We start from the raw sequence: 526,658 nt of genomic DNA on the forward strand, positions 1-526,658 counted from the left end.
CCCCTGTTTCAGCCCCTCTGTTTCTCGCCCTCTGTTTCAGCCCATCTGATTCTCGCCCTCTGTTTCAGCCCTTCTGATACTCGCCCTCTGTTTCAGCCCCTCTGTTCCAGCCCCTCTGTTTCAACCCCTCTGTTTCAGCCACTCTGTTTCAGCCCCTCTGTTTCTAGCCCTCTGTTTCAGCCCCTCTGTTTCTCGCCCTCTGTTTCAGCCTCTCTGTTTCTCGCCCTCTGTTTCAGCCCCTCTGTTTCAGCCCGTCTGTTTCAGCCACTCTGTTTCTCGCCCTCTGTTTCAGCCCCTCTGTTTCTCACCCTCTGTTTCAGCCCCTCTGATTCAGCCCCTCTGTTTCTCGCCCTCTGTTTCAGCCCCTCTGTTTCTCGCCCTCTGTTCCAGCCCCTCTGTTTCAGCCCCTCTGTTTCAGCCCCTCTGTTTCTCGCCCTCTGTTTCAGCCCCTCTGTTTCTCGCGCTCTGTTTCAGCCCCTCTGTTTCAGCCCGTCTGTTTCAGCCACTCTGTTTCTCGCCCTCTGTTTCAGCCCCTCTGTTTCTCACCCTCTGTTTCAGCCCCTCTGATTCAGCCCCTCTGTTTCTCGCCCTCTGTTTCAGCCCCTCTGTTTCTCGCCCTCTGTTTCAGCCCCTCTGTTTCAGCCACTCTGTTTCAGCCCATCTGTTTCTCGCCCTCTGTTTCAGCCACTCTGTTTCTCGCCCTCTGTTTCAGGCCCTCTGTTTCTCGCCCTCTGTTTCAGCCACTCTGATTCAGCCCCTCTCTTTCAGCCCAACTGATTCAGCCCCTCTGTTTCAGCCCCTCTGTTTCAGCCCCTCTGTTTCAGCCCTCTGTTTCTCGCCCTTAGTTTCTCGCCCGCTGTTTCAGCCCCTTTGTTTCTCGCCCACTGTTTCAGCCCCACTGTTTCAGCCCCTCTGTTTCAGCCCCTCTGATTCAGCCCCTCTGTTTCTCGCCCTCTGTTTCAGCCCCTCTGTTTCAGCCCCTCTGTTTCAGCCCCTCTGTTTCTCGCCCTCTGTTTCAGCCCCTCTGTTTCTCGCCCTCTGTTTCAGCCCCTCTGTTTCAGCCCCTCTGTTTCTCGCCCTCTGTTTCTGCCCCTCTGTTTCTCGCACTCTGTTTCAGCCCGGCTGTTTCTCGCCCTCTGTTTTGGCCCTGCTGATTCAGCCCCTCTGTTTCAGCCCCTCTGAATCAGCCCCTCTGATTCAGCCCCTCTGTTTCAGCCCCTCTGTTTCAGCCCCTCTGTTTCTCGCCCTCTGTTTCAGCCCCTCTGATTCTCGCCCTCTGTTTCAGCCCCTCTGTTTCTCGCCCTCTGTTTTAGCCCCTCTGATTGAGCCCCTCTGTTTCAGCCCCTCTGATTCAGACCCTCTGATTCAGCCCCTCTGATTCAGCCCCTCTGTTTCTCGCCCTCTGTTTCAGCCCCTCTGTTTGTGCCCCTCTGTTTCTCGCCCTCTGTTTCAGCCCCTCTGATTCTCGCCCTCTGTTTCAGCCCCTCTGTTTCTCGCCCTCTGTTTTAGCACCTCTGATTCAGCCCCTCTGTTTCAGCCCCTCTGATTCAGCCCCTCTGATTCAGCCCCTCTGATTCAGCCCCTCTGTTTCTCGCCCTCTGTTTCAGCCCCTCTGTTTCAGCCCCTCTGTTTCAGCCCCACTGTTTCTCACCCTCTGTTTCAGCCCCTCTGATTCAGCCCCTCTGATTCAGCCCCTCTGATTCAGCCCCTCTGTTTCCCGCCCCTCTGTTTCAGCCCCTCTGTTTCTCGCCCTCTGTTTCAGCCCCTCTGTTTCTCGCCCTCTGTTACAGCCCCTCTGTTTCAGCCCCTCTGTTTCAGCCCCTCTGATTCAGCGCCTCTGTTCCAGCCCCTCTGTTTCAGCCCCTCTGTTTCAGCCATTCTGTTTCAGCCCCTCTCTTTCAGCCCCTCTGTTTCAGCCCCTCTGTTTCTCGCCCTCTGTTTCAGCCCCTCTGTTTCTCGCCCTCTGTTTCAGCCCCTCTCTTTCAGCCCGTCTGTTTCACCCACTCTGTTGCTCGCCCTCTGTTTCAGCCCCTCTGTTTCTCACCCACTGTTTCAGCCCCTCTGATTCAGCCCCTCTGTTTCTCGCCCTCTGTTTCAGCCCCTCTGTTTCTCGCCCTCTGTTTCAGCCCCTCTGTTTCTCGCCCTCTGTTTCAGCCCCTCTGTTTCAGCCCCTCTGATTCAGCCTCTCTGTTTCTCGCCCTCTGTTTCAGCCCCTCTGTTTCTCGCCCTCTGTTTCAGCCCCTCTGTTTCTCGCCCTCTGTTTCAGCCCCTCTGTTTCAGCCCGTCTGTTTCACCCACTCTGTTTCTCGCCCTCTGTTTCAGCCCCTCTGTTTCTCACCCTCCGTTTCAGCCCCTCTGATTCAGCCCCTCTGTTTCAGCCCCTCTGATTCAGCCCCTCTGTTTCAGCCCCTCTGTTTCAGCCCCTCTGCTTCAGCCCCTCTGTTTCTCGCCCTCCCTTTCTCACACTCTGTTTCTCGCCCTCTGTTTCAGCCCCTCTGTTTTTCGCCCTCTGTTTCAGCCCCTCTGTTTCTCGACCTCTGTTTCAGGCTCTCTGTTTCAGCCCCTATGTTTCAACCCCTCTGATTCAGCCCCTCTGATTCAGCCCCTCTGTTTCTCACCATCTGTTTCAGCCCCTCTGTTTCAGCCCCTCTGTTTCAGCTCCTCTGTTTCAGCCGCTCTGTTTCTCGCCCTCTGTTTCAGCCCCTCTGTTTTTCGCCCTCTGTTTCAGCCCCTCTGTTTCTCGCCCTCTGTTTCAGCCCCTCTGTTTCAGCCCCTCTGTTTCTCGCCCTGTGTTTCAGCCCCTCTGTTTCAGCCCCTCTGTTTCAGCCCCACTGTTTCTCGCCCTCTGTTTCAGCACCTCTGTTTCATCCCCTCTGTTTCAGCCCCTCTGTTTTAGCCCCTCTATTTCTCGCTCTCTGTTTCAGACCCCTCTGTTTCTCGCCCTCTGTTCAGCCCCTATGTTTCTCGCCCTCTGTTTCAGCCCCTCTGATTCAGCCCCTCTGCTTCTCGCCCTCTGTTTCAGCCCCTCTGTTTCTCGCCCTCTGTTTCAGCCCCTCTGTTTCAGCCCCTCTGTTTCAGCCCCTCTGTTTCTCGCCCTGTGTTTCAGCCCCTCTGTTTCTCGCCCTCTGTTTCAGCCCCTCTGTTTCAGCCCGTCTGTTTCAGCCACTCTGTTTCTCGCCCTCTGTTTCAGCCCCTCTGATTCTCACCCTCTGTTTCAGCCCCTCTGATTCAGCCCCTCTGTTTCTCGCCCTCTGTTTCAGCCCCTCTGTTTCTCGCCCTCTGTTTCAGCCCCTCTGTTTCTCGCCCTCTGTTTCAGCCCCTCTGTTTCAGCCCCTCTGTTTCAGCCCCACTGTTACTCTCCCTCTGTTTCAGCGCCTCTGTTTCATCCCCTCTGTTTCAGCCCCTCTGTTTCAGCCCCTCTGTTTCTCGCCCTCTGTTTCAGACACCTCTGTTTCTCGCCCTCTGTTCAGCCCCTATGTTTCTCGCCCTCTGTTTCAGCCCCTCTGTTTCTCACCCTCTGTGTCAGCCCCTCTGTTTCAGCCCCTCTGTTTCTCGCCCTCTGTTTCTGCTCCTCTGTTTCTCGCCCTCTGTTTCAGCCCCTCTGTTTCTCGCCCTCTGTTTCAGCCCCGCTGATTCAGCCCCTCTGTTTCAACCCCTCTGAATCAGCCCCTCTGATTCAGCCCCTCTGTTTCAGCCCCTCTGTTTCAGCCCCTCTGTTTCTCGCCCTCTGTTTCAGCCCATCTGATTCTCGCCCTCTGTTTCAGCCCTTCTGATTCTCGGCCTCTGTTTCAGCCCCTCTGATTCAGCCCCTCTGTTTCAGCCCCTCTGATTCAGCCCCTCTGATTCAGCCCCTCTGATTCAGCCCCTCTGTTTCTCGCCATCTGTTTCAGCCCCTCTGTTTCAGCCCCTCTGTTTCAGCGACTCTGTTTCTCGCCCTCTGTTTCAGCCCCTCTGATTCAGCCCCTCTGTTTCAGCCCCTATGTTTCTCCCCCTCTGTTCCAGCACCTCTGTTTCAGCCCCTCTGTTTCAGCCACTCTGTTTCAGCCCCTCTGTTTCAGCCCCTCTGTTTCAGCCCCTCTGTTTCTCGCCCTCTGTTTCAGCCCCTCTGTTTCTCGCCCTCTGTTTCAGCCCCTCTGTTTCAGCCCGTCTGTTTCAGCCACTCTGTTTCTCGCCCTCTGTTTCAGCCCCCCTGTTTCTCACCCTCTGTTTCAGCCCCTCTGATTCAGCCGCTCTGCTTCTCGCCCTCTGTTTCAGCCCCTCTGTTTCTCGCCCTCTATTTCAGCCCCTCTGTTGCAGCCCCTCTGTTTCAGCCCCTCTGTTTCTCTCCCTCTGTTTCAGCCTCTCTGTTTCTCGCCCTCTGTTTCAGCCCCTCTGTTTCAGCCCGTCTGTTTCAGCCACTCTGTTTCTCGCCCTCTGTTTCAGCCCCTCTGTTTCTCACCCTCTGTTTCAGCCCCTCTGATTCAGCCCCTCTGTTTCTCGCCCTCTGTTTCAGCCCCTCTGTTTCTCGCCCTCTGTTTCAGCCCCTCTGTTTCAGCCTCTCTGTTTCAGCCCCTCTGTTTCTCGCCCTCTGTTTCAGCCACTCTGTTTCTCGCCCTCTGTTTCAGGCCCTCTGTTTCTCGCCCTCTGTTTCAGCCACTCTGATTCAGCCCCTCTGTTTCAGCCCAACTGATTCAGCCCCTCTGTTTCAGCCCCTCTGTTTCAGCCCCTCTGTTTCAGCCCCTCTGTTTCTCGTTCTCTGTTTCTCGCCCTCTGTTTCAGCCACTCTGTTTCTCGCCCTCTGTTTCAGCCACTCTGATTCAGCCCCTCTGTTTCAGCCCAACTGATTCAGCCCCTCTGTTTCAGCGCCTCTGTTTCAGCCACTCTGTTTCAGCCCCTTTGTTTCTCGCCCTCTGTTTCAGCCCCTCTGTTTCAGCCCCTCTGTTTCAGCCACTCTGTTTCTCGCCCTCTGTTTCAGGCCCTCTGTTTCTCGCCCTCTGTTTCAGCCACTCTGATTCAGCCCCTCTGTTTCAGCCCAACTGATTCAGCCCCTCTGTTTCAGCCCCTCTGTTTCAGCCCCTCTGTTTCAGCCCCTCTTTTTCTCGCCCTCTGTTTCTCGCCCGCTGTTTCAGCCCCTTTGTTTCTCGCCCTCTGTTTCAGCCCCACTGTTTCAGCCCCTCTGATTCAGCCCCTCTTATTCAGCCCCTCTGTTTCTCGCCCTCTGTTTCAGCCCCTCTGTTTCAGCCCCTCTGTTTCAGCCCCTCTGTTTCTCGCCCTCTGTTTCAGCCCCTCTGTTTCTCGCACTCTGTTTCAGCCCCTCTGTTTCTCGCCCTCTGTTTCAGCCCCTCTGTTTCTCGCCCTCTGTTTCAGCCCCTCTGTTTCAGCTCCTCTGTTTCTCGCCCTCTGTTTCTGCCCCTCTGTTTCTCGCACTCTGTTTTAGCCCCGCTGTTTCTCGCCCTCTGTTTCAGCCCCGCTGATTCAGCCCCTCTGTTTCAGCCCCTCTGTTTCTCCGCCTCTGTTCCAGCCCCTCTGTTTCAGCCCCTCTGTTTCAGCCACTCTGTTTCAGCCCCTCTCATTCAGCCCCTCTGTTTCAGCCCCTCTGTTTCTCGCCCTCTGTTTCAGCCCCTCTGTTTCAGCCCGTCTGTTTCACCCACTCTGTTTCTCGCCCTCTGTTTCAGCCCCTCTGTTTCTCACCCTCTGTTTCAGCCCGTCTGATTCAGCCCCTCTGTTTCTCACCCTCTGTTTCAGCCCCTCTGTTTCTCGCCCTCTGTTTCAGCCCCTCTGTTTCTCGCCCTCTGTTTCAGCCCCCCTGTTTCTGCCCCTCTGATTCAGCCTCTCTGTTTCTCGCCCTCTGTTTCAGCCCCTCTGTTTCTCGCCCTCTGTTTCAGCCCCTCTGTTTCAACCCGTCTGTTTCACCCACTCTGTTTCTCGCCCTCTGTTTCAGCCCCTCTGTTTCACACCCTCTGTTTCAGCCCCTCTGATTCAGCCCCTCTGTTTCCGGCCCCTATGATTCAGCCCCTCTGTTTCAGCCCCTCTGTTTCAGCCCCTCTGTTTCTCGCCCTCTATTTCTCACCCTCTGTTTCTCGCCCTCTGTTTCAGCCCCTCTGTTTTTCGTCCTCTGTTTCAGCCCCTCTGTTTCTCGACCTCTGTTTCAGGCTCTCTGTTTCAGCCTGTCTGTTTCAGCCCCTCTGTTTCAGCCCCTCTGTTCCTCGCCCTCTGTTTCTCGCCCGCTGTTTCAGCCCATTTGTTTCTCGCCCTCTGTTTCAGCCCCTCTGTTTCAGCCCCTCTGATTCAGCCCCTCTGATTCAGCCCCTCGGTTTCTCGCCATCTGTTTCAGCCCCTCTGTTTCAGCCCCTCTGTTTCAGCTCCTCTGTTTCAGCCCCTCTGTTTCTCGCCCTCTGTTTCAGCCCCTCTGTTTCTCGCCCTCTGTTTCAGCCCCTCTGTTTCAGCCCCTCTGTTTCAGCCCCTCTGTTTCTCGCCCTCGTTTTCAGCCACTCTGTTTCTCGCCCTCTGTTTCAGCCCCTCTGATTCTCACCCTCTGTTTCAGCCCCTCTGATTCAGCCCCTCTGTTTCTCGCCCTCTGTTTCAGCCCCTCTGTTTCTCGCCCTCTGTTTCAGCCCCTCTGTTTCTCGCCCTCTGTTTCAGCCCCTCTGTTTCAGCCCCTCTGTTTCAGCCCCACTGTTTCTCTCCCTCTGTTTCAGCGCCTCTGTTTCATCCCCTCTGTTTCAGCCCCTCTGTTTCAGCCCCTCTGTTTCTCGCCCTCTGTTTCAGACAACTCTGTTTCTCGCCCTCTGTTCAGCCCCTATGTTTCTCGCCCTCTGTTTCAGCCCCTCTGTTTCTCACCCTCTGTGTCAGCCCCTCTGTTTCAGCCCCTCTGTTTCTCGCCCTCTGTTTCTGCTCCTCTGTTTCTCGCCCTCTGTTTCAGCCCCTCTGTTTCTCTCCCTCTGTTTCAGCGCCTCTGTTTCATCCCCTCTGTTTCAGCCCCTCTGATTCAGCCTCTCTGTTTCTCGCCCTCTGTTTCAGCCCCTCTGTTTCTCGCCCTCTGTTTCAGCCCCTCTGTTTCAGCACGTCTGTTTCACCCACTCTGTTTCTCGCCCTCTGTTTCAGCCCCTCTGTTTCTCACCCTCTGTTTCAGCCCCTCTGATTCAGCCCCTCTGTTTCACCCCCTCTGATTCAGCCCCTCTGTTTCACCCCCTCTGTTTCAGCCCCTCTGTTTCAGCCCCTCTGTTTCTCGCCCTCCCTTTCTCACCCTCTGTTTCAGCTCCTCTGTTTCAGCCGCTCTGTTTCTCGCACTCTGTTTCAGCCCCTCTGTTTCTCGCCCTCTGTTTCAGCCCCTCTGTTTCTCACCCTCTGTTTCAGCCCCTCTGTTTCAGCCCCTCTGTTTCAGCCCCTCTGTTTCTCGCCCTGTGTTTCAGCCCCTCTGTTTCAGCCCCTCTGTTTCAGCCCCACTGTTTCTCGCCCTCTGTTTCAGCCCCTCTTTTTCAGCCCCTCTGTTTCAGCCCCTCTGTTTCAGCCCCTCTGTTTCTCGCCCTCTGTTTCAGACCCCTCTGTTTCTCGCCCTCTGTTCAGCCCCTATGTTTCTCGCCCTCTGTTTCAGCCCCTCTGTTACCCGCCCTCTGTTTCAGCCCCTCTGTTTCAGCCCCTCTGTTTCTCGCCCTCTGTTTCTGCTCCTCTGTTTCTCGCCTTCTGTTTCAGCCCCTCTGCTTCTCGCCCTCTGTTTCAGCACCGCTGATTCAGCCCCTCTGTTTCAGCCCCTCTGAATCAGCCCCTCTGATTCAGCCCCTCTGTTTCAGCCCCCCTGTTTCAGCCCCTCTGTTTCTCGCCCTCTGTTTCAGCCCATCTGATTCTCGCCCTCTGTTTCAGCCCTTCTGATACTCGCCCTCTGTTTCAGCCCCTCTGTTCCAGCCCCTCTGTTTCAACCCCTCTGTTTCAGCCACTCTGTTTCAGCCCCTCTGTTTCTAGCCCTCTGTTTCAGCCCCTCTGTTTCTCGCCCTCTGTTTCAGCCCCTCTGTTTCTCGCCCTCTGTTTCAGCCCCTCTGTTTCAGCCCGTCTGTTTCAGCCACTCTGTTTCTCGCCCTCTGTTTCAGCCCCTCTGTTTCTCACCCTCTGTTTCAGCCCCTCTGATTCAGCCCCTCTGTTTCTCGCCCTCTGTTTCAGCCCCTCTGTTTCTCGCCCTCTGTTCCAGCCCCTCTGTTTCAGCCCCTCTGTTTCAGCCCCTCTGTTTCTCGCCCTCTGTTTCAGCCCCTCTGTTTCTCGCGCTCTGTTTCAGCCCCTCTGTTTCAGCCCGTCTGTTTCAGCCACTCTGTTTCTCGCCCTCTGTTTCAGCCCCTCTGTTTCTCACCCTCTGTTTCAGCCCCTCTGATTCAGCCCCTCTGTTTCTCGCCCTCTGTTTCAGCCCCTCTGTTTCTCGCCCTCTGTTTCAGCCCCTCTGTTTCAGCCACTCTGTTTCAGCCCCTCTGTTTCTCGCCCTCTGTTTCAGCCACTCTGTTTCTCGCCCTCTGTTTCAGGCCCTCTGTTTCTCGCCCTCTGTTTCAGCCACTCTGATTCAGCCCCTCTCTTTCAGCCCAACTGATTCAGCCCCTCTGTTTCAGCCCCTCTGTTTCAGCCCCTCTGTTTCAGCCCTCTGTTTCTCGCCCTTAGTTTCTCGCCCGCTGTTTCAGCCCCTTTGTTTCTCGCCCACTGTTTCAGCCCCACTGTTTCAGCCCCTCTGTTTCAGCCCCTCTGATTCAGCCCCTCTGTTTCTCGCCCTCTGTTTCAGCCCCTCTGTTTCAGCCCCTCTGTTTCAGCCCCTCTGTTTCTCGCCCTCTGTTTCAGCCCCTCTGTTTCTCGCCCTCTGTTTCAGCCCCTCTGTTTCAGCCCCTCTGTTTCTCGCCCTCTGTTTCTGCCCCTCTGTTTCTCGCACTCTGTTTCAGCCCGGCTGTTTCTCGCCCTCTGTTTTGGCCCTGCTGATTCAGCCCCTCTGTTTCAGCCCCTCTGAATCAGCCCCTCTGATTCAGCCCCTCTGTTTCAGCCCCTCTGTTTCAGCCCCTCTGTTTCTCGCCCTCTGTTTCAGCCCCTCTGATTCTCGCCCTCTGTTTCAGCCCCTCTGTTTCTCGCCCTCTGTTTTAGCCCCTCTGATTGAGCCCCTCTGTTTCAGCCCCTCTGATTCAGACCCTCTGATTCAGCCCCTCTGATTCAGCCCCTCTGTTTCTCGCCCTCTGTTTCAGCCCCTCTGTTTGTGCCCCTCTGTTTCTCGCCCTCTGTTTCAGCCCCTCTGATTCTCGCCCTCTGTTTCAGCCCCTCTGTTTCTCGCCCTCTGTTTTAGCACCTCTGATTCAGCCCCTCTGTTTCAGCCCCTCTGATTCAGCCCCTCTGATTCAGCCCCTCTGATTCAGCCCCTCTGTTTCTCGCCCTCTGTTTCAGCCCCTCTGTTTCAGCCCCTCTGTTTCAGCCCCACTGTTTCTCACCCTCTGTTTCAGCCCCTCTGATTCAGCCCCTCTGATTCAGCCCCTCTGATTCAGCCCCTCTGTTTCCCGCCCCTCTGTTTCAGCCCCTCTGTTTCTCGCCCTCTGTTTCAGCCCCTCTGTTTCTCGCCCTCTGTTACAGCCCCTCTGTTTCAGCCCCTCTGTTTCAGCCCCTCTGATTCAGCGCCTCTGTTCCAGCCCCTCTGTTTCAGCCCCTCTGTTTCAGCCATTCTGTTTCAGCCCCTCTCTTTCAGCCCCTCTGTTTCAGCCCCTCTGTTTCTCGCCCTCTGTTTCAGCCCCTCTGTTTCTCGCCCTCTGTTTCAGCCCCTCTCTTTCAGCCCGTCTGTTTCACCCACTCTGTTGCTCGCCCTCTGTTTCAGCCCCTCTGTTTCTCACCCACTGTTTCAGCCCCTCTGATTCAGCCCCTCTGTTTCTCGCCCTCTGTTTCAGCCCCTCTGTTTCTCGCCCTCTGTTTCAGCCCCTCTGTTTCTCGCCCTCTGTTTCAGCCCCTCTGTTTCAGCCCCTCTGATTCAGCCTCTCTGTTTCTCGCCCTCTGTTTCAGCCCCTCTGTTTCTCGCCCTCTGTTTCAGCCCCTCTGTTTCTCGCCCTCTGTTTCAGCCCCTCTGTTTCAGCCCGTCTGTTTCACCCACTCTGTTTCTCGCCCTCTGTTTCAGCCCCTCTGTTTCTCACCCTCCGTTTCAGCCCCTCTGATTCAGCCCCTCTGTTTCAGCCCCTCTGATTCAGCCCCTCTGTTTCAGCCCCTCTGTTTCAGCCCCTCTGCTTCAGCCCCTCTGTTTCTCGCCCTCCCTTTCTCACACTCTGTTTCTCGCCCTCTGTTTCAGCCCCTCTGTTTTTCGCCCTCTGTTTCAGCCCCTCTGTTTCTCGACCTCTGTTTCAGGCTCTCTGTTTCAGCCCCTATGTTTCAACCCCTCTGATTCAGCCCCTCTGATTCAGCCCCTCTGTTTCTCACCATCTGTTTCAGCCCCTCTGTTTCAGCCCCTCTGTTTCAGCTCCTCTGTTTCAGCCGCTCTGTTTCTCGCCCTCTGTTTCAGCCCCTCTGTTTTTCGCCCTCTGTTTCAGCCCCTCTGTTTCTCGCCCTCTGTTTCAGCCCCTCTGTTTCAGCCCCTCTGTTTCTCGCCCTGTGTTTCAGCCCCTCTGTTTCAGCCCCTCTGTTTCAGCCCCACTGTTTCTCGCCCTCTGTTTCAGCACCTCTGTTTCATCCCCTCTGTTTCAGCCCCTCTGTTTTAGCCCCTCTATTTCTCGCTCTCTGTTTCAGACCCCTCTGTTTCTCGCCCTCTGTTCAGCCCCTATGTTTCTCGCCCTCTGTTTCAGCCCCTCTGATTCAGCCCCTCTGCTTCTCGCCCTCTGTTTCAGCCCCTCTGTTTCTCGCCCTCTGTTTCAGCCCCTCTGTTTCAGCCCCTCTGTTTCAGCCCCTCTGTTTCTCGCCCTGTGTTTCAGCCCCTCTGTTTCTCGCCCTCTGTTTCAGCCCCTCTGTTTCAGCCCGTCTGTTTCAGCCACTCTGTTTCTCGCCCTCTGTTTCAGCCCCTCTGATTCTCACCCTCTGTTTCAGCCCCTCTGATTCAGCCCCTCTGTTTCTCGCCCTCTGTTTCAGCCCCTCTGTTTCTCGCCCTCTGTTTCAGCCCCTCTGTTTCTCGCCCTCTGTTTCAGCCCCTCTGTTTCAGCCCCTCTGTTTCAGCCCCACTGTTTCTCTCCCTCTGTTTCAGCGCCTCTGTTTCATCCCCTCTGTTTCAGCCCCTCTGTTTCAGCCCCTCTGTTTCTCGCCCTCTGTTTCAGACACCTCTGTTTCTCGCCCTCTGTTCAGCCCCTATGTTTCTCGCCCTCTGTTTCAGCCCCTCTGTTTCTCACCCTCTGTGTCAGCCCCTCTGTTTCAGCCCCTCTGTTTCTCGCCCTCTGTTTCTGCTCCTCTGTTTCTCGCCCTCTGTTTCAGCCCCTCTGTTTCTCGCCCTCTGTTTCAGCCCCGCTGATTCAGCCCCTCTGTTTCAACCCCTCTGAATCAGCCCCTCTGATTCAGCCCATCTGTTTCAGCCCCTCTGTTTCAGCCCCTCTGTTTCTCGCCCTCTGTTTCAGCCCATCTGATTCTCGCCCTCTGTTTCAGCCCTTCTGATTCTCGGCCTCTGTTTCAGCCCCTCTGATTCAGCCCCTCTGTTTCAGCCCCTCTGATTCAGCCCCTCTGATTCAGCCCCTCTGATTCAGCCCCTCTGTTTCTCGCCATCTGTTTCAGCCCCTCTGTTTCAGCCCCTCTGTTTCAGCGACTCTGTTTCTCGCCCTCTGTTTCAGCCCCTCTGATTCAGCCCCTCTGTTTCAGCCCCTATGTTTCTCCCCCTCTGTTCCAGCACCTCTGTTTCAGCCCCTCTGTTTCAGCCACTCTGTTTCAGCCCCTCTGTTTCAGCCCCTCTGTTTCAGCCCCTCTGTTTCTCGCCCTCTGTTTCAGCCCCTCTGTTTCTCGCCCTCTGTTTCAGCCCCTCTGTTTCAGCCCGTCTGTTTCAGCCACTCTGTTTCTCGCCCTCTGTTTCAGCCCCCCTGTTTCTCACCCTCTGTTTCAGCCCCTCTGATTCAGCCGCTCTGCTTCTCGCCCTCTGTTTCAGCCCCTCTGTTTCTCGCCCTCTATTTCAGCCCCTCTGTTGCAGCCCCTCTGTTTCAGCCCCTCTGTTTCTCTCCCTCTGTTTCAGCCTCTCTGTTTCTCGCCCTCTGTTTCAGCCCCTCTGTTTCAGCCCGTCTGTTTCAGCCACTCTGTTTCTCGCCCTCTGTTTCAGCCCCTCTGTTTCTCACCCTCTGTTTCAGCCCCTCTGATTCAGCCCCTCTGTTTCTCGCCCTCTGTTTCAGCCCCTCTGTTTCTCGCCCTCTGTTTCAGCCCCTCTGTTTCAGCCTCTCTGTTTCAGCCCCTCTGTTTCTCGCCCTCTGTTTCAGCCACTCTGTTTCTCGCCCTCTGTTTCAGGCCCTCTGTTTCTCGCCCTCTGTTTCAGCCACTCTGATTCAGCCCCTCTGTTTCAGCCCAACTGATTCAGCCCCTCTGTTTCAGCCCCTCTGTTTCAGCCCCTCTGTTTCAGCCCCTCTGTTTCTCGTTCTCTGTTTCTCGCCCTCTGTTTCAGCCACTCTGTTTCTCGCCCTCTGTTTCAGCCACTCTGATTCAGCCCCTCTGTTTCAGCCCAACTGATTCAGCCCCTCTGTTTCAGCGCCTCTGTTTCAGCCACTCTGTTTCAGCCCCTTTGTTTCTCGCCCTCTGTTTCAGCCCCTCTGTTTCAGCCCCTCTGTTTCAGCCACTCTGTTTCTCGCCCTCTGTTTCAGGCCCTCTGTTTCTCGCCCTCTGTTTCAGCCACTCTGATTCAGCCCCTCTGTTTCAGCCCAACTGATTCAGCCCCTCTGTTTCAGCCCCTCTGTTTCAGCCCCTCTGTTTCAGCCCCTCTTTTTCTCGCCCTCTGTTTCTCGCCCGCTGTTTCAGCCCCTTTGTTTCTCGCCCTCTGTTTCAGCCCCACTGTTTCAGCCCCTCTGATTCAGCCCCTCTTATTCAGCCCCTCTGTTTCTCGCCCTCTGTTTCAGCCCCTCTGTTTCAGCCCCTCTGTTTCAGCCCCTCTGTTTCTCGCCCTCTGTTTCAGCCCCTCTGTTTCTCGCACTCTGTTTCAGCCCCTCTGTTTCTCGCCCTCTGTTTCAGCCCCTCTGTTTCTCGCCCTCTGTTTCAGCCCCTCTGTTTCAGCTCCTCTGTTTCTCGCCCTCTGTTTCTGCCCCTCTGTTTCTCGCACTCTGTTTTAGCCCCGCTGTTTCTCGCCCTCTGTTTCAGCCCCGCTGATTCAGCCCCTCTGTTTCAGCCCCTCTGTTTCTCCGCCTCTGTTCCAGCCCCTCTGTTTCAGCCCCTCTGTTTCAGCCACTCTGTTTCAGCCCCTCTCATTCAGCCCCTCTGTTTCAGCCCCTCTGTTTCTCGCCCTCTGTTTCAGCCCCTCTGTTTCAGCCCGTCTGTTTCACCCACTCTGTTTCTCGCCCTCTGTTTCAGCCCCTCTGTTTCTCACCCTCTGTTTCAGCCCGTCTGATTCAGCCCCTCTGTTTCTCACCCTCTGTTTCAGCCCCTCTGTTTCTCGCCCTCTGTTTCAGCCCCTCTGTTTCTCGCCCTCTGTTTCAGCCCCCCTGTTTCTGCCCCTCTGATTCAGCCTCTCTGTTTCTCGCCCTCTGTTTCAGCCCCTCTGTTTCTCGCCCTCTGTTTCAGCCCCTCTGTTTCAACCCGTCTGTTTCACCCACTCTGTTTCTCGCCCTCTGTTTCAGCCCCTCTGTTTCACACCCTCTGTTTCAGCCCCTCTGATTCAGCCCCTCTGTTTCCGGCCCCTATGATTCAGCCCCTCTGTTTCAGCCCCTCTGTTTCAGCCCCTCTGTTTCTCGCCCTCTATTTCTCACCCTCTGTTTCTCGCCCTCTGTTTCAGCCCCTCTGTTTTTCGTCCTCTGTTTCAGCCCCTCTGTTTCTCGACCTCTGTTTCAGGCTCTCTGTTTCAGCCTGTCTGTTTCAGCCCCTCTGTTTCAGCCCCTCTGTTCCTCGCCCTCTGTTTCTCGCCCGCTGTTTCAGCCCATTTGTTTCTCGCCCTCTGTTTCAGCCCCTCTGTTTCAGCCCCTCTGATTCAGCCCCTCTGATTCAGCCCCTCGGTTTCTCGCCATCTGTTTCAGCCCCTCTGTTTCAGCCCCTCTGTTTCAGCTCCTCTGTTTCAGCCCCTCTGTTTCTCGCCCTCTGTTTCAGCCCCTCTGTTTCTCGCCCTCTGTTTCAGCCCCTCTGTTTCAGCCCCTCTGTTTCAGCCCCTCTGTTTCTCGCCCTCGTTTTCAGCCACTCTGTTTCTCGCCCTCTGTTTCAGCCCCTCTGATTCTCACCCTCTGTTTCAGCCCCTCTGATTCAGCCCCTCTGTTTCTCGCCCTCTGTTTCAGCCCCTCTGTTTCTCGCCCTCTGTTTCAGCCCCTCTGTTTCTCGCCCTCTGTTTCAGCCCCTCTGTTTCAGCCCCTCTGTTTCAGCCCCACTGTTTCTCTCCCTCTGTTTCAGCGCCTCTGTTTCATCCCCTCTGTTTCAGCCCCTCTGTTTCAGCCCCTCTGTTTCTCGCCCTCTGTTTCAGACACCTCTGTTTCTCGCCCTCTGTTCAGCCCCTATGTTTCTCGCCCTCTGTTTCAGCCCCTCTGTTTCTCACCCTCTGTGTCAGCCCCTCTGTTTCAGCCCCTCTGTTTCTCGCCCTCTGTTTCTGCTCCTCTGTTTCTCGCCCTCTGTTTCAGCCCCTCTGTTTCTCGCCCTCTGTTTCAGCCCCGCTGATTCAGCCCCTCTGTTTCAGCCCCTCTGTTTCTCGCCCTCTGTTTCAGCCACTCTGTTTCTCGCCCTCTGTTTCAGCCCATCTGATTCTCGCCCTCTGTTTCAGCCCTTCTGATTCTCGGCCTCTGTTTCAGCCCCTCTGATTCAGCCCCTCTGTTTCAGCCCCTCTGATTCAGCCCCTCTGATTCAGCCCCTCTGATTCAGCCCCTCTGTTTCTCGCCATCTGTTTCAGCCCCTCTGTTTCAGCCCCTCTGTTTCAGCGCCTCTGTTTCTCGCCCTCTGTTTCAGCCCCTCTGATTCAGCCCCTCTGTTTCAGCCCCTATGTTTCTCCCCCTCTGTTCCAGCCCCTCTGTTTCAGCCCCTCTGTTTCAGCCACTCTGTTTCAGCCCCTCTGTTTCAGCCCCTCTGTTTCAGCCCCTCTGTTTCTCGCCCTCTGTTTCAGCCCCTCTGTTTCTCGCCCTCTGTTTCAGCCCCTCTGTTTCAGCCCGTCTGTTTCAGCCACTCTGTTTCTCGCCCTCTGTTTCAGCCCCCCTGTTTCTCACCCTCTGTTTCAGCCCCTCTGATTCAGCCGCACTGCTTCTCGCCCTCTGTTTCAGCCCCTCTGTTTCTCGCCCTCTATTTCAGCCCCTCTGTTGCAGCCCCTCTGTTTCAGCCCCTCTGTTTCTCTCCCTCTGTTTCAGCCTCTCTGTTTCTCGCCCTCTGTTTCAGCCCCTCTGTTTCAGCCCGTCTGTTTCAGCCACTCTGTTTCTCGCCCTCTGTTTCTCACCCTCTGTTTCAGCCCCTCTGATTCAGCCCCTCTGATTCTCGCCCTCTGTTTCAGCCCCTCTGTTTCTCGCCCTCTGTTTCAGCCCCTCTGTTTCAGCCCCTCTGTTTCAGCCCCTCTGTTTCTCGCCCTCTGTTTCAGCCACTCTGTTTCTCGCCCTCTGTTTCAGGCCCTCTGTTTCTCGCCCTCTGTTTCAGCCACTCTGATTCAGCCCCTCTGTTTCAGCCCAACTGATTCAGCCCCTCTGTTTCAGCCCCTCTGTTTCAGCCCCTCTGTTTCAGCCCCTCTGTTTCTCGTTCTCTGTTTCTCGCCCTCTGTTTCAGCCACTCTGTTTCTCGCCCTCTGTTTCAGCCACTCTGATTCAGCCCCTCTGTTTCAGCCCAACTGATTCAGCCCCTCTGTTTCAGCCCCTCTGTTTCAGCCACTCTGTTTCAGCCCCTTTGTTTCTCGCCCTCTGTTTCAGCCCCTCTGTTTCAGCCCCTCTGTTTCAGCCACTCTGTTTCTCGCCCTCTGTTTCAGGCCCTCTGTTTCTCGCCCTCTGTTTCAGCCACTCTGATTCAGCCCCTCTGTTTCAGCCCAACTGATTCAGCCCCTCTGTTTCAGCCCCTCTGTTTCAGCCCCTCTGTTTCAGCCCCTCTTTTTCTCGCCCTCTGTTTCTCGCCCGCTGTTTCAGCCCCTTTGTTTCTCGCCCTCTGTTTCAGCCCCACTGTTTCAGCCCCTCTGATTCAGCCCCTCTTATTCAGCCCCTCTGTTTCTCGCCCTCTGTTTCAGCCCCTCTGTTTCAGCCCCTCTGTTTCAGCCCCTCTGTTTCTCGCCCTCTGTTTCAGCCCCTCTGTTTCTCGCACTCTGTTTCAGCCCCTCTGTTTCTCGCCCTCTGTTTCAGCCCCTCTGTTTCTCGCCCTCTGTTTCAGCCCCTCTGTTTCAGCTCCTCTGTTTCTCGCCCTCTGTTTCTGCCCCTCTGTTTCTCGCACTCTGTTTTAGCCCCGCTGTTTCTCGCCCTCTGTTTCAGCCCCGCTGATTCAGCCCCTCTGTTTCAGCCCCTCTGTTTCTCCGCCTCTGTTCCAGCCCCTCTGTTTCAGCCCCTCTGTTTCAGCCACTCTGTTTCAGCCCCTCTCATTCAGCCCCTCTGTTTCAGCCCCTCTGTTTCTCGCCCTCTGTTTCAGCCCCTCTGTTTCAGCCCGTCTGTTTCACCCACTCTGTTTCTCGCCCTCTGTTTCAGCCCCTCTGTTTCTCACCCTCTGTTTCAGCCCGTCTGATTCAGCCCCTCTGTTTCTCACCCTCTGTTTCAGCCCCTCTGTTTCTCGCCCTCTGTTTCAGCCCCTCTGTTTCTCGCCCTCTGTTTCAGCCCCTCTGTTTCTGCCCCTCTGATTCAGCCTCTCTGTTTCTCGCCCTCTGTTTCAGCCCCTCTGTTTCTCGCCCTCTGTTTCAGCCCCTCTGTTTCAACCCGTCTGTTTCACCCACTTTGTTTCTCGCCCTCTGTTTCAGCCCCTCTGTTTCACACCCTCTGTTTCAGCCCCTCTGATTCAGCCCCTCTGTTTCCGGCCCCTATGATTCAGCCCCTCTGTTTCAGCCCCTCTGTTTCAGCCCCTCTGTTTCTCGCCCTCTATTTCTCACCCTCTGTTTCTCGCCCTCTGTTTCAGCCCCTCTGTTTTTCGTCCTCTGTTTCAGCCCCTCTGTTTCTCGACCTCTGTTTCAGGCTCTCTGTTTCAGCCCGTCTGTTTCAGCCCCTCTGTTTCAGCCCCTCTGTTCCTCGCCCTCTGTTTCTCGCCCGCTGTTTCAGCCCATTTGTTTCTCGCCCTCTGTTTCAGCCCCTCTGTTTCAGCCCCTCTGATTCAGCCCCTCTGATTCAGCCCCTCGGTTTCTCGCCATCTGTTTCAGCCCCTCTGTTTCAGCCCCTCTGTTTCAACTCCTCTGTTTCAGCCCCTCTGTTTCTCGCCCTCTGTTTCAGCCCCTCTGTTTCTCGCCCTCTGTTTCAGCCCCTCTGTTTCAGCCCCTCTGTTTCAGCCCCTCTGTTTCTCGCCCTCGTTTTCAGCCACTCTGTTTCTCGCCCTCTGTTTCAGCCCCTCTGTTTCAGCCCCTCTGTTTCAGCCCCTCTGTTTCTCGCCCTCTGTTTCAGCCCCTCTGTTTCAGCCCCTCTGTTTCAGCCCCTCTGTTTCAGCCCCTCTGTTTCTCGCCCTCTGTTTCAGACCCCTCTGTTTCTCGCCCTCTGTTCAGCCCCTATGTTTCTCGCCCTCTGTTTCAGCCACTCTGTTTCTCGCCCTCTGTTTCAGCCCCTCTGTTTCAGCCCCTCTGTTTCTCGCCCTCTGTTTCTGCCCCTCTGTTTCTCACCCTCTGTTTCAGCCCCGCTGATTCAGCCCCTCTGTTTCAGCCCCTCTGAATCAGCCCCTCTGATTCAGCCCCTCTGTTTCAGCCCCTCTGTTTCAGCCCTCTGTTTCTCGCCCTCTGTTTCAGCCCATCTGATTCTCGCCCTCTGTTTCAGCCCTTCTGATTCTCGCCCTCTGTTTCAGCAACTCTGATTCAGCCCCTCTGTTTCAGCCCCTCTGATTCATCCCCTCTGATTCAGCCCCTCTGATTCAGCCCCTCTGTTTCTCGCCACCTGTTTCAGCCCCTCTGTTTCAGCCCCTCTGTTTCAGCGCCTCTGTTTCTCGCCCTCTGTTTCAGCCCCTCTGTTTCTCGCCCTCTGTTTCAGCCCCTCTGATTCAGCCCCTCTGTTTCAGCCCCTATGTTTCTCCCCCTCTGTTCCAGCCCCTCTGATTCAGCCCCTCTGTTTCAGCCCCTCTGATTCAGCCCCTCTGTTTCAGCCCCTCTGTTTCTCGCCCACTGTTTCAGCCCCTCTGATTCTCGCCCTCTGTTTCAGCCCCTCTGTTTCTCGCCCTCTGTTTCAGCCCCTCTGATTCAGCCCCTCTGTTTCAGCCCCTCTGATTCAGCCCCTCTGATTCAGCCCCTCTGATTCAGCCCCTCTGTTTCTCGTCCTCTGTTTCAGCCCCTCTGTTTCAGCCCCTCTGTTTCAGCCCCTCTGATTCAGCCCCTCTGATTCAGCCCCTCTGATTCAGCCCCTCTGTTTCCCGCCCTATTGTTTCAGCCCCTCTGTTTCTCGCCCTCTGTTTCAGCCCCTCTGTTTCTCGCCCTCTGTTTCAGCCCCACTGTTTCAGCCCCTCTGTTTCAGACCGTCTGTTTCAGCGCCTCTGTTTCTCGCCCTCTGTTTCAGCCCCTCTGTTTCTCGCACTCTGTTTCAGCCCCTCTGATTCAGCCCCTCTGTTTCAGCCCCTCTGTTTCTCCGCCTCTGTTCCAGCCCCTCTGTTTCAGCCCCTCTGTTTCAGCCACTCTGTTTCAGCCCCTCTGTTTCAGCCCATCTGTTTCAGCCTCTCTGTTTCTCGCCCTCTGTTTCAGCCCCTCTGTTTCTCGCCCTCTGTTTCAGCCCCTCTGTTTCAGCCCCTCTGTTTCAGCCCCTCTGTTTCTCGCCCTCTGTTTCAGTCCCTCTGTTTCTCGCCCTCTGTTTCAGCCCCTCTGTTTCAGCCCGTCTGTTTCAGCCACTCTGTTTCTCGCCCTCGGTTTCAGCCCCTCTGCTTCAGCCCCTCTGTTTCTCGCCCTCCCTTTCTCACACTCTGTTTCTCGCCCTCTGTTTCAGCCCCTCTGTTTTTCGCCCTCTGTTTCAGCCCCTCTGTTTCTCGACCTCTGTTTCAGGCTCTCTGTTTCAGCCCCTATGTTTCAACCCCTCTGATTCAGCCCCTCTGATTCAGCCCCTCTGTTTCTCACCATCTGTTTCAGCCCCTCTGTTTCAGCCCCTCTGTTTCAGCTCCTCTGTTTCAGCCGCTCTGTTTCTCGCCCTCTGTTTCAGCCCCTCTGTTTTTCGCCCTCTGTTTCAGCCCCTCTGTTTCTCGCCCTCTGTTTCAGCCCCTCTGTTTCAGCCCCTCTGTTTCTCGCCCTGTGTTTCAGCCCCTCTGTTTCAGCCCCTCTGTTTCAGCCCCACTGTTTCTCGCCCTCTGTTTCAGCACCTCTGTTTCATCCCCTCTGTTTCAGCCCCTCTGTTTTAGCCCCTCTATTTCTCGCTCTCTGTTTCAGACCCCTCTGTTTCTCGCCCTCTGTTCAGCCCCTATGTTTCTCGCCCTCTGTTTCAGCCCCTCTGATTCAGCCCCTCTGCTTCTCGCCCTCTGTTTCAGCCCCTCTGTTTCTCGCCCTGTGTTTCAGCCCCTCTGTTTCTCGCCCTCTGTTTCAGCCCCTCTGTTTCAGCCCGTCTGTTTCAGCCACTCTGTTTCTCGCCCTCTGTTTCAGCCCCTCTGATTCTCACCCTCTGTTTCAGCCCCTCTGATTCAGCCCCTCTGTTTCTCGCCCTCTGTTTCAGCCCCTCTGTTTCTCGCCCTCTGTTTCAGCCCCTCTGTTTCTCGCCCTCTGTTTCAGCCCCTCTGTTTCAGCCCCTCTGTTTCAGCCCCACTGTTTCTCGCCCTCTGTTTCAGCGCCTCTGTTTCATCCCCTCTGTTTCAGCCCCTCTGTTTCAGCCCCTCTGTTTCTCGCCCTCTGTTTCAGACACCTCTGTTTCTCGCCCTCTGTTCAGCCCCTATGTTTCTCGCCCTCTGTTTCAGCCCCTCTGTTTCTCACCCTCTGTGTCAGCCCCTCTGTTTCAGCCCCTCTGTTTCTCGCCCTCTGTTTCTGCTCCTCTGTTTCTCGCCCTCTGTTTCAGCCCCTCTGTTTCTCGCCCTCTGTTTCAGCCCCGCTGATTCAGCCCCTCTGTTTCAACCCCTCTGAATCAGCCCCTCTGATTCAGCCCCTCTGTTTCAGCCCCTCTGTTTCAGCCCCTCTGTTTCTCGCCCTCTGTTTCAGCCCATCTGATTCTCGCCCTCTGTTTCAGCCCTTCTGATTCTCGGCCTCTGTTTCAGCCCCTCTGATTCAGCCCCTCTGTTTCAGCCCCTCTGATTCAGCCCCTCTGATTCAGCCCCTCTGATTCAGCCCCTCTGTTTCTCGCCATCTGTTTCAGCCCCTCTGTTTCAGCCCCTCTGTTTCAGCGCCTCTGTTTCTCGCCCTCTGTTTCAGCCCCTCTGATTCAGCCCCTCTGTTTCAGCCCCTATGTTTCTCCCCCTCTGTTCCAGCCCCTCTGTTTCAGCCCCTCTGTTTCAGCCACTCTGTTTCAGCCCCTCTGTTTCAGCCCCTCTGTTTCAGCCCCTCTGTTTCTCGCCCTCTGTTTCAGCCCCTCTGTTTCTCGCCCTCTGTTTCAGCCCCTCTGTTTCAGCCCGTCTGTTTCAGCCACTCTGTTTCTCGCCCTCTGTTTCAGCCCCCCTGTTTCTCACCCTCTGTTTCAGCCCCTCTGATTCAGCCGCTCTGCTTCTCGCCCTCTGTTTCAGCCCCTCTGTTTCTCGCCCTCTATTTCAGCCCCTCTGTTGCAGCCCCTCTGTTTCAGCCCCTCTGTTTCTCGCCCTCTGTTTCAGCCTCTCTGTTTCTCGCCCTCTGTTTCAGCCCCTCTGTTTCAGCCCGTCTGTTTCAGCCACTCTGTTTCTCGCCCTCTGTTTCAGCCCCTCTGTTTCTCACCCTCTGTTTCAGCCCCTCTGATTCAGCCCCTCTGATTCTCGCCCTCTGTTTCAGCCCCTCTGTTTCTCGCCCTCTGTTTCAGCCCCTCTGTTTCAGCCCCTCTGTTTCAGCCCCTCTGTTTCTCGCCCTCTGTTTCAGCCACTCTGTTTCTCGCCCTCTGTTTCAGGCCCTCTGTTTCTCGCCCTCTGTTTCAGCCACTCTGATTCAGCCCCTCTGTTTCAGCCCAACTGATTCAGCCCCTCTGTTTCAGCCCCTCTGTTTCAGCCCCTCTGTTTCAGCCCCTCTGTTTCTCGTTCTCTGTTTCTCGCCCTCTGTTTCAGCCACTCTGTTTATCGCCCTCTGTTTCAGGCCCTCTGTTTCTCGCCCTCTGTTTCAGCCACTCTGATTCAGCCCCTCTGTTTCAGCCCAACTGATTCAGCCCCTCTGTTTCAGCCCCTCTGTTTCAGCCCCTCTGTTTCAGCCCCTTTGTTTCTCGCCCTCTGTTTCAGCCCCTCTGTTTCAGCCCCTCTGTTTCAGCCACTCTGTTTCTCGCCCTCTGTTTCAGGCCCTCTGTTTCTCGCCCTCTGTTTCAGCCACTCTGATTCAGCCCCTCTGTTTCAGCCCAACTGATTCAGCCCCTCTGTTTCAGCCCCTCTGTTTCAGCCCCTCTGTTTCAGCCCCTCTTTTTCTCGCCCTCTGTTTCTCGCCCGCTGTTTCAGCCCCTTTGTTTCTCGCCCTCTGTTTCAGCCCCACTGTTTCAGCCCCTCTGATTCAGCCCCTCTGATTCAGCCCCTCTGTTTCTCGCCCTCTGTTTCAGCCCCTCTGTTTCAGCCCCTCTGTTTCAGCCCCTCTGTTTCTCGCCCTCTGTTTCAGCCCCTCTGTTTCTCGCACTCTGTTTCAGCCCCTCTGTTTCTCGCCCTCTGTTTCAGCCCCTCTGTTTCTCGCCCTCTGTTTCAGCCCCTCTGTTTCAGCTCCTCTGTTTCTCGCCCTCTGTTTCAGCCCCTCTGTTTCTCGCCCTCTGTTTCAGCCCCTCTGTTTCTCGGCCTCTGTTTCTGCCCCTCTGTTTCAGCCCCTCTGTTTCTCGCCCTCTGTTTCTGCCCCTCTGTTTCTCGCCCTCTGTTTCAGCCCCGCTGTTTCTCGCCCTCTGTTTCAGCCCCTCTGTTTCAGCCCCTCTGTTTCTCGCCCTCTGTTTCAGCCCCTCTGTTTCTCGCCCTCTGTTTCAGCCCCTCTGTTTCTCGCCCTCTGTTTTAGCCCCTCTGATTCAGCCCCTCTGTTTCAGCCCCTCTGATTCAGCCCCTCTGATTCAGCCCCTCTGTTTCTCGCCCTCTGTTTCAGCCCCTCTGTTTCAGCCCCTCTGTTTCAGCCCCTATGTTTCTCCCCCTCTGTTCCAGCCCCTCTGATTCAGCCCCTCTGTTTCAGCCCCTCTGATTCAGCCCCTCTGTTTCAGCCCCTCTGTTTCTCGCCCACTGTTTCAGCCCCTCTGATTCTCGCCCTCTGTTTCAGCCCCTCTGTTTCTCGCCCTCTGTTTCAGCCCCTCTGATTCAGCCCCTCTGTTTCAGCCCCTCTGATTCAGCCCCTCTGATTCAGCCCCTCTGATTCAGCCCCTCTGTTTCTCGTCCTCTGTTTCAGCCCCTCTGTTTCAGCCCCTCTGTTTCAGCCCCTCTGATTCAGCCCCTCTGATTCAGCCCCTCTGATTCAGCCCCTCTGTTTCCCGCCCTATTGTTTCAGCCCCTCTGTTTCTCGCCCTCTGTTTCAGCCCCTCTGTTTCTCGCCCTCTGTTTCAGCCCCACTGTTTCAGCCCCTCTGTTTCAGACCGTCTGTTTCAGCGCCTCTGTTTCTCGCCCTCTGTTTCAGCCCCTCTGTTTCTCGCACTCTGTTTCAGCCCCTCTGATTCAGCCCCTCTGTTTCAGCCCCTCTGTTTCTCCGCCTCTGTTCCAGCCCCTCTGTTTCAGCCCCTCTGTTTCAGCCACTCTGTTTCAGCCCCTCTGTTTCAGCCCATCTGTTTCAGCCTCTCTGTTTCTCGCCCTCTGTTTCAGCCCCTCTGTTTCTCGCCCTCTGTTTCAGCCCCTCTGTTTCAGCCCCTCTGTTTCAGCCCCTCTGTTTCTCGCCCTCTGTTTCAGTCCCTCTGTTTCTCGCCCTCTGTTTCAGCCCCTCTGTTTCAGCCCGTCTGTTTCAGCCACTCTGTTTCTCGCCCTCGGTTTCAGCCCCTCTGCTTCAGCCCCTCTGTTTCTCGCCCTCCCTTTCTCACACTCTGTTTCTCGCCCTCTGTTTCAGCCCCTCTGTTTTTCGCCCTCTGTTTCAGCCCCTCTGTTTCTCGACCTCTGTTTCAGGCTCTCTGTTTCAGCCCCTATGTTTCAACCCCTCTGATTCAGCCCCTCTGATTCAGCCCCTCTGTTTCTCACCATCTGTTTCAGCCCCTCTGTTTCAGCCCCTCTGTTTCAGCTCCTCTGTTTCAGCCGCTCTGTTTCTCGCCCTCTGTTTCAGCCCCTCTGTTTTTCGCCCTCTGTTTCAGCCCCTCTGTTTCTCGCCCTCTGTTTCAGCCCCTCTGTTTCAGCCCCTCTGTTTCTCGCCCTGTGTTTCAGCCCCTCTGTTTCAGCCCCTCTGTTTCAGCCCCACTGTTTCTCGCCCTCTGTTTCAGCACCTCTGTTTCATCCCCTCTGTTTCAGCCCCTCTGTTTTAGCCCCTCTATTTCTCGCTCTCTGTTTCAGACCCCTCTGTTTCTCGCCCTCTGTTCAGCCCCTATGTTTCTCGCCCTCTGTTTCAGCCCCTCTGATTCAGCCCCTCTGCTTCTCGCCCTCTGTTTCAGCCCCTCTGTTTCTCGCCCTGTGTTTCAGCCCCTCTGTTTCTCGCCCTCTGTTTCAGCCCCTCTGTTTCAGCCCGTCTGTTTCAGCCACTCTGTTTCTCGCCCTCTGTTTCAGCCCCTCTGATTCTCACCCTCTGTTTCAGCCCCTCTGATTCAGCCCCTCTGTTTCTCGCCCTCTGTTTCAGCCCCTCTGTTTCTCGCCCTCTGTTTCAGCCCCTCTGTTTCTCGCCCTCTGTTTCAGCCCCTCTGTTTCAGCCCCTCTGTTTCAGCCCCACTGTTTCTCGCCCTCTGTTTCAGCGCCTCTGTTTCATCCCCTCTGTTTCAGCCCCTCTGTTTCAGCCCCTCTGTTTCTCGCCCTCTGTTTCAGACACCTCTGTTTCTCGCCCTCTGTTCAGCCCCTATGTTTCTCGCCCTCTGTTTCAGCCCCTCTGTTTCTCACCCTCTGTGTCAGCCCCTCTGTTTCAGCCCCTCTGTTTCTCGCCCTCTGTTTCTGCTCCTCTGTTTCTCGCCCTCTGTTTCAGCCCCTCTGTTTCTCGCCCTCTGTTTCAGCCCCGCTGATTCAGCCCCTCTGTTTCAACCCCTCTGAATCAGCCCCTCTGATTCAGCCCCTCTGTTTCAGCCCCTCTGTTTCAGCCCCTCTGTTTCTCGCCCTCTGTTTCAGCCCATCTGATTCTCGCCCTCTGTTTCAGCCCTTCTGATTCTCGGCCTCTGTTTCAGCCCCTCTGATTCAGCCCCTCTGTTTCAGCCCCTCTGATTCAGCCCCTCTGATTCAGCCCCTCTGATTCAGCCCCTCTGTTTCTCGCCATCTGTTTCAGCCCCTCTGTTTCAGCCCCTCTGTTTCAGCGCCTCTGTTTCTCGCCCTCTGTTTCAGCCCCTCTGATTCAGCCCCTCTGTTTCAGCCCCTATGTTTCTCCCCCTCTGTTCCAGCCCCTCTGTTTCAGCCCCTCTGTTTCAGCCACTCTGTTTCAGCCCCTCTGTTTCAGCCCCTCTGTTTCAGCCCCTCTGTTTCTCGCCCTCTGTTTCAGCCCCTCTGTTTCTCGCCCTCTGTTTCAGCCCCTCTGTTTCAGCCCGTCTGTTTCAGCCACTCTGTTTCTCGCCCTCTGTTTCAGCCCCCCTGTTTCTCACCCTCTGTTTCAGCCCCTCTGATTCAGCCGCTCTGCTTCTCGCCCTCTGTTTCAGCCCCTCTGTTTCTCGCCCTCTATTTCAGCCCCTCTGTTGCAGCCCCTCTGTTTCAGCCCCTCTGTTTCTCGCCCTCTGTTTCAGCCTCTCTGTTTCTCGCCCTCTGTTTCAGCCCCTCTGTTTCAGCCCGTCTGTTTCAGCCACTCTGTTTCTCGCCCTCTGTTTCAGCCCCTCTGTTTCTCACCCTCTGTTTCAGCCCCTCTGATTCAGCCCCTCTGATTCTCGCCCTCTGTTTCAGCCCCTCTGTTTCTCGCCCTCTGTTTCAGCCCCTCTGTTTCAGCCCCTCTGTTTCAGCCCCTCTGTTTCTCGCCCTCTGTTTCAGCCACTCTGTTTCTCGCCCTCTGTTTCAGGCCCTCTGTTTCTCGCCCTCTGTTTCAGCCACTCTGATTCAGCCCCTCTGTTTCAGCCCAACTGATTCAGCCCCTCTGTTTCAGCCCCTCTGTTTCAGCCCCTCTGTTTCAGCCCCTCTGTTTCTCGTTCTCTGTTTCTCGCCCTCTGTTTCAGCCACTCTGTTTATCGCCCTCTGTTTCAGGCCCTCTGTTTCTCGCCCTCTGTTTCAGCCACTCTGATTCAGCCCCTCTGTTTCAGCCCAACTGATTCAGCCCCTCTGTTTCAGCCCCTCTGTTTCAGCCCCTCTGTTTCAGCCCCTTTGTTTCTCGCCCTCTGTTTCAGCCCCTCTGTTTCAGCCCCTCTGTTTCAGCCACTCTGTTTCTCGCCCTCTGTTTCAGGCCCTCTGTTTCTCGCCCTCTGTTTCAGCCACTCTGATTCAGCCCCTCTGTTTCAGCCCAACTGATTCAGCCCCTCTGTTTCAGCCCCTCTGTTTCAGCCCCTCTGTTTCAGCCCCTCTTTTTCTCGCCCTCTGTTTCTCGCCCGCTGTTTCAGCCCCTTTGTTTCTCGCCCTCTGTTTCAGCCCCACTGTTTCAGCCCCTCTGATTCAGCCCCTCTGATTCAGCCCCTCTGTTTCTCGCCCTCTGTTTCAGCCCCTCTGTTTCAGCCCCTCTGTTTCAGCCCCTCTGTTTCTCGCCCTCTGTTTCAGCCCCTCTGTTTCTCGCACTCTGTTTCAGCCCCTCTGTTTCTCGCCCTCTGTTTCAGCCCCTCTGTTTCTCGCCCTCTGTTTCAGCCCCTCTGTTTCAGCTCCTCTGTTTCTCGCCCTCTGTTTCAGCCCCTCTGTTTCTCGCCCTCTGTTTCAGCCCCTCTGTTTCTCGGCCTCTGTTTCTGCCCCTCTGTTTCAGCCCCTCTGTTTCTCGCCCTCTGTTTCTGCCCCTCTGTTTCTCGCCCTCTGTTTCAGCCCCGCTGTTTCTCGCCCTCTGTTTCAGCCCCTCTGTTTCAGCCCCTCTGTTTCTCGCCCTCTGTTTCAGCCCCTCTGTTTCTCGCCCTCTGTTTCAGCCCCTCTGTTTCTCGCCCTCTGTTTTAGCCCCTCTGATTCAGCCCCTCTGTTTCAGCCCCTCTGATTCAGCCCCTCTGATTCAGCCCCTCTGTTTCTCGCCCTCTGTTTCAGCCCCTCTGTTTCAGCCCCTCTGTTTCAGCCCCTCTGTTTCACACCCTCTGTTTCAGCCCCTCTGATTCAGCCCCTCGGATTCAGCCCCTCTGATTCAGCCCCTCTGTTTCCCGCCCCTCTGTTTCAGCCCCTCTGTTTCTCGCCCACTGTTTCAGCCCCTCTGTTTCGCACCCTCTGTTTCAGCCCCTCTGATTCAGCCCCTCTGATTCAGCCCCTCTGATTCAGCCCCTCTGTTTCAGCCCCTCTGTTTCAGCCCCTCTGTTTCTCGCCCTCTGTTTCAGCCCCTCTGTTTCTCCCCCTCTGTTCCAGCCCCTCTGTTTCAGCCCCTCTGTTTCAGCCACTCTGTTTCAGCCACTCTCTTTCAGCCCCTCTGTTTCAGCCCCTCTGTTTCTCTCCCTCTGTTTCAGCCCTTCTGTTTCTCGCCCTCTGTTTCAGCCCCTCTGTTTCAGCCCGTCTGTTTCACCCACTATGTTTTTCGCCCTCTGTTTCAGCCCCTCATTTCTCACCCTCTGTTTCAGCCCCTCTGATTCAGCCCCTCTGTTTCTCGCCCTCTGTTTCAGCCCCTCTGTTTCTCGCCCTCTGTTTCAGCCCCTCTGTTTCTCGCCCTCTGTTTCAGCCCCTCTGTTTCAGCCCCTCTGATTCAGCCTCTCTGTTTCAGCCCCTCTGTTTCAGCCCGTCTGTTTCAGCCCCTCTGTTTCAGTCCCCCTGTTTCTCACCCTCTGTTTCTCGCCCTCTGTTTCAGCCCCTCTGTTTCTCGCCCTCTATTTCAGCCCCTCTGTTTCTCACCCTCTGATTCAGCCCCTCTGTTTCAGCCCCTCTGATTCAGCCCCTCTGATTCAGCCCCTCTGATTCAGCCCCTCTGTTTCTCGCCCTCTGTTTCAGCCCCTCTGTTTCTGCCCCTCTGTTTCAGCGCCTCTGTTTCTCGCCCTCTGTTTCTGTCCCTCTGTTTCTCGCCCTCTGTTTCAGCCCCTCTGATTCAGCCCCTCTGTTTCAGCCCCTATGTTTCTACCCCTCTGTTCCAGCCCCTCTGTTTCAGCCCCTCTGTTTCAGCCACTCTGTTTCAGCCCCTCTGTTTCAGCCCCTCTGTTTCAGCCCCTCTGTTTCTCGCCCTCTGTTTCAGCCCCTCTGTTTCTCGCCCTCTGTTTCAGCCCCTCTGTTTCAGCCCGTCTGTTTCAGCCACTCTGTTTCTCGCCCTCTGTTTCAGCCCCCCTGTTTCTCACCCTCTGTTTCAGCCCCTCTGATTCAGCCGCTCTGCTTCTCGCCCTCTGTTTCAGCCCCTCTGTTTCTCGCCCTCTATTTCAGCCCCTCTGTTGCAGCCCCTCTGTTTCAGCCCCTCTGTTTCTCGCCCTCTGTTTCAGCCTCTCTGTTTCTCGCCCTCTGTTTCAGCCCCTCTGTTTCAGCCCGTCTGTTTCAGCCACTCTGTTTCTCGCCCTCTGTTTCAGCCCCTCTGTTTCTCACCCTCTGTTTCAGCCCCTCTGATTCAGCCCCTCTGATTCTCGCCCTCTGTTTCAGCCCCTCTGTTTCTCGCCCTCTGTTTCAGCCCCTCTGTTTCAGCCCCTCTGTTTCAGCCCCTCTGTTTCTCGCCCTCTGTTTCAGCCACTCTGTTTCTCGCCCTCTGTTTCAGGCCCTCTGTTTCTCGCCCTCTGTTTCAGCCACTCTGATTCAGCCCCTCTGTTTCAGCCCAACTGATTCAGCCCTTCTGTTTCAGCCCCTCTGTTTCAGCCCCTCTGTTTCAGCCCCTCTGTTTCTCGTTCTCTGTTTCTCGCCCTCTGTTTCAGCCACTCTGTTTATCGCCCTCTGTTTCAGGCCCTCTGTTTCTTGCCCTCTGTTTCAGCCACTCTGATTCAGCCCCTCTGTTTCAGCCCAACTGATTCAGCCCCTCTGTTTCAGCCCCTCTGTTTCAGCCCCTCTGTTTCAGCCCCTTTGTTTCTCGCCCTCTGTTTCAGCCCCTCTGTTTCAGCCCCTCTGTTTCAGCCACTCTGTTTCTCGCCCTCTGTTTCAGGCCCTCTGTTTCTCGCCCTCTGTTTCAGCCACTCTGATTCAGCCCCTCTGTTTCAGCCCAACTGATTCAGCCCCTCTGTTTCAGCCCCTCTGTTTCAGCCCCTCTTTTTCTCGCCCTCTGTTTCTCGCCCGCTGTTTCAGCCCCTTTGTTTCTCGCCCTCTGTTTCAGCCCCACTGTTTCAGCCCCTCTGATTCAGCCCCTCTGATTCAGCCCCTCTGTTTCTCGCCCTCTGTTTCAGCCCCTCTGTTTCAGCCCCTCTGTTTCAGCCCCTCTGTTTCTCGCCCTCTGTTTCAGCCCCTCTGTTTCTCGCACTCTGTTTCAGCCCCTCTGTTTCTCGCCCTCTGTTTCAGCCCCTCTGTTTCTCGCCCTCTGTTTCAGCCCCTCTGTTTCAGCTCCTCTGTTTCTCGCCCTCTGTTTCTGCCCCTCTGTTTCTCGCACTCTGTTTTAGCCCCGCTGTTTCTCGCCCTCTGTTTCAGCCCCGCTGATTCAGCCCCTCTGTTTCAGCCCCTCTGTTTCTCCGCCTCTGTTCCAGCCCCTCTGTTTCAGCCCCTCTGTTTCAGCCACTCTGTTTCAGCCCCTCTCATTCAGCCCCTCTGTTTCAGCCCCTCTGTTTCTCGCCCTCTGTTTCAGCCCCTCTGTTTCAGCCCGTCTGTTTCACCCACTCTGTTTCTCGCCCTCTGTTTCAGCCCCTCTGTTTCTCGCCCTCTGTTTCAGCCCCTCTGTTTCTCGCCCTCTGTTTCAGCCCCTCTGTTTCTGCCCCTCTGATTCAGCCTCTCTGTTTCTCGCCCTCTGTTTCAGCCCCTCTGTTTCTCGCCCTCTGTTTCAGCCCCTCTGTTTCAACCCGTCTGTTTCACCCACTCTGTTTCTCGCCCTCTGTTTCAGCCCCTCTGTTTCACACCCTCTGTTTCAGCCCCTCTGATTCAGCCCCTCTGTTTCAGCCCCTATGATTCAGCCCCTCTGTTTCAGCCCCTCTGTTTCAGCCCCTCTGTTTCTCGCCCTCTATTTCTCACCCTCTGTTTCTCGCCCTCTGTTTCAGCCCCTCTGTTTTTCGTCCTCTGTTTCAGCCCCTCTGTTTCTCGACCTCTGTTTCAGGCTCTCTGTTTCAGCCCGTCTGTTTCAGCCCCTCTGTTTCAGCCCCTCTGTTTCTCGCCCTCTGTTTCTCGCCCGCTGTTTCAGCCCATTTGTTTCTCGCCCTCTGTTTCAGCCCCTCTGTTTCAGCCCCTCTGATTCAGCCCCTCTGATTCAGCCCCTCGGTTTCTCGCCATCTGTTTCAGCCCCTCTGTTTCAGCCCCTCTGTTTCAGCTCCTCTGTTTCAGCCCCTCTGTTTCTCGCCCTCTGTTTCAGCCCCTCTGTTTCTCGCCCTCTGTTTCAGCCCCTCTGTTTCAGCCCCTCTGTTTCAGCCCCTCTGTTTCTCGCCCTCGTTTTCAGCCGCTCTGTTTCTCGCCCTCTGTTTCAGCCCCTCTGTTTCAGCCCGTCTGTTTCAGCCCCTCTGTTTCTCGCCCTCTGTTTCAGCCCCTCTGTTTCAGCCCCTCTGTTTCAGCCCCTCTGTTTCAGCCCCTCTGTTTCTCGCCCTCTGTTTCAGACCCCTCTGTTTCTCGCCCTCTGTTCAGCCCCTATGTTTCTCGCCCTCTGTTTCAGCCACTCTGTTTCTCGCCCTCTGTTTCAGCCCCTCTGTTTCAGCCCCTCTGTTTCTCGCCCTCTGTTTCTGCCCCTCTGTTTCTCACCCTCTGTTTCAGCCCCGCTGATTCAGCCCCTCTGTTTCAGCCCCTCTGAATCAGCCCCTCTGATTCAGCCCCTCTGTTTCAGCCCCTCTGTTTCAGCCCTCTGTTTCTCGCCCTCTGTTTCAGCCCATCTGATTCTCGCCCTCTGTTTCAGCCCTTCTGATTCTCGCCCTCTGTTTCAGCCACTCTGATTCAGCCCCTCTGTTTCAGCCCCTCTGATTCATCCCCTCTGATTCAGCACCTCTGATTCAGCCCCTCTGTTTCTCGCCACCTGTTTCAGCCCCTCTGTTTCAGCCCCTCTGTTTCAGCGCCTCTGTTTCTCGCCCTCTGTTTCAGCCCCTCTGTTTCTCGCCCTCTGTTTCAGCCCCTCTGATTCAGCCCCTCTGTTTCAGCCCCTCTGTTTCAGCCCCTCTGTTTCTCGCCCACTGTTTCAGCCCCTCTGATTCTCGCCCTCTGTTTCAGCCCCTCTGTTTCTCGCCCTCTGTTTCAGCCCCTCTGATTCAGCCCCTCTGTTTCAGCCCCTCTGATTCAGCCCCTCTGATTCAGCCCCTCTGATTCAGCCCCTCTGTTTCTCGCCCTCTGTTTCAGCCCCTCTGTTTCAGCCCCTCTGTTTCAGCCCCTCTGATTCAGCCCCTCTGATTCAGCCCCTCTGATTCAGCCCCTCTGTTTCCCGCCCCTCTGTTTCAGCCCCTCTGTTTCTCGCCCTCTGTTTCAGCCCCTCTGTTTCTCGCCCTCTGTTTCAGCCCCACTGTTTCAGCCCCTCTGTTTCAGACCGTCTGTTTCAGCGCCTCTGTTTCTCGCCCTCTGTTTCAGCCCCTCTGTTTCTCGCACTCTGTTTCAGCCCCTCTGATTCAGCCCCTCTGTTTCAGCCCCTCTGTTTCTCCGCCTCTGTTCCAGCCCCTCTGTTTCAGCCCCTCTGTTTCAGCCACTCTGTTTCAGCCCCTCTGTTTCAGCCCATCTGTTTCAGCCTCTCTGCTTCTCGCCCTCTGTTTCAGCCCCTCTGTTTCTCGCCCTCTGTTTCAGCCCCTCTGTTTCAGCCCGTCTGTTTCAGCCACTCTGTTTCTCGCCCTCTGTTTCAGTCCCTCTGTTTCTCACCCTCTGTTTCAGCCCCTCTGATTCAGCCCCTCTGTTTCTCGCCCTCTGTTTCAGCCCCTCTGTTTCTCGCCCTCTGTTTCAGCCCCTCTGTTTCAGCCCCTATGTTTCAGCGCCTCTGTTTCTCGCCCTCTGTTTCAGCCCCTCTGTTTCTCGCCCTCTGTTTCAGGCCCTCTGTTTCTCGCCCTCTGTTTCAGCCCCTCTGATTCAGCCCCTCTGTTTCAGCCCCTCTGTTTCAGCCCCTCTGTTTCAGCCCCGCTGTTTCTCGCCCTCTGTTTCTCGCCCGCTGTTTCAGCCCCTTTGTTTCTCGCCCTCTGTTTCAGCCCCACTGTTTCAGCCCCTCTGATTCAGCCCCTCTGTTTCTCGCCCTCTGTTTCAGCCCCTCTGTTTCAGCCCCTCTGTTTCTCGCCCTCTCTTTCAGCCCATATGTTTCTCGCCCTCTGTTTCAGCCCCTCTGTTTCTCGGCCTCTGTTTTAGCCCCTCTGATTCAGCCCCTCTGTTTCAGCCCCTCTGATTCAGCCCCTCTGATTCAGCCCCTCTGTTTCAGCCCCTCTGTTTCTCACCCTCTGTTTCAGCCCCTCTGATTCAGCCCCTCTGATTCAGCCCCTCTGTTTCCCGCCCCTCTGTTTCAGCCCCTCTGTTTCTCGCCCTCTGTTTCAGCCCCTCTGTTTCTCGCCCTCTGTTTCAGTCCCTCTGATTCAGCCCCTCTGATTCAGCCCCTCTGATTCAGCCCCTCTGTTTCAGCCCCTCTGTTTCAGCCCCTCTGTTTCTCGCCCTCTGTTTCAGCCCCTCTGTTTCTCCCCCTCTGTACCAGCCCCTCTGTTTCAGCCCCTCTGTTTCAGCCACTCTGTTTCAGCCACTCTCTTTCAGCCCCTCTGTTTCAGCCCCTCTGTTTCTCTCCCTCTGTTTCAGCCCTCCTGTTTCTCGCCCTCTGTTTCAGCCCCTCTGTTTCAGCCCGTCTGTTTCACCCACTCTGTTTCTCGCCCTCTGTTTCAGCCCCTCATTTCTCACCCTCTGTTTCAGCACCTCTGATTCAGCCCCTCTGTTTCTCGCCCTCTGTTTCAGCCCCTCTGTTTCTCGCCCTCTGTTTCAGCCCCTCTGTTTCAGCCCCTCTGATTCAGCCTCTCTGTTTCTCGCCCTCTGTTTCAGCCCCTATGTTTCTCACCCTCTGTTTCAGCCCCTCTGTTTCAGCCCGTCTGTTTCAGCCCCTCTGTTTCAGTCCCCCTGTTTCTCACCCTCTGTTTCTCGCCCTCTGTTTCAGCCCCTCTGTTTTTCGCTCTCTGTTTCAGCACCTCTGTTTTTCGCCCTCTGTTTCAGCCCCTCTGTTTTTCGCCCTCTGTTTCAGCCCCTCTGTTTCTCGCCCTCTGTTTCATCCCCTCTGTTTCTCGCCCTCTGTTTCAGCCCCTCTGTTTCAGCCCCTCTGTTTCAGCCCCTCTGTTTCTCGCCCTCTGTTTCATCCCCTCTGTTTCTCGCCCTCTGTTTCAGCCCCTCTGTTTCAGCCCCTCTGTTTCAGCCCCTCTGTTTCTCGCCCTCTGTTTCAGCCCCTCTGTTTCTCACCCTCTGTTTCAGCCCCTCTGTTTCAGCCACTCTGTTTCAGCCCCTCTGTTTCTCGCCCTCTGTTTCAGCCCCTCTGTTTCTCGCCCTCTGTTCAGCCCCTATGTTTCTCGGCCTCTGTTTCAGCCCCTCTGTTTCTCGCCCTCTGTTTCAGCTCCTCTGTTTCAGCCCCTCTGTTTCTCGCCCTCTGTTTCTGCCCCTCTGTTTCTCGCCCTCTGTTTCAGCCCCTCTGTTTCTCGCCCTCTGTTTCAGCCCCGCTGATTCAGCCTCTCTGTTTCAGCCCCTCTGAATCAGCCCCTCTGATTCAGCCCCTCTGTTTCAGCCCCTCTGTTTCAGCCCCTCTGTTTCTCGCCCTCTGTTTCAGCCCATCAGATTCTCGCCCTCTGTTTCAGCCCCTGTGATTCTCGCCCTCTGTTTCAGCCCCTCTGATTCAGCCCCTCTGTTTCAGCCCCTCTGTTTCTTGCCCTCTGATTCAGCCCCTCTGTTTCAGCCCCTATGTTTCAGCGCCTCTGTTTCTCGCCCTCTGTTTCAGCCCCTCTGTTTCTCTCCCACTGTTTCAGGCCCTCTGTTTCTCGCCCTCTGTTTCAGCCCCTCTGATTCAGCCCCTCTGTTTCAGCCCCTCTGTTTCAGCCCCTCTGTTTCAGCCCCTCTGTTTCTCGCCCTCTGTTTCTCGCCCGCTGTTTCAGCCCCTTTGTTTCTCGCCCTCTGTTTCAGCCCCACTGTTTCAGCCCCTCTGATTCAGCCCCTCTGTTTCTCGCCCTCTGTTTCAGCCCCTCTGTTTTAGCCCCTCTGTTTCTCGCCCTCTGTTTCAACCCCTCTGTTTCTCGCCCTCTGTTTCAGCCCCTCTGTTTCTCGGCCTCTGTTTCTGCCCCTCTGTTTCAGCCCCTCTGTTTCTCGCCCTCTGTTTCTGCCCCTCTGTTTCTCGCCCTCTGTTTCAGCCCCGCTGTTTCTCGCCTTCTGTTTCAGCCCCTCTGTTTCAGCCCCTCTGTTTCTCGCCCTCTGTTTCAGCCCCTCTGTTTCTCGCCCTCTGTTTCAGCCCCTCTGTTTCTCACCCTCTGTTTTAGCCCCTCTGATTCAGCCCCTCTCTTTCAGCCCCTCTGATTCAGCCCCTCTGATTCAGCCCCTCTGTTTCTCGCCCTCTGTTTCAGCCCCTCTGTTTCAGCCCCTCTGTTTCAGCCCCTCTGTTTCACACCCTCTGTTTCAGCCCCTCTGATTCAGCCCCTCTGATTCAGCCCCTCTGATTCAGCCCCTCTGTTTCCCGCCCCTCTGTTTCAGCCCCTCTGTTTCTCGCCCTCTGTTTCAGCCCCTCTGTTTCGCACCCTCTGTTTCAGCCCCTCTGATTCAGCCCCTCTGATTCAGCCCCTCTGATTCAGCCCCTCTGTTTCAGCCCCTCTGTTTCAGCCCCTCTGTTTCTCGCCCTCTGTTTCAGCCCCTCTGTTTCTCGCCCTCTGTTTCAGCCACTCTGTTTCAGCCCGTCTGTTTCAGCCACTCTGTTTCTCGCCCTCTGTTTCAGCCCCCCTGTTTCTCACCCTCTGTTTCAGCCCCTCTGATTCAGCCGCTCTGCTTCTCGCCCTCTGTTTCAGCCCCTCTGTTTATCGCCCTCTATTTCAGCCCCTCTGTTGCAGCCCCTCTGTTTCAGCCCCTCTGTTTCTCGCCCTCTGTTTCAGCCTCTCTGTTTCTCGCCCTCTGTTTCAGCCCCTCTGTTTCAGCCCGTCTGTTTCAGCCACTCTGTTTCTCGCCCTCTGTTTCAGCCCCTCTGATTCAGCCCCTCTGTTTCTCGCCCTCTGTTTCAGCCCCTCTGTTTCTCGCCCTCTGTTTCAGCCCCTCTGTTTCAGCCCCTCTGTTTCAGCCCCTCTGTTTCTCGCCCTCTGTTTCAGCCACTCTGTTTCTCGCCCTCTGTTTCAGGCCCTCTGTTTCTCGCCCTCTGTTTCAGCCACTCTGATTCAGCCCCTCTGTTTCAGCCGAACTGATTCAGCCCCTCTGTTTCAGCCCCTCTGTTTCAGCCCCTCTGTTTCAGCCCCTCTGTTTCTCGTTCTCTGTTTCTCGCCCTCTGTTTCAGCCCCTCTGTTTATCGCCCTCTGTTTCAGGCCCTCTGTTTCTCGCCCTCTGTTTCAGCCACTCTGATTCAGCCCCTCTGTTTCAGCCCAACTGATTCAGCCCCTCTGTTTCAGCCCCTCTGTTTCAGCCCCTCTGTTTCAGCCCCTTTGTTTCTCGCCCTCTGTTTCAGCCCCTCTGTTTCAGCCCCTCTGTTTCAGCCACTCTGTTTCTCGCCCTCTGTTTCAGGCCCTCTGTTTCTCGCCCTCTGTTTCAGCCACTCTGATTCAGCCCCTCTGTTTCAGCCCAACTGATTCAGCCCCTCTGTTTCAGCCCCTCTGTTTCAGCCCCTCTGTTTCAGCCCCTCTTTTTCTCGCCCTCTGTTTCTCGCCCGCTGTTTCAGCCCCTTTGTTTCTCGCCCTCTGTTTCAGCCCCACTGTTTCAGCCCCTCTGATTCAGCCCCTCTGATTCAGCCCCTCTGTTTCTCGCCCTCTGTTTCAGCCCCTCTGTTTCAGCCCCTCTGTTTCAGCCCCTCTGTTTCTCGCCCTCTGTTTCAGCCCCTCTGTTTCTCGCACTCTGTTTCAGCCCCTCTGATTCTCGCCCTCTGTTTCAGCCCCTCTGTTTCTCGCCCTCTGTTTCAGCCCCTCTGTTTCAGCTCCTCTGTTTCTCGCCCTCTGTTTCTGCCCCTCTGTTTCTCGCACTCTGTTTTAGCCCCGCTGTTTCTCGCCCTCTGTTTCAGCCCCGCTGATTCAGCCCCTCTGTTTCAGCCCCTATGTTTCTCCGCCTCTGTTCCAGCCCCTCTGTTTCAGCCCCTCTGTTTCAGCCACTCTGTTTCAGCCCCTCTCATTCAGCCCCTCTGTTTCAGCCCCTCTGTTTCTCGCCCTCTGTTTCAGCCCCTCTGTTTCAGCCCGTCTGTTTCACCCACTCTGTTTCTCGCCCTCTGTTTCAGCCATTCTGTTTCTCACCCTCTGTTTCAGCCCGTCTGATTCAGCCCCTCTGTTTCTCGCCCTCTGTTTCAGCCACTCTGTTTCTCGCCCTCTGTTTCAGCCCCTCTGTTTCTCGCCCTCTGTTTCAGCCCCTCTGTTTCTGCCCCTCTGATTCAGCCTCTCTGTTTCTCGCCCTCTGTTTCAGCCCCTCTGTTTCTCGCCCTCTGTTTCAGCCCCTCTGTTTCAACCCGTCTGTTTCACCCACTCTGTTTCTCGCCCTCTGTTTCAGCCCCTCTGTTTCACACCCTCTGATTCAGCCCCTCTGTTTCAGCCCCTATGATTCAGCCCCTCTGTTTCAGCCCCTCTGTTTCAGCCCCTCTGTTTCTCGCCCTCTATTTCTCACCCTCTGTTTCTCGCCCACTGTTTCAGCCCCTCTGTTTTTCGTCCTCTGTTTCAGCCCCTCTGTTTCTCGACCTCTGTTTCAGGCTCTCTGTTTCAGCCCGTCTGTTTCAGCCCCTCTGTTTCAGCCCCTCTGTTTCTCGCCCTCTGTTTCTCGCCCGCTGTTTCAGCCCATTTGTTTCTCGCCCTCTGTTTCAGCCCCTCTGTTTCAGCCCCTCTGATTCAGCCCCTCTGATTCAGCCCCTCGGTTTCTCGCCATCTGTTTCAGCCCCTCTGTTTCAGCCCCTCTGTTTCAGCTCCTCTGTTTCAGCCCCTCTGTTTCTCGCCCTCTGTTTCAGCCCCTCTGTTTCAGCCCCTCTGTTTCAGCCCCTCTGTTTCTCGCCCTCGTTTTCAGCCGCTCTGTTTCTCGCCCTCTGTTTCAGCCCCTCTGTTTCAGCCCCTCTGTTTCAGCCCCTCTGTTTCTCGCCCTCTGTTTCAGCCCCTCTGTTTCAGCCCCTCTGTTTCAGCCCCTCTGTTTCAGCCCCTCTGTTTCTCGCCCTCTGTTTCAGACCCCTCTGTTTCTCGCCCTCTGTTCAGCCCCTATGTTTCTCGCCCTCTGTTTCAGCCACTCTGTTTCTCGCCCTCTGTTTCAGCCCCTCTGTTTCAGCCCCTCTGTTTCTCGCCCTCTGTTTCTTCCCCTCTGTTTCTCACCCTCTGTTTCAGCCCCGCTGATTCAGCCCCTCTGTTTCAGCCCCTCTGAATCAGCCCCTCTGATTCAGCCCCTCTGTTTCAGCCCCTCTGTTTCAGCCCTCTGTTTCTCGCCCTCTGTTTCAGCCCATCTGATTCTCGCCCTCTGTTTCAGCCCTTCTGATTCTCGCCCTCTGTTTCAGCCACTCTGATTCAGCCCCTCTGTTTCAGCCCCTCTGATTCATCCCCTCTGATTCAGCCCCTCTGATTCAGCCCCTCTGGTTCTCGCCACCTGTTTCAGCCCCTCTGTTTCAGCCCCTCTGTTTCAGCGCCTCTGTTTCTCGCCCTCTGTTTCAGCCCCTCTGTTTCTCGCCCTCTGTTTCAGCCCCTCTGATTCAGCCCCTCTGTTTCAGCCCCTATGTTTCTCCCCCTCTGTTCCAGCCCCTCTGATTCAGCCCCTCTGTTTCAGCCCCTCTGATTCAGCCCCTCTGTTTCAGCCCCTCTGTTTCTCGTCCACTGTTTCAGCCCCTCTGATTCTCGCCCTCTGTTTCAGCCCCTCTGTTTCTCGCCCTCTGTTTCAGCCCCTCTGATTCAGCCCCTCTGTTTCAGCCCCTCTGATTCAGCCCCTCTGATTCAGCCCCGCTGATTCAGCCCCTCTGTTTCTCGCCCTCTGTTTCAGCCCCTCTGTTTCAGCCTCTCTGTTTCAGCCCCTCTGATTCAGCCCCTCTGATTCAGCCCCTCTGATTCAGCCCCTCTGTTTCCCGCCCCTCTGTTTCAGCCCCTCTGTTTCTCGCCCTCTGTTTCAGCCCCTCTGTTTCTCGCCCTCTGTTTCAGCCCCACTGTTTCAGCCCCTCTGTTTCAGACCGTCTGTTTCAGCGCCTCTGTTTCTCGCCCTCTGTTTCAGCCCCTCTGTTTCTCGCACTCTGTTTCAGCCCCTCTGATTCAGCCCCTCTGTTTCAGCCCCTCTGTTTCTCCGCCTCTGTTCCAGCCCCTCTGTTCCAGCCCCTCTGTTTCAGCCACTCTGTTTCAGCCCCTCTGTTTCAGCCCATCTGTTTCAGCCTCTCTGTTTCTCGCCCTCTGTTTCAGCCCCTCTGTTTCTCACCCTCTGTTTCAGCCCCTCTATTTCAGCCCGTCTGTTTCAGCCACTCTGTTTCTCGCCCTCTGTTTCAGTCCCTCTGTTTCTCACCCTCTGTTTCAGCCCCTCTGATTCAGCCCCTCTGTTTCTCGCCCTCTGTTTCAGCCCCTCTGTTTCTCGCCCTCTGTTTCAGCCCCTCTGTTTCAGCCCCTATGTTTCAGCGCCTCTGTTTCTCGCCCTCTGTTTCAGCCCCTCTGTTTCTCGCCCTCTGTTTCAGGCCCTCTGTTTCTCGCCCTCTGTTTCAGCCCCTCTGATTCAGCCCCTCTGTTTCAGCCCCTCTGTTTCAGCCCCTCTGTTTCTCGCCCTCTGTTTCAGCCCCTCTGTTTCTCGCCCTCTGTTTCAGCCCCTCTGTTTCTCGGCCTCTGTTTTAGCCCCTCTGATTCAGCCCCTCTGTTTCAGCCCCTCAGATTCAGCCCCTCTGATTCAGCCCCTCTGTTTCAGCCCCTCTGTTTCTCACCCTCTGTTTCAGCCCCTCTGATTCAGCCCCTCTGATTCAGCCCCTCTGTTTCCCGCCCCTCTGTTTCAGCCCCTCTGTTTCTCGCCCTCTGTTTCAGCCCCTCTGTTTCTCGCCCTCTGTTTCAGCCCCTCTGATTCAGCCCCTCTGATTCAGCCCCTCTGATTCAGCCCCTCTGTTTCAGCCCCTCTGTTTCTCGCCCTCTGTTTCAGCCCCTCTGTTTCTCCCCCTCTGTACCAGCCCCTCTGTTTCAGCCCCTCTGTTTCAGCCACTCTGTTTCAGCCACTCTCTTTCAGCCCCTCTGTTTCAGCCCCTCTGTTTCTCTCCCTCTGTTTCAGCCCTCCTGTTTCTCGCCCTCTGTTTCAGCCCCTCTGTTTCAGCCCGTCTGTTTCACCCACTCTGTTTCTCGCCCTCAGTTTCAGCCCCTCATTTCTCACCCTCTGTTTCAGCACCTCTGATTCAGCCCCTCTGTTTCTCGCCCTCTGTTTCAGCCCCTCTGTTTCTCGCCCTCTGTTTCAGCCCCTCTGTTTCAGCCCCTCTGATTCAGCCTCTCTGTTTCTCGCCCTCTGTTTCAGCCCCTATGTTTCTCACCCTCTGTTTCAGCCCCTCTGTTTCAGCCCGTCTGTTTCAGCCCCTCTGTTTCAGTCCCCCTGTTTCTCACCCTCTGTTTCTCGCCCTCTGTTTCAGCCCCTCTGTTTTTCGCTCTCTGTTTCAGCACCTCTGTTTTTCGCCCTCTGTTTCAGCCCCTCTGTTTTTCGCCCTCTGTTTCAGCCCCTCTGTTTCTCGCCCTCTGTTTCATCCCCTCTGTTTCTCGCCCTCTGTTTCAGCCCCTCTGTTTCAGCCCCTCTGTTTCAGCCCCTCTGTTTCTCGCCCTCTGTTTCATCCCCTCTGTTTCTCGCCCTCTGTTTCAGCCCCTCTGTTTCAGCCCCTCTGTTTCAGCCCCTCTGTTTCTCGCCCTCTGTTTCAGCCCCTCTGTTTCTCACCCTCTGTTTCAGCCCCTCTGTTTCAGCCACTCTGTTTCAGCCCCTCTGTTTCTCGCCCTCTGTTTCAGCCCCTCTGTTTCTCGCCCTCTGTTCAGCCCCTATGTTTCTCGGCCTCTGTTTCAGCCCCTCTGTTTCTCGCCCTCTGTTTCAGCTCCTCTGTTTCAGCCCCTCTGTTTCTCGCCCTCTGTTTCTGCCCCTCTGTTTCTCGCCCTCTGTTTCAGCCCCTCTGTTTCTCGCCCTCTGTTTCAGCCCCGCTGATTCAGCCTCTCTGTTTCAGCCCCTCTGAATCAGCCCCTCTGATTCAGCCCCTCTGTTTCAGCCCCTCTGTTTCAGCCCCTCTGTTTCTCGCCCTCTGTTTCAGCCCATCAGATTCTCGCCCTCTGTTTCAGCCCCTGTGATTCTCGCCCTCTGTTTCAGCCCCTCTGATTCAGCCCCTCTGTTTCAGCCCCTCTGTTTCTTGCCCTCTGATTCAGCCCCTCTGTTTCAGCCCTATGTTTCAGCGCCTCTGTTTCTCGCCCTCTGTTTCAGCCCCTCTGTTTCTCTCCCTCTGTTTCAGGCCCTCTGTTTCTCGCCCTCTGTTTCAGCCCCTCTGATTCAGCCCCTCTGTTTCAGCCCCTCTGTTTCAGCCCCTCTGTTTCAGCCCCTCTGTTTCTGCCCCTCTGTTTCTCGCCCTCTGTTTCAGCCCCGCTGTTTCTCGCCCTCTGTTTCAGCCCCTCTGTTTCAGCCCCTCTGTTTCTCGCCCTCTGTTTCAGCCCCTCTGTTTCTCGCCCTCTGTTTCAGCCCCTCTGTTTCTCGCCCTCTGTTTTAGCCCCTCTGATTCAGCCCCTCTGTTTCAGCCCCTCTGATTCAGCCCCTCTGATTCAGCCCCTCTGTTTCTCGCCCTCTGTTTCAGCCCCTCTGTTTCAGCCCCTCTGTTTCAGCCCCTCTGTTTCACACCCTCTGTTTCAGCCCCTCTGATTCAGCCCCTCTGATTCAGCCCCTCTGATTCAGCCCCTCTGTTTCCCGCCCCTCTGTTTCAGCCCCTCTGTTTCTCGCCCACTGTTTCAGCCCCTCTGTTTCGCACCCTCTGTTTCAGCCCCTCTGATTCAGCCCCTCTGATTCAGCCCCTCTGATTCAGCCCCTCTGTTTCAGCCCCTCTGTTTCAGCCCCTCTGTTTCTCGCCCTCTGTTTCAGCCCCTCTGTTTCTCCCCCTCTGTTCCAGCCCCTCTGTTTCAGCCCCTCTGTTTCAGCCACTCTGTTTCAGCCACTCTCTTTCAGCCCCTCTGTTTCAGCCCCTCTGTTTGTCTCCCTCTGTTTCAGCCCTTCTGTTTCTCGCCCTCTGTTTCAGCCCCTCTGTTTCAGCCCGTCTGTTTCACCCACTCTGTTTTTCGCCCTCTGTTTCAGCCCCTCATTTCTCACCCTCTGTTTCAGCCCCTCTGATTCAGCCCCTCTGTTTCTCGCCCTCTGTTTCAGCCCCTCTGTTTCTCGCCCTCTGTTTCAGCCCCTCTGTTTCTCGCCCTCTGTTTCAGCCCCTCTGTTTCAGCCCCTCTGATTCAGCCTCTCTGTTTCAGCCCCTCTGTTTCAGCCCGTCTGTTTCAGCCCCTCTGTTTCAGTCCCCCTGTTTCTCACCCTCTGTTTCTCGCCCGCTGTTTCAGCCCCTCTGTTTCTCGCCCTCTATTTCAGCCCCTCTGTTTCTCACCCTCTGATTCAGCCCCTCTGTTTCAGCCCCTCTGATTCAGCCCCTCTGATTCAGCCCCTCTGATTCAGCCCCTCTGTTTCTCGCCCTCTGTTTCAGCCCCTCTGTTTCTGCCCCTCTGTTTCAGCGCCTCTGTTTCTCGCCCTCTGTTTCTGTCCCTCTGTTTCTCGCCCTCTGTTTCAGCCCCTCTGATTCAGCCGCTCTGATCAGCCCCTCTGTTTCAGCCCCTCTGTTTCAGCCCCTCTGTTTCTCGCCCTCTGTTTCTGCCCCTCTGTTTCTCGCCCTCTGTTTCAGCCCTGCTGATTCAGCCCCTCTGATTCAGCCCCTCTGATTCAGCCCCTCTGATTAAGCCCCTCTGTTTCAGCCCCTCTGTTTCAGCCCCTCTGTTTCAGCCGCTCTGTTTCTCGCCCTCTGTTTCAGCCCCTCTGATTCTCGCGCTCTGTTTCAGCGCCTGGGTTTCTAGTCCTCTGTTTTAGCACCTCTGATTCAGCCCCTCTGTTTCAGCCCCTCTGATTCAGCCCCTCTGATTCAGCCACTCTGTTTCTCGCTCTCTTTTTCAGCCCCTCTGTTTCAGCCCCTCTGTTTCAGCCCCTCTGTTTCTCGCCTTCTGTTTCTCGCCCGCTGTTTCAGCCCATTTGTTTCTCGCCCTCTGTTTCAGCCCCTCTGTTTCAGCCCCTCTGATTCAGCCCCTCTGATTCAGCCCCTCGGTTTCTCGCCATCTGTTTCAGCCCCTCTGTTTCAGCCCCTCTGTTTCAGCTCCTCTGTTTCAGCCCCTCTGTTTCTCGCCCTCTGTTTCAGCCCCTCTGTTTCTCGCCCTCTGTTTCAGCCCCTCTGTTTCAGCCCCTCTGTTTCAGCCCCTCTGTTTCTCGCCCTCGTTTTCAGCCGCTCTGTTTCTCGCCCTCTGTTTCAGCCCCTCTGTTTCAGCCCGTCTGTTTCAGCCCCTCTGTTTCTCGCCCTCTGTTTCAGCCCCTCTGTTTCAGCCCCTCTGTTTCAGCCCCTCTGTTTCAGCCCCTCTGTTTCTCGCCCTCTGTTTCAGACCCCTCTGTTTCTCGCCCTCTGTTCAGCCCCTATGTTTCTCGCCCTCTGTTTCAGCCACTCTGTTTCTCGCCCTCTGTTTCAGCCCCTCTGTTTCAGCCCCTCTGTTTCTCGCCCTCTGTTTCTGCCCCTCTGTTTCTCACCCTCTGTTTCAGCCCCGCTGATTCAGCCCCTCTGTTTCAGCCCCTCTGAATCAGCCCCTCTGATTCAGCCCCTCTGTTTCAGCCCCTCTGTTTCAGCCCTCTGTTTCTCGCCCTCTGTTTCAGCCCATCTGATTCTCGCCCTCTGTTTCAGCCCTTCTGATTCTCGCCCTCTGTTTCAGCCACTCTGATTCAGCCCCTCTGTTTCAGCCCCTCTGATTCATCCCCTCTGATTCAGCACCTCTGATTCAGCCCCTCTGTTTCTCGCCACCTGTTTCAGCCCCTCTGTTTCAGCCCCTCTGTTTCAGCGCCTCTGTTTCTCGCCCTCTGTTTCAGCCCCTCTGTTTCTCGCCCTCTGTTTCAGCCCCTCTGATTCAGCCCCTCTGTTTCAGCCCCTATGTTTCTCCCCCTCTGTTCCAGCCCCTCTGATTCAGCCCCTCTGTTTCAGCCCCTCTGATTCAGCCCCTCTGTTTCAGCCCCTCTGTTTCTCGCCCACTGTTTCAGCCCCTCTGATTCTCGCCCTCTGTTTCAGCCCCTCTGTTTCTCGCACTCTGTTTCAGCCCCTCTGATTCAGCCCCTCTGTTTCAGCCCCTCTGATTCAGCCCCTCTGATTCAGCCCCTCTGATTCAGCCCCTCTGTTTCTCGCCCTCTGTTTCAGCCCCTCTGTTTCAGCCCCTCTGTTTCAGCCCCTCTGATTCAGCCCCTCTGATTCAGCCCCTCTGATTCAGCCCCTCTGTTTCCCGCCCCTCTGTTTCAGCCCCTCTGTTTCTCGCCCTCTGTTTCAGCCCCTCTGTTTCTCGCCCTCTGTTTCAGCCCCACTGTTTCAGCCCCTCTGTTTCAGACCGTCTGTTTCAGCGCCTCTGTTTCTCGCCCTCTGTTTCAGCCCCTCTGTTTCTCGCACTCTGTTTCAGCCCCTCTGATTCAGCCCCTCTGTTTCAGCCCCTCTGTTTCTCCGCCTCTGTTCCAGCCCCTCTGTTTCAGCCCCTCTGTTTCAGCCACTCTGTTTCAGCCCCTCTGTTTCAGCCCATCTGTTTCAGCCTCTCTGCTTCTCGCCCTCTGTTTCAGCCCCTCTGTTTCTCGCCCTCTGTTTCAGCCCCTCTGTTTCAGCCCGTCTGTTTCAGCCACTCTGTTTCTCGCCCTCTGTTTCAGTCCCTCTGTTTCTCACCCTCTGTTTCAGCCCCTCTGATTCAGCCCCTCTGTTTCTCGCCCTCTGTTTCAGCCCCTCTGTTTCTCGCCCTCTGTTTCAGCCCCTCTGTTTCAGCCCCTATGTTTCAGCGCCTCTGTTTCTCGCCCTCTGTTTCAGCCCCTCTGTTTCTCGCCCTCTGTTTCAGGCCCTCTGTTTCTCGCCCTCTGTTTCAGCCCCTCTGATTCAGCCCCTCTGTTTCAGCCCCTCTGTTTCAGCCCCTCTGTTTCAGCCCCGCTGTTTCTCGCCCTCTGTTTCTCGCCCGCTGTTTCAGCCCCTTTGTTTCTCGCCCTCTGTTTCAGCCCCACTGTTTCAGCCCCTCTGATTCAGCCCCTCTGTTTCTCGCCCTCTGTTTCAGCCCCTCTGTTTCAGCCCCTCTGTTTCTCGCCCTCTGTTTCAGCCCATATGTTTCTCGCCCTCTGTTTCAGCCCCTCTGTTTCTCGGCCTCTGTTTTAGCCCCTCTGATTCAGCCCCTCTGTTTCAGCCCCTCTGATTCAGCCCCTCTGATTCAGCCCCTCTGTTTCAGCCCCTCTGTTTCTCACCCTCTGTTTCAGCCCCTCTGATTCAGCCCCTCTGATTCAGCCCCTCTGTTTCCCGCCCCTCTGTTTCAGCCCCTCTGTTTCTCGCCCTCTGTTTCAGCCCCTCTGTTTCTCGCCCTCTGTTTCAGTCCCTCTGATTCAGCCCCTCTGATTCAGCCCCTCTGATTCAGCCCCTCTGTTTCAGCCCCTCTGTTTCAGCCCCTCTGTTTCTCGCCCTCTGTTTCAGCCCCTCTGTTTCTCCCCCTCTGTACCAGCCCCTCTGTTTCAGCCCCTCTGTTTCAGCCACTCTGTTTCAGCCACTCTCTTTCAGCCCCTCTGTTTCAGCCCCTCTGTTTCTCTCCCTCTGTTTCAGCCCTCCTGTTTCTCGCCCTCTGTTTCAGCCCCTCTGTTTCAGCCCGTCTGTTTCACCCACTCTGTTTCTCGCCCTCTGTTTCAGCCCCTCATTTCTCACCCTCTGTTTCAGCACCTCTGATTCAGCCCCTCTGTTTCTCGCCCTCTGTTTCAGCCCCTCTGTTTCTCGCCCTCTGTTTCAGCCCCTCTGTTTCAGCCCCTCTGATTCAGCCTCTCTGTTTCTCGCCCTCTGTTTCAGCCCCTATGTTTCTCACCCTCTGTTTCAGCCCCTCTGTTTCAGCCCGTCTGTTTCAGCCCCTCTGTTTCAGTCCCCCTGTTTCTCACCCTCTGTTTCTCGCCCTCTGTTTCAGCCCCTCTGTTTTTCGCTCTCTGTTTCAGCACCTCTGTTTTTCGCCCTCTGTTTCAGCCCCTCTGTTTTTCGCCCTCTGTTTCAGCCCCTCTGTTTCTCGCCCTCTGTTTCATCCCCTCTGTTTCTCGCCCTCTGTTTCAGCCCCTCTGTTTCAGCCCCTCTGTTTCAGCCCCTCTGTTTCTCGCCCTCTGTTTCATCCCCTCTGTTTCTCGCCCTCTGTTTCAGCCCCTCTGTTTCAGCCCCTCTGTTTCAGCCCCTCTGTTTCTCGCCCTCTGTTTCAGCCCCTCTGTTTCTCACCCTCTGTTTCAGCCCCTCTGTTTCAGCCACTCTGTTTCAGCCCCTCTGTTTCTCGCCATCTGTTTCAGCCCCTCTGTTTCTCGCCCTCTGTTCAGCCCCTATGTTTCTCGGCCTCTGTTTCAGCCCCTCTGTTTCTCGCCCTCTGTTTCAGCTCCTCTGTTTCAGCCCCTCTGTTTCTCGCCCTCTGTTTCTGCCCCTCTGTTTCTCGCCCTCTGTTTCAGCCCCTCTGTTTCTCGCCCTCTGTTTCAGCCCCGCTGATTCAACCTCTCTGTTTCAGCCCCTCTGAATCAGCCCCTCTGATTCAGCCCCTCTGTTTCAGCCCCTCTGTTTCAGCCCCTCTGTTTCTCGCCCTCTGTTTCAGCCCATCAGATTCTCGCCCTCTGTTTCAGCCCCTGTGATTCTCGCCCTCTGTTTCAGCCCCTCTGATTCAGCCCCTCTGTTTCAGCCCCTCTGTTTCTTGCCCTCTGATTCAGCCCCTCTGTTTCAGCCCCTATGTTTCAGCGCCTCTGTTTCTCGCCCTCTGTTTCAGCCCCTCTGTTTCTCTCCCACTGTTTCAGGCCCTCTGTTTCTCGCCCTCTGTTTCAGCCCCTCTGATTCAGCCCCTCTGTTTCAGCCCCTCTGTTTCAGCCCCTCTGTTTCAGCCCCTCTGTTTCTCGCCCTCTGTTTCTCGCCCGCTGTTTCAGCCCCTTTGTTTCTCGCCCTCTGTTTCAGCCCCACTGTTTCAGCCCCTCTGATTCAGCCCCTCTGTTTCTCGCCCTCTGTTTCAGCCCCTCTGTTTTAGCCCCTCTGTTTCTCGCCCTCTGTTTCAACCCCTCTGTTTCTCGCCCTCTGTTTCAGCCCCTCTGTTTCTCGGCCTCTGTTTCTGCCCCTCTGTTTCAGCCCCTCTGTTTCTCGCCCTCTGTTTCTGCCCCTCTGTTTCTCGCCCTCTGTTTCAGCCCCGCTGTTTCTCGCCCTCTGTTTCAGCCCCTCTGTTTCAGCCCCTCTGTTTCTCGCCCTCTGTTTCAGCCCCTCTGTTTCTCGCCCTCTGTTTCAGCCCCTCTGTTTCTCACCTTCTGTTTTAGCCCCTCTGATTCAGCCCCTCTCTTTCAGCCCCTCTGATTCAGCCCCTCTGTTTCTCGCCCTCTGTTTCAGCCCCTCTGTTTCAGCCCCTCTGTTTCAGCCCCTCTGTTTCACACCCTCTGTTTCAGCCCCTCTGATTCAGCCCCTCTGATTCAGCCCCTCTGATTCAGCCCCTCTGTTTCCCGCCCCTCTGTTTCAGCCCCTCTGTTTCTCGCCCTCTGTTTCAGCCCCTCTGTTTCGCACCCTCTGTTTCAGCCCCTCTGATTCAGCCCCTCTGATTCAGCCCCTCTGATTCAGCCCCTCTGTTTCAGCCCCTCTGTTTCAGCCCCTCTGTTTCTCGCCCTCTGTTTCAGCCCCTCTGTTTCTCGCCCTCTGTTTCAGCCCCTCTGTTTCAGCCCGTCTGTTTCAGCCACTCTGTTTCTCGCCCTCTGTTTCAGCCCCCCTGTTTCTCACCCTCTGTTTCAGCCCCTCTGATTCAGCCGCTCTGCTTCTCGCCCTCTGTTTCAGCCCCTCTGTTTATCGCCCTCTATTTCAGCCCCTCTGTTGCAGCCCCTCTGTTTCAGCCCCTCTGTTTCTCGCCCTCTGTTTCAGCCTCTCTGTTTCTCGCCCTCTGTTTCAGCCCCTCTGTTTCAGCCCGTCTGTTTCAGCCACTCTGTTTCTCGCCCTCTGTTTCAGCACCTCTGATTCAGCCCCTCTGTTTCTCGCCCTCTGTTTCAGCCCCTCTGTTTCTCGCCCTCTGTTTCAGCCCCTCTGTTTCAGCCCCTCTGTTTCAGCCCCTCTGTTTCTCGCCCTCTGTTTCAGCCACTCTGTTTCTCGCCCTCTGTTTCAGGCCCTCTGTTTCTCGCCCTCTGTTTCAGCCACTCTGATTCAGCCCCTCTGTTTCAGCCGAACTGATTCAGCCCCTCTGTTTCAGCCCCTCTGTTTCAGCCCCTCTGTTTCAGCCCCTCTGTTTCTCGTTCTCTGTTTCTCGCCCTCTGTTTCAGCCCCTCTGTTTATCGCCCTCTGTTTCAGGCCCTCTGTTTCTCGCCCTCTGTTTCAGCCACTCTGATTCAGCCCCTCTGTTTCAGCCCAACTGATTCAGCCCCTCTGTTTCAGCCCCTCTGTTTCAGCCCCTCTGTTTCAGCCCCTTTGTTTCTCGCCCTCTGTTTCAGCCCCACTGTTTCAGCCCCTCTGTTTCAGCCACTCTGTTTCTCGCCCTCTGTTTCAGGCCCTCTGTTTCTCGCCCTCTGTTTCAGCCCCTTTGTTTCTCGCCCTCTGTTTCAGCCCCACTGTTTCAGCCCCTCTGTTTCAGCCCCTCTGTTTCAGCCCCTCTGTTTCAGCCCCTCTTTTTCTCGCCCTCTGTTTCTCGCCCGCTGTTTCAGCCCCTTTGTTTCTCGCCCTCTGTTTCAGCCCCACTGTTTCAGCCCCTCTGATTCAGCCCCTCTGATTCAGCCCCTCTGTTTCTCGCCCTCTGTTTCAGCCCCTCTGTTTCAGCCCCTCTGTTTCAGCCCCTCTGTTTCTCGCCCTCTGTTTCAGCCCCTCTGTTTCTCGCACTCTGTTTCAGCCCCTCTGATTCTCGCCCTCTGTTTCAGCCCCTCTGTTTCTCGCCCTCTGTTTCAGCCCCTCTGTTTCAGCTCCTCTGTTTCTCGCCCTCTGTTTCTGCCCCTCTGTTTCTCGCACTCTGTTTTAGCCCCGCTGTTTCTCGCCCTCTGTTTCAGCCCCGCTGATTCAGCCCCTCTGTTTCAGCCCCTATGTTTCTCCGCCTCTGTTCCAGCCCCTCTGTTTCAGCCCCTCTGTTTCAGCCACTCTGTTTCAGCCCCTCTCATTCAGCCCCTCTGTTTCAGCCCCTCTGTTTCTCGCCCTCTGTTTCAGCCCCTCTGTTTCAGCCCGTCTGTTTCACCCACTCTGTTTCTCGCCCTCAGTTTCAGCCATTCTGTTTCTCACCCTCTGTTTCAGCCCGTCTGATTCAGCCCCTCTGTTTCTCGCCCTCTGTTTCAGCCACTCTGTTTCTCGCCCTCTGTTTCAGCCCCTCTGTTTCTCGCCCTCTGTTTCAGCCCCTCTGTTTCTGCCCCTCTGATTCAGCCTCTCTGTTTCTCGCCCTCTGTTTCAGCCCCTCTGTTTCTCGCCCTCTGTTTCAGCCCCTCTGTTTCAACCCGTCTGTTTCACCCACTCTGTTTCTCGCCCTCTGTTTCAGCCCCTCTGTTTCACACCCTCTGATTCAGCCCCTCTGTTTCAGCCCCTATGATTCAGCCCCTCTGTTTCAGCCCCTCTGTTTCAGCCCCTCTGTTTCTCGCCCTCTATTTCTCACCCTCTGTTTCTCGCCCTCTGTTTCAGCCCCTCTGTTTTTCGTCCTCTGTTTCAGCCCCTCTGTTTCTCGACCTCTGTTTCAGGCTCTCTGTTTCAGCCCGTCTGTTTCAGCCCCTCTGTTTCAGCCCCTCTGTTTCTCGCCCTCTGTTTCTCGCCCGCTGTTTCAGCCCATTTGTTTCTCGCCCTCTGTTTCAGCCCCTCTGTTTCAGCCCCTCTGATTCAGCCCCTCTGATTCAGCCGCTCGGTTTCTCGCCATCTGTTTCAGCCCCTCTGTTTCAGCCCCTCTGTTTCAGCTCCTCTGTTTCAGCCCCTCTGTTTCTCGCCCTCTGTTTCAGCCCCTCTGTTTCAGCCCCTCTGTTTCAGCCCCTCTGTTTCTCGCCCTCGTTTTCAGCCGCTCTGTTTCTCGCCCTCTGTTTCAGCCCCTCTGTTTCAGCCCCTCTGTTTCAGCCCCTCTGTTTCTCGCCCTCTGTTTCAGCCCCTCTGTTTCAGCCCCTCTGTTTCAGCCCCTCTGTTTCTCGCCCTCTGTTTCAGACCCCTCTGTTTCTCGCCCTCTGTTCAGCCCCTATGTTTCTCGCCCTCTGTTTCAGCCACTCTGTTTCTCGCCCTCTGTTTCAGCCCCTCTGTTTCAGCCCCTCTGTTTCTCGCCCTCTGTTTCTTCCCCTCTGTTTCTCACCCTCTGTTTCAGCCCCGCTGATTCAGCCCCTCTGTTTCAGCCCCTCTGAATCAGCCCCTCTGATTCAGCCCCTCTGTTTCAGCCCCTCTGTTTCAGCCCTCTGTTTCTCGCCCTCTGTTTCAGCCCATCTGATTCTCGCCCTCTGTTTCAGCCCTTCTGATTCTCGCCCTCTGTTTCAGCCACTCTGATTCAGCCCCTCTGTTTCAGCCCCTCTGATTCATCCCCTCTGATTCAGCCCCTCTGATTCAGCCCCTCTGGTTCTCGCCACCTGTTTCAGCCCCTCTGTTTCAGCCCCTCTGTTTCAGCGCCTCTGTTTCTCGCCCTCTGTTTCAGCCCCTCTGTTTCTCGCCCTCTGTTTCAGCCCCTCTGATTCAGCCCCTCTGTTTCAGCCCCTATGTTTCTCCCCCTCTGTTCCAGCCCCTCTGATTCAGCCCCTCTGTTTCAGCCCCTCTGATTCAGCCCCTCTGTTTCAGCCCCTCTGTTTCTCGTCCACTGTTTCAGCCCCTCTGATTCTCGCCCTCTGTTTCAGCCCCTCTGTTTCTCGCCCTCTGTTTCAGCCCCTCTGATTCAGCCCCTCTGTTTCAGCCCCTCTGATTCAGCCCCTCTGATTCAGCCCCGCTGATTCAGCCCCTCTGTTTCTCGCCCTCTGTTTCAGCCCCTCTGTTTCAGCCTCTCTGTTTCAGCCCCTCTGATTCAGCCCCTCTGATTCAGCCCCTCTGATTCAGCCCCTCTGTTTCCCGCCCCTCTGTTTCAGCCCCTCTGTTTCTCGCCCTCTCTTTCAGCCCCTCTGTTTCTCGCCCTCTGTTTCAGCCCCACTGTTTCAGCCCCTCTGTTTCAGACCGTCTGTTTCAGCGCCTCTGTTTCTCGCCCTCTGTTTCAGCCCCTCTGTTTCTCGCACTCTGTTTCAGCCCCTCTGATTCAGCCCCTCTGTTTCAGCCCCTCTGTTTCTCCGCCTCTGTTCCAGCCCCTCTGTTCCAGCCCCTCTGTTTCAGCCACTCTGTTTCAGCCCCTCTGTTTCAGCCCATCTGTTTCAGCCTCTCTGTTTCTCGCCCTCTGTTTCAGCCCCTCTGTTTCTCGCCCTCTGTTTCAGCCCCTCTATTTCAGCCCGTCTGTTTCAGCCACTCTGTTTCTCGCCCTCTGTTTCAGTCCCTCTGTTTCTCACCCTCTGTTTCAGCTCCTCTGATTCAGCCCCTCTGTTTCTCGCCCTCTGTTTCAGCCCCTCTGTTTCTCGCCCTCTGTTTCAGCCCCTCTGTTTCAGCCCCTATGTTTCAGCGCCTCTGTTTCTCGCCCTCTGTTTCAGCCCCTCTGTTTCTCGCCCTCTGTTTCAGGCCCTCTGTTTCTCGCCCTCTGTTTCAGCCCCTCTGATTCAGCCCCTCTGTTTCAGCCCCTCTGTTTCAGCCCCTCTGTTTCTCGCCCTCTGTTTCAGCCCCTCTGTTTCTCGCCCTCTGTTTCAGCCCCTCTGTTTCTCGGCCTCTGTTTTAGCCCCTCTGATTCAGCCCCTCTGTTTCAGCCCCTCAGATTCAGCCCCTCTGATTCAGCCCCTCTGTTTCAGCCCCCCTGTTTCTCGCCCTCTGTTTCAGCCCCTCTGTTTCTCGCCCTCTGTTTCAGCCCCTCTGATTCAGCCCCTCTGATTCAGCCCCTCTGATTCAGCCCCTCTGTTTCAGCCCCTCTGTTTCTCGCCCTCTGTTTCAGCCCCTCTGTTTCTCCCCCTCTGTACCAGCCCCTCTGTTTCAGCCCCTCTGTTTCAGCCACTCTGTTTCAGCCACTCTCTTTCAGCCCCTCTGTTTCAGCCCCTCTGTTTCTCTCCCTCTGTTTCAGCCCTCCTGTTTCTCGCCCTCTGTTTCAGCCCCTCTGTTTCAGCCCGTCTGTTTCACCCACTCTGTTTCTCGCCCTCAGTTTCAGCCCCTCATTTCTCACCCTCTGTTTCAGCACCTCTGATTCAGCCCCTCTGTTTCTCGCCCTCTGTTTCAGCCCCTCTGTTTCTCGCCCTCTGTTTCAGCCCCTCTGTTTCAGCCCCTCTGATTCAGCCTCTCTGTTTCTCGCCCTCTGTTTCAGCCCCTATGTTTCTCACCCTCTGTTTCAGCCCCTCTGTTTCAGCCCGTCTGTTTCAGCCCCTCTGTTTCAGTCCCCCTGTTTCTCACCCTCTGTTTCTCGCCCTCTGTTTCAGCCCCTCTGTTTTTCGCTCTCTGTTTCAGCACCTCTGTTTTTCGCCCTCTGTTTCAGCCCCTCTGTTTTTCGCCCTCTGTTTCAGCCCCTCTGTTTCTCGCCCTCTGTTTCATCCCCTCTGTTTCTCGCCCTCTGTTTCAGCCCCTCTGTTTCAGCCCCTCTGTTTCAGCCCCTCTGTTTCTCGCCCTCTGTTTCATCCCCTCTGTTTCTCGCCCTCTGTTTCAGCCCCTCTGTTTCAGCCCCTCTGTTTCAGCCCCTCTGTTTCTCGCCCTCTGTTTCAGCCCCTCTGTTTCTCACCCTCTGTTTCAGCCCCTCTGTTTCAGCCACTCTGTTTCAGCCCCTCTGTTTCTCGCCCTCTGTTTCAGCCCCTCTGTTTCTCGCCCTCTGTTCAGCCCCTATGTTTCTCGGCCTCTGTTTCAGCCCCTCTGTTTCTCGCCCTCTGTTTCAGCTCCTCTGTTTCAGCCCCTCTGTTTCTCGCCCTCTGTTTCTGCCCCTCTGTTTCTCGCCCTCTGTTTCAGCCCCTCTGTTTCTCGCCCTCTGTTTCAGCCCCGCTGATTCAGCCTCTCTGTTTCAGCCCCTCTGAATCAGCCCCTCTGATTCAGCCCCTCTGTTTCAGCCCCTCTGTTTCAGCCCCTCTGTTTCTCGCCCTCTGTTTCAGCCCATCAGATTCTCGCCCTCTGTTTCAGCCCCTGTGATTCTCGCCCTCTGTTTCAGCCCCTCTGATTCAGCCCCTCTGTTTCAGCCCCTCTGTTTCTTGCCCTCTGATTCAGCCCCTCTGTTTCAGCCCTATGTTTCAGCGCCTCTGTTTCTCGCCCTCTGTTTCAGCCCCTCTGTTTCTCTCCCTCTGTTTCAGGCCCTCTGTTTCTCGCCCTCTGTTTCAGCCCCTCTGATTCAGCCCCTCTGTTTCAGCCCCTCTGTTTCAGCCCCTCTGTTTCAGCCCCTCTGTTTCTCGCCCTCTGTTTCTCGCCCGCTGTTTCAGCCCCTTTGTTTCTCGCCCTCTGTTTCAGCCCCACTGTTTCAGCCCCTCTGATTCAGCCCCTCTGTTTCTCGCCCTCTGTTTCAGCCCCTCTGTTTCAGCCCCTCTGTTTCTCGCCCTCTGTTTCAGCCCCTCTGTTTCTCGCCCTCTGTTTCAGCCCCTCTGTTTCTCGGCCTCTGTTTCTGCCCCTCTGTTTCAGCCCCTCTGTTTCTCGCCCTCTGTTTCTGCCCCTCTGTTTCTCGCCCTCTGTTTCAGCCCCGCTGTTTCTCGCCCTCTGTTTCAGCCCCTCTGTTTCAGCCCCTCTGTTTCTCGCCCTCTGTTTCAGCCCCTCTGTTTCTCGCCCTCTGTTTCAGCCCCTCTGTTTCTCGCCCTCTGTTTTAGCCCCTCTGATTCAGCCCCTCTGATTCAGCCCCTCTGATTCAGCCCCTCTGTTTCCCGCCCCTCTGTTTCAGCCCCTCTGTTTCTCGCCCACTGTTTCAGCCCCTCTGTTTCGCACCCTCTGTTTCAGCCCCTCTGATTCAGCCCCTCTGATTCAGCCCCTCTGATTCAGCCCCTCTGTTTCAGCCCCTCTGTTTCAGCCCCTCTGTTTCTCGCCCTCTGTTTCAGCCCCTCTGTTTCTCCCCCTCTGTTCCAGCCCCTCTGTTTCAGCCCCTCTGTTTCAGCCACTCTGTTTCAGCCACTCTCTTTCAGCCCCTCTGTTTCAGCCCCTCTGTTTCTCTCCCTCTGTTTCAGCCCTTCTGTTTCTCGCCCTCTGTTTCAGCCCCTCTGTTTCAGCCCGTCTGTTTCACCCACTCTGTTTTTCGCCCTCTGTTTCAGCCCCTCATTTCTCACCCTCTGTTTCAGCCCCTCTGATTCAGCCCCTCTGTTTCTCGCCCTCTGTTTCAGCCCCTCTGTTTCTCGCCCTCTGTTTCAGCCCCTCTGTTTCTCGCCCTCTGTTTCAGCCCCTCTGTTTCAGCCCCTCTGATTCAGCCTCTCTGTTTCAGCCCCTCTGTTTCAGCCCGTCTGTTTCAGCCCCTCTGTTTCAGTCCCCCTGTTTCTCACCCTCTGTTTCTCGCCCTCTGTTTCAGCCCCTCTGTTTCTCGCCCTCTATTTCAGCCCCTCTGTTTCTCACCCTCTGATTCAGCCCCTCTGTTTCAGCCCATCTGTTTCAGCCTCTCTGTTTCTCGCCCTCTGTTTCAGCCCCTCTGTTTCTCGCCCTCTGTTTCAGCCCCTCTATTTCAGCCCGTCTGTTTCAGCCACTCTGTTTCTCGCCCTCTGTTTCAGTCCCTCTGTTTCTCACCCTCTGTTTCAGCTCCTCTGATTCAGCCCCTCTGTTTCTCGCCCTCTGTTTCAGCCCCTCTGTTTCTCGCCCTCTGTTTCAGCCCCTCTGTTTCAGCCCCTATGTTTCAGCGCCTCTGTTTCTCGCCCTCTGTTTCAGCCCCTCTGTTTCTCGCCCTCTGTTTCAGGCCCTCTGTTTCTCGCCCTCTGTTTCAGCCCCTCTGATTCAGCCCCTCTGTTTCAGCCCCTCTGTTTCAGCCCCTCTGTTTCTCGCCCTCTGTTTCAGCCCCTCTGTTTCTCGCCCTCTGTTTCAGCCCCTCTGTTTCTCGGCCTCTGTTTTAGCCCCTCTGATTCAGCCCCTCTGTTTCAGCCCCTCAGATTCAGCCCCTCTGATTCAGCCCCTCTGTTTCAGCCTCTCTGTTTCTCACCCTCTGTTTCAGCCCCTCTGATTCAGCCCCTCTGATTCAGCCCCTCTGTTTCCCGCCCCTCTGTTTCAGCCCCTCTGTTTCTCGCCCTCTGTTTCAGCCCCTCTGTTTCTCGCCCTCTGTTTCAGCCCCTCTGATTCAGCCCCTCTGATTCAGCCCCTCTGATTCAGCCCCTCTGTTTCAGCCCCTCTGTTTCTCGCCCTCTGTTTCAGCCCCTCTGTTTCTCCCCCTCTGTACCAGCCCCTCTGTTTCAGCCCCTCTGTTTCAGCCACTCTGTTTCAGCCACTCTCTTTCAGCCCCTCTGTTTCAGCCCCTCTGTTTCTCTCCCTCTGTTTCAGCCCTCCTGTTTCTCGCCCTCTGTTTCAGCCCCTCTGTTTCAGCCCGTCTGTTTCACCCACTCTGTTTCTCGCCCTCAGTTTCAGCCCCTCATTTCTCACCCTCTGTTTCAGCACCTCTGATTCAGCCCCTCTGTTTCTCGCCCTCTGTTTCAGCCCCTCTGTTTCTCGCCCTCTGTTTCAGCCCCTCTGTTTCAGCCCCTCTGATTCAGCCTCTCTGTTTCTCGCCCTCTGTTTCAGCCCCTATGTTTCTCACCCTCTGTTTCAGCCCCTCTGTTTCAGCCCGTCTGTTTCAGCCCCTCTGTTTCAGTCCCCCTGTTTCTCACCCTCTGTTTCTCGCCCTCTGTTTCAGCCCCTCTGTTTTTCGCTCTCTGTTTCAGCACCTCTGTTTTTCGCCCTCTGTTTCAGCCCCTCTGTTTTTCGCCCTCTGTTTCAGCCCCTCTGTTTCTCGCCCTCTGTTTCATCCCCTCTGTTTCTCGCCCTCTGTTTCAGCCCCTCTGTTTCAGCCCCTCTGTTTCAGCCCCTCTGTTTCTCGCCCTCTGTTTCATCCCCTCTGTTTCTCGCCCTCTGTTTCAGCCCCTCTGTTTCAGCCCCTCTGTTTCAGCCCCTCTGTTTCTCGCCCTCTGTTTCAGCCCCTCTGTTTCTCACCCTCTGTTTCAGCCCCTCTGTTTCAGCCACTCTGTTTCAGCCCCTCTGTTTCTCGCCCTCTGTTTCAGCCCCTCTGTTTCTCGCCCTCTGTTCAGCCCCTATGTTTCTCGGCCTCTGTTTCAGCCCCTCTGTTTCTCGCCCTCTGTTTCAGCTCCTCTGTTTCAGCCCCTCTGTTTCTCGCCCTCTGTTTCTGCCCCTCTGTTTCTCGCCCTCTGTTTCAGCCCCTCTGTTTCTCGCCCTCTGTTTCAGCCCCGCTGATTCAGCCTCTCTGTTTCAGCCCCTCTGAATCAGCCCCTCTGATTCAGCCCCTCTGTTTCAGCCCCTCTGTTTCAGCCCCTCTGTTTCTCGCCCTCTGTTTCAGCCCATCAGATTCTCGCCCTCTGTTTCAGCCCCTGTGATTCTCGCCCTCTGTTTCAGCCCCTCTGATTCAGCCCCTCTGTTTCAGCCCCTCTGTTTCTTGCCCTCTGATTCAGCCCCTCTGTTTCAGCCCTATGTTTCAGCGCCTCTGTTTCTCGCCCTCTGTTTCAGCCCCTCTGTTTCTCTCCCTCTGTTTCAGGCCCTCTGTTTCTCGCCCTCTGTTTCAGCCCCTCTGATTCAGCCCCTCTGTTTCAGCCCCTCTGTTTCAGCCCCTCTGTTTCAGCCCCTCTGTTTCTCGCCCTCTGTTTCTCGCCCGCTGTTTCAGCCCCTTTGTTTCTCGCCCTCTGTTTCAGCCCCACTGTTTCAGCCCCTCTGATTCAGCCCCTCTGTTTCTCGCCCTCTGTTTCAGCCCCTCTGTTTCAGCCCCTCTGTTTCTCGCCCTCTGTTTCAGCCCCTCTGTTTCTCGCCCTCTGTTTCAGCCCCTCTGTTTCTCGGCCTCTGTTTCTGCCCCTCTGTTTCAGCCCCTCTGTTTCTCGCCCTCTGTTTCTGCCCCTCTGTTTCTCGCCCTCTGTTTCAGCCCCGCTGTTTCTCGCCCTCTGTTTCAGCCCCTCTGTTTCAGCCCCTCTGTTTCTCGCCCTCTGTTTCAGCCCCTCTGTTTCTCGCCCTCTGTTTCAGCCCCTCTGTTTCTCGCCCTCTGTTTTAGCCCCTCTGATTCAGCCCCTCTGATTCAGCCCCTCTGATTCAGCCCCTCTGTTTCCCGCCCCTCTGTTTCAGCCCCTCTGTTTCTCGCCCACTGTTTCAGCCCCTCTGTTTCGCACCCTCTGTTTCAGCCCCTCTGATTCAGCCCCTCTGATTCAGCCCCTCTGATTCAGCCCCTCTGTTTCAGCCCCTCTGTTTCAGCCCCTCTGTTTCTCGCCCTCTGTTTCAGCCCCTCTGTTTCTCCCCCTCTGTTCCAGCCCCTCTGTTTCAGCCCCTCTGTTTCAGCCACTCTGTTTCAGCCACTCTCTTTCAGCCCCTCTGTTTCAGCCCCTCTGTTTCTCTCCCTCTGTTTCAGCCCTTCTGTTTCTCGCCCTCTGTTTCAGCCCCTCTGTTTCAGCCCGTCTGTTTCACCCACTCTGTTTTTCGCCCTCTGTTTCAGCCCCTCATTTCTCACCCTCTGTTTCAGCCCCTCTGATTCAGCCCCTCTGTTTCTCGCCCTCTGTTTCAGCCCCTCTGTTTCTCGCCCTCTGTTTCAGCCCCTCTGTTTCTCGCCCTCTGTTTCAGCCCCTCTGTTTCAGCCCCTCTGATTCAGCCTCTCTGTTTCAGCCCCTCTGTTTCAGCCCCTCTGTTTCAGCCCCTCTGTTTCAGTCCCCCTGTTTCTCACCCTCTGTTTCTCGCCCTCTGTTTCAGCCCCTCTGTTTCTCGCCCTCTATTTCAGCCCCTCTGTTTCTCACCCTCTGATTCAGCCCCTCTGTTTCAGCCCCTCTGATTCAGCCCCTCTGATTCAGCCCCTCTGATTCAGCCCCTCTGTTTCTCGCCCTCTGTTTCAGCCCCTCTGTTTCTGCCCCTCTGTTTCAGCGCCTCTGTTTCTCGCCCTCTGTTTCTGTCCCTCTGTTTCTCGCCCTCTGTTTCAGCCCCTCTGATTCAGCCGCTCTGATCAGCCCCTCTGTTTCAGCCCCTCTGTTTCAGCCCCTCTGTTTCTCGCCCTCTGTTTCTGCCCCTCTGTTTCTCGCCCTCTGTTTCAGCCCTGCTGATTCAGCCCCTCTGATTCAGCCCCTCTGATTCAGCCCCTCTGATTAAGCCCCTCTGTTTCAGCCCCTCTGTTTCAGCCCCTCTGTTTCAGCCGCTCTGTTTCTCGCCCTCTGTTTCAGCCCCTCTGATTCTCGCGCTCTGTTTCAGCGCCTGGGTTTCTAGTCCTCTGTTTAAGCACCTCTGATTCAGCCCCTCTGTTTCAGCCCCTCTGATTCAGCCCCTCTGATTCAGCCACTCTGTTTCTCGCTCTCTTTTTCAGCCCCTCTGTTTCAGCCCCTCTGTTTCAGCCCCTCTGTTTCTCACCCTCTGTTTCAGCCCCCTGATTCAGCCCCTCTGATTCAGCCCCTCTGATTCAGCCCCTCTGTCTCCCGCCCCTCTGTTTCAGCCCCTCTGTTTCTCGCCCTCTGTTTCAGCCCCTCTGTTTCTCGCCTTCTGTTTCAGCCCCTCTGTTTCAGCCCCTCTGTTTCAGTCCCTCTGTTTCTCGCCCTCTGTTTCAGCCCCTCTGTTTCTCGCCCTCTGTTTCAGCCCCTCTGTTTCAGCCCCTCTGTTTCAGTCCCTCTGTTTCTCGCCCTCTGTATCTCGCCCTCTGTTTCAGCCCCTCTGTTTCTCGCCCTCTGTTTCAGCCCCTCTGTTTCTCGCCCTCTGATTCAGCCCCTCTGTTTCAGCCCCTCTGTTTCAGCCCCTCTGTTTCTCGCCCTCTGTTTCAGCCCCTCTGTTTCTCGCCCTCTGTTTCAGCCCCTCTGTTTCAGCCCCTCTGTTTCAGCCCCTCTGTTTCTCGCCCTCTGTTTCAGCCCCTCTGTTTCTCGCCCTCTGTTTCAGCCCCTCTGTTTCAGCCCCTATATTTCAGACCCTCTGTTTCTCGTCCTCTGTTTCAGCCCCTCTGTTTCTCGCCCTCTGTTTCAGCCCCTCTGTTTCTCGCCCTCTGTTTCAGCCCCTCTGATTCAGCCCCTCTGTTTCAGCCCCTCTGATTCAGCCCCTCTGTTTCAGCCCCTGTGTTTCAGCCCCTCTGTTTCAGCCCCTCTGTTTCTCGCCCTCTGTTTGAGCCCCTCTGTTTCAGCCCGTCTGTTTCAGCCACTCTGTTTCTCGCCCTCTGTTTCAGCCCCTCTGTTTCTCGACCTCTGTTTCAGGCTCTCTGTTTCAGCCCATCTGTTTCAGCCCCTCTGTTTCAGCCCCTCTGTTTCGCGCCCTCTGTTTCTCGCTCGCTGTTTCAGCCCCTTTGTTTCTCGCCCTCTGTTTCAGCCCCTCTGTTTCTCGCCATCTGTTTCAGCCCCTCTGTTTCAGCCTCTCTGTTTCATCACCTCTGTTTCAGCGCCTCTGTTTCTCGCCCTCTGATTCAGCCCCTCTGTTTCTCGCCCTCTGTTTCAGCCCCTCTGTTTCAGCCCCTCTGTTTCAGCCCCTCTGTTTCTCGCCCTCTGTTTCAGCCCCTCTGTTTCTCGCCCTCTGTTTCAGCCCCTCTGTTTCAGCCCCTCTGTTTCAGCCCCTCTGTTTCTCGCCCTCTGTTTCAGCCCCTCTGTTTCAGCCCCTCTGTTTCAGCCCCTCTGTTTCAGCCCCTCTGTTTCTCGCCCTCTGTTTCAGACCCCTCTGTTTCTCGCCCTCTGTTCAGCCCCTATGTTTCTCGCCCTCTGTTTCAGCCCCTCTGTTTCTCGCCCTCTGTTTCTGCCCCTCTGTTTCTCACCCTCTGTTTCAGCCCCTCTGTTTCTCGCCCTCTGTTTCAGCCCCGCTGATTCAGCCCCTCTGTTTCAGCCCCTCTGAATCAGCCCCTCTGATTCAGCCCCTCTGTTTCAGCCCCTCTGTTTCAGCCCCTCTGTTTCTCGCCCTCTGTTTCGGCCCATCTGATTCTCGCCCTCTGTTTCAGCCCTTCTGATTCTCGCCCTCTGTTTCAGCGCCTCTGATTCAGCCCCTCTGTTTCAGCCCCTCTGATTCAGCCCCTCTGATTCAGCCCCTCTGATTCAGCCCCTCTGTTTCTCGCCCTCTGTTTCAGCCCCTCTGTTTCTGCCCCTCTGTTTCAGCGCCTCTGTTTCTCGCCCTCTGTTTCTGTCCCTCTGTTTCTCGCCCTCTGTTTCAGCCCCTCTGATTCATCCCCTCTGTTTCAGCTCCTATGTTTCTCCCCCTCTGTTCCAGCCCCTCTGTTTCAGCCCCTTTGTTTCAGCCACTCTGTTTCAGCCCCTCTGTTTCAGCCCTATGTTTCAGCGCCTCTGTTTCTCGCCCTCTGTTTCAGCCCCTCTGTTTCTCTCCCTCTGTTTCAGGCCCTCTGTTTCTCGCCCTCTGTTTCAGCCCCTCTGATTCAGCCCCTCTGTTTCAGCCCCTCTGTTTCAGCCCCTCTGTTTCAGCCCCTCTGTTTCTCGCCCTCTGTTTCTCGCCCGCTGTTTCAGCCCCTTTGTTTCTCGCCCTCTGTTTCAGCCCCACTGTTTCAGCCCCTCTGATTCAGCCCCTCTGTTTCTCGCCCTCTGTTTCAGCCCCTCTGTTTCAGCCCCTCTGTTTCTCGCCCTCTGTTTCAGCCCCTCTGTTTCTCGCCCTTTGTTTCAGCCCCTCTGTTTCTCGGCCTCTGTTTCTGCCCCTCTGTTTCAGCCCCTCTGTTTCTCGCCCTCTGTTTCTGCCCCTCTGTTTCTCGCCCTCTGTTTCAGCCCCGCTGTTTCTCGCCCTCTGTTTCAGCCCCTCTGTTTCAGCCCCTCTGTTTCTCGCCCTCTGTTTCAGCCCCTCTGTTTCTCGCCCTCTGTTTCAGCCCCTCTGTTTCTCACCCTCTGTTTTAGCCCCTCTGATTCAGCCCCTCTGTTTCAGCCCCTCTGATTCAGCCCCTCTGATTCAGCCCCTCTGTTTCTCGCCCTCTGTTTCAGCCCCTCTGTTTCAGCCCCTCTGTTTCAGCCCCTCTGTTTCACACCCTCTGTTTCAGCCCCTCTGATTCAGCCCCTCTGATTCAGCCCCTCTGATTCAGCCCCTCTGTTTCCCGCCCCTCTGTTTCAGCCCCTCTGTTTCTCGCCCACTGTTTCAGCCCCTCTGTTTCGCACCCTCTGTTTCAGCCCCTCTGATTCAGCCCCTCTGATTCAGCCCCTCTGATTCAGCCCCTCTGTTTCAGCCCCTCTGTTTCAGCCCCTCTGTTTCTCGCCCTCTGTTTCAGCCCCTCTGTTTCTCCCCCTCTGTTCCAGCCCCTCTGTTTCAGCCCCTCTGTTTCAGCCACTCTGTTTCAGCCACTCTCTTTCAGCCCCTCTGTTTCAGCCCCTCTGTTTCTCTCCCTCTGTTTCAGCCCTTCTGTTTCTCGCCCTCTGTTTCAGCCCCTCTGTTTCAGCCCGTCTGTTTCACCCACTCTGTTTTTCGCCCTCTGTTTCAGCCCCTCATTTCTCACCCTCTGTTTCAGCCCCTCTGATTCAGCCCCTCTGTTTCTCGCCCTCTGTTTCAGCCCCTCTGTTTCTCGCCCTCTGTTTCAGCCCCTCTGTTTCTCGCCCTCTGTTTCAGCCCCTCTGTTTCATCCCCTCTGATTCAGCCTCTCTGTTTCAGCCCCTCTGTTTCAGCCCGTCTGTTTCAGCCCCTCTGTTTCAGTCCCCCTGTTTCTCACCCTCTGTTTCTCGCCCTCTGTTTCAGCCCCTCTGTTTCTCGCCCTCTATTTCAGCCCCTCTGTTTCTCACCCTCTGATTCAGCCCCTCTGTTTCAGCCCCTCTGATTCAGCCCCTCTGATTCAGCCCCTCTGATTCAGCCCCTCTGTTTCTCGCCCTCTGTTTCAGCCCCTCTGTTTCTGCCCCTCTGTTTCAGCGCCTCTGTTTCTCGCCCTCTGTTTCTGTCCCTCTGTTTCTCGCCCTCTGTTTCAGCCCCTCTGATTCAGCCGCTCTGATCAGCCCCTCTGTTTCAGCCCCTCTGTTTCAGCCCCTCTGTTTCTCGCCCTCTGTTTCTGCCCCTCTGTTTCTCGCCCTCTGTTTCAGCCCTGCTGATTCAGCCCCTCTGTTTCAGCCCCTCTGAATCAGCCCCTCTGATTAAGCCCCTCTGTTTCAGCCCCTCTGTTTCAGCCCCTCTGTTTCAGCCGCTCTGTTTCTCGCCCTCTGTTTCAGCCCCTCTGATTCTCGCGCTCTGTTTCAGCGCCTGGGTTTCTATTTCTCTGTTTAAGCACCTCTGATTCAGCCCCTCTGTTTCAGCCCCTCTGATTCAGCCCCTCTGATTCAGCCACTCTGTTTCTCGCTCTCTTTTTCAGCCCCTCTGTTTCAGCCCCTCTGTTTCAGCCCCTCTGTTTCTCACCCTCTGTTTCAGCCCCCTGATTCAGCCCCTCTGATTCAGCCCCTCTGATTCAGCCCCTCTGTCTCCCGCCCCTCTGTTTCAGCCCCTCTGTTTCTCACCCTCTGTTTCAGCCCCTCTGTTTCTCGCCTTCTGTTTCAGCCCCTCTGTTTCAGCCCCTCTGTTTCAGTCCCTCTGTTTCTCGCCCTCTGTTTCAGCCCCTCTGTTTCTCGCCCTCTGTTTCAGCCCCTCTGTTTCAGCCCCTCTGTTTCAGTCCCTCTGTTTCTCGCCCTCTGTTTCTCGCCCTCTGTTTCAGCCCCTCTGTTTCTCGCCCTCTGTTTCAGCCCCTCTGTTTCTCGCCCTCTGATTCAGCCCCTCTGTTTCAGCCCCTCTGTTTCAGCCCCTCTGTTTCTCGCCCTCTGTTTCAGCCCCTCTGTTTCTCGCCCTCTGTTTCAGCCCCTCTGTTTCAGCCCCTCTGTTTCAGCCCCTCTGTTTCTCGCCCTCTGTTTCAGCCCCTCTGTTTCTCGCCCTCTGTTTCAGCCCCTCTGTTTCAGCCCCTATATTTCAGACCCTCTGTTTCTCGCCCTCTGTTTCAGCCCCTCTGTTTCAGCCCCTCTGATTCAGCCCCTCTGTTTCAGCCCCTGTGTTTCAGCCCCTCTGTTTCAGCCCCTCTGTTTCTCCCCCTCTGTTTGAGCCCCTCTGTTTCAGCCCGTCTGTTTCAGCCACTCTGTTTCTCGCCCTCTGTTTCAGCCCCTCTGTTTCTCGACCTCTGTTTCAGGCTCTCTGTTTCAGCCCATCTGTTTCAGCCCCTCTGTTTCAGCCCCTCTGTTTCGCGCCCTCTGTTTCTCGCTCGCTGTTTCAGCCCCTTTGTTTCTCGCCCTCTGTTTCAGCCCCTCTGTTTCTCGCCATCTGTTTCAGCCCCTCTGTTTCAGCCTCTCTGTTTCAGCACCTCTGTTTCAGCGCCTCTGTTTCTCGCCCTCTGATTCAGCCCCTCTGTTTCTCGCCCTCTGTTTCAGCCCCTCTGTTTCAGCCCCTCTGTTTCAGCCCCGCTGTTTCTCGCCCTCTGTTTCAGCCCCTCTGTTTCTCGCCCTCTGTTTCAGCCCCTCTGTTTCAGCCCCTCTGTTTCAGCCCCTCTGTTTCTCGCCCTCTGTTTCAGCCCCTCTGTTTCAGCCCCTCTGTTTCAGCCCCTCTGTTTCAGCCCCTCTGTTTCTCGCCCTCTGTTTCAGACCCCTCTGTTTCTCGCCCTCTGTTCAGCCCCTATGTTTCTCGCCCTCTGTTTCAGCCCCTCTGTTTCTCGCCCTCTGTTTCTGCCCCTCTGTTTCTCACCCTCTGTTTCAGCCCCTCTGTTTCTCGCCCTCTGTTTCAGCCCCGCTGATTCAGCCCCTCTGTTTCAGCCCCTCTGAATCAGCCCCTCTGATTCAGCCCCTCTGTTTCAGCCCCTCTGTTTCAGCCCCTCTGTTTCTCGCCCTTTGTTTCGGCCCATCTGATTCTCGCCCTCTGTTTCAGCCCTTCTGATTCTCGCCCTCTATTTCAGCGCCTCTGATTCAGCCCCTCTGTTTCAGCCCCTCTGATTCAGCCCCTCTGATTCAGCCCCTCTGATTCAGCCCCTCTGTTTCTCGCCCTCTGTTTCAGCCCCTCTGTTTCTGCCCCTCTGTTTCAGCGCCTCTGTTTCTCGCCCTCTGTTTCTGTCCCTCTGTTTCTCGCCCTCTGTTTCAGCCCCTCTGATTCATCCCCTCTGTTTCAGCTCCTATGTTTCTCCCCCTCTGTTCCAGCCCCTCTGTTTCAGCCCCTTTGTTTCAGCCACTCTGTTTCAGCCCCTCTGTTTCAGCCCCTCTGTTTCAGCCCCTCTGTTTCTCGCCCTCTGTTTCTCGCTCGCTGTTTCAGCCCCTTTGTTTCTCGCCCTCTGTTTCAGCCCCTCTGTTTCTCGCCATCTGTTTCAGCCCCTCTGTTTCAGCCTCTCTGTTTCAGCACCTCTGTTTCAGCGCCTCTGTTTCTCGCCCTCTGATTCAGCCCCTCTGTTTCTCGCCCTCTGTTTCAGCCCCTCTGTTTCAGCCCCTCTGTTTCAGCCCCGCTGTTTCTCGCCCTCTGTTTCAGCCCCTCTGTTTCTCGCCCTCTGTTTCAGCCCCTCTGTTTCAGCCCCTCTGTTTCAGCCCCTCTGTTTCTCGCCCTCTGTTTCAGCCCCTCTGTTTCAGCCCCTCTGTTTCAGCCCCTCTGTTTCAGCCCCTCTGTTTCTCGCCCTCTGTTTCAGACCCCTCTGTTTCTCGCCCTCTGTTCAGCCCCTATGTTTCTCGCCCTCTGTTTCAGCCCCTCTGTTTCTCGCCCTCTGTTTCTGCCCCTCTGTTTCTCACCCTCTGTTTCAGCCCCTCTGTTTCTCGCCCTCTGTTTCAGCCCCGCTGATTCAGCCCCTCTGTTTCAGCCCCTCTGAATCAGCCCCTCTGATTCAGCCCCTCTGTTTCAGCCCCTCTGTTTCAGCCCCTCTGTTTCTCGCCCTTTGTTTCGGCCCATCTGATTCTCGCCCTCTGTTTCAGCCCTTCTGATTCTCGCCCTCTATTTCAGCGCCTCTGATTCAGCCCCTCTGTTTCAGCCCCTCTGATTCAGCCCCTCTGATTCAGCCCCTCTGATTCAGCCCCTCTGTTTCTCGCCCTCTGTTTCAGCCCCTCTGTTTCTGCCCCTCTGTTTCAGCGCCTCTGTTTCTCGCCCTCTGTTTCTGTCCCTCTGTTTCTCGCCCTCTGTTTCAGCCCCTCTGATTCATCCCCTCTGTTTCAGCTCCTATGTTTCTCCCCCTCTGTTCCAGCCCCTCTGTTTCAGCCCCTTTGTTTCAGCCACTCTGTTTCAGCCCCTCTGTTTCAGCCCCTCTGTTTCAGCCCCTCTGTTTCTCGCCCTCTGTTTCAGCCCCTCTGTTTCTCGCCCTCTGTTTCAGCCCCTCTGTTTCAGCCCGTCTGTTTCAGCCACTCTGTTTCTCGCCCTCTGTTTCAGCCCCTCTGTTTCTCACCCTCTGATTCAGCCCCTCTGTTTCAGCCCCTCTGATTCAGCCCCTCTGATTCAGCCCCTCTGATTCAGCCCCTCTGTTTCTCGCCCTCTGTTTCAGCCCCTCTGTTTCTGCCCCTCTGTTTCAGCGCCTCTGTTTCTCGCCCTCTGTTTCTGTCCCTCTGTTTCTCGCCCTCTGTTTCAGCCCCTCTGATTCAGCCCCTCTGATTCAGCCCCTCTGTTTCAGCCCCTCTGATTCAGCCCCTCTGTTTCAGCCCCTCTGTTTCAGCCCCTCTGTTTCAGCCACTCTGTTTCTCGCCCTCTATTTCTCACCCTCTGTTTCTCGCCCTCTGTTTCAGCCCCTCTGTTTTTCGCCCTCTGTTTCAGCCCCTCTGTTTCTTGCCCACTGTTTCAGGCTCTCTGTTTCAGCCCGTCTGTTTCAGCCCCTCTGTTTCAGCCCCTCTGTTTCTCGCCATCTGTTTCAGCCCCTCTGATTCTCGCCCTCTGTTTCAGCCCCTCTGTTTCTCGCACTCTGTTTCTGCCCCTCTGTTTCTCGCCCTCTGTTTCAGCACCTCTGTTTCTCGCCCTCTGTTTCAGCCCCGCTGATTCAGCCCCTCTGTTTCAGCCCCTCTGAATCACCCCCTCTGATTCAGCCCCTCTGTTTCAGCCCCTCTGTTTCAGCCCCTGTGTTTCTCGCCCTCTGTTTCAGCCCATCTGATTCTCGCTCTCTGTTTCAGCCCCTCTGATTCTCGCCCTCTGTTTCAGCCCCTCTGTTTCAGCCCCTCTGATTCAGCCCCTCTAATTCAGCCCCTCTGATTCAGCCCCTCTGTTTCTCGCCCTCTGTTTCAGCCCCTCTGTTTCAGCCCCTCGGTTTCAGCCCCTCTGTTTCTCACCGTCTGTTTCAGCCCCTCTGATTCAGCACCTCTGATTCAGCCCCTCTGGTTCAGCCCCTCTGTTTCAGCGCCTCTGATTCAGCCCCTCTGTTTCTCGCCCTCTCTTTCAGCCCCTCTGTTTCAGCCTCTCTGTTTCAGCTCCACTGTTTCAGCCCCTCTGTTTCTCGCCCTCTGTTTCAGCCCCTCTGTTTCTCGCCCTCTGTTTCAGCCCCTCTGTTTCTCGCCCTCTGTTTCAGCCCCTCTGCTTCAGCCCCTCTGTTTCTCGCCCTCTGTTTCAGCCCCTCTGTTTCTCCCCCTCTGTTTCATCCCCTCTGTTTCTCTCCCTCTGTTTCAGCCCCTCTGTTTCTCGCCCTCTGTTTCAGCCCCTCTGTTTCAGCCCCGCTGTTTCTCGCCCTCTGATTCTGCCCCTCTGTTTCTGCCCCTCTGTTTCAGCCCCGCTGTTTCTCGCCCTCTGTTTCAGCCCCGCTGATTCAGCCCCTCTGTTTCAGCCCCTCTGAATCAGCCCCTCTGATTCAGCCCCTCTGTTTCAGCCCCTCTGTTTCAGCCCCTCTGTTTCAGCCCCTCTGATTCAGCCCCTCTGTTTCAGCCCCTCTGATTCAGCCCCTCTGATTCAGGCCCTCTGTTTCTCGCCCTCTGTTTCAGCCCCTCTGATTCAGCCACTCTGATTCAGCCCCTCTGTTTCCCGCCCCTCTGTTTCAGCCCCTCTGTTTCTCGCCCTCTGTTTCAGCCCCTCTGTTTCTCGCCCTCTGTTTCAGCCCCTCTGTTTCAGCCCCTCTGTTTCAGTCCCTCTGTTTCTCGCCCTCTGTTTCAGCCCCTCTGTTTCTCGCCCTCTGTTTCAGACCCTCTGTTTCAGCCCCTCTGTTTCAGTCCCTATGTTTCTCGCCTTCTGTTTCTCGCCCTCTGTTTCAGCCCCTCTGTTTCTCGCCCTCTGTTTCAGCCCCTCTGTTTCTCGCCCTCTGCTTCAGCCCCTCTGTTTCAGCCCCTCTGTTTCAGCCCCTCTGTTTCAGCCCCTCTGTTTCTCGCCCTCTGTTTCAGGCCCTCTGTTTCTCGCCCTCTGTTTCATCCCCTCTGTTTCTCGCCCTCTGTTTCAGCCCCTCTGTTTCTCGCCCTCTGCTTCAGCCCCTCTGTTTCAGCCCCTCTGTTTCAGCCCCTCTGTTTCAGCCCCTCTGTTTCTCGCCCTCTGTTTCAGACCCTCTGTTTATCGCCCTCTGTTTCAGACCCTCTGTTTCTCGCCCTCTGTTTCAGCCCCTCTGATTCAGCCCCTCTGATTCAGCCCCTCTGATGTAGCCCCTCTGTTTCAGCCCCTCTGATTCAGCCCCTCTGTTTCAGCCCCTCTGTTTCAGCCCCTCTGTTTCTCGCCCTCTGTTTCAGCCCCTCTGTTTTTCGCCCTCTGTTTCAGCCCCTCTGTTTCTCGACCTCTGTTTCAGGCTCTCAGTTTTAGCCCGTCTGTTTCAGCCCCTCTGTTTCAGCCCCTCTGTTTCGCACCCTCTGTTTGTCGCCCGCTGTTTCAGCCCCTTTGTTTCTCGCCCACTGTTTTAGCCCCTCTGTTTCAGCCCCTCTGATTCAGCCCCTCTGTTTCAGCCCCTCTGTTTCAGCCTCTCTGTTTCAGCTTCTCTGTTTCAGCCCCTCTGTTTCTCGCCCTCTGTTTCAGCCCCTCTGTTTCTCCCCCTCTGTTTCTCGCCCTGTGTTTCAGTCCCTCTGTTTCAGCCGCTCTGTTTCTCGCCCTCTGTTTCAGCCCCTCTGTTTCTCGCCCTCTGTTTCAGCCCCTCTGTTTCAGCCCCTCTGTTTCAGCCCCTCTGTTTCTCGCCCTCTGTTTCAGCCCCTCTGTTTCAGCCCCTCTGTTTCTCGCCCTCTGTTTCAGACCCCTCTGTTTCTCGCCCTCTGTTCAGCCCCTATGTTTCTCGCTCTCTGTTTCAGCACCACTGTTTCTCGCCCTCTGTTTCAGCCCCTCTGTTTCAGCCCCTCTGTTTCTCGCCCTCTGTTTCTGCCCCTCTGTTTCTCGCCCTCTGTTTCAGCCACTCTATTTCTCGCCCTCTGTTTCAGCCCCGCTGATTCAGCCCCTCTGTTTCATCCCCTCTGAATCAGCCCCTCTGATTCAGCACCTCTGTTTCAGCCCCTCTGTTTCAGCCCCTCTTTTTCTCGCCCTCTGTTTCAGCCCATCTGATTCTCGCCCTCTGTTTCAGCCCTTCTGATTCTCGCCCTCTGTTTCAGCCCCTCTGATTCAGCCCCTCTGTTTCAGCCCCTCTGTTTCAGCCCCTCTGTTTCTCGCCCTCTGTTTCAGCCCCTCTGTTTCTCGCCCTCTGTTTCAGCCCCTCTGTTTCAGCCCGTCTGTTTCAGCCACTCTGTTTCTCGCCCACTGTTTCAGCCCCTCTGTTACTCACCCTCTGTTTCATCCCCTCTGATTCAGACCCTCTGTTTCTCGCCCTCTCTTTCAGCCCCTCTGTTTCTCGCCGTCTGTTTCAGCCCCTCTGTTTCAGCCCCTCTGTTTCTCGCCCTCTGTTTCTCGCCCGCTGTTTCAGCCCCTTTGTTTCTCGCCCTCTGTTTCAGCCCCACTGTTTCAGCCCCTCTGATTCAGCCCCTCTGATTCAGCCCCTCTGTTTCAGCCCCTCTGTTTCAGCCCCTCTGTTTCAGCCCCTCTGTTTCTCGCCCTCTATTTCTCACCCTCTGTTTCTCGCCCTCTGTTTCAGCCCCTCTGTTTTTCGCCCTCTGTTTCAGCCCCTCTGTTTCTTGCCCTCTGTTTCAGGCTCTCTGTTTGAGCCCGTCTGTTTCAGCCCCTCTGTTTCAGCCCCTTTGTTTCTCGCCCTCTGTTTCAGCCCCTCTGATTCTCGCCCTCTGTTTCAGCCCCTCTGTTTCTCGCCCTCTGTTTCAGCCCCTCTGATTCAGCCCCTCTGTTTCAGCCCCTCTGATTCATCCCCTCTGATTCAGCCCCTCTGATTCAGCCTCTCTGTTTCTCGCCCTCTGTTTCAGCCCCTCTGTTTCTGCCCCTCTGTTTCAGCCCCTCTGTTTCTCGCCCTCTGTTTCAGCCCCTCTGATTCAGCCCCTCTGATTCAACCCCTCTGATTCAGCCCCTCTGTTTCTCGCCCTCTGTTTCAGCCCCTCTGATTCAGCCCCTCTGTTTCAGCCCCTCTGATTCATCCCCTCTGATTCAGCCCCTCTGATTCAGCCTCTCTGTTTCTCGCCCTCTGTTTCAGCCCCTCTGTTTCTGCCCCTCTGTTTCAGCCCCTCTGTTTCTCGCCCTCTGTTTCAGCCCCTCTGTTTCAGCCCCTCTGTTTCTCGCCCTCTGTTTCTCGCCCGCTGTTTCAGCCCCTTTGTTTCTCGCCCTCTGTTTCAGCCCCACTGTTTCAGCCCCTCTGATTCAGCCCCTCTGATTCAGCCCCTCTGTTTCAGCCCCTCTGTTTCAGCCCCTCTGTTTCAGCCCCTCTGTTTCTCGCCCTCTATTTCTCACCCTCTGTTTCTCGCCCTCTGTTTCAGCCCCTCTGTTTTTCGCCCTCTGTTTCAGCCCCTCTGTTTCTTGCCCTCTGTTTCAGGCTCTCTGTTTGAGCCCGTCTGTTTCAGCCCCTCTGTTTCAGCCCCTTTGTTTCTCGCCCTCTGTTTCAGCCCCTCTGATTCTCGCCCTCTGTTTCAGCCCCTCTGTTTCTCGCCCTCTGTTTCAGCCCCTCTGATTCAGCCCCTCTGTTTCAGCCCCTCTGATTCATCCCCTCTGATTCAGCCCCTCTGATTCAGCCTCTCTGTTTCTCGCCCTCTGTTTCAGCCCCTCTGTTTCTGCCCCTCTGTTTCAGCCCCTCTGTTTCTCGCCCTCTGTTTCAGCCCCTCTGATTCAGCCCCTCTGATTCAACCCCTCTGATTCAGCCCCTCTGTTTCCCGCCCCTCTGTTTCAGCTTTTCTGTTTCTCGCCCTCTGTTTCAGTCCCTCTGTTTCTCGCCCTCTGTTTCAGCCCCACTGTTTCAGCCCCTCTGTTTCAGCCCCTCTGTTTCAGCGCCTCTGTTTCTCGCCCTCTGTTTCAGCCCCTCTGTTTCTCGCCCTCTGTTTCAGACCCTCTGATTCAGCCCCTCTGTTTCAGACCCTCTGTTTCTCCGCCTCTGTTCCAGCCCCTCTGTTTCAGCCCCTCTGTTTCAGCCACTCTGTTTCAGCCACTCTGTTTCAGCCCCTCTGATTCAGCCCCTCTAATTCAGCCCCTCTGATTCAGCCCCTCTGTTTCTCGCCCTCTGTTTCAGCCCCTCTGTTTCAGCCCCTCGGTTTCAGCCCCTCTGTTTCTCACCGTCTGTTTCAGCCCCTCTGATTCAGCACCTCTGATTCAGCCCCTCTGGTTCAGCCCCTCTGTTTCAGCGCCTCTGATTCAGCCCCTCTGTTTCTCGCCCTCTCTTTCAGCCCCTCTGTTTCTCGCCCTCTGTTTCAGACCCCTCTGTTTCTCGCCCTCTGTTCAGCCCCTATGTTTCTCGCCCTCTGTTTCAGCCACTCTGTTTCTCGCCCTCTGTTTCAGCCCCTCTGTTTCAGCCCCTCTGTTTCTCGCCCTCTGTTTCTGCCCCTCTGTTTCTCACCCTCTGTTTCAGCCCCGCTGATTCAGCCCCTCTGTTTCAGCCCCTCTGAATCAGCCCCTCTGATTCAGCCCCTCTGTTTCAGCCCCTCTGTTTCAGCCCTCTGTTTCTCGCCCTCTGTTTCAGCCCATCTGATTCTCGCCCTCTGTTTCAGCCCTTCTGATTCTCGCCCTCTGTTTCAGCCACTCTGATTCAGCCCCTCTGTTTCAGCCCCTCTGATTCATCCCCTCTGATTCAGCCCCTCTGATTCAGCCCCTCTGTTTCTCGCCACCTGTTTCAGCCCCTCTGTTTCAGACCCTCTGTTTCAGCGCCTCTGTTTCTCGCCCTCTGTTTCAGCCCCTCTGTTTCTCGCCCTCTGTTTCAGCCCCTCTGATTCAGCCCCTCTGTTTCAGCCCCTATGTTTCTCCCCCTCTTTTCCAGCCCCTCTGATTCAGCCCCTCTGTTTCAGCCCCTCTGATTCAGCCCCTCTGTTTCAGCCCCTCTGTTTCTCGCCCACTGTTTCAGCCCCTCTGATTCTCGCCCTCTGTTTCAGCCCCTCTGTTTCTCGCCCTCTGTTTCAGCCCCTCTGATTCAGCCCCTCTGTTTCAGCCCCTATGATTCAGCCCCTCTGATTCAGCCCCTCTGATTCAGCCCCTCTGTTTCTCGCCCTCTGTTTCAGCCCCTCTGTTTCAGCCCCTCTGTTTCAGCCCCTCTGATTCAGCCCCTCTGATTCAGCCCCTCTGATTCAGCCCCTCTGTTTCCCGCCCCTCTGTTTCAGCCCCTCTGTTTCTCGCCCTCTGTTTCAGCCCCTCTGTTTCTCGCCCTCTGTTTCAGCCCCACTGTTTCAGCCCCTCTGTTTCAGACCGTCTGTTTCAGCGCCTCTGTTTCTCGCCCTCTGTTTCAGCCCCTCTGTTTCTCGCACTCTGTTTCAGCCCCTCTGATTCAGCCCCTCTGTTTCAGCCCCTCTGTTTCTCCGCCTCTGTTCCAGCCCCTCTGTTCCAGCCCCTCTGTTTCAGCCACTCTGTTTCAGCCCCTCTGTTTCAGCCCATCTGTTTCAGCCTCTCTGTTTCTCGCCCTCTGTTTCAGCCCCTCTGTTTCTCGCCCTCTGTTTCAGCCCCTCTGTTTCAGCCCGTCTGTTTCAGCCACTCTGTTTCTCGCCCTCTGTTTCAGTCCCTCTGTTTCTCACCCTCTGTTTCAGCCCCTCTGATTCAGCCCCTCTGTTTCTCGCCCTCTGTTTCAGCCCCTCTGTTTCTCGCCCTCTGTTTCAGCCCCTCTGTTTCAGCCCCTATGTTTCAGCGCCTCTGTTTCTCGGCCTCTGTTTCAGCCCCTCTGTTTCTCGCCCTCTGTTTCAGGCCCTCTGTTTCTCGCCCTCTGTTTCAGCCCCTCTGATTCAGCCCCTCTGTTTCAGCCCCTCTGTTTCAGCCCCTCTGTTTCAGCCCCGCTGTTTCTCGCCCTCTGTTTCTCGCCCGCTGTTTCAGCCCCTTTGTTTCTCGCCCTCTGTTTCAGCCCCACTGTTTCAGCCCCTCTGATTCAGCCCCTCTGTTTCTCGCCCTCTGTTTCAGCCCCTCTGTTTCAGCCCCTCTGTTTCTCGCCCTCTGTTTCAGCCCCTCTGTTTCTCGCCCTCTGTTTCAGCCCCTCTGTTTCTCGGCCTCTGTTTTAGCCCCTCTGATTCAGCCCCTCTGTTTCAGCCCCTCTGATTCAGCCCCTCTGATTCAGCCCCTCTGTTTCAGCCCCTCTGTTTCTCACCCTCTGTTTCAGCCCCTCTGATTCAGCCCCTCTGATTCAGCCCCTCTGTTTCCCGCCCCTCTGTTTCAGCCCCTCTGTTTCTCGCCCTCTGTTTCAGCCCCTCTGTTTCTCGCCCTCTGTTTCAGCCCCTCTGATTCAGCCCCTCTGATTCAGCCCCTCTGATTCAGCCCCTCTGTTTCAGCCCCTCTGTTTCAGCCCCTCTGTTTCTCGCCCTCTGTTTCAGCCCCTCTGTTTCTCCCCCTCTGTACCAGCCCCTCTGTTTCAGCCCCTCTGTTTCAGCCACTCTGTTTCAGCCACTCTCTTTCAGCCCCTCTGTTTCAGCCCCTCTGTTTCTCTCCCTCTGTTTCAGCCCTCCTGTTTCTCGCCCTCTGTTTCAGCCCCTCTGTTTCAGCCCGTCTGTTTCACCCACTCTGTTTCTCGCCCTCTGTTTCAGCCCCTCATTTCTCACCCTCTGTTTCAGCCCCTCTGATTCAGCCCCTCTGTTTCTCGCCCTCTGTTTCAGCCCCTCTGTTTCTCGCCCTCTGTTTCAGCCCCTCTGTTTCAGCCCCTCTGATTCAGCCTCTCTGTTTCTCGCCCTCTGTTTCAGCCCCTATGTTTCTCACCCTCTGTTTCAGCCCCTCTGTTTCAGCCCGTCTGTTTCAGCCCCTCTGTTTCAGTCCCCCTGTTTCTCACCCTCTGTTTCTCGCCCTCTGTTTCAGCCCCTCTGTTTTTCGCTCTCTGTGTCAGCACCTCTGTTTTTCGCCCTCTGTTTCAGCCCCTCTGTTTTTCGCCCTCTGTTTCAGCCCCTCTGTTTCTCGCCCTCTGTTTCATCCCCTCTGTTTCTCGCCCTCTGTTTCAGCCCCTCTGTTTCAGCCCCTCTGTTTCAGCCCCTCTGTTTCTCGCCCTCTGTTTCATCCCCTCTGTTTCTCGCCCTCTGTTTCAGCCCCTCTGTTTCAGCCCCTCTGTTTCAGCCCCTCTGTTTCTCGCCCTCTGTTTCAGCCCCTCTGTTTCTCACCCTCTGTTTCAGCCCCTCTGTTTCAGCCACTCTGTTTCAGCCCCTCTGTTTCTCGCCCTCTGTTTCAGCCCCTCTGTTTCTCGCCCTCTGTTCAGCCCCTATGTTTCTCGGCCTCTGTTTCAGCCCCTCTGTTTCTCGCCCTCTGTTTCAGCTCCTCTGTTTCAGCCCCTCTGTTTCTCGCCCTCTGTTTCTGCCCCTCTGTTTCTCGCCCTCTGTTTCAGCCCCTCTGTTTCTCGCCCTCTGTTTCAGCCCCGCTGATTCAGCCTCTCTGTTTCAGCCCCTCTGAATCAGCCCCTCTGATTCAGCCCCTCTGTTTCAGCCCCTCTGTTTCAGCCCCTCTGTTTCTCGCCCTCTGTTTCAGCCCATCAGATTCTCGCCCTCTGTTTCAGCCCCTGTGATTCTCGCCCTCTGTTTCAGCCCCTCTGATTCAGCCCCTCTGTTTCAGCCCCTCTGTTTCTTGCCCTCTGATTCAGCCCCTCTGTTTCAGCCCCTATGTTTCAGCGCCTCTGTTTCTCGCCCTCTGTTTCAGCCCCTCTGTTTCTCTCCCTCTGTTTCAGGCCCTCTGTTTCTCGCCCTCTGTTTCAGCCCCTCTGATTCAGCCCCTCTGTTTCAGCCCCTCTGTTTCAGCCCCTCTGTTTCAGCCCCTCTGTTTCTCGCCCTCTGTTTCTCGCCCGCTGTTTCAGCCCCTTTGTTTCTCGCCCTCTGTTTCAGCCCCACTGTTTCAGCCCCTCTGATTCAGCCCCTCTGTTTCTCGCCCTCTGTTTCAGCCCCTCTGTTTCAGCCCCTCTGTTTCTCGCACTCTGTTTCAGCCCCTCTGTTTCTCGCCCTCTGTTTCAGCCCCTCTGTTTCTCGGCCTCTGTTTCTGCCCCTCTGTTTCAGCCCCTCTGTTTCTCGCCCTCTGTTTCTGCCCCTCTGTTTCTCGCCCTCTGTTTCAGCCCCGCTGTTTCTCGCCCTCTGTTTCAGCCCCTCTGTTTCAGCCCCTCTGTTTCTCGCCCTCTGTTTCAGCCCCTCTGTTTCTCGCCCTCTGTTTCAGCCCCTCTGTTTCTCACCCTCTGTTTTAGCCCCTCTGATTCAGCCCCTCTGTTTCAGCCCCTCTGATTCAGCCCCTCTGATTCAGCCCCTCTGTTTCTCGCCCTCTGTTTCAGCCCCTCTGTTTCAGCCCCTCTGTTTCAGCCCCTCTGTTTCACACCCTCTGTTTCAGCCCCTCTGATTCAGCCCCTCTGATTCAGCCCCTCTGATTCAGCCCCTCTGTTTCCCGCCCCTCTGTTTCAGCCCCTCTGTTTCTCGCCCTCTGTTTCAGCCCCTCTGTTTCGCACCCTCTGTTTCAGCCCCTCTGATTCAGCCCCTCTGATTCAGCCCCTCTGATTCAGCCCCTCTGTTTCAGCCCCTCTGTTTCAGCCCCTCTGTTTCTCGCCCTCTGTTTCAGCCCCTCTGTTTCTCCCCCTCTGTTCCAGCCCCTCTGTTTCAGCCCCTCTGTTTCAGCCACTCTGTTTCAGCCACTCTCTTTCAGCCCCTCTGTTTCAGCCCCTCTGTTTCTCTCCCTCTGTTTCAGCCCTTCTGTTTCTCGCCCTCTGTTTCAGCCCCTCTGTTTCAGCCCGTCTGTTTCACCCACTCTGTTTTTCGCCCTCTGTTTCAGCCCCTCATTTCTCACCCTCTGTTTCAGCCCCTCTGATTCAGCCCCTCTGTTTCTCGCCCTCTGTTTCAGCCCCTCTGTTTCTCGCCCTCTGTTTCAGCCCCTCTGTTTCTCGCCCTCTGTTTCAGCCCCTCTGTTTCAGCCCCTCTGATTCAGCCTCTCTGTTTCAGCCCCTCTGTTTCAGCCCGTCTGTTTCAGCCCCTCTGTTTCAGTCCCCCTGTTTCTCACCCTCTGTTTCTCGCCCTCTGTTTCAGCCCCTCTGTTTCTCGCCCTCTATTTCAGCCCCTCTGTTTCTCACCCTCTGATTCAGCCCCTCTGTTTCAGCCCCTCTGATTCAGCCCCTCTGATTCAGCCCCTCTGATTCAGCCCCTCTGTTTCTCGCCCTCTGTTTCAGCCCCTCTGTTTCTGCCCCTCTGTTTCAGCGCCTCTGTTTCTCGCCCTCTGTTTCTGTCCCTCTGTTTCTCGCCCTCTGTTTCAGCCCCTCTGATTCAGCCGCTCTGATCAGCCCCTCTGTTTCAGCCCCTCTGTTTCTCGCCCTCTGTTTCTGCCCCTCTGATTCTCGCGCTCTGTTTAGCGCCTGGGTTTCTAGTCCTCTGTTTAAGCACCTCTGATTCAGCCCCTCTGTTTCAGCCCTGCTGATTCAGCCCCTCTGTTTCAGCCCCTCTGAATCAGCCCCTCTGATTCAGCCCCTCTGTTTCAGCCCCTCTGTTTCAGCCCCTCTGTTTCAGCCGCTCTGTTTCTCGCCCTCTGTTTCAGCCCCTCTGATTCTCGCGCTCTGTTTAGCGCCTGGGTTTCTAGTCCTCTGTTTAAGCACCTCTGATTCAGCCCCTCTGTTTCAGCCCCTCTGATTCAGCCCCTCTGATTCAGCCACTCTGTTTCTCGCTCTCTTTTTCAGCCCCTCTGTTTCAGCCCCTCTGTTTCAGCCCCTCTGTTTCTCACCCTCTGTTTCAGCCCCCTGATTCAGCCCCTCTGATTCAGCCCCTCTGATTCAGCCCCTCTGTCTCCCGCCCCTCTGTTTCAGCCCCTCTGTTTCTCGCCCTCTGTTTCAGCCCCTCTGTTTCTCGCCTTCTGTTTCAGCCCCTCTGTTTCAGCCCCTCTGTTTCAGTCCCTCTGTTTCTCGCCCTCTGTTTCAGCCCCTCTGTTTCTCGCCCTCTGTTTCAGCCCCTCTGTTTCAGCCCCTCTGTTTCAGTCCCTCTGTTTCTCGCCCTCTGTTTCTCGCCCTCTGTTTCAGCCCCTCTGTTTCTCGCACTCCGTTTCAGCCCCTCTGTTTCTCACCCTCTGTTTCAGCCCCTCTGTTTCTCGCCCTCTGTCTCAGCCTCTCTGTTTCTCGCCCTCTGATTCAGCCCCTCTGTTTCAGCCCCTCTGTTTCAGCCCCTCTGTTTCTCGCCCTCTGTTTCAGCCCCTCTGTTTCTCGCCCTCTGTTTCAGCCCCTCTGTTTCAGCCCCTCTGTTTCAGCCCCTCTGTTTCTCGCCCTCTGTTTCAGCCCCTCTGTTTCTCGCCCTCTGTTTCAGCCCCTCTGTTTCAGCCCCTATATTTCAGACCCTCTGTTTCTCGTCCTCTGTTTCAGCCCCTCTGTTTCTCGCCCTCTGTTTCAGCCCCTCTGTTTCTCGCCCTCTGTTTCAGCCCCTCTGATTCAGCCCCTCTGTTTCAGCCCCTCTGATTCAGCCCCTCTGTTTCAGCCCCTGTGTTTCAGCCCTTCTGTTTCAGCCCCTCTGTTTCTCGCCCTCTGTTTCAGCCCCTCTGTTTCAGCCCGTCTGTTTCAGCCACTCTGTTTCTCGCCCTCTGTTTCAGCCCCTCTGTTTCTCGACCTCTGTTTCAGGCTCTCTGTTTCAGCCCATCTGTTTCAGCCCCTCTGTTTCAGCCCCTCTGTTTCGCGCCCTCTGTTTCTCGCTCGCTGTTTCAGCCCCTTTGTTTCTCGCCCTCTGTTTCAGCCCCTCTGTTTCTCGCCATCTGTTTCAGCCCCTCTGTTTCAGCCTCTCTGTTTCAGCACCTCTGTTTCAGCGCCTCTGTTTCTCGCCCTCTGATTCAGCCCCTCTGTTTCTCGCCCTCTGTTTCAGCCCCTCTGTTTCAGCCCCTCTGTTTCAGCCCCGCTGTTTCTCGCCCTCTGTTTCAGCCCCTCTGTTTCTCGCCCTCTGTTTCAGCCCCTCTGTTTCAGCCCCTCTGTTTCAGCCCCTCTGTTTCTCGCCCTCTGTTTCAGCCCCTCTGTTTCAGCCCCTCTGTTTCAGCCCCTCTGTTTCAGCCCCTCTGTTTCTCGCCCTCTGTTTCAGACCCCTCTGTTTCTCGCCCTCTGTTCAGCCCCTCTGTTTCTCGCCCTCTGATTCAGCCCCTCTGTTTCTCGCCCTCTGTTTCTGCCCCTCTGTTTCTCACCCTCTGTTTCAGCCCCTCTGTTTCTCGCCCTCTGTTTCAGCCCCGCTGATTCAGCCCCTCTGTTTCAGCCCCTATGAATCAGCCCCTCTGATTCAGCCCCTCTGTTTCAGCCCCTCTGTTTCAGCCCCTCTGTTTCTCGCCCTCTGTTTCGGCCCATCTGATTCTCGCCCTCTGTTTCAGCCCTTCTGATTCTCGCCCTCTGTTTCAGCGCCTCTGATTCAGCCCCTCTGTTTCAGCCCCTCTGATTCAGCCCCTCTGATTCAGCCCCTCTGATTCAGCCCCTCTGTTTCTCGCCCTCTGTTTCAGCCCCTCTGTTTCTGCCCCTCTGTTTCAGCGCCTCTGTTTCTCGCCCTCTGTTTCTGTCCCTCTGTTCCTCGCCCTCTGTTTCAGCCCCTCTGATTCATCCCCTCTGTTTCAGCTCCTATGTTTCTCCCCCTCTGTTCCAGCCCCTCTGTTTCAGCCCCTTTGTTTCAGCCACTCTGTTTCAGCCCCTCTGTTTCAGCCCCTCTGTTTCAGCCCCTCTGTTTCTCGCCCTCTGTTTCAGCCCCTCTGTTTCTCGCCCTCTGTTTCAGCCCCTCTGTTTCAGCCCGTCTGTTTCAGCCACTCTGTTTCTCGCCCTCTGTTTCAGCCCCTCTGTTTCTCACCCTCTGATTCAGCCCCTCTGTTTCAGCCCCTCTGATTCAGCCCCTCTGATTCAGCCCCTCTGATTCAGCCCCTCTGTTTCTCGCCCTCTGTTTCAGCCCCTCTGTTTCTGCCCCTCTGTTTCAGCGCCTCTGTTTCTCGCCCTCTGTTTCTGTCCATCTGTTTCTCGCCCTCTGTTTCAGCCCCTCTGATTCAGCCCCTCTGATTCAGCCCCTCTGTTTCAGCCCCTCTGATTCAGCCCCTCTGTTTCAGCCCCTCTGTTTCAGCCACTCTGTTTCTAGCCCTCTATTTCTCACCCTCTGTTTCTCGCCCTCTGTTTCAGCCCCTCTGTTTTTCGCCCTCTGTTTCAGCCCCTCTGTTTCTTGCCCACTGTTTCAGGCTCTCTGTTTCAGCCCGTCTGTTTCAGCCCCTCTGTTTCAGCCCCTCTGTTTCTCGCCCTCTGTTTCAGCCCCTCTGATTCTCGCCCTCTGTTTCAGCCCCTCTGTTTCTCGCACTCTGTTTCTGCCCCTCTGTTTCTCGCCCTCTGTTTCAGCACCTCTGTTTCTCGCCCTCTGTTTGAGCCCCGCTGATTCAGCCCCTCTGTTTCAGCCCCTCTGAATCACCCCCTCTGATTCAGCCCCTCTGTTTCAGCCCCTCTGTTTCAGCCCCTGTGTTTCTCGCCCTCTGTTTCAGCCCATCTGATTCTCGCTCTCTGTTTCAGCCCCTCTGATTCTCGCCCTCTGTTTCAGCCCCTCTGTTTCAGCCCCTCTGATTCAGCCCCTCTAATTCAGCCCCTCTGATTCAGCCCCTCTGTTTCTCGCCCTCTGTTTCAGCCCCTCTGTTTCAGCCCCTCGGTTTCAGCCCCTCTGTTTCTCACCGTCTGTTTCAGCCCCTCTGATTCAGCACCTCTGATTCAGCCCCTCTGGTTCAGCCCCTCTGTTTCAGCGCCTCTGATTCAGCCCCTCTGTTTCTCGCCCTCTCTTTCAGCCCCTCTGTTTCAGCCTCTCTGTTTCAGCTCCACTGTTTCAGCCCCTCTGTTTCTCGCCCTCTGTTTCAGCCCCTCTGTTTCTCTCCCTCTGTTTCAGCCACTCTGTTTCTCGCCCTCTGTTTCAGCCCCTCTGTTTCAGACCCGCTGTTTCTCGCCCTCTGATTCTGCCCCTCTGTTTCTGCCCCTCTGTTTCAGCCCCGCTGTTTCTCGCCCTCTGTTTCAGCCCCGCTGATTCAGCCCCTCTGTTTCAGCCCCTCTGAATCAGCCCCTCTGATTCAGCCCCTCTGTTTCAGCCCCTCTGTTTCAGCCCCTCTGTTTCAGCCCCTCTGATTCAGCCCCTCTGTTTTAGCCCCTCTGATTCAGCCCCTCTGATTCAGGCCCTCTGTTTCTCGCCCTCTGTTTCAGCCCCTCTGATTCAGCCACTCTGATTCAGCCCCTCTGTTTCCCGCCCCTCTGTTTCAGCCCCTCTGTTTCTCGCCCTCTGTTTCAGCCCCTCTGTTTCTCGCCCTCTGTTTCAGCCCCTCTGTTTCAGCCCCTCTGTTTCAGTCCCTCTGTTTCTCGCCCTCTGTTTCAGCCCCTCTGTTTCTCGCCCTCTGTTTCAGACCCTCTGTTTCAGCCCCTCTGTTTCAGTCCCTATGTTTCTCGCCTTCTGTTTCTCGCCCTCTGTTTCAGCCCCTCTGTTTCTCGCCCTCTGTTTCAGCCCCTCTGTTTCTCGCCCTCTGCTTCAGCCCCTCTGTTTCAGCCCCTCTGTTTCAGCCCCTCTGTTTCAGCCCCTCTGTTTCTCGCCCTCTGTTTCAGGCCCTCTGTTTCTCGCCCTCTGTTTCATCCCCTCTGTTTCTCGCCCTCTGTTTCAGCCCCTCTGTTTCTCGCCCTCTGCTTCAGCCCCTCTGTTTCAGCCCCTCTGTTTCAGCCCCTCTGTTTCAGCCCCTCTGTTTCTCGCCCTCTGTTTCAGACCCTCTGTTTATCGCCCTCTGTTTCAGACCCTCTGTTTCTCGCCCTCTGTTTCAGCCCCTCTGATTCAGCCCCTCTGATTCAGCCCCTCTGATGTTGCCCCTCTGTTTCAGCCCCTCTGTTTCTCGCCCTCTGTTTCAGACCCTCTGTTTATCGCCCTCTGTTTCAGGCCCTCTGTTTCTCGCCCTCTGTTTCAGACCCTCTGTTTATCGCCCTCTGTTTCAGCCCCTCTGTTTCTCGCCCTCTGCTTCAGCCCCTCTGTTTCAGCCCCTCTGTTTCAGTCCCTCTGTTTCAGCCGCTCTGTTTCTCGCCCTCTGTTTCAGCCCCTCTGTTTCTCGCCCTCTGTTTCAGCCCCTCTGTTTCAGCCCCTCTGTTTCAGCCCCTCTGTTTCTCGCCCTCTGTTTCAGCCCCTCTGTTTCAGCCCCTCTGTTTCTCACCCTCTGTTTCAGCCCCTCTGTTTTTCGCCCTCTGTTTCAGCCCCTCTGTTTCTCGACCTCTGTTTCAGGCTCTCTGTTTTAGCCCGTCTGTTTCAGCCCCTCTGTTTCAGCCCCTCTGTTTCGCGCCCTCTGTTTGTCGCCCGCTGTTTCAGCCCCTTTGTTTCTCGCCCTCTGTTTTAGCCCCTCTGTTTCAGCCCCTCTGATTCAGCCCCTCTGTTTCAGCCCCTCTGTTTCAGCCTCTCTGTTTCAGCTCCTCTGTTTCAGCCCCTCTGTTTCTCGCCCTCTGTTTCAGCCCCTCTGTTTCTCCCCCTCTGTTTCTCGCCCTGTGTTTCAGTCCCTCTGTTTCAGCCGCTCTGTTTCTCGCCCTCTGTTTCAGCCCCTCTGTTTCTCGCCCTCTGTTTCAGCCCCTCTGTTTCAGCCCCTCTGTTTCAGCCCCTCTGTTTCTCGCCCTCTGTTTCAGCCCCTCTGTTTCAGCCCCTCTGTTTCTCGCCCTCTGTTTCAGACCCCTCTGTTTCTCGCCCTCTGTTCAGCCCCTATGTTTCTCGCCCTCTGTTTCAGCACCACTGTTTCTCGCCCTCTGTTTCAGCCCCTCTGTTTCAGCCCCTCTGTTTCTCGATCTCTGTTTCTGCCCCTCTGTTTCTCGCCCTCTGTTTCAGCCACTCTATTTCTCGCCCTCTGTTTCAGCCCCGCTGATTCAGCCCCTCTGTTTCATCCCCTCTGAATCAGCCCCTTTGATTCAGCACCTCTGTTTCAGCCCCTCTGTTTCAGCCCCTCTGTTTCTCGCCCTCTGTTTCAGCCCATCTGATTCTCGCCCTCTGTTTCAGCCCTTCTGATTCTCGCCCTCTGTTTCAGCCCCTCTGATTCAGCCCCTCTGTTTCAGCCCCTCTGTTTCTCGCCCTCTGTTTCAGCCCCTCTGTTTCTCGCCCTCTGTTTCAGCCCCTCTGTTTCAGCCCGTCTGTTTCAGCCACTCTGTTTCTCGCCCACTGTTTCAGCCCCTCTGTTACTCACCCTCTGTTTCATCCCCTCTGATTCAGACCCTCTGTTTCTCGCCCTCTGTTTCAGCCCCTCTGTTTCTCACCGTCTGTTTCAGCCCCTCTGTTTCAGCCCCTCTGTTTCTCGCCCTCTGTTTCTCGCCCGCTGTTTCAGCCCCTTTGTTTCTCGCCCTCTGTTTCAGCCCCACTGTTTCAGCCCCTCTGATTCAGCCCCTCTGATTCAGCCCCTCTGTTTCAGCCCCTCTGTTTCAGCCCCTCTGTTTCAGCCCCTCTGTTTCTCGCCCTCTATTTCTCACCCTCTGTTTCTCGCCCTCTGTTTCAGCCCCTCTGTTTTTCGCCCTCTGTTTCAGCCCCTTTGTTTCTTGCCCTCTGTTTCAGGCTCTCTGTTTGAGCCCGTCTGTTTCAGCCCCTCTGTTTCAGCCCCTTTGTTTCTCGCCCTCTGTTTCAGCCCCTCTGATTCTCGCCCTCTGTTTCAGCCCCTCTGTTTCTCGCCCTCTGTTTCAGCCCCTCTGATTCAGCCCCTCTGTTTCAGCCCCTCTGATTCATCCCCTCTGATTCAGCCCCTCTGATTCAGCCTCTCTGTTTCTCGCCCTCTGTTTCAGCCCCTCTGTTTCTGCCCCTCTGTTTCAGCCCCTCTGTTTCTCGCCCTCTGTTTCAGCCCCTCTGATTCAGCCCCTCTGATTCAACCCCTCTGATTCAGCCCCTCTGTTTCCCGCCCCTCTGTTTCAGCTTTTCTGTTTCTCGCCCTCTGTTTCAGTCCCTCTGTTTCTCGCCCTCTGTTTCAGCCCCACTGTTTCAGCCCCTCTGTTTCAGCCCCTCTGTTTCAGCACCTCTGTTTCTCGCCCTCTGTTTCAGCCCCTCTGTTTCTCGCCCTCTGTTTCAGACCCTCTGATTCAGCCCCTCTGTTTCAGATCCTCTGTTTCTCCGCCTCTGTTCCAGCCCCTCTGTTTCAGCCCCTCTGTTTCAGCCACTCTGTTTCAGCCACTCTGTTTCAGCCCCTCTGATTCAGCCCCTCTAATTCAGCCCCTCTGATTCAGCCCCTCTGTTTCTCGCCCTCTGTTTCAGCCCCTCTGTTTCAGCCCCTCGGTTTCAGCCCCTCTGTTTCTCACCGTCTGTTTCAGCCCCTCTGATTCAGCACCTCTGATTCAGCCCCTCTGGTTCAGCCCCTCTGTTTCAGCGCCTCTGATTCAGCCCCTCTGTTTCTCGCCCTCTCTTTCAGCCCCTCTGTTTCAGCCTCTCTGTTTCAGCTCCACTGTTTCAGCCCCTCTGTTTCTCGCCCTCTGTTTCAGCCCCTCTGTTTCTCGCCCTCTGTTTCAGCCCCTCTGTTTCTCGCCCTCTGTTTCAGCCCCTCTGCTTCAGCCCCTCTGTTTCTCCCCCTCTGTTTCATCCCCTCTGTTTCTCTCCCTCTGTTTCAGTCCCTCTGTTTCTCGCCCTCTGTTTCAGCCCCTCTGTTTCAGCCCCGCTGTTTCTCGCCCTCTGATTCTGCCCCTCTGTTTCTGCCCCTCTGTTTCAGCCCCGCTGTTTCTCGCCCTCTATTTCAGCCCCGCTGATTCAGCCCCTCTGTTTCAGCCCCTCTGAATCAGCCCCTCTGATTCAGCCCCTCTGTTTCAGCCCCTCTGTTTCAGCCCCTCTGTTTCAGCCCCTCTGATTCAGCCCCTCTGTTTCAGCCCCTCTGATTCAGCCCCTCTGATTCAGGCCCTCTGTTTCTCGCCCTCTGTTTCAGCCCCTCTGATTCAGCCACTCTGATTCAGCCCCTCTGTTTCCCGCCCCTCTGTTTCAGCCCCTCTGTTTCTCGCCCTCTGTTTCAGCCCCTCTGTTTCTCGCCCTCTGTTTCAGCCCCTCTGTTTCAGCCCCTCTGTTTCAGTCCCTCTGTTTCTCGCCCTCTGTTTCAGCCCCTCTGTTTCTCGCCCTCTGTTTCAGACCCTCTGTTTCAGCCCCTCTGTTTCAGTCCCTATGTTTCTCGCCTTCTGTTTCTCGCCCTCTGTTTCAGCCCCTCTGTTTCTCGCCCTCTGTTTCAGCCCCTCTGTTTCTCGCCCTCTGCTTCAGCCCCTCTGTTTCAGCCCCTCTGTTTCAGCCCCTCTGTTTCAGCCCCTCTGTTTCTCGCCCTCTGTTTCAGGCCCTCTGTTTCTCGCCCTCTGTTTCATCCCCTCTGTTTCTCGCCCTCTGTTTCAGCCCCTCTGTTTCTCGCCCTCTGCTTCAGCCCCTCTGTTTCAGCCCCTCTGTTTCAGCCCCTCTGTTTCAGCCCCTCTGTTTCTCGCCCTCTGTTTCAGACCCTCTGTTTATCGCCCTCTGTTTCAGACCCTCTGTTTCTCGCCCTCTGTTTCAGCCCCTCTGATTCAGCCCCTCTGATTCAGCCCCTCTGATGTAGCCCCTCTGTTTCAGCCCCTCTGATTCAGCCCCTCTGTTTCAGCCCCTCTGTTTCAGCCCCTCTGTTTCTCGCCCTCTGTTTCAGCCCCTCTGTTTTTCGCCCTCTGTTTCAGCCCCTCTGTTTCTCGACCTCTGTTTCAGGCTCTCTGTTTTAGCCCGTCTGTTTCAGCCCCTCTGTTTCAGCCCCTCTGTTTCGCGCCCTCTGTTTGTCGCCCGCTGTTTCAGCCCCTTTGTTTCTCGCCCTCTGTTTTAGCCCCTCTGTTTCAGCCCCTCTGATTCAGCCCCTCTGTTTCAGCCCCTCTGTTTCAGCCTCTCTGTTTCAGCTCCTCTGTTTCAGCCCCTCTGTTTCTCGCCCTCTGTTTCAGCCCCTCTGTTTCTCCCCCTCTGTTTCTCGCCCTGTGTTTCAGTCCCTCTGTTTCAGCCGCTCTGTTTCTCGCCCTCTGTTTCAGCCCCTCTGTTTCTCGCCCTCTGTTTCAGCCCCTCTGTTTCAGCCCCTCTGTTTCAGCCCCTCTGTTTCTCGCACTCTGTTTCAGCCCCTCTGTTTCAGCCCCTCTGTTTCTCGCCCTCTGTTTCAGACCCCTCTGTTTCTCGCCCTCTGTTCAGCCCCTATGTTTCTCGCCCTCTGTTTCAGCACCACTGTTTCTCGCCCTCTGTTTCAGCCCCTCTGTTTCAGCCCCTCTGTTTCTCGCCCTCTGTTTCTGCCCCTCTGTTTCTCGCCCTCTGTTTCAGCCACTCTATTTCTCGCCCTCTGTTTCAGCCCCGCTGATTCAGCCCCTCTGTTTCATCCCCTCTGAATCAGCCCCACTGATTCAGCACCTCTGTTTCAGCCCCTCTGTTTCAGCCCCTCTGTTTCTCGCCCTCTGTTTCAGCCCATCTGATTCTCGCCCTCTGTTTCAGCCCTTCTGATTCTCGCCCTCTGTTTCAGCCGCTCTGATTCAGCCCCTCTGTTTCAGCCCCTCTGTTTCAGCCCCTCTGTTTCTCGCCCTCTGTTTCAGCCCCTCTGTTTCTCGCCCTCTGTTTCAGCCCCTCTGTTTCAGCCCGTCTGTTTCAGCCACTCTGTTTCTCGCCCACTGTTTCAGCCCCTCTGTTACTCACCCTCTGTTTCATCCCCTCTGATTCAGACCCTCTGTTTCTCGCCCTCTGTTTCAGCCCCTCTGTTTCTAGCCGTCTGTTTCAGCCGCTCTGTTTCAGCCCCTCTGTTTCTCGCCCTCTGTTTCTCGCCCGCTGTTTCAGCCCCTTTGTTTCTCGCCCTCTGTTTCAGCCCCACTGTTTCAGCCCCTCTGATTCAGCCCCTCTGATTCAGCCCTTCTGTTTCAGCCCCTCTGTTTCAGCCCCTCTGTTTCTCGCCCTCTATTTCTCACCCTCTGTTTCTCGCCCTCTGTTTCAGCCCCTCTGTTTTTCGCCCTCTGTTTCAGCCCCTCTGTTTCTTGCCCTCTGTTTCAGGCTCTCTGTTTGAGCCCGTCTGTTTCAGCCCCTCTGTTTCAGCCCCTTTGTTTCTCGCCCTCTGTTTCAGCCCCTCTGATTCTCGCCCTCTGTTTCAGCCCCTCTGTTTCTCGCCCTCTGTTTCAGCCCCTCTGATTCAGCCCCTCTGTTTCAGCCCCTCTGATTCATCCCCTCTGATTCAGCCCCTCTGATTCAGCCTCTCTGTTTCTCGCCCTCTGTTTCAGCCCCTCTGTTTCTGCCCCTCTGTTTCAGCCCCTCTGTTTCTCGCCCTCTGTTTCAGCCCCTCTGATTCAGCCCCTCTGATTCAACCCCTCTGATTCAGCCCCTCTGTTTCCCGCCCCTCTGTTTCAGCTTTTCTGTTTCTCGCCCTCTGTTTCAGTCCCTCTGTTTCTCGCCCTCTGTTTCAGCCCCACTGTTTCAGCCCCTCTGTTTCAGCCCCTCTGTTTCAGCGCCTCTGTTTCTCGCCCTCTGTTTCAGCCCCTCTGTTTCTCGCCCTCTGTTTCAGACCCTCTGATTCAGCCCCTCTGTTTCAGACCCTCTGTTTCTCCGCCTCTGTTCCAGCCCCTCTGTTTCAGCCCCTCTGTTTCAGCCACTCTGTTTCAGCCACTCTGTTTCAGCCCCTCTGATTCAGCCCCTCTAATTCAGCCCCTCTGATTCAGCCCCTCTGTTTCTCGCCCTCTGTTTCAGCCCCTCTGTTTCAGCCCCTCGGTTTCAGCCCCTCTGTTTCTCACCGTCTGTTTCAGCCCCTCTGATTCAGCACCTCTGATTCAGCCCCTCTGGTTCAGCCCCTCTGTTTCAGCGCCTCTGATTCAGCCCCTCTGTTTCTCGCCCTCTGTTTCAGCCCCTCTGTTTCAGCCCCTCTGTTTCAGACCCCTCTGTTTCTCGCCCTCTGTTCAGCCCCTATGTTTCTCGCCCTCTGTTTCAGCCACTCTGTTTCAGCCCCTCTGTTTCAGACCCTCTGTTTCTCCGCCTCTGTTCCAGCCCCTCTGTTTCAGCCCCTCTGTTTCAGCCACTCTGTTTCAGCCACTCTGTTTCAGCCCCTCTGTTTCAGCCCCTCTGTTTCAGCCCCTCTGTTTCAGCCCCTCTGTTTCTCGCCCTCTGTTTCAGCCCCACTGTTTCAGCCCGTCTGTTTCAGCCACTCTGATTCAACCCCTCTGATTCAGCCCCTCTGTTTCCCGCCCCTCTGTTTCAGCTTTTCTGTTTCTCGCCCTCTGTTTCAGTCCCTCTGTTTCTCGCCCTCTGTTTCAGCCCCACTGTTTCAGCCCCTCTGTTTCAGCCCCTCTGTTTCAGCGCCTCTGTTTCTCGCCCTCTGTTTCAGCCCCTCTGTTTCTCGCCCTCTGTTTCAGACCCTCTGATTCAGCCCCTCTGTTTCAGACCCTCTGTTTCTCCGCCTCTGTTCCAGCCCCTCTGTTTCAGCCCCTCTGTTTCAGCCACTCTGTTTCAGCCACTCTGTTTCAGCCCCTCTGTTTCAGCCCCTCTGTTTCAGCCCCTCTGTTTCAGCCCCTCTGTTTCTCGCCCTCTGTTTCAGCCCCACTGTTTCAGCCCGTCTGTTTCAGCCACTCTGTTTCCCGCCCTCTGTTTCAGCCCCTCTGTTTCTCACCCTCTGTTTCAGCCCCTCTGATTCAGCGCCTCTGTTTCTCGCCCTCTGTTTCAGCCACTCTGTTTCTCGCCCTCTGTTTCAGCCCCTCTGTTTCAGCCCCTCTGTTTCAGCCCCTCTGTTTCTCGCCCTCTGATTCTGCCCCTCTGATTCAGCCCCTCTGTTTCAGCCCCTCTGATTCAGCCCCTCTGTTTCAGCCCCTCTGTTTCAGCCCCTCTGTTTCTCGCCCTCTGTTTCTCGCCCGCTGTTTCAGCCCCTTTGTTTCTCGCCCTCTGTGTCAGCCCCACTGTTTCAGCCCCTCTGATTCAGCCCCTCTGATTCAGCCCCTCTGTTTCTCGCCCTCTGTTTCAGCCGTCTCTGTTTCTCGCCCGCTGATTCAGCCCCTCTGTTTCAGCCCCTCTGAATCAGCCCCTCTGATTCAGCCCCTCTGTTTCAGCCCCTCTGTTTCAGCCCCTCTGTTTCTCGCCCTCTGTTTCAGCCCCTCTGATTCTCGCCCGCTGTTTCAGCCCCTCTGTTTCTTGCCGTCTGTTTTAGCCCCTCTGATTCAGCCCCTCTGTTTCAGCCCCTCTGATACAGCCCCTCTGATTCAGCCCCTCTGATTCGGCCCTTCGGTTTCTTGCCCTCTGTTTCAGCCCCTCTGTTTCAGCCCCTCTGTTTCTCACCCTCTGTTTCAGCCCCTCTGATTCAGCCCCTCTGATTCAGCCCCTCTGATTCAGCCGCTCTGTTTCCCGCCCCTCTGTTTCAGCCCCTCTGTTTCTCGCACTCTGTTTCAGCCCCTCTGTTTCTCGCCCTCTGTTACAGCCCCTCTGTTTCAGCCCCTCTGTTTCAGCCCCTCTGTTTCAGCGCCTCTGTTCCAGCCCCTCTGTTTCAGCCCCTCTGTTTCAGCCACTCTGTTTCAGCCCCTCTCTTTCAAAACCTCTGTTTCAGCCCCTCTGTTTCTCGCCCTCTGTTTCAGCCCCTCTGTTTCTCGCCCTCTGTTTCAGCCCCTCTGTTTCAGCCAGTCTGTTTCACGCACTCTGTTTCTCGCCCTCTGTTTCAGCCCCTCTGTTTCTCACCCTCTGTTCCAGCCCCTCTGATTCAGCCCCTCTGTTTCTCGCCCTCTGTTTCAGCCCCTCTGTTTCTCGCACTCTGTTTCAGCCCCTCTGTTTCTCGCCCTCTGTTTCAGCCCCTCTGTTTCAGCCCCTCTGATTCAGCCTCTCTGTTTCTCGCCCTCTCTTTCAGCCCCTCTGTTTCTCGCCCTCTGTTTCAGCCCCTCTGTTTCTTGCCCTCTGTTTCAGCCCCTCTGTTTCAGCCCGTCTGTTTCACCCACTCTGTTTCTCGCCCTCTGTTTCAGCCCCTCTGTTTCTCACCCTCTGTTTCAGCCCCTCTGATTCAACCCCTCTGTTTCAGCCCCTCTGATTCAGCCCCTCTGTTTCACCCCCTCTGTTTCAGCCCCTCTGTTTTGCCCCCCTGTTTCTCGCCCTCCCTTTCTCACCCTCTGTTTCAGCTCCTCTGTTTCAGCCGCTCTGTTTCTCGCCCTCTGTTTCAGCCCCTCTGTTTCTCGCCCTCTGTTTCAGCCCCTCTGTTTCTTGCCCTCTGTTTCAGCCCCTCTGTTTCAGCCCCTCTGTTTCAGCCCCTCTGTTTCTGCCCCTCTGTTTCTCGCCCTGTGTTTCAGCCCCTCTGTTTCAGCCCCTCTGTTTCAGCCCCACTGTTTCTCGCCCTCTGTTTCAGCCCCTCTGTTTCAGCCCCTCTGTTTCAGCCCCTCTGTTTCCCGCCCTCTGTTTCAGACCCCTCTGTTTCTCGCCCTCTGTTCAGCCCCTATGTTTCTCGCCCTCTGTTTCAGCCCCTCTGTTTCCCGCCCTCTGTTTCAGCCCCTCTGTTTCAGCCCCTCTGTTTCTCACCCTCTGTTTCTGCTCCTCTGTTTCTCGCCCTCTGTTTCAGCCCCTCTGTTTCTCGCCCTCTGTTTCAGATCCGCTGATTCAGCCCCTCTGTTTCAGCCCCTCTGAATCAGCCCCTCTGATTCAGCCCCTCTGTTTCAGCCCCTCTGTTTCAGCCCCTCTGTTTCTCGCCCTCTGTTTCAGCCCATCTGATTCTCGCCCTCTGTTTCAGCCCTTCTGATTCTCGCCCTCTGTTTCAGCCCCTCTGATTCAGCCCCTCTGAATCAGCCCCTCTGATTCAGCCCCTCTGTTTCTCGCCCTCTGTTTCAGCCCCTCTGTTTCAGCCACTCTGTTTCAGCCCCTCTGTTACAGCCCCTCTGTTTCAGCCCCTCTGTTTCTCGCCCTCTGTTTCAGCCCATCTGTTTCTCGCCCTCTGTTTCAGCCACTCTGTTTCTCGCCCTCTGTTTCAGCCCCTCTGTTTCTCACCCTCTGTTTCAGCCCCTCTGATTCAGCCCCTCTGTTTCTTGCCCTCTGTTTCAGCCCCTCTGTTTCTCGCCCTCTGTTTCAGCCCCTCTGTTTCAGCCCCTCTGTTTCAGCTCCTCTGTTTCTCGCCCTCTGTTTCAGCCCCTCTGTTTCTCGCCCTGTGTTTCAGCCCCTCTGTTTCAGCCCGTCTGTTTCAGCCCCTCTGTTTCTCGCCCTCTGTTTCAGCCCCTCTGTTTCTCACCCTCTGTTTCAGCCCCTCTGATTCAGCCCCTCTGTTTCTTGCCCTCTGTTTCAGCCCCTCTGTGTCTCGCCCTCTGTTTCAGCCCCTCTGTTTTAGCCCCTCTGTTTCAGCCCCTCTGTTTCTCGCCCTCTGTTTCAGCCACTCTGTTTCTCGCCCTCTGGTTCAGGCCCTCTGTTTCTCGCCCTCTGTTTCAGCCACTCTGATTCAGCCCCTCTGTTTCAGCCCAACTGATTCAGCACCTCTGTTTCAGCCCCTCTGTTTCAGCCCCTCTGTTTCATCCCTCTGTTTCTCGCCCTCTGTTTCTCGCCCGCTGTTTCAGCCCCTTTGTTTCACACCCTCTGTTTCAGCCCCACTGTTTCAGCCCCCCTGATTCAGCCCCTCTGATTCAGCTCTTCTGTTTCTCACCCTCTGTTTCAGCCCCTCTGTTTCAGCCCCTCAGTTTCAGCCCCTCTGTTTCTCACCCTCTGTTTCTGCCCCTCTGATTCAGCCCCTCTGATTCAGCCCCTCTGTTTCTCGCCCTCTGATTCAGCTCCTCTGTTTCTCACCCTCTGTTTCAGCCCCTCTGTTTCAGCCCCTCAGTTTCAGCCCCTCTGTTTCTCACCCTCTGTTTCAGCCCCTCTGTTTCCCGCCCCTCTGTTTCAGCCCCTCTGTTTCTCGCCCTCTGTTTCAGCCCCTCTGTTTCTCGCCCTCTGTTACAACCCCTCTGTTTCAGCCCCTCTGTTTCAGCCCCTCTGTTTCAGCGCCTCTGTCCCAGCCCCTCTGTTTCAGCCCCTCTGTTTCAGCCACTCTCTTTCAGCCCCTCTCTTTCAAACCCTCTGTTTCAGCCCCTCTGTTTCAGCCCCTCTGTTTCAGCCCCTCTGTTTCTCGCCCTCTGTTTCAGACCCTCTCTTTCAGCCCGTCTGTTTCACCCACTCTGTTGCTCGCCCTCTGTTTCAGCCCCTCTGTTTCTCACCCTCTGTTCCAGCCCCTCTGATTCAGCCCCTCTGTTTCTCGCCCTCTGTTTCAGCCCCTCTGTTTCTCGTCCTCTGTTTCAGCCTTTCTGTTTCTCGCCCTCTGTTTCAGCCCCTCTGTTTCAGCCCCTCTGATTCAGCCTCTCTGTTTCTCGCCCTCTGTTTCAGCCCCTCTGTTTCTCACCCTCTGTTTCAGCCCCTCTGTTTCTCGCCCTCTGTTTCAGCCCCTCTGTTTCAGCCCGTCTGTTTCACCCACTCTGTTTCTCGCCCTCTGTTTCAGCCCCTCTGTTTCTCACCCTCTGTTTCAGCCCCTCTGATTCAGCCCCTCTGTTTCACCCCCTCTGTTTCAGTCCCTCTGTTTCAGCCCCTCTGTTTCTCGCCCTCCCTTTCTCACCCTCTGTTTCAGCTCCTCTGTTTCAGCCACTCTGTTTCTCGCCCTCTGTTTCAGCCCCTCTGTTTCTTGCCCTCTGTTTCAGCCCCTCTGTTTCAGCCCCTCTGTTTCAGCTCCTCTGTTTCTGCCCCTCTGTTTCTCGCCCTGTGTTTCAGCCCCTCTGTTTCAGCCCCTCTGTTTCAGCCCCACTGTTTCTCGCCCTCTGTTTCAGCCCCTCTGTTTCAGCCCCTCTGTTTCAGCCCCTCTGTTTCAGCCCCTCTGTTTCTCGCCCTCTGTTCAGCCCCAATGTTTCTCGCCCTCTGTTTCAGCCCCTATGTTTCCCGCCCTCTGTTTCAGCCCCTCTGTTTCAGCCTCTCTGTTTCTCACCCTCTGTTTCAGCCCCTCTGTTTCTCGCCCTCTGTTACAACCCCTCTGTTTCAGCCCCTCTGTTTCAGCCCCTCTGATTCAGCCCCTCTGATTCAGCCCCTCTGTTACCCGCCCCTCTGTTTCAGCCCCTCTGTTTCTCGCCCTCTGTTTCAGCCCCTCTGTTTCTCGCCCTCTGTTACAACCCCTCTGTTTCAGCCCCTCTGTTTCAGCCCCTCTGTTTCAGTGCCTCTGTCCCAGCCCCTCTGTTTCAGCCCCTCTGTTTCAGCCACTCTCTTTCAGCCCCTCTCTTTCAAACCCTCTGTTTCAGCCCCTCTGTTTCAGCCCCTCTGTTTCAGCCCCTCTGTTTCTCGCCCTCTGTTTCAGACCCTCTCTTTCAGCCCGTCTGTTTCACCCACTCTGTTGCTCGCCCTCTGTTTCAGCCCCTCTGTTTCTCACCCTCTGTTTCAGCCCCTCTGTTTCTCGCCCTCTGTTTCAGCCCCTCTGTTTCAGCCCCTCTGATTCAGCCTCTCTGCTTCTCGCCCTCTGTTTCAGCCCCTCTGTTTCTCACCCTCTGTTTCAGCCCCTCTGTTTCAGCCCGTCTGTTTCACCCACTCTGTTTCTCGCCCTCTGTTTCAGCCCCTCTGTTTCTCACCCTCTGTTTCAGCCCCTCTGATTCAGCCCCTCTGTTTCACCCCCTCTGTTTCAGTCCCTCTGTTTCAGCCCCTCTGTTTCTCGCCCTCCCTTTCTCACCCTCTGTTTCAGCTCCTCTGTTTCAGCCACTCTGTTTCTCGCCCTCTGTTTCAGCCCCTCTGTTTCTTGCTCTCTGTTTCAGCCCCTCTGTTTCAGCCCCTCTGTTTCAGCTCCTCTGTTTCTGCCCCTCTGTTTCTCGCCCTGTGTTTCAGCCCCTCTGTTTCAGCCCCTCTGTTTCAGCCCCACTGTTTCTCGCCCTCTGTTTCAGCCCCTCTGTGTCAGCCCCTCTGTTTCAGCCCCTCTGTTTCTCGCCCTCTGTTTCAGACCCCTCTGTTTCTCGCCCTCTGTTCAGCCCCTATGTTTCTCGCCCTCTGTTTCAGCCCCTATGTTTCCCGCCCTCTGTTTCAGCCCCTCTGTTTCTCACCCTCTGTTTCTGCTCCTCTGTTTCTCGCCCTCTGTTTCAGCCCCTCTGTTTCTCGCCCTCTGTTTCAGCCCTGCTGACTCAGCCCCTCTGTTTCAGCCCCTCAGAATCAGCCCCTCTGATTCAGCCGCTCTGATTCAGCCCCTCTGATTCTCGCCCTCTGTTTCAGCCCTTCTGATTCTCGCCCTCTGTTTCAGCCCCTCTGATTCAGCCCCTCTGATTCAGCCCCTCTGATTCAGCCCCTCTGTTTCTCGCCCTCTGTTTCAGCCCCTCTGTTTCAGCCACTCTGTTTCAGCCCCTCTGTTTCAACCCCTCTGTTTCTCGCCCTCTGTTTCAGCCCCTCTGTTTCTCGCCCTCTGTTTCAGCCACTGTGTTTCTCGCCCTCTGTTTCAGCCCCTCTGTTTCTCACCCTCTGTTTCAGCCCCTCTGATTCAGCCCCTCTATTTCTCGCCCTCTGTTTCAGCCCCGCTGATTCAGCCCCTCTGATTCAGCCCCTCTGTTTCAGCCCCTCTGTTTCAGCCCCTCTGTTTCTCGCCCTCTGTTTCAGCCCCTCTGTTTCAGCCCGTCTGTTTCAGCCACTCTGTTTCTCGCCCTCTGTTTCAGCCCCTCTGTTTCTCACCCTCTGTTTCAGCCCCTCTGATTCAGCCCCTCTGTTTCTTGCCCTCTGTTTCAGCCCCTCTGTTTCTCCCCCTCTGTTTCAGCCCCTCTGTTTTAGCCCCTCTGTTTCAGCCCCTCTGTTTCTCGCCCTCTGTTTCAGCCACTCTGTTTCTCGCCCTCTGTTTCAGCCACTCTGATTCAGCCCCTCTGTTTCAGCCCAACTGATTCAGCCCCTCTGTTTCAGCCCCTCTGTTTCAGCCCCTCTGTTTCAGCCCCTGTGTTTCTCGCCCTCTGTTTCTCGCCCGCTGTTTCAGCCCCTTTGTTTCTCGCCCTCTGTTTCAGCCCCACTGTTTCAGCCCCTCTGATTCAGCCCCTCTGATACAGCCCCTCTGTTTCTCGCCCTCTGTTTCAGCCCCTCTGTTTCAGCCCCCCTGTTTGAGCCCCACTGTTTCTCGCTCTCTGTTTCATCCCCTCTGTTTCTCGCCCTCTGTTTCAGCCCCTCTGTTTCAGCCCCTCTGTTTCTCGCCCTCTGTTTCTGCCCCTCTGTTTCTCGCACTCTGTTTCAGCCCCGCTGTTTCTCGCCCTCTGTTTCAGCCCCGCTGATTCAGCCCCTCTGTTTCAGCCCCTCTGAATCAGCCCCTCTGATTCAGCCCCTCTGTTTCAGCCCCTCTGTTACAGCCCCTCTGTTTCTCGCCCTCTGTTTCAGCCCCTCTGATTCTCGCCCTCTGTTTCAGCCCCTCTGATTCTCGCCCTCTGTTTTAGCCCCTCTGATTCAGCCCCTCTGTTTCAGCTCCTCTGATTCAGCCCCTCTGATTCAGCCCCTCTGATTCAGCCCCTCTGTTTCTCGCCCTCTGTTTCAGCCCCTCTGTTTAAGCCCCTCTGTTTCTCGCCCTCTGTTTCAGACCCTCTCTTTCAGCCCGTCTGTTTCACCCACTCTGTTGCTCGCCCACTGTTTCAGTCCCTCTGTTTCTCACCCTCTGTTTCAGCCCCTCTGATTCAGCCGCTCTGTTTCTCGCCCTCTGTTTCAGCCCCTCTGATTCTCGCCCTCTGTTTCAGCCCCTCTGTTTCTCGCCCTCTGTTTCAGCCCCTCTGTTTCAGCCCCTCTGATTCAGCCTCTCTGTTTCTCGCCCTCTGTTTCAGCCCCTCTGTTTCTCGCCCTCTGTTTCAGCCCCTCTGTTTCAGCACGTCTGTTTCACCCACTCTGTTTCTCGCCCTCTGTTTCAGCCCCTCTGTTTCTCACCCTCTGTTTCAGCCCCTCTGATTCAGCCCCTCTGTTTCACCCCCTCTGATTCAGCCCCTCTGTTTCACCCCCTCTGTTTCAGCCCCTCTGTTTCAGCCCCTCTGTTTCTCGCCCTCCCTTTCTCACCCTCTGTTTCAGCTCCTCTGTTTCAGCCGCTCTGTTTCTCGCACTCTGTTTCAGCCCCACTGTTTCTCGCCCTCTGTTTCAGCCCCTCTGTTTCTTGCCGTCTGTTTCAGCCCCTCTGTTTCAGCCCCTCTGTTTCAGCCCCTCTGTTTCAGCCCCTCTGTTTCTCGCCCTGTGTTTCAGCCCCTCTGTTTCAGCCCCTCTGTTTCAGCCCCACTGTTTCTCGCCCTCTGTTTCAGCCCCTCTTTTTCAGCCCCTCTGTTTCAGCCCCTCTGTTTCAGCCCCTCTGTTTCTCGCCCTCTGTTTCAGACCCCTCTGTTTCTCGCCCTCTGTTCAGCCCCTATGTTTCTCGCCCTCTGTTTCAGCCCCTCTGTTTCCCGCCCTCTGTTTCAGCCCCTCTGTTTCAGCCCCTCTGTTTCTCGCCCTCTGTTTCTGCTCCTCTGTTTCTCGCCCTCTGTTTCAGCCCCTCTGCTTCTCGCCCTCTGTTTCAGCACCGCTGATTCAGCCCCTCTGTTTCAGCCCCTCTGAATCAGCCCCTCTGATTCAGCCCCTCTGTTTCAGCCCCCCTGTTTCAGCCCCTCTGTTTCTCGCCCTCTGTTTCAGCCCATCTGATTCTCGCCCTCTGTTTCAGCCCTTCTGATACTCGCCCTCTGTTTCAGCCCCTCTGTTCCAGCCCCTCTGTTTCAACCCCTCTGTTTCAGCCACTCTGTTTCAGCCCCTCTGTTTCAGCCACTCTGTTTCAGCCCCTCTGTTTCTCGCCCTCTGTTTCAGCCCCTCTGTTTCTCGCCCTCTGTTTCAGCCCCTCTGTTTCAGCCCGTCTGTTTCAGCCACTCTGTTTCTCGCCCTCTGTTTCAGCCCCTCTGTTTCTCACCCTCTGTTTCAGCCCCTCTGATTCAGCCCCTCTGTTTCTCGCCCTCTGTTTCAGCCCCTCTGTTTCTCGCCCTCTGTTCCAGCCCCTCTGTTTCAGCCCCTCTGTTTCAGCCCCTCTGTTTCTCGCCCTCTGTTTCAGCCCCTCTGTTTCTTGCGCTCTGTTTCAGCCCCTCTGTTTCAGCCCGTCTGTTTCAGCCACTCTGTTTCTCGCCCTCTGTTTCAGCCCCTCTGTTTCTCACCCTCTGTTTCAGCCCCTCTGATTCAGCCCCTATGTTTCTCGCGCTCTGTTTCAGCCCCTCTGTTTCAGCCCGTCTGTTTCAGCCATCTGTTTCTCGCCCTCTGTTTCAGCCCCTCTGTTTCTCACCCTCTGTTTCAGCCCCTCTGATTCAGCCAATCTGTTTCTCGCCCTCTGTTTCAGCCCCTCTGTTTCTCGCCCTCTGTTTCAGACCCTCTGTTTCAGCCACTCTGTTTCAGCCCCTCTGTTTCTCGCCCTCTGTTTCAGCCACTCTGTTTCTCGCCCTCTGTTTCAGGCCCTCTGTTTCTCGCCCTCTGTTTCAGCCACTCTGATTCAGCCCCTCTGTTTCAGCCCAACTGATTCAGCCCCTCTGTTTCAGCCCCTCTGTTTCAGCCCCTCTGTTTCTCGCGCTCTGTTTCAGCCCCTCTGTTTCAGCCCGTCTGTTTCAGCCACTCTGTTTCTCGCCCTCTGTTTCAGCCCCTCTGTTTCTCACCCTCTGTTTCAGCCCCTCTGATTCAGCCCCTCTGTTTCTCGCCCTCTGTTTCAGCCCCTCTGTTTCTCGCCCTCTGTTTCAGCCCCTCTGTTTCAGCCACTCTGTTTCAGCCCCTCTGTTTCTCGCCCTCTGTTTCAGCCCCTCTGTTTCTCGCCCTCTGTTTCAGCCCCTCTGTTTCAGCCCGTCTGTTTCAGCCACTCTGTTTCTCGCCCTCTGTTTCAGCCCCTCTGTTTCTCACCCTCTGTTTCAGCCCCTCTGATTCAGCCCCTCTGTTTCTCGCCCTCTGTTTCAGCCCCTCTGTTTCTCGCCCTCTGTTCCAGCCCCTCTGTTTCAGCCCCTCTGTTTCAGCCCCTCTGTTTCTCGCCCTCTGTTTCAGCCCCTCTGTTTCTTGCGCTCTGTTTCAGCCCCTCTGTTTCAGCCCGTCTGTTTCAGCCACTCTGTTTCTCGCCCTCTGTTTCAGCCCCTCTGTTTCTCACCCTCTGTTTCAGCCCCTCTGATTCAGCCCCTATGTTTCTCGCGCTCTGTTTCAGCCCCTCTGTTTCAGCCCGTCTGTTTCAGCCATCTGTTTCTCGCCCTCTGTTTCAGCCCCTCTGTTTCTCACCCTCTGTTTCAGCCCCTCTGATTCAGCCAATCTGTTTCTCGCCCTCTGTTTCAGCCCCTCTGTTTCTCGCCCTCTGTTTCAGACCCTCTGTTTCAGCCACTCTGTTTCAGCCCCTCTGTTTCTCGCCCTCTGTTTCAGCCACTCTGTTTCTCGCCCTCTGTTTCAGGCCCTCTGTTTCTCGCCCTCTGTTTCAGCCACTCTGATTCAGCCCCTCTGTTTCAGCCCAACTGATTCAGCCCCTCTGTTTCAGCCCCTCTGTTTCAGCCCCTCTGTTTCTCGCGCTCTGTTTCAGCCCCTCTGTTTCAGCCCGTCTGTTTCAGCCACTCTGTTTCTCGCCCTCTGTTTCAGCCCCTCTGTTTCTCACCCTCTGTTTCAGCCCCTCTGATTCAGCCCCTCTGTTTCTCGCCCTCTGTTTCAGCCCCTCTGTTTCTCGCCCTCTGTTTCAGCCCCTCTGTTTCAGCAACTCTGTTTCAGCCCCTCTGTTTCTCGCCCTCTGTTTCAGCCACTCTGTTTCTCGCCCTCTGTTTCAGGCCCTCTGTTTCTCGCCCTCTGTTTCAGCCACTCTGATTCAGCCCCTCTGTTTCAGCCCAACTGATTCAGCCCCTCTGTTTCAGCCCCTCTGTTTCAGCCCCTCTGTTGCAGCCCCTCTGTTTCTCGCCCTTAGTTTCTCGCCCGCTGTTTCAGCCCCTTTGTTTCTCGCCCTCTGTTTCAGCCCCACTGTTTCAGCCCCTCTGTTTCAGCCCCTCTGATTCAGCCCCTCTGTTTCTCGCCCTCTGTTTCAGCCCCTCTGTTTCAGCCCCTCTGTTTCAGCCCCTCTGTTTCTCGCCCTCTGTTTCAGCCCCTCTGTTTCTCGCCCTCTGTTTCAGCCCCTCTGTTTCAGCCCCTCTGTTTCTCGCCCTCTGTTTCTGCCCCTCTGTTTCTCGCACTCTGTTTCATCCCGGCTGTTTCTCGCCCTCTGTTTTGGCCCTGCTGATTCAGCCCCTCTGTTTCAGCCCCTCTGAATCAGCCCCTCTGATTCAGCCCCTCTGTTTCAGCCCCTCTGTTTCAGCCCCTCTGTTTCTCGCCCTCTGTTTCAGCCCCTCTGATTCTCGCCCTCTGTTTCAGCCCCTCTGTTTCTCGCCCTCTGTTTTAGCCCCTCTGATTGAGCCCCTCTGTTTCAGCCCCTCTGATTCAGACCCTCTGATTCAGCCACTCTGATTCAGCCCCTCTGTTTCTCGCCCACTGTTTCAGCCCCTCTGTTTGTGCCCCTCTGTTTCTCGCCATCTGTTTCAGCCCCTCTGTTTCTCGCCCTCTGTTTCAGCCCCTCTGTTTCAGCCCCTCTGTTTCTCGCCCTCTGTTTCAGCCCCTCTGATTCAGCCCCTCTGTTTCAGCCCCCCTGATTCAGCCCCTCTGATTCAGCCCCTCTGTTTCAGCCCCTCTGTTTCAGCCCCTCTGTTTCTCGCCCTCTGTTTCAGCCCCTCTGATTCTCGCCCTCTGTTTCAGCCCCTCTGTTTCTCGCCCTCTGTTTTAGCACCTCTGATTCAGCCCCTCTGTTTCAGCCCCTCTGATTCAGCCCCTCTGATTCAGCCCCTCTGATTCAGCCCCTCTGTTTCTCGCCCTCTGTTTCAGCCCCTCTGTTTCAGCCCCTCTGTTTCAGCCCCACTGTTTCTCACCCTCTGTTTCAGCCCCTCTGATTCAGCCCCTCTGATTCAGCCCCTCTGATTCAGCCCCTCTGTTTCCCGCCCCTCTGTTTCAGCCCCTCTGTTTATCGCCCTCTGTTTCAGCCCCTCTGTTTCTCGCCCTCTGTTACAGCCCCTCTGTTTCAGCCCCTCTGTTTCAGCCCCTCTGATTCAGCGCCTCTGTTCCAGCCCCTCTGTTTCAGCCCCTCTGTTTCAGCCATTCTGTTTCAGCCCCTCTCTTTCAGCCCCTCTGTTTCAGCCCCTCTGTTTCTCGCCCTCTGTTTCAGCCCCTCTGTTTCTCGCCCTCTGTTTCAGCCCCTCTCTTTCAGCCCGTCTGTTTCACCCACTCTGTTGCTCGCCCTCTGTTTCAGCCCCTCTGTTTCTCGCCCACTGTTTCAGCCCCTCTGATTCAGCCCCTCTGTTTCTCGCCCTCTGTTTCAGCCCCTCTGTTTCTCGCCCTCTGTTTCAGCCCATCTGTTTCTCGCCCTCTGTTTCAGCCCCTCTGTTTCAGCCCCTCTGATTCAGCCTCTCTGTTTCTCGCCCTCTGTTTCAGTCCCTCTGTTTCTCGCCCTCTGTTTCAGCCCCTCTGTTTCTCGTCCTCTGTTTCAGCCCCTCTGTTTCAGCCCGTCTGTTTCACCCACTCTGTTTCTCGCCCTCTGTTTCAGCCCCTCTGTTTCTCACCCTCTGTTTCAGCCCTTCTGTTTCAGCCCCTCTGATTCAGCCCCTCTGATTCAGCCCCTCTGTTTCAGCCCCTCTGATTCAGCCCCTCTGTTTCAGCCCCTCTGTTTCAGCCCCTCTGTTTCAGACCCTCTGTTTCAGCCACTCTGTTTCAGCCCCTCTGTTTCTCGCCCTCTGTTTCAGCCACTCTGTTTCTCGCCCTCTGTTTCAGGCCCTCTGTTTCTCGCCCTCTGTTTCAGCCACTCTGATTCAGCCCCTCTGTTTCAGCCCAACTGATTCAGCCCCTCTGTTTCAGCCCCTCTGTTTCAGCCCCTCTGTTTCTCGCGCTCTGTTTCAGCCCCTCTGTTTCAGCCCGTCTGTTTCAGCCACTCTGTTTCTCGCCCTCTGTTTCAGCCCCTCTGTTTCTCACCCTCTGTTTCAGCCCCTCTGATTCAGCCCCTCTGTTTCTCGCCCTCTGTTTCAGCCCCTCTGTTTCTCGCCCTCTGTTTCAGCCCCTCTGTTTCAGCAACTCTGTTTCAGCCCCTCTGTTTCTCGCCCTCTGTTTCAGCCACTCTGTTTCTCGCCCTCTGTTTCAGGCCCTCTGTTTCTCGCCCTCTGTTTCAGCCACTCTGATTCAGCCCCTCTGTTTCAGCCCAACTGATTCAGCCCCTCTGTTTCAGCCCCTCTGTTTCAGCCCCTCTGTTGCAGCCCCTCTGTTTCTCGCCCTTAGTTTCTCGCCCGCTGTTTCAGCCCCTTTGTTTCTCGCCCTCTGTTTCAGCCCCACTGTTTCAGCCCCTCTGTTTCAGCCCCTCTGATTCAGCCCCTCTGTTTCTCGCCCTCTGTTTCAGCCCCTCTGTTTCAGCCCCTCTGTTTCAGCCCCTCTGTTTCTCGCCCTCTGTTTCAGCCCCTCTGTTTCTCGCCCTCTGTTTCAGCCCCTCTGTTTCAGCCCCTCTGTTTCTCGCCGTCTGTTTCTGCCCCTCTGTTTCTCGCACTCTGTTTCATCCCGGCTGTTTCTCGCCCTCTGTTTTGGCCCTGCTGATTCAGCCCCTCTGTTTCAGCCCCTCTGAATCAGCCCCTCTGATTCAGCCCCTCTGTTTCAGCCCCTCTGTTTCAGCCCCTCTGTTTCTCGCCCTCTGTTTCAGCCCCTCTGATTCTCGCCCTCTGTTTCAGCCCCTCTGTTTCTCGCCCTCTGTTTTAGCCCCTCTGATTGAGCCCCTCTGTTTCAGCCCCTCTGATTCAGACCCTCTGATTCAGCCACTCTGATTCAGCCCCTCTGTTTCTCGCCCACTGTTTCAGCCCCTCTGTTTGTGCCCCTCTGTTTCTCGACATCTGTTTCAGCCCCTCTGTTTCTCGCCCTCTGTTTCAGCCCCTCTGTTTCAGCCCCTCTGTTTCTCGCCCTCTGTTTCAGCCCCTCTGATTCAGCCCCTCTGTTTCAGCCCCCCTGATTCAGCCCCTCTGATTCAGCCCCTCTGTTTCAGCCCCTCTGTTTCAGCCCCTCTGTTTCTCGCCCTCTGTTTCAGCCCCTCTGATTCTCGCCCTCTGTTTCAGCCCCTCTGTTTCTCGCCCTCTGTTTTAGCACCTCTGATTCAGCCCCTCTGTTTCAGCCCCTCTGATTCAGCCCCTCTGATTCAGCCCCTCTGATTCAGCCCCTCTGTTTCTCGCCCTCTGTTTCAGCCCCTCTGTTTCAGCCCCTCTGTTTCAGCCCCACTGTTTCTCACCCTCTGTTTCAGCCCCTCTGATTCAGCCCCTCTGATTCAGCCCCTCTGATTCAGCCCCTCTGTTTCCCGCCCCTCTGTTTCAGCCCCTCTGTTTATCGCCCTCTGTTTCAGCCCCTCTGTTTCTCGCCCTCTGTTACAGCCCCTCTGTTTCAGCCCCTCTGTTTCAGCCCCTCTGATTCAGCGCCTCTGTTCCAGCCCCTCTGTTTCAGCCCCTCTGTTTCAGCCATTCTGTTTCAGCCCCTCTCTTTCAGCCCCTCTGTTTCAGCCCCTCTGTTTCTCGCCCTCTGTTTCAGCCCCTCTGTTTCTCGCCCTCTGTTTCTGCCCCTCTCTTTCAGCCCGTCTGTTTCACCCACTCTGTTGCTCGCCCTCTGTTTCAGCCCCTCTGTTTCTCGCCCACTGTTTCAGCCCCTCTGATTCAGCCCCTCTGTTTCTCGCCCTCTGTTTCAGCCCCTCTGTTTCTCGCCCTCTGTTTCAGCCCATCTGTTTCTCGCCCTCTGTTTCAGCCCCTCTGTTTCAGCCCCTCTGATTCAGCCTCTCTGTTTCTCGCCCTCTGTTTCAGTCCCTCTGTTTCTCGCCCTCTGTTTCAGCCCCTCTGTTTCTCGTCCTCTGTTTCAGCCCCTCTGTTTCAGCCCGTCTGTTTCACCCACTCTGTTTCTCGCCCTCTGTTTCAGCCCCTCTGTTTCTCACCCTCTGTTTCAGCCCTTCTGTTTCAGCCCCTCTGATTCAGCCCCTCTGATTCAGCCCCTCTGTTTCAGCCCCTCTGATTCAGCCCCTCTGTTTCAGCCCCTCTGTTTCAGCCCCTCTGCTTCAGCCCCTCTGTTTCTCGCCCTCCCTTTCTCACAGTCTGTTTCTCGCCCTCTGTTTCAGCCGCTCTGTTTTTCGCCCTCTGTTTCAGCCCCTCTGTTTCTCGACCTCTGTTTCAGGCTCTCTGTTTCAGCCCCTCTGATTCAGCCCCTCTGATTCAGCCCCTCTGATTCAGCCCCTCTGTTTCTCACCATCTGTTTCAGCCCCTCTGTTTCAGCCCCTCTGTTTCAGCTCCTCTGTTTCAGCCGCTCTGTTTCTCGCCCTTTGTTTCAGCCCCTCTGTTTTTCGCCCTCTGTTTCAGCCCCTCTGTTTCTCGCCCTCTGTTTCAGCCCCTCTGTTTCAGCCCCTCTGTTTCTCGCCCTGTGTTTCAGCCCCTCTGTTTCAGCCCCTCTGTTTCAGCCCCACTGTTTCTCGCCCTCTGTTTCAGCACCTCTGTTTCATCCCCTCTGTTTCAGCCCCTCTGTTTTAGCCCCTCTGTTTCTCGCTCTCTGTTTCAGACCCCTCTGTTTCTCGCCCTCTGTTCAGGCCCTATGTTTCTCGCCCTCTGTTTCAGCCCCTCTGATTCAGCCCCTCTGCTTCTCGCCCTCTGTTTCAGCCCCTCTGTTTCTCGCCCTCTGTTTCAGCCCCTCTGTTTCAGCCCCTCTGTTTCAGCCCCTCTGTTTCTCGCCCTCTGTTTCAGCCCCTCTGTTTCTCGCCCTCTGTTTCAGCCCCTCTGTTTCAGCCCGTCTGTTTCAGCCACTCTGTTTCTCGCCCTCTGTTTCAGCCCCTCTGATTCTCACCCTCTGTTTCAGCCCCTCTGATTCAGCCCCTCTGTTTCTCGCCCTCTGTTTCAGCCCCTCTGTTTCTCGCCCTCTGTTTCAGCCCCTCTGTTTCTCGCCCTCTGTTTCAGCCCCTCTGTTTCAGCCCCTCTGTTTCAGCCCCACTGTTTCTCGCCCTCTGTTTCAGCGCCTCTGTTTCATCCCCTCTGTTTCAGCCCCTCTGTTTCAGCCCCTCTGTTTCTCGCCCTCTGTTTCAGACCCCTCTGTTTCTCGCCCTCTGTTCAGCCCCTATGTTTCTCGCCCTCTGTTTCAGCCCCTCTGTTTCTCACCCTCTGTGTCAGCCCCTCTGTTTCAGCCCCTCTGTTTCTCGCCCTCTGTTTCTGCTCCTCTGTTTCTCGCCCTCTGTTTCAGCCCCTCTGTTTCTCACCCTCTGTGTCAGCCCCTCTGTTTCAGCCCCTCTGTTTCTCGCCCTCTGTTTCTGCTCCTCTGTTTCTCGCCCTCTGTTTCAGCCCCTCTGTTTCTCGCCCTCTGTTTCAGCCCCGCTGATTCAGCCCTCTCTGTTTCAACCCCTCTGAATCAGCCCCTCTGATTCAGCCCCTCTGTTTCAGCCCCTCTGTTTCAGCCCCTCTGTTTCTCGCCCTCTGTTTCAGCCCATCTGATTCTCGCCCTCTGTTTCAGCCCTTCTGATTCTCGGCCTCTGTTTCAGCCCCTCTGATTCAGCCCCTCTGTTTCAGCCCCTCTGATTCAGCCCCTCTGATTCAGCCCCTCTGATTCAGCCCCTCTGTTTCTCGCCCTCTGTTTCAGCCCCTCTGTTTCAGCCCCTCTGATTCAGCCCCTCTGTTTCAGCCCCTATGTTTCTCCCCCTCTGTTCCAGCCCCTCTGTTTCAGCCCCTCTGTTTCAGCCACTCTGTTTCAGCCCCTCTGTTTCAGCCCCTCTGTTTCAGCCCCTCTGTTTCTCGCCCTCTGTTTCAGCCCCTCTGTTTCTCGCCCTCTGTTTCAGCCCCTCTGTTTCAGCCCGTCTGTTTCAGCCACTCTGTTTCTCGCCCTCTGTTTCAGCCCCTATGTTTCTCCCCCTCTGTTCCAGCCCCTCTGTTTCAGCCCCTCTGTTTCAGCCACTCTGTTTCAGCCCCTCTGTTTCTCACCCTCTGTTTCAGCCCCTCTGTTTCTCGCCCTCTGTTTCAGCCCCTCTGTTTCTCGCCCTCTGTTTCAGCCCCTCTGTTTCAGCCCGTCTGTTTCAGCCACTCTGTTTCTCGCCCTCTGTTTCAGCCCCTCTGTTTCTCGCCCTCTGTTTCAGCCCCTCTGATTCAGCCCCTCTGTTTCAGCCCCTCTGTTTCAGCCCCTCTGCTTCAGCCCCTCTGTTTCTCGCCCTCCCTTTCTCACACTCTGTTTCTCGCCCTCTGTTTCAGCCGCTCTGTTTTTCGCCCTCTGTTTCAGCCCCTCTGTTTCTCGACCTCTGTTTCAGGCTCTCTGTTTCAGCCCCTATGTTTCAACCCCTCTGATTCAGCCCCTCTGATTCAGCCCCTCTGTTTCTCACCATCTGTTTCAGCCCCTCTGTTTCAGCCCCTCTGTTTCAGCTCCTCTGTTTCAGCCGCTCTGTTTCTCGCCCTTTGTTTCAGCCCCTCTGTTTTTCGCCCTCTGTTTCAGCCCCTCTGTTTCTCGCCCTCTGTTTCAGCCCCTCTGTTTCAGCCCCTCTGTTTCTCGCCCTGTGTTTCAGCCCCTCTGTTTCAGCCCCTCTGTTTCAGCCCCACTGTTTCTCGCCCTCTGTTTCAGCACCTCTGTTTCATCCCCTCTGTTTCAGCCCCTCTGTTTTAGCCCCTCTGTTTCTCGCTCTCTGTTTCAGACCCCTCTGTTTCTCGCCCTCTGTTCAGGCCCTATGTTTCTCGCCCTCTGTTTCAGCCCCTCTGATTCAGCCCCTCTGCTTCTCGCCCTCTGTTTCAGCCCCTCTGTTTCTCGCCCTCTGTTTCAGCCCCTCTGTTTCAGCCCCTCTGTTTCAGCCCCTCTGTTTCTCGCCCTCTGTTTCAGCCCCTCTGTTTCTCGCCCTCTGTTTCAGCCCCTCTGATTCTCACCCTCTGTTTCAGCCCCTCTGATTCAGCCCCTCTGTTTCTCGCCCTCTGTTTCAGCCCCTCTGTTTCTCGCCCTCTGTTTCAGCCCCTCTGTTTCTCGCCCTCTGTTTCAGCCCCTCTGTTTCAGCCCCTCTGTTTCAGCCCCACTGTTTCTCGCCCTCTGTTTCAGCGCCTCTGTTTCATCCCCTCTGTTTCAGCCCCTCTGTTTCAGCCCCTCTGTTTCTCGCCCTCTGTTTCAGACCCCTCTGTTTCTCGCCCTCTGTTCAGCCCCTATGTTTCTCGCCCTCTGTTTCAGCCCCTCTGTTTCTCACCCTCTGTGTCAGCCCCTCTGTTTCAGCCCCTCTGTTTCTCGCCCTCTGTTTCTGCTCCTCTGTTTCTCGCCCTCTGTTTCAGCCCCTCTGTTTCTCACCCTCTGTGTCAGCCCCTCTGTTTCAGCCCCTCTGTTTCTCGCCCTCTGTTTCTGCTCCTCTGTTTCTCGCCCTCTGTTTCAGCCCCTCTGTTTCTCGCCCTCTGTTTCAGCCCCGCTGATTCAGCCCTCTCTGTTTCAACCCCTCTGAATCAGCCCCTCTGATTCAGCCCCTCTGTTTCAGCCCCTCTGTTTCAGCCCCTCTTTTTCTCGCCCTCTGTTTCAGCCCATCTGATTCTCGCCCTCTGTTTCAGCCCTTCTGATTCTCGGCCTCTGTTTCAGCCCCTCTGATTCAGCCCCTCTGTTTCAGCCCCTCTGATTCAGCCCCTCTGATTCAGCCCCTCTGATTCAGCCCCTCTGTTTCTCGCCCTCTGTTTCAGCCCCTCTGTTTCAGCCCCTCTGTTTCAGCGCCTCTGTTTCTCGCCCTCTGTTTCAGCCCCTCTGATTCAGCCCCTCTGTTTCAGCCCCTATGTTTCTCCCCCTCTGTTCCAGCCCCTCTGTTTCAGCCCCTCTGTTTCAGCCACTCTGTTTCAGCCCCTCTGTTTCAGCCCCTCTGTTTCAGCCCCTCTGTTTCTCGCCCTCTGTTTCAGCCCCTCTGTTTCTCGCCCTCTGTTTCAGCCCCTCTGTTTCAGCCCGTCTGTTTCAGCCACTCTGTTTCTCGCCCTCTGTTTCAGCCCCCCTGTTTCTCACCCTCTGTTTCAGCCCCTCTGATTCAGCCGCTCTGCTTCTCGCCCTCTGTTTCAGCCCCTCTGTTTCTCGCCCTCTATTTCAGCCCCTCTGTTGCAGCCCCTCTGTTTCAGCCCCTCTGTTTCTCGCCCTCTGTTTCAGCCCCTCTGTTTCTCGCCCTCTGTTTCAGCCCCTCTGTTTCAGCCCGTCTGTTTCAGCCACTCTGTTTCTCGCCCTCTGTTTCAGCCCCTCTGTTTCTCGCCCTCTATTTCAGCCCCTCTGTTGCAGCCCCTCTGCTTCAGCCCCTCTGTTTCTCGCCCTCTGTTTCAGCCCCTCTGTTTCTCGCCCTCTGTTTCAGCCCCTCTGTTTCAGCCCCTCTGTTTCAGCCCCTCTGTTTCTCGCCCTCTGTTTCAGCCACTCTGTTTCTCGCCCTCTGTTTCAGGCCCTCTGTTTCTCGCCCTCTGTTTCAGCCACTCTGATTCAGCCCCTCTGTTTCAGCCCAACTGATTCAGCCCCTCTGTTTCAGCCCCTCTGTTTCAGCCCCTCTGTTTCAGCCCCTCTGTTTCTCGTTCTCTGTTTCTCGCCCTCTGTTTCAGCCACTCTGTTTCTCGCCCTCTGTTTCAGGCCCTCTGTTTCTCGCCCTCTGTTTCAGCCACTCTGATTCAGCCCCTCTGTTTCAGCCCAACTGATTCAGCCCCTCTGTTTCAGCCCCTCTGTTTCAGCCCCTTTGTTTTTCGCCCTCTGTTTCAGCCCCTCTGTTTCAGCCCCTCTGTTTCAGCCACTCTGTTTCTCGCCCTCTGTTTCAGGCCCTCTGTTTCTCGCCCTCTTTTTCAGCCACTCTGATTCAGCCCCTCTGTTTCAGCCCAACTGATTCAGCCCCTCTGTTTCAGCCCCTCTGTTTCAGCCCCTCTGTTTCAGCACCTATTTTTCTCGCCCTCTGTTTCTCGCCCGCTGTTTCAGCCCCTTTGTTTCTCGCCCTCTGTTTCAGCCCCACTGTTTCAGCCCCTCTGATTCAGCCCCTCTGATTCAGCCCCTCTGTTTCTCGCCCTCTGATTCAGCCCCTCTGTTTCAGCCCCTCTGTTTCAGCCCCTCTGTTTCTCGCCCTCTGTTTCAGCCCCTCTGTTTCTCGCACTCTGTTTCAGCCCCTCTGTTTCTCGCCCTCTGTTTCAGCCCCTCTGTTTCTCGCCCTCTGTTTCAGGCCCTCTGTTTCAGCTCCTCTGTTTCTCGCCCTCTGTTTCAGCCCCGCTGTTTCTCGCCCTCTGTTTCAGCCCCGCTGATTCAGCCCCTCTGTTTCAGCCCCTCTGTTTCTCCGCCTCTGTTCCAGCCCCTCAGTTTCAGCCCCTCTGTTTCAGCCACTCTGTTTCAGCCCCTCTCATTCAGCCCCTCTGTTTCAGCCCCTCTGTTTCTCGCCCTCTGTTTCAGCCCCTCTGTTTCAGCCCGTCTGTTTCACCCACTCTGTTTCTCGCCCTCTGTTTCAGCCCCTCTATTTCTCACCCTCTGTTTCAGCCCGTCTGATTCAGCCCCTCTGTTTCTCGCCCTCTGTTTCAGCCCCTCTGTTTCTCGCCCTCTGTTTCAGCCCCTCTGTTTCTCGCCCTCTGTTTCAGCCCCTCTGTTTCTGCCCCTCTGATTCAGCCTCTCTGTTTCTCGCCCTCTGTTTCAGCCCCTCTGTTTCTCGCCCTCTGTTTCAGCCCCTCTGTTTCAACCCGTCTGTTTCACCCACTCTGTTTCTCGCCCTCTGTTTCAGCCCCTCTGTTTCACACCCTCTGTTTCAGCCCCTCTGATTCAGCCCCTGTTTCAGCCCCTATGATTCAGCCCCTCTGTTTCAGCCCCTCTGTTTCAGCCCCTCTGTTTCTCGCCCTCTATTTTTCCCCCTTCTGTTTCTCGCCCTCTGTTTCAGCCCCTCTGTTTTTCGCCCTCTGTTTCAGCCCCTCTGTTTCTCGACCTCTGTTTCAGGCTCTCTGTTTCAGCCCGTCTGTTTCAGCCCCTCTGTTTCAGCCCCTCTGTTTCTCGCCCTCTGTTTCTCGCCCGCTGTTTCAGCCCATTTGTTTCTCGCCCTCTGTTTCAGCCCCTCTGTTTCAGCCCCTCTGATTCAGCCCCTCTGATTCAGCCCCTCGGTTTCTCGCCATCTGTTTCAGCCCCTCTGTTTCAGCCCCTCTGTTTCAGCTCCTCTGTTTCAGCCCCTCTGTTTCTCGCCCTCTGTTTCAGCCCCTCTGTTTCTCGCCCTCTGTTTCAGCCCCTCTGTTTCTCGCCCTCTGTTTCAGCCCCTCTGTTTCAGCCCCTCTGTTTCAGCCCCTCTGTTTCTCGCCCTCTGTTTCAGCCGCTCTGTTTCTCGGCCTCTGTTTCAGCCCCTCTGTTTCAGCTCCTCTGTTTCAGCCCCTCTGTTTCAGCCCCTCTGTTTCTCGCCCTCTGTTTCAGCCCATCTGATTCTCGCCCTCTGTTTCAGCCCTTCTGATTCTCGCCCTCTGTTTCAGCCACTCTGATTCAGCCCCTCTGTTTCAGCCCCTCTGATTCATCCCCTCTGATTCAGCCCCTCTGATTCAGCCCCTCTGTTTCTCGCCACCTGTTTCAGCCCCTCTGTTTCAGCGCCTCTGTTTCAGCCCCTCTGATTCAGCCCCTCTGCTTCTCGCCCTCTGTTTCAGCCCCTCTGTTTCTCGCCCTCTGTTTCAGCCCCCCTGTTTCAGCCCCTCTGTTTCAGCCCCTCTGTTTCTTGCCCTCTGTTTCAGCCCCTCTGTTTCTCGCCCTCTGTTTCAGCCCCTCTGTTTCAGCCCGTCTGTTTCAGCCACTCTGTTTCTCGCCCTCTGTTTCAGCCCCTCTGATTCTCACCCTCTGTTTCAGCCCCTCTGATTCAGCCCCTCTGTTTCTCGCCCTCTGTTTCAGCCCCTCTGTTTCTCGCCCTCTGTTTCAGCCCCTCTGTTTCTCGCCCTCTGTTTCAGCCCCTCTGTTTCAGCCCCTCTGTTTCAGCCCCACTGTTTCTCGCCCTCTGTTTCAGCGCCTCTGTTTCATCCCCTCTGTTTCAGCCCCTCTGTTTCAGCCCCTCTGTTTCTCGCCCTCTGTTTCAGACCCCTCTGTTTCTCGCCCTCTGTTCAGCCCATATGTTTCTCGCCCTCTGTTTCAGCCCCTCTGTTTCTCACCCTCTGTGTCAGCCCCTCTGTTTCAGCCCCTCTGTTTCTCGCCCTCTGTTTCTGCTCCTCTGTTTCTCGCCCTCTGTTTCAGCCCCTCTGTTTCTCGCCCTCTGTTTCAGCCCCGCTGATTCAGCCCCTCTGTTTCAACCCCTCTGAATCAGCCCCTCTGATTCAGCCCCTCTGTTTCAGCCCCTCTGTTTCAGCCCCTCTGTTTCTCGCCCTCTGTTTCAGCCCATCTGATTCTCGCCCTCTGTTTCAGCCCTTCTGATTCTCGGCCTCTGTTTCAGCCCCTCTGATTCAGCCCCTCTGTTTCAGCCCCTCTGATTCATCCCCTCTGATTCAGCCCCTCTGATTCAGCCCCTCTGTTTCTCGCCCTCTGTTTCAGCCCCTCTGTTTCAGCCCCTCTGTTTCAGCGCCTCTGTTTCTCGCCCTCTGTTTCAGCCCCTCTGATTCAGCCCCTCTGTTTCAGCCCCTATGTTTCTCCCCCTCTGTTCCAGCCCCTCTGTTTCAGCCCCTCTGTTTCAGCCACTCTGTTTCAGCCCCTCTGTTTCAGCCCCTCTGTTTCAGCCCCTCTGTTTCTCGCCCTCTGTTTCAGCCCCTCTGTTTCTCGCCCTCTGTTTCAGCCCCTCTGTTTCAGCCCGTCTGTTTCAGCCACTCTGTTTCTCGCCCTCTGTTTCAGCCCCCCTGTTTCTCACCCTCTGTTTCAGCCCCTCTGATTCAGCCGCTCTGCTTCTCGCCCTCTGTTTCAGCCCCTCTGTTTCTCGCCCTCTATTTCAGCCCCTCTGTTGCAGCCCCTCTGTTTCAGCCCCTCTGTTTCTCGCCCTCTGTTTCAGCCCCTCTGTTTCTCGCCCTCTGTTTCAGCCCCTCTGTTTCAGCCCGTCTGTTTCAGCCACTCTGTTTCTCGCCCTATGTTTCAGCCCCTCTGTTTCTCACCCTCTGTTTCAGCCCCTCTGATTCAGCCCCTCTGTTTCTCGCTCTCTGTTTCAGCCCCTCTGTTTCTCGCCCTCTGTTTCAGCCCCTCTGTTTCAGCCCCTGTGTTTCAGCCCCTCTGTTTCTCGCCCTCTGTTTCAGCCACTCTGTTTCTCGCCCTCTGTTTCAGGCCCTCTGTTTCTCGCCCTCTGTTTCAGCCACTCTGATTCAGACCCTCTGTTTCAGCCCAACTGATTCAGCCCCTCTGTTTCAGCCCCTCTGTTTCAGCCCCTCTGTTTCAGCCCCTTTGTTTCTCGCCCTCTGTTTCAGCCCCTCTGTTTCAGCCCCTCTGTTTCAGCCACTCTGTTTCTCGCCCTCTGTTTCTCGCCCTCTGTTTCAGCCACTCTGATTCAGCCCCACTGTTTCAGCCCAACTGATTCAGCCCCTCTGTTTCAGCCCCTCTGTTTCAGCCCCTCTGTTTCAGCCCCTCTTTTTCTCGCCCTCTGTTTCTCGCCCGCTGTTTCAGCCCCTTTGTTTCTCGCCCTCTGTTTCAGCCCCACTGTTTCAGCCCCTCTGATTCAGCCCCTCTGATTCAGCCCCTCTGTTTCTCGCCCTCTGTTTCAGCCCCTCTGTTTCAGCCCCTCTGTTTCAGCCCCTCTGTTTCTCGCCCTCTGTTTCAGCCCCTCTGTTTCTCGCACTCTGTTTCAGCCCCTCTGTTTCTCGCCCTCTGTTTCAGCCCCTCTGTTTCTCGCCCTCTGTTTCAGCCCCTCTGTTTCAGCTCCTCTGTTTCTCGCCCTCTGTTTCTGCCCCTCTGTTTCTCGCACTCTGTTTCAGCCCCGCTGTTTCTCGCCCTCTGTTTCAGCCCCGCTGATTCAGCCCCTCTGTTTCAGCCCCTCTGTTTCTCCGCCTCTGTTCCAGCCCCTCTGTTTCAGCCCCTCTGTTTCAGCCACTCTGTTTCAGCCGCTCTCATTCAGCCCCTCTGTTTCAGCCACTCTGTTTCTCGCCCTCTGTTTCAGCCCCTCTGTTTCAGCCCGTCTGTTTCACCCACTCTGTTTCTCGCCCTCTGTTTCAGCCCCTCTGTTTCTCACCCTCTGTTTCAGCCCGTCTGATTCAGCCCCTCTGTTTCTCGCCCTCTGTTTCAGCCCCTCTGTTTCTCGCCCTCTGTTTCAGCCCCTCTGTTTCTCGCCCTCTGTTTCAGCCCCTCTGTTTCTGCCCCTCTGATTCAGCCTCTCTGTTTCTCGCCCTCTGTTTCAGCCCCTCTGTTTCTCGCCCTCTGTTTCAGCCCCTCTGTTTCAACCCGTCTGTTTCACCCACTCTGTTTCTCGCCCTCTGTTTCAGCCCCTCTGTTTCACACCCTCTGTTTCAGCCCCTCTGATTCAGCCCCTCTGTTTCAGCCCCTATGATTCAGCCCCTCTGTTTCAGCCCCTCTGTTTCAGCCCCTCTGTTTCTCGCCCTCTATTTCTCACCCTCTGTTTCTCGCCCTCTGTTTCAGCCCCTCTGTTTTTCGCCCTCTGTTTCAGCCCCTCTGTTTCTCGACCTCTGTTTCAGGCTCTCTGTTTCAGCCCGTCTGTTTCAGCCCCTCTGTTTCAGCCCTTCTGTTTCTCGCCCTCTGTTTCTCGCCCGCTGTTTCAGCCCATTTGTTTCTCGCCCTCTGTTTCAGCCCCTCTGTTTCAGCCCCTCTGATTCAGCCCCTCTGATTCAGCCCCTCGGTTTCTCGCCATCTGTTTCAGCCCCTCTGTTTCAGCCCCTCTGTTTCAGCTCCTCTGTTTCAGCCCCTCTGTTTCTCGCCCTCTGTTTCAGCCCCTCTGTTTCTCGCCCTCTGTTTCAGCCCCTCTGTTTCTCGCCCTCTGTTTCAGCCCCTCTGTTTCAGCCCCTCTGTTTCAGCCCCTCTGTTTCTCGCCCTCTGTTTCAGCCGCTCTGTTTCTCGCCCTCTGTTTCAGCCCCTCTGTTTCAGCCCCTCTGTTTCAGCCCCTCTGTTTCTCGCCCTCTGTTTCAGCCCCTCTGTTTCAGCCCCTCTGTTTCAGCCCCTCTGTTTCTCGCCCTCTGTTTCAGACCCCTCTGTTTCTCGCCCTCTGTTCATCCCCTATGTTTCTCGCCCTCTGTTTCAGCCACTCTGTTTCTCGCCCTCTGTTTCAGCCCCTCTGTTTCAGCCCCTCTGTTTCTCGCCCTCTGTTTCTGCCCCTCTGTTTCTCACCCTCTGTTTCAGCCCCGCTGATTCAGCCCCTCTGTTTCAGCCCCTCTGAATCAGCCCCTCTGATTCAGCCCCTCTGTTTCAGCCCCTCTGTTTCAGCCCCTCTGTTTCTCGCCCTCTGTTTCAGCCCATCTGATTCTCGCCCTCTGTTTCAGCCACTCTGATTCAGCCCCTCTGTTTCAGCCCCTCTGATTCATCCCCTCTGATTCAGCCCCTCTGATTCAGCCCCTCTGTTTCTCGCCACCTGTTTCAGCCCCTCTGTTTCAGCCCCTCTGTTTCAGCGCCTCTGTTTCTCGCCCTCTGTTTCAGCCCCTCTGTTTCTCGCCCTCTGTTTCAGCCCCTCAGATTCAGCCCCTCTGTTTCAGCCCCTATGTTTCTCCCCCTCTGTTCCAGCCCCTCTGATTCAGCCCCTCTGTTTCAGCCCCTCTGATTCAGCCCCTCTGTTTCAGCCCCTCTGTTTCTCGCCCACTGTTTCAGCCCCTCTGATTCTCGCCCTCTGTTTCAGCCCCTCTGTTTCTCGCCCTCTGTTTCAGCCCCTCTGATTCAGCCCCTCTGTTTCAGCCCCTCTGATTCAGCCCCTCTGTTTCAGCCCCTCTGTTTCAGCCCCTCTGTTTCTCGCCCTCTGTTTCAGCCACTCTGTTTCTCGCCCTCTGTTTCAGGCCCTCTGTTTCTCGCCCTCTGTTTCAGCCACTCTGATTCAGCCCCTCTGTTTCAGCCCAACTGATTCAGCCCCTCTGTTTCAGCCCCTCTGTTTCAGCCCCTCTGTTTCAGCCCCTTTGTTTCTCGCCCTCTGTTTCAGCCCCTCTGTTTCAGCCCCTCTGTTTCAGCCACTCTGTTTCTCGCCCTCTGTTTCTCGCCCTCTGTTTCAGCCACTCTGATTCAGCCCCACTGTTTCAGCCCAACTGATTCAGCCCCTCTGTTTCAGCCCCTCTGTTTCAGCCCCTCTGTTTCAGCCCCTCTTTTTCTCGCCCTCTGTTTCTCGCCCGCTGTTTCAGCCCCTTTGTTTCTCGCCCTCTGTTTCAGCCCCACTGTTTCAGCCCCTCTGATTCAGCCCCTCTGATTCAGCCCCTCTGTTTCTCGCCCTCTGTTTCAGCCCCTCTGTTTCAGCCCCTCTGTTTCAGCCCCTCTGTTTCTCGCCCTCTGTTTCAGCCCCTCTGTTTCTCGCACTCTGTTTCAGCCCCTCTGTTTCTCGCCCTCTGTTTCAGCCCCTCTGTTTCTCGCCCTCTGTTTCAGCCCCTCTGTTTCAGCTCCTCTGTTTCTCGCCCTCTGTTTCTGCCCCTCTGTTTCTCGCACTCTGTTTCAGCCCCGCTGTTTCTCGCCCTGTGTTTCAGCCCCGCTGATTCAGCCCCTCTGTTTCAGCCCCTCTGTTTCTCCGCCTCTGTTCCAGCCCCTCTGTTTCAGCCCCTCTGTTTCAGCCACTCTGTTTCAGCCGCTCTCATTCAGCCCCTCTGTTTCAGCCCCTCTGTTTCTCGCCCTCTGTTTCAGCCCCTCTGTTTCAGCCCGTCTGTTTCACCCACTCTGTTTCTCGCCCTCTGTTTCAGCCCCTCTGTTTCTCACCCTCTGTTTCAGCCCGTCTGATTCAGCCCCTCTGTTTCTCGCCCTCTGTTTCAGCCCCTCTGTTTCTCGCCCTCTGTTTCAGCCCCTCTGTTTCTCGCCCTCTGTTTCAGCCCCTCTGTTTCTGCCCCTCTGATTCAGCCTCTCTGTTTCTCGCCCTCTGTTTCAGCACCTCTGTTTCTCGCCCTCTGTTTCAGCCCCTCTGTTTCAACCCGTCTGTTTCACCCACTCTGTTTCTCGCCCTCTGTTTCAGCCCCTCTGTTTCACACCCTCTGTTTCAGCCCCTCTGATTCAGCCCCTCTGTTTCAGCCCCTATGATTCAGCCCCTCTGTTTCAGCCCCTCTGTTTCAGCCCCTCTGTATCTCGCCCTCTATTTCTCACCCTCTGTTTCTCGCCCTCTGTTTCAGCCCCTCTGTTTTTCGCCCTCTGTTTCAGCCCCTCTGTTTCTCGACCTCTGTTTCAGGCTCTCTGTTTCAGCCCGTCTGTTTCAGCCCCTCTGTTTCAGCCCTTCTGTTTCTCGCCCTCTGTTTCTCGCCCGCTGTTTCAGCCCATTTGTTTCTCGCCCTCTGTTTCAGCCCCTCTGTTTCAGCCCCTCTGATTCAGCCCCTCTGATTCAGCCCCTCGGTTTCTCGCCATCTGTTTCAGCCCCTCTGTTTCAGCCCCTCTGTTTCAGCTCCTCTGTTTCAGCCCCTCTGTTTCTCGCCCTCTGTTTCAGCCCCTCTGTTTCTCGCCCTCTGTTTCAGCCCCTCTGTTTCTCGCCCTCTGTTTCTGCCCCTCTGTTTCAGCCCCTCTGTTTCAGCCCCTCTGTTTCTCGCCCTCTGTTTCAGCCGCTCTGTTTCTCGCCCTCTGTTTCAGCCCCTCTGTTTCAGCCCCTCTGTTTCAGCCCCTCTGTTTCTCGCCCTCTGTTTCAGCCCCTCTGTTTCAGCCCCTCTGTTTCAGCCCCTCTGTTTCAGCCCCTCTGTTTCTCGCCCTCTGTTTCAGACCCCTCTGTTTCTCGCCCTCTGTTCAGCCCCTATGTTTCTCGCCCTCTGTTTCAGCCACTCTGTTTCTCGCCCTCTGTTTCAGCCCCTCTGTTTCAGCCCCTCTGTTTCTCGCCCTCTGTTTCTGCCCCTCTGTTTCTCACCCTCTGTTTCAGCCCCGCTGATTCAGCCCCTCTGTTTCAGCCCCTCTGAATCAGCCCCTCTGATTCAGCCCCTCTGTTTCAGCCCCTCTGTTTCAGCCCCTCTGTTTCTCGCCCTCTGTTTCAGCCCATCTGATTCTCGCCCTCTGTTTCAGCCACTCTGATTCAGCCCCTCTGTTTCAGCCCCTCTGATTCATCCCCTCTGATTCAGCCCCTCTGATTCAGCCCCTCTGTTTCTCGCCACCTGTTTCAGCCCCTCTGTTTCAGCCCCTCTGTTTCAGCGCCTCTGTTTCTCGCCCTCTGTTTCAGCCCCTCTGTTTCTCGCCCTCTGTTTCAGCCCCTCAGATTCAGCCCCTCTGTTTCAGCCCCTATGTTTCTCCCCCTCTGTTCCAGCCCCTCTGATTCAGCCCGTCTGTTTCAGCCCCTCTGATTCAGCCCCTCTGTTTCAGCCCCTCTGTTTCTCGCCCACTGTTTCAGCCCCTCTGATTCTCGCCCTCTGTTTCAGCCCCTCTGTTTCTCGCCCTCTGTTTCAGCCCCTCTGATTCAGCCCCTCTGTTTCAGCCCCTCTGATTCAGCCCCTCTGATTCAGCCCCTCTGATTCAGCCCCTCTGTTTCTCGCCCTCTGTTTCAGCCCCTCTGTTTCAGCCCCTCTGTTTCAGCCCCTCTGATTCAGCCCCTCTGATTCAGCCCCTCTGATTCAGCCCCTCTGTTTCCTGCCCCTCTGATTCAGCCCCTCTGTTTCTCGCCCTCTGTTTCAGCCCCTCTGTTTCTCGCCCTCTGTTTCAGCCCCACTGTTTCAGCCCCTCTGTTTCAGACCGTCTGTTTCAGCGCCTCTGTTTCTCGCCCTCTGTTTCAGCCCCTCTGTTTCTCGCACTCTGTTTCAGCCCCTCTGATTCAGCCCCTCTGTTTCAGCCCCTCTGTTTCTCCGCCTCTGTTCCAGCCCCTCTGTTTCAGCCCCTCTGTTTCAGCCACTCTGTTTCAGCCCCTCATGTTTCAGCCCATCTGTTTCAGCCTCTCTGTTTCTCGCCCTCTGTTTCAGCCCCTCTGTTTCTCGCCCTCTGTTTCAGCCCCTCTGTTTCAGCCCGTCTGTTTCAGCCACTCTGTTTCTCGCCCTCTGTTTCAGTCCCTCTGTTTCTCACCCTCTGTTTCAGCCCCTCTGATTCAGCCCCTCTGTTTCTCGCCCTCTGTTTCAGCCCCTCTGTTTCTCGCCCTCTGTTTCAGCCCCTCTGTTTCAGCCCCTATGTTTCAGCGCCTCTGTTTCTCGCCGTCTGTTTCAGCCCCTCTGTTTCTCGCCCTCTGTTTCAGGCCCTCTGTTTCTCGCCCTCTGTTTCAGCCCCTCTGATTCAGCCCCTCTGTTTCAGCCCCTCTGTTTCAGCCCCTCTGTTTCAGCTCCGCTGTTTCTCGCCCTCTGTTTCTCGCCCGCTGTTTCAGCCCCTTTGTTTCTCGCCCTCTGTTTCAGCCCCACTGTTTCAGCCCCTCTGATTCAGCCCCTCTGTTTCTCGCCCTCTGTTTCAGCCCCTCTGTTTCAGCCCCTCTGTTTCTCGCCCTCTGTTTCAGCCCCTCTGTTTCTCGCCCTCTGTTTCAGCCCCTCTGTTTCTCGGCCTCTGTTTTAGCCCCTCTGATTCAGCCCCTCTGTTTCAGCCCCTCTGATTCAGCCCCTCTGATTCAGCCCCTCTGTTTCTCGCCCTCTGTTTCAGCCCCTCTGTTTCAGCCCCTCTGTTTCAGCCCCTCTGTTTCTCACCCTCTGTTTCAGCCCCTCTGATTCAGCCCCTCTGATTCAGCCCCTCTGATTCAGCCCCTCTGTTTCCCGCCCCTCTGTTTCAGCCCCTCTGTTTCTCGCCCTCTGTTTCAGCCCCTCTGTTTCTCGCCCTCTGTTTCAGCCCCTCTGATTCAGCCCCTCTGATTCAGCCCCTCTGATTCAGCCCCTCTGTTTCAGCCCCTCTGTTTCAGCCCCTCTGTTTCTCGCCCTCTGTTTCAGCCCCTCTGTTTCTCCCCCTCTGTTCCAGCCCCTCTGTTTCAGCCCCTCTGTTTCAGCCACTCTGTTTCAGCCACTCTCTTTCAGCCCCTCTGTTTCAGCCCCTCTGTTTCTCTCCCTCTGTTTCAGCCCTCCTGTTTCTCGCCCTCTGTTTCAGCCCCTCTGTTTCTCACCCTCTGTTTCAGCCCTTCTGTTTCAGCCCCTCTGATTCAGCCCCTCTGATTCAGCCCCTCTGTTTCAGCCCCTCTGATTCAGCCCCTCTGTTTCAGCCCCTCTGTTTCAGCCCCTCTGCTTCAGCCCCTCTGTTTCTCGCCCTCCCTTTCTCACACTCTGTTTCTCGCCCTCTGTTTCAGCCCCTCTGTTTTTCGCCCTCTGTTTCAGCCCCTCTGTTTCTCGACCTCTGTTTCAGGCTCTCTGTTTCAGCCCCTATGTTTCAACCCCTCTGATTCAGCCCCTCTGATTCAGCCCCTCTGTTTCTCACCATCTGTTTCAGCCCCTCTGTTTCAGCCCCTCTGTTTCAGCTCCTCTGTTTCAGCCGCTCTGTTTCTCGCCCTCTGTTTCAGCCCCTCTGTTTTTCGCCCTCTGTTTCAGCCCCTCTGTTTCTCGCCCTCTGTTTCAGCCCCTCTGTTTCAGCCCCTCTGTTTCTCGCCCTCTGTTTCAGCCCCTCTGTTTCAGCCCCTCTGTTTCAGCCCCACTGTTTCTCGCCCTCTGTTTCAGCCCCTCTGTTTCAGCCCCTCTGTTTCAGCCACTCTGTTTCTCGCCCTCTGTTTCAGGCCCTCTGTTTCTCGCCCTCTGTTTCAGCCACTCTGATTCAGCCCCTCTGTTTCAGCCCAACTGATTCAGCCCCTCTGTTTCAGCCCCTCTGTTTCAGCCACTCTGTTTCAGCCCCTCTGTTTCTCGTTCTCTGTTTCTCGCCCTCTGTTTCAGCCACTCTGTTTCTCGCCCTCTGTTTCAGGCCCTCTGATTCTCGCCCTCTGTTTCAGCCACTCTGATTCAGCCCCTCTGTTTCAGCCCAACTGATTCAGCCCCTCTGTTTCAGCCCCTCTGTTTCAGCCCCTCTGTTTCAGCCCCTTTGTTTCTCGCCCTCTGTTTCAGCCCCTCTGTTTCAGCCCCTCTGTTTCAGCCACTCTGTTTCTCGCCCTCTGTTTCAGGCCCTCTGTTTCTCGCCCTCTGTTTCAGCCACTCTGATTCAGCCCTCTGTTTCAGCCCAACTGATTCAGCCCCTCTGTTTCAGCCCCTCTGATTCAGCCCCTCTGATTCAGCCCCTCTGATTCAGCCCCTCTGTTTCTCGCCCTCTGTTTTAGCCCCACTGTTTCAGCCCCTCTGATTCAGCCCCTCTGATTCAGCCCCTCTGTTTCTCGCCCTGTGTTTCAGCCCCTCTGTTTCAGCCCCTCTGTTTCAGCCCCTCTGTTTCTCGCCCTCTGTTTCAGCCCCTCTGTTTCTCGCACTCTGTTTCAGCCCCTCTGTTTCTCGCCCTCTGTTTCAGCCCCTCTGTTTCTCGCCCTCTGTTTCAGCCCCTCTGTTTCAGCTCCTCTGTTTCTCGCCCTCTGTTTCTGCCCCTCTGTTTCTCGCACTCTGTTTCAGCCCCGCTGTTTCTCGCCCTCTGTTTCAGCCCCGCTGATTCAGCCCCTCTGTTTCAGCCCCTCTGTTTCTCCGCCTCTGTTCCAGCCCCTCTGTTTCAGCCCCTCTGTTTCAGCCACTCTGTTTCAGCCCCGCTCATTCAGCCCCTCTGTTTCAGCCCCTCTGTTTCTCGCCCTCTGTTTCAGCCCCTCTGTTTCAGCCCGTCTGTTTCACCCACTCTGTTTCTCGCCCTCTGTTTCAGCCCCTCTGTTTCTCACCCTCGGTTTCAGCCCGTCTGATTCAGCCCCTCTGTTTCTCGCCCTCTGTTTCAGCCCCTCTGTTTCTCGCCCTCTGTTTCAGCCCCTCTGTTTCTCGCCCTCTGTTTCAGCCCCTCTGTTTCTGCCCCTCTGATTCAGCCCCTCTGTTTCTCGCCCTCTGTTTCAGCCCCTCTGTTTCTCGCCCTCTGTTTCAGCCCCTCTGTTTCAACCCGTCTGTTTCACCCACTCTGTTTCTCGCCCTCTGTTTCAGCCCCTCTGTTTCACACCCTCTGTTTCAGCCCCTCTGATTCAGCCCCTCTGTTTCAGCCCCTATGATTCAGCCCCTCTGTTTCAGCCCCTCTGTTTCAGCCCCTCTGTTTCTCGCCCTCTATTTCTCACCCTCTGTTTCTCGCCCTCTGTTTCAGCCCCTCTGTTTTTCGCCCTCTGTTTCAGCCCCTCTGTTTCTCGACCTCTGTTTCAGGCTCTCTGTTTCAGCCCGTCTGTTTCAGCCCCTCTGTTTCAGCCCTTCTGTTTCTCGCCCTCTGTTTCTCGCCCGCTGTTTCAGCCCATTTGTTTCTCGCCCTCTGTTTCAGCCCCTCTGTTTCAGCCCCTCTGATTCAGCCCCTCTGATTCAGCCCCTCGGTTTCTCGCCATCTGTTTCAGCCCCTCTGTTTCAGCCCTTCTGTTTCAGCTCCTCTGTTTCAGCCCCTCTGTTTCTCGCCCTCTGTTTCAGCCCCTCTGTTTCTCGCCCTCTGTTTCAGCCCCTCTGTTTCTCGCCCTCTGTTTCAGCCCCTCTGTTTCAGCCCCTCTGTTTCAGCCCCTCTGTTTCTCGCCCTCTGTTTCAGCCGCTCTGTTTCTCGCCCTCTGTTTCAGCCCCTCTGTTTCAGCCCCTCTGTTTCAGCCCCTCTGTTTCTCGCCCTCTGTTTCAGCCCCTCTGTTTCAGCCCCTCTGTTTCAGCCCCTCTGTTTCAGGCCCTCTGTTTCTCGCCCTCTGTTTCAGACCCCTCTGTTTCTCGCCCTCTGTTCAGCCCCTATGTTTCTCGCCCTCTGTTTCAGCCACTCTGTTTCTCGCCCTCTGTTTCAGCCCCTCTGTTTCTCGCCCCCTGTTTCTGCCCCTCTGTTTCTCACCCTCTGTTTCAGCCCTGCTGATTCAGCCCCTCTGTTTCAGCCCCTCTGAATCAGCCCCTCTGATTCAGCCCCTCTGTTTCAGCCCCTCTGTTTCAGCCCCTCTGTTTCTCGCCCTCTGTTTCAGCCCATCTGATTCTCGCCCTCTGTTTCAGCCCTTCTGATTCTCGCCCTCTGTTTCAGCCACTCTGATTCAGCCCCTCTGTTTCAGCCCCTCTGATTCATCCCCTCTGATTCAGCCCCTCTGATTCAGCCCCTCTGTTTCTCGCCACCTGTTTCAGCCCCTCTGTTTCAGCCCCTCTGTTTCAGCGCCTCTGTTTCTCGCCCTCTGTTTCAGCCCCTCTGTTTCTCGCCCTCTGTTTCAGCCCCTCTGATTCAGCCCCTCTGTTTCAGCCCCTATGTTTCTCCCACTCTGTTCCAGCCCCTCTGATTCAGCCCCTCTGTTTCAGCCCCTCTGATTCAGCCCCTCTGTTTCAGCCCCTCTGTTTCTCGCCCACTGTTTCAGCCCCTCTGATTCTCGCCTTCTGTTTCAGCCCCTCTGTTTCTCGCCCTCTGTTTCAGCCCCTCTGATTCAGCCCCTCTGTTTCAGCCCCTCTGATTCAGCCCCTCTGATTCAGCCCCTCTGATTCAGCCCCTCTGTTTCTCGCCCTCTGTTTCAGCCCCTCTGTTTCAGCCCCTCTGTTTCAGCCCCTCTGATTCAGCCCCTCTGATTCAGCCCCTCTGATTCAGCCCCTCTGTTTCCCGCCCCTCTGTTTCAGCCCCTCTGTTTCTCCCCCTCTGTTTCAGCCCCTCTGTTTCTCGCCCTCTGTTTCAGCCCAACTGATTCAGCCCCTCTGTTTCAGCCCCTCTGATTCAGCCCCTCTGATTCAGCCCCTCTGATTCAGCCCCTCTGTTTCTCGCCCTCTGTTTTAGCCCCACTGTTTCAGCCCCTCTGATTCAGCCCCTCTGATTCAGCCCCTCTGTTTCTCGCCCTGTGTTTCAGCCCCTCTGTTTCAGCCCCTCTGTTTCAGCCCCTCTGTTTCTCGCCCTCTGTTTCAGCCCCTCTGTTTCTCGCACTCTGTTTCAGCCCCTCTGTTTCTCGCCCTCTGTTTCAGCCCCTCTGTTTCTCGCCCTCTGTTTCAGCCCCTCTGTTTCAGCTCCTCTGTTTCTCGCCCTCTGTTTCTGCCCCTCTGTTTCTCGCACTCTGTTTCAGCCCCGCTGTTTCTCGCCCTCTGTTTCAGCCCCGCTGATTCAGCCCCTCTGTTTCAGCCCCTCTGTTTCTCCGCCTCTGTTCCAGCCCCTCTGTTTCAGCCCCTCTGTTTCAGCCACTCTGTTTCAGCCCCGCTCATTCAGCCCCTCTGTTTCAGCCCCTCTGTTTCTCGCCCTCTGTTTCAGCCCCTCTGTTTCAGCCCGTCTGTTTCACCCACTCTGTTTCTCGCCCTCTGTTTCAGCCCCTCTGTTTCTCACCCTCGGTTTCAGCCCGTCTGATTCAGCCCCTCTGTTTCTCGCCCTCTGTTTCAGCCCCTCTGTTTCTCGCCCTCTGTTTCAGCCCCTCTGTTTCTCGCCCTCTGTTTCAGCCCCTCTGTTTCTGCCCCTCTGATTCAGCCCCTCTGTTTCTCGCCCTCTGTTTCAGCCCCTCTGTTTCTCGCCCTCTGTTTCAGCCCCTCTGTTTCAACCCGTCTGTTTCACCCACTCTGTTTCTCGCCCTCTGTTTCAGCCCCTCTGTTTCACACCCTCTGTTTCAGCCCCTCTGATTCAGCCCCTCTGTTTCAGCCCCTATGATTCAGCCCCTCTGTTTCAGCCCCTCTGTTTCAGCCCCTCTGTTTCTCGCCCTCTATTTCTCACCCTCTGTTTCTCGCCCTCTGTTTCAGCCCCTCTGTTTTTCGCCCTCTGTTTCAGCCCCTCTGTTTCTCGACCTCTGTTTCAGGCTCTCTGTTTCAGCCCGTCTGTTTCAGCCCCTCTGTTTCAGCCCTTCTGTTTCTCGCCCTCTGTTTCTCGCCCGCTGTTTCAGCCCATTTGTTTCTCGCCCTCTGTTTCAGCCCCTCTGTTTCAGCCCCTCTGATTCAGCCCCTCTGATTCAGCCCCTCGGTTTCTCGCCATCTGTTTCAGCCCCTCTGTTTCAGCCCTTCTGTTTCAGCTCCTCTGTTTCAGCCCCTCTGTTTCTCGCCCTCTGTTTCAGCCCCTCTGTTTCTCGCCCTCTGTTTCAGCCCCTCTGTTTCTCGCCCTCTGTTTCAGCCCCTCTGTTTCAGCCCCTCTGTTTCAGCCCCTCTGTTTCTCGCCCTCTGTTTCAGCCGCTCTGTTTCTCGCCCTCTGTTTCAGCCCCTCTGTTTCAGCCCCTCTGTTTCAGCCCCTCTGTTTCTCGCCCTCTGTTTCAGCCCCTCTGTTTCAGCCCCTCTGTTTCAGCCCCTCTGTTTCAGGCCCTCTGTTTCTCGCCCTCTGTTTCAGACCCCTCTGTTTCTCGCCCTCTGTTCAGCCCCTATGTTTCTCGCCCTCTGTTTCAGCCACTCTGTTTCTCGCCCTCTGTTTCAGCCCCTCTGTTTCTCGCCCCCTGTTTCTGCCCCTCTGTTTCTCACCCTCTGTTTCAGCCCTGCTGATTCAGCCCCTCTGTTTCAGCCCCTCTGAATCAGCCCCTCTGATTCAGCCCCTCTGTTTCAGCCCCTCTGTTTCAGCCCCTCTGTTTCTCGCCCTCTGTTTCAGCCCATCTGATTCTCGCCCTCTGTTTCAGCCCTTCTGATTCTCGCCCTCTGTTTCAGCCACTCTGATTCAGCCCCTCTGTTTCAGCCCCTCTGATTCATCCCCTCTGATTCAGCCCCTCTGATTCAGCCCCTCTGTTTCTCGCCACCTGTTTCAGCCCCTCTGTTTCAGCCCCTCTGTTTCAGCGCCTCTGTTTCTCGCCCTCTGTTTCAGCCCCTCTGTTTCTCGCCCTCTGTTTCAGCCCCTCTGATTCAGCCCCTCTGTTTCAGCCCCTATGTTTCTCCCACTCTGTTCCAGCCCCTCTGATTCAGCCCCTCTGTTTCAGCCCCTCTGATTCAGCCCCTCTGTTTCAGCCCCTCTGTTTCTCGCCCACTGTTTCAGCCCCTCTGATTCTCGCCTTCTGTTTCAGCCCCTCTGTTTCTCGCCCTCTGTTTCAGCCCCTCTGATTCAGCCCCTCTGTTTCAGCCCCTCTGATTCAGCCCCTCTGATTCAGCCCCTCTGATTCAGCCCCTCTGTTTCTCGCCCTCTGTTTCAGCCCCTCTGTTTCAGCCCCTCTGTTTCAGCCCCTCTGATTCAGCCCCTCTGATTCAGCCCCTCTGATTCAGCCCCTCTGTTTCCCGCCCCTCTGTTTCAGCCCCTCTGTTTCTCCCCCTCTGTTTCAGCCCCTCTGTTTCTCGCCCTCTGTTTCAGCCCCACTGTTTCAGCCCCTCTGTTTCAGACCGTCTGTTTCAGCGCCTCTGTTTCTCGCCCTCTGATTCATCCCCTCTGATTCAGCCCCTCTGATTCAGCCCCTCTGTTTCTCGCCACCTGTTTCAGCCCCTCTGTTTCAGCCCCTCTGTTTCAGCGCCTCTGTTTCTCGCCCTCTGTTTCAGCCCCTCTGTTTCTCGCCCTCTGTTTCAGCCCCTCTGATTCAGCCCCTCTGTTTCAGCCCCTATGTTTCTCCCACTCTGTTCCAGCCCCTCTGATTCAGCCCCTCTGTTTCAGCCCCTCTGATTCAGCCCCTCTGTTTCAGCCCCTCTGTTTCTCGCCCACTGTTTCAGCCCCTCTGATTCTCGCCTTCTGTTTCAGCCCCTCTGTTTCTCGCCCTCTGTTTCAGCCCCTCTGATTCAGCCCCTCTGTTTCAGCCCCTCTGATTCAGCCCCTCTGATTCAGCCCCTCTGATTCAGCCCCTCTGTTTCTCGCCCTCTGTTTCAGCCCCTCTGTTTCAGCCCCTCTGTTTCAGCCCCTCTGATTCAGCCCCTCTGATTCAGCCCCTCTGATTCAGCCCCTCTGTTTCCCGCCCCTCTGTTTCAGCCCCTCTGTTTCTCCCCCTCTGTTTCAGCCCCTCTGTTTCTCGCCCTCTGTTTCAGCCCCACTGTTTCAGCCCCTCTGTTTCAGACCGTCTGTTTCAGCGCCTCTGTTTCTCGCCCTCTGTTTCAGCCCCTCTGTTTCTCGCACTCTGTTTCAGCCCCTCTGATTCAGCCCCTCTGTTTCAGCCCCTCTGTTTCTCCGCCTCTGTTCCAGCCCCTCTGTTTCTGCCCCTCTGTTTCAGCCACTCTGTTTCAGCCCCTCTGTTTCGGCCCATCTGTTTCAGCCTCTCTGTTTCTCGCCCTCTGTTTCAGCCCCTCTGTTTCTCGCCCTCTGTTTCAGCCCCTCTGTTTCAGCCCGTCTGTTTCAGCCACTCTGTTTCTCGCCCTCTGTTTCAGTTCCTCTGTTTCTCACCCTCTGTTTCAGCCCCTCTGTTTCAGCCCGTCTGTTTCAGCCCCTCTGTTTCTCACCCTCGGTTTCAGCCCGTCTGATTCAGCCCCTCTGTTTCTCGCCCTCTGTTTCAGCCCCTCTGTTTCTCGCCCTCTGTTTCAGCCCCTCTGTTTCTCGCCCTCTGTTTCAGCCCCTCTGTTTCTGCCCCTCTGATTCAGCCTCTCTGTTTCTCGCCCTCTGTTTCAGCCCCTCTGTTTCTCGCCCTCTGTTTCAGCCCCTCTGTTTCAACCCGTCTGTTTCACACACTCTGTTTCTCGCCCTCTGTTTCAGCCCCTCTGTTTCACACCCTCTGTTTCAGCCCCTCTGATTCAGCCCCTCTGTTTCAGCCCCTATGATTCAGCCCCTCTGTTTCAGCCCCTCTGTTTCAGCCCCTCTGTTTCTCGCCCTCTATTTCTCACCCTCTGTTTCTCGCCCTCTGTTTCAGCCCCTCTGTTTTTCGCCCTCTGTTTCAGCCCCTCTGTTTCTCGACCTCTGTTTCAGGCTCTCTGTTTCAGCCCGTCTGTTTCAGCCCCTCTGTTTCAGCCCTTCTGTTTCTCGCCCTCTGTTTCTCGCCCGCTGTTTCAGCCCATTTGTTGCTCGCCCTCTGTTTCAGCCCCTCTGTTTCAGCCCCTCTGATTCAGCCCCTCTGATTCAGCCCCTCGGTTTCTCGCCATCTGTTTCAGCCCCTCTGTTTCAGCCCCTCTGTTTCAGCTCCTCTGTTTCAGCCCCTCTGTTTCTCGCCCTCTGTTTCAGCCCCTCTGTTTATCGCCCTCTGTTTCAGCCCCTCTGTTTCTCGCCCTCTGTTTCAGCCCCTCTGTTTCAGCCCCTCTGTTTCAGCCCCTCTGTTTCTCGCCCTCTGTTTCAGCCGCTCTGTTTCTCGCCCTCTGTTTCAGCCCCTCTGTTTCAGCCCCTCTGTTTCAGCCCCTCTGTTTCTCGCCCTCTGTTTCAGCCCCTCTGTTTCAGCCCCTCTGTTTCAGCCCCTCTGTTTCAGCCCCTCTGTTTCTCGCCCTCTGTTTCAGACCCCTCTGTTTCTCGCCCTCTGTTCAGCCCCTATGTTTCTCGCCCTCTGTTTCAGCCACTCTGTTTCTCGCCCTCTGTTTCAGCCCCTCTGTTTCAGCCCCTCTGTTTCTCGCCCCCTGTTTCTGCCCCTCTGTTTCTCACCCTCTGTTTCAGCCCTGCTGATTCAGCCCCTCTGTTTCAGCCCCTCTGAATCAGCCCCTCTGATTCAGCCCCTCTGTTTCAGCCCCTCTGTTTCAGCCCCTCTGTTTCTCGCCCTCTGTTTCAGCCCATCTGATTCTCGCCCTCTGTTTCAGCCCTTCTGATTCTCGCCCTCTGTTTCAGCCACTCTGATTCAGCCCCTCTGTTTCAGCCCCTCTGATTCATCCCCTCTGATTCAGCCCCTCTGATTCAGCCCCTCTGTTTCTCGCCACCTGTTTCAGCCCCTCTGTTTCAGCCCCTCTGTTTCAGCGCCTCTGTTTCTCGCCCTCTGTTTCAGCCCCTCTGTTTCTCGCCCTCTGTTTCAGCCCCTCTGATTCAGCCCCTCTGTTTCAGCCCCTATGTTTCTCCCACTCTGTTCCAGCCCCTCTGATTCAGCCCCTCTGTTTCAGCCCCTCTGATTCAGCCCCTCTGTTTCAGCCCCTCTGTTTCTCGCCCACTGTTTCAGCCCCTCTGATTCTCGCCTTCTGTTTCAGCCCCTCTGTTTCTCGCCCTCTGTTTCAGCCCCTCTGATTCAGCCCCTCTGTTTCAGCCCCTCTGATTCAGCCCCTCTGATTCAGCCCCTCTGATTCAGCCCCTCTGTTTCTCGCCCTCTGTTTCAGCCCCTCTGTTTCAGCCCCTCTGTTTCAGCCCCTCTGATTCAGCCCCTCTGATTCAGCCCCTCTGATTCAGCCCCTCTGTTTCCCGCCCCTCTGTTTCAGCCCCTCTGTTTCTCGCCCTCTGTTTCAGCCCCTCTGTTTCTCGCCCTCTGTTTCAGCCCCACTGTTTCAGCCCCTCTGTTTCAGACCGTCTGTTTCAGCGCCTCTGTTTCTCGCCCTCTGTTTCAGCCCCTCTGTTTCTCGCACTCTGTTTCAGCCCCTCTGATTCAGCCCCTCTGTTTCAGCCCCTCTGTTTCTCCGCCTCTGTTCCAGCCCCTCTGTTTCTGCCCCTCTGTTTCAGCCACTCTGTTTCAGCCCCTCTGTTTCAGCCCATCTGTTTCAGCCTCTCTGTTTCTCGCCCTCTGTTTCAGCCCCTCTGTTTCTCGCCCTCTGTTTCAGCCCCTCTGTTTCAGCCCGTCTGTTTCAGCCACTCTGTTTCTCGCCCTCTGTTTCAGTCCCTCTGTTTCTCACCCTCTGTTTCAGCCCCTCTGATTCAGCCCCTCTGTTTCTCGCCCTCTGTTTCAGCCCCTCTGTTTCTCGCCCTCTGTTTCAGCCCCTCTGTTTCAGCCCCTATGTTTCAGCGCCTCTGTTTCTCGCCGTCTGTTTCAGCCCCTCTGTTTCTCGCCCTCTGTTTCAGGCCCTCTGTTTCTCGCCCTCTGTTTCAGCCCCTCTGATTCAGCCCCTCTGTTTCAGCCCCTCTGTTTCAGCCCCTCTGTTTCAGCCCCGCTGTTTCTCGCCCTCTGTTTCTCGCCCGCTGTTTCAGCCCCTTTGTTTCTCGCCCTCTGTTTCAGCCCCACTGTTTCAGCCCCTCTGATTCAGCCCCTCTGTTTCTCGCCCTCTGTTTCAGCCCCTCTGTTTCAGCCCCTCTGTTTCTCGCCCTCTGTTTCAGCCCCTCTGTTTCTCGCCCTCTGTTTCAGCCCCTCTGTTTCTCGGCCTCTGTTTTAGCCCCTCTGATTCAGCCCCTCTGTTTCAGCCCCTCTGATTCAGCCCCTCTGATTCAGCCCCTCTGTTTCTCGCCCTCTGTTTCAGCCCCTCTGTTTCAGCCCCTCTGTTTCAGCCCCTCTGTTTCTCACCCTCTGTTTCAGCCCCTCTGATTCAGCCCCTCTGATTCAGCCCCTCTGTTTCCCGCCCCTCTGTTTCAGCCCCTCTGTTTCTCGCCCTCTGTTTCAGCCCCTCTGTTTCTCGCCCTCTGTTTCAGCCCCTCTGATTCAGCCCCTCTGATTCAGCCTCTCTGATTCAGCCCCTCTGTTTCAGCCCCTCTGTTTCAGCCCCTCTGTTTCTCGCCCTCTGTTTCAGCCCCTCTGTTTCTCCCCCTCTGTTCCAGCCCCTCTGTTTCAGCCCCTCTGTTTCAGCCACTCTGTTTCAGCCACTCTCTTTCAGCCCCTCTGTTTCAGCCCCTCTGTTTCTCTCCCTCTGTTTCAGCCCTCCTGTTTCTCGCCCTCTGTTTCAGCCCCTCTGTTTCAGCCCGTCTGTTTCACCCACTCTGTTTCTCGCCCTCTGTTTCAGCCCCTCATTTCTCACCCTCTGTTTCAGCACCTCTGATTCAGCCCCTCTGTTTCTCGCCCTCTGTTTCAGCCCCTCTGTTTCTCGCCCTCTGTTTCAGCCCCTCTGTTTCAGCCCCTCTGATTCAGCCTCTCTGTTTCTCGCCCTCTGTTTCAGCCCCTATGTTTCTCACCCTCTGTTTCAGCCCCTCTGTTTCAGCCCGTCTGTTTCAGCCCCTCTGTTTCAGTCCCCCTGTTTCTCACCCTCTGTTTCTCGCCCTCTGTTTCAGCCCCTCTGTTTTTCGCTCTCTGTTTCAGCACCTCTGTTTTTCGCCCTCTGTTTCAGCCCCTCTGTTTTTCGCCCTCTGTTTCAGCCCCTCTGTTTCTCGCCGTCTGTTTCATCCCCTCTGTTTCTCGCCCTCTGTTTCAGCCCCTCTGTTTCAGCCCCTCTGTTTCAGCCCCTCTGTTTCTCGCCCTCTGTTTCAGCCCCTCTGTTTCTCACCCTCTGTTTCAGCCCCTCTGTTTCAGCCACTCTGTTTCAGCCCCTCTGTTTCTCACCCTCTGTTTCAGCCCCTCTGTTTCAGCCCCTCTGTTTCAGCCCCTCAGTTTCTCGCCCTCTGTTTCAGCCCCTCTGTTTCTCGCCCTCTGTTCAGCCCCTATGTTTCTCGGCCTCTGTTTCAGCCCCTCTGTTTCTCGCCCTCTGTTTCAGCCCCTCTGTTTCTCGCCCTCTGTTTCAGCCCCTCTGTTTCTCGCCCTCTGTTTCAGCCCCGCTGATTCAGCCTCTCTGTTTCAGCCCCTCTGAATCAGCCCCTCTGATTCAGCCCCTCTGTTTCAGCCCCTCTGTTTCAGCCCCTCTGTTTCTCGCCCTCTGTTTCAGCCCATCTGATTCTCGCCCTCTGTTTCAGCCCCTGTGATTCTCGCCCTCTGTTTCAGCCCCTCTGATTCAGCCCCTCTGTTTCAGCCCCTCTGTTTCTTGCCCTCTGATTCAGCCCCTCTGTTTCAGCCCCTATGTTTCAGCGCCTCTGTTTCTCGCCCTCTGTTTCAGCCCCTCTGTTTCTCGCCCTCTGTTTCAGGCCCTCTGTTTCTTGCCCTCTGTTTCAGCCCCTCTGATTCAGCCCCTGTGTTTCAGCCCCTCTGTTTCAGCCCCTCTGTTTCAGCCCCTCTGTTTCTCGCCCTCTGTTTCTCGCCCGCTGTTTCAGCCCCTTTGTTTCTCGCCCTCTGTTTCAGCCCCACTGTTTCAGCCCCTCTGATTCAGCCCCTCTGTTTCTCGCCCTCTGTTTCAGCCCCTCTGTTTCAGCCCCTCTGTTTCTCGCCCTCTGTTTCAGCCCCTCTGTTTCTCGCCCTCTGTTTCAGCCCCTCTGTTTCTCGGCCTCTGTTTCTGCCCCTCTGTTTCAGCCCCTCTGTTTCTCGCCCTCTGTTTCAGCCCCTCTGATTCAGCCCCTCTGATTCAGCCCCTCTGTTTCTCGCCCTCTGTTTCAGCCCCTCTGTTTCAGCCCCTCTGTTTCAGCCCCTCTGTTTCACACCCTCTGTTTCAGCCCCTCTGATTCAGCCCCTCTGATTCAGCCCCTCTGATTCAGCCCCTCTGTTTCCCGCCCCTCTGTTTCAGCCCCTCTGTTTCTCGCCCTCTGTTTCAGCCCCTCTGTTTCGCACCCTCTGTTTCAGCCCCTCTGATTCAGCCCCTCTGATTCAGCCCCTCTGATTCAGCCCCTCTGTTTCAGCCCCTCTGTTTCAGCCCCTCTGTTTCTCGCCCTCTGTTTCAGCCCCTCTGTTTCTCCCCCTCTGTTCCAGCCCCTCTGTTTCAGCCCCTCTGTTTCAGCCACTCTGTTTCACCACTCTCTTTCAGCCCCTCTGTTTCAGCCCCTCTGTTTCTCTCCCTCTGTTTCAGCCCTTCTGTTTCTCGCCCTCTGTTTCAGCCCCTCTGTTTCAGCCCGTCTGTTTCACCCACTCTGTTTCTCGCCCTCTGTTTCAGCCCCTCATTTCTCACCCTCTGTTTCAGCCCCTCTGATTCAGCCCCTCTGTTTCTCGCCCTCTGTTTCAGCCCCTCTGTTTCAGCCCCTCTGTTTCAGCCACTCTGTTTCAGCCACTCTCTTCCAGCCCCTCTGTTTCAGCCCCTCTGTTTCTCTCCCTCTGTTTCAGCCCTTCTGTTTCTCGCCCTCTGTTTCAGCCACTCTGTTTCAGCCCGTCTGTTTCACCCACTCTGTTTCTCACCCTCTGTTTCAGCCCCTCATTTCTCACCCTCTGTTTCAGCCCCTCTGATTCAGCCCCTCTGTTTCTCGCCCTCTGTTTCAGCCCCTCTGTTTCTCGCCCTCTGTTTCAGCCCCTCTGTTTCTCGCCCTCTTTTTCAGCCCCACTGTTTCAGCCCCTCTGATTCAGCCTCTCTGTTTCAGCCCCTCTGTTTCAGCCCGTCTGTTCCAGCCCCTCTGTTTGAGTCCCCCTGTTTCTCACCCTCTGTTTCTCGCCCTCTGTTTCAGCCCCTCTGTTTTTCGCCCTCTGTTTCAGCACCTCTGTTTTTCGCCCTCTGTTTCAGCCCCTCTGTTTCAGCCCCTCTGTTTTTCGCCCTCTGTTTCAGCCCCTCTGTTTCTCGCCCTCTGTTTCATCCCCTCTGTTTCTCGCCCTCTGTTTCAGCCCCTCTGTTTCAGCCCCTCTGTTTCAGCCCCTCTGTTTCTCACCCTCTGTTTCAGCCCCTCTGTTTCAGCCACTCTGTTTCAGCCCCTCTGTTTCTCACCCTCTGTTTCAGCCCCTCTGTTTCAGCCCCTCTGTTTCAGACCCTCTGTTTCTCGCCCTCTGTTTCAGCCCCTCTGTTCAGCCCCTATGTTTCTCGGCCTCTGTTTCAGCCCCTCTGTTTCTCGCCCTCTGTTTCAGCCCCTCTGTTTCAGCCCCTCTGTTTCTCGCCCTCTGTTTCTGCCCCTCTGTTTCTCGCCCTCTGTTTCAGCCCCTCTGTTTCTCGCCCTCTATTTCAGCCCCGCTGATTCAGCCCCTCTGTTTCAGCCCCTCTGAATCAGCCCCTCTGATTCAGCCCCTCTGTTTCAGCCCCTCTGTTTCAGCCCCTCTGTTTCTCGCCCTCTGTTTAAGCCCATCTGATTCTCGCCCACTGTTTCACCCCCTGTGATTCTCGCCCTCTGTTTCAGCCCCTCTGATTCAGCCCCTCTGTTTCAGCCCCTCTGTTTCTCGCCCTCTGTTTCAGCCCCTCTGATTCTCGCCCTCTGTTTCAGCCCCTCTATTTCTCGCCGTCTGTTTCAGCCGCTCTGATTCAGCCCCGCTGTTTCAGCCCCTCTGATTCAGCCCCTCTGATTCAGCCCCTCTGTTTCTCGCCCTCTGTTTCTGCCCCTCTGTTTCAGCCCTCTGTTTCAGCCCCTCTGTTTCTCACCCTCTGTTTCAGCCCCTCTGATTCAGCCCCTCTGATTCAGCCCCTCTGATTCAGCCCCTCTGTTTCCCGCCCCTCTGTTTCAGCCCCTCTGTTTCTCGCCCTCTGTTTCAGCCCCGCTGTTTCTCGCCCTCTGTTTCAGCCCCGCTGATTCAGCCCCTCTGTTTCAGCCCCTCTGATTCATCCCCTCTGATTCAGCCCCTCTGATTCAGCCCCTCCGTTTCTCGCCCTCTGTTTCAGCCCCTCTGTTTCAGCCCCTCTGTTTCTCACCCTCTGTTTCAGCCCGTATGATTCAGCCCCTCTGATTCAGCCCCTCTGATTCAGCACCTCTGTTTTTCGCCCTCTGTTTCAGCCCCTCTGTTTCTCGCCCTCTGTTTCAGCCCCTCTGTTTCTCGCCCTCTGTTTCAGCCCCTCTGTTTCAGCCCCTCTGTTTCAGCCCCTCTGTTTCAGCGCCTCTGTTTCTCGCCCTCTGTTTCAGCCCCTCTGTTTCTCGCCTTCTGTTTCAGCCCCTCTGATTCAGCCCCTCTGTTTCAGCCCCTATGTTTCTCCCCCTCTGTTCCAGACCCTCTGTTTCAGCCCCTCTGTTTCAGCCACTCTGTTTCTCGCCCTCTGTTTCAGCCCCTCTGTTTTTTCGCCCTCTGTTTCAGCCCCTCTGTTTCAGCCTGTCTGTTTCACCCACTCTGTTTCTCGCCCTCTGTTTCAGCTCCTCTGTTTCTCACCCTCTGTTTCAGCCCCTCTGATTCAGCCCCTCTGTTTCTCGCCCTCTGTTTCAGCCCCTCTGTTTCTCGCCCTCTGTTTCTCGCCCTCTGTTTCAGCCCCTCTGATACAGCCCCTCTGATTCAGCCTCTCTGTTTCTCGCCCTCTGTTTCAGCCCCTCTGTTTTTCGCCCTCGGTTTCAGCCCCTCTGTTTCTCACACTCTGTTTCAGGCTCTCTGTTTCAGCCCCTCTGTTTCTCGCCCGCTGTTTCTCGCCCGCTGTTTCAGCCCTTTTGCTTCTCGCCCTCTGTTTCAGCCCCTCTGTTTCTCGCCCTCTGTTTCAGGCCCTCTGTTTCTCGCCCTCTGTTTCAGCCCCTCTGATTCAGCCCCTCTGTTTCAGCGCCTCTGATTCTGCCCCTCTGTTTCAGCCCCTCTGTTTCAGCCCCTCTGTTTCAGCCCCTCTGTTTCTCACCCTCTATTTCTCACCCTCTGTTTCTCGCCCTCTGTTTCAGCCCCTCTGATTCTCGCCCTCTGTTTCAGCCCCTCTGTTTCTCGCCCTCTGTTTCAGCCCCTCTGATTCAGCCCCCTAAGTTTCAGCCCCTCTGATTCAGCCCCTCTGATTCAGCCCCTCTGATTCAGCCCCTCTGTTTCTCGCCCTCTGTTTCAGCCCCTCTGTTTCAGCCCCTCTGTTTCTCACCCTCTGTTTCTCACCCTCTGTTTCAGGCCCTCTGATTCAGCCCCTCTGATTCAGCCCCCCTGTTTCCCGCCCCTCTGTTTCAGCCCCTCTGTTTCTCGCCCTCAGTTTCAGCCCCTCTGTTTCTCGCCCTCTGTTTCAGCCCCACTGTTTCAGCCCCTCTGTTTCAGTCCCTCTGTTTCAGCGCCTCTGTTTCTCGCCCTCTGTTTCAGCCCCTCTGTTTCTCGCCCTCTGTTTCAGCCCCTCTGTTTCAGCACCTCTGTTTCAGCCCCTCTGTTTCTCCGCCTCTGTTCCAGCCCCTCTGTTTCAGCCCCTCTGTTTCAGCCACTCTGTTTCAGCCCCTCTGTTTCAGCCCCTCTGATTCAGCCCCTCTGTTTCTCGCCCTCTGTTTCAGCCCCTCTGTTTCTCGCCCTCTGTTTCAGCCCCTCTGTTTCAGCCCGTCTGTTTCAGCCACTCTGTTTCTCGCCCTCTGTTTCAGCCCCTCTGATTCTCACCCTCTGTTTCAGCCCCTCTGATTCAGCCCCTCTGTTTCTCGCCCTCTGTTTCAGCCCCTCTGTTTCTCGCCCTCTGTTTCAGCCCCTCTGTTCTCGCCCTCTGTTTCAGCCCCTCTGTTTCTCGCCCTCTGTTTCAGCCCCTCTGTACTCGCCCTCTGTTTCAGCCCCTCTGTTTCTCGCCCTCTGTTTCAGCCCCGCTGTTTCTCGCCCTCTGTTTCAGCCCCACTGATTCAGCCCCTCTGTTTCAGCCCCTCTGTTTCAGCCCCGCTGTTTCTCGCCCTCTGTTTCAGCCCGTCTGATTCTCGCCCTCTGTTTCAGCCCCTCTGTTTCTCGCCCTCTGTTTTAGCCCCTCTGATTCAGCCCCTCTGTTTCAGCCCCTCTGATTCATCCCCTCTGATTCAGCCCCTCTGATTCAGCCCCTCCGTTTCTCGCCCTCTGTTTCAGCCCCTCTGTTTCAGCCACTCTGTTTCAGCCCCTCTGTTTCTCACCCTCTGTTTCAGCCCCACTGATTCAGCCCCTCTGTTTCAGCCCCTCTGTTTCAGCCCCGCTGTTTCTCGCCCTCTGTTTCAGCCCCTCTGTTTCAGCCACTCTGTTTCAGCCACTCTCTTTCAGCCCCTCTGTTTCAGCCCCTCTGTTTCTCTCCCTCTGTTTCAGCCCTCCTGTTTCTCGCCCTCTGTTTCAGCCCCTCTGTTTCAGCCCGTCTGTTTCACCCACTCTGTTTCTCGCCCTCTGTTTCAGCCCCTCATTTCTCACCCTCTGTTTCAGCCCCTCTGATTCAGCCCCTCTGTTTCTCGCCCTCTGTTTCAGCCCCTCTGTTTCTCGCCCTCTGTTTCAGCCCCTCTGTTTCAGCCCCTCTGATTCAGCCTCTCTGTTTCTCGCCCTCTGTTTCAGCCCCTATGTTTCTCACCCTCTGTTTCAGCCCCTCTGTTTCAGTCCCTCTGTTTCAGCGCCTCTGTTTCTCGCCCTCTGTTTCAGCCCCTCTGTTTCTCGCCCTCTGTTTCAGCCCCTCTGTTTCAGCCCCTCTGTTTCAGCCCCTCTGTTTCTCCGCCTCTGTTCCAGCCCCTCTGTTTCAGCCCCTCTGTTTCAGCCACTCTGTTTCAGCCCCTCTGTTTCAGCCCCTCTGATTCAGCCCCTCTGTTTCTCGCCCTCTGTTTCAGCCCCTCTGTTTCTCGCCCTCTGTTTCAGCCCCTCTGTTTCAGCCCGTCTGTTTCAGCCACTCTGTTTCTCGCCCTCTGTTTCAGCCCCTCTGATTCTCACCCTCTGTTTCAGCCCCTCTGATTCAGCCCCTCTGTTTCTCGCCCTCTGTTTCAGCCCCTCTGTTTCTCGCCCTCTGTTTCAGCCCCTCTGTTCTCGCCCTCTGTTTCAGCCCCTCTGTTTCTCGCCCTCTGTTTCAGCCCCTCTGTACTCGCCCTCTGTTTCAGCCCCTCTGTTTCTCGCCCTCTGTTTCAGCCCCGCTGTTTCTCGCCCTCTGTTTCAGCCCCACTGATTCAGCCCCTCTGTTTCAGCCCCTCTGTTTCAGCCCCGCTGTTTCTCGCCCTCTGTTTCAGCCCGTCTGATTCTCGCCCTCTGTTTCAGCCCCTCTGTTTCTCGCCCTCTGTTTTAGCCCCTCTGATTCAGCCCCTCTGTTTCAGCCCCTCTGATTCATCCCCTCTGATTCAGCCCCTCTGATTCAGCCCCTCCGTTTCTCGCCCTCTGTTTCAGCCACTCTGTTTCAGCCACTCTGTTTCAGCCCCTCTGTTTCTCACCCTCTGTTTCAGCCCCACTGATTCAGCCCCTCTGTTTCAGCCCCTCTGTTTCAGCCCCGCTGTTTCTCGCCCTCTGTTTCAGCCCCTCTGATTCAGCCCCTCTGTTTCTCGCCACCTGTTTCAGCCCCTCTGTTTCAGCCCCTCTGTTTCAGCGCCTCTGTTTCTCGCCCTCTGTTTCAGCCCCTCTGTTTCTCGCCCTCTGTTTCAGCCCCTCTGATTCAGCCCCTCTGTTTCAGCCCCTATGTTTCTCCCACTCTGTTCCAGCCCCTCTGATTCAGCCCCTCTGTTTCAGCCCCTCTGATTCAGCCCCTCTGTTTCAGCCCCTCTGTTTCTCGCCCACTGTTTCAGCCCCTCTGATTCTCGCCTTCTGTTTCAGCCCCTCTGTTTCTCGCCCTCTGTTTCAGCCCCTCTGATTCAGCCCCTCTGTTTCAGCCCCTCTGATTCAGCCCCTCTGATTCAGCCCCTCTGATTCAGCCCCTCTGTTTCTCGCCCTCTGTTTCAGCCCCTCTGTTTCAGCCCCTCTGTTTCAGCCCCTCTGATTCAGCCCCTCTGATTCAGCCCCTCTGATTCAGCCCCTCTGTTTCCCGCCCCTCTGTTTCAGCCCCTCTGTTTCTCGCCCTCTGTTTCAGCCCCTCTGTTTCTCGCCCTCTGTTTCAGCCCCACTGTTTCAGCCCCTCTGTTTCAGACCGTCTGTTTCAGCGCCTCTGTTTCTCGCCCTCTGTTTCAGCCCCTCTGTTTCTCGCACTCTGTTTCAGCCCCTCTGATTCAGCCCCTCTGTTTCAGCCCCTCTGTTTCTCCGCCTCTGTTCCAGCCCCTCTGTTTCTGCCCCTCTGTTTCAGCCACTCTGTTTCAGCCCCTCTGTTTCAGCCCCTCTGTTTCAGCCCCTCTGTTTCTCGACCTCTGTTTCAGGCTCTCTGTTTCAGCCCGTCTGTTTCAGCCCCTCTGTTTCAGCCCTTCTGTTTCTCGCCCTCTGTTTCTCGCCCGCTGTTTCAGCCCATTTGTTGCTCGCCCTCTGTTTCAGCCCCTCTGTTTCAGCCCCTCTGATTCAGCCCCTCTGATTCAGCCCCTCGGTTTCTCGCCATCTGTTTCAGCCCCTCTGTTTCAGCCCCTCTGTTTCAGCTCCTCTGTTTCAGCCCCTCTGTTTCTCGCCCTCTGTTTCAGCCCCTCTGTTTATCGCCCTCTGTTTCAGCCCCTCTGTTTCTCGCCCTCTGTTTCAGCCCCTCTGTTTCAGCCCCTCTGTTTCAGCCCCTCTGTTTCTCGCCCTCTGTTTCAGCCGCTCTGTTTCTCGCCCTCTGTTTCAGCCCCTCTGTTTCAGCCCCTCTGTTTCAGCCCCTCTGTTTCTCGCCCTCTGTTTCAGCCCCTCTGTTTCAGCCCCTCTGTTTCAGCCCCTCTGTTTCAGCCCCTCTGTTTCTCGCCCTCTGTTTCAGACCCCTCTGTTTCTCGCCCTCTGTTCAGCCCCTATGTTTCTCGCCCTCTGTTTCAGCCACTCTGTTTCTCGCCCTCTGTTTCAGCCCCTCTGTTTCAGCCCCTCTGTTTCTCGCCCCCTGTTTCTGCCCCTCTGTTTCTCACCCTCTGTTTCAGCCCTGCTGATTCAGCCCCTCTGTTTCAGCCCCTCTGAATCAGCCCCTCTGATTCAGCCCCTCTGTTTCAGCCCCTCTGTTTCAGCCCCTCTGTTTCTCGCCCTCTGTTTCAGCCCATCTGATTCTCGCCCTCTGTTTCAGCCCTTCTGATTCTCGCCCTCTGTTTCAGCCACTCTGATTCAGCCCCTCTGTTTCAGCCCCTCTGATTCATCCCCTCTGATTCAGCCCCTCTGATTCAGCCCCTCTGTTTCTCGCCACCTGTTTCAGCCCCTCTGTTTCAGCCCCTCTGTTTCAGCGCCTCTGTTTCTCGCCCTCTGTTTCAGCCCCTCTGTTTCTCGCCCTCTGTTTCAGCCCCTCTGATTCAGCCCCTCTGTTTCAGCCCCTATGTTTCTCCCACTCTGTTCCAGCCCCTCTGATTCAGCCCCTCTGTTTCAGCCCCTCTGATTCAGCCCCTCTGTTTCAGCCCCTCTGTTTCTCGCCCACTGTTTCAGCCCCTCTGATTCTCGCCTTCTGTTTCAGCCCCTCTGTTTCTCGCCCTCTGTTTCAGCCCCTCTGATTCAGCCCCTCTGTTTCAGCCCCTCTGTTTCAGCCCCTCTGATTCAGCCCCTCTGTTTCTCGCCCTCTGTTTCAGCCCCTCTGTTTCTCGCCCTCTGTTTCAGCCCCTCTGTTTCAGCCCCTCTGATTCAGCCTCTCTGTTTCTCGCCCTCTGTTTCACCCACTCTGTTTCTCGCCCTCTGTTTCAGCCCCTCATTTCTCACCCTCTGTTTCAGCCCCTCTGTTTCAGCCCCTCTGTTTCAGCCCCGCTGTTTCTCGCCCTCTGTTTCAGCCCGTCTGATTCTCGCCCTCTGTTTCAGCCCCTCTGTTTCTCGCCCTCTGTTTTAGCCCCTCTGATTCAGCCCCTCTGTTTCAGCCCCTCTGATTCATCCCCTCTGATTCAGCCCCTCTGATTCAGCCCCTCCGTTTCTCGCCCTCTGTTTCAGCCACTCTGTTTCAGCCACTCTGTTTCAGCCCCTCTGTTTCTCACCCTCTGTTTCAGCCCGTCTGATTCAGCCCCTCTGATTCAGACCCTCTGATTCAGCCCCTCTGTTTCCCGCCCCTCTGTTTCAGCCCCTCTGTTTCTCGCCCTCTGTTTCAGCCCCTCTGTTTCTCGCCCTCTGTTTCAGCCCCTCTGTTTCAGCCCCTCTGTTTCAGCCCCTCTGTTTCAGCGCCTCTGTTTCTCGCCCTCTGTTTCAGCCCCTCTGTTTCTCGCCCTCTGTTTCAGCCCCTCTGATTCAGCCCCTCTGTTTCAGCCCCTCTGTTTCTCCCCCTCTGTTCCAGACCCTCTGTTTCAGCCCCTCTGTTTCAGCCACTCTGTTTCAGCCCCTCTCTTTCAGCCCCTCTGTTTTAGCCCCTCTGTTTCTCGCCCTCTGTTTCAGCCCCTCTGTTTCTCGCCCTCTGTTTCAGCCCCTCTGTTTCAGCCCATCTGTTTCACACACTCTGTTTCTCACCCTCTGTTTCAGCCCCTCTGTTTCTCACCCTCTGTTTCAGCCCCTCTGATTCAGCCCCTCTGTTTCTCGCCCTCTGTTTCAGCCCCTCTGTTTCTCGCCCTCTGTTTCAGCCACTCTGTTTCTCGCCCTCTGTTTCAGCCCCTCTGTTTCAGCCCCTCTGACTCAGCCTCTCTGTTTCTCGCCCTCTGTTTCAGCCCCTTTGTTTCTCACCCTCTGTTTCAGCCCCTCTGTTTCTCGCCCTCTGTTTCAGCCCCTCTGTTTCAGCCCCTCTGTTTCAGCCCCTCTGTTTCAGCCCCTCTGTTTCTCACCCTCTGTTACTCGCCCTCTGTTTCAGCCCCTCTGTTTTTCGCCCTCTGTTTCAGCCCCTCTGTTTCTCACCTTCTGTTTCAGGCTCTCTGTTTCAGCCCCTTTTTTCTCGCCCTCTGTTTCTCGCCCGCTGTTTCAGCCCCTTTGCTTCTCGCCCTCTGTTTCAGCCCCTCTGCTTCTCGCCCTCTGTTTCAGGCCCTCTGTTTCTCGCCCTCTCTTTCAGCCCCTCTGATTCAGCCCCTCTGTTTCAGCCCCTCTGATTCAGCCCCTCTGTTTCAGCCCCTCTGTTTCAGCCCCTCTGTTTCAGCCCCTCTGTTTCTCACCCTCTATTTCTCGCCCTCTGTTTCAGCCCCTCTGTTTCTCGCCCTCTGTTTCAGCCCCTCTGTTTCTCGCCCTCTGTTTCAGGCCCTCTGTTTCTCGCCCTCTGTTTCAGCCCCTCTGATTCAGCCCCTCTGTTTCAGCCCCTCTGATTCAGCCCCTCTGATTCAGCCCCTCTGTTTCAGCCCCTCTGTTTCAGCCCCTCTGTTTCAGCCCCTCTGATTCAGCCCCTCTGTTTCAGCCCCTCTGTTTCAGCCACTCTGTTTCAGCCCCTCTGTTTCAGCCCCTCTGATTCAGCCCCTCTGTTTCTCGCCCTCTGTTTCAGCCCCTCTGTTTCAGCCCATCTGTTTCAGCCACTCTGTTTCTCGCCCTCTGTTTCAGCCCCTCTGTTTCTCACCCTCTGTTTCAGCCCCTCTGATTCAGCCCCTCTGTTTCTCGCCCTCTGTTTCAGCCCCTCTGTTTCTCGCCCTCTGTTTCAGCCCCTCTGTTCTCGCCCTCTGTTTCAGCCCCTCTGTTTCTCGCCCTCTGTTTCAGCCCCTCTGTTCTCGCCCTCTGTTTCAGCCCCTCTGTTTCTCGCCCTCTGTTTCAGCCCCGCTGTTTCTCGCCCTCTGTTTCAGCCCCACTGATTCAGCCCCTCTGTTTCAGCCCGTCTGTTTCAGCCCCGCTGTTTCTCGCCCTCTGTTTCAGCCCCTCTGATTCTCGCCCTCTGTTTCAGCCCCTCTGTTTCTCGCCCTCTGTTTTAGCCCCTCTGATTCAGCCCCTCTGTTTCAGCCCCTCTGATTTATCCCCTCTGATTCAGCCCCTCTGATTCAGCCCCTCCGTTTCTCGCCCTCTGTTTCAGCCCCTCTGTTTGAGCCACTCTGTTTCAGCCCCTCTGTTTCTCACCCTCTGTTTCAGCCCGTCTGATTCAGCCCCTCTGATTCAGCCCCTCTGATTCAGCCCCTCTGTTTCCCGCCCCTCTGTTTCAGCCCCTCTGTTTCTCGCCCTCTGTTTCAGCCCCTCTGTTTCTCGCCCTCTGTTTCAGCCCCTCTGTTTCAGCCCCTCTGTTTCAGCCCCTCTGTATCAGCGCCTCTGTTTCTCGCCCTCTGTTTCAGCCCCTCTGTTTCTCGCCCTCTGTTTCAGCCCCTCTGATTCAGCCCCTCTGTTGCAGCCCCTCTGTTTCTCCCCCTCTGTTCCAGACCCTCTGTTTCAGCCCCTCTGTTTCAGCCACTCTGTTTCAGCCCCTCTCTTTCAGCCCCTCTGTTTCAGCCCCTCTGTTTCTCGCCCTCTGTTTCAGCCCCTCTGTTTCTCGCCCTCTGTTTCAGCCCCTCTGTTTCAGCCCGTCTGTTTCACACACTCTGTTTCTCACCCTCTGTTTCAGCCCCTCTGTTTCTCACCCTCTGTTTCAGCCCCTCTGATTCAGCCCCTCTGTTTCTCGCCCTCTGTTTCAGCCCCTCTGTTTCTCGCCCTCTGTTTCAGCCACTCTGTTTCTCGCCCTCTGTTTCAGCCCCTCTGTTTCAGCCCCTCTGATTCAGCCTCTCTGTTTCTCGCCCTCTGTTTCAGCCCCTTTGTTTCTCACCCTCTGTTTCAGCCCCTCTGTTTCTCGCCCTCTGTTTCAGCCCCTCTGTTTCAGCCCCTCTGTTTCTCACCCTCTGTTACTCGCCCTCTGTTTCAGCCCCTCTGTTTTTCGCCCTCTGTTTCAGCCCCTCTGTTTCTCACCTTCTGTTTCAGGCTCTCTGTTTCAGCCCCTTTTTTCTCGCCCTCTGTTTCTCGCCCGCTGTTTCAGCCCCTTTGCTTCTCGCCCTCTGTTTCAGCCCCTCTGTTTCTCGCCCTCTGTTTCAGGCCCTCTGTTTCTCGCCCTCTGTTTCAGCCCCTCTGATTCAGCCCCTCTGTTTCAGCACCTCTGATTCAGCCCCTCTGTTTCAGCCCCTCTGTTTCAGCCCCTCTGTTTCAGCCCCTGTGTTTCTCACCCTCTATTTCTCACCCTCTGTTTCTCGCCCTCTGTTTCAGCCCCTCTGATTCTCGCCCTCTGTTTCAGCCCCTCTGTTTCTCGCCCTCTGTTTCAGCCCCTCTGATTCAGCCCCCTAAGTTTCAGCCCCTCTGATTCAGCCCCTCTGATTCAGCCCCTCTGATTCAGCCCCTCTGTTTCTCGCCCTCTGTTTCAGCCCCTCTGTTTCTCACCCTCTGTTTCTCACCCTCTGTTTCAGCCCCTCTGATTCAGCCCCTCTGATTCAGCCCCCCTGTTTCCCGAAACTCTGTTTCAGCCCCTCTGTTTCTCGCCCTCAGTTTCAGCTCCTCTGTTTCTCGCCCTCTGTTTCAGCCCCACTGTTTCAGCCCCTCTGTTTCAGTCCCTCTGTTTCAGCGCCTCTGTTTCTCGCCCTCTGTTTCAGCCGCTCTGTTTCTCGCCCTCTGTTTCACCCCTCTTTTTGAGCCCCTCTGTTTCAGCCCCTCTGTTTCTCCGCCTCTCTTCCAGCCTCTCTGTTTCAGCCCCTCTGTTTCAGCCACTCTGTTTCAGCCCCTCTGTTTCAGCCCCTCTGATTCAGCCCCTCTGTTTCTCGCCCTCTGTTTCAGCCCCTCTGTTTCTCGCCCTCTGTTTCAGCCCCTCTGTTTCAGCCCGTCTGTTTCAGCCACTCTGTTTGTTGCCCTCTGTTTCAGCCCCTCTGTTTCTCACCCTCTGTTTCAGCCCCTCTGATTCAGCCCCTCTGTTTCTCGCCCTCTGTTTCAGCCCCTCTGTTTCTCGCCCTCTGTTTCTCGCCCTCTGTTTCAGCCCCTCTGTTTCAGCCCCTCTGTTTCTCGCCCTCTGTTTCAGCCCCTCTGTTTCTCGCCCTCTGTTTCAGGCCCTCTGTTTCTCGACCTCTGTTTCAGCCGCTCTGATTCAGCCCCTCTGTTTCAGCCCCTCTGTTTCAGCCCCTCTGTTTCAGCCCCTCTGATTCAGCCTCTCTGTTTCTCGCCGTCTGTTTCAGCGCCTTTGTTTCTCACCCTCTGTTTCAGCCCCTCTGTTTCAGGCCCTCTGTTTCTCGCCCTCTGTTTCAGCCCCTCTGATTCAGCCCCTCTGTTTCAGCCCCTCTGATTCAGCCCCTCTGTTTCAGCCCCTCTGTTTCTCGCCCTCTATTTCTCACCCTCAGTTTCTCACCCTCTGTTTCAGCCCCTCTGTTTCAGGCCCTCTGTTTCTCGCCCTCTGTTTCAGCCCCTCTGATTCAGCCCCTCTGATTCAGCCCCTCTGATTCAGCCCCTCTGTTTCCCGCCCCTCTGTTTCAGCCCCTCTGTTTCTCGCCCTCTGTTTCAGCCCCTCTGTTTCTCGCCCTCTGTTTCAGCCCCTCTGATTCAGCCCCTCTGTTTCAGCCCCTCTGTTTCTCCCCCTCTGTTCCAGCCCCACTGTTTCAGCCCCTCTGTTTCAGCCACTCTGTTACAACCCCTCTCTTTCAGACCCTCTGTTTCAGCCCCTCTGTTTCAGCCCCTCTGTTTTTGCCCCTCTGTTTCTCACCCTCTGTTTCAGCCCCTCTGATTCAGCCCCTCAGTTTCTCGCACTCTGTTTCAGCCCCTCTGTTTCTCGCCCTCTGTTTCAGCCCCTCTGTTTCTCGCCCTCTGTTTCAGCCCCTCTGTTTCAGCCCGTCTGATTCAGCCTCTCTGTTTCTCCCCCTCTGTTTCAGACCCTCTGTTTCTCGCCCTTGTTTCAGCCCCTCTGTTTCAGCCCGTCTGTTTCAGCCCCTCTGTTTCAGCCCCTCTGTTTCTCACCCTCTGTTACTCGCCCTCTGTTTCATCCCCTCTGTTTTTCGCCCTCTGTTTCAGCCCCTCTGTTTCTCGCCCTCTGTTTCTCGCCCGCTGTTTCAGCCCCTTTGTTTCTCGCCCTCTGTTTCAGCCCCTCTGTTTCTCGCCCTCTGTTTCAGGCCCTCTGTTTCTCGCCCTCTGTTTCAGCCCCTCTGATTCAGCCCCTCTGTTTCAGCCCCTCTGATTCAGCCCCTCTGTTTCAGCCCCTCTGTTTCTCGCCCTCTATTTCTCACCCTCAGTTTCTCACCCTCTGTTTCAGCCCCACTGTTTCAGCCCCTCTGTTTCAGCCCCTCTGTTTCTCGCCCTCTGTTTCAGCCCCTCTGTTTCAGCCACTCTGTTTCAGCCCCTCTGTTTCAGCCCCTCTGTTTCTCACACTCTGTTTCAGCCCCTCTGTTTCAGCCCCTCTGTTTCAGCCCCTCTGTTTCTCGCCCTCTGTTCAGTCCCTTTGTTTCTCGCCCTCTGTTTCAGCTCCTCTGTTTCTCGCCCTCTGTTTCAACCCCTCTGTTTCAGCCCCTCTGTTTATCGCCCTCTGTTTCTGCCCCTCTGTTTCTCGCCCTCTGTTTCAGCCCCGCTGATTCAGCCCCTCTGTTTCAGCCACTCTGAATCAGCCCCTCTGATTCAGCCCCTCTGTTTCAGCCCCTCTGTTTCTCGCCCTCTGTTTCTCGCCCTCTGTTTCAGCCCATCTGATTCTCGACCTCTGTTTCAGCCACTCTGATTCTCGCCCTCTGTTTCAGCCCCTCTGATTCAGCCCCTCTGTTTCAGCCCCTCTGATTCAGCCCCTCTGATTCAGCCCCTCTGATTCAGCCCCTCTGATTCAGCCCCTCTTTTTCTCGCCCTCGGTTTCAGCCCCTCTGTTTCAGCCCCTCTGTTTCAGCCCCTCTGTTTCTCACCCTCTGTTTCAGCCCCTCTGATTCAGCCCCTCTGATTCAGCCCCTCTGTTTCCCGCCCCTCTGTTTCAGCCCCGCTGTTTCTCGCCCTCTGTTTCAGCCCCGCTGTTTCTCGCCCTCTGTTTCACCCCCGCTGATTCAGCCCCTCTGTTTCAGGCCCTCTGAATCAGACCCTCTGATTCAGCCCCTCTGTTTCAGCCCCTCTGTTTCAGCCCCTCTGTTTCTCGCCATCTGTTTCAGCCCCTCTGATTCTCGCCGTCTGTTTCTGCCCCCCTGTTTCTCGCCCTCTGTTTCTCGCCCTCTGTTTCAGCCCCTCTGTTTCTCGCCCTCTGTTTCAGCCCCTCTGTTTCTCACCCTCTGTTACAGCCCCTCTGATTCAGCCCCTCTGTTTCTCGCCCTCTGTTTCAGCCCCTCTGTTTCTCGCCCTCTGTTTCAGCCCCTCTGATTCAGCCCCTCTGATTCAGCCCCTCTGTTTCTCGCCCTCTGTTTGAGCCCCTCTGTTTCAGCCCCTCTGTTGCAGCCCCTCTGTTTCTCACCCTCTGTTTCAGCCCCTCTGTTTCAGCCCCTCTGTTTCTCACCCTCTGTTTCAGCCCCTCTGATTCAGCCCCTCTGTTTCTCCCCCTCTGTTTCAGCCCCTCTGTTTCTCGCCCTCTGGTTCGGCCCCTCTGTTTCAGCCCCTCTCTTTCAGCCCCTCTGTTTCAGCCCCTCTGTTTCTCGCCCTTTGTTTCAGCCCCTCTGTTTCTCGCCCTCTGTTTCAGCCCCTCTGTTTCAGCCCGTCTGTTTCACGCACTCTGTTTCTCGCCCTCTGTTTCAGCCCCTCTGTTTCTAACCCTCTGTTTCAGCCCCTCTGATTCAGCCCCTCGGTTTCTCGCCCTCTGTTTCAGCCCCTCTGTTTCTCGCCCTCTGTTTCAGCCCCTCTGTTTCTCGCCCTCTGTTTCAGCCCCTCTGTTTCAGCCCCTCTGATTCAGCCTCTCTGTTTCTCGCCCTCTTTTTCAGCCCCTCTGTTGCTCACCCTCTGTTTCAGCCCCTCTGTTTCTCGCCCCCTGTTTCAGCCCCTCTGTTTCAACCCGTCTGTTTCAGCCCCTCTGTTTCAGCCCCTCTGTTTCTCATCCTCTGTTACTCGCCCTCTGTTTCAGCCCCTCTGTTTCTCGCCCTCTGTTTCAGCCCCTCTGTTTCTCGCCCTCTGTTTCAGCCCCTCTGTTTCAGCCCCTCTGTTTCAGCCCCTCTGTTTCTCACCCTCTGTTTCAGCCCCTCTGTTTCAGCCCCGCTGTTTCAGCCCCTCTGTTTCTCGCCCTCTGTTTCAGCCCCTCTGTTTCTCGCCCTCTGTTCAGCCACTATGTTTCTCGCCCTCTGTTTCAGCCCCTCTGTTTCTCGCCCTCTGTTACAGCCCCTCTGTTTCAGCCCCTCTGTTTCTCGCCCTCTGTTACTGCCCCTCTGTTTCTCGCCCTCTGTTTCAGCCCCTGTGTTACTCGCCATCTGCTTCAGCCCCTCTGATTCAGCCCCTCTGTTTCAGCCCCTCTGAATCAGCCCCTCTGATTCAGCCACTCTGTTTCAGCCCCTCTGTTTCAGCCCCTCTGTTTCTCGCCCTCTGTTTCAGCCCATCTGATTCTCGCCCTCTGTTTCAGCCCCTCTGATTCTCGCCCTCTGTTTCAGCCACTCTGTTCAGCCCCTATGTTTATCGCCCTCTGTTTCAGACCGTCTGTTTCTCGCCCTCTGTTTCAGCCCCTCTGTTTCAGCCCCTCTGTTTCTCGCCCTCTGATTCTGCCCCTCTGTTTCTCGCCCTCTGTTTCAGCCCCTCTGTTTCTCGCCCTCTGTTTCAGCCCCGCTGTTTCAGCCCCACTGTTTCAGCCCCTCTGAATCAGCCCCTCTGATTCAGCCCCTCTGTTTCAGCCCCTCTGTTTCAGCCCCTCTGTTTCTCACCCTCTGTTTCAGCCCATCTGATTCTCGCCCTCTGTTTCAGCCCCTCTGATTCTCGCCCTCTGTTTCAGCCCCTCTGATTCAGCCCCTCTGTTTCAGCCCCTCTGATTCAGCCCCTCTGATTCAGCCCCTCTGATTCAGCCCCTCTGTTTCTCGCCCTCTGTTTCAGCCCCTCTGTTTCAGCCCCTCTGTTTCTCACCCTCTGTTTCAGCCCCTCTGATTCAGCCCCTTTGATTCAGCCCCTCTGATTCAGCCCCTCTGTTTCAGCGCCTCTGATTCAAACCCTCTGATTCAGCCCCTCTGTTTCTCGCCCTCTCTTTCAGCACCTCTGTTTCAGCCCCTCTGTTTCAGCTCCTCTGTTTCAGCCCCTCTGTTTCTCGCCCTCTGTTTCAGCCCCTCTGTTTCTCGCCCTCTGTTTCAGCCCCTCTGTTTCTCGCCCTCTGTTTCAGCCCCTCTGTTTCAGCACCCTCTGTTTCAGCCCCTCTGTTTCTCGCCCTCTATTTCAGCCGCTCTGTTTCTCCCCCTCTGTTTCAGCCCCTCTGTTTCTCGCCCTCTGTTTCAGCCCCTCTGTTTCAGCCCCTCTGTTTCTCGCCCTCTGTTTCTGCCCCTCTGTTTCTCGCCCTCTGTTTCAGCCCCGCTGTTTCTCGCCCTCTGTTTCAGCCCCGCTGATTCAGCCCCTCTGTTTCCGCCCCTCTGAATCAGCCTCTCTGATTCAGTCCCTCTGTTTCAGCCACTCTGTTTCAGCCCCTCTGTTTCAGCCCCTCTGTTTCTCGCCCTCTATTTCAGCCGCTCTGTTTCTCCCCCTCTGTTTCAGCCCCTCTGTTTCTCGCCCTCTGTTTCAGCCCCTCTGTTTCAGCCCCTCTGTTTCTCGCCCTCTGTTTCTGCCCCTCTGTTTCTCGCCCTCTGTTTCAGCCCCGCTGTTTCTCGCCCTCTGTTTCAGCCCCGCTGATTCAGCCCCTCTGTTTCCGCCCCTCTGAATCAGCCCCTCTGATTCAGTCCCTCTGTTTCAGCCACTCTGTTTCAGCCCCTCTGTTTCAGCCCCTTGTTTCTCGCCCTCTGTTTCAGCCCCTCTGATTCTTGCCCTCTGTTTCAGCCCCTGTATTTCTCGCCCTCTGTTTCAGCCGCTCTGATTCAGCCCCTCTGATTCAGCCCCTCTGATTCAACCCCACTGTTTCAGCCCCTCTGTTTCTCACCCTCTGTTTCAGCCCCTCTGATTCAGCTCCTCTGATTCAGCCCCTCTGTTTCAGCCCCTCTGTTTCTCGCCCTCTGTTTCAGCCCCTCTGATTCTCGCCCTCTGTTTCAGCCCCTCTGATTCAGCACCTCTGTTTCAGCCCCTCTGTTTCTCCGCCTCTGTTCCAGCCCCTCTGTTTCAGCCACTCTGTTTCAGCCACTCTGTTTCAGCCCCTCTGTTTCAGCCCCTCTGTTTCTCGCCCTCTGTTTCAGCCCCTCTGTTTCTCACCCTCTGTTTCAGCCCCTCTGTTTCTCGCCCTCTGTTTCAGCCCCTCTGTTTCTCGCCCTCTGTTTCAACCCCTCTGTTTCAGCCCCTCTGTTTCTCGCCCTCTGTTTCAGCCCCTCTGTTTCTCGCCCTCTGTTTCAACCCCTCTGTTTCTCCGCCTCTGTTCCAGCCCCTCTGTTTCAGCCACTCTGTTTCAGCCACTCTGTTTCAGCCCCTCTGTTTCAGCCCCTCTGTTTCTCGCCCTCTGTTTCAGCCCCTCTGTTTCTCACCCTCTGTTTCAGCCCCTCTGTTTCTCGCCCTCTGTTTCTGCCCCTCTGTTTCTCGCCCTCTGTTTCAGCCCCGCTGTTTCTCGCCCTCTGTTTCAGCCCCGCTGATTCAGCCCCTCTGTTTCAGCCCCTCTGAATCAGCCCCTCTAATTCAGCCCCTCTGTTTCAGCCCCTCTGATTCAGCCCCTCTGATTCAGCCCCTCTGTTTCCCGCCCCTCTGTTTCAGCCCCTCTGTTTCTCGCCCTCTGTTTCAGCCCCTCTGTTTCTCGCCCTCTGTTTCAGCCCCTCTGTTTCAGCCCCTCTGTTTCAGCCCCTCTCTTTCAGCGCCTCTGTTTCTCGCCCTCTGTTTCAGCCCCTCTGTTTCTCGCCCTCTGTTTCAGCCCCTCTGATTCAGCCCCTCTGTTTCAGCCCCTCTGTTTCTCCCCCTCTGTTCCAGCCCCTCTGTTTCAGCCCCTCTGTTTCAGCCACTCTGTTTCAGCCCCTCTCTTTCAGCCCCTCTGTTTCAGCCCCTCTGTTTCTTGCCCTCTGTTTCAGCCCCTCTGTTTCTCGCCCTCTGTTTCAGCCCCGCTGTTTCTCGCCCTCTGTTTCAGCCCCGCTGATTCAGCCCCTCTGTTTCCGCCCCTCTGAATCAGCCCCTCTGATTCAGCCCCTCTGTTTCAGCCACTCTGTTTCAGCCCCTCTGTTTCAGCCCCTTGTTTCTCGCCCTCTGTTTCAGCCCCTCTGATTCTTGCCCTCTGTTTCAGCCCCTGTATTTCTCGCCCTCTGTTTCAGCCGCTCTGATTCAGCCCCTCTGATTCAGCCCCTCTGATTCAACCCCGCTGTTTCAGCCCCTCTGTTTCTCACCCTCTGTTTCAGCCCCTCTGATTCAGCACCTCTGATTCAGCCCCTCTGTTTCAGCCCCTCTGTTTCTCGCCCACTGTTTCAGCCCCTCTGATTCTCGCCCTCTGTTTCAGCCCCTATGATTCAGCACCTCTGTTTCAGCCCCTCTGTTTCTCCGCCTCTGTTCCAGCCCCTCTGTTTCAGCCACTCTGTTTCAGCCACTCTGTTTCAGCCCCTCTGTTTCTCGCCATCTGTTTCAGCCCCTCTGATTCTCGCCGTCTGTTTCTGCCCCCCTGTTTCTCGCCCTCTGTTTCTCGCCCTCTGTTTCAGCCCCTCTGTTTCAGCCCCTCTGTTTCTCGCCCTCTGTTTCAGCCCCTCTGTTTCTCGCCCTCTGTTTCAGCCCCTCTGTTTCAGCCCCTCTGTTTCTCGCCCTCTGATTCTGCCCCTCTGTTTCTCGCCCTCTGTTTCAGCCCCTCTGTTTCTCGCCCTCTGTTTCAGCCCCGCTGTTTCAGCCCCACTGTTTCAGCCCCTCTGAATCAGCCCCTCTGATTCAGCCCCTCTGTTTCAGCCCCTCTGTTTCAGCCCCTCTGTTTCTCACCCTCTGTTTCAGCCCATCTGATTCTCGCCCTCTGTTTCAGCCCCTCTGATTCTCGCCCTCTGTTTCAGCCCCTCTGATTCAGCCCCTCTGTTTCAGCCCCTCTGATTCAGCCCCTCTGATTCAGCCCCTCTGATTCAGCCCCTCTGTTTCTCGCCCTCTGTTTCAGCCCCTCTGTTTCAGCCCCTCTGTTTCTCACCCTCTGTTTCAGCCCCTCTGATTCAGCCCCTTTGATTCAGCCCCTCTGATTCAGCCCCTCTGTTTCAGCGCCTCTGATTCAAACCCTCTGATTCAGCCCCTCTGTTTCTCGCCCTCTCTTTCAGCACCTCTGTTTCAGCCCCTCTGTTTCAGCTCCTCTGTTTCAGCCCCTCTGTTTCTCGCCCTCTGTTTCAGCCCCTCTGTTTCTCGCCCTCTGTTTCAGCCCCTCTGTTTCTCGCCCTCTGTTTCAGCCCCTCTGTTTCAGCACCCTCTGTTTCAGCCCCTCTGTTTCTCGCCCTCTATTTCAGCCGCTCTGTTTCTCCCCCTCTGTTTCAGCCCCTCTGTTTCTCGCCCTCTGTTTCAGCCCCTCTGTTTCAGCCCCTCTGTTTCTCGCCCTCTGTTTCTGCCCCTCTGTTTCTCGCCCTCTGTTTCAGCCCCGCTGTTTCTCGCCCTCTGTTTCAGCCCCGCTGATTCAGCCCCTCTGTTTCCGCCCCTCTGAATCAGCCTCTCTGATTCAGTCCCTCTGTTTCAGCCACTCTGTTTCAGCCCCTCTGTTTCAGCCCCTCTGTTTCTCGCCCTCTATTTCAGCCGCTCTGTTTCTCCCCCTCTGTTTCAGCCCCTCTGTTTCTCGCCCTCTGTTTCAGCCCCTCTGTTTCAGCCCCTCTGTTTCTCGCCCTCTGTTTCTGCCCCTCTGTTTCTCGCCCTCTGTTTCAGCCCCGCTGTTTCTCGCCCTCTGTTTCAGCCCCGCTGATTCAGCCCCTCTGTTTCCGCCCCTCTGAATCAGCCCCTCTGATTCAGTCCCTCTGTTTCAGCCACTCTGTTTCAGCCCCTCTGTTTCAGCCCCTTGTTTCTCGCCCTCTGTTTCAGCCCCTCTGATTCTTGCCCTCTGTTTCAGCCCCTGTATTTCTCGCCCTCTGTTTCAGCCGCTCTGATTCAGCCCCTCTGATTCAGCCCCTCTGATTCAACCCCACTGTTTCAGCCCCTCTGTTTCTCACCCTCTGTTTCAGCCCCTCTGATTCAGCTCCTCTGATTCAGCCCCTCTGTTTCAGCCCCTCTGTTTCTCGCCCTCTGTTTCAGCCCCTCTGATTCTCGCCCTCTGTTTCAGCCCCTCTGATTCAGCACCTCTGTTTCAGCCCCTCTGTTTCTCCGCCTCTGTTCCAGCCCCTCTGTTTCAGCCACTCTGTTTCAGCCACTCTGTTTCAGCCCCTCTGTTTCTCGCCCTCTGTTTCAGGCCCTCTGTTTCTCGCCCTCTGTTTCAGCCCCTCTGATTCAGCCCCTCTGTTTCAGCCCCTCTGATTCAGCCCCTCTGTTTCAGCCCCTCTGTTTCTCGCCCTCTATTTCTCACCCTCAGTTTCTCACCCTCTGTTTCAGCCCCACTGTTTCAGCCCCTCTGTTTCAGCCCCTCTGTTTCTCGCCCTCTGTTTCAGCCCCTCTGTTTCAGCCACTCTGTTTCAGCCCCTCTGTTTCAGCCCCTCTGTTTCTCACACTCTGTTTCAGCCCCTCTGTTTCAGCCCCTCTGTTTCAGCCCCTCTGTTTCTCGCCCTCTGTTCAGTCCCTTTGTTTCTCGCCCTCTGTTTCAGCTCCTCTGTTTCTCGCCCTCTGTTTCAACCCCTCTGTTTCAGCCCCTCTGTTTATCGCCCTCTGTTTCTGCCCCTCTGTTTCTCGCCCTCTGTTTCAGCCCCGCTGATTCAGCCCCTCTGTTTCAGCCACTCTGAATCAGCCCCTCTGATTCAGCCCCTCTGTTTCAGCCCCTCTGTTTCTCGCCCTCTGTTTCTCGCCCTCTGTTTCAGCCCATCTGATTCTCGCCCTCTGTTTCAGCCCCTCTGATTCAGCCCCTCTGTTTCAGCCCCTCTGATTCAGCCCCTCTGATTCAGCCCCTCTGATTCAGCCCCTCTGATTCAGCCCCTCTTTTTCTCGCCCTCGGTTTCAGCCCCTCTGTTTCAGCCCCTCTGTTTCAGCCCCTCTGTTTCTCACCCTCTGTTTCAGCCCCTCTGATTCAGCCCCTCTGATTCAGCCCCTCTGTTTCCCGCCCCTCTGTTTCAGCCCCGCTGTTTCTCGCCCTCTGTTTCAGCCCCGCTGTTTCTCGCCCTCTGTTTCACCCCCGCTGATTCAGCCCCTCTGTTTCAGGCCCTCTGAATCAGACCCTCTGATTCAGCCCCTCTGTTTCAGCCCCTCTGTTTCAGCCCCTCTGTTTCTCGCCATCTGTTTCAGCCCCTCTGATTCTCGCCGTCTGTTTCTGCCCCCCTGTTTCTCGCCCTCTGTTTCTCGCCCTCTGTTTCAGCCCCTCTGTTTCTCGCCCTCTGTTTCAGCCCCTCTGTTTCTCACCCTCTGTTACAGCCCCTCTGATTCAGCCCCTCTGTTTCTCGCCCTCTGTTTCAGCCCCTCTGTTTCTCGCCCTCTGTTTCAGCCCCTCTGATTCAGCCCCTCTGATTCAGCCCCTCTGTTTCTCGCCCTCTGTTTGAGCCCCTCTGTTTCAGCCCCTCTGTTGCAGCCCCTCTGTTTCTCACCCTCTGTTTCAGCCCCTCTGTTTCAGCCCCTCTGTTTCTCACCCTCTGTTTCAGCCCCTCTGATTCAGCCCCTCTGTTTCTCCCCCTCTGTTTCAGCCCCTCTGTTTCTCGCCCTCTGGTTCGGCCCCTCTGTTTCAGCCCCTCTCTTTCAGCCCCTCTGTTTCAGCCCTTCTGTTTCTCGCCCTTTGTTTCAGCCCCTCTGTTTCTCGCCCTCTGTTTCAGCCCCTCTGTTTCAGCCCGTCTGTTTCACGCACTCTGTTTCTCGCCCTCTGTTTCAGCCCCTCTGTTTCTAACCCTCTGTTTCAGCCCCTCTGATTCAGCCCCTCGGTTTCTCGCCCTCTGTTTCAGCCCCTCTGTTTCTCGCCCTCTGTTTCAGCCCCTCTGTTTCTCGCCCCTCTGTTTCAGCCCCTCTGTTTCAGCCCCTCTGATTCAGCCTCTCTGTTTCTCGCCCTCTTTTTCAGCCCCTCTGTTGCTCACCCTCTGTTTCAGCCCCTCTGTTTCTCGCCCCCTGTTTCAGCCCCTCTGTTTCAACCCGTCTGTTTCAGCCCCTCTGTTTCAGCCCCTCTGTTTCTCATCCTCTGTTACTCGCCCTCTGTTTCAGCCCCTCTGTTTCTCGCCCTCTGTTTCAGCCCCTCTGTTTCTCGCCCTCTGTTTCAGCCCCTCTGTTTCAAGCCCCTCTGTTTCAGCCCCTCTGTTTCTCACCCTCTGTTTCAGCCCCTCTGTTTCAGCCCCGCTGTTTCAGCCCCTCTGTTTCTCGCCCTCTGTTTCAGCCCCTCTGTTTCTCGCCCTCTGTTCAGCCACTATGTTTCTCGCCCTCTGTTTCAGCCCCTCTGTTTCTCGCCCTCTGTTACAGCCCCTCTGTTTCAGCCCCTCTGTTTCTCGCCCTCTGTTACTGCCCCTCTGTTTCTCGCCCTCTGTTTCAGCCCCTGTGTTACTCGCCATCTGCTTCAGCCCCTCTGATTCAGCCCCTCTGTTTCAGCCCCTCTGAATCAGCCCCTCTGATTCAGCCACTCTGTTTCAGCCCCTCTGTTTCAGCCCCTCTGTTTCTCGCCCTCTGTTTCAGCCCATCTGATTCTCGCCCTCTGTTTCAGCCCCTCTGATTCTCGCCCTCTGTTTCAGCCACTCTGTTCAGCCCCTATGTTTATCGCCCTCTGTTTCAGACCGTCTGTTTCTCGCCCTCTGTTTCAGCCCCTCTGTTTCAGCCCCTCTGTTTCTCGCCCTCTGATTCTGCCCCTCTGTTTCTCGCCCTCTGTTTCAGCCCCTCTGTTTCTCGCCCTCTGTTTCAGCCCCGCTGTTTCAGCCCCACTGTTTCAGCCCCTCTGAATCAGCCCCTCTGATTCAGCCCCTCTGTTTCAGCCCCTCTGTTTCAGCCCCTCTGTTTCTCACCCTCTGTTTCAGCCCATCTGATTCTCGCCCTCTGTTTCAGCCCCTCTGATTCTCGCCCTCTGTTTCAGCCCCTCTGATTCAGCCCCTCTGTTTCAGCCCCTCTGATTCAGCCCCTCTGATTCAGCCCCTCTGATTCAGCCCCTCTGTTTCTCGCCCTCTGTTTCAGCCCCTCTGTTTCAGCCCCTCTGTTTCTCACCCTCTGTTTCAGCCCCTCTGATTCAGCCCCTTTGATTCAGCCCCTCTGATTCAGCCCCTCTGTTTCAGCGCCTCTGATTCAAACCCTCTGATTCAGCCCCTCTGTTTCTCGCCCTCTCTTTCAGCACCTCTGTTTCAGCCCCTCTGTTTCAGCTCCTCTGTTTCAGCCCCTCTGTTTCTCGCCCTCTGTTTCAGCCCCTCTGTTTCTCGCCCTCTGTTTCAGCCCCTCTGTTTCTCGCCCTCTGTTTCAGCCCCTCTGTTTCAGCACCCTCTGTTTCAGCCCCTCTGTTTCTCGCCCTCTATTTCAGCCGCTCTGTTTCTCCCCCTCTGTTTCAGCCCCTCTGTTTCTCGCCCTCTGTTTCAGCCCCTCTGTTTCAGCCCCTCTGTTTCTCGCCCTCTGTTTCTGCCCCTCTGTTTCTCGCCCTCTGTTTCAGCCCCGCTGTTTCTCGCCCTCTGTTTCAGCCCCGCTGATTCAGCCCCTCTGTTTCCGCCCCTCTGAATCAGCCTCTCTGATTCAGTCCCTCTGTTTCAGCCACTCTGTTTCAGCCCCTCTGTTTCAGCCCCTCTGTTTCTCGCCCTCTATTTCAGCCGCTCTGTTTCTCCCCCTCTGTTTCAGCCCCTCTGTTTCTCGCCCTCTGTTTCAGCCCCTCTGTTTCAGCCCCTCTGTTTCTCGCCCTCTGTTTCTGCCCCTCTGTTTCTCGCCCTCTGTTTCAGCCCCGCTGTTTCTCGCCCTCTGTTTCAGCCCCGCTGATTCAGCCCCTCTGTTTCCGCCCCTCTGAATCAGCCCCTCTGATTCAGTCCCTCTGTTTCAGCCACTCTGTTTCAGCCCCTCTGTTTCAGCCCCTTGTTTCTCGCCCTCTGTTTCAGCCCCTCTGATTCTTGCCCTCTGTTTCAGCCCCTGTATTTCTCGCCCTCTGTTTCAGCCGCTCTGATTCAGCCCCTCTGATTCAGCCCCTCTGATTCAACCCCACTGTTTCAGCCCCTCTGTTTCTCACCCTCTGTTTCAGCCCCTCTGATTCAGCTCCTCTGATTCAGCCCCTCTGTTTCAGCCCCTCTGTTTCTCGCCCTCTGTTTCAGCCCCTCTGATTCTCGCCCTCTGTTTCAGCCCCTCTGATTCAGCACCTCTGTTTCAGCCCCTCTGTTTCTCCGCCTCTGTTCCAGCCCCTCTGTTTCAGCCACTCTGTTTCAGCCACTCTGTTTCAGCCCCTCTGTTTCAGCCCCTCTGTTTCTCGCCCTCTGTTTCAGCCCCTCTGTTTCTCACCCTCTGTTTCAGCCCCTCTGTTTCTCGCCCTCTGTTTCAGCCCCTCTGTTTCTCGCCCTCTGTTTCAACCCCTCTGTTTCAGCCCCTCTGTTTCTCGCCCTCTGTTTCAGCCCCTCTGTTTCTCGCCCTCTGTTTCAACCCCTCTGTTTCTCCGCCTCTGTTCCAGCCCCTCTGTTTCAGCCACTCTGTTTCAGCCACTCTGTTTCAGCCCCTCTGTTTCAGCCCCTCTGTTTCTCGCCCTCTGTTTCAGCCCCTCTGTTTCTCACCCTCTGTTTCAGCCCCTCTGTTTCTCGCCCTCTGTTTCTGCCCCTCTGTTTCTCGCCCTCTGTTTCAGCCCCGCTGTTTCTCGCCCTCTGTTTCAGCCCCGCTGATTCAGCCCCTCTGTTTCAGCCCCTCTGAATCAGCCCCTCTAATTCAGCCCCTCTGTTTCAGCCCCTCTGATTCAGCCCCTCTGATTCAGCCCCTCTGTTTCCCGCCCCTCTGTTTCAGCCCCTCTGTTTCTCGCCCTCTGTTTCAGCCCCTCTGTTTCTCGCCCTCTGTTTCAGCCCCTCTGTTTCAGCCCCTCTGTTTCAGCCCCTCTCTTTCAGCGCCTCTGTTTCTCGCCCTCTGTTTCAGCCCCTCTGTTTCTCGCCCTCTGTTTCAGCCCCTCTGATTCAGCCCCTCTGTTTCAGCCCCTCTGTTTCTCCCCCTCTGTTCCAGCCCCTCTGTTTCAGCCCCTCTGTTTCAGACACTCTGTTTCAGCCCCTCTCTTTCAGCCCCTCTGTTTCAGCCCCTCTGTTTCTTGCCCTCTGTTTCAGCCCCTCTGTTTCTCGCCCTCTGTTTCAGCCCCGCTGTTTCTCGCCCTCTGTTTCAGCCCCGCTGATTCAGCCCCTCTGTTTCCGCCCCTCTGAATCAGCCCCTCTGATTCAGCCCCTCTGTTTCAGCCACTCTGTTTCAGCCCCTCTGTTTCAGCCCCTTGTTTCTCGCCCTCTGTTTCAGCCCCTCTGATTCTTGCCCTCTGTTTCAGCCCCTGTATTTCTCGCCCTCTGTTTCAGCCGCTCTGATTCAGCCCCTCTGATTCAGCCCCTCTGATTCAACCCCGCTGTTTCAGCCCCTCTGTTTCTCACCCTCTGTTTCAGCCCCTCTGATTCAGCACCTCTGATTCAGCCCCTCTGTTTCAGCCCCTCTGTTTCTCGCCCACTGTTTCAGCCCCTCTGATTCTCGCCCTCTGTTTCAGCCCCTATGATTCAGCACCTCTGTTTCAGCCCCTCTGTTTCTCCGCCTCTGTTCCAGCCCCTCTGTTTCAGCCACTCTGTTTCAGCCACTCTGTTTCAGCCCCTCTGTTTCTCGCCATCTGTTTCAGCCCCTCTGATTCTCGCCGTCTGTTTCTGCCCCCCTGTTTCTCGCCCTCTGTTTCTCGCCCTCTGTTTCAGCCCCTCTGTTTCTCGCCCTCTGTTTCAGCCCCTCTGTTTCTCACCCTCTGTTACAGCCCCTCTGATTCAGCCCCTCTGTTTCTCGCCCTCTGTTTCAGCCCCTCTGTTTCTCGCCCTCTGTTTCAGCCCCTCTGATTCAGCCCCTCTGATTCAGCCCCTCTGTTTCTCGCCCTCTGTTTGAGCCCCTCTGTTTCAGCCCCTCTGTTGCAGCCCCTCTGTTTCTCACCCTCTGTTTCAGCCCCTCTGTTTCAGCCCCTCTGTTTCTCACCCTCTGTTTCAGCCCCTCTGATTCAGCCCCTCTGTTTCTCCCCCTCTGTTTCAGCCCCTCTGTTTCTCGCCCTCTGGTTCGGCCCCTCTGTTTCAGCCCCTCTCTTTCAGCCCCTCTGTTTCAGCCCCTCTGTTTCTCGCCCTTTGTTTCAGCCCCTCTGTTTCTCGCCCTCTGTTTCAGCCCCTCTGTTTCAGCCCGTCTGTTTCACGCACTCTGTTTCTCGCCCTCTGTTTCAGCCCCTCTGTTTCTAACCCTCTGTTTCAGCCCCTCTGATTCAGCCCCTCTGTTTCTCGCCCTCTGTTTCAGCCCCTCTGTTTCTCGCCCTCTGTTTCAGCCCCTCTGTTTCTCGCCCTCTGTTTCAGCCCCTCTGTTTCAGCCCCTCTGATTCAGCCTCTCTGTTTCTCGCCCTCTTTTTCAGCCCCTCTGTTGCTCACCCTCTGTTTCAGCCCCTCTGTTTCTCGCCCCCTGTTTCAGCCCCTCTGTTTCAACCCGTCTGTTTCAGCCCCTCTGTTTCAGCCCCTCTGTTTCTCATCCTCTGTTACTCGCCCTCTGTTTCAGCCCCTCTGTTTCTCGCCCTCTGTTTCAGCCCCTCTGTTTCTCGCCCTCTGTTTCAGCCCCTCTGTTTCAGCCCCTCTGTTTCAGCCCCTCTGTTTCTCACCCTCTGTTTCAGCCCCTCTGTTTCAGCCCCGCTGTTTCAGCCCCTCTGTTTCTCGCCCTCTGTTTCAGCCCCTCTGTTTCTCGCCCTCTGTTCAGCCACTATGTTTCTCGCCCTCTGTTTCAGCCCCTCTGTTTCTCGCCCTCTGTTACAGCCCCTCTGTTTCAGCCCCTCTGTTTCTCGCCCTCTGTTACTGCCCCTCTGTTTCTCGCCCTCTGTTTCAGCCCCTGTGTTACTCGCCATCTGCTTCAGCCCCTCTGATTCAGCCCCTCTGTTTCAGCCCCTCTGAATCAGCCCCTCTGATTCAGCCACTCTGTTTCAGCCCCTCTGTTTCAGCCCCTCTGTTTCTCGCCCTCTGTTTCAGCCCATCTGATTCTCGCCCTCTGTTTCAGCCCCTCTGATTCTCGCCCTCTGTTTCAGCCACTCTGTTCAGCCCCTATGTTTATCGCCCTCTGTTTCAGACCGTCTGTTTCTCGCCCTCTGTTTCAGCCCCTCTGTTTCAGCCCCTCTGTTTCTCGCCCTCTGATTCTGCCCCTCTGTTTCTCGCCCTCTGTTTCAGCCCCTCTGTTTCTCGCCCTCTGTTTCAGCCCCGCTGTTTCAGCCCCACTGTTTCAGCCCCTCTGAATCAGCCCCTCTGATTCAGCCCCTCTGTTTCAGCCCCTCTGTTTCAGCCCCTCTGTTTCTCACCCTCTGTTTAAGCCCATCTGATTCTCGCCCTCTGTTTCAGCCCCTCTGATTCTCGCCCTCTGTTTCAGCCCCTCTGATTCAGCCCCTCTGTTTCAGCCCCTCTGATTCAGCCCCTCTGATTCAGCCCCTCTGATTCAGCCCCTCTGTTTCTCGCCCTCTGTTTCAGCCCCTCTGTTTCAGCCCCTCTGTTTCTCACCCTCTGTTTCAGCCCCTCTGATTCAGCCCCTTTGATTCAGCCCCTCTGATTCAGCCCCTCTGTTTCAGCGCCTCTGATTCAAACCCTCTGATTCAGCCCCTCTGTTTCTCGCCCTCTCTTTCAGCACCTCTGTTTCAGCCCCTCTGTTTCAGCTCCTCTGTTTCAGCCCCTCTGTTTCTCGCCCTCTGTTTCAGCCCCTCTGTTTCTCGCCCTCTGTTTCAGCCCCTCTGTTTCTCGCCCTCTGTTTCAGCCCCTCTGTTTCAGCACCCTCTGTTTCAGCCCCTCTGTTTCTCGCCCTCTATTTCAGCCGCTCTGTTTCTCCCCCTCTGTTTCAGCCCCTCTGTTTCTCGCCCTCTGTTTCAGCCCCTCTGTTTCAGCCCCTCTGTTTCTCGCCCTCTGTTTCTGCCCCTCTGTTTCTCGCCCTCTGTTTCAGCCCCGCTGTTTCTCGCCCTCTGTTTCAGCCCCGCTGATTCAGCCCCTCTGTTTCCGCCCCTCTGAATCAGCCCCTCTGATTCAGTCCCTCTGTTTCAGCCACTCTGTTTCAGCCCCTCTGTTTCAGCCCCTCTGTTTCTCGCCCTCTATTTCAGCCGCTCTGTTTCTCCCCCTCTGTTTCAGCCCCTCTGTTTCTCGCCCTCTGTTTCAGCCCCTCTGTTTCAGCCCCTCTGTTTCTCGCCCTCTGTTTCTGCCCCTCTGTTTCTCGCCCTCTGTTTCAGCCCCGCTGTTTCTCGCCCTCTGTTTCAGCCCCGCTGATTCAGCCCCTCTGTTTCCGCCCCTCTGAATCAGCCCCTCTGATTCAGTCCCTCTGTTTCAGCCACTCTGTTTCAGCCCCTCTGTTTCAGCCCCTTGTTTCTCGCCCTCTGTTTCAGCCCCTCTGATTCTTGCCCTCTGTTTCAGCCCCTGTATTTCTCGCCCTCTGTTTCAGCCGCTCTGATTCAGCCCCTCTGATTCAGCCCCTCTGATTCAACCCCACTGTTTCAGCCCCTCTGTTTCTCACCCTCTGTTTCAGCCCCTCTGATTCAGCTCCTCTGATTCAGCCCCTCTGTTTCAGCCCCTCTGTTTCTCGCCCTCTGTTTCAGCCCCTCTGATTCTCGCCCTCTGTTTCAGCCCCTCTGATTCAGCACCTCTGTTTCAGCCCCTCTGTTTCTCCGCCTCTGTTCCAGCCCCTCTGTTTCAGCCACTCTGTTTCAGCCACTCTGTTTCAGCCCCTCTGTTTCAGCCCCTCTGTTTCTCGCCCTCTGTTTCAGCCCCTCTGTTTCTCACCCTCTGTTTCAGCCCCTCTGTTTCTCGCCCTCTGTGTCAGCCCCTCTGTTTCTCGCCCTCTGTTTCAACCCCTCTGTTTCAGCCCCTCTGTTTCTCGCCCTCTGTTTCAGCCCCTCTGTTTCTCGCCCTCTGTTTCAACCCCTCTGTTTCTCCGCCTCTGTTCCAGCCCCTCTGTTTCAGCCACTCTGTTTCAGCCACTCTGTTTCAGCCCCTCTGTTTCAGCCCCTCTGTTTCTCGCCCTCTGTTTCAGCCCCTCTGTTTCTCACCCTCTGTTTCAGCCCCTCTGTTTCTCGCCCTCTGTTTCTGCCCCTCTGTTTCTCGCCCTCTGTTTCAGCCCCGCTGTTTCTCGCCCTCTGTTTCAGCCCCGCTGATTCAGCCCCTCTGTTTCAGCCCCTCTGAATCAGCCCCTCTGATTCAGCCCCTCTGTTTCAGCCCCTCTGATTCAGCCCCTCTGATTCAGCCCCTCTGTTTCCCGCCCCTCTGTTTCAGCCCCTCTGTTTCTCGCCCTCTGTTTCAGCCCCTCTGTTTCTCGCCCTCTGTTTCAGCCCCTCTGTTTCAGCCCCTCTGTTTCAGCCCCTCTCTTTCAGCGCCTCTGTTTCTCGCCCTCTGTTTCAGCCCCTCTGTTTCTCGCCCTCTGTTTCAGCCCCTCTGATTCAGCCCCTCTGTTTCAGCCCCTCTGTTTCTCCCCCTCTGTTCCAGCCCCTCTGTTTCAGCCCCTCTGTTTCAGCCACTCTGTTTCAGCCCCTCTCTTTCAGCCCCTCTGTTTCAGCCCCTCTGTTTCTTGCCCTCTGTTTCAGCCCCTCTGTTTCTCGCCCTCTGTTTCAGCCCCGCTGTTTCTCGCCCTCTGTTTCAGCCCCGCTGATTCAGCCCCTCTGTTTCCGCCCCTCTGAATCAGCCCCTCTGATTCAGCCCCTCTGTTTCAGCCACTCTGTTTCAGCCCCTCTGTTTCAGCCCCTTGTTTCTCGCCCTCTGTTTCAGCCTCTCTGATTCTTGCCCTCTGTTTCAGCCCCTGTATTTCTCGCCCACTGTTTCAGCCGCTCTGATTCAGCCCCTCTGATTCAGCCCCTCTGATTCAACCCCGCTGTTTCAGCCCCTCTGTTTCTCACCCTCTGTTTCAGCCCCTCTGATTCAGCTCCTCTGATTCAGCCCCTCTGTTTCAGCCCCTCTGTTTCTCGCCCACTGTTTCAGCCCCTCTGATTCTCGCCCTCTGTTTCAGCCCCTATGATTCAGCACCTCTGTTTCAGCCCCTCTGTTTCTCCGCCTCTGTTCCAGCCCCTCTGTTTCAGCCACTCTGTTTATGCCACTCTGTTTCAGCCCCTCTGTTTCAGCCCCTCTGTTTCTCGCCCTCTGTTTCAGCCCCTCTGTTTCTCGCCCTCTGTTTCAGCCCCTCTGTTTCAGCCCGTCTGTTTCAGCCACTCTGTTTCTCGCCTCTTTTTCAGCCCGTCTGTTTCTCGCCCTCTGTTTCAGCCCCTCTGTTTCAGCCCCTCAGTTTCAGCCCCTCTGTTTCTCGCCCTCTGTTTCAGCCCCACTGTTACAGCCCCTCTGATTCAGCCCGTCTGATTCAGCCCCTCTGTTTCTCGCCCTCTGTTTCTCGCCCTCTGTTTCAGCCCCTCTGTTTCTCGCCCTCTGTTTCAACCCCTCTGTTTCAGCCCCTCTGTTTCTCGCCCTCTGTTTCTGCCCCTCTGTTTCTCGCCCTCTGTTTCAGCCCTGCTGTTTCTCGACCTCTGTTTCAGCCCCGCTGATTCAGCCCCTCTGTTTCAGCCCCTCTGAATCAGCCCCTCTGATTCAGCCCCTCTTTTTCAGCCCCTCTGTTTCAGCCCCTCTGTTTCAGACCCTCTGTTTCTCGCCCTCTGTTTCAGCACCTCTGATTCTCGCCCTCTGTTTCAGCCCCTCTGTTTCTTGCCCTCTGTTTTAGCCCCTCTGATTCAGCCCCTCTGATTCAGCCCCTCTGATTCAGCCCCTCTGTTTCTCGCCCTCTGTTTCACACCCTCTGTTTCAGCCCCTCTGATTCAGCCCCTCTGATTCAGCCCCTCTGATTCAGCCCCTCTGTTTCCCGCCCCTCTGTTTCAGCCCCTCTGTTTCTCGCCCTCTGTTTCAGCCCCTCTGTTTCTCGCCCTCTGTTTCAGCCCCTCTGTTTCTCGCCCTCTGTTTCAGCCCCTCTGTTTCTCGCCCTCTGTTTCAGCCCCTCTGATTCAGCCCCTCTGTTTCAGCCCCTCTGTTTCTCCCCCTCTGTTCCAGCCCCTCTGTTTCAGCCCCTCTGTTTGAGCCACTCTGTTTCAGCCCCTCTCTTTCAGCCCCTCTGTTTCAGCCCCTCTGTTTCTTGCCCTCTGTTTCAGCCCCTCTGTTTCTCGCCGTCTATTTCAGCCCCTCTGTTTCAGCCCGTCTGTTTCACCCACTCTGTTTATCGCCCTCTTTTCAGCCCCTCTGTTTCTCACCCTCTGTTTCAGCCCCTCTGATTCAGCCCCTCTGTTTCTCGCCCTCTGTTTCAGCCCCTCTGTTTCTTGCCCTCTGTTTCAGCCCCTCTGTTTCTCGCCCTCTGTTTCAGACCCTCTGTTTCAGCCCCTCTGATTCAGCCTCTCTGTTACTCGCCCTCTATTTCAGCCCCTCTGTTTCTCACCCTCTGTTTCAGTCCCTCTGTTTCTCGCCCTCTGTTTCAGCCCCTCTGTTTCAGCCCGTCTGTTTCAGCCCCTCTGTTTCAGCCCCTCTGTTTCTCACCCTCTGTTACTCGCCCTCTGTTTCAGCCCCTCTGTTTTTCGCCCTCTGTTTCAGCCCCTCTGTTTCTCACCCTCTGTTTCAGGCTCTCTGTTTCAGCCCCTCTGTTTCTCGCCCTCTGTTTCTCGCCCGCTGTTACAGCCCCTTTGTTTCTCGCCCTCTGTTTCAGCCCCTCTGTTTCAGCCCCTCTGATTCAGCCCCTCTGTTTCTCGCCCTCTGTTTCAGCCCCTCTGTTTCAGCCACTCTGTTTCAGCTCCTCTGTTTCAGCCCCTCTGTTTCTCGCCCTCTGTTTCAGCCCCTCTGTTTCTCGCCCTCTGTTTCAGCCCCTCTGTTTCTCGCCCTCTGTTTCAGCCCCTCTGTTTCAGCCCCTCTGTTTCAGCCCCTCTGTTTCTCGCCCTCTGTTTCAGCCCCTCTGTTTCTCGCCCTCTGTTTCAGCCCCTCTGTTTCAGCCCCTCTGTTTCAGCCCCTCTGTTTCTCACCCTCTGTTTCAGCCCCTCTGTTTCAGCCCCGCTGTTTCAGCCCCTCTGTTTCTCGCCCTCTGTTTCAGCCCCTCTGTTTCTCGCCCTCTGTTCAGCCACTATGTTTCTCGCCCTCTGTTTTAGCCCCTCTGTTTCTCGCCCTCTGTTACAGCCCCTCTGTTTCAGCCCCTCTGTTTCTCGCCCTCTGTTTCTGCCCCTCTGTTTCTCGCCCTCTGTTTCAGCCCCTGTGTTTCTCGCCATCTGTTTCAGCCCCGCTGATTCAGCCCCTCTGTTTCAGCCCCTCTGAATCAGCCCCTCTGATTCAGCCACTCTGTTTCAGCCCCTCTGTTTCAGCCCCTCTGTTTCTCGCCCTCTGTTTCAGCCCATCTGATTCTTGCCCTCTGTTTCAGCCCCTCTGTTTCTCGCCCCCTGTTTCAGCCCCGATGTTTCTCGCCCTCTGTTTCAGCCCCGCTGATTCAGCCCCTCTGTTTCCGCCCCTCTGAATCAGCCCCTCAGATTCAGCCCCTCTGTTTCAGCCACTCTGTTTCAGCCCCTCTGTTTCTCGCCCTCTGTTTCAGCCCCTCTGTTTCAGCCCCTCTGTTTCTCGCCCTCTGTTTCTGCCCCTCTGTTTCTCGCCCTCTGTTTCAGCCCCGCTGTTTCTCGCCCTCTGTTTCAGCCCCGCTGATTCAGCCCCTCTGTTTCCGCCCCTCTGAATCAGCCCCTCTGATTCAGTCCCTCTGTTTCAGCCACTCTGTTTCAGCCCCTCTGTTTCAGCCCCTTGTTTCTCGCCCTCTGTTTCAGCCCCTCTGATTCTTGCCCTCTGTTTCAGCCCCGTTATTTCTCGCCCTCTGTTTCAGCCGCTCTGATTCAGCCCCTCTGATTCAGCCCCTCTGATTCAACCCCACTGTTTCAGCCCCTCTGTTTCTCACCCTCTGTTTCAGCCCCTCTGATTCAGCTCCTCTGATTCAGCCCCTCTGTTTCAGCCCCTCTGTTTCTCGCCCTCTGTTTCAGCCCCTCTGATTCTCGCCCTCTGTTTCAGCCCCTATGATTCAGCACCTCTGTTTCAGCCCCTCTGTTTCTCCGCCTCTGTTCCAGCCCCTCTGTTTCAGCCACTCTGTTTCAGCCACTCTGTTTCAGCCCCTCTGTTTCAGCCCCTCTGTTTCTCGCCCTCTGTTTCAGCCCCTCTGTTTCTCACCCTCTGTTTCAGCCCCTCTGATTCAGCCCCTCTGATTCAGGCCCTCTGTTTCCCGCCCCTCTGTTTCAGCCCCTCTGTTTCAGCCCCTCAGTTTCAGCCCCTCTGTTTCTCGCCCTCTGTTTCTCATCCGCTGTTTCAGCCCCTTTGTTTCTCGCCCTCTGTTTCAGCCCCACTGTTACAGCCCCTCTGATTCAGCCCATCTGATTCAGCCCCTCTGTTTCTCGCCCTCTGTTTCAGCCCCTCTGTTTCAGCCCCTCTGTTTCAGCCCCTCTGTTTCTCGCCCTCTGTTTCAGCCCCTCTGTTTCTCGCCCTCTGTTTCAACCCCTCTGTTTCAGCCCCTCTGTTTCTCGCCCTCTGTTTCAGCCCCTCTGTTTCTCGCCCTCTGTTTCAACGCCTCTGTTTCAGCCCCTCTGTTTCTCGCCCTCTGTTTCTGCCCCTCTGTTTCTCGCCCTCTGTTTCAGCCCCGCTGTTTCTCGCCCTCTGTTTCAGCCCCGCTGATTCAGCCCCTCTGTTTCAGCCCCTCTGAATCAGCCCCTCTGATTCAGCCCCTCTGTTTCAGCCCCTCTGTTTCAGCCCCTCTGTTTCAGCCCCTCTGTTTCTCGCCCTCTGTTTCAGCCCCTCTGATTCTCGCCCTCTGTTTCAGCCCCTCTGTTTCTCGCCCTCTGTTTTAGCCCCTCTGATTCAGCCCCTCTGATTCAGCCCCTCTGATTCAGCCCCTCTGTTTCTCGCCCTCTGTTTCACACCCTCTGTTTCAGCCCCTCTGTTTCAGCCCCTCTGATTCAGCCCCTCTGATTCAGCCCCTCTGTTTCCCGCCCCTCTGTTTCAGCCCCTCTGTTTCTCGCCCTCTGTTTCAGCCCCTCTGTTTCTCGCTCTCTGTTTCAGCCCCTCTGTTTCAGCCCCTCTGTTTCAGCCCCTCTCTTTCAGCGCCTCTGTTTCTCGCCCTCTGTTTCAGCCCCTCTGTTTCTCGCCCTCTGTTTCAGCCCCTCTGATTCAGCCCCTCTGTTTCAGCCCCTCTGTTTCTCCCCCTCTGTTCCAGCCCCTCTGTTTCAGCCCCTCTGTTTCAGCCACTCTGTTTCAGCCCCTCTCTTTCAGCCCCTCTGTTTCAGCCCCTCTGTTTCTTGCCCTCTGTTTCAGCCCCTCTGTTTCTCGCCCTCTGTTTCAGCCCCGCTGTTTCTCGCCCTCTGTTTCAGCCCCGCTGATTCAGCCCCTCTGTTTCCGCCCCTCTGAATCAGCCCCTCTGATTCAGCCCCTCTGTTTCAGCCACTCTGTTTCAGCCCCTCTGTTTCAGCCCCTTGTTTCTCGCCCTCTGTTTCAGCCCCTCTGACTCTTGCCCTCTGTTTCAGCCCCTGTATTTCTCGCCCTCTGTTTCAGCCGCTCTGATTCAGCCCCTCTGATTCAACCCCACTGTTTCAGCCCCTCTGTTTCTCACCCTCTGTTTCAGCCCCTCTGATTCAGCTCCTCTGATTCAGCCCCTCTGTTTCAGCCCCTCTGTTTCTCGCCCTCTGTTTCAGCCCCTCTGATTCTCGCCCTCTGTTTCAGCCCCTCTGATTCAGCCCCTCTGTTTCAGCCCCTCTGTTTCTCCGCCTCTGTTCCAGCCCCTCTGTTTCAGCCACTCTGTTTCAGCCCCTCTGTTTCAACCCCTCTGTTTCAGCCCCTCTGTTTCTCGCCCTCTGTTTCAGCCCCTCTGTTTCAGCCCATCTGTTTCAGCCACACTGTTTCTCGCCTCTTTTTCAGCCCCTCTGTTTCTCGCCCTCTGTTTCAGCACCTCTGTTTCAGCCCCTCTGTTTCAGCCCCTCTGTTTCTCGCCCTCTGTTTCTCATCCGCTGTTTCAGCCCCTTTGTTTCTCGCCCTCTGTTTCAGCCCCACTGTTACAGCCCCTCTGATTCTGCCCGTCTGATTCAGCCCCTCTGTTTCTCGCCCTCTGTTTCAGCCCCTCTGTTTCAGCCCCTCTGTTTCAGCCCCTCTGTTTCTCGCCCTCTGTTTTAGCCCCTCTGATTCAGCCCCTCTGATTCAGCCCCACTGATTCAGCCCCTCTGTTTCTCGCCCTCTGTTTCACACCCTCTGTTTCAGCCCCTCTGTTTCAGCCCCTCTGATTCAGCCCCTCTGATTCAGCCCCTCTGTTTCCCGCCCCTCTGTTTCAGCCCCTCTGTTTCTCGCCCTCTGTTTCAGCCCCTCTGTTTCTCACCCTCTGTTTCAGCCCCTCTGTTTCAGCCCCTCTGTTTCAGCCCCTCTCTTTCAGCGCCTCTGTTTCTCGCCCTCTGTTTCAGCCCCTTTGTTTCTCGCCCTCTGTTTCAGCCCCTCTGATTCAGCCCCTCTGTTTCAGCCCCTCTGTTTCTCCCCCTCTGTTCCAGCCCCTCAGTTTCAGCCCCTCTGTTTCAGCCACTCTGTTTCAGCCCCTCTCTTTCAGCCCCTCTGTTTCAGCCCCTCTGTTTCTTGCCCTCTGTTTCAGCCCCTCTGTTTCTCGCCCTCTGTTTCAGCCCCGCTGTTTCTCGCCCTCTGTTTCAGCCCCGCTGATTCAGCCCCTCTGTTTCCGCCCCTCTGAATCAGCCCCTCTGATTCAGCCCCTCTGTTTCAGCCACTCTGTTTCAGCCCCTCTGTTTCAGCCCCTTGTTTCTCGCCCTCTGTTTCAGCCCCTCTGATTCTTGCCCTCTGTTTCAGCCCCTGTATTTCTCGCCCTCTGTTTCAGCCGCTCTGATTCAGCCCCTCTGATTCAGCCCCTCTGATTCAACCCCACTGTTTCAGCCCCTCTGTTTCTCACCCTCTGTTTCAGCCCCTCTGATTCAGCTCCTCTGATTCAGCCCCTCTGTTTCAGCCCCTCTGTTTCTCGCCCTCTGTTTCAGCCCCTCTGATTCTCGCCCTCTGTTTCAGCCCCTATGATTCAGCACCTCTGTTTCAGCCCCTCTGTTTCTCCGCCTCTGTTCCAGCCCCTCTGTTTCAGCCACTCTGTTTCAGCCACTCTGTTTCAGCCCCTCTGTTTCAGTCCCTCTGTTTCTCGCCCTCTGTTTCAGCCCCTCTGTTTCAGCCCGTCTGTTTCAGCCCCTCTGTTTCAGCCCCTCTGTTTCTCACCCTCTGTTACTCGCCCTCTGTTTCAGCCCCTCTGTTTTTCGCCCTCTGTTTCAGCCCCTCTGTTTCTCACCCTCTGTTTCAGGCTCTCTGTTTCAGCCCCTCTGTTTCTCGCCCTCTGTTTCTCGCCCGCTGTTACAGCCCCTTTGTTTCTCGCCCTCTGTTTCAGCCCCTCTGTTTCAGCCCCTCTGATTCAGCCCCTCTGTTTCTCGCCCTCTGTTTCAGCCCCTCTGTTTCAGCCACTCTGTTTCAGCTCCTCTGTTTCAGCCCCTCTGTTTCTCGCCCTCTGTTTCAGCCCCTCTGTTTCTCGCCCTCTGTTTCAGCCCCTCTGTTTCTCGCCCTCTGTTTCAGCCCCTCTGTTTCAGCCCCTCTGTTTCAGCCCCTCTGTTTCTCGCCCTCTGTTTCAGCCCCTCTGTTTCTCGCCCTCTGTTTCAGCCCCTCTGTTTCAGCCCCTCTGTTTCAGCCCCTCTGTTTCTCACCCTCTGTTTCAGCCCCTCTGTTTCAGCCCCGCTGTTTCAGCCCCTCTGTTTCTCGCCCTCTGTTTCAGCCCCTCTGTTTCTCGCCCTCTGTTCAGCCACTATGTTTCTCGCCCTCTGTTTTAGCCCCTCTGTTTCTCGCCCTCTGTTACAGCCCCTCTGTTTCAGCCCCTCTGTTTCTCGCCCTCTGTTTCTGCCCCTCTGTTTCTCGCCCTCTGTTTCAGCCCCTGTGTTTCTCGCCATCTGTTTCAGCCCCGCTGATTCAGCCCCTCTGTTTCAGCCCCTCTGAATCAGCCCCTCTGATTCAGCCACTCTGTTTCAGCCCCTCTGTTTCAGCCCCTCTGTTTCTCGCCCTCTGTTTCAGCCCATCTGATTCTTGCCCTCTGTTTCAGCCCCTCTGTTTCTCGCCCCCTGTTTCAGCCCCGATGTTTCTCGCCCTCTGTTTCAGCCCCGCTGATTCAGCCCCTCTGTTTCCGCCCCTCTGAATCAGCCCCTCAGATTCAGCCCCTCTGTTTCAGCCACTCTGTTTCAGCCCCTCTGTTTCTCGCCCTCTGTTTCAGCCCCTCTGTTTCAGCCCCTCTGTTTCTCGCCCTCTGTTTCTGCCCCTCTGTTTCTCGCCCTCTGTTTCAGCCCCGCTGTTTCTCGCCCTCTGTTTCAGCCCCGCTGATTCAGCCCCTCTGTTTCCGCCCCTCTGAATCAGCCCCTCTGATTCAGTCCCTCTGTTTCAGCCACTCTGTTTCAGCCCCTCTGTTTCAGCCCCTTGTTTCTCGCCCTCTGTTTCAGCCCCTCTGATTCTTGCCCTCTGTTTCAGCCCCGTTATTTCTCGCCCTCTGTTTCAGCCGCTCTGATTCAGCCCCTCTGATTCAGCCCCTCTGATTCAACCCCACTGTTTCAGCCCCTCTGTTTCTCACCCTCTGTTTCAGCCCCTCTGATTCAGCTCCTCTGATTCAGCCCCTCTGTTTCAGCCCCTCTGTTTCTCGCCCTCTGTTTCAGCCCCTCTGATTCTCGCCCTCTGTTTCAGCCCCTATGATTCAGCACCTCTGTTTCAGCCCCTCTGTTTCTCCGCCTCTGTTCCAGCCCCTCTGTTTCAGCCACTCTGTTTCAGCCACTCTGTTTCAGCCCCTCTGTTTCAGCCCCTCTGTTTCTCGCCCTCTGTTTCAGCCCCTCTGTTTCTCACCCTCTGTTTCAGCCCCTCTGATTCAGCCCCTCTGATTCAGGCCCTCTGTTTCCCGCCCCTCTGTTTCAGCCCCTCTGTTTCAGCCCCTCAGTTTCAGCCCCTCTGTTTCTCGCCCTCTGTTTCTCATCCGCTGTTTCAGCCCCTTTGTTTCTCGCCCTCTGTTTCAGCCCCACTGTTACAGCCCCTCTGATTCAGCCCATCTGATTCAGCCCCTCTGTTTCTCGCCCTCTGTTTCAGCCCCTCTGTTTCAGCCCCTCTGTTTCAGCCCCTCTGTTTCTCGCCCTCTGTTTCAGCCCCTCTGTTTCTCGCCCTCTGTTTCAACCCCTCTGTTTCAGCCCCTCTGTTTCTCGCCCTCTGTTTCAGCCCCTCTGTTTCTCGCCCTCTGTTTCAACGCCTCTGTTTCAGCCCCTCTGTTTCTCGCCCTCTGTTTCTGCCCCTCTGTTTCTCGCCCTCTGTTTCAGCCCCGCTGTTTCTCGCCCTCTGTTTCAGCCCCGCTGATTCAGCCCCTCTGTTTCAGCCCCTCTGAATCAGCCCCTCTGATTCAGCCCCTCTGTTTCAGCCCCTCTGTTTCAGCCCCTCTGTTTCAGCCCCTCTGTTTCTCGCCCTCTGTTTCAGCCCCTCTGATTCTCGCCCTCTGTTTCAGCCCCTCTGTTTCTCGCCCTCTGTTTTAGCCCCTCTGATTCAGCCCCTCTGATTCAGCCCCTCTGATTCAGCCCCTCTGTTTCTCGCCCTCTGTTTCACACCCTCTGTTTCAGCCCCTCTGTTTCAGCCCCTCTGATTCAGCCCCTCTGATTCAGCCCCTCTGTTTCCCGCCCCTCTGTTTCAGCCCCTCTGTTTCTCGCCCTCTGTTTCAGCCCCTCTGTTTCTCGCTCTCTGTTTCAGCCCCTCTGTTTCAGCCCCTCTGTTTCAGCCCCTCTCTTTCAGCGCCTCTGTTTCTCGCCCTCTGTTTCAGCCCCTCTGTTTCTCGCCCTCTGTTTCAGCCCCTCTGATTCAGCCCCTCTGTTTCAGCCCCTCTGTTTCTCCCCCTCTGTTCCAGCCCCTCTGTTTCAGCCCCTCTGTTTCAGCCACTCTGTTTCAGCCCCTCTCTTTCAGCCCCTCTGTTTCAGCCCCTCTGTTTCTTGCCCTCTGTTTCAGCCCCTCTGTTTCTCGCCCTCTGTTTCAGCCCCGCTGTTTCTCGCCCTCTGTTTCAGCCCCGCTGATTCAGCCCCTCTGTTTCCGCCCCTCTGAATCAGCCCCTCTGATTCAGCCCCTCTGTTTCAGCCACTCTGTTTCAGCCCCTCTGTTTCAGCCCCTTGTTTCTCGCCCTCTGTTTCAGCCCCTCTGACTCTTGCCCTCTGTTTCAGCCCCTGTATTTCTCGCCCTCTGTTTCAGCCGCTCTGATTCAGCCCCTCTGATTCAACCCCACTGTTTCAGCCCCTCTGTTTCTCACCCTCTGTTTCAGCCCCTCTGATTCAGCTCCTCTGATTCAGCCCCTCTGTTTCAGCCCCTCTGTTTCTCGCCCTCTGTTTCAGCCCCTCTGATTCTCGCCCTCTGTTTCAGCCCCTCTGATTCAGCCCCTCTGTTTCAGCCCCTCTGTTTCTCCGCCTCTGTTCCAGCCCCTCTGTTTCAGCCACTCTGTTTCAGCCCCTCTGTTTCAACCCCTCTGTTTCAGCCCCTCTGTTTCTCGCCCTCTGTTTCAGCCCCTCTGTTTCAGCCCATCTGTTTCAGCCACACTGTTTCTCGCCTCTTTTTCAGCCCCTCTGTTTCTCGCCCTCTGTTTCAGCACCTCTGTTTCAGCCCCTCTGTTTCAGCCCCTCTGTTTCTCGCCCTCTGTTTCTCATCCGCTGTTTCAGCCCCTTTGTTTCTCGCCCTCTGTTTCAGCCCCACTGTTACAGCCCCTCTGATTCTGCCCGTCTGATTCAGCCCCTCTGTTTCTCGCCCTCTGTTTCAGCCCCTCTGTTTCAGCCCCTCTGTTTCAGCCCCTCTGTTTCTCGCCCTCTGTTTTAGCCCCTCTGATTCAGCCCCTCTGATTCAGCCCCACTGATTCAGCCCCTCTGTTTCTCGCCCTCTGTTTCACACCCTCTGTTTCAGCCCCTCTGTTTCAGCCCCTCTGATTCAGCCCCTCTGATTCAGCCCCTCTGTTTCCCGCCCCTCTGTTTCAGCCCCTCTGTTTCTCGCCCTCTGTTTCAGCCCCTCTGTTTCTCACCCTCTGTTTCAGCCCCTCTGTTTCAGCCCCTCTGTTTCAGCCCCTCTCTTTCAGCGCCTCTGTTTCTCGCCCTCTGTTTCAGCCCCTTTGTTTCTCGCCCTCTGTTTCAGCCCCTCTGATTCAGCCCCTCTGTTTCAGCCCCTCTGTTTCTCCCCCTCTGTTCCAGCCCCTCAGTTTCAGCCCCTCTGTTTCAGCCACTCTGTTTCAGCCCCTCTCTTTCAGCCCCTCTGTTTCAGCCCCTCTGTTTCTTGCCCTCTGTTTCAGCCCCTCTGTTTCTCGCCCTCTGTTTCAGCCCCGCTGTTTCTCGCCCTCTGTTTCAGCCCCGCTGATTCAGCCCCTCTGTTTCCGCCCCTCTGAATCAGCCCCTCTGATTCAGCCCCTCTGTTTCAGCCACTCTGTTTCAGCCCCTCTGTTTCAGCCCCTTGTTTCTCGCCCTCTGTTTCAGCCCCTCTGATTCTTGCCCTCTGTTTCAGCCCCTGTATTTCTCGCCCTCTGTTTCAGCCGCTCTGATTCAGCCCCTCTGATTCAGCCCCTCTGATTCAACCCCACTGTTTCAGCCCCTCTGTTTCTCACCCTCTGTTTCAGCCCCTCTGATTCAGCTCCTCTGATTCAGCCCCTCTGTTTCAGCCCCTCTGTTTCTCGCCCTCTGTTTCAGCCCCTCTGATTCTCGCCCTCTGTTTCAGCCCCTATGATTCAGCACCTCTGTTTCAGCCCCTCTGTTTCTCCGCCTCTGTTCCAGCCCCTCTGTTTCAGCCACTCTGTTTCAGCCACTCTGTTTCAGCCCCTCTGTTTCAGCCCCTCTGTTTCTCGCCCTCTGTTTCAGCCCCTCTGTTTCTCGCCCTCTGTTTCAGCCCCTCTGTTTCAGCCCGTCTGTTTCAGCCACTCTGTTTCTCGCCTCTTTTTCAGCACCTCTGTTTCTCGCCCTCTGTTTCTCGCCCTCTGTTTCAGCCCCACTGTTACAGCCCCTCTGATTCAGCCCGTCTGATTCAGCCCCTCTGTTTCTCGCCCTCTGTTTCAGCCCCTCTGTTTCAGCCCCTCTGTTTCAGCCCCTCTGTTTCTCGCCCTCTGTTTCAGCCCATCTGTTTCTCGCCCTCTGTTTCAACCCCTCTGTTTCAGCCCCTCTGTTTCTCGCCCTCTGTTTCTGCCCCTCTGTTTCTCGCCCTCTGTTTCAGCCCTGCTGTTTCTCCACCTCTGTTTCAGCCCCGCTGATTCAGCCCCTCTGTTTCAGCCCCTCTGAATCAGCCCCTCTGATTCAGCCCATCTTTTTCAGCCCCTCTGTTTCAGCCCCTCTGTTTCAGACCCTCTGTTTCTCGCCCTCTGTTTCAGCCCCTCTGATTCTCGCCCTCTGTTTCAGCCCCTCTGTTTCTTGCCCTCTGTTTTAGCCCCTCTGATTCAGCCCCTCTGATTCAGCCCCTCTGATTCAGCCCCTCTGTTTCTCGCCCTCTGTTTCACACCCTCTGTTTCAGCCCCTCTGATTCAGCCCCTCTGATTCAGCCCCTCTGATTCAGCCGCTCTGTTTCCCGCCCCTCTGTTTCAGCCCCTCTGTTTCTCGCCCTCTGTTTCAGCCCCTCTGTTTCTCGCCCTCTGTTTCAGCCCCTCTGTTTCAGCCCCTCTGTTTCAGCCCCTCTCTTTCAGCGCCTCTGTTTCTCGCCCTCTGTTTCAGCCCCTCTGTTTCTCGCCCTCTGTTTCAGCCCCTCTGATTCAGCCCCTCTGTTTCAGCCCCTCTGTTTCTCCCCCTCTGTTCCAGCCCCTCTGTTTCAGCCCCTCTGTTTGAGCCACTCTGTTTCAGCCCCTCTCTTTCAGCCCCTCTGTTTCAGCCCCTCTGTTTCTTGCCCTCTGTTTCAGCCCCTCTGTTTCTCGCCCTCTATTTCAGCCCCTCTGTTTCAGCCCGTCTGTTTCACCCACTCTGTTTATCGCCCTCTGTTTCAGCCCCTCTGTTTCTCACCCTCTGTTTCAGCCCCTCTGATTCAGCCCCTCTGTTTCTCGCCCTCTGTTTCAGCCCCTCTGTTTCTCGCCCTCTGTTTCAGCCCCTCTGTTTCTCGCCCTCTGTTTCAGCCCCTCTGTTTCAGCCCCTCTGATTCAGCCTCTCTGTTACTCGCCCTCTATTTCAGCCCCTCTGTTTCTCACCCTCTGTTTCAGTCCCTCTGTTTCTCGCCCTCTGTTTCAGCCCCTCTGTTTCAGCCCGTCTGTTTCAGCCCCTCTGTTTCAGCCCCTCTGTTTCTCACCCTCTGTTACGCGCCCTCTGTTTCAGCCCCTCTGTTTTTCGCCCTCTGTTTCAGCCCCTCTGTTTCTCACCCTCTGTTTCAGGCTCTCTGTTTCAGCCCCTCTGTTTCTCGCCCTCTGTTTCTCGCCCGCTGTTACAGCCCCTTTGTTTCTCGCCCTCTGTTTCAGCCCCTCTGTTTCAGCCCCTCTGATTCAGCCCCTCTGTTTCTCGCCCTCTGTTTCAGCCCCTCTGTTTCAGCCACTCTGTTTCAGCTCCTCTGTTTCAGCCCCTCTGTTTCTCGCCCTCTGTTTCAGCCCCTCTGTTTCTCGCCCTCTGTTTCAGCCCCTCTGTTTCTCGCCCTCTGTTTCAGCCCCTCTGTTTCAGCCCCTCTGTTTCAGCCCCTCTGTTTCTCACCCTCTGTTTCAGCCCCTCTGTTTCAGCCCCGCTGTTTCAGCCCCTCTGTTTCTCGCCCTCTGTTTCAGCCCCTCTGTTTCTCGCCCTCTGTTCAGCCACTATGTTTCTCGCCCTCTGTTTTAGCCCCTCTGTTTCTCGCCCTCTGTTACAGCCCCTCTGTTTCAGCCCCTCTGTTTCTCGCCCTCTGTTTCTGCCCCTCTGTTTCTCGCCCTCTGTTTCAGCCCCTGTGTTTCTCGCCATCTGTTTCAGCCCCGCTGATTCAGCCCCTCTGTTTCAGCCCCTCTGAATCAGCCCCTCTGATTCAGCCACTCTGTTTCAGCCCCTCTGTTTCAGCCCCTCTGTTTCTCGCCCTCTGTTTCAGCCCATCTGATTCTTGCCCTCTGTTTCAGCCCCTCTGTTTCTCGCCCCCTGTTTCAGCCCCGATGTTTCTCGCCCTCTGTTTCAGCCCCGCTGATTCAGCCCCTCTGTTTCCGCCCCTCTGAATCAGCCCCTCAGATTCAGCCCCTCTGTTTCAGCCACTCTGTTTCAGCCCCTCTGTTTCTCGCCCTCTGTTTCAGCCCCTCTGTTTCAGCCCCTCTGTTTCTCGCCCTCTGTTTCTGCCCCTCTGTTTCTCGCCCTCTGTTTCAGCCCCGCTGTTTCTCGCCCTCTGTTTCAGCCCCGCTGATTCAGCCCCTCTGTTTCCGCCCCTCTGAATCAGCCCCTCTGATTCAGTCCCTCTGTTTCAGCCACTCTGTTTCAGCCCCTCTGTTTCAGCCCCTTGTTTCTCGCCCTCTGTTTCAGCCCCTCTGATTCTTGCCCTCTGTTTCAGCCCCGTTATTTCTCGCCCTCTGTTTCAGCCGCTCTGATTCAGCCCCTCTGATTCAGCCCCTCTGATTCAACCCCACTGTTTCAGCCCCTCTGTTTCTCACCCTCTGTTTCAGCCCCTCTGATTCAGCTCCTCTGATTCAGCCCCTCTGTTTCAGCCCCTCTGTTTCTCGCCCTCTGTTTCAGCCCCTCTGATTCTCGCCCTCTGTTTCAGCCCCTATGATTCAGCACCTCTGTTTCAGCCCCTCTGTTTCTCCGCCTCTGTTCCAGCCCCTCTGTTTCAGCCACTCTGTTTCAACCACTCTGTTTCAGCCCCTCTGTTTCTCGCCCTCTGTTTCAGCCCCTCTGTTTCTCACCCTCTGTTTCAGCCCCTCTGATTCAGCCCCTCTGATTCAGGCCCTCTGTTTCCCGCCCCTCTGTTTCAGCCCCTCTGTTTCAGCCCCTCAGTTTCAGCCGCTCTGTTTCTCGCCCTCTGTTTCTCATCCGCTGTTTCAGCCCCTTTGTTTCTCGCCCTCTGTTTCAGCCCCACTGTTGCAGCCCCTCTGATTCAGCCCGTCTGATTCAGCCCCTCTGTTTCTCGCCCTCTGTTTCAGCCCCTCTGTTTCAGCCCCTCTGTTTCAGCCCCTCTGTTTCTCGCCCTCTGTTTCAGCCCCTCTGTTTCTCGCCCTCTGTTTCAACCCCTCTGTTTCAGCCCCTCTGTTTCTCGCCCTCTGTTTCAGCCCCTCTGTTTCTCGCCCTCTGTTTCAACCCCTCTGTTTCAGCCCCTCTGTTTCTCGCCCTCTGTTTCTGCCCCTCTGTTTCTCGCCCTCTGTTTCAGCCCCGCTGTTTCTCGCCCTCTGTTTCAGCCCCGCTGATTCAGCCCCTCTGTTTCAGCCCCTCTGAATCAGCCCCTCTGATTCAGCCCCTCTGTTTCAGCCCCTCTGTTTCAGCCCCTCTGTTTCAGCCCCTCTGTTTCACGCCCTCTGTTTCAGCCCCTCTGATTCTCGCCCTCTGTTTCAGCCCCTCTGTTTCTCGCCCTCTGTTTTAGCCCCTCTGATTCAGCCCCTCTGATTCAGCCCCTCTGATTCAGCCCCTCTGTTTCTCGCCCTCTGTTTCACACCCTCTGTTTCAGCCCCTCTGTTTCTCACCCTCTGATTCAGCCCCTCTGATTCAGCCCCTCTGTTTCCCGCCCCTCTGTTTCAGCCCCTCTGTTTCTCGCCCTCTGTTTCAGCCCCTCTGTTTCTCGCCCTCTGTTTCAGCCCCTCTGTTTCAGCCCCTCTGTTTCAGCCCCTCTCTTTCAGCGCCTCTGTTTCTCGCCCTCTGTTTCAGCCCCTCTGTTTCTCGCCCTCTGTTTCAGCCCCTCTGATTCAGCCCCTCTGTTTCAGCCCCTCTGTTTCTCCCCCTCTGTTCCAGCCCCTCTGTTTCAGCCCCTCTGTTTCAGCCACTCTGTTTCAGCGCCTCTCTTTCAGCCCCTCTGTTTCAGCCCCTCTGTTTCTTGCCCTCTGTTTCAGCCCCTCTGTTTCTCGCCCTCTGTTTCAGCCCCGCTGTTTCTCGCCCTCTGTTTCAGCCCCGCTGATTCAGCCCCTCTGTTTCCGCCCCTCTGAATCAGCCCCTCTGATTCAGCCCCTCTGTTTCAGCCACTCTGTTTCAGCCCCTCTGTTTCAGCCCCTCTGTTTCTTGCCCTCTGTTTCAGCCCCTCTGTTTCTCGCCCTCTATTTCAGCCCCTCTGTTTCAGCCCGTGTGTTTCACCCACTCTGTTTATCGCCCTCTGTTTCAGCCCCTCTGTTTCTCACCCTCTGTTTCAGCCCCTCTGATTCAGCCCCTCTGTTTCTCGCCCTCTGTTTCAGCCCCTCTGTTTCTCGCCCTCTGTTTCAGCCCCTCTGTTTCTCGCCCTCTGTTTCAGACCCTCTGTTTCAGCCCCTCTGATTCAGCCTCTCTGTTACTCGCCCTCTATTTCAGCCCCTCTGTTTCTCACCCTCTGTTTCAGTCCCTCTGTTTCTCGCCCTCTGTTTCAGCCCCTCTGTTTCAGCCCGTCTGTTTCAGCCCCTCTGTTTCAGCCCCTCTGTTTCTCACCCTCTGTTACTCGCCCTCTGTTTCAGCCCCTCTGTTTTTCGCCCTCTGTTTCAGCCCCTCTGTTTCTCACCCTCTGTTTCAGGCTCTCTGTTTCAGCCCCTCTGTTTCTCGCCCTCTGTTTCTCGCCCGCTGTTACAGCCCCTTTGTTTCTCGCCCTCTGTTTCAGCCCCTCTGTTTCAGCCCCTCTGATTCAGCCCCTCTGTTTCTCGCCCTCTGGTTCAGCCCCTCTGTTTCAGCCACTCTGTTTCAGCTCCTCTGTTTCAGCCCCTCTGTTTCTCGCCCTCTGTTTCAGCCCCTCTGTTTCTCGCCCTCTGTTTCAGCCCCTCTGTTTCAGCCCCTCTGTTTCAGCCCCTCTGTTTCTCGCCCTCTGTTTCAGCCCCTCTGTTTCTCGCCCTCTGTTTCAGCCCCTCTGTTTCAGCCCCTCTGTTTCAGCCCCTCTGTTTCTCACCCTCTGTTTCAGCCCCTCTGTTTCAGCCCCGCTGTTTCAGCCCCTCTGTTTCTCGCCCTCTGTTTCAGCCCCTCTGTTTCTCGCCCTCTGTTCAGCCACTATGTTTCTCGCCCTCTGTTTTAGCCCCTCTGTTTCTCGCCCTCTGTTACAGCCCCTCTGTTTCAGCCCCTCTGTTTCTCGCCCTCTGTTTCTGCCCCTCTGTTTCTCGCCCTCTGTTTCAGCCCCTGTGTTTCTCGCCATCTGTTTCAGCCCCGCTGATTCAGCCCCTCTGTTTCAGCCCCTCTGAATCAGCCCCTCTGATTCAGCCACTCTGTTTCAGCCCCTCTGTTTCAGCCCCTCTGTTTCTCGCCCTCTGTTTCAGCCCATCTGATTCTTGCCCTCTGTTTCAGCCCCTCTGTTTCTCGCCCCCTGTTTCAGCCCCGATGTTTCTCGCCCTCTGTTTCAGCCCCGCTGATTCAGCCCCTCTGTTTCCGCCCCTCTGAATCAGCCCCTCAGATTCAGCCCCTCTGTTTCAGCCACTCTGTTTCAGCCCCTCTGTTTCTCGCCCTCTGTTTCAGCCCCTCTGTTTCAGCCCCTCTGTTTCTCGCCCTCTGTTTCTGCCCCTCTGTTTCTCGCCCTCTGTTTCAGCCCCGCTGTTTCTCGCCCTCTGTTTCAGCCCCGCTGATTCAGCCCCTCTGTTTCCGCCCCTCTGAATCAGCCCCTCTGATTCAGTCCCTCTGTTTCAGCCACTCTGTTTCAGCCCCTCTGTTTCAGCCCCTTGTTTCTCGCCCTCTGTTTCAGCCCCTCTGATTCTTGCCCTCTGTTTCAGCCCCGTTATTTCTCGCCCTCTGTTTCAGCCGCTCTGATTCAGCCCCTCTGATTCAGCCCCTCTGATTCAACCCCACTGTTTCAGCCCCTCTGTTTCTCACCCTCTGTTTCAGCCCCTCTGATTCAGCTCCTCTGATTCAGCCCCTCTGTTTCAGCCCCTCTGTTTCTCGCCCTCTGTTTCAGCCCCTCTGATTCTCGCCCTCTGTTTCAGCCCCTATGATTCAGCACCTCTGTTTCAGCCCCTCTGTTTCTCCGCCTCTGTTCCAGCCCCTCTGTTTCAGCCACTCTGTTTCAGCCACTCTGTTTCAGCCCCTCTGTTTCAGCCCCTCTGTTTCTCGCCCTCTGTTTCAGCCCCTCTGTTTCTCACCCTCTGTTTCAGCCCCTCTGATTCAGCCCCTCTGATTCAGGCCCTCTGTTTCCCGCCCCTCTGTTTCAGCCCCTCTGTTTCAGCCCCTCAGTTTCAGCCCCTCTGTTTCTCGCCCTCTGTTTCTCATCCGCTGTTTCAGCCCCTTTGTTTCTCGCCCTCTGTTTCAGCCCCACTGTTACAGCCCCTCTGATTCAGCCCGTCTGATTCAGCCCCTCTGTTTCTCGCCCTCTGTTTCAGCCCCTCTGATTCAGCCCCTCTGTTTCAGCCCCTCTGTTTCTCCCCCTCTGTTCCAGCCCCTCTGTTTCAGCCCCTCTGTTTCAGCCACTCTGTTTCAGCCCCTCTCTTTCAGCCCCTCTGTTTCAGCCCCTCTGTTTCTTGCCCTCTGTTTCAGCCCCTCTGTTTCTCGCCCTCTGTTTCAGCCCCGCTGTTTCTCGCCCTCTGTTTCAGCCCCGCTGATTCAGCCCCTCTGTTTCCGCCCCTCTGAATCAGCCCCTCTGATTCAGCCCCTCTGTTTCAGCCACTCTGTTTCAGCCCCTCTGTTTCAGCCCCTTGTTTCTCGCCCTCTGTTTCAGCCCCTCTGACTCTTGCCCTCTGTTTCAGCCCCTGTATTTCTCGCCCTCTGTTTCAGCCGCTCTGATTCAGCGCCTCTGATTCAACCCCACTGTTTCAGCCCCTCTGTTTCTCACCCTCTGTTTCAGCCCCTCTGATTCAGCTCCTCTGATTCAGCCCCTCTGTTTCAGCCCCTCTGTTTCTCGCCCTCTGTTTCAGCCCCTCTGATTCTCGCCCTCTGTTTCAGCCCCTCTGATTCAGCCCCTCTGTTTCAGCCCCTCTGTTTCTCCGCCTCTGTTCCAGCCCCTCTGTTTCAGCCACTCTGTTTCAGCCCCTCTGTTTCAACCCCTCTGTTTCAGCCCCTCTGTTTCTCGCCCTCTGTTTCAGCCCCTCTGTTTCAGCCCATCTGTTTCAGCCACACTGTTTCTCGCCTCTTTTTCAGCCCCTCTGTTTCTCGCCCTCTGTTTCAGCACCTCTGTTTCAGCCCCTCTGTTTCAGCCCCTCTGTTTCTCGCCCTCTGTTTCTCATCCGCTGTTTCAGCCCCTTTGTTTCTCGCCCTCTGTTTCAGCCCCACTGTTACAGCCCCTCTGATTCTGCCCGTCTGATTCAGCCCCTCTGTTTCTCGCCCTCTGTTTCAGCCCCTCTGTTTCAGCCCCTCTGTTTCAGCCCCTCTGTTTCTCGCCCTCTGTTTCAGCCCCTCTGTTTCTCGCCCTCTGTTTCAACCCCTCTGTTTCAGCCCCTCTGTTTCTCGCCCTCTGTTTCTGCCCCTCTGTTTCTCGCCCTCTGTTTCAGCCCCGCTGTTTCTCGCCCTCTGTTTCAGCCCCGCTGATTCAGCCCCTCTGTTTCAGCCCCTCTGAATCAGCCCCTCTGATTCAGCCCCTCTGTTTCAGCCCCTCTGTTTCAGCCCCTCTGTTTCAGACCCTCTGTTTCTCGCCCTCTGTTTCAGCCCCTCTGATTCTCGCCCTCTGTTTCAGCCCCTCTGTTTCTTGCCCTCTGTTTTAGCCCCTCTGATTCAGCCCCTCTGATTCAGCCCCTCTGATTCAGCCCCTCTGTTTCTCGCCCTCTGTTTCACACCCTCTGTTTCAGCCCTTCTGATTCAGCCCCTCTGATTCAGCCCCTCTGATTCAGCCCCTCTGTTTCCCGCCCCTCTGTTTCAGCCCCTCTGTTTCTCGCCATCTGTTTCATCCCCTCTGTTTCTCGCCCTCTGTTTCAGCCCCTCTGTTTCAGCCCCTCTGTTTCAGCCCCTCTCTTTCAGCGCCTCTGTTTCTCGCCCTCTGTTTCAGCCCCTCTGTTTCTCGCCCTCTGTTTCAGCCCCTCTGATTCAGCCCCTCTGTTTCAGCCCCTCTGTTTCTCCCCCTCTGTTCCAGCCCCTCTGTTTCAGCCCCTCTGTTTCAGCCACTCTGTTTCAGCCCCTCACTTTCAGCCCCTCTGTTTCAGCCCCTCTGTTTCTTGCCCTCTGTTTCAGCCCCTCTGTTTCTCGCCCTCTGTTTCAGCCCCTCTGATTCAGCCCCTCTGATTCACCCACTCTGTTTCTCGCCCTCTGTTTCAGCCCCTCTGTTTCTCACCCTCTGTTTCAGCCCCTCTGATTCAGCCCCTCTGTTTCTCGCCCTCTGTTTCAGCCCCTCTGTTTCTCGCCCTCTGTTTCAGCCCCTCTGTTTCTCGCCCTCTGTTTCAGCCCCTCTGTTTCAGCCCCTCTGATTCAGCCTCTCTGTTACTCGCCCTCTGTTTCAGCCCCTCTGTTTCTCACCCTCTGTTTCAGTCCCTCTGTTTCTCGCCCTCTGTTTCAGCCCCTCTGTTTCAGCCCGTCTGTTTCAGCCCCTCTGTTTCAGACCCTCTGTTTCTCACCCTCTGTTACTCGCCCTCTGTTTCAGCCCCTCTGTTTTTCGCCCTCTGTTTCAGCCCCTCTGTTTCTCACCCTCTGTTTCAGGCTCTCTGTTTCAGCCCCTCTGTTTCGCGCCCTCTGTTTCTCGCCCGCTGGTACAGCCCCTTTGTTTCTCGCCCGCTGTTTCAGCCCCTCTGTTTCAGCCCCTCTGATTCAGCCCCTCTGTTTCTCGCCCTCTGTTTCAGCCCCTCTGTTTCAGCCACTCTGTTTCAGCTCCTCTGTTTCTCGCCATCTGTTTCAGCCCCGCTGATTCAGCCCCTCTGTTTCAGCCCCTCTGAATCAGCCCCTCTGATTCAGCCACTCTGTTTCAGCCCCTCTGTTTCAGCCCCTCTGTTTCTCGCCCTCTGTTTCAGCCCATCTGATTCTTGCCCTCTGTTTCAGCCCCTCTGATTCTCGCCCTCTGTTTCAGCCCCTCTGTTTCAGCCCCTGTGTTTCAGCGCCTCTCTTTCTCGCCCTCTGTTTCAGCCCCTCTGTTTCTCGCCCTCTGTTTCAGCCCCTCAGTTTCAGCCAGTCTGTTTCAGCCCCTCTGTTTCTCACCCTCTGTTTCAGCCCCTCTGATTCAGCCCCTCTGATTCAGCCCCTCTGATTCAGCCCCTCTGTTTCAGCGCCTCTGATTCAGCCCCTCTGATTCAGCCCCTCTGTTTCTCGCCCTCTCTTTCAGCCCCTCTGTTTCAGCCCCTCTGATTCAGCCCCTCTGTTTCAGCCCCTCTGATTCAGCCCCTCTGATTCAGCCCCTCTGATTCAGCCCCTCTGTTTCTCGCCCTCTGTTTCAGCCCCTCTGTTTCAGCCCCTCTGTTTCAGCCCCTCTGTTTCAGCCCCTCTGTTTCTCGCCCTCTGTTTCAGCCCCTCTGTTTCTCCCCCTCTGTTTCAGCCCCTCTGTTTCTCGCCCTCTGTTTCAGCCCCTCTGTTTCTCGCCATCTGTTTCAGCCCCTCTGTTTCAGCCCCTCTGATTCAGCCCCTCTGTTTCAGCCCCTCTGTTTCTCCCCCTCTGTTCCAGCCCCTCTGTTTCAGCCCCTCTGTTTCAGCCACTCTGTTTCAGCCCCTCTCTTTCAGCCCCTCTGTTTCAGCCCCTCTGTTTCTTGCCCTCTGTTTCAGCCCCTCTGTTTCTCGCCCTCTGTTTCAGCCCCTCTGTTTCAGCCCGTCTGTTTCACCCACTCTGTTTCTCGCCCTCTGTTTCAGCCCCTCTGTTTCTCACCCTCTGTTTCAGCCCCTCTGATTCAGCCCCTCTGTTTCTCGCCCTCTGTTTCAGCCCCTCTGTTTCTCGCCCTCTGTTTCAGCCCCTCTGTTTCTCGCCCTCTGTTTCAGCCCCTCTGTTTCAGCCCCTCTGATTCAGCCTCTCTGTTACTCGCCCTCTATTTCAGCCCCTCTGTTTCTCACCCTCTGTTTCAGTCCCTCTGTTTCTCGCCCTCTGTTTCAGCCCCTCTGTTTCAGCCCGTCTGTTTCAGCCCCTCTGTTTCAGCCCCTCTGTTTCTCACCCTCTGTTACTCGCCCTCTGTTTCAGCCCCTCTGTTTTTCGCCCTCTGTTTCAGCCCCTCTGTTTCTCACCCTCTGTTTCAGGCTCTCTGTTTCAGCCCCTCTGTTTCTCGCCCTCTGTTTCTCGCCCGCTGTTACAGCCCCTTTGTTTCTCGCCCTCTGTTTCAGCCCCTCTGTTTCAGCCCCTCTGATTCAGCCCCTCTGTTTCTCGCCCTCTGTTTCAGCCCCTCTGTTTCAGCCACTCTGTTTCAGCTCCTCTGTTTCAGCCCCTCTGTTTCTCGCCCTCTGTTTCAGCCCCTCTGTTTCTCGCCCTCTGTTTCAGCCCCTCTGTTTCAGCCCCTCTGTTTCAGCCCCTCTGTTTCTCGCCCTCTGTTTCAGCCCCTCTGTTTCTCGCCCTCTGTTTCAGCCCCTCTGTTTCAGCCCCTCTGTTTCAGCCCCTCTGTTTCTCACCCTCTGTTTCAGCCCCTCTGTTTCAGCCCCGCTGTTTCAGCCCCTCTGTTTCAGCCCCTCTGTTTCTCGCCCTCTGTTCAGCCACTATGTTTCTCGCCCTCTGTTTCAGCCCCTCTGTTTCAGCCCCTCTGTTTCAGCCCCTCTCTTTCAGCGCCTCTGTTTCTCGCCCTCTGTTTCAGCCCCTCTGTTTCTCGCCCTCTGTTTCAGCCCCTCTGTTTCTCGCCCTCTGTTTCAGCCCCTCTGTTTCAGCCCCTCTGATTCAGCCTCTCTGTTACTCGCCCTCTATTTCAGCCCCTCTGTTTCTCACCCTCTGTTTCAGTCCCTCTGTTTCTCGCCCTCTGTTTCAGCCCCTCTGTTTCAGCCCGTCTGTTTCAGCCCCTCTGTTTCAGCCCCTCTGTTTCTCACCCTCTGTTACTCGCCCTCTGTTTCAGCCCCTCTGTTTTTCGCCCTCTGTTTCAGCCCCTCTGTTTCTCACCCTCTGTTTCAGGCTCTCTGTTTCAGCCCCTCTGTTTCTCGCCCTCTGTTTCTCGCCCGCTGTTACAGCCCCTTTGTTTCTCGCCCTCTGTTTCAGCCCCTCTGTTTCAGCCCCTCTGATTCAGCCCCTCTGTTTCTCGCCCTCTGTTTCAGCCCCTCTGTTTCAGCCACTCTGTTTCAGCTCCTCTGTTTCAGCCCCTCTGTTTCTCGCCCTCTGTTTCAGCCCCTCTGTTTCTCGCCCTCTGTTTCAGCCCCTCTGTTTCAGCCCCTCTGTTTCAGCCCCTCTGTTTCTCGCCCTCTGTTTCAGCCCCTCTGTTTCTCGCCCTCTGTTTCAGCCCCTCTGTTTCAGCCCCTCTGTTTCAGCCCCTCTGTTTCTCACCCTCTGTTTCAGCCCCTCTGTTTCAGCCCCGCTGTTTCAGCCCCTCTGTTTCAGCCCCTCTGTTTCTCGCCCTCTGTTCAGCCACTATGTTTCTCGCCCTCTGTTTCAGCCCCTCTGTTTCAGCCCCTCTGTTTCAGCCCCTCTCTTTCAGCGCCTCTGTTTCTCGCCCTCTGTTTCAGCCCCTCTGTTTCTCGCCCTCTGTTTCAGCCCCTCTGATTCAGCCCCTCTGTTTCAGCCCCTCTGTTTCTCCCCCTCTGTTCCAGCCCCTCTGTTTCAGCCCCTCTGTTTCAGCCACTCTGTTTCAGCCCCTCTCTTTCAGCCCCTCTGTTTCAGCCCCTCTGTTTCTTGCCCTCTGTTTCAGCCCCTCTGTTTCTCGCCCTCTGTTTCAGCCCCGCTGTTTCTCGCCCTCTGTTTCAGCCCCGCTGATTCAGCCCCTCTGTTTCCGCCCCTCTGAATCAGCCCCTCTGATTCAGCCCCTCTGTTTCAGCCCCTCTGTTTCTCGCCCTCTGTTCAGCCACTATGTTTCTCGCCCTCTGTTTCAGCCCCTCTGTTTCAGCCCCTCTGTTTCAGCCCCTCTCTTTCAGCGCCTCTGTTTCTCGCCCTCTGTTTCAGCCCCTCTGTTTCTCGCCCTCTGTTTCAGCCCCTCTGATTCAGCCCCTCTGTTTCAGCCCCTCTGTTTCTCCCCCTCTGTTCCAGCCCCTCTGTTTCAGCCCCTCTGTTTCAGCCACTCTGTTTCAGCCCCTCTGTTTCAGCCCCTCTGTTTCAGCCCCTCTGTTTCTTGCCCTCTGTTTCAGCCCCTCTGTTTCTCGCCCTCTGTTTCAGCCCCGCTGTTTCTCGCCCTCTGTTTCAGCCCCGCTGATTCAGCCCCTCTGTTTCCGCCCCTCTGAATCAGCCCCTCTGATTCAGCCCCTCTGTTTCAGCCACTCTGTTTCAGCCCCTCTGTTTCAGCCCCTTGTTTCTCGCCCTCTGTTTCAGCACCTCTGATTCTTGCCCTCTGTTTCAGCCCCTGTATTTCTCGCCCTCTGTTTCAGCCGCTCTGATTCAGCCCCTCTGATTCAACCCCTCTGTTTCAGCCACTCTGTTTCAGCTCCTCTGTTTCAGCCCCTCTGTTTCTCGCCCTCTGTTTCAGCCCCTCTGTTTCTCGCCCTCTGTTTCAGCCCCTCTGTTTCAGCCCCTCTGTTTCAGCCCCTCTGTTTCTCGCCCTCTGTTTCAGCCCCTCTGTTTCAGCCCCTCTGTTTCTCACCCTCTGTTTCAGCCCCTCTGTTTCAGCCCCGCTGTTTCAGCCCCTCTGTTTCAGCCCCTCTGTTTCTCGCCCTCTGTTCAGCCACTATGTTTCTCGCCCTCTGTTTCAGCCCCTCTTTTTCAGCCCCTCTGTTTCAGCCCCTCTCTTTCAGCGCCTCTGTTTCTCGCCCTCTGTTTCAGCCCCTCTGTTTCTCGCCCTCTGTTTCAGCCCCTCTGATTCAGCCCCTCTGTTTCAGCCCCTCTGTTTCTCCCCCTCTGTTCCAGCCCCTCTGTTTCAGCCCCTCTGTTTCAGCCACTCTGTTTCAGCGCCTCTCTTTCAGCCCCTCTGTTTCAGCCCCTCTGTTTCTTGCCCTCTGTTTCAGCCCCTCTGTTTCTCGCCCTCTGTTTCAGCCCCGCTGTTTCTCGCCCTCTGTTTCAGCCCCGCTGATTCAGCCCCTCTGTTTCCGCCCCTCTGAATCAGCCCCTCTGATTCAGCCCCTCTGTTTCAGCCACTCTGTTTCAGCCCCTCTGTTTCAGCCCCATGTTTCTCGCCCTCTGTTTCAGCCCCTCTGATTCTTGCCCTCTGTTTCAGCCCCTGTATTTCTCGCCCTCTGTTTCAGCCGCTCTGATTCAGCCCCTCTGATTCAACCCCACTGTTTCAGCCCCTCTGTTTCTCACCCTCTGTTTCAGCCCCTCTGATTCAGCTCCTCTGATTCAGCCCCTCTGTTTCAGCCCCTCTGTTTCTCGCCCTCTGTTTCAGCCCCTCTGATTCTCGCCCTCTGTTTCAGCCCCTCTGATTCAGCCCCTCTGTTTCAGCCCCTCTGTTTCTCCGCCTCTGTTCCAGCCCCTCTGTTTCAGCCACTCTGTTTCAGCCCCTCTGTTTCAGCCCCTCTGTTTCAGCCCCTCTGTTTCTCGCCCTCTGTTTCAGCCCCTCTGTTTCAGCCCATCTGTTTCAGCCACACTGTTTCTCGCCTCTTTTTCAGCCCCTCTGTTTCTCGCCCTCTGTTTCAGCACCTCTGTTTCAGCCCCTCTGTTTCAGCCCCTCTGTTTCTCGCCCTCTGTTTCTCATCCGCTGTTTCAGCCCCTTTGTTTCTCGCCCTCTGTTTCAGCCCCACTGTTACAGCCCCTCTGATTCAGCCCGTCTGATTCAGCCCCTCTGTTTCTCGCCCTCTGTTTCAGCCCCTCTGTTTCAGCCCCTCTGTTTCAGCCCCTCTGTTTCTCGCCCTCTGTTTCAGCCCCTCTGTTTCTCGCCCTCTGTTTCAACCCCTCTGTTTCAGCCCCTCTGTTTCTCGCCCTCTGTTTCTGCCCCTCTGTTTCTCGCCCTCTGTTTCAGCCCCGCTGTTTCTCGCCCTCTGTTTCAGCCCCGCTGATTCAGCCCCTCTGTTTCAGCCCCTCTGAATCAGCCCCTCTGATTCAGCCCCTCTGTTTCAGCCCCTCTGTTTCAGCCCCTCTGTTTCAGACCCTCTGTTTCTCGCCCTCTGTTTCAGCCCCTCTGATTCTCACCCTCTGTTTCAGCCCCTCTGTTTCTTGCCCTCTGTTTTAGCCCCTCTGATTCAGCCCCTCTGATTCAGCCCCTCTGATTCAGCCCCTCTGTTTCTCGCCCTCTGTTTCACACCCCCTGTTTCAGCCCCTCTGATTCAGCCCCTCTGATTCAGCCCCTCTGATTCAGCCCCTCTGTTTCCCGCCCCTCTGTTTCAGCCCCTCTGTTTCTCGCCCTCTGTTTCAGCCCCTCTGTTTCTCGCCCTCTGTTTCAGCCCCTCTGTTTCAGCCCCTCTGTTTCAGCCCCTCTCTTTCAGCGCCTCTGTTTCTCGCCCTCTGTTTCAGACCCTCTGTTTCTCGCCCTCTGTTTCAGCCCCTCTGATTCAGCCCCTCTGTTTCAGCCCCTCTGTTTCTCCCCCTCTGTTCCAGCCCCTCTGTTTCAGCCCCTCTGTTTCAGCAACTCTGTTTCAGCCCCTCACTTTCAGCCCCTCTGTTTCAGCCCCTCTGTTTCTTGCCCTCTGTTTCAGCCCCTCTGTTTCTCGCCCTCTGTTTCAGCCCCTCTGATTCAGCCCCTCTGATTCACCCACTCTGTTTCTCGCCCTCTGTTTCAGCCCCTCTGTTTCTCACCCTCTGTTTCAGCCCCTCTGATTCAGCCCCTCTGTTTCTCGCCCTCTGTTTCAGCCCCTCTGTTTCTCGCCCTCTGTTTCAGCCCCTCTGTTTCTCGCCCTCTGTTTCAGCCCCTCTGTTTCAGCCCCTCTGATTCAGCCTCTCTGTTACTCGCCCTCTGTTTCAGCCCCTCTGTTTCTCACCCTCTGTTTCAGTCCCTCTGTTTCTCGCCCTCTGTTTCAGCCCCTCTGTTTCAGCCCGTCTGTTTCAGCCCCTCTGTTTCAGACCCTCTGTTTCTCACCCTGTTACTCGCCCTCTGTTTCAGCCCCTCTGTTTTTCGCCCTCTGTTTCAGCCCCTCTGTTTCTCACCCTCTGTTTCAGGCTCTCTGTTTCAGCCCCTCTGTTTCGCGCCCTCTGTTTCTCGCCCGCTGGTACAGCCCCTTTGTTTCTCGCCCGCTGTTTCAGCCCCTCTGTTTCAGCCCCTCTGATTCAGCCCCTCTGTTTCTCGCCCTCTGTTTCAGCCCCTCTGTTTCAGCCACTCTGTTTCAGCTCCTCTGTTTCAGCCCCTCTGTTTCTCGCCCTCTGTTTCAGCCCCTCTGTTTCTCGCCCTCTGTTTCAGCCCCTCTGTTTCTCGCCCTCTGTTTCAGCCCCTCTGTTTCAGCCCCTCTGTTTCAGCCCCTCTGTTTCTCGCCCTCTGTTTCAGCCCCTCTGTTTCTCGCCCTCTGTTTCAGCCCCTCTGTTTCAGCCCCTCTGTTTCTCGCCCTCTGTTTCAGCCCCTCTGATTCTCGTCCTCTGTTTCAGCCCCGCTGTTTCAGCCCCTCTGTTTCTCGCCCTCTGTTTCAGCCCCTCTGTTTCTCGCCCTCTGTTCAGCCACTATGTTTCTCGCCCTCTGTTTTAGCCCCTCTGTTTCTCGCCCGCTGTTACAGCACCTCTGTTTCAGCCCCTCTGTTTCTCGCCCTCTGTTTCTGCCCCTCTGTTTCTCGCCCTCTGTTTCAGCCCCTGTGTTTCTCGCCATCTGTTTCAGCCCCGCTGATTCAGCCCCTCTGTTTCAGCCCCTCTGAATCAGCCCCTCTGATTCAGCCACTCTGTTTCAGCCCCTCTGTTTCAGCCCCTCTGTTTCTCGCCCTCTGTTTCAGCCCATCTGATTCTTGCCCTCTGTTTCAGCCCCTCTGATTCTCGCCCTCTGTTTCAGCCCCTCTGTTTCAGCCCCTGTGTTTCAGCGCCTCTCTTTCTCGCCATCTGTTTCAGCCCCTCTGTTTCTCGCCCTCTGTTTCAGCCCCTCAGTTTCAGCCAGTCTGTTTCAGCCCCTCTGTTTCTCACCCTCTGTTTCAGCCCCTCTGATTCAGCCCCTCTGATTCAGCCCCTCTGATTCAGCCCCTCTGTTTCAGCGCCTCTGATTCAGCCCCTCTGATTCAGCCCCTCTGTTTCTCGCCCTCTCTTTCAGCCCCTCTGTTTCAGCCCCTCTGATTCAGCCCCTCTGTTTCAGCCCCTCTGATTCAGCCCCTCTGATTCAGCCCCTCTGATTCAGCCCCTCTGTTTCTCGCCCTCTGTTTCAGCCCCTCTGTTTCAGCCCCTCTGTTTCTGCCCCTCTGTTTCAGCCCCTCTGTTTCTCGCCCTCTGTTTCAGCCCCTCTGTTTCTCCCCCTCTGTTTCAGCCCCTCTGTTTCTCGCCCTCTGTTTCAGCCCCTCTGTTTCTCGCCATCTGTTTCAGCCCCTCTGTTTCAGCCCCTCTGATTCAGCCCCTCTGTTTCAGCCCCTCTGTTTCTCCCCCTCTGTTCCAGCCCCTCTGTTTCAGCCCCTCTGTTTCAGCCACTCTGTTTCAGCCCCTCTCTTTCAGCCCCTCTGTTTCAGCCCCTCTGTTTCTTGCCCTCTGTTTCAGCCCCTCTGTTTCTCGCCCTCTGTTTCAGCCCCTCTGTTTCTCACCCTCTGTTTCAGCCCCTCTGATTCAGCCCCTCTGTTTCTCGCCCTCTGTTTCAGCCCCTCTGTTTCTCGCCCTCTGTTTCAGCCCCTCTGTTTCAGCCCCTCTGATTCAGCCTCTCTGTTACTCGCCCTCTATTTCAGCCCCTCTGATTCTCGCCCTCTGTTTCAGCCCCTCTGTTTCTTGCCCTCTGTTTTAGCCCCTCTGATTCAGCCCCTCTGATTCAGCCCCTCTGTTTCTCGCCCTCTGTTTCACACCCTCTGTTTCAGCCCCTCTGATTCAGCCCCTCTGATTCAGCCCCTCTGATTCAGCCCCTCTGTTTCCCGCCCCTCTGTTTCAGCCCCTCTGTTTCTCGCCCTCTGTTTCAGCCCCTCTGTTTCTCGCCCTCTGTTTCAGCCCCTCTGTTTCAGCCCCTCTCTTTCAGCGCCTCTGTTTCTCGCCCTCTGTTTCAGCCCCTCTGTTTCTCGCCCTCTGTTTCAGCCCCTCTGATTCAGCCCCTCTGTTTCAGCCCCTCTGTTTCTCCCCCTCTGTTCCAGCCCCTCTGTTTCAGCCCCTCTGTTTCAGCCACTCTGTTTCAGCCCCTCACTTTCAGCCCCTCTGTTTCAGCCCCTCTGTTTCTTGCCCTCTGTTTCAGCCCCTCTGTTTCTCGCCCTCTGTTTCAGCCCCTCTGATTCAGCCCCTCTGATTCACCCACTCTGTTTCTCGCCCTCTGTTTCAGCCCCTCTGTTTCTCACCCTCTGTTTCAGCCCCTCTGATTCAGCCCCTCTGTTTCTCGCCCTCTGTTTCAGCCCCTCTGTTTCTCGCCCTCTGTTTCAGCCCCTCTGTTTCTCGCCCTCTGTTTCAGCCCCTCTGTTTCAGCCCCTCTGATTCAGCCTCTCTGTTACTCGCCCTCTGTTTCAGCCCCTCTGTTTCTCACCCTCTGTTTCAGTCCCTCTGTTTCTCGCCCTCTGTTTCAGCCCGTCTGTTTCAGCCCCTCTGTTTCAGACCCTCTGTTTCTCACCCTCTGTTACTCGCCCTCTGTTTCAGCCCCTCTGTTTTTCGCCCTCTGTTTCAGCCCCTCTGTTTCTCACCCTCTGTTTCAGGCTCTCTGTTTCAGCCCCTCTGTTTCGCGCCCTCTGTTTCTCGCCCGCTGGTACAGCCCCTTTGTTTCTCGCCCGCTGTTTCAGCCCCTCTGTTTCAGCCCCTCTGATTCAGCCCCTCTGTTTCTCGCCCTCTGTTTCAGCCCCTCTGTTTCAGCCACTCTGTTTCAGCTCCTCTGTTTCAGCCCCTCTGTTTCTCGCCCTCTGTTTCAGCCCCTCTGTTTCTCGCCCTCTGTTTCAGCCTCTCTGTTTCTCGCCCTCTGTTTCAGCCCCTCTGTTTCAGCCCCTCTGTTTCAGCCCCTCTGTTTCTCGCCCTCTGTTTCAGCCCCTCTGTTTCTCGCCCTCTGTTTCAGCCCCTCTGTTTCAGCCCCTCTGTTTCTCGCCCTCTGTTTCAGCCCCTCTGATTCTCGTCCTCTGTTTCAGCCCCGCTGTTTCAGCCCCTCTGTTTCTCGCCCTCTGTTTCAGCCCCTCTGTTTCTCGCCCTCTGTTCAGCCACTATGTTTCTCGCCCTCTGTTTTAGCCCCTCTGTTTCTCGCCCGCTGTTACAGCACCTCTGTTTCAGCCCCTCTGTTTCTCGCCCTCTGTTTCTGCCCCTCTGTTTCTCGCCCTCTGTTTCAGCCCCTGTGTTTCTCGCCATCTGTTTCAGCCCCGCTGATTCAGCCCCTCTGTTTCAGCCCCTCTGAATCAGCCCCTCTGATTCAGCCACTCTGTTTCAGCCCCTCTGTTTCAGCCCCTCAGATTCTCGCCCTCTGTTTCAGCCCCTCTGTTTCAGCCCCTGTGTTTCAGCGCCTCTCTTTCTCGCCCTCTGTTTCAGCCCCTCTGTTTCTCGCCCTCTGTTTCAGCCCCTCAGTTTCAGCCAGTCTGTTTCAGCCCCTCTGTTTCTCACCCTCTGTTTCAGCCCCTCTGATTCAGCCCCTCTGATTCAGCCCCTCTGATTCAGCCCCTCTGTTTCAGCGCCTCTGATTCAGCCCCTCTGATTCAGCCCCTCTGTTTCTCGCCCTCTCTTTCAGCCCCTCTGTTTCAGCCCCTCTGATTCAGCCCCACTGTTTCAGCCCCTCTGATTCAGCCCCTCTGATTCAGCCCCTCTGATTCAGCCCCTCTGTTTCTCGCCCTCTGTTTCAGCCCCTCTGTTTCAGCCCCTCTGTTTCAGCCCCTCTGTTTCAGCCCCTCTGTTTCTCGCCCTCTGTTTCAGCCCCTCTGTTTCTCCCCCTCTGTTTCAGCCCCTCTGTTTCTCGCCCTCTGTTTCAGCCCTTCTGTTTCTCGCCATCTGTTTCAGCCCCTCTGTTTCAGCCCCTCTGATTCAGCCCCTCTGTTTCAGCCCCTCTGTTTCCCACCCTCTGTTCCAGCCCCTCTGTTTCAGCCCCTCTGTTTCAGCCACTCTGTTTCAGCCCCTCTCTTTCAGCCCCTCTGTTTCAGCCCCTCTGTTTCTTGCCCTCTGTTTCAGCCCCTCTGTTTCTCGCCCTCTGTTTCAGCCCCTCTGTTTCAGCCCGTCTGTTTCACCCACTCTGTTTCTCCCCCTCTGTTTCAGCCCCTCTGTTTCTCACCCTCTGTTTCAGCCCCTCTGATTCAGCCCCTCTGTTTCTCGCCCTCTGTTTCAGCCCCTCTGTTTCTCGCCCTCTGTTTCAGCCCCTCTGTTTCTCGCCCTCTGTTTCAGCCCCTCTGTTTCAGCCCCTCTGATTCAGCCTCTCTGTTACTCGCCCTCTATTTCAGCCCCTCTGTTTCTCACCCTCTGTTTCAGTCCCTCTGTTTCTCGCCCTCTGTTTCAGCCCCTCTGTTTCAGCCCGTCTGTTTCAGCCCCTCTGTTTCAGCCCCTCTGTTTCTCACCCTCTGTTACTCGCCCTCTGTTTCAGCCCCTCTGTTTTTCGCCCTCTGTTTCAGCCCCTCTGTTTCTCACCCTCTGTTTCAGGCTCTCTGTTTCAGCCCCTCTGTTTCTCGCCCTCTGTTTCTCGCCCGCTGTTACAGCCCCTTTGTTTCTCGCCCTCTGTTTCAGCCCCTCTGTTTCAGCCCCTCTGATTCAGCCCCTCTGTTTCAGCCCCTCTGTTTCAGCCCCTCTGTTTCTCGCCCTCTGTTTCAGCCCCTCTGTTCCTCGCCCTCTGTTACAGCCCCTCTGTTTCAGCCCCTCTGTTTCTCGCCCTCTGTTACAGCCCCTCTGTTTCAGCCCCTCTGAATCAGCCCCTCTGATTCAGCCACTCTGTTTCAGCCCCTCTGTTTCATCCCCTCTGTTTCTCGCCCTCTGTTTCAGCCCATCTGATTCTTGCCCTCTGTTTCAGCCCCTCTGTTTCTCGCCCTCTGTTTCAGCCCCGCTGTTTCTCGCCCTCTGTTTCAGCCCCGCTGATTCAGCCCCTCTGTTTCCGCCCCTCTGAATCAGCCCCTCTGTTTCAGCCACTCTGTTTCAGCCCCTCTGTTTCAGCCCCTTGTTTCTCGCCCTCTGTTTCAGCCCCTCTGATTCTTGCCCTCTGTTTCAGCCCCTGTATTTCTCGCCCTCTGTTTCAGCCGCTCTGATTCAGCCCCTCTGATTCAACCCCACTGTTTCAGCCCCTCTGTTTCTCACCCTCTGTTTCAGCCCCTCTGATTCAGCTCCTCTGATTCAGCCCCTCTGTTTCAGCCCCTCTGTTTCTCGCCCTCTGTTTCAGCCCCTCTGATTCTCGCCCTCTGTTTCAGCCCCTCTGATTCAGCCCCTCTGTTTCAGCCCCTCTGTTTCTCCGCCTCTGTTCCAGCCCCTCTGTTTCAGCCACTCTGTTTCAGCCCCTCTGTTTCAGCCCCTCTGTTTCAGCCCCTCTGTTTCTCGCCCTCTGTTTCAGCCCCTCTGTTTCAGCCCATCTGTTTCAGCCACACTGTTTCTCGCCTCTTTTTCAGCCCCTCTGTTTCTCGCACTCTGTTTCAGCACCTCTGTTTCAGCCCCTCTGTTTCAGCCCCTCTGTTTCTCGCCCTCTGTTTCTCATCCGCTGTTTCAGCCCCTTTGTTTCTCGCCCTCTGTTTCAGCCCCACTGTTACAGCCCCTCTGATTCAGCCCGTCTGATTCAGCCCCTCTGTTTCTCGCCCTCTGTTTCAGCCCCTCTGTTTCAGCCCCTCTGTTTCAGCCCCTCTGTTTCTCGCCCTCTGTTTCAGCCCCTCTGTTTCTCGCCCTCTGTTTCAACCCCTCTGTTTCAGCCCCTCTGTTTCTCGCCCTCTGTTTCTGCCCCTCTGTTTCTCGCCCTCTGTTTCAGCCCCGCTGTTTCTCGCCCTCTGTTTCAGCCCCGCTGATTCAGCCCCTCTGTTTCGGCTCCTCTGAATCAGCCCCTCTGATTCAGCCCCGCTGTTTCAGCCCCTCTGTTTCAGCCCCTCTGTTTCAGACCCTCTGTTTCTCGCCCTCTGTTTCAGCCCCTCTGATTCTCGCCCTCTGTTTCAGCCCCTCTGTTTCTTGCCCTCTGTTTTAGCCCCTCTGATTCAGCCCCTCTGATTCAGCCCCTCTGATTCAGCCCCTCTGTTTCTCGCCCTCTGTTTCACACCCTCTGTTTCAGCCCCTCTGATTCAGCCCCTCTGATTCAGCCCCTCTGATTCAGCCCCTCTGTTTCCCGCCCCTCTGTTTTAGCCCCTCTGTTTCTCGCCCTCTGTTACAGCCCCTCTGTTTCAGCCCCTCTGTTTCTCGCCCTCTGTTTCTGCCCCTCTGTTTCTCGCCCGCTGTTTCAGCCCCTGTGTTTCTCGCCATCTGTTTCAGCCCCGCTGATTCAGCCCCTCTGTTTCAGCCCCTCTGAATCAGCCCCTCTGATTCAGCCACTCTGTTTCAGCCCCTCTGTTTCAGCCCCACTGTTTCTCGCCCTCTGTTTCAGCCCATCTGATTCTTGCCCTCTGTTTCAGCCCCTCTGTTTCTCGCCCTCTGTTTCAGCCCCGCTGTTTCTCGCCCTCTGTTTCAGCCCCGCTGATTCAGCCCCTCTGTTTCCGCCCCTCTGAATCAGCCCCTCTGATTCAGCCCCTCTGTTTCAGCCACTCTGTTTCAGCCCCTCTGTTTCAGCCCCTTGTTTCTCGCCCTCTGTTTCAGCCCCTCTGATTCTTGCCCTCTGTTTCAGCCCCTGTATTTCTCGCCCTCTGTTTCAGCCGCTCTGATTCAGCCCCTCTGATTCAACCCCACTGTTTCAGCCCCTCTGTTTCTCACCCTCTGTTTCAGCCCCTCTGATTCAGCTCCTCTGATTCAGCCCCTCTGTTTCAGCCCCTCTGTTTCTCGCCCTCTGTTTCAGCCCCTCTGATTCTCGCCCTCTGTTTCAGCCCCTCTGATTCAGCCCCTCTGTTTCAGCCCCTCTGTTTCTCCGCCTCTGTTCCAGCCCCTCTGTTTCAGCCACTCTGTTTCAGCCCCTCTGTTTCAGCCCCTCTGTTTCAGCCCCTCTGTTTCTCGCCCTCTGTTTCAGCCCCTCTGTTTCAGCCCATCTGTTTCAGCCACACTGTTTCTCGCCTCTTTTTCAGCCCCTCTGTTTCTCGCCCTCTGTTTCAGCACCTCTGTTTCAGCCCCTCTGTTTCAGCCCCTCTGTTTCTCGCCCTCTGTTTCTCATCCGCTGTTTCAGCCCCTTTGTTTCTCGCCCTCTGTTTCAGCCCCACTGTTACAGCCCCTCTGATTCAGCCCGTCTGATTCAGCCCCTCTGTTTCTCGCCCTCTGTTTCAGCCCCTCTGTTTCAGCCCCTCTGTTTCAGCCCCTCTGTTTCTCGCCCTCTGTTTCAGCCCCTCTGTTTCTCGCCCTCTGTTTCAACCCCTCTGTTTCAGCCCCTCTGTTTCTCGCCCTCTGTTTCTGCCCCTCTGTTTCTCGCCCTCTGTTTCAGCCCCGCTGTTTCTCGCCCTCTGTTTCAGCCCCTCTGTTTCAGCCCCTCTGAATCAGCCCCTCTGATTCAGCCCCTCTGTTTCAGCCCCTCTGTTTCAGCCCCTCTGTTTCAGACCCTCTGTTTCTCGCCCTCTGTTTCAGCCCCTCTGATTCTCGCCCTCTGTTTCAGCCCCTCTGTTTCTTGCCCTCTGTTTTAGCCCCTCTGATTCAGCCCCTCTGATTCAGCCCCTCTGATTCAGCCCCTCTGTTTCTCGCCCTCTGTTTCACACCCTCTGTTTCAGCCCCTCTGATTCAGCCCCTCTGATTCAGCCCCTCTGATTCAGCCCCTCTGTTTCCCGCCCCTCTGTTTCAGCCCCTCTGTTTCTCGCCCTCTGTTTCAGCCCCTCTGTTTCTCGCCCTCTGTTTCAGCCCCTCTGTTTCAGCCCCTCTGTTTCAGCCCCTCTCTTTCAGCGCCTCTGTTTCTCGCCCTCTGTTTCAGCCCCTCTGTTTCTCGCCCTCTGTTTCAGCCCCTCTGATTCAGCCCCTCTGTTTCAGCCCCTCTGTTTCTCCCCCTCTGTTCCAGCCCCTCTGTTTCAGCCCCTCTGTTTCAGCCACTCTGTTTCAGCCCCTCACTTTCAGCCCCTCTGTTTCAGCCCCTCTGTTTCTTGCCCTCTGTTTCAGCCCCTCCGTTTCTCGCCCTCTGTTTCAGCCCCTCTGTTTCAGCCCGTCTGTTTCACCCACTCTGTTTCTCGCCCTCTGTTTCAGCCCCTCTGTTTCTCACCCTCTGTTTCAGCCCCTCTGATTCAGCCCCTCTGTTTCTCGCCCTCTGTTTCAGCCCCTCTGTTTCTCGCCCTCTGTTTCAGCCCCTCTGTTTCAGCCCCTCTGATTCAGCCTCTCTGTTACTCGCCCTCTGTTTCAGCCACTCTGTTTCTCACCCTCTGTTTCAGTCCCTCTGTTTCTCGCCGTCTGTTTCAGCCCCTCTGTTTCAACCCGTCTGTTTCAGCCCCTCTGTTGCAGACCCTCTGTTTCTCACCCTCTGTTACTCGCCCTCTGTTTCAGCCCCTCTGTTTTTCGCCCTCTGTTTCAGCCCCTCTGTTTCTCACCCTCTGTTTCAGGCTCTCTGTTTCAGCCCCTCTGTTTCGCGCCCTCTGTTTCTCGCCCGCTGGTACAGCCCCTTTGTTTCTCGCCCGCTGTTTCAGCCCCTCTGTTTCAGCCCCTCTGATTCAGCCCCTCTGTTTCTCGCCCTCTGTTTCAGCCCCTCTGTTTCAGCCACTCTGTTTCAGCTCCTCTGTTTCAGCCCCTCTGTTTCTCGCCCTCTGTTTCAGCCCCTCTGTTTCTCGCCCTCTGTTTCAGCCCCTCTGTTTCTCGCCCTCTGTTTCAGCCCCTCTGTTTCAGCCCCTCTGTTTCAGCCCCTCTGTTTCTCGCCCTCTGTTTCAGCCCCTCTGTTTCTCGCCCTCTGTTTCAGCCCCTCTGATTCTCGTCCTCTGTTTCAGCCCCGCTGTTTCAGCCCCTCTGTTTCTCGCCCTCTGTTTCAGCCCCTCTGTTTCTCGCCCTCTGTTCAGCCACTATGTTTCTCGCCCTCTGTTTTAGCCCCTCTGTTTCTCGCCCGCTGTTACAGCACCTCTGTTTCAGCCCCTCTGTTTCTCGCCCTCTGTTTCTGCCCCTCTGTTTCTCGCCCTCTGTTTCAGCCCCTGTGTTTCTCGCCATCTGTTTCAGCCCCGCTGATTCAGCCCCTCTGTATCAGCCCCTCAGAATCAGCCCCTCTGATTCAGCCACTCTGTTTCAGCCCCTCTGTTTCAGCCCCTCTGTTTCTCGCCCTCTGTTTCAGCCCATCTGATTCTTGCCCTCTGTTTCAGCCCCTCTGATTCTCGCCCTCTGTTTCAGCCCCTCTGTTTCAGCCCCTGTGTTTCAGCGCCTCTCTTTCTCGCCCTCTGTTTCAGCCCCTCTGTTTCTCGCCCTCTGTTTCAGCCCCTCAGTTTCAGCCAGTCTGTTTCAGCCCCTCTGTTTCTCACCCTCTGTTTCAGCCCCTCTGATTCAGCCCCTCTGATTCAGCCCCTCTGATTCAGCCCCTCTGTTTCAGCGCCTCTGATTCAGCCCCTCTGATTCAGCCCCTCTGTTTCTCGCCCTCTCTTTCAGCCCCTCTGTTTCAGCCCCTCTGATTCAGCCCCTCTGTTTCAGCCCCTCTGATTCAGCCCCTCTGATTCAGCCCCTCTGATTCAGCCCCTCTGTTTCTCGCCCTCTGTTTCAGCCCCTCTGTTTCAGCCCCTCTGTTTCTCGCCCTCTGTTTCAGCCCCTCTGATTCTCGTCCTCTGTTTCAGCCCCGCTGTTTCAGCCCCTCTGTTTCTCGCCCTCTGTTTCAGCCCCTCTGTTTCTCGCCCTCTGTTCAGCCACTATGTTTCTCGCCCTCTGTTTTAGCCCCTCTGTTTCTCGCCCGCTGTTACAGCACCTCTGTTTCAGCCCCTCTGTTTCTCGCCCTCTGTTTCTGCCCCTCTGTTTCTCGCCCTCTGTTTCAGCCCCTGTGTTTCTCGCCATCTGTTTCAGCCCCGCTGATTCAGCCCCTCTGTTTCAGCCCCTCTGAATCAGCCCCTCTGATTCAGCCACTCTGTTTCAGCCCCTCTGTTTCAGCCCCTCTGTTTCTCGCCCTCTGTTTCAGCCCATCTGATTCTTGCCCTCTGTTTCAGCCCCTCTGATTCTCGCCCTCTGTTTCAGCCCCTCTGTTTCAGCCCCTGTGTTTCAGCGCCTCTCTTTCTCGCCATCTGTTTCAGCCCCTCTGTTTCTCGCCCTCTGTTTCAGCCCCTCAGTTTCAGCCAGTCTGTTTCAGCCCCTCTGTTTCTCACCCTCTGTTTCAGCCCCTCTGATTCAGCCCCTCTGATTCAGCCCCTCTGATTCAGCCCCTCTGTTTCAGCGCCTCTGATTCAGCCCCTCTGATTCAGCCCCTCTGTTTCTCGCCCTCTCTTTCAGCCCCTCTGTTTCAGCCCCTCTGATTCAGCCCCTCTGTTTCAGCCCCTCTGATTCAGCCCCTCTGATTCAGCCCCTCTGATTCAGCCCCTCTGTTTCTCGCCCTCTGTTTCAGCCCCTCTGTTTCAGCCCCTCTGTTTCTGCCCCTCTGTTTCAGCCCCTCTGTTTCTCGCCCTCTGTTTCAGCCCCTCTGTTTCTCCCCCTCTGTTTCAGCCCCTCTGTTTCTCGCCCTCTGTTTCAGCCCCTCTGTTTCTCGCCATCTGTTTCAGCCCCTCTGTTTCAGCCCCTCTGATTCAGCCCCTCTGTTTCAGCCCCTCTGTTTCTCCCCCTCTGTTCCAGCCCCTCTGTTTCAGCCCCTCTGTTTCAGCCACTCTGTTTCAGCCCCTCTCTTTCAGCCCCTCTGTTTCAGCCCCTCTGTTTCTTGCCCTCTGTTTCAGCCCCTCTGTTTCTCGCCCTCTGTTTCAGCCCCTCTGTTTCTCACCCTCTGTTTCAGCCCCTCTGATTCAGCCCCTCTGTTTCTCGCCCTCTGTTTCAGCCCCTCTGTTTCTCGCCCTCTGTTTCAGCCCCTCTGTTTCAGCCCCTCTGATTCAGCCTCTCTGTTACTCGCCCTCTATTTCAGCCCCTCTGATTCTCGCCCTCTGTTTCAGCCCCTCTGTTTCTTGCCCTCTGTTTTAGCCCCTCTGATTCAGCCCCTCTGATTCAGCCCCTCTGTTTCTCGCCCTCTGTTTCACACCCTTTGTTTCAGCCCCTCTGATTCAGCCCCTCTGATTCAGCCCCTCTGATTCAGCCCCTCTGTTTCCCGCCCCTCTGTTTCAGCCCCTCTGTTTCTCGCCCTCTGTTTCAGCCCCTCTGTTTCTCGCCCTCTGTTTCAGCCCCTCTGTTTCAGCCCCTCTCTTTCAGCGCCTCTGTTTCTCGCCCTCTGTTTCAGCCCCTCTGTTTCTCGCCCTCTGTTTCAGCCCCTCTGATTCAGCCCCTCTGTTTCAGCCCCTCTGTTTCTCCCCCTCTGTTCCAGCCCCTCTGTTTCAGCCCCTCTGTTTCAGCCACTCTGTTTCAGCCCCTCACTTTCAGCCCCTCTGTTTCAGCCCCTCTGTTTCTTGCCCTCTGTTTCAGCCCCTCTGTTTCTCGCCCTCTGTTTCAGCCCCTCTGATTCAGCCCCTCTGATTCACCCACTCTGTTTCTCGCCCTCTGTTTCAGCCCCTCTGTTTCTCACCCTCTGTTTCAGCCCCTCTGATTCAGCCCCTCTGTTTCTCGCCCTCTGTTTCAGCCCCTCTGTTTCTCGCCCTCTGTTTCAGCCCCTCTGTTTCTCGCCCTCTGTTTCAGCCCCTCTGTTTCAGCCCCTCTGATTCAGCCTCTCTGTTACTCGCCCTCTGTTTCAGCCCCTCTGTTTCTCACCCTCTGTTTCAGTCCCTCTGTTTCTCGCCCTCTGTTTCAGCCCGTCTGTTTCAGCCCCTCTGTTTCAGACCCTCTGTTTCTCACCCTCTGTTACTCGCCCTCTGTTTCAGCCCCTCTGTTTTTCGCCCTCTGTTTCAGCCCCTCTGTTTCTCACCCTCTGTTTCAGGCTCTCTGTTTCAGCCCCTCTGTTTCGCGCCCTCTGTTTCTCGCCCGCTGGTACAGCCCCTTTGTTTCTCGCCCGCTGTTTCAGCCCCTCTGTTTCAGCCCCTCTGATTCAGCCCCTCTGTTTCTCGCCCTCTGTTTCAGCCCCTCTGTTTCAGCCACTCTGTTTCAGCTCCTCTGTTTCAGCCCCTCTGTTTCTCGCCCTCTGTTTCAGCCCCTCTGTTTCTCGCCCTCTGTTTCAGCCTCTCTGTTTCTCGCCCTCTGTTTCAGCCCCTCTGTTTCAGCCCCTCTGTTTCAGCCCCTCTGTTTCTCGCCCTCTGTTTCAGCCCCTCTGTTTCTCGCCCTCTGTTTCAGCCCCTCTGTTTCAGCCCCTCTGTTTCTCGCCCTCTGTTTCAGCCCCTCTGATTCTCGTCCTCTGTTTCAGCCCCGCTGTTTCAGCCCCTCTGTTTCTCGCCCTCTGTTTCAGCCCCTCTGTTTCTCGCCCTCTGTTCAGCCACTATGTTTCTCGCCCTCTGTTTTAGCCCCTCTGTTTCTCGCCCGCTGTTACAGCACCTCTGTTTCAGCCCCTCTGTTTCTCGCCCTCTGTTTCTGCCCCTCTGTTTCTCGCCCTCTGTTTCAGCCCCTGTGTTTCTCGCCATCTGTTTCAGCCCCGCTGATTCAGCCCCTCTGTTTCAGCCCCTCTGAATCAGCCCCTCTGATTCAGCCACTCTGTTTCAGCCCCTCTGTTTCAGCCCCTCAGATTCTCGCCCTCTGTTTCAGCCCCTCTGTTTCAGCCCCTGTGTTTCAGCGCCTCTCTTTCTCGCCCTCTGTTTCAGCCCCTCTGTTTCTCGCCCTCTGTTTCAGCCCCTCAGTTTCAGCCAGTCTGTTTCAGCCCCTCTGTTTCTCACCCTCTGTTTCAGCCCCTCTGATTCAGCCCCTCTGATTCAGCCCCTCTGATTCAGCCCCTCTGTTTCAGCGCCTCTGATTCAGCCCCTCTGATTCAGCCCCTCTGTTTCTCGCCCTCTCTTTCAGCCCCTCTGTTTCAGCCCCTCTGATTCAGCCCCACTGTTTCAGCCCCTCTGATTCAGCCCCTCTGATTCAGCCCCTCTGATTCAGCCCCTCTGTTTCTCGCCCTCTGTTTCAGCCCCTCTGTTTCAGCCCCTCTGTTTCAGCCCCTCTGTTTCAGCCCCTCTGTTTCTCGCCCTCTGTTTCAGCCCCTCTGTTTCTCCCCCTCTGTTTCAGCCCCTCTGTTTCTCGCCCTCTGTTTCAGCCCTTCTGTTTCTCGCCATCTGTTTCAGCCCCTCTGTTTCAGCCCCTCTGATTCAGCCCCTCTGTTTCAGCCCCTCTGTTTCCCACCCTCTGTTCCAGCCCCTCTGTTTCAGCCCCTCTGTTTCAGCCACTCTGTTTCAGCCCCTCTCTTTCAGCCCCTCTGTTTCAGCCCCTCTGTTTCTTGCCCTCTGTTTCAGCCCCTCTGTTTCTCGCCCTCTGTTTCAGCCCCTCTGTTTCAGCCCGTCTGTTTCACCCACTCTGTTTCTCCCCCTCTGTTTCAGCCCCTCTGTTTCTCACCCTCTGTTTCAGCCCCTCTGATTCAGCCCCTCTGTTTCTCGCCCTCTGTTTCAGCCCCTCTGTTTCTCGCCCTCTGTTTCAGCCCCTCTGTTTCTCGCCCTCTGTTTCAGCCCCTCTGTTTCAGCCCCTCTGATTCAGCCTCTCTGTTACTCGCCCTCTATTTCAGCCCCTCTGTTTCTCACCCTCTGTTTCAGTCCCTCTGTTTCTCGCCCTCTGTTTCAGCCCCTCTGTTTCAGCCCGTCTGTTTCAGCCCCTCTGTTTCAGCCCCTCTGTTTCTCACCCTCTGTTACTCGCCCTCTGTTTCAGCCCCTCTGTTTTTCGCCCTCTGTTTCAGCCCCTCTGTTTCTCACCCTCTGTTTCAGGCTCTCTGTTTCAGCCCCTCTGTTTCTCGCCCTCTGTTTCTCGCCCGCTGTTACAGCCCCTTTGTTTCTCGCCCTCTGTTTCAGCCCCTCTGTTTCAGCCCCTCTGATTCAGCCCCTCTGTTTCAGCCCCTCTGTTTCAGCCCCTCTGTTTCTCGCCCTCTGTTTCAGCCCCTCTGTTCCTCGCCCTCTGTTACAGCCCCTCTGTTTCAGCCCCTCTGTTTCTCGCCCTCTGTTACAGCCCCTCTGTTTCAGCCCCTCTGAATCAGCCCCTCTGATTCAGCCACTCTGTTTCAGCCCCTCTGTTTCATCCCCTCTGTTTCTCGCCCTCTGTTTCAGCCCATCTGATTCTTGCCCTCTGTTTCAGCCCCTCTGTTTCTCGCCCTCTGTTTCAGCCCCGCTGTTTCTCGCCCTCTGTTTCAGCCCCGCTGATTCAGCCCCTCTGTTTCCGCCCCTCTGAATCAGCCCCTCTGTTTCAGCCACTCTGTTTCAGCCCCTCTGTTTCAGCCCCTTGTTTCTCGCCCTCTGTTTCAGCCCCTCTGATTCTTGCCCTCTGTTTCAGCCCCTGTATTTCTCGCCCTCTGTTTCAGCCGCTCTGATTCAGCCCCTCTGATTCAACCCCACTGTTTCAGCCCCTCTGTTTCTCACCCTCTGTTTCAGCCCCTCTGATTCAGCTCCTCTGATTCAGCCCCTCTGTTTCAGCCCCTCTGTTTCTCGCCCTCTGTTTCAGCCCCTCTGATTCTCGCCCTCTGTTTCAGCCCCTCTGATTCAGCCCCTCTGTTTCAGCCCCTCTGTTTCTCCGCCTCTGTTCCAGCCCCTCTGTTTCAGCCACTCTGTTTCAGCCCCTCTGTTTCAGCCCCTCTGTTTCAGCCCCTCTGTTTCTCGCCCTCTGTTTCAGCCCCTCTGTTTCAGCCCATCTGTTTCAGCCACACTGTTTCTCGCCTCTTTTTCAGCCCCTCTGTTTCTCGCACTCTGTTTCAGCACCTCTGTTTCAGCCCCTCTGTTTCAGCCCCTCTGTTTCTCGCCCTCTGTTTCTCATCCGCTGTTTCAGCCCCTTTGTTTCTCGCCCTCTGTTTCAGCCCCACTGTTACAGCCCCTCTGATTCAGCCCGTCTGATTCAGCCCCTCTGTTTCTCGCCCTCTGTTTCAGCCCCTCTGTTTCAGCCCCTCTGTTTCAGCCCCTCTGTTTCTCGCCCTCTGTTTCAGCCCCTCTGTTTCTCGCCCTCTGTTTCAACCCCTCTGTTTCAGCCCCTCTGTTTCTCGCCCTCTGTTTCTGCCCCTCTGTTTCTCGCCCTCTGTTTCAGCCCCGCTGTTTCTCGCCCTCTGTTTCAGCCCCGCTGATTCAGCCCCTCTGTTTCGGCTCCTCTGAATCAGCCCCTCTGATTCAGCCCCGCTGTTTCAGCCCCTCTGTTTCAGCCCCTCTGTTTCAGACCCTCTGTTTCTCGCCCTCTGTTTCAGCCCCTCTGATTCTCGCCCTCTGTTTCAGCCCCTCTGTTTCTTGCCCTCTGTTTTAGCCCCTCTGATTCAGCCCCTCTGATTCAGCCCCTCTGATTCAGCCCCTCTGTTTCTCGCCCTCTGTTTCACACCCTCTGTTTCAGCCCCTCTGATTCAGCCCCTCTGATTCAGCCCCTCTGATTCAGCCCCTCTGTTTCCCGCCCCTCTGTTTTAGCCCCTCTGTTTCTCGCCCTCTGTTACAGCCCCTCTGTTTCAGCCCCTCTGTTTCTCGCCCTCTGTTTCTGCCCCTCTGTTTCTCGCCCGCTGTTTCAGCCCCTGTGTTTCTCGCCATCTGTTTCAGCCCCGCTGATTCAGCCCCTCTGTTTCAGCCCCTCTGAATCAGCCCCTCTGATTCAGCCACTCTGTTTCAGCCCCTCTGTTTCAGCCCCACTGTTTCTCGCCCTCTGTTTCAGCCCATCTGATTCTTGCCCTCTGTTTCAGCCCCTCTGTTTCTCGCCCTCTGTTTCAGCCCCGCTGTTTCTCGCCCTCTGTTTCAGCCCCGCTGATTCAGCCCCTCTGTTTCCGCCCCTCTGAATCAGCCCCTCTGATTCAGCCCCTCTGTTTCAGCCACTCTGTTTCAGCCCCTCTGTTTCAGCCCCTTGTTTCTCGCCCTCTGTTTCAGCCCCTCTGATTCTTGCCCTCTGTTTCAGCCCCTGTATTTCTCGCCCTCTGTTTCAGCCGCTCTGATTCAGCCCCTCTGATTCAACCCCACTGTTTCAGCCCCTCTGTTTCTCACCCTCTGTTTCAGCCCCTCTGATTCAGCTCCTCTGATTCAGCCCCTCTGTTTCAGCCCCTCTGTTTCTCGCCCTCTGTTTCAGCCCCTCTGATTCTCGCCCTCTGTTTCAGCCCCTCTGATTCAGCCCCTCTGTTTCAGCCCCTCTGTTTCTCCGCCTCTGTTCCAGCCCCTCTGTTTCAGCCACTCTGTTTCAGCCCCTCTGTTTCAGCCCCTCTGTTTCAGCCCCTCTGTTTCTCGCCCTCTGTTTCAGCCCCTCTGTTTCAGCCCATCTGTTTCAGCCACACTGTTTCTCGCCTCTTTTTCAGCCCCTCTGTTTCTCGCCCTCTGTTTCAGCACCTCTGTTTCAGCCCCTCTGTTTCAGCCCCTCTGTTTCTCGCCCTCTGTTTCTCATCCGCTGTTTCAGCCCCTTTGTTTCTCGCCCTCTGTTTCAGCCCCACTGTTACAGCCCCTCTGATTCAGCCCGTCTGATTCAGCCCCTCTGTTTCTCGCCCTCTGTTTCAGCCCCTCTGTTTCAGCCCCTCTGTTTCAGCCCCTCTGTTTCTCGCCCTCTGTTTCAGCCCCTCTGTTTCTCGCCCTCTGTTTCAACCCCTCTGTTTCAGCCCCTCTGTTTCTCGCCCTCTGTTTCTGCCCCTCTGTTTCTCGCCCTCTGTTTCAGCCCCGCTGTTTCTCGCCCTCTGTTTCAGCCCCTCTGTTTCAGCCCCTCTGAATCAGCCCCTCTGATTCAGCCCCTCTGTTTCAGCCCCTCTGTTTCAGCCCCTCTGTTTCAGACCCTCTGTTTCTCGCCCTCTGTTTCAGCCCCTCTGATTCTCGCCCTCTGTTTCAGCCCCTCTGTTTCTTGCCCTCTGTTTTAGCCCCTCTGATTCAGCCCCTCTGATTCAGCCCCTCTGATTCAGCCCCTCTGTTTCTCGCCCTCTGTTTCACACCCTCTGTTTCAGCCCCTCTGATTCAGCCCCTCTGATTCAGCCCCTCTGATTCAGCCCCTCTGTTTCCCGCCCCTCTGTTTCAGCCCCTCTGTTTCTCGCCCTCTGTTTCAGCCCCTCTGTTTCTCGCCCTCTGTTTCAGCCCCTCTGTTTCAGCCCCTCTGTTTCAGCCCCTCTCTTTCAGCGCCTCTGTTTCTCGCCCTCTGTTTCAGCCCCTCTGTTTCTCGCCCTCTGTTTCAGCCCCTCTGATTCAGCCCCTCTGTTTCAGCCCCTCTGTTTCTCCCCCTCTGTTCCAGCCCCTCTGTTTCAGCCCCTCTGTTTCAGCCACTCTGTTTCAGCCCCTCACTTTCAGCCCCTCTGTTTCAGCCCCTCTGTTTCTTGCCCTCTGTTTCAGCCCCTCCGTTTCTCGCCCTCTGTTTCAGCCCCTCTGTTTCAGCCCGTCTGTTTCACCCACTCTGTTTCTCGCCCTCTGTTTCAGCCCCTCTGTTTCTCACCCTCTGTTTCAGCCCCTCTGATTCAGCCCCTCTGTTTCTCGCCCTCTGTTTCAGCCCCTCTGTTTCTCGCCCTCTGTTTCAGCCCCTCTGTTTCTCGCCCTCTGTTTCAGCCCCTCTGTTTCAGCCCCTCTGATTCAGCCTCTCTGTTACTCGCCCTCTGTTTCAGCCACTCTGTTTCTCACCCTCTGTTTCAGTCCCTCTGTTTCTCGCCGTCTGTTTCAGCCCCTCTGTTTCAACCCGTCTGTTTCAGCCCCTCTGTTGCAGACCCTCTGTTTCTCACCCTCTGTTACTCGCCCTCTGTTTCAGCCCCTCTGTTTTTCGCCCTCTGTTTCAGCCCCTCTGTTTCTCACCCTCTGTTTCAGGCTCTCTGTTTCAGCCCCTCTGTTTCGCGCCCTCTGTTTCTCGCCCGCTGGTACAGCCCCTTTGTTTCTCGCCCGCTGTTTCAGCCCCTCTGTTTCAGCCCCTCTGATTCAGCCCCTCTGTTTCTCGCCCTCTGTTTCAGCCCCTCTGTTTCAGCCACTCTGTTTCAGCTCCTCTGTTTCAGCCCCTCTGTTTCTCGCCCTCTGTTTCAGCCCCTCTGTTTCTCGCCCTCTGTTTCAGCCCCTCTGTTTCTCGCCCTCTGTTTCAGCCCCTCTGTTTCAGCCCCTCTGTTTCAGCCCCTCTGTTTCTCGCCCTCTGTTTCAGCCCCTCTGTTTCTCGCCCTCTGTTTCAGCCCCTCTGATTCTCGTCCTCTGTTTCAGCCCCGCTGTTTCAGCCCCTCTGTTTCTCGCCCTCTGTTTCAGCCCCTCTGTTTCTCGCCCTCTGTTCAGCCACTATGTTTCTCGCCCTCTGTTTTAGCCCCTCTGTTTCTCGCCCGCTGTTACAGCACCTCTGTTTCAGCCCCTCTGTTTCTCGCCCTCTGTTTCTGCCCCTCTGTTTCTCGCCCTCTGTTTCAGCCCCTGTGTTTCTCGCCATCTGTTTCAGCCCCGCTGATTCAGCCCCTCTGTATCAGCCCCTCAGAATCAGCCCCTCTGATTCAGCCACTCTGTTTCAGCCCCTCTGTTTCAGCCCCTCTGTTTCTCGCCCTCTGTTTCAGCCCATCTGATTCTTGCCCTCTGTTTCAGCCCCTCTGATTCTCGCCCTCTGTTTCAGCCCCTCTGTTTCAGCCCCTGTGTTTCAGCGCCTCTCTTTCTCGCCCTCTGTTTCAGCCCCTCTGTTTCTCGCCCTCTGTTTCAGCCCCTCAGTTTCAGCCAGTCTGTTTCAGCCCCTCTGTTTCTCACCCTCTGTTTCAGCCCCTCTGATTCAGCCCCTCTGATTCAGCCCCTCTGATTCAGCCCCTCTGTTTCAGCGCCTCTGATTCAGCCCCTCTGATTCAGCCCCTCTGTTTCTCGCCCTCTCTTTCAGCCCCTCTGTTTCAGCCCCTCTGATTCAGCCCCTCTGTTTCAGCCCCTCTGATTCAGCCCCTCTGATTCAGCCCCTCTGATTCAGCCCCTCTGTTTCTCGCCCTCTGTTTCAGCCCCTCTGTTTCAGCCCCTCTGTTTCAGCCCCTCTGTTTCAGCCCCTCTGTTTCTCGCCATCTGTTTCAGCCCCTCTGTTTCAGCCCCTCTTTTTCTCGCCCTCTGTTTCTGCCCCTCTGTTTCTCGCCCTCTCTTTCAGCCCCTCTGTTTCAGCCCCTCTGATTCAGCCCCTCTGATTCAGCCCCTCTGATTCAGCCCCTCTGATTCAGCCCCTCTGATTCAGCCCCTCTGTTTCTCGCCCTCTGTTTCAGCCCCTCTGTTTCAGCCCCTCTGTTTCAGCCCCTCTGTTTCAGCCCCTCTGTTTCTCGCCATCTGTTTCAGCCCCTCTGTTTCAGCCCCTCTTTTTCTCGCCCTCTGTTTCTGCCCCTCTGTTTCTCGCCCTCTGTTTCAGCCCCGCTGTTTCTCGCCCTTTGTTTCAGCCCCGCTGATTCAGCCCCTGTGTTTCCGCCCTTCTGAATCAGCCCCTCTGATTCAGCCCCTCTGTTTCAGCCCCTCTGTTTCAGCCCCTCTGTTTCTCGCCCTCTGTTTCAGCCCCTCTGATTCTCGCCCTCTGTTTCAGCCCCTGTATTTCTCGCCCTCTGTTTCAGCCGCTCTGATTCAGCCCCTCTGTTTCAGCCCCTCTGATTCAGCCCCTCTGATTCAGCCCCTCTGTTTCTCGCCCTCTGTTTCAGCCCCTCTGTTTCAGCCCCTCTGTTTCAGCCCCTCTGTTTCAGCGCCTCTGTTTCTCGCACTCTGTTTCAGCCACTCTGTTTCTCGCCCTCTGTTTCAGCCCCTCTGTTCTCCCCCTCTGTTCCAGCCCCTCTGTTTCAGCCACTCTGTTTCAGCCACTCTGTTTCAGCCCCTCTCTTTCAGCCCCTCTGTTTCAGCCCCTCTGTTTCTCGCCCTCTGTTTCAGCCCCTCTGTTTCTCACCCTCTGTTTCAGCCCCTCTGTTTCTCACCCTTTGTTTCAGCCCCTCTGATTCAGCCCCTCTGTTTCTCGCCCTCTGTTTCAGCCCCTCTGTTTCTTGCCCTCTGTTTCAGCCCCTCTGTTTCTCGCCCCCTGTTTCAGCCCCTCTGTTTCAGCCCCTCTGATTCAGCCTCTCTGTTTCTCGCCCTCTGTTTCAGCCCCTCTGTTTCTCGCCCTCTGTTTCAGCCCCTCTGTTTCAGCCCCTCTGTTTCATACCCTCTGTTACTCGCCCTCTGTTTCAGCCCCTCTGTTTTTCGCCCTCTGTTTCAGCCCCTCTGTTTCTCACCCACTGTTTCAGGCTCTCTGTTTCAGCCCCTCTGTTTCTCGCCCTCTGTTTCTCGCCCGCTGTTTCAGCCCCTTTGTTTCTCGCCCTCTGTTTCAGCCCCTCTGTTTCAGCCTCTCTGAATCAGCCCCTCTGATTCAGCCCCTCTGTTTCTCGCCCTCTGTTTCAGCCCCTCTGTTTCAGCCACTCTGTTTCAGCTCCTCTGTTTCAGCCCCTCTGTTTCTCGCCCTCTGTTTCAGCCGCTCTGTTTCTCGCCCTCTGTTTCAGCCCCACTGTTTCTCGCCCTCTGTTTCAGCCCCTCTGTTTCAACCCCTCTGTTTCAGCCCCTCTGTTTCTCGCACTCTGTTTCAGCCCCTCTGTTTCTCGCCCTCTGTTTCAGCCCCTCTGTTTCAGCCCCACTGTTTCAGCCCCTCTGTTTCTCACCCTCTGTTTCAGCCCCTCTGTTTCAGCCCCTCTGTTTCTCGCCCTCTGTTTCAGCCCCTCTGTTTCTCGCCCTCTGTTCAGCCCCTATGTTTCTCGCCCTCTGTCTCAGACCCTCTGTTTCTCGCCATCTGTTTCAGCCCCTCTGTTTCAGCCCCTCTGTTTCTCGCCCTCTGATTCTGCCCCTCTGTTTCTCGCCCTCTGTTTCAGCCCCTCTGTTTCTCGCCCTCTGTTTCAGCCCCGCTGTTTCAGCCCCTCTGTTTCAGCCCCTCTGAATCAGCCCCTCTGATTCAGCCCCTCTGTTTCAGCCCCTCTGTTTCAGCCCCTCTGTTTCAGCCCCTCTGTTTCTCGCCCTCTGTTTCAGCCCCTCTGATTCTCGCCCTGTTTCAGCCCCTGTATTTCTCGCCCTCTGTTTCAGCCGCTCTGATTCAGCCCCTCTGATTCAGCCCCTCTGATTCAGCCCCTCTGTTTCAGCCCCTCAGTTTCTCACCCTCTGTTTCAGCCCCTCTGATTCAGCTCCTCTGATTCAGCCCCTCTGTTTCAGCCCCTCTGTTTCTCGCCCTCTGTTTCAGCCCCTCTGGTTCTCGCCCTCTGTTTCAGCCCCTCTGTTTCTCGCCCTCTGTTTCAGCCCCTCTGATTCAGCCACTCTGTTTCAGCCCCTGTATTTCTCGCCCTCTGTTTCAGCCGCTCTGATTCAGCCCCTCTGTTTCAGCCCCTCTGATTCAGCCCCTCTGATTCAGCCCATCTGATTCAGCCCCTCTGTTTCTCGCCCTCTGTTTCAGCCCCTCTGTTTCAGCCCCTCTGTTTCAGCCACTCTGTTTCAGCGCCTCTGTTTCTCGCACTCTGTTTCAGCCCCTCTGTTTCTCGCCCTGTGTTTCAGCCCCTCTGTTCTCCCCCTCTGTTCCAGCCCCTCTGTTTCAGCCACTCTGTTTCAGCCACTCTGTTTCAGCCCCTCTCTTTCAGCCCCTCTGTTTCAGCCCCTCTGTTTCTCGCCCTCTGTTTCAGCCCCTCTGTTTCTCGCCCTCTGTTTCAGCCGCTCTGTTTCTCACCCTCTGTTTCAGCCCCTCTGATTCAGCCCCTCTGTTTCTCGCCCTCTGCTTCAGCCCCTCTGTTTCTTGCCCTCTGTTTCAGCCCCTCTGTTTCTCGCCCTCTGTTTCAGCCCCTCTGTTTCAGCCCCTCTGATTCAGCCTCTCTGTTTCTCGCCCTCTGTTTTAGCCCCTCTGTTTCTCACCCTCTGTTTCAGCCCCTCTGTTTCTCGCCCTCTGTTTCAGCCCCTCTGTTTCAGCCCCTCTGTTTCTCACCCTCTGTTACTCGCCCTCTGTTTCACCCCCTCTGTTTTTCGCCCTCTGTTTCAGCCCCTCTGTTTCTCACCCACTGTTTCAGGCTCTCTGTTTCAGCCCCTCTGTTTCTCGCCTTCTGTTTCTCGCCCGCTGTTTCAGCCCCTTTGTTTCTCGCCCTCTGTTTCAGCCCCTCTGTTTCAGCCCCTCTGAATGAGCCCCTCTGATTCAGCCCCTCTGTTTCTCGCCCTCTGTTTCAGCCCCTCTGTTTCAGCCACTCTGTTTCAGCTCCTCTGTTTCAGCCCCTCTGTTTCTCGCCCTCTGTTTCAGCCCCTCTGTTTCTCGCCCTCTGTTTCAGCCCCTCTGTTTCTCGCCCTCTGTTTCAGCCCCTCTGTTTCAGCCCCTCTGTTTCAGCCCCTCTGTTTCTCGCCCTCTGTTTCAGCCCCTCTGTTTCTCGCCCTCTGTTTCAGCCCCTCTGTTTCAGCCCCACTGTTTCAGCCCCTCTGTTTCTCACCCTCTGTTTCAGCCCCTCTGTTTCAGCCCCTCTGTTTCAGCCCCTCTGTTTCTCGCCCTCTGTTTCAGCCCCTCTGTTTCCCGCCCTCTGTTCAGCCCCTATGTTTCTCGCCCTCTTTTTCAGACCCTCTGTTTCTCGCCCTCTGTTTCCGCCCCTCTGTTCCAGCCCCTCTGTTTCTCGCCCTCAGATTCTGCCCCTTTGTTTCTCGCCCTCTGTTTCAGCCCCTCTGTTTCTCGCCCTCTGTTTCAGCCCCGCTGTTTCAGCCCCTCTGTTTCAGCCCCTCTGAATCAGCCCCTCTGATTCAGCCCCTCTGTTTCAGCCCCTCTGTTTCAGCCCCTCTGTTTCAGCCCCTCTGTTTCAGCCCCTCTGATTCTCGCCCTCTGTTTCATCCCCTGTATTTCTCACCCTCTGTTTCAGCCGCTCTGATTCAGCCGCTCTGATTCAGCCCCTCTGATTCAGCCCCTCTGTTTCAGCCCCTCTGTTTCTCACCCTCTGTTTCAGCCCCTCTGATTCAGCTCCTCTGATTCAGCCCCTCTGTTTCAGCCCCTCTGTTTCTCGCCCTCTGTTTCAGCCCCTCTGGTTCTCGCCCTCTGTTTCAGCCCCTCTGTTTCAGCCCCTCTGTTTCAGTCCCTCTGTTTCTCGCCCTCTGTTTCAGCCCCTCTGTTTCTCGCCCTCTGTTTCAGCCCCTCTGTTTCAGTCCCTCTGTTTCCCGCCCTCTGTTTCCCGCCCTCTGTTTCAGCCCCTCTGTTTCTCGCCCTCTGTTTCAGCCCCTCTGTTTCTCGCCCTCTGTTTCATCCCCTCTGTTTCTCGCCCTCTGTTTCAGCCCCTCTGTTTCAGCCCCTATATTTCAGCCCCTCTGTTTCTCGCCCTCTGTTTCAGCCCCTCTGTTTCTCGCTCTCTGTTTCAGCCCCTCTGTTTCTCGCCCTCTGTTTCAGCCCCTCTGATTCAGCTCCTCTGTTTCAGCCCCTCTGTTTCAGCCCGTCTGTTTCAGCCCCTCTGTTTCAGACCCTCTGTTTCTCGCCCTCTGTTTCTCGCCCGCTGTTTCAGCCCCTTTGTTTCTCGCCCTCTGTTTCAGCCCCTCTGTTTCAGCCCCTCTGATACAGCCCCTCTGATTCAGCCCCTCTGTTTCTCGCCATCTGTTTCAGCCCCTCTGTTTCAGCCCCTCTGTTTCAGTCCCTCTGTTTCCCGCCCTCTGTTTCTCGCCCTCTGTTTCAGTCCCTCTGTTTCTCGCCCTCTGTTTCAGCCCCTCTGTTTCAGCCCCTCTGTTTCTCGCCCTCTGTTTCAGCCCCTCTGTTTCTCGCCCTCTGTTTCATCCCCTCTGTTTCTCGCCCTCAGTTTCAGCCCCTCTGTTTCAGCCCCTATATTTCAGCCCCTCTGTTTCTCGCCCTCTGTTTCAGCCCCTCTGTTTCTCGCTCTCTGTTTCAGCCCCTCTGTTTCTCGCCCTCTGTTTCAGCCCCTCTGATTCAGCCCCTCTGTTTCAGCCCCTCTGTTTCAGCCCGTCTGTTTCAGCCCCTCTGTTTCAGACCCTCGGTTTCTCGCCCTCTGTTTCTCGCCCGCTGTTTCAGCCCCTTTGTTTCTCGCCCTCTGTTTCAGCCCCTCTGTTTCAGCCCCTCTGATACAGCCCCTCTGATTCAGCCCCTTTGTTTCTCGCCCTCTGTTTCAGCCCCTCTGTTTCAGCCCCTCTGATACAGCCCCTCTGATTCAGCCCCTCTGTTTCTCGCCATCTGTTTCAGCCCCTCTGTTTCAGCCCCTCTGTTTCAGCTCCACTGTTTCAGCCCCTCTGTTTCTCGCCCTCTGTTTCAGCCCCTCTGTTTCTCGCCCTCTGTTTCAGCCCCTCTGATTCTCGCCCTCTGTTTCAGCCCCTCTGTTTCTCGCCCTCAGTTTCAGCCCCTCTGTTTCAGCCCCTCTGTTTCAGCCCCTCTGTTTCTCGCCCTCTGTTTCAGCCCCTCTGTTTCAGCCCCTCTGTTTCAGCCCCTCTGTTTCTCGCCCTCTGATCATCCCCTATGTTTCTCGCCCTCTGTTTCAGCCCCTCTGTTTCTCCCCCGTCTGTTTCAGCCCCTCTGTTTCAGCCCCTCTGTTTCTCGCACTCTGTTTCTGCTCCTCTGTTTCTCGCCCTCTATATCAGCCCCTCTGTTTCTCGCCCTCAGTTTCAGACCCGCTGATTCAGCCCCTCTGCTTCAGCACCTCTGAATCAGCCCCTCTGATTCAGCCCCTCTGTTTCAGCCCCTCTGTTTCAGCACCTCTGTTTCTCGCCCTCTGTTTCAGCCCCTCTGTTTCTCACACTCTGTTTCAGCACCTCTGTTTCAGCCCCTCTGTTTCAGCCCCTCTGTTTCTCGCCCTCTGTTTCAGCCCCTCTGTTTCAGCCCCTCTGTTTCTCGCCCTCTGTTTCAGACCCCTCTGTTTCTCGCCCTCTGTTTCAGCCCCTCTGTTTCAGCCCCTCTGTTTCTCGCCCTCTGTTTCTGCCCCTCTGTTTCTCGCCCTCTGTTTCAGCCCCTCTGTTTCTCGCCCTCTGTTTCAGCCCCGCTGATTCAGCCCCTCTGTTTCAGCCCCTCTGTTTCAGCGCCTCTGTTTCTCGCCCTCTGTTTCAGCCCCTCGGTTTCTCGTCCTCTGTTTCAGCCCCTCTGATTCAGCCCCTCTGTTTCAGCCCCTATGTTTCTCCCCCTCTGTTCCAGCCCCTCTGTTTCAGCCCCTCTGTTTCTCGCCCTCTTTTTCAGCCCCTCTGTTTCTCGCCCTCTGTTTCAGCCCCTCTGTTTCAGCCCGTCTGTTTCAGCCACTCTTTTTCTCGCCCTTTTTTTCAGCCCCTCTGTTTCTCACCCTCTGTTTCAGCCCCTCTGTTTCAGCCCCTCTGTTTCTCGCCCTCTGTTTCAACCCCTCTGTTTCTCACCCTCTGTTTCAGCCCCTCTGATTCAGCCCCTCTGTTTCTCTCCCTCTGTTTCAGCCCCTCTGTTTCTCGCCCTCTGTTTCAGCCCCTCTGTTTCAGCCCCTCTGTTTCAGCCCCTCTGTTTCTCGCCCTCTGTTTCAGCCCCTCTGTTTCTCGCCCTCAGTTTCAGCCCCTCTGATTCAGCCCCTCTGTTTCAGCCCCTCGGATTCAGCCCCTCTGTTTCAGCCCCTCTGTTTCAGCCCCTCTGTTTCTCGCACTCTGTTTCTGCCCCTCTGTTTCTCGCACTCTGTTTCAGCCCCTCTGTTTCTCGCCCTCAGTTTCAGACCCGCTGATTCAGCCCCTCTGTTTCAGCACCTCTCAATCAGCCCCTCTGATTCAGCCCCTCTGTTTCAGCCCCTCTGTTTCAGCACCTCTGTTTCTCGCCCTCTGTTTCAGCCCCTCTGTTTCTCACCCTCTGTTTCAGCACCTCTGTTTCAGCCCCTCTGTTTCAGCCCCTCTGTTTCTCGCCCTCTGTTTCAGCCCCTCTGTTCCAGCCCCTCTGTTTCAGCCACTCTGTTTCTAGCTCTCTGTTTCAGACCCCTCTGTTTCTCGCCCTCTGTTTCAGCCCCTCTGTTTCAGCCCCTCTGTTTCTCGCCCTCTGTTTCTGCCCCTCTGTTTCTCGCCCTCTGTTTCAGCCCCTCTGTTTCTCGCCCTCTGTTTCAGCCCCGCTGATTCAGCCCCTCTGTTTCAGCCCCTCTGTTTCAGCGCCTCTGTTTCTCGCCCTCTGTTTCAGCCCCTCGGTTTCTCGTCCTCTGTTTCAGCCCCTCTGATTCAGCCCCTCTGTTTCAGCCCCTATGTTTCTCCCCCTCTGTTCCAGCCCCTCTGTTTCAGCCCCTCTGTTTCAGCCCCTCTGTTTCAGCCCCTCTGTTTCTCGCCCTCTTTTTCAGCCCCTCTGTTTCTCGCCCTCTGTTTCAGCCCCTCTGTTTCAGCCCGTCTGTTTCAGCCACTCTGTTTCTCACCCTCTGTTTCAGCCACTCTGTTTCAGCCCCTCTGTTTCTCTCCCTCTGTTTCAACCCCTCTGTTTCTCACCCTCTGTTTCAGCCCCTCTGATTCAGCCCCTCTGTTTCTCTCCCTCTGTTTCAGCCCCTCTGTTTCTCGCCCTCTGTTTCAGCCCCTCTGTTTCAGCCCCTCTGTTTCAGCCCCTCTGTTTCTCGCCCTCTGTTTCAGCCCCTCTGTTTCTCGCCCTCAGTTTCAGCCCCTCTGATTCAGCCCCTCTGTTTCAGCCCCTCGGATTCAGCCCCTCTGTTTCAGCCCCTCTGTTTCAGCCCCTCTGTTTCAGCCCCTCTGTTTCTCGCCCTCTATTTCTCACCCTCTGTTTCCCGCCCTCTGTTTCAGCCCCTCTGTTTTTCGCCCTCTGTTTCAGCCCCTTTGTTTCTTGCCCTCTGTTTCAGGCTCTCTGTTTCAGCCCGTCCGTTTCAGCCCCTCTGTTTCAGCCCCTCTGTTTCTCGCCCTCTGTTTCAGCCCCTCTGATTCTCGCCCTCTGTTTCAGCCCCTCTGTTTCTCGCCCTCTGTTTCAGCCCCTCTGATTCAGCCCCTCTTTTTCAGCCCCTCTGATTCAGCCCCTCTGATTCAGCCCCTCTGTTTCCCGCCCCTCTGTTTCAGCACCTCTGTTTCTCGCCCTCTGTTTCAGCCCCTCTGTTTCTCGCCCTCTGTTTCAGCCCCACTGTTTCAACCCCTCTGTTTCAGCCCCTCTGTTTCAGCGCCTCTGTTTCTCGCCCTCTGTTTCAGCCCCTCTGTTTCTCGCCCTCTGTTTCAGCCCCTCTGATTCAGCCCCTCTGTTTCAGCCCCTCTGTTTCTCCGCCTCTGTTCCAGCCCCTCTGTTTCAGCCCCTCTGTTTCAGCCACTCTGTTTCAGCCCCTCTCTTTCAGCCCCTCTGTTTCTCGCCCTCTGTTTCAGCCCCTCTGTTCCTCGCCCTCTGTTTCAGCCCCTCTGTTTCAGCCCATCTGTTTCAGCCACTCTGTTTCTCGCCCTCTGTTTCAGCCCCTCTGTTTCTCACCCTCTGTTTCAGACCCTCTGATTCAGCCGCTCTGTTTCTCGGCCTCTGTTTCAACCCCTTCGTTTCTCGCCCTCTGTTTCAGCCCCTCTGTTTCAGCCCCTCTGTTTCAGCCCCTCTGTTTCTCGCCCTCTGTTTCAGCCCCTCTGTTTCTCGCCCTCTGTTTCAGGCCCTCTGTTTCTTGCCCTCTGCTTCAGCCCCTCTGATTCAGCCCCTCTGTTTCAGCCCCTCTGATTCAGCCCCTCTGTTTCAGCCCCTCTGTTTCAGCCCCTCTGTTTCAGCCCCTCTGTTTCTCGCCCTCTGTTTCTCGCCCGCTGTTTCAGCCCCTTTGTTTCTCGCCCTCTGTTTCAGCCCCACTGTTTCAGCCCCTCTGATTCAGCCCCTCTGATTCTCGCCCTCTGTTTCAGCCCCACTGTTTCAGCCCCTCTGTTTCAGCCCCTCTGTTTCTCGCCCTCTGTTTCAGCCCCTCTGTTTCTCGCCCTCTGTTTCAGCCCCTCTCTTTCTCGCCCTCTGTTTCAGCCCCGCTGATTCAGCCCCTCTGTTTCAGCCCCTCTGAATCAGCCCCTCTGATTCAGCCCCTCTGTTTCAGCCCCTCTGTTTCAGCCCCTCTGTTTCAGCCCCTCTGTTTCTCGCCCTCTGTTTCAGCCCCTCTGATTCTAGTTCTCTGTTTCAGCCCCTCTGTTTCTCGCCCTCTGTTTTAGACCCTCTGATTCAGCCCCTCTGTTTCAGCCCCTCTGATTCAGCCCCTCTGATTCAGCCCCTCTGATTCAGCCCCTCTGTTTCTCGCCCTCTGTTTAAGCCCCTCTGTTTCAGCCCCTCTGTTTCAGCCCCTCTGTTTCTCACCCTCTGTTTCAGCCCCTCTGATTCAGCCCCTCTGATTCAGCCCCTCTGTTTCCCGCCCCTCTGTTTCAGCCCCTCTGTTTCTCGCCCTCTGTTTCAGCCCCTCTGTTTCTCGCCCTCTGTTTCTCGCCCTCTGTTTCAGCCCCTCTGTTTCAGCCCCTCTGTTCCAGCGCCTCTGTTTCTCGCCCTCTGTTTCAGCCCCTCTGTTTCTCACCCTCTGTTTCAGCCCCTCTGATTCAGCCCCTCTGTTTCAGCCCCTCTGTTTCTCCCCCTCTGTTCCAGTCCCTCTGTTTCAGCCACTCTGTTTCAGCCCCTCTCTTTCAGCCCCTCTGTTTCACCACCTCTGTTTCTCCCCCTCTGTTTCAGCCCCTCTGTTTCTCGCCCTCTGTTTCAGCCCCTCTGTTTCAGCCCGTCTATTTCACCCACTCTGTTTCTCGCCCTCTGTTTCAGCCCCTCTGTTTCTCACGCTCTGTTTCAGCCCTTCTGATTCAACCCCTCTGTTTATCGCCCTCTGTTTCAGCCCCTCTGTTTCTCGCTCTCTGTTTCAGCCCCTCTGTTTCAGCCCCTCTGATTCAGCCTCTCTGTTTCTCGCCCTCTGTTTCAGCCCCTCTGTTTCTCGCCCGCTGTTTCAGCCCCTTTGTTTCTCGCCCTCTGTTTCAGCCCCTCTGTTTCAGCCCGTCTGTTTCAGCCCCTCTGTTTTTCGTCCTCTGTTTCAGCCCCTCTGTTTCTCACCCTCTGTTTCAGGCTCTCTGTTTCAGCCCCTCTGTTTCTCGCCCTCTGTTTCTCGCCCGCTGTTTCAGACCCTTTGTTTCTCGCCCTCTGTTTCAGCCCCTCTGTTTCTCGCCCTCTGTTTAAGGCCCTCTGTTTCTCGCCCTCTGTTTCAGCCCCTCTGATTCAGCCCCTCTGTTTCAGCCCCTCTGATTCAGCCCCTCTGTTTCAGCCCCTCTGTTTCAGCCCCTCTGTTTCAGCCCCTCTGTTTCTCGCCCTCTATGTCTCACCCTCTGTTTCTCCCCCTCTGTTTCAGCCCCTCTGTTTTTCGCCCTCTGTTTCAGCCCCTCTGTTTCTTGCCCTCTGTTTCAGGCTCTCTGTTTCAGCCCGTCTGTTTCAGCCCCTCTGTTTCAGCCCATCTGTTTCTCGCCCACTGTTTCAGCCCCTCTGATTCTCGCCCTCTGTTTCAGCCCCTCTGTTTCTCGCCCTCTGTTTCAGCCCCTCTGATTCAGCCCCTCTGTTTCAGCCCCTCTGATTCAGCCCCTCTGATTCAGCCCCTCTGATTCAGCCCCTCTGGTTCTCGCCCTCTGTTTCAGCCCCTCTGTTTCAGCCCCTCTGTTTCAGCCCCTCTGTTTCTCACCCTCTGTTTCAGCCCTTCTGATTCATCCCCTCTGATTCAGCCCCTCTGATTCAGCCCCTCTGTTTCCCGCCCCTCTGTTTCAGCCCCTCTGTTTCTCGCCCTCTGTTTCAGCCCCTCTGTTTCTCGCCCTCTGTTTCAGCCCCACTGTTTCAGCCCCTCTGTTTCAGACCGTCTGTTTCAGCGCCTCTGTTTCTCGTCCTCTGTTTCAGCCCCTCTGTTTCTCGCACTCTGTTTCAGCCCCTCTGATTCAGACCCTCTGTTTCAGCCCCTCTGTATCTCCGCCTCTGTACCAGCCCCTCTGTTTCAGCCCCTCTGTTTCAGCCACTCTGTTTCAGCCCCTCTGTTTCAGCCCCTCTGTTTCAGCCTCTCTGTTTCTCTCCCTCTGTTTCAGCCCCTCTGTTTCTCGCCCTCTGTTTCAGCCCCTCTGTTTCAGCCCCTCTGTTTCAGCCCCTCTGTTTCTCGCCCTCTGTTTCAGCCCCTCTGTTTCTCGCCCTCAGTTTCAGCCCCTCTGATTCAGCCCCTCTGTTTCAGCCCCTCGGATTCAGCCCCTCTGTTTCAGCCCCTCTGTTTCAGCCCCTCTGTTTCTCGCACTCTGTTTCTGCCCCTCTGTTTCTCGCACTCTGTTTCAGCCCCTCTGTTTCTCGCCCTCAGTTTCAGACCCGCTGATTCAGCCCCTCTGTTTCAGCACCTCTGAATCAGCCCCTCTGATTCAGCCCCTCTGTTTCAGCCCCTCTGTTTCAGCACCTCTGTTTCTCGCCCTCTGTTTCAGCCCCTCTGTTTCTCACCCTCTGTTTCAGCACCTCTGTTTCAGCCCCTCTGTTTCAGCCCCTCTGTTTCTCGCCCTCTGTTTCAGCCCCTCTGTTCCAGCCCCTCTGTTTCAGCCCCTCTGTTTCTCGCTCTCTGTTTCAGACCCCTCTGTTTCTCGCCCTCTGTTTCAGCCCCTCTGTTTCAGCCCCTCTGTTTCTCGCCCTCTGTTTCTGCCCCTCTGTTTCTCGCCCTCTGTTTCAGCCCCTCTGTTTCTCGCCCTCTGTTTCAGCCCCGCTGATTCAGCCCCTCTGTTTCAGCTCCTCTGTTTCAGCGCCTCTGTTTCTCGCCCTCTGTTTCAGCCCCTCGGTTTCTCGTCCTCTGTTTCAGCCCCTCTGATTCAGCCCCTCTGTTTCAGCCCCTATGTTTCTCCCCCTCTGTTCCAGCCCCTCTGTTTCAGCCCCTCTGTTTCATCCCCTCTGTTTCAGCCCCTCTGTTTCAGCCCCTCTGTTTCTCGCCCTCTTTTTCATCCCCTCTGTTTCTCGCCCTCTGTTTCAGCCCCTCTGTTTCAGCCCGTCTGTTTCAGCCACTCTGTTTCTCGCCCTTTGTTTCAGCCCCTCTGTTTCTCACCCTCTGTTTCAGCCCCTCTGTTTCAGACCCTCTGTTTCTCGCCCTCTGTTTCAACCCCTCTGTTTCTCACCCTCTGTTTCAGCCCCTCTGATTCAGCCCCTCTGTTTCTCTCCCTCTGTTTCAGCCCCTCTGTTTCTCGCCCTCTGTTTCAGCCCCTCTGTTTCAGCCCCTCTGTTTCAGCCCCTCTGTTTCTCGCCCTCTGTTTCAGCCCCTCTGTTTCTCGCCCTCAGTTTCAGCCCCTCTGATTCAGCCCCTCTGTTTCAGCCCCTCGGATTCAGCCCCTCTGTTTCAGCCCCTCTGTTTCAGCCCCTCTGTTTCAGCCCCTCTGTTTCTCGCCCTCTATTTCTCACCCTCTGTTTCCCGCCCTCTGTTTCAGCCGCTCTGTTTTTCGCCCTCTGTTTCAGCCCCTTTGTTTCTTGCCCTCTGTTTCAGGCTCTCTTTTTCAGCCCGTCCGTTTCAGCCCCTCTGTTTCAGCCCCTCTGTTTCTCGCCCTCTGTTTCAGCCCCTCTGATTCTCGCCCTCTGTTTCAGCCCCTCTGTTTCTCGCCCTCTGTTTCAGCCCCTCTGATTCAGCCCGTCCGTTTCAGCCCCTCTGTTTCATCCCCTCTGTTTCTCGCCCTCTGTTTCAGCCCCTCTGATTCTCGCCCTCTGTTTCAGCCCCTCTGTTTCTCACCCTCTGTTTCAGCCCCTCTGATTCAGCCCCTCTGTTTCAGCCCCTCTGTTTCTCCCCCTCTGTTCCAGTCCCTCTGTTTCAGCCACTCTGTTTCAGCCCCTCTCTTTCAGCCCCTCTGTTTCACCACCTCTGTTTCTCCCCCTCTGTTTCAGCCCCTCTGTTTCTCGCCCTCTGTTTCAGCCCCTCTGTTTCAGCCCGTCTATTTCACCCACTCTGTTTCTCGCCCTCTGTTTCAGCCCCTCTGTTTCTCACGCTCTGTTTCAGCCCTTCTGATTCAACCCCTCTGTTTATCGCCCTCTGTTTCAGCCCCTCTGTTTCTCGCTCTCTGTTTCAGCCCCTCTGTTTCAGCCCCTCTGATTCAGCCTCTCTGTTTCTCGCCCTCTGTTTCAGCCCCTCTGTTTCTCGCCCGCTGTTTCAGCCCCTTTGTTTCTCGCCCTCTGTTTCAGCCCCTCTGTTTCAGCCCGTCTGTTTCAGCCCCTCTGTTTTTCGTCCTCTGTTTCAGCCCCTCTGTTTCTCACCCTCTGTTTCAGGCTCTCTGTTTCAGCCCCTCTGTTTCTCGCCCTCTGTTTCTCGCCCGCTGTTTCAGACCCTTTGTTTCTCGCCCTCTGTTTCAGCCCCTCTGTTTCTCGCCCTCTGTTTAAGGCCCTCTGTTTCTCGCCCTCTGTTTCAGCCCCTCTGATTCAGCCCCTCTGTTTCAGCCCCTCTGATTCAGCCCCTCTGTTTCAGCCCCTCTGTTTCAGCCCCTCTGTTTCAGCCCCTCTGTTTCTCGCCCTCTATGTCTCACCCTCTGTTTCTCCCCCTCTGTTTCAGCCCCTCTGTTTTTCGCCCTCTGTTTCAGCCCCTCTGTTTCTTGCCCTCTGTTTCAGGCTCTCTGTTTCAGCCCGTCTGTTTCAGCCCCTCTGTTTCAGCCCATCGGTTTCTCGCCCACTGTTTCAGCCCCTCTGATTCTCGCCCTCTGTTTCAGCCCCTCTGTTTCTCGCCCTCTGTTTCAGCCCCTCTGATTCAGCCCCTCTGTTTCAGCCCCTCTGATTCAGCCCCTCTGATTCAGCCCCTCTGATTCAGCCCCTCTGGTTCTCGCCCTCTGTTTCAGCCCCTCTGTTTCAGCCCCTCTGTTTCAGCCCCTCTGTTTCTCACCCTCTGTTTCAGCCCTTCTGATTCATCCCCTCTGATTCAGCCCCTCTGATTCAGCCCCTCTGTTTCCCGCCCCTCTGTTTCAGCCCCTCTGTTTCTCGCCCTCTGTTTCAGCCCCTCTGTTTCTCGCCCTCTGTTTCAGCCCCACTGTTTCAGCCCCTCTGTTTCAGACCGTCTGTTTCAGCGCCTCTGTTTCTCGTCCTCTGTTTCAGCCCCTCTGTTTCTCGCACTCTGTTTCAGCCCCTCTGATTCAGACCCTCTGTTTCAGCCCCTCTGTATCTCCGCCTCTGTACCAGCCCCTCTGTTTCAGCCCCTCTGTTTCAGCCACTCTGTTTCAGCCCCTCTGTTTCAGCCCCTCTGTTTCAGCCTCTCTGTTTCTCTCCCTCTGTTTCAGCCCCTCTGTTTCTCGCCCTCTGTTTCAGCCCCTCTGTTTCAGCCCCTCTGTTTCAGCCCCTCTGTTTCTCGCCCTCTGTTTCAGCCCCTCTGTTTCTCGCCCTCAGTTTCAGCCCCTCTGATTCAGCCCCTCTGTTTCAGCCCCTCGGATTCAGCCCCTCTGTTTCAGCCCCTCTGTTTCAGCCCCTCTGTTTCTCGCACTCTGTTTCTGCCCCTCTGTTTCTCGCACTCTGTTTCAGCCCCTCTGTTTCTCGCCCTCAGTTTCAGACCCGCTGATTCAGCCCCTCTGTTTCAGCACCTCTGAATCAGCCCCTCTGATTCAGCCCCTCTGTTTCAGCCCCTCTGTTTCAGCACCTCTGTTTCTCGCCCTCTGTTTCAGCCCCTCTGTTTCTCACCCTCTGTTTCAGCACCTCTGTTTCAGCCCCTCTGTTTCAGCCCCTCTGTTTCTCGCCCTCTGTTTCAGCCCCTCTGTTCCAGCCCCTCTGTTTCAGCCCCTCTGTTTCTCGCTCTCTGTTTCAGACCCCTCTGTTTCTCGCCCTCTGTTTCAGCCCCTCTGTTTCAGCCCCTCTGTTTCTCGCCCTCTGTTTCTGCCCCTCTGTTTCTCGCCCTCTGTTTCAGCCCCTCTGTTTCTCGCCCTCTGTTTCAGCCCCGCTGATTCAGCCCCTCTGTTTCAGCTCCTCTGTTTCAGCGCCTCTGTTTCTCGCCCTCTGTTTCAGCCCCTCGGTTTCTCGTCCTCTGTTTCAGCCCCTCTGTTTCAGCCCCTCTGTTTCATCCCCTCTGTTTCAGCCCCTCTGTTTCAGCCCCTCTGTTTCTCGCCCTCTTTTTCAGCCCCTCTGTTTCTCGCCCTCTGTTTCAGCCCCTCTGTTTCAGCCCGTCTGTTTCAGCCACTCTGTTTCTCGCCCTTTGTTTCAGCCCCTCTGTTTCTCACCCTCTGTTTCAGCCCCTCTGTTTCAGCCCCTCTGTTTCTCGCCCTCTGTTTCAACCCCTCTGTTTCTCACCCTCTGTTTCAGCCCCTCTGATTCAGCCCCTCTGTTTCTCTCCCTCTGTTTCAGCCCCTCTGTTTCTCGCCCTCTGTTTCAGCCCCTCTGTTTCAGCCCCTCTGTTTCAGCCCCTCTGTTTCTCGCCCTCTGTTTCAGCCCCTCTGTTTCTCGCCCTCAGTTTCAGCCCCTCTGATTCAGCCCCTCTGTTTCAGCCCCTCGGATTCAGCCCCTCTGTTTCAGCCCCTCTGTTTCAGCCCCTCTGTTTCAGCCCCTCTGTTTCTCGCCCTCTATTTCTCACCCTCTGTTTCCCGCCCTCTTTTTCAGCCGCTCTGTTTTTCGCCCTCTGTTTCAGCCCCTTTGTTTCTTGCCCTCTGTTTCAGGCTCTCTTTTTCAGCCCGTCCGTTTCAGCCCCTCTGTTTCAGCCCCTCTGTTTCTCGCCCTCTGTTTCAGCCCCTCTGATTCTCGCCCTCTGTTTCAGCCCCTCTGTTTCTCGCCCTCTGTTTCAGCCCCTCTGATTCAGCCCGTCCGTTTCAGCCCCTCTGTTTCAGCCCCTCTGTTTCTCGCCCTCTGTTTCAGCCCCTCTGATTCTCGCCCTCTGTTTCAGCCCCTCTGTTTCTCACCCTCTGTTTCAGCCCCTCTGATTCAGCCCCTCTGTTTCAGCCCCTCTGTTTCTCCCCCTCTGTTCCAGTCCCTCTGTTTCAGCCACTCTGTTTCAGCCCCTCTCTTTCAGCCCCTCTGTTTCACCACCTCTGTTTCTCCCCCTCTGTTTCAGCCCCTCTGTTTCTCACGCTCTGTTTCAGCCCTTCTGATTCAACCCCTCTGTTTATCGCCCTCTGTTTCAGCCCCTCTGTTTCTCGCTCTCTGTTTCAGCCCCTCTGTTTCAGCCCCTCTGATTCAGCCTCTCTGTTTCTCGCCCTCTGTTTCAGCCCCTCTGTTTCTCGCCCGCTGTTTCAGCCCCTTTGTTTCTCGCCCTCTGTTTCAGCCCCGCTGATTCAGCCCCTCTGTTTCAGCTCCTCTGTTTCAGCGCCTCTGTTTCTCGCCCTCTGTTTCAGCCCCTCGGTTTCTCGTCCTCTGTTTCAGCCCCTCTGATTCAGCCCCTCTGTTTCAGCCCCTATGTTTCTCCCCCTCTGTTCCAGCCCCTCTGTTTCAGCCCCTCTGTTTCATCCCCTCTGTTTCAGCCCCTCTGTTTCAGCCCCTCTGTTTCTCGCCCTCTTTTTCAGCCCCTCTGTTTCTCGCCCTCTGTTTCAGCCCCTCTGTTTCAGCCCGTCTGTTTCAGCCACTCTGTTTCTCGCCCTTTGTTTCAGCCCCTCTGTTTCTCACCCTCTGTTTCAGCCCCTCTGTTTCAGCCCCTCTGTTTCTCGCCCTCTGTTTCAACCCCTCTGTTTCTCACCCTCTGTTTCGGCCCCTCTGATTCAGCCCCTCTGTTTCTCTCCCTCTGTTTCAGCCCCTCTGTTTCTCGCCCTCTGTTTCAGCCCCTCTGTTTCAGCCCCTCTGTTTCAGCCCCTCTGTTTCAGCCCCTCGGATTCAGCCCCTCTGTTTCAGCCCCTCTGTTTCAGCCCCTCTGTTTCAGCCCCTCTGTTTCTCGCCCTCTATTTCTCACCCTCTGTTTCCCGCCCTCTGTTTCAGCCGCTCTGTTTTTCGCCCTCTGTTTCAGCCCCTTTGTTTCTTGCCCTCTGTTTCAGGCTCTCTTTTTCAGCCCGTCCGTTTCAGCCCCTCTGTTTCAGCCCCTCTGTTTCTCGCCCTCTGTTTCAGCCCCTCTGATTCTCGCCCTCTGTTTCAGCCCCTCTGTTTCTCGCCCTCTGTTTCAGCCCCTCTGATTCAGCCCCTCTTTTTCAGCCCCTCTGATTCAGCCCCTCTGATTCAGCCCCTCTGATTCAGCCCCTCTGTTTCCCGCCCCTCTGTTTCAGCACCTCTGTTTCTCGCCCTCTGTTTCAGCCCCTCTGTTTCTCGCCCTCTGTTTCAGCCCCACTGTTTCAACCCCTCTGTTTCAGCCTCTCTGTTTCAGCGCCTCTGTTTCTCGCCCTCTGTTTCAGCCCCTCTGTTTCTCGCCCTCTGTTTCAGCCCCTCTGATTCAGCCCCTCTGTTTCAGCCCCTCTGTTTCTCCGCCTCTGTTCCAGCCCCTCTGTTTCAGCCCCTCTGTTTCAGCCACTCTCTTTCAGCCCCTCTCTTTCAGCCCCTCTGTTTCTCGCCCTCTGTTTCAGCCCCTCTGTTCCTCGCCCTCTGTTTCGGCCCCTCTGTTTCAGCCCGTCTGTTTCAGCCACTCTGTTTCTCGCCCTCTGTTTCAGCCCCTCTGTTTCTCACCCTCTGTTTCAGACCCTCTGATTCAGCCGCTCTGTTTCTCGGCCTCTGTTTCAACCCCTTCGTTTCGCGCCCTCTGTTTCAGCCCCTCTGATTCAGCCCCTCTGTTTCAGCCCCTCTGTTTCAGCCCCTCTCTTTCAGCCCCTCTGTTTCTCGCCCTCTGTTTCTCGCCCGCTGTTTCAGCCCCTTTGTTTCTCGCCCTCTGTTTCAGCCCCACTGTTTCAGCCCCTCTGATTCAGCCCCTCTGATTCAGCCCCTCTGATTCTCGCCCTCTGTTTCAGCCCCACTGTTTCAGTCCCTCTGTTTCAGCCCCTCTGTTTCTCGCCCTCTGTTTCAGCCCCTCTGTTTCTCGCCCTCTGTTTCAGCCCCTCTGTTTCTCGCCCTCTTTTTTAGCCCCTCTCTTTCTCGCCCTCTGTTTCAGCCCCGCTGATTCAGCCCCTCTGTTTCAGCCCCTCTGAATCAGCCCCTCTGATTCAGCCCCTCTGTTTCAGCCCCTCTGTTTCAGCCCCTCTGTTTCAGCCCCTCTGTTTCTCGCCCTCTGTTTCAGCCCCTCTGATTCTAGCCCTCTGTTTCAGCCCCTCTGTTTCTCGCCCTCTGTTTTAGACCCTCTGATTCAGCCCCTCTGTTTCAGCCCCTCTGATTCAGCCCCTCTGATTCAGCCCCTCTGATTCAGCCCCTCTGTTTCTCGCCCTCTGTTTAAGCCCCTCTGTTTCAGCCCCTCTGTTTCTCACCCTCTGTTTCAGCCCCTCTGATTCAGCCCCTCTGATTCAGCCCCTCTGTTTCCCGCCCCTCTGTTTCAGCCCCTCTGTTTCTCGCCCTCTGTTTCAGCACCTCTGTTTCTCGCCCTCTGTTTCTCGCCCTCTGTTTCAGCCCCTCTGTTTCAGCCCCTCTGTTTCTCACCCTCTGTTTCAGCCCTTCTGATTCATCCCCTCTGATTCAGCCCCTCTGATTCAGCCCCTCTGTTTCCCGCCCCTCTGTTTCAGCCCCTCTGTTTCTCGCCCTCTGTTTCAGCCCCTCTGTTTCTCGCCCTCTGTTTCAGCCCCACTGTTTCAGCCCCTCTGTTTCAGACCGTCTGTTTCAGCGCCTCTGTTTCTCGCCCTCTGTTTCAGCCCCTCTGTTTCTCGCACTCTGTTTCAGCCCCTCTGATTCAGACCCTCTGTTTCAGCCCCTCTGTATCTCCGCCTCTGTACCAGCCCCTCTGTTTCAGCCCCTCTGTTTCAGCCACTCTGTTTCAGCCCCTCTGTTTCAGCCCCTCTGTTTCAGCCTCTCTGTTTCTCTCCCTCTGTTTCAGCCCCTCTGTTTCTCGCCCTCTGTTTCAGCCCCTCTGTTTCAGCCCCTCTGTTTCAGCCCCTCTGTTTCTCGCCCGCTGTTTCAGCCCCTCTGTTTCTCGCCCTCAGTTTCAGCCCCTCTGATTCAGCCCCTCTGTTTCAGCCCCTCGGATTCAGCCCCTCTGTTTCAGCCCCTCTGTTTCAGCCCCTCTGTTTCTCGCACTCTGTTTCTGCCCCTCTGTTTCTCGCACTCTGTTTCAGCCCCTCTGTTTCTCGCCCTCAGTTTCAGACCCGCTGATTCAGCCCCTCTGTTTCAGCACCTCTGAATCAGCCCCTCTGATTCAGCCCCTCTGTTTCAGCCCCTCTGTTTCAGCACCTCTGTTTCTCGCCCTCTGTTTCAGCCCCTCTGTTTCTCACCCTCTGTTTCAGCACCTCTGTTTCAGCCCCTCTGTTTCAGCCCCTCTGTTTCTCGCCCTCTGTTTCAGCCCCTCTGTTCCAGCCCCTCTGTTTCAGCCCCTCTGTTTCTCGCTCTCTGTTTCAGACCCCTCTGTTTCTCGCCCTCTGTTTCAGCCCCTCTGTTTCAGCCCCTCTGTTTCTCGCCCTCTGTTTCTGCCCCTCTGTTTCTCGCCCTCTGTTTCAGCCCCTCTGTTTCTCGCCCTCTGTTTCAGCCCCGCTGATTCAGCCCCTCTGTTTCAGCTCCTCTGTTTCAGCGCCTCTGTTTCTCGCCCTCTGTTTCAGCCCCTCGGTTTCTCGTCCTCTGTTTCAGCCCCTCTGATTCAGCCCCTCTGTTTCAGCCCCTATGTTTCTCCCCCTCTGTTCCAGCCCCTCTGTTTCAGCCCCTCTGTTTCATCCCCTCTGTTTCAGCCCCTCTGTTTCAGCCCCTCTGTTTCTCGCCCTCTTTTTCAGCCCCTCTGTTTCTCGCCCTCTGTTTCAGCCCCTCTGTTTCAGCCCGTCTGTTTCAGCCACTCTGTTTCTCGCCCTTTGTTTCAGCCCCTCTGTTTCTCACCCTCTGTTTCAGCCCCTCTGTTTCAACCCCTCTGTTTCTCACCCTCTGTTTCAGCCCCTCTGATTCAGCCCCTCTGTTTCTCTCCCTCTGTTTCAGCCCCTCTGTTTCTCGCCCTCTGTTTCAGCCCCTCTGTTTCAGCCCCTATGTTTCTCCCCCTCTGTTCCAGCCCCTCTGTTTCAGCCCCTCTGTTTCATCCCCTCTGTTTCAGCCCCTCTGTTTCAGCCCCTCTGTTTCTCGCCCTCTTTTTCAGCCCCTCTGTTTCTCGCCCTCTGTTTCAGCCCCTCTGTTTCAGCCCGTCTGTTTCAGCCACTCTGTTTCTCGCCCTTTGTTTCAGCCCCTCTGTTTCTCACCCTCTGTTTCAGCCCCTCTGTTTCAACCCCTCTGTTTCTCACCCTCTGTTTCAGCCCCTCTGATTCAGCCCCTCTGTTTCTCTCCCTCTGTTTCAGCCCCTCTGTTTCTCGCCCTCTGTTTCAGCCCCTCTGTTTCAGCCCCTCTGTTTCAGCCCCTCTGTTTCTCGCCCTCTGTTTCAGCCCCTCTGATTCTCGCCCTCTGTTTCAGCCCCTCTGTTTCTCGCCCTCTGTTTCAGCCCCTCTGATTCAGCCCCTCTTTTTCAGCCCCTCTGATTCAGCCCCTCTGATTCAGCCCCTCTGTTTCCCGCCCCTCTGTTTCAGCACCTCTGTTTCTCGCCCTCTGTTTCAGCCCCTCTGTTTCTCGCCCTCTGTTTCAGCCCCACTGTTTCAACCCCTCTGTTTCAGCCCCTCTGTTTCAGCGCCTCTGTTTCTCGCCCTCTGTTTCAGCCCCTCTGTTTCTCGCCCTCTGTTTCAGCCCCTCTGATTCAGCCCCTCTGTTTCAGCCCCTCTGTTTCTCCGCCTCTGTTCCAGCCCCTCTGTTTCAGCCCCTCTGTTTCAGACACTCTGTTTCAGCCCCTCTCTTTCAGCCCCTCTGTTTCTCGCCCTCTGTTTCAGCCCCTCTGTTCCTCGCCCTCTGTTTCAGCCCCTCTGTTTCAGCCCGTCTGTTTCAGCCACTCTGTTTCTCGCCCTCTGTTTCAGCCCCTCTGTTTCTCACCCTCTGTTTCAGACCCTCTGATTCAGCCGCTCTGTTTCTCGGCCTCTGTTTCAACCCCTTCGTTTCTCGCCCTCTGTTTCAGCCCCTCTGTTTCAGCCCCTCTGTTTCAGCCCCTCTGTTTCTCGCCCTCTGTTTCAGCCCCTCTGTTTCTCGCCCTCTGTTTCAGGCCCTCTGTTTCTTGCCCTCTGCTTCAGCCCCTCTGATTCAGCCCCTCAGTTTCAGCCCCTCTGATTCAGCCCCTCTGTTTCAGCCCCTCTGTTTCAGCCCCTCTGTTTCAGCCCCTCTGTTTCTCGCCCTCTGTTTCTCGCCCGCTGTTTCAGCCCCTTTGTTTCTAGCCCTCTGTTTCAGCCCCACTGTTTCAGCCCCTCTGATTCAGCCCCTCTGATTCAGCCCCTCTGATTCTCGCCCTCTGTTTCAGCCCCACTGTTTCAGCCCCTCTGTTTCAGCCCCTCTGTTTCTCGCCCTCTGTTTCAGCCCCTCTGTTTCTCGCCCTCTGTTTCAGCCCCTCTGTTTCTCGCCCTCTGTTTCAGCCCCTCTCTTTCTCGCCCTCTGTTTCAGCCCCGCTGATTCAGCCCCTCTGTTTCAGCCCCTCTGAATCAGCCCCTCTGATTCAGCCCCTCTGTTTCAGCCCCTCTGTTTCAGCCCCTCTGTTTCAGCCCCTCTGTTTCTCGCCCTCTGTTTCAGCCCCTCTGATTCTAGCCCTCTGTTTCAGCCCCTCTGTTTCTCGCCCTCTGTTTTAGACTCTCTGATTCAGCCCCTCTGTTTCAGCCCCTCTGATTCAGCCCCTCTGATTCAGCCCCTCTGATTCAGCCCCTCTGTTTCTCGCCCTCTGTTTAAGCCCCTCTGTTTCAGCCCCTCTGTTTCTCACCCTTTGTTTCAGCCCCTCTGATTCAGCCCCTCTGATTCAGCCCCTCTGTTTCCCGCCCCTCTGTTTCAGCCCCTCTGTTTCTCGCCCTCTGTTTCAGCACCTCTGTTTCTCGCCCTCTGTTTCTCGCCCTCTGTTTCAGCCCCTCTGTTTCAGCCCCTCTGTTTCAGCGCCTCTGTTTCTCGCCCGCTGTTTCAGCCCCTCTGTTTCTCACCCTCTGTTTCAGCCCCTCTGATTCAGCCCCTCTGTTTCAGCCCCTCTGTTTCTCCCCCTCTGTTCCAGTCCCTCTGTTTCAGCCACTCTGTTTCAGCCCCTCTCTTTCAGCCCCTCTGTTTCACCCCCTCTGTTTCTCGTCCTCTGTTTCAGCCCCTCTGTTTCTCGCCCTCTGTTTCAGCCCCTCTGTTTCAGCCCGTATATTTCACCCACTCTGTTTCTCGCCCTCTGTTTCAGCCCCTCTGTTTCTCACACTCTGTTTCAGCCCTTCTGATTCAACCCCTCTGTTTATCGCCCTCTGTTTCAGCCCCTCTGTTTCTCGCTCTCTGTTTCAGCCCCTCTGTTTCAGCCCCTCTGATTCAGCCTCTCTGTTTCTCGCCCTCTGTTTCAGCCCCTCTGTTTCTCACCCTCTGTTTCAGCCCGTCTGTTTCTCGCCCTCTGTTTCAGCCCCTCTGTTTCAGCCCGTCTGTTTCAGCCCCTCTGTTTCAGCCCCTCTGCTTCTCACCCTCTGTTACTCGCCCTCTGTTTCAGCCCCTCTGTTTTTCGCCCTCTGTTTCAGCCCCTCTGTTTCTCACCCTCTGTTTCAGGCTCTCTGTTTCAGCCCCTCTGTTTCTCGCCCTCTGTTTCTCGCCCGCTGTTTCAGCCCCTTTGTTTCTCGCCCTCTGTTTCAGCCCCTCTGTTTCTCGCCCTCTGTTTAAGGCCCTCTGTTTCTCGCCCTCTGTTTCAGCCCCTCTGATTCAGCCCCTCTGTTTCAGCCCCTCTGATTCAGCCCCTCTGTTTCAGCCCCTCTGTTTCAGCCCCTCTGTTTCAGCCCCTCTGTTTCTCGCCCTCTATGTCTCACCCTCTGTTTCTCCCCCTCTGTTTCAGCCCCTCTGTTTTTCGCCCTCTGTTTCAGCCCCTCTGTTTCTTGCCCTCTGTTTCAGGCTCTCTGTTTCAGCCCGTCTGTTTCAGCCCCTCTGTTTCAGCCCATCTGTTTCTCGCCCACTGTTTCAGCCCCTCTGATTCTCGCCCTCTGTTTCAGCCCCTCTGTTTCTCGCCCTCTGTTTCAGCCCCTCTGATTCAGCCCCTCTGTTTCAGCCCCTCTGATTCAGCCCCTCTGATTCAGCCCCTCTGATTCAGCCCCTCTGGTTCTCGCCCTCTGTTTCAGCCCCTCTGTTTCAGCCCCTCTGTTTCAGCCCCTCTGTTTCTCACCCTCTGTTTCAGCCCCTCTGATTCATCCCCTCTGATTCAGCCCCTCTGATTCAGCCCCTCTGTTTCCCGCCCCTCTGTTTCAGCCCCTCTGTTTCTCGCCCTCTGTTTCAGCCCCTCTGTTTCTCGCCCTCTGTTTCAGCCCCACTGTTTCAGCCCCTCTGTTTCAGACCGTCTGTTTCAGCGCCTCTGTTTCTCGCCCTCTGTTTCAGCCCCTCTGTTTCTCGCACTCTGTTTCAGCCCCTCTGATTCAGACCCTCTGTTTCAGCCCCTCTGTATCTCCGCCTCTGTACCAGCCCCTCTGTTTCAGCCCCTCTGTTTCAGCCACTCTGTTTCAGCCCCTCTGTTTCAGCCCCTCTGTTTCAGCCTCTCTGTTTCTCGCCCTCTGTTTCAGCCCCTCTGTTTCTCGCCTTCTGTTTCAGCCCCTCTGTTTCAGCCCGTCTGTTTCAGCCACTCTGTTTCTCGCCCTCTGTTTCAGCCCCTCTGTTTCTCACCCTCTGTTTCATCCCCTCTGATTCAGCCCCTCTGTTTCTCGCCCTCTGTTTCAGCCCCTCTGTTTCTCGCCCTCTGTTTCAGCCCCTCTGTTTCAGCCCCTCTGTTTCAGCGCCTCTGTTTCTCGCCCTCTGTTTCAGCCCCTCTGTTTCTCGCCCTCTGTTTCAGCCCCTCTGATTCAGCCCCTCTGTTTCAGCCCCTCTGATTCAGCCCCACTGATTCAGCCCCTCTGTTTCAGCCCCTCTGTTTCAGCCCCTCTGTTTCAGCCCCTCTGTTTCTCGCCCTCTGTTTCTCGCACGCTGTTTCAGCCCCTTTGTTTCTCGCCCTCTGTTTCAGCCCCACTGTTTCAGCCCCTCTGATTCAGCCCCTCTGTTTCTCGCCCTCTGTTTCAGCCCCTCTGTTTCTCGCCCTCTGTTTCAGCCCCTCTGTTTCTCGCCCTCTGTTTCAGCCCCTCTGTTTCAGCCCCTCTGTTTCTCGCCCTCTGTTTCTGCCCCTCTGTTTCTCGCCCTCTGTTTCAGCCCCGCTGTTTCTCGCACTCTGTTTCAGCTCCGCTGATTCAGCCCCTCTGTTTCAGCCCCTCTGAATCAGCCCCTCTGATTCAGCCCCTCTGTTTCAGCCCCTCTGTTTCAGTCCCTCTGTTTCAGCCCCTCTGTTTCTCGCCCTCTGTTTCAGCCCCTCTGATTCTCGCCCTCTGTTTCAGCCCCTCTGTTTCTCGCCCTCTGTTTTAGCCACTCTGATTCAGCCCCTCTGTTTCAGCCCCTCTGATTCAGCCCCTCTGATTCAGCCCCTCTGTTTCTCGCCCTCTGTTTCAGCCCCTCTGTTTCAGCCACTCTGTTTCAGCCCCTCTGTTTCTCACCCTCTGTTTCAGCCCCTCTGATTCAGCCCCTCTGATTCAGCCCCTCTGATTCAGCCCCTCTGTTTCCCGCCCCTCTGTTTCAGCCCCTCTGTTTCTCGCCCTCTGTTTCAGCCCCTCTGTTTCTCGCCCTCTGTTTCAGCCCCTCTGATTCAGCCCCTCTGATTCAGCCCCTCTGATTCAGCCCCTCTGTTTCAGCCCCTCTGTTTCAGCCACTCTGTTTCAGCCACTCTCTTTCAGCCCCTCTGTTTCAGCCCCTCTGTTTCTCTCCCTCTGTTTCAGCCCTTCTGTTTCTCGCCCTCTGTTTCAGCCCCTCTGTTTCAGCCCGTCTGTTTCACCCACTCTGTTTCTCGCCCTCTGTTTCAGCCCCTCTGTTTCTCACCCTCTGTTTCAGCCCCTCTGATTCAGCCCCTCTGTTTCAGCCCCTCTGTTTCTCGCCCACTGTTTCAGCCCCTCTGTTTCTCGCCCTCTGTTTCAGCCCGTCTGTTTCAGCCACTCTGTTTCTCGCCCTCTGTTTCAGCCCCTCTGTTTCTCACCCTCTGTTTCAGCCCCTCTGATTCAGCCCCTCTGTTTCTCGGCCTCTGTTTCAACCCCTCTGTTTCTCGCCCTCTGTTTCAGCCCCTCTGTTTCTCGCCCTCTGTTTCAGTCCCTTTGTTTCTCGCCCTCTGCTTCAGCCCCTCTGATTCAGCCCCTCTGTTTCAGCCCCTCTGATTCAGCCCCTCTGTTTCAGCCCCTCTGTTTCAGCCCCTCTGTTTCAGCCCCTCTGTTTCTCGCCCTCTGTTTCTCGCCCGCTGTTTCAGCCCCTTTGTTTCTCGCCCTCTGTTTCAGCCCCACTGTTTCAGCCCCTCTGATTCAGCCCCTCTGATTCAGCCCCTCTGTTTCTCGCTCTCTGTTTCAGCCCGACTGTTTCAGCCCCTCTGTTTCAGCCCCTCTGTTTCTCGCCCTCTGTTTCAGCCCCTCTGTTTCTCGCCCTCTGTTTCAGCCCCTCTGTTTCTCGCCCTCTGATTTAGCCCCTCTGTTTCAGCCCCTCTGTTTCTCGCCCTCTGTTTCTGCCCCTCTGTTTCTCGCCCTCTGGTTCAGCCCCGCTGTTTCTCGCCCTCTGTTTCAGCCCCGCTGATTCAGCCCCTCTGTTTCAGCACCTCTGAATCAGCCCCTCTGATTCAGCCCCTCTGTTTCAGCCCCTCAGTTTCAGCCCCTCTGTTTCAGCCCCTCTGTTTCTCGCCCTCTGTTTCAGCCCCTCTGATTCTCGCCCTCTGTTTCAGCCCCTCTGTTTCTCGCCCTCTGTTTTAGCCCCTCTGATTCAGGCCCTCTGTTTCAGCCCCTCTGATTCAGCCCCTCTGATTCAGCCCCTCTGATTCAGCCCCTCTGTTTCTCGCCCTCTGTTTCAGCCCCTCTGTTTCAGCCCCTCTGATTCAGCCCCTCTGTTTCCCGCCCCTCTGTTTCAGCCCCTCTGTTTCTCGCCCTCTGTTTCAGCCCCTCTGTTTCTCGCCCTCTGTTTCTCGCACTCTGTTTCAGCCCCTCTGTTTCAGCCCCTCTGTTTCAGCGCCTCTGTTTCTCGCCCTCTGTTTCAGCCCCTCTGTTTCTCGCCCTCTGTTTCAGCCCCTATGATTCAGCCCCTCTGTTTCAGCCCCTCTGTTTCTCCCCCTCTGTTCCAGTCCCTCTGTTTCAGCCACTCTGTTTCAGCCCCTCTCTTTCAGCCCCTCTGTTTCACCCCCTCTGTTTCTCGCCCTCTGTTTCAGCCCCTCTGTTTCTCGCCCTCTGTTTCAGCCCCTCTGTTTCAGCCCCTCTGTTTCAGCCCCTCTGTTTCTCGCCCTCTGTTTCAGGCCCTCTGTTTCTCGCCCTCTGTTTCAGCCCCTCTGATTCAGCCCCTCTGTTTCAGCCGCTCTGATTCAGCCCCTCTGTTTCAGCCCCTCTCTTTCAGCCCCTCTGTTTCAGCCCCTCTGTTTCTCGCCCTCTATTTCTCACCCTCTGTTTCACGCCCTCTGTTTCAGCCCCTCTGTTTTTCGCCCTCTGTTTCAGCCCCTCTGTTTCTTGCCCTCTGTTTCAGGCTCTCTGTTTCAGCCCGTCTGTTTCAGCCCCTCTGTTTCAGCCCCTCTGTTTCTCGCCCTCTGTTTCAGCCCCTCTGATTCTCGCCCTCTGTTTCAGCCCCGCTGTTTCTCGCCCTCTGTTTCAGCCCCTCTGATTCAGCCCCTCTGTTTCAGTCCCTCTGATTCAGCCCCTCTGATTCAGCCCCTCTGATTCAGCCCCTCTGTTTCTCGTCCTCTGTTTCAGCCCCTCTGTTTCAGCCCCTCTGTTTCAGCCCCTCTGTTTCAGCCCCTCCGATTCAGCCCCTCTGATTCAGCCCCTCTGATTCAGCCCCTCTGTTTCCCGCCCCTCTGTTTCAGCACCTCTGTTTCTCGCCCTCTGTTTCAGCCCCTCTGTTTCTCGCCCTCTGTTTCAGCCCCACTGTTTCAGCCCCTCTGTTTCAGCCCCTCTGTTTCAGCGCCTCTGTTTCTCGCCCTCTGTTTCAGCCCCTCTGTTTCTCGCCCTCTGTTTCAGCCCCTCTGTTTCAGCCCCTCTGTTTCTCCGCCTCTGTTCCAGCCCCTCTGTTTCAGCCCCTCTGTTTCAGCCACTCTGTTTCAGCCCCTCTCTTTCAGCCCCTCTGTTTCAGCCCCTCTGTTTCTCGCACTCTGTTTCAGCCCCTCTGTTACTCGCCCTCTGTTTCAGCCCCTCTGTTTCAGCCCGTCTGTTTCAGCCCCTCTGTTTCTCGCCCTCTGTTTCAGCCCCTCTGTTTCTCGCCCTCTGTTTCAGGCCCTCTGTTTCTCGCCCTCTGCTTCAGCCCCTCTGATTCAGCCCCTCTGTTTCAGCCCCTCTGATTCAGCCCCTCTTTTTCAGCCCCTCTGTTTCAGCCCCTCTGTTTCAGCCCCTCTGTTTCTCGTCCTCTGTTTCTCGCCCGCTGTTTCAGCACCTTTGTTTCTCGCCCTCTGTTTCAGCCCCACTGTTTCAGCTCCTCTGATTCAGCACCTCTGATTCAGCCCCTCTGTTTCTCGCCCTCTGTTTCAGCCCCACTGTTTCAGCCCCTCTGTTTCAGCCCCTCTGTTTCTCGCCCTCTGTTTCAGCCCCTCTGTTTCTCGCCCTCTGTTTCAGCCCCTCTGTTTCTCGCCCTCTGATTCAGCCCCTCTGTTTCAGCCCCTCTGTTTCTCGCCCTCTGTTTCTGCCCCTCTGTTTCTCGCCCTCTGGTTCAGCCCCGCTGTTTCTCGCCCTCTGTTTCAGCCCCTCTGTTTCAGCCCCTCTGAATCAGCCCCTCTGATTCAGCCCCTCTGTTTCAGCCCCTCTGTTTCAGCCCCTCTGTTTCAGCCCGTCTGTTTCTCGCCCTCTGTTTCAGCCCCTCTGATTCTCGCCCTCTGTTTCAGCCCCTCTGTTTCTCGCCCTCTGTTTTAGCCCCTCTGATTCAGCCCCTCTGTTTCAGCCCCTCTGATTCAGCCCCTCTGATTCAGCCCCTCTGATTCAGCCCCTCTGTTTCTCGCCCTCTGTTTCAGCCCCTCTGTTTCAGCCCCTCTGATTCAGCCCCTCTGTTTCCCGCCCCTCTGTTTCAGCCCCTCTGTTTCTCGCCCTCTGTTTCAGCCCCTCTGTTTCTCACCCTCTGTTTCTCGCCCTCTGTTTAAGCCCCTCTGTTTCAGCCCCTCTGTTTCAGCGCCTCTGTTTCTCGCCCTCTGTTTCAGCCCCTCTGTTTCTCGCCCTCTGTTTCAGCCCCTCTGATTCAGCCCCTCTGTTTCAGCCCCTCTGTTTCTCCCCCTCTGTTCCAGTCCCTCTGTTTCAGCCACACTATTTCAGCCCCTCTCTTTCAAGCCCCTCTGTTTCACCCCCTCTGTTCTCGCCCTCTGTTTCAGCCCCTCTGTTTCTCGCCCTCTGTTTCAGCCCCTCTGTTTCAGCCCGTCTGTTTCACCCACTCTGTTTCTCGCCCTCTGTTTCAGCCCCTCTGTTTCTCACCCTCTGTTTCAGCCCTTCTGATTCAACCCCTCTGTTTATCGCCCTCTGTTTCAGCCCCTCTGTTTCTCGCCCTCTGTTTCAGCCCCTCTGTTTCAGCCCCTCTGATTCAGCCTCTCTGTTTCTCGCCCTCTGTTTCAGCCCCTCTGTTTCTCACCCTCTGTTTCAGCCCGTCTGTTTCTCGCCCTCTGTTACAGCCCCTCTGTTTCAGCCCGTCTGTTACAGCCCCTCTGTTTCAGCCCCTCTGTTTCTCACCCTTTGTTACTCGCCCTCTGTTTCAGCCCCTCTGTTTTTCGCCCTCTGTTTCAGCCCCTCTGTTTCTCACCCTCTGTTTCAGGCTCTCTGTTTCAGCCCCTCTGTTTCTCGCCCTCTGTTTCTCGCCCGCTGTTTCAGCCCCTTTGTTTCTCGCCCTCTGTTTCAGGCCCTCTGTTTCTCGCCCTCTGTTTCAGCCCCTCCGATTCAGCCCCTCTGTTTCAGCCCCTCTGATTCAGCCCCTCTGTTTCAGCCCCTCTGTTTCAGCTCCTCTGTTTCAGCCCCTCTGTTTCAGCCCCTCTGTTTCTCGCCCTCTGTTTCAGCCCATCTGATTCTCGCCCTCTGTTTCAGCCCTTCTGATTCTCGCCCTCTGTTTCAGCCCCTCCGATTCAGCCCCTCTGTTTCAGCCCCTCTGATTCAGCCCCTCTGTTTCAGCCCCTCTGATTCAGCCCCTCTGATTCAGCCCCTCTGTTTCCCGCCCCTCAGTTTCAGCCCCTCTGTTTCTCGCCCTCTGTTTCAGCCCCTCTGTTTCTCGCCCTCTGTTTCAGCCCCACTGTTTCAGCCCCTCTGTTTCAGACCGTCTGTTTCAGCGCCTCTGTTTCTCGCCCTCTGTTTCAGCCCCTCTGTTTCTCGCACTCTGTTTCAGCCCCTCTGATTCAGCCCCTCTGTTTCAGCCCCTCTGTTTCTCCGCCTCTGTTCCAGCCCCTCTGTTTCAGCCCCTCTGTTTCAGCCACTCTGTTTCAGCCCCTCTGTTTCAGCCCCTCTGTTTCAGCCTCTCTGTTTCTCGCCCTCTGTTTCAGCCCCTCTGTTTCTCGCCCTCTGTTTCAGCCCCTCTGTTTCAGCCCGTCTGTTTCAGCCACTCTGTTTCTCGCCCTCTGTTACAGCCACTCTGTTTCTCACCCTCTGTTTCAGCCCCTCTGATTCAGCCCCTCTGTTTCTCGCCCTCTGTTTCAGCCCCTCTGTTTCTCGCCCTCTGTTTCAGCCCCTCTGTTTTAGCCCCTCTGTTTCAGCGCCTCTGTTTCTCGCCCTCTGTTTCAGCCCCTCTGTTTCTCGCCCTCTGTTTCAGGCCCTCTGTTTCTCGCCCTCTGTTTCAGCCCCTCTGATTCAGCCCCTCTGTTTCAGCCCCTCTGTTTCAGCCCCTCTGTTTCAGCCCCTCTGTTTCTCGCCCTCTGTTTCTCGCCCGCTGTTTCAGCCCCTTTGTTTCTCGCCCTCTGTTTCAGCCCCACTGTTTCAGCCCCTCTGATTCAGCCCCTCTGTTTCTCGCCCTCTGTTTCAGCCCCTCTGTTTCAGCCCCTCTGTTTCTCGCCCTCTGTTTCAGCCCCTCTGTTTCTCGCCCTCTGTTTCAGCCCCTCTGTTTCTCGGCCTCTGTTTCAGCCGCTCTGTTTCAGCCCCTCTGTTTCTCGCCCTCTGTTTCTGCCCCTCTGTTTCTCGCCCTCTGTTTCAGCCCCGCTGTTTCTCGCCCTCTGTTTCAGCCCCGCTGATTCAGCCCCTCTTTTTCAGCCCCTCTGAATCAGCCCCTCTGATTCAGCCCCTCTGTTTCAGCCCCTCTGTTTCAGCCCCTCTGTTTCAGCCCCTCTGTTTCTCGCCTTCTGTTTCAGCCCCTCTGATTCTCGCCCTCTAATTCAGCCCCTCTGTTTCTCGCCCTCTGTTTTAGCCCCTCTGATTCAGCCCCTCTGTTTCAGCCCCTCTGATTCAGCCCCTCTGTTTCTCGCCCTCTGTTTCAGCCCCTCTGTTTCAGCCCCTCTGTTTCAGCCCCTCTGTTTCTCACCCTCTGTTTCAGCCCCTCTGATTCAGCCCCTCTGATTCAGCCCCTCTGTTTCCCGCCCCTCTGTTTCAGCCCCTCTGTTTCTCGCCCTCTGTTTCAGCCCCTCTGTTTCTCGCCCTCTGTTTCAGCCCCTCTGATTCAGCCCCTCTGATTCAGCCCCTCTGATTCAGCCCCTCTGTTTCAGCCCCTCTGTTTCAGCCCCTCTGTTTCTCGCCCTCTGTTTCAGGCCCTCTGTTTCTCCCCCTCTGTTCCAGCCCCTCTGTTTCAGCCCCTCTTTTTCAGCCACTCTGTTTCAGCCACTCTCTTTCAGCCCCTCTGTTTCAGCCCCTCTGTTTCTCTCCCTCTGTTTCAGCCCTTCTGTTTCTCGCCCTCTGTTTCAGCCCCTCTGTTTCAGCCCGTCTGTTTCACCCACTCTGTTTCTCGCCCTCTGTTTCAGCCCCTCATTTCTCACCCTCTGTTTCAGCCCCTCTGATTCAGCCCCTCTGTTTCTCGCCCTCTGTTTCAGCCCCTCTGTTTCTCGCCCTCTGTTTCAGCCCCTCTGTTTCTCGCCCTCTGTTTCAGCCCCTCTGTTTCAGCCCCTCTGATTCAGCCACTCTGTTTCTCACCCTCTGTTTCAGCCCCTCTGTTTCTCACCCTCTGTTTCAGCCCCTCTGTTTCAGCCCGTCTGTTTCAGCCCCTCTGTTTCAGTCCCCCTGTTTCTCACCCTCTGTTTCTCGCCCTCTGTTTCAGCCCCTCTGTTTTTCGCCCTCTGTTTCAGCACCTCTGTTTTGAGCCCTCTGTTTCAGCCCCTCTGTTTTTCGCCCTCTGTTTCAGCCCCTCTGTTTCTCGCCCTCTGTTTCATCCCCTCTGTTTCTCGCCCTCTGTTTCAGACCCTCTGTTTCAGCCCCTGTGTTTCAGCCCCTCCGTTTCTCGCCCTCTGTTTCAGCCCCTCTGTTTCTCACCCTCTGCTTCAGCCCCTCTGTTTCAGCCCCTCTGTTTCAGCCCCTCTGTTTCTCGCCCTCTGTTTCAGCCCCTCTGTTTCAGCCCCTCTGTTTCTCGCCCTCTGTTTCTGCCCCTCTGTTTCTCGCCCTCTGTTTCAGCCCCTCTGTTTCTCGCCCTCTGTTTCAGCCCCGCTGATTCAGCCCCTCTGTTTCAGCCCCTCTGAATCAGCCCGTCTGATTCAGCCCCTCTGTTTCAGCCCCTCTGTTTCAGCCCCTCTGTTTCTCGCCCTCTGTTTCAGCCCCTCTGATTCTCGCCCTCTGTTTCAGCCCCTCTGTTTCAGCCCCTCTGATTCAGCCCCTCTGTTTCAGCCCCTCTGTTTCTCGCCCTCTGTTTCAGCCCCTCTGATTCAGCCCCTCTGTTTCAGCCCCTCTGTTTCTCGCCCTCTGTTTCAGCCCCTCTGATTCTCGCCGTCTGTTTCAGCCCCTGTATATCTCGCCGTCTGTTTCAGCCCCTCTGTTTCTCGCCCTCCGTTTCAGCCCCGCTGTTTCTCGCCCTCTGTTTCAGCCCCGCTGATTCAGCCCCTCTGTTTCAGCCCCTCTGTTTCAGCCCCTCTGTTTCAGCCCCTCTGTTTCTCGCCCTCTGTTTCAGCCCCTCTGTTTCAGCCCCTCTGTTTCAGCCCCTCTGTTTCTAACCCTCTGTTTCAGCCCCTCTGATTCAGCCCCTCTGATTCAGCCCCACTGATTCAGCCCCTCTGTTTCCCGCCCCTCTGTTTCAGCCCCTCTGTTTCTCGCCCTCTGTTTCAGCCCCGCTGTTTCTCGCCCTCTGTTTCAGCCCCGCTGATTCAGCCCCTCTGTTTCAGCCCCTCTGTTTCAGCCCCTCTGTTTCTCGCCCTCTGTTTCAGCCACTCTGATTCTCGCCCTCTGTTTCAGCCCCTCTGTTTCTCGCCCTCTGTTTTAGCCCCTCTGATTCAGCCCCTCTGTTTCAGCCCCTCTGATTCATCCCCTCTGATTCAGTCCCTCTGATTCAGCCCCTCCGTTTCTCGCCCTCTGTTTCAGCCCCTCTGTTTCAGCCCCTCTGTTTCAGCCACTCTGATTCTCGCCCTCTGTTTCAGCCCCTCTGTTTCTCGCCCTCTGTTTTAGCCCCTCTGATTCAGCCCCTCTGTTTCAGCCCCTCTGTTTCAGCGCCTCTGTTTCTCGCCCTCTGTTTCAGCCCCTCTGTTTCTCGCCCTCTGTTTCAGGCCCTCTGTTTCTCGCCCTCTGTTTCAGCCCCTCTGATTCAGCCCCTCTGTTTCAGCCCCTCTGTTTCAGCCCCTCTGTTTTAGCCCCTCTGTTTCTCGCCCTCTGTTTCTCGCCCGCTGTTTCAGCCCCTTTGTTTCTCGCCCTCTGTTTCAGCCCCACTGTTTCAGCCCCTCTGATTCAGCCCCTCTGTTTCTCGCCCTCTGTTTCAGCCCCTCTGTTTCAGCCCCTCTGTTTCTCGCCCTCTGTTTCAGCCCCTCTGTTTCTCGCCCTCTGTTTCAGCCCCTCTGTTTCTCGGCCTCTGTTTCAGCCGCTCTGTTTCAGCCCCTCTGTTTCTCGCCCTCTGTTTCTGCCCCTCTGTTTCTCGCCCTCTGTTTCAGCCCCGCTGTTTCTCGCCCTCTGGTTCAGCCCCGCTGATTCAGCCCCTCTGTTTCAGCCGCTCTGAATCAGCCCCTCTGATTCAGCCACTCTGTTTCAGCCCCTCTGTTTCAGCCCCTCTGTTTCAGTCCCTCTGTTTCTCGCCCTCTGTTTCAGCCCCTCTGATTCTCGCCCTCTGTTTCAGCCCCTCTGTTTCTCGCCCTCTGTTTTAGCCCCTCTGATTCAGCCCCTCTGTTTCAGCCCCTCTGATTCAGCCCCTCTGATTCAGCCCCTCTGTTTCTCGCCCTCTGTTTCAGCCCCTCTGTTTCAGCCCCTCTGTTTCAGCCCCTCTGATTCAGCCCCTCTGTTTCAGCCCCTCTGATTCAGCCCCTCTGATTCAGCCCCTCTGATTCAGCCCCTCTGTTTCCCGCCCCTCTGTTTCAGCCCCTCTGTTTCTCGCCCTCTGTTTCAGTCCCTCTGTTTCTCGCCCTCTGTTTCAGCCCCTCTGTTTCTCCCCCTCTGTTCCAGCCCCTCTGTTTCAGCCCCTCTGTTTCAGCCACTCTGTTTCAGCCACTCTCTTTCAGCCCCTCTGTTTCAGCCCCTCTGTTTCTCTCCCTCTGTTTCAGCCCTTCTGTTTCTCGCCCTCTGTTTCAGCCCCTCTGTTTCAGCCCGTCTGTTTCACCCACTCTGTTTCTCGCCCTCTGTTTCAGCCCCTCTGTTTCTCACCCTCTGTTTCAGCCCCTCTGATTCAGCCCCTCTGTTTCTCGCCCTCTGTTTCAGCCCCTCTGTTTCTCGCCCTCTGTTTCAGCCCCTCTGTTTCTCGCCCTCTGTTTCAGCCCCTCTGTTTCAGCCCCTCTGATTCAGCCTCTTTGTTTCTCGCCCTCTGTTTCAGCCCCTCTGTTTCTCACCCTCTGTTTCAGCCCCTCTGTTTCAGCCCGTCTGTTTCAGCCCCTCTGTTTCAGTCCCCCTGTTTCTCACCCTCTGTTTCTCGCCCTCTGTTTCAGCCCCTCTGTTTTTCGCCCTCTGTTTCAGCCCCTCTGTTTTTCGCCCTCTGTTTCAGCCCCTCTGTTTTTCGCCCTCTGTTTCATCCCCTCTGTTTCTCGCCCTCTGTTTCAGCCCCTCTGTTTCAGCCCCTCTGTTTCAGCCCCTCTGTTTCTCGCCCTCTGTTTCAGCCCCTCTGTTTCTCACCCTCTGTTTCAGCCCCTCTGTTTCAGCCACTCTGTTTCAGCCCCTCTGTTTCTCACCCTCTGTTTCAGCCCCTCTGTTTCAGCCCCTCTGTTTCAGCCCCTCTGTTTCTCCCCCTCTGTTTCAGCCCCTCTGTTTCTCGCCCTCTGTTCAGCCCCTATGTTTCTCGGCCTCTGTTTCAGCCCCTCTGTTTCTCGCCCTCTGTTTCAGCCCCTCTGTTTCAGCCCCTCTGTTTCTCGCCCTCTGTTTCTGCCCCTCTGTTTCTCGCCCTCTGTTTCAGCCCCTCTGTTTCTCGCCCTCTGTTTCAGCCCCGCTGATTCAGCCCCTCTGTTTCAGCCCCTCTGTTTCTCGCCCTCTGTTTCAGCCCCTCTGTTTCTCGCCCTCTGTTTCAGGCCCTCTGTTTCTCGCCCTCTGCTTCAGCCCCTCTGATTCAGCCCCTCTGTTTCAGCCCCTCTGATTCAGCCCCTCTTTTTCAGCCCCTCTGTTTCAGCCCCTCTGTTTCAGCCCCTCTGTTTCTCGTCCTCTGTTTCTCGCCCGCTGTTTCAGCACCTTTGTTTCTCGCCCTCTGTTTCAGCCCCACTGTTTCAGCTCCTCTGATTCAGCACCTCTGATTCAGCCCCTCTGTTTCTCGCCCTCTGTTTCAGCCCCACTGTTTCAGCCCCTCTGTTTCAGCCCCTCTGTTTCTCGCCCTCTGTTTCAGCCCCTCTGTTTCTCGCCCTCTGTTTCAGCCCCTCTGTTTCTCGCCCTCTGATTCAGCCCCTCTGTTTCAGCCCCTCTGTTTCTCGCCCTCTGTTTCTGCCCCTCTGTTTCTCGCCCTCTGGTTCAGCCCCGCTGTTTCTCGCCCTCTGTTTCAGCCCCTCTGTTTCAGCCCCTCTGAATCAGCCCCTCTGATTCAGCCCCTCTGTTTCAGCCCCTCTGTTTCAGCCCCTCTGTTTCAGCCCGTCTGTTTCTCGCCCTCTGTTTCAGCCCCTCTGATTCTCGCCCTCTGTTTCAGCCCCTCTGTTTCTCGCCCTCTGTTTTAGCCCCTCTGATTCAGCCCCTCTGTTTCAGCCCCTCTGATTCAGCCCCTCTGATTCAGCCCCTCTGATTCAGCCCCTCTGTTTCTCGCCCTCTGTTTCAGCCCCTCTGTTTCAGCCCCTCTGATTCAGCCCCTCTGTTTCCCGCCCCTCTGTTTCAGCCCCTCTGTTTCTCGCCCTCTGTTTCAGCCCCTCTGTTTCTCACCCTCTGTTTCTCGCCCTCTGTTTAAGCCCCTCTGTTTCAGCCCCTCTGTTTCAGCGCCTCTGTTTCTCGCCCTCTGTTTCAGCCCCTCTGTTTCTCGCCCTCTGTTTCAGCCCCTCTGATTCAGCCCCTCTGTTTCAGCCCCTCTGTTTCTCCCCCTCTGTTCCAGTCCCTCTGTTTCAGCCACACTATTTCAGCCCCTCTCTTTCAAGCCCCTCTGTTTCACCCCCTCTGTTCTCGCCCTCTGTTTCAGCCCCTCTGTTTCTCGCCCTCTGTTTCAGCCCCTCTGTTTCAGCCCGTCTGTTTCACCCACTCTGTTTCTCGCCCTCTGTTTCAGCCCCTCTGTTTCTCACCCTCTGTTTCAGCCCTTCTGATTCAACCCCTCTGTTTATCGCCCTCTGTTTCAGCCCCTCTGTTTCTCGCCCTCTGTTTCAGCCCCTCTGTTTCAGCCCCTCTGATTCAGCCTCTCTGTTTCTCGCCCTCTGTTTCAGCCCCTCTGTTTCTCACCCTCTGTTTCAGCCCGTCTGTTTCTCGCCCTCTGTTACAGCCCCTCTGTTTCAGCCCGTCTGTTACAGCCCCTCTGTTTCAGCCCCTCTGTTTCTCACCCTTTGTTACTCGCCCTCTGTTTCAGCCCCTCTGTTTTTCGCCCTCTGTTTCAGCCCCTCTGTTTCTCACCCTCTGTTTCAGGCTCTCTGTTTCAGCCCCTCTGTTTCTCGCCCTCTGTTTCTCGCCCGCTGTTTCAGCCCCTTTGTTTCTCGCCCTCTGTTTCAGGCCCTCTGTTTCTCGCCCTCTGTTTCAGCCCCTCCGATTCAGCCCCTCTGTTTCAGCCCCTCTGATTCAGCCCCTCTGTTTCAGCCCCTCTGTTTCAGCTCCTCTGTTTCAGCCCCTCTGTTTCAGCCCCTCTGTTTCTCGCCCTCTGTTTCAGCCCATCTGATTCTCGCCCTCTGTTTCAGCCCTTCTGATTCTCGCCCTCTGTTTCAGCCCCTCCGATTCAGCCCCTCTGTTTCAGCCCCTCTGATTCAGCCCCTCTGTTTCAGCCCCTCTGATTCAGCCCCTCTGATTCAGCCCCTCTGTTTCCCGCCCCTCAGTTTCAGCCCCTCTGTTTCTCGCCCTCTGTTTCAGCCCCTCTGTTTCTCGCCCTCTGTTTCAGCCCCACTGTTTCAGCCCCTCTGTTTCAGACCGTCTGTTTCAGCGCCTCTGTTTCTCGCCCTCTGTTTCAGCCCCTCTGTTTCTCGCACTCTGTTTCAGCCCCTCTGATTCAGCCCCTCTGTTTCAGCCCCTCTGTTTCTCCGCCTCTGTTCCAGCCCCTCTGTTTCAGCCCCTCTGTTTCAGCCACTCTGTTTCAGCCCCTCTGTTTCAGCCCCTCTGTTTCAGCCTCTCTGTTTCTCGCCCTCTGTTTCAGCCCCTCTGTTTCTCGCCCTCTGTTTCAGCCCCTCTGTTTCAGCCCGTCTGTTTCAGCCACTCTGTTTCTCGCCCTCTGTTACAGCCACTCTGTTTCTCACCCTCTGTTTCAGCCCCTCTGATTCAGCCCCTCTGTTTCTCGCCCTCTGTTTCAGCCCCTCTGTTTCTCGCCCTCTGTTTCAGCCCCTCTGTTTTAGCCCCTCTGTTTCAGCGCCTCTGTTTCTCGCCCTCTGTTTCAGCCCCTCTGTTTCTCGCCCTCTGTTTCAGGCCCTCTGTTTCTCGCCCTCTGTTTCAGCCCCTCTGATTCAGCCCCTCTGTTTCAGCCCCTCTGTTTCAGCCCCTCTGTTTCAGCCCCTCTGTTTCTCGCCCTCTGTTTCTCGCCCGCTGTTTCAGCCCCTTTGTTTCTCGCCCTCTGTTTCAGCCCCACTGTTTCAGCCCCTCTGATTCAGCCCCTCTGTTTCTCGCCCTCTGTTTCAGCCCCTCTGTTTCAGCCCCTCTGTTTCTCGCCCTCTGTTTCAGCCCCTCTGTTTCTCGCCCTCTGTTTCAGCCCCTCTGTTTCTCGGCCTCTGTTTCAGCCGCTCTGTTTCAGCCCCTCTGTTTCTCGCCCTCTGTTTCTGCCCCTCTGTTTCTCGCCCTCTGTTTCAGCCCCGCTGTTTCTCGCCCTCTGTTTCAGCCCCGCTGATTCAGCCCCTCTTTTTCAGCCCCTCTGAATCAGCCCCTCTGATTCAGCCCCTCTGTTTCAGCCCCTCTGTTTCAGCCCCTCTGTTTCAGCCCCTCTGTTTCTCGCCTTCTGTTTCAGCCCCTCTGATTCTCGCCCTCTAATTCAGCCCCTCTGTTTCTCGCCCTCTGTTTTAGCCCCTCTGATTCAGCCCCTCTGTTTCAGCCCCTCTGATTCAGCCCCTCTGTTTCTCGCCCTCTGTTTCAGCCCCTCTGTTTCAGCCCCTCTGTTTCAGCCCCTCTGTTTCTCACCCTCTGTTTCAGCCCCTCTGATTCAGCCCCTCTGATTCAGCCCCTCTGTTTCCCGCCCCTCTGTTTCAGCCCCTCTGTTTCTCGCCCTCTGTTTCAGCCCCTCTGTTTCTCGCCCTCTGTTTCAGCCCCTCTGATTCAGCCCCTCTGATTCAGCCCCTCTGATTCAGCCCCTCTGTTTCAGCCCCTCTGTTTCAGCCCCTCTGTTTCTCGCCCTCTGTTTCAGGCCCTCTGTTTCTCCCCCTCTGTTCCAGCCCCTCTGTTTCAGCCCCTCTTTTTCAGCCACTCTGTTTCAGCCACTCTCTTTCAGCCCCTCTGTTTCAGCCCCTCTGTTTCTCTCCCTCTGTTTCAGCCCTTCTGTTTCTCGCCCTCTGTTTCAGCCCCTCTGTTTCAGCCCGTCTGTTTCACCCACTCTGTTTCTCGCCCTCTGTTTCAGCCCCTCATTTCTCACCCTCTGTTTCAGCCCCTCTGATTCAGCCCCTCTGTTTCTCGCCCTCTGTTTCAGCCCCTCTGTTTCTCGCCCTCTGTTTCAGCCCCTCTGTTTCTCGCCCTCTGTTTCAGCCCCTCTGTTTCAGCCCCTCTGATTCAGCCACTCTGTTTCTCACCCTCTGTTTCAGCCCCTCTGTTTCTCACCCTCTGTTTCAGCCCCTCTGTTTCAGCCCGTCTGTTTCAGCCCCTCTGTTTCAGTCCCCCTGTTTCTCACCCTCTGTTTCTCGCCCTCTGTTTCAGCCCCTCTGTTTTTCGCCCTCTGTTTCAGCACCTCTGTTTTGAGCCCTCTGTTTCAGCCCCTCTGTTTTTCGCCCTCTGTTTCAGCCCCTCTGTTTCTCGCCCTCTGTTTCATCCCCTCTGTTTCTCGCCCTCTGTTTCAGACCCTCTGTTTCAGCCCCTGTGTTTCAGCCCCTCCGTTTCTCGCCCTCTGTTTCAGCCCCTCTGTTTCTCACCCTCTGCTTCAGCCCCTCTGTTTCAGCCCCTCTGTTTCAGCCCCTCTGTTTCTCGCCCTCTGTTTCAGCCCCTCTGTTTCAGCCCCTCTGTTTCTCGCCCTCTGTTTCTGCCCCTCTGTTTCTCGCCCTCTGTTTCAGCCCCTCTGTTTCTCGCCCTCTGTTTCAGCCCCGCTGATTCAGCCCCTCTGTTTCAGCCCCTCTGAATCAGCCCGTCTGATTCAGCCCCTCTGTTTCAGCCCCTCTGTTTCAGCCCCTCTGTTTCTCGCCCTCTGTTTCAGCCCCTCTGATTCTCGCCCTCTGTTTCAGCCCCTCTGTTTCAGCCCCTCTGATTCAGCCCCTCTGTTTCAGCCCCTCTGTTTCTCGCCCTCTGTTTCAGCCCCTCTGATTCAGCCCCTCTGTTTCAGCCCCTCTGTTTCTCGCCCTCTGTTTCAGCCCCTCTGATTCTCGCCGTCTGTTTCAGCCCCTGTATATCTCGCCGTCTGTTTCAGCCCCTCTGTTTCTCGCCCTCCGTTTCAGCCCCGCTGTTTCTCGCCCTCTGTTTCAGCCCCGCTGATTCAGCCCCTCTGTTTCAGCCCCTCTGTTTCAGCCCCTCTGTTTCAGCCCCTCTGTTTCTCGCCCTCTGTTTCAGCCCCTCTGTTTCAGCCCCTCTGTTTCAGCCCCTCTGTTTCTAACCCTCTGTTTCAGCCCCTCTGATTCAGCCCCTCTGATTCAGCCCCACTGATTCAGCCCCTCTGTTTCCCGCCCCTCTGTTTCAGCCCCTCTGTTTCTCGCCCTCTGTTTCAGCCCCGCTGTTTCTCGCCCTCTGTTTCAGCCCCGCTGATTCAGCCCCTCTGTTTCAGCCCCTCTGTTTCAGCCCCTCTGTTTCTCGCCCTCTGTTTCAGCCACTCTGATTCTCGCCCTCTGTTTCAGCCCCTCTGTTTCTCGCCCTCTGTTTTAGCCCCTCTGATTCAGCCCCTCTGTTTCAGCCCCTCTGATTCATCCCCTCTGATTCAGTCCCTCTGATTCAGCCCCTCCGTTTCTCGCCCTCTGTTTCAGCCCCTCTGTTTCAGCCCCTCTGTTTCAGCCACTCTGATTCTCGCCCTCTGTTTCAGCCCCTCTGTTTCTCGCCCTCTGTTTTAGCCCCTCTGATTCAGCCCCTCTGTTTCAGCCCCTCTGTTTCAGCGCCTCTGTTTCTCGCCCTCTGTTTCAGCCCCTCTGTTTCTCGCCCTCTGTTTCAGGCCCTCTGTTTCTCGCCCTCTGTTTCAGCCCCTCTGATTCAGCCCCTCTGTTTCAGCCCCTCTGTTTCAGCCCCTCTGTTTTAGCCCCTCTGTTTCTCGCCCTCTGTTTCTCGCCCGCTGTTTCAGCCCCTTTGTTTCTCGCCCTCTGTTTCAGCCCCACTGTTTCAGCCCCTCTGATTCAGCCCCTCTGTTTCTCGCCCTCTGTTTCAGCCCCTCTGTTTCAGCCCCTCTGTTTCTCGCCCTCTGTTTCAGCCCCTCTGTTTCTCGCCCTCTGTTTCAGCCCCTCTGTTTCTCGGCCTCTGTTTCAGCCGCTCTGTTTCAGCCCCTCTGTTTCTCGCCCTCTGTTTCTGCCCCTCTGTTTCTCGCCCTCTGTTTCAGCCCCGCTGTTTCTCGCCCTCTGGTTCAGCCCCGCTGATTCAGCCCCTCTGTTTCAGCCGCTCTGAATCAGCCCCTCTGATTCAGCCACTCTGTTTCAGCCCCTCTGTTTCAGCCCCTCTGTTTCAGTCCCTCTGTTTCTCGCCCTCTGTTTCAGCCCCTCTGATTCTCGCCCTCTGTTTCAGCCCCTCTGTTTCTCGCCCTCTGTTTTAGCCCCTCTGATTCAGCCCCTCTGTTTCAGCCCCTCTGATTCAGCCCCTCTGATTCAGCCCCTCTGTTTCTCGCCCTCTGTTTCAGCCCCTCTGTTTCAGCCCCTCTGTTTCAGCCCCTCTGATTCCGCCCCTCTGTTTCAGCCCCTCTGATTCAGCCCCTCTGATTCAGCCCCTCTGATTCAGCCCCTCTGTTTCCCGCCCCTCTGTTTCAGCCCCTCTGTTTCTCGCCCTCTGTTTCAGTCCCTCTGTTTCTCGCCCTCTGTTTCAGCCCCTCTGTTTCTCCCCCTCTGTTCCAGCCCCTCTGTTTCAGCCCCTCTGTTTCAGCCACTCTGTTTCAGCCACTCTCTTTCAGCCCCTCTGTTTCAGCCCCTCTGTTTCTCTCCCTCTGTTTCAGCCCTTCTGTTTCTCGCCCTCTGTTTCAGCCCCTCTGTTTCAGCCCGTCTGTTTCACCCACTCTGTTTCTCGCCCTCTGTTTCAGCCCCTCTGTTTCTCACCCTCTGTTTCAGCCCCTCTGATTCAGCCCCTCTGTTTCTCGCCCTCTGTTTCAGCCCCTCTGTTTCTCGCCCTCTGTTTCAGCCCCTCTGTTTCTCGCCCTCTGTTTCAGCCCCTCTGTTTCAGCCCCTCTGATTCAGCCTCTTTGTTTCTCGCCCTCTGTTTCAGCCCCTCTGTTTCTCACCCTCTGTTTCAGCCCCTCTGTTTCAGCCCGTCTGTTTCAGCCCCTCTGTTTCAGTCCCCCTGTTTCTCACCCTCTGTTTCTCGCCCTCTGTTTCAGCCCCTCTGTTTTTCGCCCTCTGTTTCAGCCCCTCTGTTTTTCGCCCTCTGTTTCAGCCCCTCTGTTTTTCGCCCTCTGTTTCATCCCCTCTGTTTCTCGCCCTCTGTTTCAGCCCCTCTGTTTCAGCCCCTCTGTTTCAGCCCCTCTGTTTCTCGCCCTCTGTTTCAGCCCCTCTGTTTCTCACCCTCTGTTTCAGCCCCTCTGTTTCAGCCTCTCTGTTTCAGCCCCTCTGTTTCTCACCCTCTGTTTCAGCCCCTCTGTTTCAGCCCCTCTGTTTCAGCCCCTCTGTTTCTCCCCCTCTGTTTCAGCCCCTCTGTTTCTCGCCCTCTGTTCAGCCCCTATGTTTCTCGGCCTCTGTTTCAGCCCCTCTGTTTCTCGCCCTCTGTTTCAGCCCCTCTGTTTCAGCCCCTCTGTTTCTCGCCCTCTGTTTCTGCCCCTCTGTTTCTCGCCCTCTGTTTCAGCCCCTCTGTTTCTCGCCCTCTGTTTCAGCCCCGCTGATTCAGCCCCTCTGTTTCAGCCCCTCTGAATCAGCCCGTCTGATTCAGCCCCTCTGTTTCAGCCCCTCTGTTTCAGCCCCTCTGTTTCTCGCCCTCTGTTTCAGCCCCTCTGATTCTCGCCCTCTGTTTCAGCCCCTGTGATTCTCGCCCTCTGTTTCAGCCCCTCTGATTCAGCCCCTCTGTTTCAGCCCCTCTGTTTCTCGCCCTCTGTTTCAGCCCCTCTGATTCTCGCCCTCTGTTTCAGCCCCTGTATTTCTCGCCGTCTGTTTCAGCCGCTCTGATTCAGCCCCTCTGTTTCAGCCCCTCTGATTCAGCCCCTCTGATTCAGCCCCTCTGATTCAGCCCCTCTGTTTCTCGCCCTCTGTTTCTGCCCATCTGTTTCAGCCCTCTGTTTCAGCCCCTCTGTATCTCACCCTCTGTTTCAGCCCCTCTGATTCAGCCCCTCTGATTCAGCCCCTCTGATTCAGCCCCTCTTTTTCCTGCCCCTCTGTTTCAGCCCCTCTGTTTCTCGCCCTCTGTTTCAGCCCCGCTGTTTCTCGCCCTCTGTTTCAGCCCCGCTGATTCAGCCCCTCTGTTTCAGCTCCTCTGTTTCAGCCCCTCTGTTTCTCGCCCTCTGTTTCAGCCACTCTGATTCTCGCCCTCTGTTTCAGCCCCTCTGTTTCTCGCCCTCTGTTTTAGCCCCTCTGATTCAGCCCCTCTGTTTCAGCCCCTCTGATTCATCCCCTCTGATTCAGCCCCTCTGATTCAGCCCCTCCGTTTCTCGCCCTCTGTTTCAGCCCCTCTGTTTCAGCCCCTCTGTTTCTCACCCTCTGTTTCAGCCCGTCTGATTCAGCCCCTCTGATTCAGCCCCTCTGATTCAGCCCCTCTGTTTCCCGCCCCTCTGTTTCAGCCCCTCTGTTTCTCGCCCTCTGTTTCAGCCCCTCTGTTTCTCGCCCTCTGTTTCAGCCCCTCTGTTTCAGCCCCTCTGTTTCAGCCCCTCTGTTTCAGCGCCTCTGTTTCTCGCCCTCTGTTTCAGCCCCTCTGTTTCTCGCCCTCTGTTTCAGCCCCTCTGATTCAGCCCCTCTGTTTCAGCCCCTCTGTTTCTCCCCCTCTGTTCCAGACCCTCTGTTTCAGCCCCTCTGTTCCAGCCACTCTGTTTCAGCCCCTCTCTTTCAGCCCCTCTGTTTCAGCCCATCTGTTTCTCGCCCTCTGTTTCAGCCCCTCTGTTTTTTCGCCCTCTGTTTCAGCCCCTCTGTTTCAGCCCGTCTGTTTCACCCACTCTGTTTCTCGCCCTCTGTTTCAGCCCCTCTGTTTCTCACCCTCTGTTTCAGCCCCTCTGATTCAGCCACTCTGTTTCTCGCCCTCTGTTTCAGCCCCTCTGTTTCTCGCCCTCTGTTTCAGCCCCTCTGTTTCTCGCCCTCTGTTTCAGCCCCTCTGTTTCAGCCCCTCTGATTCAGCCTCTCTGTTTCTCGCCCTCTGTTTCAGCTCCTTTGTTTCTCACCCTCTGTTTCAGCCCCTCGGTTTCCGCCCTCTGTTTCAGCCCCTCTGATTCAGCCCCTCTGTTTCAGCCCCTCTGTTTCTCCGCCTCTGTTCCAGCCCCTCTGTTTCAGCCCCTCTGTTTCAGCCACTCTGTTTCAGCCCCTCTCTTTCTGCCCCTCTGTTTCAGCCCCTCTGTATCTCGCACTCTGTTTCAGCCCCTCTGTTACTCGCCCTCTGTTTCAGCCCCTCTGTTTCAGCCCGTCTGTTTCAGCCCCTCTGTTTCTCACCCTCTGTTTCAGCCCCTCTGATTCAGCCCCTCTGTTTCTCGGCCTCTGTTTCAACCCCTCTGTTTCTCGCCCTCTGTTTCAGCCCCTCTGTTTCAGGCCCTCTGTTTCAGCCCCTCTGTTTCTCGCCCTCTGTTTCAGCCCCTCTGTTTCTGGCCCTCTGTTTCAGGCCCTCTGTTTCTCGCCCTCTGCTTCAGCCCCTCTGATTCAGCCCCTCTGTTTCAGCCCCTCTGTTTCTCGCCCTCTGTTTCTCGCCCGCTGTTTCAGCCCCTCTGTTTCTCGCCCTCTGTTTCAGCCCCACTGTTTCAGCCCCTCTGTTTCAGCCCCTCTGTTTCTCGCCCTCTGTTTCAGCCCCTCTGTTTCTCGCCCTCTGTTTCAGCCCCACTGTTTCAGCCCCTCTGTTTCTCACCCTCTGTTTCAGCCCCTCTGTTTCAGCCCCTCTGTTTCTCGCCCTCTGTTTCAGCCCCTCTGTTTCTCGCCCTCTGATTCAGCCCCTCTGTTTCAGCCCCTCTGTTTCTCACCCTCTGTTTCTGCCCCTCTGTTTCTCGCCCTCTGGTTCAGCCCCGCTGTTTCTCGCCCTCTGTTTCAGCCCCGCTGATTCAGCCCCTCTGTTTCAGCCCCTCTGAATCAGCCCCTCTGATTCAGCCCCTCTGTTTCAGCCCCTCTGTTTCAGCCCCTCTGTTTCAGCCCCTCTGTTTCTCGCCCTCTGTTTCAGCACCTCTGTTTCTCGCCCTCAGTTTCAGCCCCTCTGTTTCTCGCCCTCTGTTTCAGCCCCACTGTTTCAGCCCCTCTGTTGCAGCCCCTCTGTTTCAGCGCCTCTGTTTCTAGCCCTCTGTTTCAGCCCCTCTGTTTCTCGCCCTCTGTTTCAGCCCCTCTGTTTCAGCCCCTCTGTTTCTCCGCCTCTGTTCCAGCCCCTCTGTTTCAGCCCCTCTGTTTCAGCCACTCTGTTTCAGCCCCTCTCTTTCAGCCCCTCTGTTTCAGGCCCTCTGTTTCTCGCACTCTGTTTCAGCCCCTCTTGTTCAGCCCCTCTGTTTCAGCCCCTCTGTTTCAGCGCCTCTGTTTCTCGCCCTCTGTTTCAGCCCCTCTGTTTCTCGCCCTCTGTTTCAGCCCCTCTGATTCAGCCCCTCTGTTTCAGCCCCTCTGTTTCTCCCCCTCTGTTCCAGACCCTCTGTTTCCCGCCCCTCTGTTTCAGCCCCTCTGTTTCTCGCCCTCTGTTTCTGCCCATCTGTTTCAGCCCTCTGTTTCAGCCCCTCTGTATCTCACCCTCTGTTTCAGCCCCTCTGATTCAGCCCCTCTGATTCAGCCCCTCTGATTCAGCCCCTCTTTTTCCTGCCCCTCTGTTTCAGCCCCTCTGTTTCTCGCCCTCTGTTTCAGCCCCGCTGTTTCTCGCCCTCTGTTTCAGCCCCGCTGATTCAGCCCCTCTGTTTCAGCTCCTCTGTTTCAGCCCCTCTGTTTCTCGCCCTCTGTTTCAGCCACTCTGATTCTCGCCCTCTGTTTCAGCCCCTCTGTTTCTCGCCCTCTGTTTTAGCCCCTCTGATTCAGCCCCTCTGTTTCAGCCCCTCTGATTCATCCCCTCTGATTCAGCCCCTCTGATTCAGCCCCTCCGTTTCTCGCCCTCTGTTTCAGCCCCTCTGTTTCAGCCCCTCTGTTTCTCACCCTCTGTTTCAGCCCGTCTGATTCAGCCCCTCTGATTCAGCCCCTCTGATTCAGCCCCTCTGTTTCCCGCCCCTCTGTTTCAGCCCCTCTGTTTCTCGCCCTCTGTTTCAGCCCCTCTGTTTCTCGCCCTCTGTTTCAGCCCCTCTGTTTCAGCCCCTCTGTTTCAGCCCCTCTGTTTCAGCGCCTCTGTTTCTCGCCCTCTGTTTCAGCCCCTCTGTTTCTCGCCCTCTGTTTCAGCCCCTCTGATTCAGCCCCTCTGTTTCAGCCCCTCTGTTTCTCCCCCTCTGTTCCAGACCCTCTGTTTCAGCCCCTCTGTTCCAGCCACTCTGTTTCAGCCCCTCTCTTTCAGCCCCTCTGTTTCAGCCCATCTGTTTCTCGCCCTCTGTTTCAGCCCCTCTGTTTTTTCGCCCTCTGTTTCAGCCCCTCTGTTTCAGCCCGTCTGTTTCACCCACTCTGTTTCTCGCCCTCTGTTTCAGCCCCTCTGTTTCTCACCCTCTGTTTCAGCCCCTCTGATTCAGCCACTCTGTTTCTCGCCCTCTGTTTCAGCCCCTCTGTTTCTCGCCCTCTGATTCAGCCCCTCTGCTTCAGCCCCTCTGTTTCAGCCCCTCTGTTTCAGCCCCTCTGATTCAGCCTCTCTGTTTCTCGCCCTCTGTTTCAGCTCCTTTGTTTCTCACCCTCTGTTTCAGCCCCTCGGTTTCCGCCCTCTGTTTCAGCCCCTCTGATTCAGCCCCTCTGTTTCAGCCCCTCTGTTTCTCCGCCTCTGTTCCAGCCCCTCTGTTTCAGCCCCTCTGTTTCAGCCACTCTGTTTCAGCCCCTCTCTTTCTGCCCCTCTGTTTCAGCCCCTCTGTATCTCGCACTCTGTTTCAGCCCCTCTGTTACTCGCCCTCTGTTTCAGCCCCTCTGTTTCTCACCCTCTGTTTCAGCCCCTCTGATTCAGCCCCTCTGTTTCTCGGCCTCTGTTTCAACCCCTCTGTTTCTCGCCCTCTGTTTCAGCCCCTCTGTTTCAGCCCCTCTGTTTCAGCCCCTCTGTTTCTCGCCCTCTGTTTCAGCCCCTCTGTTTCTGGCCCTCTGTTTCAGGCCCTCTGTTTCTCGCCCTCTGCTTCAGCCCCTCTGATTCAGCCCCTCTGTTTCAGCCCCTCTGTTTCTCGCCCTCTGTTTCTCGCCCGCTGTTTCAGCCCCTCTGTTTCTCGCCCTCTGTTTCAGCCCCACTGTTTCAGCCCCTCTGTTTCAGCCCCTCTGTTTCTCGCCCTCTGTTTCAGCCCCTCTGTTTCTCGCCCTCTGTTTCAGCCCCACTGTTTCAGCCCCTCTGTTTCAGCCCCTCTGTTTCTCGCCCTCTGTTTCAGCCCCTCTGTTTCTCGCCCTCTGATTCAGCCCCTCTGTTTCAGCCCCTCTGTTTCTCACCCTCTGTTTCTGCCCCTCTGTTTCTCGCCCTCTGGTTCAGCCCCGCTGTTTCTCGCCCTCTGTTTCAGCCCCGCTGATTCAGCCCCTCTGTTTCAGCCCCTCTGAATCAGCCCCTCTGATTCATCCCCTCTGTTTCAGCCCCTCTGTTTCAGCCCCTCTGTTTCAGCCCCTCTGTTTCTCGCCCTCTGTTTCAGCACCTCTGTTTCTCGCCCTCAGTTTCAGCCCCTCTGTTTCTCGCCCTCTGTTTCAGCCCCACTGTTTCAGCCCCTCTGTTGCAGCCCCTCTGTTTCAGCGCCTCTGTTTCTAGCCCTCTGTTTCAGCCCCTCTGTTTCTCGCCCTCTGTTTCAGCCCCTCTGTTTCAGCCCCTCTGTTTCTCCGCCTCTGTTCCAGCCCCTCTGTTTCAGCCCCTCTGTTTCAGCCACTCTGTTTCAGCCCCTCTCTTTCAGCCCCTCTGTTTCAGGCCCTCTGTTTCTCGCACTCTGTTTCAGCCCCTCTTGTTCAGCCCCTCTGTTTCAGCCCCTCTGTTTCAGCGCCTCTGTTTCTCGCCCTCTGTTTCAGCCCCTCTGTTTCTCGCCCTCTGTTTCAGCCCCTCTGATTCAGCCCCTCTGTTTCAGCCCCTCTGTTTCTCCCCCTCTGTTCCAGACCCTCTGTTTCCCGCCCCTCTGTTTCAGCCCCTCTGTTTCTCGCCCTCTGTTTCAGCCCCTCTGTTTCTCGCCCTCTGTTTCTCGCCCTCTGTTTCAGCCCCTCTGTTTCAGCCCCTCTGTTTCAGCGCCTCTGTTTCTCGCCCTCTGTTTCAGCCCCTCTGTTTCTCGCCCTCTGTTTCAGCCCCTCTGATTCAGCCCCTCTGTTTCAGCCCCTCTGTTTCTCCCCCTCTGTTCCAGTCCCTCTGTTTCAGCCCCTCTGTTTCAGCCCCTCTGTTTCAGCGCCTCTGTTTCTCGCCCTCTGTTTCAGCCCCTCTGTTTCTCGCCCTCTGTTTCAGCCCCTCTGTTTCAGCCCGTCTGTTTCACCCACTCTGTTTCTCGCCCTCTGTTTCAGCCCCTCTGTTTCTCACCATCTGATTCAGCCCTTCTGATTCAACCCCTCTGTTTATCGCCCTCTGTTTCAGCCCCTCTGTTTCTCGCCCTCTGTTTCAGCCCCTCTGTTTCAGCCCCTCTGATTCAGCCTCTCTGTTTCTCGCCCTCTGTTTCAGCCCCTCTGTTTCTCACCCTCTGTTTCAGCCCGTCTGTTTCTCGCCCTCTGTTTCAGCCCCTCTGTTTCAGCCCGTCTGTTTCAGCCCCTCTGTTTCAGCCCCTCTGTTTCTCACCCTCTGTTACTCGCCCTCTGTTTCAGCCCCTCTGTTTTTCGCCCTCTGTTTCAGCCCCTCTGTTTCTCACCCTCTGTTTCAGGCCCTCTGTTTCTCGCCCTCTGTTTCTCGCCCGCTGTTTCAGCCCCTTTGTTTCTCGCCCTCTGTTTCAGCCCCTCTGTTTCTCGCCCTCTGTTTCAGGCCCTCTGTTTCTCGCCCTCTGTTTCAGCCCCTCTGATTCAGCCCCTCTGTTTCAGCCCCTCTGATTCAGCCCCTCTGTTTCAGCCCCTTTGTTTCAGCCCCTCTGTTTCAGCCCCTCTGTTTCTCGCCCTCTATGTCTCACCCTCTGTTTCTCCCCCTCTGTTTCAGCCCCTCTATTTTTCGCCCTCTGTTTCAGCCCCTCTGTTTCTTGCCCTCTGTTTCAGGCTCTCTGTTTCAGCCCGTTTTTTTCAGCCCCTCTGTTTCAGCCCCTCTGTTTCTCGCCCACTGTTTCAGCCCCTCTGATTCTCGCCCTCTGTTTCAGCCCCTCTGTTTCTCGCCCTCTGTTTCAGCCCCTCTGATTCAGCCCCTCTGTTTCAGCCCCTCTGATTCAGCCCCTCTGATTCAGCCCCTCTGTTTCTCGCCCTCTGTTTCAGCCCCTCTGTTTCAGCCCCTCTGTTTCAGCCCCTCTGTTTCTCACCCTCTGTTTCAGCCCCTCTGATTCAGCCCCTCTGATTCAGCCCCTCTGATTCAGCCCCTCTGTTTCCCGCCCCTCAGTTTCAGCCCTTCTGTTTCTCGCCCTCTGTTTCAGCCCCTCTGTTTCTCGCCCTCTGTTTCAGCCCCACTGTTTCAGCCCCTCTGTTTCAGACCGTCTGTTTCAGCGCCTCTGTTTCTCGCCGCCTGTTTCAGCCCCTCTGTTTCTCGCACTCTGTTTCAGCCCCTCTGATTCAGCCCCTCTGTTTCAGCCCCTCTGTTTCTCCGCCTCTGTTCCAGCCCCTCTGTTTCAGCCCCTCTGTTTCAGCCACTCTGTTTCAGCCCCTCTGTTTCAGCCCATCTGTTTCAGCCTCTCTGTTTCTCGCCCTCTGTTTCAGCCCCTCTGTTTCTCGCCCTCTGTTTCAGCCCCTCTGTTTCAGCCCGTCTGTTTCAGCCACTCTGTTTCTCGCCCTCTGTTTCAGCCCCTCTGTTTCTCACCCTCTGTTTCAGCCCCTCTGATTCAGCCCCTCTGTTTCTCGCCCTCTGTTTCAGCCCCTCTGTTTCTCGCCCTCTGTTTCAGCCCCTCTGTTTTAGCCCCTATGTTTCAGCGCCTCTGTTTCTCGCCCTCTGTTTCTCGCCCTCTGATTCAGCCCCTCTGTTTCAGCCCCTCTGTTTCAGCCCCTCTGTTTCAGCCCCGCTGTTTCTCGCCCTCTGTTTCTCGCCCGCTGTTTCAGCCCCTTTGTTTCTCGCCCTCTGTTTCAGCCCCACTGTTTCAGCCCCTCTGATTCAGCCCCTCTGTTTCTAGCCCTCTGTTTCAGCCCCTCTGTTTCAGCCCCTCTGTTTCTCGCCATCTGTTTCAGCCCCTCTGTTTCTCGCCCTCTGTTTCAGCCCCTCTGTTTCTCGGCCTCTGTTTCAGCCCCTCTGTTTCCGCCCCTCTGTTTCTCGCCCTCTGTTTCTGCCCCTCTGTTTCCCGCCCTCTGTTTCAGCCCCGCTGTTTCTCGCCCTCTTTTTCAGCCCCGCTGATTCAGCCCCTCTGTTTCAGCCCCTCTGAATCAGCCCCTCTGATTCAGCCCCTCTGTTTCTCGCCCTCTGTTTCTCGCCCGCTGTTTCAGCCCCTTTGTTTCTCGCCCTCTGTTTCAGCCCCACTGTTTCAGCCCCTCTGATTCAGCGCCTCTGATTCAGCCCCTCTGTTTCTCGCCCTCTGTTTCAGCCCCACTGTTTCAGCCCCTCTGTTTCAGCCCCTCTGTTTCTCGCCCTCTGTTTCAGCCCCTCTGTTTCTCGCCCTCTGTTTCAGCCCCTCTGTTTCTCGCCCTCTGATTCAGCCCCTCTGCTTCAGCCCCTCTGTTTCTCACCCTCTGTTTCTGCCCCTCTGTTTCTCGCCCTCTGGTTCAGCCCCGCTGTTTCTCGCCCTCTGTTTCAGCCCCGCTGATTCAGCCCCTCTGTTTCAGCCCCTCTGAATCAGCCCCTCTGATTCAGCCCCTCTGTTTCAGCCCCTCTGTTTCAGCCCCTCTGTTTCTCGCCCTCTGTTTCAGCACCTCTGTTTCTCGCCCTCAGTTTCAGCCCCTCTGTTTCTCGCCCTCTGTTTCAGCCCCACTGTTTCAGCCCCTCTGTTTCAGCCCCTCTGTTTCAGCACCTCTGTTTCTAGCCCTCTGTTTCAGCCCCTCTGTTTCTCGCCCTCTGTTTCAGCCCCTCTGTTTCAGCCCCTCTGTTTCTCCGCCTCTGTTTCAACCCCTCTGTTTCTCGCCCTCTGTTTCAGCCCCTCTGTTTCAGCCCCTCTGTTTCAGCCCCTCTGTTTCTCGCCCTCTGTTTCAGCCCCTCTGTTTCTGGCCCTCTGTTTCAGGCCCTCTGTTTCTCGCCCTCTGCTTCAGCCCCTCTGATTCAGCCCCTCTGTTTCAGCCCCTCTGTTTCTCGCCCTCTGTTTCTCGCCCGCTGTTTCAGCCCCTCTGTTTCTCGCCCTCTGTTTCAGCCCCACTGTTTCAGCCCCTCTGTTTCAGCCCCTCTGTTTCTCGCCCTCTGTTTCAGCCCCTCTGTTTCTCGCCCTCTGTTTCAGCCCCACTGTTTCAGCCCCTCTGTTTCAGCCCCTCTGTTTCTCGCCCTCTGTTTCAGCCCCTCTGTTTCTCGCCCTCTGATTCAGCCCCTCTGTTTCAGCCCCTCTGTTTCTCACCCTCTGTTTCTGCCCCTCTGTTTCTCGCCCTCTGGTTCAGCCCCGCTGTTTCTCGCCCTCTGTTTCAGCCCCGCTGATTCAGCCCCTCTGTTTCAGCCCCTCTGAATCAGCCCCTCTGATTCATCCCCTCTGTTTCAGCCCCTCTGTTTCAGCCCCTCTGTTTCAGCCCCTCTGTTTCTCGCCCTCTGTTTCAGCACCTCTGTTTCTCGCCCTCAGTTTCAGCCCCTCTGTTTCTCGCCCTCTGTTTCAGCCCCACTGTTTCAGCCCCTCTGTTGCAGCCCCTCTGTTTCAGCGCCTCTGTTTCTAGCCCTCTGTTTCAGCCCCTCTGTTTCTCGCCCTCTGTTTCAGCCCCTCTGTTTCAGCCCCTCTGTTTCTCCGCCTCTGTTCCAGCCCCTCTGTTTCAGCCCCTCTGTTTCAGCCACTCTGTTTCAGCCCCTCTCTTTCAGCCCCTCTGTTTCAGGCCCTCTGTTTCTCGCACTCTGTTTCAGCCCCTCTTGTTCAGCCCCTCTGTTTCAGCCCCTCTGTTTCAGCGCCTCTGTTTCTCGCCCTCTGTTTCAGCCCCTCTGTTTCTCGCCCTCTGTTTCAGCCCCTCTGATTCAGCCCCTCTGTTTCAGCCCCTCTGTTTCTCCCCCTCTGTTCCAGACCCTCTGTTTCCCGCCCCTCTGTTTCAGCCCCTCTGTTTCTCGCCCTCTGTTTCAGCCCCTCTGTTTCTCGCCCTCTGTTTCTCGCCCTCTGTTTCAGCCCCTCTGTTTCAGCCCCTCTGTTTCAGCGCCTCTGTTTCTCGCCCTCTGTTTCAGCCCCTCTGTTTCTCGCCCTCTGTTTCAGCCCCTCTGATTCAGCCCCTCTGTTTCAGCCCCTCTGTTTCTCCCCCTCTGTTCCAGTCCCTCTGTTTCAGCCCCTCTGTTTCAGCCCCTCTGTTTCAGCGCCTCTGTTTCTCGCCCTCTGTTTCAGCCCCTCTGTTTCTCGCCCTCTGTTTCAGCCCCTCTGTTTCAGCCCGTCTGTTTCACCCACTCTGTTTCTCGCCCTCTGTTTCAGCCCCTCTGTTTCTCACCATCTGATTCAGCCCTTCTGATTCAACCCCTCTGTTTATCGCCCTCTGTTTCAGCCCCTCTGTTTCTCGCCCTCTGTTTCAGCCCCTCTGTTTCAGCCCCTCTGATTCAGCCTCTCTGTTTCTCGCCCTCTGTTTCAGCCCCTCTGTTTCTCACCCTCTGTTTCAGCCCGTCTGTTTCTCGCCCTCTGTTTCAGCCCCTCTGTTTCAGCCCGTCTGTTTCAGCCCCTCTGTTTCAGCCCCTCTGTTTCTCACCCTCTGTTACTCGCCCTCTGTTTCAGCCCCTCTGTTTTTCGCCCTCTGTTTCAGCCCCTCTGTTTCTCACCCTCTGTTTCAGGCCCTCTGTTTCTCGCCCTCTGTTTCTCGCCCGCTGTTTCAGCCCCTTTGTTTCTCGCCCTCTGTTTCAGCCCCTCTGTTTCTCGCCCTCTGTTTCAGGCCCTCTGTTTCTCGCCCTCTGTTTCAGCCCCTCTGATTCAGCCCCTCTGTTTCAGCCCCTCTGATTCAGCCCCTCTGTTTCAGCCCCTTTGTTTCAGCCCCTCTGTTTCAGCCCCTCTGTTTCTCGCCCTCTATGTCTCACCCTCTGTTTCTCCCCCTCTGTTTCAGCCCCTCTATTTTTCGCCCTCTGTTTCAGCCCCTCTGTTTCTTGCCCTCTGTTTCAGGCTCTCTGTTTCAGCCCGTTTTTTTCAGCCCCTCTGTTTCAGCCCCTCTGTTTCTCGCCCACTGTTTCAGCCCCTCTGATTCTCGCCCTCTGTTTCAGCCCCTCTGTTTCTCGCCCTCTGTTTCAGCCCCTCTGATTCAGCCCCTCTGTTTCAGCCCCTCTGATTCAGCCCCTCTGATTCAGCCCCTCTGTTTCTCGCCCTCTGTTTCAGCCCCTCTGTTTCAGCCCCTCTGTTTCAGCCCCTCTGTTTCTCACCCTCTGTTTCAGCCCCTCTGATTCAGCCCCTCTGATTCAGCCCCTCTGATTCAGCCCCTCTGTTTCCCGCCCCTCAGTTTCAGCCCTTCTGTTTCTCGCCCTCTGTTTCAGCCCCTCTGTTTCTCGCCCTCTGTTTCAGCCCCACTGTTTCAGCCCCTCTGTTTCAGACCGTCTGTTTCAGCGCCTCTGTTTCTCGCCGCCTGTTTCAGCCCCTCTGTTTCTCGCACTCTGTTTCAGCCCCTCTGATTCAGCCCCTCTGTTTCAGCCCCTCTGTTTCTCCGCCTCTGTTCCAGCCCCTCTGTTTCAGCCCCTCTGTTTCAGCCACTCTGTTTCAGCCCCTCTGTTTCAGCCCATCTGTTTCAGCCTCTCTGTTTCTCGCCCTCTGTTTCAGCCCCTCTGTTTCTCGCCCTCTGTTTCAGCCCCTCTGTTTCAGCCCGTCTGTTTCAGCCACTCTGTTTCTCGCCCTCTGTTTCAGCCCCTCTGTTTCTCACCCTCTGTTTCAGCCCCTCTGATTCAGCCCCTCTGTTTCTCGCCCTCTGTTTCAGCCCCTCTGTTTCTCGCCCTCTGTTTCAGCCCCTCTGTTTTAGCCCCTATGTTTCAGCGCCTCTGTTTCTCGCCCTCTGTTTCTCGCCCTCTGATTCAGCCCCTCTGTTTCAGCCCCTCTGTTTCAGCCCCTCTGTTTCAGCCCCGCTGTTTCTCGCCCTCTGTTTCTCGCCCGCTGTTTCAGCCCCTTTGTTTCTCGCCCTCTGTTTCAGCCCCACTGTTTCAGCCCCTCTGATTCAGCCCCTCTGTTTCTAGCCCTCTGTTTCAGCCCCTCTGTTTCAGCCCCTCTGTTTCTCGCCATCTGTTTCAGCCCCTCTGTTTCTCGCCCTCTGTTTCAGCCCCTCTGTTTCTCGGCCTCTGTTTCAGCCCCTCTGTTTCCGCCCCTCTGTTTCTCGCCCTCTGTTTCTGCCCCTCTGTTTCCCGCCCTCTGTTTCAGCCCCGCTGTTTCTCGCCCTCTTTTTCAGCCCCGCTGATTCAGCCCCTCTGTTTCAGCCCCTCTGAATCAGCCCCTCTGATTCAGCCCCTCTGTTTCTCGCCCTCTGTTTCTCGCCCGCTGTTTCAGCCCCTTTGTTTCTCGCCCTCTGTTTCAGCCCCACTGTTTCAGCCCCTCTGATTCAGCGCCTCTGATTCAGCCCCTCTGTTTCTCGCCCTCTGTTTCAGCCCCACTGTTTCAGCCCCTCTGTTTCAGCCCCTCTGTTTCTCGCCCTCTGTTTCAGCCCCTCTGTTTCTCGCCCTCTGTTTCAGCCCCTCTGTTTCTCGCCCTCTGATTCAGCCCCTCTGTTTCAGCCCCTCTGTTTCTCACCCTCTGTTTCTGCCCCTCTGTTTCTCGCCCTCTGGTTCAGCCCCGCTGTTTCTCGCCCTCTGTTTCAGCCCCGCTGATTCAGCCCCTCTGTTTCAGCCCCTCTGAATCAGCCCCTCTGATTCAGCCCCTCTGTTTCAGCCCCTCTGTTTCAGCCCCTCTGTTTCTCGCCCTCTGTTTCAGCACCTCTGTTTCTCGCCCTCAGTTTCAGCCCCTCTGTTTCTCGCCCTCTGTTTCAGCCCCACTGTTTCAGCCCCTCTGTTTCAGCCCCTCTGTTTCAGCACCTCTGTTTCTAGCCCTCTGTTTCAGCCCCTCTGTTTCTCGCCCTCTGTTTCAGCCCCTCTGTTTCAGCCCCTCTGTTTCTCCGCCTCTGTTCCAGCCCCTCTGTTTCAGCCCCTCTGTTTCAGCCACTCTGTTTCAGCCCCTCTCTTTCAGCCCCTCTGTTTCAGCCCCTCTGTTTCTCGCACTCTGTTTCAGCCCCTCTGTTACTCGCCCTCTGTTTCAGCCCCTCTGTTTCAGCCCGTCTGTTTCAGCCCCTCTGTTTCTCGCCCTCTGTTTCAGCCCCTCTGTTTCTCGCCCTCTGTTTCAGGCCCTCTGTTTCTTGCCCTCTGCTTCAGCCCCTCTGATTCAGCCCCTCTGTTTCAGCCCCTATGATTCAGCCCCTCTGTTTCAGCCCCTCTGTTTCAGCCCCTCTGAATCAGCCCCTCTGATTCAGCCCCTCTGTTTCAGCCCCTCTGTTTCAGCCCCTCTGTTTCAGCCCCTCTGTTTCTCGCCCTCTGTTTCAGCCCCTCTGATTCTCGCCCTCTGTTTCAGCCCCTCTGTTTCTCGCCCTCTGTTTTAGCCCCTCTGATTCAGCCCCTCTGTTTTAGCCCCTCTGATTCAGCCCCTCTGATTCAGCCCCTCTGATTCAGCCCCTCTGTTTCTCGCCCTCTGTTTCAGCCCCTCTGTTTCAGCCCCTCTGATTCAGCCCCTCTGTTTCCCGCCCCTCTGTTTCAGCCCCTCTGTTTCTCGCCCTCTGTTTCAGCCCCTCTGTTTCTCGCCCTCTGTTTCTCGCCCTCTGTTTCAGCCCCTCTGTTTCAGCCCCTCTGTTTCAGCGCCTCTGTTTCTCGCCCTCTGTTTCAGCCCCTCTGTTTCTCGCCCTCTGTTTCAGCCCCTCTGATTCAGCCCCTCTGTTTCAGCCCCTCTGTTTCTCCCCCTCTGTTCCAGTCCCTCTGTTTCAGCCACTCTGTTTCAGCCCCTCTCTTTCAGCCCCTCTGTTTCACCCCCTCTGTTTCTCGCCCTCTGTTTCTCGCCCTCTGTTTCAGCCCCTCTGTTTCAGCCCCTCTGTTTCAGCGCCTCTGTTTCTCGCCCTCTGTTTCAGCCCCTCTGTTTCTCGCCCTCTGTTTCAGCCCCTCTGTTTCAGCCCGTCTGTTTCACCCACTCTGTTTCTCGCCATCTGTTTCAGCCCCTCTGTTTCTCACCCTCTGATTCAGCCCTTCTGATTCAACCCCTCTGTTTATCGCCCTCTGTTTCAGCCCCTCTGTTTCTCGCCCTCTGTTTCAGCCCCTCTGTTTCAGCCCCTCTGATTCAGCCTCTCTGTTTCTCGCCCTCTGTTTCAGCCCCTCTGTTTCTCACCCTCTGTTTCAGCCCGTCTGTTTCTCGCCCTCTGTTTCAGCCCCTCTGTTTCAGCCCCTCTGTTTCAGCCCCTCTGTTTCTCACCCTCTGTTACTCGCCCTCTGTTTCAGCCCCTCTGTTTTTCGCCCTCTGTTTCAGCCCCTCTGTTTCTCACCCTCTGTTTCAGGCCCTCTGTTTCTCGCCCTCTGTTTCTTGCCCTCTGTTTCTCGCCCGCTGTTTCAGCCCCTTTGTTTCTCGCCCTCTGTTTCAGCCCCTCTGTTTCTCGCCCTCTGTTTCAGGCCCTCTGTTTCTCGCCCTCTGTTTCAGCCCCTCTGATTCAGCCCCTCTGTTTCAGCCCCTCTGATTCAGCCCCTCTGTTTCAGCCCCTTTGTTTCAGCCCCTCTGTTTCAGCCCCTCTGTTTCTCGCCCTCTATGTCTCACCCTCTGTTTCTCCCCCTCTGTTTCAGCCCCTCTGTTTTTCGCCCTCTGTTTCAGCCCTTCTGTTTCTTGCCCTCTGTTTCAGGCTCTCTGTTTCAGCCCGTCTTTTTCAGCCCCTCTGTTTCAGCCCCTCTGTTTCTCGCCCACTGTTTCAGCCCCTCTGATTCTCGACCTCTGTTTCAGCCCCTCTGTTTCTCGCCCTCTGTTTCAGCCCCTCTGATTCAGCCCCTCTGTTTCAGCCCCTCTGATTCAGCCCCTCTGATTCAGCCCCTCTGTTTCTCGCCCTCTGTTTTAGCCCCTCTGTTTCAGCCCCTCTGTTTCAGCACCTCTGTTTATCACCCTCTGTTTCAGCCCCTCTGATTCAGCCCCTCTGATTCAGCCCCTCTGATTCAGCCCCTCTGTTTCCCGCCCCTCAGTTTCAGCCCTTCTGTTTCTCGCCCTCTGTTTCAGCCCCTCTGTTTCTCGCCCTCTGTTTCAGCCCCACTGTTTCAGCCCCTCTGTTTCAGACCGTCTGTTTCAGCGCCTCTGTTTCTCGCCCTCTGTTTCAGCCCCTCTGTTTCTCGCACTCTGTTTCAGCCCCTCTGATTCAGCCCCTCTGTTTCAGCCCCTCTGTTTCTCCGCCTCTGTTCCAGCCCCTCTGTTTCAGCCCCTCTGTTTCAGCCACTCTGTTTCAGCCCCTCTGTTTCAGCCCATCTGTTTCAGCCTCTCTGTTTCTCGCCCTCTGTTTCAGCCCCTCTGTTTCTCGCCCTCTGTTTCAGCCCCTCTGTTTCAGCCCGTCTGTTTCAGCCACTCTGTTTCTCGCCCTCTGTTTCAGCCCCTCTGTTTCTCACCCTCTGTTTCAGCCCCTCTGATTCAGCCCCTCTGTTTCTCGCCCTCTGTTTCAGCCCCTCTGTTTCTCGCCCTCTGTTTCAGCCCCTCTGTTTCAGCCCCTATGTTTCAGCGCCTCTGTTTCTCGCCCTCTGTTTCAGCCCCTCTGTTTCAGCCCATCTGTTTCAGCCTCTCTGTTTCTCGCCCTCTGTTTCAGCCCCTCTGTTTCTTGCCCTCTGTTTCAGCCCCTCTGTTTCAGCCCGTCTGTTTCAGCCACTCTGTTGCTCGCCCTCTGTTTCAGCCCCTCTGTTTCTCACCCTCTGTTTCAGCCCCTCTGATTCAGCCCCTCTGTTTCTCGCCCTCTGTTTCAGCCCCTCTGTTTCTCGCCCTCTGTTTCAGCCCCTCTGTTTCAGCCCCTATGTTTCAGCGCCTCTGTTTCTCGCCCTCTGTTTCAGCCCCTCTGATTCAGCCCCTCTGTTTCAGCCCCTCTGTTTCAGCCCCTCTGTTTCAGCCCCGCTGTTTCTCGCCCTCTGTTTCTCGCCCGCTGTTTCAGCCCCTTTGTTTCTCGCCCTCTGTTTCAGCCCCACTGTTTCAGCCCCTCTGATTCAGCCCCTCTGTTTCTAGCCCTCTGTTTCAGCCCCTCTGTTTCAGCCCCTCTGTTTCTCGCCATCTGTTTCAGCCCTTCTGTTTCTCGCCCTCTGTTTCAGCCCCTCTGTTTCTCGGCCTCTGTTTCAGCCCCTCTGTTTCCGCCCCTCTGTTTCTCGCCCTCTGTTTCTGCCCCTCTGTTTCCCGCCCTCTGTTTCAGCCCCGCTGTTTCTCGCCCTCTTTTTCAGCCCCGCTGATTCAGCCCCTCTGTTTCAGCCCCTCTGAATCAGCCCCTCTGATTCAGCCCCTCTGTTTCAGCCCCTCTGTTTCAGCCCCTCTGTTTCAGCCCCTCTGTTTCTCGCCCTCTGTTTCAGCCCCTCTGATTCTCGCCCTCTGTTTCAGCCCCTCTGTTTCTCGCCCTCTGTTTTAGCCCCTCTGATTCAGCCCCTCTGTTTCAGCCCCTCTGATTCAGCCCCTCTGATTCAGCCCCTCTGTTTCTCGCCCTCTGTTTCAGCCCCTCTGTTTCACCCCCTCTGTTTCAGCCCCTCTGTTTCTCACCCTCTGTTTCAGCCCCTCTGATTCAGCCCCTCTGATTCAGCCCCTCTGATTCAGCCCCTCTGTTTCCCGCCCCTCTGTTTCAGCCCCTCTGTTTCTCGCCCTCTGTTTCAGCCCCTCTGCTTCTCGCCCTCTGTTTCAGCCCCTCTGATTCAGCCCCTCTGATTCAGCCCCTCTGATTCAGCCCCTCTGTTTCAGCCCCTCTGTTTCAGCCCCTCTGTTTCTCGCCCTCTGTTTCAGCCCCTCTGTTTCTCCCCCTCTGTTCCAGACCCTCTGTTTCAGCCCCTCTGTTTCAGCCACTCTGTTTCAGCCACTCTCTTTCAGCCCCTCTGTTTCAGCCCCTCTGTTTCTCTCCCTCTGTTTCAGCCCTCCTGTTTCTCGCTCTCTGTTTCAGCCCCTCTGTTTCAGCCCGTCTGTTTCACCCACTCTGTTTCTCGCCCTCTGTTTCAGCCCCTCATTTCTCACCCTCTGTTTCAGCCCCTCTGATTCAGCCCCTCTGTTTCTCGCCCTCTGTTTCAGCCCCTCTGTTTCTCGCCCTCTGTTTCAGCCCCTCTGTTTCTCGCCCTCTGTTTCAGCCCCTCTGTTTCAGCCCCTCTGATTCAGCCTCTCTGTTTCTCGCCCTCTGTTTCAGCCCCTCTGTTTCTCACCCTCTGTTTCAGCCCGTCTGTTTCAGCCCCTCTGTTTCAGTCCCCCTGTTTCTCACCCTCTGTTTCTCGCCCTCTGTTTCAGCCCCTCTGTTTTTCGCCCTCTGTTTCAGCACCTCTGTTTTTCGCCCTCTGTTTCAGCCCCTCTGTTTTTCGCCCTCTATTTCAGCCCCTCTGTTTCTCGCCCTCTGTTTCATCCCCTCTGTTTCTCGCCCTCTGTTTCAGCCCCTCTGTTTCAGCCCCTCTGTTTCAGCCCCTCTGTTTCTCGCCCTCTGTTTCAGCCCCTCTGTTTCTCACCCTCTGTTTCAGCCCCTCTGTTTCAGCCACTCTGTTTCAGCCCCTCTGTTTCTCACCCTCTGTTTCAGCCCCTCTGTTTCTCACCCTCTGTTTCAGCCCCTCTCTTTCAGCCCCTCTGTTTCACCCCCTCTGTTTCTCGTCCTCTGTTTCAGCCCCTCTGTTTCTCGCCCTCTGTTTCAGCCCCTCTGTTTCAGCCCGTCTATTTCACCCACTCTGTTTCTCGCCCTCTGTTTCAGCCCCTCTGTTTCTCACGCTCTGTTTCAGCCCTTCTGATTCAACCCCTCTGTTTATCGCCCTCTGTTTCAGCCCCTCTGTTTCTCGCCCTCTGTTTCAGCCCCTCTGTTTCAGCCCCTCTGATTCAGCCTCTCTGTTTCTCGCCCTCTGTTTCAGCCCCTCTGTTTCTCACCCTCTGTTTCAGCCCGTCTGTTTCTCGCCCTCTGTTTCAGCCCCTCTGTTTCAGCCCGTCTGTTTCAGCCCCTCTGTTTCAGCCCCTCTGCTTCTCACCCTCTGTTACTCGCCCTCTGTTTCAGCCCCTCTGTTTTTCGCCCTCTGTTTCAGCCCCTCTGTTTCTCACCCTCTGTTTCAGGCTCTCTGTTTCAGCCCCTCTGTTTCTCGCCCTCTGTTTCTCGCCCGCTGTTTCAGACCCTTTGTTTCTCGCCCTCTGTTTCAGCCCCTCTGTTTCTCGCCCTCTGTTTAAGGCCCTCTGTTTCTCGCCCTCTGTTTCAGCCCCTCTGATTCAGCCCCTCTGTTTCAGCCCCTCTGATTCAGCCCCTCTGTTTCAGCCCCTCTGTTTCAGCCCCTCTGTTTCAGCCCCTCTGTTTCTCGCCCTCTATGTCTCACCCTCTCTTTCTCCCCCTCTGTTTCAGCCCCTCTGTTTTTCGCCCTCTGTTTCAGCCCCTCTGTTTCTTGCCCTCTGTTTCAGGCTCTCTGTTTCAGCCCGTCTGTTTCAGCCCCTCTGTTTCAGCCCATCTGTTTCTCGCCCACTGTTTCAGCCCCTCTGATTCTCGCCCTCTGTTTCAGCCCCTCTGTTTCTCGCCCTCTGTTTCAGCCCCTCTGATTCAGCCCCTCTGTTTCAGCCCCTCTGATTCAGCCCCTCTGATTCAGCCCCTCTGATTCAGCCCCTCTGGTTCTCGCCCTCTGTTTCAGCCCCTCTGTTTCAGCCCCTCTGTTTCAGCCCCTCTGTTTCTCACCCTCTGTTTCAGCCCCTCTGATTCATCCCCTCTGATTCAGCCCCTCTGATTCAGCCCCTCTGTTTCCCGCCCCTCTGTTTCAGCCCCTCTGTTTCTCGCCCTCTGTTTCAGCCCCTCTGTTTCTCGCCCTCTGTTTCAGCCCCACTGTTTCAGCCCCTCTGTTTCAGACCGTCTGTTTCAGCGCCTCTGTTTCTCGCCCTCTGTTTCAGCCCCTCTGTTTCTCGCACTCTGTTTCAGCCCCTCTGATTCAGACCCTCTGTTTCAGCCCCTCTGTATCTCCGCCTCTGTACCAGCCCCTCTGTTTCAGCCCCTCTGTTTCAGCCACTGGGTTTCAGCCCCTCTGTTTCAGCCCCTCTGTTTCAGCCTCTCTGTTTCTCGCCCTCTGTTTCAGCCCCTCTGTTTCTCGCCTTTTGTTTCAGCCCCTCTGTTTCAGCCCGTCTGTTTCAGCCACTCTGTTTCTCGCCCTCTGTTTCAGCCCCTCTGTTTCTCACCCTCTGTTTCATCCCCTCTGATTCAGCCCCTCTGTTTCTCGCCCTCTGTTTCAGCCCCTCTGTTTCTCGCCCTCTGTTTCAGCCCCTCTGTTTCAGCCCCTCTGTTTCAGCGCCTCTGTTTCTCGCCCTCTGTTTCAGCCCCTCTGTTTCTCGCCCTCTGTTTCAGCCCCTCTGATTCAGCCCCTCTGTTTCAGCCCCTCTGTTTCAGCCCCACTGATTCAGCCCCTCTGTTTCAGCCCCTCTGTTTCAGCCCCTCTGTTTCAGCCCCTCTGTTTCTCGCCCTCTGTTTCTCGCACGCTGTTTCAGCCCCTTTGTTTCTCGCCCTCTGTTTCAGCCCCACTGTTTCAGCACCTCTGATTCAGCCCCTCTGTTTCTCGCCCTCTGTTTCAGCCCCTCTGTTTCTCGCCCTCTGTTTCAGCCCCTCTGTTTCTCGCCCTCTGTCTCAGCCCCTCTGTTTCAGCCCCTCTGTTTCTCGCCCTCTGTTTCTGCACCTCTGTTTCTCGCCCTCTGTTTCAGCCCCGCTGTTTCTCGCACTCTGTTTCAGCTCCGCTGATTCAGCCCCTCTGTTTCAGCCCTTCTGAATCAGCCCCTCTGATTCAGCCCCTCTGTTTCAGCCCCTCTGTTTCAGTCCCTCTGTTTCAGCCCCTCTGTTTCTCGCCCTCTGTTTCAGCCCCTCTGATTCTCGCCCTCTGTTTCAGCCCCTCTGTTTCTCGCCCTCTGTTTTAGCCACTCTGATTCAGCCCCTCTGTTTCAGCCCCTCTGATTCAGCCCCTCTGATTCAGCCCCTCTGTTTCTCGCCCTCTGTTTCAGCCCCTCTGTTTCAGCCCCTCTGTTTCAGCCCCTCTGTTTCTCACCCTCTGTTTCAGCCCCTCTGATTCAGCCCCTCTGATTCAGCCCCTCTGATTCAGCCCCTCTGTTTCCCGCCCCTCTGTTTCAGCCCCTCTGTTTCTCGCCCTCTGTTTCAGCCCCTCTGTTTCTCGCCCTCTGTTTCAGCCCCTCTGATTCAGCCCCTCTGATTCAGCACCTCTGATTCAGCCCCTCTGTTTCAGCCCCTCTGTTTCAGCCACTCTGTTTCAGCCACTCTCTTTCAGCCCCTCTGTTTCAGCCCCTCTGTTTCTCTCCCTCTGTTTCAGCCCTTCTGTTTCTCGCCCTCTGTTTCAGCCCCTCTGTTTCAGCCCGTCTGTTTCACCCACTCTGTTTCTCGCCCTCTGTTTCAGCCCCTCTGTTTCTCACCCTCTGTTTCAGCCCCTCTGATTCAGCCCCTCTGTTTCAGCCCCTCTGTTTCAGCCTCTCTGTTTCTCGCCCACTGTTTCAGCCCCTCTGTTTCTCGCCCTCTGTTTCAGCCCGTCTGTTTCAGCCACTCTGTTTCTCGCCCTCTGTTTCAGCCCCTCTGTTTCTCACCCTCTGTTTCAGCCCCTCTGATTCAGCCCCTCTGTTTCTCGGCCTCTGTTTCAACCCCTCTGTTTCTCGCCCTCTGTTTCAGCCCCTCTGTTTCAGCCCCTCTGTTTCTCGCCCTCTGTTTCAGCCCCTCTGTTTCTCGCCCTCTGTTTCAGGCCCTTTGTTTCTCGCCCTCTGCTTCAGCCCCTCTGATTCAGCCCCTCTGTTTCAGCCCCTCTGATTCAGCCCCTCTGTTTCAGCCCCTCTGTTTCAGCCCCTCTGTTTCAGCCCCTCTGTTTCTCGCCCTCTGTTTCTCGCCCGCTGTTTCAGCCCCTCTGTTTCTCGCCCTCTGTTTCTCGTCCTCTGTTTCAGCCCCTCTGTTTCTCGCCCTCTGTTTCAGCCCCTCTGTTTCAGCCCGTCTATTTCACCCACTCTGTTTCTCGCCCTCTGTTTCAGCCCCTCTGTTTCTCACGCTCTGTTTCAGCCCTTCTGATTCAACCCCTCTGTTTATCGCCCTCTGTTTCAGCCCCTCTGTTTCTCGCCCTCTGTTTCAGCCCCTCTGTTTCAGCCCCTCTGATTCAGCCTCTCTGTTTCTCGCCCTCTGTTTCAGCCCCTCTGTTTCTCACCCTCTGTTTCAGCCCGTCTGTTTCTCGCCCTCTGTTTCAGCCCCTCTGTTTCAGCCCGTCTGTTTCAGCCCCTCTGTTTCAGCCCCTCTGCTTCTCACCCTCTGTTACTCGCCCTCTGTTTCAGCCCCTCTGTTTTTCGCCCTCTGTTTCAGCCCCTCTGTTTCTCACCCTCTGTTTCAGGCTCTCTGTTTCAGCCCCTCTGTTTCTCGCCCTCTGTTTCTCGCCCGCTGTTTCAGACCCTTTGTTTCTCGCCCTCTGTTTCAGCCCCTCTGTTTCTCGCCCTCTGTTTAAGGCCCTCTGTTTCTCGCCCTCTGTTTCAGCCCCTCTGATTCAGCCCCTCTGTTTCAGCCCCTCTGATTCAGCCCCTCTGTTTCAGCCCCTCTGTTTCAGCCCCTCTGTTTCAGCCCCTCTGTTTCTCGCCCTCTATGTCTCACCCTCTCTTTCTCCCCCTCTGTTTCAGCCCCTCTGTTTTTCGCCCTCTGTTTCAGCCCCTCTGTTTCTTGCCCTCTGTTTCAGGCTCTCTGTTTCAGCCCGTCTGTTTCAGCCCCTCTGTTTCAGCCCATCTGTTTCTCGCCCACTGTTTCAGCCCCTCTGATTCTCGCCCTCTGTTTCAGCCCCTCTGTTTCTCGCCCTCTGTTTCAGCCCCTCTGATTCAGCCCCTCTGTTTCAGCCCCTCTGATTCAGCCCCTCTGATTCAGCCCCTCTGATTCAGCCCCTCTGGTTCTCGCCCTCTGTTTCAGCCCCTCTGTTTCAGCCCCTCTGTTTCAGCCCCTCTGTTTCTCACCCTCTGTTTCAGCCCCTCTGATTCATCCCCTCTGATTCAGCCCCTCTGATTCAGCCCCTCTGTTTCCCGCCCCTCTGTTTCAGCCCCTCTGTTTCTCGCCCTCTGTTTCAGCCCCTCTGTTTCTCGCCCTCTGTTTCAGCCCCACTGTTTCAGCCCCTCTGTTTCAGACCGTCTGTTTCAGCGCCTCTGTTTCTCGCCCTCTGTTTCAGCCCCTCTGTTTCTCGCACTCTGTTTCAGCCCCTCTGATTCAGACCCTCTGTTTCAGCCCCTCTGTATCTCCGCCTCTGTACCAGCCCCTCTGTTTCAGCCCCTCTGTTTCAGCCACTCTGTTTCAGCCCCTCTGTTTCAGCCCCTCTGTTTCAGCCTCTCTGTTTCTCGCCCTCTGTTTCAGCCCCTCTGTTTCTCGCCTTTTGTTTCAGCCCCTCTGTTTCAGCCCGTCTGTTTCAGCCACTCTGTTTCTCGCCCTCTGTTTCAGCCCCTCTGTTTCTCACCCTCTGTTTCATCCCCTCTGATTCAGCCCCTCTGTTTCTCGCCCTCTGTTTCAGCCCCTCTGTTTCTCGCCCTCTGTTTCAGCCCCTCTGTTTCAGCCCCTCTGTTTCAGCGCCTCTGTTTCTCGCCCTCTGTTTCAGCCCCTCTGTTTCTCGCCCTCTGTTTCAGCCCCTCTGATTCAGCCCCTCTGTTTCAGCCCCTCTGTTTCAGCCCCACTGATTCAGCCCCTCTGTTTCAGCCCCTCTGTTTCAGCCCCTCTGTTTCAGCCCCTCTGTTTCTCGCCCTCTGTTTCTCGCACGCTGTTTCAGCCCCTTTGTTTCTCGCCCTCTGTTTCAGCCCCACTGTTTCAGCACCTCTGATTCAGCCCCTCTGTTTCTCGCCCTCTGTTTCAGCCCCTCTGTTTCTCGCCCTCTGTTTCAGCCCCTCTGTTTCTCGCCCTCTGTCTCAGCCCCTCTGTTTCAGCCCCTCTGTTTCTCGCCCTCTGTTTCTGCACCTCTGTTTCTCGCCCTCTGTTTCAGCCCCGCTGTTTCTCGCACTCTGTTTCAGCTCCGCTGATTCAGCCCCTCTGTTTCAGCCCTTCTGAATCAGCCCCTCTGATTCAGCCCCTCTGTTTCAGCCCCTCTGTTTCAGTCCCTCTGTTTCAGCCCCTCTGTTTCTCGCCCTCTGTTTCAGCCCCTCTGATTCTCGCCCTCTGTTTCAGCCCCTCTGTTTCTCGCCCTCTGTTTTAGCCACTCTGATTCAGCCCCTCTGTTTCAGCCCCTCTGATTCAGCCCCTCTGATTCAGCCCCTCTGTTTCTCGCCCTCTGTTTCAGCCCCTCTGTTTCAGCCCCTCTGTTTCAGCCCCTCTGTTTCTCACCCTCTGTTTCAGCCCCTCTGATTCAGCCCCTCTGATTCAGCCCCTCTGATTCAGCCCCTCTGTTTCCCGCCCCTCTGTTTCAGCCCCTCTGTTTCTCGCCCTCTGTTTCAGCCCCTCTGTTTCTCGCCCTCTGTTTCAGCCCCTCTGATTCAGCCCCTCTGATTCAGCCCCTCTGATTCAGCCCCTCTGTTTCAGCCCCTCTGTTTCAGCCACTCTGTTTCAGCCACTCTCTTTCAGCCCCTCTGTTTCAGCCCCTCTGTTTCTCTCCCTCTGTTTCAGCCCTTCTGTTTCTCGCCCTCTGTTTCAGCCCCTCTGTTTCAGCCCGTCTGTTTCACCCACTCTGTTTCTCGCCCTCTGTTTCAGCCCCTCTGTTTCTCACCCTCTGTTTCAGCCCCTCTGATTCAGCCCCTCTGTTTCAGCCCCTCTGTTTCAGCCCCTCTGTTTCTCGCCCACTGTTTCAGCCCCTCTGTTTCTCGCCCTCTGTTTCAGCCCGTCTGTTTCAGCCACTCTGTTTCTCGCCCTCTGTTTCAGCCCCTCTGTTTCTCACCCTCTGTTTCAGCCCCTCTGATTCAGCCCCTCTGTTTCTCGGCCTCTGTTTCAACCCCTCTGTTTCTCGCCCTCTGTTTCAGCCCCTCTGTTTCAGCCCCTCTGTTTCTCGCCCTCTGTTTCAGCCCCTCTGTTTCTCGCCCTCTGTTTCAGGCCCTTTGTTTCTCGCCCTCTGCTTCAGCCCCTCTGATTCAGCCCATCTGTTTCAGCCCCTCTGATTCAGCCCCTCTGTTTCAGCCCCTCTGTTTCAGCCCCTCTGTTTCAGCCCCTCTGTTTCTCGCCCTCTGTTTCTCGCCCGCTGTTTCAGCCCCTCTGTTTCTCGCCCTCTGTTTCAGCCCCACTGTTTCAGCCCCTCTGATTCAGCCCCTCTGATTCAGCCCCTCTGTTTCTCGCTCTCTGTTTCAGCCCGACTGTTTCAGCCCCTCTGTTTCAGCCCCTCTGTTTCTCGCCCTCTGTTTCAGCCCCTCTGTTTCTCGCCCTCTGTTTCAGCCCCTCTGTTTCTCGCCCTCTGATTCAGCCCCTCTGTTTCAGCCCCTCTGTTTCTCGCCCTCTGTTTCTGCCCCTCTGTTTCTCGCCCTCTGGTTCAGCCCCGCTGTTTCTCGCCCTCTGTTTCAGCCCCGCTGATTCAGCCCCTCTGTTTCAGCCCCTCTGAATCAGCCCCACTGATTCAGCCCCTCTGTTTCAGCCCCTCTGTTTCAGCCCCTCTGTTTCAGCCCCTCTGTTTCTCGCCCTCTGTTTCAGCCCCTCTGATTCTCGCCCTCTGTTTCAGCCCCTCTGTTTCTCGCCCTCTGTTTTAGCCCCTCTGATTCAGCCCCTCTGTTTCAGCCCCTCTGATTCAGCCCCTCTGATTCAGCCCCTCTGATTCAGCCGCTCTGTTTCTCGCCCTCTGTTTCAGCCCCTCTGTTTCAGCCCCTCTGATTCAGCCCCTCTGTTTCCCGCCCCTCTGTTTCAGCCCCTCTGTTTCTCGCCCTCTGTTTCAGCCCCTCTGTTTCTCGCCCTCTGTTTCTCGCACTCTGTTTCAGCCCCTCTGTTTCAGCCCCTCTGTTTCAGCGCCTCTGTTTCTCGCCCTCTGTTTCAGCCCCTCTGTTTCTCGCCCTCTGTTTCAGCCCCTATGATTCAGCCCCTCTGTTTCAGCCCCTCTGTTTCTCCCCCTCTGTTCCAGTCCCTCTGTTTCAGTCACTCTGTTTCAGCCCCTCTCTTTCAGCCCCTCTGTTTCACCCCCTCTGTTTCTCGCCCTCTGTTTCAGCCCCTCTGTTTCTCGCCCTCTGTTTCAGCCCCTCTGTTTCAGCCCCTCTGTTTCAGCCCCTCTGTTTCTCGCCCTCTGTTTCAGGCCCTCTGTTTCTCGCCCTCTGTTTCAGCCCCTCTGATTCAGCCCCTCTGTTTCAGCCGCTCTGATTCAGCCCCTCTGTTTCAGCCCCTCTCTTTCAGCCCCTCTGTTTCAGCCCCTCTGTTTCTCGCCCTCTATTTCTCACCCTCTGTTTCCCGCCCTCTGTTTCAGCCCCTCTGTTTTTCGCCCTCTGTTTCAGCCCCTCTGTTTCTTGCCCTCTGTTTCAGGCTCTCTGTTTCAGCCCGTCTGTTTCAGCCCCTCTGTTTCAGCCCCTCTGTTTCTCGCCCTCTGTTTCAGCCCCTCTGATTCTCGCCCTCTGTTTCAGCCCCTCTGTTTCTCGCCCTCTGTTTCAACCCCTCTGATTCAGCCCCTCTGTTTCAGCCCCTCTGATTCAGCCCCTCTGATTCAGCCCCTCTGATTCAGCCCCTCTGTTTCTCGCCCTCTGTTTCAGCCCCTCTGTTTCAGCCCCTCTGTTTCAGCCCCTCTGTTTCAGCCCCTCTGATTCAGCCCCTCTGATTCAGCCCCTCTGATTCAGCCCCTCTGTTTCCCGCCCCTCTGTTTCAGCACCTCTGTTTCTCGCCCTCTGTTTCAGCCCCTCTGTTTCTCGCCCTCTGTTTCAGCCCCACTGTTTCAGCCCCTCTGTTTCAGCCCCTCTGTTTCAGCGCCTCTGTTTCTCGCCCTCTGTTTCAGCCCCTCTGTTTCTCGCCCTCTGTTTCAGCCCCTCTGTTTCAGCCCCTCTGTTTCTCCGCCTCTGTTCCAGCCCCTCTGTTTCAGCCCCTCTGTTTCAGCCACTCTGTTTCAGCCCCTCTCTTTCAGCCCCTCTGTTTCAGCCCCTCTGTTTCTCGCACTCTGTTTCAGCCCCTCTGTTACTCGCCCTCTGTTTCAGCCCCTCTGTTTCAGCCCGTCTGTTTCAGCCCCTCTGTTTCTCGCCCTCTGTTTCAGCCCCTCTGTTTCTCGCCCTCTGTTTCAGGCCCTCTGTTTCTCGCCCTCTGCTTCAGCCCCTCTGATTCAGCCCCACTGTTTCAGCCCCTCTGATTCAGCCCCTCTGTTTCAGCCCCTCTGTTTCAGCCCCTCTGTTTCAGCCCCTCTGTTTCTCGTCCTCTGTTTCTCGCCCGCTGTTTCAGCCCCTTTGTTTCTCGCCCTCTGTTTCAGCCCCACTGTTTCAGCTCCTCTGATTCAGCACCTCTGATTCAGCCCCTCTGTTTCTCGCCCTCTGTTTCAGCCCCACTGTTTCAGCCCCTCTGTTTCAGCCCCTCTGTTTCTCGCCCTCTGTTTCAGACCCTCTGTTTCTCGCCCTCTGATTCAGCCCCTCTGTTTCAGCCCCTCTGTTTCTCGCCCTCTGTTTCTGCCCCTCTGTTTCTCTAACTCTGGTTCAGCCCCGCTGTTTCTCGCTCTCTGTTTCTGCCCCTCTGTTTCAGCCCCTCTGAATCAGCCCCTCTGATTCAGCCCCTCTGTTTCAGCCCCTCTGTTTCAGCCCCTCTGTTTCAGCCCGTCTGTTTCTCGCCATCTGTTTCAGCCCCTCTGATTCTCGCCCTCTGTTTCAGCCCCTCTGTTTCTCGCCCTCTGTTTTAGCCCCTCTGATTCAGCCCCTCTGTTTCAGCCCCTCTGATTCAGCCCCTCTGATTCAGCCCCTCTGATTCAGCCCCTCTGTTTCTCGCCCTCTGTTTCAGCCCCTCTGTTTCAGCCCCTCTGTTTCTCGCCCTCTGTTTCAGCCCCTCTGATTCTCGCCCTCTTTTTCAGCCCCTCTGTTTCTCGCCCTCTGTTTCAGCCCCTCTGATTCAGCCCCTCTGTTTCAGCCCCTCTGATTCAGCCCCTCTGATTCAGCCCCTCTGATTCAGCCCCTCTGTTTCTCGTCCTCTGTTTCAGCCCCTCTGTTTCTCGCCCTCTGTTTCAGCCCCTCTGTTTCAGCCCCTCTGATTCAGCCCCTCTGATTCAGCCCCTCTGATTCAGCCCCTCTGTTTCCCGCCCCTCTGTTTCAGCACCTCTGTTTCTCGCCCTCTGTTTCAGCCCCTCTGTTTCTCGCCCTCTGTTTCAGCCCCACTGTTTCAGCCCCTCTGTTTCAGCCCCTCTGTTTCAGCGCCTCTGTTTCTCGCCCTCTGTTTCAGCCCCTCTGTTTCTCGCCCTCTGTTTCAGCCCCTCTGTTTCAGCCCCTCTGTTTCTCCGCCTCTGTTCCAGCCCCTCTGTTTCAGCCCCTCTGTTTCAGCCACTCTGTTTCAGCCCCTCTCTTTCAGCCCCTCTGTTTCAGCCCCTCTGTTTCTCGCACTCTGTTTCAGCCCCTCTGTTACTCGCCCTCTGTTTCAGCCCCTCTGTTTCAGCCCGTCTGTTTCAGCCCCTCTGTTTCTCGCCCTCTGTTTCAGCCCCTCTGTTTCTCGCCCTCTGTTTCAGGCCCTCTGTTTCTCGCCCTCTGCTTCAGCCCCTCTGATTCAGCCCCACTGTTTCAGCCCCTCTGATTCAGCCCCTCTGTTTCAGCCCCTCTGTTTCAGCCCCTCTGTTTCAGCCCCTCTGTTTCTCGTCCTCTGTTTCTCGCCCGCTGTTTCAGCCCCTTTGTTTCTCGCCCTCTGTTTCAGCCCAACTGTTTCAGCTCCTCTGATTCAGCACCTCTGATTCAGCCCCTCTGTTTCTCGCCCTCTGTTTCAGCCCCACTGTTTCAGCCCCTCTGTTTCAGCCCCTCTGTTTCTCGCCCTCTGTTTCAGCACCTCTGTTTCTCGCCCTCTGATTCAGCCACTCTGTTTCAGCCCCTCTGTTTCTCGCCCTCTGTTTCTGCCCCTCTGTTTCTCGCCCTCTGGTTCAGCCCCGCTGTTTCTCGCCCTCTGTTTCAGCCCCTCTGTTTCAGCTCCTCTGAATCAGCCCCTCTGATTCAGCCCCTCTGTTTCAGCCCCTCTGTTTCAGCCCCTCTGTTTCAGCCCGTCTGTTTCTCGCCCTCTGTTTCAGCCCCTCTGATTCTCGCCCTCTGTTTCAGCCCCTCTGTTTCTCGCCCTCTGTTTTAGCCCCTCTGATTCAGCCCCTCTGTTTCAGCCCCTCTGATTCAGCCCCTCTGATTCAGCCCCTCTGTTTCAGCCCCTCTGTTTCAGCCCCTCTGATTCAGCCCCTCTGTTTCCCGCCCCTCTGTTTCAGCCCCTCTGTTTCTCGCCCTCTGTTTCAGCCCCTCTGTTTCTCGCCCTCTGTTTCTCGCCCTCTGTTTCAGCCCCTCTGTTTCAGCCCCTCTGTTTCAGCGCCTCTGTTTCTCGCCCTCTGTTTCAGCCCCTCTGTTTCTCGCCCTCTGTTTCAGCCCCTCTGATTCAGCCCCTCTGTTTCAGCCCCTCTGTTTCTCCCCCTCTGTTCCAGTCCCTCTGTTTCACCCCCTCTGTTCTCGCCCTCTGTTTCAGCCCCTGTGTTTCTCGCCCTCTGTTTCAGCCCCTCTGTTTCAGCCCGTCTGTTTCATCCACTCTGTTTCTCGCCCTCTGTTTCAGCCCCTCTGTTTCTCACCCTCTGTTTCAGCCCTTCTGATTCAACCCCTCTGTTTATCGCCCTCTGTTTCAGCCCCTCTGTTTCTCGCCCTCTGTTTCAGCCCCTCTGTTTCAGCCCCTCTGATTCAGCCTCTCTGTTTCTCGCCCTCTGTTTCAGCCCCTCTGTTTCAGCCCCTCTTTTTCAGCCACTCTGTTTCAGCCACTCTCTTTCAGCCCCTCTGTTTCTCTCCCTCTGTTTCAGCCCTTCTGTTTCTCGCCCTCTGTTTCAGCCCCTCTGTTTCAGCCCGTCTGTTTCACCCACTCTGTTTCTCGCCCTCTGTTTCAGCCCCTCATTTCTCACCCTCTGTTTCAGCCCCTCTGATTCAGCCCCTCTGTTTCTCGCCCTCTGTTTCAGCCCCTCTGTTTCTCGCCCTCTGTTTCAGCCCCTCTGTTTCTCGCCCTCTGTTTCAGCCCCTCTGTTTCAGCCCCTCTGATTCAGCCACTCTGTTTCTTGCCCTCTGTTTCAGCCCCTCTGTTTCTCACCCTCTATTTCAGCCCCTCTGTTTCAGCCCGTCTGTTTCAGCCCCTCTGTTTCAGTCCCCCTGTTTCTCACCCTCTGTTTCTCGCCATCTGTTTCAGCCCCTCTGTTTTTCGCCCTCTGTTTCAGCACCTCTGTTTTTCGCCCTCTGTTTCAGCCCCTCTGTTTTTCGCCCTCTGTTTCAGCCCCTCTGTTTCAGCCCCTCTGTTTCAGCCCCTCTGTTTCTCACCCTCTGTTTCAGCCCCTCTGATTCAGCCCCTCTGATTCAGCCCCTCTGATTCAGCCCCTCTGTTTCCCGCCCCTCTGTTTCAGCCCCTCTGTTTCTCGCCCTCTGTTTCAGCCCCTCTGTTTCAGCCCCTCTGTTTCAGCCCCTCTGTTTCTCACCCTCTGTTTCAGCCCCTCTGATTCAGCCCCTCTGATTCAGCCCCTCTGATTCAGCCCCTCTGTTTCCCGCCCCTCTGTTTCAGCCCCTCTGTTTCTCGCCCTCTGTTTCAGCCCCTCTGTTTCTCGCCCTCTGTTTCAGCCCCACTGTTTCAGCCCCTCTGTTTCAGACCGTCTGTTTCAGCGCCTCTGTTTCTCGCCCTCTGTTTCAGCCCCTCTGTTTCTCGCACTCTGTTTCAGCCCCTCTGATTCAGCCCCTCTGTTTCAGCCCCTCTGTTTCTCCGCCTCTGTTCCAGCCCCTCTGTTTCAGCCCCTCTGTTTCAGCCACTCTGTTTCAGCCCCTCTGTTTCAGCCCCTCTGTTTCAGCCTCTCTGTTTCTCGCCCTCTGTTTCAGCCCCTCTGTTTCTCGCCCTCTGTTTCAGCCCCTCTGTTTCAGCCCGTCTGTTTCAGCCACTCTGTTTCTCGCCCTCTGTTACAGCCACTCTGTTTCTCACCCTCTGTTTCAGCCCCTCTGATTCAGCCCCTCTGGTTCTCGCCCTCTTTTTCAGCCCCTCTGTTTCTCGCCCTCTGTTTCAGCCCCTCTGTTTCAGCCCCTCTGTTTCAGCGCCTCTGTTTCTCGCCCTCTGTTTCAGCCCCTCTGTTTCTCGCCCTCTGTTTCAGGCCCTCTGTTTCTCGCCCTTTGTTTCAGCCCCTCTGATTCAGCCCCTCTGTTTCAGCCCCTCTGTTTCAGCCCCTCTGTTTCAGCCCCTCTGTTTCTCGCCCTCTGTTTCTCGCCCGCTGTTTCAGCCCCTTTGTTTCTCGCCCTCTGTTTCAGCCCCACTGTTTCAGCCCCTCTGATTCAGCCCCTCTGGTTCTCGCCCTCTGTTTCAGCCCCTCTGTTTCAGCCCCTCTGTTTCTCGCCCTCTGTTTCAGCCCCTCTGTTTCTCGCCCTCTGTTTCAGCCCCTCTGTTTCTCGGCCTCTGTTTCAGCCGCTCTGTTTCAGCCCCTCTGTTTCTCGCCCTCTGTTTCTGCCCCTCTGTTTCTCGCTCTCTGTTTCAGCCCCGCTGTTTCTCGCCCTCTGTTTCAGCCCCGCTGATTCAGCCCCTCTTTTTCAGCCCCTCTGAATCAGCCCCTCTGATTCAGCCCCTCTGTTTCAGCTCCTCTGTTTCAGCCCCTCTGTTTCAGCCCCTCTGTTTCTCGCCTTCTGTTTCAGCCCCTCTGATTCTCGCCCTCTGTTTCAACCCCTCTGTTTCTCGCCCTCTGTTTTAGCCCCTCTGATTCAGCCCCTCTGTTTCAGCCCCTCTGATTCAGCCCCTCTGTTTCTCGCCCTCTGTTTCAGCCCCTCTGTTTCAGCCCCTCTGTTTCAGCCCCTCTGTTTCTCACCCTCTGTTTCAGCCCCTCTGATTCAGCCCCTCTGATTCAGCCCCTCTGTTTCCCGCCCCTCTGTTTCAGCCCCTCTGTTTCTCGCCCTCTGTTTCTCGCCCTCTGTTTCAGCCCCTCTGATTCAGCCCCTCTGATTCAGCCCCTCTGATTCAGCCCCTCTGTTTCAGCCCCTCTGTTTCAGCCCCTCTGTTTCTCGCCCTCTGTTTCAGCCCCTCTGTTTCTCCCCCTCTGTTCCAGCCCCTCTGTTTCAGCCCCTCTTTTTCAGCCACTCTGTTTCAGCCACTCTCTTTCAGCCCCTCTGTTTCAGCCCCTCTGTTTCTCTCCCTCTGTTTCAGCCCTTCTGTTTCTCGCCCTCTGTTTCAGCCCCTCTGTTTCAGCCCGTCTGTTTCACCCACTCTGTTTCTCGCCCTCTGTTTCAGCCCCTCATTTCTCACCCTCTGTTTCAGCCCCTCTGATTCAGCCCCTCTGTTTCTCGCCCTCTGTTTCAGCCCCTCTGTTTCTCGCCCTCTGTTTCAGCCCCTCTGTTTCTCGCCCTCTGTTTCAGCCCCTCTGTTTCAGCCCCTCTGATTCAGCCACTCTGTTTCTCGCCCTCTGTTTCAGCCCCTCTGTTTCTCACCCTCTATTTCAGCCCCTCTGTTTCAGCCCGTCTGTTTCAGCCCCTCTGTTTCAGTCCCCCTGTTTCTCACCCTCTGTTTCTCGCCATCTGTTTCAGCCCCTCTGTTTTTCGCCCTCTGTTTCAGCACCTCTGTTTTTCGCCCTCTGTTTCAGCCCCTCTGTTTTTCGCCCTCTGTTTCAGCCCCTCTGTTTCTCGCCCTCTGTTTCATCCCCTCTGTTTCTCGCCCTCTGTTTCAGCCCCTCTGTTTCAGCCCCTCTGTTTCAGCCCCTCCGTTTCTCGCCCTCTGTTTCAGCCCCTCTGATTCAGCCCCTCTGTTTCAGCCCCTCTGTTTCAGCCCCTCTGTTTCAGCCCCTCTGTTTCTCGCCCTCTGTTTCAGCCCCTCTGTTTCAGCCCCTCTGTTTCTCGCCCTCTGTTTCTGCCCCTCTGTTTCTCGCCCTCTGCTTCAGCCCCTCTGTTTCTCGCCCTCTGTTTCAGCCCCGCTGATTCAGCCCCTCTGTTTCAGCCCCTCTGAATCAGCCCGTCTGATTCAGCCCCTCTGTTTCAGCCCCTCTGTTTCAGCCCCTCTGTTTCTCGCCCTCTGTTTCAGCCCCTCTGATTCTCGCCCTCTGTTTCAGCCCCTCTGTTTCAGCCCCTCTGATTCAGCCCCTCTGTTTCAGCCCCTCTGTTTCTCGCCCTCTGTTTCAGCCCCTCTGATTCAGCCCCTCTGTTTCAGCCCCTCTGTTTCTCGCCCTCTGTTTCAGCCCCTCTGATTCTCGCCCTCTGTTTCAGCCCCTGTATATCTCGCCGTCTGTTTCAGCCCCTCTGTTTCTCGCCCTCTGTTTCAGCCCCGCTGTTTCTCGCCCTCTGTTTCAGCCCCGCTGATTCAGCCCCTCTGTTTCAGCCCCTCTGTTTCAGCCCCTCTGTTTCAGCCCCTCTGTTTCTCGCCCTCTGTTTCAGCCCCTCTGTTTCAGCCCCTCTGTTTCAGCCCCTCTGTTTCTCACCCTCTGTTTCAGTCCCTCTGATTCAGCCCCTCTGATTCAGCCCCACTGATTCAGCCCCTCTGTTTCCCGCCCCTCTGTTTCAGCCCCTCTGTTTCTCGCCCTCTGTTTCAGCCCCGCTGTTTCTCGCCCTCTGTTTCAGCCCCGCTGATTCAGCCCCTCTGTTTCAGCCCCTCTGTTTCAGCCCCTCTGTTTCTCGCCCTCTGTTTCAGCCACTCTGATTCTCGCCCTCTGTTTCAGCCCCTCTGTTTCTCGCCCTCTGTTTTAGCCCCTCTGATTCAGCCCCTCTGTTTCAGCTCCTCTGATTCATCCCCTCTGATTCAGCCCCTCTGATTCAGCCCCTCCGTTTCTCGCCCTCTGTTTCAGCCCCTCTGTTTCAGCCACTCTGATTCTCGCCCTCTGTTTCAGCCCCTCTGTTTCTCGCCCTCTGTTTTAGCCCCTCTGATTCAGCCCCTCTGTTTCAGCCCCTCTGTTTCAGCGCCTCTGTTTCTCGCCCTCTGTTTCAGCCCCTCTGTTTCTCGCCCTCTGTTTCAGGCCCTCTGTTTCTCGCCCTCTGTTTCAGCCCCTCTGATTCAGCCCCTCTGTTTCAGCCCCTCTGTTTCAGCCCCTCTGTTTCAGCCCCTCTGTTTCTCGCCCTCTGTCTCTCGCCCGCTGTTTCAGCCCCTTTGTTTCTCGCCCTCTGTTTCAGCCCCACTGTTTCAGCCCCTCTGATTCAGCACCTCTGTTTCTCGCCCTCTGTTTCAGCCCCTCTGTTTCAGCCCCTCTGTTTCTCGCCCTCTGTTTAAGCCCCTCTGTTTCTCGCCCTCTGTTTCAGCCCCTCTGTTTCTCGGCCTCTGTTTCAGCCGCTCTGTTTCAGCCCCTCTGTTTCTCGCCCTCTGTTTCTGCCCCTCTGTTTCTCGCCCTCTGTTTCAGCCCCGCTGTTTCTCGCCCTCTGTTTCAGCCCCGCTGATTCAGCCCCTCTGTTTCAGCCGCTCTGAATCAGCCCCTCTGATTCAGCCACTCTGTTTCAGCCCCTCTGTTTCAGCCCCTCTGTTTCAGCCCCTCTGTTTCTCGCCCTCTGTTTCAGCCCCTCTGATTCTCGCCCTCTGTTTCAGCCCCTCTGTTTCTCGCCCTCTGTTTTAGCCCCTCTGATTCAGCCCCTCTGTTTCAGCCCCTCTGATTCAGCCCCTCTGATTCAGCCCCTCTGTTTCTCGCCCTCTGTTTCAGCCCCTCTGTTTCAGCCCCTCTGTTTCAGCCCCTCTGATTCAGCCCCTCTGTTTCAGCCCCTCTGATTCAGCCCCTCTGATTCAGCCCCTCTGATTCAGCCCCTCTGTTTCACGCCCCTCTGTTTCAGCCCCTCTGTTTCTCGCCCTCTGTTTCAGCCCCGCTGTTTCTCGCCCTCTGTTTCAGCCCCGCTGATTCAGCCCCTCTGTTTCAGCCGCTCTGAATCAGCCCCTCTGATTCAGCCACTCTGTTTCAGCCCCTCTGTTTCAGCCCCTCTGTTTCAGCCCCTCTGTTTCTCGCCCTCTGTTTCAGCCCCTCTGATTCTCGCCCTCTGTTTCAGCCCCTCTGTTTCTCGCCCTCTGTTTTAGCCCCTCTGATTCAGCCCCTCTGTTTCAGCCCCTCTGATTCAGCCCCTCTGATTCAGCCCCTCTGTTTCTCGCCCTCTGTTTCAGCCCCTCTGTTTCAGCCCCTCTGTTTCAGCCCCTCTGATTCAGCCCCTCTGTTTCAGCCCCTCTGATTCAGCCCCTCTGATTCAGCCCCTCTGATTCAGCCCCTCTGTTTCACGCCCCTCTGTTTCAGCCCCTCTGTTTCTCGCCCTCTGTTTCAGTCCCTCTGTTTCTCGCCCTCTGTTTCAGCCCCTCTGATTCAGCCCCTCTGATTCAGCCCCTCTGATTCAGCCCCTCTGTTTCTCGCCCTCTGTTTCAGCCCCTCTGTTTCAGCCCCTCTGATTCAGCCCCTCTGTTTCCCGCCCCTCTGTTTCAGCCCCTCTGTTTCTCGCCCTCTGTTTCAGCCCCTCTGTTTCTCGCCCTCTGTTTCTCGCACTCTGTTTCAGCCCCTCTGTTTCAGCCCCTCTGTTTCAGCGCCTCTGTTTCTCGCCCTCTGTTTCAGCCCCTCTGTTTCTCGCCCTCTGTTTCAGCCCCTATGATTCAGCCCCTCTGTTTCAGCCCCTCTGTTTCTCCCCCTCTGTTCCAGTCCCTCTGTTTCAGTCACTCTGTTTCAGCCCCTCTCTTTCAGCCCCTCTGTTTCACCCCCTCTGTTTCTCGCCCTCTGTTTCAGCCCCTCTGTTTCTCGCCCTCTGTTTCAGCCCCTCTGTTTCAGCCCCTCTGTTTCAGCCCCTCTGTTTCTCGCCCTCTGTTTCAGGCCCTCTGTTTCTCGCCCTCTGTTTCAGCCCCTCTGATTCAGCCCCTCTGTTTCAGCCGCTCTGATTCAGCCCCTCTGTTTCAGCCCCTCTCTTTCAGCCCCTCTGTTTCAGCCCCTCTGTTTCTCGCCCTCTATTTCTCACCCTCTGTTTCCCGCCCTCTGTTTCAGCCCCTCTGTTTTTCGCCCTCTGTTTCAGCCCCTCTGTTTCTTGCCCTCTGTTTCAGGCTCTCTGTTTCAGCCCGTCTGTTTCAGCCCCTCTGTTTCAGCCCCTCTGTTTCTCGCCCTCTGTTTCAGCCCCTCTGATTCTCGCCCTCTGTTTCAGCCCCTCTGTTTCTCGCCCTCTGTTTCAGCCCCTCTGATTCAGCCCCTCTGTTTCAGCCCCTCTGATTCAGCCCCTCTGATTCAGCCCCTCTGATTCAGCCCCTCTGTTTCTCGCCCTCTGTTTCAGCCCCTCTGTTTCAGCCCCTCTGTTTCAGCCCCTCTGTTTCAGCCCCTCTGATTCAGCCCCTCTGATTCAGCCCCTCTGATTCAGCCCCTCTGTTTCCCGCCCCTCTGTTTCAGCACCTCTGTTTCTCGCCCTCTGTTTCAGCCCCTCTGTTTCTCGCCCTCTGTTTCAGCCCCACTGTTTCAGCCCCTCTGTTTCAGCCCCTCTGTTTCAGCGCCTCTGTTTCTCGCCCTCTGTTTCAGCCCCTCTGTTTCTCGCCCTCTGTTTCAGCCCCTCTGTTTCAGCCCCTCTGTTTCTCCGCCTCTGTTCCAGCCCCTCTGTTTCAGCCCCTCTGTTTCAGCCACTCTGTTTCAGCCCCTCTCTTTCAGCCCCTCTGTTTCAGCCCCTCTGTTTCTCGCACTCTGTTTCAGCCCCTCTGTTACTCGCCCTCTGTTTCAGCCCCTCTGTTTCAGCCCGTCTGTTTCAGCCCCTCTGTTTCTCGCCCTCTGTTTCAGCCCCTCTGTTTCTCGCCCTCTGTTTCAGGCCCTCTGTTTCTCGCCCTCTGCTTCAGCCCCTCTGATTCAGCCCCACTGTTTCAGCCCCTCTGATTCAGCCCCTCTGTTTCAGCCCCTCTGTTTCAGCCCCTCTGTTTCAGCCCCTCTGTTTCTCGTCCTCTGTTTCTCGCCCGCTGTTTCAGCCCCTTTGTTTCTCGCCCTCTGTTTCAGCCCCACTGTTTCAGCTCCTCTGATTCAGCACCTCTGATTCAGCCCCTCTGTTTCTCGCCCTCTGTTTCAGCCCCACTGTTTCAGCCCCTCTGTTTCAGCCCCTCTGTTTCTCGCCCTCTGTTTCAGACCCTCTGTTTCTCGCCCTCTGATTCAGCCCCTCTGTTTCAGCCCCTCTGTTTCTCGCCCTCTGTTTCTGCCCCTCTGTTTCTCTAACTCTGGTTCAGCCCCGCTGTTTCTCGCTCTCTGTTTCTGCCCCTCTGTTTCAGCCCCTCTGAATCAGCCCCTCTGATTCAGCCCCTCTGTTTCAGCCCCTCTGTTTCAGCCCCTCTGTTTCAGCCCGTCTGTTTCTCGCCATCTGTTTCAGCCCCTCTGATTCTCGCCCTCTGTTTCAGCCCCTCTGTTTCTCGCCCTCTGTTTTAGCCCCTCTGATTCAGCCCCTCTGTTTCAGCCCCTCTGATTCAGCCCCTCTGATTCAGCCCCTCTGATTCAGCCCCTCTGTTTCTCGCCCTCTGTTTCAGCCCCTCTGTTTCAGCCCCTCTGTTTCTCGCCCTCTGTTTCAGCCCCTCTGATTCTCGCCCTCTTTTTCAGCCCCTCTGTTTCTCGCCCTCTGTTTCAGCCCCTCTGATTCAGCCCCTCTGTTTCAGCCCCTCTGATTCAGCCCCTCTGATTCAGCCCCTCTGATTCAGCCCCTCTGTTTCTCGTCCTCTGTTTCAGCCCCTCTGTTTCTCGCCCTCTGTTTCAGCCCCTCTGTTTCAGCCCCTCTGATTCAGCCCCTCTGATTCAGCCCCTCTGATTCAGCCCCTCTGTTTCCCGCCCCTCTGTTTCAGCACCTCTGTTTCTCGCCCTCTGTTTCAGCCCCTCTGTTTCTCGCCCTCTGTTTCAGCCCCACTGTTTCAGCCCCTCTGTTTCAGCCCCTCTGTTTCAGCGCCTCTGTTTCTCGCCCTCTGTTTCAGCCCCTCTGTTTCTCGCCCTCTGTTTCAGCCCCTCTGTTTCAGCCCCTCTGTTTCTCCGCCTCTGTTCCAGCCCCTCTGTTTCAGCCCCTCTGTTTCAGCCACTCTGTTTCAGCCCCTCTCTTTCAGCCCCTCTGTTTCAGCCCCTCTGTTTCTCGCACTCTGTTTCAGCCCCTCTGTTACTCGCCCTCTGTTTCAGCCCCTCTGTTTCAGCCCGTCTGTTTCAGCCCCTCTGTTTCTCGCCCTCTGTTTCAGCCCCTCTGTTTCTCGCCCTCTGTTTCAGGCCCTCTGTTTCTCGCCCTCTGCTTCAGCCCCTCTGATTCAGCCCCACTGTTTCAGCCCCTCTGATTCAGCCCCTCTGTTTCAGCCCCTCTGTTTCAGCCCCTCTGTTTCAGCCCCTCTGTTTCTCGTCCTCTGTTTCTCGCCCGCTGTTTCAGCCCCTCTGTTTCTCGCCCTCTGTTTCAGCCCCACTGTTTCAGCCCCTCTGTTTCAGCCCCTCTGTTTCAGCGCCTCTGTTTCTCGCCCTCTGTTTCAGCCCCTCTGTTTCTCGCCCTCTGTTTCAGCCCCTCTGTTTCAGCCCCTCTGTTTCTCCGCCTCTGTTCCAGCCCCTCTGTTTCAGCCCCTCTGTTTCAGCCACTCTGTTTCAGCCCCTCTCTTTCAGCCCCTCTGTTTCAGCCCCTCTGTTTCTCGCACTCTGTTTCAGCCCCTCTGTTACTCGCCCTCTGTTTCAGCCCCTCTGTTTCAGCCCGCCTGTTTCAGCCCCTCTGTTTCTCGCCCTCTGTTTCAGCCCCTCTGTTTCTCGCCCTCTGTTTCAGGCCCTCTGTTTCTCGCCCTCTGCTTCAGCCCCTCTGATTCAGCCCCACTGTTTCAGCCCCTCTGATTCAGCCCCTCTGAATCAGCCCCTCTGATTCAGCCCCTCTGTTTCAGCTCCTCTGTTTCAGCCCCTCTGTTTCAGCCCCTCTGTTTCTCGCCTTCTGTTTCAGCCCCTCTGATTCTCGCCCTCTGTTTCAACCCCTCTGTTTCTCGCCCTCTGTTTTAGCCCCTCTGATTCAGCCCCTCTGTTTCAGCCCCTCTGATTCAGCCCCTCTGTTTCTCGCCCTCTGTTTCAGCCCCTCTGTTTCAGCCCCTCTGTTTCAGCCCCTCTGTTTCTCACCCTCTGTTTCAGCCCCTCTGATTCAGCCCCTCTGATTCAGCCCCTCTGTTTCCCGCCCCTCTGTTTCAGCCCCTCTGTTTCTCGCCCTCTGTTTCTCGCCCTCTGTTTCAGCCCCTCTGATTCAGCCCCTCTGATTCAGCCCCTCTGATTCAGCCCCTCTGTTTCAGCCCCTCTGTTTCAGCCCCTCTGTTTCTCGCCCTCTGTTTCAGCCCCTCTGTTTCTCCCCCTCTGTTCCAGCCCCTCTGTTTCAGCCCCTCTTTTTCAGCCACTCTGTTTCAGCCACTCTCTTTCAGCCCCTCTGTTTCAGCCCCTCTGTTTCTCTCCCTCTGTTTCAGCCCTTCTGTTTCTCGCCCTCTGTTTCAGCCCCTCTGTTTCAGCCCGTCTGTTTCACCCACTCTGTTTCTCGCCCTCTGTTTCAGCCCCTCATTTCTCACCCTCTGTTTCAGCCCCTCTGATTCAGCCCCTCTGTTTCTCGCCCTCTGTTTCAGCCCCTCTGTTTCTCGCCCTCTGTTTCAGCCCCTCTGTTTCTCGCCCTCTGTTTCAGCCCCTCTGTTTCAGCCCCTCTGATTCAGCCACTCTGTTTCTCGCCCTCTGTTTCAGCCCCTCTGTTTCTCACCCTCTATTTCAGCCCCTCTGTTTCAGCCCGTCTGTTTCAGCCCCTCTGTTTCAGTCCCCCTGTTTCTCACCCTCTGTTTCTCGCCATCTGTTTCAGCCCCTCTGTTTTTCGCCCTCTGTTTCAGCACCTCTGTTTTTCGCCCTCTGTTTCAGCCCCTCTGTTTTTCGCCCTCTGTTTCAGCCCCTCTGTTTCTCGCCCTCTGTTTCATCCCCTCTGTTTCTCGCCCTCTGTTTCAGCCCCTCTGTTTCAGCCCCTCTGTTTCAGCCCCTCCGTTTCTCGCCCTCTGTTTCAGCCCCTCTGATTCAGCCCCTCTGTTTCAGCCCCTCTGTTTCAGCCCCTCTGTTTCAGCCCCTCTGTTTCTCGCCCTCTGTTTCAGCCCCTCTGTTTCAGCCCCTCTGTTTCTCGCCCTCTGTTTCTGCCCCTCTGTTTCTCGCCCTCTGCTTCAGCCCCTCTGTTTCTCGCCCTCTGTTTCAGCCCCGCTGATTCAGCCCCTCTGTTTCAGCCCCTCTGAATCAGCCCGTCTGATTCAGCCCCTCTGTTTCAGCCCCTCTGTTTCAGCCCCTCTGTTTCTCGCCCTCTGTTTCAGCCCCTCTGATTCTCGCCCTCTGTTTCAGCCCCTCTGTTTCAGCCCCTCTGATTCAGCCCCTCTGTTTCAGCCCCTCTGTTTCTCGCCCTCTGTTTCAGCCCCTCTGATTCAGCCCCTCTGTTTCAGCCCCTCTGTTTCTCGCCCTCTGTTTCAGCCCCTCTGATTCTCGCCCTCTGTTTCAGCCCCTGTATATCTCGCCGTCTGTTTCAGCCCCTCTGTTTCTCGCCCTCTGTTTCAGCCCCGCTGTTTCTCGCCCTCTGTTTCAGCCCCGCTGATTCAGCCCCTCTGTTTCAGCCCCTCTGTTTCAGCCCCTCTGTTTCAGCCCCTCTGTTTCTCGCCCTCTGTTTCAGCCCCTCTGTTTCAGCCCCTCTGTTTCAGCCCCTCTGTTTCTCACCCTCTGTTTCAGTCCCTCTGATTCAGCCCCTCTGATTCAGCCCCACTGATTCAGCCCCTCTGTTTCCCGCCCCTCTGTTTCAGCCCCTCTGTTTCTCGCCCTCTGTTTCAGCCCCGCTGTTTCTCGCCCTCTGTTTCAGCCCCGCTGATTCAGCCCCTCTGTTTCAGCCCCTCTGTTTCAGCCCCTCTGTTTCTCGCCCTCTGTTTCAGCCACTCTGATTCTCGCCCTCTGTTTCAGCCCCTCTGTTTCTCGCCCTCTGTTTTAGCCCCTCTGATTCAGCCCCTCTGTTTCAGCTCCTCTGATTCATCCCCTCTGATTCAGCCCCTCTGATTCAGCCCCTCCGTTTCTCGCCCTCTGTTTCAGCCCCTCTGTTTCAGCCACTCTGATTCTCGCCCTCTGTTTCAGCCCCTCTGTTTCTCGCCCTCTGTTTTAGCCCCTCTGATTCAGCCCCTCTGTTTCAGCCCCTCTGTTTCAGCGCCTCTGTTTCTCGCCCTCTGTTTCAGCCCCTCTGTTTCTCGCCCTCTGTTTCAGGCCCTCTGTTTCTCGCCCTCTGTTTCAGCCCCTCTGATTCAGCCCCTCTGTTTCAGCCCCTCTGTTTCAGCCCCTCTGTTTCAGCCCCTCTGTTTCTCGCCCTCTGTCTCTCGCCCGCTGTTTCAGCCCCTTTGTTTCTCGCCCTCTGTTTCAGCCCCACTGTTTCAGCCCCTCTGATTCAGCACCTCTGTTTCTCGCCCTCTGTTTCAGCCCCTCTGTTTCAGCCCCTCTGTTTCTCGCCCTCTGTTTCAGCCCCGCTGTTTCTCGCCCTCTGTTTCAGCCCCGCTGATTCAGCCCCTCTGTTTCAGCCGCTCTGAATCAGCCCCTCTGATTCAGCCACTCTGTTTCAGCCCCTCTGTTTCAGCCCCTCTGTTTCAGCCCCTCTGTTTCTCGCCCTCTGTTTCAGCCCCTCTGATTCTCGCCCTCTGTTTCAGCCCCTCTGTTTCTCGCCCTCTGTTTTAGCCCCTCTGATTCAGCCCCTCTGTTTCAGCCCCTCTGATTCAGCCCCTCTGATTCAGCCCCTCTGTTTCTCGCCCTCTGTTTCAGCCCCTCTGTTTCAGCCCCTCTGTTTCAGCCCCTCTGATTCAGCCCCTCTGTTTCAGCCCCTCTGATTCAGCCCCTCTGATTCAGCCCCTCTGATTCAGCCCCTCTGTTTCACGCCCCTCTGTTTCAGCCCCTCTGTTTCTCGCCCTCTGTTTCAGTCCCTCTGTTTCTCGCCCTCTGTTTCAGCCCCTCTGATTCAGCCCCTCTGATTCAGCCCCTCTGATTCAGCCCCTCTGTTTCAGCCCCTCTGTTTCAGACCCTCTGTTTCTCGCCCTCTGTTTCAGCCCCTCTGTTTCTCCCCCTCTGTTCCAGCCCCTCTGTTTCAGCCCCTCTGTTTCAGCCACTCTGTTTCAGCCACTCTCTTTCAGCCCCTCTGTTTCAGCCCCTCTGTTTCTCTCCCTCTGTTTCAGCCCTTCTGTTTCTCGCCCTCTGTTTCAGCCCCTCTGTTTCAGCCCGTCTGTTTCACCCACTCTGTTTCTCGCCCTCTGTTTCAGCCCCTCTGTTTCTCACCCTCTGTTTCAGCCCCTCTGATTCAGCCCCTCTGTTTCTCGCCCTCTGTTTCAGCCCCTCTGTTTCTCGCCCTCTGTTTCAGCCCCTCTGTTTCTCGCCCTCTGTTTCAGCCCCTCTGTTTCAGCCCCTCTGATTCAGCCTCTCTGTTTCTCGCCCTCTGTTTCAGCCCCTCTGTTTCTCACCCTCTGTTTCAGCCCCTCTGTTTCAGCCCGTCTGTTTCAGCCCCTCTGTTTCAGTCCCCCTGTTTCTCACCCTCTGTTTCTCGCCCTCTGTTTCAGCCCCTCTGTTTTTCGCCCTCTGTTTCAGCCCCTCTGTTTTTCGCCATCTGTTTCAGCCCCTCTGTTTTTCGCCCTCTGTTTCATCCCCTCTGTTTCTCGCCCTCTGTTTCAGCCCCTCTGTTTCAGCCCATCTGTTTCAGCCCCTCTGTTTCTCGCCCTCTGTTTCAGCCCCTCTGTTTCTCACCCTCTGTTTCAGCCCCTCTGTTTCAGCCACTCTGTTTCAGCCCCTCTGTTTCTCACCCTCTGTTTCAGCCCCTCTGTTTCAGCCCCTCTGTTTCAGCCCCTCTGTTTCTCCCCCTCTGTTTCAGCCCCTCTGTTTCTCGCCCTCTGTTCAGCCCCTATGTTTCTCGGCCTCTGTTTCAGCCCCTCTGTTTCTCGCCCTCTGTTTCAGCCCCTCTGTTTCAGCCCACTGTTTCTCGCCCTCTGTTTCTGCCCCTCTGTTTCTCGCCCTCTGTTTCAGCCCCTCTGTTTCTCGCCCTCTGTTTCAGCCCCGCTGCTTCAGCCCCTCTGTTTCAGCCCCTCTGAATCAGCCCGTCTGATTCAGCCCCTCTGTTTCAGCCCCTCTGTTTCAGCCCCTCTGTTTCTCGCCCTCTGTTTCAGCCCCTCTGATTCTCGCCCTCTGTTTCAGCCCCTGTGATTCTCGCCCTCTGTTTCAGCCCCTCTGATTCAGCCCCTCTGTTTCAGCCCCTCTGTTTCTCGCCCTCTGTTTCAGCCCCTCTGATTCTCGCCCTCTGTTTCAGCCCCTGTATTTCTCGCCGTCTGTTTCAGCCGCTCTGATTCAGCCCCTCTGTTTCAGCCCCTCTGATTCAGCCCCTCTGTTTCAGCCCCTCTGATTCAGCCCCTCTGTTTCTCGCCCTCTGTTTCTGCCCCTCTGTTTCAGCCCTCTGTTTCAGCCCCTCTGTATCTCACCCTCTGTTTCAGCCCCTCTGATTCAGCCCCTCTGATTCAGCCCCTCTGATTCAGCCCCTCTTTTTCCCGCCCCTCTGTTTCAGCACCTCTGTTTCTCGCCCTCTGTTTCAGCCCCGCTGTTTCTCGCCCTCTGTTTCAGCCCCGCTGATTCAGCCCCTCTGTTTCAGCCCCTCTGTTTCAGCCCCTCTGTTTCTCGCCCTCTGTTTCAGCCACTCTGATTCTCGCCCTCTGTTTCAGCCCCTCTGTTTCTCGCCCTCTGTTTTAGCCCCTCTGATTCAGCCCCTCTGTTTCAGCCCCTCTGATTCATCCCCTCTGATTCAGCCCCTCTGATTCAGCCCCTCCGTTTCTCGCCCTCTGTTTCAGCCCCTCTGTTTCAGCCCCTCTGTTTCTCACCCTCTGTTTCAGCCCGTCTGATTCAGCCCCTCTGATTCAGCCCCTCTGATTCAGCCCCTCTGTTTCCCGCCCCTCTGTTTCAGCCCCTCTGTTTCTCGCCCTCTGTTTCAGCCCCTCTGTTTCTCGCCCTCTGTTTCAGCCCCTCTGTTTCAGCCCCTCTGTTTCAGCCCCTCAGTTTCAGCGCCTCTGTTTCAGCGCCTCTGTTTCTCGCCCTCTGTTTCAGCCCCTCTGTTTCTCGCCCTCTGTTTCAGCCCCTCTGATTCAGCCCCTCTGTTTCAGCCCCTCTGTTTCTCCTCCTCTGTTCCAGACCCTCTGTTTCAGCCCCTCTGTTCCAGCCACTCTGTTTCAGCCCTTCTCTTTCAGCCCCTCTGTTTCAGCCCATCTGTTTCTCGCCCTCTGTTTCAGCCCCTCTGTTTTTTCGCCCTCTGTTTCAGACCCTCTCTTTCAGCCCGTCTGTTTCACCCACTCTGTTTCTCGCCCTCTGTTTCAGCCCCTCTGTTTCTCACCCTCTGTTTCAGCCCCTCTGATTCAGCCACTCTGTTTCTCGCCCTCTGTTTCAGCCCCTCTGTTTCTCGCCCTCTGTTTCAGCCCCTCTGTTTCTCGCCCTCTGTTTCAGCCCCTCTGTTTCAGCCCCTCTGATTCAGCCTCTCTGTTTCTCGCCCTCTGTTTCAGCTCCTTTGTTTCTCACCCTCTGTTTCACCCCCTCGGTTTCTCGCCCTCTGTTTCAGCCCCTCTGATTCAGCCCCTCTGTTTCAGCCCCTCTGTTTCTCCGCCTCTGTTCCAGCCCCTCTGTTTCAGCCCCTCTGTTTCAGCCACTCTGTTTCAGCCCCTCTCTTTCTGCCCCTCTGTTTCAGCCCCTCTGTTTCTCGCACTCTGTTTCAGCCCCTCTGTTACTCGCCCTCTGTTTCAGCCCCTCTGTTTCAGCCCGTCTGTTTCAGCCCCTCTGTTTCTCACCCTCTGTTTCAGCCCCTCTGATTCTGCCCCTCTGTTTCTCGGCCTCTGTTTCAACCCCTCTGTTTCTCGCCCTCTGTTTCAGCCCCTCTGTTTCAGCCCCTCTGTTTCAGCCCCTCTGTTTCTCGCCCTCTGTTTCAGCCCCTCTGTTTCTGGCCCTCTGTTTCAGGCCCTCTGTTTCTCGCCCTCTGCTTCAGCCCCTCTGATTCAGCCCCTCTGTTTCAGCCCCTCTGATTCAGCCCCTCTGTTTCAGCCCCTCTGTTTCTCGCCCTCTGTTTCTCGCCCGCTGTTTCAGCCCCTTTGTTTCTCGCCCTCTGTTTCAGCCCCACTGTTTCAGCCCCTCTGATTCAGCCCCTCTGATTCAGCCCCTCTGTTTCTCGCCCTCTGTTTCAGCCCCACTGTTTCAGCCCCTCTGTTTCAGCCCCTCTGTTTCTCGCCCTCTGTTTCAGCCCCGCTGTTTCTCGCCCTCTGTTTCAGCCCCTCTGTTTCTCGCCCTCTGATTCAGCCCCTCTGTTTCAGCCCCTCTGTTTCTCACCCTCTGTTTCTGCCCCTCTGTTTCTCGCCCTCTGGTTCAGCCCCGCTGTTTCTCGCCCTCTGTTTCAGCCCCGCTGATTCAGCCCCTCTGTTTCAGCCCCTCTGAATCAGCCCCTCTGATTCAGCCCCTCTGTTTCAGCCCCTCTGTTTCAGCCCCTCTGTTTCAGCCCCTCTGTTTCTCGCCCTCTGTTTCAGCCCCTCTGATTCTCGCCCTCTGTTTCAGCCCCTCTGATTCTCGCCCTCTGTTTTAGCCCCTCTGATTCAGCCCCTCTGTTTCAGCCCCTCTGATTCAGCCCCTCTGATTCAGCCCCTCTGATTCAGCCCCTCTGTTTCTCGCCCTCTGTTTCAGCCCCTCTGTTTCAGCCCCTCTGATTCAGCCCCTCTGTTTCCCGCCCCTCTGTTTCAGCCACTCTGTTTCTCGCCCTCTGTTTCAGCCCCTCTGTTTCTCGCCCTCTGTTTCTCGCCCTCTGTTTCAGACCCTCTGTTTCAGCCCCTCTGTTTCAGCGCCTCTGTTTCTCGCCCTCTGTTTCAGCCCCTCTGTTTCTCGCCCTCTGTTTCAGCCCCTCTGATTCAGCCCCTCTGTTTCAGCCCCTCTGTTTCTCCCCCTCTGTTCCAGTCCCTCTGTTTCAGCCACTCTGTTTCAGCCCCTCTCTTTCAGCCCCTCTGTTTCACCCCCTCTGTTTCTCGCCCTCTGTTTCAGCCCCTCTGTTTCTCGCCCTCTGTTTCAGCCCCTCTGTTTCAGCCCGTCTGTTTCACCCACTCTGTTTCTCGCCCTCTGTTTCAGCCCCTCTGTTTCTCACCCTCTGATTCAGCCCTTCTGATTCAACCCCTCTGTTTATCGCCCTCTGTTTCAGCCCCTCTGTTTCTCGCCCTCTGTTTCAGCCCCTCTGTTTCAGCCCCTCTGATTCAGCCTCTCTGTTTCTCGCCCTCTGTTTCAGCCCCTCTGTTTCTCACCCTCTGTTTCAGCCCGTCTGTTTCTCGCCCTCTGTTTCAGCCCCTCTGTTTCAGCCCGTCTGTTTCAGCCCCTCTGTTTCAGCCCCTCTGTTTCTCACCCTCTGTTACTCGCCCTCTGTTTCAGCCCCTCTGTTTTTCGCCCTCTGTTTCAGCCCCTCTGTTTCTCACCCTCTGTTTCAGGCCCTCTGTTTCTCGCCCTCTGTTTCTCGCCCGCTGTTTCAGCCCCTTTGTTTCTCGCCCTCTGTTTCAGCCCCTCTGTTTCTCGCCCTCTGTTTCAGGCCCTCTGTTTCTCGCCCTCTGTTTCAGCCCCTCTGATTCAGCCCCTCTGTTTCAGCCCCTCTGATTCAGCCCCTCTGTTTCAGCCCCTTTGTTTCAGCCCCTCTGTTTCAGCCCCTCTGTTTCTCGCCCTCTATGTCTCACCCTCTGTTTCTCCCCCTCTGTTTCAGCCCCTCTGTTTTTCGCCCTCTGTTTCAGCCCCTCTGTTTCTTGCCCTCTGTTTCAGGCTCTCTGTTTCAGCCCGTCTTTTTCAGCCCCTCTGTTTCAGCCCCTCTGTTTCTCGCCCACTGTTTCAGCCCCTCTGATTCTCGCCCTCTGTTTCAGCCCCTCTGTTTCTCGCCCTCTGTTTCAGCCCCTCTGATTCAGCCCCTCTGTTTCAGCCCCTCTGATTCAGCCCCTCTGATTCAGCCCCTCTGTTTCTCGCCCTCTGTTTCAGCCCCTCTGTTTCAGCCCCTCTGTTTCAGCCCCTCTGTTTCTCACCCTCTGTTTCAGCCCCTCTGATTCAGCCCCTCTGATTCAGCCCCTCTGATTCAGCCCCTCTGTTTCCCGCCCCTCTGTTTCAGCCCCTCTGTTTCTCGCCCTCTGTTTCAGCCCCTCTGTTTCTCGCCCTCTGTTTCAGCCCCACTGTTTCAGCCCCTCTGTTTCAGACCGTCTGTTTCAGCGCCTCTGTTTCTCGCCCTCTGTTTCAGCCCCTCTGTTTCTCGCACTCTGTTTCAGCCCCTCTGATTCAGCCCCTCTGTTTCAGCCCCTCTGTTTCTCCGCCTCTGTTCCAGCCCCTCTGTTTCAGCCCCTCTGTTTCAGCCACTCTGTTTCAGCCCCTCTGTTTCAGCCCATCTGTTTCAGCCTCTCTGTTTCTCGCCCTCTGTTTCAGCCCCTCTGTTTCTCGCCCTCTGTTTCAGCCCCTCTGTTTCAGCCCGTCTGTTTCAGCCACTCTGTTTCTCGCCCTCTGTTTCAGCCCCTCTGTTTCTCACCCTCTGTTTCAGCCCCTCTGATTCAGCCCCTCTGTTTCTCGCCCTCTGTTTCAGCCCCTCTGTTTCTCGCCCTCTGTTTCAGCCCCTCTGTTTCAGCCCCTATGTTTCAGCGCCTCTGTTTCTCGCCCTCTGTTTCAGCCCGTCTGATTCAGCCCCTCTGTTTCAGCCCCTCTGTTTCAGCCCCTCTGTTTCAGCCCCGCTGTTTCTCGCCCTCTGTTTCTCGCCCGCTGTTTCAGCCCCTTTGTTTCTCGCCCTCTGTTTCAGCCCCACTGTTTCAGCCCCTCTGATTCAGCCCCTCTGTTTCTCGCCCTCTGTTTCAGCCCCTCTGTTTCAGCCCCTCTGTTTCTCGCCATCTGTTTCAGCCCCTCTGTTTCTCGCCCTCTGTTTCAGCCCCTCTGTTTCCGCCCCTCTGTTTCTCGCCCTCTGTTTCTGCCCCTCTGTTTCCCGCCCTCTGTTTCAGCCCCGCTGTTTCTCGCCCTCTGTTTCAGCCCCGCTGATTCAGCCCCTCTGTTTCAGCCCCTCTGAATCAGCCCCTCTGATTCAGCCCCTCTGTTTCAGCCCCTCTGTTTCAGCCCCTCTGTTTCAGCCCCTCTGTTTCTCGCCCTCTGTTTCAGCCCCTCTGATTCTCGCCCTCTGTTTCAGCCCGTCTGTTTCTCGCCCTCTGTTTTAGCCCCTCTGATTCAGCCCCTCTGTTTCAGCCCCTCTGATTCAGCCCCTCTGATTCAGCCCCTCTGTTTCTCGCCCTCTGTTTCAGCCCCTCTGTTTCAGCCCCTCTGTTTCAGCCCCTCTGATTCTCGCCCTCAGTTTCAGCCCCTCTGTTTCTCACCCTCTGTTTCAGCCCCTCTGATTCAGCCCCTCTGATTCAGCCCCTCTGATTCAGCCCCTCTGTTTCCCGCCCCTCTGTTTCAGCCCCTCTGTTTCTCGCCCTCTGTTTCAGCCCCTCTGTTTCTCGCCCTCTGTTTCAGCCCCTCTGATTCAGCCCCTCTGATTCAGCCCCTCTGATTCAGCCCCTCTGTTTCAGCCCCTCTGTTTCAGCCCCTCTGTTTCTCGCCCTCTGTTTCAGCCCCTCTGTTTCTCCCCCTCTGTTCAAGACCCTCTGTTTCAGCCCCTCTGTTTCAGCCACTCTGTTTCAGCCACTCTCTTTCAGCCCCTCTGTTTCAGCCCCTCTGTTTCTCTCCCTCTGTTTCAGCCCTCCTGTTTCTCGCTCTCTGTTTCAGCCCCTCTGTTTCAGCCCGTCTGTTTCACCCACTCTGTTTCTCGCCCTCTGTTTCAGCCCCTCATTTCTCACCCTCTGTTTCAGCCCCTCTGTTTCAGCCCCTCTGTTTCTCGCCCTCTGTTTCAGCCCCTCTGTTTCTCCCCCTCTGTTCAAGACCCTCTGTTTCAGCCCCTCTGTTTCAGCCACTCTGTTTCAGCCACTCTCTTTCAGCCCCTCTGTTTCAGCCCCTCTGTTTCTCTCCCTCTGTTTCAGCCCCTCTGTTTCAGCCACTCTGTTTCAGCCCCTCTGTTTCAGCCCATCTGTTTCAGCCTCTCTGTTTCTCGCCCTCTGTTTCAGCCCCTCTGTTTCTCGCCCTCTGTTTCAGCCCCTCTGTTTCAGCCCGTCTGTTTCAGCCACTCTGTTTCTCGCCCTCTGTTTCAGCCCCTCTGTTTCTCACCCTCTGTTTCAGCCCCTCTGATTCAGCCCCTCTGTTTCTCGCCCTCTGTTTCAGCCCCTCTGTTTCTCGCCCTCTGTTTCAGCCCCTCTGTTTCAGCCCCTATGTTTCAGCGCCTCTGTTTCTCGCCCTCTGTTTCAGCCCGTCTGATTCAGCCCCTCTGTTTCAGCCCCTCTGTTTCAGCCCCTCTGTTTCAGCCCCGCTGTTTCTCGCCCTCTGTTTCTCGCCCGCTGTTTCAGCCCCTTTGTTTCTCGCCCTCTGTTTCAGCCCCACTGTTTCAGCCCCTCTGATTCAGCCCCTCTGTTTCTCGCCCTCTGTTTCAGCCCCTCTGTTTCAGCCCCTCTGTTTCTCGCCATCTGTTTCAGCCCCTCTGTTTCTCGCCCTCTGTTTCAGCCCCTCTGTTTCCGCCCCTCTGTTTCTCGCCCTCTGTTTCTGCCCCTCTGTTTCCCGCCCTCTGTTTCAGCCCCGCTGTTTCTCGCCCTCTGTTTCAGCCCCGCTGATTCAGCCCCTCTGTTTCAGCCCCTCTGAATCAGCCCCTCTGATTCAGCCCCTCTGTTTCAGCCCCTCTGTTTCAGCCCCTCTGTTTCAGCCCCTCTGTTTCTCGCCCTCTGTTTCAGCCCCTCTGATTCTCGCCCTCTGTTTCAGCCCGTCTGTTTCTCGCCCTCTGTTTTAGCCCCTCTGATTCAGCCCCTCTGTTTCAGCCCCTCTGATTCAGCCCCTCTGATTCAGCCCCTCTGTTTCTCGCCCTCTGTTTCAGCCCCTCTGTTTCAGCCCCTCTGTTTCAGCCCCTCTGATTCTCGCCCTCAGTTTCAGCCCCTCTGTTTCTCACCCTCTGTTTCAGCCCCTCTGATTCAGCCCCTCTGATTCAGCCCCTCTGATTCAGCCCCTCTGTTTCCCGCCCCTCTGTTTCAGCCCCTCTGTTTCTCGCCCTCTGTTTCAGCCCCTCTGTTTCTCGCCCTCTGTTTCAGCCCCTCTGATTCAGCCCCTCTGATTCAGCCCCTCTGATTCAGCCCCTCTGTTTCAGCCCCTCTGTTTCAGCCCCTCTGTTTCTCGCCCTCTGTTTCAGCCCCTCTGTTTCTCCCCCTCTGTTCAAGACCCTCTGTTTCAGCCACTCTGTTTCAGCCACTCTGTTTCAGCCACTCTCTTTCAGCCCCTCTGTTTCAGCCCCTCTGTTTCTCTCCCTCTGTTTCAGCCCTCCTGTTTCTCGCTCTCTGTTTCAGCCCCTCTGTTTCAGCCCGTCTGTTTCACCCACTCTGTTTCTCGCCCTCTGTTTCAGCCCCTCATTTCTCACCCTCTGTTTCAGCCCCTCTGATTCAGCCCCTCTGTTTCTCGCCCTCTGTTTCAGCCCCTCTGTTTCTCGCCCTCTGTTTCAGCCCCTCTGTTTCTCGCCCTCTGTTTCAGCCCCTCTGTTTCAGTCCCTCTGATTCAGCCTCTCTGTTTCTCGCCCTCTGTTTCAGCCCCTCTGTTTCTCACCCTCTGTTTCAGCCCCTCTGTTTCAGCAAGTCTGTTTCAGCCCCTCTGTTTCAGTCCCCCTGTTTCTCACCCTCTGTTTCTCGCCCTCTGTTTCAGCCCCTCTGTTTTTCGCCCTCTGTTTCAGCACCTCTGTTTTTCGCCCTCTGTTTCAGCCCCTCTGTTTTTCGCCCTCTGTTTCAGCCCCTCTGTTTCTCGCCCTCTGTTTCATCCCCTCTGTTTCTCGCCCTCTGTTTCAGCCCCTCTGTTTCAGCCCCTCTGTTTCAGCCCCTCTGTTTCCGCCCCTCTGTTTCTCGCCCTCTGTTTCTGCCCCTCTGTTTCCCGCCCTCTGTTTCAGCCCCGCTGTTTCTCGCCCTCTGTTTCAGCCCCGCTGATTCAGCCCCTCTGTTTCAGCCCCTCTGAATCAGCCCCTCTGATTCAGCCCCTCTGTTTCAGCCCCTCTGTTTCAGCCCCTCTGTTTCAGCCCCTCTGTTTCTCGCCCTCTGTTTCAGCCCCTCTGATTCTCGCCCTCTGTTTCAGCCCGTCTGTTTCTCGCCCTCTGTTTTAGCCCCTCTGATTCAGCCCCTCTGTTTCAGCCCCTCTGATTCAGCCCCTCTGATTCAGCCCCTCTGTTTCTCGCCCTCTGTTTCAGCCCCTCTGTTTCAGCCCCTCTGTTTCAGCCCCTCTGATTCTCGCCCTCAGTTTCAGCCCCTCTGTTTCTCACCCTCTGTTTCAGCCCCTCTGATTCAGCCCCTCTGATTCAGCCCCTCTGATTCAGCCCCTCTGTTTCCCGCCCCTCTGTTTCAGCCCCTCTGTTTCTCGCCCTCTGTTTCAGCCCCTCTGTTTCTCGCCCTCTGTTTCAGCCCCTCTGATTCAGCCCCTCTGATTCAGCCCCTCTGATTCAGCCCCTCTGTTTCAGCCCCTCTGTTTCAGCCCCTCTGTTTCTCGCCCTCTGTTTCAGCCCCTCTGTTTCTCCCCCTCTGTTCAAGACCCTCTGTTTCAGCCCCTCTGTTTCAGCCACTCTGTTTCAGCCACTCTCTTTCAGCCCCTCTGTTTCAGCCCCTCTGTTTCTCTCCCTCTGTTTCAGCCCTCCTGTTTCTCGCTCTCTGTTTCAGCCCCTCTGTTTCAGCCCGTCTGTTTCACCCACTCTGTTTCTCGCCCTCTGTTTCAGCCCCTCATTTCTCACCCTCTGTTTCAGCCCCTCTGATTCAGCCCCTCTGTTTCTCGCCCTCTGTTTCAGCCCCTCTGTTTCTCGCCCTCTGTTTCAGCCCCTCTGTTTCTCGCCCTCTGTTTCAGCCCCTCTGTTTCAGTCCCTCTGATTCAGCCTCTCTGTTTCTCGCCCTCTGTTTCAGCCCCTCTGTTTCTCACCCTCTGTTTCAGCCCCTCTGTTTCAGCAAGTCTGTTTCAGCCCCTCTGTTTCAGTCCCCCTGTTTCTCACCCTCTGTTTCTCGCCCTCTGTTTCAGCCCCTCTGTTTTTCGCCCTCTGTTTCAGCACCTCTGTTTTTCGCCCTCTGTTTCAGCCCCTCTGTTTTTCGCCCTCTGTTTCAGCCCCTCTGTTTCTCGCCCTCTGTTTCATCCCCTCTGTTTCTCGCCCTCTGTTTCAGCCCCTCTGTTTCAGCCCCTCTGTTTCAGCCCCTCTGTTTCTCGCCCTCTGTTTCAGCCCCTCTGTTTCTCACCCTCTGTTTCAGCCCCTCTGTTTCAGCCACTCTGTTTCAGCCCCTCTGTTTCTCACCCTCTGTTTCAGCCCCTCTGTTTCAGCCCCTCTGTTTCAGCCCCTCTGTTTCTCGCCCTCTGTTTCAGCCCCTCTGTTTCTCGCCCTCTGTTCAGCCCCTATGTTTCTCGGCCTCTGTTTCAGCGCCTCTGTTTCTCGCCCTCTGTTTCAGCCCCTCTGTTTCTCGCCCTCTGTTTCAGCCCCTCTGATTCAGCCCCTCTGTTTCAGCCCCTCTGTTTCTCCCCCTCTGTTCCAGTCCCTCTGTTTCAGCCACTCTGTTTCAGCCCCTCTGTTTCACCCCCTCTGTTTCTCGCCCTCTGTTTCAGCCCCTCTGTTTCTCGCCCTCTGTTTCAGCCCCTCTGTTTCAGCCCGTCTGTTTCACCCATTCTGTTTCTCGCCCTCTGTTTCAGCCCCTCTGTTTCTCACCCTCTGATTCAGCCCTTCTGATTCAACCCCTCTGTTTATCGCCCTCTGTTTCAGCCCCTCTGTTTCTCACCCTCTGTTTCTCCCCCTCTGTTTCAGCCCCTCTGTTTTTCGCCCTCTGTTTCAGCCCCTCTGTTTCTTGCCCTCTGTTTCAGGCTCTCTGTTTCAGCCCGTCTGTTTCAGCCCCTCTGTTTCAGCCCCTCTGTTTCTCGCCCACTGTTTCAGACCCTCTGATTCTCGCCCTCTGTTTCAGCCCCTCTGTTTCTCGCCCTCTGTTTCAGCCCCTCTGATTCAGCCCCTCTGTTTCAGCCCCTCTGATTCAGCCCCTCTGATTCAGCCCCTCTGATTCAGCCCCTCTGTTTCTCGCCCTCTGTTTCAGCCCCTCTGTTTCAGCCCCTCTGTTTCAGCCCCTCTGTTTCTCACCCTCTGTTTCAGCCCCTCTGATTCAGCCCCTCTGATTCAGCCCCTCTGATTCAGCCCCTCTGTTTCCCGCCCCTCTGTTTCAGCCCCTCTGTTTCTCGCCCTCTGTTTCAGCCCCTCTGTTTCTCGCCCTCTGTTTCAGCCCCACTGTTTCAGCCCCTCTGTTTCAGACCGTCTGTTTCAGCGCCTCTGTTTCTCGCCCTCTGTTTCAGCCCCTCTGTTTCTCGCACTCTGTTTCAGCCCCTCTGATTCAGCCCCTCTGTTTCAGCCCCTCTGTTTCTCCGCCTCTGTTCCAGCCCCTCTGTTTCAGCCCCTCTGTTTCAGCCACTCTGTTTCAGCCCCTCTGTTTCAGCCCATCTGTTTCAGCCTCTCTGTTTCTCGCCCTCTGTTTCAGCCCCTCTGTTTCTCGCCCTCTGTTTCAGCCCCTCTGTTTCAGCCCGTCTGTTTCAGCCACTCTGTTTCTCGCCCTCTGTTTCAGTCCCTCTGTTTCTCACCCTCTGTTTCAGCCCCTCTGATTCAGCCCCTCTGTTTCTCGCCCTCTGTTTCAGCCCCTCTGTTTCTCGCCCTCTGTTTCAGCCCCTCTGTTTCAGCCCCTATGTTTCAGCGCCTCTGTTTCTCGCCCTCTGTTTCAGCCCCTCTGTATCTCGCCCTCTGTTTCAGGCCCTCTGTTTCTCGCCCTCTGTTTCAGCCCCTCTGATTCAGCCCCTCTGTTTCAGCCCCACTGTTTCAGCCCCTCTGTTTCAGCCCCGCTGTTTCCCGCCCTCTGTTTCTCGCCCGCTGTTTCAGCCCCTTTGTTTCTCGCCCTCTGTTTCAGCCCCACTGTTTCAGCCCCTCTGATTCAGCCCCTCTGTTTCTCGCCCTCTGTTTCAGCCCCTCTGTTTCAGCCCCTCTGTTTCTCGCCCTCTGTTTCTGCCCCTCTGTTTCTCGCCCTCTGTTTCAGCCCCTCTGTTTCTCGGCCTCTGTTTCAGCCCCTCTGTTTCCGCCCCTCTGTTTCTCGCCCTCTGTTTCTGCCCCTCTGTTTCCCGCCCTCTGTTTCAGCCCCGCTGTTTCTCGCCCTCTGTTTCAGCCCCGCTGATTCAGCCCCTCTGTTTCAGCCCCTCTGAATCAGCCCCTCTGATTCAGCCCCTCTGTTTCAGCCCCTCTGTTTCAGCCCCTCTGTTTCAGCCCCTCTGTTTCTCGCCCTCTGTTTCAGCCCCTCTGATTCTCGCCCTCTGTTTGAGCCCCTCTGTTTCTCGCCCTCTGTTTTAGCCCCTCTGATTCAGCCCCTCTGTTTCAGCCCCTCTGTTTCAGCCCCTCTGTTTCTCACCCTCTGTTTCAGCCCCTCTGATTCTCGCCCTCTGTTTCAGCCCCTCTGTTTCTCGCCCTCTGTTTTAGCCCCTCTGAATCAGCCCCTCTGATTCAGCCCCTCTGTTTCAGCACCTCTGTTTCAGCCCCTCTGTTTCAGCCCCTCTGTTTCTCGCCCTCTGTTTCAGCCCCTCTGATTCTCGCCCTCTGTTTCAGCCCCTCTGTTTCTCGCCCTCTGTTTTAGCCCCTCTGATTCTCGCCCTCTGTTTCAGCCCCTCTGTTTCTCGCCCTCTGTTTTAGCCCCTGTGATTCAGCCCCTCTGATTCAGCCCCTCTGTTTCTCGCCCTCTGTTTCAGCCCCTCTGTTTCAGCCCCTCTGTTTCAGCCCCTCTGTTTCTCACCCTCTGTTTCAGCCCCTCTGATTCAGCCCCTCTGATTCAGCCCCTCTGATTCAGCCCCTCTGTTTCCCGCCCCTCTGTTTCAGCCCGTCTGTTTCTCGCCCTCTGTTTCAGCCCCTCTGTTTCTCGCCCTCTGTTTTAGCCCCTCTGATTCTCGCCCTCTGTTTCAGCCCCTCTGTTTCTCGCCCTCTGTTTTAGCCCCTGTGATTCAGCCCCTCTGATTCAGCCCCTCTGTTTCTCGCCCTCTGTTTCAGCCCCTCTGTTTCAGCCCCTCTGTTTCAGTCCCCCTGTTTCTCACCCTCTGTTTCTCGCCCTCTGTTTCAGCCCCTCTGTTTTTCGCCCTCTGTTTCAGCACCTCTGTTTTTCGCCCTCTGTTTCAGCCCCTCTGTTTTTCGCCCTCTCTTTCAGCCCCTCTGTTTCTCGCCCTCTGTTTCATCCCCTCTGTTTCTCGCCCTCTGTTTCAGCCCCTCTGTTTCAGCCCCTCTGTTTCAGCCCCTCTGTTTCTCGCCCTCTGTTTCAGCCCCTCTGTTTCTGACCCTCTGTTTCAGCCCCTCTGTTTCAGCCACTCTGTTTCAGCCCCTCTGTTTCTCACCCTCTGTTTCAGCCCCTCTGTTTCAGCCCCTCTGTTTCAGCCCCTCAGTTTCTCGCCCTCTGTTTCAGCCCCTCTGTTTCTCGCCCTCTGTTCAGCCCCTATGTTTCTCGGCCTCTGTTTCAGCCCCTCTGTTTCTCGCCCTCTGTTTCAGCTCCTCTGTTTCAGCCCCTCTGTTTCTCGCCCTCTGTTTCTGCCCCTCTGTTTCTCGCCCTCTGTTTCAGCCCCTCTGTTTCTCGCCCTCTGTTTCAGCCCCGCTGATTCAGCCCCTCTGTTTCAGCCCCTCTGAATCAGCCCCTCTGATTCAGCCCCTCTGTTTCAGCCCCTCTGTTTCAGCCCCTCTGTTTCTCGCCCTCTGTTTCAGCCCATCTGATTCTCGCCCTCTGTTTCAGCCCCTGTGATTCTCGCCCTCTGTTTCAGCCCCTCTGATTCAGCCCCTCTGTTTCAGCCCCTCTGTTTCTTGCCCTCTGATTCAGCCCCTCTGTTTCAGCCCCTATGTTTCAGCGCCTCTGTTTCTCGCCCTCTGTTTCAGCCCCTCTGTTTCTCGCCCTCTGTTTCAGGCCCTCTGTTTCTCGCCCTCTGTTTCAGCCCCTCTGATTCAGCCCCTCTGTTTCAGCCCCTCTGTTTCAGCCCCTCTGTTTCAGCCGCTCTGTTTCTCGCCCTCTGTTTCTCGCCCGCTGTTTCAGCCCCTTTGTTTCTCGCCCTCTGTTTCAGCCCCACTGTTTCAGCCCCTCTGATTCTGCCCCTCTGTTTCAGCCCCTCTGTTTCTCACCCTCTGTTTCAGCCCCTCTGTTTCTCGCCCTCTGTTTCAGCCCCTCTGTTTCTCGCCCTCTGTTTCACCCCCTGTGATTCTCGCCCTCTGTTTCAGCCCCTCTGATTCAGCCCCTCTGTTTCAGCCCCTCTGTTTCTCGCCCTCTGTTTCAGCCCCTCTGATTCTCGCCCTCTGTTTCAGCCCCTGTATTTCTCGCCGTCTGTTTCAGCCGCTCTGATTCAGCCCCTCTGTTTCAGCCCCTCTGATTCAGCCCCTCTGATTCAGCCCCTCTGATTCAGCCCCTCTGTTTCTCGCCCTCTGTTTCTGCCCCTCTGTTTCAGCCCTCTGTTTCAGCCCCTCTGTTTCTCACCCTCTGTTTCAGCCCCTCTGTTTCTCGCCCTCTGTTTCAGCCCCTCTGTTTCAGCCCCTCTGTTTCTCGCCCTCTGTTTCTGCCCCTCTGTTTCTCGCCCTCTGTTTCAGCCCCTCTGTTTCTCGGCCTCTGTTTCAGCCCCTCTGTTTCCGCCCCTCTGTTTCTCGCCCTCTGTTTCTGCCCCTCTGTTTCCCGCCCTCTGTTTCAGCCCCGCTGTTTCTCGCCCTCTGTTTCAGCCCCGCTGATTCAGCCCCTCTGTTTCAGCCCCTCTGAATCAGCCCCTCTGATTCAGCCCCTCTGTTTCAGCCCCTCTGTTTCAGCCCCTCTGTTTCAGCCCCTCTGTTTCTCGCCCTCTGTTTCAGCCCCTCTGATTCTCGCCCTCTGTTTGAGCCCCTCTGTTTCTCGCCCTCTGTTTTAGCCCCTCTGATTCAGCCCCTCTGTTTCAGCCCCTCTGTTTCAGCCCCTCTGTTTCTCACCCTCTGTTTCAGCCCCTCTGATTCTCGCCCTCTGTTTCAGCCCCTCTGTTTCTCGCCCTCTGTTTTAGCCCCTCTGAATCAGCCCCTCTGATTCAGCCCCTCTGTTTCAGCCCCTCTGTTTCAGCCCCTCTGTTTCAGCCCCTCTGTTTCTCGCCCTCTGTTTCAGCCCCTCTGATTCTCGCCCTCTGTTTCAGCCCCTCTGTTTCTCGCCCTCTGTTTTAGCCCCTCTGATTCTCGCCCTCTGTTTCAGCCCCTCTGTTTCTCGCCCTCTGTTTTAGCCCCTGTGATTCAGCCCCTCTGATTCAGCCCCTCTGTTTCTCGCCCTCTGTTTCAGCCCCTCTGTTTCAGCCCCTCTGTTTCAGCCCCTCTGTTTCTCACCCTCTGTTTCAGCCCCTCTGATTCAGCCCCTCTGATTCAGCCCCTCTGATTCAGCCCCTCTGTTTCCCGCCCCTCTGTTTCAGCCCGTCTGTTTCTCGCCCTCTGTTTCAGCCCCTCTGTTTCTCGCCCTCTGTTTTAGCCCCTCTGATTCTCGCCCTCTGTTTCAGCCCCTCTGTTTCTCGCCCTCTGTTTTAGCCCCTGTGATTCAGCCCCTCTGATTCAGCCCCTCTGTTTCTCGCCCTCTGTTTCAGCCCCTCTGTTTCAGCCCCTCTGTTTCAGTCCCCCTGTTTCTCACCCTCTGTTTCTCGCCCTCTGTTTCAGCCCCTCTGTTTTTCGCCCTCTGTTTCAGCACCTCTGTTTTTCGCCCTCTGTTTCAGCCCCTCTGTTTTTCGCCCTCTCTTTCAGCCCCTCTGTTTCTCGCCCTCTGTTTCATCCCCTCTGTTTCTCGCCCTCTGTTTCAGCCCCTCTGTTTCAGCCCCTCTGTTTCAGCCCCTCTGTTTCTCGCCCTCTGTTTCAGCCCCTCTGTTTCTGACCCTCTGTTTCAGCCCCTCTGTTTCAGCCACTCTGTTTCAGCCCCTCTGTTTCTCACCCTCTGTTTCAGCCCCTCTGTTTCAGCCCCTCTGTTTCAGCCCCTCAGTTTCTCGCCCTCTGTTTCAGCCCCTCTGTTTCTCGCCCTCTGTTCAGCCCCTATGTTTCTCGGCCTCTGTTTCAGCCCCTCTGTTTCTCGCCCTCTGTTTCAGCTCCTCTGTTTCAGCCCCTCTGTTTCTCGCCCTCTGTTTCTGCCCCTCTGTTTCTCGCCCTCTGTTTCAGCCCCTCTGTTTCTCGCCCTCTGTTTCAGCCCCGCTGATTCAGCCCCTCTGTTTCAGCCCCTCTGAATCAGCCCCTCTGATTCAGCCCCTCTGTTTCAGCCCCTCTGTTTCAGCCCCTCTGTTTCTCGCCCTCTGTTTCAGCCCATCTGATTCTCGCCCTCTGTTTCAGCCCCTGTGATTCTCGCCCTCTGTTTCAGCCCCTCTGATTCAGCCCCTCTGTTTCAGCCCCTCTGTTTCTTGCCCTCTGATTCAGCCCCTCTGTTTCAGCCCCTATGTTTCAGCGCCTCTGTTTCTCGCCCTCTGTTTCAGCCCCTCTGTTTCTCGCCCTCTGTTTCAGGCCCTCTGTTTCTAGCCCTCTGTTTCAGCCCCTCTGATTCAGCCCCTCTGTTTCAGCCCCTCTGTTTCAGCCCCTCTGTTTCAGCCGCTCTGTTTCTCGCCCTCTGTTTCTCGCCCGCTGTTTCAGCCCCTTTGTTTCTCGCCCTCTGTTTCAGCCCCACTGTTTCAGCCCCTCTGATTCTGCCCCTCTGTTTCAGCCCCTCTGTTTCTCACCCTCTGTTTCAGCCCCTCTGTTTCTCGCCCTCTGTTTCAGCCCCTCTGTTTCTCGCCCTCTGTTTCACCCCCTGTGATTCTCGCCCTCTGTTTCAGCCCCTCTGATTCAGCCCCTCTGTTTCAGCCCCTCTGTTTCTCGCCCTCTGTTTCAGCCCCTCTGATTCTCGCCCTCTGTTTCAGCCCCTGTATTTCTCGCCGTCTGTTTCAGCCGCTCTGATTCAGCCCCTCTGTTTCAGCCCCTCTGATTCAGCCCCTCTGATTCAGCCCCTCTGATTCAGCCCCTCTGTTTCTCGCCCTCTGTTTCTGCCCCTCTGTTTCAGCCCTCTGTTTCAGCCCCTCTGTTTCTCACCCTCTGTTTCAGCCCCTCTGATTCAGCCCCTCTGATTCAGCCCCTCTGATTCAGCCCCTCTGTTTCCCGCCCCTCTGTTTCAGCCCCTCTGTTTCTCGCCCTCTGTTTCAGCCCCGCTGTTTCTCGCCCTCTGTTTCAGCCCCGCTGATTCAGCCCCTCTGTTTCAGCCCCTCTGTTTCAGCCCCTCTGTTTCTCGCCCTCTGTTTCAGCCACTCTGATTCTCGCCCTCTGATTCAGCCCCTCTGTTTCTCGCCCTCTGTTTTAGCCCCTCTGATTCAGCCCCTCTGTTTCAGCCCCTCTGATTCATCCCCTCTGATTCAGCCCCTCTGATTCAGCCCCTCTGTTTCTCGCCCTCTGTTTCTCGCCCGCTGTTTCAGCCCCTCTGTTTCTCACCCTCTGTTTCAGCCCGTCTGATTCAGCCCCTCTGATTCAGCCCCTCTGATTCAGCCCCTCTGTTACCCGCCCCTCTGTTTCAGCCCCTCTGTTTCTCGCCCTCTGTTTCAGCCCCTCTGTTTCAGCCCCTCTGTTTCAGCGCCTCTGTTTCTCGCCCTCTGTTTCAGCCCCTCTGTTTCTCGCCTTCTGTTTCAGCCCCTCTGATTCAGCCCCTCTGTTTCAGCCCCTATGTTTCTCCCCCTCTGTTCCATACCCTCTGTTTCAGCCCCTCTGTTTCAGCCACTCTGTTTCAGCCCCTCTCTTTCAGCCCCTCTGTTTCAGCCCCTCTGTTTCTCGCCCTCTGTTTCAGCCCCTCTGTTTTTTCGCCCTCTGTTTCAGCCCCTCTGTTTCAGCCCGTCTGTTTCAGCCCCGCTGTTTCTCGCCCTCTGTTTCTCGCCCGCTGTTTCAGCCCCTCTGATTCAGCCCCTCTGTTTCAGCCCCTCTGTTTCAGCCCCTCTGTTTCAGCCCAGCTGTTTCTCGCCCTCTGTTTCTCGCCCGCTGTTTCAGCCCCTTTGTTTCTCGCCCTCTGTTTCAGCCCCACTGTTTCAGCCCCTCTGTTTCAGCCCCTCTGATTCTCGCCCTCTGTTTCAGCCCCTCTGTTTCTCGCCCTCTGTTTTAGCCCCTCTGAATCAGCCCCTCTGATTCAGCCCCTCTGTTTCAGCCCCTCTGTTTCAGCCCCTCTGTTTCAGCCCCTCAGTTTCTCGCCCTCTGTTTCAGCCCCTCTGATTCTCGCACTCTGTTTCAGCCTCTCTGTTTCTCGCCCTCTGTTTTAGCCCCTCTGATTCTCGCCCTCTGTTTCAGCCCCTCTGTTTCTCGCCCTCTGTTTTAGCCCCTCTGATTCAGCCCCTCTGATTCAGCCCCTCTGTTTCTCGCCCTCTGTTTCAGCCGCTCTGTTTCAGCCCCTCTGTTTCAGCCCCTCTGTTTCTCACCCTCTGTTTCAGCCCCTCTGATTCAGCCCCTCTGATTCAGCCCCTCTGATTCAGCCCCTCTGTTTCCCGCCCCTCTGTTTCAGCCCCTCTGTTTCTCGCCCTCTGTTTCAGCCCCTCTGTTTCTCGCCCTCTGTTTCAGCCCCTCTGATTCAGCCCCTCTGATTCAGCCCCTCTGATTCAGCCCCTCTGTTTCAGCCCCTCTGTTTCAGCCCCTCTGTTTCTCGCCCTCTGTTTCAGCCCCTCTGTTTCTCCCCCTCTGTTCCAGCCCCTCTGTTTCAGCCCCTCTGTTTCAGCCCCTCTGTTTCAGCCCCTCTGTTTCAGCCCCTCTGTTTCTCGCCCTCTGTTTCAGCCCCTCTGATTCTCGCCCTCTGTTTGAGCCCCTCTGTTTCTCGCCCTCTGTTTTAGCCCCTCTGATTCAGCCCCTCTGTTTCAGCCCCTCTGTTTCAGCCCCTCTGTTTCTCACCCTCTGTTTCAGCCCCTCTGATTCTCGCCCTCTGTTTCAGCCCCTCTGTTTCTCGCCCTCTGTTTTAGCCCCTCTGAATCAGCCCCTCTGATTCAGCCCCTCTGTTTCAGCCCCTCTGTTTCAGCCCCTCTGTTTCAGCCCCTCTGTTTCTCGCCCTCTGTTTCAGCCCCTCTGATTCTCGCCCTCTGTTTCAGCCCCTCTGTTTCTCGCCCTCTGTTTTAGCCCCTCTGATTCTCGCCCTCTGTTTCAGCCCCTCTGTTTCTCGCCCTCTGTTTTAGCCCCTGTGATTCAGCCCCTCTGATTCAGCCCCTCTGTTTCTCGCCCTCTGTTTCAGCCCCTCTGTTTCAGCCCCTCTGTTTCAGCCCCTCTGTTTCTCACCCTCTGTTTCAGCCCCTCTGATTCAGCCCCTCTGATTCAGCCCCTCTGATTCAGCCCCTCTGTTTCCCGCCCCTCTGTTTCAGCCCGTCTGTTTCTCGCCCTCTGTTTCAGCCCCTCTGTTTCTCGCCCTCTGTTTTAGCCCCTCTGATTCTCGCCCTCTGTTTCAGCCCCTCTGTTTCTCGCCCTCTGTTTTAGCCCCTGTGATTCAGCCCCTCTGATTCAGCCCCTCTGTTTCTCGCCCTCTGTTTCAGCCCCTCTGTTTCAGCCCCTCTGTTTCAGTCCCCCTGTTTCTCACCCTCTGTTTCTCGCCCTCTGTTTCAGCCCCTCTGTTTTTCGCCCTCTGTTTCAGCACCTCTGTTTTTCGCCCTCTGTTTCAGCCCCTCTGTTTTTCGCCCTCTCTTTCAGCCCCTCTGTTTCTCGCCCTCTGTTTCATCCCCTCTGTTTCTCGCCCTCTGTTTCAGCCCCTCTGTTTCAGCCCCTCTGTTTCAGCCCCTCTGTTTCTCGCCCTCTGTTTCAGCCCCTCTGTTTCTGACCCTCTGTTTCAGCCCCTCTGTTTCAGCCACTCTGTTTCAGCCCCTCTGTTTCTCACCCTCTGTTTCAGCCCCTCTGTTTCAGCCCCTCTGTTTCAGCCCCTCAGTTTCTCGCCCTCTGTTTCAGCCCCTCTGTTTCTCGCCCTCTGTTCAGCCCCTATGTTTCTCGGCCTCTGTTTCAGCCCCTCTGTTTCTCGCCCTCTGTTTCAGCTCCTCTGTTTCAGCCCCTCTGTTTCTCGCCCTCTGTTTCTGCCCCTCTGTTTCTCGCCCTCTGTTTCAGCCCCTCTGTTTCTCGCCCTCTGTTTCAGCCCCGCTGATTCAGCCCCTCTGTTTCAGCCCCTCTGAATCAGCCCCTCTGATTCAGCCCCTCTGTTTCAGCCCCTCTGTTTCAGCCCCTCTGTTTGTCGCCCTCTGTTTCAGCCCATCTGATTCTCGCCCTCTGTTTCAGCCCCTGTGATTCTCGCCCTCTGTTTCAGCCCCTCTGATTCAGCCCCTCTGTTTCAGCCCCTCTGTTTCTTGCCCTCTGATTCAGCCCCTCTGTTTCAGCCCCTATGTTTCACCGCCTCTGTTTCTCGCCCTCTGTTTCAGCCCCTCTGTTTCTCGCCCTCTGTTTCAGGCCCTCTGTTTCTAGCCCTCTGTTTCAGCCCCTCTGATTCAGCCCCTCTGTTTCAGCCCCTCTGTTTCAGCCCCTCTGTTTCAGCCGCTCTGTTTCTCGCCCTCTGTTTCTCGCCCGCTGTTTCAGCCCCTTTGTTTCTCGCCCTCTGTTTCAGCCCCACTGTTTCAGCCCCTCTGATTCTGCCCCTCTGTTTCAGCCCCTCTGTTTCTCACCCTCTGTTTCAGCCCCTCTGTTTCTCGCCCTCTGTTTCAGCCCCTCTGTTTCTCGCCCTCTGTTTCACCCCCTGTGATTCTCGCCCTCTGTTTCAGCCCCTCTGATTCAGCCCCTCTGTTTCAGCCCCTCTGTTTCTCGCCCTCTGTTTCAGCCCCTCTGATTCTCGCCCTCTGTTTCAGCCCCTGTATTTCTCGCCGTCTGTTTCAGCCGCTCTGATTCAGCCCCTCTGTTTCAGCCCCTCTGATTCAGCCCCTCTGATTCAGCCCCTCTGATTCAGCCCCTCTGTTTCTCGCCCTCTGTTTCTGCCCCTCTGTTTCAGCCCTCTGTTTCAGCCCCTCTGTTTCTCACCCTCTGTTTCAGCCCCTCTGATTCAGCCCCTCTGATTCAGCCCCTCTGATTCAGCCCCTCTGTTTCCCGCCCCTCTGTTTCAGCCCCTCTGTTTCTCGCCCTCTGTTTCAGCCCCGCTGTTTCTCGCCCTCTGTTTCAGCCCCGCTGATTCAGCCCCTCTGTTTCAGCCCCTCTGTTTCAGCCCCTCTGTTTCTCGCCCTCTGTTTCAGCCACTCTGATTCTCGCCCTCTGATTCAGCCCCTCTGTTTCTCGCCCTCTGTTTTAGCCCCTCTGATTCAGCCCCTCTGATTCATCCCCTCTGATTCAGCCCCTCTGATTCAGCCCCTCTGTTTCTCGCCCTCTGTTTCTCGCCCGCTGTTTCAGCCCCTCTGTTTCTCACCCTCTGTTTCAGCCCGTCTGATTCAGCCCCTCTGATTCAGCCCCTCTGATTCAGCCCCTCTGTTACCCGCCCCTCTGTTTCAGCCCCTCTGTTTCTCGCCCTCTGTTTCAGCCCCTCTGTTTCAGCCCCTCTGTTTCAGCGCCTCTGTTTCTCGCCCTCTGTTTCAGCCCCTCTGTTTCTCGCCTTCTGTTTCAGCCCCTCTGATTCAGCCCCTCTGTTTCAGCCCCTATGTTTCTCCCCCTCTGTTCCATACCCTCTGTTTCAGCCCCTCTGTTTCAGCCACTCTGTTTCAGCCCCTCTCTTTCAGCCCCTCTGTTTCAGCCCCTCTGTTTCTCGCCCTCTGTTTCAGCCCCTCTGTTTTTTCGCCCTCTGTTTCAGCCCCTCTGTTTCAGCCCGTCTGTTTCAGCCCCGCTGTTTCTCGCCCTCTGTTTCTCGCCCGCTGTTTCAGCCCCTCTGATTCAGCCCCTCTGTTTCAGCCCCTCTGTTTCAGCCCCTCTGTTTCAGCCCAGCTGTTTCTCGCCCTCTGTTTCTCGCCCGCTGTTTCAGCCCCTTTGTTTCTCGCCCTCTGTTTCAGCCCCACTGTTTCAGCCCCTCTGTTTCAGCCCCTCTGATTCTCGCCCTCTGTTTCAGCCCCTCTGTTTCTCGCCCTCTGTTTTAGCCCCTCTGAATCAGCCCCTCTGATTCAGCCCCTCTGTTTCAGCCCCTCTGTTTCAGCCCCTCTGTTTCTCGCCCTCTGTTTTAGCCCCTCTGAATCAGCCCCTCTGATTCAGCCCCTCTGAATCAGCCCCTCTGATTCAGCCCCTCTGTTTCAGCCCCTCTGATTCAGCCCCTCTGATTCAGCCCCTCTGTTTCTCGCCCTCTGTTTCAGCCGCTCTGTTTCAGCCCCTCTGTTTCAGCCCCTCTGTTTCTCACCCTCTGTTTCAGCCCCTCTGATTCAGCCCCTCTGATTCAGCCCCACTGTTTCAGCCCCTCTGTTTCAGCCCCTCTGATTCTCGCCCTCTGTTTCAGCCCCTCTGTTTCTCGCCCTCTGTTTTAGCCCCTCTGAATCAGCCCCTCTGATTCAGCCCCTCTGAATCAGCCCCTCTGATTCAGCCCCTCTGTTTCAGCCCCTCTGATTCAGCCCCTCTGATTCAGCCCCTCTGTTTCTCGCCCTCTGTTTCAGCCGCTCTGTTTCAGCCCCTCTGTTTCAGCCCCTCTGTTTCTCACCCTCTGTTTCAGCCCCTCTGATTCAGCCCCTCTGATTCAGCCCCTCTGATTCAGCCCCTCTGTTTCCCGCCCCTCTGTTTCAGCCCCTCTGTTTCTCGCCCTCTGTTTCAGCCCCTCTGTTTCTCGCCCTCTGTTTCAGCCCCTCTGATTCAGCCCCTCTGATTCAGCCCCTCTGATTCAGCCCCTCTGTTTCAGCCCCTCTGTTTCAGCCCCTCTGTTTCTCGCCCTCTGTTTCAGCCCCTCTGTTTCTCCCCCTCTGTTCCAGCCCCTCTGTTTCAGCCCCTCTGTTTCAGCCACTCTGTTTCAGCCACTCTCTTTCAGGCCCTCTGTTTCAGCCCCTCTGTTTCTCTCCCTCTGTTTCAGCCCTCCTGTTTCTCGCCCTCTGTTTCAGCCCCTCTGTTTCAGCCCGTCTGTTTCACCCACTCTGTTTCTCGCCCTCTGTTTCAGCCCCTCATTTCTCACCCTCTGTTTCAGCCCCTCTGATTCAGCCCCTTTGTTTCTCGCCCTCTGTTTCAGCCCCTCTGTTTCTCGCCCTTTGTTTCAGCCCCTCTGTTTCTCGCCCTCTGTTTCAGCCCCTCTGTTTCAGCCCCTCTGATTCAGCCTCTCTGTTTCTCGCCCTCTGTTTCAGGCCCTCTGTTTTTCGCCCTCTGTTTCAGCCCCTCTGTTTCAGCCCGTCTGTTTCAGCCCCTCTGTTTCAGTCCCCCTGTTTCTCACCCTCTGTTTCTCGCCCTCTGTTTCAGCCCCTCTGTTTTTCGCCCTCTGTTTCAGCACCTCTGTTTTTCGCCCTCTGTTTCAGCCCCTCTGTTTTTCGCCCTCTCTTTCAGCCCCTCTGTTTCTCGCCCTCTGTTTCATCCCCTCTGTTTCTCGCCCTCTGTTTCAGCCCCTCTGTTTCAGCCCCTCTGTTTCAGCCCCTCTGTTTCTCGCCCTCTGTTTCAGCCCCTCTGTTTCTCACCCTCTGTTTCAGCCCCTCTGTTTCAGCCACTCTGTTTCAGCCCCTCTGTTTCTCACCCTCTGTTTCAGCCCCTCTGTTTCAGCCACTCTGTTTCAGCCCCTCAGTTTCTCGCCCTCTGTTTCAGCCCCTCTGTTTCTCGCCCTCTGTTCAGCCCCTATGTTTCTCGGCCTCTGTTTCAGCCCCTCTGCTTCTCGCCCTCTGTTTCAGCTCCTCTGTTTCAGCCCCTCTGTTTCTCGCTCTCTGTTTCTGCCCCTCTGTTTCTCGCCCTCTGTTTCAGCCCCTCTGTTTCTCGCCCTCTGTTTCAGCACCGCTGATTCAGCCCCTCTGTTTCAGCCCCTCTGAATCAGCCCCTCTGATTCAGCTCCTCTGTTTCAGCCCCTCTGTTTCAGCCCCTCTGTTTCTCGCCCTCTGTTTCAGCCCATCTGATTCTCGCCCTCTGTTTCAGCCCCTGTGATTCTCGCCCTCTGTTTCAGCCCCTCTGATTCAGCCCCTCTGTTTCAGCCCCTCTGTTTCTTGCCCTCTGATTCAGCCCCTCTGTTTCAGCCCCTATGTTTCAGCGCCTCTGTTTCTCGCCCTCTGTTTCAGCCCCTCTGTTTCTCGCCCTCTGTTTCAGGCCCTCTGTTTCTCGCCCTCTGTTTCAGCCCCTCTGATTCAGCCCCTCTGTTTCAGCCCCTCTGTTTCAGCCCCTCTGTTTCAGCCCCTCTGTTTCTCGCCCTCTGTTTCTCGCCCGCTGTTTCAGCCCCTTTGTTTCTCGCCCTCTGTTTCAGCCCCACTGTTTCAGCCCCTCTGATTCAGCCCCTCTGTTTCTCGCCCTCTGTTTCAGCCCCTCTGTTTCTCGCCCTCTGTTTCAGCCCCTCTGTTTCTCGCCCTCTGTTTCAGCCCCTCTGTTTCTCGCCCTCTGTTTCAGGCCCTCTGTTTCTCGCCCTCTGTTTCAGCCCCTCTGATTCAGCCCCTCTGTTTCAGCCCCTCTGTTTCAGCCCCTCTGTTTCAGCCCCTCTGTTTCTCGCCCTCTGTTTCTCGCCCGCTGTTTCAGCCCCTTTGTTTCTCGCCCTCTGTTTCAGCCCCACTGTTTCAGCCCCTCTGATTCAGCCCCTCTGTTTCTCGCCCTCTGTTTCAGCCCCTCTGTTTCTCGCCCTCTGTTTCAGCCCCTCTGTTTCTCGCCCTCTGTTTCAGCCCCTCTGTTTCTCGGCCTCTATTTCTGCCCCTCTGTTTCAGCCCCTCTGTTTCTCGCCCTCTGTTTCTGCCCCTCTGTTTCTCGCCCTCTGTTTCAGCCCCGCTGTTTCTCGCCCTCTGTTTCAGCCCCTCTGTTTCAGCCCCTCTGTTTCTCGCCCTCTGTTTCAGCCCCTCTGATTCTCGCCCTCAGTTTCAGCCCCTATGTTTCTCACCCTCTGTTTTAGCCCCTCTGATTCAGCCCCTCTGTTTCAGCCCCTCTGATTCAGCCCCTCTGATTCAGCCCCTCTGTTTCTCGCCCTCTGTTTCAGCCCCTCTGTTTCAGCAACTCTGTTTCAGCCCCTCTGTTTCTCACCCTCTGTTTCAGCCCCTCTGATTCAGCCCCTCTGATTCATGCCCTCTGATTCAGCCCCTCTGTTTCCCGCCCCTCTGTTTCAGCCCCTCTGTTTCTCGCCCTCTGTTTCAGCCCCTCTGTTTCGCACCCTCTGTTTCAGCCCCTCTGATTCAGCCCCTCTGATTCAGCCCCTCTGATTCAGCCCCTCTGTTTCAGCCCCTCTGTTTCAGCCCCTCTGTTTCTCGCCCTCTGTTTCAGCCCCTCTGTTTCTCCCCCTCTGTTTCAGCCACTCTCTTTCAGCCCCTCTGTTTCAGCCCCTCTGTTTCTCTCCCTCTGTTTCAGCCCCTCTGTTTCTCGCCCTCTGTTTCAGCCCCTCTGTTTCAGCCCGTCTGTTTCACCCACACTGTTTCTCGCCCTCTGTTTCAGCCCCTCATTTCTCACCCTCTGTTTCAGCCCCTCTGATTCAGCCCCTCTGTTTCTCGCCCTCTGTTTCAGCGCCTCTGTTTCTCGCCCTCTGTTTCAGCCCCTCTGTTTCTCGCCCTCTGTTTCAGCCGCTCTGTTTCAGCCCCTCTGATTCAGCCTCTCTGTTTCAGCCCCTCTGTTTCAGCCCGTCTGTTTCAGCCCCTCTGTTTCAGTCCCCCTGTTTCTCACCCTCTTTTTCTCGCCCTCTGTTTCAGCCCCTCTGTTTTTCGCCCTCTGTTTCAGCACCTCTGTTTTTCGCCCTCTGTTTCAGCCCCTCTGTTTCAGCCCCTCTGTTTTTCGCCCTCTGTTTCAGCCCCTCTGTTTCTTGCCCTCTGTTTCAGCCCCTCTGTTTCTCCCCCTCTGTTCCAGCCCCTCTGTTTCAGCCCCTCTGTTTCAGCCACTCTGTTTCAGCCACTCTCTTTCAGCCCCTCTGTTTCAGCCTCTCTGTTTCTCTCCCTCTGTTTCAGCCCTCCTGTTTCTCGCCCTCTGTTTCAGCCCCTCTGTTTCAGCCCGTCTGTTTCACCCACTCTGTTTCTCGCCCTCTGTTTCAGCCCCTCATTTCTCACCCTCTGTTTCAGCCCCTCTGATTCAGCCCCTCTGTTTCTCGCCCTCTGTTTCAGCCCCTCTGTTTCTCGCCCTCTGTTTCAGCCCCTCTGTTTCTCGCCCTCTGTTTCAGCCCCTCTGTTTCAGCCCCTCTGATTCAGCCCCTCTGTTTCTCGCCCTCTGTTTCAGGCCCTCTGTTTCTCACCCTCTGTTTCAGCCCCTCTGTTTCAGCCCGTCTGTTTCAGCCCCTCTGTTTCAGTCCCCCTGTTTCTCACCCTCTGTTTCTCGCCCTCTGTTTCAGCCCCTCTGTTTTTCGCCCTCTGTTTCAGCACCTCTGTTTTTCGCCCTCTGTTTCAGCCCCTCTGTTTTTCGCCCTCTGTTTCAGCCCCTCTGTTTCTCGCCCTCTGTTTCATCCCCTCTGTTTCTCGCCCTCTGTTTCAGCCCCTCTGTTTCAGCCCCTCTGTTTCAGCCCCTCTGTTTCTCGCCCTCTGTTTCAGCCCCTCTGTTTCTCACCCTCTGTTTCAGCCCCTCTGTTTCAGCCACTCTGTTTCAGCCCCTCTGTTTCTCACCCTCTGTTTCAGCCCCTCTGTTTCAGCCCCTCTGTTTCAGCCCCTCAGTTTCTCGCCCTCTGTTTCAGCCCCTCTGTTTCTCGCCCTCTGTTCAGCCCCTATGTTTCTCGGCCTCTGTTTCAGCCCCTCTGTTTCTCGCCCTCTGTTTCAGCTCCTCTGTTTCAGCCCCTCTGTTTCTCGCCCTCTGTTTCTGCCCCTCTGTTTCTCGCCCTCTGTTTCAGCCCCTCTGTTTCTCGCCCTCTGTTTCAGCCCCGCTGATTCAGCCCCTCTGTTTCAGCCGCTCTGAATCAGCCCCTCTGATTCAGCTCCTCTGTTTCAGCCCCTCTGTTTAAGCCCCTCTGTTTCTCGCCCTCTGTTTCAGCCCATCTGATTCTCGCCCTCTGTTTCAGCCCCTGTGATTCTCGCCCTCTGTTTCAGCCCCTCTGATTCAGCCCCTCTGTTTCAGCCCCTCTGTTTCTTGCCCTCTGATTCAGCCGCTCTGTTTCAGCCCCTATGTTTCAGCGCCTCTGTTTCTCGCCCTCTGTTTCAGCCCCTCTGTTTCTCGCCCTCTGTTTCAGGCACGCTGTTTCTCGCCCTCTGTTTCAGCCCCTCTGATTCAGCCCCTCTGTTTCAGCCCCTCTGTTTCAGCCCCTCTGTTTCAGCCCCTCTGTTTCTCGCCCTCTGTTTCTCGCCCGCTGTTTCAGCCCCTCTGTTTCTCGCCCTCTGTTTCTCGCCCGCTGTTTCAGCCCCTTTGTTTCTCGCCCTCTGTTTCAGCCCCACTGTTTCAGCCCCTCTGATTCAGCCCCTCTGTTTCTCGCCCTCTTTTTCAGCCCCTCTGTTTCTCGCCCTCTGTTTCAGCCCCTCTGTTTCTCGCCCTCTGTTTCAGCCCCTCTGATTCTCGCCCTCAGTTTCAGCCCCTATGTTTCTCACCCTCTGTTTTAGCCCCTCTGATTCAGCCCCTCTGTTTCAGCCCCTCTGATTCAGCCCCTCTGATTCAGCCCCTCTGTTTCTCGCCCTCTGTTTCAGCCCCTCTGTTTCAGCCCCTCTGTTTCAGCCCCTCTGTTTCTCACCCTCTGTTTCAGCCCCTCTGATTCAGCCCCTCTGATTCATGCCCTCTGATTCAGCCCCTCTGTTTCCCGCCCCTCTGTTTCAGCCCCTCTGTTTCTCGCCCTCTGTTTCAGCCCCTCTGTTTCGCACCCTCTGTTTCAGCCCCTCTGATTCAGCCCCTCTGATTCAGCCCCTCTGATTCAGCCCCTCTGTTTCTCGCCCTCTGTTTCAGCCCCTCTGTTTCTCCCCCTCTGTTCCAGCCCCTCTGTTTCAGCCCCTCTGTTTCAGCCACTCTGTTTCAGCCACTCTCTTTCAGGCCCTCTGTTTCAGCCCCTCTGTTTCTCTCCCTCTGTTTCAGCCCTCCTGTTTCTCGCCCTCTGTTTCAGCCCCTCTGTTTCAGCCCGTCTGTTTCACCCACTCTGTTTCTCGCCCTCTGTTTCAGCCCCTCATTTCTCACCCTCTGTTTCAGCCCCTCTGATTCAGCCCCTTTGTTTCTCGCCCTCTGTTTCAGCCCCTCTGTTTCTCGCCCTCTGTTTCAGCCCCTCTGTTTCTCGCCCTCTGTTTCAGCCCCTCTGTTTCAGCCCCTCTGATTCAGCCTCTCTGTTTCTCGCCCTCTGTTTCAGGCCCTCTGTTTTTCGCCCTCTGTTTCAGCCCCTCTGTTTCAGCCCGTCTGTTTCAGCCCCTCTGTTTCAGTCCCCCTGTTTCTCACCCTCTGTTTCTCGCCCTCTGTTTCAGCCCCTCTGTTTTTCGCCCTCTGTTTCAGCACCTCTGTTTTTCGCCCTCTGTTTCAGCCCCTCTGTTTTTCGCCCTCTCTTTCAGCCCCTCTGTTTCTCGCCCTCTGTTTCATCCCCTCTGTTTCTCGCCCTCTGTTTCAGCCCCTCTGTTTCAGCCCCTCTGTTTCAGCCCCTCTGTTTCTCGCCCTCTGTTTCAGCCCCTCTGTTTCTCACCCTCTGTTTCAGCCCCTCTGTTTCAGCCACTCTGTTTCAGCCCCTCTGTTTCTCACCCTCTGTTTCAGCCCCTCTGTTTCAGCCACTCTGTTTCAGCCCCTCAGTTTCTCGCCCTCTGTTTCAGCCCCTCTGTTTCTCGCCCTCTGTTCAGCCCCTATGTTTCTCGGCCTCTGTTTCAGCCCCTCTGTTTCTCGCCCTCTGTTTCAGCTCCTCTGTTTCAGCCCCTCTGTTTCTCGCTCTCTGTTTCTGCCCCTCTGTTTCTCGCCCTCTGTTTCAGCCCCTCTGTTTCTCGCCCTCTGTTTCAGCACCGCTGATTCAGCCCCTCTGTTTCAGCCCCTCTGAATCAGCCCCTCTGATTCAGCTCCTCTGTTTCAGCCCCTCTGTTTCAGCCCCTCTGTTTCTCGCCCTCTGTTTCAGCCCATCTGATTCTCGCCCTCTGTTTCAGCCCCTGTGATTCTCGCCCTCTGTTTCAGCCCCTCTGATTCAGCCCCTCTGTTTCAGCCCCTCTGTTTCTTGCCCTCTGATTCAGCCCCTCTGTTTCAGCCCCTATGTTTCAGCGCCTCTGTTTCTCGCCCTCTGTTTCAGCCCCTCTGTTTCTCGCCCTCTGTTTCAGGCCCTCTGTTTCTCGCCCTCTGTTTCAGCCCCTCTGATTCAGCCCCTCTGTTTCAGCCCCTCTGTTTCAGCCCCTCTGTTTCAGCCCCTCTGTTTCTCGCCCTCTGTTTCTCGCCCGCTGTTTCAGCCCCTTTGTTTCTCGCCCTCTGTTTCAGCCCCACTGTTTCAGCCCCTCTGATTCAGCCCCTCTGTTTCTCGCCCTCTGTTTCAGCCCCTCTGTTTCTCGCCCTCTGTTTCAGCCCCTCTGTTTCTCGCCCTCTGTTTCAGCCCCTCTGTTTCTCGCCCTCTGTTTCAGGCCCTCTGTTTCTCGCCCTCTGTTTCAGCCCCTCTGATTCAGCCCCTCTGTTTCAGCCCCTCTGTTTCAGCCCCTCTGTTTCAGCCCCTCTGTTTCTCGCCCTCTGTTTCTCGCCCGCTGTTTCAGCCCCTTTGTTTCTCGCCCTCTGTTTCAGCCCCACTGTTTCAGCCCCTCTGATTCAGCCCCTCTGTTTCTCGCCCTCTGTTTCAGCCCCTCTGTTTCTCGCCCTCTGTTTCAGCCCCTCTGTTTCTCGCCCTCTGTTTCAGCCCCTCTGTTTCTCGGCCTCTGTTTCTGCCCCTCTGTTTCAGCCCCTCTGTTTCTCGCCCTCTGTTTCTGCCCCTCTGTTTCTCGCCCTCTGTTTCAGCCCCGCTGTTTCTCGCCCTCTGTTTCAGCCCCTCTGTTTCAGCCCCTCTGTTTCTCGCCCTCTGTTTCAGCCCCTCTGATTCTCGCCCTCAGTTTCAGCCCCTATGTTTCTCACCCTCTGTTTTAGCCCCTCTGATTCAGCCCCTCTGTTTCAGCCCCTCTGATTCAGCCCCTCTGATTCAGCCCCTCTGTTTCTCGCCCTCTGTTTCAGCCCCTCTGTTTCAGCAACTCTGTTTCAGCCCCTCTGTTTCTCACCCTCTGTTTCAGCCCCTCTGATTCAGCCCCTCTGATTCATGCCCTCTGATTCAGCCCCTCTGTTTCCCGCCCCTCTGTTTCAGCCCCTCTGTTTCTCGCCCTCTGTTTCAGCCCCTCTGTTTCGCACCCTCTGTTTCAGCCCCTCTGATTCAGCCCCTCTGATTCAGCCCCTCTGATTCAGCCCCTCTGTTTCAGCCCCTCTGTTTCAGCCCCTCTGTTTCTCGCCCTCTGTTTCAGCCCCTCTGTTTCTCCCCCTCTGTTTCAGCCACTCTCTTTCAGCCCCTCTGTTTCAGCCCCTCTGTTTCTCTCCCTCTGTTTCAGCCCCTCTGTTTCTCGCCCTCTGTTTCAGCCCCTCTGTTTCAGCCCGTCTGTTTCACCCACACTGTTTCTCGCCCTCTGTTTCAGCCCCTCATTTCTCACCCTCTGTTTCAGCCCCTCTGATTCAGCCCCTCTGTTTCTCGCCCTCTGTTTCAGCGCCTCTGTTTCTCGCCCTCTGTTTCAGCCCCTCTGTTTCTCGCCCTCTGTTTCAGCCGCTCTGTTTCAGCCCCTCTGATTCAGCCTCTCTGTTTCAGCCCCTCTGTTTCAGCCCGTCTGTTTCAGCCCCTCTGTTTCAGTCCCCCTGTTTCTCACCCTCTTTTTCTCGCCCTCTGTTTCAGCCCCTCTGTTTTTCGCCCTCTGTTTCAGCACCTCTGTTTTTCGCCCTCTGTTTCAGCCCCTCTGTTTCAGCCCCTCTGTTTTTCGCCCTCTGTTTCAGCCCCTCTGTTTCTTGCCCTCTGTTTCAGCCCCTCTGTTTCTCCCCCTCTGTTCCAGCCCCTCTGTTTCAGCCCCTCTGTTTCAGCCACTCTGTTTCAGCCACTCTCTTTCAGCCCCTCTGTTTCAGCCTCTCTGTTTCTCTCCCTCTGTTTCAGCCCTCCTGTTTCTCGCCCTCTGTTTCAGCCCCTCTGTTTCAGCCCGTCTGTTTCACCCACTCTGTTTCTCGCCCTCTGTTTCAGCCCCTCATTTCTCACCCTCTGTTTCAGCCCCTCTGATTCAGCCCCTCTGTTTCTCGCCCTCTGTTTCAGCCCCTCTGTTTCTCGCCCTCTGTTTCAGCCCCTCTGTTTCTCGCCCTCTGTTTCAGCCCCTCTGTTTCAGCCCCTCTGATTCAGCCCCTCTGTTTCTCGCCCTCTGTTTCAGGCCCTCTGTTTCTCACCCTCTGTTTCAGCCCCTCTGTTTCAGCCCGTCTGTTTCAGCCCCTCTGTTTCAGTCCCCCTGTTTCTCACCCTCTGTTTCTCGCCCTCTGTTTCAGCCCCTCTGTTTTTCGCCCTCTGTTTCAGCACCTCTGTTTTTCGCCCTCTGTTTCAGCCCCTCTGTTTTTCGCCCTCTGTTTCAGCCCCTCTGTTTCTCGCCCTCTGTTTCATCCCCTCTGTTTCTCGCCCTCTGTTTCAGCCCCTCTGTTTCAGCCCCTCTGTTTCAGCCCCTCTGTTTCTCGCCCTCTGTTTCAGCCCCTCTGTTTCTCACCCTCTGTTTCAGCCCCTCTGTTTCAGCCACTCTGTTTCAGCCCCTCTGTTTCTCACCCTCTGTTTCAGCCCCTCTGTTTCAGCCCCTCTGTTTCAGCCCCTCAGTTTCTCGCCCTCTGTTTCAGCCCCTCTGTTTCTCGCCCTCTGTTCAGCCCCTATGTTTCTCGGCCTCTGTTTCAGCCCCTCTGTTTCTCGCCCTCTGTTTCAGCTCCTCTGTTTCAGCCCCTCTGTTTCTCGCCCTCTGTTTCTGCCCCTCTGTTTCTCGCCCTCTGTTTCAGCCCCTCTGTTTCTCGCCCTCTGTTTCAGCCCCGCTGATTCAGCCCCTCTGTTTCAGCCGCTCTGAATCAGCCCCTCTGATTCAGCTCCTCTGTTTCAGCCCCTCTGTTTAAGCCCCTCTGTTTCTCGCCCTCTGTTTCAGCCCATCTGATTCTCGCCCTCTGTTTCAGCCCCTGTGATTCTCGCCCTCTGTTTCAGCCCCTCTGATTCAGCCCCTCTGTTTCAGCCCCTCTGTTTCTTGCCCTCTGATTCAGCCCCTCTGTTTCAGCCCCTATGTTTCAGCGCCTCTGTTTCTCGCCCTCTGTTTCAGCCCCTCTGTTTCTCGCCCTCTGTTTCAGGCACGCTGTTTCTCGCCCTCTGTTTCAGCCCCTCTGATTCAGCCCCTCTGTTTCAGCCCCTCTGTTTCAGCCCCTCTGTTTCAGCCCCTCTGTTTCTCGCCCTCTGTTTCTCGCCCGCTGTTTCAGCCCCTCTGTTTCTCGCCCTCTGTTTCTCGCCCGCTGTTTCAGCCCCTTTGTTTCTCGCCCTCTGTTTCAGCCCCACTGTTTCAGCCCCTCTGATTCAGCCCCTCTGTTTCTCGCCCTCTTTTTCAGCCCCTCTGTTTCTCGCCCTCTGTTTCAGCCCCTCTGTTTCTCGCCCTCTGTTTCAGCCCCTCTGATTCTCGCCCTCAGTTTCAGCCCCTATGTTTCTCACCCTCTGTTTTAGCCCCTCTGATTCAGCCCCTCTGTTTCAGCCCCTCTGATTCAGCCCCTCTGATTCAGCCCCTCTGTTTCTCGCCCTCTGTTTCAGCCCCTCTGTTTCAGCCCCTCTGTTTCAGCCCCTCTGTTTCTCACCCTCTGTTTCAGCCCCTCTGATTCAGCCCCTCTGATTCATGCCCTCTGATTCAGCCCCTCTGTTTCCCGCCCCTCTGTTTCAGCCCCTCTGTTTCTCGCCCTCTGTTTCAGCCCCTCTGTTTCGCACCCTCTGTTTCAGCCCCTCTGATTCAGCCCCTCTGATTCAGCCCCTCTGATTCAGCCCCTCTGTTTCAGCCCCTCTGTTTCAGCCCCTCTGTTTCTCATCCTCTGTTTCAGCCCCTCTGTTTCTCCCCCTCTGTTTCAGCCACTCTCTTTCAGCCCCTCTGTTTCAGCCCCTCTGTTTCTCTCCCTCTGTTTCAGCCCCTCTGTTTCTCGCCCTCTGTTTCAGCCCCTCTGTTTCAGCCCGTCTGTTTCACCCACTCTGTTTCTCGCCCTCTGTTTCAGCCCCTCATTTCTCACCCTCTGTTTCAGCCCCTCTAATTCAGCCCCTCTGTTTCTCGCCCTCTGTTTCAGCCCCTCTGTTTCTCGCCCTCTGTTTCAGCCCCTCTGTTTCTCGCCCTCTGTTTCAGCCGCTCTGTTTCAGCCCCTCTGATTCAGCCTCTCTGTTTCAGCCCCTCTGTTTCAGCCCGTCTGTTTCAGCCCCTCTGTTTCAGTCCCCCTATTTCTCACCCTCTGTTTCTCGCCCTCTGTTTCAGCCCCTCTGTTTTTCGCCCTCTGTTTCAGCACCTCTGTTTTTCGCCCTCTGTTTCAGCCCCTCTGTTTCAGCCCCTCTGTTTTTCGCCCTCTGTTTCAGCCCCTCTGTTTCTCGCCCTCTGTTTCATCCCCTCTGTTTCTCGCCCTCTGTTTCAGCCACTCTGTTTCAGCCCCTCTGTTTCAGCCCCTCTGTTTCTCGCCCTCTGTTTCAGCCCCTCTGTTTCTCACCCTCTGTTTCAGCCCCTCTGTTTCAGCCCCTCTGTTTCAGACCCTCTGTTTCTCGCCCTCTGTTTCAGCCCCTCTGTTTCTCGCCCTCTGTTCAGCCCCTATGTTTCTCGGCCTCTGTTTCAGCCCCTCTGTTTCTCGCCCTCTGTTTCAGCCCCTCTGTTTCAGCCCCTCTGTTTCTCGCCCTCTGTTTCTGCCCCTCTGTTTCTCGCCCTCTGTTTCAGCCCCTCTGTTTCTCGCCCTCTGTTTCACCCCCGCTGATTCAGCCCCTCTGTTTCAGCCCCTCTGAATCAGCCCCTCTGATTCAGCCCCTCTGCTTCAGCCCCTCTGTTTCAGCCCCTCTGTTTCTCGCCCTCTGTTTCAGCCCATCTGATTCTCGCCCACTGTTTCACCCCCTGTGATTCGCGCCCTCTGTTTCAGCCCCTCTGATTCAGCCCCTCTGTTTCAGCCCCTCTGTTTCTCGCCCTCTGTTTCAGCCCCTCTGATTCTCGCCCTCTGTTTCAGCCCCTGTATTTCTCGCCGTCTGTTTCAGCCGCTCTGATTCAGCCCCTCTGTTTCAGCCCCTCTGATTCAGCCCCTCTGATTCAGCCCCTCTGATTCAGCCCCTCTGTTTCTCGCCCTCTGTTTCTGCCCCTCTGTTTCAGCCCTCTGTTTCAGCCCCTCTGTTTCTCACCCTCTGTTTCAGCCCCTCTGATTCAGCCCCTCTGATTCAGCCCCTCTGATTCAGCCCCTCTATTTCCCGCCCCTCTGTTTCAGCCCCTCTGTTTCTCGCCCTCTGTTTCAGCCCCGCTGTTTCTCGCCCTCTGTTTCAGCCCCGCTGATTCAGCCCCTCTGTTTCAGCCCCTCTGTTTCTCGCCCTCTGTTTCAGCCCCTCTGATTCTCGCCCTCTGATTCAGCCCCTCTGTTTCTCGCACTCTGTTTTAGCCCCTCTGATTCAGCCCCTCTGTTTCAGCCCCTCTGATTCATCCCCTCTGATTCAGCCCCTCTGATTCAGCCCCTCCGTTTCTCGCCCTCTGTTTCAGCCCCTCTGTTTCAGCCCCTCTGTTTCTCACCCTCTGTTTCAGCCCGTCTGATTCAGCCCCTCTGATTCAGCCCCTCTGATTCAGCCCCTCTGTTTCCCGCCCCTCTGTTTCAGCCCCTCTGTTTCTCGCCATCTGTTTCAGCCCCTCTGTTTCTCGCCCACTGTTTCAGCCCCTCTGTTTCAGCCCCTCTGTTTCAGCCCCTCTGTTTCAGCGCCTCTGTTTCTCGCCCTCTGTTTCAGCCCCTCTGTTTCTCGCCTTCTGTTTCAGCCCCTCTGATTCAGCTCCTCTGTTTCAGCCCCTATGTTTCTCCCCCTCTGTTCCAGACCCTCTGTTTCAGCCCCTCTGTTTCAGCCACTCTGTTTCAGCCCCTCTCTTTCAGCCCCTCGGTTTCAGCCCCTCTTTTTCTCGCCCTCTGTTTCAGCCCCTCTGTTTTTTCGCCCTCTGTTTCAGCCCCTCTGTTTCAGCCCGTCTGTTTCACCCACTCTGTTTCTCGCCCTCTGTTTCAGCCCCTCTGTTTCTCACCCTCTGTTTCAGCCCCTCTGATTCAGCCCCTCTGTTTCTCGCCCTCTGTTTCAGCCCCTCTGTTTCTCGCCCTCTGTTTCAGCCCCTCTGTTTCTCGCCCTCTGTTTCAGCCCCTCTGTTACAGCCCCTCTGATTCAGCCTCTCTGTTTCTCGCCCTTTGTTTCAGCCCCTCTGTTTCAGCCCCTCTGTTTCAGCCCCTCTGTTTCTCACCCTCTGTTACTCGCCCTCTGTTTCAGCCCCACTGTTTTTCACCCTCGGTTTCAGCCCCTCTGTTTCTCACCCTCTGTTTCAGGCTCTCTGTTTCAGCCCCTCTGTTTCTCGCCCTCTGTTTCTCGCCCGCTGTTTCAGCCCTTTTGCTTCTCGCCCTCTGTTTCAGCCCCTCTGTTTCTCGCCCTCTGTTTCAGGCCCTCTGTTTCTCGCCCTCTGTTTCAGCCCCTCTGATTCAGCCCCTCTGTTTCAGCGCCTCTGATTCAGCCCCTCTGTTTCAGCCCCTCTGTTTCAGCCCCTCTGTTTCAGCCCCTCTGTTTCTCACCCTCTATTTCTCACCCTCTGTTTCTCGCCCTCTGTTTCAGCCCCTCTGATTCTCGCCCTCTGTTTCAGCCCCTCTGTTTCTCGCCCTCTGTTTCAGCCCCTCTGATTCAGCCCCCTAAGTTTCAGCCCCTCTGATTCAGCCCCTCTGATTCAGCCCCTCTGATTCAGCCCCTCTGTTTCTCGCCCTCTGTTTCAGCCCCTCTGTTTCAGCCCCTCTGTTTCTCACCCTCTGTTTCTCACCCTCTGTTTCAGCCCCTCTGATTCAGCCCCCCTGTTTCCCGCCCCTCTGTTTCAGCCCCTCTGTTTCTCGCCCTCAGTTTCAGCCCCTCTGTTTCTCGCCCTCTGTTTCTGCCCCACTGTTTCAGCCCCTCTGTTTCAGTCCCTCTATTTCAGCGCCTCTGTTTCTCGCCCTCTGTTTCAGCCCCTCTGTTTCTCGCCCTCTGTTTCAGCCCCTCTGTTTCAGCCCCTCTGTTTCAGCCCCTCTGTTTCTCCGCCTCTGTTCCAGCCCCTCTGTTTCAGCCCCTCTGTTTCAGCCACTCTGTTTCAGGTCCTCTGTTTCAGCCCCTCTGATTCAGCCCCTCTGTTTCTCGCCCTCTGTTTCAGCCCCTCTGTTTCTCGCCCTCTGTTTCAGCCCCTCTGTTTCAGCCCGTCTGTTTCAGCCACTCTGTTTCTCGCCCTCTGTTTCAGCCCCTCTGTTTCTCACCCACTGTTTCAGCCCCTCTGATTCAGCCCCTCTGTTTCTCGCCCTCTGTTTCATCCCCTCTGTTTCTCGCCCTCTGTTTCAGCCCCTCTGTTCTCGCCCTCTGTTTCAGCCCCTCTGTTTCTCGCCCTCTGTTTCAGCCCCGCTGTTTCTCGCCCTCTGTTTCAGCCCCTCTGTTTCTCGCCCTCTGTTTTAGCCCCTCTGATTCAGCCCCTCTGTTTCAGCCCCTCTGATTCATCCCCTCTGATTCAGCCCCTCTGATTCAGCCCCTCCGTTTCTCGCCCTCTGTTTCAGCCCCTCTGTTTCAGCCACTCTGTTTCAGCCCCTCTGTTTCTCACCCTCTGTTTCAGCCCGTCTGATTCAGCGCCTCTGATTCAGCCCCTCTGATTCAGCCCCTCTGTTTCCCGCCCCTCTGTTTCAGCCCCTCTGTTTCTCGCCCTCTGTTTCAGCCCATCTGTTTCTCGCCCTCTGGTTCAGCCCCTCTGTTTCAGCCCCTCTGTTTCAGCCCCTCTGTTTCAGCGCCTCTGTTTCTCGCCCTCTGTTTCAGCCCCTCTGTTTCTCGCCCTCTGTTTCAGCCCCTCTGATTCAGCCCCTCTGTTTCAGCCCCTCTGTTTCTACCCCTCTGTTCCAGACCCTCTGTTTCAGCCCCTCTGTTTCAGCCACTCTGTTTCTCGCCCTCTGTTTCAGCCCCTCTGTTTCTCGCCCTCTGTTTCAGCCCCTCTGTTTCAGCCCGTCTGTTTCACACACTCTGTTTCTCACCCTCTGTTTCAGCCCCTCTGTTTCTCACCCTCTGTTTCAGCCCCTCTGATTCAGGCCCTCTGTTTCTCGCCCTCTGTTTCAGCCCCTCTGTTTATCGCCCTCTGTTTCAGCCACTCTGTTTCTCGCCCTCTGTTTCAGCCCCTCTGTTTCAGCCCCTCTGTTTCAGCCCCTCTGTTTCTCACCCTCTGTTACTCGCCTTCTGTTTCAGCCCCTCTGTTTTTCGCCCTCTGTTTCAGCCCCTCTGTTTCTCACCTTCTGTTTCAGGCTCTCTGTTTCAGCCCCTTTTTTCTCGCCCTCTGTTTCTCGCCCGCTGTTTCAGCCCCTTTGCTTCTCGCCCTCTGTTTCAGCCCCTCTGTTTCTCGCCCTCTGTTTCAGGCCCTCTGTTTCTCGCCCTCTGTTTCAGCCCCTCTGATTCAGCCCCTCTGTTTCAGCCCCTCTGATTCAGCCCCTCTGTTTCAGCCCCTCTGTTTCAGCCCCTCTGTTTCAGCCCCTCTGTTTCTCACCCTCTATTTCTCACCCTCTGTTTCTCGCCCTCTGTTTCAGCCCCTCTGATTCTCGCCCTCTGTTTCAGCCCCTCTGTTTCTCGCCCTCTGTTTCAGCCCCTCTGATTCAGCCCCCTAAGTTTCAGCCCCTCTGATTCAGCCCCTCTGATTCAGCCCCTCTGATTCAGCCCCTCTGTTTCTCGCCCTCTATTTCAGCCCCTCTGTTTCTCACCCTCTGTTTCTCACACTCTGTTTCAGCCCCTCTGATTCAGCCCCTCTGATTCAGCCCCCCTGTTTCCCGCCCCTCTGTTTCAGCCCCTCTGTTTCTCGCCCTCAGTTTCAGCCCCTCTGTTTCTCGACCTCTGTTTCAGCCCCACTGTTTCAGCCCCTCTGTTTCAGTCCCTCTGTTTCAGCGCCTCTGTTTCTCGCCCTCTGTTTCAGCTCCTCTGTTTCTCGCCCTCTGTTTCAGCCCCTCTTTTTGAGCCCCTCTGTTTCAGCCCCTCTGTTTCTCCGCCTCTGTTGCAGCCCCTCTGTTTCAGCCCCTCTGTTTCAGCCACTCTGTTTCAGCCCCTCTGTTTCAGACCCTCTGATTCAGCCCCTCTGTTTCTCGCCCTCTGTTTCAGCCCCTCTGTTTCTCGCCCTCTGTTTCAGCCCCTCTGTTTCAGCCCGTCTGTTTCAGCCACTCTGTTTCTCGCCCTCTGTTTCAGCCCCTCTGTTTCTCACCCTCTGTTTCAGCCCCTCTGATTCAGCCCCTCTGTTTCTCGCCCTCTGTTTCAGCCCCTCTGTTTCTCGCCCTCTGTTTCTCGCCCTCTGTTTCAGCCCCTCTGTTTCAGCCCCTCTGTTTCTCGCCCTCTGTTTCAGCCCCTCTGTTTCTCGCCCTCTGTTTCAGGCCCTCTGTTTCTCGCCCTCTGTTTCAGCCCCTCTGATTCAGCCCCTCTGTTTCAGCCCCTCTGTTTCAGCACCTCTGTTTCAGCCCCTCTGATTCAGCCTCTCTGTTTCTCGCCCTCTGTTTCAGCCCCTTTGTTTCTCACCCTCTGTTTCAGCCCCTCTGTTTCAGGCCCTCTGTTTCTCGCCCTCTGTTTCAGCCCCTCTGATTCAGCCCCTCTGTTTCAGCCCCTCTGATTCAGCCCCTCTGTTTCAGCCCCTCTGTTTCTCGCCCTCTATTTCTCACCCTCAGTTTCTCACCCTCTGTTTCAGCCCCTCTGTTTCAGGCCCTCTGTTTCTCGCCCTCTGTTTCAGCCCCTCTGATTCAGCCCCTCTGATTCAGCCCCTCTGATTCAGCCCCTCTGTTTCCCGCCCCTCTGTTTCAGCCCCTCTGTCTCTCACCCTCTGTTTCAGCCCCTCTGTTTCTCGCCCTCTGTTTCAGCCCCTCTGATTCAGCCCCTCTGTTTCAGCCCCTCTGTTTCTCCCCCTCTGTTCCAGCCCCTCTGTTTCAGCCCCTCTGTTTCAGCCACTCTGTTACAACCCCTCTCTTTCAGACCCTCTGTTTCAGCCCCTCTGTTTCAGCCCCTCTGTTTTTGCCCCTCTGTTTCTCACCCTCTGTTTCATCCCCTCTGATTCAGCCCCTCAGTTTCTCGCCCTCTGTTTCAGCCCCTCTGTTTCTCGCCCTCTGTTTCAGCCCCTCTGTTTCTCGCCCTCTGTTTCAGCCCCTCTGTTTCAGCCCGTCTGATTCAGCCTCTCTGTTTCTCCCCCTCTGTTTCAGACCCTCTGTTTCTCGCCCTCTGTTTCAGCCCCTCTGTTTCAGCCCGTCTGTTTCAGCCCCTCTGTTTCAGCCCCTCTGTTTCTCACCCTCTGTTACTTGCCCTCTGTTTCATCCCCTCTGTTTTTCGCCCTCTGTTTCAGCCCCTCTGTTTCTCACCCTCTGTTTCAGGCTCTCTGTTTCAGAACCCTCTGTTTCTCGCCCTCTGTTTCTCGCCCGCTGTTTCAGCCCCTTTGTTTCTCGCCCTCTGTTTCAGCCCCTCTGTTTCTCGCCCTCTGTTTCAGGCCCTCTGTTTCTCGCCCTCTGTTTCAGCCCCTCTGATTCAGCCCCTCTGTTTCAGCCCCTCTGATTCAGCCCCTCTGTTTCAGCCCCTCTGTTTCTCGCCCTCTATTTCTCACCCTCAGTTTCTCACCCTCTGTTTCAGCCCCTCTGTTTCAGCCCCTCTGTTTCAGCCCCTCTGTTTCTCGCCCTCTGTTTCAGCCCCTCTGTTTCAGCCACTCTGTTTCAGCCCCTCTGTTTCAGCCCCTCTGTTTCTCACCCTCTGTTTCAGCCCCTCTGTTTCAGCCCCTCTGTTTCAGCCCCTCTGTTTCAGCCCCTCTGTTTCTCGCCCTCTGTTCAGTCCCTTTGTTTCTCGCCCTCTGTTTCAGCTCCTCTGTTTCTCGCCCTCTGTTTCAACCCCTCTGTTTCAGCCCCTCTGTTTATCGCCCTCTGTTTCTGCCCCTCTGTTTCTCGCCCTCTGTTTCAGCCCCTCTGTTTCTCGCCCTCTGTTTCAGCCCCGCTGATTCAGCCCCTCTGTTTCAGCCACTCTGAATCAGCCCCTCTGATTCAGCCCCTCTGTTTCAGCCCCTCTGTTTCTCGCCCTCTGTTTCTCGCCCTCTGTTTCAGCCCATCTGATTCTCGCCCTCTGTTTCAGCCCCTCTGATTCTCGCCCTCTGTTTCAGCCCCTCTGATTCAGCCCCTCTGTTTCAGCCCCTCTGATTCAGCCCCTCTGATTCAGCCCCTCTGATTCAGCCCCTCTGATTCAGCCCCTCTTTTTCTCGCCCTCGGTTTCAGCCCGTCTGTTTCATCCCCTCTGTTTCAGCCCCTCTGTTTCTCAACCTCTGTTTCAGCCCCTCTGATTCAGCCCCTCTGATTCAGCCCCTCTGTTTCCCGCCCCTCTGTTTCAGCCCCGCTGTTTCTCGCCCTCTGTTTCAGCCCCGCTGTTTCTCGCCCTCTGTTTCACCCCCGCTGATTCAGCCCCTCTGTTTCAGCCCCTCTGAATCAGACCCTCTGATTCAGCCCCTCTGTTTCAGCCCCTCTGTTTCAGCCCCTCTGTTTCTCGCCCTCTGTTTCAGCCCCTCTGATTCTCGCCGTCCGTTTCTGCCCCTCTGTTTCTCGCCCTCTGTTTCTCCCCCTCTGTTTCAGCCCCTCTGTTTCTCGCCCTCTGTTTCAGCCCCTCTGTTTCTCACCCTCTGTTTCAGCCCCTCTGATTCAGCCCCTCTGTTTCTCGCCCTCTGTTTCAGCCCCTCTGTTTCTCGCCCTCTGTTTCAGCCCCTCTGATTCAGCCCCTCTGATTCAGCCCCTCTGTTTCTCGCCCTCTGTTTGAGCCCCTCTGTTTCAGCCCCTCTGTTGCAGCCCCTCTGTTTCTCACCCTCTGTTTCAGCCCCTCTGTTTCAGCCCCTCTGTTTCTCACCCTCTGTTTCAGCCCCTCTGATTCAGCCCCTCTGTTTCTCCCCCTCTGTTTCAGCCCCTCTGTTTCTCGCCCTCTGATTCGGCCCCTCTGTTTCAGCCCCTCTCTTTCAGCCCCTCTGTTTCAGCCCCTCTGTTTCTCGCCCTTTGTTTCAGCCCCTCTGTTTCTCGCCCTCTGTTTCAGCCCCTCTGTTTCAGCCCGTCTGTTTCACGCACTCTGTTTCTCGCCCTCTGTTTCAGCCCCTCTGTTTCTCACCCTCTGTTTCAGCCCCTCTGATTCAGCCCCTCTGTTTCTCGCACTCTGTTTCAGCCCCTCTGTTTCTCGCCCTCTGTTTCAGCCCCTCTGTTTCTCGCCCTCTGTTTCAGCCCCTCTGTTTCAGCCCCTCTGATTCAGCCTCTCTGTTTCTCGCCCTCTGTTTCAGCCCCTCTGTTGCTCACCCTCTGTTTCAGCCCCTCTGTTTCTCGCCCCCTGTTTCAGCCCCTCTGTTTCAACCCGTCTGTTTCAGCCCCTCTGTTTCAGCCCCTCTGTTTCTCATCCTCTGTTACTCGCCCTCTGTTTCAGCCCCTCTGTTTCTCGCCCTCTGTTTCAGCCCCTCTGTTTCTCATCCTCTGTTTCAGGCTCTCTGTTTCAGCTCCTCTGTTTCTCGCCCTCTGTTTCTCGCCCTCTGTTTCAGCCCCTCTATTTCTCGCCCTCTGTTTCAGGCCCTCTGTTTCTCACCCTCTGTTTCAGCCCCTCTGATTCAGCCCCTCTGTTTCAGCCCCTCTGATTCAGCCCCTCTGTTTCAGCCCCTTTGTTTCAGCCCCTCTGTTTCAGCCCCTCTGTTTCTCGCCATCTATTTCTCACCCTCTGTTTCACGCCCTCTGTTTCAGACACTCTGTTTTTCGCCCTCTGTTTCAGCCCCTCTGTTTCAGCCCCTCTGATTCAGCCTCTCTGTTTCTCGCCCTCTGTTTCAGCCCCTTTGTTTCTCACCCTGTTTCAGCCCCTCTGATTCAGGCCCTCTGTTTCAGCCCCTCTGATTCAGCCCCTCTGTTTCAGCCCCTTAGTTTCAGCCCCTCTGTTTCAGCCCCTCTGTTTCTCGCCATCTATTTCTCACCCTCTGTTTCACGCCCTCTGTTTCAGACACTCTGTTTCTCGCCCTCTGTTTCATCCCCTCTGTTTCAGCCCCTCTGATTCAGCCTCTCTGTTTCTCGCCCTCTGTTTCAGCCCCTTTGTTTCTCACGCTCTGTTTCAGCCCCTCTGTTTCTCGCCCTCTGTTTCAGCCCCTCTGTTTCAGCCCCTCTGTTTCAGCCCCTCTGTTTCAGCCCCTCTGTTTCTCACCCTCTGTTACTCGCCCTCTGTTTCAGCCCCTCTGTTTTTCGCCCTCTGTTTCAGCCCCTCTGTTTCTCACCCTCTGTTTCAGGCTCTCTGTTTCAGCCCCTCTGTTTCTCGCCCGCTGTTTCTCGCCCGCTGTTTCAGCCCCTTTGCTTCTCGCCCTCTGTTTCAGCCCCTCTGTTTCTCGCCCTCTGTTTCAGGCCCTCTGTTTCTCGCCCTCTGTTTCAGCCCCTCTGATTCAACCCCTCTGTTTCAGCCCCTCTGATTCAGCCCCTCTGTTTCAGCCCCTCTGTTTCAGCCCCTCTGTTTCAGCCCCTCTGTTTCTCACCCTCTATTTCTCATCCTCTGTTTCTCGCCCTCTGTTTCAGCCCCTCTGATTCTCGCCCTCTGTTTCAGCCCCTCTGTTTCTCGCCCTCTGTTTCAGCCCCTCTGATTCAGCTCCCTAAGTTTCAGCCCCTCTGATTCAGCCCCTCTGATTCAGCCCCTCTGTTTCTCGCCCTCTGTTTCAGCCCCTCTGTTTCTCACCCTCTGTTTCTCACCCTCTGTTTCAGCCCATCTGATTCAGCCCCTCTGATTCAGCCCCCCTGTTTCCCGCCCCTCTGTTTCAGCCCCTCTGTTTCTCGCCCTCAGTTTCAGCCCCTCTGTTTCTCGCCCTCTGTTTCAGCCCCACTGTTTCAGCCCCTCTGTTTCAGTCCCTCTGTTTCAGCGCCTCTGTTTCTCGCCCTCTGTTTCAGCCCCTCTGTTTCTCGCCCTCTGTTTCAGCCCCTCTGTTTCAGCCCCTCTGTTTCAGCCCCTCTGTTTCTCCGCCTCTGTTCCAGCCCCTCTGTTTCAGCCCCTCTGTTTCAGCCACTCTGTTTCAGCCCCTCTGTTTCAGCCCCCCTGATTCAGCCCCTCTGTTTCTCGCCCTCTGTTTCAGCCCCTCTGTTTCTCGCCCTCTGTTTCAGCCCCTCTGTTTCAGCCCGTCTGTTTCAGCCACTCTGTTTCTCGCCCTCTGTTTCAGCCCCTCTGTTTCTCACCCTCTGTTTCAGCCCCTCTGATTCAGCCCCTCTGTTTCTCGCCCTCTGTTTCAGCCCCTCTGTTTCTCGCCCTCTGTTTCAGCCACTCTGTTTCAGCCCCTCTGTTTCAGCCCCTCTGTTTCTCGCCCTCTGTTTCAGCCCCTCTGTTTCTCGCCCTCTGTTTCAGGCCCTCTGTTTCTCGCCCTCTGTTTCAGCCCCTCTGATTCAGCCCCTCTGTTTCAGCCCCTCTGTTTCAGCCCCTCTGTTTCTCGCCCTCTGTTTCAGGCCCCCTGTTTCTCGCCCTCTGTTTCAGCCCCTCTGATTCAGCCCCTCTGTTTCCCGCCCCTCTGTTTCAGCCCCTCTGTTTCTCGCCCTCTGTTTCAGCCCCTCTGTTTCTCGCCCTCTGTTTCAGCCCCTCTGATTCAGCCCCTCTGTTTCAGCCCCTCTGTTTCTCCCCCTCTGTTCCAGACCCTCTGTTTCAGCCCCTCTGTTTCAGCCACTCTGTTACAACCCCTCTCTTTCAGACCCTCTGTTTCAGCCCCTCTGTTTCTCGCCCTCTGTTTCAGCCCCTCTGTTTCTCGCCCTCTGTTTCAGCCCCTCTGTTTCAGCCCGTCTGTTTCACCCACTCTGTTTCTCGCCCTCTGTTTCAGCCCCTCTGTTTCTCACCCTCTGTTTCAGCCCCTCTGTTTCAGCCCCTCTGTTTCTCGCCCTCTGTTTCAGCCCATCTGTTTCTCGCCCTCTGTTTCAGCCCCTCTGTTTCAGCCCCTCTGTTTCAGCCCCTCTGTTTCAGCGCCTCTGTTTCTCGCCCTCTGTTTCAGCCCCTCTGTTTCTCGCCCTCTGTTTCAGCCGCTCTGATTCAGCCCCTCTGTTTCAGCCCCTCTGTTTCTCCCCCTCTGTTCCAGACCCTCTGTTTCAGCCCCTCTGTTTCAGCCACTCTGTTTCAGCCCCTCTCTTTCAGCCCCTCTGTTTCAGCCCCTCTGTTTCTCGCCCTCTGTTTCAGCCCCTCTGTTTCTCGCCCTCTGTTTCAGCCCCTCTGTTTCACACACTCTGTTTCTCACCCTCTGTTTCAGCCCCTCTGTTTCTCACCCTCTGTTTCAGCCCCTCTGATTCAGCCGCTCTGTTTCTCGCCCTCTGTTTCAGCCCCTCTGTTTCTCGCCCTCTGTTTCAGCCACTCTGTTTCTCGCCCTCTGTTTCAGCCCCTCTGTTTCAGCCCCTCTGATTCAGCCTCTCTGTTTCTCGCCCTCTGTTTCAGCCCCTTTGTTTCTCACCCTCTGTTTCAGCCCCTCTGTTTCTCGCCCTCTGTTTCTCCCCCTCTGTTCCAGCCCCTCTGTTTCAGCCCCTCTGTTTCAGCCACTCTGTTACAACCCCTCTCTTTCAGACCCTCTGTTTCAGCCCCTCTGTTTCAGCCCCTCTGTTTTTGCCCCTCTGTTTCTCACCCTCTGTTTCATCCCCTCTGATTCAGCCCCTCAGTTTCTCGCCCTCTGTTTCAGCCCCTCTGTTTCTCGCCCTCTGTTTCAGCCCCTCTGTTTCTCGCCCTCTGTTTCAGCCCCTCTGTTTCAGCCCGTCTGATTCAGCCTCTCTGTTTCTCCCCCTCTGTTTCAGACCCTCTGTTTCTCGCCCTCTGTTTCAGCCCCTCTGTTTCAGCCCGTCTGTTTCAGCCCCTCTGTTTCAGCCCCTCTGTTTCTCACCCTCTGTTACTTGCCCTCTGTTTCATCCCCTCTGTTTTTCGCCCTCTGTTTCAGCCCCTCTGTTTCTCACCCTCTGTTTCAGGCTCTCTGTTTCAGAACCCTCTGTTTCTCGCCCTCTGTTTCTCGCCCGCTGTTTCAGCCCCTTTGTTTCTCGCCCTCTGTTTCAGCCCCTCTGTTTCTCGCCCTCTGTTTCAGGCCCTCTGTTTCTCGCCCTCTGTTTCAGCCCCTCTGATTCAGCCCCTCTGTTTCAGCCCCTCTGATTCAGCCCCTCTGTTTCAGCCCCTCTGTTTCTCGCCCTCTATTTCTCACCCTCAGTTTCTCACCCTCTGTTTCAGCCCCTCTGTTTCAGCCCCTCTGTTTCAGCCCCTCTGTTTCTCGCCCTCTGTTTCAGCCCCTCTGTTTCAGCCACTCTGTTTCAGCCCCTCTGTTTCAGCCCCTCTGTTTCTCACCCTCTGTTTCAGCCCCTCTGTTTCAGCCCCTCTGTTTCAGCCCCTCTGTTTCAGCCCCTCTGTTTCTCGCCCTCTGTTCAGTCCCTTTGTTTCTCGCCCTCTGTTTCAGCTCCTCTGTTTCTCGCCCTCTGTTTCAACCCCTCTGTTTCAGCCCCTCTGTTTATCGCCCTCTGTTTCTGCCCCTCTGTTTCTCGCCCTCTGTTTCAGCCCCTCTGTTTCTCGCCCTCTGTTTCAGCCCCGCTGATTCAGCCCCTCAATTCAGCCACTCTGAATCAGCCCCTCTGATTCAGCCCCTCTGTTTCAGCCCCTCTGTTTCTCGCCCTCTGTTTCTCGCCCTCTGTTTCAGCCCATCTGATTCTCGCCCTCTGTTTCAGCCCCTCTGATTCTCGCCCTCTGTTTCAGCCCCTCTGATTCAGCCCCTCTGTTTCAGCCCCTCTGATTCAGCCCCTCTGATTCAGCCCCTCTGATTCAGCCCCTCTGATTCAGCCCCTCTTTTTCTCGCCCTCGGTTTCAGCCCGTCTGTTTCATCCCCTCTGTTTCAGCCCCTCTGTTTCTCAACCTCTGTTTCAGCCCCTCTGATTCAGCCCCTCTGATTCAGCCCCTCTGTTTCCCGCCCCTCTGTTTCAGCCCCGCTGTTTCTCGCCCTCTGTTTCAGCCCCGCTGTTTCTCGCCCTCTGTTTCACCCCCGCTGATTCAGCCCCTCTGTTTCAGCCCCTCTGAATCAGACCCTCTGATTCAGCCCCTCTGTTTCAGCCCCTCTGTTTCAGCCCCTCTGTTTCTCGCCCTCTGTTTCAGCCCCTCTGATTCTCGCCGTCCGTTTCTGCCCCTCTGTTTCTCGCCCTCTGTTTCTCGCCCTCTGTTTCAGCCCCTCTGTTTCTCGCCCTCTGTTTCAGCCCCTCTGTTTCTCACCCTCTGTTTCAGCCCCTCTGATTCAGCCCCTCTGTTTCTCGCCCTCTGTTTCAGCCCCTCTGTTTCTCGCCCTCTGTTTCAGCCCCTCTGATTCAGCCCCTCTGATTCAGCCCCTCTGTTTCTCGCCCTCTGTTTGAGCCCCTCTGTTTCAGCCCCTCTGTTGCAGCCCCTCTGTTTCTCACCCTCTGTTTCAGCCCCTCTGTTTCAGCCCCTCTGTTTCTCACCCTCTGTTTCAGCCCCTCTGATTCAGCCCCTCTGTTTCTCCCCCTCTGTTTCAGCCCCTCTGTTTCTCGCCCTCTGATTCGGCCCCTCTGTTTCAGCCCCTCTCTTTCAGCCCCTCTGTTTCAGCCCCTCTGTTTCTCGCCCTTTGTTTCAGCCCCTCTGTTTCTCGCCCTCTGTTTCAGCCCCTCTGTTTCAGCCCGTCTGTTTCACGCACTCTGTTTCTCGCCCTCTGTTTCAGCCCCTCTGTTTCTCACCCTCTGTTTCAGCCCCTCTGATTCAGCCCCTCTGTTTCTCGCACTCTGTTTCAGCCCCTCTGTTTCTCGCCCTCTGTTTCAGCCCCTCTGTTTCTCGCCCTCTGTTTCAGCCCCTCTGTTTCAGCCCCTCTGATTCAGCCTCTCTGTTTCTCGCCCTCTGTTTCAGCCCCTCTGTTGCTCACCCTCTGTTTCAGCCCCTCTGTTTCTCGCCCCCTGTTTCAGCCCCTCTGTTTCAACCCGTCTGTTTCAGCCCCTCTGTTTCAGCCCCTCTGTTTCTCATCCTCTGTTACTCGCCCTCTGTTTCAGCCCCTCTGTTTCTCGCCCTCTGTTTCAGCCCCTCTGTTTCTCATCCTCTGTTTCAGGCTCTCTGTTTCAGCTCCTCTGTTTCTCGCCCTCTGTTTCTCGCCCGCTGTTTCAGCCCCTCTATTTCTCGCCCTCTGTTTCAGGCCCTCTGTTTCTCGCCCTCTGTTTCAGCCCCTCTGATTCAGCCCCTCTGTTTCAGCCCCTCTGATTCAGCCCCTCTGTTTCAGCCCCTTTGTTTCAGCCCCTCTGTTTCAGCCCCTCTGTTTCTCGCCATCTATTTCTCACCCTCTGTTTCACGCCCTCTGTTTCAGACACTCTGTTTTTCGCCCTCTGTTTCAGCCCCTCTGTTTCAGCCCCTCTGATTCAGCCTCTCTGTTTCTCGCCCTCTGTTTCAGCCCCTTTGTTTCTCACCCTCTGTTTCAGCCCCTCTGATTCAGGCCCTCTGTTTCAGCCCCTCTGATTCAGCCCCTCTGTTTCAGCCCCTTAGTTTCAGCCCCTCTGTTTCAGCCCCTCTGTTTCTCGCCATCTATTTCTCACCCTCTGTTTCACGCCCTCTGTTTCAGACACTCTGTTTCTCGCCCTCTGTTTCATCCCCTCTGTTTCAGCCCCTCTGATTCAGCCTCTCTGTTTCTCGCCCTCTGTTTCAGCCCCTTTGTTTCTCACGCTCTGTTTCAGCCCCTCTGTTTCTCGCCCTCTGTTTCAGCCCCTCTGTTTCAGCCCCTCTGTTTCAGCCCCTCTGTTTCAGCCCCTCTGTTTCTCACCCTCTGTTACTCGCCCTCTGTTTCAGCCCCTCTGTTTTTCGCCCTCTGTTTCAGCCCCTCTGTTTCTCACCCTCTGTTTCAGGCTCACTGTTTCAGCCCCTCTGTTTCTCGCCCGCTGTTTCTCGCCCGCTGTTTCAGCCCCTTTGCTTCTCGCCCTCTGTTTCAGCCCCTCTGTTTCTCGCCCTCTGTTTCAGGCCCTCTGTTTCTCGCCCTCTGTTTCAGCCCCTCTGATTCAACCCCTCTGTTTCAGCCCCTCTGATTCAGCCCCTCTGTTTCAGCCCCTCTGTTTCAGCCCCTCTGTTTCAGCCCCTCTGTTTCTCACCCTCTATTTCTCATCCTCTGTTTCTCGCCCTCTGTTTCAGCCCTTCTGATTCTCGCCCTCTGTTTCAGCCCCTCTGTTTCTCGCCCTCTGTTTCAGCCCCTCTGATTCAGCTCCCTAAGTTTCAGCCCCTCTGATTCAGCCCCTCTGATTCAGCCCCTCTGATTCAGCCCCTCTGTTTCTCGCCCTCTGTTTCAGCCCCTCTGTTTCTCACCCTCTGTTTCTCACCCTCTGTTTCAGCCCATCTGATTCAGCCCCTCTGATTCAGCCCCCCTGTTTCCCGCCCCTCTGTTTCAGCCCCTCTGTTTCTCGCCCTCAGTTTCAGCCCCTCTGTTTCTCGCCCTCTGTTTCAGCCCCACTGTTTCAGCCCCTCTGTTTCAGTCCCTCTGTTTCAGCGCCTCTGTTTCTCGCCCTCTGTTTCAGCCCCTCTGTTTCTCGCCCTCTGTTTCAGCCCCTCTGTTTCAGCCCCTCTGTTTCAGCCCCTCTGTTTCTCCGCCTCTGTTCCAGCCCCTCTGTTTCAGCCCCTCTGTTTCAGCCACTCTGTTTCAGCCCCTCTGTTTCAGCCCCCCTGATTCAGCCCCTCTGTTTCTCGCCCTCTGTTTCAGCCCCTCTGTTTCTCGCCCTCTGTTTCAGCCCCTCTGTTTCAGCCCGTCTGTTTCAGCCACTCTGTTTCTCGCCCTCTGTTTCAGCCCCTCTGTTTCTCACCCTCTGTTTCAGCCCCTCTGATTCAGCCCCTCTGTTTCTCGCCCTCTGTTTCAGCCCCTCTGTTTCTCGCCCTCTGTTTCAGCCCCTCTGTTTCAGCCCCTCTGTTTCAGCCCCTCTGTTTCTCGCCCTCTGTTTCAGCCCCTCTGTTTCTCGCCCTCTGTTTCAGGCCCTCTGTTTCTCGCCCTCTGTTTCAGCCCCTCTGATTCAGCCCCTCTGTTTCAGCCCCTCTGTTTCAGCCCCTCTGTTTCTCGCCCTCTGTTTCAGGCCCCCTGTTTCTCGCCCTCTGTTTCAGCCCCTCTGATTCAGCCCCTCTGTTTCCCGCCCCTCTGTTTCAGCCCCTCTGTTTCTCGCCCTCTGTTTCAGCCCCTCTGTTTCTCGCCCTCTGTTTCAGCCCCTCTGATTCAGCCCCTCTGTTTCAGCCCCTCTGTTTCTCCCCCTCTGTTCCAGACCCTCTGTTTCAGCCCCTCTGTTTCAGCCACTCTGTTACAACCCCTCTCTTTCAGACCCTCTGTTTCAGCCCCTCTGTTTCTCGCCCTCTGTTTCAGCCCCTCTGTTTCTCGCCCTCTGTTTCAGCCCCTCTGTTTCAGCCCGTCTGTTTCACCCACTCTGTTTCTCGCCCTCTGTTTCAGCCCCTCTGTTTCTCACCCTCTGTTTCAGCCCCTCTGTTTCAGCCCCTCTGTTTCTCGCCCTCTGTTTCAGCCCATCTGTTTCTCGCCCTCTGTTTCAGCCCCTCTGTTTCAGCCCCTCTGTTTCAGCCCCTCTGTTTCAGCGCCTCTGTTTCTCGCCCTCTGTTTCAGCCCCTCTGTTTCTCGCCCTCTGTTTCAGCCCCTCTGATTCAGCCCCTCTGTTTCAGCCCCTCTGTTTCTCCCCCTCTGTTCCAGACCCTCTGTTTCAGCCCCTCTGTTTCAGCCACTCTGTTTCAGCCCCTCTCTTTCAGCCCCTCTGTTTCAGCCCCTCTGTTTCTCGCCCTCTGTTTCAGCCCCTCTGTTTCTCGCCCTCTGTTTCAGCCCCTCTGTTTCACACACTCTGTTTCTCACCCTCTGTTTCAGGCCCTCTGTTTCTCACCCTCTGTTTCAGCCCCTCTGATTCAGCCCCTCTGTTTCTCGCCCTCTGTTTCAGCCCCTCTGTTTCTCGCCCTCTGTTTCAGCCACTCTGTTTCTCGCCCTCTGTTTCAGCCCCTCTGTTTCAGCCCCTCTGATTCAGCCTCTCTGTTTCTCGCCCTCTGTTTCAGCCCCTTTGTTTCTCACCCTCTGTTTCAGCCCCTCTGTTTCTCGCCCTCTGTTTCAGCCCCTCTGTTTCAGCCCCTCTGTTTCAGCCTCTCTGTTTCTCACCCTCTGTTACTCGCCCTCTGTTTCAGCCCCTCTGTTTTTCGCCCTCTGTTTCAGCCCCTCTGTTTCTCACCTTCTGTTTCAGGCTCTCTGTTTCAGCCCCTTTTTTCTCGTCCTCTGTTTCTCGCCCGCTGTTTAAGCCCCTTTGCTTCTAGCCCTCTGTTTCAGCCCCTCTGTTTCTCGCCCTCTGTTTCAGGCCCTCTGTTTCTCGCCCTGTGTTTCAGCCCCTCTGATTCAGCCCCTCTGTTTCAGCCCCTCTGATTCAGCCCCTCTGTTTCAGCCCCTCTGTTTCAGCCCCTCTGTTTCAGCCCCTCTGTTTCTCACCCTCTATTTCTCACCCTCTGTTTCTCGCCCTCTGTTTCAGCCCCTCTGATTCTCGCCCTCTGTTTCAGCCCCTCTGTTTCTCGCCCTCTGTTTCAGCCCCTCTGATTCAGCCCCCTAAGTTTCAGCCCCTCTGATTCAGCCCCTCTGATTCAGCCCCTCTGTTTCTCGCCCTCTGTTTCAGCCCCTCTGTTTCTCACCCTCTGTTTCTCACCCTCTGTTTCAGCCCCTCTGATTCAGCCCCTCTGATTCAGCCCCCCTGTTTCCCGCCCCTCTGTTTCAGCCCCTCTGTTTCTCGCCCTCAGTTTCAGCCCCTCTGTTTCTCGCCCTCTGTTTCAGCCCCACTGTTTCAGCCCCTCTGTTTCAGTCCCTCTGTTTCAGCGCCTCTGTTTCTCGCCCTCTGTTTCAGCCCCTCTGTTTCTCGCCCTCTGTTTCAGCCCCTCTTTTTGAGCCCCTCTGTTTCAGCCCCTCTGTTTCTCCGCCTGTGTTCCAGCCCCTCTGTTTCAGCCCCTCTGTTTCAGCCACTCTGTTTCAGCCCCTCTGTTTCAGCCCCTCTGATTCAGCCCCTCTGTTTCTCGCCCTCTGTTTCAGCCCCTCTGTTTCTCGCCCTCTGTTTCAGCCCCTCTGTTTCAGCCCGTCTGTTTCAGCCACTCTGTTTCTCGCCCTCTGTTTCAGCCCCTCTGTTTCTTACCCTCTGTTTCAGCCCCTCTGATTCAGCCCCTCTGTTTCTCGCCCTCTGTTTCAGCCCCTCTGTTTCTCGCCCTCTGTTTCTCGCCCTCTGTTTCAGCCCCTCTGTTTCAGCCCCTCTGTTTCTCGCCCTCTGTTTCAGCCCCTCTGTTTCTCGCCCTCTGTTTCAGGCCCTCTGTTTCTCGCCCTCTGTTTCAACCCCTCTGATTCAGCCCCTCTGTTTCAGCCCCTCTGTTTCAGCCCCTCTGTTTCAGCCCCTCTGATTCAGCCTCTCTGTTTCTCGCCCTCTGTTTCAGCCCCTTTGTTTCTCACCCTCTGTTTCAGCCCCTCTGTTTCAGGCCCTCTGTTTCTCGCCCTCTGTTTCAGCCCCTCTGATTCAGCCCCTCTGTTTCAGCCCCTCTGATTCAGCCCCTCTGTTTCAGCCCCTTTGTTTCTCGCCCTCTATTTCTCACCCTCAGTTTCTCACCCTCTGTTTCAGCCCCTCTGTTTCAGGCCCTCTGTTTCTCGCCCTCTGTTTCAGCCCCTCTGATTCAGCCCCTCTGATTCAGCCCCTCTGATTCAGCCCCTCTGTTTCCCGCCCCTCTGTTTCAGCCCCTCTGTTTCTCGCCCTCTGTTTCAGCCCCTCTGTTTCTCGCCCTCTGTTTCAGCCCCTCTGATTCAGCCCCTCTGTTTCAGCCCCTCTGTTTCTCCCCCTCTGTTCCAGCCCCTCTGTTTCAGCCCCTCTGTTTCAGCCACTCTGTTACAACCCCTCTCTTTCAGACCCTCTGTTTCAGCCCCTCTGTTTCAGCCCCTCTGTTTTTGCCCCTCTGTTTCTCACCCTCTGTTTCAGCCCCTCTGATTCAGCCCCTCAGTTTCTCGCCCTCTGTTTCAGCCCCTCTGTTTCTCGCCCTCTGTTTCAGCCCCTCTGTTTCTCGCCCTCTGTTTCAGCCCCTCTGTTTCAGCCCGTCTGATTCAGCCTCTCTGTTTCTCCCCCTCTGTTTCAGACGCTCTGTTTCTCGCCCTCTGTTTCAGCCCCTCTGTTTCAGCCCCTCTGTTTCAGCCCCTCTGTTTCTCACCCTCTGTTACTCGCCCTCTGTTTCATCCCCTCTGTTTTTCGCCCTCTGTTTCAGCCCCTCTGTTTCTCACCCTCTGTTTCAGGCTCTCTGTTTCAGAACCCTCTGTTTCTCGCCCTCTGTTTCTCACCCGCTGTTTCAGCCCCTTTGTTTCTCGCCCTCTGTTTCAGCCCCTCTGTTTCTCGCCCTCTGTTTCAGGCCCTCTGTTTCTCGCCCTCTGTTTCAACCCCTCTGATTCAGCCCCTCTGTTTCAGCCCCTCTGATTCAGCCCCTCTGTTTCAGCCCCTCTGTTTCTCGCCCTCTATTTCTCACCCTCAGTTTTTCACCCTCTGTTTCAGCCCCTCTGTTTCAGCCCCTCTGTTTCAGCCCCTCTGTTTCTCGCCCTCTGTTTCAGCCCCTCTGTTTCAGCCACTCTGTTTCAGCCCCTCTGTTTCTCACCCTCTGTTTCTCGCCCTCTATTTCTCACCCTCAGTTTCTCACCCTCTGTTTCAGCCCCTCTGTTTCAGGCCCTCTGTTTCTCGCCCTCTGTTTCAGCCCCTCTGATTCAGCCCCTCTGATTCAGCCCCTCTGATTCAGCCCCTCTGTTTCCCGCCCCTCTGTTTCAGCCCCTCTGTTTCTCGCCCTCTGTTTCAGCCCCTCTGTTTCTCGCCCTCTGTTTCAGCCCCTCTGATTCAGCCCCTCTGTTTCAGCCCCTCTGTTTCTCCCCCTCTGTTCCAGCCCCTCTGTTTCAGCCCCTCTGTTTCAGCCACTCTGTTACAACCCCTCTCTTTCAGACCCTCTGTTTCAGCCCCTCTGTTTCAGCCCCTCTGTTTTTGCCCCTCTGTTTCTCACCCTCTGTTTCAGCCCCTCTGATTCAGCCCCTCAGTTTCTCGCCCTCTGTTTCAGCCCCTCTGTTTCTCGCCCTCTGTTTCAGCCCCTCTGTTTCTCGCCCTCTGTTTCATCCCCTCTGTTTCAGCCCGTCTGATTCAGCCTCTCTGTTTCTCCCCCTCTGTTTCAGACCCTCTGTTTCTCGCCCTCTGTTTCAGCCCCTCTGTTTCAGCCCCTCTGTTTCAGCCCCTCTGTTTCTCACCCTCTGTTACTCGCCCTCTGTTTCATCCCCTCTGTTTTTCGCCCTCTGTTTCAGCCCCTCTGTTTCTCACCCTCTGTTTCAGGCTCTCTGTTTCAGAACCCTCTGTTTCTCGCCCTCTGTTTCTCGCCCGCTGTTTCAGCCCCTTTGTTTCTCGCCCTCTGTTTCAGCCCCTCTGTTTCTCGCCCTCTGTTTCAGGCCCTCTGTTTCTTGCCCTCTGTTTCAGCCCCTCTGATTCAGCCCCTCTGTTTCAGCCCCTCTGATTCAGCCCCTCTGTTTCAGCCCCTCTGTTTCTCGCACTGTATTTCTCACCCTCATTTTCTCACCCTCTGTTTCAGCCCCTCTGTTTCAGCCCCTCTGTTTCAGCCCCTCTGTTTCTCGCCCTCTGTTTCAGCCCCTCTGTTTCAGCCACTCTGTTTCAGCCCCTCTGTTTCAGCCCCTCTGTTTCTCACACTCTATTTCAGCCCCTCTGTTTCAGCCCCTCTGTTTCAGCCCCTCTGTTTCAGCCCCTCTGTTTCTCGCCCTCTGTCCAGTCCCTTTGTTTCTCGCCCTCTGTTTCAGCTCCTCTGTTTCTCGCCCTCTGTTTCAACCCCTCTGTTTCAGCCCCTCTGTTTATCGCCCTCTGTTTCTGCCCCTCTGTTTCTCGCCCTCTGTTTCAGCCCCTCTGTTTCTCGCCCTCTGTTTCAGCCCCGCTGATTCAGCCCCTCTGTTTCAGCCACTCTGAATCAGCCCCTCTGATTCAGCCCCTCTGTTTCAGCCCCTCTGTTTCTCGCCCTCTGTTTCTCGCCCTCTGTTTCAGCCCATCTGATTCTCGCCCTCTGTTTCAGCCCCTCTGATTCTCGCCCTCTGTTTCAGACCCTCTGATTCAGCCCCTCTGTTTCAGCCCCTCTGATTCAGCCCCTCTGATTCAGCCCCTCTGATTCAGCCCCTCTGATTCAGCAACTCTTTTTCTCGCCCTCGGTTTCAGCCCGTCTGTTTCAGCCCCTCTGTTTCAGCCCCTCTGTTTCTCACCCTCTGTTTCAGCCCCTCTGATTCAGCCCCTCTGATTCAGCCCCTCTGTTTCCCGCCCCTCTGTTTCAGCCCCGCTGTTTCTCGCCCTCTGTTTCAGCCCCGCTGTTTCTCGCCCTCTGTTTCACCCCCGCTGATTCAGCCCCTCGGTTTCAGCCCCTCTGAATCAGACCCTCTGATTCAGCCCCTCTGTTTCAGCCCCTCTGTTTCAGCCCCTCTGTTTCTCGCCCTCTGTTTCAGCCCCTCTGATTCTCGCCGTCTGTTTCTGCCCCTCTGTTTCTCGCCCTCTGTTTCTCGCCCTCTGTTTCAGCCCCTCTGTTTCTCGCCCTCTGTTTCAGTCCCTCTGTTTCTCACCCTCTGTTTCAGCCCCTCTGATTCAGCCCCTCTGTTTCTCGCCCTCTGTTTCAGCCCCTCTGTTTCTCGCCCTCTGTTTCAGCCCCTCTGATTCAGCCCCTCTGATTCAGCCCCTCTGTTTCTCGCCCTCTGTTTGAGCCCCTCTGTTTCAGCCCCTCTGTTGCAGCCCCTCTGTTTCTCACCCTCTGTTTCAGCCCCTCTGTTTCAGCCCCTCTGTTTCTCACCCTCTGTTTCAGCCCCTCTGATTCAGCCCCTCTGTTTCTCCCCCTCTGTTTCAGCCCCTCTGTTTCTCGCCCTCTGATTCGGCCCCTCTGTTTCAGCCCCTCTCTTTCAGCCCCTCTGTTTCAGCCCCTCTGTTTCTCGCCCTTTGTTTCAGCCCCTCTGTTTCTCGCCCTCTGTTTCAGCCCCTCTGTTTCAGCCCGTCTGTTTCACGCACTCTGTTTCTCGCCCTCTGTTTCAGCCCCTCTGTTTCTCACCCTCTGTTTCAGCCCCTCTGATTCAGCCCCTCTGTTTCTCGCACTCTGTTTCAGCCCCTCTGTTTCTCGCCCTCTGTTTCAGCCCTTCTGTTTCTCGCCCTCTGTTTCAGCCCCTCTGTTTCTGCCCCTCTGATTCAGCCTCTCTGTTTCTCGCCCTCTGTTTCAGCCCCTCTGTTGCTCACCCTCTGTTTCAGCCCCTCTGTTTCTCGCCCCCTGTTTCAGCCCCTCTGTTTCAACCCGTCTGTTTCAGCCCCTCTGTTTCAGCCCCTCTGTTTCTCATCCTCTGTTACTCGCCCTCTGTTTCAGCCCCTCTCTTTCTCGCCCTCTGTTTCAGCCACTCTGTTTCTCATCCTCTGTTTCAGGCTCTCTGTTTCAGCTCCTCTGTTTCTCGCCCTCTGTTTCTCGCCCGCTGTTTCAGCCCCTCTATTTCTCGCCCTCTGTTTCAGGCCCTCTGTTTCTCGCCCTCTGTTTCAGCCCCTCTGATTCAGCCCCTCTGTTTCAGCCCCTCTGATTCAGCCCCTCTGTTTCAGCCCCTTTGTTTCAGCCCCTCTGTTTCAGCCCCTCTGTTTCTCGCCATCTATTTCTCACCCTCTGTTTCACGCCCTCTGTTTCAGACACTCTGTTTTTCGCCCTCTGTTTCAGCCCCTCTGTTTCAGCCCCTCTGATTCAGCCTCTCTGTTTCTCGCCCTCTGTTTCAGCCCCTTTGTTTCTCACCCTCTGTTTCAGCCCCTCTGTTTCAGGCCCTCTGTTTCTCATCCTCTGTTTCAGGCTCTCTGTTTCAGCTCCTCTGTTTCTCGCCCTCTGTTTCTCGCCCGCTGTTTCAGCCCCTCTATTTCTCGCCCTCTGTTTCAGGCCCTCTGTTTCTCGCCCTCTGTTTCAGCACCTCTGATTCAGCCCCTCTGTTTCAGCCCCTCTGATTCAGCCCCTCTGTTTCAGCCCCTTTGTTTCAGCCCCTCTGTTTCAGCCCCTCTGTTTCTCGCCATCTATTTCTCACCCTCTGTTTCACGCCCTCTGTTTCAGCCCCTCTGTTTCAGCCCCTCTGATTCAGCCTCTCTGTTTCTCGCCCTCTGTTTCAGCCCCTTTGTTTCTCACCCTCTGTTTCAGCCCCTCTGATTCAGCCCCTCTGTTCCAGCCCCTCTGATTCAGCCCCTCTGTTTCATCCCCTTAGTTTCAGCCCCTCTGTTTCAGCCCCTCTGTTTCTCGCCATCTATTTCTCACCCTCTGTTTCACGCCCTCTGTTTCAGACACTCTGTTTCTCGCCCTCTGTTTCAGCCCCTCTGTTTCAGCCCCTCTGATTCAGCCTCTCTGTTTCTCGCCCTCTGTTTCAGCCCCTCTGTTTCTCACCCTCTGTTTCAGCCCCTCTGTTTCTCGCCCTCTGTTTCAGCCCCTCTGTTTCAGCCCCTCTGTTTCAGCCCCTCTGTTTCAGCCCCTCTGTTTCTCACCCTCTGTTACTCGCCCTCTGTTTCAGCCCCTCTGTTTTTCGCCCTCTGTTTCAGCCACTCTGTTTCTCACCCTCTGTTTCAGGCTCTCTGTTTCAGCCCCTCTGTTTCTCGCCCGCTGTTTCTCGCCCGCTGTTTCAGCCCCTTTGCTTCTCGCCCTCTGTTTCAGCCCCTCTGTTTCTCGCCCTCTGTTTCTCGCCCTCTGTTTCAGCCCCTCTGATTCAACCCCTCTGTTTCAGCCCCTCTGATTCAGCCCCTCTGTTTCAGCCCCACTGTTTCAGCCCCTCTGTTTCAGCCCCTCTGTTTCTCACCCTCTATTTCTCACCCTCTGTTTCTCGCCCTCTGTTTCAGCCCCTCTGATTCTCGCCCTCTGTTTCAGCCCCTCTGTTTCTCGCCCTCTGTTTCAGCCCCTCTGATTCAGCCCCCTAAGTTTCAGCCCCTCTGATTCAGCCCCTCTGATTCAGCCCCTCTGATTCAGCCCCTCTGTTTCTCGCCCTCTGTTTCAGCCCCTCTGTTTCTCACCCTCTGTTTCTCACCCTCTGTTTCAGCCCATCTGATTCAGCCCCTCTGATTCAGCCCCTCTGTTTCAGCCCCTCTGTTTCAGCCCCTCTGTTTCTCCGCCTCTGTTCCAGCCCCTCTGTTTCAGCCCCTCTGTTTCAGCCACTCTGTGTCAGCCCCTCTGTTTCAGCCCCTCTGATTCAGCCCCTCTGTTTCTCGCCCTCTGTTTCAGCCCCTCTGTTTCTCGCCCTCTGTTTCAGCCCCTCTGTTTCAGCCCGTCTGTTTCAGCCACTCTGTTTCTCGCCCTCTGTTTCAGCCCCTCTGTTTCTCACCCTCTGTTTCAGCCCCTCTGATTCAGCCCCTCTGTTTCTCGCCCTCTGTTTCAGCCCCTCTGTTTCTCGCCCTCTGTTTCAGCCCCTCTGTTTCAGCCCCTCTGTTTCAGCCCCTCTGTTTCTCGCCCTCTGTTTCAGCCCCTCTGTTTCTCGCCCTCTGTTTCAGGCCCTCTGTTTCTCGCCCTCTGTTTCAGCCCCTCTGATTCAGCCCCTCTGTTTCAGCCCCTCTGTTTCAGCCCCTCTGTTTCTCGCCCTCTGTTTCAGGCCCTCTGTTTCTCGCCCTCTGTTTCAGCCCCTCTGATTCAGCCCCTCTGATTCAGCCCCTCTGATTCAGCCCCTCTGTTTCAGCCCTTCTGTTTCTCCCCCTCTGTTCCAGACCCTCTCTTTCAGACCCTCTGTTTCAGCCCCTCTGTTTCTCGCCCTCTGTTTCAGCCCCTCTGTTTCTCGCCCTCTGTTTCAGCCCCTCTGTTTCAGCCCGTCTGTTTCACCCACTCTGTTTCTCGCCCTCTGTTTCAGCCCCTCTGTTTCTCACCCTCTGTTTCAACCCCTCTGATTCAGCCCCTCTGTTTCTCGCCCTCTGTTTCAGCCCCTCTGTTTCACGCCCTCTGTTTCAGCCCCTCTGTTTCTCGCCCTCTGTTTCAGCCCCTCTGTTTCAGCCCGTCTGTTTCTCCCCCTCTGTTCCAGACCCTCTGTTTCAGCCCCTCTGATTCAGCCCCTCTGTTTCAGCCCCTCTGTTTCTCCCCCTCTGTTCCAGACCCTCTGTTTCAGCCCCTCTGTTTCAGCCACTCTGTTTCAGCCCCTCTCTTTCAGCCCCTCTGTTTCAGCCCCTCTGTTTCTCGCCCTCTGTTTCAGCCCCTCTGTTTCTCGCCCTCTGTTTCAGCCCCTCTGTTTCACACACTCTGTTTCTCACCCTCTGTTTCAGCCCCTCTGTTTCTCACCCTCTGTTTCAGCCCCTCTGATTCAGCCCCTCTGTTTCTCGCCCTCTGTTTCAGCCCCTCTGTTTCTTGCCCTCTGTTTCAGCCACTCTGTTTCTCGCCCTCTGTTTCAGCCCCTCTGTTTCAGCCCCTCTGATTCAGCCTCTCTGTTTCTCGCCCTCTGTTTCAGCCCCTTTGTTTCTCACCCTCTGTTTCAGCCCCTCTGTTTCTCGCCCTCTGTTTCAGCCCCTCTGTTTCAGCCCCTCTGTTTCAGCCCCTCTGTTTCTCACCCTCTGTTACTCGCCCTCTGTTTCAGCCCCTCTGTTTTTCGCCCTCTGTTTCAGCCCCTCTGTTTCTCACCTTCTGTTTCAGGCTCTCTGTTTCAGCCCCTTTTTTCTCGTCCTCTGTTTCTCGCCCGCTGTTTAAGCCCCTTTGCTTCTAGCCCTCTGTTTCAGCCCCTCTGTTTCTCGCCCTCTGTTTCAGGCCCTCTGTTTCTCGCCCTGTGTTTCAGCCCCTCTGATTCAGCCCCTCTGTTTCAGCCCCTCTGATTCAGCCCCTCTGTTTCAGCCCCTCTGTTTCAGCCCCTCTGTTTCAGCCCCTCTGTTTCTCACCCTCTATTTCTCACCCTTTGTTTCTCGCCCTCTGTTTCAGCCCCTCTGATTCTCGCCCTCTGTTTCAGCCCCTCTGTTTCTCGCCCTCTGTTTCAGCCCCTCTGATTCAGCCCCCTAAGTTTCAGCCCCTCTGATTCAGCCCCTCTGATTCAGCCCCTCTGATTCAGCCCCTCTGTTTCTCGCCCTCTGTTTCAGCCCCTCTGTTTCTCACCCTCTGTTTCTCACCCTCTGTTTCAGCCCCTCTGATTCAGCCCCTCTGATTCAGCCCCCCTGTTTCCCGCCCCTCTGTTTCAGCCCCTCTGTTTCTCGCCCTCAGTTTCAGCCCTTCTGTTTCTCGCCCTCTGTTTCAGCCCCACTGTTTCAGCCCCTCTGTTTCAGTCCCTCTGTTTCAGCGCCTCTGTTTCTCGCCCTCTGTTTCAGCCCCTCTGTTTCTCGCCCTCTGTTTCAGCCCCTCTTTTTGAGCCCCTCTGTTTCAGCCCCTCTGTTTCTCCGCCTGTGTTCCAGCCCCTCTGTTTCAGCCCCTCTGTTTCAGCCACTCTGTTTCAGCCCCTCTGTTTCAGCCCCTCTGATTCAGCCCCTCTGTTTCTCGCCCTCTGTTTCAGCCCCTCTGTTTCTCGCCCTCTGTTTCAGCCCCTCTGTTTCAGCCCGTCTGTTTCAGCCACTCTGTTTCTCGCCCTCTGTTTCAGCCCCTCTGTTTCTTACCCTCTGTTTCAGCCCCTCTGATTCAGCCCCTCTGTTTCTCGCCCTCTGTTTCAGCCCCTCTGTTTCTCGCCCTCTGTTTCTCGCCCTCTGTTTCAGCCCCTCTGTTTCTCACCCTCTGTTTCTCGCCCTCTGTTTCAGCCCCTCTGTTTCTCGCCCTCTGTTTCAGGCCCTCTGTTTCTCGCCCTCTGTTTCAGCCCCTCTGATTCAGCCCCTCTGTTTCAGCCCCTCTGTTTCAGCCCCTCTGTTTCAGCCCCTCTGATTCAGCCTCTCTGTTTCTCGCCCTCTGTTTCAGCCCCTTTGTTTCTCACCCTCTGTTTCAGCCCCTCTGTTTCAGGCCCTCTGTTTCTCGCCCTCTGTTTCAGCCCCTCTGATTCAGCCCCTCTGTTTCAGCCCCTCTGATTCAGCCCCTCTGTTTCAGCCCCTTTGTTTCTCGCCCTCTATTTCTCACCCTCAGTTTCTCACCCTCTGTTTCAGCCCCTCTGTTTCAGGCCCTCTGTTTCTCGCCCTCTGTTTCAGCCCCTCTGATTCAGCCCCTCTGATTCAGCCCCTCTGATTCAGCCCCTCTGTTTCCCGCCCCTCTGTTTCAGCCCCTCTGTTTCTCGCCCTCTGTTTCAGCCCCTCTGTTTCTCGCCCTCTGTTTCAGCCCCTCTGATTCAGCCCCTCTGTTTCAGCCCCTCTGTTTCTCCCCCTCTGTTCCAGCCCCTCTGTTTCAGCCCCTCTGTTTCAGCCACTCTGTTACAACCACTCTCTTTCAGACCCTCTGTTTCAGCCCCTCTGTTTCAGCCCCTCTGTTTTTGCCCCACTGTTTCTCACCCTCTGTTTCAGCCCCTCTGATTCAGCCCCTCAGTTTCTCGCCCTCTGTTTCAGCCCCTCTGTTTCTCGCCCTCTGTTTCAGCCCCTCTGTTTCTCGCCCTCTGTTTCAGTCCCTCTATTTCAGCCCGTCTGATTCAGCCTCTCTGTTTCTCCCCCTCTGTTTCAGACCCTCTGTTTCTCGCCCTCTGTTTCAGCCCCTCTGTTTCAGCCCTTCTGTTTCAGCCCCTCTGTTTCAGCCCCTCTGTTTCTCACCCTCTGTTACTCGCCCTCTGTTTCATCCCCTCTGTTTTTCGCCCTCTGTTTCAGCCCCTCTGTTTCTCACCCTCTGTTTCAGGCTCTCTGTTTCAGAACCCTCTGTTTCTCGCCCTCTGTTTCTCGCCCGCTGTTTCAGCCCCTTTGTTTCTCGCCCTCTGTTTCAGCCCCTCTGTTTCTCGCCCTCTGTTTCAGGCCCTCTGTTTCTCGCCCTCTGTTTCAGCCCCTCTGATTCAGCCCCTCTGTTTCAGCCCCTCTGATTCAGCCCCTCTGTTTCAGCCCCTCTGTTTCTCGCCCTCTATTTCTCACCCTCAGTTTTTCACCCTCTGTTTCAGCCCCTCTGTTTCAGCCCCTCTGTTTCAGCCCCTCTGTTTCTCGCCCTCTGTTTCAGCCCCTCTGTTTCTGGCCCTCTGTTTCTCGCCCTCTGTTTCAGCCCCTCTGATTCAGCCCCTCTGATTCAGCCCCTCTGATTCAGCCCCTCTGTTTCCCGCCCCTCTGTTTCAGCCCCTCTGTTTCTCGCCCTCTGTTTCAGCCCCTCTGTTTCTCGCCCTCTGTTTCAGCCCCTCTGATTCAGCCCCTCTGTTTCAGCCCCTCTGTTTCTCCCCCTCTGTTCCAGCCCCTCTGTTTCAGCCCCTCTGTTTCAGCCACTCTGTTACAACCCCTCTGTATCAGCCCCTCTGTTTTTGCCCCTCTGTTTCTCACCCTCTGTTTCAGCCCCTCTGATTCAGCCCCTCAGTTTCTCGCCCTCTGTTTCAGCCCCTCTGTTTCTCGCCCTCTGTTTCAGCCCCTCTGTTTCTCGCCCTCTGTTTCAGCCCCTCTGTTTCAGCCCGTCTGATTCAGCCTCTCTGTTTCTCCCCCTCTGTTTCAGACCCTCTGTTTCTCGCCCTCTGTTTCAGCCCCTCTGTTTCAGCCCCTCTGTTTCTCACCCTCTGTTACTCGCCCTCTGTTTCATCCCCTCTGTTTTTCGCCCTCTGTTTCAGCCCCTCTGTTTCTCACCCTCTGTTTCAGGCTCTCTGTTTCAGAACCCTCTGTTTCTCGCCCTCTGTTTCTCGCCCGCTGTTTCAGCCCCTTTGTTTCTCGCCCTCTGTTTCAGCCCCTCTGTTTCTCGCCCTCTGTTTCAGGCCCTCTGTTTCTCGCCCTCTGTTTCAGCCCCTCTGATTCAGCCCCTCTGTTTCAGCCCCTCTGATTCAGCCCCTCTGTTTCAGCCCCTCTGTTTCTCGCCCTCTATTTCTCACCCTCAGTTTCTCACCCTCTGTTTCAGCCCCTCTGTTTCAGCCCCTCTGTTTCAGCCCCTCTGTTTCTCGCCCTCTGTTTCAGCCCCTCTGTTTCAGCCACTCTGTTTCAGGCCCTCTGTTTCAGCCCCTCTGTTTCTCACACTCTATTTCAGCCCCTCTGTTTCAGCCCCTCTGTTTCAGCCCCTCTGTTTCAGCCCCTCTGTTTCTCGCCCTCTGTTCAGTCCCTTTGTTTCTCGCCCTCTGTTTCAGCTCCTCTGTTTCTCGCCCTCTGTTTCAACCCCTCTGTTTCAGCCCCTCTGTTTATCGCTCTCTGTTTCTGCCCCTCTGTTTCTCGCCCTCTGTTTCAGCCCCTCTGTTTCTCGCCCTCTGTTTCAGCCCAGCTGATTCAGCCCCTCTGTTTCAGCCACTCTGAATCAGCCCCTCTGATTCAGCCCCTCTGTTTCAGCCCCTCTGTTTCTCGCCCTCTGTTTCTCGCCCTCTGTTTCAGCCCATCTGATTCTCGCCCTCTGTTTCAGCCCCTCTGATTCTCGCCCTCTGTTTCAGACCCTCTGATTCAGCCCCTCTGTTTCAGCCCCTCTGATTCAGCCCCTCTGATTCAGCCCCTCTGATTCAGCCCCTCTGATTCAGCCCCTCTTTTTCTCGCCCTCGGTTTCAGCCCGTCTGTTTCAGCCCCTCTGTTTCAGCCCCTCTGTTTCTCACCCTCTGTTTCAGCCCCTCTGATTCAGCCCCTCTGATTCAGCCCCTCTGTTTCCCGCCCCTCTGTTTCAGCCCCGCTGTTTCTCGCCCTCTGTTTCAGCCCCGCTGTTTCTCGCCCTCTGTTTCACCCCCGCTGATTCAGCCCCTCGGTTTCAGCCCCTCTGAATCAGACCCTCTGATTCAGCCCCTCTGTTTCAGCCCCTCTGTTTCAGCCCCTCTGATTCTCGCCCTCTGTTTCAGCCCCTCTGATTCTCGCCGTCTGTTTCTGCCCCTCTGTTTCTCGCCCTCTGTTTCTCGCCCTCTGTTTCAGCCCCTCTGTTTCTCGCCCTCTGTTTCAGCCCCTCTGTTTCTCACCCTCTGTTTCAGCCCCTCTGATTCAGCCCCTCTGTTTCTCGCCCTCTGTTTCAGCCCCTCTGTTTCTCGCCCTCTGTTTCAGCCCCTCTGATTCAGCCCCTCTGATTCAGCCCCTCTGTTTCTCGCCCTCTGTTTGAGCCCCTCTGTTTCAGCCCCTCTGTTGCAGCCCCTCTGTTTCTCACCCTCTGTTTCAGCCCCTCTGTTTCAGCCCCTCTGTTTCTCACCCTCTGTTTCAGCCCCTCTGATTCAGCCCCTCTGTTTCTCCCCCTCTGTTTCAGCCCCTCTGTTTCTCGCCCTCTGATTCGGCCCCTCTGTTTCAGCCCCTCTCTTTCAGCCCCTCTGTTTCAGCCCCTCTGTTTCTCGCCCTTTGTTTCAGCCCCTCTGTTTCTCGCCCTCTGTTTCAGCCCCTCTGTTTCAGCCCGTCTGTTTCACGCACTCTGTTTCTCGCCCTCTGTTTCAGCCCCTCTGTTTCTCACCCTCTGTTTCAGCCCCTCTGATTCAGCCCCTCTGTTTCTCGCACTCTGTTTCAGCCCCTCTGTTTCTTGCCCTCTGTTTCAGCCCTTCTGTTTCTCGCCCTCTGTTTCAGCCCCTCTGTTTCAGCCCCTCTGATTCAGCCTCTCTGTTTCTCGCCCTCTGTTTCAGCCCCTCTGTTGCTCACCCTCTGTTTCAGCCCCTCTGTTTCTCGCCCCCTGTTTCAGCCCCTCTGTTTCAACCCGTCTGTTTCAGCCCCTCTGTTTCAGCCCCTCTGTTTCTCATCCTCTGTTACTCGCCCTCTGTTTCAGCCCCTCTGTTTCTCGCCCTCTGTTTCAGCCCCTCTGTTTCTCATCCTCTGTTTCAGGCTCTCTGTTTCAGCTCCTCTGTTTCTCGCCCTCTGTTTCTCGCCCGCTGTTTCAGCCCCTCTATTTCTCGCCCTCTGTTTCAGGCCCTCTGTTTCTCGCCCTCTGTTTCAGCCCCTCTGATTCAGCCCCTCTGTTTCAGCCCCTCTGATTCAGCCCCTCTGTTTCAGCCCCTTTGTTTCAGCCCCTCTGTTTCAGCCCCTCTGTTTCTCGCCATCTATTTCTCACCCTCTGTTTCACGCCCTCTGTTTCAGACACTCTGTTTTTCGCCCTCTGTTTCAGCCCCTCTGTTTCAGCCCCTCTGATTCAGCCTCTCTGTTTCTCGCCCTCTGTTTCAGCCCCTTTGTTTCTCACCCTCTGTTTCAGCCCCTCTGTTTCAGGCCCTCTGTTTCTCATCCTCTGTTTCAGGCTCTCTGTTTCAGCTCCTCTGTTTCTCGCCCTCTGTTTCTCGCCCGCTGTTTCAGCCCCTCTATTTCTCGCCCTCTGTTTCAGGCCCTCTGTTTCTCGCCCTCTGTTTCAGCACCTCTGATTCAGCCCCTCTGTTTCAGCCCCTCTGATTCAGCCCCTCTGTTTCAGCCCCTTTGTTTCAGCCCCTCTGTTTCAGCCCCTCTGTTTCTCGCCATCTATTTCTCACCCTCTGTTTCACGCCCTCTGTTTCAGCCCCTCTGTTTCAGCCCCTCTGATTCAGCCTCTCTGTTTCTCGCCCTCTGTTTCAGCCCCTTTGTTTCTCACCCTCTGTTTCAGCCCCTCTGATTCAGCCCCTCTGTTCCAGCCCCTCTGATTCAGCCACTCTGTTTCAGCCCCTTAGTTTCAGCCCCTCTGTTTCAGCCCCTCTGTTTCTCGCCATCTATTTCTCACCCTCTGTTTCACGCACTCTGTTTCAGACACTCTGTTTCTCGCCCTCTGTTTCAGCCCCTCTGTTTCAGCCCCTCTGATTCAGCCTCTCTGTTTCTCGCCCTCTGTTTCAGCCCCTCTGTTTCTCACCCTCTGTTTCAGCCCCTCTGTTTCTCGCCCTCTGTTTCAGCCCCTCTGTTTCAGCCCCTCTGTTTCAGCCCCTCTGTTTCAGCCCCTCTGTTTCTCACCCTCTGTTACTCGCCCTCTGTTTCAGCCCCTCTGTTTTTCGCCCTCTGTTTCAGCCACTCTGTTTCTCACCCTCTGTTTCAGGCTCTCTGTTTCAGCCCCTCTGTTTCTCGCCCGCTGTTTCTCGCCCGCTGTTTCAGCCCCTTTGCTTCTCGCCCTCTGTTTCAGCCCCTCTGTTTCTCGCCCTCTGTTTCTCGCCCTCTGTTTCAGCCCCTCTGATTCAACCCCTCTGTTTCAGCCCCTCTGATTCAGCCCCTCTGTTTCAGCCCCACTGTTTCAGCCCCTCTGTTTCAGCCCCTCTGTTTCTCACCCTCTATTTCTCACCCTCTGTTTCTCGCCCTCTGTTTCAGCCCCTCTGATTCTCGCCCTCTGTTTCAGCCCCTCTGTTTCTCGCCCTCTGTTTCAGCCCCTCTGATTCAGCCCCCTAAGTTTCAGCCCCTCTGATTCAGCCCCTCTGATTCAGCCCCTCTGATTCAGCCCCTCTGTTTCTCGCCCTCTGTTTCAGCCCCTCTGTTTCTCACCCTCTGTTTCTCACCCTCTGTTTCAGCCCATCTGATTCAGCCCCTCTGATTCAGCCCCTCTGTTTCAGCCCCTCTGTTTCAGCCCCTCTGTTTCTCCGCCTCTGTTCCAGCCCCTCTGTTTCAGCCCCTCTGTTTCAGCCACTCTGTGTCAGCCCCTCTGTTTCAGCCCCTCTGATTCAGCCCCTCTGTTTCTCGCCCTCTGTTTCAGCCCCTCTGTTTCTCGCCCTCTGTTTCAGCCCCTCTGTTTCAGCCCGTCTGTTTCAGCCACTCTGTTTCTCGCCCTCTGTTTCAGCCCCTCTGTTTCTCACCCTCTGTTTCAGCCCCTCTGATTCAGCCCCTCTGTTTCTCGCCCTCTGTTTCAGCCCCTCTGTTTCTCGCCCTCTGTTTCAGCCCCTCTGTTTCAGCCCCTCTGTTTCAGCCCCTCTGTTTCTCGCCCTCTGTTTCAGCCCCTCTGTTTCTCGCCCTCTGTTTCAGGCCCTCTGTTTCTCGCCCTCTGTTTCAGCCCCTCTGATTCAGCCCCTCTGTTTCAGCCCCTCTGTTTCAGCCCCTCTGTTTCTCGCCCTCTGTTTCCGGCCCTCTGTTTCTCGCCCTCTGTTTCAGCCCCTCTGATTCAGCCCCTCTGATTCAGCCCCTCTGATTCAGCCCCTCTGTTTCAGCCCCTCTGTTTATCCCCCTCTGTTCCAGACCCTCTCTTTCAGACCCTCTGTTTCAGCCCCTCTGTTTCTCGCCCTCTGTTTCAGCCCCTCTGTTTCTCGCCCTCTGTTTCAGCCCCTCTGTTTCAGCCCGTCTGTTTCACCCACTCTGTTTCTCGCCCTCTGTTTCAGCCCCTCTGTTTCTCACCCTCTGTTTCAACCCCTCTGATTCAGCCCCTCTGTTTCTCGCCCTCTGTTTCAGCCCCTCTGTTTCACGCCCTCTGTTTCAGCCCCTCTGTTTCTCGCCCTCTGTTTCAGCCCCTCTGTTTCAGCCCGTCTGTTTCTCGCCCTCTGTTTCAGCCCCTCTGTTTCTCGCCCTCTGTTTCAGCCCCTCTGTTTCAGCCCGTCTGTTTCACCCACTCTGTTTCTCGCCCTCTGTTTCAGCCCCTCTGTTTCAGCCCGTCTGTTTCACCCACTCTGTTTCTCGCCCTCTGTTTCAGCCCCTCTGTTTCAGCCCGTCTGTTTCACCCACTCTGTTTCTCGCCCTCTGTTTCAGCCCCTCTGTTTCTCGCCCTCTGTTTCAGCCCCTCTGTTTCAGCCCCTCTGTTTCAGCCCCTCTGTTTCTCCGCCTCTGTTCCAGCCCCTCTGTTTCAGCCCCTCTGTTTCAGCCACTCTGTGTCAGCCCCTCTGTTTCAGCCCCTCTGATTCAGCCCCTCTGTTTCTCGCCCTCTGTTTCAGCCCCTCTGTTTCTCGCCCTCTGTTTCAGCCCCTCTGTTTCAGCCCGTCTGTTTCAGCCACTCAGTTTCTCGCCCTCTGTTTCAGCCCCTCTGTTTCTCACCCTCTGTTTCAGCCCCTCTGATTCAGCCCCTCTGTTTCTCGCCCTCTGTTTCAGCCCCTCTGTTTCAGCCCCTCTGTTTCTCGCCCTCTGTTTCAGCCCCTCTGTTTCAGCCCCTCTGTTTCTCGCCCTCTGTTTCAGCCCCTCTGTTTCGCGCCCTCTGTTTCAGGCCCTCTGTTTCTCGCCCTCTGTTTCAGCCCCTCTGTTTCAGCCCCTCTGTTTCTCGCCCTCTGTTTCAGCCCCTCTGTTTCTCGCCCTCTGTTTCAGGCCCTCTGTTTCTCGCCCTCTGTTTCAGCCCCTCTGATTCAGCCCCTCTGTTTCAGCCCCTCTGTTTCAGCCCCTCTGTTTCTCGCCCTCTGTTTCAGCCCCTCTGATTCAGCCCCTCTGATTCAGCCCCTCTGATTCAGCCCCTCTGTTTCAGCCCCTCTGTTTCTCCCCCTCTGTTCCAGACCCTCTGTTTCAGCCCCTCTGTTTCAGCCACTCTGTTACAACCCCTCTCTTTCAGACCCTCTGTTTCAGCCCCTCTGTTTCTCGCCCTCTGTTTCAGCCCCTCTGTTTCTCGCCCTCTGTTTCAGCCCCTCTGTTTCAGCCCGTCTGTTTCACCCACTCTGTTTCTCGCCCTCTGTTTCTCACCCTCTGTTTCAACCCCTCTGATTCAGCCCCTCTGTTTCTCGCCCTCTGTTTCAGCCCCTCTGTTTCTCGCCCTCTGTTTCAGCCCCTCTGTTTCTCGCCCTCTGTTTCAGCCCCTCTGTTTCAGCCCGTCTGTTTCTCGCCCTCTGTTTCAGCCCCTCTGTTTCTCGCCCTCTGTTTCAGCCCCTCTGTTTCAGCCCGTCTGTTTCACCCACTCTGTTTCTCGCCCTCTGTTTCAGCCCCTCTGTTTCAGCCCGTCTGTTTCACCCACTCTGTTTCTCGCCCTCTGTTTCAGCCCCTCTGTTTCAGCCCGTCTGTTTCACCCACTCTGTTTCTCGCTCTCTGTTTCAGCCCCTCTGTTTCTCGCCCTCTGTTTCAGCCCCTCTGTTTCAGCCCCTCTGTTTCAGCCCCTCTGTTTCTCCGCCTCTGTTCCAGCCCCTCTGTTTCAGCCCCTCTGTTTCAGCCACTCTGTGTCAGCCCCTCTGTTTCAGCCCCTCTGATTCAGCCCCTCTGTTTCTCGCCCTCTGTTTCAGCCCCTCTGTTTCTCGCCCTCTGTTTCAGCCCCTCTGTTTCAGCCCGTCTGTTTCAGCCACTCTGATTCTCGCCCTCTGTTTCAGCCCCTCTGTTTCAGCCCGTCTGTTTCACACACTCAGTTTCTCGCCCTCTGTTTCAGCCCCTCTGTTTCTCACCCTCTGTTTCAACCCCTCTGATTCAGCCCCTCTGTTTCTCGCCCTCTGTTTCAGCCCCTCTGTTTCTCGCCCTCTGTTTCAGCCCCTCTGTTTCTCGCCCTCTGTTTCAGCCCCTCTGTTTCAGCCCGTCTGTTTCTCGCCCTCTGTTTCAGCCCCTCTGTTTCTCGCCCTCTGTTTCAGCCCCTCTGTTTCAGCCCGTCTGTTTCACCCACTCTGTTTCTCGCCCTCTGTTTCAGCCCCTCTGTTTCAGCCCGTCTGTTTCACCCACTCTGTTTCTCGCCCTCTGTTTCAGCCCCTCTGTTTCAGCCCGTCTGTTTCACCCACTCTGTTTCTCGCTCTCTGTTTCAGCCCCTCTGTTTCTCGCCCTCTGTTTCAGCCCCTCTGTTTCAGCCCCTCTGTTTCAGCCCCTCTGTTTCTCCGCCTCTGTTCCAGCCCCTCTGTTTCAGCCCCTCTGTTTCAGCCACTCTGTGTCAGCCCCTCTGTTTCAGCCCCTCTGATTCAGCCCCTCTGTTTCTCGCCCTCTGTTTCAGCCCCTCTGTTTCTCGCCCTCTGTTTCAGCCCCTCTGTTTCAGCCCGTCTGTTTCAGCCACTCTGTTTCTCGCCCTCTGTTTCAGCCCCTCTGTTTCTCACCCTCTGTTTCAGCCCCTCTGATTCAGCCCCTCTGTTTCTCGCCCTCTGTTTCAGCCCCTCTGTTTCAGCCCCTCTGTTTCTCGCCCTCTGTTTCAGCCCCTCTGTTTCAGCCCCTCTGTTTCTCGCCCTCTGTTTCAGCCCCTCTGTTTCGCGCCCTCTGTTTCAGGCCCTCTGTTTCTCGCCCTCTGTTTCAGCCCATCTGATTCAGCCCCTCTGTTTAAGCCCCTCTGTTTCAGCCCCTCTGTTTCTCGCCCTATGTTTCAGGCCCTCTGATTCTCGCCCTCTGTTTCAGCCCCTCTGATTCAGCCCCTCTGATTCAGCCCCTCTGATTCAGCCCCTCTGTTTCAGCCCCTCTGTTTCTCCCCCTCTGTTCCAGACCCTCTGTTTCAGCCCCTCTGTTTCAGCCACTCTGTTACAACCCCTCTCTTTCAGACCCTCTGTTTCAGCCCCTCTGTTTCTCGCCCTCTGTTTCAGCCCCTCTGTATCTCGCCCTCTGTTTCAGCCCCTCTGTTTCAGCCCGTCTGTTTCACCCACTCTGTTTCTCGCCCTCTGTTTCAGCCCCTCTGATTCTCACCCTCTGTTTCAGCCCCTCTGATTCAGCCCCTCTGTTTCTCGCCCTCTGTTTCAGCCCCTCTGTTTCTCGCCCTCTGTTTCAGCCCCTCTGTTTCTCGCCCTCTGTTTCAGCCCCTCTGTTTCAGCCCGTCTGATTCAGCCTCTCTGTTTCTCCCCCTCTGTTTCAGACCCTCTGTTTCTCACCCTCTGTTTCAGCCCCTCTGTTTCTCGCCCTCTGTTTCAGCCCCTCTGTTTCAGCCCGTCTGTTTCAGCCCCTCTGTTTCAGCCCCTCTGTTTCTCACCCTCTGTTACTCGCCCTCTGTTTCAGCCCCTCTGTTTTTCGCCCTCTGTTTCAGCCCCTCTGTTTCTCACCCTCTGTTTCAGGCTCTCTGTTTCAGCCCCTCTGTTTCCCGCCCTCTGTTTCTCGTCCGCTGTTTCAGCCCCTTTGTTTCTCGCCCTCTGTTTCAGCCCCTCTGTTTCTCGCCCTCTGTTTCAGGCCCTCTGTTTCTCGCCCTCTGTTTCAGCCCCTCTGATTCAGCCCCTCTGTTTCAGCCCCTCTGATTCAGCCCCTCTGTTTCAGCCCCTCTGTTTCTCGCCCTCTATTTCTCACCCTCAGTTTCTCACCCTCTGTTTCAGCCCCTCTGTTTCAGCCCCTCTGTTACAGCCCCTCTGTTTCTCGCCCTCTGTTTCAGCCCCTCTGTTTCAGCCCCTCTGTTTCAGCCCCTCTGTTTCAGCCCCTCTGTTTCTCACCCTCTGTTTAAGCCCCTCTGTTTCAGCCCCACTGTTTCAGCCCCTCTGTTTCAGCCCCTCTGTTTCTCGCCCTCTATTTCTCACCCTCAGTTTCTCACCCTCTGTTTCAGCCCCTCTGTTTCAGCCCCTCTGTTTCAGCCCCTCTGTTTCTCGCCCTCTGTTTCAGCCCCTCTGTTTCAGCCACTCTGTTTCAGTCCCTCTGTTTCAGCCCCTCTGTTTCTCACACTCTATTTCAGCCCCTCTGTTTCAGCCCCTCTGTTTCAGCCCCTCTGTTTCAGCCCCTCTGTTTCTCGCCCTCTGTTCAGTCCCTTTGTTTCTCGCCCTCTGTTTCAGCTCCTCTGTTTCTCGCCCTCTGTTTCAACCCCTCTGTTTCAGCCCCTCTGTTTATCGCCCTCTGTTTCTGCCCCTCTGTTTCTCGCCCTCTGTTTCAGCCCCTCTGTTTCTCGCCCTCTGTTTCAGCCCCGCTGATTCAGCCCCTCTGTTTCAGCCACTCTGAATCAGCCCCTCTGATTCAGCCCCTCTGTTTCAGCCCCTCTGTTTCTCGCCCTCTGTTTCTCGCCCTCTGTTTCAGCCCATCTGATTCTCGCCCTCTGTTTCAGAACCTCTGATTCTCGCCCTCTGTTTCAGCCCCTCTGATTCAGCCCCTCTGTTTCAGCCCCTCTGATTCAGCCCCTCTGATTCAGCCCCTCTGATTCAGCCCCTCTGATTCAGCCCCTCTTTTTCTCGCCCTCGGTTTCAGCCCGTCTGTTTCAGCCCCTCTGTTTCAGCCCCTCTGTTTCTCACCCTCTGTTTCAGCCCCTCTGATTCAGCCCCTCTGATTCAGCCCCTCTGTTTCCCGCCCCTCTGTTTCAGCCCCGCTGTTTCTCGCCCTCTGTTTCAGCCCCGCTGTTTCTCGCCCTCTGTTTCACCCCCGCTGATTCAGCCCCTCGGTTTCAGCCCCTCTGAATCAGACCCTCTGATTCAGCCCCTCTGTTTCAGCCCCTCTGTTTCAGCCCCTCTGTTTCTCGCCCTCTGTTTCAGCCCCTCTGATTCTCGCCGTCTGTTTCTGCCCCTCTGTTTCTCGCCCTCTGTTTCTCGCCCTCTGTTTCAGCCCCTCTGTTTCTCGCCCTCTGTTTCAGCCCCTCTGTTTCTCACCCTCTGTTTCAGCCCCTCTGATTCAGCCCCTCTGTTTCTCGCCCTCTGTTTCAGCCCCTCTGTTTCTCGCCCTCTGTTTCAGCCCCTCTGATTCAGCCCCTCTGATTCAGCCCCTCTGTTTCTCGCCCTCTGTTTGAGCCCCTCTGTTTCAGCCCCTCTGTTGCAGCCCCTCTGTTTCTCACCCTCTATTTCAGCCCCTCTGTTTCAGCCCCTCTGTTTCTCACCCTCTGTTTCAGCCCCTCTGATTCAGCCCCTCTGTTTCTCCCCCTCTGTTTCAGCCCCTCTGTTTCTCGCCCTCTGATTCGGCCCCTCTGTTTCAGCCCCTCTCTTTCAGCCCCTCTGTTTCAGCCCCTCTGTTTCTCGCCCTTTGTTTCAGCCCCTCTGTTTCTCGCCCTCTGTTTCAGCCCCTCTGTTTCAGCCCGTCTGTTTCACGCACTCTGTTTCTCGCCCTCTGTTTCAGCCCCTCTGTTTCTCACCCTCTGTTTCAGCCCCTCTGATTCAGCCCCTCTGTTTCTCGCACTCTGTTTCAGCCCCTCTGTTTCTCGCCCTCTGTTTCAGCCCTTCTGTTTCTCGCCCTCTGTTTCAGCCCCTCTGTTTCAGCCCCTCTGATTCAGCCTCTCTGTTTCTTGCCCTCTGTTTCAGCCCCTCTGTTGCTCACCCTCTGTTTCCCCCCCTCTGTTTCTCGCCCCCTGTTTCAGCCCCTCTGTTTCAACCCGTCTGTTTCAGCCCCTCTGTTTCATCCCCTCTGTTTCTCATCCTCTGTTACTCGCCCTCTGTTTCAGCCCCTCTCTTTCTCGCCCTCTGTTTCAGCCCCTCTGTTTCTCATCCTCTGTTCCAGCCCCTCTGTTTCAGCCCCTCTGTTTCAGCCACTCTGTGTCAGCCCCTCTGTTTCAGCCCCTCTGATTCAGCCCCTCTGTTTCTCGCCCTCTGTTTCAGCCCCTCTGTTTCTCGCCCTCTGTTTCAGCCCCTCTCTTTCAGCCCGTCTGTTTCAGCCACTCTGTTTCTCGCCCTCTGTTTCAGCCCCTCTGTTTCTCACCCTCTGTTTCAGCCCCTCTGATTCAGCCCCTCTGTTTCTCGCCCTCTGTTTCAGCCCCTCTGTTTCTCGCCCTCTGTTTCAGCCCCTCTGTTTCAGCCCCTCTGTTTCAGCCCCTCTGTTTCTCGCCCTCTGTTTCAGCCCCTCTGTTTCTCGCCCTCTGTTTCAGGCCCTCTGTTTCTCGCCCTCTGTTTCAGCCCCTCTGATTCAGCCCCTCTGTTTCAGCCCCTCTGTTTCAGCCCCTCTGTTTCTCGCCCTCTGTTTCAGGCCCTCTGTTTCTCGCCCTCTGTTTCAGCCCCTCTGATTCAGCCCCTCTGATTCAGCCCCTCTGATTCAGCCCCTCTGTTTCAGCCCCTCTGTTTCTCCCCCTCTGTTCCAGACCCTCTGTTTCAGCCCCTCTGTTTCAGCCACTCTGTTACAACCCCTCTCTTTCAGACCCTCTGTTTCAGCCCCTCTGTTTCTCGCCCTCTGTTTCAGCCCCTCTGTTTCTCGCCCTCTGTTTCAGCCCCTCTGTTTCAGCCCGTCTGTTTCACCCACTCTGTTTCTCGCCCTCTGTTTCAGCCCCTCTGTTTCTCACCCTCTGTTTCAGCCCCTCTGATTCAGCCCCTCTGTTTCTCGCCCTCTGTTTCAGTCCCTCTGTTTCTCGCCCTCTGTTTCAGCCCCTCTGTTTCTCGCCCTCTGTTTCAGCCCCTCTGTTTCAGCCCGTCTGTTTCTCGCCCTCTGTTTCAGCCCCTCTGTTTCTCGCCCTCTGTTTCAGCCCCTCTGTTTCAGCCCGTCTGTTTCACCCACTCTGTTTCTCGCCCTCTGTTTCAGCCCCTCTGTTTCAGCCCGTCTGTTTCACCCACTCTGTTTCTCGCCCTCTGTTTCAGCCCCTCTGTTTCAGCCCGTCTGTTTCACCCACTCTGTTTCTCGCCCTCTGTTTCAGCCCCTCTGTTTCTCGCCCTCTGTTTCAGCCCCTCTGTTTCAGCCCCTCTGTTTCAGCCCCTCTGTTTCTCCGCCTCTGTTCCAGCCCCTCTGTTTCAGCCCCTCTGTTTCAGCCACTCTGTGTCAGCCCCTCTGTTTCAGCCCCTCTGATTCAGCCCCTCTGTTTCTCGCCCTCTGTTTCAGCCCCTCTGTTTCTCGCCCTCTGTTTCAGCCCCTCTGTTTCAGCCCGTCTGTTTCAGCCACTCTGTTTCTCGCCCTCTGTTTCAGCCCCTCTGTTTCTCACCCTCTGTTTCAGCCCCTCTGATTCAGCCCCTCTGTTTCTCGCCCTCTGTTTCAGCCCCTCTGTTTCAGCCCCTCTGTTTCTCGCCCTCTGTTTCAGCCCCTCTGTTTCAGCCCCTCTGTTTCTCGCCCTCTGTTTCAGCCCCTCTGTTTCGCGCCCTCTGTTTCAGGCCCTCTGTTTCTCGCCCTCTGTTTCAGCCCATCTGATTCAGCCCCTCTGTTTAAGCCCCTCTGTTTCAGCCCCTCTGTTTCTCGCCCTCTGTTTCAGGCCCTCTGTTTCTCGCCCTCTGTTTCAGCCCCTCTGATTCAGCCCCTCTGATTCAGCCCCTCTGATTCAGCCCCTCTGTTTCAGCCCCTCTGTTTCTCCCCCTCTGTTCCAGACCCTCTGTTTCAGCCCCTCTGTTTCAGCCACTCTGTTACAACCCCTCTCTTTCAGACCCTCTGTTTCAGCCCCTCTGTTTCTCGCCCTCTGTTTCAGCCCCTCTGTTTCTCGCCCTCTGTTTCAGCCCCTCTGTTTCAGCCCGTCTGTTTCACCCACTCTGTTTCTCGCCCTCTGTTTCAGCCCCACTGATTCTCACCCTCTGTTTCAGCCCCTCTGATTCAGCCCCTCTGTTTCTCGCCCTCTGTTTCAGCCCCTCTGTTTCTCGCCCTCTGTTTCAGCCCCTCTGTTTCTCGCCCTCTGTTTCAGCCCCTCTGTTTCAGCCCGTCTGATTCAGCCTCTCTGTTTCTCCCCCTCTGTTTCAGACCCTCTGTTTCTCACCCTCTGTTTCAGCCCCTCTGTTTCTCGCCCTCTGTTTCAGCCCCTCTGTTTCAGCCCGTCTGTTTCAGCCCCTCTGTTTCAGCCCCTCTGTTTCTCACCCTCTGTTACTCGCCCTCTGTTTCAGCCCCTCTGTTTTTCGCCCTCTGTTTCAGCCCCTCTGTTTCTCACCCTCTGTTTCAGGCTCTCTGTTTCAGCCCCTCTGTTTCCCGCCCTCTGTTTCTCGCCCGCTGTTTCAGCCCCTTTGTTTCTCGCCCTCTGTTTCAGCCCCTCTGTTTCTCGCCCTCTGTTTCAGGCCCTCTGTTTCTCGCCCTCTGTTTCAGCCCCTCTGATTCAGCCCCTCTGTTTCAGCCCCTCTGATTCAGCCCCTCTGTTTCAGCCCCTCTGTTTCTCGCCCTCTATTTCTCACCCTCAGTTTCTCACCCTCTGTTTCAGCCCCTCTGTTTCAGCCCCTCTGTTACAGCCCCTCTGTTTCTCGCCCTCTGTTTCAGCCCCTCTGTTTCAGCCACTCTGTTTCAGCCCCTCTGTTTCAGCCCCTCTGTTTCTCACCCTCTGTTTAAGCCCCTCTGTTTCAGCCCCACTGTTTCAGCCCCTCTGTTTCAGCCCCTCTGTTTCTCGCCCTCTGTTTCAGCCCCTCTGTTTCTCGACCTCTGTTCAGTCCCTTTGTTTCTCGCCCTCTGTTTCAGCCCCTCTGTTTCTCGCCCTCTGTTTATCGCCCTCTGTTTCTGCCCCTCTGTTTCTCGCCCTCTGTTTCAGCCCCTCTGTTTCTCGCCCTCTGTTTCAGCCCCGCTGATTCAGCCCCTCTGTTTCAGCCACTCTGAATCAGCCCCTCTGATTCAGCCCCTCTGTTTCAGCCCCTCTGTTTCTCGCCCTCTGTTTCTCGCCCTCTGTTTCAGCCCATCTGATTCTCGCCCTCTGTTTCAGCCCCTCTGATTCTCGCCCTCTGTTTCAGCCCCTCTGATTCAGCCCCTCTGTTTCAGCCCCTCTGATTCAGCCCCTCTGATTCAGCCCCTCTGATTCAGCCCCTCTGTTTCTCGCCCTGTTTCAGCCCCTCTGTTACAGCCCCTCTGATTCAGCCCCTCTGTTTCAGCGCCTCTGATTCAGCCCCTCTGATTCAGCCCCTCTGTTTCTCGCCCTCTCTTTCAGCCCCTCTGTTTCAGCCCCTCTGTTTCAGCCCCTCTGTTTCAGCCCCTCTGTTTCTCGCCCTCTGTTTCAGCCCCTCTGTTTCTCGCCCTCTGTTTCAGCCCCTCTGTTTCTCGCCCATTGTTTCAGCCCCTCAGTTTCAGCCCCTCAGTTTCAGCCTCTCTGTTTCAGCCCCTCTGTTTTTGCCCCTCTGTTTCTCACCCTCTGTTTCAGCCCCTCTGATTCAGCCCCTCTGATTCAGCCCCTCTGTTTCCCGCCCCTCTGTTTCAGCCCCGCTGTTTCTCGCCCTCTGTTTCAGCCCCGCTGTTTCTCGCCCTCTGTTTTTCACCCCCGCTGATTCAGCCCCTCTGTTTCAGCCCCTCTGAATCAGACCCTCTGATTCAGCCCCTCTGTTTCAGCCCCTCTGTTTCAGCCCCTCTGTTTCTCGCCCTCTGTTTCAGCCCCTCTGATTCTCGCCGTCTGTTTCTTCCCCTCTGTTTCTCGCCCTCTGTTTCTCGCCCTCTGTTTCAGCCCCTCTGTTTCTCGCCCTCTGTTTCAGCCCCTCTGTTTCTCACCCTCTGTTTCAGCCCCTCTGATTCAGCCCCTCTGTTTCTCGCCCTCTGTTTCAGCCCCTCTGTTTCTCGCCCTCTGTTTCAGCCCCTCTGATTCAGCCCCTCTGATTCAGCCCCTCTGTTTCTCGCCCTCTGTTTCAGCCCCTCTGTTTCAGCCCCTCTGTTTCAGCCCCTCTGTTTCTCACCCTCTGTTTCAGCCCCTCTGTTTCAGCCCCTCTGTTTCTCACCCTCTGATTCAGCCCCTCTGATTCAGCCCCTCTGTTTCTCCCCCTGTGTTTCAGCCCCTCTGTTTCTCGCCCTCTGATTCGGCCCCTCTGTTTCAGACCCTCTCTTTCAGCCCCTCTGTTTCAGCCCCTCTGTTTCTCGCCCTTTGTTTCAGCCCCTCTGTTTCTCGCCCTCTGTTTCAGCCCCTCTGTTTCAGCCCGTCTGTTTCACGCACTGTGTTTCTCGCCCTCTGTTTCAGCCCCTCTGTTTCTCACCCTCTGTTTCAGCCCCTCTGATTCAGCCCCTCTGTTTCTCGCCCTCTGTTTCAGCCCTTCTGTTTCTCGCCCTCTGTTTCAGCCCCTCTGTTTCTCGCCCTCTGTTTCAGCCCCTCTGTTTCAGCCCCTCTGATTCAGCCTCTCTGTTTCTCGCCCTCTGTTTCAGCCCCTCTGTTTCTCACCCTCTGTTTCAGCCCCTCTGTTTCTCGCCCTCTGTTTCAGCCCCTCTGTTTCAGCCCGTCTGTTTCAGCCCCTCTGTTTCAGCCCCTCTGTTTCTCATCCTCTGTTACTCGCCCTCTGTTTCAGCCCCTCTGTTTTTCGCCCTCTGTTTCAGCCCCTCTGTTTCTCACCCTCTGTTTCAGGCTCTCTGTTTCAGCCCCTCTGTTTCTCGCCCTCTGTTTCTCGCCCGCTGTTTCAGCCCCTCTGTTTCTCGCCCTCTGTTTCAGGCCCTCTGTTTCTCGCCCTCTGTTTCAGCCCCTCTGATTCAGCCCCTCTGTTTCAGCCCCTCTGATTCAGCCCCTCTGTTTCAGCCCCTTTGTTTCAGCCCCTCTGTTTCAGCCCCTCTGTTTCTCGCCATCTATTTCTCACCCTCTGTTTCACGCCCTCTGTTTCAGACACTCTGTTTTTCGCGCTCTGTCTCAGCCCCTCTGTTTCTTGCCCTCTGTTTCAGGCTCTCTGTTTCAGCCCGTCTGTTTCAGCCCCTCTGTTTCAGCCCCTCTGTTTCTCGCCCACTGTTTCAGCCCCTCTGTTTCTCGCCCGCTGTTTCAGCCCCTCTGTTTCTCGCCCTCTGTTTCAGGCCCTCTGTTTCTCGCCCTCTGTTTCAGCCCCTCTGATTCAGCCCCTCTGTTTCAGCCCCTCTGATTCAGCCCCTCTGTTTCAGCCCCTTTGTTTCAGCCCCTCTGTTTCAGCCCCTCTGTTTCTCGCCATCTATTTCTCACCCTCTGTTTCACGCCCTCTGTTTCAGACACTCTGTTTTTCGCGCTCTGTCTCAGCCCCTCTGTTTCTTGCCCTCTGTTTCAGGCTCTCTGTTTCAGCCCGTCTGTTTCAGCCCCTCTGTTTCAGCCCCTCTGTTTCTCGCCCACTGTTTCAGCCCCTCTGATTCTCGCCCTCTGTTTCAGCCCCTCTGTTTCTCGCCCTCTGTTTCAGCCCCTCTGATTCAGCACCTCTGTTTCAGCCCCGCTGATTCAGCCCCTCTGATTCAGCCCCTCTGATTCAGCCCCTCTGTTTCAGCCCCTCTGTTTCAGCCCCACTGTTTCAGCCCCTCTGTTTCTCACCCTCTGTTTCAGCCCCTCTGATTCAGCCCGTCTGATTCAGCCCCTCTGATTCAGCCCCTCTGTTTCCCGCCCCTCTGTTTCAGCCCCTCTGTTTCTCGCCCTCTGTTTCAGCCCCTCTGATTCTCGCCGTCTGTTTCTTCCCCTCTGTTTCTCGCCCTCTGTTTCTCGCCCTCTGTTTCAGCCCCTCTGATTCTCGCCCTCTGTTTCAGCCCCTCTGTTTCTCACCCTCTGTTTCAGCCCCTCTGATTCAGCCCCTCTGTTTCTCGCCCTCTGTTTCAGCCCCTCTGTTTCTCGCCCTCTGTTTCAGCCCCTCTGATTCAGCCCCTCTGATTCAGCCCCTCTGTTTCTCGCCCTCTGTTTCAGCCCCTCTGTTTCAGCCCCTCTGTTTCAGCCCCTCTGTTTCTCACCCTCTGTTTCAGCCCCTCTGTTTCAGCCCCTCTGTTTCTCACCCTCTGTTTCAGCCCCTCTGATTCAGCCCCTCTGTTTCTCCCCCTCTGTTTCAGCCCCTCTGTTTCTCGCCCTCTGATTCGGCCCCTCTGTTTCAGACCCTCTCTTTCAGCCCCTCTGTTTCAGCCCCTCTGTTTCTCGCCCTTTGTTTCAGCCCCTCTGTTTCTCGCCCTCTGTTTCAGCCCCTCTGTTTCAGCCCGTCTGTTTCACGCACTGTGTTTCTCGCCCTCTGTTTCAGCCCCTCTGTTTCTCACCCTCTGTTTCAGCCCCTCTGATTCAGCCCCTCTGTTTCTCGCCCTCTGTTTCAGCCCTTCTGTTTCTCGCCCTCTGTTTCAGCCCCTCTGTTTCTCGCCCTCTGTTTCAGCCCCTCTGTTTCAGCCCCTCTGATTCAGCCTCTCTGTTTCTCGCCCTCTGTTTCAGCCCCTCTGTTTCTCACCCTCTGTTTCAGCCCCTCTGTTTCTCGCCCTCTGTTTCAGCCCCTCTGTTTCAGCCCGTCTGTTTCAGCCCCTCTGTTTCAGCCCCTCTGTTTCTCATCCTCTGTTACTCGCCCTCTGTTTCAGCCCCTCTGTTTTTCGCCCTCTGTTTCAGCCCCTCTGTTTCTCACCCTCTGTTTCAGGCTCTCTGTTTCAGCCCCTCTGTTTCTCGCCCTCTGTTTCTCGCCCGCTGTTTCAGCCCCTCTGTTTCTCGCCCTCTGTTTCAGGCCCTCTGTTTCTCGCCCTCTGTTTCAGCCCCTCTGATTCAGCCCCTCTGTTTCAGCCCCTCTGATTCAGCCCCTCTGTTTCAGCCCCTTTGTTTCAGCCCCTCTGTTTCAGCCCCTCTGATTCAGCCCCTCTGTTTCAGCCCCTCTGATTCAGCCCCTCTGATTCAGCCCCTCTGTTTCAGCCCCTCTGATTCAGCCCCTCTGTTTCAGCCCCTCTGTTTCTCGCCCTCTATTTCTCACCCTCAGTTTCTCACCCTCTGTTTCAGCCCCTCTGTTTCAGCCCCTCTGTTACAGCCCCTCTGTTTCTCGCCCTCTGTTTCAGCCCCTCTGTTTCAGCCCCTCTGTTTCAGCCCCTCTGTTTCAGCCCCTCTGTTTCTCACCCTCTGTTTAAGCCCCTCTGTTTCAGCCCCACTGTTTCAGCCCCTCTGTTTCAGCCCCTCTGTTTCTCGCCCTCTGTTTCAGCCCCTCTGTTTCTCGACCTCTGTTCAGTCCCTTTGTTTCTCGCCCTCTGTTTCAGCCCCTCTGTTTCTCGCCCTCTGTTTCAGCCCCGCTGATTCAGCCCCTCTGTTTCAGCCACTCTGAATCAGCCCCTCTGATTCAGCCCCTCTGTTTCAGCCCCTCTGTTTCTCGCCCTCTGTTTCTCGCCCTCTGTTTCAGCCCATCTGATTCTCGCCCTCTGTTTCAGCCCCTCTGATTCTCGCCCTCTGTTTCAGCCCCTCTGATTCAGCCCCTCTGTTTCAGCCCCTCTGATTCAGCCCCTCTGATTCAGCCCCTCTGATTCAGCCCCTCTGTTTCTCGCCCTGTTTCAGCCCCTCTGTTACAGCCCCTCTGATTCAGCCCCTCTGTTTCAGCGCCTCTGATTCAGCCCCTCTGATTCAGCCCCTCTGTTTCTCGCCCTCTCTTTCAGCCCCTCTGTTTCAGCCCCTCTGTTTCAGCCCCTCTGTTTCAGCCCCTCTGTTTCTCGCCCTCTGTTTCAGCCCCTCTGTTTCTCGCCCTCTGATTCAGCCCCTCTGTTTCTCGCCCATTGTTTCAGCCCCTCAGTTTCAGCCCCTCAGTTTCAGCCTCTCTGTTTCAGCCCCTCTGTTTTTGCCCCTCTGTTTCTCACCCTCTGTTTCAGCCCCTCTGATTCAGCCCCTCTGATTCAGCCCCTCTGTTTCCCGCCCCTCTGTTTCAGCCCCGCTGTTTCTCGCCCTCTGTTTCAGCCCCGCTGTTTCTCGCCCTCTGTTTTTCACCCCCGCTGATTCAGCCCCTCTGTTTCAGCCCCTCTGAATCAGACCCTCTGATTCAGCCCCTCTGTTTCAGCCCCTCTGTTTCAGCCCCTCTGTTTCTCGCCCTCTGTTTCAGCCCCTCTGATTCTCGCCGTCTGTTTCTTCCCCTCTGTTTCTCGCCCTCTGTTTCTCGCCCTCTGTTTCAGCCCCTCTGATTCAGCCCCTCTGTTTCAGCCCCTCTGATTCAGCCCCTCTGATTCAGCCCCTCTGATTCAGCCCCTCTGTTTCTCGCCCTGTTTCAGCCCCTCTGTTACAGCCCCTCTGATTCAGCCCCTCTGTTTCAGCGCCTCTGATTCAGCCCCTCTGATTCAGCCCCTCTGTTTCTCGCCCTCTCTTTCAGCCCCTCTGTTTCAGCCCCTCTGTTTCAGCCCCTCTGTTTCAGCCCCTCTGTTTCTCGCCCTCTGTTTCAGCCCCTCTGTTTCTCGCCCTCTGTTTCAGCCCCTCTGTTTCTCGCCCATTGTTTCAGCCCCTCAGTTTCAGCCCCTCAGTTTCAGCCTCTCTGTTTCAGCCCCTCTGTTTTTGCCCCTCTGTTTCTCACCCTCTGTTTCAGCCCCTCTGATTCAGCCCCTCTGATTCAGCCCCTCTGTTTCCCGCCCCTCTGTTTCAGCCCCGCTGTTTCTCGCCCTCTGTTTCAGCCCCGCTGTTTCTCGCCCTCTGTTTTTCACCCCCGCTGATTCAGCCCCTCTGTTTCAGCCCCTCTGAATCAGACCCTCTGATTCAGCCCCTCTGTTTCAGCCCCTCTGTTTCAGCCCCTCTGTTTCTCGCCCTCTGTTTCAGCCCCTCTGATTCTCGCCGTCTGTTTCTTCCCCTCTGTTTCTCGCCCTCTGTTTCTCGCCCTCTGTTTCAGCCCCTCTGTTTCTCGCCCTCTGTTTCAGCCCCTCTGTTTCTCACCCTCTGTTTCAGCCCCTCTGATTCAGCCCCTCTGTTTCTCGCCCTCTGTTTCAGCCCCTCTGTTTCTCGCCCTCTGTTTCAGCCCCTCTGATTCAGCCCCTCTGATTCAGCCCCTCTGTTTCTCGCCCTCTGTTTCAGCCCCTCTGTTTCAGCCCCTCTGTTTCAGCCCCTCTGTTTCTCACCCTCTGTTTCAGCCCCTCTGTTTCAGCCCCTCTGTTTCTCACCCTCTGATTCAGCCCCTCTGATTCAGCCCCTCTGTTTCTCCCCCTGTGTTTCAGCCCCTCTGTTTCTCGCCCTCTGATTCGGCCCCTCTGTTTCAGACCCTCTCTTTCAGCCCCTCTGTTTCAGCCCCTCTGTTTCTCGCCCTTTGTTTCAGCCCCTCTGTTTCTCGCCCTCTGTTTCAGCCCCTCTGTTTCAGCCCGTCTGTTTCACGCACTGTGTTTCTCGCCCTCTGTTTCAGCCCCTCTGTTTCTCACCCTCTGTTTCAGCCCCTCTGATTCAGCCCCTCTGTTTCTCGCCCTCTGTTTCAGCCCTTCTGTTTCTCGCCCTCTGTTTCAGCCCCTCTGTTTCTCGCCCTCTGTTTCAGCCCCTCTGTTTCAGCCCCTCTGATTCAGCCTCTCTGTTTCTCGCCCTCTGTTTCAGCCCCTCTGTTTCTCACCCTCTGTTTCAGCCCCTCTGTTTCTCGCCCTCTGTTTCAGCCCCTCTGTTTCAGCCCGTCTGTTTCAGCCCCTCTGTTTCAGCCCCTCTGTTTCTCATCCTCTGTTACTCGCCCTCTGTTTCAGCCCCTCTGTTTTTCGCCCTCTGTTTCAGCCCCTCTGTTTCTCACCCTCTGTTTCAGGCTCTCTGTTTCAGCCCCTCTGTTTCTCGCCCTCTGTTTCTCGCCCGCTGTTTCAGCCCCTCTGTTTCTCGCCCTCTGTTTCAGGCCCTCTGTTTCTCGCCCTCTGTTTCAGCCCCTCTGATTCAGCCCCTCTGTTTCAGCCCCTCTGATTCAGCCCCTCTGTTTCAGCCCCTTTGTTTCAGCCCCTCTGTTTCAGCCCCTCTGTTTCTCGCCATCTATTTCTCACCCTCTGTTTCACGCCCTCTGTTTCAGACACTCTGTTTTTCGCGCTCTGTCTCAGCCCCTCTGTTTCTTGCCCTCTGTTTCAGGCTCTCTGTTTCAGCCCGTCTGTTTCAGCCCCTCTGTTTCAGCCCCTCTGTTTCTCGCCCACTGTTTCAGCCCCTCTGTTTCTCGCCCGCTGTTTCAGCCCCTCTGTTTCTCGCCCTCTGTTTCAGGCCCTCTGTTTCTCGCCCTCTGTTTCAGCCCCTCTGATTCAGCCCCTCTGTTTCAGCCCCTCTGATTCAGCCCCTCTGTTTCAGCCCCTTTGTTTCAGCCCCTCTGTTTCAGCCCCTCTGTTTCTCGCCATCTATTTCTCACCCTCTGTTTCACGCCCTCTGTTTCAGACACTCTGTTTTTCGCGCTCTGTCTCAGCCCCTCTGTTTCTTGCCCTCTGTTTCAGGCTCTCTGTTTCAGCCCGTCTGTTTCAGCCCCTCTGTTTCAGCCCCTCTGTTTCTCGCCCACTGTTTCAGCCCCTCTGATTCTCGCCCTCTGTTTCAGCCCCTCTGTTTCTCGCCCTCTGTTTCAGCCCCTCTGATTCAGCACCTCTGTTTCAGCCCCGCTGATTCAGCCCCTCTGATTCAGCCCCTCTGATTCAGCCCCTCTGTTTCAGCCCCTCTGTTTCAGCCCCACTGTTTCAGCCCCTCTGTTTCTCACCCTCTGTTTCAGCCCCTCTGATTCAGCCCGTCTGATTCAGCCCCTCTGATTCAGCCCCTCTGTTTCCCGCCCCTCTGTTTCAGCCCCTCTGTTTCTCGCCCTCTGTTTCAGCCCCTCTGATTCTCGCCGTCTGTTTCTTCCCCTCTGTTTCTCGCCCTCTGTTTCTCGCCCTCTGTTTCAGCCCCTCTGATTCTCGCCCTCTGTTTCAGCCCCTCTGTTTCTCACCCTCTGTTTCAGCCCCTCTGATTCAGCCCCTCTGTTTCTCGCCCTCTGTTTCAGCCCCTCTGTTTCTCGCCCTCTGTTTCAGCCCCTCTGATTCAGCCCCTCTGATTCAGCCCCTCTGTTTCTCGCCCTCTGTTTCAGCCCCTCTGTTTCAGCCCCTCTGTTTCAGCCCCTCTGTTTCTCACCCTCTGTTTCAGCCCCTCTGTTTCAGCCCCTCTGTTTCTCACCCTCTGTTTCAGCCCCTCTGATTCAGCCCCTCTGTTTCTCCCCCTCTGTTTCAGCCCCTCTGTTTCTCGCCCTCTGATTCGGCCCCTCTGTTTCAGACCCTCTCTTTCAGCCCCTCTGTTTCAGCCCCTCTGTTTCTCGCCCTTTGTTTCAGCCCCTCTGTTTCTCGCCCTCTGTTTCAGCCCCTCTGTTTCAGCCCGTCTGTTTCACGCACTGTGTTTCTCGCCCTCTGTTTCAGCCCCTCTGTTTCTCACCCTCTGTTTCAGCCCCTCTGATTCAGCCCCTCTGTTTCTCGCCCTCTGTTTCAGCCCTTCTGTTTCTCGCCCTCTGTTTCAGCCCCTCTGTTTCTCGCCCTCTGTTTCAGCCCCTCTGTTTCAGCCCCTCTGATTCAGCCTCTCTGTTTCTCGCCCTCTGTTTCAGCCCCTCTGTTTCTCACCCTCTGTTTCAGCCCCTCTGTTTCTCGCCCTCTGTTTCAGCCCCTCTGTTTCAGCCCGTCTGTTTCAGCCCCTCTGTTTCAGCCCCTCTGTTTCTCATCCTCTGTTACTCGCCCTCTGTTTCAGCCCCTCTGTTTTTCGCCCTCTGTTTCAGCCCCTCTGTTTCTCACCCTCTGTTTCAGGCTCTCTGTTTCAGCCCCTCTGTTTCTCGCCCTCTGTTTCTCGCCCGCTGTTTCAGCCCCTCTGTTTCTCGCCCTCTGTTTCAGGCCCTCTGTTTCTCGCCCTCTGTTTCAGCCCCTCTGATTCAGCCCCTCTGTTTCAGCCCCTCTGATTCAGCCCCTCTGTTTCAGCCCCTTTGTTTCAGCCCCTCTGTTTCAGCCCCTCTGATTCAGCCCCTCTGTTTCAGCCCCTCTGATTCAGCCCCTCTGATTCAGCCCCTCTGTTTCAGCCCCTCTGATTCAGCCCCTCTGTTTCAGCCCCTCTGTTTCTCGCCCTCTATTTCTCACCCTCAGTTTCTCACCCTCTGTTTCAGCCCCTCTGTTTCAGCCCCTCTGTTACAGCCCCTCTGTTTCTCGCCCTCTGTTTCAGCCCCTCTGTTTCAGCCCCTCTGTTTCAGCCCCTCTGTTTCAGCCCCTCTGTTTCTCACCCTCTGTTTAAGCCCCTCTGTTTCAGCCCCACTGTTTCAGCCCCTCTGTTTCAGCCCCTCTGTTTCTCGCCCTCTGTTTCAGCCCCTCTGTTTCTCGACCTCTGTTCAGTCCCTTTGTTTCTCGCCCTCTGTTTCAGCCCCTCTGTTTCTCGCCCTCTGTTTCAGCCCCGCTGATTCAGCCCCTCTGTTTCAGCCACTCTGAATCAGCCCCTCTGATTCAGCCCCTCTGTTTCAGCCCCTCTGTTTCTCGCCCTCTGTTTCTCGCCCTCTGTTTCAGCCCATCTGATTCTCGCCCTCTGTTTCAGCCCCTCTGATTCTCGCCCTCTGTTTCAGCCCCTCTGATTCAGCCCCTCTGTTTCAGCCCCTCTGATTCAGCCCCTCTGATTCAGCCCCTCTGATTCAGCCCCTCTGTTTCTCGCCCTGTTTCAGCCCCTCTGTTACAGCCCCTCTGATTCAGCCCCTCTGTTTCAGCGCCTCTGATTCAGCCCCTCTGATTCAGCCCCTCTGTTTCTCGCCCTCTCTTTCAGCCCCTCTGTTTCAGCCCCTCTGTTTCAGCCCCTCTGTTTCAGCCCCTCTGTTTCTCGCCCTCTGTTTCAGCCCCTCTGTTTCTCGCCCTCTGATTCAGCCCCTCTGTTTCTCGCCCATTGTTTCAGCCCCTCAGTTTCAGCCCCTCAGTTTCAGCCTCTCTGTTTCAGCCCCTCTGTTTTTGCCCCTCTGTTTCTCACCCTCTGTTTCAGCCCCTCTGATTCAGCCCCTCTGATTCAGCCCCTCTGTTTCCCGCCCCTCTGTTTCAGCCCCGCTGTTTCTCGCCCTCTGTTTCAGCCCCGCTGTTTCTCGCCCTCTGTTTTTCACCCCCGCTGATTCAGCCCCTCTGTTTCAGCCCCTCTGAATCAGACCCTCTGATTCAGCCCCTCTGTTTCAGCCCCTCTGTTTCAGCCCCTCTGTTTCTCGCCCTCTGTTTCAGCCCCTCTGATTCTCGCCGTCTGTTTCTTCCCCTCTGTTTCTCGCCCTCTGTTTCTCGCCCTCTGTTTCAGCCCCTCTGTTTCTCGCCCTCTGTTTCAGCCCCTCTGTTTCTCACCCTCTGTTTCAGCCCCTCTGATTCAGCCCCTCTGTTTCTCGCCCTCTGTTTCAGCCCCTCTGTTTCTCGCCCTCTGTTTCAGCCCCTCTGATTCAGCCCCTCTGATTCAGCCCCTCTGTTTCTCGCCCTCTGTTTCAGCCCCTCTGTTTCAGCCCCTCTGTTTCAGCCCCTCTGTTTCTCACCCTCTGTTTCAGCCCCTCTGTTTCAGCCCCTCTGTTTCTCACCCTCTGATTCAGCCCCTCTGATTCAGCCCCTCTGTTTCTCCCCCTGTGTTTCAGCCCCTCTGTTTCTCGCCCTCTGATTCGGCCCCTCTGTTTCAGACCCTCTCTTTCAGCCCCTCTGTTTCAGCCCCTCTGTTTCTCGCCCTTTGTTTCAGCCCCTCTGTTTCTCGCCCTCTGTTTCAGCCCCTCTGTTTCAGCCCGTCTGTTTCACGCACTGTGTTTCTCGCCCTCTGTTTCAGCCCCTCTGTTTCTCACCCTCTGTTTCAGCCCCTCTGATTCAGCCCCTCTGTTTCTCGCCCTCTGTTTCAGCCCTTCTGTTTCTCGCCCTCTGTTTCAGCCCCTCTGTTTCTCGCCCTCTGTTTCAGCCCCTCTGTTTCAGCCCCTCTGATTCAGCCTCTCTGTTTCTCGCCCTCTGTTTCAGCCCCTCTGTTTCTCACCCTCTGTTTCAGCCCCTCTGTTTCTCGCCCTCTGTTTCAGCCCCTCTGTTTCAGCCCGTCTGTTTCAGCCCCTCTGTTTCAGCCCCTCTGTTTCTCATCCTCTGTTACTCGCCCTCTGTTTCAGCCCCTCTGTTTTTCGCCCTCTGTTTCAGCCCCTCTGTTTCTCACCCTCTGTTTCAGGCTCTCTGTTTCAGCCCCTCTGTTTCTCGCCCTCTGTTTCTCGCCCGCTGTTTCAGCCCCTCTGTTTCTCGCCCTCTGTTTCAGGCCCTCTGTTTCTCGCCCTCTGTTTCAGCCCCTCTGATTCAGCCCCTCTGTTTCAGCCCCTCTGATTCAGCCCCTCTGTTTCAGCCCCTTTGTTTCAGCCCCTCTGTTTCAGCCCCTCTGTTTCTCGCCATCTATTTCTCACCCTCTGTTTCACGCCCTCTGTTTCAGACACTCTGTTTTTCGCGCTCTGTCTCAGCCCCTCTGTTTCTTGCCCTCTGTTTCAGGCTCTCTGTTTCAGCCCCTCTGTTTCAGCCCCTCTGTTTCTCGCCCACTGTTTCAGCCCCTCTGTTTCTCGCCCGCTGTTTCAGCCCCTCTGTTTCTCGCCCTCTGTTTCAGGCCCTCTGTTTCTCGCCCTCTGTTTCAGCCCCTCTGATTCAGCCCCTCTGTTTCAGCCCCTCTGATTCAGCCCCTCTGTTTCAGCCCCTTTGTTTCAGCCCCTCTGTTTCAGCCCCTCTGTTTCTCGCCATCTATTTCTCACCCTCTGTTTCACGCCCTCTGTTTCAGACACTCTGTTTTTCGCGCTCTGTCTCAGCCCCTCTGTTTCTTGCCCTCTGTTTCAGGCTCTCTGTTTCAGCCCGTCTGTTTCAGCCCCTCTGTTTCAGCCCCTCTGTTTCTCGCCCACTGTTTCAGCCCCTCTGATTCTCGCCCTCTGTTTCAGCCCCTCTGTTTCTCGCCCTCTGTTTCAGCCCCTCTGATTCAGCACCTCTGTTTCAGCCCCGCTGATTCAGCCCCTCTGATTCAGCCCCTCTGATTCAGCCCCTGTTTCAGCCCCTCTGTTTCAGCCCCTCTGTTTCAGCCCCTCTGTTTCTCACCCTCTGTTTCAGCCCCTCTGATTCAGCCCGTCTGATTCAGCCCCTCTGATTCAGCCCCTCTGTTTCCCGCCCCTCTGTTTCAGCCCCTCTGTTTCTCGCCCTCTGTTTCAGCCCCTCTGATTCTCGCCGTCTGTTTCTTCCCCTCTGTTTCTCGCCCTCTGTTTCTCGCCCTCTGTTTCAGCCCCTCTGATTCTCGCCCTCTGTTTCAGCCCCTCTGTTTCTCACCCTCTGTTTCAGCCCCTCTGATTCAGCCCCTCTGTTTCTCGCCCTCTGTTTCAGCCCCTCTGTTTCTCGCCCTCTGTTTCAGCCCCTCTGATTCAGCCCCTCTGATTCAGCCCCTCTGTTTCTCGCCCTCTGTTTCAGCCCCTCTGTTTCAGCCCCTCTGTTTCAGCCCCTCTGTTTCTCACCCTCTGTTTCAGCCCCTCTGTTTCAGCCCCTCTGTTTCTCACCCTCTGTTTCAGCCCCTCTGATTCAGCCCCTCTGTTTCTCCCCCTCTGTTTCAGCCCCTCTGTTTCTCGCCCTCTGATTCGGCCCCTCTGTTTCAGACCCTCTCTTTCAGCCCCTCTGTTTCAGCCCCTCTGTTTCTCGCCCTTTGTTTCAGCCCCTCTGTTTCTCGCCCTCTGTTTCAGCCCCTCTGTTTCAGCCCGTCTGTTTCACGCACTGTGTTTCTCGCCCTCTGTTTCAGCCCCTCTGTTTCTCACCCTCTGTTTCAGCCCCTCTGATTCAGCCCCTCTGTTTCTCGCCCTCTGTTTCAGCCCTTCTGTTTCTCGCCCTCTGTTTCAGCCCCTCTGTTTCTCGCCCTCTGTTTCAGCCCCTCTGTTTCAGCCCCTCTGATTCAGCCTCTCTGTTTCTCGCCCTCTGTTTCAGCCCCTCTGTTTCTCACCCTCTGTTTCAGCCCCTCTGTTTCTCGCCCTCTGTTTCAGCCCCTCTGTTTCAGCCCGTCTGTTTCAGCCCCTCTGTTTCAGCCCCTCTGTTTCTCATCCTCTGTTACTCGCCCTCTGTTTCAGCCCCTCTGTTTTTCGCCCTCTGTTTCAGCCCCTCTGTTTCTCACCCTCTGTTTCAGGCTCTCTGTTTCAGCCCCTCTGTTTCTCGCCCTCTGTTTCTCGCCCGCTGTTTCAGCCCCTCTGTTTCTCGCCCTCTGTTTCAGGCCCTCTGTTTCTCGCCCTCTGTTTCAGCCCCTCTGATTCAGCCCCTCTGTTTCAGCCCCTCTGATTCAGCCCCTCTGTTTCAGCCCCTTTGTTTCAGCCCCTCTGTTTCAGCCCCTCTGTTTCTCGCCATCTATTTCTCACCCTCTGTTTCACGCCCTCTGTTTCAGACACTCTGTTTTTCGCGCTCTGTCTCAGCCCCTCTGTTTCTTGCCCTCTGTTTCAGGCTCTCTGTTTCAGCCCGTCTGTTTCAGCCCCTCTGTTTCAGCCCCTCTGTTTCTCGCCCACTGTTTCAGCCCCTCTGTTTCTCGCCCGCTGTTTCAGCCCCTCTGTTTCTCGCCCTCTGTTTCAGGCCCTCTGTTTCTCGCCCTCTGTTTCAGCCCCTCTGATTCAGCCCCTCTGTTTCAGCCCCTCTGATTCAGCCCCTCTGTTTCAGCCCCTTTGTTTCAGCCCCTCTGTTTCAGCCCCTCTGTTTCTCGCCATCTATTTCTCACCCTCTGTTTCACGCCCTCTGTTTCAGACACTCTGTTTTTCGCGCTCTGTCTCAGCCCCTCTGTTTCTTGCCCTCTGTTTCAGGCTCTCTGTTTCAGCCCGTCTGTTTCAGCCCCTCTGTTTCAGCCCCTCTGTTTCTCGCCCACTGTTTCAGCCCCTCTGATTCTCGCCCTCTGTTTCAGCCCCTCTGTTTCTCGCCCTCTGTTTCAGCCCCTCTGATTCAGCACCTCTGTTTCAGCCCCGCTGATTCAGCCCCTCTGATTCAGCCCCTCTGATTCAGCCCCTCTGTTTCAGCCCCTCTGTTTCAGCCCCTCTGTTTCAGCCCCTCTGTTTCTCACCCTCTGTTTCAGCCCCTCTGATTCAGCCCGTCTGATTCAGCCCCTCTGATTCAGCCCCTCTGTTTCCCGCCCCTCTGTTTCAGCCCCTCTGTTTCTCGCCCTCTGTTTCAGCCCCACTGTTTCAGCCCCTCTGTTTCAGCCCCTCTGTTTCAGCGCCTCTGTTTCTCGCCCTCTGTTTCAGCCCCTCTGAATCTCGCCCTCTCTTTCAGCCCCTCTGATTCAGCCCCTCTGTTTCAGCCCCTCTGTTTCTCCGCCTCTGTTCCAGCACCTCTGTTTCAGCCCCTCTGTTTCAGCCACTGTGTTTCAGCCCCTCTGTTTCAGCCCCTCTGTTTCTCGCCCTCTGTTTCAGCCCCTCTGTTTCTCGCCCTCTGTTCCAGCCCCTCTGTTTCTCGCCCTCTGTTTCAGCCCCTCTGTTTCAGCCACTCTGTTTCAGCCCCTCTGTTTCTCACCCTCTGTTTCGGCCACTCTGATTCAGCCCCTCTGTTTCTCGCCCTATGTTTCAGCCCCTCTGTTTCTCGCCCTCTGTTTCAGCCCCTCTGTTTCAGCCCCTCTGTTTCAGCCCCTCTGTTTCTCGCCCTCTGTTTCAGGCCCTCTGTTTCTCGCCCTCTGTTTCAGCCCCTCTGATTCAGCCCCTCTGTTTCAGCCCCTCTGATTCAGCCCCTCTGTTTCAGCCCCTCTGTTTCAGCCCCTCTGTTTCAGCCCCTCTGTTTCTCGCCCTCTGTTTCTCGCCCGCTGTTTCAGCCCCTTTGTTTCTCGCCCTCTGTTTCAGCCCCACTGTTTCAGCCCCTCTGATTCAGCCCCTCTGATTCAGCCTCTCTGTTTCTCGCGCTCTGTTTCAGCCCCTCTGTTTCTCACCATCTGTTTCAGCCCCTCTGTTTCTCGCCCTCTGTTTCAGCCCCTCTGTTTCAGCCCCTCTGTTTCTCATCCTCTGTTACTCGCCCTCTGTTTCAGCCCCTCTGTTTTTCGCCCTCTGTTTCAGCCCCTCTGTTTCTCACACTCTGTTTCAGGCTCTCTGTTTCAGCCCCTCTGTTTCTCGCCCTCTGTTTCTCGCCCGCTGTTTCAGCCCCTTTGTTTCTCGCCCTCTGTTTCAGCCCCTCTGTTTCTCGCCCTCTATTTCAGGCCCTCTGTTTCTCGCCCTGTGTTTCAGCCCCTCTGATTCAGCCCCTCTGTTTCAGCCCCTCTGATTCAGCCCCTCTGTTTCAACCCCTCTGTTTCAGCCTGTCTGTTTCAGCCCTTCTATTTCAGCCCCACTGTTTCTCGCCCACTGTTTCCGTCCCTCCGATTCTCGCCCTCTGTTTCAGCCTCTCTGAATCTCGCCCTCTCTTTCAGCCCCTCTGATTCAGCCCCTCTGTTTCTCGCCCTCTGTTTCAGCCCCTCTGATTCAGCCCCTCTGTTTCAGCCCCTCTGATTCAGCCCCTCTGATTCAGCCCCTCTGATTCAGCCCCTCTGTTTCTCGCCCTCTGTTTCAGCCCCTCTGTTTCAGCCCCTCTGTTTCTCACCCTCTGTTTCAGCCCCTCTGATTCAGCCCCTCTGATTCAGCCCCTCTGTTTCCCGCCCCTCTGTTTCAGCCCCTCTGTTTAATCGCCCTCAGTTTCAGCCCCTCTGTTTCTCGCCCTCTGTTTCAGACTCTCTGTTTCAGCCCCTCTGTTTCTCGCCCTCTGTTTCTCGCCCGCTGTTTCAGCCCCTCTGTTTCTCGCCCTCTGTTTCAGGCCCTCTGTTTCTCGCCCTCTGTTTCAGCCCCTCTGATTCAGCCCCTCTGTTTCAGCCCCTCTGATTCAGCCCCTCTGTTTCAGCCCCTTTGTTTCAGCCCCTCTGTTTCAGCCCCTCTGTTTCTCGCCATCTATTTCTCACCCTCTGTTTCACGCCCTCTGTTTCAGACACTCTGTTTTTCGCGCTCTGTCTCAGCCCCTCTGTTTCTTGCCCTCTGTTTCAGGCTCTCTGTTTCAGCCCGTCTGTTTCAGCCCCTCTGTTTCAGCCCCTCTGTTTCTCGCCCACTGTTTCAGCCCCTCTGTTTCTCGCCCGCTGTTTCAGCCCCTCTGTTTCTCGCCCTCTGTTTCAGGCCCTCTGTTTCTCGCCCTCTGTTTCAGCCCCTCTGATTCAGCCCCTCTGTTTCAGCCCCTCTGATTCAGCCCCTCTGTTTCAGCCCCTTTGTTTCAGCCCCTCTGTTTCAGCCCCTCTGTTTCTCGCCATCTATTTCTCACCCTCTGTTTCACGCCCTCTGTTTCAGACACTCTGTTTTTCGCGCTCTGTCTCAGCCCCTCTGTTTCTTGCCCTCTGTTTCAGGCTCTCTGTTTCAGCCCGTCTGTTTCAGCCCCTCTGTTTCAGCCCCTCTGTTTCTCGCCCACTGTTTCAGCCCCTCTGATTCTCGCCCTCTGTTTCAGCCCCTCTGTTTCTCGCCCTCTGTTTCAGCCCCTCTGATTCAGCACCTCTGTTTCAGCCCCGCTGATTCAGCCCCTCTGATTCAGCCCCTCTGATTCAGCCCCTCTGTTTCAGCCCCTCTGTTTCAGCCCCTCTGTTTCAGCCCCTCTGTTTCTCACCCTCTGTTTCAGCCCCTCTGATTCAGCCCGTCTGATTCAGCCCCTCTGATTCAGCCCCTCTGTTTCCCGCCCCTCTGTTTCAGCCCCTCTGTTTCTCGCCCTCTGTTTCAGCCCCACTGTTTCAGCCCCTCTGTTTCAGCCCCTCTGTTTCAGCGCCTCTGTTTCTCGCCCTCTGTTTCAGCCCCTCTGAATCTCGCCCTCTCTTTCAGCCCCTCTGATTCAGCCCCTCTGTTTCAGCCCCTCTGTTTCTCCGCCTCTGTTCCAGCACCTCTGTTTCAGCCCCTCTGTTTCAGCCACTGTGTTTCAGCCCCTCTGTTTCAGCCCCTCTGTTTCTCGCCCTCTGTTTCAGCCCCTCTGTTTCTCGCCCTCTGTTTCAGCCCCTCTGTTTCTCGCCCTCTGTTTCAGCCCCTCTGTTTCAGCCACTCAGTTTCAGCCCCTCTGTTTCTCACCCTCTGTTTCGGCCACTCTGATTCAGCCCCTCTGTTTCTCGCCCTATGTTTCAGCCCCTCTGTTTCTCGCCCTCTGTTTCAGCCCCTCTGTTTCAGCCCCTCTGTTTCTCGCCCACTGTTTCAGCCCCTCTGATTCTCGCCCTCTGTTTCAGCCCCTCTGTTTCTCGCCCTCTGTTTCAGCCCCTCTGATTCAGCACCTCTGTTTCAGCCCCGCTGATTCAGCCCCTCTGATTCAGCCCCTCTGATTCAGCCCCTCTGTTTCAGCCCCTCTGTTTCAGCCCCTCTGTTTCAGCCCCTCTGTTTCTCACCCTCTGTTTCAGCCCCTCTGATTCAGCCCGTCTGATTCAGCCCCTCTGATTCAGCCCCTCTGTTTCCCGCCCCTCTGTTTCAGCCCCTCTGTTTCTCGCCCTCTGTTTCAGCCCCACTGTTTCAGCCCCTCTGTTTCAGCCCCTCTGTTTCAGCGCCTCTGTTTCTCGCCCTCTGTTTCAGCCCCTCTGAATCTCGCCCTCTCTTTCAGCCCCTCTGATTCAGCCCCTCTGTTTCAGCCCCTCTGTTTCTCCGCCTCTGTTCCAGCACCTCTGTTTCAGCCCCTCTGTTTCAGCCCCTCTGTTTCTCGCCCTCTGTTTCAGCCCCTCTGTTTCTCGCCCTCTGTTTCAGCCCCTCTGTTTCTCGCCCTCTGTTTCAGCCCCTCTGTTTCAGCCACTCTGTTTCAGCCCCTCTGTTTCTCACCCTCTGTTTCGGACACTCTGATTCAGCCCCTCTGTTTCTCGCCCTATGTTTCAGCCCCTCTGTTTCTCGCCCTCTGTTTCAGCCCCTCTGTTTCAGCCCCTCTGTTTCAGCCCCTCTGTTTCTCGCCCTCTGTTTCAGGCCCTCTGTTTCTCGCCCTCTGTTTCAGCCCCTCTGATTCAGCCCCTCTGTTTCAGCCCCTCTGATTCAGCCCCTCTGTTTCAGCCCCTCTGTTTCAGCCCCTCTGTTTCAGCCCCTCTGTTTCTCGCCCTCTGTTTCTCGCCCGCTGTTTCAGCCCCTTTGTTTCTCGCCCTCTGTTTCAGCCCCACTGTTTCAGCCCCTCTGATTCAGCCCCTCTGATTCAGCCTCTCTGTTTCTCGCGCTCTGTTTCAGCCCCTCTGTTTCTCACCATCTGTTTCAGCCCCTCTGTTTCTCGCCCTCTGTTTCAGCCCCTCTGTTTCAGCCCCTCTGTTTCTCATCCTCTGTTACTCGCCCTCTGTTTCAGCCCCTCTGTTTTTCGCCCTCTGTTTCAGCCCCTCTGTTTCTCACACTCTGTTTCAGGCTCTCTGTTTCAGCCCCTCTGTTTCTCACCCTCTGTTTCTCGCCCGCTGTTTCAGCCCCTTTGTTTCTCGCCCTCTGTTACAGCCCCTCTGTTTCTCGCCCTCTATTTCAGGCCCTCTGTTTCTCACCCTGTGTTTCAGCCCCTCTGATTCAGCCCCTCAGTTTCAGCCCCTCTGATTCAGCCCCTCTGTTTCAGCCCCTCTGTTTCAGCCTGTCTGTTTCAGCCCTTCTATTTCAGCCCCACTGTTTCTCGCCCACTGTTTCCGTCCCTCCGATTCTCGCCCTCTGTTTCAGCCCCTCTGAATCTCACCCTCTCTTTCAGCCCCTCTGATTCAGCCCCTCTGTTTCTCGCCCTCTGTTTCAGCCCCTCTGATTCAGCCCCTCTGTTTCAGCCCCTCTGATTCAGCCCCTCTGATTCAGCCCCTCTGATTCAGCCCCTCTGTTTCTCGCCCTCTGTTTCAGCCCCTCTGTTTCAGCCCCTCTGTTTCTCACCCTCTGTTTCAGCCCCTCTGATTCAGCCCCTCAGATTCAGCCCCTCTGTTTCCCGCCCCTCTGTTTCAGCCCCTCTGTTTAATCGCCCTCAGTTTCAGCCCCTCTGTTTCTCGCCCTCTGTTTCAGCCCCACTGTTTCAGCCCCTCTGTTTCAGACCCTCTGTTTCTCGCCCTCTGTTTCAGCCCCTCTGTTTCAGCCCCTCTGTTTCTCGCTCTCTGTTTCTGCCCCTCTGTTTCTCGCCCTCTGTTTCAGCCCCGCTGTTTCTCGACCTCTGTTTCAGCCCCGCTGATTCAGCCCCTCTGTTTCAGCCCCTCTGTATCAGCCCCTCTGATTCAGCCCCTCTGTTTTAGCCCCTCTGTTTCAGCCCCTCTGTTTCTGCCCCTCTTTTTCTCGCCCTCTGTTTCAGCCCCTCTGATTGTCGCCCTCTGTTTCAGCACCTGTATTACTCGCCGTCTGTTTCAGCCGCTCTGATTCAGCCCCTCTGTTTCAGCCCCTCTGATTCAGCCCCTCTGATTCAGCCCCTCTGTTTCCCGCCCCTCTGTTTCAGCCCCTCTGTTTCTCGCCCTCTGTTTCAGCCCCGCTGTTTCTCGCCCTCTGTTTCACCCCCGCTGATTCAGCCCCTCTGTTTCAGCCCCTCTGAATCAGCCCCTCTGATTCAGCCCCTCTGTTTCAGCCCCTCTGGTTCAGCCCCTCTGTTTCTCGCCCTCTGTTTCAGCCCCTCTGATTCTCGCCCTCTGTTTCAGCCCCTCTGTTTCTCGCCCTCTGTTTTAGCCCCTCTGATTCAGCCCCTCTGTTTCAGCCCCTCTGATTCAGCCCCTCTGATTCAGCCCCTCTGATTCAGCCCCTCTGTTTCTCGCCCTCTGTTTCAGCCCCTCTGTTTCAGCCCCTCGGTTTCTCACCCTCTGTTTCAGCCCCTCTGATTCAGTCCCTCTGATTCAGCCCCTCTGATTCAGCCCCTCTGTTTCTCGCCCCTCAGTTTCAGCCCCTCTGTTTCTCGCCCTCTGTTTCAGCCCCTCTGTTTCTCGCCCTCTGTTTCAGCCCCTCTGTTTCAGCCCCTCTGTTTCAGCCCCTCTGTTTCAGCGCCTCTGTTTCTCGCCCTCTGTTTCAGCCCCTCTGTTTCTCGCCCTCTGTTTCAGCCCCTCTGATTCAGCCCCTCTGTTTCAGCCCCTCTGTTTCTCCCCCTCTGTTCCAGACCCTCTGTTTCAGCCCCTCTGTTTCAGCCACTCTGTTTCAGCCCCTCTCTTTCAGCCCCACTGTTTCAGCCCCTCTGTTTCTCGCCCTCTGTTTCAGCCCCTCTGTTTCTCGCCCTCTGTTTCAGCCCCTCTGTTTCAGCCCGTCTGTTTCACCCACTCTGTTTCTCGCCCTCTGTTTCAGCCCCTCTGTTTCTCACCCTCTGTTTCTCGCCCTCTGTTTCAGCCCCTCTGTTTCTCGCCCTCTGTTTCAGCCCCTCTGTTTCTCGCCCTCTGTTTCAGCCCCTCTGTTTCAGCCCCTCTGATTCAGCCTCTCTGTTTCTCGCCCTCTGTTTCAGCCCCTTTGTTTCTCACCCTCTTTTTCAGCCCCTCTGTTTCTCGCCCTCTGTTTCAGCCCCTCTGTTTCAGCCCCTCTGTTTCAGCCCCTCTGTTTCAGCCCCTCTGTTTCTCACCCTCTGTTACTCGCCCTCTGTTTCAGCCCCTCTTTTTTTTTTGCCCTCTGTTTCAGCCCCTCTGTTTCTCACCCTCTGTTTCAGGCTCTCTGTTTCAGCCCCTCTGTTTCTCGCCCACTATTTCTCGCCCGCTGTTTCAGCCCCTTTGCTTCTCGCCCTCTGTTTCAGCCCCTCTGTTTCTCGCCCTCTGTTTCAGGCCCTCTGTTTCTCGCCCTCTGTTTCAGCCCCTCTGATTCAGCGCCTCTGTTTCAGCCCCTCTGATTCAGCCCCTCTGTTTCAGCCCCTCTGTTTCAGCCCCTCTGTTTCAGCCCCTCTGTTTCTCACCCTCTATTTCTCACCCTCTGTTTATCGACCTCTGTTTCAGCGCCTCTGATTCTCGCCCTCTGTTTCAGCCCCTCTGTTTCTCGCCCTCTGTTTCAGCCCCTCTGATTCAGCCCCCTAAGTTTCAGCCCCTCTGATTCAGCCCCTCTGATTCAGCGCCTCTGTTTCTCGCCCTCTGTTTCAGCCCCTCTGTTTCTCACCCTCTGTTTCAGCCCCTCTGATTCAGCCCCTCTGTTTCTCGCCCTCTGTTTCAGCCCCTCTGTTTCTCGCCCTCTGTTTCAGCCCCTCTGTTTCTCGCCCTCTGTTTCAGCCCCTCTGTTTCAGCCCCTCTGATTCAGCCTCTCTGTTTCTCGCGCTCTGTTTCAGCCCCTTTGTTTCTCACCCTCTGTTTCAGCCCCTCTGTTTCTCGCCCTCTGTTTCAGCCCCTCTGTTTCAGCCCCTCTGTTTCAGCCCCTCTGTTTCAGCCCCTCTGTTTCTCACCCTCTGTTACTCGCCCTCTGTTTCAGCCCCTCTGTTTTTCGCCCTCGGTTTCAGCCCCTCTGTTTCTCACCCTCTGTTTCAGGCTCTCTGTTTCAGCCCCTCTGTTTCTCGCCCTCTGTTTCTCGCCCGCTGTTTCAGCCCTTTTGCTTCTCGCCCTCTGTTTCAGCCCCTCTGTTTCTCGCCCTCTGTTTCAGGCCCTCTGTTTATCGCCCTCTGTTTCAGCCCCGCTGATTCAGCCCCTCTGTTTCAGCGCCTCTGATTCAGCCCCTCTGTTTCAGCCCCTCTGTTTCAGCCCCTCTGTTTCAGCCCCTCTGTTTCTCACCCTCTATTTCTCACCCTCTGTTTCTCGCCCTCTGTTTCAGCCCCTCTGATTCTCGCCCTCTGTTTCAGCCCCTCTGTTTCTCGCCCTCTGTTTCAGCCCCTCTGATTCAGCCCCCTAAGTTTCAGCCCCTCTGATTCAGCCCCTATGATTCAGCCCCTCTGATTTAGCCCCTCTGTTTCTCGCCCTCTGTTTCAGCCCCTCTGTTTCAGCCCCTCTGTTTCTCACCCTCGGTTTCTCACCCTCTGTTTCAGCCCCTCTGATTCAGACCCTCTGATTCAGCCCCCCTGTTTCCCGCCCCTCAGTTTCAGCCCCTCTGTTTCTCGCCCTCAGTTTCAGCCCCTCTGTTTCTCGCCCTCTGTTTCGGCCCCACTGTTTCAGCCCCTCTGTTTCAGTCCCTCTGTTTCAGCGCCTCTGTTTCTCGCCCTCTGTTTCAGCCCCTCTGTTTCTTGCCCTCTGTTTCAGCCGCTCTGTTTCAGCCCCTCTGTTTCTCCGCCTCTGTTCCAGCCCCTCTGTTTCAGCCCCTCTGTTTCAGCCCCTCTGTTTCAGCCCCTCTGTTTCAGCCCCTCTGATTCAGCCCCTCTGTTTCTCGCCCTCTGTTTCAGCCCCTCTGTTTCTCGCCCTCTGTTTCAGCCCCTCTGTTTCAGCCCGTCTGTTTCAGCCACTCTGTTTCTCGCCCTCTGTTTCAGCCCCTCTGTTTCTCACCCTCAGTTTCAGCATCTCTGTTTCTCGCCCTCTGTTTCGGCCCCACTGTTTCAGCCCCTCTGTTTCAGTCCCTCTGTTTCAGCGCCTCTGTTTCTCGCCCTCTGTTTCAGCCCCTCTGTTTCTTGCCCTCTGTTTCAGCCGCTCTGTTTCAGCCCCTCTGTTTCTCCGCCTCTGTTCCAGCCCCTCTGTTTCAGCCCCTCTGTTTCAGCCACTCTGTTTCAGCCCCTCTGTTTCAGCCCCTCTGATTCAGCCCCTCTGTTTCTCGCCCTCTGTTTCAGCCCCTCTGTTTCTCGCCCTCTGTTTCAGCCCCTCTGTTTCAGCCCGTCTGTTTCAGCCACTCTGTTTCTCGCCCTCTGTTTCAGCCCCTCTGTTTCTCACCCTCTGTTTCAGCCCCTCTGATTCAGCCCCTCTGTTTCTCGCCCTCTGTTTCAGCCCCTCTGTTTCTCGCCCTCTGTTTCAGCCCCGCTGTTTCTCGCCCTCTGTTTCAGCCCCTCTGATTCAGCCCCTCTGTTTCAGCCCCTCTGTTTCAGCCCCTCTGTTTCTCGCCCTCTGTTTCAGCCCCTCTGATTCTCGCCCTCTGTTTCAGCCCCTCTGTTTCTCGCCCTCTGTTTTAGCCCCTCTGATTCAGCCCCTCTGTTTCAGCCCCTCTGATTCATCCCCTCTGATTCAGCCCCTCTGATTCAGCCCCTCCATTTCTCGCCCTCTGTTTCAGCCCCTCTGTTTCAGTCACTCTGTTTCAGCCCCTCTGTTTCTCACCCTCTGTTTCAGCCCGTCTGATTCAGCCCCTCTGATTCAGCCCCTCTGATTCAGCCCCTCTGTTTCCCGCCCCTCTGTTTCAGCCCCTCTGTTTCTCGCCCTCTGTTTCAGCCCCTCTGTTTCTCGCCCTCTGTTTCAGCCCCTCTGTTTCAGCCCCTCTGTTTCAGCGCCTCTGTTTCTCGCCCTCTGTTTCAGCCCCTCTGTTTCTCGCCCTCTGTTTCAGCCCCTCTGATTTAGCCCCTCTGTTTCAGCCCCTCTGTTTCTCCCCCTCTGTTCCAGACCCTCTGTTTCAGCCCCTCTGTTTCAGCCACTCTGTTTCAGCCCCTCTCTTTCAGCCCCTCTGTTTCAGCCCCTCTGTTTGTCGCCCTCTGTTTCAGCCCCTCTGTTTCTCGCCCTCTGTTTCAGCCCCTCTGTTTCACCCCGTCTGTTTCACCCACTCTGTTTCTCACCCTTTGTTTCAGCCCCTCTGTTTCTCACCCTCTGTTTCAGCTCCTCTGATTCAGCCCCTCTGTTTCTCGCCCTCTGTTTCAGCCCCTCTGTTTCTCGCCCTCTGTTTCAGCCCCTCTGTTTCTCGCCCTCTGTTTCAGCCCCTCTGTTTCAGCCCCTCTGATTCAGCCTCTCTGTTTCTCGCCCTCTGTTTCAGCCCCTTTGTTTCTCACCCTCTGTTTCAGCCCCTCTGTTTCTCGCCCTCTGTTTCAGCCCCTCTGTTTCAGCCCCTCTGTTTCAGCCCCTCTGTTTCAGCCCCTCTGTTTCTCACCCTCTGTTACTCGCCCTCTGTTTCAGCCCCTCTGTTTTTCGCCCTCTGTTTCAGCCCCTCTGTTTCTCACCCTCTGTTTCAGGCTCTCTTTTTCAGCCCCTCTGTTTCTCGCCCTCTGTTTCTCGCCCGCTGTTTCAGCCCCTTTGCTTCTCGCCCTCTGTTTCAGCCCCTCTGTTTCTCGCCCTCTGTTTCAGGCCCTCTGTTTCTCGCCCTCTAATTCAGCCCCTCTGTTTCAGTCACTCTGTTTCAGCCCCTCTGTTTCTCACCCTCTGTTTCTCACCCTCTGTTACTCGCCCTCTGTTTCAGCCCCTCTTTTTTTTTTGCCCTCTGTTTCAGCCCCTCTGTTTCTCACCCTCTGTTTCAGGCTCTCTGTTTCAGCCCCTCTGTTTCTCGCCCACTATTTCTCGCCCGCTGTTTCAGCCCCTTTGCTTCTCGCCCTCTGTTTCAGCCCCTCTGTTTCTCGCCCTCTGTTTCAGGCCCTCTGTTTCTCGCCCTCTGTTTCAGCCCCTCTGATTCAGCGCCTCTGTTTCAGCCCCTCTGATTCAGCCCCTCTGTTTCAGCCCCTCTGTTTCAGCCCCTCTGTTTCAGCCCCTCTGTTTCTCACCCTCTATTTCTCACCCTCTGTTTATCGACCTCTGTTTCAGCGCCTCTGATTCTCGCCCTCTGTTTCAGCCCCTCTGTTTCTCGCCCTCTGTTTCAGCCCCTCTGATTCAGCCCCCTAAGTTTCAGCCCCTCTGATTCAGCCCCTCTGATTGAGCCCCTCTGTTTCTCGCCCTCTGTTTCAGCCCCTCTGTTTCTCACCCTCTGTTTCAGCCCCTCTGATTCAGCCCCTCTGTTTCTCGCCCTCTGTTTCAGCCGCTCTGTTTCTCGCCCTCTGTTTCAGCCCCTCTGTTTCTCGCCCTCTGTTTCAGCCCCTCTGTTTCAGCCCCTCTGATTCAGCCTCTCTGTTTCTCGCGCTCTGTTTCAGCCCCTTTGTTTCTCACCCTCTGTTTCAGCCCCTCTGTTTCTCGCCCTCTGTTTCAGCCCCTCTGTTTCAGCCCCTCTGTTTCAGCCCCTCTGTTTCAGCCCCTCTGTTTCTCACCCTCTGTTACTCGCCCTCTGTTTCAGCCCCTCTGTTTTTCGCCCTCGGTTTCAGCCCCTCTGTTTCTCACCCTCTGTTTCAGGCTCTCTGTTTCAGCCCCTCTGTTTCTCGCCCTCTGTTTCTCGCCCGCTGTTTCAGCCCTTTTGCTTCTCGCCCTCTGTTTCAGCCCCTCTGTTTCTCGCCCTCTGTTTCAGGCCCTCTGTTTATCGCCCTCTGTTTCAGCCCCGCTGATTCAGCCCCTCTGTTTCAGCGCCTCTGATTCAGCCCCTCTGTTTCAGCCCCTCTGTTTCAGCCCCTCTGTTTCAGCCCCTCTGTTTCTCACCCTCTATTTCTCACCCTCTGTTTCTCGCCCTCTGTTTCAGCCCCTCTGATTCTCGCCCTCTGTTTCAGCCCCTCTGTTTCTCGCCCTCTGTTTCAGCCCCTCTGATTCAGCCCCCTAAGTTTCAGCCCCTCTGATTCAGCCCCTATGATTCAGCCCCTCTGATTTAGCCCCTCTGTTTCTCGCCCTCTGTTTCAGCCCCTCTGTTTCAGCCCCTCTGTTTCTCACCCTCGGTTTCTCACCCTCTGTTTCAGCCCCTCTGATTCAGACCCTCTGATTCAGCCCCCCTGTTTCCCGCCCCTCAGTTTCAGCCCCTCTGTTTCTCGCCCTCAGTTTCAGCCCCTCTGTTTCTCGCCCTCTGTTTCGGCCCCACTGTTTCAGCCCCTCTGTTTCAGTCCCTCTGTTTCAGCGCCTCTGTTTCTCGCCCTCTGTTTCAGCCCCTCTGTTTCTTGCCCTCTGTTTCAGCCGCTCTGTTTCAGACCCTCTGTTTCTCCGCCTCTGTTCCAGCCCCTCTGTTTCAGCCCCTCTGTTTCAGCCCCTCTGTTTCAGCCCCTCTGTTTCAGCCCCTCTGATTCAGCCCCTCTGTTTCTCGCCCTCTGTTTCAGCCCCTCTGTATCTCGCCCTCTGTTTCAGCCCCTCTGTTTTAGCCCGTCTGTTTCAGCCACTCTGTTTCTCGCCCTCTGTTTCAGCCCCTCTGTTTCTCACCCTCAGTTTCAGCCCCTCTGTTTCTCGCCCTCTGTTTCGGCCCCACTGTTTCAGCCCCTCTGTTTCAGTCCCTCTGTTTCAGCGCCTCTGTTTCTCGCCCTCTGTTTCAGCCCCTCTGTTTCTTGCCCTCTGTTTCAGCCGCTCTGTTTCAGCCCCTCTGTTTCTCCGCCTCTGTTCCAGCCCCTCTGTTTCAGCCCCTCTGTTTCAGCCACTCTGTTTCAGCCCCTCTGTTTCAGCCCCTCTGATTCAGCCCCTCTGTTTCTCGCCCTCTGTTTCAGCCCCTCTGTTTCTCGCCCTCTGTTTCAGCCCCTCTGTTTCAGCCCGTCTGTTTCAGCCACTCTGTTTCTCGCCCTCTGTTTCAGCCCCTCTGTTTCTCACCCTCTGTTTCAGCCCCTCTGATTCAGCCCCTCTGTTTCTCGCCCTCTGTTTCAGCCCCTCTGTTTCTCGCCCTCTGTTTCAGCCCCGCTGTTTCTCGCCCTCTGTTTCAGCCCCTCTGATTCAGCCCCTCTGTTTCAGCCCCTCTGTTTCAGCCCCTCTGTTTCTCGCCCTCTGTTTCAGCCCCTCTGATTCTCGCCCTCTGTTTCAGCCCCTCTGTTTCTCGCCCTCTGTTTTAGCCCCTCTGATTCAGCCCCTCTGTTTCAGCCCCTCTGATTCATCCCCTCTGATTCAGCCCCTCTGATTCAGCCCCTCCATTTCTCGCCCTCTGTTTCAGCCCCTCTGTTTCAGTCACTCTGTTTCAGCCCCTCTGTTTCTCACCCTCTGTTTCAGCCCGTCTGATTCAGCCCCTCTGATTCAGCCCCTCTGATTCAGCCCCTCTGTTTCCCGCCCCTCTGTTTCAGCCCCTCTGTTTCTCGCCCTCTGTTTCAGCCCCTCTGTTTCTCGCCCTCTGTTTCAGCCCCTCTGTTTCAGCCCCTCTGTTTCAGCGCCTCTGTTTCTCGCCCTCTGTTTCAGCCCCTCTGTTTCTCGCCCTCTGTTTCAGCCCCTCTGATTCAGCCCCTCTGTTTCAGCCCCTCTGTTTCTCCCCCTCTGTTCCAGACCCTCTGTTTCAGCCCCTCTGTTTCAGCCACTCTGTTTCAGCCCCTCTCTTTCAGCCCCTCTGTTTCAGCCCCTCTGTTTGTCGCCCTCTGTTTCAGCCCCTCTGTTTCTCGCCCTCTGTTTCAGCCCCTCTGTTTCACCCCGTCTGTTTCACCCACTCTGTTTCTCACCCTTTGTTTCAGCCCCTCTGTTTCTCACCCTCTGTTTCAGCCCCTCTGATTCAGCCCCTCTGTTTCTCGCCCTCTGTTTCAGCCCCTCTGTTTCTCGCCCTCTGTTTCAGCCCCTCTGTTTCTCGCCCTCTGTTTCAGCCCCTCTGTTTCAGCCCCTCTGATTCAGCCTCTCTGTTTCTCGCCCTCTGTTTCAGCCCCTTTGTTTCTCACCCTCTGTTTCAGCCCCTCTGTTTCTCGCCCTCTGTTTCAGCCCCTCTGTTTCAGCCCCTCTGTTTCAGCCCCTCTGTTTCAGCCCCTCTGTTTCTCACCCTCTGTTACTCGCCCTCTGTTTCAGCCCCTCTGTTTTTCGCCCTCTGTTTCAGCCCCTCTGATTCTCACCCTCTGTTTCAGGCTCTCTTTTTCAGCCCCTCTGTTTCTCGCCCTCTGTTTCTCGCCCGCTGTTTCAGCCCCTTTGCTTCTCGCCCTCTGTTTCAGCCCCTCTGTTTCTCGCCCTCTGTTTCAGGCCCTCTGTTTCTCGCCCTCTGATTCAGCCCCTCTGTTTCAGTCACTCTGTTTCAGCCCCTCTGTTTCTCACCCTCTGTTTCAGCCCGTCTGATTCAGCCCCTCTGATTCAGCCCCTCTGATTCAGCCCCTCTGTTTCTCGCCCTCTGTTTCAGCCCCTCTGTTTCTCACCCTCTGTTTAAGCCCCTCTGATTCAGCCCCTCTGTTTCTCGCCCTCTGTTTCAGCCCCTCTGTTTCTCGCCCTCTGTTTCAGCCCCTCTGTTTCTCGCCCTCTGTTTCAGCCCCTCTGTTTCAGCCCCTCTGATTCAGCCTCTCTGTTTCTCGCCCGCTGTTTCAGCCCCTTTGTTTCTCACCCTCTGTTTCAGCCCCTCTGTTTCTCGCCCTCTGTTTCAGCCCCTCTGTTTCAGCCCCTCTGTTTCAGCCCCTCTGTTTCAGCCCCTCTGTTTCTCACCCTCTGTTACTCGCCCTCTGTTTCAGCCCCTCTGTTTTTCGCCCTCGGTTTCAGCCCCTCTGTTTCTCACCCTCTGTTTCAGGCTCTCTGTTTCAGCCCCTCTGTTTCTCGCCCTCTGTTTCTCGCCCGCTGTTTCAGCCCTTTTGCTTCTCGCCCTCTGTTTCAGCCCCTCTGTTTCTCGCCCCCTGTTTCAGGCCCTCTGTTTCTCGCCCTCTGTTTCAGCCCCTCTGATTCAGCCCCTCTGTTTCAGCGCCTCTGATTAGGCCCCTCTGTTTCAGCCCCTCTGTTTCAGCCCCTCTGTTTCTCACCCTCTATTTCTCACCCTCTGTTTCTCGCCCTCTGTTTCAGCCCCTCTGATTCTCGCCCTCTGTTTCAGCCCCTCTGTTTCTCGCCCTCTGTTTCAGCCCCTATGATTCAGCCCCCTAAGTTTCAGCCCCTCTGATTCAGCCCCTCTGATTCAGCCCCTCTGATTCAGCCCCTCTGTTTCTCGCCCTCTGTTTCAGCCCCTCTGTTTCAGCCCCTCTGTTTGTCACCCTCTGTTTCTCACCCTCTGTTTCAGCCCCTCTGATTCAGACCCGCTGATTCAGCCCCCCTGTTTCCCGCCCCTCTGTTTCAGCCCCTCTGTTTCTCGCCCTCAGTTTCAGCCCCTCTGTTTCTCGCCCTCTGTTTCGGCCCCACTGTTTCAGCCCCTCTGTTTCAGTCCCTCTGTTTCAGCGCCTCTGTTTCTCGCCCTCTGTTTCAGCCCCTCTGTTTCTTGCCCTCTGTTTCAGCCCCTCTGTTTCAGCCCCTCTGTTTCTCCGCCTCTGTTCCAGCCCCTCTGTTTCAGCCCCTCTGTTTCAGCCACTCTGTTTCAGCCCCTCTGTTTCAGCCCCTCTGATTCAGCCCCTCTGTTTCTCGCCCTCTGTTTCAGCCCCTCTGTTTCTCGCCCTCTGTTTCAGCCCCTCTGTTTCAGCCCGTCTGTTTCAGCCACTCTGTTTCTCGCCCTCTGTTTCAGCCCCTCTGTTTCTCACCCTCTGTTTCAGCCCCTCTGATTCAGCCCCTCTGTTTCTCGCCCTGTGTTTCAGCCTCTCTGTTTCTCGCCCTCTGTTTCAGCCCCTCTGTTTCTCGCCCTCTGTTTCAGCCCCTCTGTTTCTCGCCCTCTGTTTCAGCCCCGCTGTTTCTCGCCCTCTGTTTCAGCCCCTCTGATTCAGCCCCTCTGTTTCAGCCCCTCTGTTTCAGCCCCTCTGTTTCTCGCCCTCTGTTTCAGCCCCTCTGATTCTCGCCCTCTGTTTCAGCCCCTCTGTTTCTCGCCCTCTGTTTTAGCCCCTCTGATTCAGCCCCTCTGTTTCAGCCCCTCTCATTCATCCCCTCTGATTCAGCCCCTCTGATTCAGCCCCTCCATTTCTCGCCCTCTGTTTCAGCCCCTCTGTTTCAGCCCCTCTGTTTCAGCCCCTCTGTTTCTCGCACTCTGTTTCAGCACCTCTGTTTCAGCCCCTCTGTTTCAGCCCCTCTGTTTCAGCCCCTCTGTTTCTCACCCTCTGTTTCAGCCCCTCTGTTTCAGCCCCTCTGTTTCAGCCCCACTGTTTCTCGCCCTCTGTTTCAGCCACTCTGTTTCTCGCCCTCTGTTCAGTCCCTTTGTTTCTCGCCCTCTGTTTCAGCCCCTCTGTTTCTCGCACTCTGTTTCAGCCCCTCTGTTTCAGCCCCTCTGTTTCAGCCCCTCTGTTTCAGCCCCTCTGTTTCTCACCCTCTGTTTCAGCCCCTCTGTTTCAGCCCCTCTGTTTCAGCCCCTCTGTTTCTCGCCCTCTGTTTCAGCCACTCTGTTTCTCGCCCTCTGTTCAGTCCCTTTGTTTCTCGCCCTCTGTTTCAGCCCCTCTGTTTCTCGCCCTCTGTTTCAACCCCTCTGTTTCAGCCCCTCTGTTTATCGCCCTCTGTTTCTGCCCCTCTGTTTCTCGCCCTCTGTTTCAGCCCCTCTGTTTCTCGCCCTCTGTTTCAGCCCCGCTGATTCAGCCCCTCTGTTTCAGCCACTCTGAATCAGCCCCTCTGATTCAGCGCCTCTGTTTCAGCCCCTCTGTTTCTCGCCCTCTGTTTCTCGCCCTCTGTTTCAGCCCATCTGATTCTCGCCCACTGTTTCAGCCCCTCTGATTCTCGCCCTCTGTTTCAGCCCCATTGATTCAGCCCCTCTGTTTCAGCCCCTCTGATTCAGCCCCTCTGATTCAGCCCCTCTGATTCAGCCCCTCTGTTTCTCGCCCTGTTTCAGCCCCTCTGTTACAGCCCCTCTGATACAGCCCCTCTGTTTCAGCGCCTCTGATTCAGCCCCTCTGATTCAGCCCCTCTGTTTCTCGCCCTCTCTTTCAGCCCCTCTGTTTCAGCCCCTCTGTTTCAGCCCCTCTGATTCAGCCCCTCTGTTTCTCGCCCTCTGTTTCAGCCCCTCTGTTTCTCGCCCTCTGTTTCAGCCCCTCTGTTTCTCGCCCATTGTTTCAGCCCCTCTGTTTCAGCCCCTCTGTTTCAGCCCCTCTGTTTCAGCCCATCTGTTTCTCGCCCTCTGTTTCAGCCCCTCTGTTTCTCCCCCTCTGTTTCAGCCCCTCTGTTTCTCGCCCTCTGTTTCAGCCCCTCTGTTTCTCGCCCTCTGTTTCAGCCCGTCTGTTTCAGCCCCTCTGTTTCTCGCCCTCTGTTTCTGCCCCTCTGTTTCTCGCCCTCTGTTTCAGCCCCGCTGTTTCTCGCCCTCTGTTTCAGCCCCGCTGATTCAGCCCCTCTGTTTCAGCCCCTCTGTTTCAGCCCCTCTGTTTCAGCCCCTCTGTTTCTCGCCCTCTGTTTCAGCCCCTCTGATTCTCGCCCTCTGTTTCAGCCCCTGTATTTCTCGCCGTCTGTTTCAGCCGCTGTGATTCAGCCCCTCTGTTTCAGCCCCTCTGATTCAGCCCCTCTGATTCAGCCCCTCTGATTCAGCCCCTCTTTTTCTCGCCCTCTGTTTCAGCCCCTCTGTTTCAGCCCCTCTGTTTCAGCCCCTCTGTTTCTCACCCTCTGTTTCAGCACCTCTGTTTCAGCCCCTCTGTTTCAGCCCCTCTGTTTCTCACCCTTTGTTTCAGCCCCTCTGTTTCTCACCCTCTGTTTCAGCCCCTCTGATTCAGCCCCTCTGTTTCTCGCCCTCTGTTTCAGCCCCTCTGTTTCTCGCCCTCTGTTTCAGCCCCTCTGTTTCTCGCCCTCTGTTTCAGCCCCTCTGTTTCAGCCCCTCTGATTCAGCCTCTCTGTTTCTCGCCCTCTGTTTCAGCCCCTTTGTTTCTCACCCTCTGTTTCAGCCCCTCTGTTTCTCGCCCTCTGTTTCAGCCCCTCTGTTTCAGCCCCTCTGTTTCAGCCCCTCTGTTTCAGCCCCTCTGTTTCTCACCCTCTGTTTCTCGCCCTCTGTTTCAGCCCCTCTGTTTTTCGCCCTCTGTTTCAGCCCCTCTGTTTCTCACCCTCTGTTTCAGGCTCTCTTTTTCAGCCCCTCTGTTTCTCGCCCTCTGTTTCTCGCCCGCTGTTTCAGCCCCTTTGCTTCTCGCCCTCTGTTTCAGCCCCTCTGTTTCTCGCCCTCTGTTTCAGGCCCTCTGTTTCTCGCCCTCTGATTCAGCCCCTCTGTTTCAGTCACTCTGTTTCAGCCCCTCTGTTTCTCACCCTCTGTTTCTCACCCTCTGTTTCAGCCCGTCTGATTCAGCCCCTCTGATTCAGCCCCTCTGATTCAGCCCCTCTGTTTCTCGCCCTCTGTTTCAGCCCCTCTGTTTCTCACCCTCTGTTTCAGCCCCTCTGATTCAGCCCCTCTGTTTCTCGCCCTCTGTTTCAGCCCCTCTGTTTCTCGCCCTCTGTTTCAGCCCCTCTGTTTCTCGCCCTCTGTTTCAGCCCCTCTGTTTCAGCCCCTCTGATTCAGCCTCTCTGTTTCTCGCCCGCTGTTTCAGCCCCTTTGTTTCTCACCCTCTGTTTCAGCCCCTCTGTTTCTCGCCCTCTGTTTCAGCCCCTCTGTTTCAGCCCCTCTGTTTCAGCCCCTCTGTTTCAGCCCCTCTGTTTCTCACCCTCTGTTACTCGCCCTCTGTTTCAGCCCCTCTGTTTTTCGCCCTCGGTTTCAGCCCCTCTGTTTCTCACCCTCTGTTTCAGGCTCTCTGTTTCAGCCCCTCTGTTTCTCGCCCTCTGTTTCTCGCCCGCTGTTTCAGCCCTTTTGCTTCTCGCCCTCTGTTTCAGCCCCTCTGTTTCTCGCCCCCTGTTTCAGGCCCTCTGTTTCTCGCCCTCTGTTTCAGCCCCTCTGATTCAGCCCCTCTGTTTCAGCGCCTCTGATTCAGCCCCTCTGTTTCAGGCCCTCTGTTTCAGCCCCTCTGTTTCTCACCCTCTATTTCTCACCCTCTGTTTCTCGCCCTCTGTTTCAGCCCCTCTGATTCTCGCCCTCTGTTTCAGCCCCTCTGTTTCTCGCCCTCTGTTTCAGCCCCTCTGATTCAGCCCCCTAAGTTTCAGCCCCTCTGATTCAGCCCCTCTGATTCAGCCCCTCTGATTCAGCCCCTCTGTTTCTCGCCCTCTGTTTCAGCCCCTCTGTTTCAGCCCCTCTGTTTCTCACCCTCTGTTTCTCACCCTCTGTTTCAGCCCCTCTGATTCAGACCCGCTGATTCAGCCCCCCTGTTTCCCGCCCCTCTGTTTCAGCCCCTCTGTTTCTCGCCCTCAGTTTCAGCCCCTCTGTTTCTCGCCCTCTGTTTCGGCCCCACTGTTTCAGCCCCTCTGTTTCAGTCCCTCTGTTTCAGCGCCTCTGTTTCTCGCCCTCTGTTTCAGCCCCTCTGTTTCTTGCCCTCTGTTTCAGCCCCTCTGTTTCAGCCCCTCTGTTTCTCCGCCTCTGTTCCAGCCCCTCTGTTTCAGCCCCTCTGTTTCAGCCACTCTGTTTCAGCCCCTCTGTTTCAGCCCCTCTGATTCAGCCCCTCTGTTTCTCGCCCTCTGTTTCAGCCCCTCTGTTTCTCGCCCTCTGTTTCAGCCCCTCTGTTTCAGCCCGTCTGTTTCAGCCACTCTGTTTCTCGCCCTCTGTTTCAGCCCCTCTGTTTCTCACCCTCTGTTTCAGCCCCTCTGATTCAGCCCCTCTGTTTCTCGCCCTGTGTTTCAGCCTCTCTGTTTCTCGCCCTCTGTTTCAGCCCCTCTGTTTCTCGCCCTCTGTTTCAGCCCCTCTGTTTCTCGCCCTCTGTTTCAGCCCCGCTGTTTCTCGCCCTCTGTTTCAGCCCCTCTGATTCAGCCCCTCTGTTTCAGCCCCTCTGTTTCAGCCCCTCTGTTTCTCGCCCTCTGTTTCAGCCCCTCTGATTCTCGCCCTCTGTTTCAGCCCCTCTGTTTCTCGCCCTCTGTTTTAGCCCCTCTGATTCAGCCCCTCTGTTTCAGCCCCTCTGATTCATCCCCTCTGATTCAGCCCCTCTGATTCAGCCCCTCCATTTCTCGCCCTCTGTTTCAGCCCCTCTGTTTCAGCCCCTCTGTTTCAGGCCCTCTGTTTCTCGCACTCTGTTTCAGCCCCTCTGTTTCAGCCCCTCTGTTTCAGCCCCTCTGTTTCAGCCCCTCTGTTTCTCACCCTCTGTTTCAGCCCCTCTGTTTCAGCCCCTCTGTTTCAGCCCCACTGTTTCTCGCCCTCTGTTTCAGCCACTCTGTTTCTCGCCCTCTGTTCAGTCCCTTTGTTTCTCGCACTCTGTTTCAGCCCCTCTGTTTCTCGCACTCTGTTTCAGCCCCTCTGTTTCAGCCCCTCTGTTTCAGCCCCTCTGTTTCAGCCCCTCTGTTTCTCACCCTCTGTTTCAGCCCCTCTGTTTCAGCCCCTCTGTTTCAGCCCCTCTGTTTCTCGCCCTCTGTTTCAGCCACTCTGTTTCTCGCCCTCTGTTCAGTCCCTTTGTTTCTCGCCCTCTGTTTCAGCCCCTCTGTTTCTCGCCCTCTGTTTCAACCCCTCTGTTTCAGCCCCTCTGTTTATCGCCCTCTGTTTCTGCCCCTCTGTTTCTCGCCCTCTGTTTCAGCCCCTCTGTTTCTCGCCCTCTGTTTCAGCCCCGCTGATTCAGCCCCTCTGTTTCAGCCACTCTGAATCAGCCCCTCTGTTTCTCGCCCTCTGTTTCAGCCCCTCTGATTCTCGCCCTCTGTTTCAGCCCCTCTGTTTCTCGCCCTCTGTTTTAGCCCCTCTGATTCAGCCCCTCTGTTTCAGCCCCTCTGATTCATCCCCTCTGATTCAGCCCCTCTGATTCAGCCCCTCCATTTCTCGCCCTCTGTTTCAGCCCCTCTGTTTCAGCCCCTCTGTTTCAGGCCCTCTGTTTCTCGCACTCTGTTTCAGCCCCTCTGTTTCAGCCCCTCTGTTTCAGCCCCTCTGTTTCAGCCCCTCTGTTTCTCACCCTCTGTTTCAGCCCCTCTGTTTCAGCCCCTCTGTTTCAGCCCCACTGTTTCTCGCCCTCTGTTTCAGCCACTCTGTTTCTCGCCCTCTGTTCAGTCCCTTTGTTTCTCGCACTCTGTTTCAGCCCCTCTGTTTCTCGCACTCTGTTTCAGCCCCTCTGTTTCAGCCCCTCTGTTTCAGCCCCTCTGTTTCAGCCCCTCTGTTTCTCACCCTCTGTTTCAGCCCCTCTGTTTCAGCCCCTCTGTTTCAGCCCCTCTGTTTCTCGCCCTCTGTTTCAGCCACTCTGTTTCTCGCCCTCTGTTCAGTCCCTTTGTTTCTCGCCCTCTGTTTCAGCCCCTCTGTTTCTCGCCCTCTGTTTCAACCCCTCTGTTTCAGCCCCTCTGTTTATCGCCCTCTGTTTCTGCCCCTCTGTTTCTCGCCCTCTGTTTCAGCCCCTCTGTTTCTCGCCCTCTGTTTCAGCCCCGCTGATTCAGCCCCTCTGTTTCAGCCACTCTGAATCAGCCCCTCTGATTCAGCGCCTCTGTTTCAGCCCCTCTGTTTCTCGCCCTCTGTTTCTCGCCCTCTGTTTCAGCCCATCTGATTCTCGCCCACTGTTTCAGCCCCTCTGATTCTCGCCCTCTGTTTCAGCCCCATTGATTCAGCCCCTCTGTTTCAGCCCCTCTGATTCAGCCCCTCTGATTCACCCCTCTGATTCAGCCCCTCTGTTTCTCGCCCTGTTTCAGCCCCTCTGTTACAGCCCCTCTGATACAGCCCCTCTGTTTCAGCGCCTCTGATTCAGCCCCTCTGATTCAGCCCCTCTGTTTCTCGCCCTCTCTTTCAGCCCCTCTGTTTCAGCCCCTCTGTTTCAGCCCCTCTGATTCAGCCCCTCTGTTTCTCGCCCTCTGTTTCAGCCCCTCTGTTTCTCGCCCTCTGTTTCAGCCCCTCTGTTTCTCGCCCATTGTTTCAGCCCCTCTGTTTCAGCCCCTCTGTTTCAGCCCCTCTGTTTCAGCCCATCTGTTTCTCGCCCTCTGTTTCAGCCCCTCTGTTTCTCCCCCTCTGTTTCAGCCCCTCTGTTTCTCGCCCTCTGTTTCAGCCCCTCTGTTTCTCGCCCTCTGTTTCAGCCCGTCTGTTTCAGCCCCTCTGTTTCTCGCCCTCTGTTTCTGCCCCTCTGTTTCTCGCCCTCTGTTTCAGCCCCGCTGTTTCTCGCCCTCTGTTTCAGCCCCGCTGATTCAGCCCCTCTGTTTCAGCCCCTCTGTTTCAGCCCCTCTGTTTCAGCCCCTCTGTTTCTCGCCCTCTGTTTCAGCCCCTCTGATTCTCGCCCTCTGTTTCAGCCCCTGTATTTCTCGCCGTCTGTTTCAGCCGCTGTGATTCAGCCCCTCTGTTTCAGCCCCTCTGATTCAGCCCCTCTGATTCAGCCCCTCTTTTTCTCGCCCTCTGTTTCAGCCCCTCTGTTTCAGCCCCTCTGTTTCAGCCCCTCTGTTTCTCACCCTCTGTTTCAGCACCTCTGATTCAGCCCCTCTGATTCAGCCCCTCTGTTTCCCGCCCCTCTGTTTCAGCCCCGCTGTTTCTCGCCCTCTGTTTCAGCCCCGCTGTTTCTCGCCCTCTGTTTCACCCCCGCTGATTCAGCCCCTCTGTTTCAGCCCCTCTGAATCAGCCCCTCTGATTCAGACCCTCTGTTTCAGCCCCTCTGTTTCAGCCCCTCTGTTTCAGCCCCTCTGTTTCTCGCCCTCTGTTTCAGCCCCTCTGATTCTCGCCGTCTGTTTCTGCCCCTCTGTTTCTCGCCCTCTGTTTCTCGCCCTCTGTTTCAGCCCCTCTGTTTTTCGCCCTCTGTTTCAGCCCCTCTGTTTCTCACCCTCTGTTTCAGCCCCTCTGATTCAGCCCCTCTGTTTCTCGCCCTCTGTTTCAGCCCCTCTGTTTCTCGCCCTCTGTTTCAGCCCCTCTGATTCAGCCCCTCTGATTCAGCCCCTCTGTTTCTCGCCCTCTGTTTCAGCCCCTCTGTTTCACCCCCTCTGTTTCAGCCCCTCTGTTTCTCACCCTCTGTTTCAGCCCCTCTGTTTCAGCCCCTCTGTTTCTCACCCTCTGTTTCAGCCCCTCTGATTCAGCCCCTCTGTTTCAGCCCCTCTCTTTCAGCCCCTCTGTTTCAGCCCCTCTGTTTCTCGCCCTTTGTTTCAGCCCCTCTGTTTCTCGCCCTCTGTTTCAGCCCCTCTGTTTCAGCCCGTCTGTTTCACGCACTCTGTTTCTCGCCCTCTGTTTCAGCCCCTCTGTTTCTCACCCTCTGTTTCAGCCCCTCTGATTCAGCCCCTCTGTTTCTCGCCCTCTGTTTCAGCCCCTCTGTTTCTCGCCCTCTGTTTCAGCCCCTCTGTTTCAGCCCCTCTGATTCAGCCTCTCTGTTTCTCGCCCTCTGTTTCAGCCCCTCTGTTTCTCACCCTCTGTTTCAGCCCCTCTGTTTCTCGCCCTCTGTTTCAGCCCCTCTGTTTCAGCCCTTCTGTTTCAGCCCCTCTGTTTCAGCCCCTCTGTTTCTCATCCTCTGTTACTCGCCCTCTGTTTCAGCCCCTCTGTTTTTCGCCCTCTGTTTCAGCCCCTCTGTTTCTCACCCTCTGTTTCAGGCTCTCTGTTTCAGCCCCTCTGTTTCTCGCCCTCTGTTTCTCGCCCGCTGTTTCAGCCCCTCTGTTTCTCGCCCTCTGTTTCAGGCCCTCTGTTTCTCGCCCTCTGTTTCAGCCCCTCTGATTCAGCCCCTCTGTTTCAGCCCCTCTGATTCAGCCCCTCTGTTTCAGCCCCTTTGTTTCAGCCCCTCTGTTTCAGCCCCTCTGTTTCTCGCCATCTATTTCTCACCCTCTGTTTCACGCCCTCTGTTTCAGACACTCTGTTTTTCGCCCTCTGTTTCAGCCCCTCTGTTTCTTGCCCTCTGTTTCAGGCTCTCTGTTTCAGCCCGTCTGTTTCAGCCCCTCTGTTTCAGCCCCTCTGTTTCTCGCCCACTGTTTCAGCCCCTCTGATTCTCGCCCTCTGTTTCAGCCCCTCTGTTTCTCGCCCTCTGTTTCAGCCCCTCTGATTCAGCCCCTCTGTTTCAGCCCCGCTGATTCAGCCCCTCTGATTCAGCCCCTCTGATTCAGCCCCTCTGTTTCTCGCCCTCTGTTTCAGCCCCTCTGTTTCAGCCCCTCTGTTTCAGCCCCTCTGTTTCAGCCCCTCTGTTTCAGCCCCTCTGTTTCTCGCCCTCTGTTTCAGCCCCTCTGATTCTCGCCCTCTGTTTCAGCCCCTGTATTTCTCGCCATCTGTTTCAGCCGCTGTGATTCAGCCCCTCTGTTTCAGCCCCTCTGATTCAGCCCCTCTGATTCAGCCCCTCTGATTCAGCCCCTCTTTTTCTCGCCCTCTGTTTCAGCCCCTCTGTTTCAGCCCCTCTGTTTCAGCCCCTCTGTTTCTCACCCTCTGTTTCAGCACCTCTGATTCAGCCCCTCTGATTCAGCCCCTCTGTTTCCCGCCCCTCTGTTTCAGCCCCGTTGTTTCTCGCCCTCTGTTTCAGCCCCGCTGTTTCTCGCCCTCTGTTTCACCCCCGCTGATTCAGCCCCTCTGTTTCAGCCCCTCTGAATCAGCCCCTCTGATTCAGACCCTCTGTTTCAGCCCCTCTGTTTCAGCCCCTCTGTTTCAGCCCCTCTGTTTCTCGCCCTCTGTTTCAGCCCCTCTGATTCTCGCCGTCTGTTTCTGCCCCTCTGTTTCTCGCCCTCTGTTTCTCGCCCTCTGTTTCAGCCCCTCTGTTTCTCGCCCTCTGTTTCAGCCCCTCTGTTTCTCACCCTCTGTTTCAGCCCCTCTGATTCAGCCCCTCTGTTTCTCGCCCTCTGTTTCAGCCCCTCTGTTTCTCGCCCTCTGTTTCGCCCCTCTGATTCAGCCCCTCTGATTCAGCCCCTCTGTTTCTCGCCCTCTGTTTCAGCCCCTCTGTTTCAGCCCCTCTGTTTCAGCCCCTCTGTTTCTCACCCTCTGTTTCAGCCCCTCTGTTTCAGCCCCTCTGTTTCTCACCCTCTGTTTCAGCCCCTCTGATTCAGCCCCACTGTTTCAGCCCCTCTGTTTCAGCGCCTCTGTTTCTCGCCCTCTGATTCAGCCCCTTTGTTTCAGCCCCTCTCTTTCAGCCCCTCTGTTTCAGCCCCTCTGTTTCTCGCCCTTTGTTTCAGCCCCTCTGTTTCTCGCCCTCTGTTTCAGCCCCTCTGTTTCAGCCCGTCTGTTTCACGCACTCTGTTTCTCGCCCTCTGTTTCAGCCCCTCTGTTTCTCACCCTCTGTTTCAGCCCCTCTGATTCAGCCCCTCTGTTTCTCGCCCTCTGTTTCAGCCCCTCTGTTTCTCGCCCTCTGTTTCAGCCCCTCTGTTTCAGCCCCTCTGATTCAGCCTCTCTGTTTCTCGCCCTCTGTTTCAGCCCCTCTGTTTCTCACCCTCTGTTTCAGCCCCTCTGTTTCTCGCCCACTGTTTCAGCCCCTCTGTTTCAGCCCGTCTGTTTCAGCCCCTCTGTTTCAGCCCCTCTGTTTCTCATCCTCTGTTACTCGCCCTCTGTTTCAGCCCCTCTGTTTTTCGCCCTCTGTTTCAGCCCCTCTGTTTCTCACCCTCTGTTTCAGGCTCTCTGTTTCAGCCCCTCTGTTTCTCGCCCTCTGTTTCTCGCCCGCTGTTTCAGCCCCTCTGTTTCTCACCCTCTGTTTCGGGCCCTCTGTTTCTCGCCCTCTGTTTCAGCACCTCTGATTCAGCCCCTCTGTTTCAGCCCCTCTGATTCAGCCACTCTGTTTCAGCCCCTTTGTTTCAGCCCCTCTGTTTCAGCCCCTCTGTTTCTCGCCATCTATTTCTCACCCTCTGTTTCACGCCCTCTGTTTCAGACACTCTGTATTTCGCCCTCTGTTTCAGCCCCTCTGTTTCTTGCCCTCTGTTTCAGGCTCTCTATTTCAGCCCGTCTGTTTCAGCCCCTCTGTTTCAGCCCCTCTGTTTCTCGCCCACTGTTTCAGCCCCTCTGATTCTCGCCCTCTGTTTCAGCCCCTCTGTTTCTCGCCCTCTGTTTCAGCCCCTCTGATTCAGCACCACTGTTTCAGCCCCGCTGATTCAGCCCCTCTGATTCAGCCCCTCTGATTCAGCCCCTCTGTTTCTCGCCCTCTGTTTCAGCCCCTCTGTTTCAGCCCCTCTGTTTCTCGGCCTCTGTTTCAGCCCCTCTGATTCAGCCCGTCTGATTCAGCCCCTCTGATTCAGCCCCTCTGTTTCCCGCCCCTCTGTTTCAGCCCCTCTGTTTCTCGCCCTCTGTTTCAGCCCCACTGTTTCAGCACCTCTGTTTCAGCCCCTCTGTTTCAGCGCCTCTGTTTCTCGCCCTCTGTTTCAGCCCCTCTGTTTGTCGCCCTCTGTTTCAGCCCCTCTGTTTCAGCCCCTCTGATTCAGCCCCTCTGTTTCTCCGCCTCTGTTCCAGCTCCTCTGTTTCAGCACCTCTGTTTCAGCCACTCTGTTTCAGCCCCTCTGTTTCAGCCCCTCTGTTTCTCGCCCTCTGTTTCATCCCCTCTGTTTCTCGCCCTCTGTTTCAGCCCCTCTGTTTCTTGCCCTCTGTTTCAGGCTCTCTGTTTCAGCCCGTCTGTTTCAGCCCCTCTGTTTCAGCCCCTCTGTTTCTCGCCCACTGTTTCAGCCCCTCTGATTCTCGCCCTCTGTTTCAGCCCCTCTGTTTCTCGCCCTCTGTTTCAGCCCCTCTGATTCAGCCCCTCTGTTTCAGCCCCGCTGATTCAGCCCCTCAGATTCAGCCCCTCTGATTCAGCCCCTCTGTTTCTCGCCCTCTGTTTCAGCCCCTCTGTTTCAGCCCCTCTGTTTCAGCCCCTCTGTTTCAGCCCCTCAGTTTCAGCCCCTCTGTTTCTCGCCCTCTGTTTCAGCCCCTCTGATTCTCGCCCTCTGTTTCAGCCCCTGTATTTCTCGCCATCTGTTTCAGCCGCTGTGATTCAGCCCCTCTGTTTCAGCCCCTCTGATTCAGCCCCTCTGATTCAGCCCCTCTGATTCAGCCCCTCTTTTTCTCGCCCTCTGTTTCAGCCCCTCTGTTTCAGCCCCTCTGTTTCAGCCCCTCTGTTTCTCACCCTCTGTTTCAGCACCTCTGATTCAGCCCCTCTGATTCAGCCCCTCTGTTTCCCGCCCCTCTGTTTCAGCCCCGCAGTTTCTCGCCCTCTGTTTCAGCCCCGCTGTTTCTCGCCCTCTGTTTCACCCCCGCTGATTCAGCCCCTCTGTTTCAGCCCCTCTGAATCAGCCCCTCTGATTCAGACCCTCTGTTTCAGCCCCTCTGTTTCAGCCCCTCTGTTTCAGCCCCTCTGTTTCTCGCCCTCTGTTTCAGCCCCTCTGATTCTCGCCGTCTGTTTCTGCCCCTCTGTTTCTCGCCCTCTGTTTCTCGCCCTCTGTTTCAGCCCCTCTGTTTCTCGCCCTCTGTTTCAGCCCCTCTGTTTCTCACCCTCTGTTTCAGCCCCTCTGATTCAGCCCCTCTGTTTCTCGCCCTCTGTTTCAGCCCCTCTGTTTCTCGCCCTCTGTTTCGCCCCTCTGATTCAGCCCCTCTGATTCAGCCCCTCTGTTTCTCGCCCTCTGTTTCAGCCCCTCTGTTTCAGCCCCTCTGTTTCAGCCCCTCTGTTTCTCACCCTCTGTTTCAGCCCCTCTGTTTCAGCCCCTCTGTTTCTCACCCTCTGTTTCAGCCCCTCTGATTCAGCCCCACTGTTTCAGCCCCTCTGTTTCAGCGCCTCTGTTTCTCGCCCTCTGATTCAGCCCCTCTGTTTCAGCCCCTCTCTTTCAGCCCCTCTGTTTCAGCCCCTCTGTTTCTCGCCCTTTGTTTCAGCCCCTCTGTTTCTCGCCCTCTGTTTCAGCCCCTCTGTTTCAGCCCGTCTGTTTCACGCACTCTGTTTCTCGCCCTCTGTTTCAGCCCCTCTGTTTCTCACCCTCTGTTTCAGCCCCTCTGATTCAGCCCCTCTGTTTCTCGCCCTCTGTTTCAGCCCCTCTGTTTCTCGCCCTCTGTTTCAGCCCCTCTGTTTCAGCCCCTCTGATTCAGCCTCTCTGTTTCTCGCCCTCTGTTTCAGCCCCTCTGTTTCTCACCCTCTGTTTCAGCCCCTCTGTTTCTCGCCCTCTGTTTCAGCCCCTCTGTTTCAGCCCGTCTGTTTCAGCCCCTCTGTTTCAGCCCCTCTGTTTCTCATCCTCTGTTACTCGCCCTCTGTTTCAGCCCCTCTGTTTTTCGCCCTCTGTTTCAGAACCTCTGTTTCTCACCCTCTGTTTCAGGCTCTCTGTTTCAGCCCCTCTGTTTCTCGCCCTCTGTTTCTCGCCCGCTGTTTCAGCCCCTCTGTTTCTCGCCCTCTGTTTCAGGCCCTCTGTTTCTCGCCCTCTGTTTCAGCACCTCTGATTCAGCCCCTCTGTTTCAGCCCCTCTGATTCAGCCACTCTGTTTCAGCCCCTTTGTTTCAGCCCCTCTGTTTCAGCCCCTCTGTTTCTCGCCATCTATTTCTCACCCTCTGTTTCACGCCCTCTGTTTCAGACACTCTGTTTTTCGCCCTCTGTTTCAGCCCCTCTGTTTCTTGCCCTCTGTTTCAGGCTCTCTATTTCAGCCCGTCTGTTTCAGCCCCTCTGTTTCAGCCCCTCTGTTTCTCGCCCACTGTTTCAGCCCCTCTGATTCTCGCCCTCTGTTTCAGCCCCTCTGTTTCTCGCCCTCTGTTTCAGCCCCTCTGATTCAGCACCTCTGTTTCAGCCCCGCTGATTCAGCCCCTCTGATTCAGCCCCTCTGATTCAGCCCCTCTGTTTCTCGCCCTCTGTTTCAGCCCCTCTGTTTCAGCCCCTCTGTTTCTCACCCTCTGTTTCAGCCCCTCTGATTCAGCCCGTCTGATTCAGCCCCTCTGATTCAGCCCCTCTGTTTCCCGCCCCTCTGTTTCAGCCCCTCTGTTTCTCGCCCTCTGTTTCAGCCCCACTGTTTCAGCACCTCTGTTTCAGCCCCTCTGTTTCAGCGCCTCTGTTTCTCGCCCTCTGTTTCAGCCCCTCTGTTTGTCGCCCTCTGTTTCAGCCCCTCTGATTCAGCCCCTCTGTTTCAGCCCCTCTGTTTCTCCGCCTCTGTTCCAGCTCCTCTGTTTCAGCCCCTCTGTTTCAGCCACTCTGTTTCAGCCCCTCTGTTTCAGCCCCTCTGTTTCTCGCCCTCTGTTTCATCCCCTCTGTTTCTCGCCCTCTGTTTCAGCCCCTCTGTTTCAGCCCGTCTGTTTCACGCACTCTGTTTCTCGCCCTCTGTTTCAGCCCCTCTGTTTCTCACCCTCTGTTTCAGCCCCTCTGTTTCAGCCCGCCTGTTTCACGCACTCTGTTTCTCGCCCTCTGTTTCAGCCCCTCTGTTTCTCACCCTCTGTTTCAGCCCCTCTGATTCAGCCCCTCTGTTTCTCGCCCTCTGTTTCAGCCCATCTGTTTCTCGCCCTCTGTTTCTGCCCCTCTGTTTCTCGCCCTCTGTTTCAGCCCCTCTGTTTCAGCCCCTCTGATTCAGCCTCTGTGTTTCTCGCCCTCTGTTTCAGCCCCTCTGTTTCTCACCCTCTGTTTCAGCCCCTCTGTTTCTCGCCCTCTGTTTCAGCCCCTCTGTTTCAGCCCGTCTGTTTCAGCCCCTCTGTTTCAGCCCCTCTGTTTCTCATCCTCTGTTACTCGCCCTCTGTTTCAGCCCCTCTGTTTTTCGCCCTTTGTTTCAGCCCCTCTGTTTCTCACCCTCTGTTTCAGGCTCTCTGTTTCAGCCCCTCTGTTTCTCGCCCTCTGTTTCTCGCCCGCTGTTTCAGCCCCTCTGTTTCTCGCCCTCTGTTTCAGGCCCTCTGTTTCTCGCCCTCTGTTTCAGCCCCTTTGTTTCAGCCCCTCTGTTTGAGCCCCTCTGTTTCTCGCCATCTATTTCTCACCCTCTGTTTCACGCCCTCTGTTTCAGCCCCTCTGTTTGTCGCCCTCTGTTTCAGCCCCTCTGTTTCAGCCCCTGTATTTCTCGCCATCTGTTTCAGCCGCTGTGATTCAGCCCCTCTGTTTCAGCCCCTCTGATTCAGCCCCTCTGATTCAGCCCCTCTGATTCAGCCCCTCTTTTTCTCGCCCTCTGTTTCAGCCCCTCTGTTTCAGCCCCTCTGTTTCAGCCCCTCTGTTTCTCACCCTCTGTTTCAGCACCTCTGATTCAGCCCCTCTGATTCAGCCCCTCTGTTTCCCGCCCCTCTGTTTCAGCCCCGCAGTTTCTCGCCCTCTGTTTCAGCCCCGCTGTTTCTCGCCCTCTGTTTCACCCCCGCTGATTCAGCCCCTCTGTTTCAGCCCCTCTGAATCAGCCCCTCTGATTCAGACCCTCTGTTTCAGCCCCTCTGTTTCAGCCCCTCTGTTTCAGCCCCTCTGTTTCTCGCCCTCTGTTTCAGCCCCTCTGATTCTCGCCGTCTGTTTCTGCCCCTCTGTTTCTCGCCCTCTGTTTCTCGCCCTCTGTTTCAGCCCCTCTGTTTCTCGCCCTCTGTTTCAGCCCCTCTGTTTCTCACCCTCTGTTTCAGCCCCTCTGATTCAGCCCCTCTGTTTCTCGCCCTCTGTTTCAGCCCCTCTGTTTCTCGCCCTCTGTTTCGCCCCTCTGATTCAGCCCCTCTGATTCAGCCCCTCTGTTTCTCGCCCTCTGTTTCAGCCCCTCTGTTTCAGCCCCTCTGTTTCAGCCCCTCTGTTTCTCACCCTCTGTTTCAGCCCCTCTGTTTCAGCCCCTCTGTTTCTCACCCTCTGTTTCAGCCCCTCTGATTCAGCCCCACTGTTTCAGCCCCTCTGTTTCAGCGCCTCTGTTTCTCGCCCTCTGATTCAGCCCCTCTGTTTCAGCCCCTCTCTTTCAGCCCCTCTGTTTCAGCCCCTCTGTTTCTCGCCCTTTGTTTCAGCCCCTCTGTTTCTCGCCCTCTGTTTCAGCCCCTCTGTTTCAGCCCGTCTGTTTCACGCACTCTGTTTCTCGCCCTCTGTTTCAGCCCCTCTGTTTCTCACCCTCTGTTTCAGCCCCTCTGATTCAGCCCCTCTGTTTCTCGCCCTCTGTTTCAGCCCCTCTGTTTCTCGCCCTCTGTTTCAGCCCCTCTGTTTCAGCCCCTCTGATTCAGCCTCTCTGTTTCTCGCCCTCTGTTTCAGCCCCTCTGTTTCTCACCCTCTGTTTCAGCCCCTCTGTTTCTCGCCCTCTGTTTCAGCCCCTCTGTTTCAGCCCGTCTGTTTCAGCCCCTCTGTTTCAGCCCCTCTGTTTCTCATCCTCTGTTACTCGCCCTCTGTTTCAGCCCCTCTGTTTTTCGCCCTCTGTTTCAGAACCTCTGTTTCTCACCCTCTGTTTCAGGCTCTCTGTTTCAGCCCCTCTGTTTCTCGCCCTCTGTTTCTCGCCCGCTGTTTCAGCCCCTCTGTTTCTCGCCCTCTGTTTCAGGCCCTCTGTTTCTCGCCCTCTGTTTCAGCACCTCTGATTCAGCCCCTCTGTTTCAGCCCCTCTGATTCAGCCACTCTGTTTCAGCCCCTTTGTTTCAGCCCCTCTGTTTCAGCCCCTCTGTTTCTCGCCATCTATTTCTCACCCTCTGTTTCACGCCCTCTGTTTCAGACACTCTGTTTTTCGCCCTCTGTTTCAGCCCCTCTGTTTCTTGCCCTCTGTTTCAGGCTCTCTATTTCAGCCCGTCTGTTTCAGCCCCTCTGTTTCAGCCCCTCTGTTTCTCGCCCACTGTTTCAGCCCCTCTGATTCTCGCCCTCTGTTTCAGCCCCTCTGTTTCTCGCCCTCTGTTTCAGCCCCTCTGATTCAGCACCTCTGTTTCAGCCCCGCTGATTCAGCCCCTCTGATTCAGCCCCTCTGATTCAGCCCCTCTGTTTCTCGCCCTCTGTTTCAGCCCCTCTGTTTCAGCCCCTCTGTTTCTCACCCTCTGTTTCAGCCCCTCTGATTCAGCCCGTCTGATTCAGCCCCTCTGATTCAGCCCCTCTGTTTCCCGCCCCTCTGTTTCAGCCCCTCTGTTTCTCGCCCTCTGTTTCAGCCCCACTGTTTCAGCACCTCTGTTTCAGCCCCTCTGTTTCAGCGCCTCTGTTTCTCGCCCTCTGTTTCAGCCCCTCTGTTTGTCGCCCTCTGTTTCAGCCCCTCTGATTCAGCCCCTCTGTTTCAGCCCCTCTGTTTCTCCGCCTCTGTTCCAGCTCCTCTGTTTCAGCCCCTCTGTTTCAGCCACTCTGTTTCAGCCCCTCTGTTTCAGCCCCTCTGTTTCTCGCCCTCTGTTTCATCCCCTCTGTTTCTCGCCCTCTGTTTCAGCCCCTCTGTTTCAGCCCGTCTGTTTCACGCACTCTGTTTCTCGCCCTCTGTTTCAGCCCCTCTGTTTCTCACCCTCTGTTTCAGCCCCTCTGTTTCAGCCCGCCTGTTTCACGCACTCTGTTTCTCGCCCTCTGTTTCAGCCCCTCTGTTTCTCACCCTCTGTTTCAGCCCCTCTGATTCAGCCCCTCTGTTTCTCGCCCTCTGTTTCAGCCCATCTGTTTCTCGCCCTCTGTTTCTGCCCCTCTGTTTCTCGCCCTCTGTTTCAGCCCCTCTGTTTCAGCCCCTCTGATTCAGCCTCTGTGTTTCTCGCCCTCTGTTTCAGCCCCTCTGTTTCTCACCCTCTGTTTCAGCCCCTCTGTTTCTCGCCCTCTGTTTCAGCCCCTCTGTTTCAGCCCGTCTGTTTCAGCCCCTCTGTTTCAGCCCCTCTGTTTCTCATCCTCTGTTACTCGCCCTCTGTTTCAGCCCCTCTGTTTTTCGCCCTTTGTTTCAGCCCCTCTGTTTCTCACCCTCTGTTTCAGGCTCTCTGTTTCAGCCCCTCTGTTTCTCGCCCTCTGTTTCTCGCCCGCTGTTTCAGCCCCTCTGTTTCTCGCCCTCTGTTTCAGGCCCTCTGTTTCTCGCCCTCTGTTTCAGCCCCTTTGTTTCAGCCCCTCTGTTTGAGCCCCTCTGTTTCTCGCCATCTATTTCTCACCCTCTGTTTCACGCCCTCTGTTTCAGCCCCTCTGTTTGTCGCCCTCTGTTTCAGCCCCTCTGATTCAGCCCCTCTGTTTCAGCCCCTCTGTTTCTCCGCCTCTGTTCCAGCTCCTCTGTTTCAGCCCCTCTGTTTCAGCCACTCTGTTTCAGCCCCTCTGTTTCAGCCCCTCTGTTTCTCGCCCTCTGTTTCATCCCCTTTGTTTCTCGCCCTCTGTTTCAGCCCCTCTGTTTCAGCCCGTCTGTTTCACGCACTCTGTTTCTCGCCCTCTGTTTCAGCCCCTCTGTTTCTCACCCTCTGTTTCAGCCCCTCTGTTTCAGCCCGCCTGTTTCACGCACTCTGTTTCTCGCCCTCTGTTTCAGCCCCTCTGTTTCTCACCCTCTGTTTCAGCCCCTCTGATTCAGCCCCTCTGTTTCTCGCCCTCTGTTTCAGCCCATCTGTTTCTCGCCCTCTGTTTCTGCCCCTCTGTTTCTCGCCCTCTGTTTCAGCCCCTCTGTTTCAGCCCCACTGATTCAGCCTCTCTGTTTCTCGCCCTCTGTTTCAGCCCCTCTGTTTCTCACCCTCTGTTTCAGCCCCTCTGTTTCTCACCCTCTGTTTCAGCCCCTCTGTTTCAGCCCGTCTGTTTCAGCCCCTCTGTTTCAGCCCCTCTGTTTCTCATCCTCTGTTACTCGCCCTCTGTTTCAGCCCCTCTGTTTTTCGCCCTCTGTTTCAGCCCCTCTGTTTCTCACCCTCTGTTTCAGGCTCTCTGTTTCAGCCCCTCTGTTTCTCGCCCTCTGTTTCTCGCCCGCTGTTTCAGCCCCTCTGTTTCTCGCCCTCTGTTTCAGGCCCTCTGTTTCTCGCCCTCTGTTTCAGCCCCTCTGATTCAGCCCCTCTGTTTCAGCCCCTCTGATTCAGCCCCTCTGTTTCAGCCCCTTTGTTTCAGCCCCTCTGTTTCAGCCCCTCTGTTTCTCGCCATCTATTTCTCACCCTCTGTTTCACGCCCTCTGTTTCAGACACTCTGTTTTTCGCCCTCTGTTTCAGCCCCTCTGTTTCTTGCCCTCTGTTTCAGGCTCTCTGTTTCAGCCCGTCTGTTTCAGCCCCTCTGTTTCAGCCCCTCTGTTTCTCGCCCACTGTTTCAGCCCCTCTGATTCTCGCCCTCTGTTTCAGCCCCTCTGTTTCTCGCCCTCTGTTTCAGCCCCTCTGATTCAGAACCTCTGTTTCAGCCCCGCTGATTCAGCCCCTCTGATTCAGCCCCTCTGATTCAGCACCTCTGTTTCTCGCCCTCTGTTTCAGCCCCTCTGTTTCAGCCCCTCTGTTTCAGCCCCTCTGTTTCTCACCCTCTGTTTCAGCCCGTCTGATTCAGCCCGTCTGATTCAGCCCCTCTGATTCAGCCCCTCTGTTTCTCGCCCTCTGTTTCAGCCCCACTGTTTCAGCCCCTCTGTTTCAGCCCCTCTGTTTCAGCGCCTCTGTTTCTCGCCGTCTGTTTCAGCCCCTCTGTTTCTCGCCCTCTGTTTCAGCCCCTCTGATTCAGCCCCTCTGTTTCAGCCCCTCTGTTTCTCCGCCTCTGTTCCAGCCCCTCTGTTTCAGCCCCTCTGTTTCAGCCCCTCTGTTTCAGCCCCTTTGTTTCAGCCCCTCTGTTTCTCGCCATCTATTTCTCACCCTCTGTTTCACGCCCTCTGTTTCAGACACTCTGTTTTTCGCCCTCTGTTTCAGCCCCTCTGTTTCTTGCCCTCTGTTTCAGGCTCTCTGTTTCAGCCCGTCTGTTTCAGCCCCTCTGTTTCAGCCCCTCTGTTTCTCGCCCACTGTTTCAGCCCCTCTGATTCTCGCCCTCTGTTTCAGCCCCTGTTTCTCACCCTCTGTTTCAGTCCCTCTGATTCAGCCCCTCTGTTTCAGCCCCGCTGATTCAGCCCCTCTGATTCAGCCCCTCTGATTCAGCACCTCTGTTTCTCGCCCTCTGTTTCAGCCCCTCTGTTTCAGCCCCTCTGTTTCAGCCCCTCTGTTTCTCACCCTCTGTTTCAGACCGTCTGATTCAGCCCGTCTGATTCAGCCCCTCTGATTCAGCACCTCTGTTTCCCGCCCCTCTGTTTCAGCCCCTCTGTTTCTCGCCCTCTGTTTCAGCCCCACTGTTTCAGCCCCTCTGTTTCAGCCCCTCTGTTTCAGCGCCTCTGTTTCTCGCCGTCTGTTTCTGCCCCTCTGTTTCTCGCCCTCTGTTTCAGCCCCTCTGATTCAGCCCCTCTGTTTCAGCCCCTCTGTTTCTCCGCCTCTGTTCCAGCCCCTCTGTTTCAGCCCCTCTGTTTCAGCCACTCTGTTTCAGCCCCTCTGTTTCTCGCCATCTGTTTCAGCCCCTCTGTTTCTCGCCCTCTGTTTCAGCCCCTCTGTTTCAGCCACTCTGTTTCAGCCACTCTGTTTCTCGCCCTCTGTTTCAGCCCCTCTGTTTCTCACCCTCTGTTTCGGCCCCTCTGATTCAGCCCCTCTGTTTCTCGCACTATGTATCAGCCTCTCTGTTTCTCGCCCTCTGTTTCAGCCCCTCTGTTTCAGCCCCTCTGTTTCAGCCCCTCTGTTTCTCGCCCTCTGTTTCAGGCCCTCTGTTTCTCGCCCTCTGTTTCAGCCCCTCTGATTCAGCCCCTCTGTTTCAGCCCCTCTGATTCAGCCCCTCTGTTTCAGCCCCTCTGTTTCAGCCCCTCTGTTTCAGCCCCTCTGTTTCTCGCCCTCTGTTTCTCGCCCGCTGTTTCAGCCCCTTTGTTTCTCGCCCTCTGTTTCAGCCCCACTGTTTCAGCCCCTCTGATTCAGCCCCTCTGATTCAGCCTCTCTGTTTCTCGCGCTCTGTTTCAGCCCCTCTGTTTCTCACCATCTGTTTCAGCCCCTCTGTTTCTCGCCCTCTGTTTCAGCCCCTTTGATTCAGCCCGTCTGTTTCAGCCCCTCTGATTCAGCTCCTCTGTTTCTCATCCTCTGTTACTCGCCCTCTGTTTCAGCCCCTCTGTTTTTCGCCCTCTGTTTCAGCCCCTCTGTTTCTCACCCTCTGTTTCAGGCTCTCTGTTTCAGCCCCTCTGTTTCTCGCCCTCTGTTTCTCGCCCGCTGTTTCAGCCCCTTTGTTTCTCGCCCTCTGTTTCAGCCCCTCTGTTTCTCGCCCTCTGTTTCAGGCCCTCTGTTTCTCGCCCTCTGTTTCAGCCCCTCTGATTCAGCCCCTCTGTTTCAGCCCCTCTGATTCAGCCCCTCTGTTTCAGCCCCTCTGTTTCAGCCCGTCTGTTTCAGCCCCTCTGTTTCAGCCCCACTGTTTCTCGCCCACTGTTTCCGTCCCTCCGATTCTCGCCCTCTGTTTCAGCCCCTCTGTTTCTACCCTCTGTTTCAACCCCTCTGATTCAGCCCCTCTGTTTCAGCCCCTCTGATTCAGCCCCTCTGATTCAGCCCCTCTGATTCAGCCCCTCTGTTTCTCGCCCTCTGTTTCAGCCCCTCTGTTTCAGCCCCTCTGTTTCTCACCCTCTGTTTCAGCCCCTCTGATTCAGCCCCTCTGATTCAGCCCCTCTGTTTCCCGCCCCTCTGTTTCAGCCCCTCTGTTTAATCGCCCTCAGTTTCAGCCCCTCTGTTTCTCGCCCTCTGTTTCAGCCCCACTGTTTCAGCCCCTCTGTTTCAGACCCTCTGTTTCTCGCCCTCTGTTTCAGCCCCTCTGTTTCAGCCCCTCTGAATCTCGCTCTCTGTTTCTGCCCCTCTGTTTCCCCCCCCCTGTTTCAGCCCCGCTGTTTCTCGCCCTCTGTTTCAGCCCCGCTGATTCAGCCCCTCTGTTTCAGCCCCTCTGTACCAGCCCCTCTGATTCAGCCCCTCTGTTTCAGCCCCTCTGTTTCAGCCCCTCTGTTTCAGCCACTCTGTTTCTCGCCCTCTGTTTGAGACCCTCTGATTGTCGCCCTCTGTTTCAGCCACTGTATTTCTCACCGTCTGTTTCAGCCGCTCTGATTCAGCCCCTCTGTTTCAGCCCCTCTAATTCAGCCCCTCTGATTCAGCCCCTCTGTTTCCCGCCCCTCTGTTTCAGCCCCTCTGTTTCTCGCCCTCTGTTTCAGCCCCGCTGTTTCTCGCCCTCTGTTTCACCCCCGCTGATACAGCCCCTCTGTTTCAGCCCCTCTGAATCAGCCCCTCTGATTCAGCCCCTCTGTTTCAGCCCCTCTGTTTCAGCCCCTCTGTTTCTCGCCCTCTGTTTCAGCCCCTCTGATTCTCGCCCTCTGTTTCAGCCCCTCTGTTTCTCGCCCTCTGTTTTAGCCCCTCTGATTCAGCCCCTCTGTTTCAGCCCCTCTGATTCAGCCCCTCTGATTCAGCCCCTCTGATTCAGCCCCTCTGTTTCTCGCCCTCTGTTTCAGCCCCTCTGTTTCAGCCACTCTGTTTCTCACCCTCTGTTTCAGCCCCTCTGATTCAGTCCCTCTGATTCAGCCCCTCTGATTCAGCCCCTCTGTTTCCCGCCCCTCTGTTTCAGCCCCTCTGTTTCTCGGCCTCTGTTTCAGCCCCTCTGTTTCTCGCCCTCTGTTTCAGCCCCTCTGTTTCAGCCCCTCTGTTTCTCCCCCTCTGTTCCAGCCCCTCTGTTTCAGCCCCTCTGTTTCAGCCACTCTGTTTCAGCCACTCTCTTTCAGCCCCTCTGTTTCAGCCCCTCTGTTTCTCGCCCTCTGTTTCAGCCCCTCTGTTTCTCGCCCTCTGTTTCAGCCCCTCTGTTTCAGCCCGTCTGTTTCACGCACTCTGTTTCTCGCCCTCTGTTTCAGCCCCTGTGTTTCTCACCCTCTGTTTCGGCCCCTCTGATTCAGCCCCTCTGTTTCTCGCCCTCTGTTTCAGCCCCTCTGTTTCTCGCCCTCTGTTTCAGCCCCTCAGTTTCTCGCCCTCTGTTTCAGCCCCTCTGTTTCAGCCCCTCTGATTCAGCCTCTCTGTTTCTCGCCCTCTGTTTCAGCCCCTCTGTTTCTCACCCTCTGTTTCAGCCCCTCTGTTTCTCGCCCTCTGTTTCAGCCCCTCTGTTTCAGCCCGTCTGTTTCACGCACTCTGTTTCTCGCCCTCTGGTTCAGCCCCTGTGTTTCTCACCCTCTGTTTCAGCCCCTCTGATTCAGCCCCTCTGTTTCTCGCCCTCTGTTTCAGCCCCTCTGTTTCAGCCACTCTGTTTCAGCCACTCTCTTTCAGCCCCTCTGTTTCAGCCCCTCTGTTTCAGCCCCTCTGTTTCAGCCCCTCTGTTTCAGCCCCTCTGTTTCTGCGCCTCTGTTTCTCGCCGTCTGTTTCAGCCCCTCTGTTTCTCGCCCTCTGTTTCAGCCCCTCTGATTCAGCCCCTCTGTTTCAGCCCCTCTGTTTCTCCGCCTCTGTTCCAGCCCCTCTGTTTCAGCCCCTCTGTTTCTCGCCCTCTGTTTCAGCCCCTCTGATTCAGCCCCTCTGTTTCAGCCCCTCTGTTTCTCCGCGTCTGTTCCAGCCCCTCTGTTTCAGCCCCTCTGTTTCAGCCACTCTGTTTCAGCCCCTCTGTTTCAGCCCCTCTGTTTCTCGCCATCTGTTTCAGCCCCCCTGTTTCTCGCCCTCTGTTTCAGCCCCTCTGTTTCAGCCACTCTGTTTCAGCCACTCTGTTTCTCGCCCTCTGTTTCAGCCCCTCTGTATCTCACCCTCTGTTTCGGCCCCTCTGATTCAGCCCCTCTGTTTCTCGCCCTATGTTTCAGCCTCTCTGTTTCTCGCCCTCTGTTTCAGCCCCTCTGTTTCAGCCCCTCTGTTTCAGCCCCTCTGTTTCAGCCCCTCTGTTTCAGCCCCTCTGTTTCTCACCCTCTGTTACTCGCCCTCTGTTTCAGCCCCTCTGTTTTTCGCCCTCGGTTTCAGCCCCTCTGTTTCTCACCCTCTGTTTCAGGCTCTCTGTTTCAGCCCCTCTGTTTCTCGCCCTCTGTTTCTCGCCCGCTGTTTCAGCCCTTTTGCTTCTCGCCCTCTGTTTCAGCCCCTCTGTTTCTCGCCCCCTGTTTCAGGCCCTCTGTTTCTCGCCCTCTGTTTCAGCCCCTCTGATTCAGCCCCTCTGTTTCAGCGCCTCTGATTCAGCCCCTCTGTTTCAGCCCCTCTGTTTCAGCCCCTCTGTTTCTCACCCTCTATTTCTCACCCTCTGTTTCTCGCCCTCTGTTTCAGCCCCTCTGATTCTCGCCCTCTGTTTCAGCCCCTCTGTTTCTCGCCCTCTGTTTCAGCCCCTCTGATTCAGCCCCGTAAGTTTCAGCCCCTCTGATTCAGCCCCTCTGATTCAGCCCCTCTGATTCAGCCCCTCTGTTTCTCGCCCTCTGTTTCAGCCCCTCTGTTTCAGCCCCTCTGTTTCTCACCCTCTGTTTCTCACCCTCTGTTTCAGCCCCTCTGATTCAGACCCGCTGATTCAGCCCCCCTGTTTCCCGCCCCTCTGTTTCAGCCCCTCTGTTTCTCGCCCTCAGTTTCAGCCCCTCTGTTTCTCGCCCTCTGTTTCGGCCCCACTGTTTCAGCCCCTCTGTTTCAGTCCCTCTGTTTCAGCGCCTCTGTTTCTCGCCCTCTGTTTCAGCCCCTCTGTTTCTTGCCCTCTGTTTCAGCCCCTCTGTTTCAGCCCCTCTGTTTCTCCGCCTCTGTTCCAGCCCCTCTGTTTCAGCCCCTCTGTTTCAGCCACTCTGTTTCAGCCCCTCTGTTTCAGCCCCTCTGATTCAGCCCCTCTGTTTCTCGCCCTCTGTTTCAGCCCCTCTGTTTCTCGCCCTCTGTTTCAGCCCCTCTGTTTCAGCCCGTCTGTTTCAGCCACTCTGTTTCTCGCCCTCTGTTTCAGCCCCTCTGTTTCTCACCCTCTGTTTCAGCCCCTCTGATTCAGCCCCTCTGTTTCTCGCCCTGTGTTTCAGCCTCTCTGTTTCTCGCCCTCTGTTTCAGCCCCTCTGTTTCTCGCCCTCTGTTTCAGCCCCTCTGTTTCTCGCCCTCTGTTTCAGCCCCGCTGTTTCTCGCCCTCTGTTTCAGCCCCTCTGATTCAGCCCCTCTGTTTCAGCCCCTCTGTTTCAGCCCCTCTGTTTCTCGCCCTCTGTTTCAGCCCCTCTGATTCTCGCCCTCTGTTTCAGCCCCTCTGTTTCTCGCCCTCTGTTTTAGCCCCTCTGATTCAGCCCCTCTGTTTCAGCCCCTCTGATTCATCCCCTCTGATTCAGCCCCTCTGATTCAGCCCCTCCATTTCTCGCCCTCTGTTTCAGCCCCTCTGTTTCAGCCCCTCTGTTTCAGGCCCTCTGTTTCTCGCACTCTGTTTCAGCCCCTCTGTTTCAGCCCCTCTGTTTCAGCCCCTCTGTTTCAGCCCCTCTGTTTCTCACCCTCTGTTTCAGCCCCTCTGTTTCAGCCCCTCTGTTTCAGCCCCACTGTTTCTCGCCCTCTGTTTCAGCCACTCTGTTTCTCGCCCTCTGTTCAGTCCCTTTGTTTCTCGCCCTCTGTTTCAGCCCCTCTGTTTCTCGCACTCTGTTTCAGCCCCTCTGTTTCAGCCCCTCTGTTTCAGCCCCTCTGTTTCTCACCCTCTGTTTCAGCCCCTCTGTTTCAGCCCCTCTGTTTCAGCCCCTCTGTTTCTCGCCCTCTGTTTCAGCCACTCTGTTTCTCGCCCTCTGTTCAGTCCCTTTGTTTCTCGCCCTCTGTTTCAGCCCCTCTGTTTCTCGCCCTCTGTTTCAACCCCTCTGTTTCAGCCCCTCTGTTTATCGCACTCTGTTTCTGCCCCTCTGTTTCTCGCCCTCTGTTTCAGCCCCTCTGTTTCTCGCCCTCTGTTTCAGCCCCGCTGATTCAGCCCCTCTGTTTCAGCCACTCTGAATCAGCCCCTCTGATTCAGCGCCTCTGTTTCAGCCCCTCTGTTTCTCGCCCTCTGTTTCTCGCCCTCTGTTTCAGCCCATCTGATTCTCGCCCACTGTTTCAGCCCCTCTGATTCTCGCCCTCTGTTTCAGCCCCATTGATTCAGCCCCTCTGTTTCAGCCCCTCTGATTCAGCCCCTCTGATTCAGCCCCTCTGATTCAGCCCCTCTGTTTCTCGCCCTGTTTCAGCCCCTCTGTTACAGCCCCTCTGAAACAGCCCCTCTGTTTCAGCGCCTCTGATTCAGCCCCTCTGATTCAGCCCCTCTGTTTCTCGCCCTCTCTTTCAGCCCCTCTGTTTCAGCCCCTCTGTTTCAGCCCCTCTGATTCAGCCCCTCTGTTTCTCGCCCTCTGTTTCAGCCCCTCTGTTTCTCGCCCTCTGTTTCAGCCCCTCTGTTTCTCGCCCATTGTTTCAGCCCCTCTGTTTCAGCCCCTCTGTTTCAGCCCATCTGTTTCTCGCCCTCTGTTTCAGCCCCTCTGTTTCTCCCCCTCTGTTTCAGCCCCTCTGTTTCTCGCCCTCTGTTTCAGCCCCTCTGTTTCTCGCCCTCTGTTTCAGCCCGTCTGTTTCAGCCCCTCTGTTTCTCGCCCTCTGTTTCTGCCCCTCTGTTTCTCGCCCTCTGTTTCAGCCCCGCTGTTTCTCGCCCTCTGTTTCAGCCCCGCTGATTCAGCCCCTCTGTTTCAGCCCCTCTGTTTCAGCCCCTCTGTTTCAGCCCCTCTGTTTCTCGCCCTCTGTTTCAGCCCCTCTGATTCTCGCCCTCTGTTTCAGCCCCTGTATTTCTCGCCGTCTGTTTCAGCCGCTGTGATTCAGCCCCTCTGTTTCAGCCCCTCTGATTCAGCCCCTCTGATTCAGCCCCTCTGATTCAGCCCCTCTTTTTCTCGCCCTCTGTTTCAGCCCCTCTGTTTCAGCCCCTCTGTTTCAGCCCCTCTGTTTCTCACCCTCTGTTTCAGCACCTCTGATTCAGCCCCTCTGATTCAGCCCCTCTGTTTCCCGCCCCTCTGTTTCAGCCCCGCTGTTTCTCGCCCTCTGTTTCAGCCCCTCTGTTTCTCGCCCATTGTTTCAGCCCCTCTGTTTCAGCCCCTCTGTTTCAGCCCCTCTGTTTCAGCCCATCTGTTTCTCGCCCTCTGTTTCAGCCCCTCTGTTTCTCCCCCTCTGTTTCAGCCCCTCTGTTTCTCGCCCTCTGTTTCAGCCCCTCTGTTTCTCGCCCTCTGTTTCAGCCCGTCTGTTTCAGCCCCTCTGTTTCTCGCCCTCTGTTTCTGCCCCTCTGTTTCTCGCCCTCTGTTTCAGCCCCGCTGTTTCTCGCCCTCTGTTTCAGCCCCGCTGATTCAGCCCCTCTGTTTCAGCCCCTCTGTTTCAGCCCCTCTGTTTCAGCCCCTCTGTTTCTCGCCCTCTGTTTCAGCCCCTCTGATTCTCGCCCTCTGTTTCAGCCCCTGTATTTCTCGCCGTCTGTTTCAGCCGCTGTGATTCAGCCCCTCTGTTTCAGCCCCTCTGATTCAGCCCCTCTGATTCAGCCCCTCTGATTCAGCCCCTCTTTTTCTCGCCCTCTGTTTCAGCCCCTCTGTTTCAGCCCCTCTGTTTCAGCCCCTCTGTTTCTCACCCTCTGTTTCAGCACCTCTGATTCAGCCCCTCTGATTCAGCCCCTCTGTTTCCCGCCCCTCTGTTTCAGCCCCGGTGTTTCTCGCCCTCTGTTTCAGCCCCGCTGTTTCTCGCCCTCTGTTTCACCCCCGCTGATTCAGCCCCTCTGTTTCAGCCCCTCTGAATCAGCCCCTCTGATTCAGACCCTCTGTTTCAGCCCCTCTGTTTCAGCCCCTCTGTTTCAGCCCCTCTGTTTCTCGCCCTCTGTTTCAGCCCCTCTGATTCTCGCCGTCTGTTTCTGCCCCTCTGTTTCTCGCCCTCTGTTTCTCGCCCTCTGTTTCAGCCCCTCTGTTTCTCGCCCTCTGTTTCAGCCCCTCTGTTTCTCACCCTCTGTTTCAGCCCCTCTGATTCAGCCCCTCTGTTTCTCGCCCTCTGTTTCAGCCCCTCTGTTTCTCGCCCTCTGTTTCAGCCCCTCTGATTCAGCCCCTCTGATTCAGCCCCTCTGTTTCTCGCCCTCTGTTTCAGCCCCTCTGTTTCAGCCCCTCTGTTTCAGCCCCTCTGTTTCTCACCCTCTGTTTCAGCCCCTCTGTTTCAGCCCCTCTGTTTCTCACCCTCTGTTTCAGCCCCTCTGATTCAGCCCCTCTGTTTCAGCCCCTCTCTTTCAGCCCCTCTGTTTCAGCCCCTCTGTTTCTCGCCCTTTGTTTCAGCCCCTCTGTTTCTCGCCCTCTGTTTCAGCCCCTCTGTTTCAGCCCGTCTGTTTCACGCACTCTGTTTCTCGCCCTCTGTTTCAGCCCCTCTGTTTCTCACCCTCTGTTTCAGCCCCTCTGATTCAGCCCCTCTGTTTCTCGCCCTCTGTTTCAGCCCCTCTGTTTCTCGCCCTCTGTTTCAGCCCCTCTGTTTCAGCCCCTCTGATTCAGCCTCTCTGTTTCTCGCCCTCTGTTTCAGCCCCTCTGTTTCTCACCCTCTGTTTCAGCCCCTCTGTTTCTCGCCCTCTGTTTCAGCCCCTCTGTTTCAGCCCGTCTGTTTCAGCCCCTCTGTTTCAGCCCCTCTGTTTCTCATCCTCTGTTTTTCGCCCTCTGTTTCAGCCCCTCTGTTTCTCACCCTCTGTTTCAGGCTCTCTGTTTCAGCCCCTCTGTTTCTCGCCCTCTGTTTCTCGCCCGCTGTTTCAGCCCCTCTGTTTCTCGCCCTCTGTTTCAGGCCCTCTGTTTCTCGCCCTCTGTTTCAGCCCCTCTGATTCATCCCCTCTGTTTCAGCCCCTCTGATTCAGCCCCTCTGTTTCAGCCCCTTTGTTTCAGCCCCTCTGTTTCAGCCCCTCTGTTTCTCGCCATCTATTTCTCACCCTCTGTTTCACGCCCTCTGTTTCAGACACTCTGTTTTTCGCCCTCTGTTTCAGCCCCTCTGTTTCTTGCCCTCTGTTTCAGGCTCTCTGTTTCAGCCCGTCTGTTTCAGCCCCTCTGTTTCAGCCCCTCTGTTTCTCGCCCACTGTTTCAGCCCCTCTGATTCTCGCCCTCTGTTTCAGCCCCTCTGTTTCTCGCCCTCTGTTTCAGCCCCTCTGATTCAGCCCCTCTGTTTCAGCCCCGCTGATTCAGCCCCTCTGATTCAGCCCCTCTGATTCAGCCCCTCTGTTTCTCGCCCTCTGTTTCAGCCCCTCTGTTTCAGCCCCTCTGTTTCAGCCCCTCTGTTTCAGCCCCTCTGTTTCTCGCCCTCTGTTTCAGCCCCTCTGATTCTCGCCCTCTGTTTCAGCCCCTGTATTTCTCGCCATCTGTTTCAGCCGCTGTGATTCAGCCTCTCTGTTTCAGCCCCTCTGATTCAGCCCCTCTGATTCAGCCCCTCTGATTCAGCCCCTCTTTTTCTCGCTCTCTGTTTCAGCCCCTCTGTTTCAGCCCCTCTGTTTCAGCCCCTCTGTTTCTCACCCTCTGTTTCAGCACCTCTGATTCAGCCCCTCTGATTCAGCCCCTCTGTTTCCCGCCCCTCTGTTTCAGCCCCGTTGTTTCTCGCCCTCTGTTTCAGCCCCGCTGTTTCTCGCCCTCTGTTTCACCCCCGCTGATTCAGCCCCTCTGTTTCAGCCCCTCTGAATCAGCCCCTCTGATTCAGACCCTCTGTTTCAGCCCCTCTGTTTCAGCCCCTCTGTTTCAGCCCCTCTGTTTCTCGCCCTCTGTTTCAGCCCCTCTGATTCTCGCCGTCTGTTTCTGCCCCTCTGTTTCTCGCCCTCTGTTTCTCGCCCTCTGTTTCAGCCCCTCTGTTTCTCGCCCTCTGTTTCAGCCCCTCTGTTTCTCACCCTCTGTTTCAGCCCCTCTGATTCAGCCCCTCTGTTTCTCGCCCTCTGTTTCAGCCCCTCTGTTTCTCGCCCTCTGTTTCGCCCCTCTGATTCAGCCCCTCTGATTCAGCCCCTCTGTTTCTCGCCCTCTGTTTCAGCCCCTCTGTTTCAGCCCCTCTGTTTCAGCCCCTCTGTTTCTCACCCTCTGTTTCAGCCCCTCTGTTTCAGCCCCTCTGTTTCTCACCCTCTGTTTCAGCCCCTCTGATTCAGCCCCACTGTTTCAGCCCCTCTGTTTCAGCGCCTCTGTTTCTCGCCCTCTGATTCAGCCCCTTTGTTTCAGCCCCTCTCTTTCAGCCCCTCTGTTTCAGCCCCTCTGTTTCTCGCCCTTTGTTTCAGCCCCTCTGTTTCTCGCCCTCTGTTTCAGCCCCTCTGTTTCAGCCCGTCTGTTTCACGCACTCTGTTTCTCGCCCTCTGTTTCAGCCCCTCTGTTTCTCACCCTCTGTTTCAGCCCCTCTGATTCAGCCCCTCTGTTTCTCGCCCTCTGTTTCAGCCCCTCTGTTTCTCGCCCTCTGTTTCAGCCCCTCTGTTTCAGCCCCTCTGATTCAGCCTCTCTGTTTCTCGCCCTCTGTTTCAGCCCCTCTGTTTCTCACCCTCTGTTTCAGCCCCTCTGTTTCTCGCCCTCTGTTTCAGCCCCTCTGTTTCAGCCCGTCTGTTTCAGCCCCTCTGTTTCAGCCCCTCTGTTTCTCATCCTCTGTTACTCGCCCTCTGTTTCAGCCCCTCTGTTTTTCGCCCTCTGTTTCAGCCCCTCTGTTTCTCACCCTCTGTTTCAGGCTCTCTGTTTCAGCCCCTCTGTTTCTCGCCCTCTGTTTCTCGCCCGCTGTTTCAGCCCCTCTGTTTCTCGCCCTCTGTTTCGGGCCCTCTGTTTCTCGCCCTCTGTTTCAGCACCTCTGATTCAGCCCCTCTGTTTCAGCCCCTCTGATTCAGCCACTCTGTTTCAGCCCCTTTGTTTCAGCCCCTCTGTTTCAGCCCCTCTGTTTCTCGCCATCTATTTCTCACCCTCTGTTTCACGCCCTCTGTTTCAGACACTCTGTATTTCGCCCTCTGTTTCAGCCCCTCTGTTTCTTGCCCTCTGTTTCAGGCTCTCTATTTCAGCCCGTCTGTTTCAGCCCCTCTGTTTCAGCCCCTCTGTTTCTCGCCCACTGTTTCAGCCCCTCTGATTCTCGCCCTCTGTTTCAGCCCCTCTGTTTCTCGCCCTCTGTTTCAGCCCCTCTGATTCAGCACCACTGTTTCAGCCCCGCTGATTCAGCTCCTCTGATTCAGCCCCTCTGATTCAGCCCCTCTGTTTCTCGCCCTCTGTTTCAGCCCCTCTGTTTCAGCCCCTCTGTTTCTCACCCTCTGTTTCAGCCCCTCTGATTCAGCCCGTCTGATTCAGCCCCTCTGATTCAGCCCCTCTGTTTCCCGCCCCTCTGTTTCAGCCCCTCTGTTTCTCGCCCTCTGTTTCAGCCCCACTGTTTCAGCACCTCTGTTTCAGCCCCTCTGTTTCAGCGCCTCTGTTTCTCGCCCTCTGTTTCAGCCCCTCTGTTTGTCGCCCTCTGTTTCAGCCCCTCTGTTTCAGCCCCTCTGATTCAGCCCCTCTGTTTCTCCGCCTCTGTTCCAGCTCCTCTGTTTCAGCCCCTCTGTTTCAGCCACTCTGTTTCAGCCCCTCTGTTTCAGCCCCTCTGTTTCTCGCCCTCTGTTTCATCCCCTCTGTTTCGCGCCCTCTGTTTCAGCCCCTCTGTTTCTTGCCCTCTGTTTCAGGCTCTCTGTTTCAGCCCGTCTGTTTCAGCCCCTCTGTTTCAGCCCCTCTGTTTCTCGCCCACTGTTTCAGCCCCTCTGATTCTCGCCCTCTGTTTCAGCCCCTCTGTTTCTCGCCCTCTGTTTCAGCCCCTCTGATTCAGCCCCTCTGTTTCAGCCCCGCTGATTCAGCCCCTCAGATTCAGCCCCTCTGATTCAGCCCCTCTGTTTCTCGCCCTCTGTTTCAGCCCCTCTGTTTCAGCCCCTCTGTTTCAGCCCCTCTGTTTCAGCCCCTCAGTTTCAGCCCCTCTGTTTCTCGCCCTCTGTTTCAGCCCCTCTGATTCTCGCCCTCTGTTTCAGCCCCTGTATTTCTCGCCGTCTGTTTCAGCCGCTGTGATTCAGCCCCTCTGTTTCAGCCCCTCTGATTCAGCCCCTCTGATTCAGCCCCTCTGATTCAGCCCCTCTTTTTCTCGCCCTCTGTTTCAGCCCCTCTGTTTCAGCCCCTCTGTTTCAGCCCCTCTGTTTCTCACCCTCTGTTTCAGCACCTCTGATTCAGCCCCTCTGATTCAGCCCCTCTGTTTCCCGCCCCTCTGTTTCAGCCCCGCTGTTTCTCGCCCTCTGTTTCTGCCCCGCTGTTTCTCGCCCTCTGTTTCACCCCCGCTGATTCAGCCCCTCTGTTTCAGCCCCTCTGAATCAGCCCCTCTGATTCAGACCCTCTGTTTCAGCCCCTCTGTTTCAGCCCCTCTGTTTCAGCCCCTCTGTTTCTCGCCCTCTGTTTCAGCCCCTCTGATTCTCGCCGTCTGTTTCTGCCCCTCTGTTTCTCGCCCTCTGTTTCTCGCCCTCTGTTTCAGCCCCTCTGTTTCTCGCCCTCTGTTTCAGCCCCTTGTTTCTCACCCTCTGTTTCAGCCCCTCTGATTCAGCCCCTCTGTTTCTCGCCCTCTGTTTCAGCCCCTCTGTTTCTCGCCCTCTGTTTCGCCCCTCTGATTCAGCCCCTCTGATTCAGCCCCTCTGTTTCTCGCCCTCTGTTTCAGCCCCTCTGTTTCAGCCCCTCTGTTTCAGCCCCTCTGTTTCTCACCCTCTGTTTCAGCCCCTCTGTTTCAGCCCCTCTGTTTCTCGCCCTCTGTTTCAGCCCCTCTGATTCAGCCCCACTGTTTCAGCCCCTCTGTTTCAGCGCCTCTGTTTCTCGCCCTCTGATTCAGCCCCTCTGTTTCAGCCCCTCTCTTTCAGCCCCTCTGTTTCAGCCCCTCTGTTTCTCGCCCTTTGTTTCAGCCCCTCTGTTTCTCGCCCTCTGTTTCAGCCCCTCTGTTTCAGCCCGTCTGTTTCACGCACTCTGTTTCTCGCCCTCTGTTTCAGCCCCTCTGTTTCTCACCCTCTGTTTCAGCCCCTCTGATTCAGCCCCTCTGTTTCTCGCCCTCTGTTTCAGCCCCTCTGTTTCTCGCCCTCTGTTTCAGCCCCTCTGTTTCAGCCCCTCTGATTCAGCCTCTCTGTTTCTCGCCCTCTGTTTCAGCCCCTCTGTTTCTCACCCTCTGTTTCAGCCCCTCTGTTTCTCGCCCTCTGTTTCAGCCCCTCTGTTTCAGCCCGTCTGTTTCAGCCCCTCTGTTTCAGCCCCTCTGTTTCTCATCCTCTGTTACTCGCCCTCTGTTTCAGCCCCTCTGTTTTTCGCCCTCTGTTTCAGCCCCTCTGTTTCTCACCCTCTGTTTCAGGCTCTCTGTTTCAGCCCCTCTGTTTCTCGCCCTCTGTTTCTCGCCCGCTGTTTCAGCCCCTCTGTTTCTCGCCCTCTGTTTCGGGCCCTCTGTTTCTCGCCCTCTGTTTCAGCACCTCTGATTCAGCCCCTCTGTTTCAGCCCCTCTGATTCAGCCACTCTGTTTCAGCCCCTTTGTTTCAGCCCCTCTGTTTCAGCCCCTCTGTTTCTCGCCATCTATTTCTCACCCTCTGTTTCATGCCCTCTGTTTCAGACACTCTGTTTTTCGCCCTCTGTTTCAGCCCCTCTGTTTCTTGCCCTCTGTTTCAGGCACTCTATTTCAGCCCGTCTGTTTCAGCCCCTCTGTTTCAGCCCCTCTGTTTCTCGCCCACTGTTTCAGCCCCTCTGATTCTCGCCCTCTGTTTCAGCCCCTCTGTTTCTCGCCCTCTGTTTCAGCCCCTCTGATTCAGCACCTCTGTTTCAGCCCCGCTGATTCAGCCCCTCTGATTCAGCCCCTCTGATTCAGCCCCTCTGTTTCTCGCCCTCTGTTTCAGCCCCTCTGTTTCAGCCCCTCTGTTTCTCACCCTCTGTTTCAGCCCCTCTGATTCAGCCCGTCTGATTCAGCCCCTCTGATTCAGCCCCTCTGTTTCCCGCCCCTCTGTTTCAGCCCCTCTGTTTCTCGCCCTCTGTTTCAGCCCCACTGTTTCAGCACCTCTGTTTCAGCCCCTCTGTTTCAGCGCCTCTGTTTCTCGCCCTCTGTTTCAGCCCCTCTGTTTGTCGCCCTCTGTTTGAGCCCCTCTGATTCAGCCCCTCTGTTTCAGCCCCTCTGTTTCTCCGCCTCTGTTCCAGCTCCTCTGTTTCAGCCCCTCTGTTTCAGCCACTCTGTTTCAGCCCCTCTGTTTCAGCCCCTCTGTTTCTCGCCCTCTGTTTCATCCCCTCTGTTTCTCGCCCTCTGTTTCAGCCCCTCTGTTTCAGCCCGTCTGTTTCACGCACTCTGTTTCTCGCCCTCTGTTTCAGCCCCTCTGTTTCTCACCCTCTGTTTCAGCCCCTCTGTTTCAGCCCGCCTGTTTCACGCACTCTGTTTCTCGCCCTCTGTTTCAGCCCCTCTGTTTCTCACCCTCTGTTTCAGCCCCTCTGATTCAGCCCCTCTGTTTCTCGCCCTCTGTTTCAGCCCATCTGTTTCTCGCCCTCTGTTTCTGCCCCTCTGTTTCTCGCCCTCTGTTTCAGCCCCTCTGTTTCAGCCCCTCTGATTCAGCCTCTCTGTTTCTCGCCCTCTGTTTCAGCCCCTCTGTTTCAGCCCCTCTGTTTCAGCCCCTCTGTTTCTCGCCCTCTGTTACTCGCCCTCTGTTTCAGCCCCTCTGTTTTTCGCCCTTTGTTTCAGCCCCTCTGTTTCTCACCCTCTGTTTCAGGCTCTCTGTTTCAGCCCCTCTGTTTCTCGCCCTCTGTTTCTCGCCCGCTGTTTCAGCCCCTCTGTTTCTCGCCCTCTGTTTCAGGCCCTCTGTTTCTCGCCCTCTGTTTCAGCCCCTCTGATTCAGCCCCTCTGTTTCAGCCCCTCTGATTCAGCCCCTCTGTTTCAGCCCCTTTGTTTCAGCCCCTCTGTTTCAGCCCCTCTGTTTCTCGCCATCTATTTCTCACCCTCTGTTTCACGCCCTCTGTTTCAGCCCCTCTGTTTGTCGCCCTCTGTTTCAGCCCCTCTGATTCAGCCCCTCTGTTTCAGCCCCTCTGTTTCTCCGCCTCTGTTCCAGCTCCTCTGTTTCAGCCCCTCTGTTTCAGCCACTCTGTTTCAGCCCCTCTGTTTCAGCCCCTCTGTTTCTCGCCCTCTGTTTCATCCCCTCTGTTTCTCGCCCTCTGTTTCAGCCCCTCTGTTTCAGCCCGTCTGTTTCACGCACTCTGTTTCTCGCCCTCTGTTTCAGCCCCTCTGTTTCTCACCCTCTGTTTCAGCCCCTCTGTTTCAGCCCGCCTGTTTCACGCACTCTGTTTCAGCCCCTCTGATTCAGCCCGTCTGATTCAGCCCCTCTGATTCAGCCCCTCTGTTTCCCGCCCCTCTGTTTCAGCCCCTCTGTTTCTCGCCCTCTGTTTCAGCCCCACTGTTTCAGCACCTCTGTTTCAGCCCCTCTGTTTCAGCGCCTCTGTTTCTCGCCCTCTGTTTCAGCCCCTCTGTTTGTCGCCCTCTGTTTCAACCCCTCTGATTCAGCCCCTCTGTTTCAGCCCCTCTGTTTCTCCGCCTCTGTTCCAGCTCCTCTGTTTCAGCCCCTCTGTTTCAGCCACTCTGTTTCAGCCCCTCTGTTTCAGCCCCTCTGTTTCTCGCCCTCTGTTTCATCCCCTCTGTTTCTCGCCCTCTGTTTCAGCCCCTCTGTTTCAGCCCGTCTGTTTCACGCACTCTGTTTCTCGCCCTCTGTTTCAGCCCCTCTGTTTCTCACCCTCTGTTTCAGCCCCTCTGTTTCAGCCCGCCTGTTTCACGCACTCTGTTTCTCGCCCTCTGTTTCAGCCCCTCTGTTTCTCACCCTCTGTTTCAGCCCCTCTGATTCAGCCCCTCTGTTTCTCGCCCTCTGTTTCAGCCCATCTGTTTCTCGCCCTCTGTTTCTGCCCCTCTGTTTCTCGCCCTCTGTTTCAGCCCCTCTGTTTCAGCCCCTCTGATTCAGCCTCTCTGTTTCTCGCCCTCTGTTTCAGCCCCTCTGTTTCTCACCCTCTGTTTCAGCCCCTCTGTTTCTCGCCCTCTGTTTCAGCCCCTCTGTTTCAGCCCGTCTGTTTCAGCCCCTCTGTTTCAGCCCCTCTGTTTCTCATCCTCTGTTACTCGCCCTCTGTTTCAGCCCCTCTGTTTTTCGCCCTTTGTTTCAGCCCCTCTGTTTCTCACCCTCTGTTTCAGGCTCTCTGTTTCAGCCCCTCTGTTTCTCGCCCTCTGTTTCTCGCCCGCTGTTTCAGCCCCTCTGTTTCTCGCCCTCTGTTTCAGGCCCTCTGTTTCTCGCCCTCTGTTTCAGCCCCTCTGATTCAGCCCCTCTGTTTCAGCCCCTCTGATTCAGCCCCTCTGTTTCAGCCCCTTTGTTTCAGCCCCTCTGTTTCAGCCCCTCTGTTTCTCGCCATCTATTTCTCACCCTCTGTTTCACGCCCTCTGTTTCAGTCCCTCTGTTTGTCGCCCTCTGTTTCAGCCCCTCTGATTCAGCCCCTCTGTTTCAGCCCCTCTGTTTCTCCGCCTCTGTTCCAGCTCCTCTGTTTCAGCCCCTCTGTTTCAGCCACTCTGTTTCAGCCCCTCTGTTTCAGCCCCTCTGTTTCTCGCCCTCTGTTTCATCCCCTCTGTTTCTCGCCCTCTGTTTCAGCCCCTCTGTTTCAGCCCGTCTGTTTCACGCACTCTGTTTCTCGCCCTCTGTTTCAGCCCCTCTGTTTCTCACCCTCTGTTTCAGCCCCTCTGTTTCAGCCCGCCTGTTTCACGCACTCTGTTTCTCGCCCTCTGTTTCTGCACCTCTGTTTCTCGCCCTCTGTTTCAGCCCCTCTGTTTCAGCCCCACTGATTCAGCCTCTCTGTTTCTCGCCCTCTGTTTCAGCCCCTCTGTTTCTCACCCTCTGTTTCAGCCCCTCTGTTTCTCACCCTCTGTTTCAGCCCCTCTGTTTCAGCCCGTCTGTTTCAGCCCCTCTGTTTCAGCCCCTCTGTTTCTCATCCTCTGTTACTCGCCCTCTGTTTCAGCCCCTCTGTTTTTCGCCCTCTGTTTCAGCCCCTCTGTTTCTCACCCTCTGTTTCAGGCTCTCTGTTTCAGCCCCTCTGTTTCTCGCCCTCTGTTTCTCGCCCGCTGTTTCAGCCCCTCTGTTTCTCGCCCTCTGTTTCAGGCCCTCTGTTTCTCGCCCTCTGTTTCAGCCCCTCTGATTCAGCCCCTCTGTTTCAGCCCCTCTGATTCAGCCCCTCTGTTTCAGCCCCTTTGTTTCAGCCCCTCTGTTTCAGCCCCTCTGTTTCTCGCCATCTATTTCTCACCCTCTGTTTCACGCCCTCTGTTTCAGACACTCTGTTTTTCGCCCTCTGTTTCAGCCCCTCTGTTTCTTGCCCTCTGTTTCAGGCTCTCTGTTTCAGCCCGTCTGTTTCAGCCCCTCTGTTTCAGCCCCTCTGTTTCTCGCCCACTGTTTCAGCCCCTCTGATTCTCGCCCTCTGTTTCAGCCCCTCTGTTTCTCGCCCTCTGTTTCAGCCCCTCTGATTCAGCCCCTCTGTTTCAGCCCCGCTGATTCAGCCCCTCTGATTCAGCCCCTCTGATTCAGCACCTCTGTTTCTCGCCCTCTGTTTCAGCCCCTCTGTTTCAGCCCCTCTGTTTCAGCCCCTCTGTTTCTCACCCTCTGTTTCAGCCCGTCTGATTCAGCCCGTCTGATTCAGCCCCTCTGATTCAGCCCCTCTGTTTCTCGCCCTCTGTTTCAGCCCCACTGTTTCAGCCCCTCTGTTTCAGCCCCTCTGTTTCAGCGCCTCTGTTTCTCGCCGTCTTTTCAGCCCCTCTGTTTCAGCCCCTCTGTTTCTCCGCCTGTGTTCCAGCCCCTCTGTTTCAGCCCCTCTGTTTCAGCCCCTCTGTTTCAGCCCCTTTGTTTCAGCCCCTCTGTTTCTCGCCATCTATTTCTCACCCTCTGTTTCACGCCCTCTGTTTCAGACACTCTGTTTTTCGCCCTCTGTTTCAGCCCCTCTGTTTCTTGCCCTCTGTTTCAGGCTCTCTGTTTCAGCCCGTCTGTTTCAGCCCCTCTGTTTCAGCCCCTCTGTTTCTCGCCCACTGTTTCAGCCCCTCTGATTCTCGCCCTCTGTTTCAGCCCCTGTTTCTCACCCTCTGTTTCAGTCCCTCTGATTCAGCCCCTCTGTTTCAGCCCCGCTGATTCAGCCCCTCTGATTCAGCCCCTCTGATTCAGCACCTCTGTTTCTCGCCCTCTGTTTCAGCCCCTCTGTTTCAGCCCCTCTGTTTCAGCCCCTCTGTTTCTCACCCTCTGTTTCAGACCGTCTGATTCAGCCCGTCTGATTCAGCCCCTCTGATTCAGCACCTCTGTTTCCCGCCCCTCTGTTTCAGCCCCTCTGTTTCTCGCCCTCTGTTTCAGCCCCACTGTTTCAGCCCCTCTGTTTCAGCCCCTCTGTTTCAGCGCCTCTGTTTCTCGCCGTCTGTTTCAGCCCCTCTGTTTCTCGCCCTCTGTTTCAGCCCCTCTGATTCAGCCCCTCTGTTTCAGCCCCTCTGTTTCTCCGCCTCTGTTCCAGCCCCTCTGTTTCAGCCCCTCTGTTTCAGCCACTCTGTTTCAGCCCCTCTGTTTCTCGCCATCTGTTTCAGCCCCTCTGTTTCTCGCCCTCTGTTTCAGCCCCTCTGTTTCAGCCACTCTGTTTCAGCCACTCTGTTTCTCGCCCTCTGTTTCAGCCCCTCTGTTTCTCACCCTCTGTTTCGGCCTCTCTGATTCAGCCCCTCTGTTTCTCGCCCTATGTATCAGCCTCTCTGTTTCTCGCCCTCTGTTTCAGCCCCTCTGTTTCAGCCCCTCTGTTTCAGCCCCTCTGTTTCTCGCCCTCTGTTTCAGGCCCTCTGTTTCTCGCCCTCTGTTTCAGCCCCTCTGATTCAGCACCTCTGTTTCAGCCCCTCTGATTCAGCCCCTCTGTTTCAGCCCCTCTGTTTCAGCCCCTCTGTTTCAGCCCCTCTGTTTCTCGCACTCTGTTTCTCGCCCGCTGTTTCAGCCCCTTTGTTTCTCGCCCTCTGTTTCAGCCCCACTGTTTCAGCCCCTCTGATTCAGCCCCTCTGATTCAGCCTCTCTGTTTCTCGCGCTCTGTTTCAGCCCCTCTGTTTCTCACCATCTGTTTCAGCCCCTCTGTTTCTCGCCCTCTGTTTCAGCCCCTTTGATTCAGCCCGTCTGTTTCAGCCCCTCTGATTCAGCTCCTCTGTTTCTCATCCTCTGTTACTCGCCCTCTGTTTCAGCCCCTCTGTTTTTCGCCCTCTGTTTCAGCCCCTCTGTTTCTCACCCTCTGTTTCAGGCTCTCTGTTTCAGCCCCTCTGTTTCTCGCCCTCTGTTTCTCGCCCGCTGTTTCAGCCCCTTTGTTTCTCGCCCTCTGTTTCAGCCCCTCTGTTTCTCGCCCTCTGTTTCAGGCCCTCTGTTTCTCGCCCTCTGTTTCAGCCCCTCTGATTCAGCCCCTCTGTTTCAGCCCCTCTGATTCAGCCCCTCTGTTTCAGCCCCTCTGTTTCAGCCCGTCTGTTTCAGCCCCTCTGTTTCAGCCCCACTGTTTCTCGCCCACTGTTTCCGTCCCTCCGATTCTCGCCCTCTGTTTCAGCCCCTCTGTTTCTACCCTCTGTTTCAACCCCTCTGATTCAGCCCCTCTGTTTCAGCCCCTCTGATTCAGCCCCTCTGATTCAGCCCCTCTGATTCAGCCCCTCTGTTTCTCGCCCTCTGTTTCAGCCCCTCTGTTTCAGCCCCTCTGTTTCTCACCCTCTGTTTCAGCCCCTCTGATTCAGCCCCTCTGATTCAGCCCCTCTGTTTCCCGCCCCTCTGTTTCAGCCCCTCTGTTTAATCGCCCTCAGTTTCAGCCCCTCTGTTTCTCGCCCTCTGTTTCAGCCCCACTGTTTCAGCCCCTCTGTTTCAGACCCTCTGTTTCTCGCCCTCTGTTTCAGCCCCTCTGTTTCAGCCCCTCTGAATCTCGCTCTCTGTTTCTGCCCCTCTGTTTCCCCCCCCCTGTTTCAGCCCCGCTGTTTCTCGCCCTCTGTTTCAGCCCCGCTGATTCAGCCCCTCTGTTTCAGCCCCTCTGTACCAGCCCCTCTGATTCAGCCCCTCTGTTTCAGCCCCTCTGTTTCAGCCCCTCTGTTTCAGCCACTCTGTTTCTCGCCCTCTGTTTGAGCCCCTCTGATTGTCGCCCTCTGTTTCAGCCACTGTATTTCTCACCGTCTGTTTCAGCCGCTCTGATTCAGCCCCTCTGTTTCAGCCCCTCTAATTCAGCCCCTCTGATTCAGCCCCTCTGTTTCCCGCCCCTCTGTTTCAGCCCCTCTGTTTCTCGCCCTCTGTTTCAGCCCCGCTGTTTCTCGCCCTCTGTTTCACCCCCGCTGATACAGCCCCTCTGTTTCAGCCCCTCTGAATCAGCCCCTCTGATTCAGCCCCTCTGTTTCAGCCCCTCTGTTTCAGCCCCTCTGTTTCTCGCCCTCTGTTTCAGCCCCTCTGATTCTCGCCCTCTGTTTCAGCCCCTCTGTTTCTCGCCCTCTGTTTTAGCCCCTCTGATTCAGCCCCTCTGTTTCAGCCCCTCTGATTCAGCCCCTCTGATTCAGCCCCTCTGATTCAGCCCCTCTGTTTCTCGCCCTCTGTTTCAGCCCCTCTGTTTCAGCCACTCTGTTTCTCACCCTCTGTTTCAGCCCCTCTGATTCAGTCCCTCTGATTCAGCCCCTCTGATTCAGCCCCTCTGTTTCCCGCCCCTCTGTTTCAGCCCCTCTGTTTCTCGGCCTCTGTTTCAGCCCCTCTGTTTCTCGCCCTCTGTTTCAGCCCCTCTGTTTCAGCCCCTCTGTTTCAGCCCCTCTGTTTCAGCACCTCTGTTTCTCGCCCTCTGTTTCAGCCCCTCTGTTTCTCGCCCTCTGTTTCAGCCCCTCTGATTCAGCCCCTCTGTTTCAGCCCCTCTGTTTCTCCCCCTCTGTTCCAGCCCCTCTGTTTCAGCCCCTCTGTTTCAGCCACTCTGTTTCAGCCACTCTCTTTCAGCCCCTCTGTTTCAGCCCCTCTGTTTCTCGCCCTCTGTTTCAGCCCCTCTGTTTCTCGCCCTCTGTTTCAGCCCCTCTGTTTCAGCCCGTCTGTTTCACGCACTCTGTTTCTCGCCCTCTGTTTCAGCCCCTGTGTTTCTCACCCTCTGTTTCAGCCCCTCTGATTCAGCCCCTCTGTTTCTCGCCCTCTGTTTCAGCCCCTCTGTTTCTCGCCCTCTGTTTCAGCCCCTCAGTTTCTCGCCCTCTGTTTCAGCCCCTCTGTTTCAGCCCCTCTGATTCAGCCCCTCTGTTTCAGCCCCTTTGTTTCAGCCCCTCTGTTTCAGCCCCTCTGTTTCTCGCCATCTATTTCTCACCCTCTGTTTCACGCCCTCTGTTTCAGCCCCTCTGTTTGTCGCCCTCTGTTTCAGCCCCTCTGATTCAGCCCCTCTGTTTCAGCCCCTCTGTTTCTCCGCCTCTGTTCCAGCTCCTCTGTTTCAGCCCCTCTGTTTCAGCCACTCTGTTTCAGCCCCTCTGTTTCAGCCCCTCTGTTTCTCGCCCTCTGTTTCATCCCCTCTGTTTCTCGCCCTCTGTTTCAGCCCCTCTGTTTCAGCCCGTCTGTTTCACGCACTCTGTTTCTCGCCCTCTGTTTCAGCCCCTCTGTTTCTCACCCTCTGTTTCAGCCCCTCTGTTTCAGCCCGCCTGTTTCACGCACTCTGTTTCAGCCCCTCTGATTCAGCCCGTCTGATTCAGCCCCTCTGATTCAGCCCCTCTGTTTCCCGCCCCTCTGTTTCAGCCCCTCTGTTTCTCGCCCTCTGTTTCAGCCCCACTGTTTCAGCACCTCTGTTTCAGCCCCTCTGTTTCAGCGCCTCTGTTTCTCGCCCTCTGTTTCAGCCCCTCTGTTTGTCGCCCTCTGTTTCAGCCCCTCTGATTCAGCCCCTCTGTTTCAGCCCCTCTGTTTCTCCGCCTCTGTTCCAGCTCCTCTGTTTCAGCCCCTCTGTTTCAGCCACTCTGTTTCAGCCCCTCTGTTTCAGCCCCTCTGTTTCTCGCCCTCTGTTTCATCCCCTCTGTTTCTCGCCCTCTGTTTCAGCCCCTCTGTTTCAGCCCGTCTGTTTCACGCACTCTGTTTCTCGCCCTCTGTTTCAGCCCCTCTGTTTCTCACCCTCTGTTTCAGCCCCTCTGTTTCAGCCCGCCTGTTTCACGCACTCTGTTTCTCGCCCTCTGTTTCAGCCCCTCTGTTTCTCACCCTCTGTTTCAGCCCCTCTGATTCAGCCCCTCTGTTTCTCGCCCTCTGTTTCAGCCCATCTGTTTCTCGCCCTCTGTTTCTGCCCCTCTGTTTCTCGCCCTCTGTTTCAGCCCCTCTGTTTCAGCCCCTCTGATTCAGCCTCTCTGTTTCTCGCCCTCTGTTTCAGCCCCTCTGTTTCTCACCCTCTGTTTCAGCCCCTCTGTTTCTCGCCCTCTGTTTCAGCCCCTCTGTTTCAGCCCGTCTGTTTCAGCCCCTCTGTTTCAGCCCCTCTGTTTCTCATCCTCTGTTACTCGCCCTCTGTTTCAGCCCCTCTGTTTTTCGCCCTTTGTTTCAGCCCCTCTGTTTCTCACCCTCTGTTTCAGGCTCTCTGTTTCAGCCCCTCTGTTTCTCGCCCTCTGTTTCTCGCCCGCTGTTTCAGCCCCTCTGTTTCTCGCCCTCTGTTTCAGGCCCTCTGTTTCTCGCCCTCTGTTTCAGCCCCTCTGATTCAGCCCCTCTGTTTCAGCCCCTTTGTTTCAGCCCCTCTGTTTCAGCCCCTCTGTTTCTCGCCATCTATTTCTCACCCTCTGTTTCACGCCCTCTGTTTCAGCCCCTCTGTTTGTCGCCCTCTGTTTCAGCCCCTCTGATTCAGCCCCTCTGTTTCAGCCCCTCTGTTTCTCCGCCTCTGTTCCAGCTCCTCTGTTTCAGCCCCTCTGTTTCAGCCACTCTGTTTCAGCCCCTCTGTTTCAGCCCCTCTGTTTCTCGCCCTCTGTTTCATCCCCTCTGTTTCTCGCCCTCTGTTTCAGCCCCTCTGTTTCAGCCCGTCTGTTTCACGCACTCTGTTTCTCGCCCTCTGTTTCAGCCCCTCTGTTTCTCACCCTCTGTTTCAGCCCCTCTGTTTCAGCCCGCCTGTTTCACGCACTCTGTTTCTCGCCCTCTGTTTCAGCCCCTCTGTTTCTCACCCTCTGTTTCAGCCCCTCTGATTCAGCCCCTCTGTTTCTCACCCTCTGTTTCAGCCCCTCTGTTTCTCACCCTCTGTTTCAGCCCCTCTGTTTCAGCCCGTCTGTTTCAGCCCCTCTGTTTCAGCCCCTCTGTTTCTCATCCTCTGTTACTCGCCCTCTGTTTCAGCCCCTCTGTTTTTCGCCCTCTGTTTCAGCCCCTCTGTTTCTCACCCTCTGTTTCAGGCTCTCTGTTTCAGCCCCTCTGTTTCTCGCCCTCTGTTTCTCGCCCGCTGTTTCAGCCCCTCTGTTTCTCGCCCTCTGTTTCAGGCCCTCTGTTTCTCGCCCTCTGTTTCAGCCCCTCTGATTCAGCCCCTCTGTTTCAGCCCCTCTGATTCAGCCCCTCTGTTTCAGCCCCTTTGTTTCAGCCCCTCTGTTTCAGCCCCTCTGTTTCTCGCCATCTATTTCTCACCCTCTGTTTCACGCCCTCTGTTTCAGACACTCTGTTTTTCGCCCTCTGTTTCAGCCCCTCTGTTTCTTGCCCTCTGTTTCAGGCTCTCTGTTTCAGCCCGTCTGTTTCAGCCCCTCTGTTTCAGCCCCTCTGTTTCTCGCCCACTGTTTCAGCCCCTCTGATTCTCGCCCTCTGTTTCAGCCCCTCTGTTTCTCGCCCTCTGTTTCAGCCCCTCTGATTCAGCCCCTCTGTTTCAGCCCCGCTGATTCAGCCCCTCTGATTCAGCCCCTCTGATTCAGCACCTCTGTTTCTCGCCCTCTGTTTCAGCCCCTCTGTTTCAGCCCCTCTGTTTCAGCCCCTCTGTTTCTCACCCTCTGTTTCAGCCCGTCTGATTCAGCCCGTCTGATTCAGCCCCTCTGATTCAGCCCCTCTGTTTCTCGCCCTCTGTTTCAGCCCCACTGTTTCAGCCCCTCTGTTTCAGCCCCTCTGTTTCAGCGCCTCTGTTTCTCGCCGTCTTTTCAGCCCCTCTGTTTCAGCCCCTCTGTTTCTCCGCCTCTGTTCCAGCCCCTCTGTTTCAGCCCCTCTGTTTCAGCCCCTCTGTTTCAGCCCCTTTGTTTCAGCCCCTCTGTTTCTCGCCATCTATTTCTCACCCTCTGTTTCACGCCCTCTGTTTCAGACACTCTGTTTTTCGCCCTCTGTTTCAGCCCCTCTGTTTCTTGCCCTCTGTTTCAGGCTCTCTGTTTCAGCCCGTCTGTTTCAGCCCCTCTGTTTCAGCCCCTCTGTTTCTCGCCCACTGTTTCAGCCCCTCTGATTCTCGCCCTCTGTTTCAGCCCCTGTTTCTCACCCGCTGTTTCAGTCCCTCTGATTCAGCCCCTCTGTTTCAGCCCCGCTGATTCAGCCCCTCTGATTCAGCCCCTCTGATTCAGCACCTCTGTTTCTCGCCCTCTGTTTCAGCCCCTCTGTTTCAGCCCCTCTGTTTCAGCCCCTCTGTTTCTCACCCTCTGTTTCAGACCGTCTGATTCAGCCCGTCTGATTCAGCCCCTCTGATTCAGCACCTCTGTTTCCCGCCCCTCTGTTTCAGCCCCTCTGTTTCTCGCCCTCTGTTTCAGCCCCACTGTTTCAGCCCCTCTGTTTCAGCCCCTCTGTTTCAGCGCCTCTGTTTCTCGCCGTCTGTTTCAGCCCCTCTGTTTCTCGCCCTCTGTTTCAGCCCCTCTGATTCAGCCCCTCTGTTTCAGCCCCTCTGTTTCTCCGCCTCTGTTCCAGCCCCTCTGTTTCAGCCCCTCTGTTTCAGCCACTCTGTTTCAGCCCCTCTGTTTCTCGCCATCTGTTTCAGCCCCTCTGTTTCTCGCCCTCTGTTTCAGCCCCTCTGTTTCAGCCACTCTGTTTCAGCCACTCTGTTTCTCGCCCTCTGTTTCAGCCCCTCTGTTTCTCACCCTCTGTTTCGGCCCCTCTGATTCAGCCCCTCTGTTTCTCGCCCTATGTATCAGCCTCTCTGTTTCTCGCCCTCTGTTTCAGCCCCTCTGTTTCAGCCCCTCTGTTTCAGCCCCTCTGTTTCTCGCCCTCTGTTTCAGGCCCTCTGTTTCTCGCCCTCTGTTTCAGCCCCTCTGATTCAGCACCTCTGTTTCAGCCCCTCTGATTCAGCCCCTCTGTTTCAGCCCCTCTGTTTCAGCCCCTCTGTTTCAGCCCCTCTGTTTCTCGCCCTCTGTTTCTCGCCCGCTGTTTCAGCCCCTTTGTTTCTCGCCCTCTGTTTCAGCCCCACTGTTTCAGCCCCTCTGATTCAGCCCCTCTGATTCAGCCTCTCTGTTTCTCGCGCTCTGTTTCAGCCCCTCTGTTTCTCACCATCTGTTTCAGCCCCTCTGTTTCTCGCCCTCTGTTTCAGCCCCTTTGATTCAGCCCGTCTGTTTCAGCCCCTCTGATTCAGCTCCTCTGTTTCTCATCCTCTGTTACTCGCCCTCTGTTTCAGCCCCTCTGTTTTTCGCCCTCTGTTTCAGCCCCTCTGTTTCTCACCCTCTGTTTCAGGCTCTCTGTTTCAGCCCCTCTGTTTCTCGCCCTCTGTTTCTCGCCCGCTGTTTCAGCCCCTTTGTTTCTCGCCCTCTGTTTCAGCCCCTCTGTTTCTCGCCCTCTGTTTCAGGCCCTCTGTTTCTCGCCCTCTGTTTCAGCCCCTCTGATTCAGCCCCTCTGTTTCAGCCCCTCTGATTCAGCCCCTCTGTTTCAGCCCCTCTGTTTCAGCCCGTCTGTTTCAGCCCCTCTGTTTCAGCCCCACTGTTTCTCGCCCACTGTTTCCGTCCCTCCGATTCTCGCCCTCTGTTTCAGCCCCTCTGTTTCTACCCTCTGTTTCAACCCCTCTGATTCAGCCCCTCTGTTTCAGCCCCTCTGATTCAGCCCCTCTGATTCAGCCCCTCTGTTTCTCGCCCTCTGTTTCAGCCCCTCTGTTTCAGCCCCTCTGTTTCTCACCCTCTGTTTCAGCCCCTCTGATTCAGCCCCTCTGATTCAGCCCCTCTGTTTCCCGCCCCTCTGTTTCAGCCCCTCTGTTTAATCGCCCTCAGTTTCAGCCCCTCTGTTTCTCGCCCTCTGTTTCAGCCCCACTGTTTCAGCCCCTCTGTTTCAGACCCTCTGTTTCTCGCCCTCTGTTTCAGCCCCTCTGTTTCAGCCCCTCTGAATCTCGCTCTCTGTTTCTGCCCCTCTGTTTCCCCCCCCCTGTTTCAGCCCCGCTGTTTCTCGCCCTCTGTTTCAGCCCCGCTGATTCAGCCCCTCTGTTTCAGCCCCTCTGTACCAGCCCCTCTGATTCAGCCCCTCTGTTTCAGCCCCTCTGTTTCAGCCCCTCTGTTTCAGCCACTCTGTTTCTCGCCCTCTGTTTGAGCCCCTCTGATTGTCGCCCTCTGTTTCAGCCACTGTATTTCTCACCGTCTGTTTCAGCCGCTCTGATTCAGCCCCTCTGTTTCAGCCCCTCTAATTCAGCCCCTCTGATTCAGCCCCTCTGTTTCCCGCCCCTCTGTTTCAGCCCCTCTGTTTCTCGCCCTCTGTTTCAGCCCCGCTGTTTCTCGCCCTATGTTTCACCCCCGCTGATACAGCCCCTCTGTTTCAGCCCCTCTGAATCAGCCCCTCTGATTCAGCCCCTCTGTTTCAGCCCCTCTGTTTCAGCCCCTCTGTTTCTCGCCCTCTGTTTCAGCCCCTCTGATTCTCGCCCTCTGTTTCAGCCCCTCTGTTTCTCGCCCTCTGTTTTAGCCCCTCTGATTCAGCCCCTCTGTTTCAGCCCCTCTGATTCAGCCCCTCTGATTCAGCCCCTCTGATTCAGCCCCTCTGTTTCTCGCCCTCTGTTTCAGCCCCTCTGTTTCAGCCACTCTGTTTCTCACCCTCTGTTTCAGCCCCTCTGATTCAGTCCCTCTGATTCAGCCCCTCTGATTCAGCCCCTCTGTTTCCCGCCCCTCTGTTTCAGCCCCTCTGTTTCTCGGCCTCTGTTTCAGCCCCTCTGTTTCTCGCCCTCTGTTTCAGCCCCTCTGTTTCAGCCCCTCTGTTTCAGCCCCTCTGTTTCAGCACCTCTGTTTCTCGCCCTCTGTTTCAGCCCCTCTGTTTCTCGCCCTCTGTTTCAGCCCCTCTGATTCAGCCCCTCTGTTTCAGCCCCTCTGTTTCTCCCCCTCTGTTCCAGCCCCTCTGTTTCAGCCCCTCTGTTTCAGCCACTCTGTTTCAGCCACTCTCTTTCAGCCCCTCTGTTTCAGCCCCTCTGTTTCTCGCCCTCTGTTTCAGCCCCTCTGTTTCTCGCCCTCTGTTTCAGCCCCTCTGTTTCAGCCCGTCTGTTTCACGCACTCTGTTTCTCGCCCTCTGTTTCAGCCCCTGTGTTTCTCACCCTCTGTTTCAGCCCCTCTGATTCAGCCCCTCTGTTTCTCGCCCTCTGTTTCAGCCCCTCTGTTTCTCGCCCTCTGTTTCAGCCCCTCAGTTTCTCGCCCTCTGTTTCAGCCCCTCTGTTTCAGCCCCTCTGATTCAGCCTCTCTGTTTCTCGCCCTCTGTTTCAGCCCCTCTGTTTCTCACCCTCTGTTTCAGCCCCTCTGTTTCTCGCCCTCTGTTTCAGCCCCTCTGTTTCAGCCCGTCTGTTTCACGCACTCTGTTTCTCGCCCTCTGTTTCAGCCCCTGTGTTTCTCACCCTCTGTTTCAGCCCCTCTGATTCAGCCCCTCTGTTTCTCGCCCTCTGTTTCAGCCCCTCTGTTTCAGCCACTCTGTTTCAGCCACTCTCTTTCAGCCCCTCTGTTTCAGCCCCTCTGTTTCAGCCCCTCTGTTTCAGCCCCTCTGTTTCAGCCCCTCTGTTTCAGCGCCTCTGTTTCTCGCCGTCTGTTTCAGCCCCTCTGTTTCTCGCCCTCTGTTTCAGCCCCTCTGATTCAGCCCCTCTGTTTCAGCCCCTCTGTTTCTCCGCCTCTGTTCCAGCCCCTCTGTTTCAGCCCCTCTGTTTCTCGCCCTCTGTTTCAGCCCCTCTGATTCAGCCCCTCTGTTTCAGCCCCTCTGTTTCTCCGCCTCTGTTCCAGCCCCTCTGTTTCAGCCCCTCTGTTTCAGCCACTCTGTTTCAGCCCCTCTGTTTCAGCCCCTCTGTTTCTCGCCATCTGTTTCAGCCCCCCTGTTTCTCGCCCTCTGTTTCAGCCCCTCTGTTTCAGCCACTCTGTTTCAGCCACTCTGTTTCTCGCCCTCTGTTTCAGCCCCTCTGTTTCTCACCCTCTGTTTCGGCCCCTCTGATTCAGCCCCTCTGTTTCTCGCCCTATGTTTCAGCCTCTCTGTTTCTCGCCCTCTGTTTCAGCCCCTCTGTTTCAGCCCCTCTGTTTCAGCCCCTCTGTTTCTCGCCCTCTGTTTCAGGCCCTCTGTTTCTCGCCCTCTGTTTCAGCCCCTCTGATTCAGCCCCTCTGTTTCAGCCCCTCTGATTCAGCCCCTCTGTTTCAGCCCCTCTGTTTCAGCCCCTCTGTTTCTCGCCCTCTGTTTCTCGCCCGCTGTTTCAGCCCCTTTGTTTCTCGCCCTCTGTTTCAGCCCCACTGTTTCAGCCCCTCTGATTCAGCCCCTCTGATTCAGCCTCTCTGTTTCTCGCGCTCTGTTTCAGCCCCTCTGTTTCTCACCATCTGTTTCAGCCCCTCTGTTTCTCGCCCTCTGTTTCAGCCCCTTTGATTCAGCCCGTCTGTTTCAGCCCCTTTGTTTCAGCCCCTCTGTTTCTCATCCTCTGTTACTCGCCCTCTGTTTCAGCCCCTCTGTTTTTCGCCCTCTGTTTCAGCCCCTCTGTTTCTCACCCTCTGTTTCAGGCTCTCTGTTTCAGCCCCTCTGTTTCTGGCCCTCTGTTTCTCGCCCGCTGTTTCAGCCCCTTTGTTTCTCGAACTCTGTTTCAGCCCCTCTGTTTCTCGCCCTCTGTTTCAGGCCCTCTGTTTCTCGCCCTCTGTTTCAGCCCCTCTGATTCAGCCCCTCTGTATCAGCCCCTCTGATTCAGCCCCTCTGTTTCAGCCCCTCTGTTTCAGCCCCTCTGTTTCAGCCCCTCTGTTTCAGCCCCACTGTTTCTCGCCCACTGTTTCCGTCCCTCCGATTCTCTCCCTCTGTTTCAGCCCCTCTGTTTCTACCCTCTGTTTCAGCCCCTCTGATTCAGCCCCTCTGTTTCAGCCCCTCTGATTCAGCCCCTCTGATTCAGCCCCTCTGATTCAGCCCCTCTGTTTCTCGCCCTCTGTTTCAGCCCCTCTGTTTCAGCCCCTCTGTTTCTCACCCTCTGTTTCAGCCCCTCTGATTCAGCCCCTCTGATTCAGACCCTCTGTTTCTCGCCCTCTGTTTCAGCCCCTCTGTTTCAGCCCCTCTGAATCTCGCTCTCTGTTTCTGCCCCTCTGTTTCTCGCCCTCTGTTTCAGCCCCGCTGTTTCTCGCCCACTGTTTCAGCCCCGCTGATTCAGCCCCTCTGTTTCAGCCCCTCTGTACCAGCCCCTCTGATTCAGCCCCTCTGTTTCAGCCCCTCTATTTCAGCCCCTCTGTTTCAGCCACTCTGTTTCTCGCCCTCTGTTTGAGCCCCTCTGATTGTCGCCCTCTGTTTCAGCCACTGTATTTCTCACCGTCTGTTTCAGCCGCTCTGATTCAGCCCCTCTGTTTCAGCCCCTCTGATTCAGCCCCTCTGTTTCAGCCCCTCTGTTTCAGCCCCTCTGTTTCTCGCCCTCTGTTTCAGCCCCTCTGATTCTCGCCCTCTGTTTCAGCCCCTCTGTTTCTCGCCCTCTGTTTTAGCCCCTCTGATTCAGCCCCTCTGTTTCAGCCCCTCTGATTCAGCCCCTCTGATTCAGCCCCTCTGATTCAGCCCCTCTGTTTCTCGCCCTCTGTTTCAGCCCCTCTGTTTCAGCCACTCTGTTTCTCACCCTCTGTTTCAGCCCCTCTGATTCAGTCCCTCTGATTCAGCCCCTCTGATTCAGCCCCTCTGTTTCCCGCCCCTCTGTTTCAGCCCCTCTGTTTCTCGCCCTCTGTTTCAGCCCCTCTGTTTCTCGCCCTCTGTTTCAGCCCCTCTGTTTCAGCCCCTCTGTTTCAGCCCCTCTGTTTCAGCGCCTCTGTTTCTCGCCCTCTGTTTCAGCCCCTCTGTTTCTCGCCCTCTGTTTCAGCCCCTCTGATTCAGCCCCTCTGTTTCAGCCCCTCTGTTTCTCCCCCTCTGTTCCAGCCCCTCTGTTTCAGCCCCTCTGTTTCAGCCACTCTGTTTCAGCCACTCTCTTTCAGCCCCTCTGTTTCAGCCCCTCTGTTTCTCGCCCTCTGTTTCAGCCCCTCTGTTTCTCGCACTCTGTTTCAGCCCCTCTGTTTCAGCCCGTCTGATTCACGCACTCTGTTTCTCGCCCTCTGTTTCAGCCCCTGTGTTTCTCACCCTCTGTTTCAGCCCCTCTGATTCAGCCCCTCTGTTTCTCGCCCTCTGTTTCAGCCCCTCTGTTTCTCGCCCTCTGTTTCAGCCCCTCAGTTTCTCGCCCTCTGTTTCAGCCCCTCTGTTTCAGCCCCTCTGATTCAGCCTCTCTGTTTCTCGCCCTCTGTTTCAGCCCCTCTGTTTCTCACCCTCTGTTTCAGCCCCTCTGTTTCTCGCCCTCTGTTTCAGCCCCTCTGTTTCAGCCCGTCTGTTTCACGCACTCTGTTTCTCGCCCTCTGTTTCAGCCCCTGTGTTTCTCACCCTCTGTTTCAGCCCCTCTGATTCAGCCCCTCTGTTTCTCGCCCTCTGTTTCAGCCCCTCTGTTTCAGCCACTCTGTTTCAGCCACTCTCTTTCAGCCCCTCTGTTTCAGCCCCTCTGTTTCTCGCCCTCTGTTTCAGCCCCTCTGTTTCTCGCCCTCTGTTTCAGCCCCTCTGTTTCAGACCGTCTGTTTCACGCACTCTGTTTCTCGCCCTCTGTTTCAGCCCCTGTGTTTCTCACCCTCTGTTTCAGCCCCTCTGATTCAGCCCCTCTGTTTCTCGCCCTCTGTTTCAGCCCCTCTGTTTCTCGCCCTCTGTTTCAGCCCCTCAGTTTCTCGCCCTCTGTTTCAGCCCCTCTGTTTCAGCCCCTCTGATTCAGCCTCTCTGTTTCTCACCCTCTGTTTCAGCCCCTCTGTTTCAGCCCTTCTGTTTCAGCCCCTCTGTTTCAGCCCCTCTGTTTCTCATCCTCTGTTACTCGCCCTCTGTTTCAGCCCCTCTGTTTTTCGCCCTCTGTTTCAGCCCCTCTGTTTCTCACCCTCTGTTTCAGGCTCTCTTTTTCAGCCCCTCTGTTTCTCGCCCTCTATTTCTCGCCCGCTGTTTCAGCCCCTCTGTTTCTCGCCATCTGTTTCAGGCCCTCTGTTTCTCGCCCTCTGTTTCAGCCCCTCTGATTCAGCCCCTCTGTTTCAGCCCCTCTGATTCAGCCCCTCTGTTTCAGCCCCTCTGTTTCAGCCCCTCTGTTTCAGCCCCTCTGTTTCTCGCCCTCTATTTCTCACCCTCTGTTTCACGCCCTCTGTTTCAGACCCTCTGTTTTTCGCCCTCTGTTTCAGCCCCTCTGTTTCTTGCCCTCTGTTTCAGGCTCTCTGTTTCAGCCCGTCTGTTTAAGCCCCTCTGTTTCAGCCCCTCTCTTTCTCGCCCACTGTTTCAGCCCCTCTGATTCTCGCTCTCTGTTTCAGCCCCTCTGTTTGTCGCCCTCTTTTCAGCCCCTCTGATTCAGCCCCTCTGTTTCAGCCCCTCTGATTCAGCCCCTCTGATTCAGCCCCTCTGATTCAGCCCCTCTGTTTCTCGCCCTCTGTTTCAGCCCCTCTGTTTCAGCCACGCTGTTTCAGCCCCTCTGTTTCTCACCCTCTGTTTCCGCCCCTCTGATTCAGCCCCTCTGATTCAGCCCCTCTGATTCAGCCCCTCTGTTTCCCACCCCTCTGTTTCAGCCCCTCTGTTTCTCGCCCTCTGTTTCAGCCCCTCTGTTTCTCGCCCTCTGTTTCAGCCCCACTGTTTCCGCCCCTCTGTTTCAGCCCCTCTGTTTCAGCGCCTCTGTTTCTCGCCCTCTGTTTCAGCCCCTCTCTTTCTCGCACTCTGTTTCAGCCCCTCTGATTCAGCCACTCTGTTTCAGCCACTCTATTTCTCCGCCTCTGTTCCAGCCCCTCTGTTTCAGCCCCTCTGTTTCAGCCACTCTGTTTCAGCACCTCTATTTCAGCCCCTCTGTTTCAGCCCCTCTGTTTCTCGCCCTCTGTTTCAGCCCCTCTGTTTCTCGCCCTCTGTTTCAGCCCCTGTTTCAGCCCCTCTGTTTCAGCCACTCTGTTTCTCGCCCTCTGTTTCAGACCCTCTGTTTCAGCCCCTCTGTTTCTCGCCATCTGTTTCAGCCCCTCTGTTTCAGCCCCTCTGATTCAGCCCCTCTGTTTCAGCCCCTGTGTTTCAGCCCCTCTGTTTCAGCCGCTCTGTTTCAGCCCCTCTGTTTCAGCCCCTCTGTTTCTCGCCCTCTATTTCTCACCCTCTGTTTCACGCCCTCTGTTTCAGACCCTCTGTTTTTCGCCCTCTGTTTCAGCCCCCCTGTTTCTTGCCCTCTGTTTCAGGCTCTCTGTTTCAGCCCGTCTGTTTCAGCCCCTCTGTTTCAGCCCCTCTGTTTCAGCCCCTCTGTTTCTCACCCTCTGTTTTGGCCCCTCTGATTCAGCCCCTCTGTTTCTCGCCCTCTGTTTCAGCCCCTCTGTTTCTCGCCCTCTGTTTCAGCCCCTATGTTTCAGCCCCTCTGATTCAGCCCCTCTGTTTCAGCCCCTCTGTTTCAGCCCCTCTGTTTCAGCCCCTCTGCTTCTCGCCCTCTATTTCTCACCCTCTGTATCATGCCCTCTGTATCAGACCCTCTGTTTTTCGCCCTCTGTTTCAGCCCCTCTGTTTCTTGCCCTCTGTTTCAGGCTCTCTGTTTCAGACCGTCTGTTTCAGCCCCTCTGTTTCAGCCCCTCTGTTTCTCGCCCACTGTTTCAGCCCCTCTGATTCTCGCCCTCTGTTTCAGCCCCTCTGTTTCTCGCCCTCTGTTTCAGCCCCTCTGATTCAGCCCCTCTGTTTCAGCCCCTCTGATTCAGCCCCTCTGATTCAGCCCCTCTGATTCAGCCCCTCTGTTTCTCGCCCTCTGTTTCAGCCCCTCTGTTTCAGCCCCTCTGTTTCAGCCCCTCTGTTTCTCACCCTCTGTTCCAGCCCCTCTGATGCAGCCCCTCTGATTCAGCCCCTCTGATTCAGCCCCTCTGTTTCCCGCCCCTCTGTTTCAGCCCCTCTGTTTCAGCGCCTCTGTTTCTCGCCCTCTGTTTCAGCCCCTCTGTTTCTCGCCCTCTGTTTCAGCCCCTCTGAGTCAGCCCCTCTGTTTCAGCCCCTCTGTTTCTCTGCCTCTGTTCCAGCCCGTCTGTTTCAGCCCCTCTGTTTCAGCCCCTCTGTTTCAGCCCCTCTTTTTCAGCCACTCTGTTTCTCGCCCTCTGTTTCAGGCCCTCTGTTTCTCGCCCTCTGTTTCAGCCCCTCTGATTCATCCCCACTGTTTCAGCCCCTCTGATTCAGCCCCTCTGTTTCAGCCCCTCTGTTTCAGCCCCTCTGTTTCTCGCCCTCTGTTTCTCGCCCGCTGTTTCAGCCCCTTTGTTTCTCACCCTCTGTTTCAGCCCCACTGTTTCAGCCCCTCTGATTCAGCCCCTCTGATTCAGCCTCTCTGTTTCAGCCCCTCTGTTTCAGCCCCTCTGTTTCTCACCCTCTGTTTCAGCCCCACTGTTTCTCGCCCTCTGTTTCAGCCCCTCTGTTTCAGCCCGTCTCTTTCAGCCCCTCTGTTTCAGCCCCTCTGTTTCTCATCCTCTGTTACTCGCCCACTGTTTCAGCCCCTCTGTTTCTCGCCCTCTGTTTCACCCCCGCTGATTCAGCCCCTCTGTTTCAGCCCCTCTGAATCAGCCCCTCTGATTCAGCCCCTCTGTTTCAGCCCCTCTGTTTCAGCCCCTCTGTTTCTCGCCCTCTGTTTTAGCCCCTCTGATTCAGCCCCTCTGTTTCAGCCCCTCTGATTCAGCCCCTCTGATTCAGCCCCTCTGATTCAGCCCCTCTGTTTCTCGCCCTCTGGTTCAGCCCCTCTGTTTCAGCCCCTCTGTTTCTCACCCTCTGTTTCAGCCCCTCTGATTCAGCCCCTCTGATTCAGCCCCTCTGTTTCCCGCCCCTCTGTTTCAGCCCCTCTGTTTCTCGCCCTCTGTTTCAGCCCCTCTCTTTCTCGCCCTCTGTTTCAGCCCCTCTGATTCAGCCCCTCTGTTTTAGCCCCTCTGTTTCTCCCCCTCTGTTCCAGCCCCTCTATTTCAGCCCCTCTGTTTCAGCCACTCTGTTTCAGCCCCTCTCTTTCAGCCCCTCTGTTTCAGCCCCTCTGTTTCTCGCCCTCTGTTTCAGCCCCTCTGTTTCTCACCCTCTGTTTCAGCCCCTCTGTTTCAGCCCGTCTGTTTCACGCACTCTGTTTCTCACCCTCTGTTTCAGCCCCTCTGATTCAGCCCCTCTGTTTCTCGCCCTCTGTTTCAGCCCCTCTGTTTCTCGCCCTCTGTTTCAGCCCCTCAGTTTCTCGCCCTCTGTTTCAGCCCCGCTGTTTCAGCCCCTCTGATTCAGCCTCTCTGTTTCTCGCCCTCTGTTTCAGCCCCTCTGTTTCTCGCCCTCTGTTTCAGCCCCTCTGTTTCTCGCCCTCTGTTTCAGCCCCTCTGTTTCAGCCCTTCTGTTTCAGCCCCTCTGTTTCAGCCCCTCTGTTTCTCATCCTCTGTTACTCGCCCTTTGTTTCAGCCCCTCTGTTTTTCGCCCTCTGTTTCAGCCCCTCTGTTTCTCACCCTCTGTTTCAGGCTCTCTTTTTCAGCCCCTTTGTTTCTCGCCCTCTATTTCTCGCCCGCTGTTTCAGCCCCTCTGTTTCTCGCCATCTGTTTCAGGCCCTCTGTTTCTCGCCCTCTGTTTCAGCCCCTCTGATTCAGCCCCTCTGTTTCAGCCCCTCTGATTCAGCCCCTCTGTTTCAGACCCTCTGTTTCAGCCCCTCTGTTTCAGCCCCTCTGTTTCTCGCCCTCTATTTCTCACCCTCTGTTTCACGCCCTCTGTTTCAGACCCTCTGTTTTTCGCCCTCTGTTTCAGCCCCTCTGTTTCTTGCCCTCTGTTTCAGGCTCTCTGTTTCAGCCCGTCTGTTTCAGCCCCTCTGTTTCAGCCCCTCTGTTTCTCGCCCACTGTTTCAGCCCCTCTGATTCTCGCTTTCTGTTTCAGCCCCTCTGTTTCTCGCCGTCTGTTTCAGCCCCTCTGATTCAGCCCCTCTGTTTCAGCCCCTCTGTTTCAGCCCCTCTGATTCAGCCCCTCTGTTTCTCGCCCTCGGTTTCAGCCCCTCTGTTTCAGCCACTCTGTTTCAGCCACTCTGTGTCTCACCCTCTGTTTCAGCCCCTCTGATTCAGCCCCTCTGATTCAGCCCCTCTGATTCAGCCCCTCTGTTTCCCACCCCTCTGTTTCAGCCCCTCTGTTTCTCGCCCTCTGTTTCAGCCCCTCTGTTTCTCGCCCTCTGTTTCAGCCCCACTGTTTCAGCCCCTCTGTTTCAGCCCCTCTGTTTCAGCGCCTCTGTTTCTCGCCCTCTGTTTCAGCCCCTCTGTTTCTCGCCCTCTGTTTCAGCCCCTCTGATTCAGATCCTCTGTTTAAGCCACTCTATTTCTCCGCCTCTGTTCCAGCCCCTCTGTTTCAGCCCCTCTGTTTCAGCCCCTCTGTTTCAGCGCCTCTGTTTCTCGCCGTCTTTTCAGCCCCTCTGTTTCAGCCCCTCTGTTTCTCCGCCTCTGTTCCAGCCCCTCTGTTTCAGCCCCTCTCTTTCAGCCCCTCTGTTTCAGCCCCTTTGTTTCAGCCCCTCTGTTTCTCGCCATCTATTTCTCACCCTCTGTTTCACGCCCTCTGTTTCAGACACTCTGTTTTTCGCCCTCTGTTTCAGCCCCTCTGTTTCTTGCCCTCTGTTTCAGGCTCTCTGTTTCAGCCCGTCTGTTTCAGCCCCTCTGTTTCAGCCCCTCTGTTTCTCGCCCACTGTTTCAGCCCCTCTGATTCTCGCCCTCTGTTTCAGCCCCTGTTTCTCACCCTCTGTTTCAGTCCCTCTGATTCAGCCCCTCTGTTTCAGCCCCGCTGATTCAGCCCCTCTGATTCAGCCCATCTGATTCAGCACCTCTGTTTCTCGCCCTCTGTTTCAGCCCCTCTGTTTCAGCCCCTCTGTTTCAGCCCCTCTGTTTCTCACCCTCTGTTTCAGACCGTCTGATTCAGCCCGTCTGATTCAGCCCCTCTGATTCAGCACCTCTGTTTCCCGCCCCTCTGTTTCAGCCCCTCTGTTTCTCGCCCTCTGTTTCAGCCCCACTGTTTCAGCCCCTCTGTTTCAGCCCCTCTGTTTCAGCGCCTCTGTTTCTCGCCGTCTGTTTCAGCCCCTCTGTTTCTCGCCCTCTGTTTCAGCCCCTCTGATTCAGCCCCTCTGTTTCAGCCCCTCTGTTTCTCCGCCTCTGTTCCAGCCCCTCTGTTTCAGCCCCTCTGTTTCAGCCACTCTGTTTCAGCCCCTCTGTTTCTCGCCATCTGTTTCAGCCCCTCTGTTTCTCGCCCTCTGTTTCAGCCCCTCTGTTTCAGCCACTCTGTTTCAGCCACTCTGTTTCTCGCCCTCTGTTTTTGCCCCTCTGTTTCTCACCCTTGTTTCGGCCCCTCTGATTCAGCCCCTCTGTTTCTCGCCCTATGTATCAGCCTCTCTGTTTCTCGCCCTCTGTTTCAGCCCCTCTGTTTCAGCCCCTCTGTTTCAGCCCCTCTGTTTCTCGCCCTCTGTTTCAGGCCCTCTGTTTCTCGCCCTCTGTTTCAGCCCCTCTGATTCAGCACCTCTGTTTCAGCCCCTCTGATTCAGCCCCTCTGTTTCAGCCCCTCTGTTTCAGCCCCTCTGTTTCAGCCCCTCTGTTTCTCGCCCTCTGTTTCTCGCCCGCTGTTTCAGCCCCTTTGTTTCTCGCCCTCTGTTTCAGCCCCACTGTTTCAGCCCCTCTGATTCAGCCCCTCTGATTCAGCCTCTCTGTTTCTCGCGCTCTGTTTCAGCCCCTCTGTTTCTCACCATCTGTTTCAGCCCCTCTGTTTCTCGCCCTCTGTTTCAGCCCCTTTGATTCAGCCCGTCTGTTTCAGCCCCTCTGATTCAGCTCCTCTGTTTCTCATCCTCTGTTACTCGCCCTCTGTTTCAGCCCCTCTGTTTTTCGCCCTCTGTTTCAGCCCCTCTGTTTCTCACCCTCTGTTTCAGGCTCTCTGTTTCAGCCCCTCTGTTTCTCGCCCTCTGTTTCTCGCCCGCTGTTTCAGCCCCTTTGTTTCTCGCCCTCTGTTTCAGCCCCTCTGTTTCTCGCCCTCTGTTTCAGGCCCTCTGTTTCTCGCCCTCTGTTTCAGCCCCTCTGATTCAGCCCCTCTGTTTCAGCCCCTCTGATTCAGCCCCTCTGTTTCAGCCCCTCTGTTTCAGCCCGTCTGTTTCAGCCCCTCTGTTTCAGCCCCACTGTTTCTCGCCCACTGTTTCCGTCCCTCCGATTCTCGCCCTCTGTTTCAGCCCCTCTGTTTCTACCCTCTGTTTCAACCCCTCTGATTCAGCCCCTCTGTTTCAGCCCCTCTGATTCAGCCCCTCTGATTCAGCCCCTCTGATTCAGCCCCTCTGTTTCTCGCCCTCTGTTTCAGCCCCTCTGTTTCAGCCCCTCTGTTTCTCACCCTCTGTTTCAGCCCCTCTGATTCAGCCCCTCTGATTCAGCCCCTCTGTTTCCCGCCCCTCTGTTTCAGCCCCTCTGTTTAATCGCCCTCAGTTTCAGCCCCTCTGTTTCTCGCCCTCTGTTTCAGCCCCACTGTTTCAGCCCCTCTGTTTCAGACCCTCTGTTTCTCGCCCTCTGTTTCAGCCCCTCTGTTTCAGCCCCTCTGAATCTCGCTCTCTGTTTCTGCCCCTCTGTTTCCCCCCCCCTGTTTCAGCCCCGCTGTTTCTCGCCCTCTGTTTCAGCCCCGCTGATTCAGCCCCTCTGTTTCAGCCCCTCTGTACCAGCCCCTCTGATTCAGCCCCTCTGTTTCAGCCCCTCTGTTTCTCGCCCTCTGTTTCTCGCCCGCTGTTTCAGCCCCTTTGTTTCTCGCCCTCTGTTTCAGCCCCACTGTTTCAGCCCCTCTGATTCAGCCCCTCTGATTCAGCCTCTCTGTTTCTCGCGCTCTGTTTCAGCCCCTCTGTTTCTCACCATCTGTTTCAGCCCCTCTGTTTCTCGCCCTCTGTTTCAGCCCCTTTGATTCAGCCCGTCTGTTTCAGCCCCTTTGTTTCAGCCCCTCTGTTTCTCATCCTCTGTTACTCGCCCTCTGTTTCAGCCCCTCTGTTTTTCGCCCTCTGTTTCAGCCCCTCTGTTTCTCACCCTCTGTTTCAGGCTCTCTGTTTCAGCCCCTCTGTTTCTGGCCCTCTGTTTCTCGCCCGCTGTTTCAGCCCCTTTGTTTCTCGAACTCTGTTTCAGCCCCTCTGTTTCTCGCCCTCTGTTTCAGGCCCTCTGTTTCTCGCCCTCTGTTTCAGCCCCTCTGATTCAGCCCCTCTGTATCAGCCCCTCTGATTCAGCCCCTCTGTTTCAGCCCCTCTGTTTCAGCCCCTCTGTTTCAGCCCCTCTGTTTCAGCCCCACTGTTTCTCGCCCACTGTTTCCGTCCCTCCGATTCTCTCCCTCTGTTTCAGCCCCTCTGTTTCTACCCTCTGTTTCAGCCCCTCTGATTCAGCCCCTCTGTTTCAGCCCCTCTGATTCAGCCCCTCTGATTCAGCCCCTCTGATTCAGCCCCTCTGTTTCTCGCCCTCTGTTTCAGCCCCTCTGTTTCAGCCCCTCTGTTTCTCACCCTCTGTTTCAGCCCCTCTGATTCAGCCCCTCTGATTCAGACCCTCTGTTTCTCGCCCTCTGTTTCAGCCCCTCTGTTTCAGCCCCTCTGAATCTCGCTCTCTGTTTCTGCCCCTCTGTTTCTCGCCCTCTGTTTCAGCCCCGCTGTTTCTCGCCCACTGTTTCAGCCCCGCTGATTCAGCCCCTCTGTTTCAGCCCCTCTGTACCAGCCCCTCTGATTCAGCCCCTCTGTTTCAGCCCCTCTATTTCAGCCCCTCTGTTTCAGCCACTCTGTTTCTCGCCCTCTGTTTGAGCCCCTCTGATTGTCGCCCTCTGTTTCAGCCACTGTATTTCTCACCGTCTGTTTCAGCCGCTCTGATTCAGCCCCTCTGTTTCAGCCCCTCTGATTCAGCCCCTCTGTTTCAGCCCCTCTGTTTCAGCCCCTCTGTTTCTCGCCCTCTGTTTCAGCCCCTCTGATTCTCGCCCTCTGTTTCAGCCCCTCTGTTTCTCGCCCTCTGTTTTAGCCCCTCTGATTCAGCCCCTCTGTTTCAGCCCCTCTGATTCAGCCCCTCTGATTCAGCCCCTCTGATTCAGCCCCTCTGTTTCTCGCCCTCTGTTTCAGCCCCTCTGTTTCAGCCACTCTGTTTCTCACCCTCTGTTTCAGCCCCTCTGATTCAGTCCCTCTGATTCAGCCCCTCTGATTCAGCCCCTCTGTTTCCCGCCCCTCTGTTTCAGCCCCTCTGTTTCTCGCCCTCTGTTTCAGCCCCTCTGTTTCTCGCCCTCTGTTTCAGCCCCTCTGTTTCAGCCCCTCTGTTTCAGCCCCTCTGTTTCAGCGCCTCTGTTTCTCGCCCTCTGTTTCAGCCCCTCTGTTTCTCGCCCTCTGTTTCAGCCCCTCTGATTCAGCCCCTCTGTTTCAGCCCCTCTGTTTCTCCCCCTCTGTTCCAGCCCCTCTGTTTCAGCCCCTCTGTTTCAGCCACTCTGTTTCAGCCACTCTCTTTCAGCCCCTCTGTTTCAGCCCCTCTGTTTCTCGCCCTCTGTTTCAGCCCCTCTGTTTCTCGCACTCTGTTTCAGCCCCTCTGTTTCAGCCCGTCTGATTCACGCACTCTGTTTCTCGCCCTCTGTTTCAGCCCCTGTGTTTCTCACCCTCTGTTTCAGCCCCTCTGATTCAGCCCCTCTGTTTCTCGCCCTCTGTTTCAGCCCCTCTGTTTCTCGCCCTCTGTTTCAGCCCCTCAGTTTCTCGCCCTCTGTTTCAGCCCCTCTGTTTCAGCCCCTCTGATTCAGCCTCTCTGTTTCTCGCCCTCTGTTTCAGCCCCTCTGTTTCTCACCCTCTGTTTCAGCCCCTCTGTTTCTCGCCCTCTGTTTCAGCCCCTCTGTTTCAGCCCGTCTGTTTCACGCACTCTGTTTCTCGCCCTCTGTTTCAGCCCCTGTGTTTCTCACCCTCTGTTTCAGCCCCTCTGATTCAGCCCCTCTGTTTCTCGCCCTCTGTTTCAGCCCCTCTGTTTCAGCCACTCTGTTTCAGCCACTCTCTTTCAGCCCCTCTGTTTCAGCCCCTCTGTTTCTCGCCCTCTGTTTCAGCCCCTCTGTTTCTCGCCCTCTGTTTCAGCCCCTCTGTTTCAGACCGTCTGTTTCACGCACTCTGTTTCTCGCCCTCTGTTTCAGCCCCTGTGTTTCTCACCCTCTGTTTCAGCCCCTCTGATTCAGCCCCTCTGTTTCTCGCCCTCTGTTTCAGCCCCTCTGTTTCTCGCCCTCTGTTTCAGCCCCTCAGTTTCTCGCCCTCTGTTTCAGCCCCTCTGTTTCAGCCCCTCTGATTCAGCCTCTCTGTTTCTCACCCTCTGTTTCAGCCCCTCTGTTTCAGCCCTTCTGTTTCAGCCCCTCTGTTTCAGCCCCTCTGTTTCTCATCCTCTGTTACTCGCCCTCTGTTTCAGCCCCTCTGTTTTTCGCCCTCTGTTTCAGCCCCTCTGTTTCTCACCCTCTGTTTCAGGCTCTCTTTTTCAGCCCCTCTGTTTCTCGCCCTCTATTTCTCGCCCGCTGTTTCAGCCCCTCTGTTTCTCGCCATCTGTTTCAGGCCCTCTGTTTCTCGCCCTCTGTTTCAGCCCCTCTGATTCAGCCCCTCTGTTTCAGCCCCTCTGATTCAGCCCCTCTGTTTCAGCCCCTCTGTTTCAGCCCCTCTGTTTCAGCCCCTCTGTTTCTCGCCCTCTATTTCTCACCCTCTGTTTCACGCCCTCTGTTTCAGACCCTCTGTTTTTCGCCCTCTGTTTCAGCCCCTCTGTTTCTTGCCCTCTGTTTCAGGCTCTCTGTTTCAGCCCGTCTGTTTAAGCCCCTCTGTTTCAGCCCCTCTCTTTCTCGCCCACTGTTTCAGCCCCTCTGATTCTCGCTCTCTGTTTCAGCCCCTCTGTTTGTCGCCCTCTTTTCAGCCCCTCTGATTCAGCCCCTCTGTTTCAGCCCCTCTGATTCAGCCCCTCTGATTCAGCCCCTCTGATTCAGCCCCTCTGTTTCTCGCCCTCTGTTTCAGCCCCTCTGTTTCAGCCACGCTGTTTCAGCCCCTCTGTTTCTCACCCTCTGTTTCCGCCCCTCTGATTCAGCCCCTCTGATTCAGCCCCTCTGATTCAGCCCCTCTGTTTCCCACCCCTCTGTTTCAGCCCCTCTGTTTCTCGCCCTCTGTTTCAGCCCCTCTGTTTCTCGCCCTCTGTTTCAGCCCCACTGTTTCCGCCCCTCTGTTTCAGCCCCTCTGTTTCAGCGCCTCTGTTTCTCGCCCTCTGTTTCAGCCCCTCTCTTTCTCGCACTCTGTTTCAGCCCCTCTGATTCAGCCACTCTGTTTCAGCCACTCTATTTCTCCGCCTCTGTTCCAGCCCCTCTGTTTCAGCCCCTCTGTTTCAGCCACTCTGTTTCAGCACCTCTATTTCAGCCCCTCTGTTTCAGCCCCTCTGTTTCTCGCCCTCTGTTTCAGCCCCTCTGTTTCTCGCCCTCTGTTTCAGCCCCTGTTTCAGCCCCTCTGTTTCAGCCACTCTGTTTCTCGCCCTCTGTTTCAGACCCTCTGTTTCAGCCCCTCTGTTTCTCGCCATCTGTTTCAGCCCCTCTGTTTCAGCCCCTCTGATTCAGCCCCTCTGTTTCAGCCCCTGTGTTTCAGCCCCTCTGTTTCAGCCGCTCTGTTTCAGCCCCTCTGTTTCAGCCCCTCTGTTTCTCGCCCTCTATTTCTCACCCTCTGTTTCACGCCCTCTGTTTCAGACCCTCTGTTTTTCGCCCTCTGTTTCAGCCCCCCTGTTTCTTGCCCTCTGTTTCAGGCTCTCTGTTTCAGCCCGTCTGTTTCAGCCCCTCTGTTTCAGCCCCTCTGTTTCAGCCCCTCTGTTTCTCACCCTCTGTTTTGGCCCCTCTGATTCAGCCCCTCTGTTTCTCGCCCTCTGTTTCAGCCCCTCTGTTTCTCGCCCTCTGTTTCAGCCCCTATGTTTCAGCCCCTCTGATTCAGCCCCTCTGTTTCAGCCCCTCTGTTTCAGCCCCTCTGTTTCAGCCCCTCTGCTTCTCGCCCTCTATTTCTCACCCTCTGTATCATGCCCTCTGTATCAGACCCTCTGTTTTTCGCCCTCTGTTTCAGCCCCTCTGTTTCTTGCCCTCTGTTTCAGGCTCTCTGTTTCAGACCGTCTGTTTCAGCCCCTCTGTTTCAGCCCCTCTGTTTCTCGCCCACTGTTTCAGCCCCTCTGATTCTCGCCCTCTGTTTCAGCCCCTCTGTTTCTCGCCCTCTGTTTCAGCCCCTCTGATTCAGCCCCTCTGTTTCAGCCCCTCTGATTCAGCCCCTCTGATTCAGCCCCTCTGATTCAGCCCCTCTGTTTCTCGCCCTCTGTTTCAGCCCCTCTGTTTCAGCCCCTCTGTTTCAGCCCCTCTGTTTCTCACCCTCTGTTCCAGCCCCTCTGATGCAGCCCCTCTGATTCAGCCCCTCTGATTCAGCCCCTCTGTTTCCCGCCCCTCTGTTTCAGCCCCTCTGTTTCAGCGCCTCTGTTTCTCGCCCTCTGTTTCAGCCCCTCTGTTTCTCGCCCTCTGTTTCAGCCCCTCTGAGTCAGCCCCTCTGTTTCAGCCCCTCTGTTTCTCTGCCTCTGTTCCAGCCCGTCTGTTTCAGCCCCTCTGTTTCAGCCCCTCTGTTTCAGCCCCTCTTTTTCAGCCACTCTGTTTCTCGCCCTCTGTTTCAGGCCCTCTGTTTCTCGCCCTCTGTTTCAGCCCCTCTGATTCATCCCCACTGTTTCAGCCCCTCTGATTCAGCCCCTCTGTTTCAGCCCCTCTGTTTCAGCCCCTCTGTTTCTCGCCCTCTGTTTCTCGCCCGCTGTTTCAGCCCCTTTGTTTCTCACCCTCTGTTTCAGCCCCACTGTTTCAGCCCCTCTGATTCAGCCCCTCTGATTCAGCCTCTCTGTTTCAGCCCCTCTGTTTCAGCCCCTCTGTTTCTCACCCTCTGTTTCAGCCCCACTGTTTCTCGCCCTCTGTTTCAGCCCCTCTGTTTCAGCCCGTCTCTTTCAGCCCCTCTGTTTCAGCCCCTCTGTTTCTCATCCTCTGTTACTCGCCCACTGTTTCAGCCCCTCTGTTTCTCGCCCTCTGTTTCACCCCCGCTGATTCAGCCCCTCTGTTTCAGCCCCTCTGAATCAGCCCCTCTGATTCAGCCCCTCTGTTTCAGCCCCTCTGTTTCAGCCCCTCTGTTTCTCGCCCTCTGTTTTAGCCCCTCTGATTCAGCCCCTCTGTTTCAGCCCCTCTGATTCAGCCCCTCTGATTCAGCCCCTCTGATTCAGCCCCTCTGTTTCTCGCCCTCTGGTTCAGCCCCTCTGTTTCAGCCCCTCTGTTTCTCACCCTCTGTTTCAGCCCCTCTGATTCAGCCCCTCTGATTCAGCCCCTCTGTTTCCCGCCCCTCTGTTTCAGCCCCTCTGTTTCTCGCCCTCTGTTTCAGCCCCTCTCTTTCTCGCCCTCTGTTTCAGCCCCTCTGATTCAGCCCCTCTGTTTTAGCCCCTCTGTTTCTCCCCCTCTGTTCCAGCCCCTCTATTTCAGCCCCTCTGTTTCAGCCACTCTGTTTCAGCCCCTCTCTTTCAGCCCCTCTGTTTCAGCCCCTCTGTTTCTCGCCCTCTGTTTCAGCCCCTCTGTTTCTCACCCTCTGTTTCAGCCCCTCTGTTTCAGCCCGTCTGTTTCACGCACTCTGTTTCTCACCCTCTGTTTCAGCCCCTCTGATTCAGCCCCTCTGTTTCTCGCCCTCTGTTTCAGCCCCTCTGTTTCTCGCCCTCTGTTTCAGCCCCTCAGTTTCTCGCCCTCTGTTTCAGCCCCGCTGTTTCAGCCCCTCTGATTCAGCCTCTCTGTTTCTCGCCCTCTGTTTCAGCCCCTCTGTTTCTCGCCCTCTGTTTCAGCCCCTCTGTTTCTCGCCCTCTGTTTCAGCCCCTCTGTTTCAGCCCTTCTGTTTCAGCCCCTCTGTTTCAGCCCCTCTGTTTCTCATCCTCTGTTACTCGCCCTTTGTTTCAGCCCCTCTGTTTTTCGCCCTCTGTTTCAGCCCCTCTGTTTCTCACCCTCTGTTTCAGGCTCTCTTTTTCAGCCCCTTTGTTTCTCGCCCTCTATTTCTCGCCCGCTGTTTCAGCCCCTCTGTTTCTCGCCATCTGTTTCAGGCCCTCTGTTTCTCGCCCTCTGTTTCAGCCCCTCTGATTCAGCCCCTCTGTTTCAGCCCCTCTGATTCAGCCCCTCTGTTTCAGACCCTCTGTTTCAGCCCCTCTGTTTCAGCCCCTCTGTTTCTCGCCCTCTATTTCTCACCCTCTGTTTCACGCCCTCTGTTTCAGACCCTCTGTTTTTCGCCCTCTGTTTCAGCCCCTCTGTTTCTTGCCCTCTGTTTCAGGCTCTCTGTTTCAGCCCGTCTGTTTCAGCCCCTCTGTTTCAGCCCCTCTGTTTCTCGCCCACTGTTTCAGCCCCTCTGATTCTCGCTTTCTGTTTCAGCCCCTCTGTTTCTCGCCGTCTGTTTCAGCCCCTCTGATTCAGCCCCTCTGTTTCAGCCCCTCTGTTTCAGCCCCTCTGATTCAGCCCCTCTGTTTCTCGCCCTCGGTTTCAGCCCCTCTGTTTCAGCCACTCTGTTTCAGCCACTCTGTGTCTCACCCTCTGTTTCAGCCCCTCTGATTCAGCCCCTCTGATTCAGCCCCTCTGATTCAGCCCCTCTGTTTCCCACCCCTCTGTTTCAGCCCCTCTGTTTCTCGCCCTCTGTTTCAGCCCCTCTGTTTCTCGCCCTCTGTTTCAGCCCCACTGTTTCAGCCCCTCTGTTTCAGCCCCTCTGTTTCAGCGCCTCTGTTTCTCGCCCTCTGTTTCAGCCCCTCTGTTTCTCGCCCTCTGTTTCAGCCCCTCTGATTCAGATCCTCTGTTTAAGCCACTCTATTTCTCCGCCTCTGTTCCAGCCCCTCTGTTTCAGCCCCTCTGTTTCAGCCCCTCTGTTTCAGCGCCTCTGTTTCTCGCCGTCTTTTCAGCCCCTCTGTTTCAGCCCCTCTGTTTCTCCGCCTCTGTTCCAGCCCCTCTGTTTCAGCCCCTCTCTTTCAGCCCCTCTGTTTCAGCCCCTTTGTTTCAGCCCCTCTGTTTCTCGCCATCTATTTCTCACCCTCTGTTTCACGCCCTCTGTTTCAGACACTCTGTTTTTCGCCCTCTGTTTCAGCCCCTCTGTTTCTTGCCCTCTGTTTCAGGCTCTCTGTTTCAGCCCGTCTGTTTCAGCCCCTCTGTTTCAGCCCCTCTGTTTCTCGCCCACTGTTTCAGCCCCTCTGATTCTCGCCCTCTGTTTCAGCCCCTGTTTCTCACCCTCTGTTTCAGTCCCTCTGATTCAGCCCCTCTGTTTCAGCCCCGCTGATTCAGCCCCTCTGATTCAGCCCATCTGATTCAGCACCTCTGTTTCTCGCCCTCTGTTTCAGCCCCTCTGTTTCAGCCCCTCTGTTTCAGCCCCTCTGTTTCTCACCCTCTGTTTCAGACCGTCTGATTCAGCCCGTCTGATTCAGCCCCTCTGATTCAGCACCTCTGTTTCCCGCCCCTCTGTTTCAGCCCCTCTGTTTCTCGCCCTCTGTTTCAGCCCCACTGTTTCAGCCCCTCTGTTTCAGCCCCTCTGTTTCAGCGCCTCTGTTTCTCGCCGTCTGTTTCAGCCCCTCTGTTTCTCGCCCTCTGTTTCAGCCCCTCTGATTCAGCCCCTCTGTTTCAGCCCCTCTGTTTCTCCGCCTCTGTTCCAGCCCCTCTGTTTCAGCCCCTCTGTTTCAGCCACTCTGTTTCAGCCCCTCTGTTTCTCGCCATCTGTTTCAGCCCCTCTGTTTCTCGCCCTCTGTTTCAGCCCCTCTGTTTCAGCCACTCTGTTTCAGCCACTCTGTTTCTCGCCCTCTGTTTTTGCCCCTCTGTTTCTCACCCTTGTTTCGGCCCCTCTGATTCAGCCCCTCTGTTTCTCGCCCTATGTATCAGCCTCTCTGTTTCTCGCCCTCTGTTTCAGCCCCTCTGTTTCAGCCCCTCTGTTTCAGCCCCTCTGTTTCTCGCCCTCTGTTTCAGGCCCTCTGTTTCTCGCCCTCTGTTTCAGCCCCTCTGATTCAGCACCTCTGTTTCAGCCCCTCTGATTCAGCCCCTCTGTTTCAGCCCCTCTGTTTCAGCCCCTCTGTTTCAGCCCCTCTGTTTCTCGCCCTCTGTTTCTCGCCCGCTGTTTCAGCCCCTTTGTTTCTCGCCCTCTGTTTCAGCCCCACTGTTTCAGCCCCTCTGATTCAGCCCCTCTGATTCAGCCTCTCTGTTTCTCGCGCTCTGTTTCAGCCCCTCTGTTTCTCACCATCTGTTTCAGCCCCTCTGTTTCTCGCCCTCTGTTTCAGCCCCTTTGATTCAGCCCGTCTGTTTCAGCCCCTCTGATTCAGCTCCTCTGTTTCTCATCCTCTGTTACTCGCCCTCTGTTTCAGCCCCTCTGTTTTTCGCCCTCTGTTTCAGCCCCTCTGTTTCTCACCCTCTGTTTCAGGCTCTCTGTTTCAGCCCCTCTGTTTCTCGCCCTCTGTTTCTCGCCCGCTGTTTCAGCCCCTTTGTTTCTCGCCCTCTGTTTCAGCCCCTCTGTTTCTCGCCCTCTGTTTCAGGCCCTCTGTTTCTCGCCCTCTGTTTCAGCCCCTCTGATTCAGCCCCTCTGTTTCAGCCCCTCTGATTCAGCCCCTCTGTTTCAGCCCCTCTGTTTCAGCCCGTCTGTTTCAGCCCCTCTGTTTCAGCCCCACTGTTTCTCGCCCACTGTTTCCGTCCCTCCGATTCTCGCCCTCTGTTTCAGCCCCTCTGTTTCTACCCTCTGTTTCAACCCCTCTGATTCAGCCCCTCTGTTTCAGCCCCTCTGATTCAGCCCCTCTGATTCAGCCCCTCTGATTCAGCCCCTCTGTTTCTCGCCCTCTGTTTCAGCCCCTCTGTTTCAGCCCCTCTGTTTCTCACCCTCTGTTTCAGCCCCTCTGATTCAGCCCCTCTGATTCAGCCCCTCTGTTTCCCGCCCCTCTGTTTCAGCCCCTCTGTTTAATCGCCCTCAGTTTCAGCCCCTCTGTTTCTCGCCCTCTGTTTCAGCCCCACTGTTTCAGCCCCTCTGTTTCAGACCCTCTGTTTCTCGCCCTCTGTTTCAGCCCCTCTGTTTCAGCCCCTCTGAATCTCGCTCTCTGTTTCTGCCCCTCTGTTTCCCCCCCCCTGTTTCAGCCCCGCTGTTTCTCGCCCTCTGTTTCAGCCCCGCTGATTCAGCCCCTCTGTTTCAGCCCCTCTGTACCAGCCCCTCTGATTCAGCCCCTCTGTTTCAGCCCCTCTGTTTCAGCCCCTCTGTTTCAGCCACTCTGTTTCTCGCCCTCTGTTTGAGCCCCTCTGATTGTCGCCCTCTGTTTCAGCCACTGTATTTCTCACCGTCTGTTTCAGCCGCTCTGATTCAGCCCCTCTGTTTCAGCCCCTCTAATTCAGCCCCTCTGATTCAGCCCCTCTGTTTCCCGCCCCTCTGTTTCAGCCCCTCTGTTTCTCGCCCTCTGTTTCAGCCCCGCTGTTTCTCGCCCTCTGTTTCACCCCCGCTGATACAGCCCCTCTGTTTCAGCCCCTCTGAATCAGCCCCTCTGATTCAGCCCCTCTGTTTCAGCCCCTCTGTTTCAGCCCCTCTGTTTCTCGCCCTCTGTTTCAGCCCCTCTGATTCTCGCCCTCTGTTTCAGCCCCTCTGTTTCTCGCCCTCTGTTTTAGCCCCTCTGATTCAGCCCCTCTGTTTCAGCCCCTCTGATTCAGCCCCTCTGATTCAGCCCCTCTGATTCAGCCCCTCTGTTTCTCGCCCTCTGTTTCAGCCCCTCTGTTTCAGCCACTCTGTTTCTCACCCTCTGTTTCAGCCCCTCTGATTCAGTCCCTCTGATTCAGCCCCTCTGATTCAGCCCCTCTGTTTCCCGCCCCTCTGTTTCAGCCCCTCTGTTTCTCGGCCTCTGTTTCAGCCCCTCTGTTTCTCGCCCTCTGTTTCAGCCCCTCTGTTTCAGCCCCTCTGTTTCAGCCCCTCTGTTTCAGCACCTCTGTTTCTCGCCCTCTGTTTCAGCCCCTCTGTTTCTCGCCCTCTGTTTCAGCCCCTCTGATTCAGCCCCTCTGTTTCAGCCCCTCTGTTTCTCCCCCTCTGTTCCAGCCCCTCTGTTTCAGCCCCTCTGTTTCAGCCACTCTGTTTCAGCCACTCTCTTTCAGCCCCTCTGTTTCAGCCCCTCTGTTTCTCGCCCTCTGTTTCAGCCCCTCTGTTTCTCGCCCTCTGTTTCAGCCCCTCTGTTTCAGCCCGTCTGTTTCACGCACTCTGTTTCTCGCCCTCTGTTTCAGCCCCTGTGTTTCTCACCCTCTGTTTCAGCCCCTCTGATTCAGCCCCTCTGTTTCTCGCCCTCTGTTTCAGCCCCTCTGTTTCTCGCCCTCTGTTTCAGCCCCTCAGTTTCTCGCCCTCTGTTTCAGCCCCTCTGTTTCAGCCCCTCTGATTCAGCCTCTCTGTTTCTCGCCCTCTGTTTCAGCCCCTCTGTTTCTCACCCTCTGTTTCAGCCCCTCTGTTTCTCGCCCTCTGTTTCAGCCCCTCTGTTTCAGCCCGTCTGTTTCACGCACTCTGTTTCTCGCCCTCTGTTTCAGCCCCTGTGTTTCTCACCCTCTGTTTCAGCCCCTCTGATTCAGCCCCTCTGTTTCTCGCCCTCTGTTTCAGCCCCTCTGTTTCAGCCACTCTGTTTCAGCCACTCTCTTTCAGCCCCTCTGTTTCAGCCCCTCTGTTTCAGCCCCTCTGTTTCAGCCCCTCTGTTTCAGCCCCTCTGTTTCAGCGCCTCTGTTTCTCGCCGTCTGTTTCAGCCCCTCTGTTTCTCGCCCTCTGTTTCAGCCCCTCTGATTCAGCCCCTCTGTTTCAGCCCCTCTGTTTCTCCGCCTCTGTTCCAGCCCCTCTGTTTCAGCCCTTCTGTTTCTCGCCCTCTGTTTCAGCCCCTCTGATTCAGCCCCTCTGTTTCAGCCCCTCTGTTTCTCCGCCTCTGTTCCAGCCCCTCTGTTTCAGCCCCTCTGTTTCAGCCACTCTGTTTCTCGCCATCTGTTTCAGCCCCCCTGTTTCTCGCCCTCTGTTTCAGCCCCTCTGTTTCAGCCACTCTGTTTCAGCCACTCTGTTTCTCGCCCTCTGTTTCAGCCCCTCTGTTTCTCACCCTCTGTTTCGGCCCCTCTGATTCAGCCCCTCTGTTTCTCGCCCTATGTTTCAGCCTCTCTGTTTCTCGCCCTCTGTTTCAGCCCCTCTGTTTCAGCCCCTCTGTTTCAGCCCCTCTGTTTCTCGCCCTCTGTTTCAGGCCCTCTGTTTCTCGCCCTCTGTTTCAGCCCCTCTGATTCAGCCCCTCTGTTTCAGCCCCTCTGATTCAGCCCCTCTGTTTCAGCCCCTCTGTTTCAGCCCCTCTGTTTCAGCCCCTCTGTTTCTCGCCCTCTGTTTCTCGCCCGCTGTTTCAGCCCCTTTGTTTCTCGCCCTCTGTTTCAGCCCCACTGTTTCAGCCCCTCTGATTCAGCCCCTCTGATTCAGCCTCTCTGTTTCTCGCGCTCTGTTTCAGCCCCTCTGTTTCTCACCATCTGTTTCAGCCCCTCTGTTTCTCGCCCTCTGTTTCAGCCCCTTTGATTCAGCCCGTCTGTTTCAGCCCCTTTGTTTCAGCCCCTCTGTTTCTCATCCTCTGTTACTCGCCCTCTGTTTCAGCCCCTCTGTTTTTCGCCCTCTGTTTCAGCCCCTCTGTTTCTCACCCTCTGTTTCAGGCTCTCTGTTTCAGCCCCTCTGTTTCTGGCCCTCTGTTTCTCGCCCGCTGTTTCAGCCCCTTTGTTTCTCGAACTCTGTTTCAGCCCCTCTGTTTCTCGCCCTCTGTTTCAGGCCCTCTGTTTCTCGCCCTCTGTTTCAGCCCCTCTGATTCAGCCCCTCTGTATCAGCCCCTCTGATTCAGCCCCTCTGTTTCAGCCCCTCTGTTTCAGCCCCTCTGTTTCAGCCCCACTGTTTCTCGCCCACTGTTTCCGTCCCTCCGATTCTCTCCCTCTGTTTCAGCCCCTCTGTTTCTACCCTCTGTTTCAGCCCCTCTGATTCAGCCCCTCTGTTTCAGCCCCTCTGATTCAGCCCCTCTGATTCAGCCCCTCTGATTCAGCCCCTCTGTTTCTCGCCCTCTGTTTCAGCCCCTCTGTTTCAGCCCCTCTGTTTCTCACCCTCTGTTTCAGCCCCTCTGATTCAGCCCCTCTGATTCAGACCCTCTGTTTCTCGCCCTCTGTTTCAGCCCCTCTGTTTCAGCCCCTCTGAATCTCGCTCTCTGTTTCTGCCCCTCTGTTTCTCGCCCTCTGTTTCAGCCCCGCTGTTTCTCGCCCACTGTTTCAGCCCCGCTGATTCAGCCCCTCTGTTTCAGCCCCTCTGTACCAGCCCCTCTGATTCAGCCCCTCTGTTTCAGCCCCTCTATTTCAGCCCCTCTGTTTCAGCCACTCTGTTTCTCGCCCTCTGTTTGAGCCCCTCTGATTGTCGCCCTCTGTTTCAGCCACTGTATTTCTCACCGTCTGTTTCAGCCGCTCTGATTCAGCCCCTCTGTTTCAGCCCCTCTGATTCAGCCCCTCTGTTTCAGCCCCTCTGTTTCAGCCCCTCTGTTTCTCGCCCTCTGTTTCAGCCCCTCTGATTCTCGCCCTCTGTTTCAGCCCCTCTGTTTCTCGCCCTCTGTTTTAGCCCCTCTGATTCAGCCCCTCTGTTTCAGCCCCTCTGATTCAGCCCCTCTGATTCAGCCCCTCTGATTCAGCCCCTCTGTTTCTCGCCCTCTGTTTCAGCCCCTCTGTTTCAGCCACTCTGTTTCTCACCCTCTGTTTCAGCCCATCTGATTCAGTCCCTCTGATTCAGCCCCTCTGATTCAGCCCCTCTGTTTCCCGCCCCTCTGTTTCAGCCCCTCTGTTTCTCGCCCTCTGTTTCAGCCCCTCTGTTTCTCGCCCTCTGTTTCAGCCCCTCTGTTTCAGCCCCTCTGTTTCAGCCCCTCTGTTTCAGCGCCTCTGTTTCTCGCCCTCTGTTTCAGCCCCTCTGTTTCTCGCCCTCTGTTTCAGCCCCTCTGATTCAGCCCCTCTGTTTCAGCCCCTCTGTTTCTCCCCCTCTGTTCCAGCCCCTCTGTTTCAGCCCCTCTGTTTCAGCCACTCTGTTTCAGCCACTCTCTTTCAGCCCCTCTGTTTCAGCCCCTCTGTTTCTCGCCCTCTGTTTCAGCCCCTCTGTTTCTCGCACTCTGTTTCAGCACCTCTGTTTCAGCCCGTCTGATTCACGCACTCTGTTTCTCGCCCTCTGTTTCAGCCCCTGTGTTTCTCACCCTCTGTTTCAGCCCCTCTGATTCAGCCCCTCTGTTTCTCGCCCTCTGTTTCAGCCCCTCTGTTTCTCGCCCTCTGTTTCAGCCCCTCAGTTTCTCGCCCTCTGTTTCAGCCCCTCTGTTTCAGCCCCTCTGATTCAGCCTCTCTGTTTCTCGCCCTCTGTTTCAGCCCCTCTGTTTCTCACCCTCTGTTTCAGCCCCTCTGTTTCTCGCCCTCTGTTTCAGCCCCTCTGTTTCAGCCCGTCTGTTTCACGCACTCTGTTTCTCGCCCTCTGTTTCAGCCCCTGTGTTTCTCACCCTCTGTTTCAGCCCCTCTGATTCAGCCCCTCTGTTTCTCGCCCTCTGTTTCAGCCCCTCTGTTTCAGCCACTCTGTTTCAGCCACTCTCTTTCAGCCCCTCTGTTTCAGCCCCTCTGTTTCTCGCCCTCTGTTTCAGCCCCTCTGTTTCTCGCCCTCTGTTTCAGCCCCTCTGTTTCAGACCGTCTGTTTCACGCACTCTGTTTCTCGCCCTCTGTTTCAGCCCCTGTGTTTCTCACCCTCTGTTTCAGCCCCTCTGATTCAGCCCCTCTGTTTCTCGCCCTCTGTTTCAGCCCCTCTGTTTCTCGCCCTCTGTTTCAGCCCCTCAGTTTCTCGCCCTCTGTTTCAGCCCCTCTGTTTCAGCCCCTCTGATTCAGCCTCTCTGTTTCTCACCCTCTGTTTCAGCCCCTCTGTTTCAGCCCTTCTGTTTCAGCCCCTCTGTTTCAGCCCCTCTGTTTCTCATCCTCTGTTACTCGCCCTCTGTTTCAGCCCCTCTGTTTTTCGCCCTCTGTTTCAGCCCCTCTGTTTCTCACCCTCTGTTTCAGGCTCTCTTTTTCAGCCCCTCTGTTTCTCGCCCTCTATTTCTCGCCCGCTGTTTCAGCCCCTCTGTTTCTCGCCATCTGTTTCAGGCCCTCTGTTTCTCGCCCTCTGTTTCAGCCCCTCTGATTCAGCCCCTCTGTTTCAGCCCCTCTGTTTCAGCCCCTCTGTTTCAGCCCCTCTGTTTCTCGCCCTCTATTTCTCACCCTCTGTTTCACGCCCTCTGTTTCAGACCCTCTGTTTTTCGCCCTCTGTTTCAGCCCCTCTGTTTCTAGCCCTCTGTTTCAGGCTCTCTGTTTCAGCCCGTCTGTTTAAGCCCCTCTGTTTCAGCCCCTCTCTTTCTCGCCCACTGTTTCAGCCCCTCTGATTCTCGCTCTCTGTTTCAGCCCCTCTGTTTGTCGCCCTCTGTTTCAGCCCCTCTGATTCAGCCCCTCTGTTTCAGCCCCTCTGATTCAGCCCCTCTGATTCAGCCCCTCTGATTCAGCCCCTCTGTTTCTCGCCCTCTGTTTCAGCCCCTCTGTTTCAGCCACGCTGTTTCAGCCCCTCTGTTTCTCACCCTCTGTTTCCGCCCCTCTGATTCAGCCCCTCTGATTCAGCCCCTCTGATTCAGCCCCTCTGTTTCCCACCCCTCTGTTTCAGCCCCTCTGTTTCTCGCCCTCTGTTTCAGCCCCTCTGTTTCTCGCCCTCTGTTTCAGCCCCACTGTTTCCGCCCCTCTGTTTCAGCCCCTCTGTTTCAGCGCCTCTGTTTCTCGCCCTCTGTTTCAGCCCCTCTCTTTCTCGCACTCTGTTTCAGCCCCTCTGATTCAGCCACTCTGTTTCAGCCACTCTATTTCTCCGCCTCTGTTCCAGCCCCTCTGTTTCAGCCCCTCTGTTTCAGCCACTCTGTTTCAGCACCTCTATTTCAGCCCCTCTGTTTCAGCCCCTCTGTTTCTCGCCCTCTGTTTCAGCCCCTCTGTTTCTCGCCCTCTGTTTCAGCCCCTGTTTCAGCCCCTCTGTTTCAGCCACTCTGTTTCTCGCCCTCTGTTTCAGCCCCTCTGTTTCAGCCCCTCTGTTTCTCGCCATCTGTTTCAGCCCCTCTGTTTCAGCCCCTCTGATTCAGCCCCTCTGTTTCAGCCCCTGTGTTTCAGCCCCTCTGTTTCAGCCGCTCTGTTTCAGCCCCTCTGTTTCAGCCCCTCTGTTTCTCGCCCTCTATTTCTCACCCTCTGTTTCACGCCCTCTGTTTCAGACCCTCTGTTTTTCGCCCTCTGTTTCAGCCCCCCTGTTTCTTGCCCTCTGTTTCAGGCTCTCTGTTTCAGCCCGTCTGTTTCAGCCCCTCTGTTTCAGCCCCTCTGTTTCAGCCCCTCTGTTTCTCACCCTCTGTTTTGGCCCCTCTGATTCAGCCCCTCTGTTTCTCGCCCTCTGTTTCAGCCCCTCTGTTTCTCGCCCTCTGTTTCAGCCCCTATGTTTCAGCCCCTCTGATTCAGCCCCTCTGTTTCAGCCCCTCTGTTTCAGCCCCTCTGTTTCAGCCCCTCTGCTTCTCGCCCTCTATTTCTCACCCTCTGTATCATGCCCTCTGTATCAGACCCTCTGTTTTTCGCCCTCTGTTTCAGCCCCTCTGTTTCTTGCCCTCTGTTTCAGGCTCTCTGTTTCAGACCGTCTGTTTCAGCCCCTCTGTTTCAGCCCCTCTGTTTCTCGCCCACTGTTTCAGCCCCTCTGATTGTCGCCCTCTGTTTCAGCCCCTCTGTTTCTCGCCCTCTGTTTCAGCCCCTCTGATTCAGCCCCTCTGTTTCAGCCCCTCTGATTCAGCCCCTCTGATTCAGCCCCTCTGATTCAGCCCCTCTGTTTCTCGCCCTCTGTTTCAGCCCCTCTGTTTCAGCCCCTCTGTTTCAGCCCCTCTGTTTCTCACCCTCTGTTCCAGCCCCTCTGATGCAGCCCCTCTGATTCAGCCCCTCTGATTCAGCCCCTCTGTTTCCCGCCCCTCTGTTTCAGCCCGTCTGTTTCAGCGCCTCTGTTTCTCGCCCTCTGTTTCAGCCCCTCTGTTTCTCGCCCTCTGTTTCAGCCCCTCTGAGTCAGCCCCTCTGTTTCAGCCCCTCTGTTTATCTGCCTCTGTTCCAGCCCGTCTGTTTCAGCCCCTCTGTTTCAGCCCCTCTGTTTCAGCCCCTCTTTTTCAGCCACTCTGTTTCTCGCCCTCTGTTTCAGGCCCTCTGTTTCTCGCCCTCTGTTTCAGCCCCTCTGATTCATCCCCACTGTTTCAGCCCCTCTGATTCAGCCCCTCTGTTTCAGCCCCTCTGTTTCAGCCCCTCTGTTTCAGCCCCTCTGTTTCTCGCCCTCTGTTTCTCGCCCGCTGTTTCAGCCCCTTTGTTTCTCACCCTCTGTTTCAGCCCCACTGTTTCAGCCCCTCTGATTCAGCCCCTCTGATTCAGCCTCTCTGTTTCAGCCCCTCTGTTTCAGCCCCTCTGTTTCTCACCCTCTGTTTCAGCCCCTCTGTTTCTCGCCCTCTGTTTCAGCCCCACTGTTTCCGCCCCTCTGTTTCAGCCCCTCTGTTTCAGCGCCTCTGTTTCTCGCCCTCTGTTTCAGCCCCTCTCTTTCTCGCACTCTGTTTCAGCCCCTCTGATTCAGCCACTCTGTTTCAGCCACTCTATTTCTCCGCCTCTGTTCCAGCCCCTCTGTTTCAGCCCCTCTGTTTCAGCCACTCTGTTTCAGCACCTCTATTTCAGCCCCTCTGTTTCAGCCCCTCTGTTTCTCGCCCTCTGTTTCAGCCCCTCTGTTTCTCGCCCTCTGTTTCAGCCCCTGTTTCAGCCCCTCTGTTTCAGCCACTCTGTTTCTCGCCCTCTGTTTCAGCCCCTCTGTTTCAGCCCCTCTGTTTCTCGCCATCTGTTTCAGCCCCTCTGTTTCAGCCCCTCTGATTCAGCCCCTCTGTTTCAGCCCCTGTGTTTCAGCCCCTCTGTTTCAGCCGCTCTGTTTCAGCCCCTCTGTTTCAGCCCCTCTGTTTCTCGCCCTCTATTTCTCACCCTCTGTTTCACGCCCTCTGTTTCAGACCCTCTGTTTTTCGCCCTCTGTTTCAGCCCCCCTGTTTCTTGCCCTCTGTTTCAGGCTCTCTGTTTCAGCCCGTCTGTTTCAGCCCCTCTGTTTCAGCCCCTCTGTTTCAGCCCCTCTGTTTCTCACCCTCTGTTTTGGCCCCTCTGATTCAGCCCCTCTGTTTCTCGCCCTCTGTTTCAGCCCCTCTGTTTCTCGCCCTCTGTTTCAGCCCCTATGTTTCAGCCCCTCTGATTCAGCCCCTCTGTTTCAGCCCCTCTGTTTCAGCCCCTCTGTTTCAGCCCCTCTGCTTCTCGCCCTCTATTTCTCACCCTCTGTATCATGCCCTCTGTATCAGACCCTCTGTTTTTCGCCCTCTGTTTCAGCCCCTCTGTTTCTTGCCCTCTGTTTCAGGCTCTCTGTTTCAGACCGTCTGTTTCAGCCCCTCTGTTTCAGCCCCTCTGTTTCTCGCCCACTGTTTCAGCCCCTCTGATTGTCGCCCTCTGTTTCAGCCCCTCTGTTTCTCGCCCTCTGTTTCAGCCCCTCTGATTCAGCCCCTCTGTTTCAGCCCCTCTGATTCAGCCCCTCTGATTCAGCCCCTCTGATTCAGCCCCTCTGTTTCTCGCCCTCTGTTTCAGCCCCTCTGTTTCAGCCCCTCTGTTTCAGCCCCTCTGTTTCTCACCCTCTGTTCCAGCCCCTCTGATGCAGCCCCTCTGATTCAGCCCCTCTGATTCAGCCCCTCTGTTTCCCGCCCCTCTGTTTCAGCCCGTCTGTTTCAGCGCCTCTGTTTCTCGCCCTCTGTTTCAGCCCCTCTGTTTCTCGCCCTCTGTTTCAGCCCCTCTGAGTCAGCCCCTCTGTTTCAGCCCCTCTGTTTATCTGCCTCTGTTCCAGCCCGTCTGTTTCAGCCCCTCTGTTTCAGCCCCTCTGTTTCAGCCCCTCTTTTTCAGCCACTCTGTTTCTCGCCCTCTGTTTCAGGCCCTCTGTTTCTCGCCCTCTGTTTCAGCCCCTCTGATTCATCCCCACTGTTTCAGCCCCTCTGATTCAGCCCCTCTGTTTCAGCCCCTCTGTTTCAGCCCCTCTGTTTCAGCCCCTCTGTTTCTCGCCCTCTGTTTCTCGCCCGCTGTTTCAGCCCCTTTGTTTCTCACCCTCTGTTTCAGCCCCACTGTTTCAGCCCCTCTGATTCAGCCCCTCTGATTCAGCCTCTCTGTTTCAGCCCCTCTGTTTCAGCCCCTCTGTTTCTCACCCTCTGTTTCAGCCCCACTGTTTCTCGCCCTCTGTTTCAGCCCCTCTGTTTCAGCCCGTCTCTTTCAGCCCCTCTGTTTCAGCCCCTCTGTTTCTCATCCTCTGTTACTCGCCCACTGTTTCAGCCCCTCTGTTTCTCGCCCTCTGTTTCACCCCCGCTGATTCAGCCCCTCTGTTTCAGCCCCTCTGAATCAGCCCCTCTGATTCAGCCCCTCTGTTTCAGCCCCTCTGTTTCAGCCCCTCTGTTTCTCGCCCTCTGTTTTAGCCCCTCTGATTCAGCCCCTCTGTTTCAGCCCCTCTGATTCAGCCCCTCTGATTCAGCCCCTCTGATTCAGCCCCTCTGTTTCTCGCCCTCTGGTTCAGCCCCTCTGTTTCAGCCCCTCTGTTTCTCACCCTCTGTTTCAGCCCCTCTGATTCAGCCCCTCTGATTCAGCCCCTCTGTTTCCCGCCCCTCTGTTTCAGCCCCTCTGTTTCTCGCCCTCTGTTTCAGCCCCTCTCTTTCTCGCCCTCTGTTTCAGCCCCTCTGATTCAGCCCCTCTGTTTTAGCCCCTCTGTTTCTCCCCCTCTGTTCCAGCCCCTCTATTTCAGCCCCTCTGTTTCAGCCACTCTGTTTCAGCCCCTCTCTTTCAGCCCCTCTGTTTCAGCCCCTCTGTTTCTCGCCCTCTGTTTCAGCCCCTCTGTTTCTCACCCTCTGTTTCAGCCCCTCTGTTTCAGCCCGTCTGTTTCACGCACTCTGTTTCTCACCCTCTGTTTCAGCCCCTCTGATTCAGCCCCTCTGTTTCTCGCCCTCTGTTTCAGCCCCTCTGTTTCTCGCCCTCTGTTTCAGCCCCTCAGTTTCTCGCCCTCTGTTTCAGCCCCGCTGTTTCAGCCCCTCTGATTCAGCCTCTCTGTTTCTCGCCCTCTGTTTCAGCCCCTCTGTTTCTCGCCCTCTGTTTCAGCCCCTCTGTTTCTCGCCCTCTGTTTCAGCCCCTCTGTTTCAGCCCTTCTGTTTCAGCCCCTCTGTTTCAGCCCCTCTGTTTCTCATCCTCTGTTACTCGCCCTTTGTTTCAGCCCCTCTGTTTTTCGCCCTCTGTTTCAGCCCCTCTGTTTCTCACCCTCTGTTTCAGGCTCTCTTTTTCAGCCCCTTTGTTTCTCGCCCTCTATTTCTCGCCCGCTGTTTCAGCCCCACTGTTTCTCGCCATCTGTTTCAGGCCCTCTGTTTCTCGCCCTCTGTTTCAGCCCCTCTGATTCAGCCCCTCTGTTTCAGCCCCTCTGATTCAGCCCCTCTGTTTCAGACCCTCTGTTTCAGCCCCTCTGTTTCAGCCCCTCTGTTTCTCGCCCTCTATTTCTCACCCTCTGTTTCACGCCCTCTGTTTCAGACCCTCTGTTTTTCGCCCTCTGTTTCAGCCCCTCTGTTTCTTGCCCTCTGTTTCAGGCTCTCTGTTTCAGCCCGTCTGTTTCAGCCCCTCTGTTTCAGCCCCTCTGTTTCTCGCCCACTGTTTCAGCCCCTCTGATTCTCGCTTTCTGTTTCAGCCCCTCTGTTTCTCGCCGTCTGTTTCAGCCCCTCTGATTCAGCCCCTCTGTTTCAGCCCCTCTGTTTCAGCCCCTCTGATTCAGCCCCTCTGTTTCTCGCCCTCGGTTTCAGCCCCTCTGTTTCAGCCACTCTGTTTCAGCCACTCTTTGTCTCACCCTCTGTTTCAGCCCCTCTGATTCAGCCCCTCTGATTCAGCCCCTCTGATTCAGCCCCTCTGTTTCCCACCCCTCTGTTTCAGCCCCTCTGTTTCTCGCCCTCTGTTTCAGCCCCTCTGTTTCTCGCCCTCTGTTTCAGCCCCACTGTTTCAGCCCCTCTGTTTCAGCCCCTCTGTTTCAGCGCCTCTGTTTCTCGCCCTCTGTTTCAGCCCCTCTGTTTCTCGCCCTCTGTTTCAGCCCCTCTGATTCAGATCCTCTGTTTAAGCCACTCTATTTCTCCGCCTCTGTTCCAGCCCCTCTGTTTCAGCCCCTCTGTTTCAGCCACTCTGTTTCAGCCCCTCTGTTTCAGCCCCTCTGTTTCAGCCCCTCTGTTTCTCGCCCTCTGTTTCAGCCCCTCTGTTTCTCGCCCTCTGTTTCAGCCCCTCTGATTCAGCCCGTCTGTTTCAGCCACTCTGTTTCTCGCCCTCTGTTTCAGCCCCTCTGTTTCTCACCCTCTGTTTCGGCCCCTCTGATTCAGCCCCTTTGTTTCTCGCCCTCTGTTTCAGCCCCTCTGTTTCTCGCCCTCTGTTTCAGCCCCTCTGTTTCAGCCCCTCTGTTTCTCACCCTCTGTTTTGGCCCCTCTGATTCAGCCCCTCTGTTTCTCGCCCTCTGTTTCAGCCCCTCTGTTTCTCGCCCTCTGTTTCAGCCCCTCTGTTTCAGCCCCTCTGATTCAGCCCCTCTGTTTCAGCCCCTCTGTTTCAGCCCCTCTGTTTCAGCCCCTCTGTTTCTCGCCCCCTGTTTCTCACCCTCTGTTTCACGCCCTCTGTTTAAGACCCTCTGTTTTTCACCCTCTGTTTCAGCCCCTCTGTTTCTTGCCCTCTGTTTCAGGCTCTCTGTTTCAGCCCGTCTGTTTCAGCCCCTCTGTTTCAGCCCCTCTGTTTCTCGCCCACTGTTTCAGCCCCTCTGATTCTCGCCCTCTGTTTCAGCCCCTCAGTTTCTCGCCGTCTGTTTCAGCCCCTCTGATTCAGCCCCTCTGTTTCAGCCCCTCTGATTCAGCCCATCTGATTCAGCCCCTCTGATTCAGCCCCTCTGTTTCTCGCCCTCTGTTTCAGCCCCTCTGTTTCAGCCCCTCTGTTTCTCACCCTCTGTTTCAGCCCCTCTGATTCTCGCCCTCTGTTTCAGCCCCACTGTTTCAGCCCCTCTGTTTCAGCCCCTCTGTTTCAGCGCCTCTGTTTCTCGCCCTCTGTTTCAGCCCCTCTGTTTCTCGCCCTCTGTTTCAGCCCCTCTGATTCAGCCCCTCTGTTTCAGCCCCTCTGTTTCTCTGCCTTTGTTCCAGCCCCTCTGTTTCAGACCCTCTGTTTCAGCCCCTCTGTTTCAGCCCCTCTTTTTTCAGCCCCTCTGTTTCTCGCCCTCTGTTTCAGGCCCTCTGTTTTTCGCCCTCTGTTTCAGCCCCTCTGATTCAGCCCCTCTGTTTCAGCCCCTCTTTTTTCAGCCCCTCTGTTTCTCGCCCTCTGTTTCTTGCCCGCTGTTTCAGTCCCTTTGTTTCTCGCCCTCTGTTTCAGCCCCACTGTTTCAGCGCCTCTGATTCAGCCCCTCTGATTCAGCCTCTCTGTTTCTCGCCCTCTGTTTCAGCCCCTCTGTTTCTCACCCTCTGTTTCAGCCCCTCTGTTTCTCGCCCTCTGTTTCAGCCCCTCTGTTTCAGCCCGTCTCTTTCAGCCCCTCTGTTTCAGCCCCTCTGTTTCTCATCCTCTGTTACTCGCCCTCTGTTTCAGCCCCTCTCTTTCTCGCCCTCTGTTTCACCCCCGCTGATTCAGCCCCTCTGTTTCAGCCCCTCTGAATCAGCCCCTCTGATTCAGCCCCTCTGTTTCAGCCCCTCTGTTTCAGCCCCTCTGTTTCTCGCCCTCTGTTTCAGGCCCTCTGATTCTCGCCCTCTGTTTCAGCCCCTCTGTTTCTCGCTCTCTGTTTTAGCCCCTCTGATTCAGCCCCTCTGTTTCAGCCCCTCTGATTCTGCCCCTCTGATTCAGCTCCTCTGATTCAGCCCCTCTGTTTCTCGCCCTCTGTTTCAGCCCCTCTGTTTCAGCCCCTCTGTTTCAGCCCCTCTTTTTCTCACCCTCTGTTTCAGCCCCTCTGATTCAGCCCCTCTGATTCAGCCCCTCTGTTTCCCGCCCCTCTGTTTCAGCCCCTCTGTTTCTCGCCCTCTGTTTCAGCCCCTCTGTTTCTCGCCCTCTGTTTCAGCCCCTCTGTTTCAGCCACTCTGTTTCAGCCCCTCTCTTTCAGCCCCTCTGTTTCAGCCCCTCTGTTTCTCCCCCTCTGTTCCAGCCCCTCTGTTTCAGCCTCTCTGTTTCAGCCACTCTGTTTCAGCCAGTCTCTTTCAGCCCCTCTGTTTCAGCCCCTCTGTTTCTCGCCCTCTGTTTCAGCCCCTCTGTTTCTCGCCCTCTGTTTCAGCCCCTCTGTTTCAGCCCGTCTGTTTCACGCACTCTGTTTCTCGCCCTCTGTTTCAGCCCCTCTGTTTCTCACCCTCTGTTTCAGCCCCTCTGTTTCTCACCCTCTGTTTCAGCCCCTCTGTTTCAGCCCCTCTGTTTCAGCGCCTCTGTTTCTCGCCCTCTGTTTCAGCCCCTCTGTTTCTCGCCCTCTGTTTCAGCCCCTCTGTTTCAGCCCCTCTGTTTCAGCCACTCTATTTCTCCGCCTCTGTTCCAGCCCCTCTGTTTCAGCCCCTCTGTTTCAGCCACTCTGTTTCAGCCCCTCTGTTTCAGCCCCTCTGTTTCAGCCCCTCTGTTTCTCGCCCTCTGTTTCAGCCCCTCTGTTTCTCGCCCTCTGTTTCAGCCCCTCTGTTTCAGCCCGTCTGTTTCAGCCACTCTGTTTCTCGCCCTCTGTTTCAGCCCCTCTGTTTCTCACCCTCTGTTTCAGCCCCTCTGTTTCTCGCCCTCTGTTTCAGCCCCTCTGTTTCAGCCCCTCTGTTTCTCACCCTCTGTTTTGGCCCCTCTGATTCAGCCCCTCTGTTTCTCGCCCTCTGTTTCAGCCCCTCTGTTTCTCGCCCTCTGTTTCAGCCCCTCTGTTTCTCGCCCTCTGTTTCAGCCCGTCTGTTTCAGCCACTCTGTTTCTCGCCCTCTGTTTCAGCCCCTCTGTTTCTCACCCTCTGTTTCAGCCCCTCTGTTTCTCGCCCTCTGTTTCAGCCCGTCTGTTTCAGCCACTCTGTTTCTCGCCCTCTGTTTCAGCCCCTCTGTTTCTCACCCTCTGTTTCAGCCCCTCTGTTTCTCCCCCTCTGTTCCAGCCCCTCTGTTTCAGCCTCTCTGTTTCAGCCACTCTGTTTCAGCCAGTCTCTTTCAGCCCCTCTGTTTCAGCCCCTCTGTTTCTCGCCCTCTGTTTCAGCCCCTCTGTTTCTCGCCCTCTGTTTCAGCCCCTCTGTTTCAGCCCGTCTGTTTCACGCACTCTGTTTCTCGCCCTCTGTTTCAGCCCCTCTGTTTCTCACCCTCTGTTTCGGCCCCTCTGTTTCTCACCCTCTGTTTCAGCCCCTCTGTTTCAGCCCCTCTGTTTCAGCGCCTCTGTTTCTCGCCCTCTGTTTCAGCCCCTCTGTTTCTCGCCCTCTGTTTCAGCCCCTCTGTTTCAGCCCCTCTGTTTCAGCCACTCTATTTCTCCGCCTCTGTTCCAGCCCCTCTGTTTCAGCCCCTCTGTTTCAGCCACTCTGTTTCAGCCCCTCTGTTTCAGCCCCTCTGTTTCAGCCCCTCTGTTTCTCGCCCTCTGTTTCAGCCCCTCTGTTTCTCGCCCTCTGTTTCAGCCCCTCTGTTTCAGCCCGTCTGTTTCAGCCACTCTGTTTCTCGCCCTCTGTTTCAGCCCCTCTGTTTCTCACCCTCTGTTTCAGCCCCTCTGTTTCTCGCCCTCTGTTTCAGCCCCTCTGTTTCAGCCCCTCTGTTTCTCACCCTCTGTTTCAGCCTCTCTGTTTCAGCCACTCTGTTTCAGCCAGTCTCTTTCAGCCCCTCTGTTTCAGCCCCTCTGTTTCTCGCCCTCTGTTTCAGCCCCTCTGTTTCTCGCCCTCTGTTTCAGCCCCTCTGTTTCAGCCCGTCTGTTTCACGCACTCTGTTTCTCGCCCTCTGTTTCAGCCCCTCTGTTTCTCACCCTCTGTTTCAGCCCCTCTGTTTCTCACCCTCTGTTTCAGCCCCTCTGTTTCAGCCCCTCTGTTTCAGCGCCTCTGTTTCTCGCCCTCTGTTTCAGCCCCTCTGTTTCTCGCCCTCTGTTTCAGCCCCTCTGTTTCAGCCCCTCTGTTTCAGCCACTCTATTTCTCCGCCTCTGTTCCAGCCCCTCTGTTTCAGCCCCTCTGTTTCAGCCACTCTGTTTCAGCCCCTCTGTTTCAGCCCCTCTGTTTCAGCCCCTCTGTTTCTCGCCCTCTGTTTCAGCCCCTCTGTTTCTCGCCCTCTGTTTCAGCCCCTCTGTTTCAGCCCGTCTGTTTCAGCCACTCTGTTTCTCGCCCTCTGTTTCAGCCCCTCTGTTTCTCACCCTCTGTTTCAGCCCCTCTGTTTCTCGCCCTCTGTTTCAGCCCCTCTGTTTCAGCCCCTCTGTTTCTCACCCTCTGTTTTGGCCCCTCTGATTCAGCCCCTCTGTTTCTCGCCCTCTGTTTCAGCCCCTCTGTTTCTCGCCCTCTGTTTCAGCCCCTCTGTTTCAGCCCCTCTGTTTCTCACCCTCTGTTTTGGCCCCTCTGATTCAGCCCCTCTGTTTCTCGCCCTCTGTTTCAGCCCCTCTGTTTCTCGCCCTCTGTTTCAGCCCCTCTGTTTCAGCCCCTCTGATTCAGCCCCTCTGTTTCAGCCCCTCTGTTTCAGCCCCTCTGTTTCTCGCCCCTTATTTCTCACCCTCTGTTTCACGCCCTCTGTTTCAGACCCTCTGTTTTTCGCCCTCTGTTTCAGCCCCTCTGTTTCTTGCCCTCTGTTTCAGGCTCTCTGTTTCAGCCCGTCTGTTTCAGCCCCTCTGTTTCAGCCCCTCTGTTTCTCGCCCACTGTTTCAGCCCCTCTGATTCTCGCCCTCTGTTTCAGCCCCTCTGTTTCTCGCCCTCTGTTTCAGCCCCTCTGATTCAGCCCCTCTGTTTCAGCCCCTCTGATTCAGCCCCTCTGATTCAGCCCCTCTGATTCAGCCCCTCTGTTTCTCGCCCTCTGTTTCAGCCCCTCTGTTTCAGCCCCTCTGTTTCTCACCCTCTGTTTCAGCCCCACTGTTTCTCGCCCTCTGTTTCAGCCCCTCTGTTTCAGCCCGTCTCTTTCAGCCCCTCTGTTTCAGCCCCTCTGTTTCTCATCCTCTGTTACTCGCCCACTGTTTCAGCCCCTCTGTTTCTCGCCCTCTGTTTCACCCCCGCTGATTCAGCCCCTCTGTTTCAGCCCCTCTGAATCAGCCCCTCTGATTCAGCCCCTCTGTTTCAGCCCCTCTGTTTCAGCCCCTCTGTTTCTCGCCCTCTGTTTTAGCCCCTCTGATTCAGCCCCTCTGTTTCAGCCCCTCTGATTCAGCCCCTCTGATTCAGCCCCTCTGATTCAGCCCCTCTGTTTCTCGCCCTCTGGTTCAGCCCCTCTGTTTCAGCCCCTCTGTTTCAGCCCCTCTGTTTCTCACCCTCTGTTTCAGCCCCTCTGATTCAGCCCCTCTGATTCAGCCCCTCTGTTTCCCGCCCCTCTGTTTCAGCCCCTCTGTTTCTCGCCCTCTGTTTCAGCCCCTCTCTTTCTCGCCCTCTGTTTCAGCCCCTCTGATTCAGCCCCTCTGTTTCAGCCCCTCTGTTTCTCCCCCTCTGTTCCAGCCCCTCTGTTTCAGCCCCTCTGTTTCAGCCACTCTGTTTCAGCCCCTCTCTTTCAGCCCCTCTGTTTCAGCCCCTCTGTTTCTCGCCCTCTGTTTCAGCCCCTCTGTTTCTCACCCTCTGTTTCAGCCCCTCTGTTTCAGCCCGTCTGTTTCACGCACTCTGTTTCTCACCCTCTGTTTCAGCCCCTCTGATTCAGCCCCTCTGTTTCTCGCCCTCTGTTTCAGCCCCTCTGTTTCTCGCCCTCTGTTTCAGCCCCTCAGTTTCTCGCCCTCTGTTTCAGCCCCGCTGTTTCAGCCCCTCTGATTCAGCCTCTCTGTTTCTCGACCTCTGTTTCAGCCCCTCTGTTTCTCGCCCTCTGTTTCAGCCCCTCTGTTTCTCGCCCTCTGTTTCAGCCCCTCTGTTTCAGCCCTTCTGTTTCAGCCCCTCTGTTTCAGCCCCTCTGTTTCTCATCCTCTGTTACTCGCCCTTTGTTTCAGCCCCTCTGTTTTTCGCCCTCTGTTTCAGCCCCTCTGTTTCTCACCCTCTGTTTCAGGCTCTCTTTTTCAGCCCCTTTGTTTCTCGCCCTCTATTTCTCGCCCGCTGTTTCAGCCCCTCTGTTTTTCGCCATCTGTTTCAGGCCCTCTGTTTCTCGCCCTCTGTTTCAGCCCCTCTGATTCAGCCCCTCTGTTTCAGCCCCTCTGATTCAGCCCCTCTGTTTCAGACCCTCTGTTTCAGCCCCTCTGTTTCAGCCCCTCTGTTTCTCGCCCTCTATTTCTCACCCTCTGTTTCACGCCCTCTGTTTCAGACCCTCTGTTTTTCGCCCTCTGTTTCAGCCCCTCTGTTTCTTGCCCTCTGTTTCAGGCTCTCTGTTTCAGCCCGTCTGTTTCAGCCCCTCTGTTTCAGCCCCTCTGTTTCTCGCCCACTGTTTCAGCCCCTCTGATTCTCGCTTTCTGTTACAGCCCCTCTGTTTCTCGCCGTCTGTTTCAGCCCCTCTGATTCAGCCCCTCTGTTTCAGCCCCTCTGGTTCAGCCCCTCTGATTCAGCCCCTCTGTTTCTCGCCCTCGGTTTCAGCCCCTCTGTTTCAGCCACTCTGTTTCAGCCACTCTGTGTCTCACCCTCTGTTTCAGCCCCTCTGATTCAGCCCCTCTGATTCAGCCCCTCTGATTCAGCCCCTCTGTTTCCCACCCCTCTGTTTCAGCCCCTCTGTTTCTCGCCCTCTGTTTCAGCCCCTCTGTTTCTCGCCCTCTGTTTCAGCCCCACTGTTTCAGCCCCTCTGTTTCAGCCCCTCTGTTTCAGCGCCTCTGTTTCTCGCCCTCTGTTTCAGCCCCTCTGTTTCTCGCCCTCTGTTTCAGCCCCTCTGATTCAGATCCTCTGTTTAAGCCACTCTATTTCTCCGCCTCTGTTCCAGCCCCTCTGTTTCAGCCCCTCTGTTTCAGCCACTCTGTTTCAGCCCCTCTGTTTCAGCCCCTCTGGTTCAACCCCCCTGTTTCTCGCCCTCTGTTTCAGCCCCTCTGTTTCTCGCCCTCTGTTTCAGCCCCTCTGATTCAGCCCGTCTGTTTCAGCCACTCTGTTTCTCGCCCTCTGTTTCAGCCCCTCTGTTTCTCACCCTCTGTTTCGGCCCCTCTGATTCAGCCCCTTTGTTTCTCGCCCTCTGTTTCAGCCCCTCTGTTTCTCGCCCTCTGTTTCAGCCCCTCTGTTTCAGCCCCTCTGTTTCTCACCCTCTGTTTTGGCCCCTCTGATTCAGCCCCTCTGTTTCTCGCCCTCTGTTTCAGCCCCTCTGTTTCTCGCCCTCTGTTTCAGCCCCTCTGTTTCAGCCCCTCTGATTCAGCCCCTCTGTTTCAGCCCCTCTGTTTCAGCCCCTCTGTTTCAGCCCCTCTGTTTCTCGCCCCCTATTTCTCACCCTCTGTTTCACGCCCTCTGTTTAAGACCCTCTGTTTTTCGCCCTCTGTTTCAGCCCCTCTGTTTCTTGCCCTCTGTTTCAGGCTCTCTGTTTCAGCCCGTCTGTTTCAGCCCCTCTGTTTCAGCCCCTCTGTTTCTCGCCCACTGTTTCAGCCCCTCTGTTTCTCGCCCTCTGTTTCAGACCCTCTGATTCTCGCCGTCTGTTTCAGCCCCTCTGATTCAGCCCCTCTGTTTCAGCCCCTCTGATTCAGCCCATCTGATTCAGCCCCTCTGATTCAGCCCCTCTGTTTCTCGCCCTCTGTTTCAGCCCCTCTGTTTCAGCCCCTCTGTTTCTCACCCTCTGTTTCAGCCCCTCTGATTCTCGCCCTCTGTTTCAGCCCCACTGTTTCAGCCCCTCTGTTTCAGCCCCTCTGTTTCAGCGCCTCTGTTTCTCGCCCTCTGTTTCAGCCCCTCTGTTTCTCGCCCTCTGTTTCAGCCCCTCTGATTCAGCCCCTCTGTTTCAGCCCCTCTGTTTCTCTGCCTTTGTTCCAGCCCCTCTGTTTCAGACCCTCTGTTTCAGCCCCTCTGTTTCAGCCCCTCTTTTTTCAGCCCCTCTGTTTCTCGCCCTCTGTTTCAGGCCCTCTGTTTTTCGCCCTCTGTTTCAGCCCCTCTGATTCAGCCCCTCTGTTTCAGCCCCTCTTATTCAGCCCCTCTGTTTCAGCCCCTCTGTTTCAGCCCCTCTTTTTTCAGCCCCTCTGTTTCTCGCCCTCTGTTTCTTGCCCGCTGTTTCAGTCCCTTTGTTTCTCGCCCTCTGTTTCAGCCCCACTGTTTCAGCCCCTCTGATTCAGCCCCTCTGATTCAGCCTCTCTGTTTCTCGCCCTCTGTTTCAGCCCCTCTGTTTCTAACCCTCTGTTTCAGCCCCTCTGTTTCTCGCCCTCTGTTTCAGCCCCTCTGTTTCAGCCCGTCTCTTTCAGCCCCTCTGTTTCAGCCCCTCTGTTTCTCATCCTCTGTTACTCGCCCTCTGTTTCAGCCCCTCTGTTTCTCACCCTCTGTTTCAGCCCCTCTGTTTCTCGCCCTCTGTTTCAGCCCCTCTGTTTCAGCCCGTCTCTTTCAGCCCCTCTGTTTCAGCCCCTCTGTTTCTCATCCTCTGTTACTCGCCCTCTGTTTCAGCCCCTCTCTTTCTCGCCCTCTGTTTCACCCCCCGCTGATTCAGCCCCTCTGTTTCAGCCCCTCTGAATCAGCCCCTCTGATTCAGCCCCTCTGTTTCAGCCCCTCTGTTTCAGCCCCTCTGTTTCTCGCCCTCTGTTTCAGCCCCTCTGATTCTCGCCCTCTGTTTCAGCCCCTCTGTTTCTCGCCCTCTGATTCTGCCCCTCTGATTCAGCTCCTCTGATTCAGCCTCTCTGTTTCTCGCCCTCTGTTTCAGCCCCTCTGTTTCAGCCCCTCTGTTTCAGCCCCTCTTTTTCTCACCCTCTGTTTCAGCCCCTCTGATTCAGCCCTTCTGATTCAGCCCCTCTGTTTCCCGCCCCTCTGTTTCAGCCCCTCTGTTTCTCGCCCTCTGTTTCAGCCCCTCTGTTTCTCGCCCTCTGTTTCAGCCCCTCTGTTTCAGCCACTCTGTTTCAGCCCCTCTCTTTCAGCCCCTCTGTTTCAGCCCCTCTGTTTCTCCCCCTCTGTTCCAGCCCCTCTGTTTCAGCCTCTCTGTTTCAGCCACTCTGTTTCAGCCAGTCTCTTTCAGCCCCTCTGTTTCAGCCCCTCTGTTTCTCGCCCTCTGTTTCAGCCCCTCTGTTTCTCGCCCTCTGTTTCAGCCCCTCTGTTTCAGCCCGTCTGTTTCACGCACTCTGTTTCTCGCCCTCTGTTTCAGCCCCTCTGTTTCTCACCCTCTGTTTCAGCCCCTCTGTTTCTCACCCTCTGTTTCAGCCCCTCTGTTTCAGCCCCTCTGTTTCAGCGCCTCTGTTTCTCGCCCTCTGTTTCAGCCCCTCTGTTTCTCGCCCTCTGTTTCAGCCCCTCTGTTTCAGCCCCTCTGTTTCAGCCACTCTATTTCTCCGCCTCTGTTCCAGCCCCTCTGTTTCAGCCCCTCTGTTTCAGCCACTCTGTTTCAGCCCCTCTGTTTCAGCCCCTCTGTTTCAGCCCCTCTGTTTCTCGCCCTCTGTTTCAGCCCCTCTGTTTCTCGCCCTCTGTTTCAGCCCCTCTGTTTCAGCCCGTCTGTTTCAGCCACTCTGTTTCTCGCCCTCTGTTTCAGCCCCTCTGTTTCTCACCCTCTGTTTCAGCCCCTCTGTTTCTCGCCCTCTGTTTCAGCCCCTCTGTTTCAGCCCCTCTGTTTCTCACCCTCTGTTTTGGCCCCTCTGATTCAGCCCCTCTGTTTCTCGCCCTCTGTTTCAGCCCCTCTGTTTCTCGCCCTCTGTTTCAGCCCCTCTGTTTCAGCCCCTCTGTTTCTCACCCTCTGTTTTGGCCCCTCTGATTCAGCCCCTCTGTTTCTCGCCCTCTGTTTCAGCCCCTCTGTTTCTCGCCCTCTGTTTCAGCCCCTCTGTTTCAGCCCCTCTGATTCAGCCCCTCTGTTTCAGCCCCTCTGTTTCAGCCCCTCTGTTTCTCGCCCCTTATTTCTCACCCTCTGTTTCACGCCCTCTGTTTCAGACCCTCTGTTTTTCGCCCTCTGTTTCAGCCCCTCTGTTTCTTGCCCTCTGTTTCAGGCTCTCTGTTTCAGCCCGTCTGTTTCAGCCCCTCTGTTTCAGCCCCTCTGTTTCTCGCCCACTGTTTCAGCCCCTCTGATTCTCGCCCTCTGTTTCAGCCCCTCTGTTTCTCGCCCTCTGTTTCAGCCCCTCTGATTCAGCCCCTCTGTTTCAGCCCCTCTGATTCAGCCCCTCTGATTCAGCCCCTCTGATTCAGCCCCTCTGTTTCTCGCCCTCTGTTTCAGCCCCTCTGTTTCAGCCCCTCTGTTTCTCACCCGCTGTTTCAGCCCCACTGTTTCTCGCCCTCTGTTTCAGCCCCTCTGTTTCAGCCCGTCTCTTTCAGCCCCTCTGTTTCAGCCCCTCTGTTTCTCATCCTCTGTTACTCGCCCACTGTTTCAGCCCCTCTGTTTCTCGCCCTCTGTTTCACCCCCGCTGATTCAGCCCCTCTGTTTCAGCCCCTCTGAATCAGCCCCTCTGATTCAGCCCCTCTGTTTCAGCCCCTCTGTTTCAGCCCCTCTGTTTCTCGCCCTCTGTTTTAGCCCCTCTGATTCAGCCCCTCTGTTTCAGCCCCTCTGATTCAGCCCCTCTGATTCAGCCCCTCTGATTCAGCCCCTCTGTTTCTCGCCCTCTGGTTCAGCCCCTCTGTTTCAGCCCCTCTGTTTCAGCCCCTCTGTTTCTCACCCTCTGTTTCAGCCCCTCTGATTCAGCCCCTCTGATTCAGCCCCTCTGTTTCCCGCCCCTCTGTTTCAGCCCCTCTGTTTCTCGCCCTCTGTTTCAGCCCCTCTCTTTCTCGCCCTCTGTTTCAGCCCCTCTGATTCAGCCCCTCTGTTTCAGCCCCTCTGTTTCTCCCCCTCTGTTCCAGCCCCTCTGTTTCAGCCCCTCTGTTTCAGCCACTCTGTTTCAGCCCCTCTCTTTCAGCCCCTCTGTTTCAGCCCCTCTGTTTCTCGCCCTCTGTTTCAGCCCCTCTGTTTCTCACCCTCTGTTTCAGCCCCTCTGTTTCAGCCCGTCTGTTTCACGCACTCTGTTTCTCACCCTCTGTTTCAGCCCCTCTGATTCAGCCCCTCTGTTTCTCGCCCTCTGTTTCAGCCCCTCTGTTTCTCGCCCTCTGTTTCAGCCCCTCAGTTTCTCGCCCTCTGTTTCAGCCCCGCTGTTTCAGCCCCTCTGATTCAGCCTCTCTGTTTCTCGCCCTCTGTTTCAGCCCCTCTGTTTCTCGCCCTCTGTTTCAGCCCCTCTGTTTCTCGCCCTCTGTTTCAGCCCCTCTGTTTCAGCCCTTCTGTTTCAGCCCCTCTGTTTCAGCCCCTCTGTTTCTCACCCTCTGTTTTGGCCCCTCTGATTCAGCCCCTCTGTTTCTCGCCCTCTGTTTCAGCCCCTCTGTTTCTCGCCCTCTGTTTCAGCCCCTCTGTTTCAGCCCCTCTGTTTCTCACCCTCTGTTTTGGCCCCTCTGATTCAGCCCCTCTGTTTCTCGCCCTCTGTTTCAGCCCCTCTGTTTCTCGCCCTCTGTTTCAGCCCCTCTGTTTCAGCCCCTCTGATTCAGCCCCTCTGTTTCAGCCCCTCTGTTTCAGCCCCTCTGTTTCTCGCCCCTTATTTCTCACCCTCTGTTTCACGCCCTCTGTTTCAGACCCTCTGTTTTTCGCCCTCTGTTTCAGCCCCTCTGTTTCTTGCCCTCTGTTTCAGGCTCTCTGTTTCAGCCCGTCTGTTTCAGCCCCTCTGTTTCAGCCCCTCTGTTTCTCGCCCACTGTTTCAGCCCCTCTGATTCTCGCCCTCTGTTTCAGCCCCTCTGTTTCTCGCCCTCTGTTTCAGCCCCTCTGATTCAGCCCCTCTGTTTCAGCCCCTCTGATTCAGCCCCTCTGATTCAGCCCCTCTGATTCAGCCCCTCTGTTTCTCGCCCTCTGTTTCAGCCCCTCTGTTTCAGCCCCTCTGTTTCTCACCCGCTGTTTCAGCCCCACTGTTTCTCGCCCTCTGTTTCAGCCCCTCTGTTTCAGCCCGTCTCTTTCAGCCCCTCTGTTTCAGCCCCTCTGTTTCTCATCCTCTGTTACTCGCCCACTGTTTCAGCCCCTCTGTTTCTCGCCCTCTGTTTCACCCCCGCTGATTCAGCCCCTCTGTTTCAGCCCCTCTGAATCAGCCCCTCTGATTCAGCCCCTCTGTTTCAGCCCCTCTGTTTCAGCCCCTCTGTTTCTCGCCCTCTGTTTTAGCCCCTCTGATTCAGCCCCTCTGTTTCAGCCCCTCTGATTCAGCCCCTCTGATTCAGCCCCTCTGATTCAGCCCCTCTGTTTCTCGCCCTCTGGTTCAGCCCCTCTGTTTCAGCCCCTCTGTTTCAGCCCCTCTGTTTCTCACCCTCTGTTTCAGCCCCTCTGATTCAGCCCCTCTGATTCAGCCCCTCTGTTTCCCGCCCCTCTGTTTCAGCCCCTCTGTTTCTCGCCCTCTGTTTCAGCCCCTCTCTTTCTCGCCCTCTGTTTCAGCCCTCTGATTCAGCCCCTCTGTTTCAGCCCCTCTGTTTCTCCCCCTCTGTTCCAGCCCCTCTGTTTCAGCCCCTCTGTTTCAGCCACTCTGTTTCAGCCCCTCTCTTTCAGCCCCTCTGTTTCAGCCCCTCTGTTTTTCGCCCTCTGTTTCAGCCCCTCTGTTTCTCACCCTCTGTTTCAGCCCCTCTGTTTCAGCCCGTCTGTTTCACGCACTCTGTTTCTCACTCTCTGTTTCAGCCCCTCTGATTCAGCCCCTCTGTTTCTCGCCCTCTGTTTCAGCCCCTCTGTTTCTCGCCCTCTGTTTCAGCCCCTCAGTTTCTCGCCCTCTGTTTCAGCCCCGCTGTTTCAGCCCCTCTGATTCAGCCTCTCTGTTTCTCGCCCTCTGTTTCAGCCCCTCTGTTTCTCGCCCTCTGTTTCAGCCCCTCTGTTTCTCGCCCTCTGTTTCAGCCCCTCTGTTTCAGCCCTTCTGTTTCAGCCCCTCTGTTTCAGCCCCTCTGTTTCTCATCCTCTGTTACTCGCCCTTTGTTTCAGCCCCTCTGTTTTTCGCCCTCTGTTTCAGCCCCTCTGTTTCTCACCCTCTGTTTCAGGCTCTCTTTTTCAGCCCCTTTGTTTCTCGCCCTCTATTTCTCGCCCGCTGTTTCAGCCCCTCTGTTTCTCGCCATCTGTTTCAGGCCCTCTGTTTCTCGCCCTCTGTTTCAGCCCCTCTGATTCAGCCCCTCTGTTTCAGCCCCTCTGATTCAGCCCCTCTGTTTCAGACCCTCTGTTTCAGCCCCTCTGTTTCAGCCCCTCTGTTTCTCGCCCTCTATTTCTCACCCTCTGTTTCACGCCCTCTGTTTCAGACCCTCTGTTTTTCGCCCTCTGTTTCAGCCCCTCTGTTTCTTGCCCTCTGTTTCAGGCTCTCTGTTTCAGCCCGTCTGTTTCAGCCCCTCTGTTTCAGCCCCTCTGTTTCTCGCCCACTGTTTCAGCCCCTCTGATTCTCGCTTTCTGTTACAGCCCCTCTGTTTCTCGCCGTCTGTTTCAGCCCCTCTGATTCAGCCCCTCTGTTTCAGCCCCTCTGGTTCAGCCCCTCTGATTCAGCCCCTCTGTTTCTCGCCCTCGGTTTCAGCCCCTCTGTTTCAGCCACTCTGTTTCAGCCACTCTGTGTCTCACCCTCTGTTTCAGCCCCTCTGATTCAGCCCCTCTGATTCAGCCCCTCTGATTCAGCCCCTCTGTTTCCCACCCCTCTGTTTCAGCCCCTCTGTTTCTCGCCCTCTGTTTCAGCCCCTCTGTTTCTCGCCCTCTGTTTCAGCCCCACTGTTTCAGCCCCTCTGTTTCAGCCCCTCTGTTTCAGCGCCTCTGTTTCTCGCCCTCTGTTTCAGCCCCTCTGTTTCTCGCCCTCTGTTTCAGCCCCTCTGATTCAGATCCTCTGTTTAAGCCACTCTATTTCTCCGCCTCTGTTCCAGCCCCTCTGTTTCAGCCCCTCTGTTTCAGCCACTCTGTTTCAGCCCCTCTGTTTCAGCCCCTCTGTTTCAGCCCCTCTGTTTCTCGCCCTCTGTTTCAGCCCCTCTGTTTCTCGCCCTCTGTTTCAGCCCCTCTGATTCAGCCCGTCTGTTTCAGCCACTCTGTTTCTCGCCCTCTGTTTCAGCCCCTCTGTTTCTCACCCTCTGTTTCGGCCCCTCTGATTCAGCCCCTTTGTTTCTCGCCCTCTGTTTCAGCCCCTCTGTTTCTCGCCCTCTGTTTCAGCCCCTCTGTTTCAGCCCCTCTGTTTCTCACCCTCTGTTTTGGCCCCTCTGATTCAGCCCCTCTGTTTCTCGCCCTCTGTTTCAGCCCCTCTGTTTCTCGCCCTCTGTTTCAGCCCCTCTGTTTCAGCCCCTCTGATTCAGCCCCTCTGTTTCAGCCCCTCTGTTTCAGCCCCTCTGTTTCAGCCCCTCTGTTTCTCGCCCCCTATTTCTCACCCTCTGTTTCACGCCCTCTGTTTCAGACCCTCTGTTTTTCGCCCTCTGTTTCAGCCCCTCTGTTTCTTGCCCTCTGTTTCAGGCTCTCTGTTTCAGCCCGTCTGTTTCAGCCCCTCTGTTTCAGCCCCTCTGTTTCTCGCCCACTGTTTCAGCCCCTCTGATTCTCGCCCTCTGTTTCAGCCCCTCTGTTTCTCGCCGTCTGTTTCAGCCCCTCTGATTCAGCCCCTCTGTTTCAGCCCCTCTGATTCAGCCCATCTGATTCAGCCCCTCTGATTCAGCCCCTCTGTTTCTCGCCCTCTGTTTCAGCCCCTCTGTTTCAGCCCCTCTGTTTCTCACCCTCTGTTTCAGCCCCTCTGATTCTCGCCCTCTGTTTCAGCCCCACTGTTTCAGCCCCTCTGTTTCAGCCCCTCTGTTTCAGCGCCTCTGTTTCTCGCCCTCTGTTTCAGCCCCTCTGTTTCTCGCCCTCTGTTTCAGCCCCTCTGATTCAGCCCCTCTGTTTCAGCCCCTCTGTTTCTCTGCCTTTGTTCCAGCCCCTCTGTTTCAGACCCTCTGTTTCAGCCCCTCTGTTTCAGCCCCTCTTTTTTCAGCCCCTCTGTTTCTCGCCCTCTGTTTCAGGCCCTCTGTTTTTCGCCCTCTGTTTCAGCCCCTCTGATTCAGCCCCTCTGTTTCAGCCCCTCTTATTCAGCCCCTCTGTTTCAGCCCCTCTGTTTCAGCCCCTCTTTTTTCAGCCCCTCTGTTTCTCGCCCTCTGTTTCTTGCCCGCTGTTTCAGTCCCTTTGTTTCTCGCCCTCTGTTTCAGCCCCACTGTTTCAGCCCCTCTGATTCAGCCCCTCTGATTCAGCCTCTCTGTTTCTCGCCCTCTGTTTCAGCCCCTCTGTTTCTCACCCTCTGTTTCAGCCCCTCTGTTTCTCGCCCTCTGTTTCAGCCCCTCTGTTTCAGCCCGTCTCTTTCAGCCCCTCTGTTTCAGCCCCTCTGTTTCTCATCCTCTGTTACTCGCCCTCTGTTTCGGCCCCTCTCTTTCTCGCCCTCTGTTTCACCCCCGCTGATTCAGCCCCTCTGTTTCAGCCCCTCTGAATCAGCCCCTCTGATTCAGCCCCTCTGTTTCAGCCCCTCTGTTTCAGCCCCTCTGTTTCTCGCCCTCTGTTTCAGCCCCTCTGATTCTCGCCCTCTGTTTCAGCCCCTCTGTTTCTCGCCCTCTGTTTTAGCCCCTCTGATTCAGCCCCTCTGTTTCAGCCCCTCTGATTCTGCCCCTCTGATTCAGCTCCTCTGATTCAGCCCCTCTGTTTCTCGCCCTCTGTTTCAGCCCCTCTGTTTCAGCCCCTCTGTTTCAGCCCCTCTTTTTCTCACCCTCTGTTTCAGCCCCTCTGATTCAGCCCCTCTGATTCAGCCCCTCTGTTTCCCGCCCCTCTGTTTCAGCCCCTCTGTTTCTCGCCCTCTGTTTGAGCCCCTCTGTTTCTCGCCCTCTGTTTCAGCCCCTCTGTTTCAGCCACTCTGTTTCAGCCCCTCTCTTTCAGCCCCTCTGTTTCAGCCCCTCTGTTTCTCCCCCTCTGTTTCAGCCCCTCTGTTTCTCATCCTCTGTTACTCGCCCTCTGTTTCAGCCCCTCTCTTTCTCGCCCTCTGTTTCACCCCCGCTGATTCAGCCCCTCTGTTTCAGCCCCTCTGAATCAGCCCCTCTGATTCAGCCCCTCTGTTTCAGCCCCTCTGTTTCAGCCCCTCTGTTTCTCGCCCTCTGTTTCAGCCCCTCTGATTCTCGCCCTCTGTTTCAGCCCCTCTGTTTCTCGCCCTCTGTTTTAGCCCCTCTGATTCAGCCCCTCTGTTTCAGCCCCTCTGATTCTGCCCCTCTGATTCAGCTCCTCTGATTCAGCCCCTCTGTTTCTCGCCCTCTGTTTCAGCCCCTCTGTTTCAGCCCCTCTGTTTCAGCCCCTCTTTTTCTCACCCTCTGTTTCAGCCCCTCTGATTCAGCCCCTCTGATTCAGCCCCTCTGTTTCCCGCCCCTCTGTTTCAGCCCCTCTGTTTCTCGCCCTCTGTTTGAGCCCCTCTGTTTCTCGCCCTCTGTTTCAGCCCCTCTGTTTCAGCCACTCTGTTTCAGCCCCTCTCTTTCAGCCCCTCTGTTTCAGCCCCTCTGTTTCTCCCCCTCTGTTCCAGCCCCTCTGTTTCAGCCTCTCTGTTTCAGCCACTCTGTTTCAGCCAGTCTCTTTCAGCCCCTCTGTTTCAGCCCCTCTGTTTCTCGCCCTCTGTTTCAGCCCCTCTGTTTCTCGCCCTCTGTTTCAGCCCCTCTGTTTCAGCCCGTCTGTTTCACGCACTCTGTTTCTCGCCCTCTGTTTCAGCCCCTCTGTTTCTCACCCTCTGTTTCAGCCCCTCTGTTTCTCACCCTCTGTTTCAGCCCCTCTGTTTCAGCCCCTCTGTTTCAGCGCCTCTGTTTCTCGCCCTCTGTTTCAGCCCCTCTGTTTCTCGCCCTCTGTTTCAGCCCCTCTGTTTCAGCCCCTCTGTTTCAGCCACTCTATTTCTCCGCCTCTGTTCCAGCCCCTCTGTTTCAGCCCCTCTGTTTCAGCCACTCTGTTTCAGCCCCTCTGTTTCAGCCCCTCTGTTTCAGCCCCTCTGTTTCTCGCCCTCTGTTTCAGCCCCTCTGTTTCTCGCCCTCTGTTTCAGCCCCTCTGTTTCAGCCCGTCTGTTTCAGCCACTCTGTTTCTCGCCCTCTGTTTCAGCCCCTCTGTTTCTCACCCTCTGTTTCAGCCCCTCTGTTTCTCGCCCTCTGTTTCAGCCCCTCTGTTTCAGCCCCTCTGTTTCTCACCCTCTGTTTTGGCCCCTCTGATTCAGCCCCTCTGTTTCTCGCCCTCTGTTTCAGCCCCTCTGTTTCTCGCCCTCTGTTTCAGCCCCTCTGTTTCAGCCCCTCTGTTTCTCACCCTCTGTTTTGGCCCCTCTGATTCAGCCCCTCTGTTTCTCGCCCTCTGTTTCAGCCCCTCTGTTTCTCGCCCTCTGTTTCAGCCCCTCTGTTTCAGCCCCTCTGATTCAGCCCCGCTGTTTCAGCCCCTCTGTTTCAGCCCCTCTGTTTCTCGCCCCTTATTTCTCACCCTCTGTTTCACGCCCTCTGTGTCAGACCCTCTGTTTTTCGCCCTCTGTTTCAGCCACTCTGTTTCTTGCCCTCTGTTTCAGGCTCTCTGTTTCAGCCCGTCTGTTTCAGCCCCTCTGTTTCAGCCCCTCTGTTTCTCGCCCACTGTTTCAGCCCCTCTGATTCTCGCCCTCTGTTTCAGCCCCTCTGTTTCTCGCCCTCTGTTTCAGCCCCTCTGATTCAGCCCCTCTGTTTCAGCCCCTCTGATTCAGCCCCTCTGATTCAGCCCCTCTGATTCAGCCCCTCTGTTTCTCGCCCTCTGTTTCAGCCCCTCTGTTTCAGCCCCTCTGTTTCTCACCCTCTGTTTCAGCCCCTCTGATTCTCGCCCTCTGTTTCAGCCCCACTGTTTCAGCCCCTCTGTTTCAGCCCCTCTGCTTCAGCGCCTCTGTTTCTCGCCCTCTGTTTCAGCCCCTCTGTTTCTCGCCCTCTGTTTCAGCCCCTCTGATTCAGCCCCTCTGTTTCAGCCCCTCTGTTTCTCTGCCTTTGTTCCAGCCCCTCTGTTTCAACCCCTCTGTTTCAGCCCCTCTGATTCAGCCCCTCTGTTTCTCGCCCTCTGTTTCAGCCCCTCTGTTTCAGCCCCTCTGTTTCAGCCCCTCTGTTTCTCGCCCTCTGTTTCAGGCCCTCTGTTTTTCGCCCTCTGTTTCAGCCCCTCTGATTCAGCCCCTCTGTTTCAGCCCCTCTTATTCAGCCCCTCTGTTTCAGCCCCTCTGTTTCCCGCCCCTCTGTTTCAGCCCCTCTGTTTCTCCCCCTCTGTTTCAGCCCCTCTGTTTCTCGCCCTCTGTTTCAGCACCTCTGTTTCAGCCCGTCTGTTTCACGCACTCTGTTTCTCGCCCTCTGTTTCAGCCCCTCTGTTTCTCGCCCTCTGTTTCAGCCCCTCTGATTCAGCCCCTCTCTTTCAGCCCCTCTGTTTCAGCCACTCTGTTTCAGCCAGTCTCTTTCAGCCCCTCTGTTTCAGCCCCTCTGTTTCTCGCCCTCTGTTTCAGCACCTCTGTTTCTCGCCCTCTGTTTCAGCCCCTCTGTTTCAGCCCGTCTGTTTCACGCACTCTGTTTCTCGCCCTCTGTTTCAGCCCCTCTGTTTCTCACCCTCTGTTTCAGCCCCTCTGATTCAGCCCCTCTGTTTCTCGCCCTCTGTTTCAACCCCTCTGTTTCTCGCCCTCTGTTTCAGCCCCTCTGATTCAGCCTCTCTGTTTCTCGCCCTCTGTTTCAGCCGCTCTGTTTCTCACCCTCTGTTTCAGCCCCTCTGTTTCTCGCCCTCTGTTTCAGCCCCTCTGTTTCAGCCCGTCTGTTTCAGCCCCTCTGTTTCAGCCCCTCTGTTTCTCATCCTCTGTTACTCGCCCTCTGTTTCAGCCCCTCTGTTTTTCGCCCTCTGTTTCAGCCCCTCTGTTTCTCACCCTCTGTTTCAGGCTCTCTTTTTCAGCCCCTCTGTTTCTCGCCCTCTATTTCTCGCCCGCTGTTTCAGCCCCTCTGTTTCTCGCCCTCTGTTTCAGGCCCTCTGTTTCTCGCCCTCAGTTTCAGCCCCTCTGATTCAGCCCCTCTGTTTCAGCCCCTCTGATTCAGCCCCTCTGTTTCAGCCCCTCTGTTTCAGCCCCTCTGTTTCTCGCCCTCTATTTCTCACCCTCTGTTTCACGCCCTCTGTTTCAGACCCTCTGTTTTTCGCCCTCTGTTTCAGCCCCTCTGTTTCTTGCTCTCTGTTTCAGGCTCTCTGTTTCAGCCCGTCTGTTTCAGCCCCTCTGTTTCAGCCCCTCTGTTTCTCGCCCACTGTTTCAGCCCCTTGGATTCTCGCTCTCTGTTTCAGCCCCTCTGTTTGTCGCCCTCTGTTTCAGCCCGTCTGATTCAGCCCCTCTGTTTCAGCCCCTCTGATTCAGCCCCTCTGTTTCAGCCCCTCTGTTTCTCGCCCACTGTTTCAGCCCCTCTGATTCTCGCTCTCTGTTTCAGCCCCTCTGTTTGTCGCCCTCTGTTTCAGCCCCTCTGATTCAGCCCCTCTGTTTCAGCCCCTCTGTTTCAGCCCCTCTGTTTCAGCCCCTCTGTTTCTCGCCCTCTATTTCTCACCCTCTGTTTCTCGCCCTCTGTTTCAGCCCCTCTGTTTCAGCCCCTCTGTTTCAGCCCCTCTGTTTCTCGCCCTCTGTTTCAGGCCCTCTGTTTTTCGCCCTCTGTTTCAGCCCCTCTGATTCAGCCCCTCTGTTTCAGCCCCTCTTATTCAGCCCCTCTGTTTCAGCCCCTCTGTTTCCCGCCCCTCTGTTTCAGCCCCTCTGTTTCTCCCCCTCTGTTTCAGCCCCTCTGTTTCTCGCCCTCTGTTTCAGCACCTCTGTTTCAGCCCGTCTGTTTCACGCACTCTGTTTCTCGCCCTCTGTTTCAGCCCCTCTGTTTCTCGCCCTCTGTTTCAGCCCCTCTGATTCAGCCCCTCTCCTTCAGCCCCTCTGTTTCAGCCACTCTGTTTCAGCCAGTCTCTTTCAGCCCCTCTGTTTCAGCCCCTCTGTTTCTCGCCCTCTGTTTCAGCACCTCTGTTTCTCGCACTCTGTTTCAGCCCCTCTGTTTCAGCCCGTCTGTTTCACGCACTCTGTTTCTCGCCCTCTGTTTCAGCCCCTCTGTTTCTCACCCTCTGTTTCAGCCCCTCTGATTCAGCCCCTCTGTTTCTCGCCCTCTGTTTCAACCCCTCTGTTTCTCGCCCTCTGTTTCAGCCCCTCTGATTCAGCCTCTCTGTTTCTCGCCCTCTGTTTCAGCCGCTCTGTTTCTCACCCTCTGTTTCAGCCCCTCTGTTTCTCGCCCTCTGTTTCAGCCCCTCTGTTTCAGCCCGTCTGTTTCAGCCCCTCTGTTTCAGCCCCTCTGTTTCTCATCCTCTGTTACTCGCCCTCTGTTTCAGCCCCTCTGTTTTTCGCCCTCTGTTTCAGCCCCTCTGTTTCTCACCCTCTGTTTCAGGCTCTCTTTTTCAGCCCCTCTGTTTCTCGCCCTCTATTTCTCGCCCGCTGTTTCAGCCCCTCTGTTTCTCGCCCTCTGTTTCAGGCCCTCTGTTTCTCGCCCTCAGTTTCAGCCCCTCTGATTCAGCCCCTCTGTTTCAGCCCCTCTGATTCAGCCCCTCTGTTTCAGCCCCTCTGTTTCTGCCCCTCTGTTTCTCGCCCTCTATTTCTCACCCTCTGTTTCACGCCCTCTGTTTCAGACCCTCTGTTTTTCGCCCTCTGTTTCAGCCCCTCTGTTTCTTGCTCTCTGTTTCAGCCCGTCTGTTTCAGCCCGTCTGTTTCAGCCCCTCTGTTTCAGCCCCTCTGTTTCTCGCCCTCTGTTTCAGCCCCTCTGTTTCAGCCCCTCTGTTTCTCACCCTCTGTTTTGGCCCCTCTGATTCAGCCCCTCTGTTTCTCGCCCTCTGTTTCAGCCCCTCTGTTTCTCGCCCTCTGTTTCAGCCCCTCTGTTTCAGCCCCTCTGTTTCTCACCCTCTGTTTTGGCCCCTCTGGTTCAGCCCCTCTGTTTCTCGCCCTCTGTTTCAGCCCCTCTGTTTCTCGCCCTCTGTTTCAGCCCCTCTGTTTCAGCCCCTCTGATTCAGCCCCGCTGTTTCAGCCCCTCTGTTTCAGCCCCTCTGTTTCTCGCCCCTTATTTCTCACCCTCTGTTTCACGCCCTCTGTTTCAGACCCTCTGTTTTTCGCCCTCTGTTTCAGCCCCTCTGTTTCTTGCCCTCTGTTTCAGGCTCTCTGTTTCAGCCCGTCTGTTTCAGCCCCTCTGTTTCAGCCCCTCTGTTTCTCGCCCACTGTTTCAGCCCCTCTGATTCTCGCCCTCTGTTTCAGCCCCGCTGTTTCTCGCCCTCTGTTTCAGCCCCTCTGATTCAGCCCCTCTGTTTCAGCCCCTCTGATTCAGCCCCTCTGATTCAGCCCCTCTGATTCAGCCCCTCTGTTTCTCGCCCTCTGTTTCAGCCCCTCTGTTTCAGCCCCTCTGTTTCTCACCCTCTGTTTCAGCCCCTCTGATTCTCGCCCTCTGTTTCAGCCCCACTGTTTCAGCCCCTCTGTTTCAGCCCCTCTGCTTCAGCGCCTCTGTTTCTCGCCCTCTGTTTCAGCCCCTCTGTTTCTCGCCCTCTGTTTCAGCCCCTCTGATTCAGCCCCTCTGTTTCAGCCCCTCTGTTTCTCTGCCTTTGTTCCAGCCCCTCTGTTTCAGCCCCTCTGTTTCAGCCCCTCTGATTCAGCCCCTCTGTTTCTCGCCCTCTGTTTCAGCCCCTCTGTTTCAGCCCCTCTGTTTCAGCCCCTCTGTTTCTCGCCCTCTGTTTCAGGCCCTCTGTTTTTCGCCCTCTGTTTCAGCCCCTCTGATTCAGCCCCTCTGTTTCAGCCCCTCTTATTCAGCCCCTCTGTTTCAGCCCCTCTGTTTCCCGCCCCTCTGTTTCAGCCCCTCTGTTTCTCCCCCTCTGTTTCAGCCCCTCTGTTTCTCGCCCTCTGTTTCAGCACCTCTGTTTCAGCCCGTCTGTTTCACGCACTCTGTTTCTCGCCCTCTGTTTCAGCCCCTCTGTTTCTCGCCCTCTGTTTCAGCCCCTCTGATTCAGCCCCTCTCTTTCAGCCCCTCTGTTTCAGCCACTCTGTTTCAGCCAGTCTCTTTCAGCCCCTCTGTTTCAGCCCCTCTGTTTCTCGCCCTCTGTTTCAGCACCTCTGTTTCTCGCCCTCTGTTTCAGCCCCTCTGTTTCAGCCCGTCTGTTTCACGCACTCTGGTTCTCGCCCTCTGTTTCAGCCCCTCTGTTTCTCACCCTCTGTTTCAGCCCCTCTGATTCAGCCCCTCTGTTTCTCGCCCTCTGTTTCAACCCCTCTGTTTCTCGCCCTCTGTTTCAGCCCCTCTGATTCAGCCTCTCTGTTTCTCGCCCTCTGTTTCAGCCGCTCTGTTTCTCACCCTCTGTTTCAGCCCCTCTGTTTCTCGCCCTCTGTTTCAGCCCCTCTGTTTCAGCCCGTCTGTTTCAGCCCCTCTGTTTCAGCCCCTCTGTTTCTCATCCTCTGTTACTCGCCCTCTGTTTCAGCCCCTCTGTTTTTCGCCCTCTGTTTCAGCCCCTCTGTTTCTCACCCTCTGTTTCAGGCTCTCTTTTTCAGCCCCTCTGTTTCTCGCCCTCTATTTCTCGCCCGCTGTTTCAGCCCCTCTGTTTCTCGCCCTCTGTTTCAGGCCCTCTGTTTTTCGCCCTCAGTTTCAGCCCCTCTGATTCAGCCCCTCTGTTTCAGCCCCTCTGATTCAGCCCCTCTGTTTCAGCCCCTCTGTTTCAGCCCCTCTGTTTCTCGCCCTCTATTTCTCACCCTCTGTTTCACGCCCTCTGTTTCAGACCCTCTGTTTTTCGCCCTCTGTTTCAGCCCCTCTGTTTCTTGCTCTCTGTTTCAGCCCGTCTGTTTCAGCCCCTCTGTTTCAGCCCCTCTGTTTCTCGCCCACTGTTTCAGCCCCTCTGATTCTCGCTCTCTGTTTCAGCCCCTCTGTTTGTCGCCCTCTGTTTCAGCCCCTCTGATTCAGCCCCTCTGTTTCAGCCCCTCTGATTCAGCCCCTCTGATTCAGCCCCTCTGATTCAGCCCCTCTGTTTCTCGCCCTCTGTTTCAGCCCCTCTGTTTCAGCCACTCTGTTTCAGCCCCTCTGTTTCTCACCCTCTGTTTCAGCCCCTCTGATTCAGCCCCTCTGATTCAGCCCCTCTGATTCAGCCCCTCTGTTTCCCACCCCTCTGTTTCAGCCCCTCTGTTTCTCGCCCTCTGTTTCAGCCCCTCTGTTTCTCGCCCTCTGTTTCAGCCCCACTGTTTCAGCCCCTCTGTTTCAGCCCCTCTGTTTCAGCGCCTCTGTTTCTCGCCCTCTGTTTCAGCCCCTCTGTTTCTCGCCCTCTGTTTCAGCCCCTCTGATTCAGCCCCTCTGTTTCAGCCCCTCTGTTTCTCCGCCTCTGTTCCAGCCCCACTGTTTCAGCCCCTCTGTTTCAGCCACTCTGTTTCAGCCCGTCTGTTTCAGCCCCTCTGTTTCAGCCCCTCTGTTTCTCGCCCTCTGTTTCTCGCCCTCTGTTTCAGCCCCTCTGTTTCAGCCCGTCTGTTTCAGCCCCTCTGTTTCAGCCCCTCTGTTTTTCGCCCTCTGTTTCAGCCCCTCTGTTTCTCACCCTCTGTTTCGGCCCCTCTGATTCAGCCCCTCTGTTTCTCGCCCTCAGTTTCAGCCCCTCTGTTTCTCGCCCTCTGTTTCAGCCCCTCTGTTTCAGCCCCTGTGTTTCACGCACTCTGATTCTCGCCCTCTGTTTCAGCCCCTCTGTTTCTCGCCCTCTGTTTCAGCCCCTCTGATTCAGCCCCTCTGTTTCAGCCCCTCTGATTCAGCCCCTCTGATTCAGCCCCTCTGATTCAGCCCCTCTCTTTCTCGCCCTCTGTTTCAGCCCCTCTGTTTCAGCCCCTCTGTTTCTCACCCTCTGTTTCAGCCCCTCTGATTCTCGCCCTCTGTTTCAGCCTCTCTGTTTCAGCCCCTCTGTTTCAGCCCCTCTGTTTCAGCGCCTCTGTTTCTCGCACTCTGTTTCAGCCCCTCTGTTTCTCGCCCTCTGTTTCAGCCCCTCTGATTCAGCCCCTCTGTTTCAGCCCCTCTGTTTCTCAGCCTTTGTTCCAGCCCCTCTGTTTCAGCCCCTCTGTTTCAGCCCCTCTGATTCAGCCCCTCTGTTTCTCGCCCTCTGTTTCAGCCCCTCTGTTTCAGCCCCTCTGTTTCAGCCCCTCTGTTTCTCGCCCTCTGTTTCAGGCCCTCTGTTTTTCGCCCTCTGTTTCAGCCCCTCTGATTCAGCCCCTCTGTTTCAGCCCCTCTTATTCAGCCCCTCTGTTTCAGCCCCTCTGTTTCAGCCCCTCTTTTTTCAGCCCCTCTGTTTCTCGCCCTCTGTTTCTTGCATGCTGTTTCAGTCCCTTTGTTTCTCGCCCTCTGTTTCAGCCCCACTGTTTCAGCCCCTCTGATTCAGCCCCTCTGATTCAGCCTCTCTGTTTCTCGCCCTCTGTTTCAGCCCCTCTGTTTCTCACCCTCTGTTTCAGCCCCTCTGTTTCTCGCCCTCTGTTTCAGCCCCTCTGTTTCAGCCCGTCTCTTTCAGCCCCTCTGTTTCAGCCCCTCTGTTTCTCATCCTCTGTTACTCGCCCTCTGTTTCAGCCCCTCTCTTTCTCGCCCTCTGTTTCACCCCCGCTGATTCAGCCCCTCTGTTTCAGCCCCTCTGAATCAGCCCCTCTGATTCAGCCCCTCTGTTTCAGCCCCTCTGATTCAGCCCCTCTGTTTCTCGCCCTCTGTTTCAGCCCCTCTGATTCTCGCCCTCTGTTTCAGCCCCTCTGTTTCTCGCCCTCTGTTTTAGCCCCTCTGATTCAGCCCCTCTGTTTCAGCCCCTCTGATTCTGCCCCTCTGATTCAGCTCCTCTGATTCAGCCCCTCTGTTTCTCGCCCTCTGTTTCAGCCCCTCTGTTTCAGACCCTCTGTTTCAGCCCCTCTGTTTCTCACCCTCTGTTTCAGCCCCTCTGATTCAGCCCCTCTGATTCAGCCCCTCTGTTTCCCGCCCCTCTGTTTCAGCCCCTCTGTTTCTCGCCCTCTGTTTCAGCCCCTCTGTTTCTCGCCCTCTGTTTGAGCCCCTCTGTTTCAGCCACTCTGTTTCAGCCCCTCTCTTTCAGCCCCTCTGTTTCAGCCCCTCTGTTTCTCCCCCTCTGTTCCAGCCCCTCTGTTTCAGCCCCTCTGTTTCAGCCACTCTGTTTCAGCCAGTCTCTTTCAGCCCCTCTGTTTCAGCCCCTCTGTTTCTCGCCCTCTGTTTCAGCCCCTCTGTTTCTCGCCCTCTGTTTCAGCCCCTCTGTTTCAGCCCGTCTGTTTCACGCACTCTGTTTCTCGCCCTCTGTTTCAGCCCCTCTGTTTCTCACCCTCTGTTTCAGCCCCTCTGATTCAGCCCCTCTGTTTCTCGCCCTCTGTTTCAGCCCCTCTGTTTCTCGCCCTCTGTTTCAGCCCCTCTGTTTCTCGCCCTCTGTTTCAGCCCCTCTGTTTCAGCCCCTCTGATTCAGCCTCTCTGTTTCTCGCCCTCTGTTTCAGCCCCTCTGTTTCTCACCCTCTGTTTCAGCCCCTCTGTTTCTCGCCCTCTGTTTCAGCCCCTCTGTTTCAGCCCGTCTGTTTCAGCCCCTCTGTTTCAGCCCCTCTGTTTCACATCCTCTGTTACTCGCCCTCTGTTTCAGCCCCTCTGTTTTTCGCCCTCTGTTTCAGCCCCTCTGTTTCTCACCCTCTGTTTCGGCCCCTCTGATTCAGCCCCTCTGTTTCTCACCCTCTGTTTCGGCCCCTCTGATTCAGCCCCTCTGTTTCAGCCCCTGTGTTTCAGCGCCTCTGTTTCTCGCCCTCTGTTTCAGCCCATCTGTTTCTCGCCCTCTGTTTCAGCCCCTCTGATTGAGCGCCTCTGTTTCAGCCCCTCTGTTTCTCCGCCTCTGTTCCAGCCCCTCTGTTTCAGCCGCTCTGTTTCAGCCCCTCTGTTTCAGCCCCTCTGTTTCTCGCAATCTGTTTCAGCCCCTCTGTTTCTCGCCCTCTGTTTCAGCCCCTCTGTTTCTCGCCCTCTGTTTCAGCCCCTCTGTTTCTCACCCTCTGTTTCAGCCCGTCTGTTTCAGCCCCTCTGTTTCAGCCCCTCTGTTTCTCATCCTCTGTTACTCGCCCTCTGTTTCAGCCCCTCTGTTTTTCGCCCTCTGTTTCAGCCCCTCTGTTTCTCACCCTCTGTTTCGGCCCCTCTGATTCAGCCCCTCTGTTTCTCGCCCTCAGTTTCAGCCCCTCTGTTTCTCGCCCTCTGTTTCAGCCCCTCTGTTTCAGCCCCTGTGTTTCACGCACTCTGTTTCTCGCCCTCTGTTTCAGCCCCTCTGTTTCTCACCCTCTGTTTCAGCCCCGCTGATTCAGCCCCTGTGTTTCTCGCCCTCTGTTTCAGCCCCTCTGTCTCTCGCCCTCTGTTTCAGCCCCTCTGTTTCTCGCCCTCTGTTTCAGCCCCTGTGTTTCTCGCCCTCTGTTTCAGCCCCTCTGTTTCTCACGCTCTGTTTCAGCCCCTCTGTTTCTCACCCGCTGTTTCAGCCCCTCTGTTTCAGCCCGTCTGTTTCAGCCCCTCTGTTTCAGCCCCTCTGTTTCTCATCCTCTGTTACTCGCCCTCTGTTTCAGCCCCTCTGTTTTTCGCCCTCTGTTTCAGCCCCTCTGTTTCTCACCCTCTGTTTCAGGCTCTCTTTTTCAGCCCCTCTGTTTCTCGCCCTCTATTTCTCGCCCGCTGTTTCAGCCCCTCTGTGTCTCGGCCTCTGTTTCAGGCCCTCTGTTTCTCGCCCTCTGTTTCAGCCCCTCTGATTCAGCACCTCTGTTTCAGCCCCTCTGTTTCAGCCCCTCTGTTTCTCGCCCTCTATTTCTCATCCTCTGTTTCACGCCCTCTGTTTCAGACCCTCTGTTTTTCGCCCTCTGTTTCAGCCCCTCTGTTTCTTGCCCTCTGTTTCAGGCTCTCTGTTTCAGCCCGTCTGTTTCAGCCCCTCTGTTTCAGCCCCTCTGTTTCTCGCCCACTGTTTCAGCCCCTCTGATTCTCGCTCTCTGTTTCAGCCCCTCTGTTTCTCGCCCTCTGTTTCTGCCCCTCTGATTCAGCCCCTCAGTTTCAGCCCCTCTGATTCAGCCCCTCTGATTCAGCCCCTCTGATTCAGCCCCTCTGTTTCTCGCCCTCTGTTTCAGCCCCTCTGTTTCAGCCACTCTGTTTCAGCCCCTCTGTTTCTCACCCTCTGTTTCAGCCCCTCTGATTCAGCCCCTCTGATTCAGCCCCTCTGATTCAGCCCCTCTGTTTCCCACCCCTCTGTTTCAGCCCCTCTGTTTCTCGCCCTCTGTTTCAGCCCCTCTGTTTCTCGCCCTCTGTTTCAGCCCCACTGTTTCAGCCCCTCTGTTTCAGCCCCTCTGTTTCAGCCCCTCTGTTTCTCGCCCTCTGTTTCAGCCCCTCTGTTTCTCGCCCTCTGTTTCAGCCCCTCTGATTCAGCCCCTCTGTTTCAGCCCCTCTGTTTCTCCGCCTCTGTTCCAGCCCCTCTGTTTCAGCCCCTCTGTTTCAGCCACTCTGTTTCAGCCCCTCTGTTTCAGCCCCTCTGTTTCAGCCCCTCTGTTTCTCGCCCTCTGTTTCAGCCCCTCTGTTTCTCGCCCTCTGTTTCAGCCCCTCTGTTTCAGCCCGTCTGTTTCAGCCACTCTATTTCTCGCCCTCTGTTTCAGCCCGTCTGTTTCTCACCCTCTGTTTCGGCCCCTCTGATTCAGCCCCTCTGTTTCTCGCCCTCTGTTTCAGCCCCTCTGTTTCTCGCCCTCTGTTTCAGCCCCACTGTTTCAGCCCCTCTGTTTCTCACCCTCTGTTTTGGCCCCTCTGATTCAGCCCCTCTGTTTCTCGCCCTCTGTTTCAGCCCCTCTGTTTCTCGCCCTCTGTTTCAGCCCCTCTGTTTCAGCCCCTCTGATTCAGCCCCTCTGTTTCAGCCCCTCTGTTTCAGCCCCTCTGTTTCAGCCCCTCTGTTTCTCGCCCCCTATTTCTCACCCTCTGTTTCACGCCCTCTGTTTCAGACCCTCTGCTTTTCGTCCTCTGTTTCAGCCCCTCTGTTTCTTGCCCTCTGTTTCAGGCTCTCTGTTTCAGCCCGTCTGTTTCAGCCCCTCTGTTTCAGCCCCTCTGTTTCTCGCCCACTGTTTCAGCCCCTCTGATTCTCGCCCTCTGTTTCAGCCCCTCTGATTCAGCCCCTCTGTTTCAGCCCCTCTGATTCAGCCCCTCTGATTCAGCCCCTCTGATTCAGCCCCTCTGTTTCTCACCCTCTGTTTCAGCCCCTCTGTTTCAGCCCCTCTGTTTCAGCCCCTCTGTTTCTCACCCTCTGTTTCAGCCCCTCTGATTCAGCCCCTCTGATTCAGCCCCTCTGATTCAGCCCCTCTGTTTCCCGCCCCTCTGTTTCGGCCCCTCTGTTTCTCGCCCTCTGTTTCAGCCCCTCTGTTTCTCGCCCTCTGTTTCAGCCCCACTGTTTCAGCCCCTCTGATTCAGCCCCTCTGATTCAGCCTCTCTGTTTCTCGCCCTCTGTTTCAGCCCCTCTGTTTCTCACCCTCTGTTTCAGCCCCTCTGTTTCTCGCCCTCTGTTTCAGCCCCTCTGTTTCAGCCCGTCTCTTTCAGCCCCTCTGTTTCAGCCCCTCTGTTTCTCATCCTCTGTTACTCGCCCTCTGTTTCAGCCCCTCTGTTTCTCGCCCTCTGTTTCACCCCCGCTGATTCAGCCCCTCTGTTTCAGCCCCTCTGAATCAGCCCCTCTGATTCAGCCCCTCTGTTTCAGCCCCTCTGTTTCAGCCCCTCTGTTTCTCGCCCTCTGTTTCTGCCCCTCTGATTCTCGCCCTCTGTTTCAGCCCCTCTGTTTCTCGCCCTCTGTTTTAGCCCCTCTGATTCAGCCCCTCTGTTTCAGCCCCTCTGATTCAGCCCCTCTGATTCAGCCCCTCTGATTCAGCCCCTCTGTTTCTCGCCCTCTGGTTCAGCCCCTCTTTTTCAGCCCCTCTGTTTCAGCCCCTCTGTTTCAGCCCCTCTGTTTCAGCACCTCTGTTTCTCACCCTCTGTTTCAGCCCCTCTGTTTCAGCCCCTCTGTTTCTCGCCCTCTGTTTCAGCCCCTCTCTTTCTCGCCCTCTGTTTCAGCCCCTCTGATTCAGCCCCTCTGTTTCAGCCCCTCTGTTTCTCCCCCTCTGTTCCAGCCCCACTGTTTCAGCCCCTCTGTTTCAGCCACTCTGTTTCAGCCCCTCTCTTTCAGCCCCTCTGTTTCAGCCCCTCTGTTTCTCGCCCTGTGTTTCAGCCCCTCTGTTTCTCGCCCTCTGTTTCAGCCCCTCTGTTTCAGCCCGTCTGTTTCACGCACTCTGTTTCTCACCCTCTGTTTCAGCCCCTCTGATTCAGCCCCTCTGTTTCTCGCCCTCTGTTTCAGCCCATCTGTTTCTCGCCCTCTGTTTCAGCCCCTCTGTTTCTCGCCCTCTGTATCAGCCCCTCTGATTCAGCCCCTCTGATTCAGCCCCTCTGTTTCCCGCCCCTCTGTTTCAGCCCCTCTGTTTCTCGCCCTCTGTTTCAGCCCCTCTGTTTCTCGCCCTCTGTTTCAGCCCCACTGTTTCAGCCCCTCTGATTCAGTCCCTCGTATTCAGCCTCTCTGTTTCTCGCCCTCTGTTTCAGCCCCTCTGTTTCTCACGCTCTGTTTCAGCCCCTCTGTTTCTCGCCCTCTGTTTCAGCCCCTCTGTTTCAGCCCGTCTGTTTCAGCCCCTCTGTTTCAGCCCCTCTGTTTCTCATCCTCTGTTACTCGCCCTCTGTTTCAGCCCCTCTGTTTTTCGCCCTCTGTTTCAGCCCCTCTGTTTCTCACCCTCTGTTTCAGGCTCTCTTTTTCAGCCCCTCTGTTTCTCGCCCTCTATTTCTCGCCCTCTGTTTCAGCCCCTCTGATTCAGCCCCTCTGTTTCAGCCCCTCTGTTTCAGCCCCTCTGTTTCTCGCCCTCTATTTCTCACCCTCTGTTTCACGCCCTCTGTTTCAGACCCTCTGTTTTTCGCCCTCTGTTTCAGCCCCTCTGTTTCTTGCCCTCTGTTTCAGGCTATCTGTTTCAGCCCGTCTGTTTCAGCCCCTCTGTTCAGCCCCTCTGTTTCTCGCCCACTGTTTCAGCCCCTCTGATTCTCGCTCTCTGTTTCAGCCCCTCTGTTTCTCGGCCTCTGTTTCTGCCCCTCTGATTCAGCCCCTCTGTTTCAGCCCCTCTGATTCAGCCCCTCTGATTCAGCCCCTCTGATTCAGCCCCTCTGTTTCTCGCCCTCTGTTTCAGCCCCTCTGTTTCAGCCAATCTGTTTCAGCCCCTCTGTTTCTCACCCTCTGTTTCAGCCCCTCTGATTCAGCCCCTCTGATTCAGCCCCTCTGATTCAGCCCCTCTGTTTCCCACCCCTCTGTTTCAGCCCCTCTGTTTCTCGCCCTCTGTTTCAGCCCCTCTGTTTCTCGCCCTCTGTTTCAGCCCCACTGTTTCAGCCCCTCTGTTTCAGCCCCTCTGTTTCAGCGCCTCTGTTTCTCGCCCTCTGTTTCAGCCCCTCTGTTTCTCGCCCTCTCTTTCAGCCCCTCTGATTCAGCCCCTCTGTTTCAGCCCCTCTGTTTCTCCGCCTCTGTTCCAGCCCCTCTGTTTCAGCCCCTCTGTTTCAGCCACTCTGTTTCAGCCCCTCTGTTTCAGCCCCTCTGTTTCAGCCCCTCTGTTTCTCGCCCTCTGTTTCAGCCCCTCTGTTTCTCGCCCTCTGTTTCAGCCCCTCTGTTTCAGCCCGTCTGTTTCAGCCACTCTGTTTCTCGCCCTCTGTTTCAGCCCCTCTGTTTCTCACCCTCTGTTTCGGCCCCTCTGATTCAGCCCCTCTGTTTCTCGCCCTCTGTTTCAGCCCCTCTGTTTCTCGCCCTCTGTTTCAGCCCCACTGTTTCAGCCCCTCTGTTTCTCACCCTCTGTTTTGGCCCCTCTGATTCAGCCCCTCTGTTTCTCCCCCTCTGTTCCAGCCCCACTGTTTCAGCCCCTCTGTTTCAGCCACTCTGTTTCAGCCCCTCTCTTTCAGCCCCTCTGTTTCAGCCCCTCTGTTTCTCGCCCTGTGTTTCAGCCCCTCTGTTTCTCGCCCTCTGTTTCAGCCCCTCTGTTTCAGCCCGTCTGTTTCACGCACTCTGTTTCTCACCCTCTGTTTCAGCCCCTCTGATTCAGCCCCTCTGTTTCTCGCCCTCTGTTTCAGCCCATCTGTTTCTCGCCCTCTGTTTCAGCCCCTCTGTTTCTCGCCCTCTGTTTCAGCCCCTCTGATTCAGCCCCTCTGATTCAGCCCCTCTGTTTCCCGCCCCTCTGTTTCAGCCCCTCTGTTTCTCGCCCTCTGTTTCAGCCCCTCTGTTTCTCGCCCTCTGTTTCAGCCCCACTGTTTCAGCCCCTCTGATTCAGTCCCTCGGATTCAGCCTCTCTGTTTCTCGCCCTCTGTTTCAGCCCCTCTGTCTCTCACGCTCTGTTTCAGCCCCTCTGTTTCTCGCCCTCTGTTTCAGCCCCTCTGTTTCAGCCCGTCTGTTTCAGCCCCTCTGTTTCAGCCCCTCTGTTTCTCATCCTCTGTTACTCGCCCTCTGTTTCAGCCCCTCTGTTTCTCGCCCTCTGTTTCACCCCCGCTGATTCAGCCCCTCTGTTTCAGCCCCTCTGAATCAGCCCCTCTGATTCAGCCCCTCTGTTTCAGCCCCTCTGTTTCAGCCCCTCTGTTTCTCGCCCTCTGTTTCTGCCCCTCTGATTCTCGCCCTCTGTTTCAGCCCCTCTGTTTCTCGCCCTCTGTTTTAGCCCCTCTGATTCAGCCCCTCTGTTTCAGCCCCTCTGATTCAGCCCCTCTGATTCAGCCCCTCTGATTCAGCCCCTCTGTTTCTCGCCCTCTGGTTCAGCCCCTCTTTTTCAGCCCCTCTGTTTCAGCCCCTCTGTTTCAGCCCCTCTGTTTCAGCACCTCTGTTTCTCACCCTCTGTTTCAGCCCCTCTGTTTCAGCCCCTCTGTTTCTCGCCCTCTGTTTCAGCCCCTCTCTTTCTCGCCCTCTGTTTCAGCCCCTCTGATTCAGCCCCTCTGTTTCAGCCCCTCTGTTTCTCCCCCTCTGTTCCAGCCCCACTGTTTCAGCCCCTCTGTTTCAGCCACTCTGTTTCAGCCCCTCTCTTTCAGCCCCTCTGTTTCAGCCCCTCTGTTTCTCGCCCTGTGTTTCAGCCCCTCTGTTTCTCGCCCTCTGTTTCAGCCCCTCTGTTTCAGCCCGTCTGTTTCACGCACTCTGTTTCTCACCCTCTGTTTCAGCCCCTCTGATTCAGCCCCTCTGTTTCTCGCCCTCTGTTTCAGCCCATCTGTTTCTCGCCCTCTGTTTCAGCCCCTCTGTTTCTCGCCCTCTGTATCAGCCCCTCTGATTCAGCCCCTCTGATTCAGCCCCTCTGTTTCCCGCCCCTCTGTTTCAGCCCCTCTGTTTCTCGCCCTCTGTTTCAGCCCCTCTGTTTCTCGCCCTCTGTTTCAGCCCCACTGTTTCAGCCCCTCTGATTCAGTCCCTCGTATTCAGCCTCTCTGTTTCTCGCCCTCTGTTTCAGCCCCTCTGTTTCTCACGCTCTGTTTCAGCCCCTCTGTTTCTCGCCCTCTGTTTCAGCCCCTCTGTTTCAGCCCGTCTGTTTCAGCCCCTCTGTTTCAGCCCCTCTGTTTCTCATCCTCTGTTACTCGCCCTCTGTTTCAGCCCCTCTGTTTTTCGCCCTCTGTTTCAGCCCCTCTGTTTCTCACCCTCTGTTTCAGGCTCTCTTTTTCAGCCCCTCTGTTTCTCGCCCTCTATTTCTCGCCCTCTGTTTCAGCCCCTCTGATTCAGCCCCTCTGTTTCAGCCCCTCTGTTTCAGCCCCTCTGTTTCTCGCCCTCTATTTCTCACCCTCTGTTTCACGCCCTCTGTTTCAGACCCTCTGTTTTTCGCCCTCTGTTTCAGCCCCTCTGTTTCTTGCCCTCTGTTTCAGGCTATCTGTTTCAGCCCGTCTGTTTCAGCCCCTCTGTTCAGCCCCTCTGTTTCTCGCCCACTGTTTCAGCCCCTCTGATTCTCGCTCTCTGTTTCAGCCCCTCTGTTTCTCGGCCTCTGTTTCTGCCCCTCTGATTCAGCCCCTCTGTTTCAGCCCCTCTGATTCAGCCCCTCTGATTCAGCCCCTCTGATTCAGCCCCTCTGTTTCTCGCCCTCTGTTTCAGCCCCTCTGTTTCAGCCAATCTGTTTCAGCCCCTCTGTTTCTCACCCTCTGTTTCAGCCCCTCTGATTCAGCCCCTCTGATTCAGCCCCTCTGATTCAGCCCCTCTGTTTCCCACCCCTCTGTTTCAGCCCCTCTGTTTCTCGCCCTCTGTTTCAGCCCCTCTGTTTCTCGCCCTCTGTTTCAGCCCCACTGTTTCAGCCCCTCTGTTTCAGCCCCTCTGTTTCAGCGCCTCTGTTTCTCGCCCTCTGTTTCAGCCCCTCTGTTTCTCGCCCTCTCTTTCAGCCCCTCTGATTCAGCCCCTCTGTTTCAGCCCCTCTGTTTCTCCGCCTCTGTTCCAGCCCCTCTGTTTCAGCCCCTCTGTTTCAGCCACTCTGTTTCAGCCCCTCTGTTTCAGCCCCTCTGTTTCAGCCCCTCTGTTTCTCGCCCTCTGTTTCAGCCCCTCTGTTTCTCGCCCTCTGTTTCAGCCCCTCTGTTTCAGCCCGTCTGTTTCAGCCACTCTGTTTCTCGCCCTCTGTTTCAGCCCCTCTGTTTCTCACCCTCTGTTTCGGCCCCTCTGATTCAGCCCCTCTGTTTCTCGCCCTCTGTTTCAGCCCCTCTGTTTCTCGCCCTCTGTTTCAGCCCCACTGTTTCAGCCCCTCTGTTTCTCACCCTCTGTTTTGGCCCCTCTGATTCAGCCCCTCTGTTTCTCCCCCTCTGTTCCAGCCCCACTGTTTCAGCCCCTCTGTTTCAGCCACTCTGTTTCAGCCCCTCTCTTTCAGCCCCTCTGTTTCAGCCCCTCTGTTTCTCGCCCTGTGTTTCAGCCCCTCTGTTTCTCGCCCTCTGTTTCAGCCCCTCTGTTTCAGCCCGTCTGTTTCACGCACTCTGTTTCTCACCCTCTGTTTCAGCCCCTCTGATTCAGCCCCTCTGTTTCTCGCCCTCTGTTTCAGCCCATCTGTTTCTCGCCCTCTGTTTCAGCCCCTCTGTTTCTCGCCCTCTGTTTCAGCCCCTCTGATTCAGCCCCTCTGATTCAGCCCCTCTGTTTCCCGCCCCTCTGTTTCAGCCCCTCTGTTTCTCGCCCTCTGTTTCAGCCCCTCTGTTTCTCGCCCTCTGTTTCAGCCCCACTGTTTCAGCCCCTCTGATTCAGTCCCTCGGATTCAGCCTCTCTGTTTCTCGCCCTCTGTTTCAGCCCCTCTGTCTCTCACGCTCTGTTTCAGCCCCTCTGTTTCTCGCCCTCTGTTTCAGCCCCTCTGTTTCAGCCCGTCTGTTTCAGCCCCTCTGTTTCAGCCCCTCTGTTTCTCATCCTCTGTTACTCGCCCTCTGATTCAGCCCCTCTGTTTTTCGCCCTCTGTTTCAGCCCCTCTGTTTCTCACCCTCTGTTTCAGGCTCTCTTTTTCAGCCCCTCTGTTTCTCGCCCTCTATTTCTCGCCCGCTGTTTCAGCCCCTCTGTTTCTCGCCCTCTGTTTCAGGCCCTCTGTTTCTCGCCCTCTGTTTCAGCCCCTCTGATTCAGCCCCTCTGTTTCAGCCCCTCTGTTTCAGCCCCTCTGTTTCTCGCCCTCTATTTCTCACCCTCTGTTTCACGCCCTCTGTTTCAGACCCTCTGTTTTTCGCCCTCTGTTTCAGCCCCTCTGTTTCTTGCCCTCTGTTTCAGGCTATCTGTTTCAGCCCGTCTGTTTCAGCCCCTCTGTTCAGCCCCTCTGTTTCTCGCCCACTGTTTCAGCCCCTCTGATTCTCGCTCTCTGTTTCAGCCCCTCTGATTCAGGCCCTCTGTTTCAGCCCCTCTGATTCAGCCTCTCTGATTCAGCCCCTCTGATTCAGCCCCAATGTTTCTCGCCCTCTGTTTCAGCCCCTCTGTTTCAGCCACTCTGTTTCAGCCCCTCTGTTTCTCGCCCTCTGTTTCAGCCCCTCTGATTCTCGCCCTCTGTTTCAGCCCCTCTGATTCAGCCCCTCTGTTCCAGCCCCTCTGATTCAGCCTCTCTGATTCAGCCCCTCTGATTCTCGCCCTCTGTTCCAGCCCCTCTGATTCAGCCCCTCTGTTCCAGCCCCTCTGATTCAGCCTCTCTGTTTCAGCCCCTCTGTTTGTCGCCCTCTGTTTCAGCCCCTCTGATTCAGCCCCTCTGTTTCTCGCCCTCTGTTTCAGCCCCTCTGTTTCAGCCCCTCTGTTTCAGCCCCTCTGTTTCTCACCCTCTGTTTCAGCCCATCTGATTCAGCCCCTCTGATTCAGCCCCTCTGTTTCCCGCCCCTCTGTTTCAGACCCTCTGTTTCTCGCCCTCTGTTTCAGCCCCTCTGTTTCTCCCCCTCTGTTTCAGCCCCACTGTTTCAGCCCCTCTGTTTCAGCCCCTCTGTTTCAGCGCCTCTGTTTCTCGCCCTCTGTTTCAGCCCATCTGTTTCTCGCACTCTGTTTCAGCCCCTCTGATTCAGCCCCTCTGTTTCAGCCCTTTTGTTTCTCCCCCTCTGTTCCAGCCCCTCTGTTTCAGCCCCTCTGTTTCAGCCACTCTGTTTCAGCCCCTCTGTTTCAGCCCCTCTGTTTCAGCCCCTCTGTTTCTCGCCCTCTGATTCAGCCCCTCTGTTTCTCGCCCTCTGTTTCAGCCCCTCTGTTTCAGCCCGTCTGTTTCAGCCACTCTGTTTCTCGCCCTCTGTTTTAGCCCCTCTGTTTCTCACCCTCTGTTTCAGCCCTTCTGATTCAGCCCCTCTGTTTCTCGCCCTCTGTTTCAGCCCCTCTGTTTCTCGCCTTCTGTTTCAGCCCCTCTGTTTCAGCCCCTCTGTTTCAGCCCCTCTGTTTCTCGCCCTCTGTTTCAGGCCCTCTGTTTCTCGCCCTCTGTTTCAGCCCCTCTGATTCAGCCCCTCTGTTTCAGCCCCCCTGATTGAGCCCCTGTGTGTCAGCCCCTCTGTTTCAGACCCTCTGTTTATTGCCCTCTGTTTCAGGCTCTCTGTTTCAGCCCGTCTGTTTCAGCCCCTCTGTTTCAGCCCCTCTGTTTCTCGCCCTCTGTTTCAGCCCCTCTGATTCTCGCCCTCTGTTTCAGCCCCTCTGTTTCTCGCCCTCTGTTTCAGCCCCTCTGTTTCAGCCCCTCTGATTCAGCCCCTCTGATTCAGCCCCTCTGTTTCTCGCCGTCTGTTTCAGCCCCTCTGTTTCAGCCCCTCTGTTTCAGCCCCTCTGTTTCTCACCCTCTGTTTCAGCCCCTCTGATTCAGCCCCTCTGATTCAGCCCCTCTGATTCAGCCCCTCTGTTTCCCGCCCCTCTGTTTCAGCCCATCTGTTTCTCGCCCTCTGTTTCAGCCCCTCTGTTTCTCGCCCTCTGTTTCAGCCCCACTGTTTCAGACCCTCTGTTTCAGCCCCTCTGTTTCAGCGCCTCTGTTTCTCGCCCTCTGTTTCAGCCCCTCTGTTTCTCGCCCTCTGTTTCAGCCCCTCTGATTCAGCCCCTCTGTATCAGCCCCTCTGTTTCTCCGCCTCTGTTCCAGTCCCTCTGTTTCAGCCCCTCTGTTTCAGCCACTCTGTTTCAGCCCCTCTGTTTCAGCCCCTCTGTTTCAACCCCTCTGTTTCAGCCCGTCTGTTTCAGCCCCTCTGTTTCTCACCCTCTGTTTCAGCCCCTCTGATTCAGCCCCTCTGTTTCTCGCCCTCTGTTTCTCGCCCTCTGTTTCAGCCCCTCTGTTTCAGCCCCTCTGTTTCAGCCCCTCTGTTTCTCGCCCTCTGTTTCAGCCCTTCTGTTTCTTGCCCTCTGTTTCAGCCACTCTGTTTCTCGCCCTCTGTTTCAGCCCCTCTGCTTCAGCCCCTCTGTTTCAGCCCCTCTGTTTCTCGCCCTCTGTTTCAGCCCCTCTGTTTCTCGCCCTCTGTTTCAGGCCCTCTGTCTCTCGCCCTCTGTTTCAGCCCCACTGTTTTTCGCCCTATGTTTCAGCCCCTCTGCTTCTCGCCCTCTGTTTCAGGCTCTCTGTTTCAGCCCCTCTGTTTCAGCCCCTCTGATTCAGCCCCTCTGTTTCTCGCCCTCTGTTTCTCGCCCGCTGTTTCAGCCCCTTTGTTTCTCGCCCTCTGTTTCAGCCCCACTGTTTCAGCCCCTCTGATTCAGCCCCTCTGATTCAGCCCCTCTGTTTCTCGCCCTCTGTTTCAGCCCCACTGTTTCAGCCCCTCTGTTTCAGACCCTCTGTTTCTCGCCCTCTGTTTCAGCTCCTCTGTTTCAGCCCCTCTGTTTCTCGCCCTCGGTTTCAGCCCCTCTTTTTCTCGCCCTCTGTTTCAGCCCCTCTGTTTCTCGCCCTCTGTTTCAGCCCCTCTGTTTCAGCCCCTCTGTTTCTCGCCCTCTGTTTCTCGCCCTCTCTTTCAGCCCCGCTGATTCAGCCCCTCTGTTTCAGCCCCTCTGAATCAGCCCCTCTGATTCAGCCCCTCTGTTTCAGCCACTCTGTTTCAGCCCCTCTGTTTCTCGCCCTCTGTTTCAGCCCCTCTGATTCTCGCCCTCTGTTTCAGCCCCTCTGATTCAGCCCCTCTGTTTCAGCCCCTCTGATTCAGCCTCTCTGATTCAGCCCCTCTGATTCAGCCCCAATGTTTCTCGCCCTCTGTTTCAGCCCCTCTGTTTCAGCCACTCTGTTTCAGCCCCTCTGTTTCTCGCCCTCTGTTTCAGCCCCTCTGATTCTCGCCCTCTGTTTCAGCCCCTCTGATTCAGCCCCTCTGTTCCAGCCCCTCTGATTCAGCCTCTCTGATTCAGCCCCTCTGATTCTCGCCCTCTGTTTCAGCCCCTCTGATTCAGCTCCTCTGTTCCAGCCCCTCTGATTCAGCCTCTCTGTTTCAGCCCCTCTGTTTGTCGCCCTCTGTTTCAGCCCCTCTGATTCAGCCCCTCTGTTTCTCGCCCTCTGTTTCAGCCCCTCTGTGTCAGCCCCTCTGTTTCAGCCCCTCTGTTTCTCACCCTCTGTTTCAGCCCATCTGATTCAGCCCCTCTGATTCAGCCCCTCTGTTTCCCGCCCCTCTGTTTCAGACCCTCTGTTTCTCGCCCTCTGTTTCAGCCCCTCTGTTTCTCCCCCTCTGTTTCAGCCCCACTGTTTCAGCCCCTCTGTTTCAGCCCCTCTGTTTCAGCGCCTCTGTTTCTCGCCCTCTGTTTCAGCCCATCTGTTTCTCGCACTCTGTTTCAGCCCCTCTGATTCAGCCCCTCTGTTTCAGCCCTTTTGTTTCTCCCCCTCTGTTCCAGCCCCTCTGTTTCAGCCCCTCTGTTTCAGCCACTCTGTTTCAGCCCCTCTGTTTCAGCCCCTCTGTTTCAGCCCCTCTGTTTCTCGCCCTCTGATTCAGCCCCTCTGTTTCTCGCCCTCTGTTTCAGCCCCTCTGTTTCAGCCCGTCTGTTTCAGCCACTCTGTTTCTCGCCCTCTGTTTTAGCCCCTCTGTTTCTCACCCTCTGTTTCAGCCCCTCTGATTCAGCCCCTCTGTTTCTCGCCCTCTGTTTCAGCCCCTCTGTTTCTCGCCTTCTGTTTCAGCCCCTCTGTTTCAGCCCCTCTGTTTCAGCCCCTCTGTTTCTCGCCCTCTGTTTCAGGCCCTCTGTTTCTCGCCCTCTGTTTCAGCCCCTCTGATTCAGCCCCTCTGTTTCAGCCCCCCTGATTGAGCCCCTGTGTGTCAGCCCCTCTGTTTCAGACCCTCTGTTTATTGCCCTCTGTTTCAGGCTCTCTGTTTCAGCCCGTCTGTTTCAGCCCCTCTGTTTCAGCCCCTCTGTTTCTCGCCCTCTGTTTCAGCCCCTCTGATTCTCGCCCTCTGTTTCAGCCCCTCTGTTTCTCGCCCTCTGTTTCAGCCCCTCTGTTTCAGCCCCTCTGTTTCAGCCCCTCTGATTCAGCCCCTCTGATTCAGCCCCTCTGATTCAGCCCCTCTGTTTCTCGCCGTCTGTTTCAGCCCCTCTGTTTCAGCCCCTCTGTTTCAGCCCCTCTGTTTCTCACCCTCTGTTTCAGCCCCTCTGATTCAGCCCCTCTGATTCAGCCCCTCTGATTCAGCCCCTCTGTTTCCCGCCCCTCTGTTTCAGCCCCTCTGTTTCTCGCCCTCTGTTTCAGCCCCTCTGTTTCTCGCCCTCTGTTTCAGCCCCACTGTTTCAGACCCTCTGTTTCAGCCCCTCTGTTTCAGCGCCTCTGTTTCTCGCCCTCTGTTTCAGCCCCTCTGTTTCTCGCCCTCTGTTTCAGCCCCTCTGATTCAGCCCCTCTGTTTCAGCCCCTCTGTTTCTCCGCCTCTGTTCCAGTCCCTCTGTTTCAGCCCCTCTGTTTCAGCCACTCTGTTTCAGCCCCTCTGTTTCAGCCCCTCTGTTTCAACCCCTCTGTTTCAGCCCGTCTGTTTCAGCCCCTCTGTTTCTCACCCTCTGTTTCAGCCCCTCTGATTCAGCCCCTCTGTTTCTCGCCCTCTGTTTCTCGCCCTCTGTTTCAGCCCCTCTGTTTCAGCCCCTCTGTTTCAGCCCCTCTGTTTCTCGCCCTCTGTTTCAGCCCTTCTGTTTCTTGCCCTCTGTTTCAGCCCCTCTGTTTCTCGCCCTCTGTTTCAGCCCCTCTGCTTCAGCCCCTCTGTTTCAGCCCTTCTGTTTCTCGCCCTCTGTTTCAGCCCCTCTGTTTCTCGCCCTCTGTTTCAGGCCCTCTGTTTCTCGCCCTCTGTTTCAGCCCCACTGTTTCTCGCCCTCTGTTTCAGCCCCTCTGTTTCTCGCCCTCTGTTTCAGGCCCTCTGTTTCTCGCCCTCTGTTTCAGGCCCTCTGTTTCTCGCCCTCTGTTTCAGCCCCTCTGTTTCTCGCCCTCTGTTTCAGCCCCTCTGTTTCTCACCCTCTGTTTCTCGCCCTCTGTTTCAGCCCCCCTGTTTTTCGCCCCCTGTTTCAGCCCCCTGTTTGTCGCCCTCTGTTTCAGGCTCTCTGTTTCAGCCCCTCTGTTTCTCGCCCCCTGTTTCTCGCCCGCTGTTTCAGCCCCTTTGTTTCTCGCCCTCTGTTTCAGCCCCTCTGTTTCAGCCCCTATGATTCAGCCCCTCTGATTCAGCCCCTCTGTTTCTCGCCCTCTGTTTCAGACCCTCTGTTTCAGCCCCTCTGTTTCAGCTCCTCTGTTTCAGCCCTACTGTTTCTCGCCCTCGGTTTCAGCCCCTCTTTTTCTCGCCCTCTGTTTCAGCCCCTCTATTTCTCGCCCTCTGTTTCAGCCCCTCTGTTTCAGCCCCTCTGTTTCTCGCCCTCTCTTTCAGCCCCGCTGATTCAGCCCCTCTGTTTCAGCCCCTCTGAATCAGCCCCTCTGATTCAGCCCCTCTGTTTCAGCCACTCTGTTTCAGCCCCTCTGTTTCTCGCCCTCTGTTTCAGCCCCTCTGATTCTCGCCCTCTGTTTCAGCCCCTCTGATTCAGCCCCTCTGTTTCAGCCCCTCTGATTCAGCCTCTCTGATTCAGCCCCTCTGATTCAGTCCCAATGTTTCTCGCCCTCTGTTTCAGCCCCTCTGTTTCAGACACTCTGTTTCAGCCCCTCTGTTTCTCGCCCTCTGTTTCAGCCCCTCTGATTCTCGCCCTCTGTTTCAGCCCCTCTGATTCAGCCCCTCTGTTCCAGCCCCTCTGATTCAGCCTCTCTGATTCAGCCCCTCTGATTCAGCCCCTCTGTTTCTCGACCTCCGTTTCAGCCCCTCTGTTTCAGCCCCTCTGTTTCAGCCCCTCTGTTTCTCACCCTCTGTTTCAGCCAATCTGATTCAGCCCCTCTGATTCAGCCCCTCTGTTTCCCGCCCCTCTGTTTCAGCCCCTCTGTTTCTCGCCCTCTGTTTCAGCCCCTCTGTTTCTCCCCCTCTGTTTCAGCCCCACTGTTTCAGCCCCTCTGTTTCTCCCCCTCTGTTTCAGCCCCACTGTTTCAGCCCCTCTGTTTCAGCCCCTCTGTTTCAGCGCCTCTGTTTCTCGCCCTCTGTTTCAGCCCATCTGTTTCTCGCACTCTGTTTCAGCCCCTCTGATTCAGCCCCTCTGTTTCAGCCCTTTTGTTTCTCCCCCTCTGTTCCAGCCCCTCTGTTTCAGCCCCTCTGTTTCAGCCACTCTGTTTCAGCCCCTCTGTTTCAGCCCCTCTGTTTCAGCCCCTCTGTTTCTCGCCCTCTGATTCAGCCCCTCTGTTTCTCGCCCTCTGTTTTAGCCCCACTGTTTCTCACCCTCTGTTTCAGCCCCTCTGATTCAGCCCCTCTGTTTCTCGCCCTCTGTTTCAGCCCCTCTATTTCTCGCCTTCTGTTTCAGCCCCTCTGTTTCAGCCCCTCTGTTTCAGCCCCTCTGTTTCTCGCACTCTGTTTCAGTCCCTCTGATTCTCGCCCTCTGTTTCAGCCCCTCTGTTTCTCGCCCTCTGTTTTAGCCCCTCTGATTCAGCCCCTCTGTCTCAGCCCCTCTGATTCAGCCCCTCTGATTCAGTCCCTCTGATTCAGCCCCTCTGTTTCTCGCCCTCTGTTTCAGCCCCTCTGTGTCAGACCCTCTGTTTCAGCCCCTCTGTTTCTCACCCTCTGTTTCAGCCCCTCTGTTTCTCACCCTCTGTTTCAGCCCCTCTGTTTCAGCCCCTCTGTTTCAGCGCCTCTGTTTCTCGCCCTCTGTTTCAGCCCCTCTGTTTCTCGCCCTCTGTTTCAGCCCCTCTGATTCAGCCCCTCTTTTTCAGCCCCTCTGGTTCTCCCCCTCTGTTCCAGCCCCTCTGTTTCAGCCCCTCTGTTTCAGCCACTCTGTTTCAGCCCCTCTGTTTCAGCCCCTCTGTTTCATCCCCTCTGTTTCTCGACCTCTGTTTCAGACCCTCTGTTTCTCGCCCTCTGTTTCAGCCCCTCTGTTTCAGCCGGTCTGTTTCAGCCACTCTGTTTCTCGCCCTCTGTTTCAGCCCCTATGTTTCTCACCCTCTGTTTCAGCCCCTCTGATTCAACCCTTCTGTTTCTCGCCCTCTGTTTCAGCCCCTCTGTTTCTCGCCCTCTGTTTCAGGCCCTCTGTTTCTCGCCCTCTGTTTCAGCCCCTCTGTTTCAGCCCCTCTGATTCAGCCCCTCTGTTTCTCGCCCTCTGTTTCAGCCCCTCTGTTTCTCGCCCTCTGTTTAAGCCCCTCTGTTTCAGCCCGTCTGTTTCAGCCCCTCTGTTTCAGCCCCTATGTTTCTCACCCTCTGTTACTCGCCCTCTGTTTCAGCCCCTCTGTTTTTCGCCCTCTGTTTCAGCCCCTCTGTTTCTCACCCTCTGTTTCAGGCTCTCTGTTTCAGCCCCTCTGTTTCTCGCCCTCTGTTTCTCGCCCGCTGTTTCAGCCCCTTTGTTTCTCGCCCTCTGTTTCAGCCCCTCTGTTTCAGCCTCTCTGATTCAGCCCCTCTGATTCAGCCACTCTGTTTCTCGCCCTCTGTTTCAGCCCCTCTGTTTCAGCCACTCTGTTTCAGCTCCTCTGTTTCAGACCGTCTGTTTCTCGCCCTCTGTTTCAGCCCCTCTGTTTCTCGCCCTCTGTTTCAGCCTCTCTGTTTCAGCCCCTCTGTTTCTCGCCCTCTGTTTCAGCCCCTCTGTTTCAGCCCCTCTGTTTCAGCCCCTCTGTTTCAGCGCCTCTGTTTCTCGCCCTCTGTTTCAGCCCCTCTGTTTCTCGCCCTCTGTTTCAGCCCCTCTGATTCAGCCACTCTGTTTCTCGCCCTCTGTTTCAGCCCCTCTGTTTCAGCCTCTCTGTTTCAGCTCCTCTGTTTCAGCCCGTCTGTTTCTCGCCCTCTGTTTCAGCCCCTATGTTTCTCGCCCTCTGTTTCAGCCCCTCTGTTTCAGCCCCTCTGTTTCAGCCCCTCTGTTTCTCGCCCTCTGTTTCAGCCCCTCTGTTTCTCGCCCTCTGTTTCAGCCCCTCTGTTTCTCACCCTCTGTTTCAGCCCCTCTGTTTCAGCCCCTCTGTTTCAGCCCCTCTGTTTCAGCCCCTCTGTTTCAGCCCCTCTGTTTCTCGCCCTCTGTCTCAGCCCCTCTGTTTCTCGCCCTCTGTTCAGCCCCTCTGTATCTCTCCCTCTGTTTCAGCCCCTCTGTTTCTCGCCCTCTGTTTCAGCCCCTCTGTTTCAGCCCCTATGTTTCTCGCCCTCTGTGTCTGCCCCTCTGTTTCTCGCCCTCTGTTTCAGCCCCTCTGTTTCTCGCCCTCTGTTTCAGCCCCACTGATTCAGCCCCTCTGTTTCAGCCCCTCTGAATCAGCCCCTCTGATTCAGCCCCTCTGTTTCAGCCCCTCTGTTTCAGCCCCTCTGTTTCTCGCCCTCTGTTTCAGCCCATCTGATTCTCGCCCTCTGTTTCAGCCCCTCTGATTCTCGCCCTCTGTTTCAGCCCCTCTGATTCAACCCCTCTGTTTCAGCCCCTCTGATTCAGCCCCTCTGATTCAGCCCCTCTAATTCAGCCCCTCTGTTTCTCGCCCTCTGTTTCAGCCCCTCTGTTTCAGCCCCTCTGTTTCTCACCCTCTGTTTCAGCCCCTCTGATTCAGCCCCTCTGATTCAGCCCCACTGATTCAGCCCCTCTGTTTCAGCGCCTCTGATTCAGCCCCACTGATTCAGCTCCTCTGTTTCTCGCCCTCTGTTTCAGCCCCTCTGTTTCAGCCCCTCTGTTTCAGCCCCTCTGTTTCTCGCCCTCTGTTTCAGCCCCTCTGTTTCTCACCCTCTGTTTCAGACCCTCTGTTTCTCGCCCTCTGTTTCAGCCCCTCTGTTTCTCGCCCTCTGTTTCAGCCCCTCTGTTTCAGCCCCTCTGTTTCTCGCCCTCTATTTCTGCCCCTCTGTTTCTCGCCCTCTGTTTCCGCCCCGCTGTTTCTCGCCCTCTGTTTCAGCCCCGCTGATTCAGCCCCTCTGTTTCAGCCCCTCTGAATCAGCCCCTCTGATTCAGCCCCTCTGTTTCAGCCCCTCTGTTTCAGCCCCGCTGTTTCTCGCCCTCTGTTTCAGCCCCGCTGATTCAGCCCATCTGTTTCAGCCCCTCTGTTTCAGCCCCTCTGTTTCTCGCCCTCTGTTTCAGCCCCTCTGATTCTCGCCCTCTGTTTCAGCCCCTCTGTTTCTCGCCCTCTGTTCAGCCCCTATGTTTCTCGCCCTCTGTTTCAGCCCCTCTGTTTCTCGCCCTCTGTTTCAGCCCCTCTGTTTCTCACCCTCTGTTTCTCGCCCTCTGTTTCAGCCCCTCTGTTTTTCGCCCTCTGTTTCAGCCCCCTGTTTCTCGCCCTCTGTTTCAGGCTCTCTGTTTCAGCCCCTCTGTTTCTCGCCCTCTGTTTCTCGCCCGCTGTTTCAGCCCCTTTGTTACTCGCCCTCTGTTTCAGCCCCTCTATTTCAGCCCCTCTGATTCAGCCCCTCTGATTCAGCCCCTCTGTTTCTCGCCCTCTGTATCAGCCCCTCTGAATCAGCCCCTCTGATTCAGCCCCTCTGTTTCAGCCCCTCTGTTTCAGCCCCTCTGTTTCAGCCCCTCTCTTTCTCGCCCTCTGTTACAGCCCCTCTGATTCTCGCCCTCTGTTTCAGCCCCTCTGTTTCTCGCCCTCTATTTCAGCCCCTCTGATTCAGCCCCTCTGTTTCAGCCCCTCTGATTCAGCCAGTCTGATTCAGCCCCTCTCATTCAGCCCCTCTGTTTCTCGCCCTCTGTTTCAGCCCCTCTGTTTCAGCCCCTCTGTTTCAGCCCCTCTGTTTCTCACCCTCTGTTTCAGCCCCTCTGATTCAGCCCCTCTGATTCAGCCCCTCTAATTCAGCCCCTCTGTTTCCCGCCCCTCTGTTTCAGCCCCTTTGTCTCTCGCCCTCTGTTTCAGCCCCTCTATTTCTCGCCCTCTGTTTCAGCCCCTCTGTTTCAGCCCCTCTGTTTCAGCCCCTCTGTTTCAGCGCCTCTGTTTCGACCTCTGTTTCAGCCCCTCTGTTTCTCGCCCTCTGTTTCAGCCCCTTTGATTCAGCCCCTCTGTTTCAGCCCCTCTGTTTCTCCCCCTCTGTTCCAGCCCCTCTGTTTCAGCCGCTCTGTTTCAGCCACTCTGTTTTAGCCCCTCTGTTTCAGCCCCTCTGTTTCAGCCCCTCTGTTTCTCGCCATCTGTTTCAGCCCCTCTGTTTCTCTCCCTCTGTTTCAGCCCCTCTGTTTCAGCCCGTCTGTTTCAGCCAATCTGTTTCTCGCCCTCTGTTTCAGCCCCTCTGTTTCTCACCCTCTGTTTCAGCCCCTCTGATTCAGCCCCTCTGTTTCGCGCCCTCTGTTTCAGCCCCTGTTTCTCGCCCTCTGTTTCAGCCTCTCTGTTTCTCGCCCTCTGTTTCACCCCCTCTGTTTCAGCCCCTCTGATTCAGCCCCTCTGTTTCTCGCCCTCTGTTTCAGCCCCTCTGTTTCAGCCCCTCTGTTTCAGCCCCTCTGTTTCAGCCCCTCTGTTTCTCACCCTCTGTTTCTCGCCCTCTGTTTCAGCCCCTCTGTTTCTCGCCCCTCTGTTTCAGCCCCTTTGTTTCTCGCCCTCTGTTTCAGCCCCTCTATTTCTCGCCCTCTGTTTCAGCACCTCTGTTTCAGCCCCTCTTTTTCAGCCCCTCTGTTTCAGCGCCTCAGTTTCGACCTCTGTTTCAGCCCATCTGATTCAGCCCCTCTGTTTCAGCCCTTCTGTTTCTCCCCCTCTGTTTCAGCCCCTCTGTTTCAGCCCCTCTGTTTCAGCCCCTCTGTTTCAGCGCCTCTGTTTCGCCCTCTGTTTCAGCCCCTCTGTTTCTCCCCCTCTGTTTCAGCCCCTCTGTTTCAGCCCCTCTGTTTCTCGGCATGTGTTTCAGCCCCTCTGTTTCTCGCCCTCTGTTTCAGCCCCTCTGTTTCAGCCCGTCTGTTTCAGCCACTCTGTTTCTCGCCCTCTGTTTCAGCCCCTCTGTTTCTCACCCTCTGTTTCAGCCCCTCTGATTCAGCCCCTCTGTTTCGCGCCCTCTGTTTCAGCCCCTGTTTCTCGCCCTCTGTTTCAGCCGCTCTGTTTCTCGCCCTCTGTTTCAGCCCCTCTGTTTCAGCCCGTCTGTTTCAGCCCCTCTGTTTCAGCCCCTCTGTTTCTCACCCTCTGTTTCTCGCCCTCTGTTTCAGCCCCCCTGTTTTTCGCCCCCTGTTTCAGCCCCCTGTTTGTCGCCCTCTGTTTCAGGCTCTCTGTTTCAGCCCCTCTGTTTCTCGCCCCCTGTTTCTCGCCCCCTGTTTCAGCCCCTTTGTTTCTCGCCCTCTGTTTCAGCCCCTCTGTTTCAGCCCCTATGATTCAGCCCCTCTGATTCAGCCCCTCTGTTTCTCGCCCTCTGTTTCAGACCCTCTGTTTCAGCCCCTCTGTTTCAGCTCCTCTGTTTCAGCCCTACTGTTTCTCGCCCTCGGTTTCAGCCCCTCTTTTTCTCGCCCTCTGTTTCAGCCCCTCTATTTCTCGCCCTCTGTTTCAGCCCCTCTGTTTCAGCCCCTCTGTTTCTCGCCCTCTCTTTCAGCCCCGCTGATTCAGCCCCTCTGTTTCAGCCCCTCTGAATCAGCCCCTCTGATTCAGCCCCTCTGTTTCAGCCACTCTGTTTCAGCCCCTCTGTTTCTCGCCCTCTGTTTCAGCCCCTCTGATTCTCGCCCTCTGTTTCAGCCCCTCTGATTCAGCCCCTCTGTTTCAGCCCCTCTGATTCAGCCTCTCTGATTCAGCCCCTCTGATTCAGTCCCAATGTTTCTCGCCCTCTGTTTCAGCCCCTCTGTTTCAGCAACTCTGTTTCAGCCCCTCTGTTTCTCGCCCTCTGTTTCAGCCCCTCTGATTCTCGCCCTCTGTTTCAGCCCCTCTGATTCAGCCCCTCTGTTTCTCGCCCTCCGTTTCAGCCCCTCTGTTTCAGCCCATCTGTTTCAGCCCCTCTGTTTCTCACCCTCTGTTTCAGCCAATCTGATTCAGCCCCTCTGATTCAGCCCCTCTGTTTCCCGCCCCTCTGTTTCAGCCCCTCTGTTTCTCGCCCTCTGTTTCAGCCCCTCTGTTTCTCCCCCTCTGTTTCAGCCCCACTGTTTCAGCCCCTCTGTTTCTCCCCCTCTGTTTCAGCCCCACTGTTTCAGCCCCTCTGTTTCAGCCCCTCTGTTTCAGCGCCTCTGTTTCTCGCCCTCTGTTTCAGCCCATCTGTTTCTCGCACTCTGTTTCAGCCCCTCTGATTCAGCCCCTCTGTTTCAGCCCTTTTGTTTCTCCCCCTCTGTTCCAGCCCCTCTGTTTCAGCCCCTCTGTTTCAGCCACTCTGTTTCAGCCCCTCTGTTTCAGCCCCTCTGTTTCAGCCCCTCTGTTTCTCGCCCTCTGATTCAGCCCCTCTGTTTCTCGCCCTCTGTTTTAGCCCCTCTGTTTCTCACCCTCTGTTTCAGCCCCTCTGATTCAGCCCCTCTGTTTCTCGCCCTCTGTTTCAGCCCCTCTGTTTCTCGCCTTCTGTTTCAGCCCCTCTGTTTCAGCCCCTCTGTTTCAGCCCCTCTGTTTCTCGCACTCTGTTTCAGGCCCTCTGTTTCTCGCCCTCTGTTTCAGCCCCTCTGATTCAGCCCCTCTGTTTCAGCCCCCCTGATTGAGCCCCAGTGTGTCAGCCCCTCTGTTTCAGCCCCTCTGTTTATTGCCCTCTGTTTCAGGCTCTCTGTTTCAGCCCCTCTGTTTCTCGCCCTCTGTTTCAGCCCCTCTGATTCTCGCCCTCTGTTTCAGCCCCTCTGTTTCTCGCCCTCTGTTTCAGCCCCTCTGATTCAGCCCCTCTGTTTCAGCCCCTCTGATTCAGCCCCTCTGATTCAGCCCCTCTGATTCAGCCCCTCTGTTTCAGCCCCTCTGATTCAGCCAGTCTGATTCAGCCCCTCTCATTCAGCCCCTCTGTTTCTCGCCCTCTGTTTCAGCCCCTCTGTTTCAGCCCCTCTGTTTCAGCCCCTCTGTTTCTCACCCTCTGTTTCAGCCCCTCTGATTCAGCCCCTCTGATTCAGCCCCTCTAATTCAGCCCCTCTGTTTCCCGCCCCTCTGTTTCAGCCCCTTTGTCTCTCGCCCTCTGTTTCAGCCCCTCTATTTCTCGCCCTCTGTTTCAGCCCCTCTGTTTCAGCCCCTCTGTTTCAGCCCCTCTGTTTCAGCGCCTCTGTTTCGACCTCTGTTTCAGCCCCTCTGTTTCTCGCCCTCTGTTTCAGCCCCTCTGATTCAGCCCCTCTGTTTCAGCCCCTCTGTTTCTCCCCCTCTGTTCCAGCCCCTCTGTTTCAGCCGCTCTGTTTCAGCCACTCTGTTTTAGCCCCTCTGTTTCAGCCCCTCTGTTTCAGCCCCTCTGTTTCTCGCCATCTGTTTCAGCCCCTCTGTTTCTCTCCCTCTGTTTCAGCCCCTCTGTTTCAGCCCGTCTGTTTCAGCCAATCTGTTTCTCGCCCTCTGTTTCAGCCCCTCTGTTTCTCACCCTCTGTTTCAGCCCCTCTGATTCAGCCCCTCTGTTTCGCGCCCTCTGTTTCAGCCCCTGTTTCTCGCCCTCTGTTTCAGCCTCTCTGTTTCTCGCCCTCTGTTTCACCCCCTCTGTTTCAGCCCCTCTGATTCAGCCCCTCTGTTTCTCGCCCTCTGTTTCAGCCCCTCTGTTTCTCGCCCTCTGTTTCAGCCCCTCTGTTTCTCACCCTCTGTTTCAGCCCCTCTGTTTCAGCCCCTCTGTTTCAGCCCCTCTGTTTCAGCCCCTCTGTTTCTCGCCCTCTGTCTCAGCCCCTCTGTTTCTCGCCCTCTGTTCAGCCCCTCTGTATCTCTCCCTCTGTTTCAGCCCCTCTGTTTCTCGCCCTCTGTTTCAGCCCCTCTGTTTCAGCCCCTATGTTTCTCGCCCTCTGTGTCTGCCCCTCTGTTTCTCGCCCTCTGTTTCAGCCCCTCTGTTTCTCGCCCTCTGTTTCAGCCCCACTGATTCAGCCCCTCTGTTTCAGCCCCTCTGAATCAGCCCCTCTGATTCAGCCCCTCTGTTTCAGCCCCTCTGTTTCAGCCCCTCTGTTTCTCGCCCTCTGTTTCAGCCCATCTGATTCTCGCCCTCTGTTTCAGCCCCTCTGATTCTCGCCCTCTGTTTCAGCCCCTCTGATTCAACCCCTCTGTTTCAGCCCCTCTGATTCAGCCCCTCTGATTCAGCCCCTCTAATTCAGCCCCTCTGTTTCTCGCCCTCTGTTTCAGCCCCTCTGTTTCAGCCCCTCTGTTTCTCACCCTCTGTTTCAGCCCCTCTGATTCAGCCCCTCTGATTCAGCCCCACTGATTCAGCCCCTCTGTTTCAGCGCCTCTGATTCAGCCCCACTGATTCAGCCCCTCTGTTTCTCGCCCTCTGTTTCAGCCCCTCTGTTTCAGCCCCTCTGTTTCAGCCCCTCTGTTTCTCGCCCTCTGTTTCAGCCCCTCTGTTTCTCACCCTCTGTTTCAGCCCCTCTGTTTCTCGCCCTCTGTTTCAGCCCCTTTGTTTCTCGCCCTCTGTTTCAGCCCCTCTGTTTCAGCCCCTCTGTTTCTCGCCCTCTATTTCTGCCCCTCTGTTTCTCGCCCTCTGTTTCCGCCCCGCTGTTTCTCGCCCTCTGTTTCAGCCCCGCTGATTCAGCCCCTCTGTTTCAGCCCCTCTGAATCAGCCCCTCTGATTCAGCCCCTCTGTTTCAGCCCCTCTGTTTCAGCCCCGCTGTTTCTCGCCCTCTGTTTCAGCCCCGCTGATTCAGCCCCTCTGTGTCAGCCACTCTGAATCAGCCCCTCTGACTCAGCCCATCTGTTTCAGCCCCTCTGTTTCAGCCCCTCTGTTTCTCGCCCTCTGTTTCAGCCCCTCTGATTCTCGCCCTCTGTTTCAGCCCCTCTGTTTCTCGCCCTCTGTTCAGCCCCTATGTTTCTCGCCCTCTGTTTCAGCCCCTCTGTTTCTCGCCCTCTGTTTCAGCCCCTCTGTTTCTCACCCTCTGTTTCTCGCCCTCTGTTTCAGCCCCTCTGTTTTTCGCCCTCTGTTTCAGCCCCCTGTTTCTCGCCCTCTGTTTCAGGCTCTCTGTTTCAGCCCCTCTGTTTCTCGCCCTCTGTTTCTCGCCCGCTGTTTCAGCCCCTTTGTTACTCGCCCTCTGTTTCAGCCCCTCTATTTCAGCCCCTCTGATTCAGCCCCTCTGATTCAGCCCCTCTGTTTCTCGCCCTCTGTATCAGCCCCTCTGAATCAGCCCCTCTGATTCAGCCCCTCTGTTTCAGCCCCTCTGTTTCAGCCCCTCTGTTTCAGCCCCTCTCTTTCTCGCCCTCTGTTACAGCCCCTCTGATTCTCGCCCTCTGTTTCAGCCCCTCTGTTTCTCGCCCTCTATTTCAGCCCCTCTGATTCAGCCCCTCTGTTTCAGCCCCTCTGATTCAGCCAGTCTGATTCAGCCCCTCTCATTCAGCCCCTCTGTTTCTCGCCCTCTGTTTCAGCCCCTCTGTTTCAGCCCCTCTGTTTCAGCCCCTCTGTTTCTCACCCTCTGTTTCAGCCCCTCTGATTCAGCCCCTCTGATTCAGCCCCTCTAATTCAGCCCCTCTGTTTCCCGCCCCTCTGTTTCAGCCCCTTTGTCTCTCGCCCTCTGTTTCAGCCCCTCTATTTCTCGCCCTCTGTTTCAGCCCCTCTGTTTCAGCCCCTCTGTTTCAGCCCCTCTGTTTCAGCGCCTCTGTTTCGACCTCTGTTTCAGCCCCTCTGTTTCTCGCCCTCTGTTTCAGCCCCTCTGATTCAGCCCCTCTGTTTCAGCCCCTCTGTTTCTCCCCCTCTGTTCCAGCCCCTCTGTTTCAGCCGCTCTGTTTCAGCCACTCTGTTTTAGCCCCTCTGTTTCAGCCCCTCTGTTTCAGCCCCTCTGTTTCTCGCCATCTGTTTCAGCCCCTCTGTTTCTCTCCCTCTGTTTCAGCCCCTCTGTTTCAGCCCGTCTGTTTCAGCCAATCTGTTTCTCGCCCTCTGTTTCAGCCCCTCTGTTTCTCACCCTCTGTTTCAGCCCCTCTGATTCAGCCCCTCTGTTTCGCGCCCTCTGTTTCAGCCCCTGTTTCTCGCCCTCTGTTTCAGCCTCTCTGTTTCTCGCCCTCTGTTTCACCCCCTCTGTTTCAGCCCCTCTGATTCAGCCCCTCTGTTTCTCGCCCTCTGTTTCAGCCCCTCTGTTTCAGCCCCTCTGTTTCAGCCCCTCTGTTTCAGCCCCTCTGTTTCTCACCCTCTGTTTCTCGCCCTCTGTTTCAGCCCCTCTGTTTCTCGCCCCTCTGTTTCAGCCCCTTTGTTTCTCGCCCTCTGTTTCAGCCCCTCTATTTCTCGCCCTCTGTTTCAGCACCTCTGTTTCAGCCCCTCTTTTTCAGCCCCTCTGTTTCAGCGCCTCAGTTTCGACCTCTGTTTCAGCCCATCTGATTCAGCCCCTCTGTTTCAGCCCTTCTGTTTCTCCCCCTCTGTTTCAGCCCCTCTGTTTCAGCCCCTCTGTTTCAGCCCCTCTGTTTCAGCGCCTCTGTTTCGCCCTCTGTTTCAGCCCCTCTGTTTCTCCCCCTCTGTTTCAGCCCCTCTGTTTCAGCCCCTCTGTTTCTCGGCATGTGTTTCAGCCCCTCTGTTTCTCGCCCTCTGTTTCAGCCCCTCTGTTTCAGCCCGTCTGTTTCAGCCACTCTGTTTCTCGCCCTCTGTTTCAGCCCCTCTGTTTCTCACCCTCTGTTTCAGCCCCTCTGATTCAGCCCCTCTGTTTCGCGCCCTCTGTTTCAGCCCCTGTTTCTCGCCCTCTGTTTCAGCCGCTCTGTTTCTCGCCCTCTGTTTCAGCCCCTCTGTTTCAGCCCGTCTGTTTCAGCCCCTCTGTTTCAGCCCCTCTGTTTCTCACCCTCTGTTTCTCGCCCTCTGTTTCAGCCCCCCTGTTTTTCGCCCCCTGTTTCAGCCCCCTGTTTGTCGCCCTCTGTTTCAGGCTCTCTGTTTCAGCCCCTCTGTTTCTCGCCCCCTGTTTCTCGCCCCCTGTTTCAGCCCCTTTGTTTCTCGCCCTCTGTTTCAGCCCCTCTGTTTCAGCCCCTATGATTCAGCCCCTCTGATTCAGCCCCTCTGTTTCTCGCCCTCTGTTTCAGACCCTCTGTTTCAGCCCCTCTGTTTCAGCTCCTCTGTTTCAGCCCTACTGTTTCTCGCCCTCGGTTTCAGCCCCTCTTTTTCTCGCCCTCTGTTTCAGCCCCTCTATTTCTCGCCCTCTGTTTCAGCCCCTCTGTTTCAGCCCCTCTGTTTCTCGCCCTCTCTTTCAGCCCCGCTGATTCAGCCCCTCTGTTTCAGCCCCTCTGAATCAGCCCCTCTGATTCAGCCCCTCTGTTTCAGCCACTCTGTTTCAGCCCCTCTGTTTCTCGCCCTCTGTTTCAGCCCCTCTGATTCTCGCCCTCTGTTTCAGCCCCTCTGATTCAGCCCCTCTGTTTCAGCCCCTCTGATTCAGCCTCTCTGATTCAGCCCCTCTGATTCAGTCCCAATGTTTCTCGCCCTCTGTTTCAGCCCCTCTGTTTCAGCCACTCTGTTTCAGCCCCTCTGTTTCTCGCCCTCTGTTTCAGCCCCTCTGATTCTCGCCCTCTGTTTCAGCCCCTCTGATTCAGCCCCTCTGTTTCTCGCCCTCCGTTTCAGCCCCTCTGTTTCAGCCCATCTGTTTCAGCCCCTCTGTTTCTCACCCTCTGTTTCAGCCAATCTGATTCAGCCCCTCTGATTCAGCCCCTCTGTTTCCCGCCCCTCTGTTTCAGCCCCTCTGTTTCTCGCCCTCTGTTTCAGCCCCTCTGTTTCTCCCCCTCTGTTTCAGCCCCACTGTTTCAGCCCCTCTGTTTCTCCCCCTCTGTTTCAGCCCCACTGTTTCAGCCCCTCTGTTTCAGCCCCTCTGTTTCAGCGCCTCTGTTTCTCGCCCTCTGTTTCAGCCCATCTGTTTCTCGCACTCTGTTTCAGCCCCTCTGATTCAGCCCCTCTGTTTCAGCCCTTTTGTTTCTCCCCCTCTGTTCCAGCCCCTCTGTTTCAGCCCCTCTGTTTCAGCCACTCTGTTTCAGCCCCTCTGTTTCAGCCCCTCTGTTTCAGCCCCTCTGTTTCTCGCCCTCTGATTCAGCCCCTCTGTTTCTCGCCCTCTGTTTTAGCCCCTCTGTTTCTCACCCTCTGTTTCAGCCCCTCTGATTCAGCCCCTCTGTTTCTCGCCCTCTGTTTCTCGCCTTCTGTTTCAGCCCCTCTGTTTCAGCCCCTCTGTTTCAGCCCCTCTGTTTCTCGCACTCTGTTTCAGGCCCTCTGTTTCTCGCCCTCTGTTTCAGCCCCTCTGATTCAGCCCCTCTGTTTCAGCCCCCCTGATTGAGCCCCAGTGTGTCAGCCCCTCTGTTTCAGCCCCTCTGTTTATTGCCCTCTGTTTCAGGCTCTCTGTTTCAGCCCCTCTGTTTCTCGCCCTCTGTTTCAGCCCCTCTGATTCTCGCCCTCTGTTTCAGCCCCTCTGTTTCTCGCCCTCTGTTTCAGCCCCTCTGATTCAGCCCCTCTGTTTCAGCCCCTCTGATTCAGCCCCTCTGATTCAGCCCCTCTGATTCAGCCCCTCTGTTTCAGCCCCTCTGATTCAGCCAGTCTGATTCAGCCCCTCTCATTCAGCCCCTCTGTTTCTCGCCCTCTGTTTCAGCCCCTCTGTTTCAGCCCCTCTGTTTCAGCCCCTCTGTTTCTCACCCTCTGTTTCAGCCCCTCTGATTCAGCCCCTCTGATTCAGCCCCTCTAATTCAGCCCCTCTGTTTCCCGCCCCTCTGTTTCAGCCCCTTTGTCTCTCGCCCTCTGTTTCAGCCCCTCTATTTCTCGCCCTCTGTTTCAGCCCCTCTGTTTCAGCCCCTCTGTTTCAGCCCCTCTGTTTCAGCGCCTCTGTTTCGACCTCTGTTTCAGCCCCTCTGTTTCTCGCCCTCTGTTTCAGCCCCTCTGATTCAGCCCCTCTGTTTCAGCCCCTCTGTTTCTCCCCCTCTGTTCCAGCCCCTCTGTTTCAGCCGCTCTGTTTCAGCCACTCTGTTTTAGCCCCTCTGTTTCAGCCCCTCTGTTTCAGCCCCTCTGTTTCTCGCCATCTGTTTCAGCCCCTCTGTTTCTCTCCCTCTGTTTCAGCCCCTCTGTTTCAGCCCGTCTGTTTCAGCCAATCTGTTTCTCGCCCTCTGTTTCAGCCCCTCTGTTTCTCACCCTCTGTTTCAGCCCCTCTGATTCAGCCCCTCTGTTTCGCGCCCTCTGTTTCAGCCCCTGTTTCTCGCCCTCTGTTTCAGCCTCTCTGTTTCTCGCCCTCTGTTTCACCCCCTCTGTTTCAGCCCCTCTGATTCAGCCCCTCTGTTTCTCGCCCTCTGTTTCAGCCCCTCTGTTTCAGCCCCTCTGTTTCAGCCCCTCTGTTTCAGCCCCTCTGTTTCTCACCCTCTGTTTCTCGCCCTCTGTTTCAGCCCCTCTGTTTCGCGCCCTCTGTTTCAGCCCCTGTTTCTCGCCCTCTGTTTCAGCCGCTCTGTTTCTCGCCCTCTGTTTCAGCCCCTCTGTTTCAGCCCGTCTGTTTCAGCCCCTCTGTTTCAGCCCCTCTGTTTCTCACCCTCTGTTTCTCGCCCTCTGTTTCAGCCCCCCTGTTTTTCGCCCCCTGTTTCAGCCCCCTGTTTGTCGCCCTCTGTTTCAGGCTCTCTGTTTCAGCCCCTCTGTTTCTCGCCCCCTGTTTCTCGCCCCCTGTTTCAGCCCCTTTGTTTCTCGCCCTCTGTTTCAGCCCCTCTGTTTCAGCCCCTATGATTCAGCCCCTCTGATTCAGCCCCTCTGTTTCTCGCCCTCTGTTTCAGACCCTCTGTTTCAGCCCCTCTGTTTCAGCTCCTCTGTTTCAGCCCTACTGTTTCTCGCCCTCGGTTTCAGCCCCTCTTTTTCTCGCCCTCTGTTTCAGCCCCTCTATTTCTCGCCCTCTGTTTCAGCCCCTCTGTTTCAGCCCCTCTGTTTCTCGCCCTCTCTTTCAGCCCCGCTGATTCAGCCCCTCTGTTTCAGCCCCTCTGAATCAGCCCCTCTGATTCAGCCCCTCTGTTTCAGCCACTCTGTTTCAGCCCCTCTGTTTCTCGCCCTCTGTTTCAGCCCCTCTGATTCTCGCCCTCTGTTTCAGCCCCTCTGATTCAGCCCCTCTGTTTCAGCCCCTCTGATTCAGCCTCTCTGATTCAGCCCCTCTGATTCAGTCCCAATGTTTCTCGCCCTCTGTTTCAGCCCCTCTGTTTCAGCCACTCTGTTTCAGCCCCTCTGTTTCTCGCCCTCTGTTTCAGCCCCTCTGATTCTCGCCCTCTGTTTCAGCCCCTCTGATTCAGCCCCTCTGTTCCAGCCCCTCTGATTCAGCCTCTCTGATTCAGCCCCTCTGATTCAGCCCCTCTGTTTCTCGCCCTCCGTTTCAGCCCCTCTGTTTCAGCCCATCTGTTTCAGCCCCTCTGTTTCTCACCCTCTGTTTCAGCCAATCTGATTCAGCCCCTCTGATTCAGCCCCTCTGTTTCCCGCCCCTCTGTTTCAGCCCCTCTGTTTCTCGCCCTCTGTTTCAGCCCCTCTGTTTCTCCCCCTCTGTTTCAGCCCCACTGTTTCAGCCCCTCTGTTTCTCCCCCTCGGTTTCAGCCCCACTGTTTCAGCCCCTCTGTTTCAGCCCCTCTGTTTCAGCGCCTCTGTTTCTCGCCCTCTGTTTCAGCCCATCTGTTTCTCGCACTCTGTTTCAGCCCCTCTGATTCAGCCCCTCTGTTTCAGCCCTTTTGTTTCTCCCCCTCTGTTCCAGCCCCTCTGTTTCAGCCCCTCTGTTTCAGCCACTCTGTTTCAGCCCCTCTGTTTCAGCCCCTCTGTTTCAGCCCCTCTGTTTCTCGCCCTCTGATTCAGCCCCTCTGTTTCTCGCCCTCTGTTTTAGCCCCTCTGTTTCTCACCCTCTGTTTCAGCCCCTCTGATTCAGCCCCTCTGTTTCTCGCCCTCTGTTTCAGCCCCTCTGTTTCTCGCCTTCTGTTTCAGCCCCTCTGTTTCAGCCCCTCTGTTTCAGCCCCTCTGTTTCTCGCACTCTGTTTCAGGCCCTCTGTTTCTCGCCCTCTGTTTCAGCCCCTCTGATTCAGCCCCTCTGTTTCAGCCCCCCTGATTGAGCCCCTGTGTGTCAGCCCCTCTGTTTCAGCCCCTCTGTTTATTGCCCTCTGTTTCAGGCTCTCTGTTTCAGCCCCTCTGTTTCTCGCCCTCTGTTTCAGCCCCTCTGATTCTCGCCCTCTGTTTCAGCCCCTCTGTTTCTCGCCCTCTGTTTCAGCCCCTCTGATTCAGCCCCTCTGTTTCAGCCCCTCTGATTCAGCCCCTCTGATTCAGCCCCTCTGATTCAGCCCCTCTGTTTCTCGCCGTCTGTTTCAGCCCCTCTGTTTCAGCCCCTCTGTTTCAGCCCCTCTGTTTCTCACCCTCTGTTTCAGCCCCTCTGATTCAGCCCCTCTGATTCAGCCCCTCTGTTTCCCGCCCCTCTGTTTCAGCCCCTCTGTTTCTCGCCCTCTGTTTCAGCCCCTCTGTTTCTCGCCCTCTGTTTCAGCCCCACTGTTTCAGACCCTCTGTTTCAGCCCCTCTGTTTCAGCGCCTCTGTTTCTCGCCCTCTGTTTCAGCCCCTCTGTTTCTCGCCCTCTGTTTCAGCCCCTCTGATTCAGCCCCTCTGTTTCAGCCCCTCTGTTTCTCCGCCTCTGTTCCAGTCCCTCTGTTTCAGCCCCTCTGTTTCAGCCACTCTGTTTCAGCCCCTCTGTTTCAGCCCCTCTGTTTCATCCCCTCTGTTTCAGCCCGTCTGTTTCAGCCCCTCTGTTTCTCACCCTCTGTTTCAGCCCCTCTGATTCAGCCCCTCTGTTTCTCGCCCTCTGTTTCAGCCCCTCTGTTTCTCGCCCTCTGTTTCAGCCCCTCTGTTTCAGCCCCTCTGTTTCAGCCCCTCTGTTTCTCGCCCTCTGTTTCAGCCCCTCTGTTTCTCGCCCTCTGTTTCAGCCCCTCTTATTCTCGCCCTCTGTTTCAGCCCCTCTGCTTCAGCCCCTCTGTTTCAGCCCCTCTGTTTCTCGCCCTCTGTTTCAGCTCCTCTGTTTCTCGCCCTCTGTTTCAGGCCCTCTGTTTCTCGCCCTCTGTTTCAGCCCCGCTGTTTTTCGCCCTATGTTTTAGCCCCTCTGCTTCTCGCCCTCTGTTTCAGGCTCTCTGTTTCAGCCCGTCTGTTTCAGCCCCTCTGATTCAGCCCCTCTGTTTCTCGCCCTCTGTTTCTCGCCCGCTGTTTCAGCCCCTTTGTTTCTCGCCCTCTGTTTCAGCCCCACTGTTTCAGCCCCTCTGATTCAGCCCCTCTGATTCAGCCCCTCTGTTTCTCGCCCTCTGTTTCAGCCCCTCTGTTTCAGCCCCTCTGTTTCAGCCCCTCTGTTTCTCGCCCTCTGTTTCAGCCCCTCTGTTTCTCGCCCTCTGTTTCAGCCCCTCTGTTTCTCGCCCTCTGTTTAAGCCCTGCTGATTCAGCCCCTCTGTTTCAGCCCCTCTAAATCAGCCCCTCTGATGCAGCCCCTCTGTTTCAGCCCCTCTGTTTCTCGCCCTCTGTTTCAGCCCCTCTGTTTCAGCCCCTCTGTTTCTCGCCCTCTGATTCTGCCCCTCTGTTTCTCGCCCTCTGTTTCAGCCCCGCTGTTTCTCGCCCTCTGTTTCAGCCCCGCTGATTCAGCCCCTCTTTTTCAGCCCTTCTGAATCAGCACCTCTGATTCAGCCACTCTGTTTCAGCCCCTCTGTTTCAGCCCCTCTGTTTCAGCCCCTCTGTTTCTCGCCCTCTGTTTCAGCCCCTCTGATTCTCGCCCTCTGTTTCAGCCCCTCTGTTTCTCGCCCTCTGTTTTAGCCCCTCTGATTCAGCCCCTCTGTCTCAGCCCCTCTGATTCAGCCCCTCTGATTCAGTCCCTCTGATTCAGCCCCTCTGTTTCTCGCCCTCTGTTTCAGCCCCTCTGTGTCAGACCCTCTGTTTCAGCCCCTCTGTTTCTCACCCTCTGTTTCAGCCCCTCTGTTTCTCACCCTCTGTTTCAGCCCCTCTGTTTCAGCCCCTCTGTTTCAGCGCCTCTGTTTCTCGCCCTCTGTTTCAGCCCCTCTGTTTCTCGCCCTCTGTTTCAGCCCCTCTGATTCAGCCCCTCTTTTTCAGCCCCTCTGGTTCTCCCCCTCTGTTCCAGCCCCTCTATTTCAGCCCCTCTGTTTCAGCCACTCTGTTTCAGCCCCTCTGTTTCAGCCCCTCTGTTTCATCCCCTCTGTTTCTCGACCTCTGTTTCAGACCCTCTGTTTCTCGCCCTCTGTTTCAGCCCCTCTGTTTCAGCCGGTCTGTTTCAGCCACTCTGTTTCTCGCCCTCTGTTTCAGCCCCTATGTTTCTCACCCTCTGTTTCAGCCCCTCTGATTCAACCCCTCTGTTTCTCGCCCTCTGTTTCAGCCCCTCTGTTTCTCGCCCTCTGTTTCAGGCCCTCTGTTTCTCGCCCTCTGTTTCAGCCCCTCTGTTTCAGCCCCTCTGATTCAGCCCCTCTGTTTCTCGCCCTCTGTTTCAGCCCCTCTGTTTCTCGCCCTCTGTTTAAGCCCCTCTGTTTCAGCCCGTCTGTTTCAGCCCCTCTGTTTCAGCCCCTATGTTTCTCACCCTCTGTTACTCGCCCTCTGTTTCAGCCCCTCTGTTTTTCGCCCTCTGTTTCAGCCCCTCTGTTTCTCACCCTCTGTTTCAGGCTCTCTGTTTCAGCCCCTCTGTTTCTCGCCCTCTGTTTCTCGCCCGCTGTTTCAGCCCCTTTGTTTCTCGCCCTCTGTTTCAGCCCCTCTGTTTCAGCCTCTCTGATTCAGCCCCTCTGATTCAGCCACTCTGTTTCTCGCCCTCTGTTTCAGCCCCTCTGTTTCAGCCACTCTGTTTCAGCTCCTCTGTTTCAGCCCGTCTGTTTCTCGCCCTCTGTTTCAGCCCCTCTGTTTCTCGCCCTCTGTTTCAGCCTCTCTGTTTCAGCCCCTCTGTTTCTCGCCCTCTGTTTCCGCCCCTCTGTTTCAGCCCCTCTGTTTCAGCCCCTCTGTTTCAGCCCCTCTGTTTCTCGCCCTCTGTTTCAGCCCCTCTGTTTCTCGCCCTCTGTTTCAGCCCCTCTGTTTCAGCCACTCTGTTTCAGCTCCTCTGTTTCAGCCCGTCTGTTTCTCGCCCTCTGTTTCAGCCCCTATGTTTCTCGCCCTCTGTTTCAGCCCCTCTGTTTCAGCCCCTCTGTTTCAGCCCCTCTGTTTCTCGCCCTCTGTTTCAGCCCCTCTGTTTCTCGCCCTCTGTTTCAGCCCCTCTGTTTCTCACCCTCTGTTTCAGCCCCTCTGTTTCAGCCCCTCTGTTTCAGCACCTCTGTTTCAGCCCCTCTGTTTCAGCCCCTCTGTTTCTCGCCCTCTGTCTCAGCCCCTCTGTTTCTCGCCCTCTGTTCAGCCCCTCTGTATCTCTCCCTCTGTTTCAGCCCCTCTGTTTCTCGCCCTCTGTTTCAGCCCCTCTGTTTCAGCCCCTATGTTTCTCGCCCTCTGTGTCTGCCCCTCTGTTTCTCGCCCTCTGTTTCAGCCCCTCTGTTTCTCGCCCTCTGTTTCAGCCCCACTGATTCAGCCCCTCTGTTTCAGCCCCTCTGAATCAGCCCCTCTGATTCAGCCCCTCTGTTTCAGCCCCTCTGTTTCAGCCCCTCTGTTTCTCGCCCTCTGTTTCAGCCCATCTGATTCTCGCCCTCTGTTTCAGCCCCTCTGATTCTCGCCCTCTGTTTCAGCCCCTCTGATTCAACCCCTCTGTTTCAGCCCCTCTGATTCAGCCCCTCTGATTCAGCCCCTCTAATTCAGCCCCTTTGTTTCTCGCCCTCTGTTTCAGCCCCTCTGTTTCAGCCCCTCTGTTTCAGCCCCTCTGTTTCTCACCCTCTGTTTCAGCCCCTCTGATTCAGCCCCTCTGATTCAGCCCCACTGATTCAGCCCCTCTGTTTCAGCGCCTCTGATTCAGCCCCTCTGATTCAACCCCTCTGTTTCTCGCCCTCTGTTTCAGCCCCTCTGTTTCAGCCCCTCTGTTTCAGCCCCTCTGTTTCTCGCCCTCTGTTTCAGCCCCTCTGTTTCTCACCCTCTGTTTCAGCCCCTCTGTTTCTCGCCCTCTGTTTCAGCCCCTCTGTTTCTCGCCCTCTGTTTCAGCCCCTCTGTTTCAGCCCCTCTGTTTCTCGCCCTCTATTTCTGCCCCTCTGTTTCTCGCCCTCTGTTTCCGCCCCGCTGTTTCTCGCCCTCTGTTTCAGCCCCGCTGATTCAGCCCCTCTGTTTCAGCCCCTCTGAATCAGCCCCTCTGATTCAGCCCCTCTGTTTCAGCCCCTCTGTTTCAGCCCCGCTGTTTCTCGCCCTCTGTTTCAGCCCCGCTGATTCAGCCCCTCTGTGTCAGCCCCTCTGAATCAGCCCCTCTGACTCAGCCCATCTGTTTCAGCCCCTCTGTTTCAGCCCCTCTGTTTCTCGCCCTCTGTTTCAGCCCCTCTGATTCTCGCCCTCTGTTTCAGCCCCTCTGTTTCTCGCCCTTTGTTCAGCCCCTATGTTTCTCGCCCTCTGTTTCAGCCCCTCTGTTTCTCGCCCTCTGTTTCAGCCCCTCTGTTTCTCACCCTCTGTTTCTCGCCCTCTGTTTCAGCCCCTCTGTTTTTCGCCCTCTGTTTCAGCCCCCTGTTTCTCGCCCTCTGTTTCAGGCTCTCTGTTTCAGCCCCTCTGTTTCTCGCCCTCTGTTTCTCGCCCGCTGTTTCAGCCCCTTTGTTACTCGCCCTCTGTTTCAGCCCCTCTATTTCAGCCCCTCTGATTCAGCCCCTCTGATTCAGCCCCTCTGTTTCTCGCCCTCTGTATCAGCCCCTCTGAATCAGCCCCTCTGATTCAGCCCCTCTGTTTCAGCCCCTCTGTTTCAGCCCCTCTGTTTCAGCCCCTCTCTTTCTCGCCCTCTGTTACAGCCCCTCTGATTCTCGCCCTCTGTTTCAGCCCCTCTGTTTCTCGCC

The sequence above is a fragment of the Chiloscyllium punctatum genome, chromosome 20, assembly GCF_047496795.1.
Source record: "Chiloscyllium punctatum isolate Juve2018m chromosome 20, sChiPun1.3, whole genome shotgun sequence".
NCBI classification, from domain to species: domain Eukaryota; kingdom Metazoa; phylum Chordata; class Chondrichthyes; order Orectolobiformes; family Hemiscylliidae; genus Chiloscyllium; species Chiloscyllium punctatum.